Source organism: Homo sapiens, chromosome 12, assembly GCF_000001405.40.
Source record: "Homo sapiens chromosome 12, GRCh38.p14 Primary Assembly".
NCBI classification, from domain to species: domain Eukaryota; kingdom Metazoa; phylum Chordata; class Mammalia; order Primates; family Hominidae; genus Homo; species Homo sapiens.
The window spans coordinates 89,236,554-89,813,269 of record NC_000012.12 but is presented as its reverse complement, the minus strand read 5'-3'; the positions used below and the strand labels follow the sequence as shown (position 1 = coordinate 89,813,269).

General features: G+C 39.0%; 6 protein-coding genes, 6 long non-coding RNA genes and 6 pseudogenes across 69 annotated transcripts in view, besides 25 other annotated features; 7 read left to right on the top strand and 11 right to left on the bottom strand.

The window, feature by feature from the left end:
• LOC107984543 (uncharacterized) overlaps nt 1–101,033 on the bottom strand; it is a 104,864-nt gene extending 3,831 nt beyond the window's left edge. The window contains exons 1-4 of the long non-coding RNA XR_007063399.1: nt 100,991–101,033; nt 95,907–96,033; nt 12,268–12,309; nt 8,460–8,528 (exon numbers count right to left, since the gene is read on the bottom strand). This is a non-coding gene — a long non-coding RNA (uncharacterized LOC107984543). The remainder of the gene's footprint in view (nt 1–8,459; nt 8,529–12,267; nt 12,310–95,906; nt 96,034–100,990) is intronic.
• Nucleotides 47,115–47,174: a silencer, noted in NCBI's record as "silent region_4699". NCBI's record gives its function as "represses an Ori minimal core promoter by ATAC-STARR-seq in GM12878 lymphoblastoid cells {active_cell/tissue: GM12878}" and the evidence as "EXISTENCE:reporter gene assay evidence [ECO:0000049][PMID:35858748]".
• Nucleotides 59,118–59,211, bottom strand: RNU6-148P (RNA, U6 small nuclear 148, pseudogene; annotated as a pseudogene).
• MRPL2P1 (mitochondrial ribosomal protein L2 pseudogene 1) lies at nt 59,403–60,361 on the bottom strand (annotated as a pseudogene).
• Nucleotides 86,228–86,334, bottom strand: RNA5SP365 (RNA, 5S ribosomal pseudogene 365; annotated as a pseudogene).
• On the bottom strand, nt 101,318–104,315 carry ATP2B1-AS1 (ATP2B1 antisense RNA 1). Its single transcript, NR_028138.1, has one exon. It is a non-coding gene; the product is annotated as an ATP2B1 antisense RNA 1 (long non-coding RNA).
• Nucleotides 103,194–103,743: a silencer, noted in NCBI's record as "silent region_4698". NCBI's record gives its function as "represses an Ori minimal core promoter by ATAC-STARR-seq in GM12878 lymphoblastoid cells {active_cell/tissue: GM12878}" and the evidence as "EXISTENCE:reporter gene assay evidence [ECO:0000049][PMID:35858748]".
• Nucleotides 103,764–104,783: a silencer, noted in NCBI's record as "silent region_4697". NCBI's record gives its function as "represses an Ori minimal core promoter by ATAC-STARR-seq in GM12878 lymphoblastoid cells {active_cell/tissue: GM12878}" and the evidence as "EXISTENCE:reporter gene assay evidence [ECO:0000049][PMID:35858748]".
• On the top strand, nt 103,904–225,221 carry ATP2B1 (ATPase plasma membrane Ca2+ transporting 1). 45 transcript variants are annotated; one of them, XM_047428894.1, is made up of 25 exons: nt 142,319–145,095; nt 145,606–145,667; nt 146,909–147,048; nt 150,179–150,281; nt 157,163–157,591; nt 170,915–171,112; nt 178,019–178,273; nt 178,367–178,492; nt 182,625–182,765; nt 185,554–185,592; nt 186,655–186,816; nt 188,873–189,087; nt 191,479–191,721; nt 193,030–193,271; nt 196,231–196,468; nt 201,898–202,077; nt 202,762–202,849; nt 203,227–203,333; nt 208,924–209,115; nt 209,345–209,558; nt 210,016–210,227; nt 211,837–211,944; nt 213,971–214,153; nt 214,527–214,613; nt 221,975–225,221. In XM_047428894.1, exons 5-25 carry the CDS (start codon nt 157,384–157,386, stop codon nt 222,284–222,286), a joined length of 3,750 nt encoding a protein of 1,249 aa, XP_047284850.1. In that variant the 5' UTR covers nt 142,319–145,095; nt 145,606–145,667; nt 146,909–147,048; nt 150,179–150,281; nt 157,163–157,383; the 3' UTR covers nt 222,287–225,221. The 45 variants fall into 45 exon arrangements, 42 of the variants coding, with proteins under 42 accessions (NP_001353453.1, NP_001353455.1, NP_001001323.1 ...); XM_047428890.1 differs by lacking the exons at nt 142,319–145,095; nt 145,606–145,667; nt 146,909–147,048; nt 150,179–150,281 and adding exons at nt 104,432–104,674; nt 135,454–135,648; XM_047428897.1 differs by lacking the exon at nt 214,527–214,613 and having other exon boundaries at nt 142,319–145,667.
• Nucleotides 104,934–105,163: a silencer, noted in NCBI's record as "silent region_4696". NCBI's record gives its function as "represses an Ori minimal core promoter by ATAC-STARR-seq in GM12878 lymphoblastoid cells {active_cell/tissue: GM12878}" and the evidence as "EXISTENCE:reporter gene assay evidence [ECO:0000049][PMID:35858748]".
• Nucleotides 105,354–105,453: an enhancer, noted in NCBI's record as "active region_6710". NCBI's record gives its function as "activates an Ori minimal core promoter by ATAC-STARR-seq in GM12878 lymphoblastoid cells {active_cell/tissue: GM12878}" and the evidence as "EXISTENCE:reporter gene assay evidence [ECO:0000049][PMID:35858748]".
• Nucleotides 105,464–105,553: an enhancer, noted in NCBI's record as "active region_6709". NCBI's record gives its function as "activates an Ori minimal core promoter by ATAC-STARR-seq in GM12878 lymphoblastoid cells {active_cell/tissue: GM12878}" and the evidence as "EXISTENCE:reporter gene assay evidence [ECO:0000049][PMID:35858748]".
• Nucleotides 151,496–151,545: an enhancer, noted in NCBI's record as "active region_6708". NCBI's record gives its function as "activates an Ori minimal core promoter by ATAC-STARR-seq in GM12878 lymphoblastoid cells {active_cell/tissue: GM12878}" and the evidence as "EXISTENCE:reporter gene assay evidence [ECO:0000049][PMID:35858748]".
• Nucleotides 268,086–268,155: a silencer, noted in NCBI's record as "silent region_4695". NCBI's record gives its function as "represses an Ori minimal core promoter by ATAC-STARR-seq in GM12878 lymphoblastoid cells {active_cell/tissue: GM12878}" and the evidence as "EXISTENCE:reporter gene assay evidence [ECO:0000049][PMID:35858748]".
• On the bottom strand, nt 271,728–287,700 carry POC1B-AS1 (POC1B antisense RNA 1). The gene is made up of 2 exons (NR_146294.1): nt 287,474–287,700; nt 271,728–273,162 (listed from the first exon to the last, which is right to left on the bottom strand). It is a non-coding gene; the product is annotated as a POC1B antisense RNA 1 (long non-coding RNA).
• POC1B-GALNT4 (POC1B-GALNT4 readthrough) lies at nt 287,008–293,858 on the top strand. Of its 2 annotated transcripts, none has more exons than NM_001199782.1 (3): nt 287,008–287,389; nt 288,066–288,150; nt 289,597–293,858. In NM_001199782.1, the coding sequence occupies exons 1-3, from the start codon at nt 287,115–287,117 to the stop codon at nt 290,455–290,457; spliced, it is 1,221 nt and encodes a 406-aa protein (NP_001186711.1). In that variant the 5' UTR covers nt 287,008–287,114; the 3' UTR covers nt 290,458–293,858. The 2 variants fall into 2 exon arrangements, with proteins under 2 accessions (NP_001186711.1, NP_001186710.1); NM_001199781.2 differs by having other exon boundaries at nt 287,223–287,389; nt 288,830–293,858.
• On the top strand, nt 287,223–411,803 carry POC1B (POC1 centriolar protein B). Of its 7 annotated transcripts, none has more exons than NR_037659.2 (12): nt 287,223–287,389; nt 288,066–288,150; nt 321,155–321,334; nt 340,995–341,102; nt 341,541–341,656; nt 342,776–342,909; nt 345,585–345,653; nt 346,348–346,500; nt 353,232–353,254; nt 353,552–353,632; nt 387,891–388,109; nt 392,013–393,552. NR_037659.2 is itself a non-coding variant. In NM_001425771.1 (12 exons), exons 1-12 carry the CDS (start codon nt 287,375–287,377, stop codon nt 411,687–411,689), a joined length of 1,212 nt encoding a protein of 403 aa, NP_001412700.1. In that variant the 5' UTR covers nt 287,223–287,374; the 3' UTR covers nt 411,690–411,803. The 7 variants fall into 7 exon arrangements, 5 of the variants coding, with proteins under 5 accessions (NP_001412700.1, NP_758440.1, NP_001412701.1 ...); NM_001425771.1 differs by lacking the exons at nt 353,232–353,254; nt 387,891–388,109; nt 392,013–393,552 and adding exons at nt 315,928–316,099; nt 408,925–408,995; nt 411,662–411,803; NM_172240.3 differs by lacking the exon at nt 353,232–353,254 and adding an exon at nt 315,928–316,099.
• On the top strand, nt 287,223–465,205 carry POC1B-DUSP6 (POC1B-DUSP6 readthrough). 6 transcript variants are annotated; one of them, NR_189587.1, is made up of 12 exons: nt 287,223–287,389; nt 288,066–288,150; nt 315,928–316,099; nt 321,155–321,334; nt 340,995–341,102; nt 341,541–341,656; nt 342,776–342,909; nt 345,585–345,653; nt 346,348–346,500; nt 353,552–353,632; nt 462,245–462,682; nt 463,709–465,205. NR_189587.1 is itself a non-coding variant. In NM_001425794.1 (11 exons), the coding sequence occupies exons 1-11, from the start codon at nt 287,375–287,377 to the stop codon at nt 463,778–463,780; spliced, it is 1,185 nt and encodes a 394-aa protein (NP_001412723.1). In that variant the 5' UTR covers nt 287,223–287,374; the 3' UTR covers nt 463,781–465,205. The 6 variants fall into 6 exon arrangements, 3 of the variants coding, with proteins under 3 accessions (NP_001412723.1, NP_001412724.1, NP_001412725.1); NR_189589.1 differs by lacking the exon at nt 353,552–353,632; NM_001425794.1 differs by lacking the exon at nt 462,245–462,682.
• Nucleotides 287,268–287,527: a silencer, noted in NCBI's record as "silent region_4694". NCBI's record gives its function as "represses an Ori minimal core promoter by ATAC-STARR-seq in GM12878 lymphoblastoid cells {active_cell/tissue: GM12878}" and the evidence as "EXISTENCE:reporter gene assay evidence [ECO:0000049][PMID:35858748]".
• Nucleotides 288,078–288,457: a silencer, noted in NCBI's record as "silent region_4693". NCBI's record gives its function as "represses an Ori minimal core promoter by ATAC-STARR-seq in GM12878 lymphoblastoid cells {active_cell/tissue: GM12878}" and the evidence as "EXISTENCE:reporter gene assay evidence [ECO:0000049][PMID:35858748]".
• On the top strand, nt 288,474–293,858 carry GALNT4 (polypeptide N-acetylgalactosaminyltransferase 4). Its single transcript, NM_003774.5, has one exon. The coding sequence runs from the start codon at nt 288,721–288,723 to the stop codon at nt 290,455–290,457; it is 1,737 nt and encodes a 578-aa protein (NP_003765.2). The 5' UTR covers nt 288,474–288,720; the 3' UTR covers nt 290,458–293,858.
• Nucleotides 288,548–288,757: an enhancer, noted in NCBI's record as "active region_6707". NCBI's record gives its function as "activates an Ori minimal core promoter by ATAC-STARR-seq in GM12878 lymphoblastoid cells {active_cell/tissue: GM12878}" and the evidence as "EXISTENCE:reporter gene assay evidence [ECO:0000049][PMID:35858748]".
• Nucleotides 309,254–309,927: an enhancer, noted in NCBI's record as "H3K27ac hESC enhancer chr12:89897120-89897793 (GRCh37/hg19 assembly coordinates)". NCBI's record gives its function as "activates a minimal SCP1, AML or CMV promoter by ChIP-STARR-seq in naive H9 embryonic stem cells {active_cell/tissue: H9 hESC(naive)}" and the evidence as "EXISTENCE:reporter gene assay evidence [ECO:0000049][PMID:30033119]".
• On the bottom strand, nt 310,188–313,328 carry CENPCP1 (centromere protein C pseudogene 1; annotated as a pseudogene).
• Nucleotides 332,059–332,249: a silencer, noted in NCBI's record as "fragment chr12:89874798-89874988 (GRCh37/hg19 assembly coordinates)". NCBI's record gives its function as "represses an EF-1alpha promoter that drives an FKBP-Casp9 reporter gene in an ReSE screen in HepG2 liver carcinoma cells {active_cell/tissue: HepG2}" and the evidence as "EXISTENCE:reporter gene assay evidence [ECO:0000049][PMID:32094911]".
• Nucleotides 342,247–342,366: a silencer, noted in NCBI's record as "silent region_4692". NCBI's record gives its function as "represses an Ori minimal core promoter by ATAC-STARR-seq in GM12878 lymphoblastoid cells {active_cell/tissue: GM12878}" and the evidence as "EXISTENCE:reporter gene assay evidence [ECO:0000049][PMID:35858748]".
• On the bottom strand, nt 361,115–385,488 carry LOC105369889 (uncharacterized). Its single transcript, NR_189732.1, has 4 exons — nt 385,239–385,488; nt 372,526–372,689; nt 361,629–361,743; nt 361,115–361,213 (listed from the first exon to the last, which is right to left on the bottom strand). It is a non-coding gene; the product is annotated as an uncharacterized LOC105369889 (long non-coding RNA).
• Nucleotides 388,484–415,070, bottom strand: LOC124902981 (uncharacterized). The gene is made up of 2 exons (XR_007063401.1): nt 414,545–415,070; nt 388,484–388,564 (listed from the first exon to the last, which is right to left on the bottom strand). It is a non-coding gene; the product is annotated as an uncharacterized LOC124902981 (long non-coding RNA).
• On the bottom strand, nt 418,573–431,131 carry LOC124902980 (uncharacterized). The gene is made up of 2 exons (XR_007063400.1): nt 426,752–431,131; nt 418,573–418,898 (listed from the first exon to the last, which is right to left on the bottom strand). It is a non-coding gene; the product is annotated as an uncharacterized LOC124902980 (long non-coding RNA).
• Nucleotides 458,544–458,593: an enhancer, noted in NCBI's record as "active region_6706". NCBI's record gives its function as "activates an Ori minimal core promoter by ATAC-STARR-seq in GM12878 lymphoblastoid cells {active_cell/tissue: GM12878}" and the evidence as "EXISTENCE:reporter gene assay evidence [ECO:0000049][PMID:35858748]".
• Nucleotides 459,514–459,823: a silencer, noted in NCBI's record as "silent region_4691". NCBI's record gives its function as "represses an Ori minimal core promoter by ATAC-STARR-seq in GM12878 lymphoblastoid cells {active_cell/tissue: GM12878}" and the evidence as "EXISTENCE:reporter gene assay evidence [ECO:0000049][PMID:35858748]".
• On the top strand, nt 460,769–466,035 carry DUSP6 (dual specificity phosphatase 6). 2 transcript variants are annotated; one of them, NM_001946.4, is made up of 3 exons: nt 460,769–461,630; nt 462,245–462,682; nt 463,709–466,035. In NM_001946.4, the coding sequence occupies exons 1-3, from the start codon at nt 461,231–461,233 to the stop codon at nt 464,014–464,016; spliced, it is 1,146 nt and encodes a 381-aa protein (NP_001937.2). In that variant the 5' UTR covers nt 460,769–461,230; the 3' UTR covers nt 464,017–466,035. The 2 variants fall into 2 exon arrangements, with proteins under 2 accessions (NP_001937.2, NP_073143.2); NM_022652.4 differs by lacking the exon at nt 462,245–462,682.
• Nucleotides 461,643–462,277: an enhancer, noted in NCBI's record as "NANOG-H3K27ac-H3K4me1 hESC enhancer chr12:89744770-89745404 (GRCh37/hg19 assembly coordinates)". NCBI's record gives its function as "activates a minimal SCP1, AML or CMV promoter by ChIP-STARR-seq in naive H9 embryonic stem cells {active_cell/tissue: H9 hESC(naive)}" and the evidence as "EXISTENCE:reporter gene assay evidence [ECO:0000049][PMID:30033119]".
• Nucleotides 462,913–463,547: an enhancer, noted in NCBI's record as "OCT4-NANOG hESC enhancer chr12:89743500-89744134 (GRCh37/hg19 assembly coordinates)". NCBI's record gives its function as "activates a minimal SCP1, AML or CMV promoter by ChIP-STARR-seq in naive and primed H9 embryonic stem cells {active_cell/tissue: H9 hESC(naive and primed)}" and the evidence as "EXISTENCE:reporter gene assay evidence [ECO:0000049][PMID:30033119]".
• Nucleotides 466,918–467,097: an enhancer, noted in NCBI's record as "active region_6705". NCBI's record gives its function as "activates an Ori minimal core promoter by ATAC-STARR-seq in GM12878 lymphoblastoid cells {active_cell/tissue: GM12878}" and the evidence as "EXISTENCE:reporter gene assay evidence [ECO:0000049][PMID:35858748]".
• Nucleotides 487,345–487,848: an enhancer, noted in NCBI's record as "OCT4-NANOG hESC enhancer chr12:89719199-89719702 (GRCh37/hg19 assembly coordinates)". NCBI's record gives its function as "activates a minimal SCP1, AML or CMV promoter by ChIP-STARR-seq in naive H9 embryonic stem cells {active_cell/tissue: H9 hESC(naive)}" and the evidence as "EXISTENCE:reporter gene assay evidence [ECO:0000049][PMID:30033119]".
• Nucleotides 493,664–493,971, bottom strand: MRPS6P4 (mitochondrial ribosomal protein S6 pseudogene 4; annotated as a pseudogene).
• Nucleotides 509,347–509,549: a silencer, noted in NCBI's record as "fragment chr12:89697498-89697700 (GRCh37/hg19 assembly coordinates)". NCBI's record gives its function as "represses an EF-1alpha promoter that drives an FKBP-Casp9 reporter gene in an ReSE screen in phorbol 12-myristate 13-acetate-treated (for megakaryocytic differentiation) K562 erythroleukemia cells {active_cell/tissue: K562(+PMA)}" and the evidence as "EXISTENCE:reporter gene assay evidence [ECO:0000049][PMID:32094911]".
• RNU7-120P (RNA, U7 small nuclear 120 pseudogene) lies at nt 530,985–531,047 on the top strand (annotated as a pseudogene).
• Nucleotides 549,072–549,272: a silencer, noted in NCBI's record as "peak1878 fragment used in MPRA reporter construct". NCBI's record gives its function as "represses an SCP1 promoter by STARR-seq MPRAs in K562 erythroleukemia cells {active_cell/tissue: K562}" and the evidence as "EXISTENCE:reporter gene assay evidence [ECO:0000049][PMID:32103011]".
• Nucleotides 551,052–551,252: a silencer, noted in NCBI's record as "peak1877 fragment used in MPRA reporter construct". NCBI's record gives its function as "represses an SCP1 promoter by STARR-seq MPRAs in K562 erythroleukemia cells {active_cell/tissue: K562}" and the evidence as "EXISTENCE:reporter gene assay evidence [ECO:0000049][PMID:32103011]".
• Nucleotides 562,752–562,952: a silencer, noted in NCBI's record as "peak1874 fragment used in MPRA reporter construct". NCBI's record gives its function as "represses an SCP1 promoter by STARR-seq MPRAs in K562 erythroleukemia cells {active_cell/tissue: K562}" and the evidence as "EXISTENCE:reporter gene assay evidence [ECO:0000049][PMID:32103011]".
• Nucleotides 565,241–565,842: an enhancer, noted in NCBI's record as "OCT4-NANOG hESC enhancer chr12:89641205-89641806 (GRCh37/hg19 assembly coordinates)". NCBI's record gives its function as "activates a minimal SCP1, AML or CMV promoter by ChIP-STARR-seq in primed H9 embryonic stem cells {active_cell/tissue: H9 hESC(primed)}" and the evidence as "EXISTENCE:reporter gene assay evidence [ECO:0000049][PMID:30033119]".

Genomic DNA, 576,716 nt, shown 5'->3' with positions numbered 1-576,716 from the left:
TATAGTTACACAAAACACAAAAAGATAAATGAATCAAGAAACTTCCTCTGAATTAAAAGTAGCTAACTAGACAATAAACATACTTCGACAATAAGGCTGAGATTCACTGCAGAATGCATGTCTAACATTGAACACGCATTTCTCCAACTTGTCTTCAATTTTACCTTCTATTACCAGATTAATATCACAAAGTATATATTGTGAGAGATGACCTTTGATATCATGTAATCCAGCATTTTTCAGCCAGTAATTTATGGACTCTTGGTTTCACAAAGTTTTTCTGACAATGTAGCAGTTATGATGGTTTCAGATCCAAATAACAATAACCCCAACTCAAGCTAGCTTAAAAAATCAAGGCCAGGCACGGTGGCTCACACCTATAATCCCAGGACTTTGGGAGGCCAAGGCGGGCAGATTACCTGAGGTCAGGAGTTCGAGACCAGCCTGGCCAACATGGTGAAACCCCATCTTTACTAAAAATACAAAAATTAGCCAGGCGTGGTGGCACACGCCTGTAATCCCAGCTACTTGGGAGGCTGAGGTAGGAGAATTGCTTGAGCACAGGAGGCAGAGGTTGCAGCGAGCCAAGATCATGCCACTGTACTCCAGCCTGGCCGACAGAACGAGACTCTGTCTCAAAAAATAAATAAATAAATAAATAAATAGAAGGGAGGAGCCAAGATGGCCGAATAGGAGCAGCTCAGGTCTACAGCTCCCAGCGTGAGCAACACAGAAGACGGGTGATTTCTGCATTTCCATCTGAGGTACCGGGTTCATCTCACTAGGGAGTGCCAGACAGTGGGCGCAGGTCAGTGGGTGCATGCACCGTGTGCGAGCCAAAGCAGGGCGAGGCATTGCCTCACTCCGGAAGCACAAGGAGTCAGGGAGTTCCCTTTCCGAGTCAAAGAAAGGGGTGACGGACGGCACCTGGAAAATCGGGTGGCTCCCACCCGAATACTGAGCTTTTCCTATGGGCTTAAAAAACGGCGCACCACGAGATTATATCCTGCACCTGGCTCGGAGGGTCCTATGCCCACGGAGTCTCGCTGATTGCTAGCACAGCAGTCCGAGATCAAACTGCAAGGTGGAAGCGAGGCTGGGGGAGGGGCGCCCACCATTGCCCAGGGGTGCTTAGGTAAACAAAGCAGCCGGGAAGCTGGAACTGGGTGGAGCCCACCACAGCTCAAGGAGGTCTGCCTGCCTCTCTAGGCTCCACCTCTGGGGACAGGGCACAGACAAACAAAAAGACAGCAGTAACCTCTGCAGACTTAAATGTCCCTGTCTGATAGCTTTGAAGAGAGCAGTGGTTCTCCCAGCACGCAGCTGGAGATCTGAGAAAGGGCAGACTGCCTCCTCAAGTGGGTACCTGACCCCTGACCCCTGAGCAGCCTAACTGGGAGGCACCCCCCAGCAGGGGCACACTGACACCTCACACGGCAGGGTACTCCAACAGACCTGCAGCTGAGGGTCCTGTCTGTTAGAAGGAAAACTAACAAACAGAAAGGACACCCACACCAAAAACCCATCTGTACATCACCATCATCAAAGACCAAAAGTAGATAAAACCACAAAGATGGGGAAAAAACAGAACAGAAAAACTGGAAACTAAAAAGCAGAGCACCTCTCCTCCTCCAAAGGAACGCAGTTCCTCACCAGCAACAGAACAAAGCTGGACGGAGAATGACTTTGACGAGCTGAGAGAAGAAGGCTTCAGACGATCAAATTACTCTGAGCTACAGGAGGACATTCAAACCAAAGGCAAAGAAGTTGGAAACTTGAAAAAAATTTAGAAGAATGTATAACTAGAATAACCAATACAGAGAAGTGCTTAAAGGAGCTGATGGAGCTGAAAACCAAGGCTCAAGAACTACGTGAAGAATGCAGAAGCCTCAGGAGCCGATGTGATCAACTGGAAGAAAGGGTATCAGCAATGGAAGATGAAATGAATGAAATGAAGCGAGAAGGGAAGTTTAGAGAAAAAAGAATAAAAAGAAACGAGCAAAGCCTCCAAGAAATATGGGACTATGTGAAAAGACCAAATCTACATCTGATTGGTGTACCTGAAAGTGACGGGGAGAATGGAACCAAGTTGGAAAACACTCTGCAGGATATTATCCAGGAGAACTTCCCCAATCTAGCAAGGCAGGCCAACGTTCAGATTCAGGAAATACAGAGAATGCCACAAAGATACTCCTCGAGAAGAGCAACTCCAAGACACATAATTGTCAGATTCACCAAAGTTGAAATGAAGGAAAAAATGTTAAGGGCAGCCAGAGAGAAAGGTCAGGTTACCCTCAAAGGGAAGCCCATCAGACTAACAGCGGGTCTCTCAGCAGAAACCCTACAAGCCAGAAGAGAGTGGGGGCCAATATTCAACATTCTTAAAGAAAAGAATTTTCAACCCAGAATTTCATATCCAGCCAAACTAAGCTTCATAAGTGCAGGAGAAATAAAATACTTTACAGACAAGCAAATGCTGAGAGATTTTGTCACCACCAGGCCCGCCCTAAAAGAGCTCCTGAAGGAAGCACTAAACATGGAAAGGAACAACCGGTACCAGCCGCTGCAAAATCATGCCAAAATGTAAAGACCATCGAGACTAGGAAGAAACTGCATCAACTAATGAGCAAAATAACCAGCTAACATCACGATGACAGGATCAAATTCACACATAACAATATTAACTTTAAATGTAAATGGACTAAATGCTCCAATTAAAAGACACAGACTGGAAAATTGGATAAAGAGTCAAGACCCACCAGTGTGCTGTATTCAGGAAACCCATCTCACGTGCAGAGACACACATAGGCTCAAAATAAAAGGATGGAGGAAGATCTACCAAGCAAATGGAAAACAAAAAAAGGCAGGGGTTGCAATCCTAGTCTCTGATAAAACAGACTTTAAACCAACAAAGATCAAAAGAGACAAAGAAGGCCATTACATAATGGTAAAGGGATCAATTCAACAAGAAGAGCTAACTATCCTAAACATATATGCACCCAATACAGGAGCACCAAGATTCATAAAGCAAGTCCTCAGTGACCTACAAAGAGACTTAGACTCCCACACATTAATAATGGGAGACTTTAACACCCCACTGTCAACATTAGACAGATCAATGAGACAGAAAGTCAACAAGGATACCCAGGAATTGAACTCAGCTCTGCACCAAGCGGACCTAACAGACATCTACAGAACTCTCCACCCCAAATCAACAGAATATACATTTTTTTCAGCACCACACCACACCTATTCCAAAATTGATCACATACTTGGAAGTAAAGCTCTCCTCAGCAAATGTAAAAGAACACAAATTATAACAAATTATCTCTCAGACCACAGTGCAATCAAACTAGAACTCAGGATTAAGAATCTCACTCAAAACCACTCAACTACATGGAAACTGAACAACCTGCTCCTGAACGACTACTGGGTACATAACGAAATGAAGGCAGCAATAAAGATGTTCTTTGAAACCAACGAGAACAAAGACACAACATACCAGAATCTCTGGGATGCATTCAAAGCAGTGTGTAGAGGGAAATTTATAGCACTAAATGCCCACAAGAGAAAGCAGGAAAGATCCAGAATTAACACCCTAACATCACAATTAAAAGAACTAGAAAAGCAAGAGCAACCACATTCAAAAGCTAGCAGAAGGCAAGAAATAACTAAAATCAGAGCAGAACTGAAGGAAATAGAGACACAAAAAACCCTTCAAAAAATTAATGAATCCAGGAGCTGGTTTTTTGAAAGGATCAACGAAATAGACTGCTAGCAAGACTAATAAAGAAAAAAAGAGAGAAGAATCAAATAGACCCAATAAAAAATGATAAAGGGGATATCATCACCGATCCCACAGAAATACAAACTACCATCAGAGAATACTACAAACACCTCTACGCAAATAAACTAGAAAATCTAGAAGAAATGGATAAATTCCTCGACACATACACCCTCCCAAGACTAAACTAGGAAGAAGTTGAATCTCTGAATAGACCAATAACAGGATCTGAAATTGTGGCAATAATCAATAGCTTACCAACCAAAAAGAGTCCAGGACCAGATGGATTCACAGCCAAATTCAACCAGAGGTACAAGGAGGAACTGGTACCATTCCTTCTGAAACTATTCCAATCAATAGAATAAGAGGGAATCCTCCCTAACTCATTTTATGAGGCCAGCATCATTCTGATACCAAAGCCGGGCAGAGACACAACCAAAAAAGAGAATTTTAGACCAATATCCTTGATGAACATTGATGCAAAAATCCTCAATAAAATACTGGCAAAACGAATCCAGCAGCATATCAAAAAGCTTATCCACCATGATCAAGTGGGCTTCATTCCTGGGATGCAAGGCTGGTTCAATATACGCAAATCAATAAATGTAATCCAGCATATAAACAGAGCCAAAGACAATAACCACATGATTATCTCAATAGATGCAGAAAAGGCCTTTGACAAAATTCAACAACCCTTCATGCTAAAAACTCTCAAAAAATTAGGTATTGATGGGACGTATTTCAAAATAATAAGAGCTATCTATGACAAACCCACAGCCAATATCATACTGAATGGGCAAAAACTGGAAGCATTCCCTTTGAAAACTGGCACAAGACAGGGATGCCCTCTCTCACCACTCCTATTCAACATAGTGTTGGAAGTTCTGGCCAGGGCAATTAGGCAGGAGAAGGAAATAAAGGGTATTCAATTAGGAAAAGAGGAAGTCAAATTGTCCCTGTTTGCAGATGACATGATTGTATATCTAGAAAACCCCATTGTCTCAGCCCAAAATCTCCTTCAGCTGATAAGCAACTTCAGCAAAGTCTCAGGATACAAAATCAATGTACAAAAATCACAAGCATTCTTATACACCAACAACAGACAAACAGAGCCAAATCATGAGTGAACTCCCATTCACAATTGCTTCAAAGAGAATAAAATACCTAGGAATCCAACTTACAAGGGATGTGAAGGACCTCTTCAAGGAGAACTACAATCCACTGCTCAAGGAAATAAAATAGGATACAAACAAATGGAAGAACATTCCATGCTCATGGGTAGGAAGAATCAATATCGTGAAAATGGCCATACTGCCCAAGGTAATTTATAGATTCAATGCCATCCCCATCAAGCTACCAATGACTTTCTTCACAGAATTGGAAAAAACTACTTTAAAGTTCATATGGAACCAAAAAAGAGCCCGCATCGCCAAGTCAATCCTAAGCCAAAAGTACAAAGCTGGAGGCATCACTCTACCTGACTTCAAACTATACTACAAGGCTAAAGTAACCAAAACAGCATGGTACTGGTACCAAAACAGAGATACAGATACATGGAACAGAACAGAGCCCTCAGAAACAATGCCGCATATCTACAACTATCTGATCTTTGACAAACCTGAGAAAAACAAGCAATGGGGAAAGGATTCCCTATTTAATAAATGGTGCTGGGAAAACTGGCTGGCCATATGTAGAAAGCTGAAACTGGATCCCTTCCTTACACCTTATACAAAAATTAATTCAAGATGGATTAAAGACTTAAACGTTAGACCTAAAACCATAAAAACCCTAGAAGAAAACCTAGGCATTACCATTCAGGACATAGGCATGGGCAAGGACTTAATGTCTAAAACACCAAAAGCAATGGCAACAAAAGCCAAAATTGACAAATGGGATCTAATTAAACTAAAGAGCTTCTGCACAGCAAAAGAAACTACCATCAGAGTGAACAGGCAACCTATAAAATGGGAGAAAATTTTCGCAACCTACTCATCTGACACAGGGCTAATATCCAGAATCTACAATGAACTCCAACAAATTTACAAGAAAAAAACAAACAACCCCATCAAAAAGTGGACGAAGGACGTGAACAGACACTACTCAAAAGAAGACATTTATGCAGCCAAAAAACACACGAAAAAATGTTCATCATCACTGGCCATCAGAGAAATGCAAATCAAAACCACAATGAGATACCATCTCACACCAGTTAGAATGGCAATCATTAAAAAGTCAGGAAACAACAGGTGCTGGAGAGGATGTGGAGAAATAGGAACACTTTTACACTGTTGGTGGGACTGTAAACTAGTTCAACCATTGGGGAAGTCAGTGTGGCGATTCCTCAGGGATCTAGAACTGGAAATACCATTTGACCCAGCCATCCCATTACTGGGTATATACCCAAAGGACTATAAATCATGCTGCTATAAACACACATGCACACGTATGTTTATTGCGGCATTATTCACAACAGCAAAGACTTGGAACCAACCCAAATGTCCAACAATGATAGACTGGATTTAAAAAATGTGGCACATATACACCATGGAATACTATGCAGCCATAAAAAATGATGAGTTCATGTCCTTTGTAGGGACATGGATGAAATTGGAAATCATCATTCTCAGTAAACTATCGCAAGAACAAAAAACCAAACACCGCATATTCTCACTCATAGTTGGGAACTGAACAATGAGATCACATGGACACAGGAAGGGGAACATCACACTCTGGGGACTGTTGTGGGGTGGGGGGAGGGGGGAGGGATAGCATTGGGAGATATACCTAATGCTAGATGACGAGTTAGTGGGTGCAGTGCACCAGCATGGCACATGTATACATATGTAACTAACCTGCACAATGTGCACATGTACCCTAAAACTTAAAGTATAATAATAAAAAGAAAAGAAAAAAAATAATAAAAAAAATAAAATAAATAAACAAAATACATTTGGGGCTCATTTAAGGCACACAAGTAATGACAGCTTCAGGTGCAGTTTGATTCTATGGGCCCCAACTCCATTTCTCTGTACTTCTATTGTATTTACTCTCCTTCTTGTTTCAACTTTGACTTTAGACTTGACACCTCTAATTTTAACAAAATGCCGCAGCAATGTTAGGCTCATATCTGTAAGCTACTGCCTTAGTTCATTTAGTGTTGCTATAACAGAATACCTGAGACTGGACAACTTATAACAAACAGAAATTTATTTTTCATGGTTCTGGAGGCTGGAAAGTTCATGATAAAAGGGCCAGCATCTGATAAGGGCTTTATTGCTGCATCATCTTATGGCAGAAGGTGAGGGACAGGGAGTGCAAGAGACAGCAAGAGGCAAAACTCACAGTCTTGAGCCTTTTATCATTGGCCTCTATCCATTCATGAGGATAGAGCCCTCATAACCCAAATATCTCCCATTAGGCCCTGCCTCGCAACACTGTTGCATTGGGGATTAAGCTTCCAACACATGCTTTATGAGGAATACATTCAAACCATTGCATGCATACCACCCAGAGGAAAAAAAAAATGTGTCTTTTCACATAAATTCTGAGGAAAAAACAAGAATTCATCTTCCCCAGAAGTCCCCAGAAAATATAGACTTGTTCATCTTTGGCCCAGGTTGGTCCAGTGGGACCTAATCCTTGAGGTCAGGTGAAAAATCTTGGCTTCAGTTCATCAGGGCCCAACCATGGTGCTGGAGATGAAGTTGTTTTCCCCTGAGACAAATGGAAAACTGGGGTAATGCTGCCATGGGAAAGTGCAATGAATGTCAAGAAGCCTAAAAACTATACTACCGCAGTGGGAGGGGGCATGTTAAACTAATAAGTAAAATAATAGTTTTCTTTAAAATGGTTTCTTTAAAATAGTTTTTCTTTAAATAAGAAGCTTCTTATAGTCTCCAAGAAGTTTATCAATGGAACATTCATAGCACCCAATGGTAATGAGATAGATATGCTTCAGTCAATTTATTACCCAGGTTAATACTATTAATCAAATGTTGTACGTATTCTTCAATTACTTATTCTAATTTTTATTCTTAGTCATACATTATATAACTTAACACCTGTAATGAATGAATGACTGGGGACAAAAAGGCATACCTGTTAGCACGTGTTATTCATGTTCACACAGCACCTTCTGATGATAGCGCCATAATTTCCTTGTGGGAAAATACCAATACCTCTTCCATAATGTGTACAATAAAAGAGATTGTCAATCAAGGCACTCCTCTCTCCCATAGCCAAGCAGTGAGCATGTAACCCAGAATAGGGCAATCCAATCCTCTTCCCTTCCTAAGCAGGAAAGGGAATTGGATTGCCCTATTCTGGGTTACTGCTGCCCCTGGCCAATCCTTATTCTTGCCCAAGAAAGTGAATTGGCCAAGGATAGGAAAAAAGTCACAGATGCTGATTCATCTCTGTGATGACACTCTGATAGAACTATTAATTAGCTACTGCTCACAAGATCTTAAGAGTTCCCAGATTTTTACTCCTTTACAAACCTGGTCCTTGAGATTTCTTTGATGGTGTGAGTCACCCCAGAATAGTCTAGTCAATTCTCTTTTTACCTCTTTTTTAAGAATAGAATTCTATTATTTCTGTCTTAGCCCATTTACTGCCACTGTAACAGAACACTGAAGACTGAGTAATTTATAAAGAAAAGAAATATATTTCTCACAGTTCTGAAGACCAGGAAGTCCAACAGCATGGCTCTGGCATCTTGTGAGGGCCTTTATGTTGTGTTATCCTGTGGCAAAAGGGCAAGCAAACGCACAAGACAGAAAGAGAAATGGGGGCCAAACTTCACCGTTTTATCCATAGCCCACTCCCTCAATAACGGCTTTAATCCATTAATGGATTAATGAAGGACTTTGTCCTCACGACCTACCTTTTAAAGGCCTCATCACCCAATACTGTTACACTGGCAACTAAATTTCATCATGAGTTTTGAGGAAGAATTCAAATCTTAGCAGTTTGCAATGTATAATTTTGTTAAGGAGTATAAAAATGATAATTCTGAAAATTTTCTTCAAGATAATCAACACTGAATTTATAAATTGCATGCATCCGATCAAAAATTTTAGCTGGCACATCAATGTACTTCTAGCGTTTTAAAAACCATTGTTGAAAAAGAAAATACGATAACATTTTATTCAATTTGACTCATAATTTGTTATGAATAAAGACTTTATAAACCCTCAATATGTTATTTGTGGATAAGTGCTTAGAAATAGCAGCTTGAAAATTTCTCTCTTACCCTACCATTTAGAAACAAAAGACAAAAATTACAAAAATAAGCTAGCTTTTTATAAAGCAAAATGTAAGAATTCTAAGTATAGGTACAAAAGCACTTTTTTGTCAAGGTTTGATGCATGAAATGAAGTTAAATTTTAGTGTATGCTGCAATATCTATTTAGTCCCAAATGAAACATGATGTACTATTATTTTTAACTGATTTATCAGTAAATCATGTTTTTTCCCTGCTTATATTTCACCTCCGAGGGCTATCTGTATCACCTTTTGTCTTACAATAAAATTCAGGAAAATTAAACATTTTCTAAAGCTTAAAGGTACATTTAAATGTATAGTGACTATTGCACAATGCATATAAAAACAATATGAAGAAAAGGAATGTAAATGTATACCATAATCTTTAAAGACATACTGATCTGAAAAGTTTCCTTGCCTTTAAAATCACTTCTTTATCATATATCACACAAATAATTTTTTTTAACTTCTAAGGGACTTTGATAGATTATATATTTCATTGAGATGTGTTTAAGTTAAAAAAAAAAAAAGCTGGAAAATGCTGATCTATTTACTTGTTTGACAGAAGCCAGAGACATTACACAGAACACAGTGAAATACAAGCAGGGTTCCTTAGAACTCTCAACATCCATCAGACATTCTTGCTCCCTGGTACCACAAATGCACTGCAGTCTTTGCAGTGCCAGTTAAAATAGCAATCCCCAAAGCATACATTTCTATATAATTACATGCCCATTGCCTATTGTGCCTTCAAATGAGTGTTGCATCAAACCTAAGTATTTTGAGGTTAAGCCCAGAGCAGTCACTTGGGATCTATCACTATAGATTGATTTTGGACATTCTTGATATTGAATGATATTGCTAAATTAAGGTTGCATAGATCTAGGTTTACAGAGGTTGAATTATTTTTTTTTTAGACAGGGTCTCTCACTGTTGCCCAGACTGGAGTGCAGTGGCATGTTCTTGGCCCACTGCAACCTCCTCCTCCCGGGCTCAAGTAATTCTCCCACTTTGGCCTCCCAAGTAGATGGGACTACAAGCATGCGTCACCATGCCCTGCTAATTTTTGTATTTTTTTGTAGAGACGGGGTTTTACCATGTTGTCCAAGCTGGTCTTAAACTCCTAAGCTCAAGTGATCCACCCACCTGGGCCTCTCAAAGTCCTGGGATTGCAAGCATGAGCCACCGTGCCTGGCCGAAAGGTTGAATTTTTAACAGTCAAAAAAGAAAAAGCAAACCAACTTGTCTCCACTTTTCTACCAGAAGTTTGCTGTCACCCTAAAGCAAAGGGCCAAGAATTGCCAGATACTGATTTTTGTGTTCCTTTGGTTGTTTCTGTTGCCCTAAGTAGTCACTTTTGAACATTTCTGCTATCTCCAGCTGTCTCTGATGGAAGTGATATGTAAGCTTCTGATAAGATTTCATAATGTTGAAAGTCTGTAAGTAACAAAGAAGTGTTCAAAGTCCCTGGACAAGAAACATTGCTCTTTTTGTTAAATGGGCTGCCTGGATAACCAGGAGAGGGATGGAATTATATATTCAGAAAAATGTTTCAATATTAGAGCTTTAAAATTCTTGGTAAAAATTTTATGTTAGTTTGAACTAGGGCTTTACCTGACTTCCATGACATAATGAATGTCATATGGTTGAAAAATTTCATTCTAACAGTTTCCATGTCCTTTTAAGTAACCCAAGACTCCCAAGATCTGCTGCTATAAAAATTAAATAAACAAACAAGCAAATAAATGAAAAAAGAGTTTTGATCACCATAGTATCTGCCAACGTGCCCCACCCAATTGATTGGAATTTCTGATGTGTGCTATTTCTGAAATGATGGCCAAAAGACACATTTTTCTTGGATGGTCTGCAGCAAGTCCTAGAATCCAAGTGAGTTTCCCCAGCCCATATCCTACCATGAAATTTGGAATTCAGGCCTAATGTTCACCTCTACCTCCTCCCCTCTATGAGTGCTGTCTTTCATTTAAATTCCAGAGCAGTATAACCATAATTTTTCATTCCCTCAGTGTTCAGCCATTGTGCTTTTACAAACATAACAGCATACAGTCCATGAGAAACTGCCAACCTTCCCCTTTCATGATCTATCAATGTTTTACCTGACAGTTAAGTCCTTGTGGCATCCTACAAAAATCTGCTTAACTGATAATATCCCTGAACTGTTGTATTAATATCACCATGTCTCAACATGCAGAGTTCTTGCTGGAGGTGCCAATCATATATCTTTTGCTTCTGTACTGGAAGCATAAATTCAAAATCTTTATGAAACTTCCTTAGAATCAGATTTAATCCAGGTTAGTGTCTGACTGTACTGTATGATAAGCACTGTATGGTAAGTAAAATTTCCTAAGATTTTTCCTGCTAAATAGTCTCTGTGTTTCTTTGTTTCCTAAGAACCCCCAAAGAGCCATAACCACTAAAAAAATGTGGGCAGAAGGGCCAGTCACCCTAATATTTGCCACCCTTAGGGTATTTATTCTTCAACATCTATGTCTTGAGCATAAAATTTATGTATTTAGTACTAGGAGCCACCTTAGTTAGGGGATGCCTATGTTTATTTTTTCAACTCTTAAACTCATCTCTGTGATCTTTGAGGTCAGGGCTGTTATTGGAGAAAGCAATAGGGCAAAATAAAAACTAAAAATTTAAACTATTTATAAATACCGTGGAATGTCTGGTAGGCTAAGTGGAGGACAGGTAATACTTATGCTACACCAGATATGAAACCACATTTGTGGAAGAAAAAAGGGGAAGCTTTCAGAGAGCAAAAATGAACAAGAATACAGGAAAACAGAGCTAATATATGCCTTAGATCTCTACAATAGCAAAGTTAGTATCTTTACATTAGCAGGCACGTGAAATTACAAAATAAATAGTTGACACAGGCTTTATTATTTCTTTATTGTTTATTCTTTATTTCAGACTTCTATTTGTCCAGTTTCCACTTTTTTCTTCCTCCCTTTCTTCCTTTCCTTCTCTCTTTATTCTTTTTATTCTTCCTTCTTTTAATAATATAGGATTAGATAATAATGTATTGACTTTAAAACTCTAGGTCTATTCATGTTTTCCTTCTTTGCATTATAGATACCAAAATGCACTGCCTTTCTGATCACTAAATAGATTTTTTTTAAAATGTGGAAACACAGACCATAGGACATTTAGTGTGTGTGTGTGTGTGTGTGTGTGTGTGTGTGTATACTTACAGTCTTTCAAGAAGTTCAAAGTAAATGAGTTGTTTCATTCACCTAAAAGAAATGGAAAGAATAACCCATAGAAAAATTTCAACAAATATATTTTTAAATTATAATAAACAAGCACAATGTGGAATGTAATTTTCGTCCAAAGTTTTCAGGATAATTAATTTGTAAATTTGTTGCATTGTGCACATTTTAACCAACATGATTACCAAACAGATGAAATTCTTTACCTAGTCATTTTGGATTTACAAAGAGAAAAGCAATATGTGCCTGGTGTACAATGACTAATACATAGCTCTGGATCCCCTATGTGCACAGCCCACTTAGCTGATAGGCTGGCTGGCTGGCTGGCTGATTGAAGGTCTATCTCTCTCAGACAGACAGTGTAGCACAGTGGAAAGAGTGCTGGACTAGGAGCCAGAAGATCAGATATCAACTCCACAGTATCCATGGGAAAATCTCTCAGCCTTTATAGCTCTCCAATTTGTCATCTGTGAAATAGAATGAAACTATCTCCTGGCCTGCACTGCTGGATTATTAGGAGAATCAGTGGAGACAATGCATGTGAAATCATTTTGTAAGTGCAAAGCTTTCATAGTATAATTTGACTTAAACAGTAACTGATATTTTCCTGCTTTAAAGCCACATTTTCGGCAACTAAGGCAATTAGTTATGTCAGTTCACTTGTATCCCAAAGCTAAATTTGACATAAAAGTATCAACTTCAAAGACCCAAATCATGTGTCCTGTCCTTAGGCCTGAAAACTATTTAATGTTTTCTAAAGCTGGGGTCAGTGATTTGGTACCTCAGGATGGTATCAGCAGCATGCTAATAATATTCAGCTTCAGTCCTGGACCAGTTTTCCTCTGACCTCAATATTGAAGAGTCTCAACTGTCATAAGTTAACAGCCTGGGAGGCTGGCTGATAAGAAAAATGAGGCAGGGTGAAAACACCTGGTGCTCAGCTACTTTAGGCAGGCTAAGTCAATGTTAGGAGTTCGGAGAGATTTTCAGCCAGGGTTCTCACTATCTTTACTTAAATTGATTTTAGCCTTAAGGTAAGCTATAAACCTACTTTAAGGAAGACAAGGTAGACTATCAAGGTAGTCTCTTGATTCAATTATCAAAAGGGCCAACTATGTACCTAGTCCATGAATTAATACATTCTCACTTTGTCACCTAGGTATTCAATCTGAGCAGAAGGTATTTCTCAGAAGTCCATAGCATCACTGTATGTTTTCCCCATCTTTGGGGAATAAAGGGGTACTGCTCTAATAAAACATGACTATTAGAAAGGAACCTGCCTGAACATTAGCATCGTGACAGCATTCTCATTGTCAGTGGTTAAATTGTCAGCTTTCAATTTTCAGGTATCAAAGTGAGAAGAAATGTTTCTACAAATGACCTGATTACTTTTCCCTGCCCCTGCTACTTCACAGCCACATTATATCTGGAAGCTAAGATATGGGCACAGGACTTAGGGTGTTTCCACTAACAGGTTGGTTTGCACGGCTAGATAAAGATGTCTGGGGAAGTCCAAATCTCATTTGCCATGAGGCTCCTTTGCATTTTTCCACTTGCCTTCTATATTGTATAACACAACAAAGTTAAATAGCGTAGATTCCCAGGTCAAGGGCTAGCAATAAACTAGACCAAGTCAACAAGAAATCTAGCAGTAGAGAAGCAGAAATTTTAATAAAACTCAGGGAGCAGGGGCAAGAAATCCTAGTATTTAATTAGTTAGACCTCTTTCAGGCTCCTGATATCTGTGCAGTTATCCTCATTTTATTATTATGAGTTTGGTCATGTAAAACAACAGCAGACAAAATGTTATACTGCCTCTCCCAACAATTTTTAAAAATGTATCTGTAAGCAGAATTATTACATTATTTTATCACAGCTATTTTTACAAAACAGGATAAAATTATTAGCAAATTAAGCCCTAGTAAAGTTGTAAACTGTTCAAGCACTTTCCTAATCAATAAATCAGAGCTCAACCAATCATTTCTAGGGTCTCTCCAAACACTAATATTCCATGTACTTCAAATCGCAAAGGGATACTGACAGCTCAAATTAACTGGGACGAAATTAAAACTTAACTTTATCAAGTTATTTATAGCTTTTCTCCTGAATGTTTTCTCTTCTTTTAATCTTTAATAACTGCGTATATAGCAAATAAGGGTCAAATAGACAACAACAAAAGAATAACCAATAAGCAAATAAACAGCTAGCCCTCAATATTAAAACACTGGCTATAAGCAGAAATTCACACAATTGTTTATGATCTCTACTGAAAATTCCTCCTCTATCTGTCTTTACTATAAGTGCATTGGGCCTTAGAATATGCCAAATGAGATCCTAGATGTTGCTTGTCTTCTAACTAATAAATTTATTTAATATCTTTGACTAAGTAGTTTCGATGGTCCCTTTAATTCACAGAATAGGAAAAAGGTGGTCATTGACAATTCTGTCCTAGTACACGGTGGTACTAGCTGGCCTCAATCCTGACATAGAAGAAATATCCTCAAAGCTGAAAATTCACTTAGAGTCTATTCCAGGTCAGTCCTTGGCATATTTTCTGAGAAGATCTATTAATGCCAACCTCAACAGAAATAAACACAAGCTCATTAGGAAATGACCAAGACAATCAGTCATTTAACATAAGCCAAATAGCAAAGCCTGTCAAATCATGCATATACCAACTCAAAACTAAGTAGAAATAGCAATTCTAAAACATCATAATAGGTAATATCCCACCAAAAATTACAGAATTCAAACATTACCAACAAGTAGAGTTAATATGCTACAAAAATAACATACTAGAAAACTCCAAATGTAATGATCTCATAAGGCAAGCTTACTCAAAAAAGGCTTCAAAGTAACATATTGCAATTTAGAGCAATTCACTATGAATTATCCTTTGAATCTGACACAACTTAAGATATTCACAAAGTAACATTGCTGAACTATGTGAAAATTTTATTATTTTAAAAACAATGATAAGCTGAAAATATTAAAACATGACTAGTAATCTATTAGCTCAATTTTTAAAACACTTTCAAATATCTCCATAGATGGAGAGATTTACAGGGTAATCAAGTAGGTACGGGATATTCTTGACAGTAAATGCTAGCAGAATTAAGCTTATTATACTAATGTTTCAATATCTAAACCAACTGCAAATTTAAATTAGCATACTAAATTGTACTTTCATATTAAAAAGCATGTCTTTGGTGGTATATGTATGAATATTTTAGACACATCCTTACATCCATAGTAGCATGGGATTAGAAGACTTTTCTGGGGTCTGTCCTGATATCACAAGGGACAGGTCTAAACCAAAAGTCTGTCTCACGTAGCTTACAGATAGGGAGACTTGTGTTTTCACTTGCGCAACCATTGCTTCTGCACAAGGCATGCTGATACTTTAACAGGGTAGGTGATGAGGGGAATGAGTCTAGGACTGGGCAGGGACAAAGCTGGGAGAAACTGACCCAGGTATAGGGCTGGTGCCCAAAGAAGTAGTCTACAATCAAATGACCACTGCAAAATAGCACAGTGATCCTCAAGCTTGGTTGCAGCTGTCATCAGTATCAGATCCACTGAGTCTAGCAAAATGTTTCAGACGCTAGATGATCCACCAAGGCAGAAAGGGCTGTCCATAGAAGCTGCTTCATTCAGGGTCACAGAAGGAAGCATTCATCACAGTCAGGTTAGGATAATTGAAGAAGGTTTGATAAAAGGATTATTTTTAACAATGTAAGACTAGACCACAACAAAGAATGCAATACCCCAGTGCTCAGCTAGGCTGTAATCTACCCTAGGCCAGAAAGGGTGAAGAGTGGGAACAGTTCCAAGAACATCCTCTGGAAGCAGAGGACCACCTGGAGAGGAGCTCTGACCTTCAGTGGAAAGAAGTGAGCAGCTCAAGGTAACCCCAAAGGGAGGAAGCTAGTGGTATAAATATTCCTATCTCACTCAGTCACTCCCTTGAATCTCCTGCCAGCATTCCCCATTAGCCAAACCCAGCTAGAAGCCAGAAGGCAAGGGATGATAAGTTCACATGGGTCAGTATGGAGAGGGGAAGGGAAAACAAAGAAGAACTGGGTGGGGAGGGGTGTGGAAGGGCAAACTGAAGAAAGATGGCCCACCTGGGAGAACCATTCTATCCCAAACATGATTTCAGAAAATAAATGGGGATCTGAGGGTGAGGGTCCAACATTCTGGAGAAGGGTACCAGCAGAGTGAAGCGATATTTTAGAGCCTTACAGCCCTACTGAAAAAAAAAAAAAAATACTGGGTCAGTGAAAGACTCCATCCCAAATGGAGATGAGAATGCAAAGCAGAAAACCAAGGCAGAATTCAGCTGGCACAAGCTATGCCAGTGATGTGGGAGTAAAGGAAAATCCCCAGGCATGCTGGAGGACTAGCTGCAGAGCAGAACAGCTCATCTTAGATCCAGTTCCCTGATGCCTTTGGCATCCAGTGTTCTTTCTGCCTGGGTCAGGTCTGACACAAGAAGTAGTCAGGGTTGAGACTGTATTGAAGACCAGTGAGCAGTATCTGCAACTGAGAGAAAATAGGAAAGAAAGTTCCAAACAGTGCAGTAGAAGACTGCGCGGTAAGGCTCTTAGTGGGAAGTCTGAATATTTGCCCCTGCCCAAATCTCATGTTGAATCGTAATCCCCAATGATGGAGACAGAGCCTGGTAGAAGGTGTTTGGATCATGGGGGCAGATCACTCATAGCTTGGTGCTGTCTTCATGAGGGTGAGTTCTCACAAGATCTGGCTGTTTAAAAGTGTGGCACCTCATGCTCTCTCTCTCTCTCTCTTTCTTGCTCCTGCTTTCACCATGTGATGTGCCTGCTCCCCCTTGGGCTTCTACCATGATTGTAAGCCCCCTGAGACTTTTCCAGAAGCAGATGAATGGTATGCTTCCTGTACAGCCTGCAGAACCATAAGCCAACTAAACCTCTTTTCTTATAAATGGAGATATACCTAATGCTAAATGACGAGTTAATGGGTGCAGCACACCAACATGGCACATGTATACATATGTAACAAACCTGCACGTTGTGCACATGTACCCTAAAACTTAAAGTATAATAATAATAAAATTTTAAAAATCAATCAATAAATAAATAAAAATAAAATAAATTACCCAGTCTCAGGTATTTCTTTATAGCAACAGAGGGACAGCCCAATACAACATTCAAATTGGGAAACGTGAAGAGAGTTTACAAAGGTTTGGGAAGAATGTAAAGAGTGTAGGGAAACTACAAGGGATGTTTTTTCAATCCTTAATCTTGAAGCAAACAAAGGGTGGAGGCAGTTACAAAACCCAGAGCTTCAGCCTGAGAGATGGTCTGCCTGACCTTCCATTGAGGAACAGAGCATGTCCTAGAGGAGGGTAAACTATGGGGAGGAAACTAAGTGGAAATAGCCCTGGACCTCATTCTTCACCCTTTTCAGATCTCCTGCAGGACTGACTCCCCCTTGACTAACCCAACCAGACACCAGAGGACCAGACTGACATAGTCCACCCCAGTGAACCTAGTAAGCCCAAAGCAGAATGGAGAAGGGAAGGAAGGAAATGCAGTGGGACTAACCATCAATATACAGCACAGAGGGATCACATAATTTTGGCGAAAAATGAGGAGGGCCTCCTCTCTAGATACTTACTAATTACAAAAGAGAAAGTAGTAATTTTACAATATAGAAACTAGCAGACACCGACCGGCCTGGTGCAGTGGCTCATGTCCGTAATCCCAGCACATTGGGAAGCTGAGGCAGGCAGATCACTTGAGCTCAGGAGTTCAAGACCAGCCTGGCCAACATGGTGAAACCCCATCTCTACTAAAAATACAAAAATTAGCCGGGTGTGGTGGCATGTGCCTGTAGTCCCAGCTACTCAGAAGGCTGAGGCAGGATAATTGCTTGAACCTGGGAGGTGGAGGCTGTAGTGAGCTGAGATCATACCACTACACTCTAGCCTGGGTGACAGCAAGACTCCATCTCAAAAACAAAACAAAACAAAACTAGCAGACACCACCTCGACTAGGTGATCAAGGTTGACAGCTCAGTAATAGGGCAAATGGCCATGATGTGCTTCCCCATATGAAGCACTAAGAAGGACACAACATCACATCCCCAATAGTCTTGCCAATAATACATACCTGAATCTAATCAAGAATAATCATTGGACAAACCCAAATTGAAGGACAGTCTACAAAACAATTGGCCTTTCCGCTTCAAAAATGTCAGTATCATGAAAGACAAAGAAAGACTGGTGAAAGTAGGCTAAAGAAGTATGACCAGAGAATGCAAGGCATGGCATGGGATTTTCTTCTGCCTCAAGGACATTACATGACAAACTGGACTCCTCAATAAGATCTATAAATTAGGTGATAGTATCGTGTCAATGTTAATTTCACAATGGATTTTGATTATTGTGTTATTGTTATGGAATTAAAAAGTCCTTGTTTTAAAAAATAAACAATGAGGTATTTGGGGGTACAAAGACACTATGACTGTTTCTCAAATAATTCAGGAAAATATACATAAAAAAGAAAAATATGTAGATGCAATGTTAATATTTGGAGAATTTGGATGAAGGGCATCTTGGAGTTATTTTACCATTTTTGCAACTTTTCTTCATGTATGAAATTATGTCAAAAAAATAAAAATTAGAATGATAAGAGCTTGAACTGGAGCAACTAGCAACAGGACTATAGAGAAAGGGCTGTATATAAGAAATATGTGAGAGGTAAAATCATTAATATTTAAGTGATGAATGATATGTGAAGGGTCTACAATGACTCTAAGACTTATACCATGCAATGCAGCTGTCATTGTGGTCACACTTAGCATGAAATGCTAAATTATCTGAGTGATATTTTAATTGTATCCTGGCTAAAGAATCCAAATACCTACAAGGCTTTCTCTAGCATTGACATTGGTGTGACACAGTCAGTTAAATATTAGTGGATCCAAAACAGAATGCTAAATTTGTACCTTATCAATAGTGATGAGAGTTTAATTCTTTCCCCCAGGAAAAGCAGGAAATCGTGGATTTACCCAGCCTGAGAAGAAAGAATGCCCCCGACAAATCAGTCTCTCTTTTCCAGTCTTCCCTGAGGTGTAGGGTTAGTTAGGATCTTTCAAAGCAGCATAAGGACATTTAGGATACAAAAATAACTCAAACCTATGAGATAGTGATGATCTGGAACGGATAGGTGAAGAGACAACATTCCAAATCTTCTGCCCTCATGTAAAACACTCTTTTTTCCAGCACAGACTTGAAAAATCATGTCTCATAGGCTTCTATCAATCACTAATAGTTCTTATATAAGAAATTAGCACCATTTTCCTGATCCTCCTATGTGTCTTGTCCCAGGGTCCAAATCCTTGGTCTGTTCAACAAATATGTACTAAACACGAACCATTAGTATCAGCCTGATAACCAGTCTTATATTGATGGGTAGGTATAATCCACACTTCTCTACAGAAAACAGTGGCTCAAGGGCCTTAAGATAGCACTTTTGCCATATTTCTTATAATAGTGTAGGTTTTGTGGGACTAATTGTAAACACGGATTTAAATGTTTAACACATATGAGTTAAATCTGTTTCTTTCACTCACAGCCCTAGTGAGATGTTGATTGTAACTAGAAAACATAAATATGGGTGGTTCCTATTGAACAACTAGCAACTAGTGCCCAGGGAACTTAGCTGCACCCACCACCTGGGCTGAGGGAAAAAGGACAGTGAAATGAAATAGCAACTGGTTGTTAATTGATATCTTTTTGAGAGGCTCCAAGAAGACATCTTTACCCATAAATGTGGTCATGCTACCATTAGAAATCTCCTTTGAAATAACTACACCTACTAAATGCTCCATTAAAATGCAAACATCCTCAGCTATGTCTATAATAGACCAAGGTAAATTAGATCATTAAACATCATGAAGACAAAGACTTTGGTGTCTGGCAATGGAAGATTTTGAAATGGAGGAGAGGGCAGAGAATAGAGAAGTATAGAGTCTTGGAAAAACGAAAATCTGCCTACTTAACAGCTTTGGCTAAGGCCAGCCCTGGAACTAAGGTCATGAGTGTTTGCATGTGTTTTCTTTAACTTTGTCCAGTCAAGAAATTTTATTCCAAAGTCACAGCCTCTATCCACAAACTCAGACAAACATATTGTATCAGAAAGAGAGTTGATGAACAAGGATGCAGATACTCAAAATTTTTACAGAAATTCTTAAAGCGTATGTTCCACTGACATCATCCTTTAAATGTGCGAAATAGCATCAAAATCATTAAGTAATCCAGAATATTTGCTTACCTTCCTTATTTGCTTACCTTCCTGTGACCTGCCATTTCTAGCATCCTCTCCCTGCCAAAAACAGTTTTATTCTGACTACATGAAAGAACATCACTGAAGGCTGTAGCTGTTTTGGAAGCATATATCCAAGCATGGAGCTGAGCGTCTTCAATTAATTTTCAAAGAATATTTTTGTCCATGGAGATATGTTTGAGATGTCACGACTCAAAGCCTTGTACCTTAAGACTCGTTTTCAAACTGAGCATACTTCTTCAATTCCTCCCATCAAACAAAATGCTCACACAGTAGACAGCTCACTGGGGCCTGTGTCTGATCACAGTCCACAGTTCAGCAGGAGAGATCTTCTAAAGCCAATATCTAAAGGTAAACTTTGCATATTTTCATGAACACTACTGGATAATAGCTTACATTTAATCACTTCAAATGCTGCATTTCTTTCTCTGATAGTTTCTATTTTAATTTTCATCTGCAGTAATCAAAAAAGAGGAAAGAACGCAAACTTATAACTTTCTCCTAGCACTTTGTCATTGACTGGAGCTACATTTCTAAACTTTTCCCACACTGTTATCCTTAAGACAGATAGAGATATAAATCTTATGAAATCCAACAAGGTCAAAGTTTTTGTCAGGTAGCATATATGTAAAATGACCTAATGCATTCTATCTCATTTCATACAGATGAAATTATATGGCAAATGTTGAATATCTTGCACATAGTAGATGCTCAGTAAATAGTAGTTATTATTTTCTAAGAGTGGCATTTTAAAGGTTGGCAGTTCAGAAGCAGAATAGAACATGATGATACTGAGAGCATCAATGATAACAATTAGCCTGCATATAGTATTTTACAATGGACTGCACACTTTATACAAATTATCACACAACTCTGTGAGATAGAGTTGTTCTATGAGTTTTCTATTGCTACTAAACAAATGACCATAGTGGATTAAATAACAAATTTATTTAATTCTTATTTCTGTAAATTAGAAATCCAAGAGTTTCACCAGGCTAAAGCCATAGTGTCAACAGGGATATTTTTCTGTCCAGAGGCCCTAGGGGAGAATCTGTTTCCCAGCTCATTCAGGTTATTGGTAGAATTCAGTTCCTTGCAGTTGTAGGACAAAGGTCTTCATTTTCCTGCTGGCTGTCAGCTGAGAGCCATTGCAGCATCTAGTGGCTGCAACATTCTTTGGCTCGTGGCTTCATCCCCCGATCAAAGCCAGAACATTAGGAGGAATCTCTCTCATGCTTCAAATCTCTCCTACTTCATCTGTCCTAGCATATTTCTGATTCCATCTAGGAAAAATTCTCCACCTTTAAGGGCTCATGTAATCAGATTGGGCCCACTTAATCAAGCATAATCTTTCCATCTCAAGATGCATATTTTTAATCACATCTACAGAAGTGCTTTTATTGTGTAAAGTAATATTCACTGGTTCCAGCGATTAGAATATTGGCATCTTCTGGTGAGGAGAGTATTATTTTGTCTTCCACAGTTACCATTATTCACATTTACAGAGGAGAAAAATGAAGATCAAAGAGGATAAGATATTTGTAAAAGACATGTAAAGAATGGACCAAAATTGTTTTGCTGTAAGCTCAAGTCAATGTTCTCCTCATAATAGATTATCTTTTTTCTGAAAGGTAACCCAGCATTTACTCTCTTGCATCTTTTCCCCTCTTTCCCACCCACACTTCCATTAGAAACATTTAAGGCTGACATATTTGAAGAATTATTTCCAAAGCTTCCTTGGAAAAGCCAAAGTTTAGTTGCATTTCTGCTGGGGTTTTTTTGTATTTCTTCTGAAGCTTACCATGTTGAGAATATTATTTGCCCGCAATTAGACACTTTCAGCTAAAGCTGCAAGAGAAAATGTATTACCTGATGGGCTGAGCGCTAATGGAAATTTATACCATGGCAAATATCAGTTATCTCACTAAACAATTTTTCTCTAAAGATGTGCTTAGCAATTTGATACTAATATGATTAATACTTATTTAAGACAAGACCCGTCACTTTGTATTTTCCAGAAAATATAGTATTTTTAGCCTTCTTTCTTGCCAATGGAATTTAAAAGCAAAATTTACATTTATTTTGGTGTGATTTCAGGCAACCAGTAAGTGTTTAGTAAGTCCTTTAACAAATACAAAATGTCATTCATCTATTCAAGGGAATGTTATTAAATGGCAAATTGTGGCACACAGGCTGTACTCTGAAAATAATAATATTCCTGAAATTTAAGGGGACTGCTCAGATTAAAAGAAAGGTGGACAATGAGTTCAGATTGTTCATGTACAGAGTTCATAGAAGGCTCTAAAAGCCTGGCCATGGCCAAGCATATACAATAATAACAATAAAATAAACGTTTTTACTTTAAAAATCCTGAAAAATAAATGTTATCAGTTTCTGCATTTTTAAATAAATTACACAAATATTATCTTCCAATCAGGGAAGAAATTCAGGTCCCTCTTTTCAGTTTCTGTATACAAGTGGAGTTTAAGATGAAGGAAAAAGGAAGTAGTTTGATTTCACTTCCTCCTTTTGCCTTCTTCATCTATTCTACTTCACTTCCAGTTTTACTCCCTTGACTAACTGCTTCCCTCCCCTGTGTTCTTCCACTGACAGCAGAGAAAGTGACATGGGCACCCTGGAAACGTCTTTTTGTCTTTCATAATCTGGCCTGTGGCTACATTCTAGTCATATTTCTTGCCAGATTTCTAAAACTTCCCTAAGCTCTAGTCATACAAAACATTCATTATTCCCCCAAGAACTCACATTTTTTTAAATATGCTATTGTTGTAACTAGGAATGTTCTATACCTAGCTTCATCTACATGTAAGTGGTTAAAACCAAAATATTAAATAACCCCTGGAATTTTTCTTTACATAAAATATTTATGGCACAATATTTAATCTAATAAACTAAAGAAAATTGCGCATGTTTTTCATAACAATGATTTCAGGTTACTAAATAATGAAAACAAAAAATAAAAGTAATGATTTGATGCTTTGTGGCATGCAAAAGACAACTCTCTAAAACCAAGAAATAATTTGTTGATTGGAAAATAAACTGAACACATAATTATGGAACTAGGAAAAACAAAGGGTTTTTTCAAGATTTCTCCCAGTTATCTGTTTGTTTTTTTTTTGTTTTTTTTTTTTTTTGAGACAGGGTCTCACTCTGTCACCCAGGCTGGAGTGCAGTGGTGTGATCATGGCTCACTGCAACCTCGACCTCCCAGGCTCAGGTGATCCTCCCACCTCAGCCTCCCAAGTAACTGGGACCACAAGGTGTGTACCACCATGCTTGTCTAATTTTTATAATTATTTTCAGAAACAGAGTCTCCCGATGTTGCCCAGACTGATCTTTAACTCTTAGGCTCAAGTGATCCTCCTTCTTTGGCCTCCCAAAGTACCAGGATTACAGGTGTGAGCCACCATGTTCGGCCCCAGTTACCTTTTTCACAGACAAAGAAAAAAAAGCACAAAAAAATTAAGTTGCCTACTCAGGGTCATAAAAGAAATCAGTGGCAGCTTCCATCCAGTGCTGTTTCTACTGAATCACATTCCTTTCTTTTTCAAAAGACTAGAGAGCTTAGAATCATAGTATTCCAAGGTAGCTATTACTTATTCAATGCCTTCCTTATTAGGAAGCTGCTGTCACCCAAATCAGGCCAATATTTTCAGGGTAGAAACATCCAAATATCTCTATGCTAAAATCCTCCTCTGAGAGTCCAGATGGGGAAAGTCTTGAGAGCAATTCCATCTTTTAATATAAAAGTGTCTAATAGTATATTTTGATCCTCTATATTTGTTGTAAATTCACCTATCATATTTCCTGCTGCCAAAATAACAAAAAAAAAAAGATTTATGTTCATAGGTTACTTCCTTCAAAGCCTTCAAAAGAGGTAGGCTGCAATGATGATCAACATAACTATTAAGTATCCTATAACACACCCTAGAGGGAAGCAATATGAAAACAAGACCTGGGATCAGGGGGTTTTGCCTAGAAGTAAAAGAAGTTAAAATGGCTGTTACTGTTAACAGTGAATATACTATTACTTTTACTCACTTATTAGCAACTACAGTTATCTTTTTAAAAAATTACATAATTCAGCCCATGCATAAAGACCTTGTAATATACACATAGTTGACATGTAAATATATATGTATCTCGATGTGCTAGAATTAAGCCCAAGACTACAGGTCACTTGCTTTAGGTTCTGTCTTAAGTCAGTTGCCCTGGGAAAGAGATGCTGAGATGAAGATTTGTGTGCAGGAAAAATGCTGGGAGTGTGATATTTCTTGATGATGATTACACATGAGAACAATACATAGGAGGGAGACAGGGAAACAACATTAGTCAAAATGAGAAGTTGATGTTTTATGTAGTTACAACAAAGGCTTCAGCAGATCCCATGGGAAGCTCTGGGGCTGGGCTGGCCCTTCAGAGTTATGCCCATGAAGGCAAAGGGGCCGCACCTTTTCACCTACATCTGCCAGCCACTGGATGTGACCTACATCAGGGGAAGAGGTGCACTCTTGAATGACATTGCTATGGTTTGAATATTTATCCCCTCTAAAACTTATGTTGAAATGTAATCCATGATGTGGCAGTGTTGAGAGGTGGAGACTTTAAGAGGTGATTGGGTCATAATGGCTCTACCCTTATGAACAGATTAATGGGTTATCATGGGAGTGAGCCTGGTGACTTTATACAAAGAGGAAGAGAAACACGAGTAGCATGCTCAGCCCTCTCACTATGTGATGCCCTGCACCACTTTGGGACTCTACAGAGAGTCCCCTCCAGCAACAAGGCCCTCATTAGATGTGGCCCCTCGACCTTGGACTTCTCAACTTCCATAAGAAATAAATTCCTTTTCTTTATAAATTACCCAGTTTCAGTATTCTGTTATAAGCAGCAGAAAATGGACTCATACAGACAGATTTCTTTGGTCAAGGGGAATTATCATATAGGAACAAACAGCAGCCAATACTCCTGTAGTAGTCCATTTTCACAGTGCTATAAAGAAATACTCGAGACTGGGTAATTTATAAAGGAAAGAGGTTTAATTGACTCCCAGTTCCACATGGCTGGGGAGGCCTCACACTTACAATCATGGCAGAAGGGGAAACAGGCAACTTCTTCACAAGGTGGCAGGAGATAGAGTGAGCAAAGGGGGTAGGGTCCCTTATGAAACCATCAGATCTTGTGAGAACCCATTCAATATCACAAGAACAGCATGGGGGAAACCATCCCCATGATTCAATCACCTCCCATCAGGTCTTTCCCTCAACACCTGGGGATTACAATTCCAGATGAGAGTTGGGTGGGGACACAAAGCCTAACCATATAATTCTGCCCCAACCCCTCCCAAATCTCATTTCTTTCACATTTCTAAACCAATCATGCCTTCCTAACAGTCCCCCAAAGTCTTAATTCATTCCAGCATTAACCCAAAAGTCCAAGTCCAAAGTCTCATCTGAGACAAGGCAAGTCCCTTCCACCTAGGAGCCTATAAAGTTAAAAGCAAGTTAGTTACTTCCAAGATACAACGAGGGTACAGGCATTAGGTAAATTCTCCCATTCCAAAAGGGAGAAATTGGCCAAAACAAAGGGGCTACAAGCTTCACGCAAGTCTGGAATCCAACAGGGTAATTATTAACTTAAAGCTCCAAAATGATCTCCTTTGACTCCATGTGTCACATCCAGGTCATGCTGACATAAAACGTGAGCATGAGCAGCTCTGCCCCTGTGGCTTTGCAGGGTACACCTCCCCTCTTGGCTGCTTTCACAGGCTAGCATTAAGTATCTGCAGCTTTTCCAGGTGGATGGTGCAAGCTGCCAATGGATCTACCATTCTGGGGCCTGGAGGACAATGACCATTCTGGGATCAGTCTGGAGGACAATGGCCCTCCTCTCACAGATCCACTAGGCAGTACCCCAGTGAGGACTCTGCGTGGGGGCTCCAACCCCACATTGCCCTTCTGCATTGCCCTAGTAGGAGTTCTCCATGAGGGCTCCACCCCTGCAGCAGATGTCTGCTTGGAAACATCCAAGCATTTTCATACATTCTCTGAAATCTACATGGAGGCTCCAAACCTCGATTATTAACTTCTGTGCACCTGCAGGTCCAACACCACATGGAAGCTGCCAAGGCTTGGGGCTTGCAGCCTCTGAAGCAACAGCCCAAGTTGTACCTTGGCCCCTTCTAGCCATGGCTGGAGGTGAAGCACCTGGGACACAGGGTACCAAGTTCTGAGCCTGCACAGAGCAGGGAGGCCTTGGGACTGGCCCACAAAACCATTTTTTCCTCCTAAGCCTCTGGGCCTGTGATGGGAGGATCTGCTACCAAGATCTCTTACATGCCCTGGAGACATTTTCCCCATTGTCTTGGCAATTAACATTTGGCTCCTCTTTGCTTATGAAAATTTCTGCACCCAGCTTAAATTTCTTCCCAGAAAAATGGATTTTCCTTTTCTATCACATAGTCAGGCTGCAAATTTTTCAAACTTTTATGCTCTGTTTCCCTTTTAAACATAAGTTCCAATTTCAGATCATCTCTCTCAAGTTCAAAATTCCACAGATCCCTAGGGCAGGGGCAAAATGTCTCCAGTACCTTTGCTAAAGCATAGTAAAAATGACTTTTGCTCCAGTTCCCATGAAGTTCCTCATGTCCATCTGAGACCACCTCAGCCTGGATTTCATCATCCACCTCATTATCAGCATTTTGGTTAAAACCATTCAACAAGTTTCTCAGAAGTTCCAAACTTTCCCACATCTTCCTGTCTTTGGAACAGCCCTCCAAACTGTTCCAATCTCTGCCTGTTACCCAGTTCCAAAGTCACTTTCACATTTTCAGGTGACTTTATAGCAGTATCCCACTCTCTGCAGTACCAATTTACTGTACTAGTCCATTTTCACACTACTATAAATACACGAGACTAGGTAATTTATATTATAAAGGAAAGAGGTTTAATTGACTCATAGTTCCACATGGCTGGGGAGGCCTCAGGAAACTTACAATCACAGCAGAAGGAGAAGCAGGCACATTCTTCACAAGGCAACCAGAAAGAGAGAGAGAAGTGAAGGGGAAGAGACCCTTATAAAACCATCAGGTCTCATGAGAACTCACTCGCCATCATGAGAACAGCATAGGGGAAACTGCCCTCATGATTCAATCACCTCCCACCAGGTCTCTCCCTCAACACCTGGGGATTACAATTAAAGATGAGATTTGGGTGGGGACACAAAACCTAACCATATCAACTCCCAACAGCTGAGAGACTGAGGGCCTTGCTCCTGAAGGAGGGCTCAGGATAGGGTGCCATAGCATTAATTCTACTGTTTGGATCTACTTACTTTGTATAGTGAGTTCATCCTTCAGAGAATGGCCACTCCAGATTCTGGTTGGTCATTTACCCATTTTAGATTTTCCTCATCAACAGCTAACACTTCTGTTGGTCTACATGACTTACCTTTTGGGTTAACCTACACCCCAGTCTCTGAGAGGCCTAAGCCTCTGTGACCAAGGCCTTTGTAGGTCTTTACTGTACATATCAGTTTGCCATTAGGCAGAGCAGGATTCTTTAGTGTGAAATGTGCTGCATTTAAAACTCAAAGAGATCTACAAAGCATTGCATTCTTCTTTGTGGTGGGAAATGCAAGATACAATAATTTTCCTTTTACTTTGGAGAAAATGTCCCTGCATTCCCCAGGTTACTGAACCCCTAAAAAATTCACCAATATAGAAATACTCTAAATCTTCTTGGGGTCTTCCCATACTCCAGAGCAGTACTGTTCAGAAACTTTCTCTGATGATAGAAATGTTATACTTCAGCTGTATCCAATATGGTAGCTACTGGCCATAATGCAATCCTGAGTAATTGGAGTATGGCTACATATACTCATCATGATATCGTAGATTTCTTCCTCATGGGGACCCAGACACTCCTTTAGTCAGTAGATTCCAACTCTGACATAGATCCAGAAACAAGACATGATTTGTTATTGGGGTGTCTTCCTTCAGTTTCTTGATCATCTGTCTTTGCAAGCAAGCTGGCAGTAGACTCTGATGTAAAAGCTTTATAAGAAAAAACCTTCTGTATTATCTTCAAGCAAAGGGTGGGGGAAAGTGGTCTTCTAGCCTTTAATAAGGAGGAGTGGCCCACTTTGGCAGGCCCTTGCGGATTCAGGGCAATCTGGATCTTAAGAGGTTTCCATCCAGGTGTCCATCTCAAGCCTCAGCATTTTGCTCCTTCTCACTCAGGGCCCTGATCTTGGTAGAATAGACATGCCAGAGTTTGGAATTCCACTTTTTCTGAAATTTCACTAGCCTTATAATTAAATTTTGTATGTGATCCTCAACAATGCCTCTCCTATAGCCATAAAAAAGGAGAGAGTCCTTATATCCTGCCTAAGAAACACTCTAACTTCCACAGTGACCTTAAGTTGGTAATTTAACGACCCTCAGTCTTTGTCTTTTTCCAATGCACTGATAACACTCACGAAGAATCATCTGATTTCATTGACTTACGATAATTACTACTCCAAAACCCTCTGTGCATTATCTTTCAGTAGTATCCCTTCCCAGTCACCAACAGTGAGTATATTAACTGGACCAATAAAGCATCCTTGAGGCATTCAGTCCTCCACTTACTACAGTGTTGACATCCTCTTTACCAGCTGGCCAATGAATAATCTAGCTCCAAAACCTCAGAGCGTTCCTGGCACTGACTAACTGAGGTCCAGCTCCCTAGAAAACAGACTCAGATGTAGATTGCATGCAGGAAGTTTTTTGGGAAGTACCAACAGGACAAACCTGTGACAGAGTAATGAAACCAGAAGTGAGTGAACAGGAGAAATTGAACGGTGATGTAATTGAAATGAAGACCTCAGCTGCTATCTGAGGGAGCTCTGGAGCTGAAATGACCCTTCAGGGTTGTCCTGAATTGAGGTAAAGAGGCTGATTTTTCTAATTTCCCCTTCCACAGAGGCTGCCCCTAGCCTAGGGAGGAGGTATAAACTTAGGCAAGGCAACTCCCTTTGGCAGAGGACAGTGCCCAGAGAAAGAAGATAATTCCTGGAGAGGAAATTGGCTGTTTGTCTCAGCAACTAACACTCCCAGCTGTCGACAGATGGAATGAGTGTCTCAGACATAAAACTGTGGTGGGGAGGAGGGCTGTGGAGGAGGCATCTGAGCAGTGCACCACAGCAGCCACTACAGGTTTTATCCTTGGTTTTGCCACTAGGAAGTTACAGGAACCTGAACAATCCACTCAGCCTTTTAATGTTTTTGTTTCCTTATTTGGATGCAAGGACAATGAGAGAGCTAAGTTCTTACCGATACACTTTGGATTCTGTTTGTTTTAAGAAGTATTCTAATTTCCTATTTTACTTATAAATTTAGTTTTTGAAAGGATATTTTCTACGGCAAAGGGGATTTTTTCTGATTTTCATAAAAACAGGTGGTTCTACCAATGTACTGCTTCACTTAAACTAACCTCAAAGTCAGGACTTAGTTTCCATGAACTAAGGATTTCTGACAGTCTCTCATCACTCTGCATCTTCACAAGGTATCTGAGTTTTACCATGCCACCTAGCTTCATTACTGTGCTGTAGAATCAATTGCTTTATTTTGTAATCATGAGTCACATCTATTCACTTTAAACACACAGACACACACACACACCAACTTTCAGTGATGAACATAAAAAAGATTTCAGAACACGATCTTAATAATGTCACTGTGATTGGGTACAACTGCTTTTAAATCAGCCTTGGGCTGGCAGGTGTGGTGGTACATGCCTGTAATCCTGGCTACTTGGGAGGCTGATGCAGGAGGATTGCTTGAGCTCAGAAAGGAGTTCAAGACCAGCCTGGGAAACACAGGGAGACCCTGTCTCAAAAACAATGAGAAAAACAAATCCCTGGAGAAAAGGTTTGTATCCCATTCTTAAATGTCTCTAAGGAGCTCTTTAAAAAATGATCAACCTGACTGTTAGGAAGTTCTTTCTGATATCTAACCTAAATCTCTCCTACTGCAATTTCAAACCACTTCCTTTTCCATCCTTAATGAATTAGGAAAGGAGCTGGTAATCACTGTCACCTGCCTGTTATAATCTTTCATATGTTTAACTTTATTAGAATTTATTTACACCTAAATATTCTCTCCCACATGACAATTTATCTCCCTTAGCCATTGTCTGCTTTTTCACTTTGAGCAGTATTTTTTAGTCTTGTAAATACATTCTCTAGCTTCTGTGTTTATCCCAGAAACTATGGAGACCACATTTAATGAGTTTTTAACATACCATGAATGATTTTGGGGTTTTGGCATGTTACAACCTCACATGGTTTACCTTTCAAACTGCATTAAACTATTCCTACATTAAAAATGTATATTAGATTGTTTAACCTCAAGGAAGAAGCGATTTTCCCACAAGACCTATTTATAAAGTATGATAGTATCTTCCCTTATGCGGGAAGCTAATGTAAACTATTAATGACATGTATCAGTTACAAAATGTTCTTAATGCTAACTCTTTCCAAATAATGTTTAAAATAACAGACTCATTTTGTCCACTGGAGTTTGGTTTTGAAAGATAAACATTTTAAGTATTGCTGGTTCAATATCAATACTTGGAAAGTAGCTATTTTTTCTGAGAGCAGGCTTCATGACATCATTTGGCAGATGTGAATTTCTTGACATTGTTCCTTAAATGCGACAATCTTTTACATATAACATCTTTCCTGATGTTTACAAAATTAGAAAGAAAAATGAATGGAGCTGCTTCACAGATTTATCTTTAAGCAAGTAAAGTTAAAAAGTATTACCCACATAAAGAAAAAATAGATAAAGCTCAAATTTTATATTTGGGGACCACATGGAAGAAGTATACAAAAGTATGTCACTTTTAACCTGATACATCAAACATGAAGACGGTTTTAAACATTTGCAGGGATTTCTATATTCTATGTATGAGTAAATTTTATCCTTACATAGAAAGTAAGTATATCATATATACTTGTGTTTCAGGCCACAACCTCCTTCATAAACCTCTGCTTAATAACTTCATCATCTCTGCCTAAAAGTTGGCTACCAACAAATGCCTGTCAATATGGGGATCTCATGCACACTATAACCTAGGTATCCTCTAGTCTGTAGGTATGCTGCCTGTCACCTCTGCTTCTTGAGTTCACATTGCTCTTAACATTCTCCCAATTCTGACTGACAACACTGGGCTGACCTATCTGACACTGCTGCTGCAAGTGTTCCACATTGGCCGCTCTATACACAGACTGAGAAGGGCAGCTGAATGGTTGTGCAAAATCCCATTGCACAAAAATATCTTCCTCATTTCCACCCACTCATACACTTAAACATATGAAGCATGCTTTACCCTCATGGTAGATGCTTTATGTGCATTATTTATGTACAATAAGCTTTTGAATGTAAGTACTGCTGTCACTATTCTACATCTTAGAAAATTAATTTCAGAGAAATTAAATATATTGCTGAAGCCACACAACCAGTGTCTGCCCCACAATGGGCAGAGACAGGATTTGAATAGGTGTCTATGACTTCAGTGCATCGGCATTTCTCATTATATCCTGTATATCCCCCACCACCATGTTCAGGCAGGATAGCTTAGTGGTTCAGAGTAGGAACTCTGGAGTGAAACTGTCTGGTTTCCAAACCCTGACTCTGCCACTTCTTACTTTATGACCTGCTTAGCGTCTTTGTGCTTTGGTTCCATGATCTGTAAAATGGATATAATATTAGTATGTAACTTTTTTTTTTTTTTTTTGAGACGGAGTCTTGCTCTGTCGCCCAGGCTGGAGCACAGTGGCGCGATCTCGGCTCACTCCAAGATCCGACTCCCGGGTTCACGCCATTCTCCTGCCTCAGCCTCCCGAGTAGCCGGGTAAAGTTGGTATAAGGATTAAATGTGTTAACATAGGCCAGGCGTGGTGGCTCACACCTGTAATCACAGCACTTTCGGAGGCTGTCAAAGAATTGCTTAAGGCCAGGAGTTTGAGACCAGCCTGGAAAACATAGCAAGATTCCATCGCTATAAAAATAAATAAAAATAAAAAAATAGCCAGGTGTGGTGGCACAAGCCCGTAGTCCTAACTTCTTGGGAGAATGAAGCAGTAGAATTGCTTGAGCCCAGGAGTTCAAGGTTGCAGTGAGCCATGATTGTACCACTGCACTCCAGCCTGGGCAAGAGAGTGAGACCTTGTATAAAAAACAAACAAAAAAATGTGTTTATATATAAAGCACTTAGAATAAAGCCTACCACATAGTAACTGCTATTAAATTGGCTACTGTTATTATATTCTTATTATGCAATAAAAAGATCCTACTGAAAAGCAAATGATATAAAGGAAGGAAGAGGGATGGTAACATAACATACATCAATAACCCACTCTAGAGTCTGAAAACTGATAACTAGTTCTCAGGGAAATGGAGACACTGAGCAAGTCTAACTGTTGGATAAAGATGGAGAGGGGCTGCAGTGACAAATACTGAATAGCAAGGGACACCAAAGCCTAGAAAAGGTTGGAATCAACAAGAAGGAAGCACACAGCTTCCTTCCTTCCACTTTAAAATTTTTCCTTCCACTTTAAAATTTTGTTGAATGTCATCCTTAATGGTATTTTATTCCTTAATGGTATTTTATGCCATATTGGTGATGATGGTGGTGGTGGCTTTATGACATCATTTTGGTCCATCCTATTTTAGATATAACAACTATCCTCATGTTGACCCACAATTCTCCCAGGATGTTTATTCAGTAAAATATATATACATCTTTAACTCAAGTATATTAATGAAATTATGAAATATCATTATTCATTTTTAAATTTAACATTAAATATGGCAGATGGGAAAATAATTATAAAACTACTTGCAGTTATATATGAGACCACTATTAAATCTAGGCCTTACATTTTTCACTTTTTCCTAATTTGGGTCAATATCTAATGCCTAATAAAGTTCACAGCATGTTTGACAGCATTCCAAATATGCTGTATTCTTCTTTATTTGAATTTCAACTCCTTTATTTAACATTCTACTTCTTTGTCAATTAGTGCCTCAAAGGATGATAGCCTGCCTAAGCAGCAAAATTCATGGCAGCTTTCAACTTTGTATTGTGCCTAGTACCAAGATTTTTAAATGCTCTAATCATCTTGTCACACTTCTAAAATTATAACATTGGTGGTGTGATCAAAGGCTGAGATTCCATTGAGAACTTCACCTAGGATTTAATCTGACTTCCTGCAGATGCTAGTTGGGAACATATAATAAAGTTTATTAGTGTGTAGTTATTCATTATGTAAAGAATTGCATCATGCAGAGGAAAGAGGTGAGGGTCAGGAAAGTTACTGAATCATCAGAGTAAAGATGAGTCCATTTATACCTTTACTCCTGCCATTGTTGCTAAGGTAGTCAGACAAATTCAGATTTCCAACTACCAGTTCAAATAAGCGACTACTATATTGGAGTAATAGAAACCTGAATGCCTACACTACAACATAAAACCAGTGGAAGTGTACCATATTATCATGAATGCTTCAGTGAATTTTTAATAATGGCTAATACTCCTTTCATCCTTTTAATAAAATAAACCCTAATGCTAATGAGAGCTATAATTTTATGGGTGTCTGTTAGTATATCAAAGACACCAACTAGAATTACTTTAATTCCGTTATTAAGTAACTTTCAATGGCAAAAACCACGATTACTTTTGCACCAACTTAATATATGACTTTACAGTAATTCCTCTTCAGTTACCATTGTACTAGCATTTTGGCAGACAGAAAACAATAAAAATTAACATACCTTAAATATGTGTATATGATCAATATTTACAAAGTGTTTTCAATGGCAAAGTTTCATGAGTCATATGTAGCAATCCTGTGTCATAGTTTGGATAGATAGTAGTATTATTTAATATTGTCCTCATTTTAGAGATTAAACATCACAACAAAGCAAACAAACAAAAAATTTAAGTACTTGCTTTAGGGTCCTAGGTAGCAAATTGCAGATCTGAGACTCAAACAATTTCCGCTCTAAGGTAGCCTACAGATTCATTGATGTAGCAAGAGGTTTACAAAAATGTTACCTTAAAACCTCTTGATATGAGACAGATAATAAATAAGAGGTAGTTGCCTAAATGAAGAGAAAAGATAACAGACACTTATCAAGTTAGAAAGCAAGAAAGTTCCTTTGTGCCTTTTTTTGGTGGGAAAGGAAAACCTTCCTATGAGAATTATAACTTAACCTGAACCTTCATGTGTTTCTAAAATGTGCAGAGGCAGATGAGAAAAAGCCTGGACTCCACATGTGACCATAGTAAATATTTCCACATGTAAAATAGTAGTGTCAGACATCTGTCTGGGTGTAGTGAGATAGTAATCAGCCTGGCGTGTGGTGGGGGTGGGAATTTCTCTCTCATTGGAAAGTAGTAGGTGATAGTGGTTGTCTTAGTCCACTCTCACACTGCTATAAAGAACTGCTTGAGACTGGGTAATTTATAAAGAAAAGAGGTTTAATTGACTCACAGTTCTGCATGGCTGGGGAGACCTCAGGAAACTTACAATCATGGTGGAAGGGGAAGCAGGCACATCTTACATGATGGCAGGCAAGAGAGAGAAGTGCAAGCAGGGGAAATGCCAGAAGTTTACAAAACTCTCAGGTTTCATGAGCACTCATTCACTATCATGAGAACAGCATGGGGGAACCACCCCCCAGGGTCCAATCACCTCCCTCCCTGGACATGTGGGGATTACAATTCAAGACGAGATATTGGTAGGAACACAGCAACCAACCATATCAGTGGTAGACAAAACAGAAGAGATTAAATAATAGAGAGCTTTATGTCAGGCAAGAAATTTGACCTAGATGCAGCAAGCATTCAGAAACCACCCAGCGTTGGAGTAAAGGAAAAGATAATCCAACCCCATAGAGAGGGACTAGAAGGGTAGAGGCCATGCAAATGAGATAAGCAAGGTGAAGCCCTGTATTAGGGATGGCACTAGGACATTAAGAAAGAAACCAAAGACTGATATGTGTTCAATGCAAAAGACAAAGGTGATCCTGGAGATTAGAGCGACCTGTATGTTGATGGTGTTATTGACTAAGAAAGCTAATCTGTCTGACTGTTGAGCATGTATTTGAGAGTCAACAGGGGTGCAATTAATAATATTTGTAAAATGGCTTTGTAAAATACCTTTGATAAAATATTTGTAAAGTGACTTTGATAATAATTGTAAAATGCTTTACTGAAAGCAGGCTATGTCCTAATTCAGGATAGTTTCTTTCAGTTGGAGACAAAAGAATGATTTATAAATGATTCATTTGAATCCTTCATAAAATGTCTTACTTCCCACTGTATCTTTAAAATACAATCCTAGGGCATATGTCCAGAGTTTTAAAATTTGAAAATTGCAATTGTTTGGACACTGTAGAAACAAGACCAAGGATCCAGGCACCCTGGAAAGAACTGTATTCCCAAGGATTCCTTACAAAGGAAAGATGGGACTCCATCTCCTGCCTTTCTCTTACACTTGTCTTAGAAACCCTCAGTCTAAAACTTCTTTATTCCTGTTGGGATCTCCAAGCAACTGACAGTCGCTATCACTTTCGTATTGTCTCCTTACCTATATCACTACACTTCTCTCCTTACAAAAATTACTTGTTTAAATATACCCTCAACTCCCTTGCCCTACTCCTCCTCATCTGATCATTGACTTCAAGAATTAATATGCTCAGGCCTTATGGATATGGGGCCTCTGCACTTATCATCCTACATTTCTGGGGAGCCCTTATTATAATCACCATCGAAAGGAGTTTTAACATTGTGAAAATTGAGCCTCAAAGAAACTGAGTAAGGTCACACGTGGATGGCAGCATATGGATTCAAATCTAGTTCTTCTGGTACAAATTTAATGTTTGTAAAAGGGCCTGATTCTTCTCAAAATATGCAGGTAGAAAAAGAAAAGGACCTACTATAGAATGTCCTTACAAGAAATAAAAGAAGGAAAAGGAACAAGATAGGAAAGGATACCACTATCTTTAAAGAGTAAATATACAGAGAAAATAAAAATAATTTTAAGGTAAAATAATAAAGTATAAGCTAGATAAATAAATGCTAAAAAGATATAAAGGCAAGAGGTACTCAGAGTGACATAAGATTGTTTTTAATCTATTATGTGTTAACACAGAATCCAAAAATTATATCGTATTCTGCTATACCATTAGGAGTATTTCCTGAGGTTCAAAAATTAAAATAAATGATAAAATGTTTTAAATCTGGAAATTTAATAGTTTCCATATATTTAGAAATTGGGTTTGATCATGTTTTCTTCTAGGAGTGCCAAATGCTGTGTTTTCCCTCTCTACTTCAGTAAACAGGTCGTTTCTTAGTGCTTACCTCAGGGTACAACCATCATTATCTCACAGCTTAGTCTGAAGTTCAACAACTGAAACTCAGGGAATCGTCCACATAAATGAATGTTTAGCTCGTACAGCACTACAGAAAACAAAGTGCTTCTTTCTAATGGATGAATCATAACATAATGTGGACCTTCTCAAAAAAGAGCTTGACTCCTTTTTAATGTGCAGTTCTCTAATAATTTCATAAGCACTAAAGATTTCAGTCAATTTGGATTTTGGAGAATAAATAATTCACAATACAGTTCTTCACTGGAATGTGACTCTATTTCAGTGGTCCTCCTTCTTGACCAGGCATCAGAATCACTTGTAACGCTTTACAAAAACACTTGCTGAATCAGAACCTCTGAAGGTGCAGCCTGGGCTTATTTGTCTGAAAAAAGACTGCAAATAATTGTAATGCACAAGCAAGACTGAGAATTCAGATGTAAGGAATCCATAAATAGTTCTTTGATGAGATTTCCCTGAGGAGAGTTAGTTAGAATATTGCCATACAGACTTAAAAAAAAATTCAGCGTTCTTGATAAGGAGAACTTGACACTAAGAAGAGCTACCTCAATTTTATTGCTCCACAAAACAGCTGTCATTCCACAATCTGTACACCTCCAGGCTATCCCACTTTCAGCAGCTGCAATAAATTCCAAGCATATTTCCAATGCAAACTGACCCAGCCTTTGAATCCAAATGTCTTCAACCCTCTCCTAAAGTTTAACCATAAATGTTCACTTCGGTTCAACTTTCCATTTGTCTTATATTAGTCAGCTGGTATGGTTTAAACATTTATAGATAGAAAAGCTCAGATATGGTCCAAGTTTTATCGTAATCAAATGTTAACTGGGTTGTGCATGCTACCTAGTATTTGACTACTGTGGACATTTAAGAGTAATTACTGTCAATGAATCTTGGCTTTTTTTTTTCCTTTAGAAAACGATTACTAGACACTGTGCTATGTTCTGGGACACAACCACACCCTTAATTTGCTAATATTCTAATAGAAAAGCATTTGCTTGACAACTGTTTATTGAATGGATGCAAAGATGCATAAGATATAATCTCTGCATTCTGAGACATTACCGTCTATGTGAAGAGGCAGATTTTTGAACAAAAATTTCCTCTACAATTTGGTGTCATGAAAAACTAGAGTCATTAAAAAATAATTACAAAGGAAAATAAATATATATGAGGAAAGTCAGTGTAGGCCTTACAGAGAAAGTGGCATCTAAACTGGAAGAATGAATGGAAAGAATATTACAAACAGAAATATGCAAATCTCATAAACAAGCAAACCATAACACATTCAGGGAAAAGTGAGAACTATGTGGAATATTTAGCACAAGGCTCACTGACTCTCTCTGTTACCACCCTTGTCATCATTCTTAATAATTTCAACAGACCAGTAGATATCTGTCTAATTGCCTGGGCCTCTAGGCTTTCCATTTCCAACAACCATTTCCTTAATTATTCCAAGCTCCCACTCCTACCATTCTATCCTTGTCATTACAATAACTGCGTACACCTCTGAAATCTCAAGTTTAAGTTTTTCAAGCATTGTTTCCTGAAATACCACCTCCTACCATTCCTGTACACTTGCCTTAGGAACCCTCCCTCTAAAACTTCTTCATTCCTGTTGAGATCTCCTAGCAATTAACAATCCCTAGCACTTCTTCATTGTCTCCTTACTTGCATCACCTCACTTCCCTCCTTACACCAATTACCCACTTACAAATACCCTCAACTCCCTCATGCTACTCCTCATTTGATCAAAGCCCTGACTAAACTCAACTCTCTACCTATTCCATGCCCAAACACTGTCAATTGAACATAACTGGAGAAAAACTCCAAAACATGCCAACTAATCCTACTTTACTTTTATGACCACTGATGTCAGAAGAAATCATTCTCTTCCCAGAGCCTTAGCTATTGTTCTTCCTTTTGCTTAGACTGGTTTCCCCTCAGATATTCACATGGCTTGCTACCTTGACTTATTCAAGTCTTTGCTAACGTGTCACCTTTTTTCATTTTTTCATTTTTTTTTTGAGACGGAGTCTTGCTCTGTCGCCCAGGCTGGAGTGCAGTGGCGTGATCTCGGCTCACTGCAGGCTACACCTCCCAGGTTCACGCCATTCTCCTGCCTCAGCCTCCGGAGTAGCTGGGACTAGAGGTGCCCGCCACCACGCCTGGCTAATTTTTTGTATTTTTAGTAGAGATGGGGTTTCACCATGTTAGTCAGCATGGTCTCAATCTCCTGACCTCGTGATCAGCCGGCCTCGGCCTCCCAAAGTGCTGGGATTACAGGCGTGAGCCACTGTGCCTGGCCAATGTGTCACCTTTTTAAAGAGGACTTCCCAGGACTATCTTGTCTAATGGAGCCCCATCTACCCTAGCCTGTCTCTCTCTACCCATTAACTCTGCTTTATTTTTCTTTATACAACTTATCATGAAACTTTGTTTATCTTTGTCACCTCCACTAGACTGTAAGCACCCTGAGGGCAACAATGGTGTTTGTCATGTTTACTACTATATGTCCATGTGGCTGGCACATAGTAAGGGTGATGGTTAATTTTATATGTCAACTTGATTGGATCACGTGTTGCCCAGATATTTCATTAAACTTTATTCTGGGCATGTCTGTGAAGGCTTTCTGGATGGGATTAGCATTTTAATCAGATTGAGTAAAGCAGATTGCTATCCCATATGTAGATGGGGCTCATCCAGTCTGCTAAAGTCCTAAGTAGAACAAACAGGCAAAGCGAGGGAGAATTGCTCTCTCCGTCCTACCGTCTTCAAGCTAAGACATCATATTCTCCTGCCCCTGGGCTTAGGCACAGACTAAAACTTACATCACCAGCTCTCCCGAGTCTCCAGCTTGCTCACTATAGATCCTAGGACTTGTTAGCCACTATAACTATACGAGCAAATTACTTATAATAAATCTAGATAAATAGATAGAGAGTGACAGAGATAGAATAGATTTAAGTATATATGTAAATCTGTATCTACTGTACTGGAGATAAGAGTCTCCTTCAGGGTGCACATAAGTTTTCAGATTATTTATGCAGTGCTTGATCTGGGAGTCCAAATCCTTGAGCTCATCCTTTTCTTTCACCACTTTGTCCAGTGACATCAGTAGCAAACAGCCAATCTCATTATCTTTGTTAGTTTTCGAAAATATTTGAAAGTATCATACATACAGTTACCTATTCTTTGCTCTATCTATCTATCTATCTATCTATCTACCTATCTATCTTATCTTTCTATATGCCTGAGTTCTCCAGGGTAACAGAACTAATAGAATATATAATATATATAATATTTTGGTAACAAGAGTGTTTCTAAAGGAATAGAATTTTAAGGATGAGTTTTCTGAATTGCTTCTGGGGTTTCTGGAATTGGTTCTCTAATCGGATTAGGTTTGAAAATGCTAAGGACTCTGTTTCTAGCAATAAAATAGAGCACTGATAGCCCATGGTGTGATCTGGCAATGGATATATACAAGATATCTCCAATGGATCCTCCTAATCAACCACTTATAAGAAGCAAAGAATAGGGAACTGTACTTATGATACTTTCAAATATTTTTGGAAAACTAACAAATATGAGGTTGGCTGATTGCTCCTAACATCACTAGACAAAGTGGTGAAAGAAAAGGATGAACCCAAGGATTTGGATTGCCAGCTCAAGTACTGCATAAATACTCTGAAAACTTCTGTGAACCCTGAAGGAGTCTCCTATTTCAGTAATTGTAGGGTTGAGACTTTTGAAAATCCAACACAGAATCTCAACTTGAAACTAGCTGAATTACAACACAAGTTAAACTTCCAGCCTTGCAGGGTGTCTACTGTTAAAATGAGGGCATTGACTGGGAAAAAAACATGGTACCCTGTATGTTGGAATGGGTACATGTGGGAAGACCCTGATGAAGCTGGGGACATTGAGCCTCTAAATTCTGAAGAGTCTTCTTTGTCAGTAGAAGAGGCCTCTCCACCCCAATCTGAAGTGGGGTAAAGAGGTCTATATTGCCTAGGGAAATTATAATTGCCTCCCCTGAGGCAATAGTCATACAAGACAACTGCTGGTTCTCCTTAGGACCCACCCTACAACTCCCTTTGCTTTTAGACCTATAACTAGACTCAAGGCCCAGCAGGACCCTAAAGGTGAGGCTGAAAGTGTTACCCATAATGAGGTATACTACACTCTAAAAGAATGACTTGAGTTTTGTTAATTTATACAGACAGAAATCTGGGAACTTGTGTGAGAATGGATATTGAGAGTGTAGGATAACGGTGGAAAAAGCATAAAGCTGAATCAGGCTGAATTTATTAATATGGTCGCACTAAAAGAAATTCTGTATTTAACATTGTAGCTTAGGGAGTTAGGGATGGCTCTAAAGGTTTGGTTAGTAGGTTGGCTGAAACACAGACCAAAAGGCAGCCCACAGAGAGTGAACTGGAAAGCCAAATCTGCCTTGGTTTAATGCAGCGGAGGAGATTCAAAGGCTTAGGGAAGGCTGGGTGTGGTGGCTCATGCCTGTAATCCCAGCACTTTGGGAGAAGACCAACCTGGTCGACACAGCAAGACCCTATCTCAAAAAAAAAAAAAAGCTTAGGGAGACTGGAATGTGAGAGATGTGAGAGTAGGTGTTTCATATAACAGCTACTTTTCCACACTGAATGGATCCAGAAGACATACCTTTCACCACAACTATGAAAAGTAAATCCATGAGGGGAGCCCTGGCATCCTTGAAGAGCTCTGTGATTATTCTTTTCCATAGGCCAGACCTTACAGTGGGAACTACAGTCACTGAACTGGAAAATGTAAGTGTAATGGGAGAAAGTGAATCCCAAGGATGGCAGGAGTCAAGTGGCAGCACTCAACTACCAAAGGCAAAGTGGGTGTGGTTATCATAATGGAGATCAGAGTCAAAGCAGCAATCAGAGTAGTTTGACTCATGCAGACCTATGCAATTGATGGGTTTATCATGCTGTACCTACAAGTGAAATAGATAGGAAGCCTACTAAATTCTTACTTGATGTGTATAAAGAGAAAAGTTCGAGGTCAAGTGAACAAAACTTTGAATCATAAATCAGAGAGTCACAACCCTTCAATCAATTCCAATAATTGAGCCAATTTATAGGCCCAGAACCACTTAAATGAAGAAGCCAGGTCTCCTTGAAGAAAGACTGCCAAAAGTTTGTGCTGCAATCTTTCTCCCAACCATCCATAAAGAGACATACAGCCTTTTATCAGGGTAACTGTGTACTAAGGAAAAGGAACTAATATAACTTTTCAAGGATTACTGGATATTAACTCCAAATTGACACTAGTACTAATTCCAGGAGATCCAAAACATCACTGTGGCCCAACAACAGTCAGAGTAGGGGCTTAGGGAAGTCCGGTGATCAATAGAGTTTTAATCAAGCTCCATGTTACAGTGAGTCCAATAGGTCCCTGAAACAATCCTGTGGTTATTTTCCCAGTTCTAGAATGCATAATTGAAATAGATATATTTAGCAGCTGGCAGAATCCCCACATTGGTTCACTGAGCTGTGGAGTGAGGGCTATTATGCTATGAAAGACCAAGTGGAAGCCACTATAACTGCCTCTGCCTAGGAAGATAGTAAGCCCAAAGCCATACCACATTCCTGGAGAGATTGCAAAGATTAGGGCCACTATCAAGGTTGCACCATCATTGAAAGATGCAGGTGTGCTGATTCCCACCACATCCCCATTCAACCCTCCTTTCTGGCCTGTGCAGAAGACATATGGGTCTTGGAGAATGACAGTGTAGTATTATAAACTTAGCCAGATGGTGACTTCAATTGCAGCTGCTGTCTCAGATGTGGTTCCATTGCTTGAGCAAATTAACACATTTCCTGATGACTGCTGTGCAACTATTGATCTGGCAAATGTTTTCTTCTTGATACCTGTTAGTAAAAACCACCAGAGGCCATTTACTTTCAGCTAGCAAGTCCGGCAGTCCACCTTCACTGTCCTACCTCAGGGGTATAACAACTCTCCAGCACCATGCCATAGTTTAGTCCACAGGGACCTGGATTGCCTTTCCCTTCCACAAGATATCACATTGGTCCATTACATTGATGACATTATTCCACTTGGACTTAGTGAATAAGAAGTCGCAACTACTTTAGACATATTGGTAAAAAAAAAATTGTAGATCAGAGACTGGGACATAAATAAAAAAAAAATTAGAGGTCTTCTACCTCAGTGAAATTTGTAGGACTCCAGTGGCATGGCTCATGTCAAGATACTTCTTTTAAGGTAAAGGATAAGTTGTTCCATCTGGCCCCTCTTACAACCAAGAAAGAGACAATGCCTAGTGGGGCTGTTCGGATTTTGGAAGAAACATATTCCTCATTTGTATGTATTCTCCAGCCCATTGACCAAGTGATCCAAAAAGCTGCTTGTTTTAAGTGGGGCCCAGAGCAAAAGAAGGCTTTGCAATAAGTCCACACTGCTGTGTAAGCTGCTTTGCCACCTGGACCATATGATTCAGCAGATCCAATGGTACCTGAAGTGTCAGTGGCAGATAGGGATGCTGTTTGGAGCCATTAATAGCCCCCTATAGGTGAATCGCAGCACAGGACATTAAGATTTTGGAGTAAGCCCTGCCATCCTCTTCAGATAACTACTCTCCTTTTGAGAAATACCTCTTGGCCTACTACTGGGCCTTAATAGAGACTGAACACTTAACCATGAGTCACTAAGTTACCATTTGATCTGAGCTGCTGATCTGAACTTGTTGTTATATGACCCACCAAGCCATAAAGTTAGTTGCGCACAGCAGGATTTCATCATCAAATGTCAATGGTAAATACGTGATTGGGCCAAAGCAGGCCCTGAAGCCACAAGTGAGTCACAAGAAAAAGTGACTCAAATGCCCTCAGTCCCTACTATTGCTACATTGCCTTCTGTCTCCCAGCCTGCACCTATGGCCTCATGAGGAGTTCCCTATAATCAGTTGACCAATTATAATATTACAATCAGATTATAATCAGAGGAAAAGAAGACTCAGGCCTAGTTTACAGATGGTTCTGTACAATATATTCCCCAACGTCCTGAATAAGCTAGGTTAATATAATGACCTTTTGAAGATTCAATTACAGTTCCAGCTAAGTGGCAATACCTTACAGTGCTGGGGCAGTGTTCTCCAGAAGGCTGTATATGCTCTGAATCAGCATCCAATCTATAGTGCTGCTACACCCACAGCTAGAATTCACAGGTCTAGTAATCAAGGGGTGAAAATGAGAGTGGCACCACTCACTATTATCTCTAGTCACCTACTAGCAAAATATTTGCTTCCTATTCCCACAACCTTATGTTCTGCTGGTCTAGAGGTCTTAGCTCCACCAGGAAGAATGTGTCCACCAGGAGACATAACAATGATTCCATTGAACTGGAAGTTAAGACAACCCCCTGGCCACTTTGAACTCCCCATGCCTCTGAAAAAACAGGCCAAAGAAGGGAGTTACTGTGCTGGCTGGAGTGATTGATCCTGACTACCAAGAAGAAATTAAGTTGCTATTCTACAATGGAGATAAGAAAGAGTACATCTGAAATATAGGAGATCCCTTAGGACTTTTCTTAGTATTACCATACCCTGTAATTAAAGTCAGTGAAAAACCCAATCCAGGCAGGACCACCAAGGCCCAGACCCTTCAGGAATGCAGGTTTGGGTCATTTGAAAGAACCACAGTCAGCTGAGTGCTTGCTGAAGGCAAAGGGAATACAGAATGGGTAGTGGATGGAGGTCTAAGTACCAGCTAGAACCATGTGACCAGTAACAGAAATGAGGACTGTAATTGTCATAAATATTTCACCCTCATTTTGTTATTAGTGTGTTTGTGTGTACAACTATACATATTTATATAAGCATATTTATTTATTAATATATATTAAGCAAATATCTTTTGTTTTCTTCCCTCTCTTATTCATTTATCATGTAACATAAAATATATTGACTTTATATCACAGTATTTAAGTATTGTTAATTTTACATCATAGTATTTAGGCTATGGGATATCAAGAAGAAAAGTAAACATCACCCAAGGACTTTACCTCCTCTTCTGGGGAAGGGGTTACTGCATTGCCAATTGTATGCAAGATAGTTTTATCATGGTAGATGGAATTATTACCTTGTTATTTTCTTTATTTGGATATGAAGTATGCTTTAAGGAGGTGCATATGGGTGCCAAATTGACAAGGGGTGAACTTGGGATGTTAATTTTATGTGTTACCTTGACTGGGTCACAGGGTGCCCAGATATTTCATTAAACATTATTCTGGGTGTGTTCATGAGCAATTTTCTGGGTGAGATTAGCATTTGAATCAGTAGACTGAGTAAAACAGATTGACCTTCCCAATGTGGGTGGGTCTTATGGAAACTTTGAATGGTTTGAATAGAATAATAAGGTAGTGTGAGGGAGACTTCACTCTCTCTTCCTGACTATCATTGAGCTGGGATATCAGACTTCTCCTGCCTTAGAACTTGGACTCAGACTGGAACTTAGGCCATCAGCTCTTCTGATTCTCAGACCTTCCAACCTGGACTGGAACTATGCCATCTGTTCTCCTGGGTGTCCAGCTTGCTGACTATAGATCTTGAGACTTCTGAGCCTCCACAGAATTTCTTATAATCAATATATAAGAACCTGAGAGGTTCTGTTTCTCTGGAGAATCCAAAAGAATACAGTAAGAAATACAATAAATAAATGAATTATTAACATTCCCTGTAGCTAAAATATAACACAGGAATTAGGATATGGTAAGTGTCTGAGTCCATTTTCTGTTGCTTATAACAGAATATCTGAAACTGGGTAATTTTTAAAGAAAAGGAATTTGTTTCTTACAGTTATGGAAGCTGGGAAACCCAATGTCAAGATGCTACATCTAGTGAGAACCTTCCTGCTGGTAGGGACTCTCTGAAGAGTCCCAAGGCTGTGCAGGGAATCAAATGGGTAGGGAACTGAGCATGCTAGCTCATATCGCTCTGCCTTTTTTTTTTTTTTTATAAAGCCACCAGTCTCATTCCTGTGAGAGCTCATTAATCTATTAACCTATTAATTCATTAATCCATTAATGGACTAATGCACTCATGAGGGCAAAGCCCTCGTGACCCAATTCCCTCTTAAAAGCCCCCTGTCAGCACTGCCACATTGGGGATTAAATTTCCACATGAATTTTGGAAAGGACAAATATTCAGCCTAAAACAGTAGCTAAAAATATAGCAATAATAATAATAATAACAAGAATTAAATGTATTATTCTCTAATTATACACAAGATACTCTATCAAACTCTTTAAATGGACCATTTCATTTAATCCTCATAACACTATGTAATAGGTAGTACCTTTACAGAGAAGGTCACTGAAGTTCAGAGAGATTAACTAACTTATTAGGGTGACATTATTATAAACTTTAAAAAAAAATTTTCCCAAATAGAAATATCTTTCTTTATTATTTCTGTTATTTCAAATCAATCAACTAATCAACTGAGCAACAAGAATACACTGAGCTTGGTGTTATCTGCCCCAGGTGATTTCCTGTAAGGAAATGAAGCCACAGACAAAGTGCACAAATATCTTCCTGGCTTCAAGAAACATTAGATCAACTACTCTCAAAAACACATGATGCCTTCGGACAACCCTTCTATTTTTTACTTCTGTAACCAGTTATTTGCAAAAGAAAAAGTAAACTAGAAGAGCTGAATAATTACTAATTACAAACAACTATACATAAGGAAAAAATGAGTTTAAACAAAGCATTTTAAACCATGTAGTCCATTTTTTAAATGTGGAGTTCATGTTATTAGTAACGTGGGGATTACGTTTTACTCTAAAGGCTAATAAGTCTGTCCCTGGTAGACTTAATTAAAAGCACAAAAACAAAAACAGAACCTCTTTTTCTCCCTTTACATAGCTACCTAGGTCAGAGGTTGGAAAATTGTTTTTGTAAAAGTCCAGATAGTTAATATTTTAGGCTTTTGGGCCATGGAGTCTCTGTTGCAACTGCTCACCTCTGCCATTGTAGCATGAAGTCTACCACAGAAAGTAAGTAAATGAGTGAGTGTGGCTGTGCTATAATAAAACTGCCTTTGTAAAACCAGGTGGTAGATTAAATTTGGCCTGAGGGTTATAATTTACCCAATCCCTGATTTAGTCTAAGGTACCTCATTCCAAGATTAGAAAACATAAACAGAGAAGGACCAGTCTTTCCTCATTCTGATGGAAATTACTTATTGATGAAGTCTAAACTGTTGAATACTAACACTCATAGTGAAGAGTAAGTTGAGAAAGAGTAGAGGGAGCAATAATTACAAGATGATGCCTCAACTGGAGCGTATTATAAATAACAACTACAATACAGCCTAAGAAAATAATAAGAAAAGTTACCCTTTAAGACAGGAATCCATCATTTTACTCAATGTCATCTTTTATCAGCAGACTCTCAAACATTATTGGTTCTTTCACATAAATTCCACTTATCTACATATATCAATCTGCTCTAGAGCAAAGCAGGCTTGTTACTTGTTGCTTTCCCCACCATTATGGCAACTTGTGTGCTGAGACAGATAATGCCAATCAGAAAATATCCACAAATTAATTTTTAGATTATTTTTAATTATTCACCCAATTCCTAAGCAAGCTAATTTATTCAAAAGAAAATGTCCATAGTTGAGTTTCAAGTCAAAACAAATTGTCTTGGGGGATCTGTAGTGAAAATCTATGAGATTGTCTTCCCAGAACCAATTTCTGAGAATCAACTTTCACCCATCTATGTGGTTCCCGTGGTACTGATAATCCCACCCCTCAAGCCACTATTAAGTGGTTCTGTATTCATTTGCTAGGGTCATTGCAACAAAGTCTCAAAAGCTGAATGGTTTAAATAGAAATTTGGGTCTCACAGTTTCTAGCGGCTAAAGGAAGGTGTCAGCAAGGTTAGTTCCCTCTGAGTGCTTTGAGGGAGAATCTGTTTCATGTCTCTCTCCTAGTTTTTAGTGGTTTGCTGACAACTTCGGCACTCTTTGCCTTGTAGAAGTTTCATCCAATCTCCACCTTCACGTTCACATGGTGCTCTCCCTGTATACCTGTCTATATCTGTATCCAAATTGTCCTTTTTTACAAACTCATAGTTTTATTGGATTAGGAACCACTCTAATGAACCATCTTAACTTGATAATCTACAAAGACCCAATTTCTTTTTTTTGATATTTTATTTTATTATTTTATGTTTCTGGGATACATGTGCAGGATGTACAGGTTTGTTACATAGGTAAACTTGTGCTATGGTGGTTTGCTGCACCTATCAACCCATCACCTAGGTATTAAGCCCCCCATGCATTAGCTATTTATCCTGATGCTCTCCCTCACCACCTGCTCCCCACCACGACAGGCCCCAGTGTGTGTTGTTCCCCTCCCTGTGTGCATGTGTTCTCACTGTTCAGCTCAAAGACCCAAATTCTTTTTTTTCTTTTTAAATTATACTTCAAGTATATGTGCACAACGTGCAGGTTTGTTACATAGGTATACATGTGCCATGTTGGTTTGCTGCACCCATCAACTCGTCATTTACATTAGGAATTTCTCCTAATGCTATCCCTCCCCCAGCCCCCCATCCTCTGAAAGGCCCTGGTGTGTGATGTTCCCTGCCCTGTGTCCGAGTGTTCTCATTGTTCAGTTCCCACCTATGAGTGAGAACATGCGGTGTTTGGTTTTCTGTCCTTGTGATAGTTTGCTGAGAATGATGGTTGCCAGCTTCATCCATGTCCCTGCAAAGGACATGAACTCATCCTTTTTTATGGCTGCATAGTATTCCATGGTGTATATGTGCCACATTTTCTTAATCAAGTCTACCATTGGTGGACTTTTGGGTTGGTTCCAAGTCTTTGCTATTGTGAATAGTGCCGCAATAAACATATGTGTGCGTGTGTCTTTATATTAGCATGATTTATAATCCTTTGGGTATATACTCAGTAATGGGATCACTGGCAAAGACCCAATTTGTAAGAAAGATCACATTCACAGGTGCTTGGGGTTAGAACATTAGCATCTTTTAGGGGGACGTAATTCAACCCGTAACAGATCTAAGGCTTCACAAGCTGGATAATAAGAGTCCTTTCTGGGGATTTTTAGAAATAGAACTGAGAGAGTCCGGATGGCTAAAGTGGTCATACACAAAATTCAAGTGCTGTTGGCAAACACGTTTTCTAACACACAGAGAAATAGCAGCAGCAATGCATTCATGATGGCATAATTTGAGTTCCTGGTTCCAAATAGGTCTGTGGCCCAGCCTCAAACCCACCTGCCCTTTCCAAGGTTTCCTTTCATTTTATAGGGCTCTGTAACTTTGTGTGTGTAGGGTTTTTTGGTTTTTGGTTTTGGGGTTGTTTGTTTGTTTGTTTTGAGACAGGGCCCTACTCTGCCACCCAGGCTGTAACGCAGTGGCACAATCACAGCTCACTACAGCCTCAACCTCCCTGGGCTCAGGTGATCCTCACACCTCAGCCTCCCAAGTAGTTGGGACTACAGGTGCATGTCACCATGCCTGGCTAATTTTTGCATTTTTTTTTTTGGTCAAGATGGGGTTTCACCATGTTGCTTAGGCTGGTAGTGAATGCCTGGGCTCAAGCAATCCACCTGCCTCAGCCTCCCAAAGTGCTGGGAATACATGCATGAGCCACTGCACCCAGCCAGGACTCTGTAACTTCTAAACAAGAGTACTAACAATTGTGACATCTCTTACAATTAATCTTCAAAAATATGTTCCCCACTGTATTCACTTAAGAGGTTCCATAGAAACACTGGATTTCAAGGAATGCTTCATATTGCTAAAAATTATTACAGAAATTTATTCCACCAAATCTAGAGCTATAACACCCAAGATGATTTTGAATAAATAAATATTCGAATCAACAGAAATGAAAAGTGATCCAGAGACATTAGGAATGTTAAGAATAAAGGAAACAATGTCAATAAGAATTTTGGAGATTAGATAAAGACCATTATAATTTTGGAGTCTAATGACACAAACTTACTTTATTGGTATTACAGAGTCAGTTAGTTTCTCCTTTTCAATTGTTCTGTGCTGAATATAAGTAGTCCTCCCAAGTTTGCTAGATATTTCTTAATATATTTGGCAAATATTTATGTCTGGACATACTTGAAGAACTTGTAGGACAGGAATTCTAGGCTATTATTTATTTGAAAGGTGATAAGTCTACAGGAAAAGAATTCATCCTGAGGGCAAAGAAAATCAAAGGCCAATCAGATAATAGCGGTCACTAATAATTTTCCTCCAGCTAAGCCCCATGAGTCCTGTATACTGTGATGGGTCAAATCGAAAAAGAAGAAGCAACTTTATCCACCAAAATCTCAGTGGGTCATTGAGAGTGCTGATCAACTTCATTGTCACTGTAGGTAACTTTAGCAATAGCAGGATGAGGCAGCTGTTACTTATCCACATTGACCAACAGCAACAACATCAAGCAACCTAAAGAGGATGACGTTAGTAGCTTTAACACTGGTGGCTTTGTAATTGCCACTTTTGGTGTCATCACCATAATGACCTGAAAAGGAAGAAAATGAATCAACCCACATAGAAGTGAAAAGGACTAGTTCCTGATCTTTGTGAGACCACGTTCTAGGGATGTCCAGAACTATTTAAGAGGAATATATGAGGACTGTACTGCTTAAGAAGAAGGAATAGGAAAACAGACAATTCCTACTTTCTGTCATTGTAATCTTATTTTTGTCCCTCGGTTGGTTTAGCTCAGGAAACAAGGGTTGATGAAAAAAAATTTCTAAGGAACAATGAAATAAATGTCTTACATATTTTCAACTATTCTGTAACATTTAACTGCTTATACATTTTGACTATACAATAGCACCATGTTAGCATTTTATTATTTTAAAAAATCACAATAATGTTTCTCAAAGTTTCATCTGAAAAGTGCCACTAGGACACCAGAAAATCTTCAATGGCAGGTTTTGACGTTTTCTTGTTTTTTAATTTCAAAGAAACTATAAGAAAATGCTTTTTTAAATTATAATAAAAATATCTGAATCATAAAACCAGTCTTTCCACTTAAAATGAGCTCATTTTTAGTCATCCAATAAAATATCATGTAACGAAAACTCATTTTAATTCCCCTTAAAACTGCATTTACGTTAGTAAACAACATTTTTTTTCTTACAGAGAAATTGTATCTATAGTATATTATAACACAATGTTGAACACAAGATCTTGCTAACATGTTATACTGGAATTTTATTGTTATAGGATTGAAGGTGCTTTCAAAAACTATCTGGTATAGACTTTAACTTCCAAAATAAAGTCACTAAATTTCAATTTCCAAAGTGAATTCTATAGAACACAAGTGCCACTGTTTTGTTTTGTTTTGTTTTAACATGTTTTGTGTTTTGGGGGTTTTTCAGTACAAAGGATAATTTCCAGGGGCAACTAAGTTTAGGAAATTCTTTGTTAATATTAAACAGGCTCAAAACTGATCTTCTTCAAACAACATATTCTTCTAAAATATCATTTATACTATATAATGTGACTGAATTTCTAGCCTCAGAAGGTTTACATAGGGATTAAATTCACATTTTGAGGAAAATAGCCTTCCTTGTCTGGAAAAATCACGTGGCAGGTGCAGTGTCAAGGACATCCCTGAGGCATAGCCAAAGTCTCCTTCCGCAATTTTCTTCCAAAGCACTGAAAGACATTAACAACTGCCACCACAGAAGGCCTTCTCCAATCCTTATGTGTGAGCTTAATTCTTAATTTTCGTTCAGAGAATTGAATTTAAAATCATATCAATCGATTAACTTACATCTTTTAATTTAAAACAATGTCATATACTATAGTATTACTATTATCATTTTGAGTTGTAAATTATTCAGGAGGGAATTGCTAAAGCCTCCTGGGATTTTTTTTAATAAGTAATTAAATTGCACTAAGACAAAAAATATCTAATCTTTATTTTAAACTACAAAGTGAATCATGACAATAATCTTTGAACAACCAAAGTGCTGTTTGTTGGACAGGTGAAAAATTAGAGAAAATCATTTGTCTTCCATACCATAGAAACATGTTATTTGTAGAGTTAAATATACATTGTCTCAAATGTTCTTTCACTCACTTCCATGCCTCAAAAGCATGACTTTTGTACATAACAACACTCATCAGTTGATTATCAACAACCGCTTACATGAAACCACAGTGCAAAAAATGTGGTTACAAACTACCAAGACAAAAAATGAAAAGAAAAAAACGCTTCCTATTTTTCAGCTTTATAAAAGGTGAAAGGGTGTGGTTAACAAAATAATGTACTTTAAAATAGCCAGAGTAGTGCTGAGACAACTAAACTCATCAAAGTTTGTTTGAGAATATGTTGTAATATCTTTTTAAATGAATATTTTCTAAAATAAGGTGTTTTATTACATGAAGAGTTGAGCCTAGGGCATCACATGTGAGAATTAAAAGTTGCCATATAATTTCTGAAGCCCTCATCCTACCTAGAAGAGCGAAAAGCACCAATCAACTAGAAGAAAAATTACAGTCTGATCAATTGGAAGAGGTAAATTGAGAAAACAGAAAATTCATAGTTAAATTTTGAGCAGATATTTTAAAAAGAAGAAAGGGCTCTAAAGAGAGAAAAGAAGAGAAGAGAAAACAAGAGGAAAAATGCAAAGAGAACAGAAAACTATAATAAAGGGATTAAAAATAGATTTATATCAAATGTGTTTAATTATTTTCCCTTCCCCCCCAAAAACACTATTTTGAAAGGAAAGTTAGCTAACGAATGGAAAATACAAAGTGTGACCACCCAAAAAATACAGAATTGAAACTTTAGTATCACCAAACTAGCTCTTTTGCTTCTCAATAATATGCCATGCCCAGCATCTCTAGTACCTGATCTGCCATTTTATCTGCTATCTGATTCCATGACTCACCTCTTGCTCCTTCTACCACTGCATGGTGGTATCCACAGTGGAGCACACTGGTTTCAGAACACTAGAAGTACAGCTTTAGGAGCAGAAGATTCCTAGTCTACAGGCAGTATAGGGAGAAAACGAGAATTCTGTACTCTCCAGTGTAGTAATTAATTCAGTCAAGGATCATCAACGGATGCTAAAACCTTGAACTCAAAGTATTGCTCCACAGATAGCTTATCAATTAAAAAGTAGAAAGTTTACCTTTACAATGAAGAAGTCTGGCAGTAACTATCCTAATCAAGTGACTAAACTCAGTATCACCGACAATGGAGCAACCTGTCATTCACCTGTGTACTCTTTCTGCCAGAAATACTTTAACCTAAATCTAACTATGAGAAAACAATTAAACAAATACAAAATTTGGAACACTTTTTATTACAAGTGACCTAGACTCTTCAGAAAAAAATAATAGCATGAAAAGCAAAAAAAAAAAAAAAAAAAGAGTGGGAAACTATTCTGTAAAAAGAGATGAAAGATCTCAAACTCAAATGCTATACATAATCCTAGACTGGTTGCTACAAAGAAAAACAATACAGCTATAAGTGACATTTGGTGACAGTTATGGAAATTTAAATATAGAGGTTATATTAGGTGATGGTTTGGATTATTATTATTAGTTTTTTTAGGTACGAAAAGATGTGTTTTTTTAGGTACGAAAAGATGTGTTTTTTAGGAGAATATCCTTAATCATTTTGTAAGCAAATTTCAACTTTAATTTTAGATTCAGGGAGTATGTGTGCAGGTTTGTTACATGGGTAAATTGTGTGATGCTGAGGTTTGGGGTACAATTCACCCCATCACTCAGGTAGTAAGTAGTTAAGTTTTCAAACTTCCACCCCCGGAGTAGTCCCCAGTGTCCATTGTTGCCATCTTTATGTCCATGTGGACCCAATGTTTAGCTCGCACTTATAAATGAGAATAGGCTTTCTCATTTATGGTTTTCTGTTTCTGCATGAATTTGTTTAGGATAATGGCCTGTAGCTGCATCCATATTGCTATAAAGGACATGATTTAGTTATTTTTGTGGTTGCATAGTATTCCATGGTATGTGTGGGTATACATATATGGCATATATACATATATACGTGTGTGTGTATGTGTGTGTGTGTGTATATATATGTACATATATATATGTAATATTTTCTGGCTGGGTGTGGTGGCTCATGCCTGTAATCCCAGCACTTTGGGAGCCAAGGTGGGCAAATCACGACGTAAGGAGTTCGAGACCAGCCTGGCCAACATGGTGAAATCCCATCTCTACTAAAAATACAAAAAATTAGCTGGGTGTGGTGACGGGCATCTGTAATCCTAGCTACTTGGGAGGCTGAGGCAGGAGAATCTCTTGAACCCAGGAGGCAGAGGTTGCAGTGAGCCAAGATTGTGCCACTGCACTCCAGCCCGGGTAACAGTACGAGGCTTCATCTTGAAAATATATATATATATATATATACACACACACACACATATTCATATATACACACACATACATACGTATTTCTATATACATATATACATATATACGTATTTATATATACATATATATACATATATATATACACATATACGTATTTATATATACATATATATACATATATATATACACACACACACACACACACATAGTGTTTTATCCAGTCCACCACTGATGGGCACCTAGGTTGATTCTATGACTTTGCTATTATAAATAGTGCTATGATAAACATACAACTCCATGTGTATTTTTGGTAGAACAATTTATTTTCTTTTGGATATATACCCAGTAATAGGATTGCTGGGTCAAGTGGTAGTTCTTTTTTAAGTTCTTTGAGAAATCTCCAAACTCCTTTCTACAGTGGCTGAACTAATTTACATTCCCACCAACAGTGTATAAGTGTTCTCTTTTCTCTGCAGCCTCACTGGCATCTATTGTTTTTTGACTTTTTAATAATAGCCATTCTGACTAGTGTGAGATGATATCTCATTGTGGTTTTGGTTTACATTTCTTCTGATTAATGATGTGGAGCACTTTTTCATGTTTGTTGACCAATTGTGTGTCTTCTTTTGGGAAGCGTCCATTCTGTCTTTTGACCCCTTTTTAATGTGGTTATTTGTTTTTGGCTTACTGAGTTATTTAAATTTCTTATAGATACTAGATATTAGACCTTTGTTGGATGCAGAGTTTGCAAATATTTTCTCTCATTCTGTGAGTTGTCTGTTTACTCTGTTTATAGTTTTTATTTTGTTTTTGTTTTGCTGTACAGAAACTCTTTAGTTTAATTAGGTCTCATTTGTCCATTTTTGTTTATGCTGCAATTGCTTAATCATAAATTTTTTCCCAAGGTCAGTGGCCAGAATAGTGTTTCCTATGTTTTCTTCTAGGATTCTAATAGTTTGAGGTCTTACATTTAAAGCTTTAATCAACCTTGAATTAATTTTTGTATATGGTGAAAGGTAGGTATCCAGTTTTATTCCTTTGCATATTGCTAGCTAGCTATCCCAGCACCATTTATTGAATAGGAAGTCCTTTCCTCATTGCTTATTTTGGACAGTTTTGTCCAAGATCAGATGGTTGTAGGTGTGTGACTTTATTTATGGGTTCTCTAGAATGCTCTTATTCTTAAGGGATGCAGGTTAAACATACTTGGATGTGACAGAATTCCTGCAATTTACTTTTTAAAAAGTCACTAAAAAACTCCCGTGTGTGTTTGTGTGTATGTGTATGTGTGTGTTTGTAAGGACATAAATCAAATGTGGCACAATAATCAGTTAGTGAAATAGGTTAAAAGTATGCTGTGTTCATTGTACTGTACTATTCTAACATTTTTGTAAGTTTTTAAATGATCAGTGAAAGTTGGGTGGCAGGGAATATTGAGAAATTGTTGGCATTGAAGTCAGAGAACCTGGAAGTTGAATTCATGTTTTTATCTTGGGCAAGCCACTCCCGACTTCCGAGTATGAAAGGGATAACCTCACTGACCTATTCCTTAAGACTGCTGTGAGGATAACAATCTAGGCCCAGGGGTATTTGTAAACTAAAAATCACTGCAGGGTTCTCAATCTGGAGTCCAAGGACAGAAGACAGATTCCATGAACTTGGATGGGAATCTCACTACCCTCTAACTGCAATTTAACATTTCCTTCAATTACACACATTAGCATAAGTTAACATGTCATCTATTTGTTCATAGTAACAGCTCAATATTGTTAGCTGTTATGATTACAGTTAATTTTCTTAAGTTGCACAAGTGACAGTCATGAAAAACATGAGTCAGCAACAGAGCTCTTACAATCTTACATCCTCTTTTTTCTTCCACATCTAAAGGACACGCCTACTCTGAGCCAATACTATGTGAAAGATACTATACCGTTGACTCATATTTTCCATGGCCCTCACTTGTGCAACTTAAAAAACCAAATTGTAATAACAGAGTTTACTCAATGTGTTCAAAACTGAACTCCTGATCTTCCCCCTAAAAAAACTGCTCACTCAAAGCCTCTCCCATGATGTCATTCCAACAGTCCAGGTGCTCAAGTCAAAAACTTTAGAGTCATCCTTGACTTTTCTTTTTTCCACCCTACCTCTAATCCTTTAGGAAATTCTGTTGGCGCTACCTTTAAAATATGTAAAAATCTGACCATTTCCCACCACGAATACTGCTACTGCTCTAGTCCAAGCCACCACCATCTTTCACCCAAAGACTAATACAACAGCCTCCTAAGCAGGTACCCTGCTTCTTCACTTGAGTCTATTCTCTCTGTAAATAATTATCCTTTTAAAATATGTCACATCATCCGTTCTCCTTTTTAAAACTTTGCAATGGTTCCCATTTCTCTCAGAGTAGAAACCAAAGTCCTTCCAACGATCTCAAGAACCCATATGATCTGACTTCCCTTTACCACTGTAACCTCAACTCCTACCTATCTCTCTCTGCCCCCACCCTGTCCCAGCCACACTGGCCTCCTTGACATCCCTAGAACGTGCCAGGCATGCTCCTACCTAAGGATTTTTGCACTGGATGTTCTCACTGCTTTGGAACCCAGATATTTATGTAGCTAATTCCATCATCTCCATGTCTTTGATCAAAGAGTAAGAGGCCTACTCTGACAATTCTTTTTAAAACAGCAACTAACCTAGAGATGCCTAATCCCCCTACCTTTCCTCTAGCACTTATGACCTTCTAATGTATAAATAATATAATATGTAGTGTCTATTGCCCCGTGCTAGATTATGAGCTCCATAGAGGGCAAAGGTCTTTTTTTGTTTCCTCATGTTTTTTTAAATTATTTATTCATTTATCTATTTTGTTATTGTTTTGTTTTCAATTTTTATTGTGCTTAAATATACATAATATAAGATATACTATCTTAACTATTTTTAATGTACAGTTCAATGGTATTAAGAACAGTTATGGCTGGGTGCGGTGGCTCATGCCTGTAATCCTAGCACTTTGGGAGGCCGAGGTAGGAGGATCACTTGAGGTCAGGAGATTGAAACCAGCCTGCTAACATGGTGAAACCCCATCTCTACTAAAAATACAAAAAAAAAAAAAAAAAGAGCCAGGTGTGGTGGCAGGTGCCTGTAATCACAGCTACTCAGGAGGCTAGGGTACAAGAATCGCTTGAACCCAGGAGGCAGAGGTTGCAGTGAGCCGAGATCGAGATCACGCCACTGCACTCCAGCCTGGGCAACAGAGTGAGACTCCATCTCAAAAACAAAACAAACAAAAAAAAGCCAACAGTTATATTGTTGTGCAACCACCATCACCATCCATCTCCAGAACTCTTTATCTTATAAAACTGAAACTCTAGAGTCATTAACAAATAACTCCCCATTGCCATTCACTCATATTTTATTATTATAGCACCTAGAAGTGTTTATTACATAGGTGCTTAACAAATTTTTGATGACTAAATGAATGAATGCCTCTTGTAAAACTTCAAATATCATCTCCTTAGGGAAAAATCCCAAATTTATAATATAAGTACATAGATTTTATCCCAGATTCTCTGTTTTATATAAATTATTCCCATCTCTATACTGTTTGAAGCATTAGCTATGCCTCTTGCACATGTGTAATCTCCGGTATCATTAACATGTAATCTTAGACGTAGCAAATGTTTACTATTAGACACTGAGGACCACTAGAGAGGGAGGGGGATAAATTTTGAAAAACTAACTATTGGGAACTATGTACAGTACCTAGATGATGGGATCAATCATACCTCAAACCTCAGCATCATGCAATATACCCATGTAATAAACCTGCGCATAAACACCCTGAATTTAAAATAAAAGTTGAAATTATTTTTAAAAAGTCCAACAAGAGAACAAATGACCGAAGCCCAGAGCCATGAATGTTGGGTCTCCCCTTACCTCCTAAACCAATCCCTCATGTTTTAGCTCCTCCTCTGTGGTCCCAAGTTGGCCAGTATGTGTTAAAGCCAAGAGGCTCTGAATAGGAAGGGCATAGGTGGCATTTTAGAAAATGCATAGAACTATGTTTTCAATAGTATAAAAAACTAGTTTTTTTTAAAAGTTTTAATTTATGCATAGTAATTATGCATAAATTTTAATTGATGCATACTAATTATGCATAAATTTTAATTGATGCATACTAATTATATATATTTATGGGATACAATGTAATATTTTGATTGCACATGTATGCATTGTGTAATGACCAAATCAGGGTAATTAACATGGCCATCACTTTTAACATTTATCACTTCTTTGTGATAAGAATGTTCAAAAACCTCTCTTTTAGCTATTTTATTGTCATCTCCAGTCTAGTATGCAAAAGAACATGAGAACTTATTCCTCCTATCTAACTGTAAATGTGTACACGTTGACCATCACTCTCATCATCTCTCTCTCCTTCCTACCCTCCCCATCCTCTGGTAACTACTATTCTCCTCTCCACTTCAACGAGAACAACTTTTTAGATTTCAAAAATGAATGAGAGTATGTGGTGTTTGTCTTTCTGTGCCTGGCTTATTTCACTTAACATATTGCCCTCCAGGTTTCTCCATGTTGCTGTAAGTGACAGCATTTCATTCTTTTAAAAATATAACACTTCACGAATTTGCATGTCATCCATACTAATCTTCTCTGTACTATTCCAATTTTAGTATATGTGCTGCTGAAGTGAGCATGATAAAAACAAAGGTTTACCATGAAATATTAATGGCTTTATTTTAAGTGCCTTGAGGGCCAGTGAAAGAGAAAAGATGAGAAGAAGGAGAATCTAATCACTATACTCATACTGGAAACTTGGGGTAAAACAGCAAGTTTCTAAGAGTTCCAGCTGCTCAAGAACCTGCTAGTGCTCTTTTTTTTTTTTTCAGGGGAGGGGGGCACATTATTACAATACAGGGATATCAGCTTTGGGCAGCATCAGAAGGCAGCTTCACATAACTCTTCATGAAGGGTAGTGGCCAAATCTTTCGGCCAGCCCAGCACCCCTTGTGGTGCTGTAGCCCACTGGAAGGCCTCTTGCCCAGCCAACGGTTGTGACCTGCCCTGCCAGTGACCTGTTTGTTATGATCAGTGTTGGATACTCAGCCTACTGTTGCTATGCATGTTTCCAGCACCTGCATCTGCCTCTTAGAGGGCAGCTGGATAACGGTTGTGCCATTCACCTTCCACAGTAGCACACTACACGTCCCTGCAGCTTGGATATACTGGGCACCCCGGCCTGGCTCAATTTCCATGTTGTTGATGAGGGTTCCCACAGGCAGAGCCCCAAGTGGATGTGCATCCCCTTCCTGAGCAGCAACTGCCATTTGGCCTATGTGGTTGGAGTTCAGGATTGTATCTCCAGCCTGCAAGTTTTCTGTGGTGATGATCCAGTGTTTCTGGCTACCCCCAGCAACCAGAGCTATGTCTGCTGACCTACAGGGATCACGGTGGACTTGGATAACCTTCTCCTCAAAGGGTCCTGACTTGGTCTCCTCCTCAGGCCAGAAACACAAAAGTCAATCATGCAATAATGTTGCTTGTGGCCCCTGTCAATACCGTGCACCCAGATCTGGCCTGTGTGGTCTTCACCCCCAGACTTCCTCATCTTCACTGGTTTAATTGTGTACTTGGTATGACTCTTTCAAGGCACAAAGTTGGCACTAAGGGCCATAGAAGTAAGGATTTGGTGGCAGGGGAGCAACATCAAGGCAGAGGGCCATTGGAAGAGGGCATTGTTCATCACCTGGGAGGCAGGGAACAGACTCGGGACAGAAGTGGCAACGGTCGGGGGTGCCAGGCTCAGAGAGTGCAGAGTGCAGGTCAGTGCCCACAGGGCCATCAGGATAGCCAGGGCTCATCACACTCCTGCTAGTGTTCTTGAGAGAAATATTGAGATGGAAAACCTATGAAACCACAATGAATACCCTTCCACCAAAAAGAAAAGGGAAGATGACCTTTTCTTTAGATCCCACCTGAAGTAGGAGAAGGTCAAGATACGTAGAATCCTATTGATACCTATTATTAGTAGGGAAGAAGAAACCATTTAGGGAGACATATGATTGTGTCACTCAAATTCACTTCTACCCATCCTTTAGGAAAGGCTCCAGATTCTTTGGCAGAATGCCTGTAAGCTAAGAGACAGGCTAACAGAGGGATCCTAAAACAGAGCTGTGAGCAGTGGTGAGGAGGAAACCCCTCCACACCTCTCTGAGAACAGCAGTGGTAGCAGCTGCGGTGAGAGGATGGTGGATAGACTGAAGCCAGTTGAGCAGGGGGAGGAGAGTGGAGAGTGACAGTGCAGCAAGAGCAGATCTTTTAACAGCTAAGTAGAGAGAGCATGAGCAAGGGGACATGGAAAGGCTCAGAGGTCCAGGGGCTTAAATAGTCTGATTTTTAAGTTAAACCCTAGAAGCTCTTATTTATCCTCCCCTGCCCTACAGGGCTATTATTCCCAAGAAAGGGGAGGCACAATTAGAGGCACAAACTCAGTGTCTCTTTCTTTTTTTTTTTCTTTTTTTGACGGAGTTTCACTCTTGTTGCCCAGGCTGGAGTGCAATGGGGTGATCTCGGCTCACTGCAACCTCCGCCTCCCAGGTTCTAGCGATTCTCCTGCCTCAGCCTCCCAAGTAGCTGGGATTACAGGCACCCACTACTATGCCTGGCTAATCTTTTCTATTTTTTTTAGTAGAGACGAGGTTTCATCATGTTGGCCAGGCTGGTCTCAAACTCCCAACCTCAAGTGATCCACTCGCCTAGGCCTTCCAAAGGGCTGGGATTACAGGCGTGAGCCCCGCACCCGGCCTGGACTGTCTCTTCTTTGAATCAAAGTTTCAGCCACAAAATGGATCATAGAAGGTCTGTTTGTCCTCACTCACAGATATTCTGTATTCCAAAATTTCACACTGGTTGAATTTTTCATCAAACTGCAGGTTAAACCTCTCAATAAGCTTAGATCTGAAAAGTTGAAACTAATTTCTAGTGGCTGTTGAACAAAAGTAAAACTGTCTCCTTCACATCCCAGACCCTTTTTCCTCTCCCAGTGCCTCTATTTTTAAACACTTCTGTTGTTATATCTAGATGAAAAGCTGTAGGATCTGGGAGGGTAAAGGAGTAGGAAATTGTGTGGTGATATATATATTTTTTAAAAAGAAAAAACTGTGTACTCTCATAGGCTCCTATAACTGGCTACAACCCAAGCAGTGCACAAAGTTATGGAACCCAAACTTGATGGAGCTCAGAAAATTCCTCCAGCATCTCCTTTCATCTGCTTCAAACTTTCTAAAAGATTGACTTATCTTCTTAACCAGCATTTGGTGGCATATCTTCTAATTGCTTATCAATATCTCTAAATCTCTAAAGGACACTTTTTTCCAGTGTTCTCCCTCAGCTCTGAGGAGATCAACTCAGACTCAAGGAAAACACCAGCCAGGCCCACAGCGCCCTGCCAGGGAAGGAAATCTACAGAGAGTTGTGCAAAGCAGGGAGGCACCCTTATCATGTGTTGCAGAATGAAAAAGTTTGAAATTCAGTTTTACTCAATAATTGAATCCTACACTATACTCCCTCCAGAGCCTTCAATGCTATTGAATTCTTCTTAAATTCCTAAAGGCTGAAAGGAAGTTTTGAGAGAGACGAGATTAGTCATTAGGGATGGTATTAAGATTTGGGTAGAATGACAACAGGAACAAGGAGTGAAGGGCCCAAACTGAGAATTTGAAAATGAGTTTTCAAAAAGTACATCTGTTAGCCATTTGTTAAAATATGCATTAGCATACCATATAAATGACTATAAACAATAATAGGGGTCACTATTATTTGCCTTCCTACGAGCCACTCCTAATTTTTTTGTTTGTTTGTTTAAAGAGTCCTGATTTTGTGGCTAGACTTAGGGCATGAATTTAAGTCAAAGCCAGAGGACAGCAAAGTTTTTCTGTAAAGAACCAGGTAGTAAATACACCTCTGTCACAACTAATCAACTTTACTTTTGCAGCACAAAAACAGCCATAGACAATATAAACATGAATGGGTATGGCTGTGTTCCGATAAATCTTTATTCATAGAAACAGGCCCAAGACTGGGTTTCTTTCACAGACCTTAGTTTGTCAACCCCTCAACTAAAGTAGTCACAGAACCTCCATTTCCTTGTCCAAGTGACTGACCTAAGCAGAGGTAAGTGACCTAGTTTATCTCAGTAAGAAGCAAGGCAAGTCTGCCAGGAGGTTTCTGATAAAGATTTTCTTTCATGATAAAAGAGAGGGGATGTAAGGAGAAGGTCTTTTGATCCTTTCCCTCCCTTTCTGCTTTGCACACTTACGTAAGGAAACAATGCTTGAAGCCGTGGCAGCCATCTTGTCCTCTTGAGGCTTTAAGTTGGAAAACAAAAGCCAACAATCTGAGATTGGTGGAATAGAAGAATGAAAAAATCTGAGATCCTCATTAAGTCACTGAACTGCCACCTACCTACAGAATTTCATTAAGAAAACAAAAAGTGTACTGATGATTAAGTCATTGTTGGTCTGGTTTTCTGTTACTTGCAGCTGAAAGCATTGCTAATTGATATATCCACAGAATTTCAAAATGTGAGTGATGTATTTTTAACATTATCTTTAAAGTCTGTTGAAAAGCTTGAAGTATTTTTCTACCGTAGGACTGAGGCATGAATAAAAGAAAAACAAGAATTTTTTTTTTTTTAAGTACAGAATTTCTGTACTTAAACTACAGGAGGTCTGGAAATTGTACCAGAGCTGTCTGTAACCATGGTGGATAAGCTACTGTGCTTATAAAAAGATCATTTTTGGCCAGGCATGGTGGCTCACACCTGTAATCCCAGAATGTTGGGAGGCCGAGGCAGGCGGATCACGAGGTCAGGAGATCAAGACCATCCTGGCTAATATGGTGAAACCCGGTCTCTACTAATAATACAAAAAAATTAGCCGGGCGTGGTGGCACACGCCTGTGCTCCCAGCTACTTGGGAGGCTGAGGCAGCAGAATGGCGTAAACCCAGGAGGTGGAGCTTGCAGTGAGCTGAGATCGTGCCACTGCACTCCAGCCTAGGCAACAGATTGAGACTCCGTCTCAGAAAAAAAGAAAAAAAAATCATTTTTACATATGAGATAATTTTAGGTCGTATATGTATAAGTCAGAGACAATGTATTGATAGTCTGGACCAGGAGTTGGCAAACTACAGCTCGCTTTTATTTGTGAATAAAATTATGTTAGAACATAGCCACATCCATTTATTTAAATATTGTCTATGGCTGTTTTGAGCTACAAAAATACAGTTGAAAAGTTGCAACAGAAAGTTGTAAATGGAAAATGTATAATATACATTCAAAAAGCACTGAGACTTATGAACGTATGTAAAGCGTGATCAGATGATAGAGTACAAAAATGGTGCAAGAGTTCTCTGTCACAGTGTTCAGGGAAGGCCTCACTGTGGAGGTAACATTTGAACTGAGACACGAATAAAGTGAGTGAGTAAATCATGGGAGCATCTTGGGGAATAGCTTTACAGGCAGAGCGAACAAGTGGAAAAGCTTGGTATGTTAAAGGATAGCAGGAAGTCCAGCATGGCTAGAGCAAAGTGAAGGGAAGGATGGTAGTAGATGAGATAGATAGGTAGTAGGAGGCCAGCTCATGTGTGGTCTTATTGGCCATAGAAAAAAAATCTGAATTTTGCTTGCAATAAGTTGGCACTCCATTTGGACGGTGAGTTTGGAGCCAAAAACTAACACAATGTGTTTTTAATTACAAAACATCACTCTAAACCTTCAGTTCTGACTATGATAGAAAAAATGGCCACTGGCTTTATGCTTCAGCCATGCATAACCATAAAACTGGACAAAATATGAAGCAAAAGTTTCCAGGCATTGGACAATCAGGCCTGCATGGCTATAATCCCTGAGTGCAGGAAAACACAAAGTAAACCCTCCATTCTCCCTAGCTTTCTGTCTGAGGGCACTTTCTCAACGCAGCACAGCAAAGTGGAGCCCAAATGTTGAACAGAGTCTTTTGCTAGATGGAGGAAAAAAGAGATTGAATTTGAGGGCTACTAAGGCAATTGAAACTTGTGATGCTTCACTGGTAAATTCCATCAAACATTAAAAAAAAATATCACTGATGTTACACAGACCCTTCCAGAAAATAAAGGAGGAAAGAATAATTCAGAGACCATTTTATGAAGCCAGAATAACCCTGATTTCAAAATCATACAAGAACTTTACAAGAAAATAAAAGTACAGGTAATAGCCTTCATGAATAAAGATGAAAATGATTCTATAGAAATATTAACAAATCAAATCCTGCAATATGTAATTATATATAAGTCCAGCAATATAAGCTACCATCATACTTAATGATAAAAGGCTGAAAGCTTTTGCCCCAAGATTAAGAGAAAAGCAAGGATGTTCTTTCTTGCTACTTCTATTCAGCAAGGTACTATATAGATTCTAGCCACTGTCGTAAGTCAAGAAAAAAAAAAAGAGAGCATACATTTTGGAAAGGAAGAAGTAAAACTGTCTTTATTTGCCACAACATTATTGTGTATATAGATAATCCTAAGGAATCTGAAAAATAAATAAATAAATAAATAAAGCTACTAGAGCCAGAAATGAATTAAGCAAGTCCACGTGATATATCAATGTTCAAAAAACTAATAACATTTCTATATATTAGTAACAAACATTAAAAATAAGAATATTTAAATATACCATTTATAATAGTAACAAAAATATATAAAATAGGGAGAAATTTAATAGTTGGTGTATAAGACCTCCCCATGGAAAACTAAAACTCATTTCTGAGAGAAATTAAGCCTAAATAAGTAAAGAAATAACCTATGTTCATGAATTGGACAACTCATATTGTTAAGATGGCAATTCTCCCCAAATTTAATCAATAGACTAAAATGTAATCTGAATCAAAATTCCAGGGAATTTTTTTTTTTAATAAAGCTTGACAAGCTGCCAGGTGCCTGTAATCCCAACACTTTGGGAGGCTGAGGTGGGTGGATCACTTGAGTCCAAGAGTTCAAGACCAGCCTGGGCAACTTTGTGAAACCCCGTCTCTACAAAAAATACAAAAATTAGCCAGGTGTGTTGGCATGTGCCTGTGGTCTCAACTGCTAGGGAGGCTGAGGTGGGAGGATCCCTTGAACCTGGGAAGTCGAGGCTACAGTGAGTCGAGACTGTACCACTGCACTCCAGCCTGGGTTGCAGAGCAAGACTTTGTCTCAAAAAAAGAAACGTAATTGACAAGCTGATTCAAAAATGTATATAGAAATGCAAACAACCTAAACTAGCTAAAATTATCTTGAAAAATGAGAAAAAAATTGAAGAAGTTACATTAATTGATTTCAAGACTTACTAGGAAGCAACAGTGGTCAAAAGAGCGTAGTATCAGTGTAGGGATACACAAATATACCAGTGGAACAGAATAGAGAGTCAAATAAAGCCACAGTTACTTGGTCAACTGATTTTTGACCAAGGCATCAAAAACAATTCAGTGAAGAAACAAAATTCTTTTTTAAAAATGTTGCTGGAAAAATTGCATATCTCTATGGAAATAAATAAATCTTAAACCTACCTCATATCATATGCAAAACTGTATTCAAGATGGATCAAATACCCATATGTAAACTAATGCTATAAAGTTTCTGGAAGAAAACATAGCAGAATATTTGTATGACATAGGATAGACAAGAATTTTGTAGCACAACACAGAAAATATAACCATAAAATAAAAATTTGATAAATTGGTCTTCAACAAAATCAAAAACTTGTGCTTGTCAAAGGACACCAACAAAAATAAGCAAGTTACAGACTGGGAGAAAATATTTGCAAAATGTATCTAAGAAAGTACTTGCACTTAGACTCTGTAAGAAACTTCTACAACTCAATAATAAAAAGACATCACACATCCTTTTTTAGCGTGAGGAAAAGATTTGAAAAGAGACTTTATAGAGGACAAATATGAATAGCCAATAAGCACATAAAAAAGGATTCAACATTGTTAATCAAGAAATGGAATTTAAATCAAAATTAGATTGCACTACCTACCTATTAGAATGGCTAAAGTTAAAAAGACTGACAATATCCAATGTTGCAAAGAATATGAAATGGTCTGTACCCCCATAAATCATCAATGGAAGAGTAAAATGGTACAATCACTTTTTAAAATGGCTCGGCAGTTTCTTATGAAGTTAAACATATACCTACCCAATGACCTAGAATTTCTACTTCTAGATATTTACTCAGGAGAAATAAAAGCATATGTTCACAAAAACACTTTTATACGAATATTTATAGCAACTTTATAATAGCCAAAGACTGAAAACAGCCTAGGTACTCACTAATAAAAGAATGATAACCAAATTATTGTGCAGTTGTGCAGTGGATTAGTACTCAAAAATACAAAGAAACATAACCAATACACACAACCATATGAATGAATCTAAAAAAATTATACTGAGTTAAAGAAACTAGACACAAAATAATATATAATTAGTGATTCTAGAAAAAGCAAAACTAATCTAATAGAAATCAGAACAGTCATTGTCTCTTGTGGGTGGAGTGGGAACTGACTAAAAAGGGACATGAGAGAACTTTCTAAAATGATAGAAAGGTTTATATCTGCCTTTGTTAAAACTCACAGAATGGTATATTAAATATATGTGTTTATCACTACAAATTATAGTATAATTTTAAACATAAGAAAAAAATTAGTTGATATTTGGGGACAGACTGGGAGAGCTGAGGGATAGATGCAGGAAACAAGTTAAGTGGCCATTGCAGTAGTTTCCAGAGATGATGGTGGCTTAACCTGGGAAGCACTGACAGTAGATGTGATCAATTTGGGGTATATTTTTAAAGCTGGAATTGCAGAACATCTGAATTGTTTGGTGGTGGTGTATAAAAGAAAGAGAAGAAACAATTGTATCGTTACAAGTGAAAGCTCACACACCCCTTGAAAAGAAGGGAGGTAACAGAAAAAAGTAAAACAAGCAGATACTTACATTACATTTCATTATTTACATGTCAATTTTTTGTATGTAATCAATCTTATATCAAAAAGATAATGAAGGAGACTTCTACTTCCAGTGAAAATGGAGTAACACAGACCAGATTTACCCTCCCACCTGAAACCATTAAAAAACCAGACAAAATATATGAGAATGGTTTTCAAGACATTAAACACCAGGCAATGAAAGGCAGTGATTTCTGAGAGACAAGAGACAAACAAGTTGAGCCCTGTTATTGCCCCAGCTTACTGGCTAAAAAAGTTTCTAGGTCATGACCCAGTGGGAGAGAAACGAGTAGAGATTTGCGGTCTTCCTGAGTTAAGGTAATATAAGCAACAAATGAGATAAAATGAAAGCATAAAATAATATTCAACATGAAATAAAAACAAACCAAAAAAAAAGGAAAAAGAGAAGTGGAAAACAGATGAAGAAAATTGAAATAGTTACAAGGCAGATTTAAACCCAACCATACCAATAATCACATTAAATGTAAATGTCCTAAACATCCTAAGTTAGCAGCCAAAATGGCCAGTTTGAGTACAACAGCAGAATCCAACCACTTGTTTACAGAAACCCACTTTAAATATAAAAAACATAAATAGGTTAAAAGTAAAACAATAGGAAAAGATACACCATGATAACACTAAACAAAAAAAGGTGAAGTGGCTATATTAATATTAGACAAAGTAGATTTTTTAGAACAAAAATATTATCAGAGATAAAGAAGGTCATTCCATAATAAGAAAAAGCATTGATTACATTGGATATATATATATATATATATATATATATCAGGAGGATATAACCACACCACACTTTTATGCACCTGATAACAAAGCTTCAAAATCTATGAAGCAAAAAACTGATAGAGCTCCAAGGAGAGTAGTCAAATCACAATTATAGCTGGAGATTTTGACACCTCCCTTTCAATAATTAATCAAATTAATGGATAAAAGCAGTGCAAATAGGGAAGACTTGAACAACACTATAAAACAACTTGACCTAATTGGCATTTATAGAATACTGTACCCAACAAAATATAATTTTAAAAAATTATTGTTTAAAAAGCAGATGTAAATACATAGCAGTCAGAGGGTGCTGAGAACAGGCATAACGGTTCCACACAATCTAATCCACCCTGAGGATAATATCAGATACAATTGTATTAGTTAATAACTTGTCTGGCTATAAGAAATAGAATGCAGAACCAATAGTAGTTTACATAAATAGGATGCCATTTTTCTTATATAGTAGCAATGAATCAATATTGTCAAAGACAAAAATCTATGCGATTCTATTAGCCTTTCTCCCAAAAATATTGAATCATTAAAAATGTTTTTAAAATATTTTTAATAACCCATGTGTCCACTTGCTATTATCTCCACAATTCAGTGGGGGAAAGAAGCTGGAAAGCAAAAGGGCAATGCAGTTTCAATCCTTACCAGGAGTTAAAAACAAAACAAAACCAAACTTTCCCAGAACACACCTAGAATTCTGCCCAGGTCTCATTGTCCAGAATTGGATCCTATGGTCATACTTACCTTTGAGGGAAGCTGGGAAAGGGAAAAGAAAAGCAGGATTGTTTTGAATGGCCTAATTCAGTGCTTCCTAATACATATATTATGTAAACCACATATGTAATTTACTAGTAGGCATTTTTTAAGTAAAATGAAACAGGTGAATTAATTTTCATAATATATTTTAATCTAACATTTATAATATTATTTCAACAAGCAAATAATACAAAAGTTATTAATAGCATATTTTACATTTTATAGTTTTTGCACTCCAGTGTATATTTTATACTTACAACATATCATTTCAGACTAGCCTTATTTCTTTCTTTTGCTTTCTTTTTTAATTTTTAATTTTTGTGGGTACATAGTAGGGTGTATTATATTTATGGGGTGTATGGGATAATTTGATACAGGCATACAATGTGTAATAATCACATCAGAGTAAATGAGGTATTCATCACTTCCAGCATTTATACTTTGTGTTACAATCTACTTATGCTCTTTATTTTAAATTGTACTATTAAATTATTATTGACTATAGTCACCCTGTTGTGGTACTAGACCTTATTCACTCTTTCCAACTTTTTTTTTTTTTTTTGAGATGGAGTCTTGCTCTGTCGCCCAGGCTGGAGTGCAGTGGCACGATCTTGGCTCACTGCAAGCTCCGCCTCCTGGGTTCACGCCATTCTCCTGCCTCAGCCTCCCGAGTAGCTGGGACTACAGGCGCCCACCACCACGCCTGGCCAATTTTTTGTATTTTTAGTAGAGACGGGGTTTCACCGTGTTAGCCAGGATGGTCCCAATCTCCTGACCTCATGATCCGCCTGCCTCGGCCTCCCAAAGTGCTGGGATTACAGGCGTGAGCCACCGCGTCCGGCCCCAACTATTTTTTGTACCCATTAACCATACTTCTTTGCCCCCACCCAAGCCCCACTGCTTTTCCCAGCCTCTGGTAACCGTCATTCTGCTATTTCCACAAGTTCAAATTGTTTTAATTTTTAGCTCCCACAAATAAGTCAGAACATGCAAAGTTTGTCTTTCTGTGCCTGACTTATTTCACTTAACATAATGACCTCCAGTTCCGTCCATGTTGTTGCAAATGACAGGATCTCATTTTTAATGGCTGAATAGTACTGTTTGTATATATGAACCACGTTTTTATTATCTATTCATCTGTTGGTTAGGTTGCTTCCAAATCTTGGCTGTTGTGAATAGTGCTGGAATAAACATGAGTGCAAATATCTTTTCAATATACTTATTTCCTTTCTTTGAGGGATATATCTAGCAGTGGGATTGCTGAATCATATGATAGTGCTATTTTTAGTTTTTAGAAGAACTTCTATGTTGTTTTTCATGGTGGCTGTACTAATTTGCATTCCCACCAACAATGTACAAAAGTTCCCCTTTCTCTTTATCCTCACCAGCATTTGTTATTGCCTTGGGTAAAAGCCATTTTAACTGGGGTGAGATGATATCTCATTGTAGTTTTGATTTGCATTTCTCTGATGATCAACGATGTTGAGCACCTTTTCATATCACTGTTTGCCATTTCTATTTCTTCTCTTGAGAAATGTGTATTCAGATCTTTTGCCCATTTTTTAATTGGATTATTGTATTTTTTCCTAAGTTGTTTCAGTTTCTTATGTATTCTGGTTATGAATCTGTCGTCAGACACATAGTTTGCAGATGTTTTCTCCCATTCTGTGGGTTGTATCTTCACTTCATTGATTGTTTTCTTTGCCATGCAGAAGCTTTTTAACTTGATGTGATCCCATTTGTCCACTTGTGCTTTGATTGCCTATGCTTGTGGGATATTATTCAAGAAATCTATGCCCTGTCCAATGCCCTGGAAAGTTTCCCAAATATTTTCTTGCAGTAGTTTCATAGTTTGAGGCCTTAGATTTAAGTCTGTAATCCATTTTGATTTGATTTTTGTATATAGTGAAAGATACAGGTCTAGTTTTATTCATCTGTATATGGATATCTAGTTTTCCCAGCACTATTTATTGAAGAGACTGTCCTTTCCCCAATATAGGTTCTTGACACCTTTGTAAAAAATGAGTTCACCATATATGTAAGGATCTATTTCTGGGTTCTTTATTCTGTTCCATTGGTTTATGTGTCTATTTTTAAGCCAGCACCGTGCTGTTTTGGTTATAATAGTTCTGTAGTTTAACTTTAAGTCAGGTAATATGATTCCTCCAGTTTTGTTCTGTTTGCTCAGGATAGCTTTGGCTATTCTAGGTCTTTTGTGATTCTGTATAAATTTTAGGATTATTTTTCTTATTTCTGTGAATAGTGTCATTGGTATTCTGATAGGGATTGCATTGAATCTGTAGATTGCTTTAGGTAGTATGAACATTTTAACAATATTCTTCCAATCCATGAACATGGAATATCTTTCCATTTTTTTCTGTCTTCTTCAATTTCTTGCATCGATATTTTATAGTTTTCATCATAGTGAACTTTCACTTATTTGGTTAAGTTAATTCCTGGGTATTTAACTTTATTTGTAGCTATTGTAAATGGAATTACTTTTTTATTTCTTTTTCAGATTGTTTGCTGCAGGCATATAGAAGTGCTACTGATTTTTGTATGTTGATTTTGTATCCTGCCATTTGACTGAATTTGTTTACCAGATCTAATACTTTTTAATGGAGTCTTTAGGTTTTTCCAAATATAAAATCATATCATCTGCAAACAAGGATAATTTGACTTATTCCTTTCCAATTTGAATGCCATTTATTTCTTTATCTCTTCTGATTGCTCTAGCTGGAACTTCCAGTATATGTTGAATAATAGTGGTGAAAACAGGCATCCTTATCATATTCCAGATCTTAGGGGAAAGGTTTTCATTTTTTCCTATTCATTATGATACTAGCTGTGGGTCTGTCAAATATGGCTTTTATTATATTGAGGTATGTTCCTTCTGTACCCAGTTTTTCGATAGTTTTTTTCATGAAGGGATGTTGATTTTTAGCAAATGCTTTTTCAGAATCAATTGAAATGATCATATGGTTTTTGTTCTTCATTCTGTTAATATGATTTATCACATTGATTGATTTGCAGATATTGAACCATCCTTGCATCCCTGGGATAAATCCCACTTGCTCATGATAAATGATTGTTTTAATGTGTTATTGAATTCAGTTTCCTACTATTTTGTTGAAGATTTTTGCATCAATGTCCATCAGAAATATTGGCCTTTATTTTTCTTTTCTTTTTTTTAAGGTGTCTTTGTCTGGTTTTGGTAACAGGGTAATACCGTCCTCACAGAGTGAGTGTGGAAGTATTCCCTCTGCCTCTTTTTTGGGAATACTCTTATTAGGAATGGCATTAGTTCTTCTTTTAAGTGTTTGGCAAAATTCAGCAGTGATGGCCTTGTGTCCAGACTTTCAGCTGGCAGACTTTTTATTATGACTTTGATCTTGTTACATGTTATTGGTCAGATCAGGTTGTGGATTTCTTCATGGTTCAATCTGTGTAGGTTGTGTGTGTCTAGGAATTTATCCACTTCTAGGTTTTCCAATTTATTGACATATAGTTGTTCATAGTAACCTCTAATGATCCTTTGAATGTCTGTGGTACTGGTTGTAATGTTTTCTTTTTTAATCTCTGATTTATTTGGGTCTTCTCTCTTTTTTTCTTAGTTATTCTGGCTAAAAGTTTGTCAATTTTTTTTATCTTTTCAAAAAAGTTTTTGTTTCTTTGATCTTTTGTATTGTTTTCTTCATTTCAATTTTATTTATTTCTGCTCTGATCTTTGTTATTTATTTTCCACTACTAACTTTGGGTTTGGTTTGCTCTTGCTTTTATAGTTCTTTAAGATATATTGTTAGGTTGCTTATTTGAAATTTTTCTTCTTTTCTTTTTTGATGTAGGCACTTATAGCCATAAACTACCTTCTTAGTACTGCTTTTGCTGTTTCCCATAGGTTTTGGTATGTTGTGTTACCATTATAATTTGCTTCAAGAAATTTTTTAATTTTCTTCTTTATCTTTTCATTCAGGAACCTATTGTTTAATTTCCATGTATTTGTATAGTTTTCAAAATTCCTCCTGTTGTTGATTTCTAGTTTTATTCCATTGTGGTCATAGAAAATACCTGACATTATTTCAATTGTTTTAAGAATTGTTTTGAGGCCTAGGATATGGTTTATTATTGAGAATGATCCATATGCTGAGGAGAAGAATGTATATTCTGCAGCTCTTGGATGAAATGTTCTGTAAATATCTATCAGGTTCATTTGGTCTATAGTGCAGATTAAGTTCAGTGTTTCTTTGTTGATTTTCTGTCTGGATGATCTGTTCAATGCTAAAAGTGGAGTGTTGAAGTCTCTAGCTATTATAGTATTGAGGGTCTGTCTCTTTACCTTTAGCTCTAATAATATTTGCTTTATATATCTGGTACTCCAGTGTTTGAGTACATATATATTTATAATTGCTATATACTCTTACTGAATTGACCCCTTTATCATTATATAATTACCTTCTTTGCCTCTTTTAATACTTCTCATCTTGAAATCAATTTTGTCTGATATACATATAGCTACTCCTGCTCTTTTTTTCTTTTTTGGTTTTCATTGGTGTGGAATATTTTTTCCATCTCTTTATTTTCAGTCTATGTCTTTATAGGTGAAGTGTGTTTCTTGTAGGCAACAGATCATTGGGTCATTTTTAAAAATATGTTCAGCCACTCCATGTCTTTTGGTCTGAGAGTTTAGTCCATTTATGTTCAATGTTATCAATAATATATTGATAAATAAGAACTTACTTCTGCCATTTTATTATTTGTTATCTGTTTGTTTTGTGGTCTTCTCTTTCGTTCTGACTGCTTTATGGTGAAGGTGATTTTCTCTGGTGATATGTTTTAGTTTCTTGCTTTTTATTTTTTGTGTATCCATTGTATGTTTTTAGATTTCAGGTTACTACAAGGCTTGCAAATTATATAACCCATTATTTAAACTGATGACAACTTAACACTGATTGCATAAACATACAAACAAACAAGTAAAAAGAAAACTAATAAAAACTGTAATTTGGTCTCCCTGTTTTTTTTACTTTGTTGTTTCTATTCATATCTTATTGTACTGTTTATGTCTTGAAAACTTGTTGAAGTTATTATTCTTAATTGATATCTTTTTGTCTTTCAACTTAGAATATGAGTAGTTCACACACTACAATTACAGTGCTATAATATTCTCTGTTTTTCTGTGAACTTACTATCACCAGTGAGTTTTGTACCTACAGATGATTTTGATTGCTCATTAACACCCTTTTCTTTCTGATTGAAGTATTCCTTTTAGCATTTCTTGTAGGACAGTCTGTTGTTGATCAAATCCCTCAGTTTTTGTTTGTCTGGGAAATAATTTCTCCCTCATGTTTGAAGGATACTTTCACCAGTATAACACTGTGAGGTAAAAGGTTTTTTTCTTCAACACTTAAATATGTCATGTCACTCTCTTTTGTCCTGTAAGGTTTCCACTGAAAAGTCTACTGCCAGATCTATTAGAGCTCCATTTTATATTATTTGTTTCTTTTCTCTTGCTGCTTTTAGGATCCTTACTTTACTTTGACCTTTGGAACTTTGATTATTAAATGCCTTGGGGTAGTCTTCTTTGGGTTAAATCTGCTTGGTGTTCTATAAACTGCTTGTACTTGAATATTGATTTCTCTAGGTTTAGAAAGTCCTCTGTTATTATCCCTTTGTTTTATGCTTTATGTTTCATTTTATTTATATATTTTATTTATTTATTTATTTTTATTTTTATTTTTTTGAGACGGAGTCTTGCTCAACTGTTACCCAGGCTGGAGTGCAGTGGCACAATCTTGGCTCACTGCAACCTCCACCTCCCAGGTTCAAAGGATTCTCCTGCCTCAGCCTCCCAAGTTGCTGGGATTACAGGTACATGCCACCATGCCCTGCTAATTTTTTTATTTTTAGTAGAGACAGGGTTTCACTATGTTGGCCAGGCTGGTCTTAAACTCCTGACCTCAAGAGATCCACCCACCTTGGTCTCCCAAAGTGCTAGGTTTACAGGCGTGAGCCACCACACCTGGCCTATCCCTTTGAATAAACTTTCTATCTCTATCTTTCTCTCTACCTCCTGTTTAAAACCAATAACTCTTAGATTTGCCCTTTTGAGGCTTTTTTCTAGATCTTGTATATGTGATTCATTCCTTCTTATTCATTTTTCTTTTGTCTCCTCTGACTGTGTATTTTCCAATAGCCTGTCTGCAAGCTCACTAATTCTTTCTTCTGCTTGATCATTCCTGATACAGAAGACTCTGATGCATTCTTCAGTATGTCGTTTGCATTTTTCAACTCCAGAATTTCTACTTGATTCTTTTTATCCTAAATTCCTTCTCTGGGTTATCTTAAATTTCTTTGAGTTTTCTCAAAACAGCTATTTTGAATTCTCTGTCTGAAAGGTCACATATCTCTGTCTCTCCAGGACTGGCCCCTGGTGACATATTTCATTTGTTTGGTATGGTCATGTTTGCCTGGATGGTCTTGATGCTTGTGGATGTTTGTCAGTGTTTGGGCATTGAAGAGTTAGATATTTATTGTAGTCTTCGCAGTCTAGGCTTATTTGTACCTGTCCTTCTTGGGAAGGAAGGCTTTCCAGGTATTCAAAGGGACTTAATTGTTGTTATCTAAGTTTTTGTTTACTGCAGCTGTATCTGCATTAGGGGGCACCCCAAGCCCAGTAACACTAGTTCTTGCACACTTATAGAGGTACTGCCTTGGTGGTCTTGGATAAGATCAGGAAGAATTATCTGGATTGCCAGACAGAAACTATTGTTTTCTTCCCTTACTTTCTCCCAAACAGAGTTTCTCTCTCTCTCTGCTGAGCTGCCTGGGGCTGGGGGAGAGATGTCACAGCACTTCTATGGCCACCACTATTGGGACTGCACTGGGTCAGACCTGCCAACACAGCACTGGGTCTTGCCCAAGGCTTACTATAACCACTACGTGGCTACTGCCTATGTTTCCTTAAGACTTTGGGGCTCTTCAATCAGCAGGTGGTGAAGCCAGCCACAGACTAGTCTTATTTCACATGCTCTGCAGCCACATGTGGCTAGTGGTTAGTATATTAGATATCACAACTCTAGAGCAATCACAGTCAATTGCCTTTGCAACCCCAAGAAAAGGAGGTTTTCTTAATAAGGGAGAACAGAGATTAGAGTGGATATGAAATAGACAACTAAAAATGGCTGTTGCATCAATGCAAACTGGAATTATTACTGGTTTGCTTAAATTTTCAAATAAAAGTATAATTAGGTGATTTCTGTTTAAGAGTATAGGGAAATCCACAAACAAATTTAAAAGTTTTTTGTACAATTTAACTCAAAAAAGTTTAATGTTCTTTAGTAAACTCAGTATTATAGACGGACTCATGTCCCCACACTTTATTCATTCAATAAATATTTATTGATAGCTTTACATTATTTTTCCAATCCCTTCAATGGCTTTGATTTCATTTAAAAAAATTTTTTTTCCTATAAGACAGGATATCAAGCAAACTTTCAAGGGCTTTGATCAGTACTCTGTGACCTCTGGGTCTTTGCATGTGTTATTTCCTCTGAAAGAAATATGCTTCCTCCTAGTCCCATCTTCTCATCCTTAAATCTGGCTGACTCTAACACACCTTTCAGGTCTCAGATTAAATGTTACCGCCTCAGGTAAACACTTTTCTTATCCCATATAATATATTACATACTGTCATGGCCTCCTATCATCCACCTATTATTATCTTCATTACCCTTTACTGTAATTATTTATTTTATTATCTATCTCCCTCACCATGTTGTATGACCCACAAGGTCTGAGATCTTATCTGTTTTGTACAGCAGAATCAAGCAGTCTGCCTGTCCCATGTTTAATATATACTTGCTGAATGAATAAATAAAATGCCATGTCTATACTAAGCTGTGAAAAAAAGTTGAAGATAGACCTCAATATAAATGAATAATACTACAATGTGCTTAAGGCTGCTTCAGAGGCATGAACATGATGCTACGGAATACGGAAGGGATGAGCTTAAACCGAGTCTTGAAAAACATGTTCACCATGGAGTCAAAGTGAGTAACAGCATTCCAGGCAGAAGGGACAGTAGTCTAGCAAGAGACATAAAATCATGAATCAAGGCAATTGTAATTGGGGAGGGTTGTTGGAAATTCAAGATATATTTTTAAAGTAGAATCAACCAGATTTGATGAGAAATTCATTGTGAGTGTTGAGAAAGCAGAAGGTATCCAAGATGACATCCACATTTTTACCTTAGGCAACCAAGCTGGTTACCATACCATTCATTCAGTAGAAATTAAAAGAGAAGTAAATGTTTGGGAAGAGGAGAAAATTAGCTAAGCCTAGATAGAATAAACAGAATTTCAGGGCTTGGGGAAATTCAGAGATATAAATAATAAGAGATCAGTCAGAAATTTGAAGTAGAAGACACATTTGAAAAAATCACTGGCACATGGAAAATAGTCGAAAAGATGAGCACAAATGAAATCAAGCTCACACGCATGAACACCCACAAAATATGGCATGATGATAGCATAGTGTAATTGTTTCTTTAAAAAATATAACATTACTTGAATATCCAAATGAATGATGTTTCTTTCAAACGAGTCACCTCAGGAGGCCCTGCACCCATGCTGGCTTTGCCACTACTACTGTTAAAAATATTTTTGACATTCCTTTTTTGGTCTTTTCATTAAAGTGAACAATATATCCTTTTGAATATCCTAAATACTGGAAAATTCTTATTGTTGCAGGATGAATTTGATTGGGGGAACAGAAAAAAAATTAGGGCTAAGTCTGATGAGTAAGGGGAATGAATGATCATATTCTACAGGATCATTTTGGCTCAAAGGAAAGGAATAGCAAGTAGCCAGAAATATTTTCTTATCAGATATATTTACTGAATCTTAAAGGAATTTTAATTCAAATAGTAGGTATTAGCAATATTTGCATTTGAACTGGTGATCTGAGTACAGCAGATGACTCTCCCCAATGTGAACGGGCATTATCCAATCTATTGAGGGTCTGAATAGAATAAAAAGGCAAAGGAAGGGCGAATTTGCTTTCTCTGTTTGAGCTAAGACATCCATTTTCTCCTACACTTGGACACTGGTGTTCCCGGTTCTTGAGATATCTGACTCAGACTGGGATTTACACTATCTGCTCATTCCCTCACACATACCCCAATTCTCAGGTCTTTGGCCTCTGACTAAATTCCACCACTGGCTTTCTTTGTTTCTCAGCTTGCAAACAGCAGATTGTTGGACTTCTTGACCTCCATAACTATGTGAACCAATTCCTATAATAAATCTCCTTTTATATATACATGCCTGTATATACTTATCTTGTTGGTTCTATTTCTCTGGAGAACCCTGGCTAAGACAGTAACCTTCATGAGATCAGTGATCATGCTAAAGTTGTTCATAGATGCATCATTCCCCACTACCTAGAAGAGTTTTTCGCACAGGAGTTTCTTTTAAAATAAATAAATGCATGTTTCTGTTATCCAGTGCTGTGTAACAAATTACCCCAAAATGTAGTGGCTTAAAACAACAACCATTTCATTATATCTCATAATTTTGGGGGTCAGGAATTAAAGCAGGGCTCAGCTGGGAGATTCTTCTGTCAACTAAGCATCTTCAGTGATATCCAGATTGGTCTGGAGGGTCCAAAACAGCTTTCCTTGGATGTCTGATACTTTGGCAGGGATGACTGGAAAACTTGACTTAGCTGGATCTGATGACCAGAGTGCCTACACATGGCCTCTGCAACATTTCAAGGCAGTCAGACTTCTCACTTGATGCTTGAGGACTCCCAGAGAAGCATTCAAAGAGATGTGGACAAAAGATGCAAGACTCCTTTTATTTAGCCTTAAAAGTCCCACTCTGCAATATTCTATTTATCAAGTAAGTCACTAAGTCTAGCATATATTCAAGAGAAGGAAAATCTTCTCAAAGGGTGAATTAGCAAAGAATTTATGGGCATTTTTAATCTTCTACGATGCATGAAAGGAAAAAAAAAATGAACATGTAAAATCTGGCAGGGATCTAAAACAAGCAGTGATTTCCAAATCAGCCAGACATAAGTGGCTAAGAAGAAAGGAATTTACAACCCATACATCTTTTCTCTACCCACAAAAAGACCAACTTTTATAGGGAGAACAAACTCCTGGAAAATGTCCATTGAACACTATGTATTCACCACTTTATTGAGAACTTTATGTGTATTCCCTCATTTAGTCCTTACAAACCACACTACTGAGTGGATATTATTGTTATCACCCCATTTTTACAGATGACGAAATTGAAGCGCAGAGACATCAAGTAATGTTCAAGATTACACAATCAGTGAGTGACAGGATTGAGCTCCAAATTCAGTTTAACCTCAGATCCCACATCCTTATCCACCAAACCACAAGGCTCTCGTGGTAGGTATTATAATATATCGCAAGGCTGATTTTCTCCTGAAGAATGAGCAGAGGGGCCTATTTTAAGAAGATGGAAAGGACATGAGCTTTAGAATCAGCCTTGTGTCATACCTCTGGCTCTTCCTAGTATTAACTGTGCAGCTGTGGGCAAGTTATTTCACCTTAATTACTCATCTGTGAAATAGGGATGATAATATCTAGTTTGTAGGGTACAGTGACAATTAAAGAGAATATTTTAAAGTGCCTAGAATAGATCCATCACTTAAAAATACTTTAAAAGTTTTAATTTCTTTCTCAGATACATGACTAGTGCCCTACTTACAGAGAAAGAATCAATCCCATTGTATGTCACAATTTTTCATAAGAATTTCTCATTACATAATTAAATATTTATATTGAGAGAAAAAAGTGCTACAGAAATTTAGATTTATCTGTCTCTCTTGCCAGTTCAGTTTCTGTCCTGCCTAGTATGAACAAAAGAATTAATTCTTTTAACAAAAGGTTACCATTGACAAATAATTAGTATTAGCATTCAACACAATTTTTCATTGGTAATAGAAATAGTTTTAGAAAATGCTTACTTTTTAGTTACAATTAGTATTAGAATGACCTATAATATAATATGAGAAAGAAAAAAATGCTCTAGACTAGTATCTAGTTCCATAGTTTACTAAGTACCATAGGGGGAGAAATGGAGATATTAGAATATCAGCATTTCTGTTACAATCTTATGAACATGATTAGCATGAATATTTTATTACCAACAGTGTATAGTCACAGTTTTGTAAGAAAATGATTTTCTTTTCTACAGCTAAAAGCACAAAATTGGCACTCAACCACTTATAACTCTTATAATAATTTATACTTCTATTTTAATTCTTAAATTAGCTACTTGCCTACCAAATAACAAAGAATGTCGATTTTGTTTACCATTCTCAAGTTCTGTACTTTCCAAATAAGGATGAGAAATAAACTGAGAACAGGCAGGCAGTCCAAGTATACAGAACATAAGTGTACCAGGGAAGAAGTAGGACAGCTTGCAATGACCTAAGAAGAAAGCTTGGAGCAATTAGAAGAAGGAGGAGAAAACGTAGCTAGAGGTCAAGGGTAAAGCAGTTTACTATAGAGGCCTAGACAAATATATGACAAACACAGAAGTTGGAAACATTCTTGACTTCTAATAATGCTGTATTTATAAGTACCATATTTAAAAACCAGAATTATCCTCTAGCATACATTTTATAATGGCTTAAGTTACAAATTAGAGTTTTTAATCTCAGAGTAGGAGGACTTCTCTAAAGCCACAGAATATGAGTATTATAGAAGTAAGAGAGAAATGGGTAAGAAAACAAGTCCTGGTGATTCCAATCTTCTTAAAAATTATGATGCTTTCTTTCTTTCTTTCTCTCTCTCTCTCTCTTTCTTTCTTTTAACAATTGAGTAGAACAGCAGAAGCACCTGGATCTTGAAGAGAACAGATCTTGAGAGAACTTAAGGAGAGGCATAAAAGACCAAAGAGATTGCTGAGACTGTAAGAAAGCAGTCTCTGAGCGTGACACTGTGCTGTTGACACAGAGTAACAGAAGACATGACTGTGATTATTAAACAAAGCCTTTTATGGCCAACGACTTACAAAGGAGTCACAAATCTCTGTTAATTATATAATAAGTGCATTTCTAAAAGCCTCCTATGAATGAACCAGTGGAGATCAATTAAAGGGATAACAGTTTACTCTTTGCTTATTAAGTTACTATCAGCAAAAACAAGGAAACAAAAAAAAAGAAAATGGACTTTTGTCCATGGAGGGTATTAAAACTTTATGCATCTTTACAGTCATAGAAAATTTCACAAATTATTACACTTAGGATTTTTGGGGATTAGCACATGCACTAAATGAGATGCAGTGGAAAAGTGACACAGGGGAAAGCCTGAAAGTCATGTGCCTATTAGGGCCCTGAATCATCATCCTGGCAAGAATGTGAAGGGGCCGATTGCTACACATCCTCTTACTTTTTATTTTTTATTTTTACGGGCCAAGTAGAGAGATAAATGTTTGTATAAAGAAAAAGAATTGAATGGCAATTCAGATATAATGTCCCATTTGGTCTTTTTAGAAGGAAAGTGTTACACATAAAAAGGTAGGTAGTTCCCTGTATGTTCTATGATTTGAGACACACCCAAAGGGGTGCCTGCTTTCTAACTAAAAAATATGTGTCCCACTGATTGAGGCATCTGAAATTCACATTATCACCTACCACTTTAGGCTTATAGCATGGAAAGGAAGACTCTAGGTCTGTTGGAAAATGGGGCCACGGTAAACCAGGAAGAGGGAGCCTGGGCAGTGAGAGAGTGTTCAGTATTCAAAAGATGACACAGAAAGGTCAGCAAGGGGCAAATGGAAAGGCACAAAAAATAGCTTTAAGAATTTGGCCCAAAGGAAATGAGAGTTCGATATTTTCTATCAGTGAGTAAGATATTACTCACTGAATTGGTCATTTTTGGCATCAATTATTTTTGATGCTTACTGAGTTGTGTTTTGTGTATTTATTATAAACGCTCTGTTTCTTTTTGGAAACTGATTTTGTCATTTGGCTCCTTTCCAGATCAGTTTCCTTCCAATCACCATTAATGGGTATTGATTGAATGTGACAATTTTAGCCTCAGATGGACTAAATGCCTTAATAGAGAGAGATTTATATGCAAGATCTATTTTTACCTAAATCTTTAGGGTTTGGTTCAGACAGAGTGATTATAGAAATCATATGCATATACGATAAACATTTTTGTATCTATACAACTTTTAAATACACTACATATATATATCTTTGTTATATATATATATGTTATATATATATGTGTGTGTTTGTGTGTATGTATATATATATATTCCAAGAATTTCACCTAAAGGGAAATTCTATTTTTCTGTCTTACTCATTAAATTGGCCATTTTTGGCCTCAATTATTTTCTTGCTTGTTACCAATGTTATATATACCATATTCAAATATTTGTTATCTTTCTGTATATATTGTACTTATAATTTTTATGAATAAAAGTATATGCACATTTTAAACTGTAACGTCTTAAGACATTTAATCTGTCTAGATGGTTACTCATGTCTAGATGATTCAATTGATATCAGAATCCTATCAAGACGAACTTCTTATTTCTCCTCACCTTCACCCCCACCACCACTTGCCTAGTTTATGTTTTCATCAGTTCCACTTGCATTACTGAAATAGCCTGGCCTTGCTGGAGGGTCATTCCTGCCCCCTGCTACCATTAATTCATAATGCTGTCAGAGTCGTTTTTAAAAACAAATCTGATCCAAGCACCTGCTGCTTAAGACTCCATGATGGCTTCACACTGCCTTTCCACTATCATCACTTACTCTCAAAACTATCTTCTTCACGAAAAAAATTGCTAACATCACGTTTTTATCAAGTTATCTAATCTTTGCCTCAAAACCTTCTTCCAGGAATCACCCTAAATGTGGCAATTGATATCAGAATCCTATAGGGACAAACTCCTTAATATTTCCCTTTATCTTCACCACCACAACCACTTGCCTCGTTTGTGTCCTCATCACAAAGAAGAGTACTCATCTTTGTGTCTATGTGTACTCAGTGTCTTGAGTAAGACAACCACTGATCAACCAGCTGCAGCAATGGTTTGGGGACAAAGGCAGGAGTGTACCATTTCATCTTATCAAGGGAGTGTCTGGTTTGGGTGAGCTAGGGTGGATATTTGTAAAATTCTGTGTCTTGGCTCAAAATGTTAAGACTGCTACAAAAATCTACTAAGCTAATTAACTTTCTCTTTGTTGTCTTTTAATTTGCTTTAAAAGACCAATCCTTTAAAAAGTCTTTCCTTCCTACTTAGAATTATTTAGAAAGGAGTTTGGAGTTTGGAGGCTCTAAGAGAGCAAATCAACTCCTTGACCAAAGTATGTACTCCTATTTCGAAGACAGATTTGATGGCCCAACTAGAAACTGATTTTCAGACAGAACCATGTGAAATGATAAGAGCAGATATCGTGTACTCTACTTGCTTTTTTGTTTGTTTGTTTGTTTGTTTGTTTGTTTGAGACGGAGTCTCGCTCTGTCGCCCAGGCTGGAGTGCAGTGGCACGATCTCGGCTCACTGCAAGCTCCGCCTCCTGGGTTCACGCCATTCTCCTGCCTCAGCCTTCGGAGTAGCTGGACTACAGGCGCCCGCCACCGCGCCGGGCTAATTTTTTGTATTTTTAGTAGAGACAGGGTTTCACCGTGTTAGCCAGGATGGTCTCCATCTCCTGACCTCGTGATCCCCCCGTCTCGGCCTCCCAAAGTGCTGGGATTACAGGCATGAGCCACCGCGCCCGGCCTCTACTTGCTTTTTTTTTTTTTGGTTTAAAGTCAGCTGAGTTAACCCTGCTAAAAAGGTTGCCATCAGATTTTCTTTGCCACTCTAGTTCAAAAGTAGGTACGGTGGCTGGGATATTATTTTCTATACTTATCTGTAAGTTTAAAATTTTCATAAATCAAAATGAAAACTAAAAATTACTTTTAAGAAGATATGTCAAAAATTTCTCTCACATTACCCCGCTGCTTACTTTCTTTTACCTATGAAATTTATCAGTAGGAGCATGTGTTGTATATGAGGTTTGTGTGTCTATATGAAGTGTTTTTCTAAGCTTCTTTTGGCTTTTCAGAAATATTTTCATTTGTTACCTTTTTTTAACTTTTATTTTAGGTTCAAGGGTACGTGTGCAGGTTTGTTACATGGGTAAATTGTGTGTCCTGGGGGTTTGGTGTACAGAGTATTTCATCACCCAGGTAATAAGCATAGTACCCACTGGTTATTTTTCCTGATCCTCTCCCTCCTCCCACTCTCCACCCTCAAGTAGGCACTGGTATCTGTTTTTCCTTTCTTTGTGTCCATGTGTACTCAGTGTTTAGCGCCCATTTATAAGTGAGAACATACGATATTTGGTTTTCTCTTCCTGCATCAGTTTGCTTAGGATAATTGCCTCCAGCTCTGTCCATGTTGCTACAAAGGACATGATCTCATTCTTTGTTATGGCTGTGTAATAGTCTATGGTGCATACACACCACATTTTCTTTATCCAGTCTAGTTGATGGGCATTTAGGTTGATGCTATGGCTTTGCTATTGTGGAGAGTGCTGTTATGAACGTATGAGTGCATGTGCCTTTATAGCAGGATGATTTATATTCCTGTGGGTATATACCCAAAATGGGACTGCTGGGTTGCATGGTAGTTCTGATCTATGTTCTTTGAGAAATCACCGAACTGCTTTCCACAATGGCTAAACTAATTTACACTCCCACCAACAGTGTACAAACGTCCCCCTTTCTCCTCAACTTTGCTAGCATATGTTATTTTTTTACTTTTTAGCAATACCATTCTAACTGAGGAGAGAGGTATCTCATTATGGTTTTTATTTGCATTTCTCTATTGATTAATGACGAGCTTTTTTTCCTATGTTTGTTGGTCACATGTACATCTTTCGAAAAATGTCTACTGATGTACTTTGCCCACTTTTTAATTTGGTTTTTCATTTTTTGCTTGTTAATTTGCTTAAGTTCCTTATAGATGCTGGATATTAGACCATTATTGGATTCATAGTTTGCAAATATTCTCTCCCATTCTATAGGTTGTCTGTTTACTCTATTGATAGTTTCTTTTGCTGCACAGAAGCTCTTTAGTTTAATTAGGCCCCATTTGTCAATTTTTGTTTTTGTTGCAATTGCTTTTGGTGTCTTTTTCATGAAATCTTTGCCAGGGCCTATGCCCAGAAAGATATTTCCCAGGTTATCTTTTAGAGATTTTACAGTTTTAGGTTTTTATGTTGAAGTCTTTAATCCATCTTGAGTTGATTTTTGTACATGGTGTAAGGAAGGAATCCAGTTTCAATCTTCTGCATGTGGCTAGCCAGTTATCCCAGCACCATTTTAAAATTATTTTTAGTATAATATTTGTTTTGTTGGTTTGTTGTTTTTATTTTTTAACTTTTATTTTAAGTTCAGGGGTACAGGTGCATGTTTGTTACATAGGTAAACTCATGTCACAGGGGTTTGTTGTACAGATTATTTTGTCACACAAGTATTAAGCCTAGTACCCATTAGTCATTTTTTCTGATCCTTTCCCTTCACCCACTCTCCACCCTCCAGTAGGCCCCAGTGTCTGTTGTTTTCCTCTATGTGTCCATGTGCTCTCATCATTCGGCTTCTACTTATAAGTAAGAACATGCAATATTTGGCTTTCTGTTTCTGCATTAGTTTGCTAAGAAACATGGCCTCCAGCTCCATCCATGTTCTCTCAAATGACATGATCTCATTCTTTTTTTGTGGTTTGATAGTATTCCATAGTGTATATGTACCACATTGTCTTTATCCAGTCAACTATTGATGGCATTTAAGTTGATTCCATGTCTTTGCTGTTGTGAATCATGCTGCAATGAACATACATGAGAATGTGCCCTTATGGTAGAATAATTTGTATTCCTTTGGGTATATATCCAGTAATGGGATTGCTAGGTTGAATGGTAGTTCTGTTTTTAGGCCTTTGAGGAATCATCACACTGTTTTCCACAATAATTGAACCAACTTACACTCTCACCAACAGTGTATAAGCATTCGTTTTTCTCCATAATCTCACCAGCATGTTATTTTTTGACTTTTTAATGTAGCCATTCTGACTGGTGTGAGATGGTATCTCATTTTGGTTTTGATTGGCATTTCTCCCATCCAAGTACTAACCAGGCCTGATCTTGCTTAGCTTCCGAGATGAGACGAGACTGGTCAGGTTCAGGGTGGTATGGCCATAGATTGATTTGCATTTCTCAAATGATCCATGATGTTGAGCTTTTTAAAATATGATTGTTGGCTGCATGTATGTCTTTTGGAAAGTGTCTATTTAAGTCCTTTGCCCACTTTTTAATGGAGATGTTTGTTTTTTTCTTGTAAGTTTAAGTTATTTATAGATGCTGGATATTAGACCTTTGTCAGATGCGTAGTTTGCAAATATTTTCTCCCATACTATAGGTCGATTGTTTACTTTGTTGATAGTTTCTTTTGCTGTGCAGAAGCTCTTTAGTTCAATTAGATCCCATTTGTCAATTTTCGCAACTGCTTTGGAAATCTTCATCATGAAATCTTTGCCATTTCCTATGTCCAGAATGGTATTGCCCAGGTTGTCCTCCAGGGATTTTGTAGCTTGGGGTTTTACATTTAAGTCTTTAATCCTTCTTGAGTTGGTCTTTGTATATGATGTAAGGAAGGGGTCCAGTTTCAATCTTCTGCATATAGCTAGCCAGTTCTCCCAGTACCCTTTATTGAATAAGGAGTCCTGAGTCTTTTCCCCATTGCCTGTTTTTGTCAGTGTTGTCAAAGATTAGATGGGTGGTAAGTGTGCAGCCTTCTGTCTGGGCTCTCTATTCCATTTCATTTGTCTGTGGGCCTGTTTTTGTATCTGTACCATGCTGTTTTGGTTCCTGAAGCTCTGTGGTATAGTTTGAAGTTGGGTAGCATAATGCTTCCAGTTTTCTTCCTTTTGCTTAGAATTGCCTTTGCTATTTGAGCTCTATTTTGGTTCCATATGAATTCTAAAATAGATTTTTCTGGTTCTGTGAAGACTATCATTAGTAGTTTGATAGTAATAGCACTGAATCTATAAATTGCTTTGGGCAGTATGGCCATTTTAATGATATGCATTCTTTCTATCCATGAGTATGGAATATTTTTCCATTTGTCTGTGTCATCTCTGAATCAATCTTTGAGCAATGTTTTCTAGTTCTCCTTGCAGAGATCTTTCACCTCCCTGTTAGCTGTATTCCTAGGTATTTTATTCTTTTTGTGACAATTGTGAATGAGATTGTGTTCCTGATTTGGCTTTCAGCTTGACTGTTGCTGGTGTATAGGAATGCTAGTGACTTTTGTACATTGATTTTGTATCCTGAGATTTCACTGAAGTTGTTTATCAGCTTAAGTAGCTTTTGAGCTGAGACTATGGAGTTTTCTAGATACAGAATTATGTCAGCTGGAAATAAAAATAGTTTGACTTCTTTTCCTTTTTGGATGCCATTTATTTCTTTCTCTTGACTGATTGCTCTGGCCAGGACTTTCAAAACTGTGTTGAATAGGAGTGGTGAGAGAGGGCATCCTTGTCTTGTGCCAGTTTTCAATGGAACATTTCCAGCTTTTGCCCATGCAGTATGATGTTAGATGTGGGTTTGTCATAGACGGTTCTTTTTATTTTCAGGTATGTTCCTTCATACGTAGTTTATTGAGAGTTTTTAACATAAATGGGTGCTGAATTTTATAAAAAGCTTTTCAGCATCTATTGAGGTGATCATGTGGCTTTTGTCTTATGTTTATGTGATGAATCACATTTATTGATTTGCATATGTTGAACCAAACTTACATCCCAGAAATAAGGCCTACTTGATTGTGGTAGACACACTTTTTGATGTGCTGCTGGATTTAGTTTGCCAGTATTTTGGTGAAGATTTTTGCATTGATATTCATCAAGGATATTGGCCTTAAGTTTTCTTTTTGTGTTGCCAGTATCATTTATTGAATAGGGAATCTTTTCTCTGTTGCTTGTTTTTCTCTACTTTGTCAAAGAGCAGATGGTTGTAGGTATGCTGCTTTATTTCAGGACTCTCTTATTTTTATCTGTTACTTTACAAGTATTAGAATTATTGAACTATTCAAAAACTGCTATCTTATTTTGTTGCAGTACTGAAAATAATGTAAGATAAGTGTTGCTCTCCCTGTTTTAAAGATGAGTGACTAGGATTGTAAAGAATTCACTGATTTGTTTTATCTTCTTGAGTCCACTACATCAACAAAATTAAAATAATGTAACATATTTTATGCCCTCCACAAAGTTTCCAGTCATAAATGTCTCCATATCTTATTCCTACCATTATTGCCTATGCATAATAACTTAAATAATGACAGCCATCAGCATTTACAATAAAGTAGGAATTTTGTTTATGATTTAGATTTCTAGATATAAATTTTAAAGTCCAAGTTTTATTAAGACTAATTAAGAGGGAAAGTATTATACTTCACAATAATTTAAAATATTCTTGTCTTACACATGCCAGTTATGACTGATTTCCAAGTTAATTAAATATAGAATTGCTACATATTTCTCTCTCTCTGTCTCTCTCTCTCTCACACACACACACACACACACACACACACACATATATATTATATATATATATATATATGCTAGATTCTAGCATATTAGTCATCATCAGTATGTCTTTCAGGACTTTAGAAATAACCATATAGAATATAATTTTTTTTGAAAGTGCTCTCAGGATATCTAAAGTACTATTTTTACATTTTGGTCTCAGAGTGCAATAGCTTCATTATTTTGCTTAGAAATTCATTGCTTAGTTTTTGCATGTACATGAAGGATGTCATAGGCTCCATCTATAATAAGCAGCTTATCCAGTATGTTAATTTTTTAAATGCTGCTCAAAAAAAAGAGGCTGCCTTCTTCTGATAAACCCCAGAGTTTAATAACATGTCCTCTGAATTAATTCTGTAAATGCAGTACTAAAGTTTAGCACAACGATCTGGGCTGTTTAATTAGCTCACAGCTGCACTGCTGGGATAACATTTCTTGTTGAGGAGGTAGCTTGATATTCGTTATTGGGCTTTGGTTCAGAGTTCAATGGCCGTTTTAAGCTTTCTTAAAGAATTGCTTGTCTTTGTTTTCAGGGAAGAACATAATCATTACTCAGAAACACTTGTTAGTTTTCTTGCCGTGCCTGTATAGTCATTGATTTGACCCTAACATAACAAAGTGTGGCAATCTTTTAGACACTGAAGGATCCTATAAGATAAAAAACGTTATCTGACTTTTTAGTTTGACTAATATATGTCACATCGATAGAGCCTAAATCTCAATTTCTTTACTATTTCAAAATTCTTTAAATTTTTTAAATCTCCTTTTAAATGATGAATATGGATAAAATTTAAAAATTCCCTTTGAGGCTATATAATTATATAAAAATTCCCTTTGAGGCTGTATAAATTATAACTATGTTTTCTACATTTTTCAGTACATTATATTATTTTTATACACACTAGAGAATATTAAGACAATATCAAATGTGGCAGATTATGTGGGTAAATAATGAATTTAAACACCCATTTACTGAGTATCTATCATGAAAAACTACATTAATTTCAACCTCACAAGAACCTTAGAAGTTTATCCTCATTTTATACAGGCAGGAACTAAAAAATCAGAGCAGTTAAGGAACTTGCCCAAGATCACACAGCTGATAAATTTCAGAAATGGAGTTGGAATCCTTATATCAAAGCTCAGGCTCTTTCTAACATTATGTTGCCTCCTTCTCAAAGCTAAGTTTCAGATTTATCTTTCTCATAATATTCTTTCCAATTAACTTGAATTCCTTCAGGATGAATTGATACAGCATGTATTACACTGTCACATTTTTATGTTTTTCTTTGGACTTCTCTCTCTTGCTGTTTCACTTGTCAGCACCACTAGATGTATATGTTCCCTAAGTCCAGACACTCTATGCTGTATCCTCTATTTCCTTGTATGTCCCCACAGCAAGAACCACTTTGGAAAAATAACAACTTTTTACCCTGGTTATGCTGGGGTATGATTACAGGGATCTTTCACTTTTTACACTATATATATCTGTATTGTTTGAATTATAAAAAAAACACACATACATACATACAGATAATTATCTATACCTAATATTTAAAAACTTAACGATAAATGTCCAATGCGAAAAAAAACAAAGAATATATACACATTTATATAATATACCTAGTTTTACCATTTGAATTCTTGGAGATTAAAAACAAAAGAGTTAAATGAGGGAGGCATCTTAGTATTTTTCTATTTATAATAGTAATGGAAAAGGTTCTAAAAATCTGGAAGAAATGTCTAAGACACAGAACTAAGAAAAATACGAGGATATTAAGTGCCCAACACTTCATTTTTAGAGACACAAAAAGGAATGATTAAGGATAATGAGAATTTATATCACTGTTGGAAAGTGATGCAAAATTTAAATGTAAACATGTATGCAAAGCAAGCATTAAAACAATATATAGGTTGGGCATGGTGGCTCACGCCTGTAATCCCAGCACTTTGGGAGGCCAAGGCAGGTGGATCATGAGGTCAAGAGATGGAGACCATCCTGGCCAATATGGTGAAACCCCGTCCCTACTAAAACTACAAAAATTAGCTGGGCAAGGTGGTGTGCACCTGTAGTCCAAGCTACTCGAGAGGCTGAGGCAGGAGAATCACTTGAACCTGGGAGATGGAGGTTGCAGTGAGCCCCGATTGCGTCTTAAAAAAATATATATATATGTAAGAAAATCAAAGAACTAAAAACATGATTTTTAGTTAGACTAGGGCCACCCTCCAAAACGTTAACACAAATACAGAAGTTATGTATTTATATCAGTAACAGCCCAAAGAGAACTTATTATGACCAAATCAAAATGATTAAATCTTCATTCTTTGTGATAGATTATTTAGGTAGAAGTGTTCTTGAAGTCCTATAAACAAGACTGTATTGGGAAAAGCAATTTTGCTTGGTAAACTTTGTGTTTGACAGTAGAGTGACTTTCTATAGCTTACATTGAAAGAAGGCATTTGAGAAATGTGTACTTTTTAAAAAACAAATTAGTTGAATAAAATAAGAAATGAAACCGATAATAGAAAAATACAGTCAACTCTTAATGCTGTGATTGTGATAAAGGATAGCCAAGCATTACAAATTGGCTAGAATTTGGAACTGGAAAAGCCAGAAATTCAGCAGAGTTGAGAATTTTGACAAGGTAAGGGAATCAGTCATCAGGACTTTTTCTTTTTTCAGAAACAGGCATAAACAAAGTTCAAGACGAGCCAGTGAGGTCAGAAACTAAGCAACAAGTAAGCAGAAGTGAGTATAAATAGATATGAGAAGTAAGTCTAATCATTGGGCCAGCAATTGGGCAAGCAAGAAGAATAAGAAGGTAGTTATTGGAGTTCAGGGCAAACAATGTGGACCTGGAGGATACCGGCTCCAAAAGAGGAAAGGAAGTAAATGGTCAGAACCCGGCAGGTGGTCGGGAACCAGGAAATTCACAATAGCCCGATGGGGAGAGTAAGTTGGACAACTTAATTCTGTGACAAGTTGTCTCCAGAAATTTCTCCATCATTACCATAAAGAAATGTCATGAAGAAATCAGCATTTGTAGGTCTTGAGAGTAGAAATAGGAAGGTGCATCTGACCAGACATAGCTCATTGCCAGGTTTTCATGGTGTTAATCATTCAGCAGTTTTATATATAAAATTTTAAAATTGATTCTCCCGCCCTGTCTCTACCTCAAGTACGTCCTTACCTGTCACATCAGCCCTCTTTCTGGAAAGCTACCTAAGCTGTGTTTCGTGTATCTGTGATCTGTAACTGCTTCATGTCTTCCAATTCACTCGTGTTTATTCCTACTCTGATTTCATTTGCCTACCTATTTGGTTAGGGCCTCAAGCTCAGCTCAATGAGGTATTTTTCTTGAACAACTGATTTCAACCATGAGCCAATGAATACTCCACACCTGTTCCTCAACAACATCTGAAGCAGAGCCTTTAACTTTCTGGGACCTTTGAACTCTTCTGGGAGTTTTTAGATGAGGCCAGCAAAGCCTTCTACTGCCTATCAATGAAATTTTAATCTACTACTGTTAAAATCTTAAATCTCTATCTGAGTAAAAGGTTCTCTCCCCCATCACTGTCTGTGTGTATTGAGGATTGGAGAGTGCTCACTCAGTATCTGCATTTTACTCCCCTCCCCTTTCCCTTCTGGAAGCTGTGGCTCTTCCAGTGTTGAGGGCACGGAGGGTGGAGAAGACAAGGGCAGTCCCTTTGCTTGGCTAGACTCTATCGAAATCCCCTCTGGCTGTCAATACTTTTTTTTTTTTTTTGAGACGGAGTCTCGCTCTGTCGCCCAGGCTGGAGTGCAGTGGCGGGATCTCGGCTCACTGCAAGCTCCGCCTCCCGGGTTCACGCCATTCTCCTGCCTCAGCCTCCCAAGTAGCTGGGACTACAGGCGCCCGCCACTACGCCCGGCTAATTTTTTGTATTTTTAGTAGAGACGGGGTTTCACCGTTTTAGCCGGGATGGTCTCGATCTCCTGACCTCGTGATCCGCCCGCCTCGGCCTCCCAAAGTGCTGGGATTACAGGCGTGAGCCACCGCGCCCGGCCTGTCAATACTTTTAATGTGGCAGGCAACCAAACACTGACTTTTTAGTGGGTCTATGTGGGAGTTTCTGGAAGAGCTCAGCAAGGCCTTGTACTGCTGTCTCCTATCATATGAGATAGGCTTCTTACCAACCTCTTGTTCCTCATTGTAACTCTCTTCTCTGGAGCTGCACCCTGTAGTCTCCTGATAGGTGCTCTCACCTGGCTGGCAGCTTCATTCCAAGCTGTCTTACAAGGAAACTTAAGCATCTATGCCAAGCCACATGGTGGGGACAAAAAGATGACTCTCCTTCCACTCTTCCTCTCACTCTGGCTCCCCTCTCCATTTCTCTTTACTCTCCTAAGTTAAAAACAGATATGTCAACACATCTGTGCCTATGCAGACATCCAACAGGGTACGCAGAAACTTCAAATGTTTATGAAAGGAGTGACTTTCTTGGGAACTCTGCTTTTTTTTTTTTTTTTTTTTTTTTGAGATGGAATTTTGCTCGTCGCCCAGGCTGGAATGCAGTGGCATGATCTTGGCTCACTGCAACCTCCACCTCCCAGGTTCACGTGATTCTTCTGCCTCAGCCTCCCAAGTAGCTGGGATTACAGGTATGCACCACTACGCCTGGCTGATTTTTTGTATTTTTAGTAGAGATGGGGTTTCGCCATGTTGGGCAGGCTGGTCTCAAACTCCTGACCTCAGGTGATCCACCCACCTCGGCCTCCCAAAGTGCTGGGATGGGAACTCTGCTCTTTTGGTTTGTGAGAAGTATGTTCCTAGTGTTTTTCTGAAAACGTTACATTCATCTTCACTCCTATGATATTTTACCTCAGTATACATTCTGGGAGAGTTATTGTATTAGTCCATTTTCACGCTGCTGATAAAGACATACCCAAGACTGGGCAATTTACAACACAAAGAGGTTTATTGGACTTACAGTTCCACATGGCTGGGGAGGCCTCACAATCATGGTGGAAGGCAAGGAGGAGCAAGTTAATCTTATGTGGATGGCGGCACTGAAAGAGAGGGCCTTTGCAGAGAAACTGCCGTTTTTTAAAACCATCAGATCTCATGAGACCCATTCACTATCACAACAACAGTACAGGAAAGACCTGCCCCCATGATTCAATTACCTCCTACAGGGTTCCTCCCAGGACATGTGGGAATTGCGGGAGTTACAATGCAAGATGAGATTTGGGTGGGGACACAGCCAAACCATATCAGTTATTTCCCTAAGAACTTTAAAGATGTTATTCCTTTTTCTCTTGGCCTATCTACAATTGCCAATACAAAGGTGGCTGTCATGCTAAATTGTTTTTGTTTGTTTTATCCTGTCTGGTTGCTGCTAAGACTTCTCTTTGTCTTTTAATGTCATGAAGTTTCTCAGTGATGTGACTAGGGTAGATTTATTTTATGTCTTTTGTTTTTGGTACCTCTTTCCCAAAGTCTTGGGAAGAAGATGAGATTCCCTGATGCTTTTGTGACACTTCCTGAGCTAGGTAAGTTGGTAGGAAGTAGTACCAGCATACCACTGGCTATAAAGCAGGATTCTGGCTTTATGTGGTGTCATGGTCCATTTGGGCTCCTACAACAAAGTACCATAGACTGGGTAGCTCATAAACAATAGAAACTTACTTCTCACAGTTCTGGAGGCTGGGAAGTGAAAGATCCAGGTGGAGGCAGTTTTGGTGTCTGGTGAGGTCTCACTTCCAGGTATCATAGATAGTGCCTTATAGCTGTGTCCTTACATGGTAGAAGGGGCAGAATAATTTCCCTGGGTCTACTATATTTTAAAAGGGTACTAATTCCATTTGTGTGAGCTCTGCCTTATCTCCTAAAAGGTTCCACCTCCTCATCCTATCACCTTAGTGGTCAGGATTTCAACATGTGAATTTTGGGACAACATAAATATTCAGACCATAGCACATAAGGGTTCAGTTTCAGCTCCTTGCCTCACTCAGATCCAGCCACATCTCCTACCTTTAAAACTCCATGGTTACACATATCTGACTTATTTCTGAGTATGGTAATCCCCTGGGCTTAATATCTGCTTATTGTGTACTCACTCTACCTTTGAGTTCTCTATTTCTAGCACTGCATATTTCTTCTGTTTTTGTACTCAGTTGTATATTAACATTGTTTCATATATTTGTCCCAGCATTCATACATAACACCACACGTATATATACATAAACAAACATTTGAGGAGTGGGGTTGCATAATACAGGAAATCTAATCCAGTGGATCTGAAGGACCTTGTTATGTGAATTTTGAAAAATGCTAACCAAATGAGTCTGCATTATGAACTGAATTTTGTCCTCCAAAAATGTGTATGTTGAAGCCCTAATCTCCAAAGTGACTGTTTGGAGATAGGGCCTTTAGGGCAGTAATTAAGGTTAAATGACATCACAAGAGTGGGTCTTTAATCTGAAAGAACTGGTGTCTTTATAAGAAGAGGAAGAGATACCTCTCCATGCACTTGCACCAAGGAAAGGCCATGTGAGGACAGGGCAGAAGGTAGCCATTTGTAAGCCAGGTAAAGAGACCTCACCAGAAAGCAATGCTGATGATACCATAATCTTGGACATCTGGCCTCCAGAACTGTGAGAAAATAAATGCCTGTTGTTTTAGCCACCAAGTCTATGGTATTTTATTACGGAAGCCTGAGAAGACTTCATAAGCAGTCTGGTAATACAGCCTGGTAATCAGTGCCCAACTCCATCCCTCTGCACCAGAATATCCTGAACTCTTAATAGCTGTAACTATAATGGGAGCCCCAAGTTTGAGCCACCAGAGAATATCATGTAAACCTATATTGCTATAAAATTGTACTCTATTTATTTACCTGGGCCTTGGGTAACATTTTCTTTATCCTTTGCTCGTCCTTCAGTTTCTTTAATCTGCCCATTTCAGTCCTTAGCCTCATTCAATTCTGGCTAATGATCATAGGCAACAATTATATAAGGAATATTAAGACTGACATTTATGTGCCTATGTCATCCACTCCTGAAACTTCAAATTTTACTCTTTCTTCACATTTTTTTATTTTTTGCCTTTTTTCTGCCTCAGAGAAAGAGATGTTCCCTTTTCTATTCATGGTGAATTCTTTCTATATGTTCTAGATCTTACCTTCCTTTTAACTCTCCACTCACTCACCAGCACTTTTCAGCTTTCCTCCCTTGACCCCTTTTCCTCTGACACCAACAATACATAGGTCAACAAATTGGTTTTCAGTGACTTTCTTTTGATGATTGGTGAATTGGCTTCATTCCATTTTTCCTATCTGAAAGACAAAAAGAATTGACCCTGTAAGAAGTTTGTCAGGTCATCAGAATAAAGGAACAAGGCTGTGGGTATAAATTTAGAATTCATCATCAGGGAGCTGATAGTTCATTTGTTTGTTCATTCATTTGGGACAAATCTTTATTTCAAGTGCCCATTATATGCCAGTTTCAGTTAGGCATGGCATGTGTATTAGTCCATTGTCACGCTGCTAATAAAGATATACACGAGACTGGGTAATTTATAAAGAAAAGAGATCTAATTGACTCACCGTTCAGCATGGTTGGGAAGGCTTCAGGATACTTATGATCATGGCAGAAAGGGAAGCAAACATGTCCTTCTTTGCATGGTGGCAGGTAGAGAAAAATGAGAACCGAGCAAAGTGGGAAGCCCCTTATAAAACCATCAGCTCTCATGAAAACTTACTCACTATCAAGAGAATAGCATAGGGGAAACTGCCCCCATGATTCAATTACCTCCCACCAGGTCCCTCCCACAACACGTGGGGATTATGGAAACTACAATTCAAGATGAGATTTGGGTGGGGACACAGCCAAACCATATCAGCATGTAATAAGTGATTAATAAGTTTCTTTGTATAAATGAATAGATAAACCATCCTCTTATTGCCAATGCCTCCTAAAAAGACATTTCGTTTTCCTACCTTATAACAGAGGAGGGATACAGACAATGTGGTGCATCAGAATCAGCTAAAGGGACTGTCAAAAATGCAGATCTGCTGGCTCTAGTCCAGACTCCATCAGAAGCTCTGGGAGTGGGACCCAGGAATCTGCATCAGTAAACTCATAAAGGTGATTCTTTTGTGTACCCTTAAAAGTGGAGTTTTGAAGAAAAATGGGCAACAATGAAAAATTATATAAAAGTATAAGCATTAGAAAACCACAAATGTGAGAAAATCCTGCTGATATTCTTATTGATATCATATAATAGGGATGGTTGAGCCTGGATCTTCGATGGCTATGTTTAACAGCTGAATCAACCATACCATAATTTTAAGAATAATAAACTGCTATTCATTAAAGCCACTACTAGTTTAGCTCTTGGTTACTTGTAGCCAAAAGCATGTCTTACTGATTCAGATTAAGATTTTATTTGCTAGGAAGAGGCTTAGACTTTATTTAGTCAAATTAAGTGATGATTAGTGACTAAATTTGGTGCACTTTAAAAGTATCACAAATAATGTCTGTCTCACAGTATGCAAAAAATAATAATAATTTTAAGATAATAGTGTACTTGACCAAATGACACAGTTTGCATGTTGTCCCCTCCAAGTCTCATGTTGAATTGTAATTCCTGACATTGGAGTTGCAGCCTGGTGGGAAGTAATTGGGTCATGGGGGCAGATCTTCATGGCTTGGTGCTGTCCTTGCAGTAGTAAATACTCATGAGATCTGGTTGTTTAAATGTGTGTGACACCTCCTCTGCTTCTCACTCCTGCTCTTGTCATATGACATATCTGCTCCTGCCTCACCTTCTGCCATGAATAAAAGCTCCCTGAGGCCTCCCCAGAAGCTGAGCAGATACTGGTGCTATACTTCCTGTACAGCCTGCAGACTTGTGAGCCAATTAAACCTCTTTTCTTTATAAATTACCCAGTCTTTGGTATGCCTTCAAAGCAAAGCAAGAACAAGCTAACACAGAAAATTGGTACTGAGAAGTAGGGCATTGTTATAGAGATACCTGAAAATGTGGAAGCAGCTTTGGAATAGTGTAATAGGCAGAGGTTGGAAGAGTTTGGAGAGCTCAGAAGAAGATAGGAAGATGAGGGAAAGTTTGGAACTTCTTAGAGACTGGTTAAATGGTTATGATTCTGACAGTGATATGAACAGTGAAGTGCAGGCTGACTAGGTCTCAGATGCAAATGAGAATTTATCGGGAAATGGAGCAAAGGTCATCCATATTATGCCTTAGCAAAGAACTTGGCTGAATTCTGTTCATGTCCTAGTATGTGGAAGTTTGAACTAAAAAGTAATGACTTAGGGTATTTGGTGGAAGAAATTTCTAAGCAGCAAAGCATTCAAGAAATTACTTGGTTGCTTCTAACAGCCTATCCTTGGGTGTAAGAGCAAATAAATGACTTAAAGTTGGAAGTTATATTGAAAGGGGAAGCAGAGCATAAAAGTTTAGAAAATTTGCAGCCTAGCTATGTGGCAAAGAAAAAGCATTATCAGGAGAGGAATTCAAGGAGGCTGGGGAGCAACCACTTGCTAGAGTTATTAGCATGACTAAAAGGGAGCCAAGTGCTAATAGCCAAGACAACTGGAAAAAGGCCTCAAAGGCATTTCAAAGATCTTCGAGGGAACCCCTCCCATCACAGGCCCAGAGGTCTAGGAAGAAAGAATGGTTTTATGGGCGAGATCCAGGACTTTGCTGCGTTGTGCAGCCTTGGAACACTGCTCCCTGCATCCTGGTTGCTCCAGCTCCAGCCTTGGCTCAAAGGGACCCAGATAGAGCTCAGACCACTGCTTCAAAGGGTGTAAGCCTTCCACCATAAGGCTTAGCAGCTTCCATGTGGTGTTAAGCCTGTTGGTACACAGAGTGAAAGAGTGAAGGAGGCTTGGCAGCCTCCACCTAGATTTTAGAGGATGTATGAGAAAGCTTGCATGCCCAGGAAGAAGCCTGACACAGGGGCAGAGCCCTCAAAGAGAACTTCTACTAGGGCAGTGCCAAGGGGAAATGTGGGATCTGACTCCCTACACAGAATACCCACTGGGGAACTACCTAGTATAGCTATGGGAAGGTGGCCATCATCCTCCAGACCCCAGAATGGTAGATCCACTGTCAGCTTGCACCCTGCACCTGGAAAAGTCACAAGCACTCAATTCCAACTCGTGAGAACAGCCATGGTGGCTGAATCCTGCAAAGCCACAGGGGTGGAGTTGCCCAGTGCTTTGAGAGCCCAACCCTTGTGCCAGTATGCCCTAAATGCAGGACATGGAATCAAAGGAATTGTTTTGAAGCTTTAAGATTTAATGACTGCCCTGTTAGATTTCATTGTGTGGGTCCTGTAGCCCCATTCTTACGGCTGGTTTCTCCCTTTACAAATGGGAGTGTTTACCCAATGCCTATAGCCCCACTGTATCTTGAAAGAAAATAACTTCCTTTGATTTTACAGGCTTATAGGTGGAAGGAACTCATCTCCAGATGAGCTTTTGGACTTGGGACTTTTAATTGAGTTCATGCTGGAATGAGTTAAGACTTTGGTGGACTATTGGCAACAGATGAATATATTTTGCAGTGCCAGAAGACCATGAGATTTGAAGGGTCAGGGTGGAATGATATAGTTTGAATACTGTCCCCTCAAAATCTCATGTTGAATTGTAATCTCCAGTGTTGGGGGTGGGGCCTGTGGAACGTGATTGGATCATAGGGGCAGGTCCCTCATAGGTTGGTGCTGTCCTCCCAATAGTGTGTACTCAAGAGATCTGGTTGTTTAAAGGTGTGTAGCACCTCTCTCCTTCCTCCTGCTCTGGCCATGTGATGTGCTTGCTCCTGCTTCACCTTCCACCATGAGTAAAAGCTCCCTGAGGCCTCCCCAGAAGCTGAGCATATTCCAGTGCCATGCTTGTACACGCTGCAGAACTGTCAGCCAATTAAATCTCTTTTCTTTTTAAATTATCCAGCCTCAGAAACTTCCTTATAGCAACACAAGAATGGCTTAATACATCAAACAAGTAAAAATGAGTAACATTTGCTGCTGTTGGTATATCTTCTTGGTAATAGAGAATGTTTATGAATGATAATTATGACATTTATTGAACATATACTATACATCAAGCACTATGTTAAGAACTTTATATACATATCTCACCCAAACCTCATCACCCTGTGTCATAACTCACCATTATTGATGATTATGAAACATCATAACTCACCATTATTAGTGAGAAAATTACGAGTTCCACTTCGGGAAGTGAGGGATATCAAAGGTAGTGAACACGTTTCTTGAATATTAAAGGATAGAAAAATAAATGTGGTAAACTTATTAGTTCCCAGGTACGTTTCCTGGCATTACTACTGCGGATCTTTTCCATTAATTTAAATCCTATATCTCTTTCAGCACAAATCAAGTCCAAATCCTCCTTAGAAAAACTTCCTCAACATTTAGGTATGAGCTACGTCTTTTTCGCTTCTCTGGAATTTAGATTTAGGACCATATTATGTGGGTTAGAACATTTGGGGTTAAAAAAAATGTGTTATACCTAGAAGAGCACATTGTATGTAGGCACTAATAATTCCTGTCAAATGACATCTAACGATTTTGCATTTTTCACCTATAAAAATTTTCCATTATGTGACTTGAAAATTCTTATTTTAGGCTTACATATAATTATACTCCATTTAATTCAGCAAATGTAATTTGTTACTAATAGATAACAGTTCTCTGTGGGTTTCAGCTAAGTAATCTTTCTCTTGACACTTCTCTCTGGTGATTCAGGTTAATAGAAATTTGAGAACATATACAGCTATTTTAAATTAAGAATTTAATATCCTCCTTCTCTGCCTCCCTGTACTTATCAGTCCTCTTTAGGATTCTGTAATGATCAGGACTGATGCATTCACATATGTAAAATGTGTTTACGGGGAAAGAATATGTTTTTTAAAATACACTGCAGTTGATATGTCTTTATTTTGTCCTATTGCTAGATGCATGTGACAGAATAAAGTTCTTTGTTTCTCTTTACACTTAATTACATTGAGGATTTTAGAAAACTGTCTTCATGTGTTATATCTCTTGAATCGATCAACTTTTCAGCAAATATCTCAGTTGTTTAGATTTACTCTATGAAAAAGAGCATACCTTAAAAATACCAAATATATTATTTTGAATCTGCAGCCACTCTTCAATGTTAACATCTCATATGGTAACTTGTCATGGGGTTTAAATACTTTTTTGTTTTGTTTTGTTTCGTTTTGTTTTTGAGACTGAGACTCACTCTGTCGCCAGGCTGGAGTGCAGTGGTGCGATCTCGGCTCCCTGCAACCTTGGACTCCCTGGTTCAAGCGATTCTCCTGCCTCAGCCTCCTGAGTAGCTGGGATTACAGGCATGAGCCACCACGCCCAGCTAATTTTTGTATTTTTAGTAGAGACGGGGTTTCACCATGTTGGCCAGGATGGTCTCAATCTCCGGACCTCGTGATCTGCCCGCCTCAGTCTCCCGAAGTGCTGGGATTACAGACGTGAGCCACCGCACCTGACTGGATTTAAATACTTTTATAAGTTTTGCATTGTAGCTAAAATGCATATTAAAAGAACTTTAAAATATTATTTCCCCAGTAAATTGTATTATTATATTGTTCCTTATGCAAAGATACATCTCTAGATCAGTTAAACACATGGGATAAGTTAGGTCTAAGATTAAGAGAATACTGTTACATACAGTGGCATCTTTGATTTCAGATAGTTCAATTTTTTTTCAAGGAAACAGTAAGCAATGCAATATTTTCTTGATTTTTACATTGAAAAATATGTGTGAGGGATGCTTTAGTACTAAGCCTGTGGGAGAAAAAAATTGAATTTCTTAATGTAATGTGAACAGTTATTTCTATATTGCTTTCACCCTTTATTTCCTATTTGAAGAATAAAAATATAAAAACCAAACTACAGTACAATTTTCTTGACTATGACAGTAAAAGTTTGTCATTGCATATGACTCACATTTCATTAAAATGCATACAAATATGTTCCGGGATACACACACACACACGTTTTCATTTATGGATATACATGAATATATATATTCCGTATGTTTCATTTATAGATTTATCGATATAAATGAAAACTTAATTGAATCGTGTTCTTAAATAAAGATGCTCAATAATTGTTTCATGACCACAACACTTTAAGAGCATTCATTTTATAATCTGGAACTGGAACAAACCCACAAAGTGAACAGATTCTAGTTTATTACCCATTTTGCTAGTGTACTATAGCAATGATTCACATATTACTTTAATGTCAAATTCTTGATTAAAGTAGAATACATAATTCAACATTGTATTGTAACTTCCTTGGAGGAAAAGTTGGAAAAAAGCCAGTGATTCTTAAATGTCTCTGAGTCGTTTTGAAAGATATTTTAGGGGGAAATAATATTGAAATTTATTAGGTGAAATTTAGGTTATTCTTCTGTTAAAAAGATTTGAAATAGTGTCAGGAAGGGCTATTTATTGTACCACATTAACCAATTCTCCATCAGTGACTGAAGAGAGGAAAAATGCTATCATTCTGTTCAATGTTCGTTTATCTTACACATCAAGGGCACAGCTCAGAAGGCTGGTAATGTCAAGCCTAGTGAGATACATAAACTGATAAAAAAATTATTTGCAACAGCATTGATTTATATTTATTCACTTTTAAACGTCTTTTACACATTTTGTGTCTAATCTTTTAAAATATTTTAAAACAAATGCTATCATCAGATCGTGAACATAATACCATACTTCCTATTGCCTGTATGCTTTTGAGGAGGCTATATAAATATTAATTTTCCAGTTCTGGAATTAAGAGAAAGAAGATTGCAGAACTTATCTTTTTGTTCTGATTAACTGATACTGAAAATAACACTGACAAGGTCTCTGGGCCAGTGGCGACGGTGAGTTCAAATAAAGATTAGATGAAGATGAAGCGCGGTATCTTAGGTAAGATACACATCTTTACTGTGTATATGCGTGTACAAGAAGGAAAACTTGCTTTTTTTTTTTTAAGTAGATGTTACGAAGGATGGTTTTTTTTTTTTTTTCAACTTGCAAAATCTCTTGAAGGTTGGAGCAGAGCCGCCGGTTACCTTTGAGCATCGAAATACCGCAAGTTATCCCGTTTCCTTTTCCCCTCAGGAAAGATGGGTGCAGGGTTGAGATGTTACAAGAGAATTAAAAGAGAGCCACCAGCTTGGCATAGTAGAAGAAACAAACCCAAAATGAAAACACCCGGATTTTAAGCGCGGATCCTGCGAGGCCGGTTTGCACTGGCCGAACGCCTGCGTTAACCCTTTGGGCGCCGCAGCTGGGATCCCCGGTGTTTGCGGACCCGACCGGCAGGAACAGAGATGGAGTGTCCCGCGCCCGCATGGGGAGTGAGCTCTCTTCCCCAAAGAGGGAGCGAGCCGAGAAGCACTTTTTCCTCCGGTGCGTGCGTCACGGCCCGGGACAGGCGTCGAGTCCGGTTTGGAGTGGGGGCAGAGACGCGGCGAGGAGCCGCTCAAATGTCCGCTGACTGGGGGTTCGCCTTAATCTGTCCTCGCCAGGAGCGCTCGCCCTCGCCCTCCCGCTGGCTCGCTCCTGGGCCCTGGAGGGGCATGGGCCCGGGGGCGGTTCGGGAGGGGCCCCAGGTGAAGGGCGCCCGCACTTCTCCTGCGGCAATCATCGCTCTCCTGCCTCCACACGTCGCGGCAGCGGCCCGGCCCCGCGCCGAAACAGCAGCTGTGACTGACGGAGTCACCTCCCCGCGCGCCTGGCCACCCCCTCCTCCCCCGCCGCTCCCTCCTGCACCAACACGTCATGGAAACACGGACGTCAGAGCCTCTCAGCCAATCGCAGGCTGCGGCAGGAGGGAAGGGGCGCGCTGGAGGGGGCGGGGGCAGCGGCAAGCCAAGGCGCTCAGGGGAAGGAAGAAAGGGAGGGGCGTGCGGAGGCGCAAGTCCCCACCTCCGCCCCTCACTCCGGCCACCCTTTCCCGACCGCGCGGCAAGTTCTAATCGCCAGGCGCGCGCTCGCCAGCCGAGGGCGCGCTCGCCGGGTCCTCCCCTTAAACGCCCTCCCAGTGCCGCTCAGCTCCCAGTCCCGGTCCGAGCCGCGGTTCCTCCGCGCGCGCGCGCGCGCACTCGCCCGCCCCCAGGCTCCCCGCGGATCGCGTCACGTGACCGCGCTCAGCCAAGGCGGCAGCGGCGGCGGCGCGAGCTTCGGCGGCGGTGGCGGCTGTGGCAGCGGGAGCAGCTGCGCCGCCAGCGTGGAGCGGGAGGCGTGTGGGTGTGGAGAAAAGGGAGCGCCAGACCGGAACGGGTGAGCGTTCTCCTCCCCCTGCCTACCCCGGCAATCTTGCAGGCCACCCGGTGCAGACGGGGTCCCTGCCCGGAGCTGCGCGCAGCCCCCTCGTGCTCGGCCGTCCGCTCTCCGGTGCCCGCGGGCCCCGCCCCGAGTGGGGCGGGCTGCGGCGCTCACGGAGGTGGCTGCACCCCGCCCGCGGCTGCTGTTGCGGACGGCGGCGTGAGGCCGGCTGAGCTGCCCGTGCCGAGCGAGCGCGGCGCGCCCTGTGTGCCGCTCTGCGGAGCCGAGGAGGCGGGTCCTGCGGGGACGCGGGCGGCCACTCGGTGGCTGCCGGGCTCTGGGCGGGGACGGCCGGGCGCCGCCTCCTCCTCCTTCGCTGCCGCCGCCGCCTCCTCGCAGTGCAGCGTGAGTAGGGAGCCCCGGCTGGTGGACGCCGAGCCTCTCGGCTCCTTGGCCGCCCCATCCCCGAGGTGCAGCTGCACCTCCGCGTGGCGCCCCGAGCCCTGCGAGCCGGCTGCGGACGCGCTGAGGACGGAGCCCCCATCCTCTGCGTTTCCCGCTGCCCCTTAACGCCCCGCGACCCTCCCGCAGCCTGCCTTTCCTTCCCCCTCGGAAAATGGTTCCCACTGCCGGGCGAGGTGAGTGGCGGCCGCCGCCCGCCCGCGGCCGGGGGCGGCGGGGCAGGTCACCTGCGGGGGAGGCCAGGCGGAGCACGGAGGTCGGGCGTCGCGGCGGGGATCCTGATAGCTGGGTGCGCAGCGGGTTGCGCCGGATTCGGGAGAAGCTGACGGGGGCGGTCGGGGCCCCTCGCAGGTTGCCTCTTGCCGGGAGATTGTGAAGGTGAGCGGGCTTCTCGCCGTGCACCTCAGCGCCGGGTCAGTCTGGGAGTCGCTGCTCCGGGCCCGAGGGATGGGGCTTGTTGGGGCTTCTGGTCTACACCCGCAGGTCTTCGGCTTCACGAAGCCGCCTCGGCCGCGCCACAGCCCATCCCGCCACCGGTCGCCCCCGCCACGGCGCGTGGTGACCTTGAGGGCACCGTGCCCGGCACTCCCTCTCCCCGCGCCCCGGGAGGGTCACCCCTCTAATCCTTGGCCTCGGCCCCCCAGACGCACTGCGGGAGGGGAGCGGGGGCCCCTGGTCGGCCCCTGGCCCTGGTGGTTGATTGTTGGCGTGTCAGGACGGTGATTCCTCGGGAGTTGGAGAGCCGCCTGGTCTTTCTCCTCACGCCTTCCGTCTGGCCCCCCAGGATGTTCACAGTTGTTTCCGATTCGTGTTTATTCACTTAGTTTAAGAGAAAAAAGCCTGCGCCCCCACCTCCCTTTTTGAGGAAGGAGTCTGTAGGAGGACCGCGTTCCAGTGGCAGGGGTGTGGGGTGGGGGCTGTGCTCTCTTTATCCCATCCTGCGGGAGAATCCTGTGGCTAAGCTGGTTAGCGACCCCTGGTTCTGCGCCGCGGTCACCAGCCAGGTTGGTCTCTGTGCGCATTTCATTCACCAGTTTTCTGCGGGACTCGCAGCGCTGGGAGTGCTCGCACCCTGTGCGCTGCTTGGCTCGGAGGGGAGGGCAGGGCGTCCGGGTGGGTTAAAGGGGTCTGCAGGTACTTGGAGGGCTCGACCCTCCTCGACAGGCTGATATTTACCTTTTCTTTGGGTTAGAGCGCTGCAGACAGCCACCTTTCGCTTCTGTGCCCGCTACTTTTCTTGGTTTATTAATAATCTAATGGCTTCTGTTGGTATCGATTGCTGTTCGTGATAAATTAGCTACATAGATTTTTTTCATACGTGTGTAGGTATATGCATATATCTGAACTTGTCTGCCTGTCAACATGGAAGCCTTTGTTGTGTTTAACCTCCCCCACCTGAGGACAGTCTTATTTTAAAATAAGGCTTTTGTTCAGCGTGGGTGTATTTTATAATAAGAAGTACTTGTAAGGGCCTGGTTTGTATGAGGCTCTCATCTGGCAGAGGGTGTGTAACCCTTTGGATGGTGGCCCACGTGAGTGAATGGAGGGCCTTCACCACTTGCCCCGATGCCAGCCTTCCCGAGACTCCCTGTCCTTGTGTGTGGCAGGGGTGGATTGGGGGAATTAAGAGGGATTGGAGGAGAATCTGCTTTTTGTACTTGTGCGTTTCATTTGGGTCCTCCTCCTCCCCTCTCTTTTTCTTTATCCTCCTGGTGAGTTCAAATTTGAAGTAAATAGAAACATTTTTTTTTTAATTGGGAACCTTTGATAGCTAGTATATGAAATGGGCTTATTTAGCTATGATTTCAGGAGGACGTTTTAGTTTTTACCTTGCTTTAGATAAGACAGCTAAATTGCTGTAATTAAGGGTGGATCTCTGTCCTGATTTTGGCTTGGGTGTAACTGCAAAGATCTTTGAAAAGTAACTGTTAATTTCCTACCATATAGTCTGCAAAAGTGAGTCACATTCGGGTGAGTTGAGGACAGAGCGCCACCTTTAATTTAAAATTTCGTGATTTTCTTTTATTAAAATGGTGAAAATTCGGGGTACGCCTTCTTGATTTTTATCGCAGCTGTCATTATTGGCATCCCCATTTTGACGTGTAAGGGGGAATTGTCTTCATTTTTCTGTATTCTCTCATTTCTCTTTTGAGAGAAATTTCTGCAATTGTATGGGAAATCTTTTTTTTATTGAAGCTTGGGATTTTAGCATTCTGAGATGAGATGAGAAACTAGTTTTGATTTGTGTTTATAATAATATTGATGGTCTGGATATTCTTGGTAAAAGAAGGAAAGTAATAGCTGCTTTTAATAGGTGGTTTGAACTAGCCATTGCCACCAAATAAAGGTACCTACCAGTATGACAGTGGCTTTACAATTTTTTTTTTTTTTTTAGCTGTAGGCCTATTAACAGATTCTAAAATAAACACGCAGGATCAGATATAGTAATTCTTTTTTGTTGTCTTCCAACAACTTACCTTTTGTGATTTTACTGTTTTACAGTTGCTTGTTCTTAAATAATATAGATGAACACTTCGAGCAGGTGTACTTATATTCAAAGTTTAATAAAGACCATGTTAGAAAAAGTGGTTTGTATACATGGCTCCTCTCAGGTGCATCTCATGTAAAAATAAATGGAGATTTTAATACTTAGAAAAGAGTTACTGTAGTGACAGTTGAGATTTCTTTCCCTTCCCTTCCTTCCCAAATCATAAGTATAAGGAACACTGTCTCTTTAGGCACAGCCTCCTTTTTTGATGTAACATGAGAAAAGGGATTTAGCTCCCAAGTAATGAATTAAGATGTGGATATTATTACATATAGTCTTACTTACAAACCGCAAAATATTACTGCCCTTCTATCTGCATTTAAGGTTTCATTCAACACTTGCAATTTCTCTATAGACAATGTAAAGCATTGGCTATTGAGCTGTAGATAAGTCTTTATTAAACTAAAATTAGCCAAAAACTCTGAGATGAAAGGTGTTTTATCCCCTTACTGCTATGTGTTCTCTGTCGAACTATGGAATATGGCCCCGGGATAAAGGACATTATTTGAGCTATTAGATTGTTGCATGTAGAGTAATTATATGTTGTTATATATACTTTCATAGATTCCTTGATTTCAGAGTAAGATTTACTAATTTCCTTTGACTGACAGACATGTTAACTTCATTTCAGATGCAACAGTCTCTTACCATGGGAAATGAGTTTTAAAAGGAACGGCCACTTATAACTATTGGTCTTCTGTAATATTGAACAAAATAATATTTGGTTTTTTTCCCTTACATTTTACACATGAATACAGTAAAATTGATGTTTTCACTTTTTTATTCTGGAATTTTGTAATGGATGAGCAAAAAACAATAAAAGGACTGAGGATCAGAAAGCAGAAACAAACATTTAGGTTTTTGCATCTCGGGCAAGAGTATTGACCAGATGGAAGGGAATAATTATTTTCTAGTAGCTGTCATGATATGTAATAAAGGTACTAATAGTAGCTTATTTGGGACTAGGTGGAATCTGAGGTGACATTGCCAGGAAAATAACATACAATGGTTATGGGAATAATTTTCATAAAGATAAATAACTTTAAAAAATTCACTTTTTAGCTTTTAGAAATGTTATCTATACATACCACATATATTGTTGTCTTGTTAAAATTTTTTATTATAGAAATTATCAAACATAGGAAAGTAGAGAGAATGATATACTTACTGGCCAGTTTTGACAATTACCAACTCTCGTGGTCCATCACATTTCATTTATATCTTAACACAAGAAATGGTTCTGTTATAAATGGGGACATAGGACAGGTAATCGAATCGAATTTTTGTATTTGTATTTTTCAGAATACGGTATACTCAATAGTGTCCAATATCTAATTAAATCTGAATGGTCAGTTTTTATGTTCTTCGTTGATTCTTTAGTGGCATATACATTTTAATTTTTCTGGTGGTAGTTTGTGTATTTTACAGCAGGTGCCCAAAGATAGTGTCTCTCAAATTTTGCTGTCTTCAGAAATCACAGGTATTATTATTAACTACTTTACAGTTTTCAGAATGTATTTACATATGACCTCATTTGATTCTCACAATAATCCTGTGTGGTGAGTAAGGCAGACAATTGTACTTTTTTTTGTTTTTTGTTTTTTGTTTTTTTTCTGGTAGGCAAAGTGATTTGTCTAGGCCCTAAGGTCATATAGCTAGCAGCTTTTTTAGCCCAAACTGGACTTTAGGTGGCTTCTAGATTTTGCTCATTGCTCTTCTCATTATACACGTTTATGTAAGTTTATGAAAGTTATGTATGGAAAATCAGTTTTGATCAGAGTAAATTTAATAGAGAAATATGAATGGGTTTGTTTGGGTTGAGCTTTATAAATTTAATCATTACTTATATTTGGTGTAATACAAACAGTTTGTGTTTTGATTTACTTAACAGCTGAGTGAATGTGAACGTATCTGAAATACTATATTTTTAATATTGTGGATTTTTTTAAGTTAGGAATTTTGATTTCAAAGAACTGTTGGCCTAGGGGTGTCTTAAATCTTGAATAAAAATAAAATGTGCTGTACTAAAAGTTTCTTCTTTAAATTTCTGCTGTAACTTTTTATGCACTTGTTTTTATACTATAACATGTTTATTACCTAAATCTCTTTGAAATATTCATTTGTTCTGTAATGAAATTTAGTTTAAAAGGTTCCAAATGAGGAGGTTTTAGTTCCTGAAATCCAAAACCTGGTTATAAATCTCACAAGAAAGGTGTGGTTCTCCAGCATTAATGTGCATGAAGAATCACCTGGGGGAGTTACTGAAAGTGCAGATTCCTTGGCATTGCCCCTGGAATTTTGATTCAGCAGATTTGAGGTGGGGCCAAATGCTACAGTAGTCTGCATTTTGAGAAACATTGACATTGCATTTATAACTAAGTTAAAGTTACATGGTAGAGATACCTAAATCAGTAGCAAAGTTTGATTTGTTGATGTCGATGGTTTTTGTGACAATCCTAGAACTGATAAATTGAAAATATTTCTGTTATCTATGTATGCCCAGTCTTTCAGAAGATCCATCTGTGGTTACTTAAGTTACTTATTAAGCACTGTAAACTATTAGAGAATGTTCTTTTATTTTCATGTCTTAATGTCTGCCATTTTCAAATGACTTAGACACCAGAGTTTATATTCATAAAAATAATGCATGCTGTATCCTTACAGTAGTGTGTGTTTATCCTTTAGTCTAGCTCTTTGTTAGAAGAAAAGATCGGATATTCCTTCAGACTAAAAGGACATAAGTTAGTGGATAGATAGCTCTCTTTAATTTTAGTTAACAAGCAGTTGCTCTTTCAAAAACAGCAAGTAGATCTTCCAAGAATATTAGTGATAGCATACTAATTGATAATTTACTATTTTATGCATTAAAACAGAAGTTACTGCTGTCTCACTTAAATGTTAAATAACCGTTTGTGTAGTTCACCAATCTACTCTGACTTTTGGAACTATTTTATCTAATACCATATCCACGTGAATTACCTGCCTTTAATAATTTTCCTCTTTAAGACCAGTTTTGAAATGCAGTTGTTTTTTGCTTCATTTATAACAGTATAGCAAATAGCCTGTATCTGCATTTAAAATATATTTTATAATAAAATTAATTTCAAAGCAGGTTCATCTCAAGACTGTTGGGAACCTGTTTTTGTTTGTTCCAAAACTTAGTCTTGTTGGCTACACCTTAAGGTTTATTTAGGAATCATAGCTTGTAATTTACTAAAGCTTATGGTAATCTAAATTAATAAATATTTTTGGCAGAGAGGTCCAAATAAACTGTGGGCACATTTTTTTTTGCCATATTTTTAAAAGCTATTTTCTATTAAATTTTTCCTAGGACAGTGTCAGCTATTCCAAATCGTATGTGGTGTTTTTAGTTATAAGAATATTTGGTATTTCTAAGTACAGTGACTTCCAACAATATGGTTTCTTAAAATATGGGATACCTGCTTTTGTAGTAATACTACTGTCACCTGGGCCTCTGAGGGAACAAATAAAGGTAGTGTTGAATGGACCAATGCTTGCTTACACTGTGAAATCTGAGATTACACTGCCTAACTGTAAACTGGCATGACTACTGTACAGACCTGATAAATTTAGGAGTCAAATTTATGTTTTCTGAAAAAAATAGGTCTTAAAGAAGATTTGACTGTTTAACTTGAAAGATGCTTTTTAAATACTTTTTTATTAACAATGTGGATCTATTATTCATTGTATTAACCCTGTGAGTGAGTTCTCTCTCAGGAGGATTTTAAATAATAATCTTGTACTCTCAAAACTCTCAGATCTGCTGCTTTAATCTACCTTTCATATTTGTGCCAGAATTTTCTTTTGTTTTTCAATAACCTATTTTAAACCACAGTTTCTTCACTAAAACTTTCATCTTTTTTTTATTTTTCTCTTTATCAAAATACAACTTGACTCTGAAGGCCTTTTATAAAGTAGCTCAGTGTTTTCTAAATTGTGTTTTAGAATGCTGGTTCCAAAAAATATTAATAGGGATTTCCTGGGGGAAAGAGGCACAACCAAACTCCAGGATATGCTGGTTTATGCAGTTTGGAACTTCTCTGGTACTTCAAGGTGCTAATAAGGGCTGAATCTAAATGTGGCTAGTGTTTTGTCCTCTCATTTCACAAAACTCCCTTTAGTGGAACATCTCACCTTGTTAACTTTGTGTACCAGGATCACTGCTTTGCACAACTCCAGGGGATGCTGTTCACATACAACACAAAATGAATTGTGTTTCCTGGAGTTGAGAGCTGTGTTGCATACTGTAGTATTGCTGACTGTCCACTGTGTGACGGTCTTAGAGTCTGGTGGTCCCTCATCCTTTTGTTGTGAATGTGTATGTGTTTTTCCTCTCACCTGATAGGACCCTTAGGGGCCAGATGCTGTGCTTGATGCCTATAAGTCCTAGCACTTTGGGAGGCTGAGGCAGGAGGTTCGCTTGAGGCCAGGAGTTCGAGGCTGCCTGGGTGACACAGCAAAGAACCTGTTTACCAAACAAAAAAACCAAATTAACTGCCACATTGAAATTCAGAAGTGGAAAAGTCCTGCCTGTAGAGAAGCTAAATTCTACTGTCCTAGTAACATTCTGTGAAATGTATGTAGCTATCTTCCAGAAATAAAACATTGCCTTATGAACCCATCTGAGTAAGGTTAAAATTCCAAAGGTAAAAAGGTTTTAAAAATCTCCCAGAAAAATTTCCTTAACCTTCTCTGCTTTACTTTAACAGAAGCTACACAATGTCTAAATCCTAAACCAATATGCCAAAAAAAATAGTACCTGAACATTTGCTGGATAAAGTTCTATATATCGTGATATAGAACCCTATATCTTATCTCAGTTCTTTTATGTTATCTCCAAATGAATTACTAAGACAAAGGGATAATAAATGGGAAGTGTACAACCCGGAGGACTTCAGACCAGAAAATCAAAGAGAGATGATGGGAAAGGGTGGAGTAATGCTGAGTTTTGAAGAATGGGCACATTTAGACAGACCAAAGACTGAGCATCATATCATTGCTGCCGTTCCATGAACTGAGAGCAAACTGTTAGATCATGACCTGCTACAGAATCACTAGGCATCAGGAAGAAGAGTAGGTATATGGTCTGTATTAGAGTATAGCAATGGATTATTCTTCCAGCTGCCAAGAAGTCAAGAAGGAAAGCCTGTATTTGACTTTATCATTTCTATTGAATGTCTGAGTGATACATAGAGTAGTAATTTTAGACATTTAAGTAACTAAAGATTTATATAGCTTTAGTATGTAAGCTGTTATATTTAAAAATGCTTGAAAAAATAAGAGTTGTTCTCCAGAAATTATTCATTTTCCTATGATTAGCACAGCTGAGACCTTACAGGTGCACTGCTATTGAGTATTCTCCCAACCTTTTAAATTTTATAGGTCTAATTGTTGGTAAGGTATTGTGGAAGGAGTTCTAAGACTTGCTCCTGCTTTAATTGACGTTGCAATAATAATCATAATAAAATTGTTGGTCAAAGAGTAGCACAGGAGTGGTTTTGGTAGTGAAGAAAATAAAAAGAAATCTGAAGGTAGAGATGAATGGAATCAGCAAAAGTGAAATTGGTTAGATTAGTAAGTTGTTTTTCTACTGGGACACTCATGGATGATACTGACATATACTCCATTCTCCCTTGCTAATATCTAGATTTTTTTAGTACCTCTAATACTAAGAGATTTTTAATTTCTTTGCTATACTTCTGTCCTTTTCTTCTCTATTCATGCTCAAAAGAAAGTAAGTGCTATAACTACTCTTTTTTGTTTGCTTAAAAAATGACTCATGAACTTAAGGTACTTAAGTGTGGACACTCCTGACAACTAATACCATAGCGGAGAACTACTGAGTTAAAGGGTACCAGTGCAAATAGAGGGCTGAAAACAAGGAAGGTCAGTCAGTGAATGGGAAAGAAATATGACAAAGCCTAGGAAAGGGAGCTCCTCTAGCATCAAACTGTCTGCATGTCGAGTCTCAGAAAAACAAGGATTCGTCAGTCAACCCCTTTCTGCATGCACAGTGGATTTAGGGTAAAGTTTATGTTACCCTGTCTTTGGCCGAGCGCAGTGGCTCCTGCCTGTAATCCCAGCCCTTTGGGAGACTGAAGCAGGAGGATTGCTTGACCACAGGAGTCTGAGACCAGCCTGGGCAACATGACAAAACCTCATCTCTACTAAAAAAAAAAAAAAAAAAAAATTTAGCCAGGCATGGTGTCGTGTACCTGTAGTCCTAGCTACTTGGGAGGCTGAGGTAGGAGGATCGCTTGATTCTAGGAGGTAGAGGTTGCAGTGAACTGAGATTGTGCCACAGCACTACAGCCTGGGCGACAGAGGGAGACCGTCTCTGTCTCAAAAAATAGATGACCCTGCCTTTGAGCTTAAGCACTACTGTTTTTATGTACATAATTTAATGCTGGAACTTGATCACCTCCGGCCCTCCTGCTGACAGCATTTCTTTTGCTAGAAATACCCACCTTTCTCAGAGCCTGTGTCTCCTTTGGTTTTGGTTTTTACTCCATGATATGTTAAGGACTCACCAGATTTAAATGTGAAATTTATCTTCACCACTAAAAAGCCCACTTGTCTTGGATAAATCACTTGGTTTCTTTAACTCCTCAAAAAGTACAAAGTCAGGGGGTTTTGATTTTTCTCTCTTGAAAATTTGGCTTTTAACAAAATTTGTATAGCAAAAACAGGTTACCCGCTCCCCCCAAACTTTCAACCATTTATTTCTTTATTCTGTTAGGTTTGCCTTCCAATTTTGTCTTTTAACTACTTTGTCATCATTTTGACGTTTCGTCTGTGATACACCGTGTTTGATTTATGAAGATAAATACATTTATTGAAAAGCTAAATTATCTAAGATTTCAGTTAAACAAGTGGCATATTACTAGCATTTAACTCTGCCTCTTGCCAAACATATACTAAAATGAGAATAAGGGAATTCTTTTTTAAAAAAGCCATAAATCCACAAGGGAGAAGAGAAACCCACACCAAAATTTTAGAAGGCGTTGACTTAGTAGACTTAAAAAGCTGATCTCTAAGTAATAGAAAAGCCCAGAAACAAGTCAGTTTATAGAATTCCCTGAGAGCTCAAAGCTGGGAAAACATGGGACCCATGGTGAAGAGGGGACAGGGGGGCAAAACGGGAGAACTGGTTGAAATTTTAGGAATTTGATACCCAGATATCTTTCCCTCTGTCTGTACTCTGTGATCTCTTTTCCTTCATCCTTGCAGAAGGCTGGAAGCTTGCTTTCTGGAGAAGGCTATGCACACTGGGAATACAGTTGAAAACCAGGGTACCACACTCAAAACCGAGTGTTTACCTATTTATGTTAAGATCACCAGTCTTCTTCCCTCACCCAGCTTTCAGAATTCTGGCCAGAATAGAAGTGTCTTATCTAACCTGACCAGCTCAAGGTAAAAGACCTCAAGAATCGGACATTGGCTGTGTCTGTGTCTCCAAAGAAAATGTCCCAGTCAGCTCACCCTACTGTGAAACCCATATTGAATCCAGAACTTCTATTTAGTTTGTGTCCTTTTTTTCTCATAAACAAATTTGTTATAGTCTTACTAAGATATAATTGGCATAGAATAAACTTTACACTTAAAGTGAAAAACTTGAGTTCTGAGGCATGTATATATTTCCACAGTCGCCACCACAGTCAGGTAATCATTCCCCTAAATTTTTTGTGCCTCCTTATCTTCCTTCCCTTCCCCTACCCCAGCTCCTCCTTTCCTCAGGCAGCCCCGATCTGCTTTCTGTCGCTATAGAATAATTTGACTTTTCTGGAATTTTATGTACATGGAATCATACAGTATGTGTTCTTTTTTGGTCTGACATTCACTCACCATAATTGAGTTTCATCCATGTTGTGTATATTAGTAGTTCTTGTTATTGCTGATGAGGATTCACTGTATAGATACACCACAATTTGTCCGTTCGCCTGTTGATGGACATTTTGGTTCCAGTAACATACAGTCTCTTCCTATTATCGAGTTGTAATTTCTTTATATGTTCTTGATAAAAGTACTTTAGGAAGCATTTGTGTTTGTGCTGGGGATGGGAAGAAGAATGGTGATAAAAGATATGAGTGGATCACTTGAGGTCAGGAGTTCGAGACCAGCCTGGCCAAAATGGTGAAACCCCGTCTTTACTAAAAATACAAAAATTAGCCGGGCGTAGTGGCATGGGCCTGTAATCCCCACTACTAGAGGCTGAGGCAGGAGAATTGTTTGAGCCCAGGAGGCGGAGGTAGTGAGCTGAGATCGTGCCACTGCACTCCAGCCTGGACAACAGAGCGAGACTCCATCTCGGCAGGTGGGGGAAAGATATATATGAAGCCTGTAACTGAAAAAGCAAGCGGTAGCTTTGTAAGCATTATTTGTGGAGATGAAGGATTTGAGGGTACTTTTCCTAGTTGCTTCAGAGTAGAAAATGGGATGGGGGACTAAGAGGACTGCTGATATTTGAAAAAACGGTGGGGGTGGGGAGGAACTAAGAGGACTGCTAATATTTAAAAAAAAAAAAAAAAAAAAGCCTTTTGGATTTGTTTTCCTAAACAGACTTTATGCATGTATAAGTTTGTCAAAACTGAAAATGAATACATGTATGAAATAAGTTTAAATGTGTGGATAACCCAGATATGTCATCTGTCATTCATCTCCTGTGTCTTTGTACAGTCTTGTGCAATTTAGATACACAACTCAATTTTACTTTGGGTAAAATAATCCATTTTTACAAAAGCAGAAGTGAGCAATGTGGACATGAAGGAACATTTCTTTAGTGAAGACAGTCTATGGATAACTCAAGAGTCCCCTTCCTTAATTTCTCCCTCCAGTCATCCTCTACTTTGCAAATCCAGATTCCTCATTTCTTTATTATATAGAACAATTGATTGCCTTATTTGGTTTCTTGAGTCTTCCCCTGAGATTCTGACCCGCCATACCCCAAGCTCATAAAGACATATAAAGACATTTTTTCCAAATAATTACATATAGCCCACTGCCTGATAAGAGTCTGGTGTATGATTTCTGTTTCTTCATCTGGATAAGGCCAAATTCCATTCCACTCATTAAATTTCTGTCTTCCTATTAAGGAACTTGATATTTGAATTACTTCTTGCTTTTTTTTTTTTTTTTTTTGAAGGAAGTAGAATCTCGGGAAAACAGCAGTCATTTCTTAAGAGATGTTAGAATTTAGAGGGTGAAAAAAAAAACAAAACTAATGTTCTTTTGTTAACATGCCATGAAAAACAGACTAGCTCCAAAACACACTAGTTACTTTGACTAAAGGGAATGTATGATTATTGAATAAAATGAACACCTGTGTAGCTGCCTTCTACCTGCTGGTACTGTTCAAAGCAATTTACACATATTAACCCATTTAAATGAGTGGGTTCTGTGTAATATATGGATGAGATATTCTCTATAGAAAGAGATGAAAAGGGCTATGAATAGTTTTAAAGGGCTATGAATACCCTAAAATACAGTGACTTACATAACCTTTTTACCAGTTAGAAATGTAACACTATATAATGTTTGGAAAATAGGACAATGTAAAGTGAAACAAATCACTCATAATCCTCCGTCTGAGAAATAGCTAGTTTTAACACTTTAATGGTTTTTATCTTTTGAAAAACTTACCTATTAACATCCTTCAGATAATGTAGGTATAATTATGTGCTTTTTAGAAACTTTGTATTATTTTCTCATGTCATTAAATTTTTTCATTAACAACATTTTAATAATGTTGTATCCTATGGCTAGTCCCTTGTTATTGGATGTTTTGATTTTAATTCTTTTCTGTTAAATAATCTTCCAGTGAGCATCTTTATTTGCATATGTTTGTCTTCATTTATGATTGTTTCTCTGTATTTACTGTATTTAAAGGATTTTGGTAGTTTGTGGTCTTATGACTAAAATTTTCTTCCAGTCTCCTTTCTCTGAGGCTGGTCAGATTTTGGGGAGTCTGTCTTTTCTTGCTGTGTCTATAGTATGTCCCACTCATTTCCAGGTCTCTGCTTTACTTTTCCAAATTTCCATAGCACTTTTAAGAATTCATATTTTGTTGTTCACATGTTTGACACTTCCGTGACATGTTCAGTTTGGGAGCAGGAACTGTGCATCTTTCTGTCACTCACCCTTGGCACAATGCCCTGTTTATACCTGTGAGGTTGTTAATGATTCTTGAATGAGCCTCTTGTGTCTGGTCTTGAGCTTGAATCCACTGACACTGGACTTCTGCATCTTATAGAAACTGTAGTGTGCTTGGGGTGAGAATTTATCACAGATACTGTTTCTTTTAAATTTGAGCTGAATGATATGTCAGGTAAATGACACAAAGATTGGAAATATTTTCTTATAACTATGTTATATAAATTTAATTTTTTGTGAAACAAGAATTTTACTATCCCTGCTTCTAAAGAGCAGGATAGACTTTACTAAATAGAATAGAATACTAAGAAGCAGCCAATGGAAATGGGTATTACTATTTAAAAATGCCAGTGAGTAGATGTTTTTGTAAAATGTTGCTTAATAGATTAATGTATCTATCTTTTTTTTTAATAGAGGAGAAAACTTCAGAAGTTTGACATCTAAACTTAAATACAACTACAGCTAAAGAGTTAGTCCAAAAAAGTTAAGTTTCAGTATTGTAAACGAGGTAAAACTAGGGAAATTTAAAGGTGTCTTGGCAGGCTCTTTCTGTGACATCATATATGAATTTTTTTCTTTTTTTTAATTCTCATTTCAAGTAGAAAATTTCAGATTTGAGATAAATATTTTCTTTTAAAAAATATTTATATGATTGCTAGGGTAGACCGTAACAACTGTGACCTGCTGAGAGGAGAGACTGTTATGTAGAGCTTTAAGTCAGCCTTGCTCAGTGTGTCTGGTGTTCCTTCTTGGTTTCCTTTTTTGTGCAGTGATTCATCAGGTGCTGTATGCTTCCAGAACCAGTGTAAGTGTGTGCACATGTCCCATTCCTGGTCTGTGATCTCTTCTATAATGAATAGGGGTATATTGTTTCCAGCTATTCTTATACAAGTAAAGAAGAAAAGCGTTCTAGAATCTGCTGTCAAACCTTCAGACTTCAGTAGTTTTGCTACCATTGTATCCTATTCTTATAATTCTTTTCTTTTTTTTTTTTTGAAACAGCATCTTGCTCTTGTCGCCCAGGCTGGAGTGCAATGGCACGATCATGGCTCACTGCAGACTCGATCTCTCTGGGCTTAGGTGATCCTCCCACCTTAGCCTCCCGGGTAGCTGGGACTATAGGCATGTGCCACCATGCTCGGCTAATTTTTGTACTTTTTGTAGAGATAGGGTTTCGCCATGTTGCCCAGGCTGGTCTCAAACTCCTGGGCTCAAGCAATTCCCCTTCCTCGGCCTCACAAAGTGCTGGGATTACAGGCGTGAGCCACTGCGCCTGGCCAGTTCTTAGAATTCTTGATGGTGATCTCTGGCCTTCTGTCACAATTACATTTGGAGGGTTTTCTAAGTTGTGCTGAGCTCTGTTTGTACTTCTGCACACAGCCTAGGTAGCAAGCCAGGCTATCAGTTTTTCATAATGTTGGACTTGCTCCTCCTGTCTCCCTTCCTGAAGTATACCTGTGGCCCTAGATTTAAATTAAATGTTTCCACAAGTGGGAACTGTATTGGTTGAAGGCCTTATTTCCGAGTGGAGGGAAAGCTCTTTTGAGCAGATTCTTTGGCCATGCCCCTTCAATGTATTTGATACCAGGTAACCCCCCCATAAGCAGATACCCTAAGGAGTTGAAAGGAGGAAACTTTGAGTGGTTTGGGGGATGTTGAGAGATTATAGTTTAATCTAGATCTGCACATGCACAGAAGGAGTTTGAGGTTGTCATTAAAAGTCATAGATTATAGTGGCATTGGGGATTTTTTAAAATTAAGGTGACAGCTGTAAGTGGGATATGAGAGGGAGAGAGAATAGGACAGATTATGTAGTTGAATATAACTTTTTTATATCTAGTTAGTAGATACACATCTTTCTCTATATATATGTATTTGAACATTCAGTGCAAGTGTTTCTTTTGGCTACTCAAGTAATAATTACTTAGAATAGTTATGGGTATAAAAGGACGAAATGTATCAAATTAATTGTACCATGACATTCCTCTAATTTTGAGGTCAGTGGAAACCAGTCTTCTTGTCCTGGAATGTAACTTAGTGGACTAATCGCTATCTGGAATGCTACTGGAATGGGGAGGAATCAAAGAGAAAGCAGAAATAGAAGAAGAATGGAGAGAGGTGTAGGATAATTTTTCTCCCAGCCTAAGGCTATTATTTATCCAGTTTCCTGAACCATGTAAAACAAAGTAGAGAACCAGGAAATTGGCAGAAAAGCCCTCTAAGCCGCCAGAAGTTCATGAATCAAGACTCTCAGCACCTTACTCCACTTTAGGTGTTTACTTGCTGTATTTATTCATATTTTAAATACATTTTGATAACTGGTTTGCCAGCACACTGCAGATGAAAGAGAGCAAATTTCAGAAACTAGAAAGACTGTTTAGAATCAAGCACAAGTATCATAGGAACTAATTGAAAATTTACATTTTAGTGATGGAAAAGGAAGGTTTTTAAAGTAAAAAATAAGAATTCACAAAACTTAATAGGCATGGACAATTTGGTTAAAAAGCAACGGCTGTGTGCTGCTCTTCCTATCTGGAATGTCCTCATCCAAACTAGTCATTTTTTTAGGACTCATTATGAAGCTCCTTCATGAAGTTCTTCTGTCCTGTCCAGAAAGTTAGGTGCTTATCATTTAGATTATTCATTAAGTTAGTACTTAATAAATGAATGTGTCCAGTTAAACTCTGAGCCTTCTATACTGCTCCATTCCTCCTGTCACAATGGTTACTTCGTATCATAGCAGGAGTTCTTCCTGTGTTAAAGACATGCCCAACCTTTTCATTGTTTATGCCTTTGTAAATCATACTCCCCTTGCCTAAATATTACAAAATAGGACTCTTCATTCAAGACTCACTTTAAAAGTCAGTTCTTTGATAAGGCATTGCTGCAGCTTCCCTAGGCACAGTCATTTCCTTGTCTGTGTTGCCATCACTTCATATTCAGTATTTACTTAATTCTGAAATAACAGTTAGAAAATAAATTATTGGCTTAATACTAGTTGTAGGGAGTAAAATGAAAAATTAAGTATACATTCAGAAATACTTTACTGACAGAAGCATACAGTACATCCTCAGTGTGGCCAATAGGTTCTTGGACACTGCAACATTAAGTGAAATGATGTGTAACGAAACCAATTTTACCATAGACTAGTCGATATAAACAAGAGTTAAGTTCTTATGGCATATTTCTGGTCACAAAAACATTACCAAATATCTGATATTAAACATTGAAATAAGTAATTCCATACATACATTTAAGAAAGATTAATAAGACAACCCAATTTTTGGTGAATCAGTGAGTGACAGTGGTCATGGTAGGTAGTAGGTTAAATCAAAGAATAAATGTTTGCTAAGTGAAAATTGTAAGGAGCACCTCCTACCACACGAAGTTCAAAAACAATCATAAAAACAGCAAGCTTGCAGATTGCTCTCATACCACATCATTTCTTATAGAGCATTTGTATGATTATTGTATACTTTAGTAATTTTTATTTGACAATAATTTGTAATTATTAATTCATTTCTCTGATCTGCTGATTCCAGTTCAGGGTCATGAGTGGCCAGAGCCTCTCCCTGAAGCACATCTTTAGTATGTGGGAGAAAACCAGAATACCTGGAGAAAACCCATGCAGATATAGGGAGAAAGTGAAGATTCCACACAGTCGTCCCAGCCTGGAATTGATTTTGTTTTTTCTCATCAATGTCGTAATGAAACCATGTTAAATGAAATATTATTCAAGGATCTGCTGTCGTCTAGGCATAGTTCACTTTCTTCAATATAGAAAAATTTGAGTCTTAGCCTGAGTTTTAAGTCAACTAAATCATTTTGGCCATTGATTAAGAATAACATCATGGTAGCATGTTGCTTTTTTTTTTAACCTATGTTCTATGATCTTAACCTCTTTAGCAGCTTTGTCATTGACCTGTAACTTTGAAACTTAAAGTGTATAGGTTTCATTAGAATTTCCTACTGGTTAATCCCAGCTTTTTAATTGTCTTTGTGTTTTTAATTTTTATTTTTGTCCTTAATGTAATAGTGACCCTGAGTACTAATGCATGAAAAGGAAACACCATCCTTTCTTAGTTTGAAAATTCTGTGATTTTCTGAGTTGGCAAATTCTTTAATTGCTTTGCCTGACTTGTGACAGGCAATCTGTGTCTAAGCTAGCTTTTGGTTTCAGTGTTACTTCTTAATTATAGGCTTCTGAAAGATATTTTAAACAAAAATTAGGGATTCAAATTCCCATAGACTCAACATGGAAAAAGGGGTGGACTTTCCTGTTTTGTGGGCTAAGAATGCTGGGAAGTGGAAAGAATGATTATTTGAGTCGGAAATATGGCTCTTAAGTTTATCTGTTTGCAAATCTGTCTCCCTAGATAGACTCAGTTCTTTGTTGGGACCTAGCATAGTATGTGACATGTATTATAAGTCTTAACAAACTGAGTAATAATCCTGAGTGATCACTTTCTGGTTAATTATGTTTGACTTTTACAAATTATCTAGGATAAATTATGTGGTACATTGACAGAAGATTTTTGTGTAAAGTATTTAATAAAGGTTTGTCTTTATAATGACAAGTTTTAGCTTATGGCAAATATCTTATAACCCAATTCTGGTGAATAAATAAGTGTTTTTGACATGGAGAAGAGTTTGAGTATCATACTAATAACAGTCACAGACTTCAAACCATTGCTTTCCTTAAAGAAAATGGAGTTGGCTTATAGACTTTAATATTTGAGGTCATAAGGATAAAGAATCTGATTTTCTTTTTTAGTTAGAAGAGGACTGATTGTATCAGAAGCATGTTGCATGTAACAGTTGGTATCATTTAATCCATATAATAGCCCTCTAAATAGGATGATGATTTTTTTTTCCCTGTAGACAGAGAAATGAATCAGTTTACATGCCCAAATGCTGAATGGCAGAAAGGCATGTGGGCCCAGCTGTCTAACTCTAGTCCACTGCTCTTTCTGCTGTACACAGTTGAGCCTCTCACATGTTACTAGAAGTTTGAAATAATGTCAAAAACTAGATCGTTTTTCCTTTTTGGAATTAAAATGTTCTTGGATGATTCTTAAAGTGCTTGCCTAATTTACCCAAAGATTGATGGAAAATGTACAAGAGGCTAGGGATTTGGTTTATTCTTATTGATTCTAAATATTGACTGCAAAAAAGCCAGATTTAAATCCAGTTCTCCTTAGGTTGTGGGAATATTGTGCCACTCACTTAAAGTGACAAGCAGTGAAGATTTGATATTATCCTGATTTTAAAGGGAGAATTTATACTACCAGAAGTTTTAGGAGAAAATAGTAATTCTTGATTAAATGTGGTATTTCCAGTGATAGCAGGGGAAAATAGTTAAGGTCTGTAGTAGAAAAGCACAATAATCAAGATCTTAGAAAGCATTCATGTCAAAATTAGTAAGTGGTAAGTAATAAATGGTAAAATACGTGTTTATTAGTTTTTTTTTTTTAAAAAAAGCAAAACTGTTTAATTCAACTCACAAGAATGAGCAAGTTCTTTGGACTTAAGTTGTTGACATTCTGAGTTGATTCAGGGGATCCTGTATTACAAGACACTTTATTGCCTTGCCTCTGATAAACAACAGTATTTGTGATATAATTTTTACCGATGTCCCTATACTTAAAATGTGTGAGCTACCCACTTTATTAATAAGACTTTTATACAGAATTACTCTTAATGATAAATCTTCCAAAAAAAAAAAAGATTTGCCATCATTGAGGATATTTTCTTTAAAAAGTATCCCAGAGTATAAAGGAAATTTCAAAAAAGGAGAGCAAATGTTTTAAGCAATGGCAGCATTATTAGAATGATTTAAGTTAATTCTTGGTAGAAAAATAAACATTTATTAGGCTATATATGTTCTGGTATTTATTTTGAAATATCTGTTATTGCTTTATAGTCATACCACATAGTAAGCAGCATATAGGACAGAGTTTAGAGTATCTTAGCTATTCAGTAAAAGCTTACCACAAAGAATCCTAGCATACAGAAAGTTCATAACTGGGGTTTCTGCACATTTTATGCCTAAACTATAGAAAAGTAAAGCAATTGATAGGAATTTATTCAAAAGTTGAATTCTAGGTTTGTGTTAGGATTAGTAGGAATTCAATTCAGACCATTACAATTTCTGTATTTACAGTATCCTACAATGACATTTAATATTTAGAAAACATTTGCTAAACTTTTGATATTCAGAAAATATTTGCTAAACTTCTGTATACATGACTTTGTGTGTACTATGTGTATGAGGAAGGATAGGAGATGAAGGTGAGGATACAAAAGGTATCTCCCTTACTAGTTTCTAATATGTATGTTTAAAATAGACAAATGGAAGTCTACAAATATATAGCAAGTTAACAAATAGATAAGGAGTAAGAAGCCGTATTAAATATGGGCCAGATGTGGAATAAGGCAGCCCCAGAGCTGCAAATTGGGAATTTAGTGTTTTTAAATTCCCTCTCAGAGGCATGATGGTTGTTAGTGCATTTGTCTGGGGCCAGAAAGGCAGGCCAGATGGAAACGCCATTTTACAGTTCATTTCCAATGTTTTGTGAGTGTGGTAGGTTGGGAGACAGAGTGAGTTTATACTCAGCTGCTGGAAGACCCAATTTCCTTCTGAATCAAAGAAAGTTTAAATTTTATTTCGTGTTTACCTGCATTGTAAAATTACATTTCTTTGGAAACTGTTAATTTATGACACTAGGAAATCAGGACCAGATTGCCAGTGAATAATTTTTTTTAGTATGAGTGTCCTAAGTATTGTATAGGACATACATGGGATTAAAAAATTATTTGTTGATTATCTGAAATTTAAATTTAACTGGGTAGCTTGTATTTTATTTTGTAGCCCTGTTAGGACCTGACAAGAGAAGCTGAAATACAGACTGTATGTAAGTTGTAAAAAGAGTGCTAGCATTGAAAACAACGTCTAAAGAGCATCTGTTTATTGCCAATCAGAATAGGTGGTTTTTAGATTCACTGAAGTCAGTGAATGTGGTGAACTAAGGTTCTGAACTATCAAAGAGAATTTGATAATGAATCTAAATAACAACTAAGGTTGAGGCTTCTTCCTGTGTATTTTTTGGTAAAGGAACCTATAAGCAAAAGATACGATTAGCCCTAAGCTTACGGATGGCAAAACCAATATTTTATACTTGGACTGGGAGACATAAGGAAGATTTGGGGGATAGACAAAGAATTTTAGAGCTAGAAAAGTGCTTTGAAAACCTGGTCCAGCCCTTTCTTTAACAGATGAGAAGACTGAGTCCCAGGTACACAGCAACCTACCCCAAGACCCTGCAGTAAGGATCAAAGCCCAGATCTGACTCCCACCTTAGTGCCTGTTCCACTGTTCAATGTTTAGCTTTCCTAAACCGTGACAAAAGGAGTATTCATTCAACAAAGAATTTGAGTGCCAGCTGTATGTAGTGCCACCTATAGTTTCAGATACTAGGCTAGATTTTGGGGATAATATTGGCCAAAGCAGGTAGTCTCTGTCCTATATAAAATGAAATTTATTGTCTGTCCATTTATCATAGTGCTAAATGAGCAAGACTTAGGATAAAATAGTTTCATTAAAATGTACAGTCCAGAGCTAGAAGTCTGACTCCTGATCCCTGGAGCTCACTCCCCTATTCAGCAGTTTATAATAGTTGTGAAAAAATTTATGTGAGTCTCCAGATATTTTATAACCTAAAACATTTGTGCAGTTAATAGTTTGAACTGCTGCTTTATTTATAGTTCACTCAGTTATCCTCAGTAATGAAGAGTAACATTGATGAGACCTCAACAGTTACATGAAATGAAGTGCTGTAAATTCATCACCTGGCACAGTGAACAAAAATCTGACCTTGGCTGAAGGCTGTATCTTCTCCTTGGGTTAGATTCCTGCCTGCTGAGAGCCTTGGTGTGGAATGATGTCTAATTTATAAGAAAGTGAGTGCCTTTGGGTGCTTACATAGGAGCTCTGGATTTGTCAGCACTGTGGTCTTGATTTTCTTCTCCTCACCTGGAGGAGAGTGTTCTTACATGTTCTTGGTTTTAGTTTACTTTTGTTTTTGTTTTTAAATAACTATCTGATTTAGCATTCTACATATAACTAAATTGATGGAAAAGGTGATATTGCACATACTGTATGAGTTTTGCCTCCTAATTCACAGTCCAGTGAATTCTTGGATATGTTTTAATGGTTCCTGAATAAATATATGAAATATATTTTGTTTGATTTAAACGTTTAAAAAGTAAATATTATTGTAAGTTGTAAAATACTAACATTGCTGTTTAAGCAGCATTTATTTTAATCCCATGTTGAATTTAATCCCAAAATATTAGTATCTTTCTCTCTTAGTAAATAGAGTGTATGGAATAAAACTTAATGTTTCTTGTAGTGAGAAAGACACTAGGTGATTTGACCACTTTCTTGGCCTTACTGCCTAATAATTTGAAAGTACAGTTGTCCCTCAGTTTCCATGGGGGATTAATTCCAGGACCACCCCACCTCCACCCACCTAGATAGCAAAACCCACAGATGTTCAAGTACCTCATGTAAAATATGTTTGCATGTAACCTACACACATCCTCCCATATACAGAAATGCGTTGCAATTTCGTTATTGTGCAAATTCACACAGTGTACTACACAAACCTAGATGGTATAGCCTACTGCAGCCCCTAAGCTATGTGGCATAGCCTATTGCTTCTAGGCTGCAAACCCATATAGCATGTTACTGTACTAAATATTGTAGGCAGTGTAACACGACAGTAAATGTTTGTGTATCTAAACATAAAAGCGTTACAGTAAAAATTGGTATTATAATCTTATGGGACCATTATCAAATCTGTGGTTTGTCCTTGTTGACCGAAACGTTATGCAGTGCATGGCTGTACTTTAATCATCTCTAGATTGCTTATAATACCTAACATAATTAAATGCTATGTAAATAGTTGTTATGCTGTATTGTTCAGGGAATAACGACAAGAAAAACATGTCTGTAAATGCTCAGACACATCCTTTTTTTTCCCCCCGAATATTTTCTATTCGTGGTTGGTTGGATACAGAACCCACAGATAGAGAGGGTCAACTGTATTAGTAACCCCAGGAGGAGTATTATATTAAAGGAATTATAGATATATGGTAGAGACAGGATCTATATATTTTTATCTGGACTAATACTCAGTTTTCTCTTAATGTGTATGTGGCCACTGTAATAACACTTATTGTCACTTTAATATAAATTTATGTGCATCTGTGCATGTTTATACACCATATACATGAATCATGTAATTTCAGGTTGAGAATGAACATAAATATGCCATGCACCGATGTAGGCATAGTGAAACATGGAAATGGCCTTTGTCCAGAGAGTGCTCTTAGACCAGTTAGGTTGTTTATCAGTATGATTAGTTGGCCATAACATTCATTTATTACAGTAGTATTTCTTAAGAGTATACTCACTGTAAAACAAATTTTGCTAAAATTTCCTTGGGAAATTTTTTGGAAGGTTTAATGATAATGTTGCGTAACATTGGATAAAAGGCAAAATACAGTTATGGTTTTAAAAATTCTAACTACAAAGTAAAATAAAAGTGAGTGTACGCAAAAGCATATCAGTATCTGGCATTCTTGTAGTAGGGGAGAAGAGAGGAAAGGAATTTGAGAAGGGGGTCTGGTCTTTGCTTAGGGTAAAGAGTAAATCAAATTACAATGGATTGTAGATATTGGAACTGCATTATTTAGTACTTGGAAATACATTTCTAACAGCTTAAGCTGGATATACTTTTGGTTTATCTTCTCAAGGGATTAGGGTATAAAATAATCCATCATCTAAAAATGGTGAAAGATTGCCTTGAAGAACACATGCTGAAGGAAATTTTAGAAAATTTTCTTTCTTTAAAAATGGTAGTGTTTTCATTCCATACCTGGAGATAAAAAGTATATTAAAATTAAATAATGTCCGAAGCAAAAGTGGATCTGTTAGTCTGCTAGGGCTCCATAACAGAATGCTACAGACAAGGTGGCTTAAACAACAGAAATTTATTTTCTCATAGTTCTGGAGTTTGGAATTCCAAGATCAAGGTGTCAGCAAGGTAAGTTTTCTCCTGAGGCCTCTCTCCTTGGCTTGCTGATGGCCTTCTTCTTGCTGTGTCCTCATATGGCCTTTTTGCTGGTATCTCTTCTTAAGGACACCAGTTCTATTGGATTAGGGTCCCACCCATAAGACCTGTTTTAATGCTTAATTACCTCTTAAGACCTTATTGCCAAATATGGTCACATTGGAATTTAAGGCTTTAACATAGGAATTTTAGGGGGACACAATCCAGTCCATAATAGAGAAAGCAAAGAAATTCACACTAAAATGTAATTTTAGTCAACTAAAACATGGTTCTCAAACTTTAGCATGCACCAGAATCACTTGGAAGGCTTGGTGAGGCCACACCCCCAGAGTTTCTGACTTAAGAGGTCTGGAGTGGGTCTGAGAATTTGCATTTCTGCCAAGCTCCATGGTGATGCTGATACTGCTAGTCTGGGGACCATACTTTGAGAGTCACTGATTTCATATTTACTGTTTGGATTGAAAGAAGTTGTTGAAGAAAGCCCCTGAAATAAGGGAAACTGTCCTGAGGATGGGGGAGGGAGGATAGTGACCAGAGGGATTGCAGTGGGAAATAGAAGACACAGTGGACATGTTGGTGAAACATTGATTTCGTTTACCCATAGTTACGTTTCCCAATTCAGTGAGTTGAAGAGATCCTTTGATTGGAGGTTAAAAGCAAGCACTTCTGTTGTCTGTTACAAGAGGAAAAATGACTCTAGGCTTTATTATAAGGAACTTAAGTCCCAGACTACTTATCACCTCATTTAGATTTTTGGTCAAATGTCCCACTCTTGGTAAGGCACTCCCTTGATCATCCTGCTAAATTGCATCTATGAATGACTGTCACAATAAAATACGGCAATGGCGGAGGCTACATTGAGAAATACAAATTAGGTAGACTGGTGCCTGAAGCTTGGAATTTAGAGTTTACTTAATTTCAACAAACTTTTTGAGTTTAAAGTATAGGCAATTACTAAAATTGGATTGTGCTCCAAAAGTTCTCTTTCATTGGTTTAGAAATTGAAATGAATTTTTCTGTAGAAATACAACTGTAAACAATGGTCAAGGAAATTCTAAAAGGAAATGAAATCGCTCATATTAGTAAAATGAGACATGGGGGTCCTGTTTAGATTAATATGGGTTAATAGGCAAGAGGGAGAGAAGCCAAGTTTCTCTCCGCTGTCCAATCTCAAATGGTCCAAAAGGAAAAGATTAAGTTTTAGACAGTAAACATAAAGCTCTGCATTACCTGCTCTAAAATAACTCACTTTTTTTCATTTAAAAATTACTCTTTTCTTGGTGTGGCTGATTTTAGCTGAGTGCTGAAACAGTCCTAATTTGTTATGTAGTCTGAATGACCACTATTTCCCTAATCCTTCAGAGGTTCTTGTGTTTTAAGAAGTGGATAGGCATGTGTATGTTGTCTGTATATGTGTGTATAGCTGTGTATAAATATATATGAAACATGAGTTCATACTGATAGCTCCACTTCCAGTCCAGTTTACAGGGTTCTTCCTTGCCTTCCCCTCATCCCATTTTTGTCTTTATTCTTCCATAGCGAGAATGGTAGCTCCCAGCGTTAGCACATTTAATTCTTGGCCCTCTGCCCCAACCCAGTTTGTTTCAATTTTACATTTTGAATATGTAGAACATTAATGTGCTTATAAAAGTTCAGAACTGCCAACACAAAAAATGTACAGTCAGTCCTTTCCTTTTCTACTTTCCCGTCCCTGCTCTTTTTGTAAGTAACCAATTTTCATGTTTTTTGATTTATTATTTCTGTGTTTCTTTTCCAAAAATAGACATGTATGTTTTCTTATTTCTTCTTTCTTACACAGAAAGTAGCATGTGTTTTGTACTTTGCTTTTTTTCCCCCCTAATGGATATATCTTGGAAATTCCACCATATTGACTTGTAGACATTGTCCTCATTCTTTTTTACAGCTGTATGGTATTTGGCCATTCTGCATATTCCAAACGTTAGGATATTCAAGTAGTTTCCAGCATTTTGAATTTATTAATAATGCTGCAATGAAAAACTTGGTTCATTTGTATTTTCATAGTGCTAAGGTTTATCTTCGAAGTGGATTCCTGGAATTGAGATTGCTGGAATGAAGGGTAAATTAATATATAGTTTTATTAGTTATTGTCAGATTCCCTTCTCTAGCAATCCGTTACTGCATAACAGACCACCCCAAACTTAATTGTGTAAAACAGTTGTTTTATTATGCTCCTGGATCCTCAGTCAGAAATTTGGGTTGGGGACATCGGGGTGACTTGTTCTCTCCTCTACACTGTCTGGAACTTTCATGGGAAAATCTCAAATGACCGGGGGCTGGATAGAATAGTTACGGGCTAGAATTACATGTTGATTTCTTCATTCATATCTGGTGCCTAGGCTGGGATGACTGCTGATATTGGGCTCAGTTTAGACTGTCAACCAGACATGTACACATGGCCTCTCTTTGTAGCTTACGCTTCTTTACGGAATTGGGAGCCTGATTTCTGATAGGGCATATCCGAAGAGTGGGCATTCCAAGACAGTCAGACAGAAGCTGACCTGGCTTCAAGTCCCATAATGTTGCTTCTGTGATATTCTTTTGGCCAAAGCAGTACTAAGTCTGCCCAGATTCAAGTGTAGGGACATAGACTACAACCTCTCCACATGGCTGTGTAAAAGAAAAATTGTGACTAAGTTTTAAAATTGCCATATGACATTTTACATACATTGCTGGTGAATTGATTGTTTCCCCCAAACCTTGCCAAACAGTATTTTCTGGCTTTTGAACTTTCATTAATGTGAATGATGAGAGATGATATTTTCAGCATAGTTTTAATTTGCATTTCTCTTTTGAGTGAAGTTGAACATCTTATTTTTTAAGGGCTATTTTTATATTTTGGTGAATTGTCTATGGCTTTCAATCATTCTTCTTTAGGAGATTTGATTCTTTTTTCCCTCAACTTAAAACATTTATTTTATGTATTAGGGAAAGTAGCCCTTTTTCTGTGATATTGGTAATATTTTCTCCAAATTTGTTACTTCTGTCTCATCTTTGCTTATGTTGTGTTTTGCCATGCAGAAGTTTAATTTTGTGGTCAAATTTATCACGCTTATGTAATACCTCTGATTTTTAAGTCACAGTTAAACCTTACCCTGTACTCCGATTACAGAGTGGTTCACCTATGTTTTCTTCTAATTCTTGTGTAGTTTCATTGCTTTGTTCCATTTGGAATTTATTCTGATGTGGTATAAGAAATTGATCTAATTTCATCTTTGAATGACTGTTCAGTAGTCCCAACACAGTTTATGGAAAAGTCCATTTTTGCTTCCTCTCCCTCACAAATGATTTAAGCTACTACCATTGTCATATATTTATTTCTGTATGTAGTTAGATCTGTTTCTGGACTTTCTATTTCAGTCCATTGGTCTTTTTATCTATCATTGCCATACTGTTTTATTCATAGGGACTTTACAGTGTATTTTAGTATCTGGTAGAGCTAATATTTCCATCATCTTTATTCTTCGCTGTGGTTTCTTGGCTATTTTTGCATGTTTCGTTTCCCCTAAACGAAAACTAAACTAAACACCAGCTTGTTTAGTTTCAGGAAAAAAGCTTGTTGTTTTTATTAGGCTTGCATTAAATTTACAAATTGACTTAGAGAAGTCCTAATCATGACAAAGAATGTCTCTCTTTGTTTAAGTCTACCATGTTATATTTCAGGTGTTTTTACAGTTTTCTTTATATAGATTTTGAACATTTCTTGTTATATTTATTCATAAGTGTCTTTAATCTTTTTTGGTTGCTATCGTGGTGGAGTTTTCTGTTATATTTTGTAATTGGTTATTAGTTGTGTATATAAAGGCTATTTTATGTATGTTTTGATTTTTATATTTAGTTGTTTCATTGAATTAATTTTCATTGGCTCTCAGTCCGTGATATTCAAGGTCTACTATTATGTCATCTGTAGAGATCATTTTTCCTTCCTAATTCTTATGTTTCTAGTTGTTTTCTTTTGTCTAATTCTTCACTGGTATCTTTAGAATGATGTTAAATAGTAGTGGAACTAGCAGGCATCCTTTGCCTTGTATATTAAATGCCTCTAGTTTTCCCCATTAATTAAGATAATTGACTTTAGAACTGAGGTGGATATAATTTATAATGTAAAGTACTCATTTATTTCTGTTTACCAGATTTTCTAATATTGGACTATATATTCCTGGTATAAATTCCACTTGATCATGGTATATTTTTTCTTCATGCCATTTGGAGACTATTTGCAGAAATCCTAACTAAAATATTAGCATCAATTTTTGTAAGTAATGTTGGTCTAAATTTTCTCTTTATTAGGTTTAGATGTCAGTGTTTATTTGCTTCATAAGAAACTTGCATTAGCTGGGCGTGGTGGTACACGTCTGTAATCCCAGCCACTCAGGAGGCTGAGGCACGAGAATCACTTGAGTCTGGGAGGCGGAGGTTGCAGTGAGCCAAGATCACGCCACTGCACTCCAGCCTGGGTGACAGAGTGAGACTGTGTCTCAAAAAAAAAAAAAAAATTTATAGGGATTTTTCTTTGCAACATTTTCTGTTTCATCTGTCTCTGTTATGGTCAGTTTTGGTAAGCTGTATTTTCTTAAGAAATTATTTCATTTAGGTTTTAAGATTTATTTTCATAGAAGTCTTTAATCTCTTATTTTGGGGGATTTCCTCTTCTGTCATTTTTATTCAGTATATCTGTGCATTTTTCCTACGTTATCAGCATGTGTATAACATATGCATTCTTTTCTTTTTACCGTGTTCCACTTTAGTTTTAGTCCTACGATTAACTATATTAAATGCTTGCCATTAGTCATTTTGCTAAAGCTTCCCAGATTAGCTCTTAGTTGGATGAATTTCACTCTCTAATAAATTCCTTAGGAATGCTCCAATGTATTGCTGAGTTCTTGTACATTCGAAACTGTTTCTCTTTTTGTATACTTAATGCTTGAAGGAAAGCTCAGCTCCCACATTCTGAAGTTTCTTGAAAATGCTGTTCCGTGGTTATCTTTCTTTGTATGTTTTTGAAGTCTAGTTTTCTTACTTTTTAAAGTAATGTTTGTTTTTTTGTTCGGATGCTCTGGGGATTTTTTTTTAATCTTTAAACTAGTTTAGTACATGTCTTGAAGTAGATTGTTCTAGGTCCAGTTTTCCGGATATACAGTGGACCCTTTCATTATGCTGGTTTAGATTGCCTCTTCTATGTGGAAAGATTTCTTGAATTATAGTTTTTAAATACTAGTTCTGTTCCGTTGTTTCTGAAAAGACTCCAGTTATACAGTGTTGGATCTCTTGCACATTTTCTGTTTCAGCTACTACCTCTTGACCCTTACTCCTTTTTTAAAAAATCTAATTTTCATTCTCTTATTTTTCTTAATTTCTTCAGTGACCCTTGCTAGATTTTCTACTCGAAATCCGTTCTCCAATGAGCATTTTGTAATTCTTAATTTCCAAAATAATTTTGTCTTTTTTCTTTCAATTTCCTCCCTGAGAATGATCAGGTGTCATTGTATTTCTTCCTGGATTTGTGTTCATCTCTCTTTTTAGTTTTTGAATTTTTGGTTCCAGGTGATTTTTGTTTCTGTTGTTAATATCTGCAAATACTTGCTTGAGTATTTAATTTAATTTGAAGTATTGCTTTACAGTTTTCTTCCATTTTGTGGAGTGTGTTTGGGGCAGGGGGTGATTGTTTTGTGGAGAGAATGTTCATCAGCTGAAATGTGATTTGCATTTTCTGTTTTCTTCCTCCAGTTCCTTTTCTATGGAGTTGGCTTGATTTTTATTTTCTTTTATTCCTTGGTAGTTTGTGAACTAGGTTCTTAGTTTAAGAATGCTTATTGTCAAAATAGTGAAGTACATCTTTTTAATGGATAATGATGGTAGTGAAGAGGAGGCAGGAGTTTATGTGTCTTTCTCTTTGGTTTCTATAAGATCCTTAATTTTCTCTTCTTTTCCTTTACTGCCATATCTCCAAGGGACACCTCCCTTCTCTGTTTATCTTCTCCCCCAGAAGCCCTAATTGTGCCTGCCATTTCCGCTGCTATTCCCTTTCAATCTCTTGTATAGCTGATATTGTGAAATATCAAATTCTAGTATTTAGTATTTTGTCAGTGTGTGTTGGACTTTCTTTTCTATGGGTGATTTTGTCTGTACTTCCTCTATGTCCTTTGGTCCCCTTTTCTCTTTTGTCATAGAGTCTTAAGCCTCCCCTCTCCTACGATGTACCCTCAGATTTGCATTGGCCAAGGGAGTTTTGTTGGATTTTGGCATTTATTTCTCTACTTACAGGTAATTTGAAGTTTGTGGTACTCCACTTGCTGTTAATACTGGAGGCTACCTATGGTTTTATTTGTACTTCTTATGATATTGTGCTTTTTGGGGGAAAAGAGAGATTGGGATCAGGCTACTGCCATTATCCTTCTGGCTCAGAAGTTCCACAGGAGCTTTTTAAAATCAAGATTAAGTCTTGGTCCTGGAGACTGATTCCAACGGTATGAAGTGAATTTTTTAAAAGACTAGTTCCATTATGTGGATATAGAGCTAATTTTAGCAACTGGTTGCCTTAGACCAGGGAGAGGCCAATATTTTTGTAAAGGGTCAGATATTAAATATTTTAGGCTTTGAGGACTATCTTTGTTGTGTATTCTTCATTTTTAAGCCTTTAAGATGTGAAATAATAAAATAAAAATTCTTAGTCTTTGGCTGTGCAAACTCAGGCTGTGGGTGATTTTGGCCAACCTCTGCCTTAGACCACCTTCAAAAGTCCTTTTTTTTCCAAAAGCTTGGCTTAAAAGTTATTGTAATGTTTACCTTTTTCTGAGAGCCTAAAATAGTGATTTTTTTTTTAATGCCTTAAGTAGCTTTGGATCTACTCTGGAGCATAAACCAAGAGGTACAAACTAGAAAACATAGAAGTAACAATATGAAATGGGAAATGTAAATGTAGTTGTTACCATTTAGATGCTTCAGCAACAGAGGAACTTTATATTATTCCTGTAAAACACCTAACTTTACGAACACTGTGGATGCCTAGCATATTGACCACCACAATGAGTAGCAGCTAGTATGCATGTAAATGTGCGAATGAGAAGTTCTTGGAGAATAAGTTGCAAATGGCCCTCCAGAGTTGTTTAAATTTTAAAAATTTATGTCAAAACGATTTTGACTTTTGCATGGCTGAAATTGAGCCTTTCTGGCAGTATACAGGTTCAATTGCTTCTTAAGGCAAGTCTTGATTTTTGTTAGTAAGACACATGCAAAATAGCTTCCTATTTGCCATGGCCAGAGGGCATATCCTTAGTCTTGAAGCTGTATCCCATTGTCTAAATATATTGGAGAAAGTGTGTGAAATCTTACTCTGTGTGTGACCATCTTTACTACTTCTGATTTTCCCCAGCAGCAGTAGTAAATAGTCATAAAACTCAAGGAGCCAAAGAGATCATTTCAGAAGAGTAAATAAGATGAATAACAGCATAGTGTTGAGAACAGATAAAGCTTAGTTTGCAGGCTCATTAGTCATTGAGCACCTCTGAATGTCACTCACTGACAGGTTCTCTCTACACCCACAAGAAGAAAACATGAAACGGAGGCCAAATGGCCACTTCAAAAAATATCATTTAATCCTTCTGTATTCCACGAGGGGATTGATTTCTATTATGGAATCACTATGGTTTGAAGTATGGGTTATTGGGGGTTTTTTAGGGAAAAGAAAGGCAGTATGTTACGCATCTTTAGTTTTTTGGTCACCAGTCATTTTATCTTCATTATTCATGGATGTGTAGTCAGTGTGTAAAAATCTTTTGTTAAGTAGGGGCCAGTTAGGTTAGTTTGTAGTGAACTGAAACCCTTGGATTTTTTTTTTAAATGATTTCTCCATTCTGTATATGTGTGTGTGTGTGTGTGTGTGTGTGTGTGTGTGTGTGTGTGTGTGTATATATATATATATATAATTCCTGCATGCCCCCAACCCCCTGAAATCCAAAGGCAGGATTTAGTATTTGTAAAATGTCATTTGTTCCTTTCTTTGTCCCATTCTGTGAACATCTAGTTACGGTATTTGAAACTTGTCTTTTATGCTTTCCTTTAGGTTTTTGATTAAAGAGTGAAAAGGATGAACATATAATTTAATTGGTATTCTACTACTGGTGGAATTCTGAATAGTCACACCCGATTTTATGATACTGTCTAAGAAGAAGAAAAGAACATTGGTATGAAGTTTGGTATCAGGAGAAATAAGCAAATGAAAAGAGTTGAAGGAACCAGTTTATGTATTTTTATGGAAGTAAGTAGTAGTATAATGTTACTTCCAGTACAGTTTTCCTTTGAAGGTAGTAGAGGAGGATGCAGAGAAGGGTACATTTGTTCTGTGGCATTTTCAGTTGTAAAATGAGTAAATCATAAGTTTCATTATAAGCTTGGTCTTGTGTTCTTCCATTTAAAGTGTGGTGAATCAGATATTGCCATTAGTGAATTAAGAGGAGAATATTTGAAGGACAAATTAATCTCAGTTGGAGACTATTCCTTAAAATGTTCATTAGTGTGCTAGAAAGATTTGGGAGAAGGTATAATCACTACCTCCCGCTTCCCAGCATACAATTGAAATTAAACTCCTGTGGATAAGTCACTCAAAACAGCTGGGCTCTGCCTAGGAGTATCTCAAAAGCTGGGCCCTAGATCCATGTAAAATACAAGGTGTTTAATATCCTACAGGGTCTGTATTCAGTATCATTTGGCAGTGACAAAGGAAGCTTCTGTCTGCTGATCCTTGTGTATCCCTGCACATATACAGAGTAGTTGTTAATCTTTAAAATTGCGAAATGCTTTTCAGGATAGCACTGTGATTGTTTTTGTTTGTTTCTTTGTTTGGTGGTGGTGGTGGTGGTGGTGGTGTTTATTTTTGAGAGAGAGTGACTTCTGAATTTTTTGGTCCATAATGCATACAAGTTCCTACAGAGTTTTCTTCTGAGGAAAGAATTTGATTTGCCACCGTGTAGAAAAGGCTCACTTTTTTTGTGTTCTATAATAATAACTAAAAAGTCTGCTTTATAAATTTGGGAATTATTCTTTTAACAATGAGAATTTAGAAGGATAAGTATCTTGTAAGACTGTGGAGCCAGAACGTTTTGTTTTGTATGTTTGGCACAGCTATAAAATGAATAAGCTGTATCTATTTGCAATTTTTATACTCAGTTAAGTAAAAGTGTCTTCCCTTAGGGAAGACTGCATTCCCCAAACTTTGCATACTACTTTATTATCCTGTTAAAGCAGATATTACCTACATAAACATCAATAGTAGAAATATTTCTTCTCATTTAAAAATTGTAATATAGCTGGGTGTGGTAGCTTATGCCTGTATTCCAAGCTTCTTGGGAATCCCAGCTACCAGGAGGTGGAGATCAGCCTGGGCAACGTAGTGAGACCCTGTCTCTACCTAATATACATATTATATATATGTGTAGCGAGAGAGGGAGAAAATATTTATTTTTCTAGACAATTATGACTTTAAGATGAGTGTTCTAAGGCATATGCAGTTGTATCTGATGCTGCACAAAGTCTGACAAAATACATCACCAGTAATTCTAGCAACCATCAATTGTGTAAACCTTGTCTGTAATTTCTTTTGCAATACCTTACATGATTTTGTACATCCAAGGTAAATTCAGAAACTATTTATTGTTGAGGGTAAATTGAACACCTTCGGTTTTAACCTTGTAATCTGTACTTCCCAGAGCCTCTCAGGAGCACCTACAATGGGAGAGAGGAGATTGGGAGGTTCTCTAAGATTGGTAGGTTCTCCATCACTGCACTTCTTTCCCTAACCTCCACCTCATCCAAACTCCTAGCTTGGATTTTGTGTTTTACATATCAGACATAATTAACCCCCTCCCCCAATGAGGAAACATTTGATGACAAATTTCTGAAGTTGTTTAAAAAAGAAATTCTTCCAGTCTAAATTGATTTGTTAAATATTCTTCAAGTAATGTTATTTTATGGGAATGTTTTATTATTTGTTTTTGAAATAATAATACTAAAAATAACTCCTGGCTCGTCAGGAAACTTTACAGTAAAAGTAGTATCTTTCCCCAGAAAGTTAACAGAACACCTATCACTGGAATTATAAATGTGTCTGGGGCAATCCAGAAAAGACTCCTCTCTTACCTGTTTTATCAGTCATGTGAAATATTTTGGTGGTCCTGAACTTGAGTTGTGGTGGTCACTTTTTTTTGGAATGTAGTAAAAGCACTTCATTGCTTCAATTGTAAGTTATATGACAGCAATATATATGGAGAGGGTGCAGATTTTATATTTCTGTGTTTTTCTAGCAGTGCCATTTATTCATTTAACAAATATATAAGTGCCTAACTTGTGTTCGACCGCATACTTAGGCTCATTGCTAATATAGCAGTAAGACATATTCTCAAAATTCAAAATAATAATTTTTAAAGATTGAGGAACTACAGTAATTCTGCTTTCAGAATACAGGTCGTCATCCATCAGAATGGATTAATTAACTTGTCTTGAATATTTTGATTCTGAAAGACGTAAGTTGACATTTATATAACATGATTCTCTCTATACTGTTAAATTTACGCATTATGTATGAAAAGTATAAGCTTATTGCTAGAACAAATGGAGGTTTTCTAGTTCATTTTTAATGAGCAATTCTTGGATTGTAAGCTAGACGGGATCTTTTCCCTTTTTCAGTCTTTGTGTTTCCTTAGTGTAATATGATGCCTTTCACATAATGGGCTTTATTAAATATTGATGATAATGAAAATTGTTGATCCCTAAAACACAGGACACTTCTGGATTAAAATTCCCAAGAATTTTGGTGACAGCTTCTTAATACATAATATCTCGAGTTTCTGAAATACCTGTAAGAGCTTTTCAGATTTTGGCTAATCTTAGCATGTGACAATTTTAAGTGTTCAAATATCTGATTCAAGCAAGTATACTTTATGTAACGGCTAGTGTTTTCAGTAATGTGAACAATATTTTACATTTACTTGGTAGTCTATTTTTTGTTTTTAATTCTATGCATTGCTTTTCCAAATAGATGATTGTCTCAGAGAGGTGTGGTTCCATGCCTCCATAACATACATGCAAAGGCAGAGTGCTGAGGAGCAAACCACACTGACTGGGTGTGAATCCCAGCTCTGCCCCTTAATAGTTGTGTGAACTTGGACAAATTTCTTAACCTGCCTCACTTCAGTTTCCTCTATTGTAAAATGGAAAGCTGATTAATACCAGTCTCATAGGAGCACAGTAAACCAAAAACGCTGTTGAAATGTTAGCTATTGTTACCATCATCATTAATAATCATCCACTTTATGTAAAACTGGCAGCATAGTGCTCTCTATATAGTAAGCATTCAAAATTGGGTGGTTTTTCATTTAGATTTGGCAGCAAGCCAGAGGTAGTACTTTGAGATGTGTTTGCTAGTATAGGTACAAGTTCAAAGAATTTGTTTCTAATACTGCCTTGTGACCAGACATTTCCCATTTACCCATCCTTATCTTTCCTTTCCTTTTTTTTTTTTTTTGCCAATTCTAAAAGGCTCTAATCAGACACTGCTTTGAACCCTGTGTGAACTTCATGCCTACTTTTTTCCTTTTTTACTGAACTATGAATAATAAAAGGTTAAAAAAAGAATCAACCAGTATATACTTACCACAATTGTAATTAAATTGTGTAATTAGTAGTTTGATTGATTGATTGATTGATACCTCCTTCAAAGGAATATAAGTTCCATGGAGACAGGAATTATTGTGTCTTGCTCACCACTGTGTCCCCAACACCTACCATGCAGATAAGCCTTGAATGAGGAAATACTATATGAATACCTGGTCTTTTCTTGCCCATGTCAGTAAGAGGTTAAACGACATGAAAGTCAGTCTTCACCTCTTCAGAAACATATAAATTAATTGAGGTATGCAGTATACAGGTATAAAGAGCTAGAAAAACCCAACTTGAAATGCTCGAATAAGAAACTAGCTGTAAACTGTTACTTGTTGTTTATCTCCTGATTATATTTTGGAGGGAATGATGACCCAGTGCTAGCTGTGACACCCCCTGTACCACTGGTTTTACTCATGTCATATTCATAACATTTCCTAATTACCTCATCAGCCCTCAATCATAGCTGATATGTATAAGACCACTGCTGCCCTTATCTTGGAGATGAAAATCCATACACTTCAAATTAAAATTTGGCATAGTAAAGAACATTTTGCAACTATCAGGTAGAAATGTTGGGTCCTTATGAAAGAGATAGTATGCAAGATGTCGTATTTGTTGTCTTTTAGTCCTCATGGCACCCTCACAGTGTTGATAGCAATGTATCTAATGTTTTATGGACAGGATTTGTAACTGTTATATACGACCAGATCTGAAATTTTGTGGTTTAGAGGGAATAGAAAGAAAAGATGAATGTGATAAGTTGGGAAGAAAAAGGAACTTAGCTACTTATTGGATATTGGGAAACAGAAATCAGAAGTGCTTTTATATTTAAGTGGTGGATACTTTGAAATAGGAAAGACGAGAGCGCATATATTATTCTGTGAAACAGTAGTTTGAAGTGATATTAATAGGTTCTCTGTAGGAAAAAGTAGGTAAAAACAAGTTCAGGAAATGTTGCATATAATATTTCCCTCTTGTAGGTTCACAAATATGCAAGGCTATGAAAAGTATCTGGCTGAAGAAAACCTATTTAACTGTACTGAACACAAAACACCTTTTTTCACAGCACAACTATTAACATACTATGAGATAGCTTCTCCAGCTCACCAGTTTGGAAGTCTAGTCTAGAGGAATTTGGAAGTTCTTAATAGGAATAGAGTTTTTGTGTTTGAGTTTGAGGATAGGAATAAGATTACTGTCAAGATTTTGGAGATGAAAGATAAATGAAGCTTAGAATTATAGTTTTGTAAATTCAGCTAAGTGGAAACAAGAGGCTAAACTTGGAAAGGAAAATACAAATATCCAGTTGTAATCCTGAATTGCATGTGGGTCTTTCAGACAAGGTACAGTATTTCAGTACCTCAAGTGTATACAGATAACCGCACTAGACTTAATATGATTCACAGTAGTTGGGTAATGAAGGGTACAGGTAGTGTTTATAAATATAAATCTATAGTCATAAGTTTGAGTGCCAGTGAGATGAAAATAGAAGACTCCAGACTCTACTGTGGTGGGTGTGGAGATAGTGGTTGGGTGGGAGAGAGGCAGAAAGTACATAGGGGAGCCAGTCAGAGACACAGAGAAGGAAGGGTCAGATAAATAGATATAAAATTAGAATTGTACACGGAAGGCAAGAGACGTGTACAAGGCAAGAGGATTTCGCGCGATAGGCAGCCATATGTGCTAGATAAGAAAGGAATAGAAAGGAATATACATACATCAGAGGGCCCAGTTTCTTTTTCTTCCTTTTTAAAATTGTTTTTATTTTTTGAGAGGGAGTCTCGTTCTGTCACCCATGCTGGAGTGCAGTAGCGTGATATCAGCTCACTGCAGCCTCTCCCTCCCAGATTCAAGCAATCCTTCTACCTCAGCCTCTTGTATAGCTGGGATTACAGGCACCCGCCACTATGCCCAGCTAATTTGGGTATTTTAATAGAGACGGGGTTTCACCATGTTGACCAGGCTGCCCTTGAACTCCTGGCCTCAGGTGATCTGCCTGCCTCAGCCTCCCAAAGTGCTGGGATTACAGGCGTGAGCCACTGCACCAGCCAGTTTCTCTATTTTACACATAAGAAAAATGAAACCAAGGGAGATAGAGCAATTTGCTTAGGATTAAGTGCTAGCACAGCAGAGTCAGAATTAGAATTTTGTCATTTCGTTGTTGCTTCTTTCTACTCTAGAGATTTCAAAAAGGAAGAGATTGCTAATGATGATACTGAGGTATCTCCTCTCTTGGGGTAAAGGAGACTTGCTGTCTCTAAAGGGACCTCTCAGGATAGAGATTGCATTTCTTAGTAGTTTACCATAGTAAAGAGTCTGAAACTTATAGACCCTGTAGCCTAGTATTTCTACAGTTACCTAATTTTTGTCTCAGGTTCATATTTACAGAGTTCATGAGCTTGATATAAAAATCAGAATGTCCATTAATTTACAGTAAAAAAAAAAAAAAAAACTGCCTTGGGAAACAGACTCTCAGGTCTTGGCTAGCACATTCTCTTCCCTGTAGATTTACCACATGGGAAACCACGTTATAATTAGGAGGTTGCTTAGTGAGTATGTAGGCAGAACAAGCGGTATGTTTGGAATGTGTGATGGACTCAGGCTTTTCTTAACTTCTCAAAGACCGGTTAGTTACCTCATCTGGCAATTGGGGGTAATAATATTAAATACTACATTGCATAGGGCATTGGGAAGATTAGGCGAAAGGATCCATGTAGAGTGTATACTGCAAATTGCTAAACACAGTGTCTGGCACAGGTGTCCTCCTCTTAACTCTGGTAAGTAGTCAACATTTTAATCCCTCAGTTAGGATACAAATACTACTGTAACCTCATTGTGAACGTAGAAAACTCTTCCTTCTAAATACTGCTTGAATGAGAAAGGCCAGATTTTCTTTTCCTCTTCTAATGATCGTCCTTAGAAGACGATGTTTGACCAACCCATTTCTGACTGTTAAATGCTTTTTTTCTCCCATTGAGTTAAACTGACTCATTCAGTCTACCTAATGTCAGATCTTGAGTCCTGGGCTCCATTTTGCTCTTTTTAGGTTGCCCATTTTGAATGTTCTGCTCAATCCATTTTATTAGGTTGAGCTCTATGAAATTGCTGATATTCTCCTGGTTTTCATCCACAAAAATGGCAGTGTCATATGGTTTAACCTGATATAATGTATAATGATTTTAAATTTTAATTCCTTTCAGATGATCCTAGCAGTTCCTATTCCAAGTCAGTTGATGAGGTCTGAGCCCCCCCACCCCTTTTTTTTTTTTTTAATGTATAAGGCCTGAACTGTTATACTTCTTTCCCTGTGATCAGGTTCCAAGAAGGTTCTTCTGTTGTATGTGGGCATGTGTCTTTTGTATAGTGTATCATTTTTCCTTTTCTCTTTACATTTAGATCAGACCAGCATTAACCAGGCGAATGATTACTTGTACTTCCTTAACTGATAGTTTACGTTTTGCATTTATTATTAATTTTTTTGATTGTTAAGCCAAAGTTTGCTGCTCAGTATACATTCTGTTTATTATATTCTAGGACATAAGCATTAATTTTAAAACCGTCACAGCTTTGGTAAGGATATTGTGGATTAGTACCAGGATTGGTAGATTTCTTCTGTTATACTAGAATTTCAGTGTAATGCTGATAGATCAAAGTCAGAATGCCTGTTGGATACTCTGTTCAATACTTGCACGACGGGATCTTTCATACTCCAAACCTCAGCATCTGGCAGTATACCCAGGTAATAAGCCTGCACATGTACTCACTGAATCTAAAATAAAAGTTGAAAAAAACAAACCAAAACAACAACAACTACAAAAAGTCAGAATGCGTAACAATTGAAAAAAAAAAAAATTCGGTTTTATTTTGTGCACATAACATCCATTGCATTTAGGAAATAATCTGTATTTATTTTTTATTTATTGTTAAACGTATTTATTATTTTTATTATTATTTAGAAAAGAATCTGTTGGATTGCTCCTCTGACAGATTAGCTCCTTTCCCCTCCTGTTTCTGGTTCTTGTCCATTTACAGTATGTCAGTTCTACATGATTATATCTATCTTTGGGTAGATACATTTCTGTGCTTTCCCCCTGAATATTGTGTCACAAAGAGTTTTCCAATTTGGCATTTAATTTCCTAGTCATTATTTTTAAATCTCTAAGAATCTTAAACAGTTAATCATCTGATTTTAATTGTGAGAAGAAAACTTTTTTCTCCCACTGGTGTGTCACTCTCCTTTTCTTCTTAAAGTTGACCATTCTGGTTTGGAGATCAGCAGTTATAAAATTATAGATACGTAATACCTCCCTCTTGCTTTTTAATTCTTAAATACTATTTGATGTCATATATAAGGACATCACATTCATATACTGAACTGAATATTTTTGTTTATTTAACAAATATATATTGTGTGCCTTCTATATCACCCAGCTAACTTAAGCATTATGTAATGTATGCAAAATAGGAGAGTTTATTAGAGACAAATTAAAAATATTACTATTAATTATCACCATAGTTATTACACTTAATAATATACACTATACAGTTCATGACTGTTTTTTATTAAGTGCCAGGCCCTAGCTCTAAGACATTGGGATGATTCTAAGATAGTTCATATGGTAATTCATTTAATCTGCTCAGAAATTATGAGATGGAGGTGATATCCATATTCTACAAACGAGGAAGCTGAAGCACTACGTAAGTTGTTCAGGGTCACGCAGCTAGTACGAGAAAGTGCTGGGAGGAAATCTAAGAAGCTGTGGACCTGTCATCATCCTAGTTATGATTTAGTGTCAGGTCAGGCATCCTCTTGAGTGCTGAAAAAAATCTTTGCTTCTTTGGGATTGACAGTCTTTTTTGCTGGCACCTGAGATGGGCCTTGCTAAAGGACATCTGTTTGTCTTCAATATCATTGCCACGTTCTGCAGTTCCGTTAAGTGACCCTGTGTTGAGCAGTTTCTGTGGGCAAGGTACTGTTGCTGGAGTGGTCACTAGGAGATACAGAAATGAACAAGACCATCCTGCCCTCAGCTTACAGTTTAATCAGGAAGAAAGATTAAACTGTAAGCTGAAAATGTACACAAGAAATGTACACAAGAAAATGCACAAAAGAAAATGCAGTACACAAGAAAATGCAGTACATACTGAGTGTGTGCACAAGAAAATGCAGTACATACTGAGTGTGTTGTAGAAGCTCAAAAAGATTATAGAAGCACAGATACATATTTTAATTCCATGCCATGGAGTCAGAGTAGAGAGCATTTTAATTGTTCCTTGATGAAGTTAATAGAAAGGCAAAGGGAATTGACTAGCTTTCATTAGGGAAAACTCTTTAGTATGACAGTAGGAGACTGTTACTTGGAACTTGTCCAAAGAGAGAAAAAAGGAGATGGGAAATCTAAGAGCTATATTGGAACAAATGGATGAGAGAAGGGATGCTGATTTGGGACATGACACCCATACTGAAGCTGTCAGTATCAGTACCTCCTCTGTTGGTCTACTACATGTATGATCTGTTGAAAACCTCGTGAGAAGGGAAATGTTTATAGGCTAGATGCTGTGCAGCTTCCATCACCATCTTGAAAGTAATCCCTCCTTATTATCTCCCTGGTTCATTCATTTTACCTTTTGCAGTTGGTAAGAATGGAAGCATCTTCTCAAAAGATGGTGCAAATCTCTCTTTAGGCTTATAAAATAATTTCAATTGCCTATATTAAAAAGTTACCAGAAAGAATTAGGAAGTCAGGAGCTTTTGAAAACTGTATGTTTTTTCTCCCTCAGTCCAAAAATAACCCACAGTTTTGGTTACATTTCTTTTTTATGTGTGTGCTGGTTATCTTATTTTAGTTTTCTGTTAGGAGAGCTTGAGGATTTTAATAGCATTAATCTTTTGCAATGTAAATTTTATTCTAATAAACAGTGAAGCAATCTGTTAGCCTCTGTAGGGGCTATAAAAGAACATGAGTTGTGGCTACTGCTCTGCCCTCAGGAAGCTTAAGTTGTATTTGAGAAGATGAAATTTTAAGAAAACCTCCGGAGGTACAAATAGGTAATGTGTTTTTATCACGGTAGCAGCTTTTTTCTGTGTTGCCTTCTTGTTTTCCTGTGTTCAGCTATATTAAACTATCATTCACACTGCAGTTTTTAGCCCCTTCCCCAGCTGTGCACTACTCTGCCTCAATTTAGGTGTATCCTAGACAGTGAAGCTCTTCTTGAAGTCACGTACCTGGCTAACACTTTGTGTTCATTGTATCTTTTGTGATGTTCTCTGTAGCACTTAATTGTTTGCTTGTTTTGGCTATTCAGATTCTTTTTTGGTTCCATATGAATTTTAGAATGATTTTTTCTAATTCTGTGAAAAATGGTGTTGGTAGTTTGATAGGAATAGCACCGAATCTGTAGATTGCTTTCAGCAGTATGGCCATTTTAACGATCCTGATTCTTCCAATCCATGAGCATGGAATGTTTTTCCATTTGTTTGTATCATCTGTGATTTCTTTTAGCAGTGTACAACACTTAATTTTACTTTCTAGTATGCTTGTCTTTCTCCCTCATTTAGACTGTAAACTCCTTGAAGACAGAGCCTTGGACATAGAGTTTACTCAGATACCTTTGGGACTGGTAAGAACTTTGGAGAACAACAACAGGTGTTGGGGGACAGTGATAAGTTTAATATTGGTGACTGCATTTGAAGTACAGCAAGATACTCAGATAGAAATGTCTGTTAACAGAACATGGCCTGGCACTTGATTAAGGTGGTAGATGTAGGCCATAATATGGTATGAGTTGCCAAGAGGCCTGTGGATAGATCCCTGGGTAATACCCTCATTTAAGATGTGGTAAAGATTTTAAAAGGGGGTAAATGTGAGCAGAGGAGGATGGGTTAGAGACCTGTGAGAATAAGTAAGTGATACAATGGACAGGAGGGAACAGTACTGTCAAGTGACACAGAATTAAGAGGAGGATGAGGACTGATAAAAAGCCTGAGATCATTAATAGATGATGGCTAATAGAAGCATTAATAGAAGATGGCTCTTCATAGAGAGCCATCTTAGTAGTGTGTGGACAGAAGAATGGATTCAGTTTGTCAGGGTCAAGGTGAGAGTGGGCCATTAGGAGGAAGCATTGTGAATAGATCTTTTTAAAAAGTGGGATAAAAGGAGGGGGAGAAAAAGAATAGCCTGATGGGTTATCAAAATCCAGGAGAGACATGTTTTTTGTTTTTTTTGTTTTTGTTTGTTTGTTTTTTGTGGCAGGGAGGTGGGTGGAGAAAAATGGTCTTTTATGTAGTAGAATGTATCTGAATATTGGCTAGTCTGAGGAAACCAAGAGAAAGGGGATGGAAGTGGTGGTAGCTTGCAGTGGCAATCAAGGAAGCAAGGTCTTGGAGCAGACTTGAGGACCCTGGAAAGAGCTGGAGTAATTTAAGAAGGTCTTGGAATTGAAAGAGGAACATGACAGGAAGTTAGAGATATGTCCGTGGATCATATATGACTGAGAAAAAATTCTGATGGAACTAAGAACTCAGTTTTTAAACTTTTACCAACATTGCTCAGCCAGATGGTATGTCTATTCAGGGGTAGCTAATTAACCAGATGGGTGGTAGGAGGATAAAGAGCAAGTGAGACATAAGAGCAAAACTGGAGTCGCTGACCATTGAGAAGTAAGCATTTTTAGGGAGGCAAGTGTTGATCAGAAAGGATCTTGACTACCTTTGAACTTGAAGGTCAGAATGTTTACACAAGACTCAGTAGAAGTGAAGAGAAATAAAGTGAGATAAGTTGTTCACTGGAGAGCAAATTTTGAAAATAGAACAATTCCAAGGGATGATAAGTTTACCTTGTGGCCCTCCGCTTGAATAGCAGGTAGAGAATACAGATCAAAGTCTTAGAATGAAGGTCAAGAGTGTGTGAAACCAGAGAGTTTGAAGGATCACCAACATGTTGTGATGGAGTGGGCTACAGTTCAACACATCCCTGTTGCCCATATTCTTTGCACTTTGGTGAGTTAACCATAAATAAATTCTTGTCTGATATCCTCTTAAAATAGAATTTACCTTATTTTCCAACCAGATTATTTAAATGTTTTGCAGAAGTGAGTATTGATTTACTGAACTGTTCTTTAATAATCACAGCTGGAAATTGCAAAAGATCATCAACTATGAAACTATATAAATAGAACGAGATAAAGAAATGGGAAAGTGCCTTCTTCCCTTAGTTCTCTATTCAGTTGGTGAAGAACTGTAATAAATCTTATTGAAATCTAGAGTTTTTAATTAAGAAAACAGAAAGCTCATGTTAAATTTACAGATAAGAGTTATGCCTCCCTCAATATTGCCAACTTTATTTTTGTGAGCTCTTTTCAGTGACATAATGAGCATCCTGTTTCCTTAAGCATGTAAGTGTAGGTTCTTGTGAATTGACAGGATAGAAGCTCTTAAGAACTGAGTAGGCCGACAGAGCAGCTGGTGTGACATTCAAGTGTTCATGTTGCCTTCTAGCTCCTGAACAGAAGGAAAAACACAGTTTTAATTTAGAAATCTCTTCTTTGACTATAGCTGAAAATTTCAACACCAGTGAGACTGGAAAATGATAGAACATTTGGTTCTCATATTTAACTGGAGATATAGTATGTTCTTATATTTGGTAAACTGCACAGGATTATATAAAATTAACTTTATTTTTTGAGCTTTTCAAAAGCTTATTTTACTAGGAAACTTACTGTAAAGATGAAAGGTTTCTAAAATGCCTAAATAGAACAATAGAATAGGAGAAAACAAAGTAGTTTATTTTCTGGGAGAGCAAAAGAAAGTAGGTACCTAAGATTCTCTGTTAAACTTTTAAAAATTTAATTTTTTTAGGTGTTTAAAGTAATTTAACATATGTTCAGAATGTATCAATATGAGTCTCCACATTTTTTGAATAAAAGAAATTATTTGCAGTGTTTATGTATATTTGTGTATTATAAGGCTTAAATGGAAAAATATTAGTATACTTGGTACTAAAAATCAAAACACACAAAAAAATCAACTCAAGTAATATTTTTAGAAAGTAGTCTGCTTTCAGTTATCCATGCACATCAAGAATAGCATAATAGGCCGGGTGTGGTGGCTCACGCCTGTACTCCCAGCACTTTGGGAGGCCGAGGCGGGCAGATCACGGAGTCAGGAGATCGAGACTATCCTGACCAACATGGTGAAACCCCATCTCTACTAAAAATACAAAAATTAGCTGGATATGGTGGTGCATGCCTGTAATCCCAGCTGAGGCATGAGAATCGCTTGAACCCAGGAGGCGGAGGTTGCAGTGAGCTGAGTGCACTGCACTCCAGCCTGGCAACAGAGCGAGACACTGTCTCAAAAAAAAAAAAAAAGAATAGCATAATAAAGAACCATAAGTAATTTGCTTATATTTGTTTGAGGAAACTTTTGGATCAAGGTGACAATCCAGCAGTTTGTTCCCTAGTCAAGGTTGAGGCTACACTTTCTGTCAGTAGTGGCTCTCCAGACCAGTAGCATTGGCATCACTGTTATCTGAGAAGTTGTTAGACAGTCTCATGAAGTGTTCGATCAACTGAGTGAGGCTCAGGAATCTGTGTTTTCACAGGTGATTGAGGTGATTCTGATGCATGCTGAAGTTTAAGAACCACTAATCTGTAGTGTGTTAACTTTTAAGTTTGTTCTGGTTTTGGTAAATTCAGAGGGATTGTTTTTGGTTTTGTAAGTATAACCTTGCAAAATTAGACCAACCTCCCAAGAGACAGCTATCATAAATGTTTGGGATAAGATGATACCAACTGACTTGACCGTAGACCAAAAATTTCTATAGTTCAAGATACCTGTGTTTGAGATCATTCACATTAAAATTTTATCATATACTCTGCTTAATTAAGTACTTTGTTGGCATGAATGAATAATCTGTACTGAAAATGACAGCTATCAAAAGCCAAAATAGTTATCTAACAGCCCCAGGGAGGGAGGTGAGTCACCTATTCTGCTTTGGGCTGGCATATTTCTTTATAGACTAAAGGGTGTGGGAAACAGGAGCTGTGCTTGGGCCTTTAGGATAAGAAAACCTGGGTGGTTTTTTCTTTTTTACACTTTCACTGAGCCAGACTGTTACATTGTGGTTTCATCATTTTAATTGAATTGTGGAATTCTGAAATATGAGAGAAACAAAATAAATAGGCCCTGTAAATGCACATGCAAATAAATTTTTATTATTATCAATAAACGAATCTCGTTTACTCTGACTAAAAACAGATGAAAGCAATTATAAAGGCTGCTGTGCCATCCAGCCCCTCCCTACTGACTGCTTTGACTTCTTCGAAAAAAAGGACAGTGGAAAGTGAAAACAAGCAGCTAGAGATGACAGTGTAGTGAGAATAAGAGTCAGACATCAGAGAAATGAAGGCAGAAGAACATTTCAATAGGGAGTGGTTAACAGTAGCAAAGGTTGCTAGTAGGTTAGATTAGGGCTAAATGTGTCCATTAGATTTAAGAACAGGATCAATGGTCACCTGGAAGAGTAGTTTCAACGCAGCATAAAAGAGGAAGCTAGATTGTCATGGGTTGATTTATGAGTGGGAGATAGTGTAGAAACAGCAAATTTTGGAGCAGATGTTAGTTAGATGTGGAGTTAAGTGTTTTTTTTACCAAATGGTATTTACTGGGTAAGATTGTATTCATTATTATTTAGACCTTGCCAACTTTATTACCATGTTGATTTGGCAGATTTTTATTTAGCATGGGTAACCCTAACAAATTATTTTTCAAATAAATGTATTGTTTCTTTCAGGCTGTATGAAATATTATAATTCAGTATTATTTCTTTGCATACCCTCAAGAATCTAAGACCCTGGTTAAAAAACTTTGCCATGTAGCAGGCGTGTAATTCCTTTTAAAATCTGAAATATCCTTTAACTTATTCTGTTGTCTAAAAGGATTTAAAGGAAAGCTATAATATATCTGGCATACCAAGATGGTTTGAAAACTCCTTGAAAGCTGTGACTTTCTCTTAACTCATCTAACACCTAACATATTCTTTTAAACAGTGTTAGGAAGTTTTGTTTAGCTCTGCTATTTAAATTGTGGTTGCTTCCATTGTAAAATCTGTTTTTCAAATTTATTTTAGCTTATGGTTCAAGAGTACCTACTATGTTCCAGACAGTGCTGGGGTTAAAAATGAATGGCACAGATTCTCCCATGAGTTACAGTTCACTGGGAAGGACAGAGAGGTAAACAAATCATTGCAGCTGTGTGATAAAGGCTATAATAGAAGAACAAATTAATGCCTTCCTTATTCTAATCTAGTTGTTTCCCACCCTGAGAGATTTGCTAAAGTGTTCATGCCAAGTTTATAACTGACAGCAGCTGTAACTTGCCCTTTAAAGTACTGTACTTAGTCTCTGCCTCTGGAAGAGTCTACTAGATAAGTAAGTTACTTAGGGGAGTAGGACTAATTTTAGTCAACACAGACACAGGGATGGTATTTAGGAATCCTTTGAGACTAATAAATCAGGCATTTTAGATAATGCTTATTTTCTGCTTTATCAGCTCTATAAAACTAAAATCCTTTGGTGAATTTACTCTTGTTTATATGTTATTCTTTACTCATCTAATATAAATTACTTTTCTAAACAAGCAGTATAGGTTTAATGATCTTTTATGTGAGTGTGTATGTTTTCTTTAAGCCCCTTAAGAAGTGAAAAATGTGACTTGAGTAAATTTAAATTTGAGTCATTCCTTGATTTCTTTAAAGCATTTTAATGAAATAATTTGAATGTACCAAAACTTTGTAGAATAAACTCTTTACCATTCTTAATCTTGTAGTATCTGTTTGATATGTATAATAATAGACCATCTGCTCTTTTCACTATGAGAGTGAGATATTACATGCAAGCACTTATATTTAAGTTTACAGTAAATTATCATGGTTGAAGGACTTCAGATTTTTAGGGTGTGAATCGGGTAAAAGGTTATTGTCTTTCTGCAGAAAGTGACTATGTAAGAAGGTTGAAAGATCATAGTCTTTTTGGAAGACTGAGTAATAATAAAACTCCAGTCTCGTGTTAAAAAAAAAAAAAAAGAAAGAAAGATCATAGTCTCTCTTGATAAGATATGGAGATCAAAGATGGATAAAGCATGGTTTGTTGCCTTTAAATAACTTTTCAGTGTAATGGGCCATAAATTTAGGCTCAATTATGTGGTATACTATCCAAACCTTCTATAGGACATTTGCAGTGCTAAGTTTCAGCTTGTCCACACTGATTGAGAATCACTGCTGATATCTAAGAGGACTGGGTGGGGTAGGGCTGGATTTTTAAACTCACGAGGTAGCTGTCACTGTCAATAAAATGCCAATAGCAACCACAGTGAGAAACAGCTATGTAGGCTAGCTCTCGCTCTTGGTGTAACTATGTCTGTGTGCAAAGGAAGTGGAATTGATTTTGTGTTACAGAAAAAAACACACACAAAGAAAAAAACACACAATGAAAATGGAGATCTCTTGAGTTCTTTTTTGAAAGCCCGTAGTCAAAAATTATTTTTTAGTTCTTTGTTAGTCAAATGGTGCATCTAATGGTCAGGGTGTCAGTACCAGTTTCGAAGTACAGTGCCAGTTATTTCCCTGATGGTAGTAGCCTCCTTAAAACTTGGATATTGTTTATCCTGCGATTTAAATTTCAGCTATTTACTCTCATTTTTAATGATTTTGTGAGTATTTAATACTTGCTTTATTTTATAAGTATCTTTATCCATTTTGGAAGTAGACAATTATGAGTGTTTGGTTTTAATGGCCATAAAATGAACTATTGGATTTGATCTCCAACATCCCTTTAGCTGTTAAATTCTAGAATTCTTTGCTTTGTAACCATGATTTAACAGAAAAGTCTTTTTAAAATAGTGTTTTATTTTGATTTAGTAACTTTTATAAAAAGTAATACTTGCTTAATCACTCCAAAAAATCAGTAATTACTCTGATTAAGGTATCATATTAGTATATTTGGGTCCGGGGAATAAGCTCTAATTGTGTACAGTTATGTCAAAGTTGATATTAATTTATGAGATGGTACACATTGACTTCTAAACACCAAAGAACTAAAAATTTGAAACTTAAAACTTTGTATTCTCATTAAATGAATGAAAATAAAGTGTCTTTATCTTTAGAAGATTTTTTTTTAAACCCTAAATCAATAATTTGTGCTCATATAGAACCAGTCATGGATTAAGACCCTTTGTAAATACTAGTTTTGGATTTAAAAATTTTCTGAGACATGTATTAAAACTAATCAAAATTTGACTTAACATTTAAATTATTTCAGTATATCAAATCATATACTGATTCTCTTTTCCTCTTGTTTTAAAAATCTTATTAAACCTTCCATATCTGAAATGGTTTGAGGTCTTCCTCATCTGGGGTGGGAGAAGGCTATTCTCTGCAGAATGGATCTGCAAATATTCTTAAAGAACAGTAAAAATAGCTAAAATGTATTTGTCATTTACTGTGTGTCAAGGTAAGTTCAAAGGGTTTACATGTATTTACACATTTAATAAGATGTGTACTGTTTTTGTATCTTTATTTTACAGATGAGCCTGTTACATAATAGGTGTGTATGTCCAAGGCAAAGTAAAATAGATCTGTTACCTCCCTTTGTTAGATATTACGTTCCTGGCCCTACTGCCTGAGAACACACATGCTTTGGGAGTGAGGGAAGGCACTTACATCAGTCATGCTAATTAACACCAAATTAATGCATTTTTTAGCTTTGAGTAAACTGAACTTTTGTCTTTGCATATATGGTGTTGCATTTCTTATATGCCATATTTGTACAGTTATGTTTTGGGAATTAAATGTAAGAGGCCATACTTCTATACCAATTAAATTTAACCTCTCATTCCCATTTGTCCAGATCCCAATTCTGTCATGTAACGTATTGCCGATTTTTACCTAGCTTTGAGTTGCTTATAGATTGGGTAAATACAACTTCTAGGTCTTCAAATTTCTAACAAAAATTTCGAATCATTCAGGAATTAGGAACCCAACAGTGCGTTAAGAAAACACCTCTTTCTAGATTGGTCCTTTTCTATCTAATATATTTAGTTGTATTAGCATATATTTCTGTCTTGCCTGCAAAAATCTCATGCTGATGTACAATATTAATAATCATTTTTAGCACTCCATGTCTTACCTGTTAATTTACTTTGCTATTTTCTTATATTTATTTAGTTTTTCTAATAATTGATTTTTTATTGTTGAGTCTGGATAACTTTTCTCTTCTTTTTTGTTTTTTTTTGTTTTTTTTTTTTTTTGAGTCTCGCTTTGTCCCCAGGCTGCAGTGCAGTGGCGCGATCTCCGCTCACTGCAAGCTCTGCCTCCTGGGTTCACACCATTCTCCTGCCTCAGCCTCCCGAGTAGCTGGGACTACAGGCGCCTGCCACCAGACCCAGCTAATTTTTTGTATTTTTTAGTAGAGACGGGGTTTCACCGTGTTAGCCAGAATGGTCTTGATCTCCTGACCTCGTGATCCGCCCGCCTCGGCCTCCCAAAGTGCTGGGATTACAGGCATGAGCCACTGCGCCTGACCAAGTCTGGTTAACTTTCACACAACGTTTCCTTGCTCTGTAAAGTAACCTTATGAAAGAAGGAATTGAAATTGTATTATTAACCAACCTCTTTATGAGCTCTAGTAACTACTAGGATATAATCATCCTTTTGTCTTTTTCTAAGGCCCTACCCATTCACAGTAAAGATTATATGTCAGTAAAAATCCACCTTATTGTTCTTTTTGAATACTGTAACCTTTTTTGCCCACCTCCAGTCTTCCGCTACGTGTGCTTGTGCGTGTGTGTGTGTGTGTGTGTGTGTGTTTTGTAATACCTCAAAGACTACCAACAGTGGTTTGTTCAGAGACAACATTTATTCTGGGATAAATTTTGTAAGCCAGGAGGCCTACATGTGCTTTCTTTAAAATCTCCCTCTTCTTGGGCCTCAGCTTGCACTTAACATTTTTTCTTAGACTTTTCAAGTAGAAGATAAAATTCTATTAGAAAACAAAGAGAAGCAAAATAGATGTTCTGCTTTCTGTTGTATATCAGTCCCAAATAGCCTGTGTCTCAACTTGATTGTCATGTTGTAGCTAACAAGTGAAAAGCAAAACTTTTTTATTGTCCTTCGTATTTTTGTCAACCAGCCAGTTAGATGAATGGAAGAGTGGGTAAAGAAGAAAATAGTAAAAGGAGCTATGGGTGATCTAGAAATAGACAACAACCTGCTGCATAATTTGTAGGTGATTGGTAATTCAAATAGGTCCACTTTGGGAAAGTGGCTCATTTGCATTTGGTGCTTTTGTCTGGGCTTCCTTTTCTTTAAATTTCTTTAAACAGTGAGGGAATTGAGCATGATTAATATTCATGTGCTTATCAAAGCTCTGTGGCTTGCAAAGTAATAGAAAACTCAACCCCTGAAGGGCATTTATTGACAGATTACGGAAAAGATCAGTGATGGGACAAACTTTAGTCACTGATTGACCCAGGGGCTCAATTGATGTCCAGGATTGACAGCCACATGCTATCTCTATCTCTCTCTCTCTCTCTCTCTCTCTCTCTCTCTCTCTCTCTCTCTCTCTCCTGTTTGAATTCTCTGTTTGAATTCTGTGAAGAGAAAAGACAGATTGGCACATAGGAATAAAAAAAAACAGTTTTATTACTGATAAAAGCTGGAATGGATGACTTGGTTTTTGTGTGACAACAACGCTCTAGTATTGAACCCAGAACTAAGCAATTATTTACCTCTACTCCAGTAGGCTTTTAAACCTTGGGGTCTGCCCCTAAAAATTCAAACCAGAATACATGAGTCCTCCAGTTATCTGGCTCCCCAAAGAAGGCAGAGGTGAAGAAGCTACATATGTCTAGTTTCTCTAGGAAAATCTCCTATCAGGCAGGTCATTTCACGTCCATGGTGATTGATGGGATAGCAGGCCAGGAGTTGTTGAGGAAAATTCCTCTTTGTGGAAACCAGAGGACGGATGAACAAACATGCCCTCAACACACAGACTTATCTTAATTATTTTATTTGTTAAATAATAATCTATTTTAAGGTTAGTGTGATGTTCAGGCCAACAAATTCTGGATATAGAAACCTAAGGAGATTATCAAATAACCACCCTCTCCAGTTTTTCAAGTTGGATTATTATTATAATTGATGTGTGCGTAGGAGGGAACCCACTTTGCCTGGGAGATGAGTAAAATTGGTAATAATTAGACAAGCATAAGGATTTGTGAAGTGGGAGGAAGGAGGCAATGCAAGAAAATGTCTTGCAGAATCTGTAACTGTCACATCTTTGCAAGTTTAACCTAAGGCAAGCAAACTTTTCTCACCCAGCCATCCTCAACTCACTCATATGAATTCTAAGTTTTTAGCCCATTCTCCAGTTCAGTCATTCTCACAAGTGTGCTCCCTAGACTGATAGCATCAGCATCACCCCAAAAATTATTAGAAATGCAGATTATTGAGCCCCACCTTAATCTGCCTGAATCTAAAGATGCTTGAGGTGTGGGGCCCAGCAATCTAACTGATTCTCTGGGTGATTCTGATATATGCTGAAGTATGAGGACCATACACCATGATGTACAGACATCTTCATAGCAGTTTCATAGCTGAAGATTTATTGCATTTGCCATTCTAATCTTTTCTAGTTCTAATCATCAAACATTTTAAAAATATTTTGGAGTGCAGGTAGATTGCTTGAGGTGGGAAGACGTTAAATCTGTAAAATGGAGCCAGACAGTCATGAGCAGCAGTGGGACTGCATTTTCATCTTGTAGGTTTAGATTTAGTGGCATGATGCCTATTTCAAAAACTAAATGTAGCAGCAAAATGCTTAGGGCATTGTATGTGTGAGACATTAGAATGAGGAAGAACCAAGGGGTTAATGATTATAATTTGCATAGAGGAACTTGAAGATCAGGAAGAAAAGGGGTTATATACAGAAGAGACTTTTCAAAGGTAGAATTAACTTAGTAACTGACTGAAGCCGGAAAGGATGGAATCAAAGATGATTTAAGATTCCTAGCCGAGGTGGTAAGGATAATGGTGGTGGCAGAGCTATTTAATGAGTGAATGAGATGAGTCCATTGTTGGGCATGTTAACTTTGAGGTGATTGTATGGAGAGGAGAGCTTATCTTTAGGCAGATTAGTATAATAGGAGGACTTGAAAGTATGATGAAGAAATAAATGTAATGCATGTATTCATTCCTCAAACTTTTACTGAGTGTCTACCATGTGTCTGGTACAGTTCTAGGTTCTCAAGATGTAGTAATGGGCAAACTCTGCCCTCAGAACTAATACTGTAGATGGAGGGAAAAAAATAACATATAAACAAATGAACAAGATAAATTCAGGTAATAAGAAGACTGGGCAAGGACAACAAAAGAGTAGAGAATTTCTTTAGATAGGGGGTCAAAGGAAGACCTGAGGTGGTAACATGTGACAAATCATATAGAGTATAGTTTTTGCCGGCCAAAAGATTTTAGAGTCACAGAGTGGCCAATGAGAATTACAGGAAATAATATTAAAGGATCTGTTATGCTTTTTGTCCTTTCAGGGGCTATTCCATATGAAAGACTTGGAGAGAGAGATCCAAGTATAATGTTAAAAGGAACTTGGGCTTGGAGACAGTCCACCTCAGACATTTCAGCCATTTGTTAGCTGGGCAGAAAACTCACTTTCTTGAAGTCTGCTCTTATCACTAGAAGAAGAAGGAGTAACACCTCATGGGATTAAATTGTAATGATTAAGTGAGAGAATGAATTTAAAACAACTAGCATAGTGCTTGGAACAATAACAGTAATACTGAGTGGATCATAAAATTCAGTCATGTGAAGTGCAGTTTTATTTAATAATGTAATCTAATGTCTTCTGATGTACAGTTTTATTTAAAAGTTGTACTTTGATCTTTTATCATGCAAAGCACTTTAAAAGCACAAGACTGGAGTTCAAAAATATTTATATTATTAAATTATCTACTTTAGCTACCTGGTGACATTTAGAAAATATGCTTACATGCATAATACTCTTAAGATAGATTTTATTAACTTTTAAATATTTTCTTCTTACAGATGTGTATATCTCATGATTGATATGGAGAAACTAGTCATGGGCCAAAGGTCAAGATACTTCTCTGGGAAATGTTGCTGCTGATGCTGCTTTACAAAGTCATACAATGAGTGTTTGGTTTAAGAAAGATTTTCATACTTAAAAGATTTTCATCTTGGAAATACATCAAGTGAAAATTAAATTCTTTTGGGAAACATTTTCCTTCTGATATATTATACTTGTAATGGGCGACATGGCAAACAACTCAGTTGCTTACAGTGGTGTGAAAAACTCTTTGAAGGAAGCTAATCATGATGGAGACTTTGGAATTACGCTCGCAGAGCTGCGGGCTCTCATGGAGCTCAGGTCCACAGATGCATTACGAAAAATACAGGAAAGCTATGGAGATGTCTATGGAATTTGCACCAAATTGAAAACATCTCCCAATGAAGGTGAGTTTTATTATGCTTGTTTTTGGTTCTTTGTGCAAAGAGTTCTATATATTTGGCTTATAAATGAGCATGCTTATATTATCTTGGCGATTGTATGATTATGACATAATTATAGTGACATTAAAAATGGGTTAGTTATCAGATTAATACAGTTAAAGTATTTTTATATTAACACATAAATGTTGCAAATTAATTTATATGTTTTAGATTGGCGGGATGAAATATTTTGTTCCATTATATATACTACTGCTTCCTGTTTATGATAAAAAGATTGTCTTCCCTTTGAGCTATAGAGGATGGAACCAGGCTTGGATGCCTCCCAGGGATTTGGTGGAAATAAACTCTCAGATCACTATCCTTCATTTTGCTGGGTGGCTTAAAATAGTTGTCACTCTCAGTAGTTGATTGAGTTGGTTTTAGCATATGAGGCTTAACCTAACCTTTAATAATTAGCTCAGGAGTTCCTAAAGCAAATGAAATAGAAGAGATGGAAGTTAGTTTTTCACCTAACAGACATTTCCTTTAATGAAACTAGTTTTTAGTCTTTGAATTATGTTGAATATTCCTGTGTTCACAGAAGCCTTTGGTTTCATAAATTTGTATTTGTGGCAGGTTTTCCTTTTGAGAATCAAAAAGGAGAATTCATTATAACTTTCTGGCATTATGGTCTTTGAAATGATTTCAGAAGATTGCCTTTCATAAATTAATCAGATTAAACATAAAATAAAGGTTAGGACATTCCAGGAAAGCATTTCCAAATTGTAAAGGCAGGGATGGGAAGGGACACATATGAGGATGAATGGGGATTACAATTTATTTTATTAAGGATGAGAAATTATTAATGTAAAATTTTAAAGTATATTAGTATATATTCCAAAGCTAATTCTAGAGAAATTAAGCAAAAGTATTTTTCTTAATATTTTTCCTGAAACATTTTATGCCATGCTATTGCTTAGATAATATATAATGTAATAGCAAAAAGTCTTTTCCAAAATTAAATAACTTTAAATTATATTTAAAAATTCTTTAAAACCTTTGTAACCTATGTAATTCATTGTGAATTGTTAATTATTTTAATGATAGGTAGTTACTTTGATTTCTCTGAAGTAGCATGATCTTGAGGAAGCCAGAGTCAGTATTCACACATGTCCCAACAGGGCTTCTTTAGACTATTTGGAATATATTCTTTGCCTGCAAGACCTGTTAACTCTTCAAGGTTTTCTGTATCTTTTCAAATTGGAACCACTAGAAACACCAGCTTCTTAGTTATACCTTAGATATGCTACACCATTTTGATGTAGTTGGGTTTGATTACTACAAGATTGATCCCAACTATTAATACATTAAAATGGTATTGCATATCTAAGGTATAACTAAGAGTATCAGGAACAGTTCCCATGGACTTGAATAGACAGTAATTTGACAAAATTGGTTGCATACTTAAGGTATAACTAAGAGTATCGGGAACAGTTCCCATGGACTTTAATAGACAGTAATTTGACAAAATTTGAAGCTTGTTCATTATGCAAACCGACTTTGAGATGTTATATAGCATCTTAGAGATTTGTACATTAGTATGCTATTCTCAGCTGGTAGATCTATTAATTCAGCTTAATCATTAAAAAATCTCATTGTTTTATCATCATCAAATTGATAGGGGACACTAACATTAAGGAGCCCTCAATATAACAACATAGTTTGTTCATAAAAGCAATATTGAACTTTAGTTTCAAATCTTCACTCAACTGTACTTCCCCTAACCAGGTCCTTGCATTTCTCTATTAATCAAAGTTCTTGTCTTCTGATAACTGAATACCCCACCATTTGAGAATGAGAATGGCTTCTCATTTTTATAGACATGATTTCTCATGAGTTTGCACTACAGTTTCTTTCACGGTATTATTTGGAGCGGTGCCTTTTAAATTGGCTTAATTAGTGAAGTTAAGTTAACTGAAAATTTTACCTCTAGTACAGTGGTTTTTAAAATTTGAGAAGGGGATAGTTATGTACCCTTTTGACAGTATGTTGGAAGCTATGGATAATCTCTAGAAATATCCACTTAGCACTCAAAATTCTATGTGAGGCCGGGCGCGGTGGCTCACGCCTGTAATCCCAGCACTTTGGGAGGCCGAGGCGGGTGGATCATGAGGTCAGGAGATCGAGACCATCCTGGCTAACAAGGTGAAACCCCGTCTCTACTAAAAATACAAAAAAATTAGCCGGGCGCGGTGGCGGGCGCCTGTAGTCCCAGCTACTCGGGAGGCTGAGGCAGGAGAATAGCGTGAACCCGGGAAGCGGAGCTTGCAGTGAGCCGAGATTGCGCCACTGCAGTCCGCAGTCCGGCCTGGGCGACAGAGCGAGACTCCGTCTCAAAAAAAAAAAAAAAAAAAAAAAAGAAAAAAATTCTATGTGAATTGTTGCTGCTTTGGGCTATTAGATAAATTCATGCATTATCCCCTCTCTAATTCGTAGACAGTTTTTGCTCATGTTCTTCCTAGTATTGTGAATTTAATATTTACTAAAATTTGTATAAACTTGTCCTCACTGTTTATATATACACAATTTGTTTTTTTGAAATATTTTAAAAAGAATGTGAAGCAAGCCATTTTAAGCATTATACTTATATTTACAGTTGAAAATACAAATGAAAACAGCAGTGCAGTGGCTCGCACCTGTAATCCCAACACTTTGAAAGGCCAAGGCGGGAGGTTTTCTTGAACCTAGGAGTTTAGGACCAGCCTAGGCAATATAGCAAAACCCCATCTCTGCAAATAAAAAGATTAACCACTGTGGTGGCACATGCATCTCTGCTATTCAGGAGGCTGAGGCAGGAGAATCACTTGAGTCCAGGAGTTTGAGGCTGCAGTGAGCTATGATTGCACCACTGCACCTCAGCCTGGGTAACAGAGGGAGACCCTGTCTCAAAAATAAAAAAAACACAGCAGCAGCCTTCACAAGAATGTTATTTCCAAAGGAATATTCATAGTTTTAGTTTAACTTAGTGGAAATAATTCACTCGGAAGCATTTTGTCACTGATCAAGCATACAAATGGTAATAAATGAAACATGACCAGGAGTAAGCAATTAGGAGTTTGTACGTCCAAGGAAATGAACTAGACAGCAAGTACTCTTTCGTTAGAATACCCTGTTTATAGTCAGGGAAAGTGAGAATTAAACTGATTCTTCAAAGTACATGAATTTCAGTTAGGTAAAACTGAAGTTGTCTTACCTGTCCCTTTAGTTCATTCATTTATTGATTCATTCATTGACATATACTTTCTTCAGACATGGGATATTGATTGTCCTGTGTTTTATATACTTCCTCTAAAAAAGGTGGTGGGGCCTGGCAGTTACTGGGAAGGCAGTTGTTGGTGTATAATTAAATCATCACAATTTTAGAGACTTTATGTAAGAATATGTGCATCTTAGAATTGCTGAAATTTTGTAGTATTTATTAGTATCTGCCACGCAGTAGGCATTTTTCTAGGCCCTGGGTATACAGCCATGAATAAAACAAATATCTCTGCCTAATTTTCACATGTTCACATGGGGAGACAGTTCACAAGACAACTAGTAGTGTGTTGGCGATACATGTTTAAAAAAAATGAGTGGAGAAGGGAAATCAGAAATATTGGGGGTGTCGATATTGGATTTCTGTCAAGTATGGAGGAGCAACCCAAGACATTTCTTAAGCAAAACCACAAAAATGATAGGCTATCCTTATGATGGGTAACACTTTTTGTGCCATATTGGCTATTAGCACTTGAAAATATTAAAATAAGTTAATATTTTAACAAGTTTATCCTATTTTACAGCCAAAGAACCCTCAGGACAAAAAAGTTAAGCAGTTTACCCAGAGTCTCACTCTGGCTCCAGTCTTATTCTGGCTTCAGAGACCATGCTTTAACCACTGCATTGTATGTTACCTGTTACAAAAGTTCAGTTCACATAGCTTGTAAAAGAGTTGCACTATGAAGAAAGAGGTAGCTGTGTTCCCTCTTCTCTATAGTAATTTTTGATAGGGGAAAAAATTTTTGGAATTACATGGTGAAAAAAATTTTGGTTTAAGGTTCTGCTTATCAATTTGTTCTTTATTTAAAAAACATACCCTGGCCAGGTATGGTGGCTCACACCTGTAATCCTAGCATTTTGGGAGGCTGAGGTGGGAGGATCGTTTGAACCCAGGAATTTGAGACCAGCCTGGGCAACATTAAAAAAGAAAAAAATGAGCCAGGAGTGGTGGCACATGCCTGTGGTTCCAGCTACTCAGGAGGCTGAGGTGGGAGGATCGCTTGAGTGTGGGAGGATCGCTTGAGTGTGGGAGGATCGCCTGAGTCAAGGCTGGCAGTGATCCATGTGTGATCCCACAAAAGAGTGAGACCCTGTCTCAAGAACAAAAAGAGTGCCCTATTCAAGAAATTGTATTTATGTGATTCCTGTTTGTCTTGCCCATTTATCACTTGTTTTCTAACAATATGTTTTGAAGAATATCATATGCATACTGGTCAATAGGAAGTGTTTTGACCAGATATAATTTTCATATTAAAAACTTCCCAGTGGTTCTGATTAACCATCCTAACTCCTAAAGAAATTGGAACTGTAAATTTCAAAGTGAACTGGAATTGAGGCTTGTAACTTCATATTTTTGGCTCCGTTAGAGAAAGCATCTGTCTTACAGTCCTCAGAATCCAAGAATGCACTTTTATACCAAAATAACCTGCTTATAACATCCTAACTGCATAAAATTACCTTCACAGTTTTTTTTTCTTCTGTATCTTTGTTGTTTTCCTGCATTGACTTTCTTATTCATATTCTGAATCACATTCCTTGATCCTTATATTTTTACACTAGCTTTTGGTATATCTTTCATCTCATTGTGGTCCTATGTTATATTTTATACTGGATGGTAGGGTTTCTGGTATACAGGCCTCCAGCCCTAGGATCATGTTTGTTATTCAGAGTTCTACATTAAAAAAGGAATTCATTTTTATAAATGAATTCATAAAAATTAAAGGCAGGTGCCAAGTGGTATTCTGTAAGAGGCATGGCTTCATGGACTTGTAAAGGGCAAGAAAGCAAATGAGACACTAAGCTTTTAAGTGGTGGTTGCTGAAATTAGGTCCAGGAGTTTCTCCTGAGCTTTAGGTTTGAAAGCCCAAAACACACAAAACCCACAGTGTTTAACTGGTTGCTTGTCAGTCTCCCCCACCAAACTATGAGCTCTTTGAGGGCAAGTGGTAGGGAAAGGCATCCTGAGTCATTTCCCTTTGTATGTCTAGTGCACAGTGACGTAGTAGGCATTTGGGAAAGAATGTGTAAGTTTGACTTTAGAACAGTGTCTCTTAAATTTGCAGTTAGGGACGGGATTGCCTCCTCTTTTGAAATTGAGAAAATCATGAGAATATTAGATTGTTTCCCAAGAAGAATAAACATAAACATAAATTTTTATGTACTTTCTTGGTCTGCACATTTTCCGGTGTCCCTCACTTAGAAAAGTCAGTTTGGCTGCTGCTATAGGTCCACCATGATACAGACTGTGTTACTCCGTTTGCGCACTGCTATAAAGAAATACCTGAGGCAGGGTAATTTATAAAGAAAAGAGGTTTAATTGGCCTCATGGTTCTGCAAGGCTGTACAGGAAGCATGGCATCAGCATCTGCTTGGCTTCTGGTGAGTCCTCAGGGAGATTTTACTCATGGCAGAAGGTAAAGTGGAAGCAGGCACATCATATGGTGAGAGAGGGAGCAAGAGAAACAAGGGGGAGGTCCCAGACTCTTTTAAACAGCCAGATCTCATGTGAACTAACTGAGCAAGAACTCACTTATCACCAAGGGGATGGTGCTAAACTGTCCATGAGAAATCTTCCCCCATGATCTAATCACCTCCCACTAGACCCCACCTCCAACATTTGGAATCACATTTCAGCATGAAATTTGGAGGGAACAGACATCCAAACCATATTATTCCACCCCTGCCCCCACCAAATCTCGTGTCTTTCTCACATTTCAAAATACAATCATGCTTTCTCAACAGTGTCCCAAAGTTTTAACTAATACCAGTATTAATTCAAAAGTTCAAAGTCCAAAATCTCATCTGGAGATGAGTTCCTTCCATTTATGAGCCTGTGAGATCAAAAACAAGCTATTTACTCCAAGATGCAGTTGTGGTACAGGCATTGGTTTTACCTTCCCATTTCAAAAGGGAAAAATCAGCCAAAAGAAAGGAGTGGTAGACCACACAAGTCTGAAACCCAACAGGACAGTCATTAGAGTTCCAAAACAATCTTCTTTGACTGCATATTCTGCATCTAGGGCACACTGATACAAAGGGCGATGTCCCAAGACCTTGGGCAGCTCCGCCTCTGTGGCTTTATAAGGTAGGTGCAGCCCCTGTGGCTACTCTTAGGTTGTAGTTGAGTGATTGAGGCTTTCTAGGCTTAGGATGCAAACTGCCAGTGGCTCTACTGTTCTAGGATCTAGAAAACAATGGCCCCCTTCCCACAGCTCCACTAAGCAGTGCCCTAGTGGGGGGACTTTGTGGGTGCTCCAACCCTACAATTCCCCTTGGCACTGCCCTAGTGGAGTTTCACTATGGGGGCTCTGCCCCTAGGCGGGCTTCTCTTGTGGCACCAAGCCTTTCTGATATTTCCTTTGAAATCTAGGGGAAAACTGCCAAGCCTCCTCCACACTTGAATTCTGAGTATCTGCAAATTTAATACCACATAGGAACTACCAAGGCTTACGGCTTGCACCCTCCAGAGCTGTGGCCCAAGCTGTTCCTGGGCCCCTTTGAGCAGAGGCTGGAGCCAGAGCAGCCAGGATGCAGGGAGCAGTCTCCTGAAGCTGAGCAGGACAGCTGCACCCTGGGCCTAGCCCTTGAAAGCATTCTTTCCGCCTAGGCTGCTGGGCCTGTGATGGGAGGGGCTATCCCAAAGATCTCTGAAATGCCTTCGAGGCCTTTTTCTCATTGCCTTATCTATTAGCACTCAGCTCTCTTTTAGTCATGCTAATCTCTCTAGAAAGTGATTGCACCACAGCCCACTTGTTTTCCTTCTCTACCACAGGTCCAGGCTGCACATTTTCCAGACTTTACCCTCTGCTTTGCTTTTAATTATAAGTTCCAACTTCAGGTCATTCCTTTGCTCCTGCTAATAGTAGGCTGTTGAATCAGCCATGCCTGTTCTTGAATGTTTTGCTGCTGAGAACCGTCTTGTGCTAGATACCCTAGGTCATTACTCTTAAGTTCAAACTTCCACAGATCCCTCAGGCATGGACACAATACAGCCAAGTTCTTTGCTAAGGCCTAACAAGGGTGACCCTTGTTCCAGTTCCCAGTAAGTTTCTCATTTCCATCTGAGAACTTGTCAGCTTGGACTTCAGTGTTTATATCTCTATCAGCATTTTGGTCAGAACCGTTTAACCAGTCTTTAAGAAGTTTCCAGACTTTCCCTCATTTCCCTGTCTTCTTCTAAGCCCTCCAAACTCTTCCAGCCTCTGCCTGTTACCCAGCTACAAAGCCGCTTCCACTTTTTAAGGTATCTTTATAGCAGTGCCCCACACCTCAGTACCAATTTTCTGTGTGTGTTCATTTTTGTGTTGTTATAAAGAAATACTTGAGACTGGGTAATTTATAAAGAAAAGAGATTTAATGGGCTCACAATTCTGCGGGCTATACAGGTAGCATGGCACTGGCATCTGCCTGGCTTCTAGGGATGTCTCAGAGTGCTTTTACTCATGGCAGAAGGTGAAGCAGGAGCAGGCACGTTACATGATGAGAGTGAGAGTGAGAGAAGGAGGAGTTCCCAGACTCTTAACCAGATCTGGCATGAACTACTGAGCAAGAACTCTCTTATTACCAAGGGGATGATGCTGAACCATTCATGAAGGATTCGCCCCCATGATCCAATTACCCCACTAGACCCCACCTCCAACATTTGTAATCACATTTCAACGTGAGATTTGGAAGGGATAAACATCCTTACTATATCACAGACATACATACATGTACATGTAATATAAACACATACAGACACACATATACATATGATATATACACAAATACAAAATTTCTAGTACAGAATTTGATAAGACTGTAGTATGTGCTGTGTGTTAGCTGTGATTGTCGGTTAAATCTACATCCAACATTCCAGTAAATTCCCCCCACTTTATTCCTAAATTGGGACATAATTTTATTAGTGCCTGCAATTGGGATGCTACATTTTCTTGTAAAATATTAAGGTCTTAATATAAGTGACATTTTATTTCATTGTATGTTCTTTTCAAATATAAAGACAGTACTTCTGAGCTGTTATCTACTCATAGATCAAATATAGACTTTTATTTCTCCAAACAATGATGGAGTCAGACCCCAAAAGCATGTAATTCTGAGGCTACTTTTGATGTGTTTTGGTTATATTTTCTCTTTGTGAAGTTAACTGGGCCATAAGAAGATCAATTCCATGCATGACCTTGGCCTCATTGCCACTACACTACAATTAACTGAGCCAATTAGGCAGAAGAGTTCTCATTATATTTTCTTATAAGTTATTCCTAGTAATTTGATATCATTATTTATATTTTTAAAACTAGGACCAGTAATTTCTTTGCCAGTTCCACCAGCTTAGCTATATCTCATACTTTACTTTCTCCCTCCTTACAGTAGAAGCCTCCTCCTGCATCTGTATTAGACAAACATTGCAGCCCTGAATTGCATGGCCTCTGGCCCCTTCGAAGGCTTACCTGTGGTATTACCCTTCATCTCCTGTATCATCAGTGTTGTCTTCTCCACTTGATCATTGTCATTAAGTCACTTGTCTTAATGTCTGTCACCTACTTTTAAAAAAAAAAATGCAAATAAAACCCATTTGAACTCATCTTCACTGATTTATTTCTGCCCACTGGATCACACTCTTGGAAAAAGTTAGCTATGCTTACTGTTGCCACTTGCTCATTCCCACTGTCCGTTCAGCTCTTTTCTAATCAGACTTTCTTCCACACCGTTGCACTGGAATATTCCTTACAAGGTCATCAGCCTCTATCTAGTGAAAGAAAGTGTTCCATTCTCTGGTCTGTCACTCATCCTTTTAACATCATTTGTCATGGTCAGCCACATCACCTTTTTAAAACCTCTTTTCGTCTCTGGGCTTCTGTGGTACTACCTGAACATGTTTTGTTTTGTTCCCCACTCCCCTGCCTTCCTTGCCTCCCTCACTGGCTGTTTCTTCTTAGGTGCCTTGGGCTCCTCTTGCCCTATTTGAACATCAGTGTTGGGTGCTCCAACGCTGTAGCCTCAGCCTAGCTCCCTTCTTGTCTACTTTAACTTTCTGAGAGCTCTCATTGGGCTTGTGGCTCCAGAATCATCTGTATATTGATGACTCTGGCTCAGACTTCTCCTTGAGTTCTCAATATGGATAGCCAGCTGTCTACTAGACACCTACACTTGTTTTGTTTAAATCTATGAAACAGAACCATTAACTCCTCCCTCCCCTTTCCTCCTAATTCTTCAATTCTCAAAATTGCCTGTCTTGGAATATGACTACCATCCACCCACTTAAGTGCTTGAAGACCCCTCCCCCTCGCAAAAAAAAACAAAAACAAAAACATTCTTTCCCTTTCATCCTACATCCAGTCCTTAAGTACGTTGTCTGATCTCCTTCCAAAATACCTGGCAAATCCACTTATCCCCTTCTGCCTCCACTTCTAAAACCCAAATACAAGCACCATCATCTATACTTTATAAGCAGCAACCTCCCAACTGGTCTTTTTCCTTCAATCTTGCTCTCTTCAATTTCCTTCAGATAGCAATTTATGTGATTTTTCTAAAATGCAGGTTAGTTACCACTACTCTGCTTTAATTGTTTTCATTGCACTTTAAGGTGAGAATGCCATTCTCCTCTCCCTAGCCCCCATGTTCTTACCTTTGGCCACTTTTTCCATTTTGACCCTCTCTTCTTTCCTCCAGGGTCACTGGGTTTTACTACAGTGGCTTTGCTTCTGGCTAGTAAATCTTCTAATCTTGTTTTGATCTCTGGGCCTTTGTATTTGCTTTTGCTGCTGGGAATGTTCTGCTCGAAAGTCTTCTCACCCTTGACCCCTGGAAGTTCAGACAGAAGCCAAATGTTAGCTCCTTAGAAAGGCTAATGTAGCCCACTAAGAGAGTTCTATTGGCCCTTTTTTATTGTCTTCATTGTACTTGTCTGTAGTTATTTTAATTGTCTACTGTCTACCTCCAGGATAGTATAAACTTATTGAATGTTCTTGTTCACACTGACTCCTCAGCATGTAGAACAGTCCCTAGAAGTAGTAAATATTCAGTAAATATGTATTGGGAAACAGACTATTGTTACAAAACTGTTCGTTTTATTATATTTAGATTGTGTAAGTTTATTAATAGAAATTAATTGTCCCCAAAATTGAATTAATAACTATAGTGTTCAGTCAGTTTATAATTTGTGTTCCACTTATTTAACTTAAGAGTTGCCCTGTTTATGATTTATGAACTGTGTATACCTTCTCTTTTGGTTCTTCAAAACAACCTTGTAAGTTTGGCCAACTGATATTAGTGCCCTCCCTTGACCCCCAAAGAGTTAAGTGACTTGCACAAGATTTCAGTAGGTGAACCGGAACCTAGGTCTTCTACTTCCTATACCAGATAGTTTTATTGGTATAGTGTCCTAGGTGTGTGCTTTTGTGTGTGTTAGTAGTTTAGAGGAATTATAATAGCATTTAAGACCTTTACTTCCCATATACTCTCCAAGATACGTTTTAAAGCTATCTTTAGCTCTGTGGCTGTTCTTTTCAGTGGTAACATAAAATATTGGTCCCTGTTATAACCAATATGTTAAGATTTGGCCAATTATTTTTTAGTGGTGATAATTATCAGGTGTTACAGGTATGTCATATATATGCAATTAATGGTAGTCTTTATACAGTGTGAGTTAGGCTCATATAACCACTATCTCCATTTTTTTTTCTTTTTGCTGGTAAGAGCATTCAAACACAAGACAAGACAAACCTACGCATAGACTAATCTCATCCTTATTACTGCAGTCCATTGCTGCCTTGCTTTCTATTGACTCTGTCTTAAAGATTAGAGCTCTTTGGAAGCTTTCAACTGATAAGTCTTTTTTTTTTCTTTTTTTTTTTCAACTGAGAAATCTAAAATACTTTCCGTATTGCCCAGTATGGACCCTGTTATAGTTGCAAGTGAGATCATTTTCTGAAATCTTTGAATCTTGTTGAATCCTTCAATGAAGTAAATAATTACTTTAAAGCTATATGTTCATTTCTCATTATTTATTCTAATGTATTTATATTCCCTCTTCTACTCTTTGCCTGCCTGAGCAGTGAGATTAATAGTTAAAGCACTTAAAGCTGAGAGCCTTAACAGTAATCTACTGTTTTCCTGTCTTCCTCCTTTGATGTTCTCTTGGAATAGGCTCTTGCCAAAAAAACAAATTGAAGTTAGGTTTAATATGAGAAGTCAAAAATGATGTTATCCTGGTTATCTCTGCCTTCTTCTCTAGCATTCTTTTTCTTTCTTTCTTTCTTTTTTTTCGGAAACAGAGTCTTGCTCTATCCCCCAGGCTGGAGTTCAGTGGTGTGATCGTGGCTCACTGCAACCTCAGCCTCCTGGGTTCAAGTGATTCTCATGCCTCAGCCTCCTGAGTAGCTGGGATTACAGGAACCCACCACCATACCCGGTTAATTTTTGTGTTTCTAGTAGAAATGAGATTTTACCATGTTGGGCAGGCTGGTCTTGAACTCCCGACCTCAGGTGATCTGCCTGCCTCGGCCTCCCAACCTCAGGTGATCTGCCTGCCTTGGCCTCCCAAAGTGTTGGGATTATAGGCATGAGCCACTGTGCCTGGCTTCTCTAGCATTCTTAAACAGACAAGGAAAAATATCATTTGTCACTGCTGTCTGTACTGTTACATTCCCACAATAATGTACATGTGTACACACTTTGCATTAACTAATTGGGATATATCTGGGTTTGACAGGATCAACAAGGTTAAAGACTTACTTGGTAGGGTGAAGGAATGGCAAAATGGATGTTCATCCAACTAGCTCTGTCTTAACCTCCTCATATCTTTCTAATTCCATACTCCAGACGATAAATGTTACATCCTACAGTATACCTCCTACAGTATACCTTTTACCTTAAGTGACAATAGGTACATTCAATAGCACCACCTATTACTTCTAAGAAAGATCATCCTAAGTTTCCTGTTATATCAATCGAAGTATAACAGAGACATTTTAGTAGAGAAGCTTTTAGAGTTTGTGATAGATTAACTTTTCACTGTTACTCAGCAAATGAGAGTAAAAAATCAGACTTTCACAGTTGTCCAGGGTGCAATAACTAAACCAAATCTGTATCTATATCTATATAACTGAACCAAATATATATATATGTGTATATGTGTGTGTATATATACATATATATACGTATATACATATATACACATATACACACATATATACATATATACATACATATACATATATACATACATACATATATACATATACACGTGTATATACATATATACGTGTATATACGTATATATATACGTATGTATATATGTGTGTGTGTGTGTGTGTGTGTGTGTATGTATCTTTATATATAAACTTCCCAGTTTTGTGGGGGCAATATCCTCAGGTCAGGGAAATGTTTAACTCCAATATGAAAACCATCAGACTGTCACAACAGTTCTGATTGCTAACATCTACAAGATGGTATAGGATAGTACGATCAGAAATAAGCAGTTCTGGCCAGGCATGGTGGCTCACATTTGTAATCCCAGCACTTTGGGAGGCTGAGGCAGGTGCATCACCTTAGGTCAGGAGTTCAAGACCAGCCTGACCAACATGGTGAAACCCTGTCACTACTAAAGATACAAAAATTAGCCGGGTGTGGTGGCATGCACCTATAGTCCCAGCTACTCGAGAAGGTGAGGTAGGAGAATCACTTGAACCTGGGAGGCAGAGGTTGCAGTGAGCCGAGATTGTGCCACTGCACGCCAGCCTGGGTGACAGAGCAAGACTCTGTCTCAAAAAAACAAGCAAAATAAAAAACAAAAAACAAAACTAAGCAGTTGGGAAAGTGAAAATTCTTAGTGCAGTCCTAACTGATCTACTTAAAGTGTTCTTTTAAAGACCTGCACATGTTTTTCAGTGATTTAAATTCTGTACACTTAAAGCATGAAAGTAAACATTTTGGTAGGGTCTAGAGTGATGAGTTGAGGTATTTTGAATAAAACTATATATTTTCATTTGTAAGAAGTAAAACTGTTCACTGAAATTTGTTTCTTTTTATTAGGTTTAAGTGGAAACCCTGCAGATTTAGAAAGAAGAGAAGCAGTGTTTGGAAAGAATTTTATACCTCCTAAAAAGCCAAAAACCTTTCTTCAATTAGTATGGGAAGCATTACAAGATGTCACTTTAATTATATTAGAAATTGCAGCCATAGTATCATTGGGCCTTTCTTTTTATCAGCCTCCAGAAGGGGATAATGCACGTAAGTAAATGGGGGGAAAAAAGACATGTCTGATGCTAGTTCAGCTAATTCATTTAGTTAATGCACAATAATAATAGCTGGCCAGCATTTATTGATGTTTGCTATGTGCTAGGCACTGTTCTAAGTACCTTAAATATATTATCTCAGATAACTTTCACAGTAACCCTATGAATTAGATTGTGTTACCTCCCTTTTACAATGAGGCACAGAGGTTAAATAACCTATCCATATATGCTTACTATGTGTCTGGCACAGACCTATGCCATGTATATGACATGGTCTTTGCTATCACAGTTTTTAAGTTTTTTTAGAACACTATACTGTGAAACAATTTCAGTTTTTAGTTTTTGGTTTCTTTTGGAAAATGTCATTATGAAAGCAAAATTCTGTTCTCTTCCCAAATTCATTACTTGTCAAGTTCTTAAAGTGTTTTGCTATGTACACCATTTGGATAATTTCCTTGCCATTATGGAAAATGTCCTTGCCATTATACTATAGGTTGAACATCCCTAATATGAAAATCCGAAATACTTTGAAATTCAAAATTTTTGAGTGCCGACATGATGCCACAAGTGGAAAAATTCCACACATAAGTACTTACCACAAATTTTGTCTCATATACAAGATTATTTTTTAAATATTGTATAAAATTACTTTTAGGCTATGTGTATAAGGTGTATATGAAACATAAATTGATGTTTGGACTTGGGTCCCATCCCCAAGATATCTGATTTTATATATATGCACATATTCCCAAATCTGAAAAAATTAAAACATTTTTGGCCCCAAGCATTTCAGAAAAGGGATACTCAACCTGTACAGAGTATCCTAACCAATAGAGAAATACATTATAGCGTGGTAGATTTGCTTTAACTTGTGGCTACAAATGTTTTTTTCTCCTATCTTTCCCTTTCTCTTTTAAATTTCTTTATCTGCCTTTTAAAAAATTTGTTTAAAATTAATAGTTCTGCTGGTAGATTCTGTAACTGGTAGGAAATCTAGCATGCATTTTGGTTACTATATTTAAGTAGCTGTAATATAAAACAAACCAGTAGTATTTTATGTATCAAAAGGCTGATTCACCAAAATATTTTTGTGAAAGCTTCATTCCTATACCCTTTCGAGTTGTGAAGAGATACTTGCTAACTCTAAAAGTTGGGTAAGGTAATTATGTTAGTCTGTTTGCATTGCTGTATAAGAATACCTGAGACTGGCTAACTTATAAGAAAAGGTTCTGCAGGCTGTACAGGAAACGTGGTGCCAGCATCTGCTTCTGGTGAGGGCCTCAGAAAGCTTATAGTCATGGCAGAAGGCGAAGCAGGAGCAGGCAGAACACATGGAGAGAGAGGGAGCAAGAGGTGGCCTTGAGGGGCCAGGATTTTTCAAGGACCTGCTCTTGTGTGAAGTAGTCACCATGGGGAGGGCACCAAGCCATTCATGAGGGTTCCACCCCCATGATCCAAACACCTCCCCTTAGGCCCTGCTTTCAACACTAGGGATCATATTTCAGCATGAGATTTGGAGGGGAAAAACATCCAAACTCTATCAATAATTATGTAATTATTTATAAGATGTACCTAGGCTCACGTAAGACTGTATTCTTTCTCTTTAAAGAAATTTGGACACAGCATAAATCAGTTTTTCTGAGATTGGTATAGATTAAGGTTTCTTAGAAGCAGCACGACTGACATATTGAGCGGCAAAATTATTTGTCACAATATTCATTCTGCACCCCACCCCCAGTGAGGCAACCAAAAACGTCTCCAGATTTTGCTGTGTGTCCCATAGGGGGCAAAGTTGCCTCTGGTTGAAAATCACTATAGATAAGGAGAGGCTTAGACAATATTCTTGTCACTGTTGAGCTAAATTATTTTTTAAACTTTTATTTATTTTTGCTAAATAAGTAGTACCTATTTTACTGTTTAAAAAAAATAATGGGGGTGGGGGAAGACAGTCCAAAGGAAATAATATTCACTGGAAATCCCATTTCTTAGAGATTCCTGCTATACCCTTTTATGTATATATCCTTTAAGATTTTAAATATGTATCCGTGGTCTATGTGTCTATGAGCACTAATATATGTAAAGGTATGATGGTGCATAGATACATGTGTTTATCTGAAAAGGGGAGTCATATCATCTTCAGCAACATACAGCTGAATTTTTGTCAGTTTTCCACCTGTCTAGCTGTCACTATCAAATATTGGGTATTGGTTTTCTAGAATTGAGTTAGCAGATTAATAAAAGCTTTTTACTTTGAACATTTTAGTTTTCTTAGAAAACAAAAGAAAAAATACTTTCAAGAAGTGGAGTTTATTACCAGCAAGGTCCAGGACAAATCTTTTTGGAATTCAAACTGCTTCCTTTGTAAGATGTAGTGACAGGTCCTTTCCTAAATTTGTTAAAGGAGATACAGGTATTAAAATCCAACTGAGAAGATAATCTAGAGCTGTCGGTGTTCTAAGGCCCTTTTAAAAGAGTCAGAGTTCACTAGAAGTTCTTAATGAAACATATAAAGATTTTTTTGCTCCATGGTGAAAAGTTATTTAGTATTTGCATTTTTTATTTTTTATTTTTATTATATATATAAAATAAAATATGTATATTGAGACAGATATATATATAAAATATATAGAGAGAGACTATATATATATTGAGACAGAGTCTCACTGTGTCGCCCAGGCTGGAGTGCAGTGGCACTATCTCGGCTCACTGCAACCTCCATCTCCAAGGTTCAAGCGATTCTGCTGCCTCAGCCTCCTGAGTAGCTGGGACTATAGGCATGTGCCACCATGCCTGGCTAATTTTTGTATTTTTAGTAGACACGGGGTTTCACCATGTTGGCCAGGCTGGTCTCAAACCCCTGACCTCAGGTTATCTGCCCGCCTCGGCCTCCCAAAGTGCTCAGATTACAGGCATGAGCCACCGTGCCCAGCCTTGCATTTTTTAAAATCATTATTAGTACACTACATGTATCTTTTTGTCTCGTTACATCTCAACACTGAGGTGTGGTAACTTGCTTAAAAGGAATCTATTTGTAAATCTACAGTCATAGAAATCTAAATGATCAAAATGTCTTCCTAATATTACTTGATGTGAAAATATATGCTATAGCCCAAACCATAAATAAATCTATAGTTACTGGTATCTGCACTTAACAGGAGTTCTCAAACTTTTTGGTCTCGAGACCTCTTTAAACTCTTCAAGTATTGAGGACTCCAAAGAGCTTTTGATTATGTGAATTATTCCTATAAATATTTAGTATATTCTAAATAAAAATGGAAAAATTTTTGAATATTAATGTGTTCTCACCACAAAAGTAACTATATGAGGTGATGGATATATTAACTGATTGTGGCAATCTTTTCACAGCATATACATATATCAAAATATTTTGCTGTATATCCTAACTATATGCAGTTTTATCAATCATACTGCAGTAAAGCTGGACAAAATATTTATCAGTGCATTTTTAAATAATAATCTATTGTATATTCACATAGATAGCATTTTGATGAAAAATGTTCCCTCAATAATGAATTTTTAAATGAAATAATGTAAAGAGTGGTGTCATATCTCTTTAATGCCCAGCTTTATTGAAGATAGCTCGGTTCTCCTGTCTGCTTCTGTATTTATTATGTCACATTATCACATGCAGTGTAATCTTTGGAAAATTATGTTACACATTAATGAAATATGAGACCAATAATTATGTCTTCAAATTATGAAAATAGGAATCCCTCTCAGGTTTCACGACAGCACTTTGAGAACTACTTCTCTGTACTGTTAATGTACAAACTTGGTACATCACCCAATGAATAGCTCAACTAGGAGGTTTTAAAATGGAATATTTGCCTTGTGGTAGAGAGTATTGACTGAATTTAGATTGTGCATGTCTCTCAGTTGAATATATTTACAAGAGAATACCTTTGATAATACAGGTTTTTATTATTATATTTGAGCTTGGACTTTACTGAAAACATTGTTAAAATTCTTTATATATTTATACATATATATAACTGTAAGCTGTAGTCATTTTGTAACTTTGATCCTTTTTCCCCTATAACTTCTCTAAAAATTTGTAATCATTGTCAGTAGGAAAGGATTTATATTTTGTACTATTTCAAGATTATTTTGGTCTTATCTGTATGATGTAGAGTAGAACTATATATGAAATGATATATGTCATTAATTTGCTTCAAGTTCTCTTTTGAAATATTCAGTAGTTTAGTGATGGATATCCATGTCAGATTCAGAGCTGAAAATTGTATAATTGTCCGTAATTCTTTCCCCTCCTTAACCTCTGTTGTGTTGGTCTTTAAACTTTTTTGGTTATTTACTCTATCAGGAAAAAAATGAGCACATACCTCCAAATGATGCATTTATTAATTATATTTATAACTATATAATTTGTATATTTTCAGCATATAGAAAAAATAGAAATTGAAAGTAAAAGATAAAGCTGGGCACAGTGGCTCATGCCTGTAATCCCAGCACTTTGGGAGGCTGAGGTGGGAGGATTGCTTGAGGCCAGGAGTTCGAGGCCAATCTGGGCAATGTGGCGAGATCCCATCTCTACAGAAAATTTTAAAATGAGCTGGGCGTGGTGGCATGCGCCTTGTGGTCTAAGCTACTTGGGAGGCTGAGGTAGGAAGATTGCTTGAGCATGCAGTGAGCCACATTGGCACCACTGCACTCCAGCCTGAGCAACAAAGTGAGACTCTGTCTCAAAAAAGAAAAAATTAAAATTTAATGTTTGCTTTCTTCTTGTAGCCATAAAACATTATTGTTAACCTGATTTAGGTCTAAGTTTAATTTCAGAAGTTGGCTTTAATGTCTCGCAGCTAAAAGAAACACAACATTATATAAATCCAAGTGGGAAAAGTGTAGTTACTAAATCATACTCATTTTCATGATACCTACCCACCAGTTATGCAAAGGTATTTGTTAAAATATGACTGGTAAATTCCATTGTCTGATGTCAATCTGTTGTTTTTATATGCTGTTATAAAGTATTGCATTTTTTGTGTAATAAATGACATCAAAACCCAGTAAAATGCTTCACTTGGATAATATGTTAGCTGTGTTTCCAAGTTGGTGAAAGTGGTCAGCATGGTGTTCTATCATCTGATTCTGAGTCCAGAGTTGCTCTAATTCAGAGTTAATCTCCTGTCTTCTGGCTAGAGGGAGGAATGGAGCGGGGAGAGTCATTCTTACAGCCTTGACTGTTAAACAGAATGTAAATCATAAAATCACTTTAACTGGTTATTATACACAATGACACATGGTGATTTCTTGAGCTTGAAAATAATTAAAATAGAAATTCTGGTATTTGTGTTGGAGGGGGTTCTGTTGGATTATCCTGCTTGTACCTCACAGTTGAATCCTGCTGGTGGTTCTCAGGATATTTTTTGTAACTGTTCACGTCAAGTCTTCCATTTCATCCCCAATTGATTTTACTTCATTCCCTGTCTTCCCTCCCAGATTGCTTTTTAGTCAGCACCCTCACACCTCAGATTTTTTCTTCAGTCTGTACTCACCATGCTAGAACACGCTTTAGTCATTTCTAGTGTCATTTATTTACTCATTCTTTTCTTCTGAATAATCCTCCTGCTTTGTCTGTTTGAGAGAACCAATGGCTTTCAGACATTTCAATTCAATTTAAAAAGAAATAACTTCACATAGCAACCCAGAAGCCTGTATTCCTTCATGCGAATTTATAAGTAATCAGCGTTTCAGGAAATAATACTTATCCTTACTACATACATATCCTTTCTATTTTGTTTTGTTCCATTTTTCAGAATGCTGGTCATGAGCCACTGAATTGATTTTGGACTCACAACTAGATTACAGCCCGAAGTCAAAAAGCACTGTTCTGTTATTCTTCACCATTATTGACTATAGAGTTTTGGCTCATTCTCTCCCCCCTCCCCACCTCCCACCCCACATCCTTTTCTGATCTCTATTCTGCCATTTGTACTGATTTTAATCTCTCCCTGGATTTTTTTTTTCTTAGATGGCTGGTTCTCTACCAATATTTGGTAGCTCAAATGTCATGCATACCTCAATGGGGCCTTCTCTGCTCACTGAACCTCAGTTATCCCTCTTTTTTCATTTAATAGCACATCACTATGTTTTTCTTCATGGCACTTGTCGATATGTGAAATTAATTATTTGTGTATTATTATCTGAATTCTTCATATACCGTCCCCAGTCTGAGTATGGATTCCATGAGGAGAGAGAGCTTGTGTGTCTTACTCACTACTGTATTTCTAGCCCCTAAAATAGTGTCTGGCACCTAGCCTGTGCTCAAATGGTTGGAATAACAAGTAGCAGTTTGCTTAACTTTTCATGTTATAAAAGCCAAGTTTTAATCACATTTCAGTAAAAATGACATAGTAAATAAGCATGATTCATGGGTTTCACGTAATACTAACTTCTCATGTATATCTTGTCTATCATATGTAATAATTAATATGGTTAGCTCTTGGTTGAGTGCGAAGAAAGCCTTAGCCACTGCTGTACCTACTTTACCAGTATCCTCACATTTAATCCTCACAATAACTCTGGAATAGCTGGTGGTATCATAATTTGACGATGAAGAAACCAAGTCTCAAAAATTAAGTAACTTGCCTTAGGACTGATATTTCATCTCCTTCAGTGTCCTTACTCTTAACTAGTACCCTACCTAGACTGCCTCCCTCTACTGAGATTAAGAATTACAGAAGCAGGGAACTTGAAAGTGACATAGAGTTCTTATGGAATACTTTGAATTTAATAAAGTATTTATTGCTATAAGTAAAATTGATAAACATAATTAACACAAAAATATGATTTAGACGTACTATATGTATGTTGTCATCAATTCAGAATCTTTTTGATAAGCATTTTCTTTCTTTCCAAATAGTTTGTGGAGAAGTTTCTGTTGGGGAGGAAGAAGGTGAAGGTGAAACTGGTTGGATTGAAGGAGCTGCAATCCTCTTGTCTGTAGTGTGTGTGGTGTTAGTAACAGCTTTCAATGACTGGAGTAAGGAAAAACAGTTTAGAGGTTTGCAGAGCCGAATTGAACAAGAACAGAAGTTCACTGTCATCAGGGGTGGTCAGGTCATTCAGATACCTGTAGCTGACATTACTGTTGGAGATATTGCTCAAGTGAAATATGGTAAGTAAGTAAAAAGAGCAGTACATCTGACACTAAACATAAAATTACTGTAATCTTGTTTATAAGTTTAGTATATCATGCTTTTTATTTTAGGTGATCTTCTTCCAGCTGACGGCATACTTATTCAAGGCAACGATCTTAAAATTGATGAAAGCTCATTGACTGGTGAATCAGATCATGTTAAAAAGTCTTTAGATAAGGATCCCTTACTTCTATCAGGTAAAAATTTCATTTATATCTTTGAACACTTTCCTCTTTCGCAACTATGTACCATTGTCAGCAAACACCATTTTCCTAAGAGTCAATAATATAAAGAGGAATCTGTATTTTATGCTACCTTCTACTGTTGTAATCCTTGCAGACTTTTTTTGGTAAGCTGACAAAAACATTAGAAAACTTTGAATGCAGAGCTATATTTTACAAATGAGGGACCAGAGTCCAAAAAATCAAGAGATTTGAGATTCAGCATTCATGCTAGTGTAATGATAAAACTGAAATATAGGCCTAATGATATCTCTTGAGTTGGTCTGTTATTCTGTATCATGACTATTTTTAATGCCTATTGAAGTATAAAATTAAAGAATGAATATATGTTTAAAGCAAATTAATGAATTCTCTGTGATGCTCTACAAAGGACAGGTTGTTTTTTCTTAAGAACTGGTAAAATCCTTAAAGTTTACCTAATCCAACTCCTTTAACTGCTGAAGAATGAGTTTGAGATATAAACTATTTAGTATTATATGATTAACCAAGAGTAGGTCTAGCAGTCACACCTCCATCTAGTCAGAATTGAATTTGCAAATGGTTAAGATATGTTCTGGGATTGGAGAAGGGAAGGATAGGTGAGGATACTGTTTGAAATGGAGGGTGACAGCTTGGGAGGCTCTTGTAGTAACCTCATTGTGATAGCTTGAACTAAGTTGAACTAAGTAAATATGAAATGGAAGGGGTGGTGGGAAAAATTACAAGTTCGCTTCCAAAACACTGAATGAGAGAAAGCTATAGTATCACAAATTGACCCCCAAGTCATATTAATTATTCTAACTTTTAGGTTCTGGGGTTCCTATTCTTATTTTCCCAGTATTCTATATGGAATTTATGAAATTGTCTATCAGAACTGTACTTGTCAGATTGAATTTATACTAGAGTTTTGGGAAAGCCAAATGTAGCCTTCTACATGTAGTCTTCTGTCATTGTCAGGTGTTGATAGATTGCCAACATTTTATACATTGTCAGATGATTGCTGCTGAAACCAGAGTCAAACCTGTGATATCCACAAGGGTCAGTTAAGTTAGAATCACAACTTTAGAGCAAAACCTAAGTTTAACCATAACTTTTTAAGATTTATAAATGCATGCCAAAAGAAGCTTATTGCAAAGAACCAGACACATTTATATTGGCCAGAAAATCCTATTGCAAAAAAATCAGAGTAATTACATTTATAAACACCATTATAAATAGGATAAAAGTTCCAATTCTAATATAGACTTAACGTTTCATCAAAAAAAAAAAAAAATCTTGAGATGTGTATACCTTCAGTATCCTGTGCCACTTAGAACATTAGGAGATATACGTAATGCTAAATGACGAGTTAATGGGTGCAGCACACCAACATGGCACATGTATACATATGTAACAAACCTACACATTGTGCACATGTACCCTAAAACTTAAAATATAATAATAATAAAATTTAAAAAAAAGAAAAAAGAACATTCACACCCTGTTTGGATTTTTCTTTGTATTGGTGTGGTTGTCATTTATACCAAATAGCCAGAAAGAGCTTGGATATATAAATATAATGTATTTAAGTATAATGTGTTAACTCATTCTACTTACCTTGCCATGCTTCTAAGGAACTGTAGTTAATGTTAACCAAATAAAATCTATAACCTTTCCAAAGGAGAGGGAAGCTATCTAATCATACCTTACCATCACAGATTAACCAGACCACAATGTGTAACAAACTAAGATAGTCTCCTGTTTGCTATGTATACTGCATGGACTTTTATGTACATCTCACTTATTTACATAGTGCTTAGCTCTTCAGGTTGATTTCCTTTAACTGAACTTTGGTCCTTTCTGTTTTAACAGAGATGACTGGTAAGCTTTATGTAGACTCAGGTTCCTAACACACCAAGTATACCAGGAGAACTCTATAAATTTTCCACATTTAAGAAAAGACTGAAATAACTTTGTAGAGTCCCTTATCGCAGTATGGGTGGGAAAGTTTTTCTGCATTTATTTCCCTATTCCAAAAATGTACTAAAAAACATGACATGCATTTATTTTTAAATTTACTCTCATGATGCCATCTCTGACTGCTGTTCTTGGCTTCTTAAGTTTAGATTTTTAAAAGCAGTATTCAGTTAGTGGTGGGGATATGACCAAGACTTAAAACTGTTTACTTTGCCTGAGCACATTCACTGCCAACATCTGATTACCTGTGGTAAGGCAAAATAGAACCTAAACAATTGGAGTCTGGAGAAAACCAGAATTGTTAAAAGAAATAAATTATCTACTTTTTCACTATCTTGAATTATATTTCTTGTTTTCCCTGCACTTTCACTGGCAAAGAAGCTAATAACTAGTGAAATAATCAATATGGATTTTTAAAAGCAAGGAAGCAAAGGCCTAAAAAACAATATTGGATAAGTTACTCAGTAATTAATAGCCAAATATGGATTCTTAAATACTTGAGTAAGTACATATATTTTATGAGCGTACTTAGCAAATAATCCTTGAGCATCAACTTGGTTCATAAGATTATGGTAGATGCTATGTTCACTGTGCTCCAGAAGATTGTAAACAAGGAAATAAAATACAAATCAATGATAACGTGTAAAAAAAAAAAAGTTGCTTTAAAGCCTGCTTAAAACTAACAAAAAGATTAGACGGATTAGAAGCCTTTTAGTGAATAAGAAAAGATATAGAGATGTGGATGTACAAGTCGGAGAACCGTAAGCAGACTTATCAGCATTATAACTGAAGAAGAATATACTCTTTATCCTCTGACAGAGCTGGACTGAATCTTTGCCTTGACATTTAATAGTTGTATAACCTTCAGGCCGAGCACGGTGACTCGCACCTGTAATTCCAGCACTTTGGGGGCTAAGACGGGAGACAATTATGGAGACCAGCCTGGGCAACACATACTCTGTCTCTACAAAAAAAAAAAAAAAGTTGTATAACCTTGGGCAAGTTTCTAGAAAATGAGAATAGTAATGCCTGCCAACTTCCAAAATTGTTTTGCGGGACATAGAATTTAATCCATGTTCCCATCTCTGATTCCTAGTTTTCTGTAATGAAATTTTATGTTAGAGTAGTGGATGAGTAAGTTTGTAAGATTGGGTCGGTCTCAAGGTGAGGACTTTGGACTCAATCCAGTAGGCAACGAAGAATCAGAAATTTTTGAGCCATGAGAAGTATATGATGAAATCACAATTTTAGGAAGATTAAAATGGATTTCAGGATGAACTGGGAAGACACAGAGACTAGGTAGGGGGCTATTGCAGTTACAAAGGCGTGCTGGAATGAAAGCTTGTGTTAGGTAGAGGTTATGAGGTTGGGTGTGGGAAATGTGACATTGGTTGTCATTGATACATACGTTGTTTCTTTATAAGCAGTGTTTTTCTCAGAGAAGTGTCCCTCATACCTTAGGTTACAATTAATGAGCATTCATTGAACCCCTACAAATTCTAGGCAGTATGCTAAGCACTTTACATTTATAGGTTTATATGAGAAATGTAAATCTCATATTTCTATGAAGTGTACAGACAGGGAACTGAGTTGTTAAAATTTACCTAATATTACATGGTAAGTGAGTAGTAGATTGAGCTTTGAACTTGGATATGACTGATTAGAGTTAAAACCTTAAGCACAAGAAATAAGTTTTATTTAATGTCTTACTAAATGTATTTTATTGATCAAGACATGGTGGCTCACATCTGTAATCCCAGCACTTTGGGTGGCCAAGACAGGAGGATTGCTTGAGCCCAGGAGTTTGAGACCAGCCTGAGCAATATAGTGAGACCCTGTCTCTACAAAATTTTTTTAAAAAAATTAGCAGAGTGTAGTGGCGTGTATCTGTGGTCCCAGCTACTCGGGAGGGTTACTTCAGCCCAGGAGATCCAGGCTGTAGTAAGCCATGTTCACACCATTGCACTCCAGCCTGGGTGACAGACCAAGACCCTGACTTAAAAATATATATATATATTTATATATTTATATTTATATATATTTTTTCCTAAATGTTGAGGCTGTTAAAAACAATATTACTGAAGTTTGAAATTTGGTGGTAGCAAGGAGATCTATCAGTATTTTTAAAAACAAACTATGTTTTTGGTTATAGGTACTCATGTAATGGAAGGCTCTGGAAGAATGGTAGTTACAGCTGTAGGTGTAAATTCTCAAACTGGAATTATCTTTACCTTACTTGGAGCTGGAGGTGAAGAGGAAGAGAAGAAAGATGAGAAGAAAAAGGAAAAGAAAAGTAAGAATAACAATTTTCTATAATTGGTATTTGGAAATAGGGCAAATAATTTGTAAGAACTAGTACCTTCTTTCAAGAGATTCTGGTATGAAAAATTCTACAAAAAGTTAAAAGAAGATTTTTCTATTAGACTTAATAGCATGGGCCTTTAGAGAATACATCAGTCCCCTTTACCATGGCCAGAGAAATTCAGCATCTACTTGAATACTTCCATTGGCATTCTTGCATTTATTCTCTAGGTGTAGAATCTCCCATCATCTGATCAGCAAAATGAATTGAACTCTCACGGCGGATTTTTTCTGCTACTTTAGCAGTGGCTTTCTTTATCAGCCATATTATATTTTGGTTTCACTGAGCTTTCTTTTAATCTTCTTCACATTTCTATTCTACTATACTTAATGTGCTTGGTTTTTGAACACAAGACTAGGACTTCACTTTGACACCTTACATTTCTCTTGTTATATTCAGCCCATCATTAGATATCAAAATCTTTTTAAAATGTTGATCCATTGTATCTACTGTCCCTCCAAGTGTTCTGTTATCAGAAAACTTGATAATCATACATACCATTTATCTGCAAGGATCTTACAAGAAACTGTTATACACAAGAGACATCTCAGAATCTCCTAGTTAGGGGCATGCCACTTTTAAAAAGCCCTCCCCACCCTGCTTCTAAGTGTCTGCTATACCACCCTTCCTTCACACTCAGGATTACCCCTCTGGAGTCTTTTCCCTTTAGGTTGACAACATTTTACGGTGGTTTAGCCACTTAGATTTATTTGATGTTATTTAGGATAGTAAACCCATATTGTTGTTTCTCACATGAATATTTTGAAACATTCTAAAATAACTGCCTGGCTAAAATCCTGGTTTGCTATAACTACAGCAGTGTTTTTAATATTTGAGTGGTTTGTTTTGTTCTTTGAGTTTTGCTGTTAGCTATAAAATCTCTATTTCGAAACAAAAATGTATGTGAAAAATTCTGGACGCAGATCCAGGTGGCAAGCCCCCCATTCTAGGTTTTTTTTCTATGTCCTCCTTGAAGCAGTTCTCAATGTGCTTCCATACGTTTCTTAAGGCTGAGTAGAACGCAGTTTGAAAACCAGCACAGTAATGATTCCATTTATTGAATGTTTTACATGCACTATCTCATTAATCCTCACAACTGTACAAAGTAAAGACTTATTATTTTTTTACTGATAAGTAAACTGAGGCTTACGGAGATTATATAATTTGCTCTAGATCAAAGTGCTAGTAAGTGACAGGTCACACCCTCTTCTCTGGCTCAAGAGTCTACCCTTTTATGCTGTGCTCCATCCTAATCCACAAGAGTTGAAAGTCATTGAACGCTGAAGGGAAGTTTGCATCCTCACTGTATTCCACAGTGTCTTTTCCAGTAAGCTTCTTTTCCCCCTGAGTCTTATACACTGGTTTTATTAATCTAGTCTAGAACATTCCCCAGAAATTAACATCTAATTTGTTGACTCCCTTTTTTTGTTGTTGTTGTTTTTTTTTTAAAGAACAGGGCAACATTTTTTCTTCTGTGGGCCTCCAGCCCTTCTCCCATTCCCTTGACTGCCTTAGCGATTACTCAGAAGCAGTCCGGGGTAATGTGTCTCAGTTCCCTCAGTGGCCTGGACTGTGGCCGTCTGGTCTCTCCAAACTTGAGCTCATTAAAAGTAGCTAGGTATTATCTTACTATCTCCTCATCAATCTTGAGCTTCTATTCCTTCTTGACCATGTTTGTTCCATGTTTTCCGTTTGAAGATAGTTCTCCTCGATAAAGAAGCTAGAAGAATATAGGATGAATGGTTCTCCTGCTCTTTGGCATTTTTAATATTGTAGTGCCTACTCCAGACAATAGGCCTGTCCCTTCATTACTTTATTGCTTCAGATATGCTCATCTTTCTGTGTTTTCCAAATATAAGCTGATTTGGAGAGCTGCCTTACCTGGTAGTCTTACTGGCTTATTCTATACATTCGTATTCTAGTTTTACTAAGTTACCTCTCCTATCTTTTGTACATATTTTGTCCTCACTCTCATCAACACTCTCCTGTGTGCCAGTTGTCTTTTTTTTTTTTTTTTTTTTTTTTTTTTTTTTTGAGACGGAGTCTCACTCTATCCCCCAGGCTGGAGTGCAATGGCGTGATCTTGGCTCACTGCAACCTCCGCCTTCCGGGTTCAAGCAACTCTCCCGCCTCAACCTCCTGACTAGCTGGGACTACAGGTGCATGCCACCACACCCGGCTAATTTTTTATTTTTAGTAGAGACAGGGTTTCACCATGTTGGCCAGGCTGGTCTTGAACTCCCGACCTCAGATGATCCACCCACCTTGGCCTCCCAAAATGCTGGGATTACAGGCATGAGCCACCACACCCGACTGCCCGTTGTCGTTTTATAACATCCCTTCCTCCTCCCTCTCTACCCCTGCTCTTCCTCCTCCCTCTCCACCTCTGCCCTTTTCTGCTTTCTTGGGGTTATATTTGTATTTAGTTTTAAAACTTTTTGTATCATATTTAGGTTTATTACAGCTTATAAAATAATGAAGTCCTATGGAAAAATAAAACAAATATAGACACCCTAAATTATTTTGCGGTATTCTCCCGTAGGTAAGACTTAGGGAGTGATTGACCCAGCAGGTCATCACAAGTCAAATGTTTTCTAATCTGTAGACACACACACCATTGTGTAACAACTGTTATAGAAATGTGAACTACTTCTGCATAATTTAGCATGGCTGTATTCATTTCTTTTGGAAAGCTTTAATTCCCATTTTGTTCCTACAGATAAGAAACAAGATGGAGCTATTGAGAATCGCAACAAAGGTAAATTTAGGAGGACAAAAGTACAGTGAGCTTGTTTTCATTATATCCAAAAATCTACTGTATACCATATTTATTCAAAAGTAAGATACATGTGGCAGGGAAAATCAACAATATACGTTAGCTTGGGTTAACCTTTCTTCCTGCCGGTGTCTTAGTCATGTCGTCACTGCAATGTTAATAAGATTTTAAGTATGATTTGTGGTACAGGTTGAGTATCCCTTATCCGAAATGCTTGGGACCAGAAGTGTTTCAGATTTCAGATTTTTTTTTTTTTTTTTTTTGGATTTTGGAATATTTGCATGTACATAATGAGATATCTTGGGGAAGAGACCCAACTCCAAACACGAAATTTATTTATACATTGCCATATACACCTTCTACACATTGCCTGATGGTAATTTTGTACAATATTTTTAATAATTTTGTGCATGAAACAGTTTTGACTATTCCGCATCACAGGAGATCAGGTGTGGAATTTTCCACTTGTGTCATGTCAGTGCTCAAAAAGTTTCAGATTTTGAGGTATTTTAGATTTTCGGATTAGGGTAAATTTATGTAGATTGACTCAACTTAAGTATTTCAAGTATTTGAACGCTGGTTATTATATAGTTAGTAGCAAAAATGCATAAGAAACAAAATATATAGCATAAATGTTACTGCATTTATTTAAGAGTCATATATGCATATTTCTATATGCATATGGTTATACATAATCTCTACATTATGGTCATAAATTATAGGGGAGGGATTATGTTGTTTAGATGTTACCTAACATAACACACAGGAAAAGAAATTTAGTATTCTTTAGTTCTCAGTTTAAGGACCCTGTATGCCTCATCCTCATTACCTAGCACAACATTTTCAAATATGGTACAAAGTTTCACAACCTAACGTCACTATTGTCTTATTTTCTCTGTGTAGACACACACACACACTCACAAAGCTGAATGCTTATACCTTTACTGGTTTCTGTAAGAAACTGATTTTTAAAATTTCTTTAAAATGTTAATAGTGATATGTGCCTTTAAAGTATAGTGAAGTTCTATTTGCTCTTAAATGTAGCAAAAGCCCAGGATGGTGCAGCCATGGAAATGCAGCCATTGAAGAGTGAAGAAGGTGGAGATGGTGATGAAAAAGATAAAAAGAAAGCAAATTTGCCAAAAAAGGAAAAATCTGTTTTACAAGGGAAACTTACAAAACTGGCTGTTCAGATTGGCAAAGCAGGTATGATATAGAGAAGAAAATAAAGTGTTTTATTTTTAAGTATGCTTTCTGCTTAAAAATTGTCTTTTGACACACTTAAGGCTGGAAATTGTTGCTTTGTGAATAGAAGGGGAGTTTGAAATATTTTCAGTTCTAGCTACAATGCACCAGGCCCTTTGAGTTACTATAGGTACTTATAATTTGCTAATAAGTGGTCGGGTTAGGATTAGTGCCTAAGTCTGTCCAGTTACAAGCCTGTGCACTCATCTCTGAATTTCTGCATTAAGTGGAGAAAAGGCAACCTGTGAGGTTATTTAGTAAAGATGAACTAATTATATTTTAATAAAATTTCATCACACATTTTGCTCATCTTTTTACTGGTTATGGGAATTTTTAGTTATGTCTCTAATGTTAAAGTTCTGCACTGAATGGAGTCGTTGTAGTGCGGCTGAAGTTTCTATATTACTGCCATCACTAGAAAATACCTGTTAATACAGCCATTCTTTAAGGGAAAAAGCAGAGCTCTGAGGTTAGAAACAGCATGACCTCCAGCGGTAGCATCTTTTTGGAAGAACACTGTGTGGATAAATAAGCATATATTATTAAAATTGCTTAAATTGCATCATTTTACTGCTCTCTAGGAGTATGATGGAAAAAGTGACGTTTTTGCTTCTGTCCTCAGTACACTTATTATCTAATAGCAAATATTTGCTCTTTGTAATATGTAGCCAAGTGGTAATGCTGACTCATGTAGTGTTGGGGGAAAAGGTGGATTTGAGGTGGTAAATCCACTTAGTAGACATTAGATTGGGATGTTAGAACCAGATATGTGGACTTACACCTTTTTTTTTCTTTTTTTCTTTTCTTTTCTTTTTTTTTTTTTTTTTTTTGAGACAGGGTCTCACTCTGTCAGCCAGGCTGGAATACAGTGGCATGATCACAGCTCACTGAACCCTCCACATCCCAAGGCTCAGGTTATCCTCCTGCCTCCACCCCCGAAGTAGCTGGGACTACAGATGCACGCCACTACACCCGGCTGATTTTTGTATTTTTAGTAGAGACGGGGTTTCACCGTGTTGGCCAGGCTGGTCTCAAATGCCTAGGCTCAAGTGATCCTCCCACCTTAGCTTCCCAAAGTGCTGGGATTACAGGCGTGAGCCACTGCGCCCAGCTGCCTCTATTTTTGGGGGCGGGGGGTGTTGAGGGTGGGAGACAGAGTCTTGCTCTGTCACCCAGGCTGGAGTGCAGTGGTGCGATCTCGGCTCACTGCAACCTCTGCCTCCTGGGTTCAGGCGATTCTCCTGCCTCAGCCTGAGTAGCTGGTATTACAGGCACGCACCACCATGCCCAGCTAATTTTTGTATTTTTGGTAGAGATGGGGTTTCACCATGTTTGGCTGGTCTCGAATTCCTGACCTCAGGTGATCCACCCACCTCGACTTCCCAAAGTGCTGGGGATTACAGGCGTGAGCCACTGCGCCCAGCCAGCTGCCCTATTTTTTAATACATATGTCAAAGAGCAGAGTATCCCACAAGATACATGGTTAACTCTTGGTTTACTAAGTTAATGAAACAGTAAGGATAGAGCAAAAAAATTGAAGAAATAATACTTTGTGTTATATAATTTTATTTATTATAATGTTATTTTTTTAAAACATGGGTTGAGTATTTAATTCGAGGTCTCCCCATTGATGAGATTTTTACCAGTTTCTCTTTAAGCATCAGGGAGCTTGCCTCTTGAACATATAAAGCACCAGTTTATTCTAAGCTTTGGATACTTCCTTATCATTGCGTATTATTTTGTCTTAGTTTCAGTACAAGGCCAAAGATATAATTAAGTCTAAGAAAGAATCCTAAGTGTTTTTCTCCCAGTTCTCCTGGGGACAAGACTGTACTTGGAAGCAAAAAATTAAATCTGACAATGTCAAGTTATAAGGTGCAAGAAAGAAGTAATTTCTCAGAGAAATTCAATACTATCAAGCAAGTTATAACTCTTTACAGTGTTTAATTTATATCTGGCAAGGGTTAGTGTCTGGAAATTTAATAATCACATTTTTCTTTCATTTCTATTCTGAAAGGTCTGTTGATGTCTGCCATCACAGTTATCATTCTAGTATTATATTTTGTCATTGACACCTTCTGGGTTCAGAAAAGACCATGGCTTGCTGAGTGCACACCAATTTATATACAATACTTTGTGAAGTTCTTCATTATTGGAGTTACAGTTTTAGTGGTCGCAGTGCCAGAAGGTCTTCCACTTGCAGTCACGATCTCACTGGCTTATTCAGTCAAAGTAAGTAGAAAATAGTTCAGTAGACGTTGTTATGTTTAAAGCCTTAGCTGGTATAGAAAATGCCCATCTAGTTACTCCTTTTCTGCTTCTGAAAGTGAGGACTTTCATATAAATGTACACTATTTTCTCTAGAAATGTTGTCATTGATGCCCTGTACCTCCCACCAGTTGAATATCTCTGAAGGAGACCTGTGCATTCCACATAGGGCAGCCTTGACACAATACTAAGCACGACTCTGCTGGGCAAAGTTCTAGCATAATTTTCTCTACGTGATAGTTATATTGTCAAGTCATGTCACCTCCTCTTTCCCGTCTGTAAAATTAAGGTGAGCGTGTTAGGCTAATGTTTCTAAAAATTAAAAAAAAAGTTAAAAATTATGATTTCCATGTGTAAAACCTTTCAGTCAGTTCTCATGACAATTAGAGTAAAATGCAAACTCCTTACCATGGCCTGCAGGGCCCTGCCAGTCTGGCCTTTGCTTACCTCTCAGTGCTCAATTCCCTTCTCCTTTGGCCCAGTCTCACCAGCCTTCCTGATGATTTTCAAACATCTCAACTGTATTCTTACTTCAGAGCCCACTTGTTCCTTCCTTTGAGTAACCTGCTCTCTTTCTTTATTCAGGTCTCTTCAAATGTCACCTTCCTCTGACCACTTGATTTACAGTAGCTCAGTCCTTCTTGTTTTCCAAGTAGAATGCTAAGAAATGAGCTTTGATGGCTTTGCTTACTGCTGTTTACCTTAAAGTAATAATCCTTTTGAAGATTATTAATTTATTTTTATCAATTTTCTATCTTACGGAAAAGGTGGATTGGAAATAAAAAAAAAAAAGATGTAGCTTGGACAATTTTGAACTTTTTTTTTTTCAAAATGATCTTGCAGGTAAAAAATTATAACCAAACAAAGAATGCTGCTTTTGTAAATTTTCAAATGTTAATTACTAGTTCTCTTTAAGAAACACTGCTGACAGTGAGCAATATTAATTAATTAGTCATCGTTTCTACCTTTGCACTCTTCATTATTAGACCTGTCTTGATAAGAATTTTTTTTGCTTACTGTTTGAGTTTATTTTCTTTTCAGGCATTTAACAACTTTCATTTCAAAAATAAAGTAAATGTATCAAAGTGATAAGATACAGTATAATCATCTATCTGTCCTTTTTTGATATTTTAAAGTAATTTGAAATATTTGGGGTAAATACAAGTTTTGGACACATAGAACAGTCATTTTACCGAACTGCCATTAGTTCATTTTGAGTAGTCATTAATGATACTAATTTTTCAATTGATTAGAAAGATACTGGTAGGATTGACTTATGCTTTTTGAATAGAAAATTAATAAGAACAAGTTAACTACTTTTTTAAGCCTTTATTAGATGTTTATCTAGCTCTGTTACCAATTACTGTTCTTTTCACAGAGGTATAGTCTTTATGGATTCTCTGTTAGTGTTTCACAAAACTGAACATGGTTTCTTTACTGCAGAACTTCATTTTTCTAATCTTTAATATGTAAATCACAAGTAATTTAGGAAATACACATCCGTTTTTCACATATTTTTTCAAGGAACCAGTTTTTTTGCAGTATCTTGCAAATTAGTCATCACAAAAAACACTTTGTAAAATAACTCCATATAGTTTTTAACCCATTCCACATTAAGTGCTGAGAACTAATTATAAGGTATTTTAACTTAAATGCCCTGTGAGACTACTGTGAAAACTGTTGGTTTTTTAGAAATGATTTTTTCTGTTGTAAATGAGAGAAAGAAGTGAGATGCAGTTTGATGCTAAGGATGAAAATGCCAAGTCTGCCAGCATATAGAATAGCTAAAAAATGACTCATTCTAGTTTTGATATGTTAACTCTATCAGAGTTAATAATAAAAAAAAATCAAGCAACTACATACCCACAAGCTCTTTATTTTAGCTGCTAAAGGCTATTTTTTCCTTGGCACTGATGTAAGAATCTTTTGTTTTCCACTTAATAAGGAGGCTTAATCCTTTAATATACTCTTACACTACTATAAGTACCACTGTACTTAACAGTACAGATTGTCATTGCTCTTGCAATGTGAGGACATTTTGCAAAAACCGTTGGAGACATATATTCAGTATTATTTGTGTACGGATGTAGGTACCTGAATTGATTCACTAGGTTATGTTATGCAGCAATAAAATGATTGAAACCCCAGAAAGCTCTGGTACTGTGTTTAGCTTATTTTAATAGGTCAAATATGCTAAAAAAAAAAAAATTTCAGTATTACATTGGTACTTTATACATTGTATTTATAGAAAGCTGGGAGTTTTCTAATTTTAAAACAATTTATAATCATTTTAATGTAATGAGGTGATTGGTTTTATATGCAGCTTAACTAGTTTTTTTTTTTTGGTCACTGTAGAAAATGATGAAAGATAATAACTTAGTAAGGCATCTGGATGCTTGTGAAACCATGGGAAATGCTACAGCTATTTGTTCAGATAAAACAGGAACTTTGACAATGAACAGAATGACAGTCGTTCAAGCTTACATAAATGAAAAACATTATAAAAAGGTTCCTGAACCAGAAGCTATTCCACCAAATATTTTGTCCTATCTTGTAACAGGAATTTCTGTGAATTGTGCTTATACATCAAAAATATTGGTAAGGTTTTTGAAATAATTTATGAAAATTAATTTTTAAATCTATAATGATCAGACTATATGTAAGTCTTCAGACCACCATTACTGTATGTAAACTGAACTGTTAAGTTTTTAAAAGGCATATATTTATTTATATAATGGTTTTTAAATTTGTGTTATGAGTGAGGTCTGCTGATCAACATAAACATTGTTTGCTTACATTTTTCTCCTATATTTTGAATTTCCTGTGTTCAGAAACTCTCCAGCCTTATAACCAGAGCATGTATTTAATTTTAAATTCTTGTTAAGCTCATTTTTGAGAAAGATCAAACTGTCTTACTATAGGAGGTCAGCTCTCAACTTACAGAAAATTTTTAAGCCGATTTCAACTTAAAATAACATGTTTTATATATGGTTGCCATGTGTTCTGTTTGGTTTCTCAGTAGTTCCTACCTAAAAGGTGGTCCTTAGACCTTTTTAGAACTAATGCAGTAAAGTAATTCTAGACTTGTGCCACCATATAATAAAAAATTTTCAACTTACAAGTTTTAAAAATCTTATTTATAACAGAAAGAATGCGATGTTATGTTTGACTTAATCTCTTCTAGTGATTTATGGATGAAAATCATTAACAAAAATAATATTGCAAGCTGTTCATTAGGGAAAACATACATGAATTGGATGATTACATTGGAAAGTTATGGGATCTTGGTTCTAGATCTAGCTTTGCCTTTTACTAGCTGAAAGTCTGAGCTACCTTCTTTAATTACTGAGTAAAGATGATCACATCTGCCCTTAATACCATTGTGATAATTATGTAAAGTGGTATTTCTGAAGGCACTATGAAGGAATTGAAGCTTCTCACTGCATTTAAGAGAACAGTATTTTAATGAATGTACTTTTAAGCCATAAAAATTGGTAGATTTAATTTTGAATGATTTAGTATAAAAGTTAAGTGAAAACAGGAAAAGGAAATTAAAATTAAGTTCCACTCTGTATTAGGAACCAACTATAAACTTCATACATCTTATATCACTTAATTTTGGGGTCATAAGTGCTCCTATTTTACAGATGCTGAAGCCAAGGACCAAAGCAGTTGGGTAATTGTCAAATTTCACGTAGCTAGTAACTGGCAGGACTGAGATTAGAATCCATGTCATTCTCACCCCAGGCTCCTTTCTACCTTACTTTTCTATATCCTTCTTTAAAATGTTGATATTAGACAATTGCTTTGTAATTTTATTTTAGAATATCGCAGTCTGTTTTACATTATAAATTAAACGTTCTTAGAGAAACGAGATACTAGCTACTAAATGTTTTTCTCTTATAGCCACCAGAGAAAGAGGGTGGATTACCTCGTCACGTTGGTAATAAAACTGAATGTGCCTTGTTGGGACTTCTTTTGGATTTAAAACGGGATTATCAGGATGTTAGAAATGAAATACCAGAAGAAGCACTGTACAAAGTCTACACCTTCAATTCTGTTAGGAAGTCCATGAGTACTGTCCTGAAAAATTCAGATGGAAGTTATCGAATATTCAGCAAGGGTGCATCTGAGATAATTCTGAAAAAGTAAGAGTAAAATGCTTGGATGAATAAATTGCTGACTATAGTTGCTTTATGGAGTATCTACTGTGTTGTTATTGTTGTTGTCTTTTTGTGAACATCAGGCATTTGATAGGACCTCAGAGTTTTTTAGCATATTTTATGGTATCCAGATATTTGCCCCTGCTATTCTGCCATTTTCACACTCTAGCTTCTCTTATTTCTTAGCATTTTGTTATAGGGAAAATAAGCTCATTACATTCAATCTGGTATGTTTAATGAAGTATACTTTGATGTTTATTTTTAGAAGTCGATTTACTTGTTATTTAATATGCAGAATCTTGAAAAGCCTCCTGGGAAGAAAATCAAGTTTATGTCTTTCTTTCTTTCTTTTTTTTTTTTTTTTTATTTGTTTAAGGTGGAGTTTCCCTGTATCACCCAGGCTGGAGTGCAGTGGCGCGATCTCAGCTCACTTCACCCTCCGCCCCTGGGTTCAAGGGATTCTCCTGCCTCAGCCTCCCAAGTAACTGGGATTACAGGCACCTGCCACCACGCCTGGCTAATTTTTGTATTTTTAGTAGAGTCAGGGTTTCACCATGTTGGCCAGGCTGGTCTTGAACTCCTGACCTCAAGTAATCTGCCTGTGTCGGCCTCCCAAAGTGCTGGGATTACAGACGTGAGTCACTGCACCTGGCCTCAAGTTTAGATCTTCAACGCTCATTGTGGTTACTGGACTCTGAATGTGATAAGAGAATTATGAAGTAATTTTTAGAATAGCAAAGCATAAAAGCTGGATCTTGGAAATTCCCCATTTATATCAAAATGAGATTTATCATGTTTATGCTGCTGCAGTGTCGTATTTAAATATCTCCTGTCATTTTGAATACTAATTTTTCTTACTGTCCTTTTACAGATCAGTAGCTTTAATTTTGTTATTACATGTTCACATATAATTTCCCTGATGTTTATTTGTTATTAAAGGTGGTGAAATTATTTTAGTTTCTTTAATTTCATTAAAGAAGTAGAGAACTGGTTAAAAAAAAATACTGGTTAAGAGCAAGTTGGGAAAATTGGAACTCATTTGAAATTATAATATTTAAAATATTAAAGTAAATGTTTAAGATATACTTTTAATTTGCTTACATGTGGATTATAAGCCAGTATTAATGAACACTTTACAATTAGTTTAAGAGACAAATATATAAATAAATAACTGAAGGCAGCATATAATAAATTGGTACAAAGTTTTTGGGTGAGAGATCACACTGTAGGGATGTGGCATTTAAGATAGATTTTGGTATGAAATGAGAACTTCGAGGTGGGGAAACCACAGCAGAGGAAAGGAGATGAGAATATGCAGGTCATACTGGGGAGGGGAATATCTGGTTGTATAGTTCAGCTGAATAGTGATGGGCTTTTGTGGCACACAGGCCATATACAGCTTTCTTCTTGCCACAGTACACTCAGTTACCTGATTTCATTGAAAAGGTTAGAAATCTGTTTCAACCCTGGCTTGCTGGGTAGTAGATAGATGGTTTAGGAGAGAATTTTTTTTAGTCAAAACTGATCAGGCATTGACTCTTTCTCTGCAACTAACTAGCTTCTGGATATGGGGCAGATTTTTCCCTTACTTCCATTTTTCTCATCTGAGAAAGCGGGTGATGACCACCAACTCTGTGGCACTTAAATGAAGTAATGCATACCAACTGTCTAGTGTGAAGCCTGGTGGACAGTAAACATACAGCAAGTGTTCCCACAGTAATATTTGCATTTTGTTGTGGAGACTTTTTAAATGTTGGGCTGAGCAGTTAAAATTGAAGTAAGCCAGATAATGCAAATGAGGTATTTTTTTCTTCAAGTAGTAGAATCATCAAAGCTGTGATTAAAGATAATTCTTGCATCAGGGAACAAGGTGGGTTAGAGGGAAAAAAAAAATCAACTAGAGACATATCAGTTAAAAGGCTATTGCTATTACAATAGCTGTAGCTTTGTAGCTTGAAGTAAGAACCAGAAGAAAGTAGTAGCAGGAGAAATAAAAAGGAGTGGACACATTGAGGAGGCTGTTCAGAGGAGAAATGTATAGGACTTAGGAGCTAATAGTAGAGAGATGATCAGGAAAAATAAGTATTAAGGTGAAATTTTAGACTTACATCAAAATGATTAGGGTAATGTTGATGCACATTACATGGGCAGTGAAGAGGCAGCTTCCAGTCTTTCATCCATTAAGGTTTAGGTACTGATAAAACATCTGGGTAGAATTTTTCAGCAGTGATGGAAAGCTTTGAAAAACAAAACAGAAGATGTGGATTTGGGAATTACCTCCCTAGAAGCAGGAAGAGATGGCATCATCAAGGGAGAGGAGTATAGAGAGGCATTATGAAAAACAAACTTTAAATAGGTATATAGTATGATTTTTATTCATTATGTAATGAAAGAAAAGGTAGTAGTGTCACTGAAAATAACTTTTGGCATTAACTCTCATTCTGATAGAATGCTTATTTTAACAATAAGTTATTTTTTTTCTTTCATGGTTAAAACAATATAGGTGATGAAACAACATCTCAGGTAAGGGGTTGACTACGCTTGGCTTTTTACCTTAAAAGAAGAAAACATTTGTGATTTTGGTATTATTTCAAACTAATGTCTGATTCTGTACCAAAATGGTGAAGTATATAGTTTATTCTCCTTTGCCACCCAGGGATTCTTTATGAAAGTTTGAAAGCACTGCATTTCCAAAAGACAAGGTTTAGAGAAGTTCTAGAGTAATTGATAAATGGAGAACTGTCAAATGAGAACCATACATATTAGTTCTGTTTTGTAAAAGGGAGGGTGAAAAGTGAATTTAAGTCTATAAAAATGAATTATATGTAATTCTCTAAATTCCAGATATCAGATCCCATGATTTCTAGGCCTGCCAGTTCACTTAAATGGCATTAACCATTATTTTTTTAAATTATTGATGTTTGGATTCAACATTTCCTTTTAGGTGTTTCAAAATCTTGAGTGCTAATGGTGAGGCAAAAGTATTCAGACCAAGGGACCGTGATGATATTGTAAAAACTGTGATTGAACCGATGGCATCAGAAGGCTTGAGAACCATATGTCTTGCATTCAGAGATTTTCCAGCAGGAGAACCAGAACCAGAGTGGGATAATGAAAATGATATTGTCACCGGCCTTACATGCATTGCTGTTGTGGGGATTGAAGATCCTGTGAGACCTGAGGTGGTGAAACATTCTGTGTTCTGCATGTGCAGAATCTCATAACTATAGAGGACCTAGGCCTTAATTGTAACCAGTTTTCTAGTAAAATTCTTGGTGTTTGTGATTTTTTTTTTTTCTGTGTGAACCCAAGATAAATGAAATAATAGTACCTACAGTGCATATGCTAGCTTTTATGGTTTTTAAAGACAGTGTCTCTTTGGGATCCTATGTGTTCATAGCACCATAACCTAGCACAGTGCCTTGAAGTGGGTAGAATTTTCAGTTATTATTTATCTTAAATTAAATAATAGGTGCCATTATTTGTTTTCACAGTCTCTAGACTAGCATTGTCTAGTAGAGCTTTCTGTGATAATAGGAATGTTCTGTATATTGTTTAGTACAGTAGCCACTAGCCATGTGTGAATACTGACTTCTAGTTTTCAGTGGCTAGTGCAACTAAAAGACAGGATTTTTAAATTTTATTTAATTCAAATTAAAATATCTTGCTAGTAGTTGTCATATTGGATGGCATGCAGCTCTAGACTGATTTCCCTCTTTAATTTTTTTTTGCTATTTGGTTTTTCACCTTTTTTAAGTTTGTTGAACAACTACTGTGTGCCAGGCACTATCCTAAGGTACTAGAGACTTAAGAGTTTTGAGATCTGATCACCGGCCTCAAAGAAGTTACTGTCTTATGTGGGACGAACCAAACACGTGATTATTGCAACCCAAGATATTACTACCTTGCTGGGTATATACAGAGCATGTTATATGAGCAGAGAACACGAGTTCCCAACCTAGCCTAATAGCATCTTTTTATTGAGTTCTCACTGTGTGCCATATACTTAAGCCATGTGTTTTACAAGTAATTTTTTTAAATGTCTACCTTTATGAGGTATGCATATTATTACTCTTATTTGGCAGATTTTTAAGAATCAAAAATGTATAGAGCGTTAGACATGTTTAAAAATACATTTTTAAAAAATCGAGAATGTATAGAGCATAGACCTAGTGTGTTAAAATACCAGCTTTGTCTAAAACACATGTGCTTAAAAGACTACTGTACTGTATTGACCACTGGAGGGGTCAGGTAAGACTTCCTAGAGGTTAATTACCTGATCTGATTCTTAAAGAAGGAGGAAGTATTATCTAAACCAAGAAAGAGAGCGAGCAGTTAGGTATATTCTGAGCAAAGAAGCAACATAAATAAAAGCACTAACAGAAAACCACTTTTGTTCAGTGACTTTATCAGCTAATTGATTCAAAACCTAATGTGTAGCACTCTTTTAGGAGCTGGAAATACTGCAGTGACCAGAATAGGCTTGAGATTTATATTCTAGAGGAAGAAGACAGCTAAGTAGGTAGAATGATAGATACATGGACACCATGTCAAGTGAAAAATGAATTCTGGGAGGAATAAGACTTGGTCCCTGTTCTCATAGGCCTTAAGATATTCTGGGTGGCAGGGTGGCATATCAGGGGGGATGATATTAAATAAGACAATTACAAGTGCAGAAGGGCTATATAAGATATGCACGGTGTAATGAAATAAAGTAATGGAGAGAGACTGCATTAAGAATTTCTGAGGATGTGGCATTTGAGTTGCAATCTGATGGTTCATAGTGGGTCTGCCATGTAAATAGCTGCAAGAAGAGCATTCCAAGCAAAACGAGAAATGCAAGTGAAAGTGAGAAAAGTAGCTATTTTAAAGGTGGAAAAGAGGCCAGTGTGGCTATAAATGTAAAGAAGAAAGGGGAGACGAGATGATCTCTGGCCTTACTGGGCTGTGAGGACTCTGAATTTTCTGAAATTCAGGCTGGGAAGTGACATGATTTATGTTGTTAAAATACTATTTTGGGTACGTGTAAGACAGGGATTAGAGATGAAGAAGAGTAGAAGCAGGGAAGCTAATGAGATTATTGCAGTGATCCCAGGCAAGAGATGATCATGGCTTGGCCCACAGTTGTGGCATAGGAGATGGAAAGAAAAGAATGATTTCAAAGTAAGTGGAGATAGAACCAGTAGGAAGTAATATGTTGGGTTTGGATACGCTGTTTTTGACATTGTTGAGGTGTCTGAGACATCCAAATGTATGTCAAGCATTTGGACCTCAGAGCCTGAAAGTGGGCTAGTCTGAAGAAATCACTGATGAAACTAAAGATATTTAGAGAAAGTGTGTAGCTAGGGAAGAAGGCTTTTATGACTAAGAGGTTGCCACAATTAGAAGTCTTATAAAGGAGATGGTCGCTAACCATCTCTGTACAAGTTAGAGAACCAGTCTGTAACTTGGTGGCTGATAGAGGGTTACCAATGTAATAAGAGAACCAGAAACAGCAGCCTGTTGAGAGATTAAGATAAATTTGGTTTGGGGTTTTGTAATTTCAAATGCTTATAAAATAGCCAGGTGGGTAATGTTTGCCATGTGGTCACAGGAGAATCATTCAAAGGTTGTTTTTTTATTTTGTCTTGTTTTTGTTTTCTTTAAGGAAGGAGTCTTCCTATGTTGCCCAGGCTGGAGTACAGTGGCTTTTCACAGGCAGGAGATCATGGTGCACTGCAGCCTCAAACTCCTGGCCTCAAGCAGCCTCCCACCTCAGCCTCCTGAATAGCTGTAATTACAGGCATGCACCACTGTGCCTGGCTTTTCAAAGTTCTATACATTGACTTACGGTTTAAACTTTAACATGAAATCAGGGTATCTGCAACTTTCATTCTTTGGAAGACATCAGTCTATTATCATGCTCTTGGCATTGCAGTTGATGGAGAGTTTTATCTTTTTTAAAGCATGTAAATGGCACTTGTTTTTCAGTATCACAAAATGAGATGGGTATTTATATACTAAATTGAGACGATGTAATATGAAACAGTTTTCTCTGAGTTTATTTTGTACAGTGCAATTCTGGTGGAGGGATTCTTGAATAATTAGATGTCTAGAACAAATCCAGTTTTTATTACATATGTATAAGTACTTGGCCTTGCTTTAGTTTCTTATATGTAAAAGTAGAGATAGTTTGTAAGTTTTAAGCTGAAAGCATCTGGTGACTAGTAGGCAGTTAATAAATGTTAGTGTGCCTTTCTTATGTATTATTTGCCACATAGTTTTAACCTGAGACCAATTTCTCCCTTTTACTCATTGTTTCCCTGTCCAGATGATCCTGGGATACTACCTAATCAAGGACTGCTTAGATACAAAAATTTAAGATAGATTTTATCTCAAATGAGATAACAGGAGATATATACATTTATAAAACAGACAAGTGTTTTTAGTGTCAAATATTGATTTTTTTGAAAAAATAATCTAAGCAGGCCCTGTCCTTTTGCTCATCACTCTGGCACTAGGACCTAAGCACAGTGCCTGGCATTCAGTAAATATTAGTTTGAGTAAATGCACGTGATGTCCCCCTCCAATGATTTGAATCACTAAGAGTTGACTGGGTAGAGGGAAATAACTTTTATGATGTAAATCTTAAAACTTATAGATAAATATGTATTTAAATTGCAATTAATTACATTGCATACATGTTTTAAAACATGGTACCCTGGGCCGGGCATGGTGGCTCACACCTATAATCCCATTACTTTGGGAGGCTGAGGCAGACGGATCGCCTGAGCTCAGGAGTTCAAGACCAGTCTGGGCAACATGGTGAAACCCCATCTCTACCAAAAATACAAAAAATTAGCTGTGCATGGTGGCGTGTACCTGTGATCCCAGCTACTCAGGAGGCTGAGGTGGGAGGATCACTTGAGCCTGGGAGGCAGAGGTTGCAGTGAATCAACATTATACCCCTGCACTTTATCCTGGGTGATGGAGTGAGACCCATCTTAAAAAAAAAAGTACCTTGTCTGGAATGTGCACCCCTTAAAAAATGTACCTTGCTATTATCCCAAAGATATTTAATTCAGCAGTTCAGTAAATACTTAGCTCCAGTTACATGCCTGGTGCTTATTTGTTAAATGAACAAAAGGTATACTAGGTGTTGGTGATGCAAAGATAAGGTAAAGGTCCTACCTTCAAGAAGCTCATTGAAGATTCAGGTAAACAATAACTATAGTATGACTTAATGATCTGTAATAGAGGTATGTATAAGATGAAGGTGCAGTTTTGTCTAGGTAGACCAAGAAAGCTCCAGATAAGTTAGATTTACACTGGATTTAGGATAGACTTCACAAACAGCTAGGCTGCAGTTCAAAGTTAGCCTTCAGTCAAGTTATCTTTGTTGGGCGGGGGGAGTTAGAAACATTAAGTATGAAGAGATTACGCACAAATCTCTGTTTCTTTCTTTTGCAGTTACAGGTTCTGTTAACACTGGGGTCTCATTCCATCATGGCAGAAATAGGCTAGAGCTAAATAGCTCTTTCATTAGGCATTTGTCTCGGGGGTTTGTCATTTTCAGCATATTTTCTTCATGTATGTTACCTCCGTGATCCTTTAGGCATTTTAATTTGCAACCCCTGCTCCAGTAGGATCCGTGTGGATTTTCTGGTTACAGAAAAGCAGGAAAAGATTTTCTAGGTGAAAGGAACTGTAGTAGCACAGGCACAAACACTGATTGTGTTATACTGAGAACTTTGTGGTTTGTGTATAACAGCTGAGGAATCATCGTATATTTTAAGAAAGTGTATTTCTGCTTAAAAAATAAAAAACTCTACCATCAAGTATATCATATGTTTTAAAGGAGGAACAAACTTAAAGGCAGGGTACCTTATAAAAAGCCATTGCAGTAGGTTGGGCAACAAGCAACAGAGACATGATGCAGGGCAAGTTTGAGGTAGAATCCACAGGACTTACTGGCTTCTAAGGATGTAGGATAAGAGAGCTGAAAGAAGAGGTACAGGTGACTCTTAGGTTTCTGCTAGACAGGTAAAGGAAACATGGTTTCACTTTTAGACACCTGAATCGATACCCACTTTACAGGTGGAACTATGACTCTCCTCTTACAGTGAGGTAGGGGCAGGATGTGGATTCTAAAGTCATTAGAATATGATGGAATTAGATGGAAATTGAAGGTATGGGAATAGGTAAGGTAACACTTAAAAGATATGGATTGTGAGCCACCCTTAACCCTAAACAAAAGAATACCAACATTTTACTCATGTAATCTGGGTAGTAAAACCAGAAGGGTAGAAAGCCAACCAGAAAAGAATTGCCTAATGGTTGCCTGGGGAAATGGTGCTTTAAAAAGCCTTCTGTAAATAAATACTGCAAACAAATTAGTAGATGACAACTGAAAACGAAGCCTGAGCTAAGTCTGGCAGTGGAATTGGAAAGAGATTATTGAAAATAGTGCAAGAAATGTTGAGTATTGGAAATGAAATCAATCATTATTAAGTCATTGTATCATTGTCATCATTTGGGGGACTATAAATTAATGCAGTCGTGTGCAGTGAAATATTTTTCCTTCTAAAAATACCAAATTAACTTTGTAATTTTTTTTTTTAATGTAAACCAGGTGCCAGATGCAATTAAAAAGTGTCAGAGGGCTGGAATTACTGTGCGGATGGTCACTGGTGATAATATTAATACTGCTCGGGCCATTGCTACCAAATGTGGTATTTTACATCCTGGGGAAGATTTTCTGTGCCTAGAAGGTAAAGATTTTAACAGAAGAATACGAAATGAAAAAGGAGAGGTAAAGATTTATTATTATTTTGTTTTTGGTTGACAGATGTTTAATATATTAGGAATTTAACTCAACAAACACATATTGAATATGCACTGTGTTAGGCACCATGCATGAAATAAATGCAGTCTATACCTTAGGAAGCAAAATACTAGTGTTCTAAGGGATAAAAGAGAGAAGTAATAAATTGGTACTAAAGGGAGTAAGCATTTCTTGCTATGAATGCTATATAAAAGTAGCAGCAGTGAATCTAGGCCAATTTCAGAAGTACAGTATGTATAAGGGAGTAATGGGAGATGAGTTGGAAAGGCTGATATGGAGCATATTTTAGGGGGCCCCAAACTCTCTGAACTTCTTATGCTAAATTAAGGAAGTTCTATTTTCATAGGCAGTAGGGGGATTTTTTAAATTTGGTCTCATAATGATATATAAAAACAGTGGCTTTTAAACTTGAGTATGCATCAAAGTCACCTAGCAAGATTATTAAAACACAGATTGCTGGGCCTGCCCCACAGTATTCGCTAAGATAGATCTGGGTCCATGCCCAAGAATTCACGTTTCTAACAAGTTCCCAGGAGTTTCTGATTGTTCTGTGGACCACACTTTGAGAGCTACTGATAAATATGCCAGATAGCTCATTAGGATTTAAGAAACTATGTTTGGGCATATTTTAACTTTGATAAACACTTATAGATTGAGCAAGAGAGGATAGACAAGATTTGGCCAAAACTTCGAGTACTTGCAAGATCATCTCCTACTGATAAGCATACACTGGTTAAAGGTAAGTAGATTTTTCAGTTATTTCACAATTTCTTAATACAGAAATGTGTTCTGCTTCCCAGAATAGTAATAGATACTGAATATTAGATTGAGTCATGGATATCATCTGTTTTAATAAAATCTAAATACATTTCCTTTGATACCTTAGGTAAATTGTGTTGTTAAGTGATTATCTTAAGTGTTTAAAACAGGATATTGCTCTGAATATACCCATAGTTTCTGAAGTAGGTTCTCACCCAACATCTAAGCAATTTCCATTTTTATATTTGTTTATTTATTTTTAACCTTGAGTCTATAAAACCGACGTCAGGATATTCTTCAGAATCATCTTATTAAAGAGTAATGTTTTTATAACACAAATATTTGCTTGTATTTAAGGTATAATTGACAGCACTGTCTCAGACCAACGCCAGGTTGTAGCTGTAACTGGTGATGGTACAAATGATGGCCCAGCACTAAAGAAAGCAGATGTTGGATTTGCAATGGTAAGAATTTACTCATTCAAATATCCAAACGTAATTTACTGACTGGTTTGTTTGTTTGTTTGTTTGTTTGTTGACTAAATTACTATGGATTTTAAACACTGTCCCTCAAGATTAGTTCGAGGGATAATTAATAAGCTTAAATTGGTTTATAAGTCTAATTAGTTTATGCATTAGCTTTATTTGATGTCATGAAATCTGACTAGATTGTTTCTTTTGAGCAATTTAATAATATTGTATGTTGGCTTTGTATTCTGTTAATTTTTTAATGTCTGTCAACTCAACTGAACCTTTTAATAACCCTTTAATGCAGGACACAGGCTTAGAATAGTTGTGTGTATTTAAATTAAAAATATAATTGAAACTCTTCCATTCATCTACTCAGTTACTCTTCAGTTATTTAAAAAGTAATTGAATACCATCATTTTATATATAATCTTTTTTTATTGAAAAAAATCCTACCTACTTGTTTTCCCCAAAGTCCTCAATTTAAGTATTTTATTTTCTTTGAGTTTCATTTTATTTTTGGAAAATACTGGTTCATAATCACAATTCTCAAATCTAGAACTATCAGGAAACTGAAATTTTTAACCTAAATTTTGCAGCAGACTCATTTGATTGCAAAATTTGTTCTGAACTGATGTGAGGCTGTTATTTGTCCTACTTAGTGTGAATATTCATAGCCATTGTGGAGATTTTAATGTGATTTTTATGGGGTGCTAAGCTCTTTTGGGAAAATTGAGATATAAGGTTATGTGTCTCATTATCTTTCCAAACTATGAGAGACTGAATTCCGAATCACAGTCTGGCCCTAAGGTTTTCAGATGAGAGATTGTTTTTGTGTACAAATGTTTATTTGCATAATTTGTCCCCCTGATATTTTGCTGCTAAAATGGAAATTTAGAAGATCTACCATGGTGGCAGCCTTTCAACAGGAGTGAGAGAGATGAGGAAAGGAAATTATGGGTAAATTTCCCTCAATCAAAAGCAGGGAATCCAAAGATCCCCCGCCCTACCCCATCCCAAATTTAAATGGTTGGCAGCTGCATTGGTAGGAGCTTCTGAAGACATGTGAAGCATAGCTGAAGAGGTCTATGGAATAATTAAGTGCTCTTCCTTTTGCTGTAGGCAAACAGGCTCATTCCCTTTAGGAACATAGGATCACTCACTGCTGCTCTTGAGCATTTAGCAGGATTCTTATTGCTATTTACATTCTGACAGCTGACCAGAAAGGCAGTTATGTAAAATGAATTTTAAAATAAAAAAAGCTTTCTTCCCAAAACTTGAATGTAAGACAGATACAATGGGCTTTAAATAAATACAGGTAAATATAATCAAACAAATACACAATACAATGGCTTGTTGGTTAGTGTTTTTTAAGCTCTTCATGGTTTTAGGCCCAGTTATACCACTTTTTTTTTTTTTAAATGATAACATCAAAAGTCTAAATTTAGTTCAAAAACAGGCTGGCCATGATGGCTCACGCCTGTAATCCCAGCACTTTGGGAGGCTGAGGCGGGCGGATCACATAAGGTCAGGTGTTCAAGAACAGCCTGGCCAACATGGCAAAACCCCATCTCTACTTTAAAAAAAAACATACAAAAATTAGCTGGATGTGGTGGTCGCGCCTGTAATCCCAACTACTTGGAAGTCTGAGGCATGAGAATCACTTGAACCCAGGAGGCGCAGGCTGCAGTGAGCCAAGATGGCACCACTGCACTCCAGCCTAGGTGACAGAGCGAGACTCTGTCTGAAATAAATAAATTAATTTAGTTTAAAAACATAGAGAAACTGTAAGTGCTTGGTAGCTTGGACTTGAAACTACTCTTGTTAAAGCTTGAATTTACTTTGGTTTTGCATTTGTACAGTTAAAACTTAGACAAACGTATTGTCTTAGAGTTTTTTTTTTAGTTACAAGAAATCGCTGTTGATAATTTCTTTCTAAATGTATCTCCTATTTTCAGGCAGATATAGCATTTTAGAGCATACTTTCTTGATTTGTTGATCTATAGATAAAGTGTGTGTTCTGCTTGTACATTTGGCCCTTTGTATCCATGGATTCTGCATCCGCAGAATCAACCAACTGTGGATCGCAAATATTCGGGACAAAAAATATGGATGGTTGCATCTGTAGTGAACATGTGCAGACTTTTTCTTGTCATGATTCCCTAAATAATATAGTGTAACAATTATCTACATAGCAAGTTTTGGTCGAAGGAGAGAATCCTTGTCACATGAAATTATTCTTGCCAAAAATTAGTTAACCATGTATAGAGATACTGCTGTCATCAAAGACTGAATCTCATGGTGTAATCCAATAATCAAATACATCTATGGTAGTAAAACCTAAGGTAATTAAAATACTTTTATTTAAATTTTATTTGGATTAATGCGGGACTCCAAATATTGAGACTGTGTTCAGTATTCCAGTCCCGGAACATTAGAAGTGAAGAGTTGCTGTCTCCTAAAAATTCACAGCACATGGAAATAATTACAGGACAGTGACAAGTGTCTCAGGCAGAAGTCCTTGACTCTGCCTGTAGAGACTGGGAAGGGTTTTCTGGAAGAGGTGCCAGTTTAGCTGAGGGAAGGAGAGGAACCAAGAGGCCCTCATTCATCAGCGAATTATGTACAAGTTTTTCAATCTAACTAGAAGAGGTTGCGGTGCTGTAATGAGATACGAAGCTAGAAGAATTCACAGGGGGCCACATTAAAAAGGCCTTGAATGCCATGATAAGGAATTTTTTTTCTCTTATCCTGTAGATGAACATTTGCCAAGCCTACTTCTGATGATGTAAGTTTAGAGACACACTATGCGATATCATATGACTCCTAGAAGCTCATTTTTAAAAAGCAGTTTAACGTTTTGTGATTGAAAGTTTTCCAGACTTGTTTCATCATAGAACTAGTTTTTATTTGAATACCAATTAACACCATAGAGTTACTTTTAGAAATGTTAAGGATTTTGAGCAAGGGAATGGTGAGATTTGCATTTGTATAATATGGGTATGATGAGAATCAAGAAATCCCATTGAGTTTAAGTGTGTTAAATATATGGGACATTGGCCAGGCATGGTGGCTCACACCTGTAATCCCAGCACTTTGGGAGGCCGAGGCGGGTGGATCTCTTGAGGTCAGGAATTCAAGACCAGTCTCGCCAACATGGTATATTAAAATCCTGTCTCTACTAAAAATACAAAATAGTGGGTGTGGTGATGTGTGACTGTAATCTTAGCTACTCCGGAGGCTGAGGCAGGAGAATGGCGTGAACCCGGAAGGCAGAGCTTGCAGTGAGCTGAGATCGCACCACTGCACTCCAGCCTGGGCAACAGAGCGAGACTCTATCTCAAAAAAAAAAAAAAAAAAAGTGGGACATTAAAAGTAAAATATTCACATTGGGAGCTGGAGACTAAGATTCTAAAATAAGATTGTTTCTTCATTGAGTATTTTGAGAAAGGTTTCATCTGAACTTCATGTTTATCAAAACAATGTATGCGTAGCATTTAAAAGGTCAAGTAGTTCTATAAGACTTAATAGCAAGTTCCCTGCCACATACCAAATTTTTGGCTCCCAAAGGAAACTGTTTTAGCTGCTTCTTTTACTTAGTTATGTACCTTTATATCTCTGAATCACATAATTCTGGTGCTTTTTGATTTTTTTAATATAAGGCTTTAACTACTGACTTTCATTAATGAAGGTGAGGACTTAGTGCTTTCACAAGCATATAGACCACATTCACCGCATATACCTTCATGCTCACTACCTATCCCATCATCTGCCAGCAGAGTTATATCATAATTTAGATTTGATCAATATTCAGTCCTTACTGTGACTTACTGTGACTGTAAATGCTGTTTCAACCTGATCTGTGTGGTCTACTGTAATTACTTTTCCTTCCTTACACAGCTTTTTATGTTCCCTATAATTTGTTGTCTTTTACTTGCTTTCTTTTAATTTTTATTTGGTTTGTTTGAATTTTTTTGGCTTAGTTTTTCTATGTACTTAACTAATTCATCCCCAAATTCTCTGTTTCATACATCAGAGACCTTTAGCACTCTTACCAATTTTAGTGTCTAAGAGATACGTCTCTCAGCATCTTTCAACATGCTTTAATCTGCACTCGCTGTTTGCTAGCCTTGCTGCACAGCTGTCTTCTTGGTCTCCATACCTGAGGATTTTCTTTATTCTCCTTTGTGTTGGATCTTGTACTTCATGAATTCAGTGGCATCATCTTCTTTGGTTTATTCCCTTATCTGGTGGAGTCATCTTCTCCAGCTGCTTCCTGAGAAAGGGTTTGTCTTTGTCCATTTTGTATTGTGATAACAGAATATCTAAGACTTAATAATTCATGAACAATAAAAGTTTATTTGACTTGAGGTTCTGGAAGTGAGTAAATCCAAGAGCCAGGGTGCCAGCATCTGGTGAGGACCTTCATGCTGTGTCATGTCATGGGAGAAGGGCAAGAGAACACCGCAAGTGAGCACAAAAGCAAGAGGGGGTCAAACTCACCTTTATAATGATGTCACTCTTGATAATGAAACCACTCCCAAAATAATGATATTAATCCATACATGAGGGCAGAGCCTTCATCATATCACCTCTGAGTTTCCATGTCTGCACTTGGTTGATTAGAGATTATGTTTCCAACACATGAATTTGGGGAACACTTTCAGCTCGTGGCAAGGTTCGTGAGGTTAAGCTTTTTGATAATTTTTTAGTGAATCCTACTCCCTTCTAATTACTGCCTTGTCTCTCTGCAAAGATAACCAGTATCCTGAAGATTATTCCTTTTGCCTGTTTTTGAACTTTGTACAGAAGAGTCATACATTATGTGTTGAGTTCATCTTCTTTATTCAGCATTATGTTTGTCAGATCATTTATGTTAATATAGTTGTAGTTCACTCATTTTATTAATCCACAATTTATTAATTACCCCATTCTCCTGTTGATGACATTGTTATTAGTTTGAAGCTTCTAAATGCGTCTTCAGTAGACTTTCAAGAGATCTTCCTTTTTTTATTCCTACCTTCACCCCTACTTCCAGTGCCACGTAAATCTGCCAAGTCTGGAGCTGACAGGGGGGTTCTGTTGTTGGGGGGAAAGGGGGCTACTTCTACTTTCTCTACACTTGGATTAGGATTCAGCTTTCTTGTGTCTGCTGAGTTACTTACCATTTGGCTGTCTGCTTTCTAGCCTCTAAGGTTTTATGGGTTTTTTGTTTGTTTGTTTGTTTTTTGGTAGAATCTCCTTTTCCTCTAACTTTGTCTTCATAGAGTTTGTTTGCTTTTTATTAACAGATACCTTTTTGTGTGGCTTTTGGAAGGAACTTGGGTAATGTCTTTGTTCATTCCTCCATTTTTAACCCAACTTGAACCTTATTTTTAATACTTCATTCTTTGTTTGATTTCTGCTAAACCAGAATGTCTTTCCTAGTAATATCTTAGAATAACTCTGTTACCTTCTTTTAGTGTAAATTTAAGTAATATTTATTAGGTATAATGGTAAACTTTTTGTTTATTAAGTGTGTATTTTTTGACTATTTGAAAGTTATACTTAAAACATTTAGTCTAATTCACAAAATTTTTTTTAACAGGGTATTGCTGGAACTGATGTAGCTAAAGAAGCATCCGATATTATTCTCACAGATGACAACTTTACAAGCATTGTTAAAGCAGTTATGTGGGGACGAAATGTCTATGACAGCATCTCAAAATTCCTTCAGTTCCAACTTACTGTTAATGTAGTAGCAGTGATTGTTGCTTTTACGGGCGCCTGCATTACTCAAGTAGGTGATGACTTGTCTATCAAAACTTGTTTACTTTAAATTTAAAAAGTATATTAAATGCCTCTTAAAAAATACTTAATATTTAAGCTGAAGCTTAATATTTTAGGTTAGTTAATATAAAAATATAATCCTGTTCTGTTTCTCAAGTTTTTAAACCCTAAAGGTTTCCTGAGAATTGCTGAGCCCCTGAGTAGTTGTGAATGTCTATTAGGAAACATATCTTTTCTAGGACTCACCGCTTAAGGCTGTGCAGATGCTGTGGGTAAACCTCATAATGGATACACTCGCTTCCCTGGCTCTGGCAACGGAACCACCCACTGAGTCTCTCTTGCTTCGGAAACCTTATGGTAGAAATAAGCCTCTCATCTCACGTACAATGATGAAGAATATTTTGGGTCATGCATTCTATCAACTTGTAGTAGTCTTTACACTCTTATTTGCTGGTAAGAATTCAGTGTCTAATAAAGCTTCAGTTAATTGTTTCTTTTCCAAGCTAATCATCCAAGATGTTATAATGTTACAAATTTTCAAGAGCCTAAATTCTACTCCTGACTTCCCATTTATCTTTAATTTCTTCTTAATCAGTGAGTGCTTAGTAAATTTGGGAGGACAATAAGCTAGATAGTAGAATAAACAGGAGAATAAACAGTCCTGATGTCTTACCCTGGCTCTCCACTAATTTAGATATGTGATCCTGAGATTATCACCATAGTTTTGGGAGCTTCTGTTTCCTTGCCTATAAAACAAGAGAGTTGTACTAGATAATCCCAGGTTTCTCTAGCTCCTTCCATGCTGCCATTTCAGATCAAATAAAAGGTCTAGCTAAGTTGTAATTTGTATACCTCCTTGAAATCTAATTTGGTATGATAATTACAAAATAGTCATTTTTCATTCTTTCAGGAGAAAAGTTTTTTGACATTGATAGTGGAAGAAATGCTCCTTTGCATGCTCCTCCTTCAGAACATTATACTATTGTTTTTAATACCTTTGTGCTGATGCAACTTTTCAACGAAATAAATGCCCGGAAAATTCATGGTGAAAGAAATGTATTCGAAGGAATCTTTAACAATGCCATCTTCTGCACAATTGTTTTAGGCACTTTTGTGGTACAGGTGGGTAATTGGAAAAGATAGTTTCAAATTTGCCTGTTAAATGGGAGACATTAGGTAAACAGCTTGTTCTAGCAATCACTTGTGTGGAACATGTGTGGAACTGTTGCCTTGGTGACATATATAATATCATGGTGATTTAAGGTATATGTTAAAGAATATGGGAACTGAATCTCCTGTTCTTAGAAGTAAATGCCACAACCAACTAGACAAACAGTTTTATTTCTTCCAACTGTAAAGTGAAAGATATTATTTCTTAGGAAACAAAGTCAGCCAATCAATTAATTGTTTCCCAGCATTTTAGTATTCTTTTTACATCCCACATTATACCAAAAAAAAGATCAGGTTTAAATTTTAAAAAAAATTAAGATCACTTGTACAAATACATATTGAATTCTTCATGCTCATTATTTTCTTGATTTATAAAAGAAAATTACTTCAGTTTTATATCTCTACTAAAATCCAGACCTGATTGTCAAATCAGTTGTAATCTAATTGGGCTACTAACAAAGCAGTTGGAAATCTATCTGTACAAGTGCACAAATTAACTTAAAAAATAGTGGAACCGAGAAGTGAAAATGACTTGAATTTGAATAAAGTAGAGCTAAAAAGAAAGGAATTGTAACTTTAAGGTTTTAAAATGTTAACTACCAAAATTATTTTTGATTTTAATATTTGGGAACTAGTTAACTGCCATATCAAAGAGAGGCCTGTCAGACTCACAGGAGGGTGAATATTGTTAATTGATTCTTTTTTTAAAAAATTATTTATTTTTTAATTAAGACAGGGTCTTGCTATGTTGCCTAGGCTGGTCTTGAACTCCTGGGCTCAAGCAGTCCTCTCACCTCAGCCTCCAAAAGTGCTAGAATTACAGGTATGAGTCACCACACCCAACCCCAGTTAATTCTTAATATTTCCATGCACACTATTTTAGGCCTTTTAGAATAACAAGCAAAACATAAGCACTGTATTATGAATTTATATTCATCATCAGACCTCACTCTTTTCATAAAGGAGAGCAAATCTGAGATCACCTCACCTGAGTTAGCCCATATTTCATAGAACTTTCCAAGTTGCCTTTCTTCTCATATAGTCTGTGTTTATCTTAGTATGTCTAAATGTTAACTAGAAATAAACAGCTATGTGGAATTTTTTTAATATTGTGCATTTTTCCAGTAACATACAGTCTTTTCTACAAAAGAGTACTATATTTTGAGAAAGGCACAGATTATTTGAAGAGTTGTACTAAATACAGGGGAATGTAGTTGCTTGGGGTTATATTGGAAACAGTATAAAATTATTATTCTTGGTCATAAGAATTTTACTTTTTAGTAAGCGTAATTTAAACATGAAATACGCATGCATCAAAAATATTGGGCAGAGATTTTACTTTATTTCAGTTGTCTTTTTTTCTAAGAGGCAAAGTGGACTGGAGGGGAAAGAGGAAAGGTCTATTTCAGTTGTCTTATTTTCAGTTGTGACTAATATAATACAATTCATCAGAATAGTGGTTGTTCACCTTGTTTTAGAGGACATAAATTTGATATTTTTTTAAGTATATGAATTTTAAAATTTAAGATTTAAGTAAATTTACTCTTGATTATTCCTCCAGATAATAATTGTGCAGTTTGGTGGAAAACCTTTCAGTTGTTCAGAACTTTCAATAGAACAGTGGCTATGGTCAATATTCCTAGGAATGGGAACATTACTCTGGGGCCAGGTAAAAATTTCATCAGTTTTTGTTTAAACCTAAAGTGATTTTTTTTTTTAATTTCTAGTGTGTATTTTCTTTAACAGTTTCATTACTTGATTCTAAATGGTTAATGTGGTGAGTAAAGAGAGGGCATTCAAAGATAAGTTTTTTTAATGTCGTATTAGTTCCAGTATGTCACTTGTTCATTATGATTATGCCTGTACTATAAAATACTATCCTAACTTTTTATGTGTTTTTTTAACTTGTTTTTTAGAAGTTTTGTAGCGGTTTTTAAAAATGATGTATTTATAACTGGTTAGGATGCTAATATCTGTATCTTTTACTCTATAACCTATTTTTACATTTTCAGAAAAAAATTTTTTACAACAATGTAAAAAATACATGGCCGGGTGCGGTGGCTCACGCCTGTAATCCCAGCACTTTGGGAGGCCGAGGCGGGTGGATCACCTGAGGTAAGGAGTTAGAGACCAGCCTGGCCAACATGGTGAAACCCCGTCTCTACTAAAAGTATAAAAATTAGCTGGGCATGGTGGCAGGCGCCTGTAATCCCAGCTACTTGGGAGGCTGAGGCAGGAGAATCGCTTGAACCCAGGAGGCAGAGGTTGCAGTGAGCCAAGATCGCGCCATTGCACTCTAGCCAGGGAGAGAAGAGCGAGACTTCATCTCAAAAAAAAAAAAAAAAATACATTGTCATTTTGTTCTGTAATTTAATCCAATATGCAGCATAGGAAAAACTGACCTTAGAGAATGTTTTTATAAAAATAATGTTACCTGGAAAAAGGGGTCACAAAATGATGTTTTAGATTTGAATTGAATAGCTTTAACAGTGTATATATGAAATAAAGTGCCTGAAATAAGAGATATACCTCATATTTACTATAGGCAGCTTACTTGCAAATGCATGTCATTATTTTTTAAATGTGACAGTGATTTATGCATTGTTCATTTTAAGCCCATTACTATAAAACTAATTTATAGAAAATCTAACATTTTCATAGATGAAGGTTAATATATATTATGGCATATAATTTGCATGAGCTAATTTATTGTCATTCTGCAAATCAGTGAAACCAGACTTTCAGGTTTTCCTTAAATGTAGCCCAATCTTTACATCTTTGTGTCTCTTCTTTTTCTTAACTATGTTTCTAGATTCTGAGGTTTCTTATCTATTTTGAGTACCTCATTAATAGAGATCATCTTTTAAGTAAGACCCATACTAAGTGTACCATGGTAGAACAAGCACTGCCTTTGGTGGTCAGGAGACCTAGGTTCCTAGTCACTCCATGAGCAAGTCACTTTATGTGCCTTGAAGCCTATTTCACCTTGGTGAAATGAGGTGGGTGTACTAGAAGTTCTCCAAGCAGAATTCTGTAGCTGACTACATGCTTGTTTCTCCCTGATAAACCCAACTGCTGCCTTAGAGAATGGATGTTAACACATAAGCTAATATACGTGTATTGGTGTTTCTTGTATCCTTTGTGTTTTCTAGGGCATCTGTTTTTGTTTGGCGTCATCAATCAGTACTAATCCAATTTTAAACTGTTGCATTTTAAAAAAAATATGTAACAAAACTATTTTCAGTGTAACCTTAATGATTTTTTTAAAAATTTTATACATTTTTTCTCATTGAACTCTGACAGCATTAATGAAATGTAAACGTGTTTTGCATCTAGTAAGACCACCTGCCATTTTCATTGTATTCAAAATAAATAGGACTTTTTAAGTAAATACATATATCAGAGCATGGTTTTACAATGTACTGTCTTGAATGTCCTGATGAAAATATGAAAAATGTAATCAGGTTAATTTCCATTTAGGAAAACTTTTTATCCTTCAAACTCAAATCTTTTGTGTAGCTAAGAGAAGAATGTATTTTGCTCTGGGAGAGAAAGACTAATCAACAGGATCCCATTACTTCATTGGTAAAGATAGTCGGATACTCTCACCACTTTTAATACCTTTAGTATTACAGTTGATCAGCTTACCTTTACTTGATATGATTTATTTCTAAGTTCATTCCCCTGTGTTGTAGCTTATTTCAACAATTCCAACTAGCCGTTTAAAATTCCTCAAAGAAGCTGGTCATGGAACACAAAAGGAAGAAATACCTGAGGAGGAATTAGCAGAGGATGTTGAAGAGATTGATCACGCTGAAAGGGAGTTGCGGCGTGGCCAAATCTTGTGGTTTAGAGGTCTGAACAGAATCCAAACACAGGTATGGGCCTGGTAGAGAGGTAGGAGAGATGATGGGAGCCAGGGCTTTTTGACCTGGGGAGGAGGTTCGAGTGTGCTCCTTAAACTTCCTCTCTAGCCTTCCCAACCCACAAATTGTATTCTCTTGAAAAGTAATACTGGTGCCTGGAATGAGTGAGACTTTTAACTGATTATGAAAGAATGTGTCTATATGCCCCTAAGCTCCTTTTTTCCTAGCTCCCCCATCCCCCACTTCATCTCAAAATGCTATTCTTGCCTATATGCTGTGTAAAAAGTGCCTTTTTCTTTTTATATGTTGATAGATGGAATGGTCCTTTCTCTTGTTCTCTCTCTCTCTTGCTGAGCAAGCTGTCACAATCTCTGATTCCTTGCAGATGGATGTAGTGAATGCTTTCCAGAGTGGAAGTTCCATTCAGGGGGCTCTAAGGCGGCAACCCTCCATCGCCAGCCAGCATCATGATGTAACAAATATTTCTACCCCTACACATGTAGTGTTTTCCTCTTCTACTGCTTCTACTACTGTGGGGTGTGAGTGTGTGTTCCTAAGTGCATGAAATTAACATTTCCTACTTCACACACCTAACGTTTCTCATTTTCTCCTTAATGTTTGAATTCATTGTTCAGGCTTTTTCATAAAGCTTTCTTTTCGTAAAGTGGATTGAGACCTCAAAGTGTTGTCGTTGTTGTTTTATTTCTTAGAGGGCTAGATAACAGGTGGAACAATTGCAACCAAAGATTAGATGCAATCTGTGAGCTTGTCTCTGTGCTAACTCTGATAGTTAATATGGGGAATAAAATTGTAGCTTAGAACTTGTGAAACTACTATAAATTTTTGAGTATATGCCTTTAAACATGTTTATATTGCATGTTTCCTAAAAGCATGTGATTTGAAACTCATCTAACAGAACCAGGAAATTGCATTTTCAAAGCTAAGAATAAATTTAGCATTTTGACTTTTGTCCAATTTGGAAAGTAAGTTAGTAGCCTGAAGACAAGTTTTCAGTATGTATAGCCAGTTGCTTGCCTTCTTAACCTGAACTTTGCCTTGCTTTGATTTTTTTTTTTTTTTTTTTTTTTTGCTTGGTTGTGCAGTGGTTTCAGGGGAAATCACTGTGTAAATTTAAAAAGTTTCTGTGGTATTTATGGTTTGGGGTGTTTTTTTTTTCCATTTGTATAGACAATTTAGTTAAAAATTGCATCATAGATAAGAAATGTTCTGTTAAGTTTCAGTAGAAGTAGGAAAAGTATACTATTGATTAATCGTTGAACCAATAAATGTTGTAATTTTCAATAATTGACTAAAATAACATTTTCTTTCAGGTTTTTAGTAAATAGCAAACTTTCTAAAAGCCTTATAAGCTATAAATCTTACTGAGAATTCATGGCGCATTCTCAATATATTGGAGGCATTAAAGATGTAAACCCCAAAATTTACAGAGCTACCTAAGGTTAGCCTTGAAGTAGACAGAGACCTATCTTTTCCATTTGGTCTCCAGCCAGCGAAGGACTAGAGGAACCTTGAGAAGCTGCAGAGAGGATGAATTAAGGGAGAAAACAGTGCAGACTTTCCACTTAATGCCTGTTTTTTCCGTATTTACTTAAGTATATTTTCATTTGATATTTTTTAAAATGTGGTGAAACAGGCACAGTAAGAACTGTCCCTGTTTTACAGGTGTGAAAACTGCCTTAGAGTTTAAATAACTTCTCTACGACTAATAAGCAGAGGCCGCATGATGTAAAGCAAAGTGTTCCAAGTGACTCGCTAACATTAAGATATTAAATTTACATAGAGGGACAGCTAGAACTCTTCTTTTTAAAAATTACCTACCTGAATAAAATGGTAACCATAAATTGCCTAGCCTTAGGCCTGATACAATAAAAATGCCTCTTCCTCCCTGTATCTGTGGATTTCAAACTATGCCTCTCTCTCTGGTGCTCCTTACCACCTAGCCCTAGATGGTAAATGTTCCACAAGCCTTTATGGAAGGCCTACCATGTGTCAGAACTATGCTGGAACCTCCAGAACCTGCAGCCTAGTAAAGGACAAAAAAAAGTAGTTGGAAATTTCTACATGGTAGTAAAACACAAACTGTCTTAACAGGGTCCTTAGCCTACCCTGGAAAGTCAAGAAAAATTGCCTGAAGGAGGTGACTCCCAAGATGACCCTTGATAGAATTCACCAAATGAGGCCTCAGTGATTATAATCTGGTACTAAAAGAGGAATAAACTAAGGGATTGATAATAGTCTGGTACTGAAAGAGTAATAAACTAAGGGAAGCTGAAATGGAAAGTAAGTATCTGTTTATACCCCACAAGAAGGAGCCAAACTAAGACTTTATCCTGATAAACCCCCTTCCCTCAAAATTTTAAATTTGAAAAATTCAAACCTACAGACAAGTTGAAAAATTAATACATGAAAATCTTTCACCTGGATTTACCACTTAATATTTTATGACACTACTTTATCTGTATATTAATAAAACTTTTTTCTGAGCCGTTTGAAAATGGCAGATACCAGTGTTTTATCCCTAAATACTTCAGCATGTACCTAAGAATTCCCGTATATAATCATACTTTATTATCCAAGAAATTTAACATTGATACCATATTATCTAACAGACAGTTAGTATTCAGATTTCTCTGGTTGCCCCCAAAATTTCCTTTATAGCTTTTTTAATCCAAGAAATAATTATTGACAGTATGTGTGTTATGAGTCTAGTCTCCAACCTGTATTCATTCCCTGCCTTTATTTTTTATGACATTGACTTATGAAAAATCCAGGTGAATTGTCTTATGAAGGGTTCTACATTCCAGATTTGTCTGATTGATTGCTACTGATTAGCTTCATATTAAACTTTTTCGACAAGTTTATCTCATGGGTAATGTGTATCCTATTCGTTTTTATTTACCAATATTTAAATAATTGTTTTTTTCATTTAGAGGGATATCAGATGGCTTTAGGTGTACTATACTTATTATATTTCTCAGTCTGATTGTGTTCCAAGCTTTATATTAAATATCAAAGCAATCATAAACTTTTAAGACAGGCAGGCAGACACATATATGCACACACCTCTGCACCCAGGCATCTTTTTTTCCATCCCAGGCTCTTTTTTCTGATGCACAGTTACATATGAAACCTCTGAGTTTCTGGGCCCATGTGGCTAGGGGAGCAGATACTTCAGGGAAGTAAAGGTGCACTTAAGAGAGTGGCAAAGGAAAGTTTGTAGTTGTTGCTTTATCAAGGTTTGAGATGTTTACTTCTTTATTCTGTGTCCTATGTTCTTGGAGTTATCCAGGGAGTAAATCATATCTCGTTAATACAGTTGTCATTATACACCAAGAGTTGCAGTAATTATGTTGCTGTTACCATAAATGTCTTTCAACCTTGTTGGTGGAGCATTGTCTTAGGTGGTACAGAACATCAGCCAAAATATAGAACTATGTTAATATATTTAATGAAAGATTTCATTTTATCACTGTGTTTCTGCCCTAATATGGAATAGTTTTAGAACTACCTATGGGTGTCAAAATTATTTAACCCTTATTGGGTGACCTTGCTTAGCTAAAATAGAAGAAATAATCCATTTAGACTTTGTCAAATGCTAGACTCAAACATCTCTGAAGAGACCTTTTTCCCTTCATTTATTAGTCAGATCTTCACTCTTACAGGTCTCTAGAGAAAACATTCTGTAGTTTTTTTCTATTTATAAAGTATATCATTCTAACACCAGTTTTTACCATTAGTAGATTTTTTTTTCCTGAATAAATAAATACACATTCCTGGAAATGAGAAATTGAGAGAAAATTTGGTTTTCTAGGTGAAGGATCAGCAAACTACAGCTTATGGGCCAAATCTAGCCTGTTGTCTATTTTTGGAAATAAGTTGTTACTGGAATGCAGCGTTGCCCATTCATTTAAGTAATACCTGTGGCAGATTTTTCACTGTAAGGGCAGAGTTGTATAATTATGACAGACTGTATAATTCACAAAACCTAAAATATTTTACTGTCTGGCACTTCACAGAAAAAGTTTACCAACCCCTGTTCCAGATAGATAAGAACATTACACAGGTGGGTCTCCTTTTGAGAAAATTTAATATGCAAGTACCCAACTTTGGAAAACAATCTAGAATTTTGTTTCTAGTTGCAAAGTATCTTTTACTGTACCATTGCAATTCTTTAAGTTAGTGCACATAGAAAAGTAGTAATGAAAACAAATTTCAGAAGTGGGCAATTTGTTGTAGAAGGTAAGATTTATTGGCTTGTGATTAGTATTTTAGAGCTCTCTCTTCTGTACAATGTTTTAGGCAGTAAACAATGTTATTTTCTGCTATTAAAAGTTAGGATGGTATTTAGAAAAATTGGTTTTGTAGGTACATGATCTTGTTTGGATTTGTTATATTTCATATATTGTTTACCTTGATAATCATTTTCAGTTTCTTAAAATTCATGATTATGATAATCACTTCAGTTTTTTTGTTTACCATATGTGCTTCATGCAGTATTTTTGTTTTTTTTTTTCTCTGTTGAACAGTTTACTTTTACAGAATATTTTTGACACAGGAATTACTGAATTTTTCTTAATTCTGATAATTTCGAGGGGTATAAGTATGCTCCACAGAGTAGGTTTAAATAGTTAATAAATAGGAATTGAATTTTAAAACTGGATAAAATAAATAGGCTTGGATTTTCAAAAGCCTGTAATTAAGTTTACTTATATTTCTACTTAAATTGAATTATTATTAATATAGTTTCCTTCCTACCTAAAGTATTGTGCACAAAATTATTATTTTCCTCACAGTTACTGTACTGTGAGAATTTTACATACAGAAAGTAATAAAGATCAGAGCAGGTGTGAGCCAGCTCAGTGTCATGCCTTAGATCAAGAGTGCTTTCTTATGTTCTTTATAAGTAGAAAGTAAAACAACTCTGGTTCGATGATTCCTGGTTAATCTGAGCTTTATTGTATGTATCTCGAGAACTGTTCTTTGAAAATTGAATTGCTTTCGAGCATTGCTGAACTGGCCTAGTAACGTGCTGAAACTAACCAGACATATGGCTTAAATAGATGTGTCAGACAAAGGAAGCATTAACCTTAATCTTATGGAATGTTTTATTCAAGTGAAGTTAGGGATAAAGTAAATGATCGTATGTTTTTGTCTTCTCTTGACTTCCAAGGAACCTGGAATTGGGAGCCCAGAAACCTAGGTTTTAAGACTCTTTAGCACTAATTAGGAGTTCCTTAACAAGTCAGCCACCCATCCTCTCTGTTGCTCAGTTTTATTATTTATGAAGTGGTTAGAAAAAAAAAATCTCTAATATTGTTCAACAAATTCAGATAGGAAAAATCTTCTCAGAATTGAAGTTTTGCTAAGAAGGGATTTAATCTTTCTTTGCCTGCCACCGGTGTATGTGTGTGATTGTGTGTGCACATATACTTGTTGCCCTCACCTTTACACTCTGCCCCTCTTAGAGCTTCACTAACTCTCAAATCTCTAACTTAAGTTTACACTTTTCTTCTGAGCTCTAGATATTTTCCAAATTTAACATGTTTAAAAAGTACATTTATTTCCCCCCGATTCTTCACTGCTCACTTTTATACCGACTGATTACAAAGAAAAACAGATGGAAAACACACACATACACAGAAAGCTTAACTGTTGTTCTATCTTCAGTAGCAGCAGCACCAGCAACCTTATCAAATAAGCAACATCTTCAGGGTTGTCTTGAACAGTTCTCATCACCCATCAAGTTTGCTGGCTGATCCTCTAATTTGTATTCTCCTCCGTGCCTACGGGCTGCTGATACCAACAAATTTTTTTTTAGAAAGTTATCTTTTTGCATTTTAAGCTTTACAGTTTGTTATTAGGACAGTCAGGATACTTGCTGAATGTTCACATGTATAAAATGTGAATTTTAAGACTTCACAATAAAACACTGAATGAATTACTATAACGTTATATTTAGCAAACATTGTTTACATTCCATATGTAGAACACTTTACATCTTAGTAAAGGGGAAGAGGAACAAGAGCAATAAAAGAAGTTGAAAAATATTTGCTGCTATTCATCAGTCAAATTAAGGAACTGAAGTACAAGCAATCAAATAGAATGGAATTATAAAAGATGGTAAAGCTGCAAGACATTAATAGAATAGATGCTTGCTGCTCCAAGTGTGGATCATGGACCAGCAGCTTTAGCATCACCTTGGAGGTTGTTAGAAATGCAGGACTTTAGGCCCCTGCTGAATCAGAATCTGCATTTTAACAAGATCCCCAACTAATTTGTATGCACATTAAAGTTCGAGAAGCCCTGGCCTCGATACTTGTGACCTAACATTGTTTTAAGTTTGTAGTGTGCTAACGAATTTAATCTCCCACAACAACCCCGTAAGGCAAGTACCATTGCTATTTCCCATTTTATAGTTGAAGAAACCTGTTTGACCGAGGTTCCTCAGGTAGTAAGTGGCAGAGCTGGAATTTACACCCAGACATTTTGCTTTTGTATTTCTCAGTTGACTATGCTGTACTCTCTATATAAAGGGCTAAGTGAATATGGACTAAAAGCAGCTTACAAATAGGGCTTGGCAAATAAGGAAAGACAACTTGAAGGTGAGATGTGGGTGCATGGCCCTAAACTCTACATTACATTTTTTTAAACACATTCACATGTTCATTTGAAGAAATGTATTATTCATTATTGCTGTCTAAAGAGATGAATTTGGTGACCGCATCTTTTTTCTAGAATGTCAAAGTGTTATTTATTTCTCTTAACAATGAGTAAATGATGTCTTTATTACTAAACAGGATTTATTAGAATCAAAGCAAAAGCAAACACTGTATTTGAATTGATACATAGTAAATGCTCAACTAGTTGGATTTTGTCCTTTTTTTTCTAAATCTGAATGACGCTTGAGTTAATAGCACTTAATGTCAGTGTGTGCACTGATGTTTTTAAGTTTGATTGCCCACTAATCTTTTTCATTTATACAGCAGACTGAGAGGAAGATGAATTGTTGAGCTATCTGCTTAGGGGTGAAAATACTAGAAAACTTTTAACACTTTGTGTCTTCTTGGGAAATTTTTCACAGAAGAATCCCAGAGGATTTGTTTTTGTTTTTGATCTATTCTTTCCAGATAACTGTAGTAATTGATTTAAGTTTTAATCTGTTACAGAGAAAAACACTAAAACTTTATAGACAAATGATAGACAAATGGCATATACTCAAATATTTATAGCTGTTTAATGGCATTTTATAGACATTTATTTGGGTTTTGTTCTTATTTTTGTTTTTAATTAAGGGAGTAGTGGGGTAGATGTGAGTTCATTGTGGCATTCAGCTTATATTTGCTTGGCTTTTTCATGGTCGGTGACACCCTAATTCCTAGCATGATAAATAGTAACCCTTTGTGCTTGATTTTGTTTAACTTATTTGAGTTGTTTTCAAAATACATTCTTTTTAATTTAAAAAATCAGCTAAGCTTGTGTATGGTTAAGTTTTTGTTTTGTTTTGTGTTTGATTTGTTCTTTTAGGGAAAAAATCCTATAAAATGGCTATTAAATTTTTAGCCAATGACAATGAGATTTTCTTAATATTACTTTGAATTCTTTACCTCTTAATTCTTAGAGTATGTGGTTTTGTTGTTCTGTAGTGTCTTACTAAAATATTCATTTTTTTACAGTGTATTGCAAGTTCCACTGCATTACATGCAAATATGATTCACTCATACCTAGCTGTTTGTGGATTCAAACTCATAAATGAACCATTTTTAAGTTGTTAATAGTGTACTGACATATTTCTGTATTTTCTGATATTTACAGATTCGAGTGGTGAATGCATTTCGTAGTTCTTTATATGAAGGGTTAGAAAAACCGGAATCAAGAAGTTCGATTCACAACTTTATGACACATCCTGAGTTTAGGATAGAAGATTCAGAGCCTCATATCCCCCTTATTGATGACACTGATGCCGAAGATGATGCTCCTACAAAACGTAACTCCAGTCCTCCACCCTCTCCCAACAAAAATAACAATGCTGTTGACAGTGGAATTCACCTTACAATAGAAATGAACAAGTCTGCTACCTCTTCATCCCCAGGAAGCCCACTACATAGTTTGGAAACATCACTCTGATTGTAAGCTGAATGTTAACACACTAGCTGCATTGTAAAGAAACAAATTGAAACTGGGTCTTTTCACATATTGTGATGGACAAGCTAGTATTCTTGTCTTTGGACTTCAACAGAAGACACACTTGTACGAATGTAGATTTATTTTTTTAAAAAAAAAAAAGCAAAGCTTTCTGCCAGACTGAGGGTGCTTTTTGGGGGGTGGGAGAAATGAACTGACAGATAAACAGTAACTCAGCGTAAGTGACCTGTGGATCATCAGTAGTACCCAAGCATGGTCCTGAACAGTGTATTAGCAGAGCTTTAGTTTATCTCAGTCCTGGATGGGAGAGAGAGGGAGGAGTAAAACTGGGCAAGACAAAGAGCCCTGGATCGTTGAATTGATAGTTTAATTTCTGCTGTTGGCTGTTAATAATTTGGATTATTTATGTTTATAAATGATACAGATCTGTTTACAAGGTTTGTAGATACTTTTTTTGTTCCTGTTCATAGATGGGAAGCTTCCTTATAACTGATGCAGAGAAAAATTAGTCCTTCAAATACTGCTGTATTTTCAGGAAAAAAAAAAAAAGGGGTGTTTCTATTGAAACTGTACTAAATTTTTGCCTACAATTTACCTTGTTAAATATTGTAGATAAATTGCTAATACTAATAGCCAAATAGATAACACTAATGCTTTGTTTAAAAAAACGAAAAAAACAAAACAAAACAAAAAAACATGAGCAGTGGTGTTCTAATGAAGTTATGACATCTGTCCTAATTAGTTTCTTAAATACATTTACTACTTAATGGTTTTGAAGCAACTGTTTAATTTTTAAAATTTTTGAAAACTTGCTAATAACCTTTTGTTCAGAATTTAGTAGATTGTTTAATGCAGGACATCAACTACATAATGAAAGATGCTTGAAATGCTTTTGTTATTTCAGGCAAATCAAATTAAATCAGACTATCAAACTACAAGAGAACCTTAGTCTTTTTTGTTTTTGTCTAAACATGTTAGTTTAGTGATGTCTTGGTGAACTGTGAGTGAACTGTATTGATTTTTCTAATCTTTAGAGACCTTCACACAGCATGAGGGCTGTTGGCATTTTGAAAAAGGTTAATAAGTAGAAGCATACATGTTTTCCTTTTGTTTTTGAAACTTGTTTGTAAACATAAATAAATATGCCCTTTTATTAAATAAATTCATGGCAATGTTTTTTTAAAAGACATTTCAGCTTCTTTACTCAGTTCTGCATATACAGTGCATCAGTCTGTTCTCTTTGACCACAATTGGAATACATTTCAAGATGGTAACAGCCCCATGAAGTACCGCTTTAATTCCTTGCTGGTAATCTAATAGAATCAGATTAAGAAAATTAACACAATTTTACCATTTGACATACTCTTCATTGAATTTAGTTTGTCTAAAATAGTCTCACAGGTAAAAAACATAACAACAATGACCACCATTGTCTTTGATACATTTATTTTAATTCTTAAGTGGCCAAATAACAGATTAGGTAAAATGAGATTACATGAAAAGGTTCTAAAATGATATATTTAGATGCAATAATTAACCATATGCTAGAATGCCCACCTCTAAGCCAATTGGATTCTTTAGCTCTCTTTTTCTTTCCTTCATCTACCTTCTTCTCTTTTTTGCCTCTGTCTTTACCCTTTAGAAACTGGCATGTGTTAGGGCCCAGATTTCACCAGATACACAATCCTCAGGCTGACATAAAGTTTACGAGGACTGCTACTATAACTGAGAGTGCTGACCAAGCAAAGAAACATTTAGTTGATGGTGCTTGATATTTTTGGTGGGTGGGGGAAATCTTTTTCTCACCATCAAATCTTTGCAGTAATCCTCTGCAGGTCTTAGAAACACATTGGCTCTGTCAGCATTTGTAATTGTACATTTATTCATCAGGTATTTATAGTGAATCATACTGTAAAAAAGAGGTAGCATGATATGCTGGAAAGCATATTAGACTAGGAGTCAAGACCTGGTTTCTAGTCTTGGTTTTGCCATTAATGTGCTGCATGATCTTGGGAAAATCATTTACCCTAAATAAGGGTGGTGGACTATCTTGAAGAACCCTTTCAACTCTAAAAATTGACCCTATCAACTGGAGAGCCCACAAGGCATAGGGAATAGAGAAAAGGGAAATGTTTTCAGTTTTCTTTTTTATTTTGGTTATGCTTAAATATGAATGTAATTACCAAAAGATTTAGAAGTGCATGTGCTTTGGAGGATTTGTATTGAGCTTTTACAGTATTCATTTTTCAACTCAAGGCAATGGCTTTCTACACCAACTCTAATCCATAAACGGGTCTTATGACATCTATGAAGTAGTAGCAAGACATGCTTAGTGTGTATTTCTCTCTTTGAGACACTGTAATTTCTACCAGAAATTTCCAGAGCATTATGTAGGTAGAAAAAAATGCAAGCAAGCTGTTAAAGATCTTGGATCCCATTATATAGTATGTATAGCTGAAATCTGTAATTCAATCACTTTTTCTCTTTTATCCTCTAACCAAAAAATTGTTTAATTTTGCATCCCAAATGTTTTTAATCTTTGTATATTTTTTAAAAATCCTTTTCTCCTCATCATTGCCTTTTTTGTGGTTGTAAATAGACTTACTTGCACTTTGAAGATGAGTTACTCCTTGTCATCTTACAAATATGTGATATGGTAATTTTCATAACAGATGTCAGTTTTGAACCAAGAATTGGTGATTTGTTTATAAGAAAAAAACTGGCTTCATTTCTGTGAAATTGCTCTTTGAAAATTTCTTTTTACACGTGTAAGCCAACTGAGATACCGTGATGGTGTTGATTTCTTTCAATGATGCTTACCATCTATTTTAGCCACTGAGCCTTTTATTATTTGTCTATTTGTAAAGTTTATTTGTCTTAACTCATTTAATAAATATACTGTTTATCTGTTTCTGAATGGGGACTGAACTTTTTGGATATTGATATTGATTTGAAAATATTTTGGAATTTTTTCTACTTGAAATTTTAGAAATCTAATTGAAAATTCTATAATGTACTTGAAATGTTATGGTTGTGTTACAGTGAATCACTCTTCTAATAATATGCATGATCTTGCCTCTAAAATGAGAGTGGGTACATTGTCCCTACTCTCCAACCCACTGTCCTCAACCCTTATAGCACAATAGATCATTTCTGCAGTCTATGGGAATGTAATCTGCTGGTTTTAGTACAGATTAGTTTTTCACATTAGCTGTAAGAGCTTATTTTTATTTCATTATCCATACTTGTCAATACCAGTTATCTGAACTCTATGGTAAAAATTAATAAAATTATCCATAGTTGTTTTTTATAATAAGTTATTAATATAAACTAGCAACTTTGTTGAAATACTGAGTAAACTTTAAATGATGATGAATACCATATTTTTCAGTTAGTATAAATCATTAGTAAATTATTGAGTATACTTAAGTACCATATTTGTGACATGAAAGATATTTTCCATTTTGTCAAATTGGGTTTTATATATATATTATGTATTAGAATTGAATTTTGAATTAAGTTCTCTTTGTAAAAAATTAGCTGAGAAAGAAAGGGGAGTTTAAGCCTTTGCATGTTGACATTGTTCCTTCCCCGCGCCTTTAAGATTGTGTCTTATTGCAGCTGCCTTCTTTCTTTAACCTGTGCTACTCTAAGACTCTTATGCTCAAACCCCCATCAACTTTTATCTTTTTTAATTAGTCTGTTAACACTCATTTATAGACCAAAATAAAAGATATTATTAATAGCATAATTATACTACCTCACTAAAAATCTGAAAAATAATCTTTCTTTTAGAATAAGTGTTTTTATACCATAAAGACTGTTTCATGTGGTCAGGAAGTTGATAGTTGTGTTTCTGTACTTTTCTTCATCAGTATGTGTCACAAAAGCCAGGCATTGTGGCTCATGCCTGTAATCCCAGCAATTGGGGAGGCCAAGGCTGGACAATCATTTGAGACCATCCTGAGCAACAAAGCTAGATCCCCATCTCAACAACAACAACAACAACAAAAAAATATATATATATATCTAGTGGTGGTGCAAGGTGCAGGTAGTCGTAGATACCAGAGTGGCTGAGGTGAGAGGATCTCTTGAACCCGAGTTCAAGGCTGCAGTGAGCTGTGATCACACCACTGCACTCTAGCCTGGGAAAGAGTGAGACCCTGTCTCAAAGAAAAAAAGGAAATTGCCTTTATGCAAATAGTTTCTTTTTCAACCGATTGATAGTTTTACCCCTTAAACTCACCATTGAGTTTGCTTTTATGCTTTACATCTAAGAACTGTTTAACATTTTTCCTACTAAAGTATTTCAGTAGACATGTTAAATCTGTATTCTGTTATTTCAAGGTATTGTTGAACAGTATAATAATTGTTCCAAAGTAGGGAATCAAAGTTAAGAAAATGTGCATATGTGCTTATACAGAATCAGTCTCTGGCACAACTTCCTTAACCACCACTACATCCTAGAAAAACAAGTTCTCAAATCAGTAACACATAGTCTGGGTTTGGGTTCAGTGCAGGGAATCCCTAGGATTAAGGATTCATTTTTTCCAAATAACGTTTTCAGATCATTAGTTATAAGCACTGATACTGTCGTTAGCTATTATTAAAAGGGACATGTCACAACATAAATTAGTATTTACGGAGTACTGGGTATATACTAAGCACTTTACATGGATTATGTAAGCAACCTGGTAAACATTCTGCCATTTTACAGCAGGGAAATAGGCTTAAAGAGTTCAGGTAACTTACTCTAGGTCACATGGCTAGGTAGTAGAGCTGGGATTCACACTTGAGGCAGACCATTTCAAGAGGCCAAACCAGTAGCCACTGGTCTTTACTGCAGGACTAGCATCTTGTTAACCTGCATCAGGGCCCAAATATTTGAACAGTTAAAAATCTCTGCCTGACTAGCATCTTGTTAACCTGAATCAGGGCCCAAATTTTTGAACAGTTAAAAATTTCTGCTTAACTCTTAAGCGTTTCCATCATTGCACTTCTCTGGTATCAAACGCTTCTGAGAGGATCTTAAGAATCTTCACAGCCTTCCTGGGATAGCTCAAAAGACTGAGGCAGAATCACCTATTAAGATGTATAATCCAAGCTTTCCTCATGATCAGACCTCCTCTAGCCGAAGAGTCAAAGATAAACTCGGTAGAATGGTGCTTTTAATAGCATATTTTGAATAGAGAATTTCATTATTTAGTGCTTTTAAAATGGGTGTGTTTATTCAAAGTCTTATAGATAGCCCAATAATTTAACCTGCTGCTTTGTTTCCTAGATAGTTTGGAATGAAAATAAGTATAACAGTGAGACACTCTGCATCTCTGCATTTTTTGGTTTTGAAGCTTGTGAGACTAAAGAATAGGATGTTTTACTTTCAATTAACTTTTTATTTTGTGAAGAATTATTTTGTCCTTAAACAGTATTTTCCTTGATGAAAATTCTTTTTTTTTTTTTGAGATGGAGTCTCACTGTCACCAGGCTGGAGTGCGGTGGAATGATCTCAGCTCACTGCAATCTCCTCCTCCTGGGTTCAAGCGATTTCCCTACCTCAGTTTCCCAAGTAGCTGGGACTACAGGTGCACACCACCATGCCCGGCTAATTTTTTGTATTTTAGTAGAGACAGGGTTTCACCATGTTGGCCAGGATGGTCTCGATCTCCTGACCTCTCCACCTCGGCCTCCCAAAATACTGGGATTACAGGCGTGAGCCACCACGCCTGGCCAATGAAAATTCTTAGTGCTATAATATTTAGTCCTATTGCACATTGGATTTTAAATGATCCATTTTTAAAATAAGAAAATTGCCATTTTTAAACTACTGTCTTGATACCATTTTATATTAATGTTATTTGCTTTGTAAATGGTTCCCCTTGGTCTGTAAAAATTAGGTGCCGAGTTTTATAATCTTAAAGATATCTTTGTTAAGAAAAAGTATCTTAAAACATTGTCCTGGAGGGGAGGTGGGCAAAGTGGTGATTTGGGAAGGTTTTGGATGTGTTGGATGGATTGGTGATTGAAGAGACTGAGGGTAGAGATGTAAACAGAACAGTTAAAACATTGAGTTGTACAGGTCTGGCGTACAGAGGGAATAGACTAGGATAATAACAGCAAAAGTAGAGAGAATAGAAAAGAAAGAGTACTTGAAAGCATAGATGAAATATCTGTAGCAAAACAAGAAACCTAGTTGTTGGCATTTCAAGGCATCACCTACTTTTGGATTTGTTAGCTACTTATGTGTAGAATGAAAGAACATTTAATTAGGTGACCCCTTAATTGGCAGAATGATTGGATTAAATATCAGTCTGGTAGTGGTTTCAAAGCATTGTTTGCAGATCTTGTTCATGTCTTTCAGATTTTCTGTGAAACAGTTGTTTCAATAAGGAAGTAGAAGGAAAGCTTGTCACTGTCTTGGGCACCATTAAGCTGGGAAGGGTTGAGAATAAACTAGATGACAAAATCAGGAGTCAAACTGATATGTGATGAGATGACTAAAACAATAGTTTGATATAGATAGATGTAAAATCCTGCTCTTTGGGACCTAAAGTCAGAAACAAAATGACAAGAGGAGGCAGATGTCTGCTAAAATGTGGAAAAACCATAGGTTTGGTTAACAGAATGGAAAAGGTGCGTTCTAGAGTCCTGAATCCTGGCCTTGAGGGACATAGGAAGGTTTGGAATAAATGCAATGAGGAATGTTCCTGAAAAGAATAAGAGACAAAAGCTAGTTTGAGCATCAGTGAGGAAAACCAGGACGTGAGTATACATTTTGCTCACCAGCAAGACAGATACACTAAAACTGAAAGCAGGTATGAAGTTGAAGGTGGCTCAGGTTTAGGTACCAAGGTAACATAACCTAAAGAAAGCAAAGCCATCTAGGTCAGTCACAGCAGGAGCGAGGTGGCCAACTCGAGCAAATAACTCCAAGAAGCTATGAATGGCTCTTCATTTGCTCCTTAACAACTCTAACCTCAGATAGTTGTCACTTCCCTCTCTTTTTCCATTGCTATGAGCACATTATATGTTCATGTGTTCTTCCTGCTCCTGTAAATTCCTCGAGGCCCCTTTTGTACTTGTATCTCTTCTCAATGCTTGCACCACCTTGCCTCACCTTCCTCAACACAACAGATGTGTAAAAGAAGGTGCTTCTCCTCCCCCCCCCCCCCCCCCCCGCCAAAGGAAAATCACCTCTCTGGGAGAGGGTGTTGAGGCTCAAAGAGTGAATCTCTGAGGTGTGCGAAGAGGCAGTATTTTTTCCTAGCAGTTCACCAGAACTGGGTTCTAAACGGTTCCAACTCTTATACCAGCTTTTAATATCTTCAGCCCTCAGTTTCCTCAACAGGAATATGAGTATTGCAATTTCTGCCCTGCTTTAGAAGTTCAGATGAACTTGAAAATGTGAAAGCGCTTTTAACAATTACAAAGCACAGTATAAGGTAAGCCTATTGACTGAGCAACTGAAACCTGTGAAGAACTGTTCCTGCCTCCTCTAAGAAATTTGGCTTAAATAAAAAATTTCAGAGTTGAAAAAGACCCTTAAGTCCCAACTGGGTCATAAATACCCATGCATTATGAAGGTTACCCAGGAGATTCATCTCATTAGAATAATAGTGTTTGCATCCATTTCCATTTTTTCTGTTTTTAGTCAATTTTCCCTTCTAAAAAGAAGCAGCTTGCTTTCCTCTGGGTGGTAAATAAATGAGGGTGCTAGTGATCCAGTCACACAGATTTTTATTACACTAGAGCTGCTCTGGTGGTTTGAGACCATTACCAAGTTTTAATTGCTCTTTCTGTTCCCAGTCATATCTTTATTCCCATAATAAACCATGGGATAGATCAGTACTTCCCAAACTTTGCTGTACATTGGCATCACTTGGGAGAACTTTAAAACATACTGGTGCCAGGCTCCCAGCTCAGGCATTGTAGTTTATGGTGTGGCCTGAGGGAGCACTGGCACTTAAAATTTGATTCCCGAATGATTCTAATATGCAGCCACACTTTGGGAACTACTGAGTAAAACAGAGGGAAGCATTGAGAACCACAATGATGAAATGCAAGAAGTTAATGAGCATAAAAGAGAAAGTATACAGGTGAGTATATTAAACTTAGGTTTTTGTTCTTCTTTTTAGAGACAGGTTACAGTCCTAGCTCACTGCAGCCTCGAACTTCTGAGCTCAGGTGATCCTCCTGCCTCAGCCTCCCTGACTAGCTAGGACTACAGGTGCATGCCACCACACCCAGCCATTTTTTTCTTTTTTTTTAACTTTTTGTAGAGAGGGAGTCTCACTATGTTGCCTAGGCTGTTCTCAAACTCCTGGCCTCAAACAATCCTCTCATCTCAGCCTCCTGAAGTCTGGGATTACAAGTGAGCTGCTATGCCCAGCCAAGCTTAGTTTTTTTGTTTTTGTTTTTGTTTTTGTTTTCATTTACTGTTATTAAAAACCTGAATTTTTGGTGGAAGTTTACTTATACCAGGTTGAAAACGTCTTTATCTCATTTTTTTAGAAAAAAATTATGAACAAATTTAAACTAGTGGGTCTTATGAAAGCAAAATAAAAGGATTTCTTTTTTTTTTTTTTTTTTTTGAGACGGAGTCTCACTCTGTCGCCCAGGCTGGAGTGCAGTGGCGCGATCTCGGCTCACTGCAAGCTCCGCCTCCCGGGTTCACGCCATTCTCCTGCCTCAGCCTCCTGAGTAGCTAGGACTACAGGCGCCCACCACTACGCCCGGCTAATTTTTTGTATTTTTACTAGAGACAGGGTTTCACCGTGTTAGCCAGGATGGTCTCCATCTCCTGACCTCATGACCCACCCGCCTTGGCCTTCCAAAGTGCTAGGATTTTAGGAGTGAGCCACCGCGCCCGGCCAATAAAAGGATTTCAAAATCAGGTCATGAAAGTTTACTTTTAATTTCTAGTCTCTCTGTATATTTTTTGCCCCCGGCCTGTGACCAAAGCCATCTAGTCTGTATTTATATATACAGTTTCAAAATCAGGCAATATGCCTTTTTTAAGTTTATTTCTAATATATTGTACTTCTTGGCACAGTTGAAAGTAAGAAGCATGTATCACTTGGCAGGAAAATGTCAGATTTTATGATGAATATTTAAAGTATTTATATTTAAGAGTATACATCTTTAAAATTAGATGTTTATATAAAATCACCTTGTGCCTGGGAAAAATTACTAGTTGATTTTTTTGTTGTTGTCTCTAAGAACAATTTCTAAGTCAAATTGGTCAAAAAATATTGGCTCCAACCATACGCTCACTTAACCCCTAAAAGATCCCATAGCATACCCAACTGGCCTGTACCATATCCAACAATAGTTACAGTGCACAAACTGACTTATTGAGCCCCTCTTCTGGGTCACTTGCTTTTGTATTTTACTCCAGTGAGTCATTATAACTCTACCCCTCTCTTATAATAAAGAAGTTAAAGTTGCCTGTGACCACACAGCTAGTTAGTATCATCTGGGATTTGAATCCAAAATTGTTCAACAACCAAACTCATGACCATTTTGCTGTATCTGAAATGGTATATCAGAAATGACTTGGTCCAGACACTCTTAAGTTTTAAAATCCTGGCCGGGTGCGGTTTCTCACACCTGTAATCCCAGCACTTTGTGAGGCCAAGGCGGACGGATCACCTGAGGTCAGGAGTTCGAGACCAGCCTGGCCAACATGGTGAAACCCCTGTCTCCACTAAAACTACAAAAGTTAGCTAGGCCTGGTGGCAGGCGCCTGTAATCCCAGCTACTCGGGAGGCTGAGGCAGGAGAATCGAACCCGGGAGGCAGAGGTTGCAGTGAGCCGAGATTGTGACATTGCACTCCAGGCTGGGGGACAAGAGCAAGACTTCGTCTCAAAAAAACAAACAAAAAAAACTTTAAAATCCTATCAAACCAGATTTTCAGATATATAAAGGCAGCTTGCTAGTCCCTCAGCCCCCAAACTCCATTCCTATCTTCTCTTCCTTGCTCAACATCTCCAGTTTCTACAACTGTTCTTCAAGAACATAGAACATCCTAGCGGGGTGCCCATATGTCCCAGTTTACCAGGGTAGACTTGGTATGCAAGCCTGCCATCCCACTGTAATTAAGAGCGATCTGGGCCGGGCGTAGTGGCTCACACCTGTAATCCTGGCACTTTGGGAGGCTGAGGTGGGCAGACTGCGTGAGCTCAGGAATTCAGGAGCAGCCTGGACAACATGGTGAAACCCCGTCTCTACTAAAATACAAAAAATTAGCCAGAAGAATCGCTTGAACCTGGGAAGCGGAGGTTACAGAGAGTCGAGAGTGTACCACTGCACTCTAGCCTGGGAAACAGAGCGAGATTCTTGTCCCAAAAAAAATAATGTTTTCAAGTTGCATCATCATTTCTATCCTTTTTCTCCAATGTGTCTGTATCCCTCTGCAACCTGGCAACTGTTACTTTCAAATTGTGAAATTTAGAATTCTGCTATGACAAGTGGAAAATTGAGAAAAGACGCAGAGCCACTTTTTGTCATCGTGTAGGTGACAAGGAGTCTCCCAAGTATATCCTGCTAATAGGAGTAGCTCTCAAAAGTTAATCTCAATAAAGCCTCCTAAAGTCTCTGGCAAAGAAAACTGCTGCAATCCCTTGTGCAATTCTCCAGACTAAGCTGTATGGGGGAAGCCTACCTTTTTTCAGCCCGAAGTTCAGGAGACTGAGGATGTAACTGGGGACATGATCATTGATTCAAAGGTGATTGCTTAAGTATCTTAAAAATGTATAGAGCTAATCTGAGTACCTGCTTAAATTTCAAAGAAGCCCTGTGGCTTTTTTCTTTCATTTTTTAAAGGATAAAATTTACTCGCCAGAAATACATTGTGAGTCAGACATCCCTTTGAGGACAGCGTCTAATAAAATGACTGGCACACAGGTGATCAATTAATGATTTTAAATCAATGAATGAAATCAAGTTCTTTTAAAAAATGCTTTCCTACATGATTTTAATAGCAAAAACAAGTAATAATAGAAGCTCGTTTAAGAGTATTTTAGTGTATCTTCATGATGAAATAATATGCAGTTATTAAAAATGCTTTTTAAAACTTTAAAAATCATGCATTTTATAGCCTACTCTTCATTCAGCATAATACTATAAATATTTCCATGTCAATATTCTAGACGTAATGCTGCACAACGTTAGTTGTGTGGGTTAGGACATGTTATTCAGTCCCTGAGCTTTACCTTATCTTTCATCTGTAAAATGAGGCTAACAATTTATCTCTATGGTAGCTCAGTGTTATTGTGATGATCAAATGAGATGAAGAGTCAGAAAATCCTGGCAAAGAGCATAGCCTGTAAAAGAGACTCAGTAAACATACTGTGGTGAGAAAGAAAAGAACTTTTGGCCGGGTGCGGTGGCTCATGCCTCCCAGCACTTTGGGAGGCCGAGGCGGGCAGATCACCTGAAGTCAGGAGTTCAAGACCAGCCTGGACAACATGGCGAAACCCCGTCTCTACTAAAAATACAAAAATTAGCCAGGCATGATGGCACACACCTGTAATCCCAGCCACTCGGGAGGCTGAGGCAGGAGAATCGCTTGAACCTGGGAGGCAGAGGTTGCAGTGAGCCAAGATCGCGCCACTGCACTCCAGCCTGGGCAACAGAGTGAGAGACTGTCTCAAAAAAAAAAAAAAAAACTTTCATTGATGAAATATTACTAGCAAGTTATTTAATATGTGCTGGCCCTAGTACAATGAGGGAGGCAAAGTAATGGCTTGGCCAGAAATGGTAATGGCTCACAAGGTTGTTTTTGTTTGTTTGTTTTTAAGTTTTTCATTGTTTGGCTACATTGAAAATTAGATTTCACCAAAAACATCCACATTTTTTGGCATCTGGCAGCATTAGGCCTTCATTCCCGTATGATAACAATAACCTAGTGCTTTTCCTACCCTCCAGTTTGCCACTGTCCCCAGCACTCCCTCTGGTCTCTGTGCCCCTGTCATTTATCAGTATTGATGGCCATTTATTATTGTTTCTGTAATGGTAGAACTAAGAAAGTGAAATATTTTTGTTGCTATCAAATATGAAATAAGGAAACATTTAAAAGGATTTACTTTAAAAAGAAATTCTTGTCACTCTGGTCATCTTCACTCATATTTTACCTGCGTGACTCCATAGACATTTATGTGGAAATTGTAACCTCTTATAAAATTTTAGAGCCATAAGGAACCAGCATTTTGGACTAGACAGTCATACTTTTCCTGGTATAGACGAATGAGTTAAGACTAATCATGCCTTCCCTGGTATAGATGAGTGAGTTAAGATTTCTGAGAAATTATGACTTGCCCAAGATCCTAGTTAAAAATAAAGTTAGGGCTGAATCTAAATGTAGAGTGTTGTCTTTATATTAGGTATTTAGAAGTTTTATTTTTTTACCTTCATTTTTAAATAATGAAAATTAGTGTAAATTCTCTTTAGAGTAAACAAACCTTCCAACAACTCTTCCCTCTACAAAATACATATGTAACTCATGGCTTTCTAAAAGTAGATTTTTAGCACTTTCTGACAATTTCAAGAAACTTTTTAGCTTAATAAGCTTTAGTGTTGCCACAGTGTCTGTAGCAAATTTATTTAAAGAGACCATTGGAAAAGTATTGAATTTTGTGTTACTGGTTTTCCTTTTCTCAAAACTGAAGAACCTGGGCAGAACTTGTCCATTGAAAGCGACACAACCTTGACCCTTGGATCTGGAGATTTCTGGAAGTCATAAATTTGGTTTGGTCTATCAGGAAGAGACTTCACAGTGGCTCTCGATTGCCTGTGGAACTGGAAAACCCACAAATAATAGATTCACTTTTGTAGATAATTTCAATCTTCTCCAAAATTACTTAATGCAAATAACAAATGAGCAAATTATTTTGTTTTTGTGCTTTTTTTCTTCCCCTCTCTGGTTTCTGGAAAGGGAAACAGCCCAAATAAGTTGGAAAGCAGATAACATGGGTAATTGACAATTGGATCTGTACTAATTAAGTCGTTATTAGTATGTATAAAAATGTAAAGCTCTTTTGAGTCCAGGCGCGGTGGCTCACGCCTGTAATCCCAACACTTTGGGAGGCTGGAGCAGGCGGATCACCTGAGGTCAGGAGTTCAAAATCAGCCCAATCAACATGGAGGAACCCCGCCTCTACTAAAAATACAAAAATTAGCTGGGTGTGGTGGTGCATGCCTGTAATCCCAGCTACTCAGGAGACTGAGGCAGGAGAATCGCTTGAATCCAGGAGGCGAAGGTTGCAGTGAGTCGAGACCACGCCACTGCACTCCAGCCTGGGCAAAAGAGTGAGACTCTGTCTCAAAAATAAAATAAAATAAAATAAAATAAAATAAGATAAAGCTCTTTTGATATTTACCATGAGACTAATTGAATTCATTTGAAAATAGACCCAAAAGGAATTATAGCTAATAGCTTTACTTTAAAAACAACTTAGCTTTTTATGCTTTCTCTTTTGAAACATTGCTTTCAGCATTGAATTGGTAACCACTTTATATGGGAAATTTTGTGTTATATTTCTTATGAAACATTCCCAAATATAAATATCTTTGGTTTTTATTTCAGATTATAATAATAATCTGTGCTCACTATTAAGTTGGCAAAGTATATAATGACAAAGAAAACTACCATTAAGCATATCACACAGACTTAAAATTTTGGTGTATATATTTGGAAGCTTGTGTTCTCTGTGTGAATACCATCATTCATATCTAGCCAAACCATTGGAACTGTACACAGCTGGGGTTTCAGATATATAACATTCAGTTGATGGATTTAGGAATGGGCCACTGCAATTTAAATTGCAAGATGGGACAAGAAACACTTTTTTAAAAAGTTTGCATATATGAAGGTATAAGGCATGGGCCATCAATCTCTGACCAGGCTGGCTGAGAGGAAGAGAGCAAAGGATCTTGGTTCACAATGAGGCTGTCCCTGAGAAAGAAAGAAGTGAGAGTGAAAATGCTGTGTGATTAATGTCCTCAGCAACTGTATGGGAAGTCTGCCTTCTCCCCAAAAGGGCTATAAAATGAAACATAATAAGCAGTGGCCCAAGCCATTCTTCTGTGAGACCCCCAAAAGTGGAGAGAAGGACATAAACAGAGAAGCCATTTCTCCATCACTCAGAGAGAGGGAGATGATGTAGGCTAAATAGGAAGTGCATCAAATGACAATAGTCCCAAGGGGCAAGTGTGGAAGACCCAAGTTGAGTGGCAATGGCAAGGCAGTGTTGCAGTAACAAGCAGCCTTGTTACTCTAATAACTCAAAGTGATGCTTTGGATTCTCTTTCAGAAACCATTGCACATCTCCCCTACGCAGGGACTATGCTAGGCAGAAGGGAAACCAAGATGAAAAAGAATCCCCCATATGAACAATTATAATACCACACTACGTGCAATAATGATGTCAAACAGGGTATGTTAGAGGGTTAACTTCAACAAGCATGGGGACCCAGGGTTAAAGAATATCTAACAAAGTCCATGGGCAAGAACAGAGATGGATGAGGTTTTGCCATATGGGAAAAATAGGAACAGTCCATACTGAAAACAGCTGGTACAATGAAGCAGGAGAGATAATGATATTTCTTCATGATCTACAAACTCATAAGGTAAGCAGTAGTGCTGAATTCCCTACTCTTTCAGATTTATTGAATTACAGCTGTTTAAAATACAGTAAAAATCTCTCTAACACAAGCTAATGAGAAAGGCTTATCTGATTAACCAGATTCTTGGAGATAAGGGATTGTATTGCTTTTAGATATGTAAACATCATTTAAATGGAGAGAGTAGCTGTGTTTGATACTAATTTGGAAACTGACAATGAAACATTGGCTTATAAATGGGTGCTTTTGACATGTTGTTTTCTAACATTTAAACCTTTCCCCTTACAATCTTGATTATGCTGTAAATTTGCTAAGTTAACTTTCCTTTTGCTTTCATTCAAAGCAAAATCCTGAAAATGAATAATAAGTAGTGTGCTATTTTGTGCAAAATAATACTGATAACATTTTGGTTAGCAAAATGAAATAACATACCTGAAATAAATAATAATACCTAGTAAATTTGTACTCATGGGTCAATTTGATGACAGAAAGGAAAAGAAAGCTTAAAGATAAATATCTCTAAAGTTATGCTTTCAATGCCATCTGTACAAACTTCATGTCAAGATCTAACAGAAAAAAAAAAACAAAAAAAAACTCTGTCTTATGCCAACACAACTAATTCCATGAAGTTTGGATCATCACAAAACTCAAATGTTTTATGATTTCTTTTATCCATGTCTTTCAACTGTACAGTACATTTTACTGTATATACAGTTTTATGGAATGTGGAGGCAGCATCTGATGTAATATTTTCTGTTCAAATTGTTTACTTTGTAGTCAAACATTCTTCAAAAACATTTTAGTCTCCCCTCCCCTCACCCACTCTGATTTTACATTCAAGTCTGTCAGTTCCTATTTAGAAAGGTTAATTGAGACCTGGAGTCTCAAAGCCTCTGATACAGAAGCAACTTTTGCCGTCCTTAACAGATTTCTTTGAATTTGCTGCCAGGTCTGATTCTACATGTAAATATTTAAGTGAGTTAGTAAAATAAAAATAAAAATAAATAAAAAAACCTTTTTTTTAACAAGAGTGGGAAAGCAAGGATACTATAAAGTAATTTATGACATGAGAAAATGAACTTTCATTTCTGCATACTTCTTTTTGCAAACTTCTTGGTTATTGTCAGATTTGCAGATGTCTTTCTTACTGCTCTTCATTAAACTTTCAGCCTCCTGTGGAATTGCTGAGTCAACCAGGAGATAATGCAACACATTTGCAGGAGCCCATTCTGTTTTAATTATCTCCCCTTAATGTCACCAAGGAGGTGGAGTTGAGAGGGCCCTTTGCTGTGACCCTTAACTCTTGAAAAGTGAGTATCTTCTTATGAGAGCCAGCTTTGAGCAGTTCACTTCGGACTGCTGACATATTTTTTACCTCTCCAAAAAGCAGAGCCTGCTTTGGAATGCAGTGGAAATAACCCACCACAGAAGAAATAGTTTGTAAACCGAAGAACTTACTGTGAATGCTGGCTTTTTGCCACAGCCTCCTGCAGGGAAGGAAGAAACCTTGTCTCTTTCCACCACCTCACTTCCTCTTTCCAGCCAGAGGTCACCCACCAAATTTAGACAGGAGAAAGGCCCTGAGAGGAGAGCCAGGCCCTGGTCCATGCCTGAACTGTCCAATTGGAATATAATGTGAGCCACAAAAGTAATTTTTAATTTTCTAGTAACTGCATTAAAAAAGTAAAAAGACACAGATGAAATTAATAATATATTTTAACCCATCATATCCAAAATATTGCAATTTCAACATGCAATCAATAGGAAATTTAACAAGATATTTTTGCATTCTTTTTTTAACGGAGTCTTCAAACTCAGGTGTTTATTTTACACTTACAGCATATCTCAATTCAGACATTAAATTTTCATTGGAAATACATGTTTGGTTATTTAACTTTCAAAGCCAGGCAGCTTTGGACTGGGGAGATATTAAGTGGTTGAGAATCTATTAATCAAGTAGTAATTTGATTCCCATTCTGCTATCTTTCTTTTTGTATATGGGGTCCTGAAGAATGAGCTCAGAGACAGTCTTGCATATTCAAGCATATCTGAGTTATTGTATATCACTTATAATACACTAAAATTCCTTACCCTCTACAAACTCATTGGGGGGAAATATCTCCCTTGGGTTTCAGTCCTAGGAATTACTATGTGTCTCAGAATGGCATGTTTGCTTTATCGCTTCGACACTGAACCATCTAAAGGAATCACTCCTTGGCTGGTCAGAATTTCCAAACTACGTTTACAACCCTCGGCTAGTAAGTAGACTAGGATTCGTGCACAATATATACCACCTTCCTCTGACTTCACCTTTATTTCCTACTGCACAGTGTCCCCGCTTAGCCCATGTGTTTTCTTATAAGCAACTTTATATTTCTTTGGGGAAGAGTCAGAGTATAAATAAAAACACAAATACATAATAATGTTTAAGTGCCTCTCACAAAATTAATACCCAGTAGAGAAATTCCCTTGGTCTTTGCCTAGTACTTGGTTTAACTGGGAATGCTAGATTTCTGCAGCCCTCTCTTGGTGTTCTACACTGATGGGCTCCAATAAATGGAGCTATGAGCAAAACTACTTCTGTTGACTTCCCTTTCCCCATTGCTGTTTATTTGAAATAAGTGGTGAGCTCCAGCAGGGTTTCAAGAAGGCTTGGTCCACTTTGGCCTGAGCCTCAATTGTGAGTATGTCACATTTGTTGAGCATGAGCTACTTGTATCTATTGGAATGCATCTTGGAGAGGGGTGTGAGCAAACCTCACCCAGATCATACCACTAGTCAGCTTGATGCTTAAAAGACGAATTCTTATTTGCTGAATTGCTGGAGTTAAATCTGCAATATTTTGTAACTCTAAGTCTTTAGTCTCTGCTTAAACAAATATATCATCAGCTTTAAGAATCTGATAAGGTAGACATTTTACATAGTAGATAATTCTTATGATTTTTGTCAAGTTTCCTTATGAGAAAAATAAAACTTTCCTTGGGCTGTCAGAATAATATAAGACAGCTTGAGATTTTTTGCCTCGAGTTTGCGTGGGCAGGAAATTTATTCTTTGCTTGGTACATCTTTGAGCCGCACACAGCTGTGTAAGATCTCAGTTCTTTACAAATTGCTAATAAAAAAAGATAATGCCAACATTTGCACTCTTCTCAAAAGTCAAACGCTGAAGATTTAAATCAAGATTTCTGGATAGAAATCTTAATCTTTTGAGTCATGTTGCCATGCTTTTAAATTCACTTCCTAACACTGAAGGGAACTAAAATTAGAATTTGGAATAAGCCAGAAGCAATAAAACAATTTTCTCATTCATCTAACATGTACTTACTAAGCATCTAATCTATGTCTATGCATTTAGAAATTTTTTAAAATGACAACATGGGTTTGATCTCCAAATATAGGACTCAATTAAGTTTTGGCCAGAGAGGAAGAAGATAATTAATATTCGTTGAGGCCTTACTATGTGCCAAGTACTTGGTTAGGCTTTTTCTAAATGTTATGATGTAAATATTATTGATCCCATTTTACAGATGAAGAAACATGCTACACAACCAGTGAATAACAAAATAGGAGTTGAACCACAGACTGATTCCAAAACCCACTGCATTATACTACTTCCTACAGTTTAAATTTTTTGCACTTGGCTAGAAAAAGCTTTTCACTCTAGTTCTTACAAATGTTCTCATAAACATTTTCAATTTATTTAAAACATATACATAATGCATTTTCAATTTATTTAAAACGGATACATAATATAAACAATTTAAATATAGTGAATGCTCATGGAAGGAAGCTCAAGAGGCAACAGGACTGCAAGAAGGTGTGCACTGGGAAGAGCCAGAGGTGATCTTTAAGATTACCCTTGAAAGATGGATAAGAGATAGGCTAAGCGCGTGGCTCACACCTGTAATCCCAGCACTTTGGGAGTCTGAGGCGGGTGGATCATGAGGTCAGGAGATTAAGACCATCCTGGCCAAAATGGTGAAACCCCATCTCTACTAAAAATACAAACAATAAGCTAGGCGTGGTGGCATGTGCCTATAGTCCCAGCTACTTGGGAGGATGAGGTATGAGAATCACTGGAACCTGAGAGGTGGAGGCTGCAGTGAGCCAAGATCGTGCCACTGCACTCCAGCCTGGGTGACAGAACAAGATCCTGTCTCAAAAAAAAAAAAAAAACAAGAAATATGGATAAAAGATGAACAGAAGACATTCTGCTAGAATAACAAAGGGACAGGGTTGGACTAAACTGAATGACTACATTCCATAATGACTCACATGTCAATGGTCCATATTGTAAAATGAGGCTAAATGCTTAACTTTCATAATCCCAGTCCACACCACATCCAGATGTCAGCTGGCAATACTGCCAACTTATGTCTCTTCCAGCTTCAAGGCAAACTTCACACTCTACCCTGGGGCTCTATTCATTTCAAAATGCAGGCTGGAACATAGCCAGCGAATAGAAAAATCCTGATACTGGAATGTGCCAAGATTCTCCCAAATTCATAGCAACACCGAGGCCACTGAATGTGACAGCAGTGGGAGCAATGGGAGGACTTCGTACCTGTGTAGGCATCCTCAAAAGCTGTATGTTCTGTATATTCTCCAGTATGACCTAAGGACCACCCGGCTCAGAATCTACTGGGTGTGCTCACTGGAAATGGAGTGTCCTGGCCCTCCCCCTCCCTCTGAGTCAGAATCTGTGAGAGTGAAACCCAATTATCTTCATTTAAATAAAATCTGTGGGTGATCCTGGTTCTCTAAAGCCATCCTTGGCCTGTATCATTCTTGGCCTTTGGGCCCAGTGCTTCCCCAGAACTGGTAGAGGAAGACAGCAATGGCTCATTTGCTACCATCTAAAACTGCATGTTCATCTGAATAAAATCAAGAGACTTATGTGCAAAATATTGTCCTAGGTGCCGTGGAGAATAAACAATGAGGTGGCATAGCACTTTCTCTCAGGGGGCTTATGTCAGGAAACAGACACCAGGACAATGAGTTAGGAATGCAAGAGCTCTGTTAGAGGTAATGCCTATAAATGATAAAGACATGAGAGAAGGAGTAGGCTCGGTGGGCCTTTAGACACAGTGCAAGTCTGACACCTGTAAGAGGAAGAAAGATGGAGGATTGGGCAGATAAGTCCTCAGACTGCTGTGCAGCTCTGAGACCATCCTGGCAAGCCAAATGGAGACCTCTAGCTCACAGATTCCCTATAGAGTCGTACCAGGGTGACCAGATCCTAGCACCCCTGCCATGCTCAGTCTTTGGCTAGAGCTACCCAACATGGGCATGTCCTTGCCTCAAACATTGTACCAGACCCCCAAAGTTGCTGCAGCGGGAGGTTGTCACCTGGCAGCATTCCTTGTAGCAGTTCCCTTTTGAAGGAAGTTCTGACAGGTGCATTTCGTGGCTGCCCAGACATTCCCTAAATGTGGATTTGATGGTCTTACCCTACCTAATCAATGAAACATTGGAAAGAAGGGATGTGGCAATAGTGAAGAATCAGGCACACGGCTCTTAAACCAGATGAGCCTGTGTTGGAATCACACCTCTGTCATTTGGTGTGTGACCTCAGGTAGGTGACCTAACTCAGACTGAATCCTCATAGGAAAGAGTAGGACAATACATATTTAATAAGATATTTTTGGCTGGCTAGTGAGACAATACCTAGACAACACCATTCTTATTCCCTAATAATATGTGCACACAGACACATACACACATCATAATCTGCCTTCATTCATTTACATACAAGTAAATCACAAAGAAGACCAGAAAGTAGAAAAAGGCAAGCATCTAAATAATAGCATGATGTCTCCTGTTGATCTGGTCCAGATTGGATTTGTATCCTCTATGGTTGGCCCAAGGTTGGGGGCTTGTGTGGATTGTTAGATCCCTGGGCTCTTTTTCATCACATGGTATTTATAGAAAATGATAGTATCATGCAGCCATAAAAAGGAAGGAGATCATGTCCTTTGCAGGGACATGGATAAAACTGGAAGCCATTATCCTCAGCAAACTAACACAGGAACAGAAAACCAAACATCACATGTTCTCACTCATAAGTGGCACCTGAACAATGAGAACACATGGACACAGAGAGGGAAACAACATACACAAGGACCTGTCAGCGGGGCAGGGGGAGGGAGAACATCAGGATAAATAGCTAATGCATGTGGGACGTACTACCTAGGTGATTGGTTGATAGGTGCAGTAAACCACTATGGCACACGTTTACCTATGTAACAACCTGCACATTCTGCACATGTATCTGGAACTTAAACATTAAAAAAATTTTTTAAAAAGACAGTATCTGTAGTCCACACTGGGGTTGAAATAAAACTGCTCAAAGCCAAATGACGGTGCTAGGGCTCTAGTCGCCCAGTCCCTCCCGGGCTGCCCCAAGGGCTAGGGAGGTCAATATCCTGGCACTCCTGAACCCTTGTGGTACACTAGCATGCCATGATGCACATTTGGGAAGCTCTGCTCATAGACCTCATCAAAAGGCTTTGCAAGCCCCTGGCTACATTACGAGCTTCTAAAGAACTGAGTTGACATGGAATGGGGGAGGAGTCATGCTCCTCTCTTGACCACACTGAGGACCATAACATTTTGCAGCATCTCCAGGTGGTATCTTGAATGTAGATATTATCATTTTCATGGTGTGCAATGACATCTGTGAGTGAAGTCATCAATGAAGGAAAAGAACAGAACAGATTGTGTGGTGATTGAGGCTGACACTGGTTTATGAGAAACTATGAGACGTCCCTTTGGGAACACCCAGAAAAAACTGAGGGACACCTAGATTTATTGGAAGAAATTCTCAAGCCAAGAAAGATCTGAGTCATAAAAAAAAACTACTTTTCAGTGCAGTTGAGAGGATTAAAGAAGATAAGTCATGTAAAGTCTGGCACACAGTAAGTACTCCATAAGTAGTAACTGGGATTATATGTGTTGGATATTCTATTAGTCAAGACTCATCTGCTGCAAGTAACAGAAAATAACTTAAACGTGCTTAAGCCAATAAAAAAGTGTGTGTGTGTGTGTGTGTGTGTGTGTGTGTGCGCGCGCGCGCGCGTAGTGTTTATTGTAAGAAAACAGAGTTATCTCATGGCATTTGAGTACAAGAATTTACCTGGCCCTCAGAAGAGAATGGAACCAAAGACTGAAGAGCCATTCAGAATTCAGACAACTTCAGTAAGTGAATTTCTCTATGGACCAACTTCCTCTGTTTCTCAGTTTACTCAGTGGACAAACAGCACATCAAAATTCCTGAGTTCACCTACTCTCTAGTCCATATGGAGAATTTCTTAATGCAGACTCCCAAAAACAATATCTGATTAGCTAATCTGGGTCAGGTGTGCAAACATTCTTCTTATAAATTTTAGCCTGGAATGTGGAGTCCCCTAGCATAAACATTGCCTTGGTGATTGAAGTGAGCAGATGCCAATGTTTCTTTCTCTCAGGTCTGATTGAGGTCTTAGCAGGGAAAAGAGAGAGCACACTCCCCTTAGGACAATTATAGGAAGGTTTAATAAAAGGACAACAAGAACGGAAGAGTGTAGGGAACAGAAATAGGGCAGGGTCTAAGCCAGGCTTTTACCACCTGTCGGCCCAACCAGAAAAGGAGAAGGAACAGTCATCAGAACCCAAAGACTCAGAGAAGTTGTGAAATTCCTATGTGAACTGCAGCTGCCCAAGATGACTCTCCAGGACGGGAGCCTAGAAAATAAATTCCCTCACATCACCCAACTCCTGCTCTTGGATCGCTTACAAGAATGTCACCCATTGGCCAAACTAGAGAGTGAGAAAGACCCTTTATCTGGTAGCCGCTACAGGCCTGCCTGCCAGGGAGGAGGCTGAGGGAGAAAGGTACAGAGTGCATCATTTGGTATGGATCTTTTCACATTATTCAGTAACAGCAAAGGAAATAGCTCCTCTACGCAGTTTTTAATGGCTCTCTTTTGAAAACATCCAGTGAGTTTACAGCATCACATCTATCATCAGGCTCCAACAGCCTTAACCCTTACTTCAGTCAAAATAGGCTATTGACCATTCTACTTACTGTAACCTCCCACTTTTTGCCGCCCACCCTGCTGCCCTACCTTACTTACCCATCCAAGACCCAAATTCAAATCCCACCTACTCCCTAAGACCTTCCATCAAACAATCCCTCCCTCCGCTAATTTCTTTATGCTTTGTGCACCGTTTTCCTACTTTGTGTTGTATAATAATTTTTTCCAAGTTCATGTTCATTCATCTCTGTATCCCTATGGATACAGACCATTGCCCATAGAAGACACTCAAGAGTGTTTGCTAAGCAGTTATTGAAGGAAGTATGAAGAGTTTGGCAAATCTCTTTTTTCCTAAGGCGGTGTTCTTTCTTTTAAGATTGCTTAATAGATACTTTAAGTTTGAAACCTGGAAATGAACACTGCTCAACAAGTCAGAACATTTGTGAAATGATTGATGTTTACCTCACAACTCTGGCACTGCTCAGCTGTTGCTCCTGGGTTACTTTTGAAGAACTTTTATTTATATTTTGACTACTTCTGAGAAAGAGTTGATATTAACTAGTACAAAAATGAATCACTCCTGCATCTCTTATAAACAGATAAGACTAAATGAAAATTATTAAAACTCATATGGATGGCATCTTGACACCATGTTAACTTAAAAATCAAATCACATAAAATAACAATGAAGGTGACTAATAGTATATATACAGTATTTCATTTTACAACTTTTGACCTTATTCTAAGGAATCTCTGGGGATCTAGAAAACTGCTCAATTTTCCAAATGTAACATTAGGAACAGAAAATGATCCAACTTTTCCAGTCTCATAATCACAAGATCACCATCAAGACTTTTGTCTTTATATTTAGAGGCCCTCCCATGGATATGTGGTTACTCTTGAGGCCCACACCATTAAAATAGAGGTTGTGAGCCCTTTTCCTTGTTCGACCTGCCATCTTTCCATTCTGTTGCTCTTTAAACTTTTATTGTTGATTCTCTATACTCTTCTTTGCTGCCATACTCAGTCAAACACCACGTCACATTTCTCCTGTCTGCTTACAAATTATTGACACCAGAGTTCTTTCACAAAGTTGTGAGTACTTAATAAGAAAACAAGAGGAAATCAATGAGGAGTTCAATGATGAGGATAAAAATACCTGGAAAGGTTTGTGAGAAGGATTAAACAAGGTAATGTGTGCAAAGCATAGTACCTAGAGGCACATGGTAAGCACACAATAAATATTGGGTTTGTAGTTCTACAAATAATGAGAAGAGTAGCTTCCCTCCTTTCTCTTTCTCTTCCCTTTGTCTTTGGAGGCCAAACATAAAACTGGCATGGCACACAGTAAGCACTGAGCTCACTTAACATCACCTCCTTCTCTCCCTCCTGGGCAGGACTTGCTTGGTTGGTGAATAAGCAGGTTTGAGAAGGAACAGCCTTGGGCTCATTAGCTCATATTCTTTTGCATCACCACTGATAGCATCTTTAAAAAAAACAGTTCCCACCTCCCACACATCCCCACAAAAACACTTAGTTGTTTCACTGACAGATTTCATCTCTGTTGAGTTCTAAATTCTTGACCTTTTAAGGTCAAGCTTCTTCTACAGTTCCAAACTCTGCCTAGGCAGCCTTCATGACAGGTAAATAGCACTTTAACATCCAAGGGAGAGAATTTAGCTAGGGAAACAGCCCCTGTGGCCTTGATAACTAGTCTTTGTGGAAAAATGCCAAACTACTACAGAAAAGCCATATCCTGAATTCCCAGCTTTGAATACATTTCTCTCTTATTTTTGCATTATTCAATCCCCTTCAAGTATACCACTGATCATATCTTTCCTCTTCCCAAGCCCTACAATCCTGCAGTGAATTATAATAATAACAGTTAATACCACCAATTACACCATGACAAGCTCTTGGCATATACTGTCCCATTTGGCCGTCATATTAACTCTATGATGTAGGTACCGACATTATTTCCATTTTACAGGTGAGCTACTGAGGTTTGGGGAAGTTAATTGCCCACAGTAAAATCACTGGTAAATGGTGAACATAAACACATTTTTGAATCCAAAACCAATACTTTAAAAAAATTTTAGGCCGGGTGCAGTGGCTCACGCCTGTAATCCCAGCACTTTGGGAGGCCGAGGCAGGTGGATCACCTGAGGTCAGGAGTTCAAGACCAGTCTGACCAACATGGAGAAACCCTGTCTCTACTAAAAACACAAAAATTAGCATGGTGGCGCATGCCTGTAATCCCAGCTACTTGAGAGGCTGAGGCAGGAGAATCACTTGAACCCAGGAAGCAGAGGTTGAGGTGAGCTGAGATCGGGCCATTGCACTCCAGCCTGGGTGACAGAGTGAAACTCCCTCTCAAAAAAAAAAAAAATTTTTAATTTTATTTATTTTTTGGTGCAGGTGTCACTTGCAAATAAATCCAGTGCTTTTTCTCTGTACCTGACAGTCCCAGGGAGCTTCCCCACTCTAATCTTCAGTCTCACCTGGCCAGTTTTGATGATGTTTTTGGCTATACTCAACTAAATACCCGGCTTCTGTCTTTAGTCTAGGCTCATATAAAATTCAGCTCAGTGCTATGCTGAGTCTATAACAGACACAGAGAATTCTGCCTTTAATTTTCCTAAAACTTAACTTTCTTCACCCAAGTAGGGGTGCCTGTCTATTTGGATAGTAAATTCAGGCCTTATTTCCTTTTTGCACAAAATTAGTGAACACATAGCCAAGCACTGGGCATAAGGCATTAATCTCTTGTTTCTGTTAACTGCTCACTCCCTGAAAAGACCAGAAAAATAACCTGTTGGTCAATCAAAGCCAAGTTTATTGCTTATTGCATTAAGGGACAGCACTGCCTTGACAGACTCTTAGCTGTATCTCAGAAGAAGGACTTCAAAGGTAGATATTTATAAGGTTTAGGGAGTCTGGTTTAGGGTGGGATTTTTCCATGTGGGGACTTGACTTTGACCAGGCCAAGTTTATGATTTAATAATTTAGGATTGGTAAACCCAGCAAGGCATAGGTTTTGAAGGGATTCTTGAGTTAACAGCTCTTTGATAAGCAATCTGGGATGGCCAGTTGTACAGTCTGTTGTTCAGATAAATGAATTTTCAGAATGTTCTTAAAACAAATAGTTTGCAACTTTATCTCCTTGGACAAGAATTTCCCAGAATACTAAAGTTATGTTAATGTAGCCAGTCCTGTTTCATGTGATTGCAAGCAGTTTTTGTTCAGTCTTCATGTCCCTTATCTGTAAATGGATATGATTATAGCACTTCACTCATAGAGTCATTATGAGATTTAATAAGTTAATAGAGGCAAAGCACTTAGGAGACTGATTAGCCCACAGAAAGTGCTATGTATGTATTTATTATCGTCTTTACAACATAGTACATTTAATAAGCCTTGCCCTAGCCAAACTAAGAAGGTCTATCAATCTGCATGGGTTTTTTTGGAGGACTTTTCTATGATAAAGTTATATTCATAACAATGTCTTATGAACTGAATTATGTCCTTTTCAAATGCATATGTTGAACCCCTAACCCCCAATGTGACTGTATTTGGGGATAGGACCTTTATGGAGATAAGGTTAAATGAGATCATAAGGGTGGGACTGTAATCCAATAGGACTGGTGTCCTTATAAGAAGGGGAAATGACACCAGACAGTTCTTTTCTCTCTCCATGTGCATGTTGAGGAAAGGACATATAAGAACATAGCGAGAAGGCAGCTGTCTGCAAACCAAGAAGAGAGCCCTCACCAGAAACTGAATTTTCCAGCACTTTGATCTTGGACTTCCAGTCCCCAGAACTGTGAGAAAATAAATTTTTATGGTTTAAGCCACCCAGTCTGTGGTATTTTATGGCAGCCCTAGCAGACTAATAGAACATGATAACCACCTGACAGCTCCACATTGCTTTGCTTTTTGAAAGCCATTCTAAATAAATAAAATTTATAAATTTTGCATCTGTTCCCCTCAATTTTCTCTTTCCTGAATTCCAGATGTATGTTTCCTGTTGAAAATGAAACTCAGCTCCCCCAAAGTGGAACTTCTCACCTCTCTCTTCTAAACACGTTCTCCCAGTGCTCACCTTGGCATTACAGGAACTGCTCTAACACAGGACTGAAGGCAGAGTATTCTCTGATTCCTCCTCCCATCCTCCCATCCAGGCTATTGTTCATGATCTCATTCATTCAACAAATATTAGTACCAGGTGCTGCGCCCAGTATAAAGAATAAAATGATGAGAAAAACAGATGTTACTCCTTCCCTCACAGAGCACACAGTCCACTGGCAGAAATGGACATTAATCAAATGAAAAGTTGCAATTGCTGCAAGTGCTGCTGGGGAAATGGTGACATAAACACAGATACACCATGAGGACTGAGACAATCTGCACCCACATACCTTAACTCAGGAATAAGAACTAAGACCGCTTATATTAACATGACTTCACTATTTGTTCCAGTAATTCTTGCCCAGCGAGGCAAGGCTATACACCAGTAAATATGTTTATTTTTTGCTTTAGGAACTCCTAAAAATCAATTTATCTGAACTTTAGCTTCTCATACAGCCTATTTCTCAGTACAATAAATCACTTAACTTGCAAACTGCTTGCACATCAAACAACTGTTTATTTATCAAGATTTGTCTCAAGACTCTTACCTCACTCTCTTCACCATTTCTAAATTATTATATAAAATACTTTGCCCAGTTTCAATCAGATTTCCTTAAACTACTTGAGTCTAGGCCTCGAAACTCTACAGATATCAGCTCCTGACTTCTCCCTTCTGAAACATTGATAAGTTTTACTTGATCAACAGCATATTTTGGTGGTCTCTGGGACAGTCTATGGTCAGTAATCATGGTAAAGTGATGGTCACCAGGTGCTATGCAATCAAAGTACAGGGATGGGGTAGATAGAAACGGGTCTGATCTAAAATGAGAGTAGGGGCCAGGCGCAGTGGCTCACACCTGTAATCCCAGCAATTTGGAAGACTGAGGCAGGAGGATCATTTGAGTTCAGGAGTTTGAGACCAGCTGGTCAACATGGTGAAACCCTGTCTCTACTGAAACTACAAAAATTAGTCGAGCGTGGTGTTGGGTGCCTGTAATTCCAGCTACTCAGGAGACTGAGGTGGGAGAATTGCTTGAACCTGGAAGGCAGAGATTGCAGTGAGCCGAGATCATGTCACTGCATTTCAGTGCGAGACTCCATCTCAAAACTAAAATAAAATGAGAGTAGGGAAAGAAGACTCAGAAAAGACTCTGGAGGAAATGATGGGGGCTGAGAACTCAATGTTTAGGAAGAAACAACTAAATGAAGAGTGGAGGAGGAGGCGTGTTTTAGGCAAAGACCTTGAGTTGAGGGATAACTGTATTTCTCTACAATGGAAAGAAGGCTATTGTGGCTGGAGCAGAGAGAATACAGTGAAGGGCAGGAGGAAATGAAGCTAAGGCATAAGCAGGAGCCAGCATGATTATAAGGACCTTGTAGGATATGTTGAGAATTTGAGCTTTTATTCCTGAAAGTAGAGGGAAACCACTGGAGTGTTTAAAGCAAAAGAGTGACAGGATCTGGTTAGGAGTGGTAGTTCACACCTGTAAACCCAATGCTTTGGGAGGCTAAGGCAGGAGGATTACTTGAGCCCAGGAGTTCCAGACAAGTCTAGGCAACATAGTGAGACCCTGTCTCTTCAAAAATGTAAAAATTAGCTGAGCTTGGGGACATGCACTCATAGAATTTAAAAAAAAAATTTTTTTTTAAAGAAGACAGCCTGGGAAACATGGTGAAATCCCATTTCTAAAAATAAAAATAAAAATTAGCTGGGTGCAGTGGCATGTGTCTGTAGACCCAGCTACTCAGGAGCTAAGGCGGGAGGATTGCTTGAGCCTGGGAGGTCTAGGCTACAGTGAACCATGATCATGCCACTGCACTACATCCTGGGTGACAGAGTGAGACCTTGTCTTTAAAAAAAAAAAAAAAAAAAAAAAGTAATAGGATCTGATGTGACACCTTTTTCTGGCCATTGAGTGGATAGTGAATTGTAGAGGAGCAAAAGTTGATGGGAGAGATAGTTAAGAGCTGCTGTAGAACTCTAGAAAAAAGACTAAAATGAATATGACCCCCATATGGTAATTCAAATGCATCCTGTTTATGATGCCTCCTCCCAGTTTAGGCTTTCACCATATCCTCTTCACCTAGTCCATGATCACCCAGCTCTACCACCTGACTACCTCTCTGATTTCAGTATCTGGCTTTTTGAAACAAGTGTAAGTAATAACACCTATGTGGCCCACTTCATTCAACAAACATTTTTTAGTAACTCTCATATGCCTAGCACTGTGCTTAGTCCCAGAAATTTAGTCATGAGCAAGACAGACACATACCTTGTCCTCTAAAACCACAAGCTCATGTAAAACAATGCACTTGAAAGCTCTTTGAAAACTGTAAGGCTGTATTAGCACTCTCAATTGCAAGTGACAAGGACATCAATCAAACAGCAAAAGCTTATGTGCCTGAAAAGTCTAGGAGTATCCTGGCTTAGGTGTCTTTGGATCTAGGTAATGACAATAGAGATCCACACCTCTATCTCGTAGGCTATTCCACATGATCAACAAGATGGCCACCAGCAGTGCAATCTTTGTAGAAAGAATACAGTCATGCATCACTTAATGATGGGGACACATTCTGAGAAATGCATCAGTAGGTGATTTCGTTGTCATGCAAACATCATAGATGTGTATATAGTATAGCCTATTGCTCTTGCGCTGCAAACTTGTACAGCATGTTACCGTGCTGAATACGGTAGGCAGTTGTAACACAATGGTATTTGTGTGTCTAAACATATCTACACATAGAAAAGGTATAGTAAAAATATGATGATATAATCAGATATGGGACCACTGTCATATATGCAGTCTATCATTGACTCAAGTGTGGTTACACAGCACATGACTGTACCTCTTTCCCAAGAGCTCCTAGAGAAAAATTCAGGGCAGGATTTTGATTGGCCTCGTTTCCATGAGGCAGCAAAAACTCACCTTGATGTAGAATTCTGGCCAGTCCTGGATCATGTATCCACTCCTGGAGAAAGGAGTTGGGAGAGTCAGTCCTCCTGAACCAGATATAGTGAACAGTATTTCTATGGGATGGTGTGGGGGAAGACTGTTCTCCAATGAAAGGTTTGCTGGGAAGAAACAAATACAACATATGCCCTCAACAAAGATGCTGTAAACAAATGTTAGGCTTTATAATTGGGACCAAAATATCTAATATAATTAGGACCAAGGCTGTCTTTGTAAAATCCTTTATAGGTCTCAAGATAAATACCAGACAGAAAGAAAGAAGGAATAACAAGGGAAAACTTAAAATAGAATAATTGCTAGAGGAGATGTAGGATGAGTCAAGCACATGATTTTCAGGATAAGAGACCTGAAGATGTTTTCATTCTTAGGAAAGTAGAGTTGAAAACAAATGGAGAGAAAGAAAAAAATCAAGGAAAAGCAGGTCAAGGAAAAGAAAGAATAAAGAACATAGGAAGAGGATTTTAGTCTTGAGGAGGGACATCCTACCTTTTGACACAGGAAGAAAAAGGCCTTGATGGCTATGGATGTACTGTATTTAAAGTCCATCAATTGTTGAACAGAGTTTATTTTCACTTTGAAGCATCTGTTTTATAGAAATGGTCTTAGCATTGTTTTATAGTGTAACTGCAGCATTTACCTCTTGGTGTTACATGAAATAATGGTGCTTCTTAAAATGAATAGTCTCAGAGTTGATTCAATTTGGTAACTATGTAAGCAATCTAAAGGCTTTCATGCTGACAGGTTTTCTGAGCAAGGAGGGTAGGGGATGACATGAGACAGTTTGCTGATGGGGATGGGGTTGGGATGCGGATTAGGTCGGCACAGCCCCTGCTCTGGTGTGACCCTCAGCTCCAGCAGTCACTGGTGGGATCTACAGTCAAGTTGCTTCACCTCTCTAAGTTTCAGTTTTCTCATCTATAAAATTACAGTACTTAACCTATACGTTTGAGGTAAAGATTAAATATGATAAATGTATGGGAAAAACAACTTAGCATATTGCCTGAACCATAGAAAATATGAGAAAACATTGTGGCTTTTGTTGTTCTTATTTTTGGCTTAAGTGAGGTGTGAATGTTTGGAACAACCGCCAAGCAAGTGAGAGAGGGAGCTAAGAACAATAGAAGGTGTTCTGAGAACCCAATTGGGAGATGAAACAATAGGCTACAGTGTCACAGTCGGCCTGGTGGCATGTGTTCCTCTAATAGCATTGGGCTGATCAGGCGATCAGGTGTAGGGACGACAATGACAGGTTGTACCATCAGATGTTTGGTCGGGTAAGTACGGCAACATGCCAGCCATACCTCTGCTGCTGGGCCTTTGATCTTCTGCTCTCTTGCCAGGAACACTGTTTCTCATAGTGACACGGCTCACTCACCTCCTTACCTCCTGCAGATGCCCCTCAAATGTCATTTTGACATTTGAGGCGTTCTATAGGGACGCCTCCCTGGCCACTCCGCCTAAAGTAGCTCTCTCTACCTCAATCTGCTTGATATTTTCATGAGTGAACCATGGCACCTAACATTGTAGTATATTTTAATTTGTCTACGTATTTATTGCATACTTTTCTGTCAAGTAAGGTGGCAGTAACTTAGCTTGGTTCAATGATCTATCAACAGTGCCTGGTCTAGAACATACACATAAATAATTGTTAAATCAATAAATGAATAAATGAAAATAAAGGGTAAGAGGGCAATTCAGGTAATCATTCAAAGTGTAGGTTTCAATGGGATTTTATTCTGAGCAATGAGAAGCCATGCAGGATTTTAGGTAGTAGAGCAACATGATCGGAATTCTGTTTTAAACAACAAAAAGTAATTGTCTCCAATTTATAACTAAGAAAATGGAAGTTCAGAGGGTGAAGCTGTTGATTCAAAAATCACAAAGCAGGCCAGGCGTAGTGGCTTGTGCTTGTAATCCCAGGACTTTAGGAAGCTGAGGCAGAAAGATCGCTTGAGCTGAGTTAGAGACTCGCCTGCACAACGTAATGAGACAGCATCTCTACTAACCGTCTTTACTGACAATTAAAAAAAAATTAGCTGGGCATGGTGGCACATGCCTATAGTCCCTGCTACTTGGGAGGCTGAGGTGGGAGGATCGTTTGAGCCAGGGAGGTCAAGGCTCTGAGGCTACAGTGAATGATTATGTTGCCACTGTATTCCAGCCTGGGTAACTGAGGGAGATCCTGTTTCAAAAAAAAGAAAAAACCAGAATCACAAAACAAGTGGCCATGCTGAAATTGAAACTCAAGCAGCCTAAACTCATGCTCTTAGCCAACACATGCTGTCTCTCCAAAAGATATATGCAGCACCTTAAATGCCAGGGCACTTTAAATGCCAAGAAAGCAACATGCCATCTCTGTGTGGGACCTATGAGTGCCCAGCCAACAACACAAGCTATGTTCTATAGTAATTCTCTGTGAGTGTGTCTTTCTAGATTAAAGAAAGCCACTGCCCTTACCACTCCCTTCAACTCCAGTGTAACATAAATGAATAAGAAGGGTATCATGAAGTACATCAGCCTTAGCCCCCAAGTCTAGAGGAATTCTTCCTTGAAATATCAGCTCCTGCCCCTCACACCCCTTGTGAAGGGAACTTCCCTATCCCTATCCCCTGATCTGTTGTGGTTGGGTTTGTTCCTTGTGATCCCAGCTACAGTCATGGTGAACCCCAAGGGCAACCGTTCAATTCGTTAGGCAGTGACGTATTACAATGGTTCAGTAAGATTCTGCAACCCACTGGAACTAGAAAATGCTAAGAGATCTGCCTCTTAGCAGTGTTAACAGGAGCAAATATATAAGCAGAAGAGGCTGGTGAGTAGAGAGAAGAAAATGCAGCAAATAGCCAAGTGTGGCAGTGTAGGTCTAAGCTGGTGTTGCTTCAGTTCCTGAGCAGTTTCCAGAAGAAATGCATGTGTATTCTTACAATACCCCTACTTTTTCTGAGGTAACATGGAAAGCTGACCAAGCCAAGCTAAAGCAAGTTCCCAGGTCACTCTGATATTTTCTTTTGCATTTTTTTTTCTTTTGAGACAGAGTCTTGCTCTGTCACCCAGGCTGGAGTGTGGTCAGCTCACTGCAAACTCCACCTCCTGGGTTCCAGCTATTCTCATGCCTCAGCCTCTTGAGTAGCTGGGATTACAGGCATGGGTCACCAAGCCCAGCTAATTTTTATATTTTTAGTAGAGATGGGGTTTTGCCATGTTGGCCGGACTGATCTCAAACTTCTGGCCTCAAGCGATCCTCCCGCCTTGACCTCCCAAAGTGCTGGGATTATAAGCGTGAGCCACTGCACCTGGCCAATTCTGATATTTTCAAAGGGTACCTCCCTCTGCTCCTCATGGTGGCTCACCAGTCTACACCTGCCTCTGCTATCCCTGTGGCCATGTCCTCTGTGAGTGCTGGAAAGCCAGTCCCCAGTCTGAAGTCAAGGCCAATTTTCCTGACTTACATTGATGGGATTCCAATTGATGCCTCTCTCTTTTCTGATCTGGGATACCATATTCTAACCATGAAAAGCATCTCACCAAGACCCTCTTTTTTTCTACTCAGGTATCGTCCTCTTATTTTTACTACAACTGCTAACCCAGTCTGGAACTAAGGATCCTAAAAATAATCCCAGCAAGTCAAAGCCACCTCCTAATATTCAATTCAATCCGATAAGCTCAAAATAAGCATCTATTATGTGCTAAGAGCTGGGAACAACTGTGCTCAAGGCAGGTAAGTTTTGAGGAAGCCTCAACCTAGCCAGAAATAAATAAATAAATAAATAAATCCGCAGACTTATAGTCTTACTTTGGTCTTGGAGTCCCAATTCTGTTGCGTACAGACAGTTCTGTTTCGAAAAACATGGAAAAGTAATGGTTTCTCTTTCCTGTGAGCTTAAGAACCTGAAGTTGGTAATTTGCTGGCGTACCAAACTCATGGAACATAATGCAGGAAAAGCTGATTAAAATGAAAGCATGTCTTCTTGTCTCATGGACTGAATACTTCCATTAAGTTTTGAATGTCCTCTTTGTTCCTTTAAATGATGGCATCTGGCCAAGTCATTAACTTTCTGATAGCCCGTCCTCTTCCTTAGCAATCTGATCCACATCTACACTGGATGACTCAAATTTCATGGCTGCTTTCATGGGAGTTGGGAATGAACAAACCTGTAGATTATTAAATCTGAAAGGACATTGCCTAAACTGTTTTCTACCCCAGATAAATGTAAGAGAAAAACTGAATAAAACAATGCTTTTTTTGCCTGTTTTATATACAGTATCTATGCAATCTTTTAGTTTTTCTAGTCTTATTTTAAAAAATTAACAGGCTAGGCATGGTGGCTCACACTTGTAATCCCAGAACTTTGGCAGGCCGAGGTGGGTGAATCACCTGAGGTCAGGAGTTCGAGACCAGCCTGGCCAACATGGTGAAACCCCACCTCTACTAAAAATACCAGAATTAGCCAGGCCTGGTGGCGTGCATCTGTAATCTCAGCTACTCAGAAGGCTGAGGCAGGAGAATTGCTTCAACCCAGGAGGCAGAGGTTGCAGTGAGCCGAGATCTTGCCACCGCATTCCAGCCCAGTGACAGAATGAGACTCCAACTCAAAAAAAAAAAAAAAAAAATTAACATACAGCAAAATTGACCTTATCTGTACGTTTATTTCTATAATTTTGTGGTGTTGTGGGGATGTTGTGCAGAACATGGTCTTACTCTGTTACCTGGGCTACAGTGCAGCAGTGCAATCATAGCTCACTCTAGCCATGACCTCTTAGGCTCAAGCAATCCTCCTTCCTCAACCTGCGTGCCAACACACCAGCTAATTTTTTATTGCCAGTAGACATGTGGTCTTGCTATGTAGCCCAGGCTGGTCTTGAACCCCTGGCCTCAAGCAATCCTCTCCCATCAGCCTCCCAAAGTGCTGGGATTATGGGCATGAGCCACCACACCTGGCCCAGTTCTATACATTTTGACACGTGTATAAATTCATGTAAATTCACGTGTAATTCATGTATAAATTGATGTGTGATTCCATCACAATCAAGATGCAGAACAGTTCAATCACCCCAGAAAGCTCCCTCGTGTTATCCCTTTGTCATTCCATTCCTCTCCTACCCCTAATTCCTAACAGATCACGAATCATTGATCTGTTGTCTATCACTATGGTTTTGTCTTTCAGAAAATTTAATATAAATGGAATCATGTAGTATGTAACCTTTTGAGACTGGCTTCCTTTCACTCAGTGATATGGTTTGGCTGTGTCCCTACCCAAATCTCACCTTGAATTGTAGTAATCCCCACATGCCAAGGGCAGGGCCAGGTGGAGATAATTGAATCATGGGGGTGGATTCCCCCATACTGTTCTCATGGTAGTGAATAAGTCTCATGAGATCTGATGGTTTGATAAGTGGGTGTTCCCCTGCACAAGTTCTCTTGCCTGTAACTGTGTAAGATGTGACTTTGCTCCTCATTTGCCTTCTGCCATGATTGTGAGGCCTCCCCAGCCATGTGGAAGTGTGAGTCAATTAAATCTCTTTCCTTTATAAATTACCCAGTCTCAGGTATGTCTTTATTAGCAGCATGAGAATAGACTAGTACACTCAGCTTAATGCCTTTGAGATTCACTCAAGTTGTTGCATGATTCAGTAGTTGGTTTCTTTATATTGTTGAATTGTATTTCATTATTTACATGTACTAAATTTATTCACCAGTTGAAGGAATTTGGGTTGTTTTGTTTGTGGTAATTATTAATAGAGCTATTATATAAACGTTTCTCTATAAGGGGTTATTTTGTAAACTTATTTATTTCTCTATGCTAAATACCTAAGGGGTAAGATTGCTGGATATGGTGGCGGATATATGTTGAACTTCATTTAAAAGTTGACAAACTTTTTTCCAGAGTACCTGTATTATTTTACATTCTCACCAGGAAAGTTTGAGAGTCCCAGTGGCTCAGCATTCTTGCTACCACTTGGTATTTCATTTTTTTTTTTAAATTTTATTTTAGCCTTAGTAATGGGTGTGTAATTATGGCTTTAATTTGCATTTTCCTAATGGCTAGTGATGTTGGACATTTTTTCATGGATTTATTTACCATCTATACATCCTCTTTGGTAAAGTATCTATTGAATGCTTTATCCATTTAAAAACTGGATTGTTTTCTTGTTAAGATTTAAGAATTCTTTATATATTCTGGATAAAAGTCCTTTGTTGGAAATGTGATTTGCATATATATTTTATTCCATCTGTAGCTTTTATTTTCACACTCTTAACAATGTCTTTTGCAGTGCAAAAGTTTTTAATTCTGGTGAAATCCAACATGTCAGTTTCTTCCTTTATGGATTGTGCTTTTGTTGTCATGACTAAAAACTCTTTCCTTAACCCAAAGTCATAAAAGATTTTTATCCTGTTTTCTTCTAAAAGTTTTACAGGTGTACATTTTCTATTTATATCTGTGATCCACGTGAGTTTTTTTTTTATTCTTTATGCTGTTAATATGGTGAATTGCATTGACTGATATTTAACGTTAGATCATGAATTCACAATATAAATTCCATTTGGTGTGGTTTATTATTCTTTTTATCTGTTGTTGGATTTGAATATATTGAGGATTTTTCATCTGTTGTCATGAGCAATAATGGTTTGTAGTTTTCTTATACTGTCTTTAGTTGTTATATCAGGTGATGCTGGCCCCTAAAATGAATTAGGTAGTATTTCTTCCTCTTCTCTTTTCTGAAGAGATTTTGTAGAATTGGTGTTATTTGTTCTTCACATGTTTGGTAGTATTTACCAGTGAAACAGTCTACACCTGGAAATTTCCTTTTTTTGAAAGTTATTAACTAGGAATTAATTCCTTTAATAGTTATAAGGCTTTTTAGGTTATCTATTTCACCTTGGGTAAGTGGTGGTAGTTTTATGGTTTTTTATGAATTGGTATAGTTTTTCTAAGTTGCCAAATTTACATGTGTACAGTTGTTCATAGCATTCTCTTATCCTTTTCGTGTCTGTGGAGTCTAGTGATATCCCCTGTCATACCTGATAGTGGTAATTGGTGTCTTTTTTTTCAATCTGTATAATGGTATGTATTTACTTTTTTGGTATGTATTTACATGTATTTTTTGTATGTATTTACTTTTTTTAACTCTATCATTCTGGTTCTTTTTTTTCTGTGAGACAGTTTCACTCTTGTTGCCCAGGCTACAGTGCAATGGCACAATCTCGGCTCACCACAACCTCCACCTCCTGGGTTCAAGTGTTTCTCTTGCCTCAGCCTCCCGAGTAGCTGGGACTATAGGCATGTGCCACCACGCCTGGCTAATTTTGTATTTTTAGTAGAGACGGGGTTTCTCCATGTTGGTCAAGCTGCTCTCAAACCTCTGACCTCAGGTGATCCGCCTGCCTCGGCCTCCCAAAGTATTGGGATTACAGGCATGAGCCACCATGCCTGGCCCATTCTTGTTCTTTAAAATATGTGTATGTATTCTGGTTCTTTAAATATACATACTTTAAAGAACCAGCTATTGGTTTCATTGACTTTTCTATCGTTTTTCTGGTTTTGGTTTCATGGACTGGGCTCTTATATTTATTTATTTTTTCCTTCTGATTGCTTTGGGATTATTTTAATCTTCTTTTCTCTAATTTCTTGAATTGAAAATTCTGATGATTGATTTGAAACTGTAAATTTCCTCTAAGCACTGCTTTAGTTAAGTCTTATAGTTTCAATGCATATACTTAACTTTCCAAAATTTACTTCGAATCCATATTTTACTACATGGACTATAGAAACCTTACCACCATGCAGATTTATTTTCCCTCCCTGCTTTGTGTTGTAGTTGTCTTATTATATTTATATACATTGAAAACTCTACCAGGCAATGTTATAATTTTTCAACCATCAAGCATATGTTAAAATATTCATAAAAGAAGAATAACCTATTTTCCAATATACTTGCCATGTCTGTTGCTCTTCCTTCTGCATCACAAGTTTCCTTCTAGGATCATTTCACTTCTGTCTGAAGAACCCCTTTTAGCTCTTTTAAGATACAACTGCTATCAGTGAATTATACTAGTTTTTCTTTATATGAGAATGGTGTTTTTTGTTTTTGTTTTTGTTTTCCAAGATGGAGTCTTGCTCTGTTGCTCAGAGCTGGAGTGCAATGGCATGATCTTGGCTCACTGCAACTTCTGCCTCCCAAGTTCAAGCAATTCTCCTGCCTCAGCCTCCCGAGTAGCTAGGATTACAGGTGTGTGCCACCATGCCTGGCTACTTTTTGTATTTTTAGTAGAAATGGGGTTTCACCATGTTGGCCAGGCTGGTCTTGAACTCCTGACCTCATAATCCACCCACCTCAGCCTCTAAAAGTGCTGGGATTACAGGCATGAGCCACCGCACTCAGCCTCTCTCTGTTATGCAAATTCAATACTTTCTATTGATCTATCTCCAAGTACACTTTTTTCTTTGTTAATTTTTTTCTGCTATTGAGCCTATCCAGTGAGTTTCTTTAAGTTATATTTTTCAGTTCTAACATTTCAGACAGTTCTTCTTTAAATCTTCTACTTCTTTGCTGAGACATTCTGTTATTCCACCTATATAAGATTTTATTTCCTTACTTGGTGGAGCATTTTTACAATAGCTCTGCTAGCAAGTCTTTGTCAGCTAGTTCCTAAGTGAGTCATGATCTTCCTGGTTCTTTGCATGCTGCACACTTGTGGATTGTATTCTAGACGTTTTGAATGACATGTTATAAGATGTGGGGTCTTGTTTAACTCCTGCAAAGAATGTTTATATTTTTGTTTTAGCAGGTAATTGACACAATGGGTTCAGCTCATAAATTCTGACCAGCCATTTGTGGGTTAAGATTCCAATGCTAGTCTGTTTTATAAAGACTTTGTAGTCCTGCTCAAATCTGTCTCATGTATGTGCCTCCCCAGTCTCAAGCCAAAGATCTGGGCAGTGGACAGTCTTTTGGTTCAGTTCTTTATGCCTATGTTGGGTAGCATCAGATCTGTGCCTTTCCAAATCAAGGGTGAGCCCAAGAGCTCATAAACAATTTTAAGGGCTATAATCCTGAATCCCTTTTTCTCTGTGATCTCCTTAGTACCCCTTGGTGTCCTGGGGCTCTCACCTTGTTCTCTGGTCAGAAATCTGGGTTTCTGGTAGCCTTACTTTGTTGTGCACTTTCTGAAACTGTCCCCACATCTCAGATCAAGTGATGAGGGAACATGGAGGTAGAAAAAGCCACAGGAGTTTGCCGCACCCTCTCTGGGCCACAGCTCCTCCAACTGGAGAGGCATGTTCCTCTTTCTCAGTTGTGACTCCCATGTGCTCCTGTTATTGCTACCACTGCAGTAATTAGTAGGGGCTAACATAAATAAAAGACTGGGGAAAAGGGGAAAAAATTAAAATAATTGTTTTCATCTCCTAGTGCTAGGCATTCCTTTCCCACTCTACGAGCCATAATTGGAGGATCCCACCTGAGCTCTCTCTGTGTCTTAGTATCTATGTTGGGTTTCAGGCAGTCTTGTGTTCATTTCAAAGGAAACTGGAGGGGAAAAGATGACACACTCACCATTTTGGTCTTCATCTCCAATCTGCCTGCTATTATTTACTTTTCAGAGTCCTCAGATGCTCCACTTATTCTGCCCAGGTTTTTTAGCCGCATTCAGTGGGAGGAACAGGGTGGTGTGAGTACACTTACTCCGTTGTACCTGGAATCAGAACCCCTCCAATATTTTTTTGAAAACTCCTCTAAGAGGCAAGAAAATAATAAAGTTTCTTATTCTAAATTTCCTGCCTAACTGCATGTTTAGACCTATTAATGCTAGGAAGAGGAAAAATGTAAGTGTGGGTGGATGAGGTGGGACTATCATGTAGTCATGTGAAACATTTTAAAGCCAAAAAAAGGAAAGAACGTCTTTTAAGCTTTACTTTTACAGGCTTCTGTTTTAGCCAGTACCATCTGTGGGAAAGGAAATAAGAATTGAAAGGCAAAAATTAAAATAAGTCTTGGAATCAGTAAAGGACTAAAGAAAGTTTTACTGGGCAAGTTAGTATGGATTCAGGAAAGAAGGAAATACACTATACTTACTGAGGTTTTTTTGTACCATCTCCAAGCCAGAGCTTGCCAGGAATTTCCCTTTTTCCATTCACCCTGCTCATAAGCCCACCACAAAGAGCAAGACTTGGGTTTGCCTAAGCCTACGCTTGAGACAGAAATAAAACTTTTACCTCCTAACAGAGGACTGAGCTGTGAGACTCTGAAAGCTTTTCTTATTGCTTACCTTCTTATTTTTTTTCCTTTAATAGCCTTAGGTATTCTTAATTTCCTTATCTTTTGGTCACACAAATACCTAGTTTTGGTTCTTATAACTCCATGTAGTCCATGGAGTTAGGTCACAATAGAGATCAACCTCTACACAATGCGCCACTGTGTTAGCTGGTTTCATTCTGAATCAGTTAATTCTGGTGTGCGTGTGTGTGTGTGTGTACTTTGGGAAATTGTAAAAGTCAGAGTTTAATCAAGGATATAAGATCCTGAATTAGGAGTCTCCCGATAAGCTAGTTTTTCTCCAAAGCCTTTCCTACAAGTGTCTTTAAAATAAGCTCCCATCCTGTTACTGGTGTAGTCAGAAACACCATTTCCTCCAATCTTCAAGGGCTAGGGGTGAGAAAAGGATTGCTGGGTACAATTTATAAGACACAATTACAAGTTATTCATCCCAGATGAGAAACTAAATTTACTTTGAAGCTTACATTGTTTGCCCAGAGATGACTCTCATGGAAAACACCATGGAACCTCTGCTAAAATGAGTGTTGTTCTTCACCCAAAGCACTGTCTCTCCTCTCGGGAGCCTGGCAGGAAATAGAATTATGGGAAGTAAACTGCTATCAGCCTAACAGTCTAACCTAGAGCAACCGGATTGCAGGCTTTTGTGGGTTTGGGATCACGTGTTCTTCACTTTTACTTATGCTGAATAATAATCTTTCCACATGGTGGGAAATCCATATAATTTTTAACTGGTCCAGTGGTATCTGGAACAGATCTGAGAGAGTGGATTCATTCATAAACCAACATTTATCAAGTTTCCTGCTAGTGGCGAGGCTTTGTTCTAGATCTACATATTGCGGATGGAAGAAGAACAAAATAAATCCCTGTCTCAGGGAGACTGCCTTTTAGTGGGAGAATCAGAGGATAACCAACCAACCAAATAAATATAATACCATGGCAGGCAGTAGTAAGTGGTATAAAGAGAAAGATAAGTGGAAGAGACTAGTGTAGGCTGAGGCCAAACAATGATCACTAGTGATCAACAGTAGTCGTAGGCTTCTCTGAAGAGGTGAATTTAAACTGAAACTTCAGTAAAGAGAGACAATGAGCTATTCAAAGGAGTAGATGATCCAGACTAAGAGAACAGCAAGTCCAAAGGCTCTGAGGCAGAAGGATAGATGTTCAAGGAAAAAAAAAAAAAACAACAGATAGAATTGATTAGGAAGGAAACACAGATGATTTGCATGGAGCAGCCTGCTGGCTTCCAGTTTAGTTTCAGGTTGGATCACCTTGATATATCTGGTCCTCAATATTCCTGGAGAGCCCAAAAGGGAAAGGCCCTAAATGTGTCTCATATATCAGGTCTCTCTAATAAAGGCTCAAGTCTCAAGAGATTTTGGCTTATTCCCAGAGCCCTGAAATAATTCATTCAACAACTTGTAATAATTAGGAAGCTCTTACCATGTGCCAGGTACTGTGCAATTAATCATTATCATGGCTTGGCATAGAAACTGGAAAAATATCCTTGGACTTATTTTCCTGGGAAGTAATTATTACAGTGGCAAGTGGTGTTAAGTCAACTAGTCCTGTTGCAGACTTGAAATACTCTGGGATGGAACTGGCTGTTCTTTCTTTCTATATTATTGGGTGCTTCTCTGGTAGTGCTCCAGGCCTTAGTCTTTGGTTCTTGTCTCTATTATGTACTCTCTTCTGTGTTATATTATCTAGTCTTATAAATATAATCTCTATGGCTATTAATGTGAAATTTACATTTGTATTCATACATTCATCCTAAACTCTAAACTCTTCTACTTAACTCCCTACTTGTCCTCTCTATTAGACTGTCTGATACACATTTCAAACCTAATGTGCCCAACACTGAATTTCTAATCTTCCTCTCCAATCCTCCTATGCCCACAGTCTCCCTGATCTGAAGCTGAGTCAATGACAGCTTCATCCTTGTTCAGGATCAAGACCTCAAAATCAAATGTGACTTTTCTCTTTCCTCAAATCTCGTATCCAGTCCTTCAACAAATCCTGTTGGGTCAATGTTCAAAATATACTCAAACTCTGACCATTATTTACATGTCCACTGCTATCAGTCTAGTCCAAGCTACCATCATTTTTCACCTGGATTATTTCTCCTCTTCAGCCTCTACTCAAAACAGCTGCAAGATACTTTCAAAATTTGTCAGCTTATGCCACTCTCTGGCCCAATTCCTGCAATGGTGCCCCATTTCATTGAAAGTGAAAATGGAAATCTTGCAGCAGCCTGGAATTCTCCTTCCCCACATTGATTCCCGGGCCTCACATCAACTCCTTTTCTTTTTTCTCACTTTGTCTTAATCACACTGGCTTTTTTGCCTTGAACTTGTCAGGTTCTCTCCTGCCTCACTATTCCCTCTGCCTGGATTCTCTTCCCCAGCTACCCATATGGCCAATATCTTCTCCTTTATACCTTTGCATAAATATCACCTTCTTAGTGATGCCGATCTGAACAGCCTATTTAAAACTGCAAACTTCCCCACAATGCTTACTCACTCTGCTCTTTTTCTTAAGCATCCCTTATCAATCTAACATATCATGTAATTTACTCATTGTTTATTGTTAATTGGCTGGCTGTCTCCCCTCACTAGGCATCAGTTCCACAAGGACATGGAATGATTTACTTACTCATGGAACCTCAAGCATATAGACTAGTGTCTGACACATAGTAAGTGTTCAGTGTTTTCGTTTTGTGAATGAATTGATTAATCTGTGATATGTTGTCCTTCTCACTGGCCTATCAGCTATATCTAATGCAAGTCATTGCATTCTTAGGTCTTTAATAATTCTAGGTCTTTAGTAAGTGTTTTTGATGGGCTGTTTAGCCAGAAGAATCCACTAATTACGCAGCATTTCATAAAATTTTTTCATCTAGTTTCTATTTCATGGAAATGTTTGCCAAAAGGTCATCATTATATGGAGCACCTTTCATTTTTTTCTTTTTATTGAATAAGAATACATGTATAGAAAAGTACAACTTTCATAAGTGCACAGCTTGTTGTAATTTCACAAAAAAAAATTAACTCAGGTAACCAATACCCACAGGAGGAAACACAACATTACCAGCCCCTAGATGCCCCCTCATGCTTCCCTTCCTGACTTCTGATATTACAAATTAGTTTAACACAGTTTATTTTAAAAACACCATATTCAGATTTCAATAGTTTCAGTAATGCTTATATAAAAAACTGACTTTAAAAAATTGATCTGATTTCCTCCGTCACTGACAAAGACAACATAAAAATGGAACTTGTTCTAAAAAAGCACAAATAGAAGGAATTTATCAGAAGCTCACATTTCAAGATAGACTTTCTGGCAAAAATCAATTAAGTATAGACATTGGATATATCTACTTCTACCTCATGTACATTTAGGAAAGACCATGAAATACATTACTTATCAGAAATATATGTCAAGGGCTAAGCTATTGCTTTGTTTCCTTATTGGTTTGCAATATTGATGCTGTTATATCTCTAAGGATTTTCTTAAATCAAGTGAGAAGAAGCTTGATGAAGAATCATTTCACTTAAACTTTAGGGTAAAGAACTGCACAGACGTGGGTGAGCTGTTATTCTTTATCCCCTCACACCCTCAGATCTATTCTCAGCACTTCTCTTCTCTGCAAAAGCTGATGAGTCAGACTTCTTACTGCTTCCCGCCTTTCCCTCAAACCGTACCTCTGGTCTCCCCGGGTATTCCCTATGACCCTTTGATGAGAAAAGAGGGTGACAGTGGCCTGGTCTGGTTTAAGAATTATCTGTCTGGGGTGGCTCTGCAAGCCATAGGAAAATCTTCCCATAGACAGAACTTCAGGAAGTACATCTGGTTGGCCACTGACATGAAAGAAGGGATAAGCTGAGGTTTCCTGAAATACACAGGCAGGGGCTAATGGGTTGGTCAAATTATCAGGGACCTGGAAGGTTGGTGCCAAGATCACCTAAAGGGAAGTTATATAATGGACCTCTAAAAATGGCTAGTCTTTGAGGCTATTTGAATAGCATATAAATGTTCCCCCAGAGGACATCTACCTCACAGAAAGCTAAATGAGGAGGTGGCCAAGATGACCTATCCCTTGGTTGTAGTGAGCCTCCTTCCCTGGCTGCTATGGTCTAAATATTTGTGTCCCTTCAAAACTCATATGTGGAAACCTAATCACCAATGTGAATGGTATTAGGAAGTGAGGCCACTGGGAGGTTAAGTCCCCAGGGAAGTTAAGTGCCCTTATGAATGGGATTAGTGCCCTTATAAAAGAAATCCCAGAGAGCTGCATAGCCCTTTCCACCATATGAAGACACAGAAGGTGGCCCTCTGTGAACCAGGAAATAGGCTCTCACCAGACGCAGAGTCTGCTAGAACCTTGATCTTGAACTTCCCAGCCTCCAAAATTGTGAGAAATAAATTTCTGCTGTTTATAAACAACCCAGTTTACGGCGTTTTGTTAAAGCAGTTGAGCATGCTAAGACACTGGCCATGTTTGTGCTTGGGTAAATGTCTCATGTACAAAGTGGCCATGGGAATAGGAACAGAGGCAATGAAATAAATAAACATGGACTTCCTCACATCACAGCTGATCTGCCACTGTCACTGCTGAGTGCCCAGATTTCTAAAACGGAAGGCAACACTGAACCCTTATTTGGCACTATTTCTTGGAAGTATCAGCCACCCAGGTTGATAATATCAGACCACTACATTATGGAAGGGGCAGGAATTTGTCTTCATGGGAATAATTACATATACTGGAGAGTAACTTCCCTTTCCTGTGCATGTTGCTTCCGCCAGCACTACCATATGTGGTTGATAGGCTGCCTTATTCATCCCCATGGTGTCACACACAGCATTGTCACTGATCAAGGAACTCATTTACAGTGAAACAGCTGTGGTATTACGCTCACATCGTAGAATTCATTGTTCTTACCTGGAAGCAGCTAGATTGATGGAATGATGAAATGTCCTATCGAAGGCTCATTTATGGAGCCTGCTGGGAGACAACATCTTGTGAAGTTGGGGTGCTGTCCTATAAGTGGTCAGATCAGTGGTTGATACATGGTGTTGAATACATGGCTCTGGGAACTCAGGATGAGTAATAACCCACTTCAATAATACTGTCTTCTTGTCCCTAAAACATTGCATCTAATGGGCGTGAGGTTCTTGTGCCCAAGGGGGAGATATATTTCTACTAGGAAACACTGAGAATGCCCCTTCAACATTTCAGGTTGTTCACAACACTGATCAAAGGCAGAGCATTGGCTGTTTGTATGGACTGGTATGATTAATTTTGATTATCAAGGAGAAATTGGGATTTTTGCTATCACATGGAAACAACACTGTATCTAGAGCCCATGGGATTCATTGCACTCCCATGTCCAGTAGTAATGGCCAATGAGAAACGGCAGCAACTCAACAAAGATGGAACCACCCGGATCCTGTGGCAAGGAAGGTTTGGCTCACCCCATCAAGTAAGACACCTTAACTGTCAAGATGCTAGGTGAGGGTAAAGAATTATGGAACGAGTGCTGGGAGGAGGAAGTCAGGATTATTAGATTAGAAATGCTTAGATGTGGAGCTGTAGTATGATAGTTATTTATTTTTTTACCTTTCTTTGCTGCCTTGCATCCTGGTGGTGACTAAAGTTACAGTTTAGGGTCCAGGAAGTAATATGACTGAAATACATCATCACTCAGTGATACAGTAGCTGATGAGACTATGTTTTCCCTGTGTTGAGGACCTGAGTTTCTTTGGCTAAGTAAAGTGTTAGAATGGAAGCTGAGTGACAATAGGGTGGCCTGGGATGGTTATTCTTAGATCTGTTCTCTGCCTTTTCCTGTCACGCTCTGCGGCCTGGGAGGCTGCCCTCTACTAGACCTGTTGTTTCATTTGCTTTTCCTTGCACTCTGGCAAGAAACTACTGGCAAGAGGCCAGAGGGCAGGAGGAGAGCCGGGCCAGGGATTTTTATGCCCTCCTCCTCTTTCCTCTCTGCCACACCGCAGATGAGACAGAGGCTCCAGCTCCCAGGCCCAGTGACCTCTCCTGCACAGTTTCAGCTCTTACCAGGCTGGTAACAGCATCCCCTCCCTTTGTCCCTGCAGACCTCCTGTGGTAAGAGCTAATCCCTGACTGTCTCCCCAGCTCTTGTTGGTTCCATTAACCCTGCCCACGCCTCTGTAAATAATCCCTGTATGAAATTCTCTTCAGCTAAACCCTTTGATGGTGCCATCTGTTTCCTACTAAGGCGTCAGTGGATACAGCAGGAAAAATAGCTGAGAAAGGAGAGAGGTATGGAGGTCAGCTATTGTGAAGTGGGGGAACATTTGAGGGCATATGGCTGGCACATACAGGCCAGAATAAGATGCATTTTCACAGGCTGAAATTGGCCAAGACAAAAAGAGTAATCTCTTCTAGTCAGAGCTCATAGTTGTTGTTTTTTTTTGGTATTGTCAGATAGAGAAAGCCTGCAAAGCTGATTGGGATGTGCCCAAGATTGAGAGGTTTTCTGGGTTGCAGGAATTTCAGTTCTAAAACTGGAACAGTCCTAGGCAAACTGGGATAGTTGGTCACCTTAATCTGTGATTATAATCAGGACTTCTGAGTCTTGCCCAGCTGCTCCTGCTGTAGGGACATTCTAGGCAAAAGGACACTGTTCTAGAACCACTTGGCTCCTCCTCTCCACCCTCAATCAATGGCAGACATCACTTATCTCTCAAGGCATACGTTCTCTACATGCAGTCTGAGATCTCTCTTAACACATGGTTCAGGAAGCTGGTATCAACTGTTCAGAGCTAGAATGCCAGACAAGAACCTTGCTAACACCCCTGAATTAGAGTGAATTAGAGCTTTGGCCCCAAACTCAAAAGCAGGGCTAGACCAAGAAGAGCCTCTAGAGCTCTTTTTTTGCCCTTGTTTCCTTGGGTATTGCTGAAGTAAGTAGCAGCGTGGGTGGCCTTTTTAGCTCCTTTGCACTTGGCCAATAATTAGATCCTACTCATCTCCATCTTTCCATCTACTGTAAGAGCTTCAAGGGCTGACATTGTGTTGTAAGAACAGCAGCTCACACCTTCAACATTAACAATCTGCCCGTTTATTATTCCAAGTGCTGTGTACTTTTTAACCATCTATATGTTAAAGATGAGGAGACAGTTAAATGATTTAAGTGACTTTTCCTAGGTCACACATGTAGCAGACCCAGGACTCAAATGCACTCATTCAGGTTCTTAGTACAGCACTTAGTGCCTCTCTCCTAGTTCCCTCGGATACCCTGCACCTGGCTCAGAGCTTGTCAGGTAGTGAGTGCCTGGTTATTAAATATGTGCTTAAAATTGTTAAATGAATACAAATCTTACCAGGAAATATGTCCCTTTTCATGTCTCCTTTTCCATGGACCCTGCTCTGGTTTTGTTAGGCCTTCTAAGCAAAGGCAACCTTTGACTCAGCTGACTAAACCAGCAGCATGAGAACAGAACAGAGCAGAGAGTGGTCCTTTGTCAATGGGCTCAAATCCAGGTTCTATCAGCCTCTTAATCTAGAAGGTGAGAATTTCAATGGTGCTTACCTCCGAAGAGTTGTGCCAAATGAGTCAAGAACTTGGCACACAGTACATACTTACTTTTAGCTTTGATTATTTTAATGGTTATTCTTGCAAATCAATCCAAATGCAGTAAATAGAAGTGCAAAGGGTAGATTTCCAATTCCAGGAGCAATCCCTTTACTTCTCCAGGCTTCTTCCTCTAGCCGAGGGCTCTTTCCTTGAAGTCAGTTTCACCCTGATCTTTTGATGCACCGCCTTTGGGATGAGTGGAGAGAAATGCTTGAGCTCCCCCTAGAGGATGGCGGTGCTCCTAACTTCAAAACCTTCCATGACGTCCCAGGACCCAGGATTAAAATGTTTTCTGATATTTTCTGTTTGTTCCTCCAAATGTTTGTTCCTCCTTCTGTGCTGGGTGTTTTCTGTTTGTCCCTCGGAAATTGCTTTTTACCCCCTTTTTACTCTCTTCTGGGCTACAGGGTGCTGACTTGTATAGATAGACTCCCTTTCTCTCCAACTTCCAGTTTGATATTAACCAATGGAAGTCATCAATATTGAAGAAGAGGAGAGAGGTTGGGGTATTATTTCCCCAGGCCCCTCCAAGCCAGGCTGCTAAGAGTAGGCAAGATCCCTCTACTAAAGGCCATGGCTTCTATCATGCAGACTTTCAGACTCTAAGATCTCTGGTTCCTTGGTGTTGGCTCCCCTGCTTCCCTCTTCAGACCTAGGGACAGAAATGACTTCCTGCTGTTGCTAGCCCATAGCACAGCACCATCCCAGTTTGCTTTCTCTTAATCCTAACTACACCTTGGTAAATGGTCCCTTTATTAGCTCTCCTCAACTACCCTGTTTGAGAGTGTCATCTGTTTCCTGCCAACCACTACATGCTGTGTCTAAATTCCTTAACAGTTTCATCTTTCCTCCACCTCCCCAGTACCCTGTGCTTCAATAAACACTACTTACAATCTCTGTAATATAATCCTGCTGCTTTGTGGCCCATGATTCTCCCATTAATTCTTATATCCGCAGTGTCCTTGCATTTTCCCTATCCTCTTCACAACCCGCTCTCCACCCTGGCCCTCATACAATGTCAATCCCCTTTCCTCATTAAAGGCTTCAATTCAAAGGCCATGTCTTCTATTCAGTCCTTCCTGATCTCCTTTGGCACACATTTTTTTTCCCATTTCACTGACATCCATGCCTTTTCTGTCCTATTGAGTAGCAGTCTTACATTTGGGTTGGATTCACCTTTTCTCTAGTGTCTATGGAGGGTCTGGGATAGTTTAACTATGTTCCATTAACTGGATTAATACAGGCCTAATCCAACCAATACATGATATTTCCCTGGCAATAGGGAAATGGCCAACACTTCTTCGTGGGTGTTCTACTCAGCGGGAGACTGCAGGGCTTTGTTCTGTGGTTGGTATCCATGCTCTCCCCTTCAGAAGTGAGCAGGGAGCAGAGAGTTGCACCCGCTGATTGTAGGCATCTGGTGACCAAGAGGAATGTCAATCTGAGGAAGAAACTAGCATGGAGAGAGGGCAGAATCAGGAGGATCACTAGCAAACAGAACCGGGGCCTTGATCAGACTGTGCCCAAAGCTGTTATTATGCAAGCCGGCTTGAGATGTTTTTTTTTTTGTTACACCAGCTAAAAATATATGTGACATTTATGTTAACAAAAAAGCAACATTCATAGAGTGCAATTAGAAGACAACTTCATCCTTTTCTTCTTCTGCCCATTCAAACTCACATAAAGGGTTACTTCTTCCTCTGCCTCTGGATAAAACCTTGGTGGGGTCCAAGGGGGAGGGAAGGTCCTATCCTTATCTATTCTTCTGCTGAGGATAAAATGTCTTCCAGTCACCTCTAATTACAAAACAGTTTTATTTCAGTAATTAAAATATCCATTTCTATGTCATAGTCAAACCTCTGAAATTCATTTAACATGAAAACTTTTCTCTCCTGACTCCAGCCACTAAAAGCTACAGTGGGTGTTGGGTAGAGGAGGAGAATGTTCCTATTTCCTCATCTAACATGGGGAATAGTGGCTTTTTACCTATTTCCCCTCTTCTTCACTTACTGAGAGGTCTCTGGCTCCTCCTGGATTAAAGCAGAGGAAGGAGGAGAAATATGAGGTAAGTTAGGGTCTTATTCATGTGGACACTGCAATGTAATATGATGATGGTTCCCTCTCTTTGCATGTTTAAAAGCACCTCTCCCTGGGTTTGAGTCCCAGAGAGAACTGTTCCCATGGGCACTTCTGTGGGTTCTCTGAGGACCTCATTGGGCACATTCAGCTGTGTTATTTATGATGTGGACAATGTACTTTTCTCTCTCTGTCATTTTTATTCCTTTCTCAGCTCCTGGGGCCCTGACAACCCATCTTCCTGTTGGGTTTATGGCATCCTTTTGGGTTTTCCCGGGCTGCAGGCCTGCACTCTTTTTCTCCCATGCAGCTCACATCCAGTCCTGGAGATACACTCATGCATCTTTGTCCCCATCGTCACTGGAAGAACAGTCTGTTCCAAGAGCTGTCTGGTCTTTTCTCTCTGCCCTCAGAGCAGCCAGCCAGCCGCATCCTCTTGCCTTTTGATTTCACAGGCATGAGCTGCATGGCTGTCACTGTGCTGGAGGTATTTATCTCAAATATAGTCTAATCTCCTCTTAGCAGGCTTGAGGGAAGAGAGAGATAAGTCCCACCCTTCCCCCATAGGCGTGGGAAGTAGGCCTGAGACACAAACACACTGACATACTCTCCATTATTTCCAAACTCACCTTTGAGATGGATGTTTGCTGAGAGCCACAAAACTGGTTTGTTGCTCCCTCCGTGAAAGTCCTGTTTAGGTATTCTAGCCCTTCCCATAGAACAAAGAGTACTGACCATCTAATGTGTGGAGGCCTTAGCAGAAACAGACAGAAAAAGCAGACAGAGTCCCACTGTAGCATCCTAACCTACATGCATACTTTACCCCAGGTGGAATTCACTGCTGTAGAGATGGATCCTGTATAGATGTTCATCAAAGTACTGGCAGCATGTTGATGCACTTGACTTTAAAAGTCAGGGACTAAGTCAGGTGAACAAAACTAGGAACTCACGGACCAAATCCAACTGGTTAGAGAGGCAAGTGATTTATTCTCCGGCTCATGTTTCTATATGGAGGCATTTTCCAAGACTAACAATCCTGGCTTCTCTCTTTTGGCTTTCCTTGTCCTCCGTGGGGCAAAGTTATCTGGAAAGTCTGGAAGGGACCAGGCACACGCAGCTCAGCCTTTGCTGCTCTCCCCTCTCTTCACACTTGTGTTATCTGCAAGGAGGGGAATATTGTAGTTTACTATCTTGACTGGAGGGTTAGCTCTGCCTTGCTGGGGTGAAGGGCTTGATTTGTGGGGAGGATGGTTAGTTCAATTCGGGAGCTTTCTAGCAAGCCTATTTGGTTGTACACTTAAGCCAAATCCTTTATGGTTACATCATCAGTATCGAAGCTGACATTTTGACCTTAATCTGCCTGAAACCTGTGTGGCTTAACTGGTTCCACATTCGGGTGAGAAAGAGAAGTCTTATTTTGGAGGTTGCTTAAACACCATCAAAATCCACAGACATTATTTTCTTTTTTTTCCTTTGGCCCACATAGTCTTTAAATTTTTTTCAAATCAGTTTACAACTTTTAATATTAGGGAGCTTTTAGCTAGAGTTCTGGATTTCCAGCATATCATGATAATTTCAATGAGTTCACTGGGGTTGCATGCCTTGTGGCAATGATTCCTGAGAGGGGTTGGGGAGGGGAGGTAGTAGCTGCTCCCTTTAGATAAAGCATGTACTTTCTAGCTCTCCCCAGTTCCCAGCTAGTTAGGGTTGCTGCATTTAGCAAATATGAATGCAAGAAGCCTGTTTAAATGTGCAGAAAAGATAAACAACTATTTTATTTTTACTTTTTAGTGTAAGTAGGTCCAATGCAACTCATGCAATTCAGTTAAAGCACCCTATATTGTATCTGGCAACCCTACCTCAACCAGTTTTGTTATCCACTTGGGCTTAGAAGGTAAGTGAGCTTTTTACCCTTGTAGTCATTTTTACTTATTTTTATAAGTACAATACCTAACATACTACCTGGCCCATAGTAAGATGTTCAATAACATTGATGGAATGATTATATAAACATAGCCTGAAGACCAAAATCATATTCCATAGAAAATATCACTAGTCACATAGATGAATAAAGAGTAACAACCTCTTGCTGAGCGCAACTTGAATAAAGAGTACACATTTGCAATTATCTGAGGAGCAGATCTGAGCTGGAATTCTGGACCCTTGACTTAATAGGCGTGGCTTTACTGCTGACTAGCTGAATACAGTTGAGCCAGTTAATACGCCTTCATGAACCTTTGATTTCTCATCTCTAAAAGGAAGGAGAAACGCTTGCTCTCTAGGATTTCTACCAAAGTTAATGTTTTTTATTTTCTTTTGTTCTGAATATTCATCACAGAGAAAGATTAATATGTGCAGAATTTGACAGCAGTATTAGTCAGCAGCAGAACAGTCGATTAAAATTATGTAACTGGTGATAACAAGTCAGCTAATATACGAATAGGTTACTTCGTCACATTCCCAGGTAGTATTTTGAAAATGCCTCTTCTAATAAAGGTAATAGAAGCCTAGAAGCATAGCTTTTTCAAGAGGCTTTTTTTTGTTTTTGTTTTTGTTTTTTTAGACAGAATCTCATCTGTCAACTAAGCTGGAGTGCAGTGGCACCATCTCGCCATCTCGGCTCACTGCAACCTCCACCTCCTGGGTTCAATTGATTCTCATGCCTCAGCCTCCCGAATAGCTGCGACTACAGGTGCATGCCACCACACCTGATTAATTTTTTGTATTTTTAGTAGAGATGGGGTTTTGCCATGTCGACCAGCCTGGTCTTGAATTCCTGGCCTCAAGTGATCTGCCTGCCTCAGCTTCCCAAAGTGCTGGGATTCCAGATATGAGCCACAGCTCCTGGCCCTTTTTCAGGACTTTAAGATGCCATCAACTGACATGCACCATGATTTGAGATTTGATAACAGCTTCTTAGGGGAAAATATATCAATTATTACATCTCACGCCAATTCAAGAAATTTAAAAAGTGATTTTGAAAAAGTACATCTTGTAATGGAGAAATCTGGGTATACTATATATGGTTAATTTTAGGGTATTGACAATTATTTAAAACCTTATGGACACCAGGAGATCAACCCATGGTGAATCAACATTTATTAAGCATTTAACAAATGCCAGGCACTGTACTAAGTGCTTTCATTTAAATATGGGCCTCTTATATCAGTATTATTGACATTTGGGGTTGGCTCTTTGTTTTGAAGGCTGTTCTGTGCATCGTAGGATGTTTAGCAGCATCCCTGATCTCCATCCACCAGATGCCAGTAGCACCTACACTCTTACTTGTGATAACCATAAGTGTCTCTAGACATTGCCAAATGTCCCATGTGGGAAAACTTGTCCCTGGTTGAGAATCATTCATTTAAATTACTCTGTTGAATTGGGTAATTCACTACAATCCAGCAAGGCAAAGTCTTTGTGGTCCTCACTGTGTTCACACCATGCTCTGGTCTATGCAGTCCTGGAAGAAGGATGACTCCTCTGCCAATCTGTTTCCTACTTTGCCTCCAGGTTACACAAGCATAGCAGCCTGTGCCCAACTGTCTCACCAGACTCAATTTAAAAACCTGCTACTTCTGCTGCTTCCTGAGTCCTTTCTCTCCATGAGATTCAGACTAGGTCTGTGAGGCTGGAGAAGCAAAGACACCACGACACCGCCCTCTGACCTGTGTTCCTTCTCCCTCTTTTGATAAGAGTGTTTACCTAAACCTTAGGAAGGTCAGGAGATGGAGGGATATAGCTCTAACTTGTAATAAACACTATCTGTCAGGGAGGAGATGGTAATAATATCTACATTACCTCTGCGGTGCTAACTTCTAAAATGAATGTCACTTATTTTATGGAAATTAATGGAAATTTCCAGTCTCCTCTCTTTTCCCAATTACTTATTCATCTTAACTTGAAAATGTGCTAGTACTTAACTTTTTCACTAACAGCATAGCTGAATCCTTTATTGATCATTGATGTCTGGGTTGTAATGTTTTCATTCTGATCTTTAGTTATTTATCTGAATCTGGCATTCTCAGAAAGCTGTGAGCCTCTAAATCAGTAATCCTTGTGGGAATGAGGACACAACATCTTGGAGCAATATGCCAGAATCACCTGTGGGGCCTTTATTTAAAAATAAAATAAAATCTCAAGCCAGGCATGGTGGTTCATGTCTGTAGTCCCAGCTACACCAGAGGCTGAAGTAGGGGGATCACTTGAGCCCAGAAGTTCAAGGCTACAATGTGCTATGAGAGCACCTGTGGATAGACACTGCACTCCAGCCTGGCCAACATAGTAAGACTCCATTTCTAAAATAGTTTAAAAATAAAAATAAATAAAAAATAAAACTCAAGCCTATGTTTTCTGCCTTCAATCTCTGTCCCCAAAACAAAATAAAGATTATGACCCATCACTCACCTCATCCAGGGGTGTGTGGCCTCAACTGAGAATCAAAGCTCTGAGTGCATTAACCTTCACGTGTGTTGGGGAATACAAATGCTTGAAAAACTGACAAACATTTCTTGATTTTCATGTAGAAAAGGTCTTGATATTGAACTGCATTCAATATTCAATCCAAATTCCTCCAAGTGTTAGACTGTATAACTTTCCACAACTTTCTTCATGGGGAAGAATTATATGTCTCTACCAGATATGTGACTTTCCTTGGTCAAGGAAATCTTAGAAAGCCATCGTGGGCATCATCTGCTCTTTTCCAGCTGCCAGTCACCAATAATGTTTCTGACAGTGGCTTCGCTGACAGCCTATGTCCTGAAGTGAGGATAACAAGGACCTGAGAGTTGAGCCCTTAGTTGACTTCTGATGGCAACATAATGCGAGCAGAAAATAGAAGACTTCCTTATTTTAAGCCACTGAGATTTGGGGGTTGTTTCAGCAGCAAAACTTAGACCTTCGTGACTGATACAAAGGGCCAGGGAGATCATTTATGCCTGTGAATCAGACCATGTACAAAAATAACACAAGGAAGTGTACTGAGTCAAATTGAATATTTGGCTCACCTATAGGAGTTTAAATTTTAAAGAATGTTTGAACACATTAATGACCAAACAAAACATATCAGTGGACTTGTTTCAGTCAGTGGGCCACCAATTAGTGAGCAAGGTTACAAGGTTATAGAATAAAAGCTGTTTTCTCAATAAAATAAATACAACGAAAATGGCTCTGTATAAGATCACTAAATGGAGGGCTGGGCATGGTGGCTCACACCTGTAATTCCAACACTTTGGGAGGCCGAGGTGGGCAGATCACGAGGTCAAGAGATCAAGACCATCCTGGTGATCATGGTGAAACCCCATCTCTACTAAAAAATACAAAAATTAGCTGGGCATGGTGGCGCGCACCTGTAGTCCCAGCTACTCAGGAGGCTGAGGCAGAGAATAGCTTGAACCCAGGAGGTGGAGGTTGCAGTGAGCCGAGATCACACCACTGCACTCCAGCCTGGACGACAGAGCAAGACTCTGTCTCAAAAAAAAAAAAAAAAAATCACTAAATGAAGTAAACTACAGTAGTTTTTATAATTGAGAAGAAACCCTAGGGTGGCCAAGTTTAAAATATATTCTTATATTATGTTAGACACTGTTGAGATTTGGAATTTTCTTTTTAGATAGAAGAACCAATCTTTAAAAGAATCTAGTTTCCTTCTACTAAAATCACAATTCTATTGTAATACACAGTGAAGACTTTTAAGATTTTAAAAAATCCTCTAATTGTTTTACACAGATATTATCTCTTCCTCTTTTATTCCCTCATTAAGTCACAAAATTTTATTGGGTACCTACTATGTGCCAGTCATTGTTCTGATATATGGTGGATTAAAAAGAGAATGTCTCTGCCCTCATGGAGTTTATATCCTGGTGATGGTCCCACAAGTGATTCTGACATACTCCCTCTGAGGGTTTTGCCCTCATTCTCATGGGGATTACTCATAGAGAATGTATATTTCAGGGAGAGATAAGTGGTTGTTTATGCTTGCTTTTTTTAAAAAAAATCTTATTATTTTTAAGTATAAAAATCAGTGGTTTATTAGTACATTTATCAAGTTGCAGAACTGTCACCACTATATAATTCCAGAATATTTTATCACCCCAAGAAGAAACCAGTCCCTGGCACACAATCCATATTCTGTCTCTATGGATTTGGCTATTCTGAACATTTTATATGGATGGAACCATACATTGTGTCTGGCTTCTTTACTTAGCATAGTGTTTTCAAGTTTCATCCACACTGTAGCATGAATCAGTACTTCATTCCTTTTATTTGCCAGGCATATAAATGTGTATGGATGCAGCACATTTTATTTACCCATTAATCAGTCGATAGACATTTGGATTGTTTCCACTTTTGGCTATTGTGAGTAATGCTGCTATGAACATTTGTGTCTGCGTTTTTGTGTGGACATATGTATTCAATTATCAAGGGTACCTACCTAGGAGTGGAATTGCTGGCTGATAGGGTAACCCTATGTTTAACTTTTAAAGGAACTCCCAAATTCAAGAAGTCAAAAGAATTACCATAGGGCTCAGCAATTCCATTCCTGTGTAAAGAGCTATACAATTTTACATTCCCACCAGCAATTTATGAGGGTTTCCATTCCTTTACATCCTCACCAACACTTACTATTATCAGGCTATTTGATTATAGCTATCACAGTGGGTATGAAGTAGGTTTTGTGATGTTGATTTATATTTCCCCTATTGCCTAATGATGTTGGGCATCTTTTCATATGCTTACTGGCTATTTATATAACTTTTTGGTGAAATGTCTATCAAAATTGTTTGTCCTTTTTTACCTGGGAGGGATATGTGTTTGAAGAAAAATACAAGTGTAATGTTATAGAGAATGAAAGGAAGTGCTTATTTTGAAAATGTGGTAAGAACTAAGTGAAATGAAAGAAGTGAGTCTTGAAAAGATTTGGGAGAAGAGCATTCATGGCAGAGGAACTAGCAAGGGCTGTGAAAAAAGTATAACACAGTAATGGGATAGAAAATGACTGGAAGGCAGAGCCACAGCAAATAGAGTGGCCTAGGACAGGGATCCCTAACCCCTGGGCCATGTACCCGGTACCGGTCCATGGCCTGTTAGGAACCAGGCTGAAGAGCAGGAGGTGAACAGCAGGCGAGAGAGCCAGCATTATGGCCTGAGCTCTCTCTCCTGTCAGATCAGCAGAGGTGTTACATTCTCACAGGAGTGTGAACCCTATTGTGAAATGCACATGCAGGGATCTAGGTTGTGCGTTCCTTATGAGAATCTAATGCCTGATGATCTGAGCTGGAACACTTTTATCCTGAAACCATCCCTCCCCCTCATTCCCCTATCTATGGAAAAACTGTCTTCCATGAAATTGGTCCCTGGTGCCATAAAGGTTGGGGACTTTAGGAAGCCTCTTTGAGGAGTGACATCTTAGCCAAGACCTGCTAGCCATCATCAGTTCCATCTTGCCCTCATCTCTCTCACTACAGTCACTTGGAAGGTCTGAGTGATGCTTCACATCACAAATGCATAATCTTAGGATTGAGATGGAGAGGGAATGGGGGAATGTACCCTCTTTTCTTTCTAGTGGGAACAGAAAAATTTTTCTAAGTAGAAACCTATTACAACTGTCAAACTACATGGAATTGGCTAGGTAAATTGTAAATTATTACCATGATTTGACTTTTTGGAGACACTAAAAGCTACAGCCCTTTTTTTTTTTTTTTTTTTTTTTTTTTTTTTTTTTTTTTTTTTGGTAAAAGGGTAAAAATGAAAGTCTAAGCCCTAGAAGAGAAGTTACCAGATTCTTGGGATAAGTAAGATAGCCATTCACCAGGTACTGCTGGTTCAGGACCAAGGACAGCATCTAAGTGTTTCTGGGTTTTTTTTCCTGGCCCCCCTTCCCCTGTTCATTTTAATTATGCCATACCTAAACAAATATCTCTTTATGTTTCTACTGCTGCTACTCCAATAATGCCAGAATCTGTCAATTCTTGCAGTGCCTTCCATTTGGGGGAAGAGCATTCATGGTGGAAGAACTAGCAAGTGCTATGAAGAAAGTAAAACACAATAATGGGATAGAAAATGACTGGAAGGCAGAGCCACAGCAAATATAGTGGTCTAGGACAGGGATTCCCAACCCCTGGGCCACGTACCAGTACAGTCCTGTAAGGAACCAGGCTTCCATTGTACTGAAGTTCATCCCATGACTGTGATGCCTTTACTAATGTGCATTCTTTCAACAGTTTACCCCTATGTTCTTCATTGAAGTAACATACACATAACATTTACCATGTAACCATTTATAAGTGTATATAGTCCAATTATATTACATATATTCACATTGTTTTGTAACCATCACCACAGTCCATCTCCAGAACTTTTTCAGTTTCACAAACTGAAACTCCACGCACCCATTAAACAATAATTCCCCATGCTCTCTCCCCACAGCCCCTGGCAAATGGCAAACACCATTCTACTTTCCTTTTTTTTTTTTTTTTTTTTTTTTGAGACAGAGTCTTGCTCTGTCACCCAGGCGGGAGTGCAATGGCATGATCTCCACTCACTGCAACCTCTGCTTCCCGGGTTCAAGCAATTCTCCTGCCTCAGCCTCCCGAGTAGCTGGGATTACAGGTGCCCACCACTGCGCCCAGCTAATATTTGTATTTTTAGTAGAGATGGGGTTTCGTCATGTTGGCCAGGCTGGTCTCGAACTCCTGACCTCGGGTGATTCACCCACCTCGGCCTCCCAAAGTGCTGGGATTACAGGCGTGAGCCACCGCGCCCGGCCCATTCCACTTTCTGTCTCTCTCCTTACTACCTTTTTGTTTACTCTGCTGATTGTTACAGGATGGTTCACTGTCAGCATAAGCATCATACCTAGGAACCTGTACTTATTATAAATGTAAATTCTTGTGCCACAATCCAGACAGACTGAAACAGAAACTCTGGAGTGGAATCTGCATTATATCAAGTGCTTTGGGTGACTCTGATCCCCGCTAAGGTTTGAGAACCATTGATCTAGTGGCTTTAAGTATAAAAATCAGTAGTCTTTAGTACTTTGAAGTTGTAAACCTATCACCACTAATTCCAGAACATTTTCATCACCCTAAAAAGATTCCATTTTTTCATTAGTAATCCCTCCCCATTCTTTCCTCCCCCTAGTCTCTGGCAATCATTAATCCACTAATTCTACCACTTTAAAAAATCACAATTGAAGTCCTTCTTCCCCTATAAGTCTTTCCTGATACAAAAACATTTCCAAAGACCAATCAAATGTCTTAAGTACATTTGACACTATAGAAATACAATACTATGGTTATTATACAGATATTTTGTAACATTCCCATGGTTATGATTGACCTACTGCTCCACATAACTTTCATTGATTGTTTCATGTGGTGAGTCCTGTTTCCCTAATTAGATTTTAAGCTGTTTGACCTAAGCATCCCCATCAATGGATGAATGGATAAAGAAAATGTGATATATATATATATATATATATATGTGTGTGTATATATATATACACACATACACACACACACACACACACACACATATATATATATATACACACACACAATGGAATACTATTCAACCATGAAAAAGAATGAAATCATGTCATTTGCAGGAACATTAATAAAACTGGAGAACACTATGTTAAGTGAAATAAGTCAGGCACAGGAAGATAAATATTACACGTTCTCATTAATATATGAGAGCTAAAAAAGTTGATCGCATGGAGATAGAGAGGAGTGGAATGATAATTCTCTTTCTCCCAGAGAATGTGAAGGATGTGTGGGTGGGAGGGGGAAATGAAGACAGGTTGGTTAACAGGTACAATCATACAGTTAGATAGAAGAAATAAGTTCTAATATTTGATAGCAGAATCAGGTGACTATACACAACAATAATGCACTGTACCAAAATGGCTAGAAAATTTGAAATGTACCTGACATATAGAAATGATAAATCCTTAGGTGATGGATACCCTAAATGCGCTGACTTGATCATTATACATTTTATGCATGCAACAAAATTTCACATGTACCCCATAATGTACAAATAGAGTGTATCGATAAAATTACAAGATACTTTAAATTATTGGAGGACAATGATCATGTTTTCTATTTATTTTGTAGACTTTTTCAGTAACTATAGAGCTGGCCAGCCACACTGTCATCTTTCAATCAATGCAGAAAATGTTTATTATGCCCCTACTATGTGTCAGGGATTGTGGTGCCTGTAGAGTGATACTAAAATGAGTAGAACACAGTTCTTATCTTTACTGACCTTTCACTACAGTTAAGTGCTGATAGACACATAAACATGATGTAGATGTAAAGGCAGCAACATAAAATAGTGCTAAAAAGAACTCTAAGTTTCATACCATCAGGACCCAAAGGAAAAATAATGTTTTATTTTTATAAGGAGGAATAGGTTCAGAGAAAGATGATTTTACATGAACATATCTTCCCAAGTCCTGAGGTATGTTTCTTTGTGTAGAAGTTGGAGCAAGAGAGTAGCACAGGCATTCATGAGTACAGAAACCGCTCTAGCAAAGGCTCCAAAGGGTGGGTGTGTGTGGTTAACTGCAATGGCTTAAGGATTGGCCCAGGGGAGATGAGTGGTTAGATATAAAATAGGACTTGGTTTGAGGCATTTAAAAGTGAACTTAAAGTGCATTTTAAAGATCTATGGCATGATATGCCAGTGGTTCCCAAATGTTGATGCATATTATAATCACCTAGAAAGCTTGTTTGAAAACAGATTTCTAGTATTCACACTAGACCTTCTAAATCAAAACCTCTGGGGTGAGGCCTAAAAACATTTACTTTTAGCAAGATACCCTGGTGAATCTTATGTTATTTGTTGGTAAATGCAGGGTGGACAGGTGGAGGGGAGAAGTTTTGAAGTCAGAAAGCAAGTTGGTGGTTACTAAAATATTCTAGGAGGCAGAAGGCAGGGTCTGTGGAGTGACAGGAGCCATTAGACAGAAAGATAGGAAGATAAAATATATGATGAGGAGCATGCTTGTAATCCCAGCTACCTGGGAGGCTGCTGCAGGTGGATCACTTGAACTCAGGAGTTCAAGGCCAGCCTGGGCAGCCCATCATATATATTATATATATATATATGGTGAGGAGGTAGTTGATAGGACTTGGAGACTGAATGTTAACTTAAATGAATCATGCAGTTTTCAAAAATGTAATTCATTATTGATTCAAACCCATCTTGTACTTTTCCATGTGCTCTCCTATACTTTGGAGGAAGTGTATCAACAAGGGAGTTCCATTGCCTGTAAACAGGCTCAAAATATGTTCACTCCAAGTGCTATATAGTAAGGTGAACAGTAGATGGCACTTTTGTACTATGCTGAATTTCCAAATTTGAAGGCCAAGGAAGAACCAGTGCTAAAATAAAAATAACTCTTTATAATGCTCAAGTAAGTACATTCAATTTCTGTTTTAGGGGGAACTGTATAAGAAGGGCTAATTAGAGGTCAGTTTGTCCTAGCTAGTACCCGGCCTCCAGTAAAACCTTGTAGGTTTTTAAATACTGATCCTGCTTGTGGCTCCCACCCACATAAATGATTAGGTTGCAGTCCAGAGAGGTCTAAATAATCATTGTAGCAAGTGGAATTAGGCTTGAGGTTAGAAAAAACTTCCCCAACTTTGACCACATTTCCAATTGTCTACCTCTGAGCTTTTGCTATTTGCAAAGGTGAAGAAAAGCCGAAAAGAACAAAATCAAATACTATGGAAAAGAACAATGGGAAGGGCAGTTTAGAGTAATAAATGAGGACAGTGGAATGAAAATAAAGGAGATATTACTTTCATTTTGTAAAACTTATTATTATAAACCTTGGCAAGAATGCAATGTTTTATACATTTACATAACACTTGCAATCACACAAAAGTCATGACAGTGATTAAGAGAGTGGATTCTGGGCCAGGTGAGGTGGCTCACACCTGTAATCCCAGCACTTTGGGAGGCCGAGACAGGCGGATCACGAGGTTAGGATATTGAGACCATCCTGGCTAACACGGTGAAAACCAGTCTCTATTAAAAAAAAAATACAAAAAAAATTAGCCGGGCTTGGTGGCGGGCGCCTGTAGTCCCAGCTGCTCGGGAGGCTGAGGCAGGGGAATGGCGTGAACCTGGGAGGCGGAGCAGCTTGCAGTGAGCCGAGATCGCGCCACTGCATTCCAGTCTGGGCGACAGAGTGAGACTCCGTCTCAAAAAAAAAAAAAAAAAAGAGAGAGTGGATTCTGGAGGCAGACTGCGAGTGTCTAAAAATCTCAACTCTGCCACTTCCTAGTTAGCAGTGTGCCTTGGGCAAGTAACTTAATGTCTTTGCATATCAATTTACTCATCTATAAAACGGAAATGGTAATAATAGCACATCTCTAATAAGATCGTTATGATCACTAAATGTCAAAATTTGTAAGGTACTTAGAAAAGTCCTGGCATGTAGTGAAAACATAGGTAGGTATATTAGTCCGTTCTCACATTGCTATGAAGAACTACCTGCGACTGGGTAATTTACAAAAAAAGCGGGTTTAATTGGCTCATGGTTCTGCAGGCTGTACAGGAAGTATGGCTGGGGAGGCCACAGGAAACTTACAAACATGGTGGAAGGCAAAGGGGAAGAGAGCATGGCTGCTCCATGGCTGGAGCAGGAGGAAGAGAGCAAAGGGGGAAGTGCTACACACTTTTAAACAACCAGATCTCGTGATAACTCACTCAGAACAGCAAGGGAGAAATCCACCCCCATGATCCAATCACCTCCCACCAGCCCCCTCCTCCAACACTGGGGATTACAATTCTACATGACAGTTGGGTGGGGACACAAATCCAAACCATATCAGTAGGTGACAAATTTTTTAAGATCAACTTTAGGTAATAGGATTAATATGTAGTTTCCCTCCCATCTTTTAAATTTAAAACATGTGTTTCTTGATAATTGAGAAAAAAAGTAAAAGCTAAACTTTTACTAAAACACTTAAATAAAAATCTATATTTTTTCTTCTTGTGAGCTAGTTTCTAAATCTCCAACTTCTTCCCTTTTCTGCTTCTCCTGTGCCCAATATTAGACGTAACATACCTATGAGTAATCCTGAGGTCCTGATTACTCTTCAGCTTCTGGCATTATTATTTTATTATTGGGGTGAAATACCTGTAATGAAATTTACCATTTTACCCATTTTTTAGGTGTACAATTCACTGGCATTAAGTACATTCACAATGTTGTGCAAACATCACCACTATCTATTTCCAGAACTTCATCATCCCAAACAGAAACTCTGCACCCATTAAACAGTAACTCCCCAGTCTCCCTTACCCCCAGCCCTAGTAACCTCTATTCTACTTTCTGTCCTTATGAATTCACCTATTCTAGGTACCTCATATGAATGGAATCATACAATATATGCTCATTTGTGTTTGGCTTATTCACTTAGCAAAATGTTTTCAAGGTTCATCCATGTTATAGCTTGTATCACAATTTCATTTCTTTTTATGGCAGGATAATATTTCCTTATATGTATATATCACATACATTTTGTTTATCCATTCATCTGTTGGATACTAGGATTGTATCCACTTTTTGGCTATTGTAAATAATGCTTGCTTTGAACACTGGCATCTGTTGGAGTCTCTGCTTTCAATACTTATGGGATATACCTAGCAGTGAAATTGCTGGATTATAAGGTAATTGTATGTTTAACTTTTTAGGAACTGACAAACTTTTTCACAGAGCTACATCATTTTACATTCCCACCAGTATCCAGCATTAGTTTTAAACATGGCAGGCTTTTAAAATAAATCAAGCCTAAACTGGTAATATGTAGCAAAACTAAGAGTCCTGCAACAGTTTGCTGACAAGTTGCTGATATCAACACTCTTAACATATCATCTCCTAGACTAATGCAGTGTTTCTCAACATAGACAGCTGAGACTCCCATAGTAATCATCTATGGAGCTTGTTACATCAGAAGGGCCCTGGATCCCACCTTGTATATGTTGATTCAGCATCTCTGGAAATGGAGCCCCCAAATCAACATTACAAATGCTAAAGCATGAGACTCACCAACCCTAGATTGCTGAGTTCTTGAAGGTAGGGGAAATATCTTAGTCATCATTGTGTCCCTCAAGGCCAAACATACAACAGATATTTAACAAGTGTATACTTAAATTAACTAATACTGTAATCTAAAGCCTACCTGTTTAGTTGTTAAGTACCATATTCAATAAAATTAAACTCAATCACTAGACAACTAGGGAATCTGTAATTAAGGTGTGTAGCATACCTTTCATTTGCATAAAACACATGTCTTACCAGCTGTGTTCTATCATGCCCTTTGATGTTGCTAAGGATCTTTACACTATATGTAATTTTCAGCTCAGAACATCACGCTTTGAGGCAGGGTTAAAAAAAAAAAAAGGATATGGACTTGGAATTAGAAGAACTGTCTCTGTGTGACCTCTAAGACCAATATCTAGGAATCAAGTTTATAACTTGGAAACATTGAAAACATTTTGTAATTCTACCAACTTCATTGTTTGGCTGAAGCACAAATGATACTATGTGTAACAAAGCCTGCTGTAGAAACGTGGTCTCACAAAAAACAAACAAAAAAAACCATGTTTCCAAGTCTTCCTAAAGACTTTAAGTATCCAGCTGTGTAAGTTTAGTGCTCTAAGGTATACGCAAATAAGCAGATGAGAATGGAAACATATCGCAGAAAATTATTAAGTGCATGCACAACATTTATTCATTCATTCACTCATTCATTCATCACGCACATCCAGCAACTATATCAATATCCTGCAGGGCACTGTGTGGAAAACAGTGGTTAAATAAATTCAAATCTGCCCTCAGGGGATTTAGTTCCTTTTAGTATATTAATAACTAGCAAGCTGCCCCTCTTCATGTCAAAGCTTTACGTCAACAAAATAAGCGGTAGGGGATCACCTTAAACGTCACGGGTGCTGTCTCTTTAAAACGTAATAGAACTCTGATCGCATCGATCACAGGCTCACAACGCCCTTCCATTCATCGCTCTTATTCCAGTCCTGGTTACTACCCCACTTCCTGACATCAAACCAGGGAGAACGCGAGTGTTAGTTAACATGGCTTGGTGTGTGGCCACAGCTGACCCGGCGCATACCTCCCGTCCTCTCTTTACAGGGCTGGCGGTGTCTCGGGGCTCGGCTGGCCATGCCTGGAGCGCGGGGTTTGACTGGGCCGCCGTTGTTGTAGTGACCGGGAGGCGCTGCCGCTCTGGGCAGACGGTTCCGGGAGCCGCACGGTCCCCTCTCCTTCCCCATCCTCTCCCCTCCCCTCTCCGGGTTCCCCCACCCACAGGAGCCTTGGGCCGACCACTCCCCCGATGGCCTCAGCCACGGTAAGGACGGGTTGGAGGTGGGGGGGGTCCCTCCCTGGAGCCTGTCCCGCGGGCTGCGGGGCCAGGTCCGGGCCGAAGCCGCACCTGGAGGGAGATGGAGGCAGGTGTCCGTAGCCGGGTCCTGAGCCCCTCGTCCCGGGGCGTCCGTATCTCACTCTCTGCCATCGGGGCGGACGGAGTGCGGAACCCAGACCCGGCTCCCGGACGCTCTTCCCCGAGTTCCGGAGCTCCGGACTGAGCTGGGCGGCCCCACGGCCCCCAGAATTCTCGGAGGGTTTCCGTGGAGCGCCTGCGTCAGAATCACCTAGGAAGTATTAAAAAAAAAAAAAGTACCAAAGCCGAGGCGCATCCTCGCACCTGCCTGCCTTGGGCCAGCGGGCGGGGCCCGGGAACGTGCATTTCAAAGGGGCCGCGGTTCCTGCGATGCGCTGGACTCTGGGAAGCGCGAACAGAGCGTTTTGCGGGCTCTGCGGGGAGAGCTGGCGCCGGCGTCTCCCTGTAGCAGGACTGGGCGCCGCGCCCGTGGGTGGGCTGCTGCCCGGCCCCGCCGCCCAGCCAAGCCGCCGCCTGGGTGGCCATTCCCAAGCCGGACTCCGGGGAAGTGGCAGCGTGGATCCCAGCCGCCAGAATTCGAGGTCTGCGGCGGCTTTCAAAACTTGACAACTTTCCTTTCCAGGAGGACCCCGTTCTGGAGCGTTATTTCAAAGGCCACAAAGCTGCGATCACCTCCTTGGACCTCAGCCCCAACGGCAAGCAACTTGGTAAGTCTTATTCTTGTTTTGCTTTTGTAATGAGACTAAACTCCATGGGCCGGAAACCTTTCCTCCTGTCCGGGCAGGGTCCCTAGGAGAACGGCTAAGGGCCTGTATGAGGGTTGAGAGCACCCGGAGACGAGGGCCCAGCGCGGCGGGGCGCAGCTAGGGCCCCCTCTGCCATCCCGGCCCCCAGCCCCCGGCCCGGCCAAGAGCCTCCTATCCAGCGGTCTGGGCCTGGCGGACGACTTTCGCAAACTAACCACCAGGAGGAGTGAGTGGGAAGGGGAGGGGTTTCTCCTCGGCCCGGGGAGGGTGGGGTGTTGGCTGGAGAGTTTGTGAAAAGTTGTGAGCCGAGCAGGAGGAAGTAGGGAGAGAGGAGTTGGGCTGTGCCGGAGGCCGAGGACCGAGAGGGCTCAGGTGACCCCTGGAAAGCCTGGGTGGCTGGAAAGGAGCCTAGCGCCTGCATGAAAGGAAGAACCTGCTGGGAAGTACCTGAGCTCGAGCTGTGGGTTCCGCCGCCCTTCCCCTGCGTGGTGGCTTGGTGGCCGCGTCTGCGCCTCAGCCCTGAGAATCCGGATGGCGGTGAGGTGGACTTGGGCAGGCAAGAGCTGCCTGCTGCTGGCGTTTTTAACAGTGGCCTATATCTTCGTGGAGCTCTTGGTCTCTACTTTTCATGCCTCCGCAGGAGCCGGCCGTGCCAGGGAGCTGGGGTCAAGAAGGCTCTCAGACCTCCAGAAAAATACGGAGGATTTGTCTCGACCGCTTTATAAGAAGCCCCCTGCAGATTCCCGTGCACTTGGGGAGTGGGGGAAAGCCAGCAAACTCCAGCTCAACGAGGATGAACTGAAGCAGCAAGAAGAACTCATTGAGAGATACGCCATCAATATTTACCTCAGTGACAGGATTTCCCTGCATCGACACATAGAGGATAAAAGAATGTATGAGTGTAAGTCCCAGAAGTTCAACTATAGGACACTTCCTACCACCTCTGTTATCATTGCTTTCTATAACGAAGCCTGGTCGACTTTGCTCCGTACCATTCACAGTGTTTTAGAAACTTCTCCTGCAGTTCTTTTGAAAGAGATCATCTTGGTGGATGACTTGAGTGACAGAGTTTATTTGAAGACACAACTTGAAACTTACATCAGCAATCTTGATAGAGTACGCTTGATTAGGACCAATAAGCGAGAGGGGCTGGTTAGGGCCCGTCTGATTGGGGCCACTTTCGCCACTGGGGACGTCCTCACTTTCCTGGATTGTCACTGTGAGTGTAATTCCGGTTGGCTGGAACCGCTTTTGGAAAGGATTGGGAGAGATGAAACAGCAGTTGTGTGTCCTGTTATAGACACAATTGATTGGAATACTTTTGAATTCTATATGCAGATAGGGGAGCCCATGATTGGTGGGTTTGACTGGCGTTTAACATTTCAGTGGCATTCTGTCCCCAAACAGGAAAGGGACAGGCGGATATCAAGAATTGACCCCATCAGATCACCTACCATGGCTGGAGGACTGTTTGCTGTCAGCAAGAAATATTTTCAGTACCTTGGAACGTATGACACAGGAATGGAAGTGTGGGGAGGTGAAAACCTTGAGCTGTCTTTTAGGGTGTGGCAGTGTGGTGGCAAATTGGAGATCCACCCGTGTTCCCACGTGGGCCATGTGTTCCCCAAGCGGGCACCATATGCTCGCCCCAATTTCCTACAGAATACTGCTCGGGCAGCAGAAGTTTGGATGGATGAATACAAAGAGCACTTCTACAATAGAAACCCTCCAGCAAGAAAAGAAGCTTATGGTGATATTTCTGAAAGAAAATTACTACGAGAGCGGTTGAGATGCAAGAGCTTTGACTGGTATTTGAAAAACGTTTTTCCTAATTTACATGTTCCAGAGGATAGACCAGGCTGGCATGGGGCTATTCGCAGTAGAGGGATCTCGTCTGAATGTTTAGATTATAATTCTCCTGACAACAACCCCACAGGTGCTAACCTTTCACTGTTTGGATGCCATGGTCAAGGAGGCAATCAATTCTTTGAATATACTTCAAACAAAGAAATAAGGTTTAATTCTGTGACAGAGTTATGTGCAGAGGTACCTGAGCAAAAAAATTATGTGGGAATGCAAAATTGTCCCAAAGATGGGTTCCCTGTACCAGCAAACATTATTTGGCATTTTAAAGAAGATGGAACTATTTTTCACCCACACTCAGGACTGTGTCTTAGTGCTTATCGGACACCGGAGGGCCGACCTGATGTACAAATGAGAACTTGTGATGCTCTAGATAAAAATCAAATTTGGAGTTTTGAGAAATAGAGCACAACAGCACTTTCGTCATGAGCTGACAGTAGTGTCAAGAAAGTCAAAGAGCCTTAAGAGCCTCAGTGAAGATTGTATTTTATTTTATCAAAAGCCACCTAGCAGTCATCTGTGGAGCACTGGAAAGCTGGGGTTCATTTTGGTATATCACACTGAAACTGGGTACCCAGAGTGCTGCTGTTTAATATTTCACAATGCCTTACTTATTGGTTGTTTTATATAAGAGTTTTGTCAATATGGTCTCTTCTTAAAAGAAGTTGACTATGAATTGAAACACACAAAACATTTAAGTGCCAGACTTAATATTAAAGAATGTAAAGGTCCAAGTAAAATGAGGTATGATTTATGTTGATGTGTAAGTTCACCGCACATCCCACTTTTTAACAAAACTCATGAATGTGCAGTTTGAGCCATTGCTATTTTGATTACATAGAATTTGTATTTCTTTTTTAGCCAGCACATTAAATTTTAGATTTTATTTTTTAATCTAATTTTTTTCTAATCAAAAAGAAAATTGAGCTTAAGGCAAAAGGCCTGGTTTTAGAGATATGTGTAATTGGAAGAGGGCATTTGTTTGAGTGTGAGTTTGGAGGCCTTTTTAACATGCAGACATACCCATATTTAAATGAAATGGGGAGATATTTACATTCCGTACTTTGTAAACTTGAGCTATTGGACTTCACTGATGTATATATTAATACCTCAGATTCCTCTGATTTTGTAAGCTGTCTTCTCTGTGAACGTGTTTGTGTGTGTAGGGCATTTTCTGATTGCACTTCCTTAAGTTATGAATGTACTAGAAAGGGACTCATCCAGAATACTATGCCTCCCTTTGTTAATGCTTAATCATTTAAAGTAAACACAATTGAAGCCTCTCTGAAGTTAAACCCAACTATGTTTATTAAAATGTGTGAAACTGAAAGTGGGCTAGGTTCTACCAAGGCTGTGGAACTCTCCTACGAGTTCTGCTGATCAGGAAATTTAAGAATTTATCTTAAAAATGCAAGGAAAAAAGACTGCCTTGGCAATTGTGAATGGTGCTTTCAATCTCCTAGCACCGAGCCTGGCACTTAGGCAGCTTTCAGTAAGTGGGTGAATGAATGACTGAATGAATGAATGAATGGCTCAGCTGAGGAATGTAACTTTGGTCAAGTTATTATGATGTGTTTGGGCTTAGTTTTCTCATTGGTAAAATGTGGGTGCTGGATTGGATCTTAAAGATCCCTTCCAGCTCTGAAATGCTGATTGTACAGTATATTCTTCCCAGATTGACTCACTGTGCAATCTTTACAATACTTTTTATCTTTTCACTTTTGACATAGGTAATGTTGTTGAGCAGTTGAGCAATGTTCAGTCCAGTTGTGAAGCTGGAGAAGAGAAATGGGTTTTAAAAATTAAGTGAGGGGAGGCCGGGTGCGGTGGCTCACGCATGTAATCCCAGCACTTTGGGAGGCCAAGGCAGGTGGATCACGAGGTCAGGAGATCCAGACCATCCTGGCTAACATGGTGAAACCTCGTCTCTACTAAAAATACAAAAAATTAGCCAGCTGTGGTGGCGGGCGCCTGTAGTCCCAGCTACTCAGGAGGCTGAGGCAGGAGAATGGCGTGAACCTGTGAGGCAGAGCTTACAGTGAGCCGAGATCGTGCCACTGCACTCCAGCCTGGGCGACAGAGCAAGACTCTGTCTCAAAAAAAAAAAATAATAATAAAATAAGTGAGCTGAACTCACCTGAAGTGGTTTACTTCTGTGGGTTAAGAAGTTCTAGTCAGTGTTCATAGTCGTTTCGTTTTGATAATTGTTGAACCAATTTTGTTTTTAAAACCTTTAGACTCTGAAAGTAATATTTTGACTAAGAATGTAAATATTTCCAAACTAAATTACTCGGGAAGTAAACGCTTTTTTTAAAAGTATTTTTACTGGTTTTATACCAATATTATATGCAGAAATCACAGGATGAATTTAGAATTAAATCTCAATTAGTTCACTTTGGCCTAGATTTATGAAAAATGCATGCCTCGTAAAGAGTCCACTGTATTCACGAGTAAAGTTGCTTTTAGTGTTCACTTGATGACTTGGAGAGTAGGAATTTTGCAAAATCTGAATTTAAGGAAATTCTTTAGGATAACCATTTCAAAAAATAAAATTGCTATGCAATCTTGAATATTTTCTCTTTTGCCTCGTAAAATGAAAATGCATTCACAGTTTCTGTAAATTATTTAGCAGCCTTAAAGTTTATCAAAAAATTGTCCAGATTCCACGTGCAGCATGCTTGGCCCTGCATTTAATTTAAGAAGGATTAATAATAATGCTCTGAATTTTTCGAAAGGGATTCTCCTAAACCCACCCACTTCTCTTGCCCAGGCTGCTTTTTAAAAATATTTTTTTATTTTTTACTTATTTTTAAATTTTCTCTTTTTATTTATTTTTGGTTTTCTTGTTAGCCACCTGTTATATGGGAGAACGAAAATTGTTATATTTTGAAAGTACTTATTACATTATTTTTATTTTAGTATCTTGATGCTCCTGTCAAAAGGGAAATGAGGCTTTTAAAAATAAAGTACCTTAATTCTTTATTGACTTTTTGCCCTAAATTGCTAGGTGTGACCCAGCAATCTTTTAGGAAGAGATTTTACAGTGGTGCTTTATTTATATCAATAATCCAGTATAGTTAGGCTGTTCATTCCTCATAATAGAGTACATAACAGAAAAGTGGGACTTTCACATTTTCATATTTAGGCACGTTCCAATTTAATTCCAAAAATACTCTGTAATTCTACATCTAAAAAAACCGATTCCCTAATTCGAATTTATTGGTACCAAAGCTCTCTTTGGCTATAGACAATTAAGAGTTGACCTTTTAAGTTAATGTATATGCTTAAAAACAGTTTTAGGAAAATATTTGGTAGACAAAGAGTTTCAACTTTAAATGTTCACTATGTCATTTAGTGTCCAACTTTACGGATAGGTTGACTATCTAAATAGGCATTTTTAGTCATTAAAAAAAATCTAGTCACCAGGAGGATCCCTATAACTCAAAATAACTTGTTTGTAAAAGAAAATTTGTTTACTTACCCATTAGTAAGTTCCTGCATATTCATTATAAGATGGCAAATCAAACTTTTCTAGGATGAAGACAGCTTATTTTTAAGTTGTATAGTCTTAGTTGGTTTAGGGTCTCAATTTTAATTAATAAAATACTTGGTTTTTATTTGCTTGTCCTTTTGAATTCCTGTTTTAATAATTTTAAAATGAGCACAAAGAACGTTGAAGTTCAGATTAATCTCTTCTGAATGATGTTTTTTTCCTCTGTGATGAGTTGTTTCTGACTTTTTTCCTTTTGTATTTGTAATGTTGATTAAGATGTAAAATAAAAAGTGTGCCTGATTATTTTTGCAAATAGATTGTGATTATTTTAGCCTATGGGAACATACTCCTATGTATACATTTATAATGGCAATGGAAGTAAGTTCAGCTTGCAGTTCTTTTACTTATTTGAAAATTCAGACAGTGGATATTTAAAAAGTCAAAATTCCCATATTATTTTACAACGTGTCATTAATCAGCAAGTATTCTGAAGGGGTGTTAGTACCATTATTTTATTAACTACTCATGAGCAAACTAGAAATGATCTGGGATCTCTGGGGCCCACTTGGACCACTATAAAAGGAAGCAATGGGCACCTGGACATATTAGCACCAATTTCACTACCCTGGGTGGAAAACAAAAATGTCTGTCCTCTAAACCACATATCCTCATATTTCCCCGGTCCATAAATGAAATTCCCTTCCACCAGTGGCCTGTCTCTTCCTCTTTAGTGATTCCTAAATCCCTATACCCCTGTCTCTCCTTGGCCAGACACACTGCCTGAGAATGACTCTTCTAAGGACTCTAACAAAATCAGATGGTCTTATAGCTGCATTTAGCATATATATAGGTGACCTAAACATATTTTCACTAATTTTTATACACTTAAAAGTTCCTGTAAATACTTGTATTCTAACCTTACTCTCTAAGTGACTTGCAGCTCTGTGTAAATCACTTCATCTCTCTGTGTTTCAGTTTCACGAGTATAAAAAAGACTGGAAAATCCATAGAGACAGTACATTAGTGTTTGCCAGGGTCTGGGAAAGGGAGGAATAGAGAACGCTAACAGAGATGAATTTTTGGCAGGTGGCAGGGGGTAGGGGATTATGAGAATGTTCTGGAATTTGTGATAAAAGTTGTGCAAATGTTGGGCAAAACACTGGTGTACTTTAAAAGACTAAATGTTATGGTATTTAAATAATATCTCAGTTTTTAAAAATACCTCAGGAAAAAAAGCAGGCTGGAGAATTTCAGGTGTCTCAGAAAAGATTTCTCTTTGCATGCTAGACCTCTTTGCATGCCTCTGTGCATGCTAGACTTTAGAACAGGCTAGTAGTATTTAGTATTAATAATACTTGAATCATTGTGTAATTTGCAGAATTAAGAAAGTTACACACATATATATGAATGAATCAGTCTGCTTAGTATTAGGTGGGGCTTGGAAATCAGTTTATATTGGAGTTTTTCCTAAAATTTCAGAGAAACTTCAATCAATCCTTTTGGACAGGAGGTGGAGATTACTGTAAAAGGTGAAATGAGCTCCTGAGTTGTATAGTTGTCCACAGCAGAAATGAAAATTAGAGGGCACATGTCCTCAGGACCTCCTGATGCTGTGTCATGTTTAAAAAAAAAAAAAAAGGAAAATTAGAGCAGTCCTTCTAACTTAATAATTATTGGGGTACTACTTTTTCATTCGTGCCAAGCTTTATCAATCTTCCAGGCTGGGCTGGGAGTGATATCTACTGCAGGCCAGCAGTGTCTTCGGGTGTCTGGTCACCATTCTAACCTGTCTATTTGCATTTATCTAATCCTGTTCAAAAGGGGAAGAGGAGGCACTCTATTTATTTACTACTCCCTTATTTAGTTAAGGCTACTGTGTGCCAGATGCCATTTTATGCTCTGGGTATACATACAGAGGGGAAGAAAGCAGATGTGCTTCATAAGATGGTATGAAGAGTTCATGGTCCAGTGGTGGAGACAAATAATTAACAAGTAAACACGAATCCATTTGTTGGAACAACATGATGAAACAAAGGAAAATAGTCAAAGCTGTGAAGGAAAGGAATAGAATGCTTTTTTCTTTTTTTTTTTTGAGACCAAGTCTCACTCTGTTGCCCAGGCTGGAGTGCAGTGGTGTGATCTTGGCTCACTGCAACCTCCATCTCCCAAGTTCAAGCGATTCTCATGCCTCAGCCTCCCAAGTAGCTGGGACTATAGGTGCATGCCATAATGCCTGGCTAATTTTTGTATTTTTAGTAGAGATGGGGTTTCACCATGTTGGCCAGGGTGGTCTGGAACTCCTGACCTCAAGTGATCCACCCACCTCAGTCTCCCAAAGTGCTGGGATTACAGTTGTGAGCCACTGCACCCAGCCATAGAGTGCTTTTTAAAGGGAGGATAACAGTGGAGACATCCTTATATTTATGGGGTCAAGGAATACTTCCCTGTGAAAGTTAGATTTAACTGAAGACCAGAAGGAGAAGTTAGCTAGGTAAGGACTAAAAGGAGAGTAGCATAGGCAAAGATCATGGGTGAGAAAGAGCTGTCCTAGATCAAGAAAGTATAAGAATGCCAGAATGGGTAGAACCTGGTAAACAGAGATGAAGCTGTAGGGGGAGGTAGAGATAGCTTAGGCAGGGCCTTGAAGCTATAGTGGGTTTAAATGGTGGCCCTCCAAAACATGTGTCCATGTCGTAGTCCTTGGAACCTGTGATGTGACCTTATTTGGGAGGAAAAAGTCTTTGTAGATGTAAGTCTACAAAGGATCTTAATGATTATGAGATCATCCTGAATTATCTGGGTGGGCCCTAAATCCAGCGATGTGTCCTTGTAAAAAACATACAGAGGACATAAGAGGAGGCCACGTGAAGCCAGAGGCAGAGATTGGAGTGACACAGCCACAAGCCAGTGAGTGCCTAGAGACATCAGGACCTGGGAGAGGTGGGGAATGAGATATCCCCTAGAGCCTTTGGAGAGAGTGTGGCCCGGCCAACACCATGATTTCAGGCTTCTGGTTTCTGGAACTGTGAGATAATAAATTTCTGTTGTTTTATGCCTCCAGGTTTATGGTAATTTGTTACAGCAGCTACAGGAAACTTGACATGTTTTAGGATTTTGTTCTGAGAGTGGTGGAAATTGTTGGAGGGATTAGTAAGGGAATAACATGATTTGATTTGTACCTCAAAAAGACCACTCTGGCTACTATATGGAGATTGTACTATTAGTAGGGAAATCACTTAGGGGGATTATAGTAATACCAGCAGATGATGTTGGTTCAAACTAGGATAATGGTCTTCAAATTAGTGTGATGGTCTGGGCAAGATGGAAATTTGGGAATTATTAGCATATAAATGGTATTTAGTGTCATGGGAATGAATGAGATCACCTGGGAAGAATGTAGAGCAATGAGAACAAATACCCCATGTCTGAATATTGAAGATATCCAACCTGTAGATCAGAAGAGGAGATAGCAAAATAACCTAAGAAAGAATAATCAGAAAGATAGGAGGGAAAGCCGTTATAGTAGGGTATCATGAAAGCCAAGGGTTAGGAGTGGGGTAGAAATGTTGAAGATAGAGACAATATTAAATAGTCATTAGAGAGAGTGGAGGAAGAAACTAATAGAGAATCATGCACCACTTTGGAGTATATAAGACCCATGTGAACTTAGTTATCAAATTTATAGTGTTTCCAATCTGTTTGGGGGTTGGGTTGACCAGCAATTCTCACTGGTATAGTTATAATCTCAGAAAAGGCAGAGTGATTGGGATTTTTGCCAGGGGAATTTGAAGGAAGGAGGGAGAGTCAAGGGATTGAACGTTATGTGTATGAAGGGGATTATAATTGAATAAGGAGAGAAATGAAGGTTATAAATTGGTTAGTGAAGTGAAGATGGTGAGAAGAGAGCCTCAATGGAGAACATGGGTCTGGATGAGAACATGGGTCTTGGAGTTCTGGATGGGATGGAAGTGAGTGAGTCATAAGGAAAGCAAGTTGTCCTGTGGGTTGCAATCAGAGATTTGAGAAGTGCTCATGTTCTGCTGGTGACAAGATCCTCAGAATGGGTTGCTGAGGAGGCAGGAGAAAAAAGGTCTTTGGAGAGGCCCTATTTTCCCCTTGGTCTGAAATGTTCTTCACCACCTCACTCTTTATTTGGCTGACTCCCTGTCCTTCACACCTCCACTTAAAATGCCCCTGATCACTCTATCTAAATTAAGATTCCACCCCCACACAAAATAAAACTTCCTGCTTTATCTTTCATGCCTCTTAGCACAATTTAAAATGATATAAAGCCAAGCACAGTGGTGCATGCCTGTAGTCCCACCTACTCAAGGGGCTGAGGCAGGAGGGATACCTTGAGCCCAGGAGTTTGAGACCAGCCTGGGGAACATAGTGGGACCCCTATCTTCAAAAAATTAATAAAAATAAATAAATAAATACAATGATATATTTGTCTGTGTTTCCACTTGAATTTAAGCTCCCCAATTAGAGATTTCTGTCTGCTTTGTTACTTAGGACTCCCCCTTTTTGCCACAATGCCTTACATGTTGCTGGGGTCACATATCTGTTGAGTTAATTCATAATGCTCAGAGTTGAAATGGAGAGGAAGACTGTGACCTGAAGTAGCTGACATGTGAAAGAGAAAATGATTGCTGCTTGAAAGGTGTCAGGAAACTTGGTGTCCCCAAGCAGAGTCAAGATTTAAGTACTTAAGGAGGAAGAGGGACTTACAGAGAGGAGGATGTGAATACAAGAGGCATCATCTAGTGGGTGATGTGGCTCAGTGGTAAATTTTGAGGAGAGAAGGCGTGGGTACCAGGTCAGCTTAAGGGGATATCCATAGCATTATGGGAGTGAGAGATTGCACAATGCTTAATGACCAGAGAGGCTTGAGGCTTCAACTTCTGGTCATGATTAGAGGAAGCAGGACCTGAAGCATGTGGATTTTTTTCTTAGTAGACTCTTAGAAGGTAGGATATATTAGTCTGTTCTCCTACTGCAATAAAGAAATACCTGAGGCCGGGCGCAGTGGCTTATGCCTGCAATCCCAGCACTTTGGGAGGCTGAGGCAGGCAGATCACTTGAAGTCAGGAGTTTGAGACTAGCCTGGCCAACATGGTGAAACCCCGTCTCTACTAAAAATAAAAAATTAGCCAGGTGTGGTGGCAGGCGCCTGTAGTCCCAGCTACTTGGGAGACTGAGGGAGGAGAATTGCTTGAACCCGGGAGGCAAAGGCTGCAATGAGCCGAGATCATGCCGCTGTACTCCAGCCTGGACGACAGAGTAAGACTTCGTCTAAAAAAAAAAAAAAAAAAAAAAAAAGAAATACATGAAACTGAGTAACTTATAAAGAAAAGAGTTTTGATTGGCTCACAGTTCCACAGGCTATACAGGAAACATGGCTGGGGAGGCCTCAGGAAACTTAACAATCATGGCAGTAGGTGAAGGAGAAGCAGGCACATCTTACATGGCCAGAGCTGGAGGAAGAGAAGGGGAGGTGCTATATACTTTTAAACAACCAGATCTTGTGAGAACTCACTCACTATCACGAGAACGGCAAGGGGGAATTCTGCCCCTATGATCCAATCATGTCCCTCCAGGCCCCTCCTCCAACACTGGGGATTACAATTCAACATGAGATTTGGGTGGGGTCATAAGTCCAAACCATATTATAGGGGCTCTTAGGTTTCACAGGATGGGTGGAAAGGTGATGAGAGGGAAGAGGATGGGAGAAAACAAAATAGCCTGTGAAGTGTTGTCATCCCTTTTTATGGTTGCGGAAGCTGAAATTTCAGTAACTTGCCCAAAACTATAAAGCTAGTAGGCAGCAGAGCCTAGTAGTGGTCCCCAATCTTTTTGGCACCAGGGACTGGCTTCATGGAAGACAATTTTCACAGCAGGGTTCACACTCCTATGAGAATCTAATGCCGCTGCTGATCTCACTGGAGCTGGAGCTCAAGCCTTAAGGTTTGCTTGCCTGCCGCTCACCTCCTGCTGTGCAGCCCAGTTCCTAATAGGCCATGGACCAGAACCAGTTCGCAGCCTGGGGGTTGGGGACCTCTAGCCTAATAGAGCCTGGTTTGAGTCTGATTTCAGAACCATACCCTTTTCCATTAGGCCAGTCATCCCTTTCGCAGAGGGCCACATTAAAGTTTAAACAAACAGTAAAAGCCTGTTAAAGTATTTTCACAGGGTTTGCAGAATCTGAGCTGTACTTTAGAAGTTTCTGTTGAAAATTACATAATTTTAACATTGAAGTTGTTACTTCCCCCTCTATTTCCTTCAAGGTTATCCTGTCATTGATTCAATCCTGTAACATGTGGTGTGCTTGTACAACAAATGATGGTAAAGAACAAGTTAATCTTTCCTTTTTTGACTGAATAGAAGCAGACTGAAATTTGAACTTTTTAGTTACTTTCCCTGCAGTGAAATCATAATAAAAGTTTGCCAAGAATTCTTTTTTTTTTTTTTTTTCAAATTCTTGATGGCAGCCTATGTGGTACTTTGTGGAGCTTCTCCTATTATAGCTTAAAAAATTACTAAATTTATAAAAGCTGAAAAATTACAAAAGCTAAACTAATTTAGTGTATACACTGAGAGGTAGTAACAGAGTGCAGTGTTTCTCAAATTTCAATGTGCATCAGAATTCAGTGAGAAACTTGTCAAAAATTTATATTCCCAGGTCTCACCCCAAATAATGTATAATTTACTAGAAATAACGTCTTTTTTACAAGGATCCCAGTAACTGTAATGAAGATAATTCATAAATTCCCTTTGCTTTGAGAAGCACTGGTTTATTGGTTAAAAGCCTAGGCTTTGGAATCTTATAAAACTGGGTTAAAAATTGAGCTCTTTTCACTTTTCATCTATATTACCTTGACCAGTTACCTAACCTCACTAAGCCTCGTTTCCTCTTCTGTAAAATAGAGATAATGATATTTATCTGCCTTGTTGTTAGGATTAAATAAAGTAATACTTATAAAGGCGCCTAGTCTGGAGTACAGTGATGCAGTTACAGCACACTGCAGCCTTGACCTCCTGGTCAAGCTCCAGCCGCCCGCCTCCCTCAGCCTCTGGAGTAGCTGGGACTACAGGCATGCACCACGAAACCCAGGTAATTTTTTAAATTGTTTGTAGAGAGCCTCGCTATATTGCTGAGGCTGGTCTTGAACTCCTAGCCTATCGTAGTCCTTCTGCCTTGGCCTCTCGAAGCACTGGGATTACAGGCATGAGCCACCGTGCCTGGGCTTGATACTTACGCAGTATTGAAAAATACTAGGCCCATGGTACCAATTCAGTAAAGGTTTCTGTTGTTGTTATTGCCAGTCCTCAAAGACATGTGAAATTTGAATAAATTAAATTCAATTTCTTCAGCTTGTCATTACTAAAGATTACTTTTTAAAGCACCCACAGCTCCTTTAGACCCAGCTTATACTAGCAAGCTAATTACTTAGTATCAGCTAGAAAGCAAATATGCTTAGTTATTTCCTCATTCAAGGCAAAGGGATTTTAAGTTAGTGCTGTCAGTTAATTGTATTATTATGCAGTGCTTGCATAGTACAAACTACTTCTGACCATATTACAGTATTAAAGTTTGTCTAGTCAAGATTGGAATATTGTCTTTTTATTGTACAACCCTCTCCCTCACTTCCATCTAGGTTTATTGTTGTTTTGAGACAGTCTTACTCTGTCACCCACGCTGGAAGGCAGTGTTGCGATCTCAGCTCACTACAGCCCCAATCTCCTGGATTCTAGTGATTCTCGTGCCTCAGCCTCCCAAGTAGCTAGTACTATAGGTGCACGCCACCACGCCTGGCTCATTTTTGTATTTTTAGTAGAGACAGGGTTTCACCATATTGGCCAAACTGGTCTCAAATTCCTGGACTCGAGTGATTCACCTGCCTTGGCCTCCCAAAGTGCTGAGATTACAGTGAGCCATTATGCCAGGCCCCATCTACGTTTATGGATGTATGTCTGGGGATTGCCTTTTATTTTTCTTTTCTTAAAAATATTTAGAAAGAACTCATTCTCATAGATTTCTTTAGATTTCCCTATTTTTCCCCCAAATAAAGCAGTCTGGTGTTTCTTTTGTGACCCAAAGGCAAGCATGAACCTGGAAATGCAGCATGAAGTACAAAGTCATGGCACCAGGTAAAACTAGAAAGCTGAGTTTATTTTCAGTAATGGACTTTATAGTAGGACATAATGGAGGTAGAAAATACAGAGAAGGACTTCTGAAATAAGTGAAAAATCCAAGGATTTCTATATGAAGGTAATCTGAATTATCAGGAATTTTTTTTTTTTTTTTTGAGACAGAGTCTCACTTTGTTGCCCAGGCTGGAGTGCAGTGGCACCATCTCAGCTCATTGCAACTTCTGCCTCCCGGAGTCAAGCGATTCCCCTGCCTCAGCCTCCCAAGTAGCTGGTGTGCAACACAGTGCCTGGCTAACTTTTTTGCATTTTTAGTAGAGATGGGATTTCACCATGTTGTCCAGGCTGGTCTCGAACTCCTGACCTCAGGTGATCTACCCGCCTCAGCCTCCCAAAGTGTTGGGCTTACAGGCGTGAGCCACTGCACCTGGCCAGTCAGGATTATTTTGAATATGGAATGAAAAGGCCTGAGAGGGAATGTATTTCAAATGTACAAAGTTATCTAAAATATGTACTGTTTGGCCAGGCATGGTGGCTCACGCCTGTATCCCAGCACTTTGGGGGGCCGAAGTAGGCAGATCACCTGAGGCCAGGAGTGTGAGACCAGCCTGGCCAACATGGTGAAACCCTGTCTGTACTAAATACAAAAAAAATTAGCCAGTGTGGTGGGCACCTGTAGTCCCAGCTGCTTGGGAGGCTGAGGCAGGAGAATTGCTTGAACCCAGGAGGCAGAGGCCGCAGTGAGCTGAGATTGTGCCACTGTATTCTAGCCTGGGCGACAGAATGAGACTCCATATCAAAAAAAAAAAAGAATAAAAACATATTTCTTCCTCCAGTGACGAAACTAATTTGTTGCTGAAAATATCAATAGCAAAAACTGCAATTTTGCACAACCTAATAATTGTAAAACTGGACAAAATATATGTGAGTTAGCTGTTTTCAGGCACTGACCTACAGAGAGTGTGAAAACTATGATCTTTGCAAGAAAGAAAACATGCAAGGTGATGATCTCCTTGGCTTTCTTCCTGGGAGCACTTTTCCTGCTGCACAGCAGAGAGGTAGAGCAGCCTCAGAGTAACAGCCTGGCTGAGCTCAGGATGTGCAGAGTGGGAAACTGTGAGACTACCAGGGATCTCTCACTGCTAGACTGAGAGCTGAATGATACTAATGACCATGCAGGGCTGGATGTCTAGGTCTCTAGCTCCAACAAAGAGGAAATCTCTCTGAGCACTTCAGACATTGAGTTGAGACACCAGAAAGGCCAGGTCTTTAGGAATCAGGACCACACCTGAAAGAAAGGGCCATGCCCTAGGACTAATTTCCAAGCTCAAGCAGACCCATGCTACCAAAGAACAAAAGGAAGTGTACAAGAACAAAAAGGAGCCACCTATAATTTAATTGCCTCCCAGTTAAAAAAACGAAACAGGCTGGGCGTGGTGACTCACACTTGCAAACCCAGCATTTTGGGGGGCCAAGGCAGGTAGATCACTTGAGGCCAGGAGTTCGAGACCAGCCTGGACAATATGCTGAAACCCTGTCTCTACTAAAAATACAAAAAAAATTAACTGAGTGTGGTGGCGCATGCTTGTAATCCCAGCTACTTGGGAGGCTGAGGCACAAGAATCACTTGAACCCGGGAGGCAGAGGTTGCAGTGAGCCAAAATCGCCCCACGGCACTCCAGCCTGGGCAACAGAGTGAGACTCTGTCGCAAAAAAACCAAAATTGAATCCTGAACTCTAGTTAGTGGGATTGTTTTTGCAGTGGTGTGGTTCCATGATTCTGAAACTACTGTTTGTATTTTAGGATTGAGCAAAGATATATTGAGCATGGGAGCCAGGTTTCTTATTGTGGGAAAAGAGAGTCACAGATATGGAAAAAAGGAGGGCAAGAATGTATTCTGTGGTGTTAGATTAGAACTCATGGTTTTTAATACCTATATCAATTGATATACCTACATATAGATAGATAATAGCTTTCTATTTATAGCTAATTTCTTAGTTCTGCCCGTTGAGATTTCTGTCTTACTCCTTAGCTCTGTTCACTGACACACCAGTAGCAATAAGCAAACATTGTGCCCAGATATTGGTTTCTAAATACCATTATCCATTAAAAGAAATCAGAGCTTTTGGAGGGGAAAAAAAAAGGCCCATTTCAGGGCTGGAGTGGGAGAAGTACATCTTAGAACATCGTGTAATTCTAGAAAATAAGGGAGTATTTGAAGAATGGAAATATATCAAAAGGACACAGAGGCCAGCTTTTAAAGGGGCTTTCATTTGCCAAATCTGGAACAATTTGAGAGTCAAAATAAATGATAGTTATGGATTATAACCTGTTGAATTAAATAATCTATGCATTCACACTGATAAAAATAAGTAAATGAGTAAACAGATAAATGGAGGAAAATGGATGGTTCTTCCTTACAACAGTAAATACATTTTTAAAATATTCATTAACTTACTAATTAAACATCAATTAAGTAGTAAATCATAGAATGATGGGTTAGAAAATTATGAAAGGATGCTAAAATTAGTGTGTGACAGTTTGGTGAGGAAGACGATATTTATATAGTCTTGTCTCTCCATCTATTAGTCTGTTCACACACTTCTATAAAGAACCGCCTAAGACTGGGTAATTTATAAAGGAAAAAGGTTTAATTGACACATAGTTTCACATGGCTGGGTAGGCCTCAGGAAATTTAGGATCATAGCCTAAGGGGAAACAAACACATCCTTCTTCACATGGCAGCAGGAGAGACAAGTGCAGAGCAAAGGTGGGGAAGCTCCTTATAAAACCATCGGATCTTGTGAGAAATCACTCACTATCATGAGAACAGCCCCCATGATCTAATCACCTCCCACAAGGTCCCTCCCCCAACACATGGATTATAATTCGGATTACAATTCAAGATGAGATTTTCGGTGGGGACACAGCCAAACCATATTATGCTACAAGTTACTAATTAATTCCAAAGGGAAAAATAGTAACTTTACATGGTAGAGGTAGGATCACCTAAACCAAGCAATCAAAGTAAACATCAACACTATTAGGACAAAGAGACATCATGTGCACCCTAATATGATGCACTGCTAAGGGTACAACATAACTTTTGTGATATTCTTGTCAAAATTATATCTTCAATCTAATAAAATTAACAAACATGCTACCAAAATAACAAGCCTATAGTCTTCAAGAACATCAAGGTCAATAAAGACAAAGAGCAACCTAAGAACTCTTCTGTAATTTTTCTGTAAGCTTAAAATTATCAAAATAAAAATTTACCAAAAATAAGAGGGAAAAGGGAATGAGGCAGCTCTAGGTATTAACAAAACATTGTCTCCAACATATATCATGCTAAGTAGACTGAGGAAGCAAGATAGAGAGGCAAAATGCAGAATAGCAAGAATAATATACTACCATTTGTATAAAAAGCATATGAGAATAGACACACACATTTGTATAAGCACAAAGGATTCCCCAGAAATTAGTAATGCTGGTTGCTTCTGGGAAGGAGAACCAGGTTGCCAAGGACTAGAAGGAGATTTCATTAAATGCTGTTTTGTAATGTTGGAATTCTGTAATATTGGAATTCTGTTTCAGGTACACATATTACCAACTGAAAAGATACGTAAGATAATTTGTAAGAAACAAAAAACTGGAGACGGTAACATTTCTTTTCAGAAAATAGTGTTCCAGACAGAGCCTCTAAGTAACTGCAGCTGATTTTGGTCAAATCAATGAGTGAGAAAGCTTGAGTTGACTCAAGGAAGTTATTGGTACTTAAGGTGACACAAAGACGGGTGGCCATTTGGACATTGTGTGACAGACAAAGAGCAAACATGTTTTCCATTTGTTGTTCTTTGTTGTCACCTCCAGAGACAAAGCACTGACCTAGGTAAGCATGGGCTTTGTTCTTTCTTCTGCCAACAGGGATTTCTTGAAACAATGGATTATTGTTATAGAACATAAATAGTTTTTTTAAACTGGTAGATTACTAGTTAATGTTTTCCCTTAATTTCCTCCCTTTTGACATTTTATCTCGAAATAGACCCGTTGAAGATGAATGGTACAAGCTTTGACATTTTAAATTATGTGGTAATGTTTATATAGGGTGTGGTTTAATGGAAATGTATGAAAGCAAATTCCAAGTTGACACAGTACAACACTGACATCAATAACCAAATACATTTTATTATCATGGTATTAGGGTTTGGTAGGACAGTTCTTTCCTAAGAAAGAAGGTTAAGGAAGTAAAGAGGGAAATTCAATGTTGGTTTTCATAGTTTTTTTTTTTTTTTTTTTTTTTTTTGAGACAGGGCCTTGCTCTGTCTGGAGCAGGCTGGAGTGCAGTGGCGCAATCGTGGCTCAGTACAGCCTCTATCTCCCACCTCAGCCTCCCCCACCCCCACAGAGTAGCTGGGAATACAGGTGCAGGTCACCATGCCCAGCTAATTTTTTTGTTATTTTTTGTAGAGACGGGGTTTCGAGACGTTGCCCAGCTGGTCTCAGACTTCTGGGCTGAAGTGATCTGCTGCCTTGGGGGTCGTAATATGTTATATAATATGTATTAACTCCCTCCTATTTTCTTCTGACTCCATGCCTTTCTGGCTTTGATCCCACTTTCTTGAGGAAGAAAACACATGGACAAATTCTGATGTTAGGAATATTTTAAGTATATATCTTCAATATTATTTATCCAGGACCAAAGTAAGTCCTGATGCAGGAAATGAGTGAGTTTCACAGCTTTCTGAGCCCCTACTCGACCCAGGAAGCCCCGCTGGAACCTCCTCTCTCTTGGGCCCAGGGCCAGCTTTGTGGGCATACCTCCTGTACAGTTGCACAGGGCCCCATGCTTAGTTTAATGCTATGAAATTCTTAATTATTTTCCTATAAGAGCTTCACATTTACGTTTTGCACTAGGCCCTGCAAATTATGTAGCAGGTCCTGATCAGGCCTGATTTTACTAAACCTCATTTGACACACTTGTCACCCTCTTGGAATGCTCCTTCTCTTCCTGGACACCACAATGTCCTTGTTCCTCTCCTACTTCGTTTGTGGCTCCTTCCTTTGCTCTTCCTTATCTGAACGTTAAGTGTCCTCAACCTCTTCTTTATCTGTACTGATTTCCTCAGTGATCCCATCTAGTTTACAGTCTTTAGTACTTTCTCTAAGTTACTACTAACAGAGAAAACTTTAGCAATAATAGCTACATTTGAGTATTTTTCATGTGGCAGGCATAAATTGCAAGTACTATTTCCTTTAATACTTTTAACACCTCATTTTGCAAATGAAATGTCCTGGGCACAGAGAGGTGGAATAACTTGCCCAAGGGCACACAGCAGTAAGTGACAGCATGGATTTGAACACAGTGAGTCTAATTTCACAGGGTGTTCTTTTAACCACCACACTGTACAGTCAGAACCTCTCCCTGGGCTCCAGGCGGGGTATATCCATCTTCCTACTTGACATTTTCACTTGTATGTCTAATTGGCATCTCAAAACTACTATGTCCACCCCAACCTGTATCACTTCAGATCTCCTTTTCTGGTCTTTCTCATCTCATTAAATGGCACTAAAACTCACTTCAGTGCCCAGGCCAAAATTCTAGCATCTTCTCTTTTTCTCTCCCTCACATCTAGTCATTAGCAAGTCTCATAGACCCTACAGTATATCTTGATTTTGACTCTTTTTCCTCCTTCCAAGGCTCGCAGTCTAGTCCAGACCACTGCTTTCTCCTGACTGCGTGATTGCAGTAGCCTCCTAATAGATCTGTCCCTTGCCCCTTGTAGCTTCTCCACACAACAGCTAGAGTGATGTTTTCTGCTTTTTCCTAAATGTTTTATTGAAGCATTGATATGTTCCAAAAATTGCACAAATCATATAACTGTAAAGCTTGATGAATATTTAGAATGTGACCTGCTTATTTAACCAAAACCCAGAGTGAGAAGCATAACATTACCAGCATCTCCGGAAGTCCCCTCTTGTGTTCCCTTCCAGCCACTATACTCCCTCCCTGCCATCCACATAATCACTATGTTTGCTTCTAACTTCATAGGTTAATTTTGCTTCTTCTTAAACTTCATATAAGTAAAATTTAACACAGTGGGTATGCAACATGAATATATCACAATTTATGTATTCATTTTACTTGGATAGTTGGGCTTCTAGCTTTGATCTATTGTGAATAGTATTGCCACAAACATTGCACATGTCTTTTGCTAACCATACATAAGAATTTCTGTGGGTATATTCCTAGAAGTGGAATTGCTGAATCAAATACTAAGTATATATTCAGCTTCAATAGATATTTCAAAATAGATTTTCAAAGTGGTTATAACCACTAGTAGTATATGAACATTCCAGTTGTTCTACATCCTCACCAAGATTTGGTGTTATTTATCTTTTTCATTGTAATCATTCTGATGAGTGTGCACGGATATCTCATTGTGGTTTTAATTTACGTTTTCGTGATGACTAATGGAATTGAGCACATTTTCATATGTTTATTGACCATATGGGTATCTTCTTTTGCAAAGTGCCTGTTTAAGTCCTTTGCCTATTTTTGTTGTTGTTGTTGGGTAGTGTGCCTTTTTCTTATTGATTTGTAGCATTCTTTTTAAATTTTATTTTTTTTGTAGAGATGGAGTCTCATTATGTTGCCCAAGTTGGTCTCAAACTCCTGGCCTCAAGTGGTCCTCTCACCTTGGCGTCTCAAATTGCTGGGATTACAGGCATGAGCCACTGTACCTGGCTGATTCGTAGCATTCTTTATAGATTCTGTATATGCACACTTTGTTATGTGTTGGATATATGTGTTGTAAATATCTTCTTTGCCACTTGGTGGCTTGCTTTTCTACTTGGTTAGTGGTATCTCTCAGTGAACAAAACTTCTTAATTTTTGCACAGTACAAATTATCATTCTTTTCCTCTATACTTATTAACGTTAATGTCTTTTTTCTTTCTTTTTTTTTTTTATTGATCATTCTTGGGTGTTTCTTGCAGAGAGGGATTTGGCAGGGTCATAGGACAATAGTGGAGGGAAGGTCAGCAGATAAACAAGTGAACAAAGGTCTCTGGTTTTCCTAGGCAGAGGACCCTGCGGCCTTCCGCAGTGTTTGTGTCCCTGGGTACTTGAGGTTAGGGAGTGGTGATGACTCTTAAGGAGCATGCTGCCTTCAAGCATCTGTTTAACAAAGCACATCTTGCACCGCCCTTAATCCATTTAACCCTGAGTGGACACAGCACATGTTTCAGAGAGCACAGGGTTGGGGGCAAGGTCATAGATCAACAGCATCCCAAAGCAGAAGAATCTTTCTTAGTACAGAACAAAATGGAGTCTCCTATGTCTACTTCTTTCTCCACAGACACAGCAACAATCTGATTTCTCTATCTTTTCCCCACATTTCCCCCTTTTCTATTCCACAAAACCGCCATCGTCATCATGGCCCGTTCTCAATGAGCTGTTGGGTACACCTCCCAGATGGGGTGGTGGCCGGGCAGAGGGGCTCCTCACTTCCCAGAAGGGGCGGCCGGGCAGAGGCGCCCCCCACCTCCTGGATGGGGCGGCGGCCGGGCAGAGGCGCCCCCCACCTCCCTCCCGGACGGGGCGGCTGCCGGGCGGAGACGCTCCTCACTTCCCAGACAGGGTGGCTGCGGGGCGGAGGGGCTCCTCACTTCTCAGACAGGGCGGCTGCCAGGCGGAGGGGCTCCTCACTTCTCAGACGGGGCGGCTGCCGGGCGGAGGGGCTCCTCACTTCTCAGATGGGGCGGCTGCCGGGCGGAGGGGCTCCTCACTTCTCAGATGGGGCGGCTGCCGGGCGGAGGGGCTCCTCACTTCTCAGACGGGGCGGCCGGGCAGAGACGCTCCTCACCTCCCAGACGGGGTCGCAGCAGGGCAGAGGCTCTCCTCACATCCCAGATGGGGTGGCGGGGCAGAGGCGCTCCCCACATCTCAGACGATGGGCGGCCGGGCAGAGACGCTCCTCACTTCCTAGACGGGATGGTGGCCGGGCAGAGACGCTCCTCACTTCCCAGACGGGGTGGCAGCCAGGCAGAGGCTGCAGTCTTGGCACTTTGGGAGGCCAAGGCAGGCGGCTGGGAGGTGGAGGTTGTAGCTAGCTGAGATCATGCCACTGCACTCCAGCCTCGGCAACATTGAGCACTGAGTGAATGAGACTCCGTCTGCAATCCCGGCACCTCGGGAGGCCGAGGCTGGCAGATCACTCGCGGTTAGGAGCTGGAGACCAGCCCGGCCAACACAGCGAAACCCCGTCTCCACCAAAAAAATACAAAAACCAGTCAGGCGTGGCGGCGCGTGCCTGCAATCGCAGGCACTCGGCAGGCTGAGGCAGGAGAATCAGGCAGCAAGGTTGCAGTGAGCCGAGATGGCAGCAGTACAGTCCAGCTTCGGCTGGGCATCAGAGGGAGACTGTGGAAAGAGAGGGAGAGGGAGACCGTGGGGAGAGAGGGATAGGGATAGGGATAGGGATAGGGATAGATGTCTTTTTTTCACAAAAATGAATAATTTTTTTATTTTAAAACATCACAAGTAATTACAAAGACAAATGTCCCAACTATACAAACTTTTTCACATATACATATATACACACATATATTTAAGGTTGGTTGATCTTTCATCTTTTTATCTGAGTAAAAAGAAGAACACTTTCCTCATTCAGGAGATTTTTGATGTTATAATAGTTACCTGAAGGAACATAGAACGAATCCCCAGTACTTATTATATAAGGTATTTCGTGTAAAGTACACGAAAGGTCACCAAAGTTAACATAAAAAAACAATATATCCTGGCCAACATGCTGCTTTCCCTTTTCTTCTTGTGGTCTTAATATCAATTTCCCAGTAGAAAAAAAGGGTGTATCCAATGTGTTATATACCTTCAACTCACCATGCTTAACAAAAAATTGATATGTATCTTGTGGCCTTACAAGATCCATGAGAATAATCTCTCTTGTTTCTGGGTCCTTTACCATTGCTGGCTGCAAAGGATCTCCAAGAGGTATACCTAGATTTACCATTAAGCTAGTCTTTCTTTCATCGTTATCAAGACAGATCCTTTTCTTATTAGATTTTTTTGTCAACTTTTCCAATATTTTCTCTTGCCTTCCTTTTAGACGATATTTTGCCTGGAGATAGTATTCCACTAATCACGAATCCTCCTGATGGCCTTCCTTGATAATCTATTTGCTGTCCTCGCCAGTACTCCAAAGGTTTCAAACGTGTTCTCTTGGTCCTGCGAACATTTGGTGTGTTGGAGGGCAATACTAGTTTGTGATGGATTCTGTTCTTTGGTATCACTTTAGTTCGTTTTGAGTCATCTGAACTTCCAGGAACTTCCTCATCATCCACATCATTATTATTCTTTCCAGACATTAAATAATTATTATTGAGCCTGGAAGGTCCACTTTCCTCTAAAACTGAAGTCTTATGCTCTCCAGAATCCAAGTTTGACTCTGTTGGTGTATTACATGTATATCCACTGGTCTGAGGCTTTAGGGGAACATTCTGTGCAGTCATAATATTATCTTCATTCTTTGAGCTTCCTGTAGATCTAGAACAATCCAGATTTTTCCTCTTAGCCAAGTCTGCCTCATCACTTTCCAATGGCTCACTCAGGAAACAACTGGAAATTTCATCATGACCAATGATACCTCCAGAACCTTTAGCATTTAAAAACTTCTGTACTCTTTGGCTGTCTTTAGTTGCTGTCTTCTGCCTTTTAAGTGGAATAGTTTTTTTCCCAATATTCTTAGATGACTGATTTGTTTTCTTAGCAGATTTTTGCCTACTGTTGTGATGCAGTGGTAATTCATTTCTTATTGAAGAATTGCTATAAACAGGACTCTCCTCTGATTTTACCACCCACCAATTAGACGGATGCCTGGAAATTCTTCGACTTCTCGTGACAGTTGAAGTCACTTCTTCAGACACAAGTTTGTTCTTGGACTCACTAGAAAAGCGCTTCTTTTTAGATTCTTCCTTATCTTTTCTAGTGCTACTTTTCTTGCTTCCCACAGGTGGCATCTGTATTTTGGAAGCACAATCATTTCCCATCTCTTCACGCTCTTCCATATTTCTGTCTGAATTTCTTTGAAATTTGTCTTGGGTAATATGTGACATATGTATGTTTTCATCTTTAGTCTGTCCCACATCGAGCTGTTCTTCAGCTGGTTTAGCCATAAATTTTCTTCTCTGTTTTTGTTTTATAGTCCTTTTGCTTCCAGATGATTTTTCTGCATTCTTGGAATACATTTCATATTTTGTAGATCTACAGTCATTTTCTGTTTCACCTGTCAAAGCATAACTTGTATCCAGTACTGTTTTATCAGAGGGCTGAGATGTCTCTACTAGGTGAGGTTTATGGGAATGTTTGTCATTTGCCAAAGTCTTAGCTAATATATTATGATGCTTTTCTCTTGACTTTCTATCTTGAAGGAGTGCAGTGCTCTCAGCCGGGGATATGGTGCGTTGTTTCAGAGGCCCCGCCTTTCTTGGTATAGTAATCCCAAGATCTACTGGCAAAACTTTGATCTGACTTATCAATTATAAATTCATCCTCTATCAACTTCATATCATCGGGAGGACACGAATGAGGTGGAACAATTCCTCCATGCCTAACAATGGGACTGGATTCACTTTTTCGTTTTACTGTTTCTAAAAACAATGTTGAAAAACTTTTTTTAGCTTGTCATTGAATTTCATATTCTGAATGTCGTATTCTATTCTGAGATGATCCTGATGGTTTTCTTTCTTGTCCTTCTGATGTTTTATCCTCTTTATCTGATACTTTATTATCTATTTCTATCTATTTCTATTTTCTTTAAAATAACTTTATCTTCAAAGTTTAATCTTTTTTTGGTTTTAAGTGAAACCTCTGTACTTGAAGGCAGCATATTTACTGAATTTTCAAAAGTGTAAGTCTCTCTCTTTTGGGCACTAGATGGAATAACATTTTGCGATACAGATGTTTTTGCATCCAAAAGAACAGAAGGTGAGCCAACAGATAAGTAAAATTCTTCATCAGCTTCACTGTGATGATCATTTATGTTTCTACTTCACATTTTTTTCAAGTCAGGTGTATTTTTGGAACTAACATCAGTTGCCAGAATTTTCTGACGAACTTCATGGGCCTGAACTGATCTGTTGGTGGCTTCACTTGGTTCTACAACAAACTGCAGAGAGGCTTCTTTCTTCCTTGAAGAAAGTGGAACTGACTTTGGATGTGATTTCTGGCACTCTTTGCTTGGTGACTGAATACAAGTGTCTTTTATTTTGCGTGTTGAATTAAGCACTGATTTTGTAGAATTTGTGCTAAAATCATTGGCAAGACTTTTTTCTTCAAAACAGTCTTGTAAGATTTCCAGAACATTCTGGCCTTGCTCTGTGTTAATGTCACGTGCCCTGGAAGGTTGACAAAATCTTCTTCTGTAGCCATTTTTGAGATGATCCAGACCCGACACAGCCATGTTCCGGCCCCGCTGAGCCAGCGCAGGTGTCTGAGGTGGAAGCCCACACAGACCACAGCTCCAGGAGGCCGAGCAAGAAATGAATCGCCGGACTACCAGGCGGCGGCCAAGCAACACCCTTAAGTCGAAGGCGATGGCCGCCGCAAGAGCTGCGATCTGGAAGGCGTGCGCCAACAACACTTCCCGGCCATTGGCTCTGCCCTCAACAAACACGTTAATGTCTTTTTAAAGCAGTGTTTGCCTACCCCAAGGTCATGAAGATATTCTGTGTTCTCTTCTAAAAGCTTATTGTTTTACGTACCACATTTAGATCTGTTTTCTACGTGGAATTAACTTTTGTATGTGGTATAAAGTGTAGGATTCAAGATTAATTTTCTTCCTTATGAGTATCCAGTTGACCCACCACAATTGTTTTATTTTTTATTTCTTTCCATAATTTAGTACCCTCCTTTGAGAACACAATTAAAAAAAAATCCTTTCCTTATTGTCAAAGTGGCAGTGTTCTTAAACCAGATCATGAGATTGCCCCTGCTCAAAATCTAGAGTAGTTTCCCATCGCAGGTTTTTTTTTTCTTTCAATAATTTCAGCTTTTATTTTAGATTCAGGGAGTACATGTGCAGGTTTGTTACATGGGTTTACTCCATGATGCTGAGATTTGGGGTACAATTGATTCCATCACCCAGGTAGTGAGCATTGTTCTCAATAGTTTTTCAAACCTTTCCCCGCTCCTTTCCTCCCTCTTCTAGTAGTCCCCAGTGGCTATTGTTGCCATCTTTATGTCTATTGTACCTACTGTTCAGCTCTCACTTGTAAATGAGAACATACGGTATTTGGTTTTCTGTTCCTGCATTAATTCGCTTAGGATAATGGCACATTGCACTTTAGAAGAAGAAGACACACCTCCCACCATGGCTTCTCCTCCTCCATCTGCCCCCTTTTCAGCTTCCCTCCCACCGGTCTCTTCTCTCCTGTCTACTATGGAAACGCTGACCTCCTTGTCATTCCTCATTCTTCCAGGTGCTTTTGCACAGGGATTCCTGTGCTCAGAGTACTCTTTATCCATGTCTCAGCCAGGATCGCTCCCTATTTCACTCACCTCTCTGCTCAAATGTCCTTTCCTCAGAGTGGACCACCCAATCACCCCACCTAACATTGATGAGTAAATAATATATAAAAGTTTTCTGTATCTGTTTATTATTAATGCTGTCTTCCCTACTATGTGGTTCTTTGAAAGAAAGGATTGTATCTTATTTGCTTTTGTTTATCTCGTTTGCAGCATGATACACAGAACTCAAATAGTGTCCTGAGTTTATTACATATGATAACTCATCAGTTTCCTTGCTTTGTCTGCATTAGCCTTGGGTAATTCTGACTCTGCTATAAATCTTTAGTAATTTGGATAAGCTCTGGTGGAATATTAACTTTTTGTATTTTTTTAAAAAGGGGGTGCTAAGCAGTATTGTAGCTGAACTCACTTTTAACTGTTTTACATGGAAATAATGCATGGGCTGAGCCCAAATGAACTTTGTATGTTGGCAAAAGAACATAGGTTTCAGTGACTTTATATAGCCAGGCCCTATGTTTCTCTAACAGTGATACTAATTGTGTTCGAATTTATAACATTACATTTTTTTCTAAGCACTCTACAATCCAGATTTAGTGATTCTCATTGACCTACTTCCTATTATTGGAGCCATTCTAGGGCTACATGCATATAATAAAATTTGTTTTTTAGGCAAGAGTTAGATCTACCTTTCATTTGTTTATTTGTTCATTCTTTGTCAAGTCAGTTATTTCCACCATTGATTGCATTTTTCCTTTTTGTAAATCCTTAAACTATTGTCTGACACACACGATTCTTTTAATTCTTTTATTAATCATCAAATGCCATTAAATTATAGAGCAGAAAGAGACTAATAAAATCATCTTATCCAGCTATAAAAGTATTATTGGATCAGTTGATAAAATATAGTTGCTATATTAAAATATTGCATCTTTAATAATCAGCTTCATGAAGCTGCTAACTGTGCTATGGGTGTGTTAAGAGACTATCTTAAATCTTAGGAAAAACACACTGAAGTATTTAGGAATAAAGATGCTGTGAGTTGCATAACTTACTCCTAAATGGTTCAGGAACAAAAAAATACGTATGTGTTTGTGTGTGTGGGTTTACGTGTGTTCATGCGCAAGGAGAAACAAGTACAGAGCAAATTACAAACCAAATGAAGCAAAACATTAACAAGTAGATTTGGGTAAAAGGCATATTAGTGTTATTTGTACTATTCTTGTAACTTTTCTGTAAGTGTGAAATTATTTCCACATAAACAGTTTGAAAAATTATCTCATCCATCCCTCTCAGGAAAAACATTCAGTCCTCATGACATCATGACACAGAGGTTAACTAGCTTTCCATTACCCAGAGTTAGAAACAAAACTGACTCTTAGTCCCGTGTACCCTCTGTTACACTGTGCTGCGGCCTTCTAGTAAATAAAGTTACTGAGCGCTAATTGAATACGGGGGCCAGTCATCCTGCTGTGTGCTTACATAGGACACAGCCAAGCTTGCATATTAGTGATGTAGTTTTGAGTACCTTTAAAAAGTAATTTGGCTATTACCTGGGCAGCCTTACAACCTCCAGCCGCTCTATTACCTGGATGCCTTGTTATTAGATATGCTGCTCATTGTAATGAGACACACCTATGTTTGCATTTTAACAAACAGTGGTTTTGTTCTTCTATTTCTTGATAGCTACTGCTTCTTGGGATACCTTTCTCATGCTATGGAATTTCAAGCCACATGCTAGAGCTTACAGATATGTGGGTCACAAGGATGTTGTAACCAGCGTGCAGTTTTCTCCACATGGAAACTTATTGGCGTCTGCCTCACGAGACAGAACCGTGAGACTCTGGATTCCTGATAAGTAAGAGAAACAAAGAAACACTTGATATCCTTTGGATTTGGAAATGTGAAAGAAAGCTGACCCTGGCTGCTGCTCATGCACTGCTGCCTGCACTGTTATTCTCAGTCACATAAAAGGCATGCTGCCCTTGTGGTAAAGTCAAACTAATTCATACAATTTTTTTCCTCAAAATTATGTCTTCTTTTTGAAAACTATTTCCTACCATGGAAATATGCTTAATATGTCTAAGTTTTTTTGAGGGAGTAGTGGTAGCTATCCATCCCTTTGTAGATCTGAGGTAAGCTTTAGACTGTCTCCCCAGAATGATACACATCAGTATGTATAACCAAAAATTCAGTTTATTAACTTCCTAACGCCCGTTCATGGATCCTTCAAGGGCCCTTGGATCCCTATTGAAAACCCTGTGCCTTTGATTTGATTTGTATCACTCATTATCGGGGTCCAGAATTTTCTTGTTAAAGAAAATTTCTGACAAAAGTTTAAATCGTTGAATTTGTGTAAGGTCATATGCGTTATAACAAATCTCTGTAACGAGACTTTTCAAACCCTAACTAATAGCCCATCTATTTTAAGTAATTATTGAGCCATGATTTTTAAAAATGTTTTTAAGCTTTAAAGTATGTAAATTTTCAAGCATACATGAAAATAGAATGAATAGCATCACTCCCCTGCCTCATATTCCCGTCAATCAGCTTCAACAGTTGTCAGGATTCTGCCCATCTTGTTTCATCTACACCTCCCCTCACTTTTTCCCCTGGAGTATTTTTAGAAAAAATCCTACATATCATTTCCCCCCATAAATACTTCAGAGCAGAGATTCCCAACCCCTGGGCCACTGACCAGTACCAGTCCATGGCCTGTTAGGAACCAGGCCAGAGCTCTGCCTCTTGTCGGATCAGCGGCGGCATTAGATTCTCATAGGAGCACAAACCCTATTGTGAACTGTGCATGCGAGGGATCTAGGTTGCACACTCCATATGAGAATCTCATGCCTGATGATCTGTCACTGTCTCCCTTCAACCCAGATGGGACCATCTAGTTGCAGAAAAACAAGCTCAGGGCTTCCATTGATTCTACATTATAGTGAGTATGTAATAATAATAGAAATAGGGCTGGGCACAGTGGCTCACGCCTGTAATCACAGCACTTTGGGAGGCCAAGGCAGGCAGATCACCTGAGGTCAGGAATTTGAAACCAGCCTGGCCAACATGGTGAAACCCTGTCTCTACTAAAAATACAAAGTTAGCCAGGCGTGGTGTCACGCACCTGTAATCCCAGCTACTCGGGAGGCTGAGGCAAGAGAATTGCTTGAACCTGGGAGGTGGAGGTTGCAGTGAGCCGAGATCATGCCATTGTACTCCATCCTGGGTGGAAAAGAACAAAACTCCTTCTCAATAATAATAATAATAATAATACGAATAAAGTACACAATAAATGTAATAATGCACTTGAATCATCCCAAAATCATCCATCCTTCCCCCTGACTCCCTGGTCCCATGGAAAAATGGTCTTCCATGGAACTGGTCTCTGGTGCCAAAAAGACTGGGGACCACTGCTTTAGAAGATAAGAATTTGAGTATTTCCTTGACCCTGTTGTGGCAGGATTTGACTTGTAGTCTGTGACTATTCAGGCCCAGGCACTCCCAAATGAAGAAAAGCTCATGGGCATTCCCATGCCAGTGGGTGCTTTTTTTCTGCCACCACCCAAGGGGAACTCTATGCTGAGAAATCTGAATATATTCCAATGGTAGTGAAAACTATTGAAGAGAAGTGACATGTTATAATGGATGGCAATGTAGCAGGGAATTTTAAGGGAGAAGTAACTAGTTTGGGGTCCAAGAGGAGAAGCATGTTCCAAAACCCTTAACTTTGGGAATTTAGAACTAGCTTTTTTACTATCTTCTGCACAGCATAACTTCAGTCTCCCTTTACTAATTCAAGGAAATCTCAGTGAACAAATTGTATAAGGGTAGATGAGCTAAAAGCTCACTGAGTCATTAATTTGTCATAACTCATCTAAATACAATGATTAGGCTTGTGTAGGTGTCCCTAGTTTCTCTTTCTAAATCATGTCTTAGTAGGGACAGAGCAATAATGGTGGATCGTGGCAACGGGAAGGAAGATGATGTGTCAGTTATCTATTGCTGTATGACAGTCACAAAACCTTAGTACTTACTACAGAAACAATGATTTGTCACATTTTGTGGGTTGTCTGGATGGTTGTTTTGCTTATATGGTGCAGGCTGAGATTACTCATGCAGCTTCACAGTTCTTTTGCTTATATGGTGCAGGCTGAGATTACACATGCAGAGGAAAGATGGGCTCTGTTCCTCATTCGTATGCCTGGGGCCTTGGTGCGGGTTGTGGCAATGGCGTCTTGGTTCTCCATGTGCCGTCTCTCCAGCAGGATAACCTGTAGTTTTCTCACAGCATGACAGCTGGGTTCCAGGAGAATCAAAGCAGAAGCTGCTAGACCAATTAAGAACTAGGCCCAAAACTTGCAGTGTCACTTCTGCCACGTTCTGTTCCTCAGAGTAAAGTCACAACACCAGCCCAAAGGGAGGAGAAATAAACAGACTCCACCTCCTTTGAAGCAGAGAGACATGCGTGTACAGGGATGAGATGAGTCACAACACCTCCTCTCACAACACCTCCCCTCAAAAGTCACAACACCTCCCCTCAAAGGGAGGGGAAATAAACAGACTTCACCTTTTGTGAAGCGGAGAGACATGCATGTACAGGGATGAGATGAGTATTGGCAGCCATATTTGCAGATAGACACCACAGCTGGTGACCAGAAGGCTAAGAAAGAATAGGGAGAGGCTGGGGGCATGACTCGCACCTGTAATTCCAGCACTTTGGGAGGCTGAGGCAGGAGGATCACTTGAGGCCAAGAGTTCAAGACCAGCATGGGCAACATAGCGAGACCCTGTCTCTATAAAAAATAAAAATAAAAAAATAAAATTAGCTGGGCATGGTGATGCACACCTATAGTCCTAGCTCCTCAGGAGGCTGAGGAGGGAGGAGCTCTTGAGCGCAGGAGTTTGAGCTGCAGTGAGTAGCGATTGCACCACTGTATTCTAGCATCTGTGACAGAAAGATAACACGTCTCAAAAAAATAAATAAATAAGAAAAGAATAGGTAGGAGCAAGCCTGAAAGCAAGTCTGGCTCAGAGTTGGTCACAGTGGGCAGTCAAGAGAATTTAGCTGAAAGGGCAAGTAAATATGTAGGAAGGAGAGAGCCTATATTAAGTTAAGATGAGGAACTAGAAACCAGTTAGGCACCAGCACAATAAACATAAGGCACTCCTATCTTGGTTTCTTCTGTGTTTCCTGTTGAGACTGGATCCAGTGCTTGGTTTAGCCTACGGCTGAGAGGACAGCCTTTTAGAAAGGAGGCAAACAGAACAGCCTGCTGGAGTGTGGAGTGCAGAACTAAAAATCAGGGCAGATTTTGATGATACTGATGGTCTGTCTCTTAGCTTCCTGGTCATTGCAGATGCCTTTTCTTTTCTTTGTTTTCTCTAGGCATTGTACTTGAATTCAGGCCAAACTATACTCCTGATTTCCACTCATGAAATTTACCCTTGAAACTTCACTGAGCTAGTCCCTGGATGCTCCCTCCTAATTTTTGTTTAATATGTATTTCAGTTTTTCCTGAGTAATATCATATGTCAGGTGATGGAAATTTATGATAAAGTTACCTTTCCTCCCTACAGACCACTGGAAGGGTAAGCCAGGTTGGATCTACGAGCCTTTATTGACTGTTCCAAGTGGAATTCAACGTGTATTGAGTTCTTTTTATGTGCTTGACATATTGCTAGATGCTAGTCTTATAGAGATGAATAAATCATCATTCCTGTGCTTCAAAAATGTGCTGCTTAAGAGGAGACAAATCGTTCTTTAGAAAGTCACTGTATAATGTAGTAAGCAAAATCGTTGTAGCAAATAGGGAGCCATTAAGCCTGTCTGGCTTGGCCAAGGGGGTCTGGGGATGGGGAAAATAGTCCAGCCTGAGAAAGCAGTAAGTGCAAAGGCAGGGGTGTGTTTGAAGGGCTGTGACTGTTCCGAGTACAAAGTTCAGTGTGAGTGGCAGGATACCTCACCAAAGTACTTGGGCATTGTGCTTTCTTTTGGAGAAGAGCCAGTGACACATTTACGCTGGGATTTACATGCTTGGAGTTACGCTCTTAGCAAGGTAATAAGCACAATATGTAGGTGACTGGCAGGGGACAAAAGATTAGAGCAGAGAGACCAGTTAAGAGGCTTTTGCAGTAACCTAGGTGAAGGATGTTGAGGATATATTTACCTTAAGGCAAGCAGAGCCAACATAGAAGAGGAGGATTCAGAAGATATTTAGGAAGTGAGGATGATATGGTTTGCTAACTTACTGGATGTGGGAGAGGAAGCAGGAGTTGAGTGTGACTTCCAGGCTTCTGGCTTGGACACAGGCGGATGTCACGCTGACCAGCCAAGGTAGCAAAATACAGGATGAGGTGCAGGTGTATGGGAGATCAGTGTGAACATTTGAACATCTGAGACACATATATTGTGGCCAACTAAATTCTGTTGCCTGATGTTTTTCAAGCATTTATGACAATTTTCCCCATAGGTTATCTTGAGTATCAATATGATTTTCTAAATGGGAAAATTGCTGAGTCCTAGATACAATGTAAGGTGAAAATGCCTTGGCAACTTGGGAACACTGACACAAAGTAGCGTTTATCACATATCACCTTGTAACTCCAACACTATCTAGCCTTCTCCCATTTTAAGGTTTTCTACTTCTCAAATGCCTCACATTATTTTCCCCATCTTTTGTTTTTCTATTCTCTTCTTTTCTACCCTTTAGTTCTCAACACCTGAAATTTCATGGAAATTTCAGTGTTGACGAAGAGTACAGTACAACATAGCCCTTTCATACTTTTGTTAGGTTTTACAAGAGTTAAACCATTTTATTTAAACTATTTTATATGTTTCAAAGTCTGTATTGTGATTAAGTATTAACTATAATTAAATCAAATGAGTTATAAATATTAAACTGTTTATTTCCAGGAGAGGAAAATTCTCAGAATTTAAAGCTCATACAGCTCCAGTTCGAAGTGTAGACTTTTCAGCTGATGGCCAGTTTCTAGCTACAGCTTCTGAAGACAAATCCATAAAAGTATGGAGCATGTATCGCCAGCGCTTCCTGTATTCCTTGTATCGACATACACACTGGGTACGCTGTGCCAAGTAAGTGCAAAAAATTTCATATTAAGATGTCCACATATTTTTTCTGCTTCATGTTTGCCCCCAACTTCCAGAAAAAGGGTTTGAGGACATATTCATTCATTCATTCAACAGATATTTGTTGTGTGACTGCTTTGTGCGGGAACGGTAGTAAACAAAATAGTGAAAATCCTTGTTCTTACATTCCAGAGAGACAGACAAACAAGTAGGAAAATGGAGCAGGTCAGATGGCAGTAAGCACTATGGAGAAAGAGCTGGGTTAGAAGGGGGCGCGTAATTTTTTTTTCTTTTTTTTTTTTCTTTTTTTTTTTTTTGAGACACGGTCTCACTCTTGTTACCCAGGCTGGAGTGCAGTGCTGCCATTACTGCTCATTGCAACCTTGACTTCCTGGGTTCAGGTGATTCTCCTACCTCAGACTCTGAGTAGCTGGGACTACAGGCATGCACCACCATGCCTGGATAATTTTTTGTATTTTTAGTAGAGACAGGGTTTCACCATGTTGCCCAAGCTGGTCTCAAACTCCTCAGCTCAAGTGATCCACCTGCCTTGGCCTCCCAAAGTGCTGGATTTTCCCAGCACTTTTATTACAAGGGGCCTGTAATTTCAAATGACATTCAGGGAATGTCTTACAGAAAGTGTGACCTTTCTGTAAGAAAGATGTCCAAAGGGTGACCTTTGGACAGAGATGTAAAGGAGGGAGTGAGGCTTGAAGAAATTCAGGAAAGGAATGTTCTGGATAGGAGAAGCAAGGGCAGAAGCCCTGAGGCAGAGCCTGGTGGCTGTATGAGGAAAAGCACAGGTGAGGGTGGGTGGGGATGTAGGAGGGGCCCCAGGGAGGCTGGCCAGGTCAAGAGCAGCGCTGACTTGTGCCCTGGGTGAGAGGAGATGCCAGTGTAGTGCCCTCCTCTCTTTGACCTACATTTTGCTGGAATTGCTCAGACTGCTGTGTGGAGAATAGACTGTCAAAGCCAGGCCAGAAGCAGGGAGACCTTGTTAGGAGGCTGAGCAGTCCAGGTCCTGGCTTGGATCAAGGTGGTGGCTGTGAAAATTGAGATGTGGTTGGATTTTAGATAAAGTTGGAAGTTACAACTGGCAGTACGAGCTGTCACATCAGATTTGACGCAGCAAAGTCAGGAAGAACTCCAGAATCTTTGGTAGCAGTCTCTTGGCAGGTGAATGCTATTGTAGGTGTTGTTACCTGTTGGCCAACAGCTGTGGAGTCTTCCTATTCATAGGACACTCTGCTAAAGTACTGAAAGTGCAGATTGCATTTCCCTATCAGAACTGTCTGGGGGCTGGGCACGGTGGCTCATGCTTGTAATCCCAGCACTTTGTGAGGCCAAGGTGGGTGGATCACTTGAGGTCAGGAGTTTGAGACCAGCCTGGCCAATGTGGCAAAACCCTGTCTCTACTAAAAATACAAAAATTAGCTAGGCGTGGTGGCAGGTGCCTGTAGTCCCAGTTACTTGGGAGACTGAGGCAGGAGAATCACTTGAATCCAGGAGGCAGAGGGTGCAGTGAGCTGAGATCATACCACTGCACTCCATCCAGCCTGGGCAACAGAGTGAGACTCCATCTCAAAAAAACAAACAAACAAACAACAACAACAACAAAAACTGCCTGGGCGGGAAGGATTGTTTTATTTTCCCTATTTTGCAGATAAGGAAAGTGAGTTTCAGAGAGGTGAAGTTAGACTCACCTAGTTGGAAGTGACAGAAGCCTAAGTCATTTTTTTTCTCCCCACCAGGTGGTTAAGTAGCTGGTATGTTTGGAGTGGGGAAGGGACAGACTAGAACCAGGGAGTCTAGTACTGTTACGCCTCTCTCTTTGTAGTGTCTGGGGGCCTCTCTATATGCTGGCTCCATTCTCTCAAATGTGCTGGTACCCAGGTCCCTGCCGGCTCCAGGCTTCAGTCCTCACAGCCTTGTGACTGACTGAAAAGGAAAGCTTCTTTACTCCCAGCTCCAGTTAGAAGAGTACCAGGTGGTGACTCTGGCCTATCCTGGAGCCTGTGCCCATCCCTTGCCTAGCAGTGAGATGCTGTGGCTGCTGCAGTTTAGGTCAGGGGCCTGGCTGAAACCAGTTACCCTGACTAAGAAGGAGGGGTCATACAAACATATGTTCTAGGCATGGGGATAGGGGACACTTCTTACAAGAAGCAGGTATGGGGTATGGCACAGAGGTGGTCAGCAGGGGAAAACTGTGGCCCCTGTAGCCATCCTGCTTTGTGCCTGCTGTATGAAATAACATGCCAGGTGTCCCCAGCCAGGATTTGGTGGAGTGGGAGTTTCAGCTTTGCTCTGTCTGTCTTGCCTTACAGCCCACACTCCTCACTGTCGTTATGGTCTCTGTGGGACATTATTGCTCAGGAGATGTTGATTATCACCTATGGCCATGAGCCTAAGAAGAATATAAGAAGATAGGCAGAAGGTCAGACTTTTAGTCACTAGGTTTTTCTTGTAAAGGTTTCAGCCAGTTTTTGGCTCTAGCCATCTCAGAATTATTTCTGTATATGCCATATAGCTGTGTGGCTAAAAACATGGACCCTGGACCTAAATTTGTAGGTTAAAATTCCAACCCCACTACTTATCAGCTGTGAGACCTGTGGGGAAGTTACCTAACTTCTCAATACTTCAGTTTTCTCACCTATGAAAATAAGAAGATGATAGTAGTAACCTGCCACATAGGTTGTTACAGTATTCAAATGAGTAAATATCTGGATAGCACTTAGAACGGTGCACCTCACATAGTAGTCAGTATATAATTCTTAGCTGTCATTCTCATCACCATCACTGGACACTCATTCTTACTAAATTTATAAAGATACTTTGTAACTTGGGTTGACAATTTTTTCCCAACTAAGGAGATAACGCACGATGGTCCCAAGAGGCTGATCATTTGTATTGATGTATAAAGTGATGCTGTAAATAAGAAGAGGAGGCAGAGAGCAGAGGTTCAGGCTCTGTTCTGGGGTGGGTCAGGTATGAAGAGAGTTATTTAGCCCCCACTGTGAGCCAGCTCTGGGTATGGTTGGCAAAGGAAGCATATTCTTCACAGGGAGCTGCACAATAAGCAAAAACGTGACGGTTGATTTAACTAAGCAAAATAGAATGCCTAAGTTTCACCCTGAATAATAATAATAGCTGCTATTGGCCCTGCGCAGTGACTCATGCCCGTAATCCCAGCACTTTGGGAGGCCGAAGCTGGCAGATCACTTGAGGTCAGGAGTTCAAAACCAGCCTGGCCAACATGATGAAACCCCGTCTCTACTAAAAATACAAAAATTAGCTGGGCGTGGTGGCAGGTGCCTGTAATCCCAGCTACTCGGGAGGCTGAGGCAGGAGAATCACTTGAACTTGGGAGCAGAGATTGCAGTGAGCTGAGATTGTGCCACTTCACTCCAGCCTGGGCAACAGAGCTAGACTCTATCTCAGAATAATAATAATAACAATAATAATAATAGCTGTATAATAATAATAGCTGTTTTTGTCCAGTGCTATGTGCTCCTGTTTCCTTCTAAAATGAAGGTGCTTTCTAATAACTCTCATATCTGTATATACATCAGTCATCAGAGGGAATCGGCAGACCATGTAACCCTGAGGATACAAATTTGGCATGATGTTTAGCCTGATTCCTGTAGCTGAGGTATTAGTGGAGTGATGGTGGCTGATATAGTTTTCATTTTCTAATAACAAGAAGGAATATTATCAAGTTGTTCATGTAAGGGAAAATTTTTTATGGAAGTAAATTATAGGAGATACTTTATTCGTTGTCGTTGTATTGAATCATCTATATATAAGTCTTTTATCAAAGGGTAATCGTAATGTAAGACAATTTATGAAAAGTCCCAATAATGTGAAATTTGGTCTTCAAAATATTACTTTAATAAGTATAGTCACTGCCCTGTACCATATAGCTATATTAAGTATGTAGAGATGAAAGACACAGTCTTGGCCTCAGGGAGCCGACAGTTACTTCAGTGGGGAAACATGATACTAAATAGTTATAAAATGGTGTGTCCTAAGGGAAAAAGTGGCACAAAAGATGATAAGGGAGTAATAAATAAGTGAGAATTGAACAAGATTTGTGTGAGGAAAAGTCAAGAAAGCCGTTTCAGTCCCAGAGCTGAGGGGAGAGAAGGGGAAGAGGAGGCAGTGGCATATTTGTCAGGTGCGAAGAGGGAAGGCAAGCTGTCTTCATGAGGGAGCCAGGAGGAGCAAAGCACTGTGGCCTGCAGGTACATAGTGTGCTCCAGGAACATTAATTATTCAGCTGTGGTCAGAACACAGGGAGCATATGGGACAAAACTATCCAATATTCATATGCCTGCCTGCACCATAGCATCACCCTGGAGCAAGTTAGCTCCCTGCTCTCAGCCTCTGTGGAACTTGAGGGTATTGAGGCTTCTCTCACTGGACTGAGGATAAGAAGTACCAGTTGACGGTGTTTGGGACTGAGTGATGCCATAAGACTACCTCTCTTCCAGCTGGGTGCTATTTAGGGAGAAACTCTGGAACCGGGGAGGAGTCACTGAAAATGTTCTTCCCCTTTATCAATTTGAGAGAAGAAAACGATGGTGGAACTCTGCACTTCTGTCTGCCTATTCCCTGTTTTCTGGTAGCAGTGCTCAAGCTTGCCCTGAGGAACCAGCTTGCCCCCTTGTCCTCTCCGTGTCATGTGCAGGAGTGCAGGAGTGGCCCTATCTCCAGTTCCAGAGCGGACAGTCAGCTCAGGCTCGCCCACGGAAACATAGCATCCCCTCCTGGAGGAGTGAGTCTTGTTGGAACCATGGGCCTTTCCTCTTGGTTGGCAGTGTTTAGGCTTATTTAAGCCTGTGACTGCTGAGGGACACCCTGGGCAAAGAACTGACCTAAAAATAATATTAATTCAGAAGAGAGCAGAGCTGTGAGATGAAGACAGAATGAATTTCTGTCTAATCATATGATTTGGTTTCTGGATACAGCCATACCTGAAAGTATTATAGAGAGTGTGTGTATGTGTGTCTGTGTGTGTGTGTGTGTCTGTGTGTGTGTGAGAGAGAGAGAGAGAGAAAGAGAGAGTTTTTAAAAATTGCCTTTTCCTTTTTTGTTTTATCCTAAAAAAGATGCTTTCCATAGGAAGTGATACTGGAGCAGAGTTTTGAAAAGTGAAATCTTCTTACCCGGTCAAGACATTCATTTTAGCTCCATCCTCAACGCAGCTGCTGTAGTTTTAGCACCATTGGCCTTTGTGCAGACTGTTGCAGGAATCTCCTAAATGGTCTCTCAGACCACAGATTACCTCCTCCCACCCTCCACCCCTGCATCTCTGCTTTTGTGAAAAACAAATCTAGTCATGCTGTTTCTTGCCTTAAAACCCCTCAGTGACTCCTTGTCCTGGCGTGTGTGTGCACTGCCCTCCTATCTTTCTTTTGTCACTTTCTGTCTTTCTTCTGTCACTTTCACCATTCACCTTCTTGCAGCCAGACAAGTCTCCTCAAGTGTGAATGACCCTTTTTGCCTTGTGCCTTTCCATATGGTGATTTCCATGCTGGGACGCCCCCTGCTTCCACCCTTCCTTCACAACCTGCTCTGCATCTCTTCCTCCAAGAAAGGTTTCTGCTTCTCCTGGGCCAAGCTTATTGTGACTCCTTTATGCCACCACATTGCCCTTCTTATGAGGTCTGTTTATCAGCTTAGGCCTCTCTTCCCTATTAGACTTCGAATTACAAGTATTTATGTTGTATTCTCTTGCCAGGCACTGTTGTAAATTGTATGAATACAGCAGAAAATAAAACACAAAATTCCTACTCTCGTGGAGCTTCCTTTACTGAAGAGAGACAGACAGCAAATATATTAGTGATAAGTACTCTGGAGAAAAATGATGTAGGGGGTAACAAGATGAAGAGTGGTGGGTTTGGGAGGTGGTCTTTTACATATCGAGGTCAGGGAAGGCATATTTACCAAGGTGACGTTTGAGCCAAGACTTGACTATATTGTGGAAGTTAGTAAGGTCGGTGTCAGGAGAGTGTTCAAGATAGGTCAGATATGATCTGAGAAGCACTGTAGAGTATCAGCTACAGGGTGGGAAAGGGTCAGGGGTTGTGCAAAAATATGGTTGAATCAATCAGTGAAAGGTTGGTGAGTAGGCTTAGGTTTATCTCTAAAGCAAAGGTAATTTTCATGGATTTCTTCAGAGAAGAGTTATTTTTGTGAATCTTTTCTAGCAAATCCAGGAGTACTGGTGCATGCATGTTTTACATGGAGATGTTTATGTGGCTTCACTGCTTTCTTTGTCCATTTTGGTTGACTCTTGTTCAATTGGCCAGTTGCTGACTTGGCACACCTGGCCTTCATGGACTGTCTTTATCTTACCGGTACCTTAAGGTTCTGAGGGATTTTTTTTAAAAAATCAGTTTTCTTACTGTTTGGAGTGAATGATTAATGTGAAACTCTGCAGAGGCCGTCCTCAAGGAATGTTCTTTGATGAATAAGTTGGTTAAATTTAATGAATAAGGATTTCATCTTCTTGGCAACTTTTTATTTATGTACACTACAACATGCTTACAGATTCTTTCTCATGCATGTATTATAATATATCTTCTTGGCTTACCTTATTGCAGTTAGAACAAGAGAGTTTAGACCAATGTCTGGAGGGCCTGATTGACCACCAAGGCCCAGCCTCCCAGAGTGTTTTGTGCATCTTCCCATGAGAACTTAACCTTGATGAAATCATTCTAATCCAGGACTCTCAAAGATGTGCAGGACTAGAAGTCCTATTTTCACTCTATACCTGAAGGTGAGAAAGCTCTGGGGAGCTTGAGTCATGTTTAATAACTTTAGGAGAGTCTGAAACATAAGTCAGATGCCAGTTTACTTATTTTTAATGACAATGCTAACTGCCAGAGAGCCTGGAACATTTGCATGCCTTAGTCAGGGCCTTCTTCTTTTGCCAAGTCAGGATATAATCAGAAGGCTTTTCAGTGAGCCCTGGGACTAAAGCAAGAGTTGTTTGTAGAAAAAATCTTGTTAGATAGTTTTCTCAGGTTAGGATAGTGAGGTGGGCCCATCTCCCCATCCACGCACCTGCCAGTGATCAGTACTGCTGGTCAGTCACCCTTCCCCTGAGCCAGGATGGAGGCTGCTGACCAGCTCTTGCTCTTTGCTTGTTGCAGTTGTTGCACACCTCCTCTCTGTTGACGTAGTATCTTTCAGGTGATGCAGTACAGTGATTAGTTTCAGCAGAGAGGCAGCACAGAGTAGTTAAGAGCCTGGGCTCACTAGCATGTTACTTGGGCACATCACATTCTCTGGGCATTAGTCTGCTCTCATATAAAATGAGTACAATGGAAGTGCCTTCCTTATAAGGTCACTGTGAAGATTAAATGAGTTAATGAATGTAAAGTGCCAATTAATGTCAGCTATTAACTATCCTCACATGCCAGTCCTCCCCCTAGGGATTATACTGGAGCCACTGTCAGCTGATATTCAAAAGTCATTTCACATATTTGCACATAGTTTTGGGGGTTGCTAATATAGATAGCTACTATCATCTATTAAATGTATGTTGTGTAGTAAACTTAAAAAGAACGTCCTTTTATTTCAAAGTAGTTGGGTCTGAAAATCTCTGCTTTTTAAGTGGAGTTCTTAGTCTGTTTAAATTTATGTAATCAGTCCTGTGATTGGATTTAAGTCTACCATCTTACTGTTTTCTCTTTATCCCATTTGTCCCACATGTTTATTTCTTTATCCTCTCTCCTTTTGGATTAATCAACTATTTCTTAGTATTCTACTCATCTATTTTATTCTTAGCTTTACTCTTTGTCTTTTTTGTTTTGTGGTAACCTCTAGAGATTACAATATGTATCCTTAACTTGTCACAGTCTACTCCTGAATTAATTTTATGCTGTTTTATGTATAATGTTAGAACTTATAGAACTATATCTCCATTTACTTCTTGACCATTTACACCTGCATATGGCGTAAGCTCACAATATGTTAAGCAGCCAATTTTCTTTAAAGAAAATAAGAAACAAAAAAGTCTTTTATATTTACCCCCATATTTGCTACTTCCAGCATTCTTTATTCATTTGTGTAGATCCAAGTTTCCATCTGATATCATTTCTTTTCTGCCTAAAACACTGCACTTACCATTTCTTGTAGTGAAGGTCTCCTGGTGATGGATGACTTCTCTCAACTTCTTGTTTATCCTTTGTAAAGGATATTTTTGCTGAGATGTAGAATTCTAGTTTGGCAGATAATTTTTTCTTTTAGTGCTTTAATGATGTCATTTACTATGGTCTGAGTTTGTGTCTCCCAAAAAATTCATGTGTTGAAATCCATACCCCAAAGGTGAGGGTATTAAAAGATGGGGCCTTGGGGAGGTGATTAGCTCATGAAGCACACCCTTCATGAATGGGATTTATGCCCTTATAAAAGAAGCCCCAGAGAGACCCTTGCCTCTCACCATGTGAGGACACAGCAAGAAGGTGTCATTTATGAGCCAGGAAACAGGCTGTATTAGTTTGTTCTCACACTACTAATAAAGACATACCTGAGACTGGGTAATTTATAAAGGAGAGGTTTAATTGACTCACAGTTCCGCAGAGCTGGGAGGCCTCAGGAAACTTACAAATTGTGGTGGAAGGGGAAGCAAATACATGGTGGCAGCAAGGAGAAGTGCTGAGCAAAAGGGGGAAAAGCCCCTTATAAAACTATCGAATATCGTGAGAACTCACTCATTATAAAAAGAATAGCATGTCGGACATGGTAGCTCACACCTGTAATCCCAGCACTTTGGGAGGCCAAGGTGGGTGGATCACCTGAGACCAGCCTGACCAACATGGAGAAATCCCGTCTCTACTAAAATTACAAAAAAAAATTAGCTGGGCGTGGTGGAGCATGCCTGTAATCCCAGCTATGGGAGGCTGAGGCAGGAGAATTGCTTGAACCTGGGAGGTGGAGGTTGAGGTGAGCCGTTGCACTCCAGCCTGGGCAACAAGAGCGAAACTCCATCTCAAAAAAAAAAAAAAAAGAATAGCGTTAGGGTAACCACCCCCATGATTCAATTACCTCCCACCAGGTCCCTCCCATGACAAGTGAGGATTATGGGAACTATAATTCAAGATGAGATTTGGGTGGGTACACAGCCAAATTGTATCACAGGCCCTCCTTAGACACCAAATCTGCTGGTGCTCTGATGTTGAACTTAGCCTTTAGAACTGTGAGAAATAAATTTCTGTTGTTTATATGCTACCCAGTGTGCAGTATTTTGTTATAGCAGCCTGAATGGACTAAGATGTCATTCTATTGTCTTTTAGTTTGCATTTTTTAATGTTAAGCCAGCAATCATTTTAATGTAATTCCCCTATATATAATGTATCTTTTTTCTCTGCTGCTCTCAGATCTTTTATTTTCAGCAATTTGACCATAATGGGCCTAGGTATGGTTTTATCTATTTTTCTTATGGTTCACTGAACTGTTTGGATCTATGGATTGATATTTTTTCATCATATTTGTAAAAATTGTTGTTCTTTCTTCATATATTTTTCTTCCCTAATTTCTTTCTCATCTCTTTCTGAAGCTCCAGATTCATGTATGTTTGACCACTTGATATTGTCCCACAGTTTTTTGAGGCTTTGTTCATATTTTTCCATTTTTTCTCCCTGTGCTTAGTTTGTATAATTTCTATTGCCTTATCCTCAAGTTCACTGGTCTGTTCTGCTGTAGGATCCAATTAACTGTATCCATTTCTCTGGTGAGATTCTCCATTGGTTTGCCCATGATGCCCGTCTTTTCCTTTAAATCCTTGAACATATTTATAATAATTGTTTTACAGCTCTAATTCCAACATCTATGCCATATCTGGGTCAAATTTTTCTGCTGCTTCATATGTCCTGTGATTTTTTAATTGTATGTCCAAACATGGCTAAATTTTTGAGTTTAGATTATGCTGTCGTTGTCTAAAGAGTGTTAAGTTTTGTTCTGGTATGAAATTAACTTTCTGCTTGCCCAAAGAGATAAAGAGATTCTGTTGAGGCTTGGATTTAGCCTGTGTAGGGTGGATCTAGTGTAGTCTTTACTCATGGGCTGTAGTGCCACTGGCCCTTCTAGAATTTCAAATGAATACCTGGAGTATTCAGAAAAGGCTGGTCAGAGCTTGAGCATCTCTCAGTTCTGTGTAACCTCTGTAATCTTTGCTCTGTTCACAGCCTCCCAGTAGTTGTTCTCTGCCAAGCCTTGTTGCCTTTGCACGGGCAGCTTTGTATTTGACAATACAAAGGGAATTGTATTATATACAAGGGGGTTCCTTGTAAATTTTTTTTCCAATGCAGAATTTTTGGGGATTCTGCTTTTCGTAAATCTTCTCTTGTACCCTGTCTTCAAAATTTCAGCCCATTAGCAGCCCTGAGTTCTGATTTCTGTTTCCTGTGCCCAGTGAGACTGCTGTTATCTCCTTGGGCTCTACTTCCATGTACTAAGATTTAGAAAGTGCTCCTATGTAGAAATCTGGGACAGATTTTGTGCTTATCTCATGTGTTTCCCATCTGTCAAGATTTGTAACCCTATGCTGTCTCTTGCCTAGTTCCTAAAAACAGTTGCTTCATATATTTGGCAGTTGTATGGTTGTTTATGGTAGGGAAGTAAGTCTGATAACCTTTACTACCCCATGGCCAGAACTGGAAATTCTGTCCAAGGAGTTAGTGGAACCTGACAAGTTAATTTTAAAATTCACATGGATGTGATAAATGTGCAAGAATAGCCAAGGAAAATTGACAAGAAAACAATTAGAGCCAGGTGGCTCACACCTGTAATCCCAGCACTTTGGGAGGCCGAGGCGGGTGGATCACTCGAGGCCAGGAGTTTGAGACCAGCCTGGCCAACATGGCCCTAACAATTAGGCCCTAACAATTAGGCCCTGACAATTAGGGCCAGGTGGCTCACACCTGTAATCCCAGCAATTTGGGAGGCTGAGGCAGGTGGATCACTTGAGGCCAGGAGTTTGAGACCAGCCTGGCCAACATGGCAAAACCCCATCTCTATTAAAAATACAAAAATTAGGCTGGGCGTGGTGGCTCATGCCTGTAATCCCAGCATTTTGGGAGGCCAAGGCGGGCAGATCACAAGGTCAGGAGATCGAGACCATCCTGGCTAACATGGTGAAACTCCATCTCTACTAAAAATACAAAAAATTAGCCGGGTGAGGTGGCGGGCGCCTGTAGTCCCAGCTACTCAGGAGGCTGAGGCAAGAGAATGGCGTGAACCCCAGGGGGCGGAGCCTGCAGTGAGCCGAGATCTTGCCACTGCACTCCAGCCTGGGCGACAGTGAGACTCCGTCTCAAAAAAAAAAAAAAAAAAAAAAAATACAAAAATTAGCCAGGCATGGTGGCGCACACATGTATTCCCAGCTACTCGGGAGGCTGAGACACAAGAATCGTGTGAACCTTGGAGGCAGAGGTTGCAGTGAGCCGAGATCATGCCACCGTACTCCAGACTGGCAGCAGAGTGAGACTCTATAAAAAAAAAAAAAAGAATTATAAATTAGCTTTATAACTTATCAGTCTCTTGCAAGAAGTGAGTGGATTGCTTGAGTCCAGGAGTTTGAGACCAGCCTGGGCAGCCTGGCAAAACCCCATCTCTACAAAAAATACAAAAATTATCTGGGCATGGTGGCATGCACCTGTAGTCCCAGCTACTTTGGAGGTTAAGGTGGGAGGATCACCTGAGCCTGGGAGGCCTATGCTGCGGTAAGTTGAGACGGTGCCACTGCACTTCAGCCTGACTAATGGAGTGAGACCTTGTCTCAAAAAAAAAAAACGAAAGAAGAAACTTGTCCAACCAGTTTTCAAAACATAATATAAAACCATAGTAATTAAAATATGGTGATAATGGTACAGGATTAAGAAAAGAGGTCATATAAAGCCCAGAAGCAGATACATGTGTATATGAGAACTTACAATAAATGTGGCATTTCCAATCAGTGGGGAAATATATGGTCTATTTAATATGTAGTTAAGATAACTAGATTTATATTTGGAAAAATATAAAGTTGAATATTTTACCAAAAAAATTTAGATGAATTAAACAACTAGATATTTAAAATAATCCAAATGGTACTGCTTTTCCTCCCAGTGCATGGATAGTGTACTTAAATGAATGTAGAGGATCAGTAGAGCAATTGTTTCTGCCTTTAGTATTTGAATTTTAAATGTATGCCATGGACTTAAGTAATTAAAATTCTGTGTCTATCTCGGTGCCCAGTACTTTCTATGAGTTTGTTCTTGGAGCCCAAGCTTATTCAGTGTCGCACAGAGATGGTGCCCATTAGTGTAAGAGGAGGTGAATAGGTAGTTTCTCTAGACTAACCTTTGTTATAATCTAATTTAACAAAGGTTAATTTAAATAAATAAGGTATACCATATATTTGGAAATACATTCATGCTTTTAAAATGTAAATAGTATAGTCTTTTTATAAGTCTATTTGCAAAATATGTCAGGCATCTTTGTTGCAGTGATTCTACAACCAAAAATGTGTCCAAAATAAATACTTTTTTGCCATCACATGAAAAAGCTTTGTATTCAAAGGTGGTGCTTTCAGTATAATTTGAAATGATGAGAAATTAGAAATAACCGATTTTTCCAATTTTTATTTCAAATAAAAAACCTAGTTAAATATAGTTAGATTATGATGTAACCAGTAAAAAGGGAGTCTATATGCAAGTTATGGCATGAAAATATGTTTACATGGGGAAATGGAATGCAGTGGTTATATTATAAAAGACCTATGCATGAACAAAAGATGAGGTATCTATTATACACAAGATATTAAGTGTAATTGTGTTTGAGTGACAAGATCTGGACTTTTAAAATTTTCTGTATTTCTCAACTTTTAAACATATGATGAAGAAAACATCATTTGAAATACATGTATGTAGGTGAGAAATATCTTTTTACTTACAAAAGAATTTTTCTAAAAGTTAAAATTAGTATAGCCCTTTGTTTTTAAAAACAATGCACGTATTGTGGGATAACTTACATTTCTTTATAGTGTTCTTAATAAAAAATAAGTAGAAGTTAATGTAGTAGAGAACTTTTCCGAGTCTGTTGCTTTTCCAGCATTGATTTTTTGGGAGTAAATATCTGCCTATAATTTTCAGTTGTTGATAGGATTACAAAGTGATCTTTTGACCATCTGAATTGAAAAGATTTTGTGAAATTGTGGTAAAATATATATAACAAAATTTACCATTTTAACCATTTTTATGTATACAGTTCTGTGGCATTAGGTATATTCACATTGTTGTGCAACGAATTGCAAAGATTTTTCTCAGCTTACATTGGCTATATATAATATTAAGTTAGTTTAAATTCCCTTAAAACTTTTTTTTTTAATTTCCTAAACATTTACTAAGGACCTACTCAGTGCCAGGCACTGTGTCTGGGGATAGAGCATTGAGTGAGACAGATGTGAGTTGCCTCTTCTTGCTTATATTCTATTAGGGAAGCCAGCGTGGAGCACTGAGGTATAAATGTGGATGTGGGGCCAGGCGTGGTGTTTAACGCCTGTAATCCTAACACTTTGGGAGGCTGAGGCGGGTGGATCACTTGAGGCCAGGAGTTCAAGACCAGCCTAGCCAACATGGCGAAACCCCATCTCTACTAAAAATACATAAATTAGCCAGATATGGTGGCACATGCCTGTAATCCCAGCTACCTGGGGAAGCAGGGTAGCTGAGGCATGAGAATCGCTTGAACCCAGGAGGCGGAGGTCGCAGTGAGCTAAGATCCCGCCATTGCACTCCAGCCTGGGCTACAGAGCAAGAGTCTATCAATAAATGAATGAATGAATGAATGAATGAATGAATGAATGAATGAATGAATGTGGTTGTGGGCAACTCCAAGAACACATCTTGGGGTGCTAGCCTACTGGTGACAGTGTTCAGGAAGGCCGTTCCTGAGGAAGTGACATTGAAGCAGAGAGCTTGAAGGAGGTGTAAAATCCTTTTTATAGATTTTAAACTAGGTAAAGACTAGGGGGCAGTGTTTGAGGCACAGGGAAGCATCTGAGCAAGAGCAAGGGACCTAAGAGAAGGTAAAGAAGAGGAGGGTGATGAAGATGAAGACGCAGGAGGATAGGTCCTAGAGAGCTATGAGCATGTCACACTTCTCCCCAAAGGAAACGTGAAACCACCGAAGGTTTTAAGCAGAAAGATGACCCAGTTTGATTTAAGATTTAAAGATCACTTTTGTTGCTTGTGGAGAGTGGAAGACAACAGGGTCAATTGTGGTTTAAGGAGGCAGGACCCAATAATGGATTGGAATGTGGGGAAGTAGAAGAGAAAGAAGAATCAAGCCAGACCCCCGAGTTTCTGGCTTGAGAAACCATTTACTAAGAAAGAAAACACTGAATAAAGAGGAGAAGAAGAGAACCTTCCTCTTCAAGAGGAAGAGGGTGAATTCATTTGGGCAAGTTCAGAGCTGGAGGTTCCTGCAGGATATCCAAAAGGGGATGCCCAGCAAGCAGTTGTACTCATGGGTGGAGATTCCAGGAAGGAATTCTGGGCACATAGATGGTAAATTCCCGAACAAGTAATTTTCATGGCATGCTTCATCTTTTTACATATTTTTCATCTGCTTTTTGTCTCTCAGCAGTTGCAGAAATGAATCCTGCTACTGTAGTCAACAGATGGTTTCTCTTCTAATGCTGACCAACACTTAAAAAAAATAAATGTTTTGCTTATTGACTTGAACTTCACCTTCAATCTGTAAACATCAAATTCTATCAGCGCAAACTCTGAGACTGCCAAATTTTTAGAGTCTGTGAAAATTTTAGGGCTGATTCAATCCAGACTCCTTCATTATACAAATAGGAAATGGTGGCCATTACGGTTGTGAGTTTACAAGATTACATAGCTGGACAGTTGCAGAACTGGCCCTAGAATTCAGGACTTGGTATTTACTGAGCAGTCTTATTTCCACTACTTTTTACTGCTTCCTCCTACTACTGAAGAGCTGTTGGCTTCAGAGTTCCTCTTACTAATGATTTGTGTCTTACGGGACATGAAATAGTGCCTGCCCTGTTTGGTCCCAGAGCCCTGAGTGCTGGGAATGTGTTTTTATAGAAAATGTATTCTGAAGATAAGAAATAGCCAAAGGAAAATTTGAATTTTTTATAAAAGTGTCTGTCTGTCTGTCTGTCTATCTATCTATCTATCTATCTATCTATCTATCTATCTATCTATCTATCTATCTATCTATCTATTGAGACAGTCTCACTTTGTCACCCAGGCTGGAGTGCAGTGGTGCGATCTTGGCTCACTGCAGCCTCCGCCTCCCTGATTCTCTTGCCTTAGCCTCCCAAGTAGCTGGGATTACAGGCATGCACCACCAGGCCCAGCTAATTTTTGCATTTTTAGCAGAGATGGGGATTCACCATATTGCCTAGGCTTGTCTCAAACTGATGGCCTCAATGATCTGCCTGCCTCAGCCTCCCAGAGTGCTGGGATTACAGGCATGAGCCACCACACGTGGCCTTATGAAAGCACTTTAAGACTTTTCATGGTTCATGGACGTTTTTGGTTCTGTAATGAACAAGTAACTATGACTATGAATATAGACATAAAATTTTTACATACAATTACAGGAACTCTGTAGATTCCAAGTTAAAAAGACTCCTGTTATATAATTTGGGCTATTTTCAAGGACATGTGAATCAGTTTTACTAGAAATAAGTTCAAGAATTTCCTCATTCTGGGCTGGGCACAGTGGATCATGCCTGTAATTCTAGCACTTTGGGAGGTGAAGGCAGGAGGATTGCTTGAGCCCAGGGGTTCAAGACCAGCCTGGGCAACATGGCGAAACCCTGTCTCTACAAAAATTACAAAACTTCGCCGTGCAAGGTGGCACAAGCCTGTAATCCCAGTTATTTGGGAGGCTAAGGTGGGATGATCACCTGAGCCCTGGAGGTCGAGGCTGAAATAAGCCGAGATTGCACCACTGCTTTCCAGCCTGGGTGACCCTGTCTCAAAAAAAAAAAAAAAAAAAAAAAAGAATTCCCTCATTCTTTTGAGTGAATACCAGTAAAGTTTAAGGAATTCAGTAGTAGTTCAGCTAACTTCTCATATGCCTCTTAAACTCTCGAATGTCCATGTTTGCTGATCCAGTAGTCACTATTGACTAATGTAATATTCATCTTGGTGACACACTTTGTAGACGTTTTTAAAGGCAGTTGGGTGGTACTAAATTAAGAGAGTCAGAAATCTATTAATGTCTTAGTAGAAATTTTATATCCTCTTTAAATTCTTAAAAGTCTAGTTAGATGTTATTTGAGCCCTGACGATAAAGGACTAACCTTTCCTAATCAAAGTCAAGGCAAAGAGAAGCCTGTTTTATTGGTGCTAACCTATTTTTGATGTATCTAATTAAAAATAAAAGGGAGGAGGAGGAAATAGAAATCATCATTCTCACTTTCAGCCACCTCAAATGCAAAAAAACACATACAGAGAGCATATGCAGGATTATAATGCAGTGACCAGAGCAGGGGGAAGGCCTTAACCTCAGTCCCCTTTAGTTTCTGTTAAGTTGATGGTAGAAACCTCGCCTCCTTCTGGCACCAGGTTCTTCCCAGCCACTGCCTGTACTTTAACTCATTCGAGGTTCACATCCCTTCATTTATTTTGCTCTGGGAAATTTCTCCCAGCTATGGGCCCTCCTGCTCAGGAGGCACTTTTAGCTGACCAAGATAACACTTTTCCTCATTTGCAAGTTTCTTTAAAATCCTGTTTCCTCTATGGAGCTTCTGGTAACAAATTGGCACCTGTTTTGTTAACAACCCTTTTTCCTATCACTTTCTAAAATTATGTTTTTTGTGTGCCCTCCCTTCTCCCTAGAACAAAAGCCTCATAAGGGCAGGGATCTTGCCAGTCTCATTCACAGCTATATTCCTACTACCCACAGCAGTGCCCAGTGCCAGGTACTGACAAGTGCTCAGGGAATCTTTGAATGAATCAGTGGGTGAAAATTTTTCCCACAAACTCCACAAGGACAGGGACCATGTCTGTTTTACCTACAGCTTATGGCAACACACACAGATGTTTATTCAAGGATGGTGTATAGCCTCCTAACAGCACTGCCTCGTGGTTCCTCTCCACTTTAGAACCTTCTGTTGTTTACACAGAAGCCACACAGAACTTCCAGTGCTCTAAGTAATTTGGGCCAGTAGAAGACACTTTCCTTTTTGTCAGACTTAAGCAGAGTGGTTCAGAGATTTGGCTGTGGAAACAACTGCCTGATTCAAATCCAGACCCCTCTCCCCACTGACCTGATAACACTGGCAGTTACTTATCCTTTATGTGCCTCTGTTTCTTCACTGTAAATTGAGACAAGCAGTAGCACCTGTTTTACTGGGTTATGCTGAAAATTAAATGAGTTGCTACATGTAATGTGTTAATAACCGTTCTAGGACACATGTGCTCAAGGAATGTGGGTAGGATAATGATGTGATGGTGGTGGTAGTATTTGGTTGATGTCATAGGGTAAGTACTTCTATATTTTGTTATTATCTAAGCATTTCATTTTATTAAATATTTTTCTCCATAATTGCTTTCTTGAAATGTAAGAGTTAAGTCCTCTCATAGAAATATTTTGGTCACTTAACATAGTCACATTAAGTAATATTTTTTAAAAAGAAGCTTAGTAAGTAAGACAATTTGATCCCTTGCATTAGTTTTTTACAGGTTTTTTTTTTTTCCTTTTGAGACAGAGTCTTACTCTGTAACCCAGGCTAGAGTGCAGTGGTGCAATCTCGGCTCACTGCAACCTCTGCCTCCCGGGTTCGAGCAATTCTCCTGCCTCAGCTTCCTAAGTAGCTGGGATTACAGGCACCTGCCACCATGCCCCACTAATTTTTGTATTTTTTAGTAGACATGGGGTTTCACCATGTTGTCCAGGCTGGTCTCAAACTCCTGACCTCAGGTGATCCGCCTGCCTCGGCCTCCCAAACTGCTGGGATTACAGGCATGAGCCACCGCGCCTGGCCAGTTTTTTATAATTATTATGCCAAGTTTATCCGTGGGGATACTGAGTAGGTTTTTTTCCCCAGGTTCTATATATAATAAGCTTCCTCTGTTTGGAGCCTTTTTATAATACTGCCCTTCAGATTTGAATCTTTCTCACATTTTCTGAAAGAAAATATTAATAAATTTTTACTTACTGTAAAATCAGGGTAAACTACCCAGCATGGAAAATTTTTCCTTGAAAGGTTATTTTCTTGACTTTTTTTTTTTTTTTTTTTTCTTTTCTGAGGCGAGTCTTGCTCTGTCGCCCAAGCTGGAGTGCAGTGGCACAATCGCAGCTTACTGCAACCTCTGCCTCCTGGGTTCAGGTGGTTTTCCTGCCTCAGCCTCCTGAGTAGCTGGGATTACAGGCACCTGCCACTATGCCTGGCTATTTTAGTGGAGGCAGGGTTTCACCCTGTTGGCCAGGCTGGTCTCGAACTCCTGACCTCAGGTGATCCGCCTGCCTCAGCCTCCCAAAGTGCTGGGATTACGGGCATGAGCCACTGCACCCAGACTTCTTGATTTTTAAATATTATTTCACATGGAACTTCTTTGTGCCTTTTTTCTGTGTGAATCTGTGAACGCCAGATGCAAAGTTTCTGTCACAAAGAATTAATTTTAGGTCAGCCTTAAGAATGGGAGTAGGGAGAGAACAAAAAGAAAAATCTTCAATTATATTCCACACCCTTAATTGATGACTCATAGTAATCTTTACTGTGGGCATAGAGGGAAACTACAAATAAAATTGAAATATAGTCTGTGACCCAAATCTGTCTTTTTTGGTTTTTGTTACTGTGAAAATATTAATAATAAAAATACTATTCATAGTTTTCTAATAGTCTAAAATTTGTTTTTATTTTCTCTGTGGTCTTCTGCTTTTCTGTTTATATTTAAAAGGCATTGTGGCCAAACAATAAAAAAAGAACCTTGGGAAGGATATTAAAGGAATAGACAGCATAAAACAGCAGACAAGATGTCTGAGATTTTTCTCATTTGCTTTTTAATGGGGCGTGTGGATGATAGATTTCTCCATGAAGGAACTTCTGTTCTGTTCTGTATAAATGAATTGTCCTATTTTCAGTCCATTGGAGCTCTCTGGCCTCCCCAAGTCCAGGAAGTTACAGGCATGGGCAGTTAGGTTCTTTTGTTGGTGATGTCACTTAATTTTAATTCTCAACACACCATTCCTTTTCTTACAAAAAGTTTCACTGCAAGCTTGGTCGGATGAGTAATAAAGGCTCTCTCTTGAATCATATGGATAATGCTGGCAAGTGACAGAAATAGAAGAGAGTTCTTTTAAAAATACAAGGCACTTGGCTTAGAGTGAGTACAGAATTGAATCAAAACCCCAAAGCAGATGCAATAAAACCAAAATTATTTTAATAAAAGAATAAAAGGAAAAAAGCAACTTGGTTAGTCTACATAGCATATTTTGACCTTTTAATGGTCTGTCAGTGTTGTTTGTCATGATGAAGATCTTGGCTGCAGAATATGACTTTACTGCATGGGATGGTAACAGTGGTCTCTGGTATTTAATATTTACAGCCTGGTTTATTTGTGGTGTAGAGGTGAGGTGGTGACTCTCCAGAGCCTTTCACATAAAACATCTTCTTTCTTCTTCTTTCTAGATTTTCACCCGATGGAAGACTAATTGTGTCATGTAGTGAGGATAAAACTATTAAAATTTGGGATACCACAAATAAGCAATGTGTTAATAACTTCTCAGATTCCGTTGGGTAAGTACACTTTCTTTGTGCATTTATGTGGGTTAGTTTTCTAAGGAGACGTTTGATTATAACAATTTAAATAAATAAATGAGTAAAGAAATTGAAATATGGCCGGGTGCAGTGGCTCACGCCTGTAATGCCAGCACTTCGGGAGGCTGAGGCAGGCGGATCACCTGAGGTCAGGAGTTTGAGACCAGCCTGACCAACATAGTGAAACCCTGTCTCCACTAAAAATACAAAAATTACCTGGGCATGGTGATATGTGCCTGTAATTCCAGCTACTCGGGAGGCTGAGGTGGAAGAATCACTTGAACCCAGGAGGCGGAGGTTGCGGTGAGCTGACATTGCGCCACTGCACTCCAGCCTGGGTGACAAGAGTGAGATTCCGTCTCAAAAAAAAAAAAAAAAGAAATTGAAATATTAGGTCATCTTATTCTTTCCTCCTAGATTTGCAAATTTTGTGGACTTTAACCCTAGTGGTACATGCATAGCTTCAGCAGGTTCTGATCAAACTGTGAAAGTCTGGGATGTAAGAGTGAACAAATTACTACAGCATTACCAAGGTAACAATTTTCCTAACAAAAAATTCAGTTACCGAATGGACTCCTTTTGGAAGGACTGATTCTCCTTGTTGGTGTGGTTTGGCTGTCTTACTTGGGGTCATGGGCTGCCTTGGAACAGGCTAGAGAATAGTATAATTAGCTCCCATCAACAGCAGGGTCTCAGAAGCTCAAGGACAGCAGGAAGTGAAGAGACCTTAAAAATGATGTGAGGGCTGGTTTAAAGAAAAAAAAAGAAGTTGCTATGAGATTTTCAAATTCTGGTTATCAGCATTGTGTGAGAAGTCAGGATAGAAATGACTGAATTCTGAATCACAGGGAGTTACGTGAGCACAAATAGGTGTTATAACTGGTAGAAAACAACTACCTACTATGCCTATGTATTGATATTGAACTAAAAGAGAAGTGAATTTTCTTGGTTTATATTGGATTTATATTAAATCGAAATGATTATTAAACATAGTAGCTTTTCCAGTGTTTACTATGTAGCAGACACTGTGCCAAATCTAAACAATATTCCTAGGAGGTATCATTATTACTCACATTTTTAAGATAAGGAAATTGAGATTTAAATAGGGTAATTAACTTGCTCAAAGAATCAATAGAACTACTTAGGTCTTCCTGCTTACACAGTGCATAGAAAAATTAACTTTTGATCATTGTGTTATACTGCCTCCTGTTGGAAGGATACTGTCTGGAGACAAAGTCTCAAGCATGATGGCAGGACTGTGCCCGTTTCAAACTGTCTCCACACTTTTCTCCCTTTAATCCCAAGCCACTAATTAGTTATTACCTTTAATTTGAGACTAGGTTATATACCCTATCTGAGCTGGTGATGATTAACTGTCAGTTTTATTGGCAATATATCCAAAGAATTTATAGTAATGTGGTCAATAAGATTACCTTTCCGTGACACAGTCTCATTTTTAAAGTTATTCTGGCTCTCTAACTGGAAGCTTAGAGCTATGTGATGCCAAAATACTCGTTTTAGTGAGCCATATAGAGTTTTGTTGTTGTGGAAACAGTGCTCTTGTTTACAACCTATTGCTAATAAGGCACTGGGGTATCTTCAAAAGTAAGAATTGTTCTCTGAACTTTTTGCTTTTATTTTCTACAAATCAGTTCACAGCGGTGGAGTTAATTGCATATCATTCCATCCTTCGGGTAACTATCTCATCACAGCTTCTTCAGATGGTACCCTTAAGATTCTGGACCTCTTAGAAGGAAGGCTCATCTATACACTTCAAGGACATACGGTATTAACACTCAGATTCTTGCTTTTTATATATAAAAATATAAAATAATATATATTTTAAATTTCTGATCCATTTTTATGTCCCTTTATTGTTTTTCCAGACATAGCACACATTGCTGCTATCATAAAATTTTTTTACTTCCAAGGCTGTTTTTATCCTCTGGAAGCAACTCTTAGAAATATTATTTGTGGCTGGGCGTGGTGGCTCACGCCTGTAATCCCAACACTTTGGGAGGCTGAGGCGGGCAGATCACCTGAGGTCAGGAGATCGAGACCATCTTGGCCAACATGATGAAACCCCATTTCTACTAAAATACAAAAAATTAGCCAGGTGTGGTGGCACATGCCTGTAATCCAAGCTACTTGGTTGGGAGGCTAAGGCAGGGGCATCACTTGAACCCAGGAGGGGGAGGCTGCAGTGAGCTGAGATTGCACCACTGCACTCCAGCCCGGCAACAGAGCAAGACTGTCAAAAAAAAAAAATGGAAGAAAAAAAGAAATATTATTTGTTGTAATTCTTATCAAAATCAATGTGTATCTTTCAATGGCCATTAAATGAATCTTCTCCTGCTGTCTTTATCAGTATGTTGTATAGATTGACTGGGTAAATGGTGATGGGTAAGTAGATTCCATACTTCAGATCCTTCCTTCATGTGGAGGCTGTCCCGCTTAGCCCTGACACCCAGCCTCTCACACCTCTCCCTCACTCCTTCTGCTAATTTGTTGGTGGGTTTAGGAGAAATTGGGTAAGCACAGCCTAACACCTTCTACTCTCCTGCCTTTGGGAGTAGCCATTCTTCACTGTTTTTCTCTGATATTCCTTGTGGGGAGACCTGCCCTTGTCTAGTGTTGCCTGTGACTCATTCTGGGCATCCGTTCTAGAAAGCCTATTTGTGTTACACATAAAAGCCACATTCTCTTTTTACAAGCATTTATTAGAAAGAAAGGTGATATTTCGATTCTTATGTGCTGTATTCCTTTGTCTTATTTCTCAATTGGTTTAGAACCAAGTAGGTAAGAGGGGTGCCTTTTATTGAGCCTGTTCAAAGATCCCTCCCTGGCATATAGATCAATTTTTTAAATTTATTATTTCTTTATTTTTGAGATGGATTCTTAGTCTGTCACCCAGGCTGGAGTGCAGTGGCACAATCTCGGCTCACTGTAACCTCTGCCTCCTGGGTTCAAGTGATTCTCCTACCTCAGCCTTCTGTACAGGCGCACCACCACGCCCAGCTAATTTTTTGTTTGTTTGTTTGTTTAGAAGAGACAAGGTTTCACCATGTTGGCCAGGCTTGTTTTGAACTCCTGACCTCAGGTAATCTGCCTGCCTTGGCCTCCCAAAGTGCTGGGATTACAAGTGTAAGCCACTGTGCCCAGCCTAGATAAATTTTTTTGAGTATATAAACTAGTCTTTTCTTCCAGACAATATTCAAACTTCTCTGAATTTTTTAGAATGCATCCTCTTTTTTTTTTTGAGGTACTTCCTTTTAACAAGTATAAGCTGTTTATATCTAGAAATAGAATGAGCCTTGTGGTCTAGAAGAGAAGAGTTTCTTTTTCACAGGTTCTGCCTGGCTTCCTGCTTTGCGTTATCATTTATTCTGCAGTGGTGTTAGGGTAAAGCAGAAATAAATACTAACCAGCTTAAATATATGCATATCCATGGATTTAGGCTGAATAAACATAACAAATAAAAGTGGCCAAGGATTGAAATATCCATGAAAAAAGTACAAAATAATAGGGAAAAAAGATAAACACAGTCTTTCAGTAGGAAAACACTACATGAAGATGGAATTTTAGTCTGGAAGTAAAGGTGTTTATGAAGCTATTAATATTATAAACTAAATCTGTGGGATAGTCTACTTGGGAAAATACAAGATGTTTTTCCCTAAAACTTTTCTTGTACAGATTAAGGACATATTAAAAACATATGGTATATATTAATATTTTTGAGATAAGAAATACTTACTCTTATCTGGACTGAAAAATTGACCTAGAGGCTATCCATCTTGTGACTGTGCCAAGCACAGTCTTGTCCAACTCCGCAGTAACTGCTCAATTTCAGGTTTTCATTACCTCTCACCTAGATAATTACAGGAACTTCCTAACTGGCCTCCAACCAAGCATCTTACTCCAATTCATCTTTCTCAGAATTGTGATACTGATTTTAATCATTCACAGCTCTCCTCCTATCTGTGTTCTGCTCTTTAAACTTTTAGTGGTTTATGGTTGCCTACATGAAGGGGGAACTCAGTGAAGCCCATTGGTCAGGAAATGGACTTCATGTAAATAGCCTCATTCCCATTACCTACATATTTATCATTCAGTTTCTGCTAGTGATTGGTTGAATACAGAGTCCAAAGCCAGAAAATCTTAACAGAAATTCTTATGAACTTACATATGTAAAAGCTTTTCTTGAAAGGAGAAAAAAGTTATTTTTTTAATTAATTTTTAGTATTTTTTTAGTATCATTTATTTGTGTTTTAATATGATTGGGTTGATTCTTTGATTATCTTCACTCTGCCAGCATTAGTTGCTAGCAACTGATGTGTTTTATTAGACTTATTGCATGAGTAGTATGCATAAATTAGGATGAGAAATTGATATCCATAGTCTTCTTGGCCATGAGAAAGCATTACCAAGTACTTTTTTTCTTTATTTCCCTTTATTTCTCAGGGACCTGTCTTTACTGTTTCATTTTCAAAAGGTGGAGAGCTATTTGCATCAGGAGGTGCAGACACACAGGTTTGTAAATCTTTCAGCTCCTCTTTGATTTGGTTAAGGTAAAGGAATCCTTGACCTCAGCTAAGAGTTTTACAACCAGCTAGTTTGTGTATGTTAAGATGTTTGTCAATGAGTTTATATTTTAATTAGTACCATGAAGTCTGCTATCTCATAGCTGAAACAGAGCCAGTTCTAAATTTTGGGAACTCAAATAGTTATTTTCTTTTGCTCATTTTACACTTAACTATACATGTAACTGACACTATATGTCCACTTTCAGTAATTATATAGCACTTTTGCTTGAATCATTGCCTTATCTTAAGCTTCTTGAGGATGGTAAATATAAATCATTTATATACCAAATCTGCATTTATCTGAAATGACCAAAAGTCATTCATGGCCAGATTTATTGAATAAAGTGAATGACCAGTCCAAAACATGGTTTTGGGCTTTGACCAAAAAAAAAGAGGATTTTAAGATAACCAGATATTTTCTTAATATGAATTTTAAACCAGACATGAAGGCAATTCAAAATGTTAAATCTCTCCCTCAACCACACCTTAAAAAAAGATATTGAGAAATAGTAACATAGTTGAAATATATATCTACCCTTCCTACTTTGGGAGACAATTCTGTATATTGTGGGTTTTAAAATCAGCTCTATTGCTTGTACATGCAAGTCAATAACTGCCAACATCATTGACTTTTTTCATAGGTCTTATTATGGAGGACTAACTTTGATGAATTGCATTGTAAAGGTCTTACCAAAAGAAATCTCAAAAGATTACATTTTGATTCACCACCACATCTTCTTGATATCTACCCAAGAACACCACATCCCCATGAGGAAAAAGTTGAGACTGTAGAAGTGAGTATTTTGTTCATATTTGTCCTACATTTTGTGTACATTTTGAGGCTTTTGCTGAAGGAGGTGTTTGAAATTACTGAATTATATATAAAACCTAGTGCTGCCTTAAAACAGCAGCACTTTGATAAACAGTTGTTTTCACTATAGTGTGTAATAAAGTTTTATATTTGTTTCTTGAAGGCCCAGAAGTAAAACTAAAAAATAGTGTTGATAGTAATAGGAAATGAGAAATTAAATCTAAGGCCTCTGGTGACTGTGAAGTCTAAACTAGCTTTATATTTTAGGTGTGTTTAGGGAGGTCATGTGATGGCTGTCATGAGAATAAGGCTGGAGGGCAAGAATTTTTATAATGGTTATTGAAATAGGTAGCTTAAAACTCTTTTACAGCAAAAAAAAATCTTATGGACAGGTAAAAGAAGAGAGTTAGTGATTAAATCTAATAATTAAGACAATGTTATTGCCTGAATATATTTTGCATATATAGTTATCTATTTAGCTGTAGGTTTTTGCTGACAAATTCCCTTAGGTCCTATGAATTTAAGTGTTATGATTTAAGCATTCTTTTGTCTTCAAAGAGAGATTTATCTTTGCTAGATGCTTAGCTGATGTTAGCCTATTCTTATTTTGCATTATTCTTCTTCAGCTGTTTCTCTTCTAAGAGCTGACTTCAGAAATTACCTGTTCATCTGAATTTTTATCACTGGCAGTCTCTTTGCTTTTAGAGTTAGGTATTTTGAGTTCTTGAGATGTATTCCTGAGCAGCAATGCACGGTAGCCGCATTCACTGTTCATGCTGTGCATGTACCCTCAGCCACATCACTTCTTTCATTTTGTTTTCCTTAGTCTTGGTCTTTGCTGTTATCTCAGGCACTTCTGCTAGTCTCCAGTTGTGCATCTAAGTATATGTTTTTGTTCTTTGTTTTTTAAACTATTTTCTAGATTTTGTTTAATCCAGCCATATCTTGGGATTTCTGCCTTTGCTTTTCCCTGGTAGTGTTGACTTTCAGTTCTTGGCTATAATCTTTGTCTTTTCCAACTTCTGACAATCTTTTCAGTTCTTCTAAAGTATTAATCATGTTACCACTTCTTTGTACTACTTATTGTATTATCATTTTTCTTTTATTTAAAAGAAAAAAGTAATCTAATTTGGTTTTCCCATTTTTTGCTTCTGTTTCTAGTTATATTTCTTATCCCTGTGATTATATAAATTCATATAAAATACATGTGAAATATATTTTAATTTAACTTGAGTATTTTTTTCTTGTATTATCCAAGTTGGTTTTATTAACTCTTGGTATTTTTATTCTGTCATCTTGTGGTTTGGCCAAGATTGATCAGGAGGGAAATATCCATTTGGCCACTTTCCAGGGTGTTGGGTGGCAGAACTGCAGGCTGATCCCGAGACTGCTTTCCTCGTGAATTAGGTGCTATTTCCATGACTCCACACTCACCTCAGCACAGAGACTCAAGCCATTTTTTCTCTGATTTACTGTCAGCCCTAGTTCATTTCAGAGTGCTAGGCTTTCTTTAAAATGTCAAGGAGTTGCCTGAGTGGCTCTGCTCTTATGGTATAGCCAAAAAGCCATTAAACCAGCTGGGCTGCTTTGTGTTGCTGGGTCAGGCTGACCCAGGCCATGCAAAGCCACTCTCAAACAAATTTTTCACGTATACCCCTAAAAATTCTATTAAACACTGACTTTTCTTCATCGTGGAATTAGAGTTCAATTGCACTCTACAAAATGCTGAGCCTTGTGACTGAATTTTTTTTTTGTGACCTTAAGGTAGTCAGCCTCTGTGTACACAGTTTAAATTATCTGTAAACATGCATGGCTGCTTAAATTAAGTATAAAACATGACTTGCTTTTGTAAAACACTTTGAGGCCCTGTGATATAAAATGCCAGAAGAGTGATAGGATTCTGTATATGAACAACCAATTGTTGTAATTGTTTCTTTTTTTTTTTTTTTTCCTGAAAAAATCTCTTGGGCCAGGTGCGGTGGCTCATGTTTGTAATCCCAGCACTTTGGAAGGCCGAGGTGGGCGGCTAATGATGTCAGGAGTTCGAGACTAGCCTGACCAACATGGTGAAATCCCGTCTCTACTAAAAATACAAAAATTTGCTGGGTGTGGTGGCGCGTGCCTATAATCCCAGCTACTCAGGAGGCTGAGGCAGTAGAATCGCTTGAACCTGGGAGGCGGAGGTTGTAGTGAGCCGAGATCATGTCAGTGCACTCCAGCCTGGGCAACAGGGCAAGACTCCGTCTCAAAAAAAAAAAAAAAAAAAAAACTCTTATAAAAAAGTCAAGGTTATGAAATTTTCTAGACAGGGAACAACTTTAGTATTATGAATAAATAATTGTTAAGTACCAAATTGTGTTTTAAAGACTCTACTTCAAATTAATAAATATGGATCCCTCACTAAGCCAAAGACTACTTAGTTCAAAACTTTCACACAGAATGGAATAGTCAGAATAGAAGTTGTGCTGTGTTCATTTATGATTAGTAAACTTTACTTTGAAATACTAAATTCAGTAGATTAAGTTTTTTTCAAAGCTTTAGGCAAATTTACATGCAGTTACTTGGGAAATATTTTAAAACTAAGAAATCTTTTTTTGAGGTCAGTATTAGGATTTAAGGAAAATAAACATCTTATTAAAATATGTAGAATAAATGGTATCTAAGTGAACTGATGAATTTTTCTTTCTCTGTTTGCAGTGACCATGAGTGTTTTATTTCTGAGTTTGAAACGAGATAACATTTTTATGATTTGTATTATGTTTTCTATGAGACTCATCTGAATTGCATAATCTCAATCTGCTGAGTAAAATAGTTTGGCCTTTTGCAAAAGCCACCCCTTTGCTAGCCTTAAGCGCTTCACTTGTTTGAAGGTGGGGAATCCTGCAGAGTCTTAGATCTTGGGTACCAGCTGACTAAATGTATAAATTACTAATTCCTACATGGATAGAGGGGGTGATAGCCATATTACTTTTAAAATAAATGAGAGAAGGAGGCCACATGAAAGAAGGCATGAAATATCAAATTCTCTCTATGTGAAATAGCCCCCTCCCGGGTTCTTCCTACTTATCTAACTACAGATCCTTCGTAGTACTCCTGGCCTAGGCACTCCATCTTAATTAAAAACATGAGAACAGTACCTCTCTCTCTTTTTTTTGATGGGAAAGAAGCCCAGTTTTTACACAAGGTATCTTGACCCTACCCATGTTGTGCTATAGCACATCACTAGTTCATGCTGACTTTATCTTCTTCAGACTGTCATGAGTTGGATTGCATTGTCCTGCCCCTAGACAAAACCAGACTTTCCTTCAGTGTGTGTGTGTGTGTGATATTTTTCTCCGGAGCAGCAGTTCCCTTCTTTCTTACACATTTTGATGAGAAGACAGTAGAGCCACTCTAAGCGATGGCGATAGCTCTTAATGACAGTAAAGCATCAAAATAGTTATTCTAGGAGAATTGCAGAATATTGTAAGCAGGGATTATAATTGGTTAAAAAGATTTTTTTAATAAAATAATGTTCTGATGGCTTTCAGTTTTTTATGGCCATTTTAGATTACCTTAACATATAAATTGCATATGAAATTCTGTATGATATTTAGCAGGAAGGAAAATGTCCTTTACCTTAACCAAATATTTATATAATAATATTTTGTGATAGTCTGACCATGATTCATTGTTGAAAAGTACAAGTGATCAATTTAAGTTTTTAAGTCTGAGATTGGGTTTTTATCTCAATCTTCTAATAAGGTTGAAAACATCACCATTTATGATTTTTTAAAATGACCACTTGTCTATCCATTTTGTATTCTACTTCTAACTGGGGTATATGTTTATACTGTTTCAGGCCTCAGTAAATGTTCATTACATGATGATAAAGTCTAACAGTTATACAAGACTGTTCTAAGTGTTTTATACAAATTAAGTTAATATTCCTAAAATCTCGGTGAAATAAGTACCACTATTATCCCATGAGAAATTGAGGTCTATGTTAGTTAAATCTTAAAGTTAGTAAGTGGCAGCAGTAGAATTTCAACCCAGGCACTCTGGTTCCATTCTGTGTTTTTAACCACTTTGATGTAATGCTTCAATATAAACAAAATTACATTTTATCCTGTTAACAGATATTAAAGTATCTGTGTGCTGGACGTTGTACTAGCTTTAGAGTATGCAGCAGTGAACAAGATGGGCATACTCCTTGCTCTTTAGAAGCTTGTAGTCTAGTGAAGGCTTATGGAATTTATTAGTAGAGGTTTTATGTTCGTGGACTCCTCAGTATCATGGACACAGAGAACCTCAATGGGGGATGTGGGATGGTACCTTTGAGGTCATACAGGCTAACCTTTACCTCATTCATTAGTCCCAGTTATATACCCTTGTTCAGCCATGGAGAACTTGGCCTCTCATAGGCAGCCCACTTCATTTCAAGGCAGCTCTAATTATTAACATATTCTTCCCTTTAATAAATATCAGGAGCTACAAGGTACTGTTAGTATTCCTGAGAGTTAGCTAGCAAAGAATTTAACCATATCACCCCCTCAGCATATTTTCTTTATGGAGAGGACTATAAATGTTACTTAGTAAGAACTTCCAGCTCTATTTAACTTATGTGGCAGCAACTTACGCAGTTAAATACTGTTAATTACATCAGGACTTGTTTCCCAACTTGTAGGTCAAGGATTTTTTTTAATGACAGGTGCTGACTCTACGTGATTTAGATTTCTTGAGCAGTTTCAATTTCAGATGGTGCAACTAGATTGTATTTTCTAGGTAAATAATTTTCTGTCTACACTAGGTGGCAGTAGATAAAAGAGAATAAAACGTATGCAAGCAGTCTCTGGACAGGGAGTCTTAAGATTAAAAGGAAAACAAGTCACTCTCACATTTCTGTTCTTTACCTCAACTCTGGACTTAGAGTTAATGGCAGGAGGCTGTGTTTGATTTCTGCTTTATGGGACAGCCAGGAAGAGATAACGGTTTTGGCTAGCTGAGCTGATTGCCCCTCATCCTTACCATGCACAGCTTTATTCCTTCTTTACTATAGCATTGCAGTTATATCTCCCCTTTAACACACTGGCTGGATAATTATAAAATGATTTTACTGTTTCTAAAACTACAGCCATACCCATCAAGCATGGTAAGTGCTTTAAAAATTATTCCACTCCTCTTATCACTGGCCAAGTCTTCATCACTACAGACCTGGATTAACGCTGTAGTGTCCTCACTGCCGTCCCTAATGTATTCATGACACTTTATGTGTCTGTCAGATTACTCTTTCAATTCAGCACATTGTAGCTTCCAACTTTCTGTGCCTTCCCAAATTCCTTCACCCTTCACAATTTGACCCTTGACAATCTTCTTTCTAACCCTGTGTGAAAGTATGTCAGCATTCTTCCACTATGCCATGAAGAATGCTCTTTTACTCATCTCCCTCTCTGTTTTTGTTTTCTAGATCTTTTATTAAAGAGCCGTCATATGCCGTGTTTCCTCCATAGGAAGTCTTTCTCACTGTCTAAGCCAAGCTTGTCCAGCCCACAGGTCACATGCTGGCTTTGAATCCAGCCCAACACAAATTCGTAAACTGTCTTAAAACATTATGAGATATTTTTGCAATTTTTTTTTTTTTAGCTCATCAGCTATCATTAATGTTAGTGTATTTTATGTGTGGCCCAAGACAATTCTTCCAATGTGGCCCAGGGAAAGCCAAAGATTGGACACTCCTGATAAGCGCTCAGTCAATAGTTTCTTCTTTAAGGTTCGTTAGTACACTTATTGGTACCATTCATTTGATATAAAACTCTGCTATCTTTGTTGCTCTTTGTTTACTTCTTTGTATTCATAATGTTTCAATTTTATTTTTAATTTTTATGTCTTTTCAAATTCTGAAATAGCCTCCCTCAAAGTTAGTCACCACTCTAGGTAATCATTCTGTTGCTTTTCTTTGTAACTTTATATATTTGAATCTATAATTATTGTTTAATTTTGAATGAGTTTGAACTTTATGTAAATGGAATTATATTGAATGTATATTTTCCGTAACTTACTTTTTAATTTAACATTAAAGTCCTGAGATTCATACATATGAATTCTGAATTCATGCATTCATAAATTGTTTTCACTGCTGTATTGCATTCCAGTGAATTTGTCACTGTAGTAATTCTTACAGCCTGTTTAACTGTTGATAGACACTTAGGGTACTTCCAATAGTTTTTTGGCCATTACAAACAATGCTGCTACAAACAGTGTTGGCGTCATTGAGCTTTCTAGTTTTTGCAGTCTAATAGGTATTAAGTGGTATTTTGCTTTAATTTCACTTTTCTCATTACGAATATTCTGAATATATTTATTTTCCATATACAGCACTCTGTTTTTGAGTTATTTATGATACAGTTTCTACTTATTTGAGCCTTTTTTAATGTTAACATAAGTTTTATTCTTTTCCATAAGGTCTTACTCTTTTTTGTATGTTTATTCTGATGTATTTTTAAACTTCTTTGATATTGTAAATGGTGTCCTTTAAAATTTTGCATTTTCTAACTGTGTGCTAGAATGCAGAAATGCAGTTGATTTCATATATTGATTTTGGGACTAACTTAAACTCTGACTATTCTAATGATTTAGCAATAAATTCTAGATAACATTATATATGAATGAGAATATTATTTCTTTCTAATTGTTATCTTAATACCTTTTATTTCCTTTTCTTACTGAACTGGCTAGGATTTTTTTCTTCATCTTTTGAGGTGGGTCATTTTATTTTATTTTTAATATTCCTTTTTAGGTAAATTACATTGATTTTCTAAAGTGAAAACCTTTTATTTCTGGGGTGAATTCAACCTTACCAAAATGATCTTTTCTTATACGTTGATAGAATTGGTAGGCTAACATTTAGCTTAAAATTTTTTTTATCCATAGTAATGAATATACCAATATATTTTAATTTTAGAATATATTAGAAAATGCCCTCCAGGTTTTTACAAATAGTATTTGGTTTCTTATGGTATGAAAATCTCATAATTTTTTTTTATGTATATACACAGATTAATCCAAAGCTTGAGGTAATCGATTTGCAGATCTCTACTCCCCCTGTTATGGATATCCTTTCTTTTGATTCTACCACAGTAAGTCGGGTTTTTTTTTTTTTTTTTGACACTTAAGTGGCATTTAATCATTTGGCATAATCCATTTTCCTTTAAAAAATGTTGGGGGAGGAGATAAAACGTGGCCTATGTAGCCTAACATTTTAGTATAGGAAAAACTTTATAGTCATATTTACAATGCATCTAAATAGTTTACCACAAGGGGGGAGCAGCAACAATTTCCAGGAAAGCTTTTTTTTTTTTTTTTTTTTATACTTTAAGTTTTAGGGTACATGTGCACAACGTGCAGGTTAGTTACATATGTATACATGTGCCATGTTGGTGTGCTGCACCCATTAACTCGTCATTTAACATTAGGTATATCTCCTAATGCTATCCCTCCCCCTGCCACCCCACCCCACAACAGGCCCTGGTGTGTGATGTTCCCCTTCCCAGGAAAGCTTTTACTTTGAGGTCCCTGAGCTCAGTCTAATCCATACCCACTGTCTCACGTATTAAGATGCCACCCAGGTAACATTTCACATGCTGTTGCAGAGCAGATTCCCTATTGTGTTATTTGTCCTTCAGAGGTGCTAAACTTACTTCTAGTCTTCTCATTAGAAGCTGTAAGAAAAACAGCACTGCCGTTGGTTAATCTCTTTTGATGGATTATCCATAAATTAAGAAGTATTTCTAATACTTACAATTTTGTTGATAGAAATTACATATATAAAATTTATTTATTCAGTGTTTTCAAAATTTTCAAAGATTAAGAATTTTAGCCTTTCCATTTAGGATTCTGCTAATTCTTTCCAAGGCAAATCACTGCCACAGTTGATCCTGCTAGTCAGTGCAAAACTAATCGTAAGAACAAATGGGAAGAACAGCGTGGTCTTTGACGACACTACTGCTATGATGTCAGTTTAGTTAAATATTTTGGGTACATTTTTAATTTGTAGCCAAAATAAAACCCTGACATTATGACATTACAAATTCTCTAATAGATCTCAAGAATAGTATTTATTGTAGAGGAATTCTACAGAGGACTAGTCCATTTTGAGTCTATCTTGTACCAGAAACCATTCTAATTATTCAAGGGTCCTTTCAGTGTTAATCCCATAGCAGAGAAGCCTCCTAGATCTCTCATTAGGAGTTTCAGTGACAAAAACGAAGTGAGGGTAACCAATGAGCTGATGGTTAAAGGGAATTCCAAGAATCACTGGTGACCACTAGGACTTCAAATCGATCTGTGTTCTTGTTTCTTACAGTATTCATGTTTATAACTCTAGCAGCATTGCTGCATTAATAATTTAAGAAATTAAAAATTAATGGGATGTCTACAACTTGCCACAGTGCTTGGCTTATAGTAGGTGTTCAGTACGTTTATGTTCAATGAATTACTCCAAATGCATGTTGTAGAAATTTACAAAATCTGATGAGTTAGGTTTTCCCCCTGTAGCGAGAAGGAGCAAACAGGAGGTTTATGAGATGTGCTGCCTCCTTGTGAGGTAGTCAGTAGACTAAAATTGCACATTTCTGGCCTAGAAAATATCATAGATCATTAAAAATCTTTGGTCCACCTTTTGAGACTCACTGTCTCTCCCAGTACCCTTCAAGTTTTGCAAAGCCTCATTACGTGAGGAATCCAGACAGTTTTGACAGACAGTGCTATTGAGGTGGGCATAACTGCCTCTTAGCAAGGGACAGCAGGATGTCCCTTGTAGTATAGATTGTACATATCTATTGTAGATCATATGTGTCTGTTGTAGTATACATCTATAATACAGGACCATAACTCGAGGAATATATGGGGTATGTGGGACTTTGAGAAGACAGTTCTGTATAACAAACACATGACATTTAATAGCTGTGCTACAAAACAGAATAATAAAATGGAAGAGTAAAATTATTATCCACAAAGGATAATATTAGGTTGAATTATATGAAATTGTCATTTTGTAGGCAAAAACAGTCTAATATCAATGACTTCACATGGTTTCACCCAATATATACGCATTAAAAGGAAGACTCCACTAGTATATAAAAATCCAGCAAACAAACAAACAAACAAAACACAGGAAAACAAAATCTTGTTTGCTATAAATTGGTTTGAGATTATGCTAATAAACTCCCATCTAGGTAGATTGTAATCTGGGACATAGCTGCTTGCTGCCAAGCAAGGTATAAGGACTTTATTTTAATAGTGCATTCTGAAGACATAGATTCTCATAAAGTAGTTAGACTTTTTAAAAGAATATCTCCAAAGGGCTTTTCTTTAAATTTTCAATGTGTATCTCTTTCTTTTAGTTCAATGATAGATAATTGGTTAGAAAACTAAAATAAAATTACTTTTTCAACTATTTACCTTTCCATTAATATAGTGGTAAATAAGCCTTAATTATAGTCTCCTCCCTACACTGACAGTTTCTCTTTTGCTTCTGCACAACAAATCAGACATAATTGTAAAGGGGATTTATTTCTGCTTTGGCATGAAGCACAATTGCATTCAATATTTTTGTGTGTACTTTGCATGTGATTGTAATTTAAAAACCTGGAGAAATACTGGAAGCCAAAAAAAGTAGTGTTTAAAGGTAATTTTTGTTATTGTTATTGTAGTTACTGTTTCTTTTGAGGGTTGATTTGTTTGGTTTTTGTAGATTGGACATTTCCTTAAAAATTCATTTCATCAAGGTAGGACATAAAAAAGATGTCTCTTTAAACCTTAATTTGTAAAATTTCTTAGTAGCATAAAAGAAGTTTGTTATGGTGTAAGAAATAGTTGGCCTCTATTTCTACTTTCACTTGATTTAATATTATATTCAGGAAGATTTGTAGATCGAAGTGTACTGATATCTGTGCTCTGATGTCTTCTCACTACAGAGAAGAAATTGTGGCATACAGTCTTTAACAGGTGGTATCTTTGTGGCTTGCACTTGTGTCTCTAATGCCAAGCAGGAAATTTGATACAATATTGTGGATCAAAATAAGCTGTTACTAATCTCTATTTTTAAAGCTTTATTGTTAAAAAAAAAAGTTTCTGTAAAGGAATATACTGGTGGCCATATAAACATAGTTTTAAAATATTGTTCTCAAATTCCTTACTCTTTATTCTTTTTATATTGTCACTTATATACTAATTTTCTAAAGATTATTTAGTTCAAGATTCCATTTGAGTCTTTTAATGTTTTCATGTTGTAGTTAGAACTAGACCAGGATTCTATCATCAAAATTATGGTAGGGCATTTATCATTAGCATTGACATGTGGTGTGGCTACACGGGATGTCCCACTCCTCTCTTCTAAAAAGACAAACAAGATACGAATTTGTTTCCTGTATCCTAATATAAAGAGTTTTAAACTGGTTGGGCACAGTGGCTCACACCTGTAATCCTAGCACTTTGGAAGGCCAAGGCGGGTGGATCACCTGAGGTCAGGGGTTCCGGACTAGCCTGGCCAATGTGACAAAACCCCTCCTCTACTAAAACTACAAAAATTAGCCGGGCGTGGTGGTGTGCGCTTATAATTCCAGCTACTTGGGAGGCTGAGGCAGGAGAACTGCTTGAACCCAGGAGGTGGAGGTTGCAGTGAGCCGAGATTGTGCTACTGCACTCCAGCCTGGGAGACTCCATCCATCTCAACAACAACAACAACAACAACAACAACAACAACAACAAAAAAGAGTTTTAAACTAACTGTAAATAAAATTTATCTTAAAAGACTCTAGGGTTATTACTTTTTTTATCTTTAGGAAAATTCTTAAATTCTGATGTATTAGTTTTATTGTTTGTCTTATAAATGAACAAAATGAAGTTGGTAATCTTGCTGTTGTTCCTTTGATTATCAAAATACTGGACTCTTCTCAGAGAGTTGACACTGTGTTCTCATCTTCATCCTGGCAACTGTGCATAATATGAACATAATGCAGAATATGTGTATGCCTTTCTTTAGAAGTAGGGATATTATTTCTTTCAAGTCAAATTAATTTACAATAAACATGCAGTTATGTTATAGAAAAAAATCCAAGGGTCTACAGTCTTTTGATATTCTATCAATCAAAATAGTTGAAGATGTCCTACATGAAGGCATTACATGAGATGCTGAGGGAGATACCAAGCTGGCTGCCTGACCTCAAGAAACAAACAACCTAGCCAGACAGAAGTAACTGAGGAAGAAGAAATCAGTGTTGGTTTCAGAACATTAGATGTCAAGTATACATAAATGTCAGTGAAAGATTGTTATTGGGCAGTATTCAGAGGAAATCATTAATGGGCTGCAGTAAGCTAGAGGACTTCTCTAGAAGAAAACCTTTGACCAGTTCTTTTTTTCTTTTTTCTTTTCTTTTTTGAGACAAGGTCTCTCACTCTGTCACCCAGGCTGAAGTGCAGTGGCACTGTCTCGGCTCACTGCAGCCTCCAGTTCCTGGGTTCAAGTGATTCTCCTGCCTCAGCTTCCTGAGTAGCTCGGATTACAGGCTCCTGCCATCATGCCCAGCTAATTTTTGTATTTTTTAGTACAGACAGGGTTTCACCATGTTGGCCAAGCTGGTCTCGAACTCCTGACCTCAAGTGATCCACCCACCTCGGCCTCTCAAAGTGCTGAGATTATAGGCATGAGCCACCGTGCCTGGAGGGAAAGCGAGGTATAAGTAGTTGCTTCAGAAGAAATCAAACACATATGAACCATGGTAATAAAAATGCATCAGTCTAGTTTAGAATCTTTAAGTTGCCTAAGTCAACTGACAGCAGATGTGGTGGGATCCAGGAAGGATGCCTACTCACACATACATGTCTCTGAATAAGTATTTATTAACTTACTATTCTTGGCTTTAGAGAATGTGAAGAAACAAAAATACCTGCTCCAGAGAAGCCTACATTCTACATTCCAGTCAGAGAGAGGCAATTCACAGATCTAAAAAATAAACTGTATATAGTACAGGGAATGCAAAGGTGAAAAAGGCACTGAAGGCAGAGAGGAAAAGATAGGTAGAGGGCTGCCATTTTAGCTAGTATGGCCAGGACAAGAGTCACGTGACAGGGGTGGCATTTGAGTAAAGAGCTGAAGGAGTGAAGGGAGCAAGTCATGGCTATCTGGGAAGGGCTCTCCAGGAGAGTGGGAGCAGTGATAGATGGAAGGCCAGATTGCAGGTGACATAGGAGCCACTGGGGGGTTTCCTGCAGAGGAGGGACATGACGTGACTTGTGTCTTAACAGGTTCACTCTGCCTGCTGTAAGAGGACAGGCTGGGGATGTTGATGGGGGTGGACAAAGAGACTAATTAGGAAGCTAATGAAATACTCAGACGGGAGGCAATACTGGCTTGACCCAGGGAGGTAGCAGAGGAGGTGGTGATAAGCGATCGGATTCTGGGTGTATTTTGAAGGCAGAGCCAAGAGGATTTCCTGACAGAGTGAATGTCAGCTGTGGGATTCCCTATCTCCCTTCCCCAGGGACAGTAAGATGTAGCCTTGAGTAATCTCAGGATAGCTGAGAATATCTCCTGGCTCTGCATCATTTTGGCAGAGGGGCTGATGAGAGAAAAAGAATCGTGGTTTTCCTGTGTTCTGTTCTAGGATCAGAAAAGTGATCGGCTGAATCAGTGCAAGAGATACTCTGCCATTTCCATGACTTTGGGAAGCACACTCCCTTCCTAAATGTCATTTAGATTTTTATTTTCTAGCAAAGTGCATTGGATTCTCTTTCAGAAAGTTTTTTTGCATCAGCCTATTTTTAGGAAGAAAAAGGTTATACACTTTCATGGAGATTGTCATATGGTGTATACTATCTGAAAAATATTAACGTGCTGACAAAATATATGGACACACAAAGAATAAACTTGCAGACACAGAGAGAATATTTCCATGAATGTTGTGGCAACAGTTCATCCTGGTTACTAGACAACATTGAGTAACTAGTTCAGAGTTATTTCAGTTCCTAACTGCTTATATAAGCAAAGATTTGGAAAGACTAAAAGAACACAGTGTATGTGAACTTCAGTGTCTTAAAACTAAAACTTACAACTTTGAAAGTGTAAAATGGTCATACGCAATGTAAAGTTTTTAAACTTTGCAGCAGTTTATATGGTGGCATTTGATTTGTCAGTTTAGGGCATATGACTTCTGAAACTAGGTGTATTTATCTATAACTTTGTGGCTGCTTCCTAAGCATTAGGAAACAGACATTTGTATGGTATCTTTAAGTGCTGGTTTAGTGGCTCTGCGGTATGTTTCTCCTGTCCCTGCTCTAAGGGTATGAAAGGAAATGAACTTAGGCATTTATAGGATCCAGGTCTCTGGACTCCCTAGCTGGTGCCTCCCTCAATTTATCTTCCTTTAAGAGTTAAGAGACTTTTTATCTTAACTGCAAATGATAGTAAATGTCAAGTGGATACAGTAATTTTTTATTCGGTAACTCAAGAAGTTAAATGTTAAGCCCTAAGATGCTTAATTGGAGTAAAAGAGGAATTTTTATAAGGTTTGAGAAACAATTTAAAAACATTCCCCTTCGAAATTAAGTGACGTAATTAAATTGTCAAAGACATTTAAAAAACAGAACATACATGATAACTAACAAGTAAATGAGGAAAAACACAACATTTTCAAAGATCTCTTGCCATTTAGAAACAGAAAACACATTAATATTTTTTCAGATACAATCTTTAAAATAGAGAAAGGAGAGAAAATATTAGAGACTGGAAAGAGACTATTTGCAAATTAGTTGGATCCTTGCTTTTGAAGTACTTCATGACCCATATGTTATAAAAACTGCTAACAGTTGCGAATGTGATGGCTGACCTTTTAAAAAAAATTGATTTGGGATTGTAAAAAAATAAATAAAACAACTAAAATGCTAAAGTGTTTTAGTTTGTTAAAGGAACGTGGTTTATTTTTTTTTCAAGATAGATAATCTGTATAGCTGTAAAGTTTACTAACAGTATCACCGTAATAAAAGATTAACAGTGAAAGCCAGAGGCTTCTTTTCCCCCCCTTCAAATAAAATATGCTTTTTAATAAAAATAGTAATAATCACTAAGTCCCAATTTTTTTAAGATATACTGACAAATATGCTAATTTGACCTTCTTTCTCTTTAAGTTTCAAAGTCACAAGGAAAGAAAACATATTAATGAATTTACCAAAAATTTGATACTCTTAAAGTTTTTAAAAATAGTCCTAGTTAAAGAATACTTTATGCAGTGAAACTTGTCCTTACTCCTATTGACAAACGTGATTTGGGACTTGAACTCTGCCGTATAAAATGTGAAGACAGAAAAAAAAAAGGAAAATTTACAAAAGGATTTATAAATCATGCTATTTGGGAGCCCAATAAATACTTTTTAGAATTTCCTTTAGAAAATTAGCACGTTTCTGGGAACTGGAGGTGTTCCAGGTATTATTTCTGCCTTCCAACTTGCTGAGATACTGTATTTCTAAACTGTGACGCCCCGGACTACTGCAGTAATACCGACTGTCCCGGGCCTGGGAATCTAAGCTGCATCCCCAGTTCCCACAGCTGAGACCGAGGCATGCTGAAAATGCCCGACAGCTCTCAGCCCACACATCCAGTAACAACTGGTTCCTTCCTCTTCCTGTGGAAGAGAAACATCCTCTGAGATGAGAAGAAATGCACCCTGAGGAATGCAAGAACAGCAGTGAGCTTTTCACACAGGAAATTACTACCGTAGCTCCCTGAAAAGTGCTTGTCTCCTGGACTGTCAGCCCATAATGAGCTTCCTGCTGACCTATAGGATGGTTTACTACGGAGCTAAATGCCATTTGTGGGGCTGTTGGAGCTTCACGGAAAATAGTGAACTTAGCTTTCAACTGTTCTGCACATCTATACCCATCTGGTTTTGAGTTATTTGGTGCTGCATAGATAGTGAAGCTATTGGCTTTGCTCCTTTATTTTGCCACTTGACAGTTAATTATTTGGTGAAAGTAGTCAGCAAGTCTGCTAACACATATTTTTCAGTCAGTTCTTCCTGCTTTATGCTGTCACACTATGTAAAACATATTATTAGGGCTTCTAAAGATTTAGAACCTTACCATCTCAGTGAACTGGTTATTAAGGCCCAGTGCTGGTCCCGGCCTAGTTCTTTCCATGTCTTTCAATTTCTTTGCTTTTACTTTCTGAGATTGTCAGGCCACACAATCATATATCCTGAAACATAAATAAAATTATGTTGCTTTCAGCCAACCAACCAACCAACTCATCACTTAAATGTCAAATTGACTTCAATTGACTTTTGCAATGGAAGATTTTTTTTAGTGTAATTTGATTTTCTATTTTTTGTGTTAATTCCTAGAGTATTTTGTTTTTCTTTTACTCAGGATCATGATGGCCACTACAAAGCTCATATTTTATATCATATGTACTTTTTAACCTACTTTCCAAATCACTACAGAATTTTGGTGGGCCTTAGTATTTATGGTGGCAACATTCTCATACTTTTTATGTATCTATTTGGATTATTTTTCTGAAGCACATAGAGTTGTTTGTTTTAAGTTGAAGGGGAGATAGAGAAGGAATGCCAGGCATTTCCTTTTCCTTTTCAGAATGTCTTTTTAATGAACATTCCTCTTTCCTCCTTGTGAACAAACCATCTCAGCTCTCAGCAAGGGAACTCTTGAGTGTCTAGTTTCTAATAATCCAATCTCTTGCCTTTGTTCCCCAACTCTAGGGAGCTAGTTTCATACATTTAATATCTCTGCTTACCTCAGAGCTCCCTTTTAGCATTTACAGACTTAGAAATCTGTTTAACCAGTTCCCTATATTAAATTCTCTCTGTTAAAATAATGGCTGTACTTTGTTTTTCTGCTGAACCCTGAGTGATACATAGTAAATCATCCTAAAGAAATAATAAGATATACATACAAAGATTTCTATTCAAGGATGCCTATTCCAATACTGTTTGTAATAACAACATCAACATGACAAAAACCTTTAAAGGTTTTCTATTTATTTTTAATTATTTAAAATGTTAAAAGCCTTAAAACAGCTTAATAAGCAAAAGATGTTATCAAGTTTATTTCATTTTTTAGTGACTTGTGAGTTTTGACGTGTTCATGATTGCTGTTTATTTGTATTTCTGAAGATTGTGTATTTGTGTACTTTGCCCATTTTCCTATTGTTCATTTTAAAATTGATCCTTAGGTAATTTTAATTAAGAAGATTGACCTTGGGCAGGGCGCGGTGGCTCACACCTGTAATCCCAACACTTTGGGAGGCCGAGGCAGGCAAATCACAAGATCAGGAGTTTGAGACCAGCCTGGCCAACATGGCGAAACCCTGTCTCTACTAAAAATATAAAAGTTAGCTGGGCATGGTGGTGGCTGCCTGTAATCCCAGCTACTTGAGAAACTAAAGCAGGAGAATTGCTTGAACCCTAGAGGCATAGGTTGCAGTGAGCCAAGATCGTGCCACTGCACTCCAGCCCAGGCGACAGTGCAAGACTCCATCTCAAAAAAAAAAAAAGAAGAAGATTTACCTCTTGCCATGTGCTACAAATATGTTTTCCTTTTTTCTCATTTCTCCTTGAATTTAGTTTCTGATTTTTGATAGGTTTAGCTGCATTACCTTTTTTAAAACTATTTTTTGTTGTTGTTTGGATTCTATGCAAAGAAATTCCCTCATCAATCCCCAAACATCTTAGCTACTCTTCTTGAGGTTTTATTTTTAATGATAAAACCTTAAAATCCATATGTATTAATTTAGGTATGAGGTACAGATTTATAGTTAACAAAGTACCCTCAATTTGTATTGTTTCACTGATTTGAATAACCTTCTTTAAACATTAAATTCATATGAACTTGTGTCTCTTTGGAGACTTTCTCTTCTGTCTTATTGCTCTGTTCTTGATCTATTTGTTCTTGATCCATTATCTGTTTGTTCTTGATCCATTATCATACCTTTTTAATCATTGTAGATTTAGAATATTTCTTTAAAATATTATATAATGTACAGTTTTTTCCTTCAAAACTTTCCTGGATGTTCTTGCCTATTACTTATCCATATGAATTTTAAAATTATTCTGTTTCAAAAAACCATCCCATTGGAATGTCGATTGCCATTGCACTAGATTTATAAAATAATTTGAGAATTGCCAACTTGCCAATTTGAGTTGCTTGTCTAGGAATGTAGTATTATATTTAGGGAATTGTTTCCCCTTTTTTCTTTCATTTATTTATTGTTTAATTGACATAAAATTGTATGTATTTCTTATGTATAACATGATGTTTTAAAGTATATATACATGTGGAATGGTTAAATGTAACTAATTTACAAATGTGTTACCTCAGTGTTTCAGTAAATCAATTTAGGAGCATTCTCATTTACATGCCTGTGGTTCCCATAAAAATAGCCACCATTTTTCACATACTACTAAACATTTTACTACTAAGCATGCATGTAGATTCTCACATTCCACAAATTAGCCTTAAAGGGGTAAGGTAACTTCCTCACAGACACACAGCAAGGAAATGATGGGGGCAAGCAAGGCTCCGATTAAACAACCTCAGAGGACAGACTGAACACCAGCACCAACCTGCCTTCCAGATGTTTAGACACACAGATCAGATGCCTTGCCACTTTGAATCCTGGTTTTAGCTTCCTTGTGGTCAGTATGATTTAACTTAAGTAAATGTTTTTTCACCATAATATAGTAGCCAAGGAGACCTGATGTATATCTCTGGTTGTGGGGAAAAAAACGGAAAGTACTGAGGACCTCCAGTTTGGGAGCAGGTGGAGAAATAGGCCCTTGAGTCAACCAATGTTTGTAAGTAACTGGTTGTGAAGGCTACTTTGGGAATTTAAGCATTGCCTATTCCTACTTGCCAAGTACATAAATCCTTGGCACACACCAGACTTCATCACACACAAGTCCTTAACTTAGTGTTAGAATGCTCATCAGGAAGAATTGTGTTTAAGACACACTTGTCTCTTACTGTTTATCCAGAAGGTGTGCCATATGGCATGCTCATCATAGGTTGTTCAAGCCTAATTGTGTGGATATAGCTTCCTGATATGAATAATTATTTGATCTGTCATGTCTTTAACTCTCTTTCATAATGATGTAATGGCTTTACCTCCCTTGGCAGGGCTTTGTTACTATTCACTGATTGCTCTCCCCAGGTTCTCACTTCTGCCCTGTCACTAATTTTCAGTTTTTGTCTGTCTGTTGAGAAAGGATATTCTCAGCAGTAGGAACTGTGTATGCAGAAATTTCCTTTGATGGTGTTATTGCCGTTCTGGTGTGTGCAGGTATTATTTTATTTTGGAATAGATGAGAACATCAGTTTTTATCAAATTTAGTTAGGGTGATTTTTATAAAGTGAATCCTATTTTAAATTGGCCTTTTGTTGCTGTTGTGTGGTTGGCTGGTTGGGTTTTGTTTGTTTTGTTGTTTTTTAAAATGGAGATGAGGTCTCGCCATGTTGTCCAGGTTTGTCTTGAACTCCTGAGTTCAAGCCATCCTCCAGCTTCAGCCTCCCAAAGGACTGAGATTACAGGCATGAACCACCATGCCCATCCTGACTTTTATTTTTAAACACAGCTATGCTTTCCTGGTAAATATCCTCAGTTAGTTGGGTTGGAAATCTTGGGGGCAAGGCTCAAAAGAAAGCCCAAGTCCGTGATACAAACTGTGTGGCTGTAGGCAGAATCCAGGCTATGTCTTCCAGTTTCTCTCTCTCTCTCTCTCTTAGTGTTCCTCAGGTCATGCGTTATCTATAGTTCCAGGAGGTCCAGTCGCTCCATGTTCAGGGCTCCTCAGACTCAGTTTGCCTCTCTTGGACTGATTATATCATAGAGCTGTATGTGTTACAGTATTAACACCTTGTCCCCATAGGTGGAACTTTCATAGGAATTTTGCTATTTACTTGGACACTTCTGCTTGAAGCTTTAGGTTCGTAAAATGAATTTGTGCCATACTTGGTCCATTCTCAAAGGTTGATAATATATAAAATAAATTTATTTTAAATGACATCTAGCATCAGGTAAAGTACCATGCTGAGTAAATATTATTCTTAATTCAGAACTATGCATTCTGGGGATAGCAATTTAATGAAATTTCAAGATGATAAATATTTAAAATAATTCCTTATTTTAAATAGAACTGGAAATGCATCATTAAGCTGAAGCAAAAACAATTGTATGCTTTGGAAAATCAGTTGAAATTTGAAGAATTTGACTAAGAAATATGCTCTCTCAGATTTGTACTTTTAGAAAATTTTGTGTACTTTTTGTACAGTTCCGTACACAGTAAAATTACTGAAAAAATTCAAGATATGTACACTTTTAGAAATTACTTTGTTCTTTCCTTTTCTAGAAATCACTTACATATTTCAATGTTCCGTGAATTATATATATAATAAACATATGACTGTCTTACATTTTGGGCACTGTGTATCAAAAGATCACATGAGAAACTTCAAACATGTCATATTATTTTTTTAAGTTACCATTTTTTAAATTGAGTATATTGATAAGTTTACCAAATAGTTACAATTGAGAAAAATAATTTTGATTTTAAAATAAACTATTGCTCACCTTAAATGTATTGAAAACTTTTGATTTAGAGAGCAGCAGTTTTCTCTAAGACGTTTTATTATTAATATTTAGTTAAGTGTTAAGATCTATTCATTTATCCTACAAAGTGCTATGACTATTTTTATGTATTTATTCATCAAGGAAAATGACAGTCACGGAGTTTATATCCCAAACTATGAGTATGTTTGTGAATATGTTTTGTTTATTTTTACTTTTTGCCTTGGTACCCTTTCCAGGCACTTCTCCCGGCAACAGTGGCATTGCTTCTGCCTGTCATATGTTTTTTGCAATTGAGCTCTTCCATTATGTTTCCCTATAACAACCTATTTCATGCACATGTTCTAGCTGTTTCATCCAGCAATTAATTTATATAATCTTTCCTATAGGTTTTTAGTCAAAATGTTTTTCTTTTTTTTTTTTAATTACACTTTAAGTTTGTTACATATGTACATGTGCCATGTTGGTGTGCTGCACCCATTAACTCGTCATTTACATTAGGTATATCTCCTAATGCTATCCCTCCCCACTTCCCCATCCCACGACAAGCCCCAGTGTGTGATGTTCCCCACCCTGTGTCCAAGTATTCTCATTGTTCAGTTCCCACCTATGAGTGAGAACATGCGGTGTTTGGTTTTCTGTCCTTGCAATAGTTTGCTGAGAATGATGGTTTCCACCTTCATCCACGTCCCTAAAAAGGACATGAACTCATCCTTTTTATGGCTGCATAGTATTCCATAGTGTATATGTGCCACATTTTCTTAATCCAGTCTATTGTTGTTGGACATTTGGGTTGGTTCCAAGTCTTTGTATTGTGAATAGTGCCGCAATAAACATATGTGTGCATGTGTCTTTATAGCAGCACAATTTATAGTCCTTTGGGTATATACCCAGTAATGGGATGGCTGGGTCAAATGGTATTTCTAGTTCTAGATCCTTGAGGAATCGCCACACTGTCTTCCACAATGGTTGAACTAGTTTACAGTCCCACCAACAGTGTAAAAGTGTTCCTATTTCTCCACATCCTCTCCAGCACCTGTTGTTTCCTGACTTTTTAATGATCGCCATTCTAACTGGTGTGAGATGGTATCTCATTGTGGTTTTGATTTCCATTTCTCTGACAGCCAGTGATGATGAGCATTTTTTCATGTGTCTGTTGGCTGCATAAATGTCTTCTTTTGAGAAGTGTCTGTTTATATCCTTTGCCCATTTTTTGATTGGGTTGTTTTTTTCTTGTAAATTTGTTTAAGTTCTTTGTAGATGCTGGATATTAGCCGTTTCTCAGATGGGTAGATTGTAAAAATTTTCTCCCATTCTTTAGGTTGCCTGTTCACTCTGATGGTAGTTTCTTTTGCTGTGCAGAAGCTTTTTAGTTTAATTAGATCCCATTTGTCAATTTTGGCTTTTGTTGCCATTGCTTTTGGTGTTTTAGACATGAAGTCCTTGCCCATGCCTATGTCCTGAATGGTATTGCCTAGGTTTTCTTCTAGGGTTTTTATGGTTTTAGGTGTAACATTTAAGTCTTTAATCCATCTTGAATTAATTTTTGTATAAGGTGTAAGGAAGGGATCCAGTTTCAGCTTTCTACATATGGCTAGCCAGTTTTCCCAGCACCATTTATTAAATAGGGAATCCTTTCCCCATTTCTTGTTTTTGTCAGGTTTATCAAAGATCAGATGGTGGTAGATGTGTGGTAGTATCTCTGAGGGCTCTGTTCTGTTCCATTGGTCTATATCTTCATTTTGGTACCAGTACCATGCTGTTTTGGTTCCTGTACCCTTGTAGTATAGTTTGAAGTCAGGTAGCATGATGCCTCCAGCTTTGTTCTTTTGGCTTAGGATTGTCTTGGCAATATGAGCTCTTTTTTGGTTCCATATGAACTTTAAAGTATTTTCTTCCAATTCTGTGAAGAAAGTCATTGGTAGCTTGATAGGAATGGCATTGAATCTATAAATTACCTTGGGCAGTATGGCCATTTTCACAATATTGATTCTTCCTATCCGTGAGCATGGAATGTTCTTCCATTTATTTGTGGCCTCTTTTATTTTGTTGAGCAGTGGTTTCTAGTTCTCCTTGAAGAGGTCCTTCACACCCCTTGTAAGTTGGATTCCTAAGTATTTTATTCTCTTTGAAGCAATTGTGAATGGGAATTCACTCATGATTTGGCTCTCTGTTTGTCTGTTATTGGTATATAGGAATGCTTGTGATTTTTGCACATTGATTTTGTATCCTGAGACTTTGCTGAAGTTGCTTATCAGCTTAAGGAGATTTTGGGCTGAGACGATGGGGTTTTCTAAATATACAATCATGTCACCTGCAAACAGGGACAATTTGACTTCCTCTTTTCCTAATTGAATACCCTTTATTTCTTTCTCCTGCCTGATTGACCTGGCCAGAACTTCCAACACTATGTTCAATTGGAGTGGTGAGAGAGGGCATCCCTGTCTTGTGCCAGTTTTCAAAGGGAATGCTTCCAGTTTTTGCCCATTCAGTATGATATTGGCTGTGGGTTTGTCATAAATAGTTCTTATTATTTTGAGATATGTCCCATCAATACGTAGTTTATTGAGAGTTTTTAGCAGGAAGTGCTGTTGAATTTTGTTGAAGGCCTTTTCTGCATCTATTGAGATAATTGTGTGGTTTTTGTCTTTGGTTCTGTTTATATGCTGGATTACGTTTATTGATTTGCATATGTTGAACCAGTCTTCCATCTGAGGGATGAAGCCAACTTGATCGTGGTGGATAAGCTTTTTGATGTGTTGCTGGATTCAGTTTGCCAGTATTTTATTGAGGATTTTTGCATCGCTGTTCATCAGGGATATTGGTCTAAAATATTCTTTTTTCGTTGTGTCTCTGCCAGGCTTTGGTATCAGGATGATGCTGTCCTCATAAAATGAGTTAGGGAGGATTCTCTCATTTTCTGTTGATTGGAATAGTTTCAGAAGGAATGGTACCAGCTCCTTTTTGTACCTCTGGTAGAATTCGGCTGTGAAACCGTTCTGGTCCTGGACTTTTTTTGGTTGGTAGGCTCTTAATTATTGCCTCAGTTTCAGAGCCTGTTATTGGTCTATTCAGGGGTTCAACTTCTTCCTAGTTTAGTCTTGGGAGGATGTATGTGTCCAGGAATTTATCCATTTCTTCTAGATTTTCTAGTTTCTTTGCATAGAAGTGTTTATGTTATTTTCTGATGGTAGTTTGTATTTCTGTGGGATTGGTGGTGATATCCCCTTTGTCATTTTTTATTGCATCTATTTGATTCTTCTCTCTTTTCTTCTTTATTAGTCTTGCTAGTGGTCTATCAATTTTGTGGATCTTTTCAAAAAACCAGCTCCTGGATTCATTGATTTTTTGAAGGGTTTTTTGTGTCTCTATCTCCTTCAGTTCTGCTCTGATCTTAGTTATTTCTTGCCTTCTGCTAGCTTTTGAATGTGTTTGCTCTTGCTTCTCTAGTTCTTTTAATTGTGATGTTAGGGTGTCAATTTTAGATCTTTCCTGCTTTCTCTTGTGGGCATTTAGTGCTATAAATTTCCCTCTACACACTGCTTTGAATGTGTCCCAGAGATTCTGGTATGTTGTGTCTTTGTTCTCATTGGTTTCAAAGAACATCTTTATTTCTGCCTTCATTTCGTTATGTACCCAGTAGTCATTCAGGAGCAGGTTGTTCAGTTTCCATGTAGTTGAGCGGTTTTGAGTGAGTTTCTTAATCCTGAGTTCTAGTTTGATTGCATTGTGGTCTGAGAGACAGTTTGTTATCATTTCTGTTCTTTTACATTTGCTGAGTTGTGCTTTACTTCCAACTATATGGTCAATTTTGGAATAAGTGCAATGTGGTGCTGAGAAAAATGTATATTCTGTTGATTTGGGGTGGAGAGTTCTATAGATGTCCATTAGGTCCACTTGGTGCAGAGCTGAGTTCAATTCCTGGATATCCTTGTTAACTTTCTGTCTTGTTGAACTGTCTAATGTTGACAGTGGGGTGTTAAAGTCTCCCATTATTATTGTGTGGGAATCTAAGTCTCTTTGTAAGTCTCTAAGGACTTGCTTTATGAATCTGGGTGCTCCTGCATTGGGTGCATATATATTTAGGATAGTTAGCTCTTCTTGTTGGATTGATCCCTTGACCATTATGTAATGGCCTTCTTTGTCTCTTTTGATCTTTGTTGGTTTAAAGTCTGTTTTATCAGAGACTAAGGTTGCAACCCCTGCTTTTTTTTGTTTTTCATTTTCTTGGTAGATCTTCCTCCATCTCTTTATTTTGAGCCTATTGTGTCTCTGCACATGAGATGGGTCTCCTGAATACAGCACACTGATGGGTCTTGACTCTTTATCCAATTTGCCAGTCTGTGTCTTTTAATTGGAGCATTTAGCCCATTTACATTGAAGGTTAATATTGTTATGTATGAATTGATCCTGTCATTATGATGTTAGCTGGTTATTTTGCTCATTAGTTGATGCAGTTCCTTCCTAGCATCAATGGTCTTTACAATTTGGCATGTTTTTGCAGTGGCTGGTACCGGTTGTTCCTTTCCATGTTTAGTGCTTCCTTCAGGAGCTCTTGTAAGGCAGGCCTGGTGGTGACAAAATCCCTCAGCATTGCTTGTCTGTAAAGGATTTTATTTTTCCTTCACTTATGAAGCTTAGTTTGGCTGGATATGAAATTCTGGGTTGAAAATTCTTTTCTTTAAGAATGTTGAATATTGGCCCCCACTCCCTTCTGGCTTGTAGAGTTTCTGCCGAGACATCTGCTGTTCGTCTGATGGGCTTCCCTTTGTGGGTAACCTGACCTTTCTCTCTGCCTGCCCTTAACATTTTTTCCTTCATTTCAACTTTGGTGAATCTGACAATTATGTATCTTGGAGTTGTTCTTCTTAAGGAGTATCTTTGTGGCGTTCTCTGTATTTCCTGAATTTGAATGTTGGCCTGCCTTGCTAGGTTGGGGAAGTTCTCCTGGATAATATCCTGAAGAGTGTTTTCCAAGTTGGTTCCATTCTCCCCATCACTTTCCGGTACACCAGTCAGACGTAGATTTGGTCTTTTCACATAGTCCCGTATTTCTTGGAGGCTTTGTTCATTTCTGTTTACTCTTTTTTCTCTAAACTTCTCGCTTCATTTCATTCATTTGATCTTCATCACTGATACCCTTTCTTCCACTTGATTGAATCAGCTACTGAAGCTTGTGCGTGCGTCACATGGTTCTCGTGCCGTGGTTTTCAGCTCTATCAGGTCATAAACGCTGTTTATTCTAGTTAGCCATTCGTCTAATCTTTTTTCAAGGTTTTTAACTTCTTTGCGATGGGTTCGAACATCTTTCTTTAGCTCAGAGAAGTTTGTTATTACCGATCATCTGAAGCCTTCTTCTCTCAACTTGTCAAAGTCATTCTCCATCCAGCTTTGTTCCGTTGCTGGCGAGGAGCTGCGTTCCTTTGGAGGAGAAGAGGCACTCTGATTTTTAGAATTTTCAGCTTTTCTGCTCTGGCTTCTCCCCATCTTTGTGGTTTTATCTACCTTTGGTCTTTGATGATGGTGACGTACACATGGGGTTTTGTTGTGGATGTCCTTTCTGTTTGTTAGGTTTCCTTCTAACAGTCAGGACCCTCAGCTGCAGGTCTGTTGGAGTTTGCTGGAGGTCCACTCCCGACCCTGTTTGCCTGGGTATCACCAGCAGAGGCTTCAGAACAGCAAATATTGCAGAACAGCAAATGTTGCTCCCTGATCCTTCCTCTGGAAGCTTCGTCTCAGAGGGGGACCCGGCCATATGAGGTGTCAGTCAGCCCCTACTGGGAGGTACCTCCCAGTTAGGCTACTCGGGGGTCAGGGACCCACTTGAGGAGGCAATCTGTCTGTTCTCAGATCTCAAACTCTGTGCTGGGAAAACCACTACTCTCTTCAAAGCTGTCAGACAGGGACGTTTAAGTCTGCAGAAGTTTCTGCTGCCTTTTGTTCAGCTATGCCCTGCCCCCAGAGGTGAAGTCTACAGAGGTGGGCAGGCCTCCTTGAGCTGTGGTGGGTTCCACCCTGTTCGAGCTTCCTGGCAACTTTGTTTATCTACTCAAGCCTCAGCAATGGCAGACGCCCCTCCCCCAGCCTTGCTGCTGCCTTGCAGTTCGATCTCAGACTGCTGTGCTAGCAGAGAGCAAGGCTCCATGGGCGTGGGACCCTCCAAGCCATGTGCAGGATATAATCTCCTGGTGTGCTGTTTGCTAAGACCATTGGAAAAGCGCAGTATTAGGGTGGGAGTGTCCTGATTTTCCAGGTACCATCTGTCATGGCTTCCCTTGGCTAGGAAAGGGAATTCCCTGACCCCATCGCCTGGGTGAGGCGATGCCCCGCCCTGCTTCGGCTCATGCTCTGTGGGCTGCACCCACTGTCCGACAAGCCCCAGTGAAATGAACCCAGTACCTCAGTTGGAAGTGCAGAAGTCACCCGTCTTCTGCGTTGCTCACGCTGGGAGCTGTAGACTGGAGCTGTTCCTATTTGGCCATCTTGGAACCTACTCTCCTCTAATTCTGTATTTTTAGTAGAGATGGGGTTTCTCCATATTGGTCAGGCTGAAAATTTTTTTCCTAAGTGTAAGGAGAAATGAATTTTAAGAGAATTTAAGCTGTTTTTTCTTAATGGGAAAAAAGTGAAAATGTACTAAAAATTTGTCTCTTTTCTTCCTACCTTCATCCTTCCCCCAGCCATTCCTCACACCAAGGTGGGATATTTGGATCTGACCATGGTAACTAGGATTTCCCTGTTTTCCTCAGACTTTTATGTACCTGGCATAAGAGAATTTGGTGCAGTGGTAGATACGTGGAGACTGGGGCCAACTAGCTTGTTAGAGTAGAAAGCCCAGTGCATGTAGAATCAATTACTCTTCTGTCCATATCTCTGCAGACCCCAAATGAGTGGAAGAAACAGAAAATTTTTCAGTGTGCTAACCAAAGATGAGCTGGATTTCCATGGGAGCTGAATTTAGGGTAGTGCATCTTGTGGTGTTAGCATCATGAAGGGAAATGACTCAGCTTAAGTCACGTTCAATGGACATTGTTCATTCATTTCACAAAAATGAACGTGTCGGACACTAGGTAGGAGCTGGGGATGGGGGATGCATGTGGGTTATAACGGTAAGCAAAAACTGTGAAAGTATGAATGTTAGTACAGTGAAAGTATGAATTGAAGGCAGTAATGTGTGGGATCAGAGAGAGTTTTCCTGGAAAAGGTATTTGAGCTGAGATCTAAAACCTTGCTACTCAAGGCCGGGCACAGTGGCTCATGCCTGTAATCCCAGCACTTTGCGAGGCTGAGGCAGGTGAATCACCTGAGGTCAGGAGTTCAAGACCAGCCTGGCCAAATGGCAAAACCCCATCTCTACTAAAAATACAAAAAAATTAGCCAGGCATGGTTGTACATGCATGTAATCCCAGCTACTCAGGAGGCTGAGGCAGGAGAATCACTTGAACCCAGGAGGCAGAGTTGCAGTGAGCCAAGATCATGCCACTTCACTCCAGCCTGGGCAATAGAGTGAGACTCTGTCTCAAAAAATAAATAAATAAAACAAAATAAAATAAAACTTTGCTACTCAAAATATGATTCATGGACAGTGTGCTTGAGCATCACCTAAGAGTTTAGTAGAAATCCAGATTCACAGGTCCCACCCCAGACCTACCAAATCAGACCCTGCATTTTAATAAGATCCCCAGGTGATTTGTGTGTGCATTAAAGTTTGAGAAGTGCTGATCTGAAGCATCAGTAGGAGTTGAAGTGAAAGGTTGGGAGAACTGGAATGTTCTAGGCAGAGGACGAATATATACAAAGGCTGTGTCTGTGGGGGAGCTTGTGTTACTTTAGGACCTGTAAAAAAAAGTCTGGGACCCAGAGATGGAGTGGGGCAAGGTGTTATGTGAGCCAAGCTTAGAGAGGATCATAGGAATCAGGCATGCAGGCGTTTTCATGATTTTGCCATTTGTAGCTTGAAAACAAGCTTCCTGCCAGTTGAAGAGACACATGGAAACCAGTTAAAAGAAAAAGTCAGTAGTCCAGACAAAAACTGAAGGTAGCTGGGATTAGGATCATCTTAGTGGAAGTCAAGAGAATGGAATTCGTTTGAGAGATATGTAAGCAGGGGTAAGAAGTGGGTTAGCAAAGATAATCCCTGGGTTTTTAGCTTATACAATGATGTGCCATTCATTGAAGTAGGGTATTTCCTAAGGGGACAAATTTGCGATTTCAAGTTCCGGTTTGGACATACCGAGTTTGACGTTCCTTTGAAACCTCCAGGAGTACCTATCAGACATGCAGTTGTGTACACATATCTGTAGCTTAAAGGAAAGGTCTAGAGTGGAAAGAAGAATAAGTGAGTATTCTGCATGTATGTGGTAACTGAAGCAGCAACCATAGATACAACTGCCTGAGTAGAAAGTATAGAATTAGAAGAGGGTTTGGGACTATTCCCTGAGGAATTTTAATAAAATGATCTGATGAAAGATGATAAGCCTGCAAATAAGGCAGAGAAGGACTAGTAGGTAACAAGGAAGCCAAAGAGTATGGTGTCATGGCAGCCAAGGAAGGATAGTTTCAAGAGGACGATGGAGTCAGCATTGCCAAAAGTCCAGAGAAAGTTTGAAAAATGTTTGATAATTTGGTGGAGATTATTGCTAACCTTTTGAAGAGCTTTTTGTTTGTTTGTTTGTTTGTTTGTTTTTGAGACGGAGTCTCGCTCTTTCACCCAGGCGGGCGTGCAGTGGCGCTATCACGGCTCACTGCAAGCTCCGCCTCCCGGCTTCACGCCATTCTCCTGCCTCAGCCTCCTGAGTAGCTGGGACTACAGGTGCCCGCCACCGCACCCAGCTAATTTTTTGTATTTTTAGTAGAGACGGGGTTTCACCGTGTTAGCCAGGATGGTCTCGATCTTCTGACCTCGTGATCCGCCCGCCTCGGCCTCCCAAAGTGCTGGGATTACAGGCGTGAGCCACCGCGCCCGGCCTGAAGAGCTTTTTTAATGGAGTAATACAGATGCGAACCAGTATGAAGGGAGTAGAAAAGTGAGTAGAGGGAAGGGTGAGAAAAGGAGTAAGCTATAATAGATTTTTTAATTTTTTTTTTTTTTTTGAGACGGTTTCTCACTCTGTCGCCCAGGCTGGAGTGCAGTGGCACAATGTCGGCTCACTGCAACCTCCGCCTCCCAGGTTTGAGCAAGCAATTCTCCTGCCTCAGCCTCTGGAGTAGCTGGAACTGCAGGCCACACCAACACTCCCTGCTAATTTTTGTATTTTTAGTCGAGATGGGGTTTCACCATGTTGGCCAGGCTGGTCTCAAACTCCTGACCTCAGGTGATCCACCCGTCTCGGCCTCCCAAAGTGCTGGGGTTACAGGCGTGAGCCACTGCACCTGGCCAATTTTTAAAATCTTATTTAGTAAATTTATTGAGTACCTGTTATATACCAAGCAATGAGAATGTACAAATGAAAGAGCAAGTTCAATAATAATGATATGGGCCTAAATTGCTATGGGGGTAATTAGTGGAGTGTTTAAATAAAGAAACTATATGGTGGGGGTGGGGGGGTCAAATATGTACCCGGAGAATTTGAGTGGAAGACAGAAAAGTTACAGATACAGCTTCCCAAAAGTGAGTGATACTTGAGCTGATTCTTTAAAAATTTGCCTGATAATAAGAGGAACGAGGACAGCTCAGAAAGTACAAGTCAAGAAGCCCTGAGAGGGGAGTGAATTCAGGAAACCGGACATTTCAGGTTTGCCTCAGCATTGCATGAGTTTGAGGAACAAGAAAAGATGAGGATGGATTGTGAATGATCTCGAATGTGTTTTGAAGGTTTTTGGAGGTATTTGGATTCACCCTAAGAATTGGGGGGACCAGTGAAGGATTTTCAGCCAGGAGAGTGACAAAAGCAAATTTGGATTTTAGAACAGTTACTCTGGAGATGTGAAAAAGGAGGGGTTGGAGGGAGATAAAACTAGAGGCATGGAGGATTAGGAGGCTATTGTAATAGTAATCCAGACATGAGGTGACAACTGTCTGATCGAGTGCTGTAGCATAGGGGATGAAGAGAGGAGACTGGCTCATGAGGTATTGAAGAGAGTCAATAAGTTCTGTTTACTGATTGTACATGGGAGAAGAGGGAAGAGTCAAGAATATCTCTCAAATTTTTGGCTGCTGGCTGGATAATGGCACTGTTTATTAGGACAGGAAGAGACAGGAGTTGGGTGTGGAGCATCCAGTACAGAAATCTGGATTTGAGAATCTTGACTTGATTGATTCAGACACTTGGTCCCACAGGGTGACCCGTAAACTGCTGCTCCATAGTATTCGATAATGATTATGATAAAGAGATGATCTACATTAATTGCACCTCATTTATCAAGAGGCATCATTAAAAGAATGCTTGTTTTTTTTGTTTTTTGGGTTTTTTTTTGGTTGTTTTTTTTTTGAGATTGAGTCTTGCTCCATCGCCCAAGCTGGAATACAGTATAGCGATCTCGGCTCACTGCAACCTCCGTCTCCCAGGTTCAAGTGATTCTTCTGCCTCAGCCTCCCAAATAGCTGGGACTACAGGCACATGCCACCAAGCCCAGCTAATTTTTGTATTTTTAGTAGAGATGGGGTTTTGCCATGTTGGCCAGGCTGGTCTCAAACTTCTGACCTGAGGTCATCCACCCATCTCAGCCTCCCAAAGTGCTGGGATTACAGGCATGAGCCATTGTGCCCAGCAAAGAATGCTTATTTGAATCATGCTGGTTATTTGGTAAATTCTGAGACTGAAATTTTAAATGGATAAAGCCCATCATGTTTAATGGCTATGAAACATAACGGGTTTTGTTTCGTATAAAGTATGTCATAATGTAGTGACATGCTTTAGTGGTATCATGACTTCCTCTTTAAAAACTTCCTGCGGTCGTGCACGGTGTCTTGTGCCTGTAATCCCAGCACTTTGGAAGGCCGAGATGGGTGGATCACAAGGTCAAGAGATCAAGAGATCAAGACCATCCTGGCCAACATGGTGAAACCCCATCTCTACTAAAAATAGAAAAATTAGCTGGGAATGGTGGTGTGCACCTGTAGTCTCAGCTACTCAGGAGGCTGAGGCAAGAGAATCGCTTGAACCTGGGAGGCAGAGGTTGTGGTGAGTCGAGATCGTGCCACTACATTCCAGCCTGGCGACATAGTGAGATTCTGTCTCAAAAAAAAAAAACAAACAAACAAGAAAAAAACTTCCTGCTTACTCATCTGTGTGTATGTTCATACACACACATGCATATGCGTGTTTGAGAAAAGATATATTATCATAATTCTTCATCATTCTGATTATAAAGTAAAAGAATCTAGCTCATATTCTCTTTGACTCATGGCATCTATGAAAAGTATTTTTGAATTTTATGGTTAAATTTGAATGTTATTTTTGGTGGGCCATTTTTCCCCATGGTAATTATAGGAAAAAAAATCTTTCTATGTAAACATAGCCATTGTTTTTATTATCTTTGCTTTCTGAGTTTCTTCCACCAGCAAAATAAGAAAGGAGGAAAACACCTACATGATTTTACACGTGAAAATATATGGAGGAAAAATATTTAAACTGCATCATGTTATCATAGAATCTTATTTTTTGTTATTTATGATGAAGGATTTGATACTCTACTCATAAGCAATTTAAGAATGCTATTGTGGCTGGGCACGGTGGTTCACGCCTATAGTCCCACCACTTTGGGAAGCCAAGGCAGGTGGATCACCTTAGGTCAGGAGTTTGAGACTAGCCTGACCAATATGGTGAAACCCTGTCTCTACTAAAAATACAAAAACTAGCTGGGTGTGGTGGTGTGCACCTGTAGTCCCAGCTACTCAGGAGGCTGAGACAAGAGAATTTCTTGAACCCAGGAGGCGGAGGTTGCAGTGAGCCGAGATGGCACCACTGCACTCCAGCCTGGGCAACAAAGTGAGACTCCATCTCAAAAAAAAAAAAAAAAAAAGAATGTCATTCTTCCTGGAGATTTTTATGCCACAGTTTTTCAACTGTATCCAGTTATATAATCTTTATCATAGGGTTAAATATTTTTTATTAATTTCATAGATCTAATTGTTTGATGTTAGATTGGCTTCCTATATTATTGTTAGGAAATCATTTTTCATCCAGTAAAACAATGGAACTAGATTTTTAAAATAGATGATAGATCTTTGTCTGCTAAGTTTTTTTAGAAAAAATATTAAATACATTTTTCACTCAGCTGCCTGAAAATGAAAATCTTTTATCCCTTTTAAAACTACATCTGAAAATATCTTATTTTTTTCTTTGGGGTTTGTTGAACAGTGTGAAAGATAACTATAGATCTTTGCCTTATTCACTTAGCATGTTGTGTAAAAGATTCTTGTTGAATTTGTTATGGAACAGATAATGAGGATGGATCCCTTACTCTGAATGCCCTTCAAAGTGTAATGGCACAGTTCACAAAAGAAGTAATGGCTACTTGTTTTCCCTTTTGAGTTTGCAGGAAATTTTATGCAGAAAGTTGGTGTTATGTTCATTTGGAGTATCATTAATTAAGATCCATCTGGTGCAGTGCACTTTTAGATCAGCATACAGCATTAGGAAGTAGATCCTCCTTTGAGGAATTAATGGTTTGTGTTTTCTTAATCATATAAGAAGTGAAACATAGAAGGAAATTTTTATACAGATTCCATTTGTCCTAGCTGTATACTACCCATTAATGGCTTCAAAATTAATAGGTTTCTCTAGAGATTATAATAAAGATTAAAGACAAAGACAGACAGTAGACTTGTAGCCTCAGCTGTCTTTTCCGAGGTGACTGAATTAATCATTTGGATATTTCAGTTGATAGCTACATGGTATATTTTTCAAGTCTTCTGATAAAAATGCAATTTCCAATTTGCTCTCAAGAAGAAAAAGCAAAGTCCTCTATAAAATCTTATCCCCAAAGCTGAAGGTTCTTTCTTTGAGAAAAAGATGTATGTTTTCTCCTGAGGGACAAACAAGTCTTAATTCAGCAAATTTAGTTTGGAGGACAAAATTTCACATGACATTTTTTGATTATATCCTAGTCATACTTTTAAGTCAATCAGACTTGATCAGATGAGTATGTTCCTACAAGGATACATAATCCACTGTTCAGAAGACAGAAAATTGTCATTTTTTCCTTCAGGATCAACAGCCTATGTTTTCAAGAATGTTAAGAATTGAAAATGAATTCTTTGTTGTGGTCCTGTGACAGCCCCATCTGGGTGAGTCTGCAGTTCCTTTTTCTGTTTCCCTAATGGATCCATCCACTCCTTAGTCAACATTGGCTTTTGATCTTAAGAAACGAACCAAATTTAGAGCAAAACTCTGAGTCACTTCTGAAAGGCAGCCATCCTCTTTGTCAAGATTCTCAGATGAACTCTGTGACTATCCGAGTCCTTTGTGCTGATGGCAAACTTAGTGTAAAGCCTCCCACTCTTTGGCCAACACTCTTCTAGTCCTCCCATTTTGGTAATTCGTCAGCCCCAGAAAGGCGTCCATCCAGCAAGCCTCCTGCTTTACACTGCCTGCTCCCTGTGTCTGGGCCTCCTTTACCCAACTTACATTCTGTGGTCCATCATTACATCCATGGTCTTGTCCCTTTCTCCCTCTGTTATCCTCACCTAGAAAAATGCCAACCTGGGTTAAATCTGTTTCTCTGGCTCCTTCACACCTACACCCAAGGGGCTGGATTTGACTAGACAGCCATCTTGGCTCGTCTCACCATAAATTTATTTACACAAAGCTCCATGGGCACTCAGCCACTGTCTATCCAGCCCATTTATCGAGTAGTTATCCCCTCACTCTCCTGTGTCATCAGTGCTCTCTTTATGCTTGCTCTTTCTATCAGCACACATTTGTGATATATTTCTCATCTTTATAAATGAAAACCTCATTTGGCCCCTCATCCCTTTCCAGCTCCTGTCTCATTGCTCTTCTCCCATTTATAGCAAAAGTCTTCTAAAAAAAATTGTTGCTTAGATTCACTGTCTTTATTTCTTCACTTTGCATTCTTCTGAGTGCTATCCAATCAAGCATTCATCCCCACTCTTCCATTCATGTCAGGGTCCGAAGGACTCATCTCGGTCCACCTGTGTGTGGCACTTGATCCTGGTGATCACTGTTTCCTCCTGGAAGCTCTTTCCTCACTTGACTTCTGGGCCAGTAGTCTTCAACCTCAAGGGCCACCAGTCACCTTTCCTGCTCCTGCCTTCTAAAGTCTCTGCAACTCTTCTCTTGTTTGGCTCCTTCCTAGTGATCATAGACCCATGGATAAAAAGATCTACGTGCCAGTAACTCCCAAATTTATATTTCTAGACCCAGCTTCTCCACAGAAATCTAGAATCATATATTTCCAATTGTATTAATGACTGTTCCCCTTGAAAGTCTGATAGGCCTCTCAAACATAACACGTCCAAAATTTATTCTTTACCACTTCTCCATAAAATTTGCATCAGCATAGCTACATCATAACACAGCACATTGCTTAGCTTTATTTTTCTTCCTAACCCTTGTCACCTAGCATTACATCACATATCTACATATTTACTTTTCTCCTTCACCCACTAGAGTATAACCATGATAGCAGGGCCTCTTTATTCACTCCTTGAGGTAGGCAGAACAACCATTCCTCTCAAAAATATTTATGTCTTCATCCCCAGAATCTATGAAAATGTTTCCTTACATGGCAAAGAGGGCTTTGCCAATGTGATTAAGTTAAGGCTTTTTTTTTTTTTTTTTTTTTTTTTTTTTTAAGAAACAGAGTCTCGTTGCCCAGGCTGGAAGTACAGTGGCTCGATCTGGGCTCACTGCAACCTCCACCTCCCAGGTTCAAGTGATTGTCCTGCCTCAGCCTCCTGAGTAGCTGGGACTACGGGTGCATGCCGCAACACCTGGCTAATTTCTTTTGTATTTTAGTAGAGACAGGGTTTCACCGTGTTGCCCAGGCTGGTCTCAAACTCTTGAGCTCAGGCAATCCGCCCACCTCGACCTCCCAAAGTGCTAGGATTACAGGCATGAGCCACCATGCCCGGCCAAGTTAAGGCTCTTGAGATGGGGAGGTTATCCTGGATTATCTGACCGGGCCCCATATAATCACAAGGGTCCTTATACGGAAAGAGGGATTCATGAGAATTAGAGAAGATATAACAATTAAAGCAGTTATTGGAGTGATGCAGCCATGGGCTAAGGAATGTGGACAGCCTCTAGAAGCTGGAAAGGCAAGGAATGGATTCTCTCCTAGAGCCTTCAGAAGGAATGCAGCTTACTGACACCTTGTTTTTAGCCCCGTTAATCCTGTTTTGGACTTGCAATCTCCAAAACTATAAGATAATAAATCTATGTTGTTTTAAACCACTAAGTTTGTGGTAATTTGTTACAGCAGCAGTAGGAAATGAACACAGTCCTGTATCTCTGGCACCTGGAATTTTGCCTGGCACATAGGTGCTAAATAAAATAATTTTGCTTGAACAATTGGCATATATTCATTATCTTAGATCTTATGTAGAGATTATTGAAGTTTCCAATCCCTACTCTAAATTTTATCATTGAAAATAAATGATATAGTCTTTCTTTGAAAAATATTTGCTTTTATTTTTGTCCAAGGCAAAAGGCTTTTTTTGTTGTTATTCTAGTCTATTTCAGGCAGACGTTTTATACATACGTGTGTGTGTGCATGTGCGTGTGTGTGTGTGTGTGTGTGTAGTGATTTAAAAATCTCAGAACATCAGGAATAAAAAGGGCTTTAAAAGGCATTCAATTGAATTTCCTGATTTGATGTTTGTATATCTTTCACAATATCTCTGACAAATGACCTTCCCAAGTCTATTTTAGAACCTTCAATAATGGGAAACACTTTGGCTTAGATATTTTCTGCCTTTTATCTGTTTTCTTCTCTACTTACAGAATTAAACCAAGAGTAGAAATGTTAGTTGTAAACCAAAACTAACTTATTTTAACCAACTGATTGAATGTATATCTAAAGTTCAAGTCACTGATTATCTTTACATGTGAAATGCCTACTTTTGCACTCACATTTGTTAGAAAAATCCATCTGTTATTCAGCCAGAAGCTATCAAGTATGCCTTTAGGGGATAAAAATCTACCAGTGATTTGAAGTTAGATAATATATGCTTACATTGCTTCCTCACTGTACCTCTGAGAAGGCATTTAAGATTGTAATTTTTAATAGAAAATGGCATTAGTTTAACTTTGGGGGGTAATATTTCTCTTCAAATACTATCAAATTGCTAATATTTAATTTTTTGTGATTGGCTCAGCTGATGCAGGACAGTCCATTAAATTCAGTTCAACCAATGTGGAGCTTTGTCTGTGTCTCATGTGCTATGCCAAGCACCTGAGATGATAAAGTTACTGACCCCACATGAGGGGTTCATAATCTAATGGGGAATACGGATATGTAAACACAAATATAATAAGGAGTGAGAAATCCTCTACTGATGGCACGAAGTCTTGTGGGAGTGAAATGGCACTAGTGATTAATTCTGACTCGCCAGCCCAGAGGGTGGGTGGTGGAAAGGGTGGTGGTAGAAGGAGAGAAGAGGAAAGGAGGAAGGGGAGTAGATATAATGTATGAACTTTCGCACGTAGTTGAGCACCACAGTATCTTGAATATTCCTTTGTTAATTATGTAAATAATAATAGTTTAGATGTGTGGACCATGGTTATGTTGTTGAATGGTTAATTTTCTAATAAAAATGTGTTTGGCAATGCGAAAATTTTCAGTTTTCATTGATGCATTAAAATAATTCATCCTCAAAAATAAGTGACAAATGAAGATGTATGCATTAGAATTAACCATGGTATTTAAAGAACCTTTTAAGAGTCATTTGTCCCCAGGATGTGATATGTTTTGTATTCAGTTCTCAGGACTTTCGTAGTTCTTTGCATCAGTCAGATCTGTATCTTTTACTCCATTTCATTTGTTCAGGTGAAAAGTGAGTCCTTTTGACCTATATAGATAAGGATTTCTCAGCCCTTAGATTCATTCTTTGCCCTTGGTGAGGCTGCATTTCCCATCTTCAAGATGGCAACCATGGGGTTATCCAAAGAAGAACTTAAGAATAGTGATTGCCCTGCCATCCTTTTTGATAAAGTACTTCCCCAGAGTATTGTAAGCTCCATGAAGGAAGATACCATGTCTGACTTGTTCTTTGCTATAGCTCTAATGCCTACCATAGGAGGTCCTTATTTGTAGGATCAATCAATGATTGTATTACTATTGCTTCACTGTATCACACAATGTTAGCAATAGAAGTAAGAGGTGGGAAATGAGAACATGATATAATTTCTTCTTTTTATGAACTACCAAAGCATTTGTTTTTTCTGCAGTCTTGCAATCATGTGTTTGCTTATGTTCTGTCTGCTTGTTTATTTCCTGCTCATTCAGCAGTGCCAGAGATGAGCCAGGCATTGTGGGGGATTTGGGCCCTGCCTGGTCTGAATTCTCTCATCGCAACAGGGAATCCTTGAGAGCGGGCATCATACCATACGTACATTTATCATTGTATGATAGTATGTATAGATAGATGCTCAGTAAGTATTTACTCAGAACTGAATATTAGCACCTTTGAAATAGGAGAGTATCTCAATGTGCTGAGAGAAGCAGGTACTACAGACTCACTTGCTGGACTTCTATCAGCCAGGAATCTTAAACACCATGTTTTTCCCTTTGTACCTTTTTAAAAAATACTTATGAATGGAATGTATTGAACCTCCCCCATGCTGTGCATCTCACTTTTCTCCTGTACAAACAGGATGTAAAGACAGGGTTAGTTGGTAGAAAGCTATCTGCTAATACCTAGGTTTCAATACCTTTGAGAGACAAAGAGAGATGTCAGTTGGCTAATGTTGTAGGATGGAGAGCTGGCACCCTTTTTTCTCTCTGCACATATGCTTTTCCCTTTTTTCTTTCATTTCCATATGTCATATGATAATAATATATTTTTTGCTTGTGCCAAACAAGAAAACCTATTGGAGCTCTTTTATTGCTTAGATTGTCTATGGTCTTAAATCATCTTTGCCAATTTTCCTATTGTCCTTTCTATACTAACGACCTTGACTGCAAACCTCCAGAGTTCAATGAATGATTGGGGCCTTTTTCCAAGAAGGTCTGAAGCTGTTATTACAATATGATTAATAATATTTGTGGCCATGTATGTACATACTTAGATATGTTGTGATCCATATTTTTTCAAAAAAACTGTCTTGGTTATAGATAATTTGGTTTCCACCTGTGAGAGCAATAATAAAATCTGCATACAGCCGGGCTCAGTGGCTCACTCCTGTAATCCCAGCACTTTGGGAGGCCGAGGCGGGCAGATCACGAGGTCAGGAGATCGAGACCATCCTGGCTAACATGGTGAAACCCCGTCTCTACTGAAAATACAAAAAAGTAGCTGGAGGTGGTGGTGGGCACCTGTAGTCCCAGCTACTCGGGAGGCTGAGGCAGGAGAATGGTGTGAACCCAGGAAGCAGAGCTTGCAGTGAGCTGAGATTGCGCCACTGCACTCCAGCCTGGGCAACAGAATGAGACTCCATCTCAAAAAAAAAAATCTGTATACAAGTGGTTAACATTTTCTAAAATATTCAAGCTTCTGCTAAGTACTAGAAATGATCCAAGGGATACAGTGATGAGAAGAGTAAACATAGTAGTCTAGTGAGGGAGACAGACAATAGACAAGCAGCAAATACATAAATACAAATTCTGGTCAGTTACAGAGGAAAGCATCAGGATGCCATGCTGGAGAATGAAAGGTCCAGCTTCAGTAGGGTAGTCAGGGCAGGGACTGCATTTCTGAAGATGGGACAGTTAAGCTGAAATTTGGAGGTCAAGAAGGATGCAGTCATGCTAGGATGGCAGAGAAAGCCATTGCAGGCAGAGCAGAAGCAATGTTTTTTGTTTGTTTGTTGGTTTGTTTTTTAAAGCCTGTTCTTTGAGCAGGAACTATTTGTTTGGGGGTGAGGATGGTTGTGGAGCATGGACATCCATATTTTGTTCCCAGTGAATGAGGTCTAGGATCAGGAATGTAGACTATGATCATGAGTCAAGATTTCTTAGAGAATCCTTTGTATTTCCATACTCACCTCTACAGTGCTCCCATTTTAGTCCTTGCTGTCAGCTCAGTAGCTGCAGACCCATGTAGATAAGTGCTGTATGTTGTCTTCCTAGTTCCTTTAGCTCAGAGCATGAATAGGTGGTTGGTCCATAGATGCTTCTAAGTATGACTGAATAGCATTAAAAATCCTTTATGTTAACTTGATCTTTCAGAATCTGTGATTGTTAGGAGCCTTTCTTCTGGACGTTTTCAGTACAGTTTTAGCTTTTCTCTGTCATAAGGAGTTGAGTAACTCGAAGTGATACTAATAGGATCGTTTTGAGGATGTGGTTTTGTTTTGTTTTGTTTTGTTTTTAAGAGACAGAGTTTCTCACTCTGTAGCCCAGGCTGGAGTGCAGTGGTGCCATCATAGCTCACTGCAGCCTCAAACTCTTGGGCTCAAGCCATTCTCCAGCCTCAGCCTCCTGAGTAGCTAGAACTACAGGCACACACTAGCATGCCTGTCTAAGTTTTTTATTTTTTTATTTTTTGTAGAGATGGGGTCTCCTTATGTTGCCCAGGCTGATCTCAAACTCTTGGCCTCAAGCAATCCTCCCATTTTCGTCTCTTAACACTTTGGGATTACAGGCATGAACCACTATGCCCTGCCCTTTATGATCCATTTTGAGTTAATTTTGTAGATGGTGTGAGGTAGAGACCCAAATTCATTGTTTTGAATGTGGATATTGGGTTTTCCTCACGCCATTTGTTAAAAAGATAATTCTTTCCAGATTAAATTGTCTTGGCAACCTTGTCAAAAATCAACTGACCATAAATGGAAGGGTTTATTTCTGCACTCTCAGTTTTGTTTCTTTGATTTATATGTCTATTCTTATGTCAGTGCCACACTGTCTTAATTACTATAGTTTTACAATAAGTTTGGAAATTTGGAAGTATGAGTCCTTCACATTTTTTTCATCAATATTATTTTAGCTGTTATGGGTTTCTTGCATTTCCATATGAGTTTTAGGATCAGCTTATCAACCTCTGCAAAAAAGACAAATGGGATTTTGATAGGGTTTGCACTGAATCTGCATATCAATGTGGGGAGTATTGCCATCTTAATAATATTAAGGTTTTTGATTCATAAATTTGGGATATGGGATGTTTATTTGTTTAGATCTTTTATTTCTTTCAATGATGGTTTGTATAATAGTTTCCAGTACACAAGTCTTACATTTCTTTTTTTTTTTTTTTGAAACATGGCCTTGGTCTGTCACCCAGGCTGGAGTAAAGTGGCGTGATCTTGGCTCACTGCAACGTCTGTCTCCCAGGTTCAAGTGATTCTTTTGCCTCAGCCTCCCAAGTAGCTGGGATTACAGGCGTGTACCACCACACCTGGCTAATTTTTGTATTTTTAGTAGAGACTTTCACCATGTTGGCCAGGCTGGTCTCAAACTCCTGGCCTCAGGTGATCCGCCCACCTTGGCCTCCCAAAGTGCTGGGATTACAGGCTTGAGCCACCACACCCAGCCTTACATTTCTTTTGTTAACTTTTTTCATAAATATTTTTTATGCTATTCCATTGTAAATGGAATTATTTTCTTAATTTTATTTTTGGATTGTTCATTGCCATATGGAGGACTTTCTGTTTTTCTCTTGTGGTAACATATACATAATGTAAAATTTATCATTTTAACCATTCTTAAGTATACAATTCACTGGCATTAAGTATATTCACAGTATTCAGTGTTTTATAACCATCATCACTATCTATTTCCAGAATTTTGTCATCATTCCAAGTAGAAACTCTGTACTCATTGAGCAATAACTCCCCATTACCCCTACCTCCAGCCCCTGGTAACCTCTACTGTACTTTTTGTCTCTAGGAATTTACCTATTCTAGGCACCTCATATAAGTGCAGTCACATAGTCTTTGTCCTTTTGTGTCTGGCTCATTTTACTTAGCATGTTTTCAAGATGTATCCATGTTATAACATGTATCAGAATTCCATTCCTTTTTATGGCTGAATTATATTTCATTGTATGTTTATACCACATTTTGTGTATACGTTCATCTATCGTTGTTTCTAGCTTTTGGCTATTGTGAATAATGTTGCTATGAACATTGCTGTACAAGTATCCAGTTGAGTCCCTGCTTTCAGAGTTCTCCTGGATGTATACGTAGGAGTAGAATTGCTGGATCATATGGTAATTTTATGTTTAATTTTGGGGGTAACTAACAGCCAAACTATTTTCCAAAGCAGCTGAACCATTTTACATTCCTACTAGCAATGGACAAGTGTTTCAGTTTCTCCACATTCTCACCAACACTTGTTATTTTTCATTTTTTTGATAATAGTCACCCTAATAGATGTGAATATTGTTTTTAAATTAAGAATTAAACTGCATCTAACAATCTTTTTAATGGTAGATCCCTCAGATCAGTGTATGGAAAGTGTGTTTCATTGAAAAGAAAGTCAAGGAAATTGTCTCTATTCACTGTTAGCTTTGTTTCCTTATTATAAGAATTATAATAATTCCTTATTTAATTATAGTAATTTCCATAACTTATTATAGTTGGGGATAAATCTTCAATGTAAGCCTGGGCTTTTTAGAAGAGGAATATTTTAAACTTTTATATATATCATTTTAAAGTTTGGAAAATATAACTCTTCCTACATTTTCTGTGACATTAAAGACAACAGAAACCAGTGGTAGGACTCTGCCAGACAAGGGTGAAGAGGCCTGTGGATATTTCTTGAACCCTTCCTTAATGTCACCAGAATGTTTGCCAACAACCACGAAAAAGAAAACAGAAGACATGAGTGACCTCCCCTGTGAAAGTCAAAGGAGCATACCTCTCGCTGTGACTGATGCTTTAGAGCATATTATGGAACAACTCAATGTTTTGACACAGGTGGGCATGACACAGGTTGCATGAGTTGCACTTGGGGGTAAAATACACAAAACAATTCTGGATACAGCAAGTTGCAGAACTAGCAGAGCAGGGGAGATTTCTCTATACTAGCAAAGCAAACTCAAGGTGGCAATGCCCTAAACAAGATCTTGTAGAGATAAGCTCAGAGCCTATGCATTTGTGTGCACACGTGCACACACACACACACTCACACAGCTTAAGCCATTTGTAAGAAAATATTTAGAGCCATAAGAAAAATGTATTGGGAGTAACCATTTCTGGTTAGTATGAAATATTGCTAATGTTTATAGTTTTTTACTTTGAAAATGTTCTCACTGTCCAGTATTTAACTTCTCTTATCCCAAAGCCTCTTACCTTGATGCAGTGATCTTCCAGGCATGATGGTTTTGCATTCCCATGTTAGAATATTATCCACTTTTTTGAGGCCAGTTTACCTTTGCAAAGAAAAATACAATGCATCTTAAATAATATACCAAAATTCTTGGTTACAAGGTACAGACATAATTTAAGGGAAGTGGTATGTTGAAATGCATACACCAAAGGTTTCTCTTCCAACTCTGTTGATTCATTGTTCCCTTTGAATAAGTCTTCTCTTCTTCCTCTTTGATGTGTAGAATGAGAATACTAAATACTAATATTTGTCAGAGTGGACAGTAGCAAGTTATATAAAAAGATGGTAAAATATGAACTACAGAGATGTCAATTGCTTGTCCAGAAAAATATTTCAAATAGAAATAGCTTTTGCATAGAAATCACCCAACTGGTTCTCAACCCTGACTGTACATTATAATCATTAGAGCAGCTAAAAAATGTACATATACCTGGTTTTCACCTCCAGAGAGTCCATTTCCATTGGTCTGGGATAAGCCCCTAGCATCAGTCTTTTAAGAACCCACATATGATTCTGTTTTACAGCCAGTGTTGAAAACCACTAATTTAAGTGAATATTTTTATCCTGTAGTTATCACCTCAGGGCCTTTGGAGGCATCTGACAGATTGTGAGAAAGAGCCATGTGAGAACTTGGAGTCATCATATGATTTGCTCAATGAAAATCATATTAAAAATCACTCACTTTCATTTTGTAATGTTGTACTAGACGTGACTTTCTCTATATTTATCAGACATCTCTTTTCCTTAAAGGCCATTGCCCTCTTCCCTTCATGTCAAATTTAGTTGTAGTTGGTTTGTTTCCCATATTGCCATAACTTCCTCACCTCAACTGTTACCTTTCAACATTGAGTTCTCATTAGGGTCCCTCCGAAGTGAATCCTTCCATTCCCTGTTCTTTCAGTTTCATGACCTATTTCTCCTCCTTTTTACCAGATTCAAAGCTAAATAAATCACTTTAAGCTGTACTGAATTTCTCTATGATTTTTAATTTTTAGGGGATGGATTCATTTTACATATTAAAAAGGTTAGAAGCAGGCACAACACACTTGCAAAAGGGGAGCAGTGAATCTGTGGGCAAGCAGCAAGTAAAATAAATGTGTTCTGATTTACTTTAATTACAGATGACTTAACATCACCTAACTAAGTTGGACGGTGTTTATCGTTACTGAACTATAATTAGAAATAAATTTAAATGAAATTATGTTTTAGATGGTAGACAGATGGAGTTAACCAGTGTTAAAGGTGTTAATAATAAATGTATAAATAACTTCTAGCATTTGGAACTGTGATAATGTATAAAAGTGTCTGAAGGGCTGGGCACAATGGCTCACACCTATAATCCCAGCACTTTGGGCAGCCGAGGCAGAAGGATTGCTTGAGCCCAGGAGTTCAAGACCAACCTGGGCAATATAGTGAGACCCCATTTCTTCTTTTATTCTTTATTATTTAGAGACAGTGTCTCGCTATGTTGCCTAGGCTCGTCTAAAACTCCTGGGCTCAAGCGATTCGCCCAGCTCGGCCTCCCAAAATGCTAAGACCTCATTTCTACAACAACAACAACAGCAACAACAAGTTAATTAGCCGAGCAGGGTGGCACGCACCTATGGTCACAGCTACCCAGGAGACCGAGGTGGGAAGATCACTTGAGCCCACGAGGCAGAGGTTGCAGGGAGCTAAGATCAAGCCATTACACTCCAGCCTGGGTGACAGACTAAGACCCTGTCTCAAAAAAAAGTGTGTAATAAAATGCTTGGCACATAGTAGGCACTCAGTAAATGGTAGACTGTATTAACAGCATCACCATTATTTTTCATTAGTAATGATCTATAGATAATATAAAATATGAAGGCAAAAGCTATTAAATAATATCTTTAAAAATTGGTTGCATTCAAAAGATGATAGGGATTCCATTTTTTTATCTTAAAACTGGTTGACTAAAATACCAAGCAAGTGTCATGCCTTTCCTGTATGAACTCTACCATTAGGTAACCAAATAGTAGATGAGGAAAATGTCTCTTACTTATTAGTTATCCCAACTAACAGAATGTTTTAATAATAGAATTAGAATATCATCATTTGCAAACTCCAGGAATTAATAGATATAGACATTGAGTCACTATGACATTCATGAGAAATGACCAAACATTATTAATCTGCCTTCTAATCAGAGAATAGGCCACCACCTGTAGTCTTTCCAAGGCATGTAACCTGATCAAGCCTTTGGATCCAATAGCCAACTTAGAGAATGTACAGAAGATGGAAGAACAGGCTGAGCTGCACCCTGAGTGTGCAGTTTCTGAGCTTGACAGATGGCCTGAGCTTATCAACAGAGAAATTGTAAAGAAAAGAGAGGGAGAGGGTGGGTACCTGTAGATTAAGAGAGACTTTAAGTGACACATTAATTCTTGACATGCGAAAGAAAATTTTAATGTCTAGGGATGTACATCTGAGAAATAAAACCATAAAGAAACACAAGAAAGCAATCATTGTAAAGGTCAGGATAGTGGCTGTTACAGAGGGCGGGCAAGGAAGTCGTGGTAGGCACGTGGAAGGCTCCTCTGGGGTGGCTGGCAGAGTCTAGTTCTTGCTATGGGTGATGGTTTTGAGGATGTATTTCTTATAAGAATCCATTAAATAACACATGTACCTTGTGTGGGTTCCTGAATAATCTATGTTTCATTTTATAATAAGTTTTTTTAAAAAAAAAAGATACAAAAGAATGAAGGCAGAGTAGCCAGTATCACAAAAATTAGATATCCCAAGTTTAACATATATATAAAACATATGTTAACATTTAATATATATATGTATATGTGTTTGTATATGTATTCTGGATGTGTTCTAACTCCTTCAGCTAATAAGTGAGTACAGGATTATTCAAACCGTGTGTGTCCAACACTAGCGTAAGCATTTTACATGCATTATTTTATTCAATCCTCCTAACAACTCCACGAGGTAATATTAGCATCTTCTGTGTGAGGGAACTGGAGGCGATTGTTAGGATATTTTCAAAGCAATCTAGCCATCCATCTGCAGTGCTATAGGTACGGTTTGCCATGGATTGGATTGTGACAGAATGAGTAGTGATGACATTTCAGTGGCATCTGGCTGGCATGTGGAATTTCGCACCCCCTCCCCTTCTCCACTAAGTGTGTAGCTTATGGCACCACTTAGAACGCTGTGTGGCCTCTTCCCTGGTTTTGGTGCTTTAGAAGATCAGGCATAAGAGGTCTGATCTTCCACTGCTTTTTTTCTCAAACACATCAGTTTGGGTTTTTTCTTTTTCTTTTCTTTTCTCCAACTGCTTGATAATGCCTTGCCCTATGGTTGGGCCCAGAAGCACAGCAAGTTCTGGGGCTCATTTTTGAGCCAACTTCTTGGTAGAAGGGTGGGCATCCCAGTTCTTAAAAGGATTTCCTATGCAGAGATTGTCATTGTCATCCTCACCACCAGAGGACCAGGCATTGATTATTTTATCCTCCTTTTTGCAGACTGTTTCAATCTTGGAGCAGCGACTGACTTTGACAGAGGATAAGCTGAAAGACTGCCTTGAAAATCAGCAAAAGCTTTTCAGTGCTGTCCAACAGAAAAGCTGAATAAAAAATTCATTTTCATTTGTTGGGCAGAGGCCCAATAAATGAACAAATGTACATACACTCAGGAAGGTAGTACAAGATACTCCATACAACACAACCATGTGCTATTTATCATGGCATTTCTTAAAAGGGTGAGCAACAGAACAAAAGGCAGAAAAGGCATACCTAAGGACTAATTTAAACACATATCAATGTGAAGGACTAATTTAAATTACTATCATTTATGATTGCAGTAATAAAGTGATAAGCATTCAAGCAACTCTGTATTTTCCCCATATTATTTTAAATGTCCATTTTCATTTATAGGCCAAATCCTGCCAGGAAAGTAACCAGATCTCTGGATTTCACTGTTAAGTCATTTCAGATTGACCATATTCAGACAGTCATGGGGTGAAATAATTCACTTACCTCCAAAATAGCATCCTATATGCCAATAATGAGTTATTGATCTGACTAGTTGTATGTCTTTCTGTTCAAAATAGAAATTATCCTTTCTTACTAATGCCTTGAAAGAATGAACAAATAAAAATTCCCAGACCACAGAATTTCCACAGCAAGAATACACTTATTTTAATTAACAATAGCACAGATATAGCATAGGGCAGTGGGTTTTTTAGTTAATTTATGGCGTACTTTGTTTATCCATTGGCCAACCTGAAGGAAATGAAACTCACCTATCTTTCTATCACAGATGAATGTGCTAGATGAATGATTTGGGTTGTATCTGATCATGGTTCACAAAAATTATGTTAGTGTGTTTTCAGTATGCTAAAAAGTCAGAGTGATACAAAAGTGATATTTAAAAATATACACACATGTATGTACACATGCTTCAGAAATATTGTTGCTTAGGGTGATTTGGGCAGCTAAATAGTAAGTACTTTTTAAAATTTTTGCATCATCATCTTCCTATTTAATGAATTGTGATTTAAAACAAAATGAAAATAAGCCAGGTATTCTAAAAGATCCTGGATACAAATTAAGAATTTTGCTTTATTTTAAACCAAATTGAGATTAAATTGAAGAAAAGCAAGCAAATTAATTTCAGCTTGATTATCAACCTGTATCAAGAACAAAAATGGGAGGAGGTGTCCACATTTATGGTGTGTATAGGTAACATGGGGAAAATGCTATTCTGTGTTTTGGAAAAGAAGAAATAGTGCCGTCCTATTTATTTCTATATTTAGAAATTTTTCTCAAAGAAATTTCAATTGTATCTATGAGATGGGTTTCTAAGTATCTTATTGTGTGTTATAAGTGCCTTTTAATATCATACTAAGTGTGAGCTTCTGGACATTTTCAAGAGCTTACAAAAACTAAGTGGCATTGTATTTTTATAACCCCATTGAGAAGACTAAGTAAGAAATGAAATGTCCTATCAATTTTATTTTGTCATGCTTCAAACAATAAAGACATTTCTGCTTTAAAAGAAAAAGTTGTTCCTTTTCTTTTTAAATGATTAAAACCCGGAAGTACTAAACATCTTATCATCCAGCTCACTCAGTCTTTAATGTGTGTGCGAATCTTCTGGAGAGCTTGTCAAAACAGTTTCCTGGGCCCTATCTCCAGAGCTGACTCCATGGGTCAGGTGGGGCCCAATCATTTGCATCTCTAACAATCTCATAGGTGATGCTGATGCTTTTGGCCTGAGGTCCACACTTTAGGAACCACCTGTAGCCACTTCTTAGAACCTGATGTTGCCACATAGTTTTTACAGTCATCACAGAACTTTATAAGTGATACAAAAATAGTGATGATATAAATGCAGATGCCTTGAAACTTTTTCAACAGACTCAATTTTTCTAACTTCCCTCTTTATTTATTTATTTATTTTTAGCATTTGAGGAATCTCCTTCATCTTCATCAGATTCCAGCCCATCCCTTTCCTAACTTGAATATCCAGCTGCCTGATCAGCGTCTCCACTTGGAACTCTAACAGGCATCTCTAGATAGGTCCAAAACCAATTTTTCTGCCCTCTACCTCTAACTCTGCACCCCAGCCAGCATCACTAGCAGCTTCTTTCCTGGACTTGCATGTGTCAATAAAATGACAGCTTTCCTTCCTGTTGCTCAAGCTGAAGACGTGGAATCCTCTTTGATTCTTCTTCACACCCCACAGTTCATTCCTTCAGGACATTTTGTCAGAATGTAGAAAACACCTGACCACTTCTTACCACCTTCATTTCCCACCATGATCCAAGCCACTAATCTCTTGGCTGGAAGACTACAGTTGCCTCCTATCTTATTCCCTTTGTGTTGCTATAGAGGAATACCTGAGGCTGGATAATTTATAAAGAAAAGAGGTGTATTTGGCTCATAGTTCTGCACACTGCACAAGAAGCATAGTGCAGATGCTTCTAGTGAGGGCTTCAAGCTGCTTTCACTCATGGTGGAAAGTGAAGGAGAGCCAGCAGCACATGGTGACAGAGGAGGAAGGAAAGGGGAGAGTGGTGCCAAGTTCTTTTTAACAGTCAGTTCTCACAGGGACTAAGACTGAGAACTCACTCTCTACTTCGAGGAGGGCACCAAGCCATTCATGAGGGATCCACCCCCATGACCCAAACAACTCCCCTTAAGCCCCATCTCCAACAGTAGGGATCAGATTTCAACATGAGACTTGGTGGGGCCAAACAACCATATCCAAACCATAGCACCTCCTGACTGGTCTCCCTGATGTCACCCTTGCACAGCGGGCCACAGTGGTTCTTGAAAAGCCTGAGTCAAAGCACGTGGCTCTTCAGCACAGAACACTTCAGGGCTTCCCATTCCAGAGTAAAAGGCCAAGACGCAACTTCTCCTCTTTAAACTTCCCTTTCCTTCTCCTTGAATAATCCTCACTCACCACCCTCTGGCCATAGCGGCCTCTTTGCAACCCTTTGAAGAAGCAAAGTGTTCCCTCCTGAGGGCATCTGTACATTTCCTCTGCCTAGAACTTTCTGCCCTCAGGCATCAATGCCTTAAAACATTCAACCTTTGCTCACCTGGTACCTGTTCAGAAGTGCCCTCCCTGACTGCCCAAGTGACCCTCCATTCACTCCCTGACCCTTTGCCAGGCTTCATTTTCTCCAGTGCACTTATTACCATCTGACACATACATCAGTTCACACATGTCTTCCCCTGGTAAGCAACTCCGCATTGATGGATCTTACAGCTGAGAACGGTTTCCAGTTTGTAGTAGGCACACAGCGTATATTGTGTGAATATAGGATAACAATAAGTTGCAGATTTTTTTCCTCCACCCCTGAAGCAGCTTCTCAGCTATGATTAATTCCTGAGCAGAATGCCTCAGCAGCCCATTTCAAGAAACTAAATTTGATGTGAGTGGCTGAGCAGGAGTGAGTCCTCAGGATATCTGTGATAGGGGAAAAACACCAAAGGAGCCATATTAATCTTCAGCCACATCATCTGATACTATCACTTCCTTCTTAGTGAGTATGGCTCAACCAAATAGAATATAATAGGATTTCTCTATATCTGTCTTCCTAGCTGCTACAGATAGGATTATTTTCTTGCACATAAATATTTCTCTTGGACTTATACAAGTTGTTATAGTAGATGTTAAAGGTTTTACAGACTTTTTTAAAAAAGATAACTTCTCATTTGCTTGATGTATCTATTAAGCAGAGGCACATTAAATTTTTTTAAAGTTTATTTGAGCAACAGTGACTCACGAATCAGACATTGCCAAACTGCAAGCCGTTTGGGCTCCCCTGAAGGGAGTGCAAGGGGAAAACTTTTATAAGGTGTTTGAGGAAGCAAGACAGAAAATATTTGGATTGGTTAAAGTGGAACAGCAGCCTTAAAGTCTCTAGGTGGAGATTAGTTGGTGGGTTCTGATTTGTTAAATATGGTCTTCCTAGGATATGACCACTTACTCTGAGTTAGGTTTCAGTTTGCTTACATAGGATCTCTGGGCGCTAGAGCTGCCTCAGTGTAATGGGCTCCCAATTAATTATTTTAACAAAACAAAGGTTAGTTTGTATCTCATTTACAAATAGATTATTTCTTATTTTAATCTTGAAGATTAGTTTATTTAAATAGTACAGAAGAAAATAGGAAGTTCAATTAGTGAACTTTAGTGGAATATGTGAAAATAATTTCAGGGAAGATTTTGTTTATTCAATAATTATGGAATATACTTAAAAACTACTATGTGGAAAGAAGGTAAGTTGATAGGCTTTACCTTTCTAACAATATGTGATTATTTAGTTGATAGGACCTCTGGGTCCTTTACTAAGGCTTTGGAATTTTAATACAAACTTGTGCTACTCATTGCTTCCAGAGACAGAGCAAGCCACTTGCCTGTGGGATGAACACAAATCCAGCTGCTGAGCTGTTTTGCTTGGCTCATAGTTTTTAAAAAATAATTTTTATTTACCTACTGACATTTAAAAGTTGGAAATTTTATATTAACTAAATTAGGTCTCTGGCTTGTCTTAAGAAATCAGAAGATCTGCAACTATTGGGCCTGTATTCCTCCATGGCAGCAATGAACTAGGGCAGGGTGAAGCAGACATACACTACTCCATATTGTCTCCATCCCCCTCCACTGCTAAACATTACCTGTCTGGCCTCTGCCTAGTTAACACTGTAGATATCCAAGTCTTTCACATAGTGTTCTAAAACTGCCACCATCTGTCCTCAATCCTTACCTTTTCGAGGTTATTTTCCGAGCATGCCTCCTTTTCTACATTCTTTATCCCTTCCCCCACAATCATGCATCTTTTCCTCAGCCCTGCTGAACTTTTCACCATTATGGGATGAAGCACCTCTCCCTTCCCAATTCCACTTATATTGAGCATGCTTTTTCCCTGTCACCCTACATAACTCTTCTCTTCCTGGAAAACCCCTATTCATCCTTTAAAAGGCAGCTTGCGTATCCCTTCATTCTTTTTCTGTTGTGCTTCCTCAGCATTCTGTGCTTATCTCTGGTACAACAGAGATTGCAATACAGTTGCAGCTCTGCCTCTTCCACTATGACTTAACCTACCCAAAAGGCAGGCGTTGTCATCTTTAGATTCTCCACCTAGTGCGTTGTCTGGCTCATAGGAGGAGCTCAACAATTCGTTCTTGAATAAATGAGTATTTTTTATTTTCATTTATTGAAGTGTTTCTTTCTAAAACATTGCTCTATGCTTCACTTAAAGCCAAAAGCAGTTAAAACTAGGGCGGGTGGGCTGGAAGAAATAGGATAGGCAAACATTTAGACACTCGATATTTGGGGCTAAGTGGGCACTGCTATAACCTGCCAGTTGTTAGATAGCTCAGCAGTTACGTAGACAGTCTTATAAGCCAGAAAAACTTGATGCAAATTCTGGCTATGCCATTTTCTAACAGTGCGACTGTCAGGGAAGGTATTCACAAAGCTTAGTTTCCTTAACCATAAAAGGTGAAAATAATAACGTGAACTGCATTTGTGAAATGATTAGCACAGTAGCTGTCACGGAGTAAGTGATCAATAAATGGTAGCTATTGTTGTTATTATTTTCTTTATTATTTTTTTTTTTTTTGAGACGGAGTCTCGCTGTGTCGCCCAGGCTGGAGTGCAGTGGCGCGATCTCGGCTCAGTGCAAGCTCCGCCTCCCGGGTTCACGCCATTCTCCTGCCTCAGCCTCCCGAGTAGCTGGGACTACAGGCACCCGCTACCACGCCCGGCTAATTTTTTGTATATTTAGTAGAGACGGGGTTTCACCATGTTGGCCAGGATGGTCTTGATCTCTTGACCTCGTGATCCACCCGCCTCGGCCTCCCAAAGTGCTGGGATTACAGGCGTGAGCCACCGCACCCGGCTATTATTGTTATTAATAAATCATTTTGTTTCTCTGGACTCCATTTCCAAAAAGTATGATTTCAACTGTAACTACTGAAATCAGATACAGGGACTGTTACTAAGTGGTAGTGAATAAATGTGTGATATTTAATTCAAAGCGAATGTTGCATTTTTAAAAATTTAACAAAAAGAATGATTATATAAAAGAAATTAGCCTTTCATACATAGAAAACCTCAAAGTTCTGGCCAAATGCTGGCAATTGAGCAACTCCTGAGGAATTCAGCCTTAGAAGACTAATGTCATAATTATCCTAAATAAAAGTGAGGCAAAAACCAGAAGTGGGGGAAGGGCTTGGAATGTGAATCAAGTAAATGTCATTAAGAAAAAGGCTTGCCTGGAACTCAAACTATTTTTGCCCTTTGACCATTTGGAGAACAGGTATTATCTGCTTACTGCCTTTTCTCTAAAGACAAGATAGTACGGACCCTCACTTAACATTTCATTTATATGTAGAGCAAACTTGGAGGCTGTTAGTCCCATGAATTCTATGCATCTAAGAGGATTGGAAGATAAACTATCTGTTCCTGGGTAGAAATAGTTGGCTGCTGAGACAAAAAAAACAGTTATTCTAATATTTGAGGGTTATTGACAAATCTGATCAATCTATGAGCAAATTTAATAATAAAAACAGGTGGGTCTCTAGTAGATTTTTAAGTGAAATTATATAATTGATATGCTTCATTTTCCTTGATGGCTTATACAACTCTTTGCCTTAGCAAGTCACGAGGTTTTAGACTTCATGCACCAGAGGATTTATGAATGTACAGTGAATCTAGGAACACAATGTAATTGCCAGGTTGTCCTCCATAAGCCCCAACTGTGACTCAGTCAGGTAACACAATTGCAGCCTGAGCTTACTAGGAAAATAGGTCAATGGCTTGCCAAGAGGCAGAGGTTAATGGGAAGCATGGGTGGCAGGGGTATGTGCACAACTACTTTTTTCTTTGCAAGGTACATTAGTTGCATTTTCTTCGGAGTCAAATCTCAAACGTGTTCCTACTAAAAATAAACATTTGATTTGAGATTCTTCTCATTATAAAATAGATTTACAACAAAAGCAATAGGAGAAATAACGATCACCTAAAAATTCTAAACTTATAAAACAAAAAATACATGAATAGAAAAAATTGGCTGGGCATGGTGGCTCACACCTGTAAGCTCAGCACTTTGGGAGGCCGAGGTGGGCGGATCACTTGAGGTCAGGAGTTCAAGACCAGCATGGCCAACATGGTGAAACCCCATCTCTACTAAAAATACAAAAAATTAGCCGGGCATGATGATGGGCGCCTGTAATCCCAGCTACCTGGGAGGCTCAGGCAGGAGAATTGTTTGAGCCTGGGAGGCGGAGGTTGCAGTGAGCCAAGATGGTGCCACTGCACACCAGCCTGGGCGACAAAGCAAGACTCCATCTGAAAAGAAAAAATAAATAAATAAATAAATAAATAAACAAATAAATAATTGGCAGAAATGCAACACAAAATTGGGAATATCAACATTTCAAAAGTAGAATTTAGTTCACACAATACAAAGGTAATAAGGCAGACTTAACATATATGTAAAAAACTGCATGGAAGTAAAAAAAAATTCACTTTTTTGGCCAAGGGTATCTTAAACAAAGCTTGGTCATATTCTGAACCACACAATGTAAGGGTTAGTCAAAACTCTATATGCCAAATATGCAGAAAGTATATCATAAAAATGGAAATAACTAAAAATGCTCAATCACACAGAAAATATGAAAAAGAAAACTTAAACTTCACTGAACAACGTCTGTGTGAGAAAGGAAACCCCAACATGTAGTAAAGAGTATTTTAGAATAAAAACAGGCTGGGCATAGTAGCTCACATCTATTATCCCAGCATTTTGGGAGGCTGAGATGGGAGGATCACTTAAGGCCAGGAGTTGGAGGCCAGCCTGGGCAGCATAGTGAGACTCCATCTCCACAAAATTTTAAAAATTAATTGGGTGCATTCCTATAGTCTTAGCTACTTGGGAGGCCGAGGCAGGGGGATTGCTTGAGCCCAGGAGTTCGAGTCTGCAGAGAGCTATTATTGCACCAGTGCACTCCAGCCTGGGTGACATAGTGAGACCCTGTTTCTAAATTTTAAAAAAGGAAGAAAAAAGGCAAGGCATGGTGGCTCCCACCTGTAATCCCAGCACTTTGGGAGGCTGGGGCAGGTGGGTCACGTGAGATAAGGAATTTGAGAACAGCCTGGCCAACATGGCGAAACCAGGTCTCTACTAAAAGTACAAAAATTAGCTGGGAATAGTGGCGGGTGCCTGTAATGCCAGCTACTGGGGAGGCTGAGGCAGGAAAATTTCTTGAATCCAGGAGGCGGAGGCTGCAGTGAGCCGATATCATGCTACTTGCACTCCAGCCTGGGTGACGAGAGTGAGTGAGACAAAGAAGGGAGGGAGGAAGGGAGGGAAGGAGGAAGTAAGGAAGGGAGGAAGGAAGGGAGGGAGGAAGGAAAGGAAGGAAGGAAGGAAGGAAGGAAGGAAGGAAGGAAGGAACATGTGTTTCTCTCCCTCTGATGGTTTCATGAACTCGAAACCAAGACATGGCAGGATGAGAGAGCATCTATGGATTTTTAAGTATTTATTTCAGAATGCTTTTAATACATTAAAAACTTTTTTTTTTTTTTGAGACGGAGTCTTACTCTGTCGCCCAGGCTGGAGTGCATTGGTGCGATCTCGGCTCACTGCAACTTCCACCTCCCGGGTTCAAGCGGATTCTTCTGCCTCAGCCTCCCGAATTGCTGGGATTACAGGCACCCACCATGCCCTGCTAATTTTTGTGTTTTTAGTAGAGACGAGGTTTTATCATGTTGGCCAGGCTGGTCTCAAACTCCTCACCTCAAGTGATCCACCTGACTTGGCCTCCCAAAGTGCTGGGATTACAGGTGTGAGCCACTGCGCCTGGCCTACATTAAAAACTTTTGAAAACTACAAAAAAAAAAAAAAGAAAAAAGAAACAAAGAAAAAGAAAAAATAATGCCAGCACGGATCACTTTGAGATGAGACACCCTTACTTAAGAAACGACTACTGTTTACCCAAGATACTTCTGTGGCCAGGAGAAAGAAGAATAAGAAAGCTCAGCAGGGCAAGGATTTGTGAAGCTCGATGCCAGATACGGAGGGGGAACAGTCCAAGGTTGTGGACAAGGACTTCTTGCTGAGATTTGCATCTCTTAATTCTGATGAAACACTATCACTACCTTAGGTTGTTTCCCCTGCTTAATCCCCAGAGGAAATCCCTTTGCTTTTCAGAGATAAAAAGTTAGCAGAACAAAGACGAAGTCAGGGGAAGTGCCTGGGCCTTTTGCTATAGAATTCCACTGAAGCCTTTCCAAGCCTAGAGGATAGAACCCGAGGTCTATACTATTTATTTCCACACCTGGATTGAATATCAAGGTCTGTGAGAAGATAAATCATTTAGAAACCTGATGTTCTTGCAAGGGGGTGTTGCTTTTTCAGAACACTAATAACAACTGTGTCAAAGGCAAAAATCACATGAAAAGTTCAAAGTTGTTAAATCCCCCTTCTTCACCGCTTTCAGCAAGTGAGAGTTGGAGAGTCTCACAACTGGTGATGTTGATCATTCCTTCTCTGAAAAGGAGAGATTAAAGATGCAACATTGAGGCGGGAGGAAAAGAATCAACTGCTTGAGGTGGCAGTTCTTACTCACGAGAACATCTAAGACTTTCATTATTTTCACCTTAAACTGAGTGATTAAGGCAAAAGACACAGGACTTGATTTTGAATCATATGTGATCCTGAAAAATACATTTGAAAGGACTTGAGGCCTAGGAGGGTCCTAATTTAGTAGCTTCCAATCCAGTACAAACTTATTCAAGAGAGCACATCAAAGCTCAGCCCATTCCCAAGGGCATTTCATTTTTGGAATCAGCAATGGGAAGTAATTATAATGTGCATATAAAACAACCAGAGATGATAAAATTCTAGGCAGCGTGATGCCTCCGGCTTTGTTCTTTTTGCTTAGGATTGTCTTGGCTATATGGGTTTTTTTTGGTTCCATATGAAATTTAAAATAGTTTTTTCTAATTCTGTGAAGAAAGCCAATGGTAGCTTGATGGGAATAGCATTGAATCTATAAATTACTTTAGGCAGTATGGCCATTGTCACGATATTAATTCTTCCTATCCATAAGCATAGAATGTTTCTCCATTTGTTTATGTCCTCCCTTATTTCCTTGAGCAGTGGTTTGTTGTTCTCCTTGAAGAGGTCCTTCACATCCCTTGTAAGTTGTATTCCTAGGTATTCAATTATCTTTATAGCAATTGTGAATGGGAGTTTGCTCATGATTTGGCTCTCTGTGTGTCTATTATTGGTGTATAGGAATGCTTGTGATTTTTGCACATTGATTTCATATCCTGAGACTTTGCTAAAGTTGCCTATCAGCTTAAGGACATTTTGGGCTGAGACAGTGGGGTTTTCTAAATATACAATCATGTCATCTGCAAACAGAGATAATTTGGCTTCTTCTTTTCCTATTTGAATAGCTTTATTTCCTTCTCTTGACTGATTGCCTTGGCCAGAACTTCCAATACTATGTTGAATAGGAGTGGTGAGAGAGGGATCCTTGTCTTGTGCCAGTTTTCTTTTTCCTTTTTTTTTTTTTTGAGACGGAGTCTCACTCTGTTGCCCAGGCTGGAGTGCAGTGGCGGATCTCGGCTCACTGCAAGCTCCGCCTCTCAGGTTCACGCCATTCTCCTGCCTCAGCCTCCCGAGTAGCTGGGGCTACAGGCGCCCGCCACCATGCCCGGCTAATGTTTTGTATTTTTAGTAGAGATGGGGTTTCACCGTGTTAGCCAGGATGGTCTCGATCTCCTGACCTCGTTGATCTGCCTGCCTTGGCCTCCCAAAGTGCTGGGATTACAGGTGTGAGCCACCGCGCCCGACCTTGTGCCGGTTTTCAAAGGGAATGCTTCCAGCTTTTGCCCGTTTGGTATGATATTGGCTGTGGGTTTGTCATAAATATCTCTTATTATTTTGAGAGACGTTCCGTCAATACCTAGTTTATTGAGTGTTTTTAGCATGAAGGGATGTTGAATTTTATCAAAGGCTTTTTCTGCATCTATTGAGATAACCATGTGGTTTTTGTCACTGGTTCTGTTTATGTGATGGATTACATTTATTGATTTGAATATGTTGAGCCAGCCTTGCATCCCAGGGATGAAGCAGACCTGATCGTAGTAGATAGGCTTTTTGATGTGCTGCTGGATTCAGTTTGCCAGTATTTTATTGAGGATTTTCACATCGATGTTCATCAGGGATATTGGCCTGAAATTTTCTTTTTTTGTTGTGTCTCTGCCAGGTTTTGGTATTAGGATGATGCTGGCCTCATAAAATGAGATAGGGAGGAGTCCCTTTTTTTCTATTGTTTGGAATAGTTTCAGAAGGAGTGGTACCAGATCCTCTTTGTACCTCAGGTGGAATTCAGCTGTGAATCTGTCTGCTCCTTGGCTTTTCTTGGTTGGTAGGCTATTAATTAGTGCCTCAATTTCAGAACTTGTTGTTGGTCCATTCAGGTATTCGACTTCTTCATGGTTTAATCTTGGGAGGGTGTATGTGTCCGGGAATTTATCCATTTCTTCTAGATTTTCTAGTTTATTTGCACAGAGGTGTTTATAGTATTCTCTAATGGTAGTTTGTGTTTCTGTCGGATCAGTGGTGAGCTCCCCTTTATCATTTTTTATTGTGTCTATTTGATTCTTCTCTCTTTTCTTCTTTATTAGTCTGGCTAGCGGTCTATCTATTTTATATGATACAAGGCTACAGTAACCAAAACAGCATGGTACTGGTACCAAAACAGATATATAGACCAATGGAACAGAACAGAGCCCTCAGAAATAACACCACGCATCTACAACCATCTGATCTTTGATAAACCTGACAAAAACAAGTAATGGGGAAAGGATTCCCTGTTTAGTAAATGGTGTTGGGAAAACTGGCTAACCATATACAGAAAACTGAAACTGGACCCCTTCCTTACATCTTATACAAAAATTAACTCAAGATGGATTAAAGATTTAAACGTAAGACCTAAAACCATTAAAAACCGTAGAAGAAAACCTAGGCAATACCATTCAGGACATAGGCATGGGCAAAGACTTCATGACTGAAACACCAAAAGCAATTGCAACAAAAGTCAAAATGTGACAAATAGGGTCTAATTAAACTAAAGAGCTTCTGCACAGCAAAAGGAACTACCATCAGAGTGAACAGGCAACCTACAGAATGGGAGAAAGTTTTTGCAATCTACCCATCTGACAAAGGGCTAATATTCAGAATCTGTAAGGAACTTAAACAAATTTTCAAGAAAAAAACAAACCCTTCAAAAAGTGGGCAAAGGATATGAACAGACACTTTTCAAAAGAAGACATTTATGCAGCCAACAAGCATATGAAAAAAAGCTCATCATCACTGGTCATTAGAGAAATGCAAATCAAAACCGCAATAAGATACCATCTCACACCAGTTAGAATGGCGATCATTAAAAAGTCAGGAAACAGGCCAGGCGCGGTGGCTCACGCCTGTAATCCCAGCACTCTGGGAGGCTGAGGCAGGCAGATTACGAGGTCAGGAGATCGAGACCATCCTGGATAACATGGTGAAACCCCGTCTCTACTAAAAAATACAAAAAATTAGCCGGGCGTGGTGGCAGGCGCCTGTAGTCCCCAGCTACTTGGGAGGCTGAGGCGGGAGAATGGCGTGAACCCAGGAGGTGTAGCTTGCAGTGAGCCGAGATCGCACCACTGCACTCCAGCCTGGGTGACAGAGCGAGACTCCGTCTCAAAAAAAAAAAAAAAAACCAGAAGTCAGGAAACAACACATGCTGGAGCAGTTGTGGAGAAATAGGAACGCTTTTACACTGTCGGTGGGAGTGTAAATTAGTTCAGCCATTGTGGAAGACACTGTGGCGATTCCTCAAGGAACTAGAACTAGAAATACCATTTGGCCCAGCCATCCCATTACTGGGTATATACCCACAGGATTATAATTCATTCTACTATAAAGACACATGTACACATATGTTTATTGCAGCACTATTCACAATAGCAAAGACTTGGAACCAACCCAAATGCCCATCAATGTTAGACTGGCTAAAGAAAATGTGGCACATATACACCATGGAATACTATGCAGCCCTAAAAAAGGATGAGTTCATGTCTTTGGAGGGACATGGATGAAGCTGGAAACCATCATTCTCAGCAAACTAACACAGGGAACAGAAAACCAAACACCGCATGTTCTCACTCATAAGTGGGAGTTGAACAGTGAGAACATATGGGCACAGGGAGAGGAACATCATACACTGGGGCCTGTCAGGGAGTGGGAGGCTAGGGGAGGGATAGCATTAGCGGAAATACCTAATGTAGATGATGGGTTGATAGGTACAGCAAACCACCATGTTACATGTATACCTATGTGACAAACCTGCACGTTCTGCACATGTATCCCAGAACTTAAAGTATAATAATAATAATAAATCCTAGGCTATGTTTATTCACTATTAGTGCAATCATTTGGTGTTTTAGCCTCATTGTAACAATTAAGTTGCTGCATAGTCAAAATGTCTTATAAGCAGTTCTTCTTAACCCCTTTATATGCATCCTTGCTCCAGTGTTGATCAAGTTGGCTCCTGGGTTAGCTGAAGTTACAAACTGACAACCAATAGACATGTTTTGTTTGGCCCCTGCAGTGATTTGTTTTGGTTTTCAAATTAGGTGCCAATATTTAAATATCAATATCAAGTGAATGGCTGGGCTTGGTGGCTGATGCCTGTTATCCCAGTACTTTGGGAGGCTGAGGCCCATGGATCACTCGAGGTTAGGAGTTTGAGACCAGCCTGGCCAACATGGTGAAACCCCCGTCTCTACTAAAAATACAAAAAAAAATTAGCTGGGCATGGTGTCAGGCACCTATAATCCCAGCTACTTGGGAGGCTGAGGCAGAAGAATCGCTTGAACCCGGGAGGCGGAGGCTGCAGTGAGCCAAGATGGTGCCACTGTACTCCAGCCTGGGCAATAGAATGAGACTCCATCCGCCCACCCTCCGACACACACCCCCCAAAAAAAGAAAAAAGAAAAATCAATATCAAGTGAAAATCTAGATTTCTGGTTTCCTTTTTTTTTTTTTTTTTTTTTTTGAGACGGAGTCTCGCTCTGTCACCCAGGCTGGAGTTCAGTGGCATGATCTCTGCTCACTGCAACCTCCACCTCCCAGGTTCAAGCAATTCTCCCTGCCTCAGCTTCTTGAGTAGCTGGGACCACAGGAGCCCTCCATCACGCCCGGCTAATTTTTGTATTTTTTAGTAGAGACGGGGGTTTCGGCATGTTGGCCAGGCTGGTCTTGAACTCCTGACCGCAGGTGATCCTATCGTCTCCACCTCCCAAAGTGCTGGGATTACAGGTGTGAGCCACTGTGCCCGGCCTAGATTTCTGGTTTCTGTTGAAAAATTGGAAGACCTGGTATTATCTTATATATCACATATTATATATTATATTATTACGTATCGGGCATGTAGTTTCCCATGGCGATAACCTCCAGTTTTACCTTTTCTGCTTGTCTTCATGGCCCTAACCTGCTTTGTTGAACCAGTATCTGAACAGTGTGACTTGTGTGTCTCAAAGGCACAGCTCTCATGCTCTTGCAGACCCGGGAATAGGAGACCTAAGAAAACATACTTATTTATTTTGAGGAAATGGAGATACAGTGATGGATTCGTGCCAGAACGCAGACAACAAGCACCATCTCTTTATTCTCAAGCCAGTCCTCTTGCCACTGCTCTATGCTGCCTCCTTTAGTTTAAGTTTTATTTCAAAATGGAAAACATCTTTCCAAAACCATAGAGCCTTAAGTTAATCATATATCAAGTGGAAAAGAAGAAAGAAAAGATCACACTCTATGTGCAATATGATTAGAACAGTATTCAAATGGTGTATCGAGAAGTCTTTGAATAGCAGCATTAGGGAATGTTTTCCTTCTATTTTCCAAACTTTCTCTAAAAAGTATGTATTAACTTTTGTAATAAAATGAAACTCTATTTTTAAAGATTCTAAACACACTGAAACAGACACTTTGCCTAGTCATGACAATCCTATTTCCCTTTGCCAGACACTCACTTCCCTGCCTCCTTTGCAACTCAGCTTGGCCATGTGTCTCTGTCTTCTCTAATGAGATGTGGGGGGAAGTCTGCTGGTGCCTCAGGATTTCCAGGACTTTCAGTCTTGAACATAGTTATACAAAAATGCCAAGCAGAATTCTAACCTCCAGTGAAGAAAACAACAACCAAAAAAAAAAAAAAAACACTCAAAACTTGCACTTTTTTTTTTTTAAGGGATAGGATCTCACTCTTTCACCCAGGTGGGAGTGCAGTGGCACAGTCATATTTCACTACACCCTCAAATTCTTGGGCTCAGTCAAGGATTCCTCCCATCTCAGCCTCCCAAGTATCTGGGACTACTGATGCGTGACACCACACCTGGCTAATTTTAAACATTTTTGTAGAGACAGGGTCTCACCATGCTGCCCATGCTGGTCTCAAACTCCTGGACTCAAGCCATCCTCCCATCTCGACCTCCCATAGTGCAGGATTACAGGTGTGAGCCACCGCCCCGGCCCTGCACTCATTTTTAGATACCTCATTAAATAATATCCTTATGGCTTAAACAACTATTTTTTTTTATTACTTGCAGCCAAAAACTAGCTACACAAAAGAATATTTACTTTTTTTCAGATATTAAATTTAAATGTATTATCTGGAGTTTAGGATTACAGGCATACGCCACCATGCCCGGCTAATTTTTGTATTTTTAGTAGAGACAGATTTTCACCACGTTGGCCAGGCTGGTCTTGAACTCCTGGCCTCAGGTGATCCACCCACCTCTGCCTCCCAAAGTACTGGGATTACAGGCATGAGCCACCACACCTGGCCAGGATTTTATTGTACTTCTTTTCCCACTACTACCTGAGTAACTTGAAATGAGAGCCCATATTTGTTATTATCTCATCCAATGAAGAAGGCTAGTCAGGAGATCAATAGGGGACTATATCATATTTTCATATTTCCTTCAAGAGAATTTCCTTCCATCAACCATGTTAGTTCATTTTTTTTAACCATGTTAGTTCATTTTTTACAAGTTTGGTTCTGACAATCCTTGCGTTCCATGGGGTAGATCAGGTAGAAAAATGTTTGATCATTCAAAACATGGAAAGGTATCCATTTGATGGTAAACATTTTATGTTTGTTATCATAAAGGTGTTCTACATATGCTGGAGGAGGCAGAGCACAGTGCTCACCATGGGTTGCCACTGATCTACTTCATTGGTGATGCCGAATACTAGGGGTGAGGAGGTAGGAGTCAGAAACTTAGAGGGGGCGGTGGGAGAGAGTAGGAGGTAGACAAGTTGAAGAAGTGGTTTGAAAGTTTGGAGATCTTTACCTGGAGAAGAGAACACTTAGAGAAGGTAAGAACTATTAGTTAGTTTCTTGTGGGTTCCTGGATTAGGGACTCATCTGGTTTATTTTAGGTAATTCAGGAATTTTTAGAAGGATATATGTGAAAATACAGGCAAGACTCTCGATTGTGGCAACCCAGGAAGAGCTGACAGTCAAGTTAGTTGGAAGGAAGAGTCATGTTGTAGCTGGGTCTAACTGAGCCTAGAGCTGAGATCTAGTGCAGGAAATCATTCAAAATTATTGATAGAACCTATTGAAATTATAGGTAAGCTGGTTATTATACTGTACCTCCAGCCACAGGACTCCTATTCTAGTGCTCCATCATTAACATTAACATGACTTGGCTATTTTTCATTTTGTGTCTCTGCTTTGTTAATGTTACTGTCTAATTGACCTTTTCCCATGTTTCCAGACAAAAGTGCTGAGAGAAAGAATCTCATTGATGAACTGTCCTTAGTAAGACAAACACTTGTGCTGGGTTTCCTCATAGGTCACACATGAGCCCATAAATGGACCAGGATGGTGGAAACACACAGAACATGGCCACTTAGGTATAAGGAAGTAAGTTGCATCCCTCAGCTTGGAATGGTGGACACAGCAGACCCACCTACTCAGCCATCAGAAGCCTCTGTAGGAAACAGCTGCTGACCTAGGTATTTGAAAGGCTGCCATATTGAAACTCTGGACTTTTTTTTTTTTTTTTAAGATGGAGTTTCATTCTTGTTGTCCAGGTTGGAATACAATGGCGCGATCTCAGCTTATCGCAACCTCCACCTCCCAAGTTCAAGCAATTCTTCTACCTCAGCCTCCCGAGTAGCTGGGATTACAGGCATGCGCCACCACGCCTGGCTAATTTTGTATTTTTAGTAGAGACAGGGTTTCCCCATGTTGGTCAGGCAGGTCTCGAACTGCAGACCTCAGGTGATCCTCCCGCCTGGGCCTCCCAAAGTGCTGGGATTAGAGGTGTGGGCCACTGCGCCCGGCCAACATTTTTTATTTTACTCCAGAAGGCAAAGGGAGGATAGAGACAACTAATGAAGACTTTCAAACAATGAGTACTATCTGAAAGCAAAACGGGCCTCCTTTAGAGATAGAGTGTAGCTCGTTCCTGGAAATGTTTTAAGGGATGATAGATGGCTTCATGGCCGGGAAATGGTAGCTTAGAATGGAGATTAGAACATTTAGATCATCTGCTGATGATTTACATCTGCCAAAATGGGACATGTAGAAGTAATTCTAGGACCAGAGGAGTCTCAAAAGTCTAAGATGGCCTTGAGGAATTTTGAGCCTCAAAAAACTCTCAGAAATATCAGGCTCTGACTCTTCTCTGAGGCAGATATTTAACCAGAGGTAGGCTTTAAGGGGTCACTCATACCACAAAGTGACCATAAAAAATTTCAAACTCAGTTTACCTTGAGGGTTGATTTCAGAGAGTACCAAGCACTGGACGTTGAAGAGATTTCTCAGCTCTCATCACAGTTTCAAATTGAGGCATTGAAAACCTCAAGTTAAAAATGTACGTGTGTCAGGGCTGGGCGTGGTGGCTCACGCCTATAATCCCATCACTTTGGGAGGCCAAGGCGAGCAGACACTTGAAGTCAGGAGTTAGAACCCAGCCTGGCCAACATGGTGAAACCCTATCTCTACTAAAAATACAAAAATTAGCTGGGTGTGGTGGCGGGCGTCTGTAATGCCAGCTACTTGGGAGGCTGAGGCAGGAGGATTGCTTGAACCTGGGAGGTGGAGGTTGCAGTGAGCCGAGATGGAGACACTGCATTCCAGCCTGGGTGACAGAGTAAGACTCCATCTCAAAAAAAAAAAAATGTGTTTGTGTCGGCCAGGTGAAGATGCCTCACGCCTATAATCCCAGCACTGTGCGAGGCAGAGGCAGAAGTTCCAGACCAGCCTGGCCAACATGGTGAAACATTTTTAGTCTCTACTAAAAATACAAAAATTAGCCAGGTATTTGGGAGGAGGCTGAGGCTTGAGAATTGCTTGAACCTGGGAGGCGAAGGTTGCAGTGAGCCAAGATTGTGCCACTGTGCTCTAGCCTGGGTGAAAGAGCGAGACCTTGTCTCAAAAAAAAGAAAGTATGTATGTCCATAGAATACTATGCAACCATAAAAAAGAATGAGATCACGTCTTTTGCTGGAACATGGATGAAACTGGAGGCCATTATTCTCAGCAAACTAATGCAGGAACAGAAAACCAAATACCGCATGTTCTGACTTGTAAGTTGGAGCTAAATGATAAGAACTTATGAACACAAAGAAGGAAACAACCAACACTGGGGTCTACTAGAGAGTGGAGGGTGGGAGGAGGGAGAGGAGCAGAAAAGATAACTATTGGGTACTGGGCTTAATACCTGGGTAACAAAATCTGTCCAACAACCCCCCGTACATAGGTTTACCTATGTAACAAACATTCACATGTACCCCTGAACCTAAAAAAAAATTTTTAAAGGGGTGTGTGTGTGTGTGTGTGTGTGTGTGTGTGTATTTGTGATAACACATCTTGTCATATAGGAATTAATTAAATGAATTAGGCAGTAATCTAATCACAGGGCTGAAGACTTCAAGAAGGACAATAGCAGAATAGCTGTGGGGAATAACTCATTACACTAACTTTCAGTAAGTTTGGAATCTTTTCCTCTGGGGCAATGTTTTAAGGGACGGGAAGGAAGGGAGAAACAAAAAAGAGAAGGAAGAAGAGAGATAACACTTAACTGGACACCTGCTGTGGAACAGGCACCGGCCACTTCCAAGGCTTCCTACAGTGAGCAGCTCTGAGCACTAGAATCTCTCATCTCCTTGGGGTGATAAATGAATGATGGCCCACTTTCCACACTAGTGGTAGTCACATGAAAGCACTGTACTTTGACATTAACTATTTCTCAGGAAAAAAGAGAAAGTTTGACTCGTATTGTTCGTTGTTTGCATTAGGTCAACCTAATGCTCCAACATTAACCTAGAACTGTAGTTTTCTTGATTACAGCATGGCTGACCCATGCAAAGTTGCTTACAAATACTTGAATTCACTAATGCTATTTGCAAATTACTGCAAGTGTCATAATGACACATTGTTCAGTTCTTAGGACTTTGTGAGGACCCATCTTGAGAAGGATTTGACTTCAAAAGATTGAGATTAAGGCTTAAAGAAAATAACCTTTGGAATTCAACCTCCAGTGAGGGAACTGGCAAGCAATCTTTGTTCAATATTTTTTTCAGAAGTGTCCTGAATGTAGGTGAACAGTAACCAGTGTGCTCCAGAGCCAGGCTCACAGGAAATCTGGGTGAGTCTAAAGAAGAAGAAAAAGAAAAATCTAATCGTGGGAAAGCATGGGAATAAAAAAAAAAATGAAAAAGGCAACTCAATACACTGTTTTTTTTTTCCTTTTTTTTTTTTTTTTTTTGAGATGGAGCCTTGTTCTGTCACCCAGGCTGGAGTGCAGTGGCATGATCTCGGCTCACTGCAACGTCTGCCTCCCGGATTCAAGCAGTTGTCCTACCTCAGCCTCCAGAGTAGCTGGGACTACAGGTGCGTGCCACCACGCCCAGCTATTTTTTGTGTTTTTAGTAGAGATGGGGTTTCACCGTTAGCCAGATGATCTCGATCTCCTGACCTCGTGATCCGCCCACCTCGGCCTCCCAAAGTGTTGGGATTACAGGCGTGAGCCACCTCGCCCTGCCAATACACTGGTATTCTTATCATTTCCTCAGTGCCCTGTCTTGTGCCTCTGGCCCTGCCCTGCTTATTCCACCTCAGGAAAGGACTATACTCAGAGGGCGCCTTCCTTGCCCCAGGACAGGTAAACAGGGTAAAGAATGGTGCAATGCCCTGCTGGCTTCCATTCCACATTGTGGAGGATGTTCAGGTGGAGGACATGCTGATTTCCTCCTCAACATCTGTTGTGTAGCCGCCATGTGTGAATGGGACCCTAGAAGCCATTAGGATGAGCCCAGATGGGTCCAAGCCAACACAACAATCCTATTTTCCTTGATCCAGTAATTGAATCAGGGGTAGTACAACCAGAGTGGACAAAATGCAAATCCATTCTTTCCCTCACTATGAAGGGAGAAGCCTTAGATCCAGTTGCATGCTGCTCACGGCATCTTGAAATTTCACGAGGGAAGTCACTCTGAGGATAAAGCTGACACACACACAAGAAGGCAGAGATGTGAGATGTGAGAACAACAGATGACTTGAGCCAGGTGACTGAGTCATGCCTGAGCCTGATTACCTTTAGGTGTTTCCCATCGGCATCCTAAGCGGTTCACGCAGCTTTCTGGAGGAAGTAAACCTGGAGAACACAAGAGTCCCTGGATATTATGTGACAGGTGTTAAGGTGGGCTGGGGGAGTGTTCCCACGCCAAAAATGTTTGCAAAGTATGGAATCAAGCAAAATGAAGTAGGCTACTTTAGAGCCATTTATAAAACCTAATACATATTACCCATTTCCAGGAAGGAACTACAGAGTGAAGCATTATGCAGACGTATTTAACCCAAGAATCAGATGGGTTGTCTGCTTCTGTATTCATTTGTTTTCTGGGAACACATCCGTGTTGAGGAGCACAGTTTGGGAATCTACACTAAGTTATTATCAGGTATTTACACCTTCATGTGTGAAATAGCAAGACAGAAAAGATGGTGGGCGCAGGACTTGAAATGTGAGAGAAAAACAAGGACAGGAAACAGAATTTCCTCCTTCCCAGGCCCAACCCAGAGCTCCTGGAACTGGGAGCAGTTGATTCAAGGTTGGTTTGCCATGCTGGCTATGTACCACAATAATCCCTGGAGCTTCTGGGAGCTCACCCAGATTCGAATTCAGCAAGTCTGTAGGATCCCAGATGAATGATATACATATGCATAGGTAAGATATAAATAAATAGGCCAGACATGGTGGGTCATTTTTATAATCCTAGAGCTTTGGGAGGCTGAAGCAGGAGAATCACTTGAGGCCAGGAGTTTATGACCAGCCTAGGCAGCACAGTGAGACCCTATCTCTTAAAAAAATTTGTTTTTAATTAGCCAGGTGTGGGGGAACGCACCTGTAGTCCCAGCTACTTGGGAGGTTGAGACAGGAGGATTGCTTGAGCTCAGGAGTTCAAGGCTACAGTGAGCTATGATCGCAGCACTGCACTCCAGCCTGGGTTACAGAGCAAGATTCTGTCTCAAAAAATAATTATTTGTTTATATCTTATAATATGTATGTGTATGTCTATCTATAGATATACTGTATTTGCAATTTGTTTTATGGAGATAGCATATTCATTTTAATAGTAATGGTAAATAAGTAACCTAATGACAATTGCTTCATGATGCACTTCAACAGTTCTTATTTTAACTTTTTTATTTTGAAAAAAATTTCAAATTTACAGAAAAGATGAAGTAATAACACAAGGAATTGCCATACACCTTTTACCCAGGTTCCCCAGTTGTTAACATTTTGCTGCTTTATCATTAGCTATCTGTCTTACCTATTTTCTGAAACAATTGAAAATTGGAGACATGATACTCCAGTTCCACTAGGAATGTCAGTGTGAATTTCCTAAAAGACAAGGCCAAAGGCCAGGCACGGTGACTTACGCCTGTAATCCCAGCACTTTTGGAGGCCGAGGCGGGCAGATCACGAGGTCAGGAGATCGAGACCATCCTGGCTAACACGGTGAAACCCCGTCTCTACTAAAAATATAAAAAATAAATAAATTAGCCAGGTGTGGTGGCAGACACCTGTAGTTCCAGCTACTCGGGAGGCTGAGGCAGGAGAATGGTGTGAACCTGGGAGGCGGAGCTTGCAGTGAGCCGAGATCGGGCCACTGCACTCCAGCCTGGGTGGCAGAGCAAGACTCCGTCAAAAAAAAAAAAGACAAAAGACAAGGCCATTCTCCTACACAGCCACAGTTGTCAAGAGCAGCAAGTTGGCATTTCCACAGTATCACCATTTAGTACACCATCTCAGTCATCCCATTCTAATTAACCTATTGTTCCAATATGTATGGACATTTTTTTTCCTCCTATTTTTGAATCCAACCCATGATCATGCGATTCATTTACTTTTGATGTTTCTTCAGTCTTCTTCAACCTAGAATAATTCTTCTATCTTTTCTTACCTTTCATGATCTCAATATTTTTGAAGATTTCATGCCAGTTATTTTGCAGGCTTCTCAGTTTGGGTTTGTGTAATTGTTTCCTTATGGTTGGCCAGAGATATCACAGATACCACCTTATGGTGCTGTGTTCCTCTCAGAGCGTCATATCAGAAGACACATAATGTCAATTTGTCCCGTTATTTGTGATGTTCACTTTGATCTCTGGTCAGAGTCAGGCAGGTATATTTAAAACAAACTTGAGGTTAAACACCACCATTTGGAGTATGACGGTTTCTTTGCTCCATCTCTGCATGAGAAGATGAAAAGAAGACAGGTGAAAAGAAAAGTGAAAGACAGTATATAACTGAGGGCAACGAGTTTTCTCAGTTTAATGATTTCCTTGATTATGAACAGGAAGAAAATATTTTTTTCTCTCTTCTAACAGAAAAGGGTGTGCTAATGACAGACACATTCAGGAAGTATCAAGTTTGCTATTACACAGATTATGAAACATGTTTATGCAGTATCAAACCAAAATATTACTCTAGGTCATGTTGCTTTTTTTTTTTTTTTTTTTTTGAGACGGAGTCTCACTCTGTCACCCAGGCTGGGGTGCAGTGGCATGATCTCAGCTCGCTGCAACCTCCACCTCCTGGGTTCAAGCGATTCTCCCGCCTCAGCCTCCCGAGTAGTTGGGACTACAGGTGCATGCCACCACGCCTAGCTAATTTTTGTATTTTTAGTAGAGATGGGGTTTCATCATGTTGGCCAGGATGGCCTCTATCTCTTGAACTCGTGATCCACCCACCTCAGCCTCCCAAAATGCTGGAATTACAGGCTTGAGCCACTGCGCCCGGCCAGGATTACCAATTTTAAACACATAGATGCATATTAATCGATAGAGATAAACATACAAGTAAAAGTTTTTACAAACATGGGGACTTTTTTTTCTTCTAAATGTATGATTAATAACTTCCAATATCAACGTATACACCAAATACATTGGAAAGGCTGCACCGATTAGGAAATTGGTTAAATATAACCAATCTGCTATTGTGAGGCTCTTAGATTTGTTTCTAACTGCCTGCTCTTACAAACAGTCCAGCCAGTGAACATTCAGGCAAAGTTCCTTAATCATTTCCTTAAGAAAAATTCCCAGAAGTGGTGTTGCCAAGTGAGAGTTTATACATATTTAAGTTTTCTTTCTTTCCTGATTTTCCTGCTCTAAAGTTATACCTCTTCTGGCCAGGCACGGTGGCTCACTTTGGGAAGCCGAGGTAGGCTGATCACTTGAGGTCAGGAGTTTAAGACCAGCCTGGCCAACGTGGCAAAACCCTGTCTTTACTAAAAATACAAAAATTAGCCAGGTGCGGTGGTGTGCACCTGTAATCCTGGCTACTCAGGAGGCTGAAGCAGGAGAATTGCTTGATCTCAGGAGACGGAGGTTGCAGTGAGCTGAGATCACACCGCTGCACTCCAGCCTGGGCAACAGAGCCAGATTCTGTCTCAAAAATAATAATAATCGTAAAGTTATACCTGTTCATCTCTTTCATATGTCCTAATAATCATATGCCATTTCCCTAGTCGGCTCATTCTTTTACACTTTCAGACTGCCCACTCTCTGCTGATGGCATTGCTTCCTATTTTGGTGAGAAAATAGATGCCTCTGGAAGTTTTTGAAATCCCCACCAACCCTTCTACCCACCTTCCAGTATCTGCGACCCTAAGCCTTGCCTCCCCTTCTCTTGACATGGAAGAACTGACTTCACTTTGGGCACTGGATCCTAGCCCCCTTTGCCTACCCGAGGATGTAGCTCCAGTAAGTCTCTAAAAAACTTTATTTTGGCAAATTTCTCTTACTTGAACCATCAAGTTTTTCTTCTTTTTCTTCTGTGGTTCATTGTCATCAGCATGCAGCTTTAATTTTTTGCATCTAGAGATAGACAAGCTGGGCTTAGTGGCTGTCACCTATAGTCCCAGCTACTTGGGAGGCTGAGGCAGAAGGATCACATGAGTACAGGGATTCGAGACCAGCCTGGGCAACACAGCAAGACCCCATGTCAAAACAAAAACAAAACCCGAATAGACAAAACCCTTCTCTAGGCCCCATTTCCATTTTCAGCTGCAGATTTATTTTTCTTCTCTTTGTAGAAAAACCCCTAGAAAGTGTTGTCTTCATTCACTGTTTCCAGTTCCACCCATTCTTTGTTAAACTCACTCCAATCAGACTTTCTTTCTTGTTTTTTTTTTTTTTGAAACGGAGTCTCACTCTGTCACCTGGGCTAGAGTACAATGGTGTGATCTCAGCTCACTACAACCTCTGCCTCCTGGGTTCAAGAGATTCTCCTGCCTTAGCCTCCCAAGTAGCTGGGATTACAGGTGCCTGCCACCACGCCTGGCTAGTTTTTTGTATTTTTAGTACAGACAGGGTTTCACTATGTTGGCCAGGCTGGTATTGAACTCCTGACCTCGTGATCCACCCACCTCAGCATCCTAAAGTGCTGGGATTACAGGCATGAGCCACCTCGCCTGGCCTGACCTTGAAATCTTTCTTAGCAGCCTTTATTTTTAGCATCTTCCCAAATTCCCCTGTCATCTTGATCACTTGTCAGTACACACACACGCACACACATAAACACGCACATCTCCTTTTCCTTTAATAATTGCAGGGATTCAAGAGAATGAAAATCTCTGCTCTTCAGAAAATTATGGAATGATCTTAAAGAAAATTTGTGGAATTTGAGAAGCCATCTTGTTAAAACCAAGCAATCCTAACTGTTTGAATTAGAGTTCGTGAATTGGTCAAACGTAAACACAAGCTGCCATTCCCTGGTGGATATTTACAGAACTGTCATGAACTGTTGCTGCCCCATATAGTCAACTGGTCGTGCACTGCATGACTCCAGGGGGAACACTATTTACATGCAGATGACAATGAGAAGTCTCTCCCTGGATTTGGTTGGTGTGACAACCCCCAAAAATGTCTGGCTGGATTAATTCAATTTTATATCATTTCTAGGTTATTTTCTTTTTCTCACTCTGTTCTTCTCCCTCCACATATATATATTTTGTTTATTTGTTTGTTTGTATGTTTGTTTTGAAACGGAGTCTCGCTCTGTCGCCCAGGCTGGAGTGCAGTGGCCCGATCTCGGCTCACTGCAAGCTCTGCCTCCCGGGTTCACGCCATTCTCCTGCCTCAGCCTCCTGAGTAGCTGGGACTACAGGTGCCCACCACTATGCCCGGCTAATTTTTTATAGTTTTAGTAGAGACAGGGTTTCATCATATTGGTCAGGAAGGTCTTGATCTCCTGACTTCGTGATCTGCCCACCTCGGCCTCCCAAAGTGCTGGGATTACAGGCGTGAGCCACCGCGCCCGGCCTACCCTCCCCATATGTTAACCATTTGTCTAAGAGAAGAAGACTCTATTGTAATAGTCAATTTTTAAAAATTATCCTTTTAGTCCCCCTCTCCCACAAAGTGGGGATGCAAGCCATTTGGCCTAGGAAAATGGCCAAACATGCCGTGGAATGAGTTTGCTGACAGGACTCTACAGAGGAAGCTTGAAAAGAAAGCAAACAGCTGACCTTTGAAACTCATGGCACCTCTGGTGGGACAGGCAGAGGCTATGCGTCTTCAGACCCTTCTGTCTTGGCTCTTTACTCTCTCCCCCAAATCACCTGCTCACACCCCACGATCTATGTGATGGGCCTTATGTATTTAAATCTAATTGTTTCTCATTACTGTTAGAACTTTTCAAACATTTTTTAAACCTGAGAATCTCTTTCTTCCAAACAAGGAATATAGCAAACTGTCATACAAAATGTTAAAACAGATCAAGGCAGAGCTGCTCTGTAAGCCTTTTGAAATTGGAATTAAAAACCTTGCACTTCTGCTGGAATACACATAAAAGCCTCTCCTTTTCCTCCCAGCCCCACCCTGGCCTCTGGTAGATTCTCCCAGAGAGGACAGTGAGGCCCTTGCCTAGGGTACAAAATTTTAGAGGGAGGCAGGGGGAAGTGGCAACAAAAAACTCAGTAACTAAGAGAAAGACTATTTTAATGCAATACTTTATTTATTTATTTATTTATATTTTTTCGAGATGGAGTCTTGCTCTGTCGCCCAGGCTGGAGTGCAGTGGCACAATCTCAGCTCACTGCAAAGTTCGCCTCCCAGGTTCAAGTGATTCTCCTGCTTCAGCCTCCAGAGTAGCTGGGATTACAGGCGTGTGCCACCACGCCTGGCTAGTTTTTGTATTTTTATTCAGGACGGGTTTCACCATGTTGGCCAGGCTGGTCTCGAACTCCTGATCTCATGATCCACCCACCTCGGCGTCCCAAAGTGCTGGGATTACGGGCGTGAGCCACTGCGCCCAGCCTGCAATATTTTAAATACAAAAATTCATGTGAACGAATTATTAAAATACTAATGACAGGATCAGCAATAGTGTCTTACTGAGCCATACTGGAGCCTGAATCAAAAGAAAAAATTAGTAATGCTAGTGATACTGTCTTTATCTTTATAATATTCTTTGATTACTGAGTTTTTGGTGTCCCTTTAAATTTAGGGCTTAAAGTAAGTGACTCACTCTCCTTAACTGAATTTTGGCCCTCATGCTATCCTTTACGTTCATCACTCTGTGTTGTTGTACAGCTGAATATTTCTTGTCTCTCATTCCCTCTTAGAATGCATGCTCCCTGAGTGCAAGGACAACGTCATACTCATCTTTGCATCTCTAACATATGTAACTTCTCTGGCTTCAGCTTGCTTATCTGTGAAATGCAAAACTGGGTAATCTTGAATGTCCTTCAGTATCTGTCTATAGAAGTCTATCTATAGAAGTTCAAGTCACCCCAAACTTTCTCTGCCTGGTGGTTGATGGTATCAATGAGGCAGCCACAAGAGTGCTGGTATTTTGCAACAGATTAGAGAGCTGTGTTCAGTAAAGCTAAGGGGTTATCTGTAAAACACACTCTTGGATGGATAATTCCTTTAAACTTTCATTTTGCTGGGACTGTACTTAAAAAGCCATTTGGAGGGTTATCTCTCCAGTAATGCTGTCCTCGTTGGGAAATTCAGGCATCGCCCTTTAATTAGGTCAAATATGTTAAGAAATAGCTTCCCCCTTCTGGTTCCTTTCCTGTTAGACTGGTTGTCTTAAAATGTGGGGAAAGGCCATGAAGTATTGAAAAACATTTTATGTTTTCTTACCATCCTTTGTGTGTAATTAAGAGGGGAGAAACATCTGAAAAGAGTGAAGCAGTTCATTGCAGGCATAAAAAGAAATGCATGGAGCACCTACTGTCTACCTACTATGTCCAGCCCTCTGTGGGAACAACAGCATATCAGACAAGATTTCTGTTCTCGATGAGTTTTCAAGACCCTGCTGGGAATGCAAACATGAGCAAAGAAAAGCCAGAAGTTGGTTTTATAGCCAACTGCCAAGATCATAAGAAAATGGAGTCAGAATCGTGGAAGAAAAGGAGGAAGCAAATTACCTTTAGGTGCCTACCATGTGAGGACTTGAAAACATTACATGTCTTTTTTTTTTTTTTTTTTTTTTTTTTGAGATGGAGTTTCGCTCTTGTCACCCGGGCTGGAGTGCAATGGTGCGATCTTGGCTCACTGCAACCTCCGCCTCCTGAGTTCAAGTGATTCTCCTACCTCAGCCTCTCGAGTAGCTGGGATTACAGGCACGTGCCACCACGCCCAACTAGTTTTTGTATTTTTAGTGGAGATGGGGTTTCACCATGTTGGCCAGGATGGTCTCAATCTCTTGACCTCGTGATCCGCCCACCTCAGCCTCCCAAAGTGCTGGGATTACAGGTGTGAGCCACCTTGCCTGGCCTACATGTCTTTTTTATATGAAAACATGTCCTCACTGTCTTTTGAGTTAAGTTCTAATATTAATATCTCTGATAGACTAATAAGGACACAGGGGCTTGTAGTTAAGGTCACTCATGAATATTATTTGCTTTCCCAAAGTATTTGCATAAAGTTATTCTAATATGTTTGAAATGGGTAACTGGATCTGGATACTATTTAGTTTAACTAAATTAGGAAGTATGGCTTGTCTTTCTTCCTCCTCAGTGGTATAGAGCCTTGGGTTTGGAAGTGGCTGTTATTTAACCATCTCCTCCCTGTGCGGTTTGCTTGTTAGGACACCGGTGACCAGAATTTGGAAACTCTAGTTGGGGAATTTACACAGGCCATTAATTTCATTTTCACACTCAAATATGATTTAGGCCCTGCTACTGGGTCATCGGAAATAAAGTACCCATGTATTTTATTTGGTAGTTCAAAAAGCTTTGTGTTCAGTGACCAGTTTTTCCCAGCTGGCTTTATGCTCCAGGATTGTCCTCTCTTATTTCCAAAGGCAGGCTAGATTCCAGCTGTTTCCATTAAGGAGGGCTCAGGTGAAAGCTGCCTCCTCCATAATTTTAAAGCCATAACCTTGAAATGATGGCTTTGGAGCAACGGAGCCTGTGAAACTGGCTCGGTGCTTTTTTTCTGTCTTTTTTTGATTGATTGTTTTCAGTTTACCCTGTTGTTCTACCTCTCCTCCTTCCTCCACCCCTGACCCTGGAGTGGGGGAGGGATTGGGATTTAACCATCCATGAAAGATTTGGTAGCCTTGAAATGTGGAGTTCTATTTACCTAGAGGCCAAATATGAGGCCGGAAACAAAGCACATATACCCGCCCTCAACCTCAACCTGGATCCGATCTTCTCATTGCAAAGCAAAGGAACTCAACGAAACTCTCCAAGACTCATGAGGTGCACTAAGTATTTCCACTGCTAAAGAAAGTCACATGACTTAAGAGAGGACAGTGAGTTGCCCAGCAGTGGCAACTTTTGAGGCAGGGACCACCTCAGTAAAAGTATCCACCATATCAATTTTAAGATTTTAATTTTAAAAAATGGTTACTTTCTGTTTCTGTGGGATGAGTAGAAAATCCATTCCATACTTGCTTAGTGACTTTTTAAAATTATCCAATGAAATCTTAATAGAAATATTGGTGCAGAACTCTTTGAATGTAAAATTTAAATCACCATACCAAAGGCTAAGAATATGAAATAGTGGAAGGATGGCATGTGATGGGCTTGTGGAACTTCTGGGTAAGTGGTTTGGATGGTTTCTTCCATTAGGCAGTATATATGTGCTTTGAGTCAGACCTGTGTGTCTTCCTGGGTCTATCCTGACAGCTGATAAAAGGCTTGCAGCCTTACATATCTTTCCATGGCCACACAGTCTTGTTAACACACGGTGGGCAGAGTGGCCTGGAGGTGGTCAGTGAGTCAGCAGTGTGTTTCCCAGGATGGTGAAACACAACTCTTTAAAACTCTCTGGGGACTGTAAGAGACCCAAGGGGAAGAAGGCAAAATAAGTAGAAAATATGGTTCCTGGAAGAGCTTATAATTCAATTGTAGGAAAAGAACCCAAATACAGGGAACTTCTCATGAAGTGAAAGTCATGAATACACCCAAGCATACCATGGCACACAGGGCCATCTCAACTGTTCATGGATTACACTACCTACCATCTATATCTCCCCGACCTTCCTCTACTTGAAAATCCAGCTCAGGCATCAGCTTTTCCAGGAAGCCTTCTGACACCCCAGAGGATGAATGTCTTGTCCTCATACTTCCGCATGCCTATCTTGACCATTGCCCTTATCACAGTTTATTAGGATGTTTTTTTCATGTGAACTGTGACCTCCATGAGGGCAGTGACTGGGGTTTACTCATCAGTGTAGCCCCAGCACCAAGCCTAATGCCAGGCACAAGTAAACACATGGTCATAGTGAGCAAATCAGTCAACAATAACTGCTGAGGGTTTACAGTGACAAGGAATGACTGTAAGGTCATCAGGCATAGATCAGATGAGTTGAGTTTTGAATGAAGTTTGAAGGAAGTAGAACTAATTGGATTAGTAGGAAGAAGATTGGGCGTATCATTTATGGGAAATGTCAGTAGCTGCCTTGAGCTCACTCTCATGGAACATTGTACAGGGGATTTTAATGAGAAATGGAATTAATAAAAGAGGAAAGAGGATAGTCAGAGGACTGAAAGCACTTTGTATTCTGGACTTGATAGGCAGACTGTAATTCCACTACTGTAGATGAGAGGGTGGGCCAATGCCAGCAGTGCCCTGATCAAATTCTCACCAGAGAATCTATATTCGGCTTATTTAAATCCTAAAGTGCTTTTAGTTTAATGCAGCATTTCCTTCATTTCCTGTCTGAAATCCTTACACATATTTCAGTAGTAGCTGTGGGTTATTTCCACAAACTACAGTAAACCTGCCCCCGCAGAGGTCCAAGCCAACTGAAGTTTTTCCTTAAGGCTGCAACCTTCTTATCTTCAAGTGACCTTAATCTCACATTTATTATGACTTGAGCATCATTTCTCATGTATTCTCATATAGTAAAAAGCCCTTACTTGAGTTCTGCAATCACAGCAGCACCATCAGGAAGAGGAAATGAGCAGAGTTGTTAAGCAGAACACGCTGTACCTTTTTAAACATTAACCATTGTTCAGGTCTGTGGACCGGGCTGCTGAAAGCAATGGTGGGAATCAGGAATTACATGCAAAAAAAAAAAAAATCTACCTATGGAAAATTTTAGCATTCCCTTAATCTGTCTTGGTCCCCAAAGTTATATGGGCTTTTATTTTTAAAGACATAGAAGTGTAGTTAAGCTGACTTATCTCTTATCTAAAAATAACTCTATCTGACCCATGTCATGTTCAGAAGAGGACAGTCATGCTGTCTGACAGCATTTAAGTTGGTTTGACCTCACACTATTAGTATATTACTATGGAAGTGGTTTGTGTTCTATGAGGAACTTTGTCTTAGCAATTAAAAGGAACTTCATAATCTTTGCTATTTGCTGCCATAGCCTAGACATATAGTGGGTTAGCAGTGATTTTATAATTAATGAGTAACTTTTCGTTGCTCTCTTGATTTTGTTTTTCTATAAATGTGGATCACGGAAACCAGCATTTAAATGATTCTATGAGAAATGTGGTGGCTGGCCTGGTGCAGTGGCTCACGCCTGTAATCCCAGCACTTTGGGAGGCCGAGGCAAGCAGATCACCTGAGGTCAGGAGTTCGAGACCAGCCTGGCCAACATGGTGAAACCCTGCCTCTACTAAAAATACAAAAATTGGCTGGGCATGGTGGCATATGCTGTAATTGAAGCTACCTGGGAGGCTGAGGCAGGAGAATCGCTGGAACTGGGAGGTGGAGACTGCTGTGAGTTGAGATCGTGCCACTGCACTCCAGCCTGGGCAACAGAGCAAGACTCTGTCTCAAAAAGAAAAAGTGTGGTGGCTGCAGTCATCATTATTGTCATCATTTTGTTACTGGGCACTTACTATGAGCCAAATACAGAACAAATGATTTCTGTACATTAGATCCTGGCACTTCTATTGTAGTACTTCTCAAGGTGAACTTAAAGGTGTGGTATAAGTATCTATCTCTGCTATATGACTAGTCTCCAGAGTATAGGGTCTATATCTTATTCTGTTAGCTATTCTAACATCCTGCATGTATCAAGGCACTCAATAATTGTCTGTTACATAATAGAAACAACTTGAGATAACAGAATTATACCACTTCCAGGATCTTTAAAAAATTTTATAGGCCGGGCGCGGTGGCTCACGCCTGTAATCCCAGCACTTTGGGAGGCCGAGGCAGGCGGATCACACGAGGTCGGGAGTTCGAGACCAGCCTGACCAACATGGAGAAACCCCATCTCTACTAAAAATACAAAATTAGCCGGGCATGGTGGCACATGCCTGTAATCCCAGCTACCTGGGAGAATGAGGCAGGAGAATCGCTTGAACCTGGGAGGCGGAGGTTCCGGTGAGCCAAGATTGTGCAATTGCATTCCAGGCTGGGCAACAAGAGTGAAACTCCATCTCAAAAGTAAAATAAAATAAAATAAAATTATTAGTGTAGTACTGTTGACACAATGGTATTTCTAATAACAAATTCTGGAAACAAACTAAATTTTAACTCTAGGGAAATAGTTTAATGTAAGCAACAATATAACTACTCTATGTAGTATTAGAGTGCTGGTAGAAATGAAAATTTTTGAAAACAAAACTTGTCACCCTGAAAAAGCTTCTGATGATGTCAGGCAAAAGTGTCATAATACTAAATTGTATATACAGTTTGGTTGCTGCCATGTTAAAGGAGGAATGTTATTCATAAAGACAAAAAAGAACCTAAGGAAAAAATGTACCAAAATTTTGATAGTAGTTAAGGTGGAATAATTATGGACTTTTTTTCTTCTTTTCCCTGTTTTCCACATTTTCTATGCCACTTTTATATTGAAAATGTAAACACAATTTTGAAAGAAAAAGAAGAGGCCGGGTGCGGTGGTTCATGCCTGTAATACCAGCACTTCGGGAGGCTGAGGTGGACAGATCACAAGGTCAGGAGATTGAGACCATCCTGGCCAACATGGTGAAACCCCATCTCTACTAAAAATACAAGAAAATTTAGCTGGGCATGGTGGCAGGTGCCTGTAGTCCCAGCTACTCGGGAGGCTGAGGTAGGAGAATTGCTTGAACCAGGGAGGCGGAGGTTGCAGTGAGCCGAGATTGCACCACTGCACTCCAGCCTGGCGACAGAGGGAGACTCTGGCTCAAAAAAAAAAGAAGAAGAAGAAGAAATAAATAAAGAAAAAGAAAACAGTAATGTTTATAGCATTATCCTTGGTTAATGAGGTAATGGGTGATATTTATTTAGATGGTTCTTACTTTCAAAATTTTCTACCATAAACATGGATAACTGTTTTTTATTTTAAAAATTTCTAAACATAGCAAAGGGACACGTGCAGTGGCTCATACCCGTAACCCCAGCACTCTGGGAGGCCAAGGTGGGAGGATTGCTTGAACTCAGGAGTTTGAGACCAGCCTGGGCAACATGGCAAAACCTCATCTCTAAAAAAAAAAAAAAAACAATAATTAGCTGTGTGTGGTGGTGTGTGCCTGTAGTCCCAGCTACTCGGGAGGCCAAGAGGTGGGAGGATCACATGAGCCTGGGAGGTCAAGGCTGCAGTGGGCCACGCTCCAGCCACTGTACTCCAGCCTGGGAGATAGAGCAAGACCCTGTTTAAAAATAATAATAATAATAATGATAATAATAAAGCAAAGGACATTTGGTAGTAAAACCCTTAAAATTCATGTCTCCTTCCTGACCCCAGTGGTTCAGAAGACTCCTTGGAAGACTCTATTGGGTCAAATATGAAAAGATCTCTGTGGAATTCCTCAAACTCACGTTTGGCCCAAATGACGGATTGCTTAACGGTGCCACTGTTGTGGTAGTAATGCAGACTGTGAATAATAAGAACAATAATGAAAGTGTGGCCATTTAACTCGAATGCTCGTTTGATTTGCTGAAAGGCAGAAGCTTTCTATGTCGGTTAGATGTAAACTGCACAGTTCGGCAGGCCACACTGTGAGGACAGGCCTGGAATAAGGGATGTACTTGTACACGTATCATGACAGAAACACATTTACTGTGAAGGCAGCTGTTACTCAAAATTATAAAAGGCCTGGATGTTGGGAAATTTTTCCCTTCGAAGTCCCCTATGAAGATTTCAGAAACAGCTTTCCCCAGTTTTTTCACCTCTAGACCGTCTCTGTATTGAGGGGTCTCTCCCTATTTACCCTGTCTGCCTGCTTGCTCTGTTTTTCTTCTTCTCCCCACCACTCTTAGCTCTCTTAGGTACCTTGCTTCTTGCTTATTTGTTACCACAATTCTACTGAGATGTCCTGACATCTCTGGCTGCAAGGCACTATTAGCAGACGGTTCCCATCTTGTTTTAAACAATCCTCTTTTAGTGTCTACTTTGCATAGCTCCTGGGCTCCATTAGCTTTAATTATCTAGCAGGAGAGCCATCCAGACAATTTCTGGTGGAATAAAATTGGACCTTTCCACTGAATAACAACAAAATAATAATAAATAAATTTAAACCCTGAAAGAGCATTAAGTTCTTGGTTCTGCGCAAATCAGGAGAGATTATTTGCAAACATCAGGATTAATAATCAATGAATTAGAAAGAATTCCTGATCCTATTAGAAATGCTAATCTCGTGAGAACAGAGAGAACGATTTGTGAGAGGAGCTGAGCTGCCAGGCTGTGCCTGTCTCCACTGTCCTGCTGTGTGAGAAAGGAGGGAAAGGGCAAAAGGAAAGAATATTTGTTCAATACCTACTGTGTTCCAGACATTGGGCAAGGGACTCTCACACAATCCCTCTAGCTAGTCCTCACAGCAATCCTTCAAGGTAGTATTATGATCAGCCTTGTTCCTGATGAAAAACTGGAATATCAGCAAGATTAAGTAGGCTGACCTGGGCCACACATCCAGGAAGTGGCAAATTTGGACATGGGGGACTTGAGTGCAGGACTTTGTAAGTCCAAAGGTCATCACTTTCTCATTACAGCAGTTGCAGAGCTTGGTTAAGTAGCTGGCAGCAATATCTCAAGTTATTAAAGACCGAAAAGCAAGGTACGGATCATCTCTTAGAGGCTGGCCTCTTGCTGTCATGGCTCCAGGACTCACTCCCACACTGACTGTATTTCATATGCGTGAGTTGAGAAGTCACATTATCCCGGATTGTCTCCAGGGAGTCGTGCCTTTAAGTCTCAGAAATGATAGCCGCTGCCGTAAAACTAAGTGACTACCCTGTGTTGTTTGGGTAGGGGCTGAAATCATTCCTCAGCACCCATTTTCTCTCTTCATAATATCCCATTAAAATACATAAACTCTTACAAAGGTAACACCTGAAATTCCTTTATTACCCACTATCTTGGCAGAAGGTAATTAGGCAATGTCCAGAGGCCAGGTGCTTGAGTGGAGAGCCAGGTAGATGAGTTCCAGAAGAGAAATTCTCCTTTGTCACATCAGCCCTCACCTTGTGTTCAGCCCTGTCTTTATGTTTCAATTTTCCTCTTGGTAAAATTCCAATAAAAATAGGACACTAGGAACAGGGATCTAAACCAACCATGATTTGAAACCTGAAATGGATTCAAATTACTGATTTTGCAGACTCATGAGACTAACTTTTGACTTTTTTTTTTTTTTTTTTTTTCTGAGACAGGGTCTCACTCTGTCACCCAGGCTGGAGTATAGTGGCACAATCTGTGCTCACTGCAAGCTCTGCCTTCCAGGCTCAAACCATCCTCCCACCTCAACCTCCAGAGTAGCTGGGACTACAGGCGTGCACCACCATACCCAGCTAACTTTTGTATTTTTTGTAGAGACAGGGTTTCACCATGTTGCACAGGCTGGTCTCAAACTCCTGAGCTCAAGCGATCCTCCTGCCTTGGCCTCCCAAAGGGTTGGGATTACAGGTGTGACATTTATTTTTTAATAAGCATTTAATTTTAGACTAGTTTAGATCTGTAGAAAAGTTGTGAATATAGAAGGTTTCCATGTATTGCACATCTAGTTTGCTTATTGTCAACATCCTATATTATGTATACTTGTCACAATTAAGGAACCAAAATTGATACATTACTATTGACTGCAGACCATACTTTATTCAGATTGCCTTGGTCTCTCCCCCGCATCCTTTCCTGTTCCAGGAAAGGTCAATAGCAATGTATCAACAGGATACTGCATTACATTTAGTTGTCATGTCTCTTTAGGCTTCTCTGGACTGTGACAGTTTTCCAGACTTTCCTGGTTTGGGATGACCCTGGGGAGAACTAGTGAGGTAATCTGTAGAATGTTTTTCAATTTGGGTTTATTTAATGTTCTTCCTGTGGTTAGACAGGAGTTACGGGTTTTTGGAAGCACAGCTTACAGAGGTAAAGTGCTCTTCTCGTCACATTGTATCAAGCATACATGACTTATCACTATGATTTAACATTTACTTTTATGGAAAATAAATCATGTGAAGATAAGCCAGTCTGAACCAGAACTGGACCTGTACATTTTCTAAAATGATTAAACTGGCACAAATCAGATTGCCAAACTGTCTTGAAACAACAAACTAATGTTTCATTCAGTCTAAGTCCACGGTTGTAAGGTTTATGTAAGTGCCTTTGCAGAAAATATTTGGAGTTCCTTAGAGAAAACAGCTGTCTGAAATAATGTAGTTAGGATGCCATGTATGAAGAATTTTACTGAACTGGGAGCGAGCAAGTGCTCAGTCATTGCACAATACCAGCTGTAAAACCCTGCCTGTTTCACCTCCAGGCCAAAAATCCCCGGAAGACAATAGTAGCAATGAACCAGACTTTCACATTTCCTGCCTCCCCTGAATTCATAACATTTCCAAACTGCTGGGCTGCTCCTTAGGAGCCTGTACCATTCATTGCCTTATAGGGAAAGCACTGGCAGAATCACTTTTCATTTGTATTGCATGAGAACATCTTCATTTCAATGATTTAACTCTGATTAAATTTAGCCGTCAGCCTTTAAAGTTCTCTGAGAAGCATTCAAACTCAGATAGGGAAGAAGCACGCCAGCAGGTTCTCTGCAATCCTTTCCCTCCTACCTTCATGCAAGCTTGTTTCCAAGCAGCTGGGTGAGGCCTGGCGTCATTCAGAGAGCAATCCTTTGCCAAGCTTGGAGGTGCTTGGTTTGAATGGATCCTCCCACCCTTGCAGTCCTGCTGGGGAAGGCAGTGGGAGCTCCCTGTGCCGCCTGCCACTTTTGCATCGTTCTAGTTTAAATTGCTTCCTTCACTTTCTCGCTTCTCAGATAAATGCAGCCTGTGGTTTTTGGTTTTGATTTTATTTTTATTTTTAAAAATTTGGGACTCTTTCTATTTTTGCTTTCTTACCAAACCATCTTGTATTTTTCCTCTTCCTGTTTTGGCCCTCCCGCCCCCAGCCCTACTGTGTTCATTGAACACCCAAGGTTAAACAGTGGGACTGTTTCCCCTACTGAGTGTCTTTTTGTGTGCTCTCTGCTGCCTTCTTGCTATTCCAGTGTGTGCAGGCGGAGGGGACAGGAATGGGGATGCAGTTGCACAGAGTTCCTCCCTGGAGAAGGCCAAAGTAAGCCCATACGGAGGTGGCGCACACAGTTCCACAGACCTCCTCCCACACCCCTTTTTATTTGTTCTTTTAACAACCCCAAGGGTGTCATTGATGCAAATTGTGTGTTAGAGTTTTCATCTTGTGCCTTCTGTGTGCTCACCATCCAGAAAACTAAGCAGAACAACTAAGTGACCTAAAAACAGGTCCGCAGAATTCTTGAAGTGGATTATGGCAGATAGCACTGCCTTCTGTTTTATCAGTATCCTGAAAAAAAGGGAAGATGGTATTTTGTAATCATGTCCATGTGCTCCAGGCTGGATTGATTATCAGGGCCAATCTTAGATGTTACACAATCCCCAACTACTTTCATCTGCTCTGTCCTAGTCAGTATACCCAGCTGGATAAATAACATTAGTCCAAGCACAGCTTCCTGGACAAATGTTAAAAATTGATAATGTCCTACATTTTCTGGAAGCACAGGTGCTTCAGATCAACAGGGCTAATCTTGTTGAAACAACTAACGCTAAGCCTTTTTATAAGACAAAGAGCTTTGGTGTTTACAGGTTCAGATTTGGGAGGAAAAAGTAATTTTCTTGGAGCTAAAAATGTTTCCTCTAGAACTAATGGATTATTAACATTCAGTGTGGTTTATTGAACTCAAAAAAGAAAAAAAGAAGAAAAGAAAACCAACCAAAACAAAAGTAATAAAACCTGCACTATTACCATCGGCTTATTACAACAGTTAACTCCTTGCTTATGAGTTTTTCAAAGATGACTCCTCTGGAAGCTTCAGATAAATTTATTGTTTTGAAACAGATTGCTCCAGGTTTCTCTTATCAGAACAGACCTAGGTAGAATAGGGGACTCCTACTAGAATATGGCTAGTTTTTAGTCACTTAGAAATGTTTCTTATGGTTGAATAGACAACCTCATAACGGGGTTCATGAGTACAAGTTTGTCAAGATTCCACTTTACATGGCATGGATATTCTCTACTCAAATTCTCAAAAGATATTCTTCTGTAAATCTATAGGCGAAAATCAAAAGACTCATTCCAGCTCTTCTCCAGTTGAGAGGCAATGTAGAAGCAAGTCTCATTCTGTTGGTGAAGACGTTAAGCAGATCCTTAATCTGCTAGGGCCTCTGCTTCCATCTGTCTAAAATAGGAAGTTCAACTAAGGTCTAACTCTAATAATCTGTGCACCAATTAGAACAGTGATTAGGAAAGAGATTTTACAGTCGGACCGCCCAACTTTCAAACACTAGTTCTATCACCATGTAGCTATATATTGTTGGGCAAAACAGTTTACCTTTCGGAGCCTCAATTTCCTCATCTGTAAAATGGTTATAATAACAGCACCTAACTTAAAAGGCTGTGGTAAAGATTATATGAGATAATTACATGAAACACTTAGCATAGGGGCTGGTTCATAAGAGATGTTAGATAAATCTTAACTTTCATTAGTAGAGGACACATTATTGTAATAAAGTTTATTTATATGTGGTTTCCACTCTGTTATCACTAAACTGATCATTTAAAAAAGAGAGAGAGAGAGAGAGAGCATCTTGCTCTGTTGCCAAGGCTGGAGTGCAGTGGCATGATTATAGCTTGCTGCAGCCTCAACCTCTTGGGCTCAAGCAATCCTCCTGCCTCAGCCTCCCTAGTAGCTGAGATTATAGACATATGCCAAAATATCAAGCTATTTTTTTTTAAGTTTTGTAAATATGAGGTCTCACTGTGCTGTCTGGGCTGGTCTTAAACTCCTGGGCTTATGCTGATCCTCCAGCCTCAGCCTCCCAAAGTGCTGGGATTACAGGTATGAGCCACTGCGCCCAGCTTGATCAATTTTTATAGGGATGGATGAATCAGGCAAATATGGTTATACATTCAGAAGTCACTGTTAATATGTCATCAATATTCCTGCTCCTGGTGTTTTTGATGCCAAATAATAATTAGGTATGTTGTATCCTCTGTGGATGGCTTCCTATGACCACAGTGCTGGCATTAGAACAGATAGATGCCACTGGAAATTTGGTTCTTTTCCTGAATGGTCTCTGAGCCAGGGCCCCCATAAAGGCTTGAAGCTAATAATTTTTGACAAATGATGGTAGCAAATTACAGGGATATATACTTTTTAGGAGTGTGTGTATGTTGGGGGGTATGTCCTCTTTCCCAGAATATCATATTCCTAAAATATCATGGGTAATCCCAGTCAAACCCACAGCAGCAGCGCCCTTCGTGATGGATGAAAAAGATGACCATGAGGGAGGCAAGAGAGAAGTGAGGTTCGTGGTGTTGATCAGGAAAGGGGAAAGCCTGGTTTCTAGTCATACACCTAAGCTAGCTGGGTGCATTTGGGCAAGTTGTTTGAGCCTCAGTTTTCTCATTTGTAAAATCAGGATAATACCTGCTCAGTCCTTCTCACAGGACCAAGTGAAGTCACATGCACGAAGGGACTGTGTGCAGTCATACAGCATTTCATAAATGCAAGGGACTCATTAAAAGGTCTCACATAAGACCAAAGAACTGCTGAAATAAGTCCATGGAAGTAAAAGCTTCCCTGAAACATTTTCCTTCTTTGAAGGTATTTGAAATCGACAACTTCCTGTTTTGATTGTCCTTGTCTGAAGTGTTCATCTAATTGCTACTTCATACAAGCAACCATTTCCACCTGGAAAGTAAGGACTTTGGAATCCCCTGCCCATATGTTAGACCCAGGGGCTCCCTGTGGGCCAAGCAGATCTGAAATCATCATTGGCTTCTGTCTCCCTCCATTGGAATAGAAGCTCCTCCAAGGCAAGGACGTTGCCTATCTAGTTTACCAGTACCTGGTCCAGGATACTCAACAAATGTTGTTGAATAAAAGAATACACTGGGCCAGGCACAGTGACTCACACCTGTAATCCCAGCACTTTGGGAGGCCGAGGCGGATGGATCACCTGAGGTCAGGAGTTCGAGACCAGCCTGGCCAACATGGTGAAATCCCGTCTCTACTAAAGATACAAAAATTAGCTGGGCATGGTGGTGGGTGCCTGTAATCCCAGCTACTCAGGAGGCTGAGGCAGGAGAATCGCTTGAACCCAGGAGGCAGAGGTTGCAGTGAGCCCAGATCATGCCACTGCACCCCAGCCTGGTGGACAAGAGTGAGATTCTGTTTTAAAAAAACAAAAAAACACTTAAGTTGCTTCCCCCATCAGGATACTGGAGTTGCACCTGCAGCAAAACCAAATAAATAAAAGACGAGAAGTAGAAGGGAGAGAAGGAAGCAGGGGAGGAGGGAATGGGAAGGAGGGAAGAGGGAGGAGGAGGAGGAGGAGAAGGGGGAGGGGGAAGGGGAGAGGAAGAGAACATAATTTCAACAGGTGGAGGGCTCCTGGTAAATGATTCAGGAACATCATCTCCTACGCATCCCTTCCCTTACTCCCTCCTGGCTCCTAAACTCCATGGGGAGAAGGCTGGTTTTGCTGACAGGATACTTTTCAAACCAAAGCTGAAATAACTTCAAAACAAGGTGACATCCTAGGGATACAAAGTGCCATGACTAGGACACGCTGCTTATTTAGTAAAATAAGATACAGTTTGGCCCTTTCCGTTGCTGTCATGAGGAAACAGTGGTTCCAGCTGACTTTAAAACTGCTGCCTAAATGAAGGAATGAGGATCTTCTGGGAAATATAGGCTTCTAATGGAGGGTTGTGATTTGAAAAGTTCCCACGCAGTGATTTTTTTTTTAAAGGCAGCGGCTGCTTCTCCACCATAATCTGTTATATAATTACTGTGTAACTTTGTCACTGCCTCTTACAAGACAGATTGAAACTTACCCACCTAGACCAGCACCACTGACACTTTTCTAGAATCTGTGGGACTCATTGGAATTGCATTAGGAGAATTAGGGAATCTGGTGATTTTAACCAAATTAGTTGCAGGAAAAGATGGACTCAGGGGCTCCTTTTCCTTCCCAGGCCTGTGCGGCCCTCGCTCTGTAAGGGATGCCATAAAGCCAACCTCTGGGAGAAGAATGTCTTCAGAAAAATTGAGCTTGGTGCCTTAGTAAATGTTTGACCCAAGTGACTCCTCCCCCACCCCTAAATTTTGACCTTTAGCATTGCATATTGGAGCCTGAAGCATCTGAGAAGCTATTTTCATCAGAATTCTGTGATGAGGTTAACAGAAGTTGACTCTGGATAGCTTAAGCAAACAAATTTATCGGAAGGATAGAGTATCTCACAGAAGGAGAGGCTGAAGAATCTGCTTTATTCAAGGACAAGAGAAGCTCTAGAAATTCAGGTTTTGTGAATAATGCAGTTTCCTTAGTTTCATTGCCTCCAGGGTAAATGATTTCCAACCATTCTCAGTTTTTGTGTCACTTCTCTCCACACTGAAATTCCAGGTCAAGAGTATCTGATAGGCCTACCTTCAGCTAGGGATCCAACCTCCCTTTGGCCAGGATAGGGGAAGGTATTGTGATTGATGGTCGTTTCTCCTATAGGGGAAAAGTGGGTCCCCAACAGAAAAATCAAGGCTCTCTCTCCTCAGGATGTTGTGGCGCCGTGGCTTCCCTTTGGCAGGGGAAGATGTGGCACTGAGCTAAAGAGAGAGGCATGGAGGTGGGTTATATTATTTTTAGTTCACTATCTTCCAGTTCGACCTCATATCTTCTCTCTCCTCCAAACTATGAATTAGCATACCAGGCATTTCCACACCAGGATAGCATATGCTCATTCTCCTCAGGAACAATCTGGAATGCGTGAGCAGTTTAGAATTTTGGAGAAGGGGAAAAAAATGAGTAAAAGGAGTGCTACTGGAGGTGGGAGGAGTGGGTTTCATGCCCTCCTTTTGAGCTGTTGAATTGGTTTAAGTTCTCCCCAGAACAACTTTTGATATAATTTGATAGAAACTCCATCATATTTCCACTGCAGTACTTGAATTTTCTGTTTGTATTTTTGTTGTTGTTGTTGAGATGGAGTCCTGCTCGGTCACCAAGGCTGTAGTGCAGTGGCGTGATCTCAGCTCACCACAAGCTCCGCCTCCCAGGTTCACGCCATTCTCCTGCCTCAGCTTCCCAAGTAGCTGGGACTACAGGCGCCCGACACCACGCCCAGCTAATTTTTTGTATTTTTAGTAGAGACGGGGTTTCACCGTGTTAGCCAGGATGGTCTCGATCTCCTGACCTCGTGATCCGCCCACCTTGGCCTCCCAAAGTGCTGGAATTACAGGTGTGAGCCACCACACCCGGCCTCTGTAATTTTTTTAAATGAGAAAACAAAGACACAATAATAGCCAATCATGTTTAATTCCCTTTTCTAAACAGACCTCTCTAAATTTTATCCCAATATTTTATCCAAATGCATCCTAGAGTAAAACAAACAACGCTCATTAGAGAAGAAATTTAATTGTTATGCCCGTGCCGGTTCTAGTTTGCCAAATATCTAATTCTATTGTTTTAGAAAATATATGGGTTTGTTTCTCCCTTAAGCCCAGTTGTTACATTTATTTAAACTTTGTTGCATTTTATATAGTCAGTAAAAAGTTAATCATTGACTTTGATTCATGTTAGAGCAACTGGGTACGTTCATTCTCCTTTTTTCTCTTTTTCCTTTCAGCTCAAATTACCTATACTAGCACTGCAAATTTTCCTCATGCCCCTATTGCTATAAGCCACAAAGGCAGAAGGGAGCTGACATTCACAGGACACCTGTCAAATGCCAAGCGTTATAACAAGTGTCTTTGCATATATTATTTCATTTACACTTGTAGTATCTTCATTGGACTTGTGTGTAACCAAAGACCCCGAGAGGTTAAAAAAAAGTATCCAGAGTCACACAGCTAGTACTTGAAGTGTTCATATTGCAACTCTGTCTGATGTCAAAGCACATTCCTTTTATTACATTGCCAAGTAAGATAGATATCAGTTCATCCACAACTACTAAGCACTCCAGGAACAAATGCATGTTAGGAGTCCCTGAAGGCTAAAATGGTGCTATAAGAGATAGACGAAAGGGCTGGGCACGATGGCTCGCACCTGTAATCCCAGCACTTTGGGAGGCCAAGGCAGGTGTATCACGAGGTTAGGAGATTGAGACCATCCTGGCTAACATGGTGAAATCCCGTCTCTACTAAAAATACAAAAAAATTAGCCGGGCGTGGTGGCGGGCGCCTGTAGTTCCAGCTACTCAGGAGGCTGAGGCAGGAGAATGGCGTGAACCCGGGAGGCAGAGCCTGCAGTGAGCCAAGATGGCGCCACTGCACTCCAGCCTGGGCGACAGAGTGAGACTCTGTCTCAAAAAAAAAAAAAAAAAAAAAAAAAAAGAGATGGACGAAAGGAAGCAGACAGTGAGGTCTTGTATCTGACATATAGCCGCTTGGCTCTCTCTGCCCCTTCAGGAGCACCCAGAGGGTGAGTGGACTCAGAAGGTGCGTTGCTGCTGAGGTCAGTGTTGAGCAGTTCTAGCTCAGGAAGCAGGGTCACTGAAGGCTGGGGCTGGGGGACCATAAAGTAGTTCTGGAAGCATATAGACTAGACCAAACACAGCTTTCACTTACGGGAACATTGATTCATTCTTTGATACAATGAGTACTTATTGTATGTGTCTATGAGAGGCCAGGCATACAAAGATGAATAAGACATGGTTCTTCTTCCAGGGACTTCAATGTCTATTGAGGAAGAGAGATAAATTAACAAGCCATTCGAGTAAATACTATAAACTATATTTGCTACTGCACTTAGATGACCCTTCTATAGTCAACATATCATGGGAACATGTTGATTTTTGAGAACTCAGTATCCATTCCACCTTGATTTCCCTTTGAAGGATTGCCTGCTGAGTTGTTAAATCTGTTCCCTGAACCCCTTACTCACCAACAAACAGCCACCTGACCCAAGCTGGAACAATGTTCACTCCCTGGAGTGAAGAAAGAGGGTGAAAAGATGGAGAAATGATGGAAGAGCATTCATTCTGGGGCAGGGCACTGACAACACGGTTGAATGTTCTAACCCTACCCATCCCTACCCGACCCATTTCTATCAATTTCTGAAACTTCTGGTCCATCCTGAGAGCAGACAGAAATCCTCCCAATAAATCCCAACCATTTAACAATGGACAGACAACAAAGATCCCTTTGGTGAGATATGGGGTGTTGAAGACTGAAAGCAGGGAGACCAGTTAGTGTCTATTGCAGTAATCCAGGTGAGTATGGTAAGAGACTGAACTCCATGACTGGAGAGATGGTGAAGGGAAGACAGATTCCAAAATCAGAAGAGACAGAGCTAGCTGGACTTGGTGCCTACTGGATGGAGAAAGTCAGGAATATAGAAGAGCAAGATGAGTGGTTTTTCAGAAACAAAACAGGGCAGCTCAGATCCCCTCACTTCCTTTCTGTTGGTCTAGAAGTTATGTTCTCACTTGGTCTTGATTTTGGCATTTTGTTTCTTGCTAAGGCTAATTTCCTATAACTGCACCTTCCCAGCCCTGAGATGTACACGTCACTTCCTGCTAAAAGAAATTATCTGCATTATCTAGGAAACTTGGCAGGGACACCAAATCCTCTTTTCATCCTGTATCCTACAGCCCAGGATATATATTCAACTAAATTCTTGGAAATAGTCCTGAATAGCACATAGTACTCCAACATCAACAAGCACACTCTAATGATGACGGTGTGTCACAGGATGCTTACTAAGTTTGTGATCCCACTTACATGATCAACTACGTGACCACAGCCCACACAGTTCACACAGCCTCACCACACCTTCCCTATAGGGATTCTCAGTGTGCTCTGTGCTATCAGCTCTGCTATGGAGGAAAGGTGCTCAAGTACTTGTGGTCAGGTGGAAAGAATTCAATAGCACTTGAGCATGCAGAGCTGGACTTGGTGGACTGTGCTCTTTACTCAAAAGGCGCACACAGGGCACAAGCAGGCAGCAACCTCTATGAGTCAGAGCCTGCTTGGCCTACTTGTCCTTTGCACCATGTCTTTTGAACCAATAAATACAGTAACACCCATAACTACAATGTCTTATCTGCAGGAAAATAAGGCAGTAGCAAAATTGTGCAAGACACTGAACAATCATCTATAAGAACTAAGGACTTCCGGCCGGGCGCAGTGACTCACGCCTGTAATTCCAGCACTTTGGGAGGCCGAGGCGGGCGGATCACAAGGTCAAGAGATCAAGACCATCCTGGCCAACATGGTGAAACCCCGTCTCTACTAAAAATACAAAAATTAGCCAGGCGTGGTGGCACACACCTGAAGTCCCAGCTACTCGGGAGCCTGAGGCAGGAGAATTGCTTGAATCCGGGAGGCGGAGGTGGCAGTGAGCCAAGATCACGCCACTGCACTCCAGCCTGCCAATAGAGCGAGACTCCGTCTCAAAAAAAAAAAAAAACAAAACTAAGGACTTCACCCTCCCTAGAAAGCCCCTAAACTCTGGATTTGGGGAGCTCACCTTTGAGATAGAAAAAATTAATTGATAATGACTTCGGTTGGGTCTTTCTCTAGTTTCTCATACTAGGAGATACTTTGGAACACAGGTACTTAAAAATATATTTTAACAAACAAATTAGTAGTAGTGGAATATCACATTATTTCCTGGTGATCTTTTGAAAGATTAAAGAAAGGTATTGATCTAATAGCTTTTGGAATCCCCGAATTTTAAAAAACATGTGATTGAATAATCTCATTATGTAGGGTTGTGCAAGTAAACAATATGCTATGGTCAGGCTGTAAAAGAAAAGGAAATCTTTTTTTTTTTTCTTTTTTTTGAGACGGAGTCTCGCTCTGTTGCCCAGGCTGGAGTGCAATGGCATGATCTTGGCTCACGGCAACCTCTGCCTCCTGGGTTCAAACGATTCTCCTAGCTCAGCCTCCTGAGTAGCTTGGATTACAGGCACAAGCCACCATGCCTGGCTAATTTTTTGTATTTTTAGTAGAGACGGGGTTTCACCGTGTTCCCCAGACTGGTCTCAAGCTCCTGAGCTCGGGCAATCCACGCGCCTCAGCCTCCCACAGTGCTTAGGATTACAGGTGTGAGCCACCACGCCTGGGCTGGAAATCTTGATAGATAAAAGAAAGAGAAGAAACAAAAAGGTCTCACTTACAATTTATCCTCTCACTTTCTGCCAGATGATTAGATCACTGTATTTGTTAACAGCTTGATCACCTGTATTTTATTTCAAGTAAATTTTCTTCAGTTTCTTTGCCAACAAAGCATACTGGATAGAAATGCCTCAGAATCAATTTATCCTGCTTCACTAGTTTTATGCATTTTAGATTTAAGGAAACAACAGTTAGAATATTTTCAATGATGAAAAGAACTCCATTAGGCTGCCACAAATGTCAAAAGTTCCTGGCTATGCTAACACTTATGTAATTGTTCTGGAAACCCCACGCACCGGAATAGACCTACAACACCAGGCATGACTCACTGAATATTTCTAAGCACATACTCTCTCTAAAATGATCTCCAGTTGGGATTTATTTTTTCAAAGAAAAAAAGTAAAAGACAAAATATGGTACATCAAATCCCAAAGTTTTTTCTGTGATTTTTTTGGGAAAATACTGTTGCCTCACACAAGAGCATTAGAAGATGCTGCTGTTTTCATTAATAAAACAACCAGATGGGCAAGCATTAAAACAGGTTGAAACTTTGAAACTCTTCCTAAAAAAAAAAAAAAATAAGAAAAGAAAATAACATAGAGAACATGTGGGTTCTCAAATTTCCAAATGGCCTTCATTTCCTGTTGTGATTTTATTCCTAAGTTGGTTTTTTAAAACTTGTGGCTGGCAGCATATGACTAGTGTCCTAATCCCCTGAGCAATGTTAAGGAAAATTATACATGCCATAAAATGCTAATCAGCACAGGAAGGCCTGGGACCATACCACCAAGGCTCATTTGTAGCATATACTCCAACAGCTTTTACTGCATATCTTCTGTAAGTCTAAATGCTTGGGGGAAATTTACCAAAGTATATGGCATAACCTGTATCTCCAAAAGCTGATGTTGGATGCTAATTTCAATACCAAAGTAGCACATTTTTCTTTTTTTTTTTTTTTTTTTGAGACTGAGTCTCGCTCTATATAGCCCATGCTAGAGTGCAGTGGTGTGATCTCGGCTCACTACAACTTCTGCCTCCCGGGTTCAAGCAATTCTCATGCCTCAGCCTCCTGAGTAGCTGGAATTACAGGTGCCCACTACCATGCCTGGCTAATTTTTGTATTTTTAGTAAAGACGAGGTTTCACCATGTTCGCCAGGCTGGTCTCGAACTCCTGACCTCAGGTGAGTCACCTGCCTCAGCCTCCCAAAGGGCTGGGGTTACAGGCATGAGCCACTGCGCCCTGCCGTGCATTTTTCACTAGTAATATTCAGAATGGAGTTTAGGAATTCAGGCAATGGCGAGCCAAACCAGAAGTAGCAAGGCAGTTCTGCCAGGCAGTGAAACAGGACCTAGATAGCAATTTGTGTCTAGGCAGTAACAGGGGATCTCAGCACGTGGTTGTCATCAGTCTGTGTTCCACCTGCAGAAAGGAGAAGAAGGTGAACCCAGCAAGCAATAACCATAAGTGGATCAAGCAGCCTGGAGTGAGGCCCCAGGGCCAAGGAGGGGACTGAAGTTCTGGGAGGGACTGAAGTTCTAGGAAGGACTGATAAGGAAAGGCAAAATTCCAGTCTTAGAGAAACTTAGAGGCAGAATGTAGAAGAAAGAACAAAGGCCAAAGCCCAGTTATTTGAACTGGAATACAAGGTAGAGCCTGTGACAGGAATCAAGTGGAAACTTCACAGCTAGAAATAGAGCAGGAGCTCAGAACAGAACCCAGAGCCTAGCTGACCCGATACTGAGTGATATAAGCTACTTACATTTCCTCTAAGAGCAGACTTGGGCCCAGCACCTGGGGTAAGACTGAGCTGCAGGTGACTCTCTGTGGCCCCCACAGGGGGTCGAACCTAAATTCAAAGGAAGGCACCAGGCAGAATGGCCAAACACCACTCACACCAAAGTCCTCCTGGCTCCAAACCCTGTTTTTTGTTTGTTTGTTTGTTTCACAACTTTATCCCTTTTGGCAAGCTGTTCTTGTTATCTAGAATTCGCAAGCCCAAACTCCTCGGGCTACTCACTCTTCAAGATCTAGTTCAAAAAGCATCTTTTATGAGCAGCACTTCCTGGTTCCTCTGGGTTCCAGGAATGCTTTATACATGTCTCCATGATGTGTATACTACACCTTGCCTTCTCCTGCTTTAGTTCAGGTCTCTCTCCCTGCCTAGTCTTCAACCTTCTTGCCCAAAAAGCCTCAGCATCTCTTGAGCCCAGCATAGTGTCAGTATAGAATAGGACCTTGATAAATGTTTTATGATAAATAAATGAATGAAGTGACTGCGTGAACAAATGCTTAAGTGAAAATCATTTATTGAAAATTAATTTACTAAATGAAAATCCAGCAATCAATAAACAGGTTAATCAATATCATAGATTGAACATGGAATACAAAATAGCAACAGTAGCTAACATGTATCTATCACTAACTGTCCCAGGCCCTGTGCTCAGTCCTTTACATAGATTATCTTCTTTCATCTTCATAACCCAAGATATGAGTGCTATTTTAACACCCATTTTACAGATGAGACAATACAGGCAACATATTAGAATCTTTAAGAACTCTGTCTGATCTACTTAGCAATAAGATCCCTCACTTCTGGGGCCCTTCACTTGCCTCAAGGGATATAGTGGCTGTTAAGGGGTGGGGATAAGGATGCGATCAGACTTTGCTTATGTCTCATTCAATCTTATTGCCAGGTCCCATGCAATATTTGCCTTTCCCCTCCTGATGGGAGAGACCATACTAGAATGGGCCAGAGGCCTCTTCATTCTCCTGAGAGCTCTTTACCCTGCTAGCTTCAGGGTGTGAGATGCGGTACAAACTGAAGTGAAATTATAAGGAGTATTTGTAATCACCTGATATTTGCCTATCTATCTACCTCTTTCCAAAGACCACATGAAGTACTTCACGTATATTATCTTCTACTCCTCACTCCACCCTGTGAGGTAGTGTCTTTATCCCCTAAGCCCAGAGGTTTAGCAACTTGCCTAATGTACCAGAAGCTGGAAGCAGAGTCAGGATTTGAACTGAGTCCCATCCAACTCCAGTTTGATGCAATTCAACAAATACCCACCAAGCACCTCCTCATGGACATGGGGACATGGCCATAATCACCTTCACTGGCTATTGTTCAGGATCTCCTTTAAAAGCATGATTTTAGTGGCAGCTTTTTGGTCTGTTATTGGGAAAACGTCACAAAGATCCCATTCATTGGTGTAAAACCTTTGGCATCACTTAGCGACAGACACTGTCTGTGATGCTGGATAAGATGCACAGAGGCTCCAGTTGGAAAATCCAGAATCCTCCTGACTTCTGCTGTTCTCTGTCTTTCTTTCTCTTTAGCAACTCATATGCTCATGTTTACCTGTGGCCATTTTTGTTGACCTGTTCATGAAGGATGATAACCTGTGAAATGATGCACCAGCAGGAGAGAGACGGGCCCAGGGTCCGCACCCTGTGCTGTTTGCTTTGTGAAATTCCAGACTGTTTAATCTGCTCTATCTCATCCTAATAACTCCAGATTCCACTTTTCTTAATGACTTTCCCCTCCTTAAGTGCTTACAGAGTTATCTTTGAAGAAGGAGAAAAAGAATAGATGAATCATTTGCAGGAAACGGGGGGAGAGACATGTGGTTGGAATGGCAGATGGCTGAGCATGTGGGCACATAGCTGTCTCTGTTGTTCCTTCCACCACCCTGTGGGAACGAGTCCTTTGGAAGTGTACATTCATTCCAAGGTGGGGGCTGTGCCCACTTTCAGGTACTAACACGTAAATCCACATCCGCTCGGAGTCATCTTAGACATCCAAACTCCAGGCTCAAACCCAGACTGGACTATTTATTATCTCCTTGAAGTTTTGGCATTAGACCTTCTAAAGATAAAGTGATAAACTACTTTCAATTAGTGACAACAGAATTTCTTGTGCTGTCTCCTTTCTCCTGCAGGATATGAAGTATGTGAATATTCTTCATGTGCCACAGTGCAAGTTGCCTGACCTCCTAAGGGCCTAGCAAATGCCTAGAGGGAAGAGGGAGGAGGGAGAATGTACATTCAGATAAAAATACGGGTTAAGCAGGAAAACATTGATTGTTCTTGCTGGGGCTTTTTGTGGCGAGGGCGTGGAAAGGACATAAAGATACTACAACCTCAGGGACAAGTGCTCATGTATAGTTCCTCAAAGTTAACTTCCTGCTCAATGTATGGAGATGACACTAATTCTGGTCATTTCACTTAAATAACTGAAGTGAGTTTCTAGAATCCAAGAGTACATAAAGTTTGAAAGACTATGACTTTTCCAGAAGGCTTCATTTAGCCCTTCTGTTACTTCTATGCAAATTTCCAAATGTCATCTGGATGTATACGCTAGGATAACCATTTGTTATTATTTTATTTTTAGATATATGACGCTTGTTTTATCAAGAGTCTCTTTCATTGATTTTTTTGTTTCCACTTCCATCACCACCATCTGCGCCCCCTCCCTTAGACCTATACCACAGCACATTAATGTGCAGAAAAATTAGAATTTGTCATATTTTCTCCACCAGCAGCCAGGGCAGCTGCAGGTGAAGGCGGGACGGAGCCCACCTGTCTTTGCTACCTGAACGCACCACCCTCTGGCCTCGGGGGGCTCCAGTGTGCCATGCCCAGCCGAAACACAGAGCTGCCCAGGCCTTCTGGAAGCTTCTGGTCTGAGGGAGGTGTCTCCGAGGATCCTTTTGCCTGCTGACTTCAATGATCCTGTATTAAGCTGTCAACTTTAACAGTCTGCACAGTTTCCAAAGCTTTACTACTCTTAGAGGACACATGCCTTAAAAAAGGAGGGGAGGAACCACGCTGCCACTAAAGCAGCCTGAAGTGCCTTAACTTGTGGAACCAACACTAATCAACCCTAAGTGCGCTACTGAAGGGAACTGCCTTCCCCGCTTCTGGGGGAGACTTACAGAGCGTGGAAGGAGGGCATTCTCTGTCAATGATGCACTAACCTCCCAATCTGATTTCCCTGAATCAGAGGGAAGGTGAGGGAGTGGGGAGGGGGATAGAGAGCTTGAGGGGACACTGTGTTTGAGCTGGAGTGCTGCGGGCAGCCTTTCTCATGGAATGACATGGATCAACTTTTTTCTTTGTTTCATCTTTTAAGTGTACGTGCTTGCCTGTTCATGTGTTCATAAACTCAATCAATCATAGTTTCCTGAGCAATAAAAAGCAAAGGGAAAAAGGAAAAAAACAAACAAAAAAAAGAATTTGTCATATTTTCCTTAGTGCAATAGGTGTTTTGGTAAAATATGCATCTGGAAATTGAGATTCGTGTTTTAGCACATATTATTATACATCACTTGGAAACAAAGCCTTGTGGTTAAGAGCATTTTTTATTAATGAACACTCGTTAAAAATCAGCTTTAATAATAAACATCATCTGGTTAAGCATAAGGTCAGTCCAGAAATGGATCTGAGTAATCATGAAAATATTTCAGTAATCATAAATCTTAATAATAGAATTTCCACCTCCATACCTATTATGATTCGGTGACTCTTTTACTGAAAGTCATTCATATCTCCACAAAAACACCAATTCATGGATTTGCTAAAAGACTTGAAAATTATTCTTTATAATTTTAAGTCATGACTATACTAGAACAATTTTTGTGTCTCTCAAGATTCTTCACCTGACCCCCAAGCCTTAGCCTCTTCCTGAATGGACATCCGTGGGCCTGCTGTCTCAGCCTCCTGCGGAAGAAGCTGGGGCTTTGGGAAGATCACATCTCACCTGTTGCAACAGGAACCTCAGTGGCTACAGACATGGGTCTCACCTGATGGGACTCTGTACCTCATACCTTAATGGCTGCTCTCCTCCCACCTCTTCCAGGCAGTTTAGTGGGATGTGGAATCTGGCTTACCCAACGGCTCCCTTAAATCAGAGTTAAATTTTGAATCAAGGGACTAGAGGTCAAGAAGATAAATTCCTCTTTCTCCCCCCATTGCTCCTCCCACTGCCCTCCCCACCTGATGGACTGTTTCAAGGTGACATGCAGGACCCAGCAACAGGCTTTGTTCTTTGTGAAGTTATGTCCAGCTCCTTAACACACCGTCTAGTATTTGCATTCCTTCCTTTCCTGCCTCACCTTTTTCTCATTCCCTTTTATAGCCCTGAAATTGCACCACCCAACATAGACTTAGCAAGTAATCTTTGCCTCAGGTTTTATGTTCTAGAGAATTTGGCAAAGACGATGAGTTAAAAAAAAAATCTCGTTATATCTTCAATTTGGCCTACAAATTTGGCCTTGAATCTATTTTCTTCTAAATAAGAAGGAAGAATGGAGTTCCATAATTCCCCTTAAGATTAACAAGAGTTGCTCCAATGAAGTATGTATGGGTTGAGAATATGTTCTCTAAACCTCATTTAACTTTCTTGTGAGTTTAATCTCACCACAATATGATTGGATGCTAGAAGTTATTTTTCTGGATTGGTTGCTTCTGCCCAGTTTGATATGGTAGCTTTTCCTATATACATCCAACCTACAGGTATTTGCATACCTACTTCCTGATCTCCATCTTGTTATTGTTGTTGCTATCCTCTGTCATCTTTGAGTCCTTACCACCCATTTTATTTTCAGTGAATTCCAGATATATACCTGAGATAAAGCCAGTTCAAATAAATATTCAAAATCCCTTTGATTCAGGATATTCTGTTTTGTGTAAAATATGTATCACTTAATCAGCTGCTAAAGAATATCAGCTGCCAAAAGCAATATGATATTTGGGGATTGCAAACAGACACTTTTAAACTATCCCCATTCTGAAAAAGAAAGAAGCAAGGGACTTTTACGCTTTTTTATTTAATGGGCAAGATAATAAGATAATTCCTCCTCCTCCTTCTAGTCCTCCTCCTCCTCCCCCTCTGCCTCTTCCTTCTCTTCTTCTCCTTCTCCTCCTCCTCCTCCTCCTCCTCCTTCTCATCCTCCTCCTCCTCCTCCTCTCCCTTCTTCTTCTTCTTTAAGAGACAGGGTTGGCTGGGTATGGTGGCTCATGCCTGTAATCCCAGCACTTTGGTAGGCCGAGGCAGGTGGATCAATTGAGGTCAGGTTTTCGAGACCAGCCTGGCCACTATGGTGAAACACTGTCTCCATTAAAAAAATATATATATATTAGCCAGGCGTGCTACTCGGGAGGTTGAGGTAGGAGAATCACTTGAAACTAGGAGGCAGAGGTTGCAGTGATCCAAGATTTCGCCACTGCCCTCCAGCCTGGGTGACAGAGTGAGACCCTGTCTCAAAAAAAAAAGGGTCTCGCTCTGTCTCCCAGGCTAGAGTGCAGTGACCTGATAATAGCTCACTGTAACCTCAAACTCCTGGGCTCAAGTGATCCTCCCACTTCAGCCTCTTGAGTAGCTAGGAATACAGGTGCCTGCAACACCTGGCTAATTTTTTTAGTTTTATTTTTGTAGAGATGGGGTCTCACTATGTTGCCCAGGCTGGTCTTGAACTCTGGGTGTCAAGTGATCCTCCCACCTTGGCCTCCCAAAGCACTGGGATTACAGGTGTGAGCCACTACACCTAGCCCAGGCAAGATAGCATCTTCCTATGGAGGGGTTGGGATAAGGATAAAGGCTTTTGAATATTTAATAGTATCACTCTCTCTCCTCTGCTCATGCAGAAGGCAGGGAATGTGGTGCTAGATGAGTATATTAACGCTGCTATTTAATGAGTTAAAATTTATCAGAGAGTTTGTATAAATAATCTATTGCTAAAACAGAGCTTCAGACAAGCAACTCTCCTGGGGTTCAAATAAAACAAATAAAACCCAGGACTCTTTGACCCTGACTGGGCCTAAGGAGTGAGGACAGTTCCCATTAAAATTTGAGATTAAAACTAGTTGAGAAGGAAAAGTCAGGCATCAATGAATTATGTTTCAAACTGTGCGTTAGGATTATTAAGTGGCTCCACTTTTTTTTTATTTGGACTAATGATTGACAAATGGTATTTGAGTTCAGAGGCTAAAATGAACTTAACATTATGGTTGCAAAATAAGGTATAAAAATAAAATAGGATCAACAATCTACTCAAAAAATGAGTAAAGGATATGAATAGACAGTTCACAGAAAAAAATTCAAACAGCCTTTAAACATACAAAAACACGCTCAAATTGACTCTTAAGAGAAAGGCAAATTAAAGTTACCATGAGATACCAATATTCATCTCTCAGAGTGGCAAAGGTTTGAGAACACATTGTGTCAGCTAAAGTATGGGGAAATACATTACTGGTGGGAATGCAAATTAGTGCGATCTCTGAAGGGGGCATTTGGGCAATAATTATCAAAATTATAAACTCATATACTCTGACCAAACAATTCCATATTTAAGAATTTACCCTACAGATATATTCACCACAAGGTGGATGAGTGTATAAAACATAATCATTGCAGTCATTGCTTGCAATAGCAAAAAGATTACGAACAACCTCAATATCTATCGATAGGATGGCTGACTAAATAAATTATGCTATGTCCATGCAATAGAATACTATGTAGTCATTAAAAACGAGTCTGCTACAATTGCATACCAATAACACCAATAATAAATGCATATCCTTGTACATGCATAGACTCCCCCTGAGAAGATACACAAAATGCTAGTCAAAAGTGGTTGGTGCCAGGGAGAGGAACTGGGTGGCCAGGAGAGACTGACTTACTGTATGCCATATCCTTCCTTTTATATTTTGTTCCATTCACAAATATCACCTGTCCAAAAATAAATCAACAATGGCTTATTTTTAAGAGAAAAAAAGTACAATATGTGCAGACATTTTAAAAGAGGCTTTCATCTAATTTGTAAGTAAACTATGCTGTGTAGTTCCAAGTCACTTGGCAACAGCACAGACTTTTAAAAATGTATGCAAATAAGTCAACTTTAAAGACTAAATCAGAAATTAGAATTATCAAATGGCTGCCCACATTACTTTATTAATAAATGAATAAATCTTCATTCATTTCCCTTTATAACTGACACTTTCTTGTCAGCATAGCCATGGTTTGTTTCTAGTTGTTTTCCTTGAGCTCTTTGCAGTAAAGGAATCTAACAAGTAAATGAAAGAGTGCATGCAAAAGCAGGCTGTGATGTTGTGAGATTTAAACTGTCCTTAAAATAAGAACTAATTTGTGTAAGGATTTAAAGGCTATTCTTCTGTACTTTGTAGTCTCCTAATTGCTTTGTGACAAATTTTGCCAGTAAGTTTTCCAAGAAATGCATGTTAAGAGTGAACAAATGAATCAGAATAATTTACTGTACTAGAGAAAACATTTCCATTTGAAAGAGCTAATCATTCATTACTTACGTAAATGTACTTTAGAAAGGAGCATAAATTATCTTCTCCTTACGTATTCCTGATAGGTCTCCTTATTATATCACTCAATAACCATTTGATTTTCATATATAAAATGAAGTACTTTGGGTTTCCTCATTGTAAGTTCAAATCACCCCATTCCAGTTGGAAGGACTCCATCAGTCATTGAACACGACCATCCTTTTGAATCTTGAAAGTTGATACTGTTCTAAAAAAGCACTGAATGCTACCCTCCTAACTTCTTCATTAGGTCACAGTCCTATCTGTTAGCTTCTTGAGGGCAGTGTCTCTTCATTATTTATCTTTTTATCCCTTGGAATATCTTATACCAACTCAGCAAATATAGAGAGCACAGATTTTTTTTCAAAGGTAGAAGACACAGTCATTTTGGCAAAACTTAAAGCAGTTTATGTCTGTCACACACCCTGCGGTAGATATCAATGATGCTTTTCCAAAAACAAGAAAGAATTCTGATGTGGTCCAGGGTGCTGAAATGGAGACCTAGTATGGGAAGGGGCCCAGCAGCAGATGGAAAAGGTATGACTACGTGCCTCTTGCTACAAGGGCAGACTCCAAACCCCAAAGGGCAAAACACAGCTTGAAAGCATGTAGATGATGGTATAACTCCTTCAAATATGGCCCTCCCCAGCCCCATTTCAGCAATAGGAATAATAAGAATATCATTCCTTACACTTTTGTTTGTAATGGAAAACAATGGGAAAATGGGCCTTTCTTTACAAAATCTCATATTATAGAACACTGTTTGTAACCAAATAGGCTGCAATGGCATTCTCATCCTGAAGGCAATGGGCCCTTAGATTGGAAATGCCACTTCCTGGGTGGTGAGTACTTGGAATTTCTGCAGAAGCTTCCCTCCAAAGAGTATTTCTGATGCTCTTACTCAACTTTCAACTTTTCTATAGGTTTGAAATTTTTATAATGGACTGTTAGTGAGGAAAGGCAGTGTCCCTCCCCTCACTACTCCAGAGTAATTACTGCCACTGGCATTTGGAATAACATTTCCCCCTCTTTCGTGGCTACAATTGCAAGCATCTCTCAGTATCTCCCTGTGTGAGGTGAGATAAGTATTCTGTCATCTTCTATTAATAGGGAGAAATTCTGAGTCACAAGAGGGCTAAGTGATTTTTCTAGCTGCAGAAATAGGAGGAATAAAACTAAGCAGGTTGATGAATACATTATTTTAGGAAGAGGATGATCGTGGTGGTACTGCATCCTTTTTCTGGACAATTGCAATCGCTTCCTAATTGGTTTTCCTGCCCCCAGTTTCTCTCTCCCTTCCAGTCTACTCGCCCCCTTTGTTACAGAATTATATCCTGAAATCATGTCACACCCCTGTATAAATATCTATGATGACTTCACCTAAAGAAAAATTCAAAACTTCTTACCATGACATCCAAAGCCCATTTCCATCTGGCACTACACTACCTTTCCTGTATTCTCTGCCAATCTTTGCCTTCCATACCATTCACCTGCACTGCACTGGTCACACATGTCCATCCCTCCAAACCTTAGCTCATGTCATCTTTCTGTCTTGCCCAGAGTGTGTGTGGTTCTTCTCCTATCCCACTGGATGGGGACAGTGAGAAATCTGCTCCCTGGGGAATCTAACTCAGATGCTGCCTCCCCTGGGACACTTCCCAGCACCCCACCTCTACCTTCCACCTCCCACCCTAAGGTAGATGAACCATTTCCTCCTCTTGTTCCCATAGCACTTCCTTTCTACTGCAATGACCACATTTATTACATTACATTCTAGCTACCTGGGCACATGTCTAACCTCCCCAGTTAGACTTATATTTTTTTGTGACAGCAGGGCCTGAATCTCACTCATTTTCATAAGCCCCAGCAGTCATTTCAGTTTTAGACACACAACGGGTGTTCAATAAACACACGATGCTGCCACCAAGATACCTTCTTCTGTTCTTTGTAATCTCCCAACGCTTTGTGACAGGTTTCACCAGTAAATAACTCATCAGAGTGCATACCAGTTCAAGAGTTGCATTTACAAGGGCAAGCAGATTAGTTATGCCTGACACAGCATTTTCCTGTTACGAAGTTCTGATGCTTGTGTCTAAAGAATACTATTTGACTCATCTTTCCAGTTACTTCAAGAACATTTCTACAATTGCTGAACAGAGTGGATGAGTGAGGAATCTGACTATCTGGGATGTCACTGGAAGCTTCTCAAAGTTTGGTCCACCTGTATAAGCCACTGCTGGCTGCTGGACTACAATATAGTTGCCTGAGCCCATCCCTAGATCTTCCGAATCAGAGTCCCTGTCGGGTAGGCCAGGATATGGACTGAGAGCAAGTACCTCCAGGTGTTTCTAAACATTTCATTTCTAGACCTACTGGTCTGGGTGGGAAGCTCTTGGGCTCACTGGAAACCTCTGCCTAGGCAAGGGACTGTTAGGGGATGATTGTTGTGAATGCTTCTAAACCAGTTGTTAGTCCAGGCCACATATCAGAATTCTCTGGGCAGCTTTTGGAAAATATCAATGCCAAGATCCACCTTACATCAATTAAATCAGAATTACTGGTTATGGGACTTGGGCACCTATATTTTTTTAAAAAGCTTTCCTTTTAAGCCAGTTTGTCTATAGAGTACTTGTCAGATTCTTTTGATCAAAATCAGGGGTTAGTAGTTAGAGGCTCCAGATTTAGGTTACATTCCACACCACACTTCATCTCACTCTCACTATAAATGTAAATTTCACAGCAAATTTAACTAGATTAAAAATCATGCTTTAGCAGTAGGTACAGTTATACACACTGGGAAAAAGTCCTTCTCTCTGCCATAAGTACTCTAATTAACAGCACATTGCATGAAAGGGCCACACTGAAGTCAGCAATGTTCTAAAGGTGAACCTGCAGGTCGTGTCATCTCATGGGGGCAGGATCCTAGGCTCAGTGCTGGAAGCCGCACCATGACACAGACAGTTGAGCTGTCTGCTGTCTTGTACCTTGGTCATGCAAGGTCCATGTGTCCTGCCACACCTCCTCTACCACATATTGTAAGTGCACCAATTTCAAGAACATAAATAATTTGTTTTTAGGCCAGGTGCAGTGGCTCACGCCTGTAATCCCAGCACTTTGGGAGGCCAAGGTAGGCGGATCACCTGAGGTCGGGAGTTCTAGAACAGCCTGACCAACATGGAGAAACCCCATCTCTACTAAAAATACAAAATTAGCCGGGCGTGGTGGCAGGTGCCTGTAATCCCAGCTACTCAGGAGGCTGAGGCAGGATAATGACTCGAACCCAGGAGGCGGAGGTTGCGGTGAGCCGAGATTGCGCCATTGCACTCCAGCCTGGGTGACAAGAGTGAGACTCTGTCCCCCTGCCAAAAAAAAAAAAGAAAGAATTTGTTTTTAATATCCTTTATACTAAATTTTAAAGGTCATCAAGTGGATTCACATTAAAAAAATGCCAGCTAATTATTCCTGCCTAAAGCATAGAGTACTACAGCTGGTTACACTGAATTACTTAAATTACTAGAGCATTGGGATAGCTGAGTTCATGGAGGTTCCTGGAGTATGGTGCACCTGGAAAGGGCATGGAAACTGAAGCCCCTTCCCACATGCCTTGCCCTACACATCTCTTCATCTGTATCCTTTGTAATAGCTTTTATAATAAACTCGTAAATGAGAAAACCCCCTTGGCCTTTAAATTGAAATGGAAAATAGCCATAAAGTGGAACAATATGTACCTGAAAGACTCTAGTCACTACACTGCATCATCAAACTTAATCGGTTAAAGTAAACTTATTATGTGATAACACCAGAGTACTAGGAGAAAACAATGCATGAGATGATTACATAAAGTGCTTAATACAATGCCTCACACAAAGTTGCTTCTAAATAAATAATTACAAGCAAAATATAACAGTTGGAAAATGCAATAATATAGATGTTAAACTAAAATTTAAAAGATTTAACATTTGAATACCCACCACCACCCTAATCAAGATATAGAACATTTCCCTCACTCCAAAAAGTTCCCCCATTCCCCTTTCCAACAAATTACCTGTCTCTTCAAGACAACCACATGCAGGCAGCATGATCTCCCAGATATCTATGCCCTAATGCCTGGAACCTGTGAATATGTTACCTTACATGGCAAAGGAGACTTTAAAGACCTTGAGATGGGGAGACTATCCTGGATTACCTAGGTGGGCCCAATGTAACCTCATGAGTCCTTAAACGTAGAAGAGGAGAGAAGTGGTAGAAGAGGCAGCAGAGATTTGAGGCATGAAAACCATGTGATCTGCTGTTGTTGGCCTTGAAGACACAGGAAAGGAGGCACATGCAAAGGAATGCAGGTGGCCTCTAGAAGTTGGGAACATAGCAAGCAAACAGGGACCAGAGTCCTACACCCATAAGGACTAAATTCAGCCAACAACCTGAATAATCAGGGAAACAGGTTTTCCCCTAGAGCCTCCAAAATGAAAAGCAGCCCTGCTGACACCTTGAGTTTAGTCCAGGGAGACCCCTTTGGGACTTATGACGTACAGAACTGAAAAATAATAAATTTGTGTTAAGCCAAAAACAAAAGCAAATTACCATACAGAAAATATAACAAAAGGACAGAGAAATCCCATCATAAAGGCTTTTTCCCTGGGAAATTGGTTAGGGAGGGGCATGACCTAGCAAGGGTTTACACTTTTTTTTTTTTTTTTTTTTTGAGAGGGAGTCTTGCTCTGTCGCCCAGGCTGGAGTGCAGTGGCACGATCTTGGCTCACTGCAAGCTCCACCTCCCGGGTTCATGCCATTCTCCTGCCTCAGCCTCCCGAGTAGCTGAGACTACAGGTGCCCATCACAACACCCGGCCAATTTTTTTTTTTTTTTTTTTTTTTTGTATTTTTTAGTAGAGATGGGGTTTCACCTTGTTAGCCAGGATGGTCTCCATCTCCTGACCTCGTGATCTGCCTGCCTTGGCCTCCCAAAAATGCTGGGATTACAGGCGTGAGCCACCATGCCCGGCCAGGTTTACACTTTGGAGGTTTGGGTAAGGAATCTAAAACTTCTGGTAGGTCCAGCAAAACCTGATGGATTTATACCAAAGGATATATACTTATCGGATGTTTAATAAAAATAATCTTGGAATCATATATGTGCAAAAATTAGTATGGAAACTGTGCTAAGCAGGTGTCTGTTTACTCAAACCTGGGTATGTTTCTACAAGGTGGCTTCTAGCACAGGCTTTCTCATCTGTCCATGAATGGAAGTTTCCTTCCAGTCACAGAAGAGTGGCTCTCATGCTCAGCTCTGACCCTCCCCTCTTCCCCCTCCTTGTATTCTGAAAAGCTCCTGCTGGGCATGAAGTCGGAAGGAGAAAGGAGATTCCCAGAGAATGGGACTTCTTATATGCAGGACTCATAATATAAATGTGTGTTTCCATTAGCTGCCTTGAACCCAGATTACTGAGAGACGACAGCTATGTGGCTCAGGCTAGTAGATTTCCAATTCTCCTCTTGCACAATATGCAGTCCATAGGATCAGCTATGAGCCAGCATTGATGGAGCAGGGAAAGTGCCTGCTACTTCAGCAGGTGAGTCCTAGAGTGATGGGGAACCCCTGGTACGCAGTGTGTTTTCACTGTCCCCAAACTATCCAGGTATCTCAGCCCATTAAGAAACCTCAATTTCTGGGTTGCTTATATCAGCAACTAAGAGGGGCCGTAAAGCAGTTGATTCTGTTCTTTGAAACTTTTTTCAAAAAATGTGTATGGATTGTTTTTCTCTTCCTGAGAACTAAATTAACACTATAGTGTTTTTTTGTTATATGATCCCTTTTCAGCAAAGTCAATAAACATTTATTAAGAGTTGTGGTTGGGTGCGGTAGCTTACATCTGTAATCCCAGCACTTTGGAAGGCTGGTGGATCACTTGAGGCCAGGAGTTCAAGACCATCCTGGGCAATGTGGCAAAACCCTGTCTCTACTAAAAATACAAAAATTAGCTGGGCATAGTAGTGCACGTCTGTAATTGCAGCTACTTGAGAGGTTGAGGCACAAGAATTGCTTCAACCTGGTAGGCGGAAGTTGTAGTGAGCCGAGATCGTGCCACTGCACTCCACCCTGGTGACAGAGTGAGACTGTCTCAAAGAAAAAAAAAAGAATTGTGTGTATATGTGTGTGTGTGTGTGTAACAATAAAAACAGGTAGCAATCAATGAGTTATTGTTCTAGGACTGTTTCTACCCACTTTACAAATATAAATCATTGATTGCAATAGCTCTGTGATAGAGTATTCCCATTTTACAGATAAGGAAACTGAGACATGGGGAGATGAAATGGTTTCCCTGAGTCATAGGGCCAGAAAGTAGGTAAGCCAGGATTAGAATCCAGGTTGGGCTGATTCCACAAGTCCTAGTCTTGACTAGCAAGATAAAGTGTAACAAATTATGTAGAAGCTATCATGGTATACCAGGTTGAATTCATTCAGGGCCACTCATCAGGTTGGCAGCAGTGTGTATGTACTAAGGAGCTTTGAAGGGACTGAGATGCAAGTTTGGATTCCAGCATAAATTACCTGACATTAGAGCTCAGGCTTCCCCACCTTAAAGTTGTGATAATGGTATACCTGTTTTGCAAGGTTATCACAATGGTTAGATTTAACCCGTACAATGGTTGGTGTAGAATAAGTTGTAGCCACTATGTTGTTATTTCATGATATGTCCAGATATAACTTTTATAATGAACCCACCAACAGCCTTAAGCAGTGTTGTTTAGACTGGAGTTTGGGGCTCCCTAGGGTTCTATTAATATATTCTTGGGGGATCTGCAAGTTCTTAAAGTTTGAAAAACTGAGCTAAAGCATTCCTGTATTGTGGACACACACAGTTACTTCCACTGATTTCTGAAGCAAAAATAGGGTGGCAGGAAATAGTACCCACTTAGGAAAATAATGAGTTCTCTTACACAACAGCTATATGTACTACTCACACCTGCGTAAATAAAGCAACACAAGATGGAGAGAAAAGTCACCAGAGGAAACAGCCCACACAGGGAGGCTCACGGCAAATATTCCACATGAAGATGCAACATGGATAATGCCCGACACCACACATGTGGTGCTTCATGACACGACATGAGAAGGTTTTGGAGAGCTGAATACATATAGTCTCTCACTTACCTGGCTGGCAATGTAAGCTATACTTTCCCACTAAGGATCATCGCTGGGGCTTTCAAAATAGTACAACGGGAAACAAGGTACCGTCAACTCCTTTCCAAAAGAAGGTAAATGCGCTTACTCAGAAATGTACTGCAGAAATGCCAACGTCATGAGTTTCTTATATATACATTTATATATGCTTTTTACATTTCCTGCTTTGTAAAAATAAAGGATAAGGAAGAAGAATCAATGAATATTTTCCCAGTGGAAGGCATGGAATTAAAACATCTGAAATAAAAAATTAACATTGCTATCTTTTAATGAATTTCTTTGCTAGAGACCGTCTAGCTTTTAAAAAAATTCTAGATAAAGTCTCTACAGGAGCCTGAATGTAAATTAATTTGTCTTTCATCAGATGACGGGAAACAGAAATGCAAGAAAGCTGACGAAGACCGTAATTTTTAAAAGCTTAGCCAAATTGGCTAAGGTCTGAATTTCACAATAGTTCATGTTTTTCTTCAGGTGGTATCATCCTGGCAATGCGTGAATGTGCCATCTCGTTCATGGGGAAGCTCCAATCTCCCCCTAGATATGCTTGTGGGTGTGATTCTGGTGTTGCTGTCCAGCTACCTCTGCCTTGAGGTCTAACCTAGCCTGCCTTTCCCCTTCCCCCGCATTGTTTGGAGAAATCATTAACCCGTGCTCAATAAGCCCTTGCAGCTCCTCATCATGGGGCAAGCTGCACGGAGCTTCCACGTGAGAAGCAGTTTGATTGCAAACCTGGATCTGCAATTCCCAGGGGCTGCCCTCATGGAATTTTAATTGGGGGCTATTTGAAATTCCCTTTGGCTTTCTCACAGCCTATCACTGCCTGTAAGTCATGTTACCTACTGTCAGTTCCTTAGGCTTCTTGTGTTTCTCGGTTGCTACTGTTGTGGTACAACTTCTTGGTATCTTTTAAAAGCACTCATCAGAAGACCTTAGGGACAGTTTTGTGCAACCCATATACATTTTACATTAAGCCATACTATTTCAGGTGTATCCTTCAAATACAGTTAAATTCAGTTTTGAAGTTTTAGCTGCACTGAAAGCCACTGTCACTTTGAGGGCCTACCTGGGACCCCTAAATGCATTTACATTTTAAGTCAGAACTTCCAAAACTCTCCTTATTTGCTGAAAATCTGTTTAACTGTTTTCACATGATGTGTTAATAAATGTCATTGTATTCACAGAGATTATTCCAAGAAGATTAAAGGTCATGCTAGCCCATTTGCATCTTATAAATCTCAAGTGCCCTCAAACTCAGGAAAATTCCTGCAAAAGTGGAATGTTTCTCAAATGGCCTAGAGAAAATTTTATAACCAAAATACACTGCTTTAAAAATTTTTTTTTTTTAACTAACAATTTTTAAGGAACTTTCCAGGGGGAAACACCAGGAGGAATTCAAGCACAAGCACAGGTGCTCGGTGCACACATACATACACACACACACACACACACACACACAGAGGAAGAAACAAGAATCTATGAAAGTGCTTCTCTGCACTCATGAGAATGGATCACAGATGATCTGCTATCTCCAATTTTTAAATACAGACCTCTTCATATGAATGATATCCTCTGAAGGGCACTGAGGCCTCTGGAATTAAGGAAGCCTGTAATTCTTCCAACTACTACAGCCCTTATCTCCTAAGAGAGCTTTTCCTCAGTGCCTCACAGGAATGGCAATATCACCACCAACAGCATTCCTTATGCAGGAATGAAGTGGTGATATTTTAAAAATCATCTTCTGAATACCGACTTTGTGCCCTACACTTCTCGTGTGTCATCTCAGTTGTGTCTAATCCTCACAGTCCTTTGAGGGAGGAATATATATTCCCAATGTTACACACTTCCGAATTCCTTTTCTTGCTTTTTCTCTATAGCGCTTTCACTTTCTAATATATAATTATTTGTTTTGTTAATTGGACTGTCCTCATTAGAATGTAAACTTCAGTGAGGCAGGTTATTGTTGTCTGTTTATTCTCTACTGCTTTCCTGGAATCTAGAATAAATGCATCAATGAATGAATGAAGTGAGGCCCAGACTACTACTGAGTGACAGAGGTTTGAACCTAGGCTTATGTGCTGTGCTGACGCACTAGATAACCAATGACACTTGTGAAGATTAGGATCTAGGGCATATTCTAAGAGAGATAAAATATGCAACATTTAGTGAATGTTTGACTGATGAAGGGTTGCGTGCAAAGAAAACCACTGGTGTGTAAAAGGAGCAGGGAAAGCAGCCTCGCTTTTGATCTTTGACATGGAGGATGCAACAGAAAACGTGAGGCTGGAGAAAGCCTGGAGGTCAAAATTCAAAATGCTGACCTTGAAATTCTTCACATGTGGGCAGGGAATACCACGTGGAGGTGAATATAGTGTCCATAACACTCTATGTAATCCGTGCATGTGGGCATCCTTAAGAGTCTGTAAAGGGTTTGGCCTCACGTCTTGACACTCTGTTGCTACTGTGTGCCCTTGGGCAAATTCTTTAATCTTTGTAAATGGGATAATTTACATGTTTTTTCTGAAGACTGTCCGAAATTATGCAAGTAAACACAGAAACAAGACGGTACCCATCATGCAGTTAAGTGCCCAATATGCATTGTTGTATCAGTTTGCTGTGGCTGGAGAACAGCGTGTTCCAAAGGTGACCAGTAGGGAGAAATCAGAAATGTAGCTGGGTCCATTCTGATAACTGTGCTAAAGGATTTTTGATCCTGGTCTACGATAACACCCCCTTTACTTGACAGCTGAATTGGAACGGATTAAATCGGTTAGGGTAGTATCTCAGAGGGCTTTGCTGCAGATGAGCGAGTCCAGGCGGGCTGTCAAGCGAGCCTCAAGGGGCATCTGTGGGATGCCCAAACCGTGTCCCCAAGCCGAGGCCTTTTTACAGGTCCTCAATTCAGAATGAAAAATTAATTCCAACGGCTAATAGCACCCCACCACCACTTTAGGACGTTTCACCGTACCCATTTTGTCGTCACAGGGACCCTATGAAGCAGATAGTTTTATCTTCGTTATGCCGACGTGGAAGACTGCAACTTAGAACGGCTAAATGATTTAACTAAGGGCGCTTACCTAGGAAGAAGCGGGGGACATAATGCAAACGAGGGCCGTCCCACTCCAGAAGCCCTTTTCGCAGCATTTCTAGTACTGAGCAGTCAGAACGCCACTTTAATCAATGCGCCAGGAAACACTGGCATTCCCTTGGCGATAAAGTTCAGAAGCATGGGTAAAACTACAGTTTCGATGTATCCTCCCGAATCTATAGTCATACTCAAGTAGCTGCGTATTAAAACAGGCAAAGTAGAAACCCAACTTCCCTCCCTTTCTCTTCTGTTGGAGGTCCTGTGCTGAACCTCCAACAGGTTTGCTCTTCTCAGTTCCGCTGAAGGGCATCCTGCCTCTTCCCTCCCTGTCCCCAGGTCCCAATGACTGAAACGTCTCGGGGTGGGAACTTCTGTGACAGATCGTGGAGGACAGGGGGAGTCAACTCCAGCGCAGGCCTCCCCCGGCTGAAACTAGAAGATACCCAGTGAAATATACGAGTTTTGTTCCAAGGACTGCCCAAAAATGGTGCGGAGAGGAGCTCGGCAATCCCCACCTTTGTCGAACACGCTCCTCCAGGGGCGGCCTGCCTGAAGCAGAGCTCCAAAATTGGCAACCTAGGCCTCGCAGCCGCCTTTTTTTAGCCTACATTTCCCAAACCAGGGAAGAGGCGGGTGACTAAAAATGCAAATTGCAGCGGGGGTGTTAGCAGGCATGCCCGTGGGTGCGGGGCGTCGGGCGAAGGGAGACCCCGCGACCTTAGGCGCCCTCGCGGTGTTCACGGTAGGCGCAAAGCGCAGCAAGGGACACTCCCCAAAGCCGCACCCCGCCGGACGGCTGCCCCCGCTTCCGCCTCTCAGGCAGCGGTGGGACAAAGCGCGGCCTCTTTTCCGCCGGGGTTTAGGGAGGGAAGGCCGGATTAGGGCCCGCGCCTTCCGGCTGCATCCCTCTCGCGCCGCGCCGGCCGCACACAGGTGGTTTTCCGCTCGGGAGGGGCAGGCTTCGGCACTTTTATATAACAATAGAGCTCTGCGCGCCGGGAACGCGCCTCCCCGCCGCCGCGGCCCCCACCCGGCCACGCCTCCATCCGGCTTCCAATCCGTCCGCCCCGCGGCGCCTGGGCCGAGTGCTGCTCGCTGGCCTGGCCCGCACCTCCCCAAAGTTACCTGCTGGCTTTGCAGCGCGGTAGAGACGTTCCCCTCGACTCCTTGGGAGCGAGGAGCCAGGGGGGTCCCGGCAGGCACTCGTCCTTGCTCCCCCCACCCTCCCCAGATCTCTATGGACCCGGGAGTCCCTCGCTGAGCCCCGCACCCGTCCACTGCGTCGCGCACAGCCCCGTGCCCAAGCGGGGAGACGGGGACGGCGGGGCGGTGGCAGGGAGCGCAGCGCGCAGGCGCGGCTGGTGCTCCCCGGAGTGCCCGGCGCTGGACAAAGGGAGGAGGCGGCGGCAGGAGAGGGCTGGGGAGGCCCCCTCTGACATGCCTCCCTGCCAACTGTAACCAATCGTCGAGCCCCCCTGCCGAGCCCCCGCAGCCTGCAGGTCTTGCGGGAGGACTTCCTCACGCCTCGCCCATGGCGGGGACTGCTGGCCCGGCCCGGCGCGTCCCAGCACACCTCGCTCAGGCAGCCCCGCCAGACCGGCTCCCCCGTCAGAAGCCGAGCTCCTTGCCCAGAAATCATTAACCAGCGCGACCTCCCAGCAGGCGATGGTGGTGGTGGGGCGGGGGGAGAGATATAGATTCCCCCGAACAATGGCTTGTAACTCCCCACGCCGCCGGAGCGGAATACAGTAAAAGCACTGGACTGACCTAAGAGTTTGTTTCTGCACTCTACATTGTTTTAATGAAAATAAAATGTTATTTTAAGAAAAAAGGTTTTCTTCTGATTTTCTGCACAACCAGACGTTTGTTTGTTTGCTTTAAAATGTTTCAACAAAATCCTGGTTTGTTTCGAAATATGTTGGATTAGCATTTAACACCTCATCGGTCACTAAAGCCCAGTCAGTTCACCAGCCCCAACACAGCCTCGGCTAAAAGAACATCAGAGCAAACAGAGCTGGGCCTTTAAAAGTGGCAAACAAATGCCACACACCGCCTAAAGAAGGGGGGTTGGGGGAGGGGAGGGTTAAGGCGAACTTGGGTCCAAATGAGTTTGAAGGGAATACAAAGAACGAAAAGTCAGCACAAGTTTTCCTAAAGCTAGCTCGCGAACGCAAGCGTCGCGAACAAGGGCTTTTGTGCATGCTAATTGCGCCATTGGTGCGCAAAAGTTCCGACGCGAAGTGTGAACTCTCAACAGAAGGAAACATGAGACAACTGAAGTGCCCTGGTTTATGTGCCCTGCTCCTCCTCCGCTGCCGCCTCCCCTTCTTTCTCCTTCCTCCCGCCGAGCCCGCTGTTGCAGCTTGTTTGCACTGGGGCTTATCCGGAGCGGAAATTCCTTTCCGTTTTTGTGAATGACAAACTCATTAACAATTCATCAACACAACCTGTTCCAGCCGGCCCGTCCCCACGGCAACAGCCCCTTCCGCAGCACGCTCATTGGCTGGCCCGGAGAATGTATCCATTGAGACGCTCGCTGTTTGTATCCATTGAGGAGCTGCCTCGCGCAGGGGGTGTGCGAGGCTGAGTCCAAGAGATAGCAAATCGAGTCTTAAATAATCCGGGGAGAAAGACGCCCGGGTAGATTTGAGGTGCAGCCTTGGAGGGAGGGATTAGAAGCCGCTAGACTTTTTTTCCTCCCCTCTCAGTAGCACGGAGTCCGAATTAATTGGATTTCATTCACTGGGGAGGAACAAAAACTATCTGGGCAGCTTCATTGAGAGAGATTCATTGACACTAAGAGCCAGCGGCTGCAGCTGGGTGCAGAGAGAACCTCCGGCTTTACTTCTGTCTCGTCTGCCCCAACCGCTAGCCTCGGCTTGGGTAAGGCGAGGCGGAATTAAACCCCGCTCCGAGAGCGGCAGCTTCGCGCGCGGTGCGCTCGGCCTATGCCTGCCCCGAGGGGCGTCTGGTAGGCACCCCGCCCTCTCCCGCAGCTCGACCCCCATGATAGATACGCTCAGACCCGTGCCCTTCGCGTCGGAAATGGCGATCAGCAAGACGGTGGCGTGGCTCAACGAGCAGCTGGAGCTGGGCAACGAGCGGCTGCTGCTGATGGACTGCCGGCCGCAGGAGCTATACGAGTCGTCGCACATCGAGTCGGCCATCAACGTGGCCATCCCGGGCATCATGCTGCGGCGCCTGCAGAAGGGTAACCTGCCGGTGCGCGCGCTCTTCACGCGCGGCGAGGACCGGGACCGCTTCACCCGGCGCTGTGGCACCGACACAGTGGTGCTCTACGACGAGAGCAGCAGCGACTGGAACGAGAATACGGGCGGCGAGTCGGTGCTCGGGCTGCTGCTCAAGAAGCTCAAGGACGAGGGCTGCCGGGCGTTCTACCTGGAAGGTACGCGCCCAGGGAACTCCGCGCGCGGGGCAGGGCTAGGGGCGCAGGGCTGCGGGCGGGGCGCGTGGATTGAAAATACCTCTGCTCCGCTCAGCTGGAGCTTCGGAGCCGCGCTGCCCGCCTAGGGACCGGCAGCCGGCGAGGTAGGGGCCGCGAACCGCGCGTTCCGCACCAGAGAACCGGGCCGGCTCAGAATCCACTCGCTTCCGGCTGCGGGTACCGGCGGTTTCTTTCTAACGGGTTCTGCGCCTTCTTAGCCAGAACATCCTCCACCATCACCCTGTTTTCTATCGTTCGATTTTGAATTAAGATTTGCAGGACGGGAGAGATTGTTGGGGATGCAAATTGGCACATCTTAGCTCTCAAAATATTCCAAAAAGTTGCCATTTTGTCTATTTCCGGATTCAAGCGAATAAGGGTTCCCTGGCGAGGCGGGCCCGTTCGTTCCATTCCCGATGGTGCACATTTAAAGTGTGTTTCTCTTATAGATGGTTCTGTATGTAGGGGGTTCGTAGGATGCTTGTGGTGTTTCTTGCGCCGGGCTGCGGTTCTTACAAGCTGTGAAAACTACTACGGCTTCTCAGGTTAGATGATTGCTTTTCTCGTTCTGGCAGGTGGCTTCAGTAAGTTCCAAGCCGAGTTCTCCCTGCATTGCGAGACCAATCTAGACGGCTCGTGTAGCAGCAGCTCGCCGCCGTTGCCAGTGCTGGGGCTCGGGGGCCTGCGGATCAGCTCTGACTCTTCCTCGGACATCGAGTCTGACCTTGACCGAGACCCCAATAGTGCAACAGACTCGGATGGTAGTCCGCTGTCCAACAGCCAGCCTTCCTTCCCAGTGGAGATCTTGCCCTTCCTCTACTTGGGCTGTGCCAAAGACTCCACCAACTTGGACGTGTTGGAGGAATTCGGCATCAAGTACATCTTGAACGTCACCCCCAATTTGCCGAATCTCTTTGAGAACGCAGGAGAGTTTAAATACAAGCAAATCCCCATCTCGGATCACTGGAGCCAAAACCTGTCCCAGTTTTTCCCTGAGGCCATTTCTTTCATAGGTGAGACTAATTAATAGTCGTCGCTCTGACATTTAAATGCAAAATTCCTAGCCATTCATAGAGTTTAAGCTGTTAATCGTTCTTGCTGCTTGCTAATTTGTCTGACTGCAGGTCTCTAATGTTCCTAGAGCGTCCTTAATTCTGGTTTATCTTCTTGCTAAAGGAAGAAAACCTGCCTTTTGACATGGCTGCAGATCACAGGTGTATTTGAAACGCTGTTTCTTGAATCTTTGAATTCAGTCATTGACAGTCGTTCATAATCGGACAACAGATTTTTCCCCCCAGTCTTTGGACTCAGGGGAAGGGTCAGATAGAAGTACTCACTATAGACAGGAATTCCAGCATTGCTTTATAATTTAAAAACATCTAGGAGTTATTTTAGGACATCAAGTTAGTTGTTGGAAAGCAGTATGAATGCTGAATGTTATCCAGTTGAATGATGCGGTGATACTGGTAACAGTGAGACAGTGGGTAACCTGAGCCCAGCAGGAAGAACTGTGGGCTGGAAGCCTGGGAGAAGTGAATCTCCAGGCATTGTAATGCATTTCCTATTACAAAGGAACTCATTTTCAGGCCGTGTCGACATCCTGTTCCTCCTAATGGGCCGTCCCCTGTGACTTCCCTCTCTCTTTTAAAATGCCTGAATACCTCCATTGTTAGCTGCACAACATTTGGAGCATAATTTAATAGACCCTTGCAGTCTGGTTGTCTGTGTAAAAGGCATTCACGAACATATTGCAGGGTTTCTGGTATTCACATGCCGAGGCAAAGAATGCACCCATTAAGGAGTTTTTTGTTGGCAGAAACTTAATACAAAAGCTCTCTTTTCAGAAAATATCTGAAATATGTAATTGTGTCCAGTGTACATGTTTCATTTCAGTGATACATTTTCTGCTGCTTGTAGGGCTCAACTGCCACACACAACTATTATTATTATTATGTTTTCAAGTTCAGTTTTTAGACTGATCATTCACAAAGGGTGGTTTTCAGTCTGCTGAGATCTTGCTTTTCTTTTTGTGTTCACAGATGAAGCCCGGGGCAAGAACTGTGGTGTCTTGGTACATTGCTTGGCTGGCATTAGCCGCTCAGTCACTGTGACTGTGGCTTACCTTATGCAGAAGCTCAATCTGTCGATGAACGATGCCTATGACATTGTCAAAATGAAAAAATCCAACATATCCCCTAACTTCAACTTCATGGGTCAGCTGCTGGACTTCGAGAGGACGCTGGGACTCAGCAGCCCATGTGACAACAGGGTTCCAGCACAGCAGCTGTATTTTACCACCCCTTCCAACCAGAATGTATACCAGGTGGACTCTCTGCAATCTACGTGAAAGACCCCACACCCCTCCTTGCTGGAATGTGTCTGGCCCTTCAGCAGTTTCTCTTGGCAGCATCAGCTGGGCTGCTTTCTTTGTGTGTGGCCCCAGGTGTCAAAATGACACCAGCTGTCTGTACTAGACAAGGTTACCAAGTGCGGAATTGGTTAATACTAACAGAGAGATTTGCTCCATTCTCTTTGGAATAACAGGACATGCTGTATAGATACAGGCAGTAGGTTTGCTCTGTACCCATGTGTACAGCCTACCCATGCAGGGACTGGGATTCGAGGACTTCCAGGCGCATAGGGTAGAACCAAATGATAGGGTAGGAGCATGTGTTCTTTAGGGCCTTGTAAGGCTGTTTCCTTTTGCATCTGGAACTGACTATATAATTGTCTTCAATGAAGACTAATTCAATTTTGCATATAGAGGAGCCAAAGAGAGATTTCAGCTCTGTATTTGTGGTATCAGTTTGGAAAAAAAAATCTGATACTCCATTTGATTATTGTAAATATTTGATCTTGAATCACTTGACAGTGTTTGTTTGAATTGTGTTTGTTTTTTCCTTTGATGGGCTTAAAAGAAATTATCCAAAGGGAGAAAGAGCAGTATGCCACTTCTTAAAACAGAACAAAACAAAAAAAGAAAATTGTGCTCTTTTCTAATCCAAAGGGTATATTTGCAGCATGCTTGACTTTACCAATTCTGATGACATCTTTACGGACACTATTATCACTAAGACCTTGTTATGGCGAAGTCTTTAGTCTTTTTCATGTATTTTCCTCATGATTTTTTCTCTTTATGTAGTTTGACTATGCCTTACCTTTGTAAATATTTTTGCTTGTGTTGTCGCAAAGGGGATAATCTGGGAAAGACACCAAATCATGGGCTCACTTTAAAAAAAGAAAGAATAAAAAAACCTTCAGCTGTGCTAAACAGTATATTACCTCTGTATAAAATTCTTCAGGGAGTGTCACCTCAAATGCAATACTTTGGGTTGGTTTCTTTCCTTTAAAAAAATTTGTATAAAACTGGAAGTGTGTGTGTGTGAGCATGGGTACCCATTTGATAAGAGAAATGCATTTGATTGTGAAGAAGGGAGAGTTAAATTCTCCATTATGTTCGTGGTGTAAAGTTTAGAGCTGGAATTTATTATAAGAATGTAAAACCTTAAATTATTAATAAATAACTATTTTGGCTATTGAATGTGTGTTTTTAAAAACTCAGTTATACCTATGTGTGAAGTGACACATTTTAGAACTTTTTCATTCAGGGATTGATTTTGACTTGTAGGCATAGTAGGGCAAGGTTCTTTTAAGCTTTTCCTAGAACGTTTTTCAGCAGCAGTTTATGAAATTCATCGTTTGCCACGAATAAAGATGACATCCTAGAATGGACCGACTGTACCGTGTATATGAACAATACCTCTTATGAGTATAGTTCCGGCTTAAGATTTTAAAGCCCCTGAAGAAAAATGAACCTATAGAGCATAGCTTGCTGAGGAATACAATTTGGATATTAACCACAGAGAGGTGTAGCAGAATACCAAGATGACAGCCACATGTTAACCTCCTCCCTATCCTTCACTGTCAGGATCTTCTGCTTTATAATGCTGAGATAATGCCAAAGAGGAAGTAGGGATAATTCTTTTTCCAGTCTGTTGTCATGGGCAATTCTACCTGCAGATATCCTAGTGTGAGAATGCTGAATCCAGAATGATGTCTCCACTTTTTCCCCTAGCATGCGCATGGCAAGGCATATCTAAGCTTCCTCACCGTGTCAGGATATGGCTTTAGAATTTTACATTGGCACTTAGGAGGCAACTTTGTCATCCCTGTTGTAATGTGCTTTTTTGTTTAACTGGCTTGGGATGTGGGTCAGAAACCCTTATTGAAACTTGTGGGGATTATTTTAGTTTCTTTTCAAGCTAAAGACTTTATATCTTGCCATTTTTCTTGGGACCTACCCTCTCCTTACCTCAAATGTAAAAATACACAAACCAAAATAAAAGGCAGGTGTATGGAATCAAAAGAACTAGAACGTACTTATATTTGGGGCTCTTTTTGCATGAGCTCAGTCCCTTCATGTGAAGTGGGGAGAAGAATGAGCTTTTCACCTACATGGCACATGAGTTGACTGCTTGGTCGTCTACACTAACTTAGGAGGCAAGTGGCCTTCATTCGATGGCAATCATATAAAACTGTCCATGGTGATTTTTAAGCAACTAAGTATAAAAAGCAAACAGAAATAGTGCAAATATATATATATACCAAGTCAGTCTGTCCTATTTGGGTGTCCCAAGTCAGCAAGAGCACAGAAAGGAGAAGTGGATTGCAGTTCAACTTGGCTCGTGTTAATCCAGTTCTGAACGGTTTCCGCTCCTGGCATTCCCTAAACTGCCTGTTCAAAGTAAGGATTTGCAAGCAGCGTTAGCAATTTCCTGTCCAGCTGCAGCTCAAGTAGCTGGGTGCTTTTCCCCCCTTTCTTTTCTCTGATTTCTTTTCTCTTTCTTTTTCTTTCTTTCGTTTTTTAAAAAAATATGGGCTGTGGATAATTTTAGTGCATTTCCTCTTTGTGGATTATTATCTCTTTCCTCCTAGAACCTGCATACATTGAGTTCCTACTGCTTGGCTCAAGCCGACAGCTGGCCTCCCCAGCACTTCCTCTCGTTTTACTGTGGGTTTGTTGTTTGTCAGTCCACTTCTGAAATTAATAATGTTTTCTGGCTAAGTGCCACAAGCCATTACCACAAAGGGGAAGTAACACATATGAATAGCAGGAAGCCATGCAGGGTCACAGTGTGAGCTGAACCTGTGGAGGGAGCATAATTGAGCCTGGCCCATTCAGCAAGTGTCTGACTGCAATTTGGGGAGAGGGAGCTCGCTGCATCTAAGCAGCTCAAGCTGTGAAAAAAAAAAAAGTTTCCAATAAATTGGGAGCAAATGGTCTTTGTCACCAGTCTGAATAAAGGAGAGAGAGAGTATGAAGAGCTTAGAGCCTCCATAAAGTTGCAATGTTTGAGGTTTCTCCCCCTTCTCCTGACATATTGTTTCAGAAGGCTGGTGAACAGAGGGGTGCCTGTTTCCCTCTATTCTCACCAAAGGACTCATGTTAAATGGGTGGTTTTTACGGTTCACATAGGCCAGAAGATTCAAAGAGCTATTCTCTTTCCTTCTTTTTCTTCTGTGGAAGGTGGAAGGTTGTAACTGACAGCATGGGCCCCCACCTCTCTCTGTGCCTCCCTTTCTTCCAGCTATATCAGGGCTCCTCTGGTTCCTTTGTGCTTGCAGTAGCCGCGTGAAGGCGATCATTTTGCATCTTGGAGTTGGGCTGGCTTCCTGAATGGAGCCCGCACGGTTACTAGGGCAACCTTTGCCAGCAGCTGCAGTTCCACCGCCTCCTTCCTCACCTGCTGTCCCCATTAGTAGCTTCCTCAGGTCTCTGAGAAAGCGCTACCTTTCCTGGCCTTTTGCAGGGGCAGGGGGGTAGGGTGGGGTATGGCTTTTGGGAAGGGGAGGTTATCAGCAGGTTTCCTGGGAGCTGCAGGAGACAGAGATTGCAGTGGTTAATAGTATGAACTGGTCTTAGCGTTAAAATAGGAATGAAAAAGGGTTATCTGGGGATAAAAATACCAACACAGTCTTCAAAGGAATGAAAACTGAGACTTGCACCAACCTTGACAATTAGGAGACCTGAACTGTAGCTGCTGCTTTCTTGCTAATGAATCAGGTAGCCCTGGGCAGGGCACCCAATCTTACCGCATTTCTTTTTTCTTGTCTGTAAAAATGAGGGAGTTTTTACCTCCCATTCTAGGATTCTCTCATAATTCCAGCTTCTGTTCATGGATTGGTGACACTTATTACATGATAAAATGAGGTGCGGAGCAGGTGAAACAAATAACTAACATTTATCATGAGTACCAGATACTATACTTTGTATCTCATTTAATCTTCAAAACAGCTCTGTGAGATAGGTCCTATTATTATCTTTATTTTGCAAAGAGGAAACTGAGGCAGAGAAAGGCCAATAAAGCCTAAAGCCACCTTTATGGGACACCTGACACATAATGTTAGAGAAGGTTTGCATATCCAGTGCTTGTTACTGCAGAACTGAACCTTGAGCCTTTGGCTCTTCCTGTTGGAAACTGCTTGTCATCAGTATTTGCTCCCCTTTATAAAGTCTCATGATGTCGGCTAGGAAATGCTGTCCCCATTATACAGCTGAGGAAGTGGAGGAAGCAGAGGTTAAATGACTAGCCAAATTCCATGTGAATTCCACAGCCACATGGGAGGCCCCAGCTGGTGTGCTGTCAGAGAGGTGTCCACCGGGGGTAAACTTCCATCCTCCTTCTCCGCAGAGAAGTTGCTCTTCCTTGGTCCCATTGGCACTTAAATTATAAAACTACTTTTCCTAAGTATCTCTAAAATGGCTACCAGCTAGCATAGGGCCTGACCCTGACCCTTGCCCATACTCCCCTTTCAGGATGACACAACTAAACTGGCCCCAAAGAAGTTCACTTCCTCACTCTTATCCCTCCTAGAGGCAAACTGGGAGAGGGAGGTGGGTCAGGGGAAAGGGGAAGGGTGTGAAGAAGCAAGGAGGAGAGGCAGAAGACATATATATGGTGCAGGTCTACAGAAGAAGAGAGGTAAACTGACCAGCAAATTAGCAAATAATGGAGATGGGGGTTTTTAGGATACAGCCAGGGCAGATCATGTGGTAGCTGGCTGTAAGAAAATATCCTTGAAATGTCCTCTTAAAAAAAGTCAGTCTTCAGACTTTCAGCTGCTTCAGAAGGATTACTTTGGGTGTAAATTTATATGCAGTTCCTCACACAGCCATAATCGTTTTCGGAAAGATCCTGCAAGACTTTCAAATACCCTTGTTCCTCCCGTGTTCTCACTGCTCACTTAGCAATTGGCCCTGAATCAGTCCAGTTATGGTGAACGAATTTTCAAACTTCTTTAAAGTCCAAAATCGATTTCCTGAGAATATTGAAGGGCACAGAACAAAGTTCAAACAACTCACAAATATTTATCCAGGCCTTGGTGTGCATTGCACTGGTTCGATGAAACAAGTTAAAAATAAAAGGCAACGAAAGACCTCCCAGGAGCCCTCAGAGGCTGAAGGCAATGACCCGTTTCTAGATGGAACCGCTAAAGTGCCCAAATCAAAGAGGAGCCCTGAAGAAACTACCGGGCAAGGTCTTGTATTTCCCTATCTGCTTCCAACTAACATTTTAGATCCCACATTTTATTTTTTTATATAGGAAAGGATTAATGGCCCACATGTATGCAATTTGACCCACTCACTTTCTTACTTTGTCATGGAAAACACCACTAGAGAAGGCGTGCATATCTATTAGCCATCACTGATGTAATAAAAACATGTTAAACCACCATACCGTCAAACATGAACTCTCAGACACTCAAAGGAAAAGTGAGGAAATATCATTCACTTTTTGATAATGACATCCGAGAAAGCACGAAGCAAGTCTGGAAAAGGTTGCTAATTCTAAAGAATTCTGTTTCCTACTTTTGGGGAAAATCTAAGTATTTATCACGTTAAGTATTTTTCATTGGGTCCAGTTTAATTCCTACTGCAAACACGAACAGAAGGAGGAAAGAAAGAGCGGAAGGAGCAGCAGGGGATCTTCGGGTGTACCTGGCTCTCTGAAAAATTGTAGCAGGAATACCCTTTTATCTTATGTTCCATTTATTTATTGCTACATTACAAAGCGCCCCAAAACTTAGTGGCTTCAAATAACAGTCATTTATTTTGTTCCTAAGTCTGCATTTGGTCAGGGCTCAGCAGGGGAGGCTGGCCTCTGATCAGCGCAGTTTTGTCAGGGGCAGCTCAACTGCTGGCCAGAGGATTCATTTCTAAGATAGTTCACTCACTTTGCTGGTGAGTTGGTTTTGGCTTTGGCTGCCCACTGGGACCTCTGCCAGGGGCCGGGGCTGGGGACTTTGGTTCTCCATGTGGCCTAAATTTCCACATAGTATGGTGGCTGGGTTCCATGGGTGAAATCCCCAGAGAGAGAGAGAGAGAGAGAGGCTGGTGGAAACTATGTTGATTTTTATGACCTGCTCAGAGGTCACTTCTGCTGCATACAAAGTTTAAGGAGAAAGAACGTAAAAATCCATCTTTTAATGGAGGAGAGGAAAAATTCTGAAAAAGCACAAGAGATGGAAAATATTGTTGCAGTTGTTCTTGGAAAGTACAATGTGCCACATCTTGGTTGCGTGAATGTTGTTTCAATGTGGGACTGTGAGAGTAATAGTGAGTACCCACGGAGATAGATATGAAAGTGTTTAGCCATACTAATTTCTTGGTTCAATCTTGAAAACATTCAACAACTGCTATAATTGTTCCTTTATTCCTATTTTTTTCATCTGTTTCTAACGTTAACAGTAGAGTAATGCCGTCAAAACACTCTTTAAAGGCCGGGTGCGGTGGCTTACGCCTGTATTTCCAGCATTTTGGGAGGCTGAGGCGGGTGGATCACGAGGTCAAGAGATCGAGACCATCCTGGCCCACATGGTGAAACCCTGTCTCTACTAAAAATACAAAAATTAGCTGGGCGTGGTGGCGCACGCCTGTAGTCCCAGCTACTCCGGAGGCTAAGGCAGGAGAATCGCTTGAACCCGGGAGGCAGAGGTTGCAGTGAGCCGAGATCATGCCACTGCACTCCAGCCTGGTGACAGAGCGAGACTCCAGCTCAAACAAAGAAACAAAAAAATTTTTAGATTGACCCATAAAATAAAACAGTTTTTATAAAAGAATATTAATTTTTTTATTTTGTCAGAGAAAACATTATATTTGAGATTGAGTCGCCCAAGTTATTGAGTGTAGCTATGGTATACATTATTTTCATGCAAAATATAGTGTTTCATGTATTACATTATAGTAGGTAATCTTACATTGGTAGAATTTGGGTTTTTCCCCCTAATTTTGACTATTTTGAACAATACTGCTAAGAATACTTTTGTGCATGTATTCTAATGCTCATGTGTACACGTTTCCCGGTGGTTTGCAGAGGAGTGGAATAAGCATAGTTTGTGTAGAACCTCAATTTCAGACAATTAAAATCGTTTTTGAAGTGGATATTCCAACTTATATTCCCACTAATGATATTTAACTTTTCATACTCTCCCAAATTTTTTATAAACACTTGTTTTGTTTACACTTTTTAGTTTTCACCTATCTAGTAGATGTGAAATGGTAGTTTATTTTGATTCTAATTTCCATTATTCTGATTCCTAATGAGGTTGGATCCTTTTCTTGTGTTCATTGGCCATAAGATATTTTATTTTGTGAAGAGCCTGTTCAAATCTGTTGTCAAGTTTCAGTTGTGTTACTTCTATTTTTTTGTATTGATATCAGAGGTGCTTGGACACTCTAAATACTAGTCCTCTATTGAGTATATGCATTAAAAATATCAGTACAATGCTTTTCAAACTTTGTTCCTCAGGGAAGGACCAGGCTACATTTGGAGGCAGGATGTACACTGCACAGCTCTACAGGGTATCAGTCAGAAAGATAATGATACAAATGGCCATGCCCAACCTGTATAACCCTACATGGAGTTCTAGGAGACTCATGTGGGACTTGTGCCTAAACATATTTGAAATCCACTCATTGAATCCATTTAACAAATGTGGAAACAGAGTCAGAGAGATTAAGTTGAAAGAATAGATACTTTTGATTATCTCGATTGAAGTGGGGCTGGCCTAGAAGTGTTTTTGGTTATACTAAATCTTGAACTCAGTTTTGAAGAGGGGCTAGTTTTTCACATAGATGTGGAAAAGATGTGACAGTTGTGAGTAATGAATTACACCCAGCTTTGGAAGTAGTAAAAGACAAACTTCCTCGCAAGAGATGGCAACAATATTTTTCAAGATGTAAAACAGAGATAAAAAATCAAGATGCTTAGGGATATGAGAGATAAAATTTAAAGAGAAGTTGCAAAGTGCAGAAATAACTGTATTTTTTTTGTCTGCCTATCCTCCCTTCCCAGTTACTTGTAGTTGTGGAATTCTACAGTATCAGGGAGGACTAGGTTCAGAAGTCTACAACAGAGAATGAAAACTGAAAATTATCAAAACTCATGAGGGTTTATTCTCATCTATAAAAGCCAGGAGTGGGAAATTCAAGCCTGGTAGGACAATTTTATGAGATCATTTGAGATTCAGGCTTCTTCTGTCTTTGATCTTAAAGATCACAAGATAGAGATTCCCTGTCCAGTCATACATTCTGTCACCGAAAGAAGGAAAGAGAAAAAGAAAAAAGGTTTACTTCCTTGAGTCAATTCTCTTAAAGATGCCTGCTGGAAATCCTACAGCAGACTTGTACTCCATGTTCTTAATGGCTGGAATTAGCCACATGGCCATAGCTAGAGAGGCTGGGGATACAGACTTTCAGTTGGACACAAGCTTCCCCTAATATTAGTTTGGTGCAAAAGTAATTGTGTTTTTTGCCATTACAATCATTGCAAAAACTGCTATTACTTTTGTACCAATATAACTGAGGTTCTGTTTCTCAGGAAGTAGGGGGCACTGAATGTTAGTCATCTACCTTCTTCTTTTCTGGAGAAAACTCCATTCCCATCATAGGGAAGGGTATATAACCCAGCCCAGGCCAAAAAAGGCCTCATTTTCTGGTTTCAGTGATTGTTTCAGGGGTGGGACATGATTCCATTTCAGCCAATCAACTTATACCTTGGATTCATCTATGGAAAGGATTTTCTCTTAGAGTTGCTAAGCCCCGGACTTACTGATTCAGAATTTTTGGAAATGAAGCCTGGGAATCTGGTTTTTTATAAATGGCCCTCAGGTGATTCTTTTGATTGTCCTGTTTGGGAATTACCAGATCTGCCATGTGTAGTAAACCAACATTTAATCTAGCATCTCCTCTCTTAGGGCATTCAAAGAACAACAGCATTAAAGGGAGCTTGCTAGATGTCTTTCCAAAGATGGACATCAAAAGGCTGAGCATATAGTGTAGGTATAACTGCACCATAACTATCATGGGCTCACAACTATAGACTTTTAGAGTTATGATTTTTTTTCTAGTTTGTTACTTGCCCTATAAAGTAGCACTTGAAAATATAAATAGTCCTAAAAGCACTTTTTTAAAAATTTTACCAGGGCTTCTAGGTCTGCTTTGCTGGGATTTGGTGTCAGAATCTGTGTTCACTTAATCAGTACCCTTTGTGATTTTATCAACCTGATCCGCCAACTCTTATGTTTTGTCTTTCTAGGCTGAAGTGTTTTAAAGTCTCTTTGGTTTCTTTTCAAACCCTAATCATTTTAAGGGACCTCCTTTAAGTAAGTTCCAGTTTCATTATGCCATTTTTCAGGTTTGATGGCTGGAACTATACTCAGTATTTCTGGAGCCAATGAATTCTGGTGTCTCTCTGTGTATATGTGTGTGCGTGTGTGCAAACGCTCATAAGATTGTGCTTTCTATTTTGTTTTTGACATCCTTCCTGATGATGCTTGCTTTTGTGACTGCCACAATACATTGGACCGACCCCTTCAGGGAATGGTCGGCAATGATGCCATCATCCTTTTCCTGGATCACGTCTGCACTCGGAGTCCTTGGTCTTCTAAGCACGAGGTGCGTTCTCTTTTCCTGCAGCTATTCCTGTGCAACCAACTGCACTGAGCACGGCTATTTACTGGCTACTCACACATCTCTGCAAGACCTTCCTGACGTTTATTATTGTCATGATGATGTTTGAATTCTCAAAAAATCTCTGTGTCATCTATTGATTTGAATTTTCACTTTATTGATGTTTAAACCACTTTTGAAAAATGATAGGCATACATACATACAGATTCATGAAATACACATTTTTAATATATCCTCCAGCAGAATAGTGATTACTTCTTTAATATGCCCTTATAATATCCATCAGCAGCCCACAATAATAGAATCTGATTGACAAAACAGTGAGCTTCATATTAAAATATAGCTTTACGATAATTTCAAAATTCCTTATCCCCCTCCCCCAATTTCAATGAGATTGTTATTCCCAAACCCTTCCTATAAGGATATTTTGGAATTGCCACTGATCTCTATCCAAGGTTTCACATTTTTGAGTCCCTTCTAACTCTTTGACAGAAGCAATTCAGGTTTAAAACTTTTAAAATGAGAAATGCTGGCTGAGTGGACCATAAATTATGCCCATGGTTTGATGAGGCTATCTCTGTTCTGATCCTATTTTCAGCTGAGGAGTGATGGTTACAAGCTCAGTCAGTGGGTTCAGTTTTCCCAGATGTGAACCCAGATCTGTCACTTGTTAGCCATGTGACCTTGCCTAGTCTGTGTAGATCCTCAATTTCAGACAAGTCTCTCTGAGCCTTGGTTTCTTCACCTGTGCAATGAGAATAATAATAACACTTAGCTGATGGAGTTGGGAGGATTCAATGAGAAAATTGACGTAAAGCACCTAGAAAAATGCAAATAAATTGTAATTGATGAGGCTCTGGGGAATGGAATTATGTATGCCACTATTCATTTATTAATTCAACAAGGCATAGACAACCTATTATATTCAGGGAATGTTCTGAGTGCCATAAAGAGATAAATTAGACACAAATTTGACCTTTCAGCCTTGAAATGAAAACAGCCTTGAACATAAATCATTATAAGATATAAAGTAACAAGTAGCATAAAGAACATAGTCTCTGGATTTAGACTCTTGCAGGTTCAAATATAAGCTTCATCACTAGCTACCTGTGTAACCTTAGGCCAGGTGCTTAATCTTAGTAAGTTTCCCATCTGTTAAAAAATGGAAATAATAATGGTATTTACCTCACACTGTTGTTATCCGGATTAAATGAGAAAATGCACGTAAAATGCTCAGCACTTCGACTGTCACATAATGTGTAACATAAACTGCTTTCATAAGTAAGATCCAGAAGTACTGCAAAAATTTAGTGGAGCAGGGGATTTTATTTTTCTTTTGTTTATATCCATTTGTGGAAGGGAAAGGTCATGGAAGACTTCTTGCAAGAGACTGATAAATCATAAAGCCAATCTATTATTTTTGTTTGTTTGTTTTTTTGAGACAGAGTCTCACCCTGTCACCCAGGTTGGTGTGCAGTGGTGCAATCTCAGCTCACAGCAGCTGCTGCCTCTTGGGTTTAATCGATTATCGTGCCTCAGCCTCCTGAATAGCTGGAATTACAGGCATGCACCACCATGCATGGCTAATTTTTCTATTTTTAGTAGAGACAGGGTTCTGCCATGTTGGCCAGGCTAGTCTCCAACTCTTTTTTTTTTTTTTTTTTTTTTTTTTTTTTTTTGAGACGGAGTCTCGCTGTGTCTCCCAGGTTGGAGTGCAGTGGCGCGATCTCGGCTCACTGCAAGCTCCGCCTCCCAGGTTCATGCCATTCTTCTGCCTCAGCCTCCCAAGTAGCTGGGACTACAGGCGCCCGCCAACACGCCCGGCTAATTTTTTGTATTTTTAGTAGAAACGGGGTTTCACCGTTTTAGCCAAGATGGTCTCGATCTCCTGACCTCGTGATCCGCCCGTCTCGGCCTCCCAAAGTGCTAGGATTACAGGCGTGAGCCACCGCGCCCGGCCTAGTCTCCAACTCTTGACTTCAAGTGATCTGCCCACCTTGGCCTCCCAAAGTGCTGGGATTACAGACATGAGCCACCATGCCTGGTGCAATTTATGAATTTAAAAAAGAATACATTGTGCTGTTTGCCATCAGGCTGGCTCAACTATCCTACGAGGTAGGTTTTGTAGGGATATTAAATTTCCATCCTTTAGATGCTTAAACAGAAACTCAGAGAGTTTAAATTAAGTAACTTGCTGAAGGTTCCCCAGGTACTTGATGAAGCTGGTATTTGCTCACAGGGATGTTTGACTTGAAAGCCCAGCTGCTGCTTTTTTTTTTTTTTTTTTTTGACAGAGTCTGGCTCTGTTGCCCAGGCTGGAATGCAGTGGTGTAATCTCGGCTCATTGCAACCTCTGCCTCCCAGGTTCAAGCAGTTCTCCTGCCTCAGCTTCCTGAGTAGCTGGGATTACAGGCGGCCACCACTGCACCCAGCTAATTTTTGTATTTTTTTAGTAGAGACAGGGTTTCACCACGTTGGCCAGGCTGGTCTCAAACTCCTGACCTCAGGTGATCCACCCACCTCGGCCTCCCAAAGTGCTGGGATTACAGGTGTGAGCCATTGTGCCTGGCCAAAAGCCCAGCTTTTTAACATCTGCTTTATACTCTTCTCATGGTATATTGCTCATGGTACAGACTACTCTCTTCCCAGGGTGAGAATAGAGTTGAATTTGCGATCACAACATTGCTGATGAGGCCGGAATCAAAATCAAAGGAGTTTGTGCCATACTTCATCTAAGTTATATAAAGGTCAAGAGAAATATTCCTGCTCTGCGGTAAAACAAACAAAACAGACAAAACCACATCTTTTAAGTTACTGGAAGGTTAAGTTCGATTGAATGATGCTGGATACCTCTGATAGATTTTTATCCTTTGGCTCTCTTGTCCTTGTCTGTTTTCTGGAACTCCAATACCCTCCACACCGGCCATTAAGCTGTGGCTAATGAAAACACAAATTAGTTACATTGCTTACAGGTTAGAGTCTTTGCGCTACTCTAATCCCTTGATGAGAGATGGGAAACACCCTGGTTTTATCAACAGCAGATTGACAGATGGTTTTCTAATGGTCAAAATGGCATCTACATTTATGGAGCCCTTCCTTTGTGCCAGGCTGGAAGCTGTGTGCAGATGATCTCATCTCATCTTTAGTACCCTCTTGCGAGGTAAGGTTACTGTCACACAGTGGTTAAGCACAAGGGCTCTGGAGCTTGATGGCTAGGTGCAAATTCTGGCTCCATCACTTACTAGCTGTCTGACGCTAAGCAAGTTGGCTAACCTCTCTGTGCCTTAGTTTCCTTATCTGTAAAATAAAAATAAAAAAAAAAAGACATGGTCAGAAGTAACTGAATTAATACACTCAGTATGATTAGAACAGGGCCTTGATTGTTGTAAGTAATTAATACATGTTAGCTCTGTCGGGGAGGGAAACTTTTTCCTCTATCCTCTTAGGTTTAACTTTTGGAGGCTTGAAAATTAAACTCACAAAAGATAGATTAGCAAGAGAAAACATGTATTTTTATTCACATAAGTACTTGGGAATTTACCAAAAAGTATGACTCAAGGAGGTGCTTAGAATTGGGTGAAGGAGAGGGTGAAGGAATAGGTGAAGGAGGAGAGAGGGAGAAGATTACTTATAGGAAAACAAATGACTTGTAGGAAAGATAAATAGGCCTGTAGGAGAATAGATGGGAGATACTATCATTTTGTGACAATGCCTGTTTAGGTGATTTCAATCTTTCCTGGTTACAAAACTCCTGGGAGGGGAGTTTTAACAGTTGAATTCTTTTAGGAGGCTCTGCTTTTAAGCAGATAACGAATGTTTAGAAGAAAACTCTTCACAGTGTTATATTCTGGATTCTTTCAGCTCTTATTATCTCCATTTTGTAGATGGGAAAATGGAGGCTTAGAGTGATTAATTATCTAGGATCTCCAAGTGGTAAACAGTAGCGCTGAGATTTGAAACCGGGCTGGGCTGACCTCAGAGCCTTTGATCTTTCCGCTAAGAGGTCTCAAAAGGAGAAACTCTAATCTTATCTGAAAATTCTAGGAGCATATAAATTCTTTGGGATAAATTTAACATACTGGATCTCAGCATCATCATTTGCAAAATGAGAGCATTGAACAATATGAATTTTAGTGGCCTTTCCATCTCCAAAGACATTCCTTGTTTTGGGAGTTTTAATCACAATTATTAGAGAAGAAGTAATGGTCACATATCAAAGAATGTACTAGAGGAGATATTGCAATGTGTGTGTGTGTGTGTGTGTGTGTACACCCACGTCCATGTGTGTACACCTGCATATGTGTTTCAATTGCTCTGAAAAGACTGATTGTCTTAGGAAGGAAAGGGACCATCCTAAGATGTAGATACTTTAGTTATTTATTTCCACTGTATATGCTGTTGACCTAGGATTCTGCACGTCCTCAGGGAGTGTCTCTTCCAGGCCTTTTCCAAAAGGTGATTGGCAAGGGAAGTTCTTCTAAAAGAGATAAGTGGCTTCTAAAAGTAAACTCAGAATAAATGGAGTACAAATTCTGTTTACGAAATATTTCCTGGTTGATGGCCACTAACGTGCAGCCCTGCATGACATGTTCTTTGAGGAATGAAAGAAGTGAAGTTGAATTCTGTTTCTCCATCATTTGGGAAAGATATTTACGAAGCCGTCCTGAGTAGAAGATTGCATCATTTCAGAGCAGAAACTCAAAACTATAGTAATGGATGCTACAGTGTGGGAGATGTGTTTACTTTGGAGACCATTGAGAGATGTGAGAGGCTTTTGAAAACTCATAACAAAATTTGTTCAGTACATTCTTTGTGATATGTTAAATTTGCAGAATTCTTTGCACGGCCACATGCAATTTCTGTGAAGTTCACTTCCTCTATGCCAAATATCCCTTTGCATTTTGTGTGGTTGAGCTTCAGAATTGTGGGGTTTTGCTGATGGTGGTTATTCTTAACAAAGTCTTTCCCTCACTCCTTGGAGGACAGATAGGAAAGGTACATGCATGAGCTAGTTGAGTCAAACATTTTCCAATTCTTCTGTTCCTCTTCTTTCTTTTCAAAACATGTATATATTTTTAAATATTTCATTTTTAGATGTTGAGTCTTAGTGATACTAATCTAGTACCATGATTCTTGTATTGATTCTGAATTTTCAAGATGATTTCTTCAGCCTAAAGATAGACCAATTTAAAGTCTAACTGTCTGATGAGGTGAAACCTATAATTATACAAAAAAAACAAAAAACAAAACAAAACAAAAAAAACGGGTGGGGGTGGTTACATGGGAAGAAAAGTGAAAGATTACTAGCTGACACCCAAAGACATAACCTAGCTTTTTCCCCCACCTGAGAAAAAGAAATAAATAAAAGCTAACCAAACAAAATATAAGGAGAACTGTAAATAAATAAATCACCATTGTCCCTGAGAACCTGCCTGCATGGGAAGGAGAGGTGGGCTATAGCCCATAAGGACCAGAGAAACAAGAAAGGAAGTGGGTGAGATTGCTACATGAGTAAGGTTCTGAGGAGTCATTAAAGCAAAAGGGAAACTAAATCCCACTGATGTGTAGATTCAAGGCTCCGAGAGGCCCTAAAAAGTGGGTGGAACTCCCAGGTCATCAGGAGGTCACAAAAGGACAGAGGAAGCTCAGGCAGCCTGGAGTCATGCTTTCTAAGGGAAACTAGAGTTAAGCCAGTTCTTTGACTTGGCTTAAGAAGTGTGCGTAAATCAACCTGTAGGGACGGGTGGGGAGAAGTGAGGTTTTAAAAAAATGTTTTGAAGCCTATTCCTTAATTTGAAGTGATAATCAGCATTTTTAGGTTGTTTTTTTTTTTTTATTTTAGGTGCACTGGAGATTTGTTTTGGTGGGAAGAAGGAATTCCTTCCTTCCTTCCTGCCTTCCTTCCTGCCTTCCTTCCTTCCTTCCTTCCTGCCTTCCTTCCTGCCTTCCTTCCTCTCTCTTTCTCACTTTCTTTCTTTCTTTTCTTTTCTTTTCTTTTTTTTTTTCAAGGTCTCCATATGTCACCTAGCTTGGAGGGCAGTGGCGTGAACATGGCTCACTGCAGCCTTGACTTCCCAGGCTCAACTGATCTTCCTTCCTGAGCCCCCTAAGTAGTCAGGACAACAGGTGCATGCCACCACGCCTGGCTGTATTTTTTGTTGAAATGGGGTTTCGCCGTGTTGCCCAGGCTGGTCTTGAGCTCCTGAGCTCCAGTGATTCGTCTGCCTCAGCCTCCCAAGTGTTGGGATTACAGGTGTGAGCCACTGTGCCTGGTCAGACTGAGCGAATTTCTTGACATGTGCCTAAATAAATTAATTTTATCTCTTTCTTTCCTAAGGTCACTCTTCCCTTTAGAACCCAGGACTTGGATTCATACGCAAGAAAACTTTCACAGAACCTACTTTTTGGGTCTGGGAGTAAGGCTGAATTGGGTGTATATTTCAGCTTCACCACTAAAGCACAAGCTATTGCCAAGACCTAGGCAAGACCAAGTGGCAACAATGTTAGTGGTGGTGCTGCCTAAACGTCAGGATTGTCAGGAGACCAATGGCTGTGAAATGCTTGGCATGGACATTGGCATATACCATAGTAACTGACTGATTCTGAGCAAGCCCCTCATCTCTCTTGACCTCAGTTTTCTCTTCTGTGAAAGAACCATAATGCTATTTTTTTCAGGGTTATTGTACACTTTAAATGTGATGATGTGTTTACTACCGTTCTTGACAAATTTTTCTTCAAGTCTTAGCTCAAAAGTCACCTCTTCTCAGAAGCTTTCTGAATTCTTTGAAAAGATTAGGAGTTGATTTAACATGGTCCCAAGGCAATTTGTCTTTGTTGCCATTGTATAGTTTCTCATATTCTATTATAGATGTTGGCTCAACTCTGTGCCTTCATCTTTGTGGCTTAGTGTCTTTTCATGTAGCATAGTTGTTAAAAACTAGGCTTTCAGATAGGTTGGACATTTTTGCTTAACAATACCCTGTGATGCTGAGCTAGTTACTTTTCTTCTCTGAAACTCAGTTTTCTCAACTATAAAATAGGAGCAGTAATACCTAGCTCATAAATACTAACGTTGACCTATCACCTAGGATGGTGCCTGGCACTACAATAATTATCTGTAGAATGCATGAACAAATAGAAGCACTGTGCATATTAATGAAATGCATATGGAAAGCTCAGTGCCCTGTACTTGGTAGACTCTTTTTCTTTCTTTTTTTTTTGTAGGGGGAGGGGGCAGGGTCTCACTCTGTCGCCCAGGTTGGAGTGCAGTGGGGTGATCTCAGCTCATTGCAGCCTTGACCTCCCAGGTTCCAGTGATCCTCCCACCTCAGCCTCCTGAGTAGCTGGGACCACAAGTACGTGCCACCATGACTGGCTAACTTTTGTATTTATTGTGGAAGCAGTGTCTCACAATGTTGTCCAGGCTGGTCTCAAGCTCCAGGGCTCAAGCAATACTCTCGCCTCGGCCTCCAAAGGGCTGGGATTACAGGCGTGAGCCACCATGCCCGGCTTCTAGACTCTTAATAAGTCACTGCATATCATTAGATAGGTAATGTATACAATCATCCCTCAGTATACTTCGGGGATTGGTTCCAGGACTCCCCTCAGATAGTTCCCTCAAAAATTGGAGATGCTCAAGTCCCTTATATAAAATGGAGTAGTATTTGCATATAACCTATCCACATCCGCCCGTATACTTTAAATTATCTCTAGATTACTAATTATACCTAATACAATGTAAATGCTATATAAATAGTTGTTATGGTGTATTTTTAATCTTTCTTTTTCTCTTTTCTTTCTTTCTTTTTCTTTTTAAGACAGCCTCCACCCCCCTAGGCTCAGGCGATCCTCCCATCTCACCCTACTGAGTAGCTGGGACTCCAGACACATGCAACCACACCAGGCTAATTTTTGTATTTTTTGTAGAGACAAGATTTTGCCATGCTGCCCAGGCTGGTCTGGAACTCCTGGGCCCAATTGTTCCATCCACCTTGGCCTCCCAAAGTGCTGGGATTAGAGGCATGAGCTACTGCGCCTGGCTATTTTTAATCTTTTTTTACTGAATATATTTGATTCAAGATTGGTTGAATCTATGGATGAGAAATTTCAGAATATGGATGGCCTACTGTACTTGCTTATTTTCTGGGGTACGAATGGTATATGTCTTATATCATTTCTTTTAGGGTTTTGCCTAAAAGAAACAAGCAAATAAACAAATGTTTGCTAAATAAACATTTGTTTCTCACCCAGAGATAGGAAGAAAGTCTTTAGGAATCTGATATGCTAAATGCACTTAGAATTACAGAACTTTTTGGAGAAAGAGATCTTAAAGCTCTTCTGAACCCTTTTCTTATGCTAATTTTGTTTGTTTGTTTGTTTTCTTATCATTTCTTTGGTTTCTGCTCTTATTTGAACATTTCCTTCCTTCTACTTTGGATTTACTTTGCTCTTTTTCTAGCTTGTAATGTGGGAAGCTCACATACTTAATTTTAGACCTTTCTTTCTTTTCTTTTTTTTTTTTTAAGATAAGCATTCAAAGCTATAAATTTCCCTTTAATCACTGCTTTAGCTGCATCCACAAAGTTTGATGTTATAGTTTCATTATTATTCAGCTAAAAATATTTTCTAATTTTCCTTGTAACTTCTTCTTGGTCCTTTGGATTATTGAGAATTGTACTATTTGATTTCTAAACATTTAGAACTTTTCTAGACATTTAATTATTGATTTCCAATCTACCTTCATGGTGGCTATGAGCAAACTCTGTGTAATTTCAATACTTCTAAATAACTGAGACTTGTTTTATGGTGTATCATATGGTTTATCTTAGTGAACATATCATGGGCACTTGAAAAGAATATGTATTCTGCAGTTGTTGGGTATATTGTTCTATAAATGTCAACTAGTTGTAATTAGTTGACAGTGTTTAGATCTTCCATATTTTTACTGACATCTTGTCTAGTTGGTCTATTAATTGCAAAGAGGGGATGTTTAAATCTATGACTTCTATTGCTGAATTGTCTGTCTTTCCCTTTAATTTCACCAAGCTTTGTTTTGTATATTTTGAAACTGTATTATTAGTTATATACTCTCAAATTTTAAAAATTTTGTAGATGAGAAAGATTAAATTTTGCAACATGCTTTAAAAAAATTTGTTTGGGTCATTATAAATGTGTAGAGGCTTAAGTTACACAATTCATACCATGCCTACATTTATAAAATGTTTTTTAAAAGTACTCTTATATCACGCCTGTAATCCCAGCACTTTGGAAGGCCGAGGTGGGTGAGTAGCTGGGACTCCAGACACATAATCAGGAGATCTCCAGGTCCAGATCAGGAGATAGAGACCACCCTGGCCAACATAGTGAAACCCCATCTCTACTAAAAGTACAAAAATTAGCTGGGTGTGGTGGTGTGTGGCTGTAATCCCAGCTACTTGGGAGGCTGAAGCAGGAGAATCCCTTGAACCCAGGAGGCGGAGATTGCAGTGAGCCGAGGTTGTGCCACTGCACTCCAGCCTGGCGACAGAGTGAGACTCCGTCTAAAAAAAAAAAAAAAATGCCCTCTTATAATCTTCCTTCCAGAGATAACCACTCAAAAGTTTGACAAAGCATATTTAGGATTTAAAAAATGCTTACATAAATATATAGAAACATATATTTTTATATTTTTACATAAGCAGGATTATATTCATATGTTTTTCTGCAACAAATTTTTTTTCCCACAAACTTTAACAATTTATGGAATGTCTTTCCATTTAACTGAGCATAGCTTTACCTCATCTTTAAAAACAACTTTATTACATCGTTTTCTATTGTATGAATGTCTAATAATTTATATAATCAACTTCCTATTTTAGAATATTTAGCTTCTTTGCAGTCATTTACTATGATCAGCAATAGTATCATGTAAGTTATTGATTTTGCCTCATTAATTATTTCCTTTCAATAATTCCTGAAAGTGGAATGACTGCATCAACAGCCTCCCACATTTTACACTGATCCCTATTGCTTGATTGCCCTCTTTCAGACTCGCTACCCTCATCTCACTGGACATGGCTACTATTTTTATTCTTTCTCCATCAGTAGGGTAGCACTCGTTTTAAAAGCTAGCCATCTCTGCACCATATTAGAAGTTCATGCAATGTCAGGTCCAAGTTTTTAATGGCAAAAATGTTGAAAATATGCAAAGTAGGGGGAAGAGGAGGACATGATAAGCTTTCCACCTCTAACTCTTGATTCTCCTTGATCTCATGATATGGAAATAGAAGAGACAATTCATGTAGAAGAGAAAAATCAAAGTTTATTAGAGATGTGTGGGATACGTAAATTGGATCTAGAGCATTTTAACTTGAGGTCTCTGTTTTCTTCAACCCATTGCTATCAAGAAAATGACTCCCATCCCCATTTAGTACTCTAAATTTAGAAGAAACATTGTAGAAGACAATATCCCATAGAGGGATACCCAGGGCAGGATGTTATGGGAATAGGATGGCTGTTTATTAAGCACCTGCTCTCTGTATTCCAGATGCTTTTACTTACATTATCTCATATCTCCCACATCGACCCTGTGGGTTAGGTAGTGGTGTTAATCATTATTTTAGCCTTACAGAGGAGAAACCCTAAGCTCTTAAAGGGCAAGCACACTCCCTTAGAAGTGGCGGAACTTGTATTTTGTGTGTGTGTGTTTGCACTAAGGAGCATGCTCACTGGTCTCTATGACTATGCCCCAGGGAGTGGGTGTGGGGCATGGAGGGGCAGTAGAAAATGGAGCTGGTCTCTGTCCTCCAGGGGACAAATGCCTTTGTGAGCCTCAGGGAATCTGCTGGCTGCATTCATAGATCAAGACTCAGAACTATCCTAAACTGCCCCTTGCTTTTGGCAACAGTAGGGCTTATGTTTGTTTCCAGAAGTCACGGTAGTGATCACAATGAGGCTGTGTTCGTATGCAATTGGGTTTGACAGAAATTAATTTTTAATAAGAGGCTCTATTCAGTCAAACAATTGCCTTTCGGGGCCCATGTCGGGGTCGGTTGCCCAAGGCTGGGCACTGGCACAGAGTGTGCTTTTGGCTGTGGCCTGAGAGAGAATGAGAGAGAGAGAGAGAGAGAGTGAGAGTGAGTATGGTGGGTGTTGAGGGAGAGGTACTGACTGGTCTTTGTCAGATCTTGATTCAGGACCAGGCATTGGTCTAACCAGAAGCTGGAGGAGGCAGCTGGGTCATTTATTTGATTGCCAAAGAAGAATAATGTGGTGCCTCCAAGAAAACCCCTTCTAATTCCTCGTACTGAGAGCCCTTCCAACCAATTCAAGGTCTGGCAGATGCTCAGGGCATGAGTTTTTTCCCTGTGTTTTTGTTAAGTGTTGCTTACTCTGTGCTGTTATTTAACTCTAACAGTAACCCTGCAAGGCACAATGCTACAGTCCATTTTAAAGACGACGAAAACTACAGCTCAGAGAGGTTAAATAACTCAGATTATACAACTCAGAGGTTAAATAACTCAAATTATTTTGTGTTCTGTTTGTGGAGATGAATCTCCGTCTTCACCATCCCTCTAAGGACCAGTTATTGGAGTACTGGAGGCGTTGTTGAAACTATCAGGTTTGCGCCATCTCTCTCAATGGAATGACATTAAACAACCGTATTTATTTATGCCCATGACTAATATTTCTCCATGCCACTCAGTTAAGCTTTGCATCACTAACCTCTCTTCTTTGTTACTGACACCAATAAGGTGGCATTCACACCAATTTCAGAAGATCTGGGGGGCCTCTGCATTTTCTCTTTTAGAGGCTGCTTCCATTTTACTCAGGAAATGCACACTTTTTGGCGTTTTTTTTTTTTGTTTTTTTTTTCCAGTTCTACTAAAAGGCAGAATCTTGCAGCTCTGCCTTCTCAGTGTGGGTGGCACTGCCATTTCCAGCACTGCAAACTTATCCACCAGCCGCCCCCAAAACCTTTATCAGGAGACATGGTGACTTCTCTCCTAAATTACACAGGTCGGTTTAAAAATAGAGTGCAGGGGTTCCCTTGTCAGGAGAGCTGTCAGGCTGCCCACTTTTGACAGTTTCTTCTACCTCCCTTCTTCGGTACACATCAAAGAATTTTTATTTTTATTTAAAAAATGTTCTGCTTAAGTGATCTGGAGCCCTGAAATTACCAAAAAGGCTCATTTAAAGCATCTTAGGGAACCTTAAAAATGCTTCAGTTTCATGATTTAACATCATGTGCAACTTGATTTTCCACACTTCACCATCTTTGCAGGGGCATCATTAGCATGAAAATGAATTTTAAAAATATATTCTAGTGGAAGTGAACACCCTGACATGAAGAGCTCTGCTCTGTGTCTAGGCTGACAAGTTGGGGGGCACAGAGTAGCTTTGCATAGTGAGTGCAGCAAAAGGAAATGAAAAATTCAATGAATAGAAGACAAAACAAATAAAAACCAAACACATAAAAATACACTCTGGAAATACAAACAAATAATAATAACAATAAATACCCCACCACACACAGAAATGCTGGGAAAAAGAAGGGCCTACCACTTGGATAAATATTCTTTAGTTAAATCTTTTCCAAAATTCTAGGGTTTGTTGAGACATCTTGTCCTTTGTGTGGGGGAATGTCAAAATCTCCATTTTTTTTTCTGTAACCTTTTGCCTCTCCATTCCTCTCCTCTTATCTGCTGTGGCTGTTCCTCCCTTATATGGCTGTCCTCGGAAGTCCAGGAATTTGAATGTTATGTGAAAGGCTAATTCTAATTGGGCTCGGTGACATTCGTGTCAAATGGGAGATGTATGGGGGTCACCCTGCGAAAGATCAACAGGAGCCCGCATCTGCTGTTCTGCATTGCTTCTTTCATTCCATTCTCTGGAAATACTATTCTCGGCTAAATGGCCCAACAGCCCTGTTTTCCCCTCCACCAGGCCTCCCTCTCCCTGCCACACACTGGTTCCTTAATTAGCAGGGCAAATAGGATTCCCTAGCATTTCTTTAACATTTCAGCCTTGCAAAATGTTTATATTTACTATCTCATTTATCACACATAGAAACTTGTGAGATAAGAAGGACAGGTATTATTAAATCATGTTCATTTTATAGCTGAGGAACGTGAGCTTTTAGTAGGTTCTAGTTATCGCTTATGATTGCACAGCTCATTAAAAGCAGGGGCCACTTCCTCCCTCCCAGCCCCAGGATTTTTGGCGCCCAGTTTGGATATATTTCCTTAAACAGAATGCTTCCTGACTTGGGACATCAGGCAACATTTGTGGATCCAAGTTAGAGATTATTTTGTAATAGGAAAGCTCCTCCAGCTTTATGCCTCCATTTTATATAAGCTTTTCTTATCTCAATCTAAATGACTTTAGGAAGTGTATAGCTTCATTCATTCAACAAATATTTACACTGTCCTAGTTTGAGTACATAGCCGTGAATAAAACAGAGAAAGCCCCCACGCTCATGAAGCTTACGTTCCAGTGGAAGTGACCAAGAATAAAGATAGAAACAAATAATACATGATAGGTTTGTTGGTGAAAAGTGCTGAGGCAGAAATAAAGAAAGATGAGTAAAGTATTGCTAGTTTATATAAGGTGATCAAGAAACACCTCTCTGTAACAGTGTCATTTGGTGAGATACCCGAGGAATTGAGGAAGTAGGTGCTCCAGATATTTGTGGGCAAAGCAGTTCTAGAGATGGGCACTGGCATGTGCAAAGGCCCTAAGTTGGGAGAATACTTGTCATGCTAGAAGAAATGCAGTTAAGATAGCCTGGCTGGAGCTGAGGAAGGAGGTGAGAGGAGATCAGAGAGGTGGGCAGGGGAGTGTTGGTGGGATAGAGTCACAGTGAGAATTTTGGTGTTAACTCCGAGTGAGACAGAATACCACTTGAGGGGTTTGAGTATGGGGTGCTGGTATCTGAAAGAGCATTTAGACAAATGCCTGCACCCTGCTGGGTTGTGGCCCAGCTCTGACCCCTTCTATCCCAGCCTCGATCCCACTCAATCTCTTTTCATTGTTCACCAGGAATGGCTACATACCTCGGATGGCCCAGTGCAAAAAGAAAATGTGGGGCCTCTTGTTCAAATTGCTGGAAAAACAGGGTACAGTTGAAGGTCCTAAAATATAAGGCTTTTTCCATCCTTCTGCAGCTGGCTCTCAACTTGTAATGGTGTTTTAAATATGCTATTTGATATAATTCTAAGTAAAGAAGCATTCACATTTAAAATTATTAGCATGAATTTTACCATTCATCTTTATATTGTGCAATGCCAGTTTTAAATGCAACTATAGGAATCTTGTACTTGTATGCGAATCGATTAGATTATACATTCCATGTTTTGTAGTTAATACATGCATATGTAGTTCTTACCAGAGCAGAAGAAATGCTACACAAAATTGATTCAATTGTTTTTATTTCTTGCTATGCAACATTCTACCAACATTACCTTGTGCTTACTGATGAGTAAGGAAGAACTAAAAGGAAAAGGAACTATTGGTTGTTCCATCTTTCCTTTTTTTCTGTATCATCATTTTCAGGATAAGTGGTTGGCTAATAACAGCAAAGTACTAGGAATAACAAAGGATAAGTTTCCTTGGTTGTTTAGGCTTCTCAGGATGCCATTGCTTTCTTCCTACATTAGAAGCAAGTTCTGGTTAGAATGTAGAGTGTAGTCAGCACCCCCACTTACTCAGTCATAGATGTAACATGCTTGCCTTGTATTCACTTTCTGTCTTAATCTCCCAAACTGTAGATCCATTAGAATTCTGGGCTTACGGGGCATTGCAAATGCTCTATGTGAATGGAATGGTAATAAACGATGGACACGCGCAGTGTGGGTCTCTCCTTTGCTCATTTACATGCCACATTACCCCATTGGTTTTTGCTTAAAAAACAAAGGCTCAAAGACAGAATTATTAAGAACTTTAGGACAGTGACATCAGAACAGTAAACTAAGCTCATGGTGCATGAAGCACAGGCTGCACGCCCAGGAAGCTTGCCCTGTTGCTCACCCCGCTCTTTCTAGAACTAGCCTTGCCTTGGGGTAGGAGATAATAAAAGGACGATTGCAAGAGAGAAATAATCCTGGGGCCTGAGGGAAGTCGCTGTGCCTTGGCCTGGTGACAATTCACACTGCCTATATGGAAGGAGGCTCTTAGCAAATGCTGGTTGAGAAGATGGTACTGCTTAGAAAAGAGGAGGGTTATATCAGAAAGCACAGAGAAATATGAGAGAAATAGACAAAGGAGAGACACATATAATGTAATTCTAAGTGAAAGAGAGAAAGCAGATGAGGAGTGGATGAGGGAGAGACAACGGCTGATAATGGTGACACTGGTGGTTTTGGTTGAGTTGATTTTAGTTTTAGGGCTAGTGGCAGGGATAATATCAAAGAAAAGGGAATATTTATAAAATCAGGAAATAACCAGGGCCCAGGAATAAAGATGCGAAGTTAGGTATGAGTAATTATTAATCAAGAAGGGGAACTGGGAGTTAGTCTACTGATGTTATGGGAAATGGGGAGAAGTAATGAGTTTAGGATGGTCATTGTGTGCATGTGGTATCTATCTATCTATCTATCTATCTATCTATCTATCTATCTATCTCACTATCTATCTATCTATCTATGTATCTATGTATCTATCTATCTATCTATCTATCATTATCATCATCTTTTTTTTTATTGCGGGGAAAATGAAAGTAAGCACTCAGGGGCAGGATAAAATGTCAAACAAAAAAAGACAAGCTCTCTGAATTTGGAGAAAATGAGAAACTTGGGCTTTGGTTTCAGACTGTAGAATAATGTCAGGAATGAGACATTAGAAAGAAGTTGGTTGCCTGACATTTGTTAGTGATTTATGGCTAAGGTTGTGGGAGGACAGTTGTCACCTAAAAGTAGTTACAGCACAGAGAACTTCTATGGGCCATCTGTCTGAGTGTGAAGGGATGCAGAGGGATCTCTCAGTCCCCGGGGACTAAGATCTGGGATGATTCTGGGGAAAAGGCTGTGGTCTATTCTGTGTTGCCCTGAGACCAAAGGAAGAGGTGCCCCTGGCCTGGGCCCCATCCTCGAGGAGTCCCGGCCTGACCTTCCTTGGGATGCAAGGGGGAAAGAGCCTGAGAGGTTAAGGGGACAAACCCATCTGAAGGCCAATCCCTCTTTTGAGACCATGTTCCAGATACTGAGGACACTGGAACTCCCAGGCTCGATTCCAGATACCGACTGGGTTCCTTCTCTGAGTTTGTCCCACTTTTGAGCACTTCTAGCCTGTAGGATGGCCAAGGGCTGGCTGAACTACCCCCAGATATGCCCTTGAGGCTGCTTGTGTTGTGGGATGGACCTGGGAGTTATGGAAGTGGGGAAGCAGGGGGCATGGATCAGGGAGTGATCTCCCCATGTCACCATGTTCCAGTGCGAAATTCTGGAGTGTCCAAGGAGGCTGAATTTGAACTTGACCTTTCTTGTTATTAAGAAGATATAGTTATCAGAGCAGGAGAATAAAATATATTTTATTTAGCCATTTGTTCACTTCTTTCTTTAACTTTGAATTATTTATTTATTTGATATGTGAGCATTCATTTGTTCTTCTGCCCTAGCCCTGCCTCTGTATACATTCTTTCCTGGGTCTACTGACTTAGGGTGATGAGCGTTCCCTTTATCCCTTAACCCCTGCATTATTATTGTTGTTTTGTTATTATCTTTAGCAACGTAATGGGGACCCTGAAAGATTGAGAAGCAGAGTTTTTCTGCCTAAATATGCTCTCAGTTACTTCTCAGTTTGTGAATGGATACAGGTGTTTTAAGGTGGAGAATAAAAATATCTTGATGTTTTAGGCATCATTTGCTTCTTTGATACCTTGCACATGAGGGAAAAAGACAGAAAGACCAGAATTACTGGTTAAAGCAAGTTTCCTGTTTCAATCAGATGTCTGGAAGACATTCTTTACTTTGGGAGCTGGGGCTAGGACTTCCTTCACAAATTGGAGAAGAAACCAGTCCATCTATATGTCCTGTTTTTTTTTCCTCCATCTCTTTTAAGCCCAGGTCTTGAAACTTTTTCTTCCTTGGGCTTGAAATTAGGAGTTTTAAAAAAGGGAAATGAAATAGCTTGGGCAGGGAGAACAGTGAATCTAGAATGTTCTGTTGTGTTTAGATGTTTAAGTTTTGCTTTGTTCCCAGAACATTTAAGCAGAGGGGGAATCCAAGCAAATGTGAGGGGAGTAAACTTAGGATCTCTTTGTTGAACATGTGACCTGACTTATGTACTTTATGACAGCACGGATAGGATTAACAGACATGGTTTAGGTTCTTGTCAACAACAAGACACATTTCCCGAGCACTTGCTAATGTGTCAGGCATATGCTGAACATATGTTATACGTTAACTCATAATTCATACATCCTAATACAGTTGTTGTTCTCATTTTACAGATGAGAAAACTGAGACTTTGAGAATTTAAGATACTTGCCCAATATATTACAGCTAGTTAATTCTGAGCTGAATCTGAAAATGATTCTTTTTGATAACAAAGTTCACACTTTTGGCCACAATTCTACACTGACCAGCTTTCCGAGAGTACTTGGTACAAAGTTGGGGCAGCTATTTCATTTAATTTCTAGAAGACCAACATTTAGAAAGGTCACCTAGTCTGACCCTTTCAGTTCATTAGCTGAGAAGTTACAGACCCAGAGGTATCAAAGGACTTGTTTGAGGTCAAGCAGCTAGTTAATAACAAAACTAGAACCCAAGTGTGCTAGAATCTGTATTGGCACTTATACTACTACATTCTGATGAAGAACCAGTTTGGAAATGCAGTTTAAGTAATGGCAAGCAGGGAAAGTGGAAATGTTTTCTTTTAAAATTCAAACTAGGAACAGAGTTGCCAACTTCTCTTGTTTCCCAACATTGTCTTTGCCCTGTAACCTGTCCTATGAATTCTGAGCACTTTTATAAGAACATGAATAGCTTATGGTTTGGCACTATATGTCATATTATATTTGGCACTTAATATGTCATATATGACATATATGGCACTTAATATGTTATATTAAGGATCAAGGTGTGTCTTAATATGTCATATTAAGGATGAAGGCATGACTTAATATGTCATATTAAGGATGAAGGCATGACTTAATATGTCATATTAAGGATGAAGGCGTGTCTTAGTCTGTTTTGTGCTGCTATAACAGAATACCTGATAGTAATTTACAAAGAATGAAAATTCATTGGCTCACAATTCTGGAGGCTGGGAAGTCCAGTATCAGGTGCTGCTGTCTGTCATGGCATAGTTTCTCCTACAAAATTTCTAAGCCAAACATGTGTTTTGTTTTTGTGATTGTTCCATAAAAACTCTCTTCCTTCTCTTCATTGGTGAGTAGGGTGTGGATGGGGGCAAGAGAGGCATGCCCCAGTTTTCAAGTAGAGTTTCTAATTTATACTTGGTTTCCATGTGGGAACCACCCTTTGTTTTCCATCTTGCCTATTGGAAATTGTGGGGAAAGTCACGTGATGTCTCTAATTTAAAATTCATCAGCATTAAAAAAAAGATGAGTTTGAAAAAGGAAACTGAGAAAATTTTGGAACTTTTACCTACCATATGGGTTCAGAAATTGTTTCAGTTAGCTTTGGCAGTAGAAAAAAGGGCCCCAAAAGTTAGTGGCCTACATGGCCATCATTGATTTGCTCACAATTGTGTGAGTCAGCAATCTGTGCTGAGCTCAGCTGGGAATGCTCATCTCAGTTTTTACTGTGGCCACAGCAGTAGCTAAGTAGATGTTTTGCAAAGAAGGCTATGACCATTCCTTCCATCCCTATCCAAATGCCCCTTTGCCATGTGACTTGCCACTTCTCCACCAAACAGAGGAGTTTATTTCTCTACTCCTTGTATATGGATTTGACCATGTGGCTTATTTTTTGCCCCATGAGACATTAGCAACCATGACGCAGAAGATATTTGAGAAGTACTTGCACATTCAGGTTTGCTTCCTTGCTGCTGGGAACCTGGAGACCACCTTTTGAAGCAAACTAAACTGACTTATTAGAGAATAAGAAACCGCCAGGCGCGGTGGCTCACGCCTGTAATCCCAGCACTTTGGGAGGCTGAGGTGGGCAGATCACCTGAGGTCCGGAGTTCGAGACCAGCCTGACCAACATGGAGAAACCCCGTCTCTACTAAAAATACAAAATTAGCCAGGTGTGGTGGTGCATGCCTGTAGTCCCATCTACTCCGGAGCCTGAGGCAGGAGAATGGCTTGAACCTGGGAGGCGGAGGTTGCTGTGAGCGGAGACCATTGCACTCCAGCCTGGGCAACAAGAGTGAAACTCCATCTCGGCAAAAAAAAAAAAAGAGAGAGAATAAGAAACCATGTGGAGAGAGACCAACCATCTCAGCGTTTCTGGCTGAGGTCTTAGGCATGTGACTGAGACCATCTTAGACCTTTGGTTTGTGTCAAGTTGACTCAGACCAGAACTAAGAGAAATAATAAATCATTGGTGCTGTATGCCACTTAATATCTACTTTTTGGCATGTTTGTTTAAAATACCACATTCACTATCCCATTCAAATCTTATATCTATTGCAATTTTTAAGAAGTCTATTTTTGCATGCTTAAAAGAATCTGAATGACTAGCTAGCAATCTAAGGCAGTTTTCATAAATTTTGCTTTATAAAATGGTGATATTGATATTGTTGCCTGACAAAACTCCTGAAACTGTTGTTATAAAGCAAAAGTCCTCATTGGCAAAGAAATTTAAGCAATGAAAGGTAAATCAAAAGGATATGCTGGTACCACAGATTTATAGAACAGCTCTAAGCAAGCTGTTTCACTTCCCTCTCACTGCAGAGGGGATCAAAAGCTAAAAATACTATCAAAAATTCAAATGGCACCTGCGGCACATTCCTAAACGGATGAAGGTCAAATTTGTAAACTAAATTAATGATGTTCATGTTAGAGAAAACTAAGAATAAAGATGCAATCTGCTGAATTTTTTTACATTTTCCTCTTGGGATATAAGTTTTCTTCAAGTGAGACCAGGAAAATTCCTTTATACTCTTTTACTTCCTGGGTTAGTAGGTGGTTTACAATATTAGGTCTAATCATATCAATGTCTTGAGAAAAAAATTCCATTATACTTTCAACAGATGTTGGTGCATAAAAATCCACCAAGAAATATTATCTGCTATTATGCTGTTGACAGTAGATGGAGATCTAATAAGGAAATGCTCATTTTGGCCAGATTTTCTAAGTTTCTCGCTATTGCTCCCACGTCTATTGGGACAGAGCTGTCTCTGGCAGCTGTAGGCTTTCAGAATCAAAGCCAACAGTAAGCAGGGCATGTCTGAGCACATCACACGTGGCTCAGGACTGAGGCAGCTCCTGGGGGATAGGAGGGCCAGGCTTATGGAACAAGGGTCATAAGGATTAGAAGGACTACATAAACGTGCTGGAATTGATGGATCTGAAGCCTCATGGGTCATGAAAAGCTTATGCCATTCAGTTTTGGAGTGATTTGTTTTGCAACAAAAACCAATAGGAATAGAGCAACCTTAGAAGACTATTCAGGACAGAGTACGCCTTAGGGAAATATTACTAATTATGACAGAGAAATTATGAAAACAAAGCTTACCAGATGAGAATAGCATAAAAATTACTATTATTAAAACTAATGATGGTGATAATGATTCTGACAATCTCAGTGTTCTTTATTTTCTATAACAAAGATCTGACATATAACGATCTCATTCAAATACCATCACTTTTTGTTAAAAAACATTTGCCCTACACTTCAATTTGTACTATTAACATCTATTCTCTTCTATCTAGGGATATTTTTGAGAAGGTAGTGTTAATAGAAATATTAAAAAGTATAATATCTCTAGGAATTGGAGACACAGAATTGGCTTTTTACACATAATGTTACACAATTTACTCAGATTGTTTTCCTCTGGACATCTCAATTGTTTGCGGGGGAAGGGAATTTTCATTGTAGGTCAGGACACTTTTATCCTACTACTCTTTGGGCTGGTCTTAGACTTTAGGAATTGAGGGGAAAACTTCCTTCTTATCTTCCTTCTTATTCCTCAAAGCCCATCAAGTTGGAGTTCTTAGCATAGTTGAGGTGCATTATGACATACAGTAATATTTTCCCAAATATGTTCTTTGTAACATTCGTTCTTCAGGATGATCAGTGTGAAAGAGATAAGGAGTCAGATAAGTTTGAGAAATATCATATGTTCAATCCCACTTTTTGTCACAATGCACATTAGTATAGTATAGTGAAGACTTTACAAAATACTGTAGTAAGCAAATGATTGTCTCTTTTTAAAATCTAGTGCTTGTCGATCTTATTTAAATATAGAAATGTCTTCCCCCATAAAATGTTTTAATATCCCACGTATCTGGCATTCACTAGAGAAATATTGAGTTGGTTGGTGCAATTTAATGAGACATTATATATATGTATATGTATGTATATGCGAGACATCTTGGGCAGATACAATGACAAGCTAGATATGATATTGCTCTCAGAAACCTAATCGGTACAATAGGAAATATAAAACTGTTTCATAAAAGTATTATATGAAGTAGAAAGAGATAAAGACTATCAGTAGAATGCTTTCATTGGGAGACTGAGGTGGGCGGATCACGAGGTCAGGAGATCGAGACCACCCTGGCTAACATGGTGAAATCCCGTCTCTACTAAAAATACAAAAAATTAGCCGGGCGTGGTGGTGGGTGCCTGTGGTCCCAGCTACTCAGGAGGCTGAGGCAGGAGAATGGCGTGAACCCGGGAGGCGGAGCTTGCAGTGAGCCGAGATCGCGCCACTGCACTCCAGCCTGGGTGACAGAACGAGACTCTGTCTCAAAAAAAAAAAAAAAAAGGTTTATAGAAAAACCACAGACTTGTTTGAAAAGATGCCAGATTAGTGTAGAGATGACCACTGACATATTTTATAGATAAATATTTGTTGACAAGAATAAAAAAATTCCTTTTCTTTCTCTACCCTTTGCTGATTGTATATTGCTAATTATTAATTATGATTTTTATTAATTACTGTTATCACATATATTACTAATTTAGATTCAACATAAAATACAGTTTTAAAAGTAAAGGAACATTATACATTTTTCCTGTACTATTTATCATTTATTTTGAGTAACTAAAAAGACTGTGTTCTTAATTTAATATAAATTGCCTAGACAAAATTTCATAGCTGTTAATGGACTAAAGTTCACTAACAGTGTGAGTTAAGAAAAAAAAAGAGGTATGGGCTATTGTATTTGGAGAAACCAGATGTGCCGTTACCTAGTGGAGGAAGACAGTTACCAGATCAATGAATGCTCCAGTACATTTTGAGCCTTTTAAAAAGTCTCCTTGACTTTTTCTTTTCATTTTTAATTTTTACATTTCTTTGTTTCCTTAAAAATCTAGCTTAGCCCTGTACCTAGCTTCCCATGAAACAATAGTAGAACCTTTTTAAGGGACCTGTATCAGTCCTGGTCATTCCCTTGAAGCACATTTGGATCCCTCTCTAAATAGCTGCAGGCATTGGTAGTGCTCTTTCTGCTTCCCCACTGGTTGGTTCTGAATACGTAATTACCTTGAGGTCGAAAGGAGAGGATTAACAGACCTTATCCTAATTGCTTGTTTTTGTAGAGTTGTTAAAAAAGATTTGGGCTCCAGAAACAGGGGGTGTAGCCAGACAGAAGGCAGCCTGGAGTTCAAAAGTCTTGTAATCTTTGGCTCCACAGACCTATAAAATTGAGGTGTTGACTGAATGCAAACAGCCTGCAGTCTGAGAGGCCCGGGCCCAAGAAAGGACAAGAGGCCCATCGGTCATTTGAAAAGCCAGGGGTTTCATAATGACTCTGGACTGACCCATTAATGGATGGCCCCATTTGATTTCCCCTTCCCTATGAACACCAGATCTGGAGCTGTCTGCCACACAACAGAGCTTTTCTTAGCTCCTGTGTTCCTAGAATTTAAGAATAAGTGAGGTCTCTTGGAAAGCCCCAGCATGAAAGGAGTAAATTGGAAATATTAAGGGGCAGTGGTGCAGTAATAATACACCCTTGTTTCCTGGTGTCACTCCTTAGGTAATGGTTATAGGCTTGTAATTTGTGAGCAAGAAGATTAAGCTAAATATTAAAACATTATTTCAGGCAAGTAGGAGCAGGGAACTCTTCTGGGAAAGTGCGAATGATCAGTCACCTCCTCACCTCTAAGTATTAAGGGTTATCGGAGGTTATAAGATTTAACAAGTATGGAAAGTTTTGCTGGGTGAGAGGGCGTCTTAAAAATTAAGCTGGAAGCCCTTTGAAGTGTCTTACTTCACAACAAATCATGCTCTGAGAAGGAAAACTTTAGTTTGAAAGCAGAAACCACAGGTTATACCTGATTGATTTGCAGAGTAAAAGATATATTTATTATTCCGTTTAAGAAGATGTAACGTAATATCATGTGAAAACATTAAAGTTGATTATAAAAAGATGTTAGAAGAACAATGGAGACAGACGCTTTTTATTTTTATTTTTTACTACGCAGAAACAGGAAAGGACTAATGACAATGCCACTGTTTTCTTTTCTTTCTGAGATGTATTTTTGTCAGCAAGCTAACTTTCAATTATTTTAGCAGAGACCTATTTTATACAACTTTGAAAAAAACATGAATGGAAATAAATATTCTTAAATGGTTTCAATGAATTGGCTTTTTTTTCCTCTTTCTCTTTGGAAGAAGAATCTTTTAGCTTTAGAAAATCATTGTTTTATAGTATGGTTTTTATATTTTTCTTAAAAATAGGTCCATTCATCTTATTTTATCTTAGTATTTGAACTTTTATAATATGAGGAGAATTCATAAAAATCACACTTACATTGCTGACTCATATTCATTATTATATTTAACTTTCTCCAAAACAAACCAGGGTTTGATATTTGAGAGCATTTTTCTTATTTACTTCTTAAATTCATTTGTGATCTTTTAAAACTAACAAACTAAAATAATTTGAGGTCCACGTTTGTGGAAAGATGTACTTATTATGGGAGCTTTGATTATTCCCACCTCTTTTTCCTCATAAACAAACCCCTCTGAAACCATTATATTTCTAGAAAGTGTTGTCTCTTGGATGATGTGCCTTGCATTGTCAAGCCTCTAACTTTCAACCCCTGGAAAAAAAAAGTTTTGACACCTGTCAAACATCTAGGCTTCAGAAAGTAGTCACTGCCTTCTCTATTTAGAAGGAACTTCTTAATTTAATTCTTAATAGAATAAGTGACTATTCTGCAAATAATTATTTCAGTTCTGCATAGTTCGGACTCATGCCTAGCAGCAGCTCTTTCTCTGACCCCAGTACATTAGCCCTACAGGCAGTCTGAGAGAAACTGGGCAAATCTTGTAGCTTGTGTGGCAGGGTTCAGCATTTAACTCAGCACAATTTAGATGTGCAAAGAAACATAGCTCCTTTATTTTGTCTAGAGCCTGTCTCATCTAGGACCTCCTACCTACTGGTTTGTGGGAAAACTTAATTAAATTGCTAGTATGTTTTAAAATTCGTTCAATCTGACAATTTAAACAATCTCTTTAGGTAATATTTAGTCTCTCATATGAATAAAAATATTCATTCTCAGATAGTTTTCACTGCCTCTTGTCCCTGTCTACAGCATTGAGTCCATGTGAGTGTGGACGTGAGTATTGCTGAAGCTTGGACAGTCCAAACAAAGAGAAGATTTGCGGGTCTTTAGGTATGGTGTCTTCTGGGCCCTAAGGTCATGGCCTTTGGTTTTTTGATCTCTAAGTTATCTCCTGGCTTTCAGAGCTGAGGACTGTAGCATATAAACTTGTGGACTGTTCTTTTGGCTCAGGCAATGCTACTAATGTGGCCCCTAGCTGTTTTGGCATCAACCACAGAGTCTCTGGCAGGTCCTCCATCTGGCCTTGTGTTCCAGGGGTCGTACTCAGCTTCTGTTGTGGAGTCCTTATGCTTTGCTCTGGTGGGCTCCATAGTTAGCCTACTGGATTATACTCATTCTGAACCTAAGCAACAGGGAAATGAGTGTGACTTGGGAACACTGAAGCTCAAGGCTTTTTGCCTAACCACAGGGTACTGCTATGGTTACTTTCGGTGACTGTGCCTCAGATTGGATACTTGGCTAAGCAGCCCCTTTCAAACTTCCAATTTGGGGTAGCTGATCTCATTGGTATCTCACTTTTCTAACATTTTTTTTTCCTAGATGAAGCCAAGATGAAGAAAATTTGGAGGCACAAATTAACTGGTCTCTTTTCCTCTCTTCTCTCTCTTTTTCTTCAATATTATGTCCAGAAAAGGACAGACTTTCTTTCACTTCCTTTATGACACTCTGTTTACCATAGAGATGACCTAGCTGTGATAGGAGGGTAGGCTTCTCTTCCACATCATGGTAGACCTCTATGATCTAAACCTTCCAGACTCAATTTTTTATATGCTGACGGAAAGAATAAAGTGATCTGAATTTTTTTCTCAATGTAATAATATGACTTGCAAGGCTGTTGTCTTGGTGTATTTTATTTTTCATCTCAGAAGCTGATAATTCTTTACTACACCCTGAATTTGCTCTGCAAAAAATACCATGAATAGTATCACTGGTGGTTGTAACATCTCTTTGGAAACGTCAGGGAAGGTTGGGGAGTTGAGCTGAAACATATTGGATCCATTCCTTCTTTCTTTGGGCCCCTTGCTTCAGCAATATTCTTGGTATTTTGCTTAATTAAAATGGAAACTAAATGTAACCTCATTGTGTGTGTGTGTATGTGTGTGTGTGTGCCGTTTTCTCTGCCAAAATACAGTCCACCTGAGATGTTCACCATGCATTTTGCCTCCCACTACATCAATTGGTTTCTATTACCTAATCGTAACACTTAGTCTTACTGAAATTATATATTTTTAATTTGCCTGCCTGTTTATATTATGTCACTCCCACTAAAATATAAATGCAAATAGAGGAAGATTTATAATTTTATTCACCATGGTATTCCAATGCCTAGCAAGGGATATGCTCATACCGGGGACTCACCAAATATCTGTTGAATAAATAAATTTATAAAAAATAAATGGATGAATGAATCCACATCCAGATTCTGCAGTCAACTTGCTTTCTACTCTTCCTTCCAGATTCAAGATCTCTGCAGAATTTGACCTTGCATAGGCTTATCAACAATGGCTGATTGTCAATGATATTACTATAGATGCCTAAGCAACCACATTCATTGAGGTTAACTCTGAGTTATGTCTTTATTTAAAAATTTTTTTGAGCTTGAAAATTGGAGAGCATGTTTTCTGGGGTTGGACAGGTACTATCCTGATTGTGAAGGCAATGCAAGATAAATGTATGCAACATTTAACAAGTGCTACAAACTTTTAATAACACCTTGTTCATATGTTCATAATTTTATTTTGGTGCCTGACCAGCACATTTTTTTTTTTTTTAAGACAGAGTCTTTCTCTGTTGCCCAGGCTGGAGTGCAGTGGCGTGATCTTGGCTCACTGCAACCTCCACCTCCCGGGTTCAAGCGATTCTCCTGTCTCAGCCTCCCAAGTAACTGGGACTACAGGCACGCACCACCACGCCCTGCTAATTTGTGTATTTTTAGCAGAGACATGGTTTCACCATGTTGGCCAGGCTGGTCTCAAACTCCTGACCTCAGGTGATCTGCCCGCCTCGGCCTCCCAAAATGCTGGGATTATAGGAGTGAGCCACTGCGCCTGGCCCTGACCCAGTACTTGACACACGGTGAGCATTATTAGTATTTGCTGAATCTGTTCAGTATGAAAGATAAATCTGGAATTTCCAATTTTGCTTTAAGTCTTTGCATAAATGATCTTGAAGTTACTAAACCCCAGGCAAAAATGATATAGTTCATGGTCTGTTCATTTTGAAAAAACAAACAAGATCTTTTAGCCCTAGTATGCATTATTATTATTATTATTATTTGAGACAGGGTCTTGTTCTTGTCACCCAGGCTGGAGTGCAATGGCATGATCTCAGCTCACTGCAACCTCCACCTCCCAGGTTCAAGTGATTCTCCTGCCTCAGCCTCCTAAGTAGCTGGGATTACAGGCGCACGCCACCACACCCAGCTAATTTTTTGTATATTTAGTAGAGATGGGGTTTCACCATGTTGGCCAGGCTGGTCTCGAACTCCTGACCTCAGGTGATCCACCTGCCTCAGCCTCCCGAAGTGCTGGGATTACAGGTGTGAGCCACTGTGGCAGGCCTAGTCTGCATTATTTTATCTTAATTTAGGTTCTGTTGTTAAACTGGAAAACACCATTGCTGGAGTTGGGGTTTTCAGTCTTCTGGAAATCTCTGCTAATAATTTAATAAATGTAAAACATAAGGTTTCTTGCAACTCACATTTCAGTTTATGATATTAAAACTGTGCCTTGTCCCAACATGCTACAACATGCTAGTTGGTCTTGAAGCGGCAGAAGCAAACTATTCACAAATTAATCAAGAATACCTTGCATTGTGATTGAGAACTTGCACAACCATTGTTGACTGCATGGGATGACAGGTTACTTAGATCTCCTATGCTTGGAGGAGGTGGCCAGAAGAATTGCCCAGAGATCCAGGAATAAGTTTTTACAGGCCTGTGTCTACAATGAACACAGAAGTCCTCTGCTTTCTCGTGATTATGACTGTGAGTTATCTCAGCTGCATGCCCAAACCATTTGGATCGCTGGGAAAAGCATCACCTGTATTTAAGGGCTGGGCTTGGACAACTGAGATCTGGGCAAATCACCATGGCCATGGGACTTTTGGCATATTCAGGCAGTTTTTCAGCTGTTCAGTGAAGTAATTAAACTGAGTTATTCTCACTCGCTGATGATGCCAGTGGTGCAGTTTAGGGAATATTTCAGGCCTATAGATTTAGACATAGAGTTAGGATGTGCTGTTATTGTCTACTGATCTTTTCCTGGCATAAAAGTTACACCAATTTCCATCAACATGGTGTACACTTTATTGATAGTAGGCCACTTAAAGCAAAGTGGGGCTGATAGAGAAAGTGACTTTATTTGATTGAAAAATATGTATGGAGCACCTATTGGGTATTAGTACTGTACTACGTAGGTCCTGAGATGGATGTAAAGGAGCAAAAAATGATTCTTACTTTCAAGAAGCTGACAATTCAGTGTTAAATACATTTATATTTTGACATAAATAGCATATATTTTGATATAAGAAGACAATTTAGTATATTTTTAAGTTCTCATATGGTATAGGGTAGAGAAATTCCTTTCCTTAGACTATAGCATTAAGAAAAAAAACAAAGGGGCTGGGTGTGGTGGCTCATGCCTCTAATCCCAGCACTTTGGGAAGCTGAGGCGGGCGGATCACGAGGTCAGGAGATCGAGACCATCCTGGCTAACATGGTGAAACACCATCTCTACCAAAAGTACAAAAAATTAGCAGGTCGCAGTGGCGGGCACCTGTAGTCCCAGCTACTCGGGAGGCTGAGGCAGGCGAATGGCATGATCCTGGGAGGCGGAGCTTGCAGTGAGCTGAGATAGCGACACTGCAGTGCGGCCTGGGCGAAAGAGAAAGACTCTGTCTCAAAAAAAAAAAAAAAAAAAAAGAAAAAAAGAAAAAAACAAAGGTTGATGGGTTGATGACTTTTTTTTTTTTTTTTCCAGGCTTGATCTTGCTCTGTCAACCAGGCTGGAGTGCAGGGGCATGATCACAGCTCACTGTAGCCTTGACCTCCTGGGCTCCAGCCATCCTCCCGTCTCAGCCTCCTGAGCAGTTGGGACTACAGGCGTTTGCCACCATGCCTGGCTAATTAATTAATTAATTAATTTATTTTTTTTTTTTTTTGGTAGAGACAGGATCCCAATACATTGCACGGCTGGTCTAAAACTCGTGGGCTCAAGTGATCCTTCTTCCCACCTTGGTCTACCCAAGTCTGGGATTATAGGCACGGGCCATGTGCCCAGCTGGTTGATGGTTAAAAAAAAAATCTTTTGGCAAAGATAGCATCTTCTCACATTTCCTTTGCTTAGGTACTAGAACCATGAAAAAATAGCACTGAAAACTTCATAATAGAAATGAATGGGTTTTATTGAAACAAAAAAATTCTAACCAATCAAAACATGAGTTATTGAATTGGAAGTTTATGATGTATTTGCAAACCTTCTTTGACATCTATTGTCCTTGTATCTTCTCCCCCCGATGTTGAAAGTACACAGTAGAAAAAAACCTTTGTGTTGAGACTTGTTTTATCCTTCACATGATTTTCAGAGTTTCTTTTGGTTACCAATTTAATAAGGATGATATTTTTAATTTCAGACTCTTGCTGATTATTTTTGTTTCTCAGGAAAATCTTTTTTTCCACCCTTCTATCCTGCCCACCAGCAGAGAGAATACAGAGCCTTATAAGTCTCTCTTTCCTCCTATGGCGTGCTTTATAATGCCAGTGTTCTTCACTTCAGCTCAGCTTCCAAATTTAATTCATTTGTTAGGCCTATTTTTACCTTGAAACATGAAATCTGAATGTGTTGCTAAACTATCAGAGAAAGTGCTTTTCTTTGTGCCTTCCATCTAAGGCAATGTGTGCTTTCCTAATGGTATTATTTATAGCTGTGGGCTGTGAAAACGGAGCACAGACAAGCTGCCTACATCCCATGTCACACTTTTTTTTTTTTTTTTTGGTTGGAGTAGTTAGTCATTAGTACAGAAGTGTTTGGTCACGAGCAGGAAAGAATGAAAATGTAAAATTCAGTGGGCTTCATTTCCATGGTTGTGGTGTGAAATTTGTGGGGGAGATTCCGGAGTGAGGTATGCCCCAGGTACTCACCTGAAAAAGGGTTCCAGGTACATGGTGTGTCCGCAGCATCCCTGGCCCCATCCTTTCTGTCCTGGAATTCTGTGTTTGTGGATATATTAGTCAGGACAGGCTAGTTTAGTTTATGCTACAGCAACAAGTGGCTCCCAAATCTTAGTGACTTAGAGACTGACAGATCTTCTCCACCACATCCTTTGCCGATTGGCTGTTGCTCTGCTTCCAGTCATCCTGCTGGAGCAGTCTCTCCCTGGAACACTTGGTCACTGTGGCAGAAGGAAAGGAAAAATGGTGAACCACTTCCTGGCTCGAAAAGCTTCTGTGTGGAAGTGACACACATCTCTTCTGTCTACATTTCAGAAGGGATGGGGCCAGGGATGCTGAGGACACACCATGTACCCTTTTTCAGGTGAGTACCTGGGGCATAACTTACTCCGGAGTCTCCCCTGCAGATTTCACACCAGAACCGTGGAAATGAAGCATTTTGAATTTTAATGACCAAACAATTCAGTGCTAATGACTAACTACTCCAACCACAACCAAAAGCATGACATGGGATGTAGACAGCAAACCACTTTTGAATTTGACAGGCAGTGAAATATATTCCTCCCTCAGAGAGAGACCCCTCAGGGAGGGGCACCCAAATATTTGGAGAACAGACTACTAGAGTGGGGATTCATTGACATTCACTTGGTAACAGCGAACACGAAGTAAGACATTTTCAGACAAGGACTGAATCTTGTGACTGAACTTGGGGAAGAATGAATAACTTTTTTAACTTTTTTTTTTCTGGGGGTCGGGAGTAGACATAAATGAGGTAGAGGGTCTCACTGTCTGGAACACTAGGCTTTTGAGGGTCACTTCCTTCCTTCCTTCCTTCCTTTCTTCCTTCTTTCCTTCCTTCCTTCCTTCCTTCCTTCCTTCCTTCCTTCCTTCCTTCCTTCGTTTTCCTCCCTTCCTTCCTTTCTTCTTTTTTTTTTATTTTTCAGACGGAGTCTCACTCTGTTGCCCAGGCTGGAGTGCAGTGGCGCTATCTTGGCCCACTGCAACCTCTGCCTCCTGGGTTCAAGTGAGTCTCCTGCCTCAGCCTCCCGACTAGCTGGGATTATAGGCGCACACCACCACATCTAGCTAATTTTTGTATTTTTAGTAGAGATGGGGTTTCACCATGTTGGCCAGGCTGATCTTGAACCCTTGACCTCAGGTGATCTGCTTGAAGGTCACTTTTTCTAAAGTGTTTGTTTACATCTGAGTTATATGTTGTTTCTGTATCCATTGTGTTTGTTGTTTGATCTACTCAGTTGAAAGATGAACTTTTGGTTGTTCTGAGTTCTTGGTAACTCTCATTTGGCACTTGCTTATGTATCCAGGTGCGTCTCTCGCCGCTCCTGCCTCAGACTCTAGGCTCCAGCTGCAATTCACTATCTGTTATTCTAGACATTTCCTTACAGTGCCTTTTAATTTTGCCTTGTCTGTCCATCTCCTCTTATCCTTTAGGGCTCAAAGTCAACATCACTTTTCCTGGTGTAGGTTAGGTGCCTCTGTGTTCCAGAAGAAAACTGTCCTTTTTGATATTTGTTAAAACATTTATCCCATGGAGGTACTATAATGCGTTGTTTATCCGTCTCTCACTACGTCTAATTTATCATTGCTCTGTGAGGTTCACAACTCCAGCCTCATTTCTCCTCACTCTCCTCCTTTGACCAGAATGCTTTCGCCATACTGGTTCACTTTCTGTTCTACGAGTAAGCCCAGTTTGGTTTCACTTCGGGGCCTTTTCAGTATCCATTCCTGCTACCTGAAATGTTCTTCCCTCTCATCTTCAGAGCACTGGCCCCTTTTTAGTCATTCATGTCTCAGTTTAAATAAAATATCGCTTTCTTAGAAGTACCTTCTCTGACTAATCAATCTAAAGTAGTCACCTGGACTTTGGCTATCATATTACATTATCTTTACATACGTAAGGGGCATGTAAAGATATTCTATCCAGTTCTTTTCTTGTTTATTTATTTAACATCTGCTTCTCTTCATTAAATGAACAATAAAACAAACCCTAAAAAAGTAATGGGCTGGTTGAACTTTGGAGGCTCTGTTAAAAAAACAAAAAGCAAAAAGCAAAAGCAGTGGCATCTTTATCCTTTCAAGGCTACTTGTAAAATTTATCTTCAGAGATTCTAGAATATAGCACATAAAATCTAAGCCAGTGGTGTTCAAAGCGGCTTCTGTGGGCTCCTTTTGAGGTCACTGTGGGGTGTTTGGAGGGGGGAGGAACAGGGAATCTGGAAGTGTATGGGATTCCCTGCCTCCTTAATCTGGCTCATTTGTTCCCCAGTATAGCTATAGAACAGCAGCTTTTTCTGATTTAAAAATGTAGGCTTTTGCATAAGGTTTTGAATCCACGTTTTTAAAAAAGGGCTGAGATATTTGAACACTATTGGTCTAAGTAACAATTTGGGGAAGTAAAGTTACATACATGCGGGCTGGGGACAAAAGGAGAACAATTTAGATCCTGGCCTGGTTCACAGTGTGGCTCAGAGAAGTAAACACATCCATTGGGGATACCACCCCTGTTCTCATCTGCTCTACTTCCTTACCCTTGCATTCACCCCCATGCCCTTGACCATTACCTGCAGACCAACGTCTAGCATTTGATTTACTCATTATCTTGATCTTAGCTTTGTCTTTGATCTCATGGAAATTTCTGTATTTTACATTGAGAGACAGGATGTTGCATATCCTACAGAACCTCTGCTTACCCCAGGCAGGTTGATGTAAAAATACTCTGTTATGTTGAACAACCTCAGGCTAACTAGTCAGCATGTGGAGTAAAGAATATGAAATGTTACGTAATTTAACCGATTATTCAATGGTCATGTAGAAAGGTCTTTCATTGCTGCAGCAAATTCATTTTTTCTCTGATGAAGATCAGTATATAGGGAGACTGAAAGTAAGAAATACAAAAATGTTCCAAAGGAGTCTTTCAGGAATTCATTTTGTCAAAGGAAAGCATTAGCTTGATTAAGCTTGAACAGATAGCATTATTAAGCTATATTTTAGTACTCTCCTACCCCACCATTTTGATCCTGTTTTGACTATTCAGATGTGTTCACTTGTCTCTTTCTTTGTGCGTTTCATCGTCTCTTCTCTTTTCCTCATTCTCTCTTGCCTTTTCCTCTTTTCTATTCATTCTTTCCCTCCTTTGACCTTTTCCCTGTTCCTTCTCTCTATTAAATTGTTTATGATTTTCACATGCATTAACTAAGAAATAAATATAATATTTGCTTCAAGCATTATTGGCACAAATAACCTCCATGGAATAAAACTGACAATGTCTTAAATTGCACATCATAAAATTTGTTATAGATTAAAAATTAATTGAAGGATGAGATCTTGACAACACTTGTACCTGAAAAATCTTACCCAGTAGTATTGAATGTGGTGGAAATAATAACCACAAAAGAAAACTCGCAAGGATAGAAAATAATAAAAGTTGAATAGACAAAACCTTATTGATGAATGAAATTATAGTATTACAATAAATTAAAGAAAAAAAGAGCTGGCCTAATTCTGATTAAAGTATATTATAAACATCCTCAGGGTCAAAATTTCCTCAGAAACAAAAATGATGGGGTCAAAATGGTGGAATGGTGGGGTTGAAATGTCCCGTAAAAACTGATTTTTATGTACCAATTTATCTTATAGAACTTTCCATGTCTTTAAATATTCAGCTGTAATATTTTCAATGGCTGTATAGCATTATGCCTTGTGCAAATGAAATAGTTTATTTGACCAGTCTTCTATTATTACATTTCCTACATAATATATCTTATTGTTTCGATTGTTTTACAGTTTTTGCTGTTGTAATTCTGCGAAGAATAAGTGGGTGACAAAATTTTTGTTAGGTAACATTTCTTAAATCTTTCTATTTTTGCATGGGTTTCAGAAATAGATATTATCTGAAAACCTGCTATGAAGAAAAAGAGACTATATTATCTCACTTGAGTTCTGCATTGACTATTTTTAAAATATGGCTTTTGTATTAAATTAAAGCTTTTCTTTAACTTCCATTGCTGCCTGTGAGTGTGACAAAACATGAGACAGTGTCTGATCTTGGCTTTTAAAATAAGCAAACCCCAAATACCTCAACTCAAATAGCTCAAAAACAGCATGAAAAGATTGAAATGTCACAGAGGAGCTGCTAGGATTTAATCAGTGGGAATTTATTTGACTTGTGCTTATTCCAGAGCTATTTATAGTCAAAGGTAAATATAATTTTAGGTCTCCTTTTGAAACCACAAGCGGAACCAAATGTAGTTTCTGCAAGAGGCTAGAAGAAATGGGTTGGGAATAAACTCATTTCATACTCATTGCTTAGCATAGTGAACACAATTCATGAATAGTTGTTAAATGAATGAGTAAATTAATTCATGAAAAATGAATATTAATTTCATACTTTGTGACAAGCAAGATATCTACTAAGTCTCTCATCCAGCACCAAGCACATCAAATTCAGGTATTTAACATGAATTCTCGACAAATAAATAAAGAAAAACACACTTTTCTACCACCTTGAACACGACGGAGCATTTACACTTGATCTTAGCCAAAAGGCCGAGAAACGATATGACTGAGCATTAAAAAATATCTGAGACCAATGTGATCATATTTTAGTATTTGTTAAGTTCATAGCCAATGGTATGGATGGGGGCTTTTGGTGTGTGTAACTGGCGATGGATGGATGCTATGAATGAATGCTATGAGGGAATTAGTGTGCCCTCCAGAAATAACCATAGTGTATAAAGCATCTCTTGTGTGCTGTGTGCTAGGTACTCTCTCATTTTATAAATGAAGAAACAGGCAGAGAATGTTTAAAAAAAAAGGAATAAAAACACTCTCAAGGTTTCAAGACAAAAGGTGTAGCAGGTATAGCTACCCACTTCTGTCTGATCCCCAAACTCATGAATTCCATTATACCTACATCATCTCATACAAGTTTATAATCCAATAAAGCTTCTTAAGATCACTCATAATCCCACTACCCAGAGATAGTTGCTTGTATTTTCTACAATTTTGGGAATCACATCTATTTTCACAGATACAGTATTTGGGAGTAGACTTTTTGTTCTGTATTACAGTTTCCTTTTATTCTTTTTCTTTTAGCAATATATTGGAACATTTCCTCATAGTGTTTTTTTTCTTCGGCATATAATTAAGTAGCCGCTTCCCCAACCCCCATACATGGTAAGTAAATTATAAAGTCTTTGAGGGTAGGGATTTTTAAGAAAAATGCATCTACTATAGTGTTTAGGGTAATGTTGGATATGAAACACTTAATTATTACTATTACTATAGCTGAATTATATAGTATTCATTTTGTGTTGGGCATTGGTCTGATTGCATTATGTGGATTAATTCATTTAGCTTTCAAAAACTATCTATAAGGCAATACTATTATTATTCCATTTTCCACAAGAAGAAAGTGCCCAGTTCACAGTTAGTAAGGGGTGGAGGTGGGTTCTAACCCAGGTGGCCTGGCTCCGGAATACTTGCTCCTAACCACCATGCCCATCCACTGAAAATAGATACACAATGAATACTTGTCAACTCTAGGAAATGGAGAGTAAAGGTAATTATGGGTATGCCTTGACATCGCTCATGTGTAAAAAGCTCACAATTCACCCCCATTGCTCTACTGCCTAAATTCTAGACTTCTCTGCTAAGGCTTTTAAATTTAAAAACAAATTCATCCTTATTTCTCCTAATTTCCCTTTGAACTTTTGGTTTATTGCAATTGAATATGTGAACACAACATATCCATTCCCTTTTTCGCCTTGACTCTATCCAAATTCTATCACCAGTGAAGGCCTAGCTCAGTTCCTACTTTCTTTTTTTTTTTTTTTTTTTTTTGAGTCAGAGTTTCACTGTTGTTGCCCAGGCTGGAGTGCAATGGCGTGATCTCGGCTCACCACAACCTCCACCTCCTGGGTTCAAGTGATTCTCCTGGCTCAGCCTCCCGAGTAGCTGGGATTACAGGCATGTGCCACCATGCCCGGCTAATTTTATAGCTTTTTAGTAGAGATGGAGTTTCTCCATGTTGGTTAGGCTGGTCTTGAACTCCTCACCTCAGGTGATCTGCCTGCCTCAGCCTCCCAAAGTGCTGGGATTACAGGCGTGAGCCACCGCGCCCCTGCTAGTTCCTACATTCTTGATGAAGCACTCCATCTCCTTTAAGCCTTATTGTCTGTTTCTCTTCTCTGAGCCCTTCTGATCTAATATTAGGTGAGGATTTGCTCTTGTCCATATTTATGTTTCTTACTGCCTCCGAAAAAAATGCTTGATTCATGGCAGGCAGGAAACCGGTATTCCTTTGTTGCATGAACAAATGGCCAAATTAATAACTGAGACTTACACTGTTTTACAACTTATTGCATCTGCAGTTGTCCTGTCTCTACAAATATGCTGTAAAGCTTTTGGCAGAGAAGGATTAACTTTCGACCATTTCTTCACTCCTCAAAGTGCCTGAGACTAAGTAAGTCTGTACTGGATTGTTAGCCAATATTTGCAGTTGTGTCCCAGCTAGGAGTTGTAAGTGGTAGAGAAGATACTGACCTTTTTTTCTTTTCTTTTTTTTTTTTGAATGGAGTCTAGCTCTGCCCAGGCTGGAGTACAGTGGCGCAATCTTGGCTCACTGCAACCTTTGCCCCCCGGGTTCCAGAGATACTCCTGCCTCAGCCTCCCAAGTAGCTGGGATTACAGGTGCCTGCCACCACGCCCAGCTAATTTTTGTATTTTTAGTAGAGATGGGGTTTCACTGTGTTGGCCAGGCTGGTCTCGAACTCCTGACCTCAGGATCCGCCCACCTTGGCCTCCCAAAGTGCTGGGATTACAAGCATGAGCTATTGCGCCCGGCCGACCTTTTTTTCTTAAAAAAAAAAAAAAAATATATATATATATATATATATATATATATATATATATATATATATACACACACACACACACACGCACACACACACACACACATATATATAATTTGACCTACTTTTCCTTTTATTAAATGTGCTTAATTTCTTATTTATTTGTATTTTTGATTTACTTGTTAAAATATATATTAAATAATTGATTGATTGATTTATTGATTGATGTTAGAGATGGTCTCCCAGGCTGAAGTGCAGTGGCACTATCATAACTCACTCCCAGAACTTCTTGGTTCAAGTGATTCTCTTGCCTCAGCTGCCTGAGAAGCTGGGATTACAGGTGTGTGCCACCACATCTTGCTAATTAAAAAAAAAAGTTTCTTTTTTTTAGAGGCAGGGTCTCACTATGTTGTCCAGGCTAAACTTGAGCTTCTGGTCTCAATGAATCCCCCTGCTCTGACCTCCCAAAGCTTTGGGATTATAGACATGAGCCACTGTGCCCAGCCCAAGCATTGTTTTAAATGAATCACTATTTTCATGGTTTTAAAGAATAGAAAGGATCTTTGCATAGCATGACAGACAAATCTGGTTGTTGAGATTTTCCCACTTCCCAGTTAGAGTTGATGGTACTACTTATGCATTAAGATTTTTTTGGGCAGAAAACTTAATTATTTAAATTGTTTTAATTGGAATTATTAATGCTTCTTTACTGAGAAATGTAACACACACAAAGACATGCACAAAAAAAATATATATGTAGCTCAATAATTTATCACAAAGAAAACACAGGTATAATCATTACCCAAGAAATAGAGTATTAGCATCATTATAGATGCCTTTTATACCCCTCTGATCACTGGCTCTTCCCTTCCTCTAAAAAATAATGGCTATACAGGCTCTTATGATAATCATGTCTTTGTTTTTCTTTATAGTTTTATCACCAAACATGGATCCTTGTAGTTTAGTTGTGCCTGTTTTTAAACTTCTATAAATGGAATCATTGAGTATGTATTTTTTGGAAACATATTTCTTATGCTTAGCTTACATTTGGGAGATTCATCTACGCTGTTCTATATGGTTATATGTAGTTCATCTATATTCATTGCTGAATAGTATTGCATATTGCATTCTGTGACTATGCCTCAAATTATTTACCCATTTTACTGTTGATAGAATTTATAGTTGTTTTTATTTTTTGATCTCAGGAATAATGTTACCACAGATTTATTGTACGAATTTTTGATGCACATATGCATCCATTTCTATTCGTTATGTGTAAGAATGAAATTCCTAGTTCAGAGAGTAACATATAGTAACATATTGTCAGCTTTATTAGATAATGCTAGGCTGCTTTCCAAAGTGGTTATACTATGTCAATTTACATTTCTACCAGCAATGCGTACATCCACATTATTGACAGCATTTTGTACTGTCAATCTTTAAAATTTTTCTCACTCTGGTAGGTATGTTGTGTTATCTTATTGTGACTTTAAATTGCAGTTTCACAATTATTAATATGGTTGAGAAACTTATGTTTACGATAATTTGCATATCTTCTCTAGTATAATTTCTGTTTAACTATTTTGCCCATTCTCTTGGACTTCTTGTTTTTTTCTTATTATTTGTAGAAATAATAATTTCTGGAAATATGCTCTTTGTCAAATATGTTTTACAAAAATCTCCTACGCTGGCTTACTTTTTTGCTCTATTAATTAGTATACCTTTTGATGAGCAGAAGTTACTAATTTTAATTTAGTCTAATTTATCAATTTTTTCTTTATGAATAGTGCCTATTGTGTCTTCTATTCAAGTATTTTTTCCTTATCTTGAGGTAATAAATGTATTATTTTATATTACCTTCTAATAATCTTTATCATTTGATTTTTATACTTATATCTATAACCCACCTATAATTTGTTTTTATGCATAGTGAAAGGAACAAGGTTTCATTTTTTTCATATGGATATCTAATTGGCACGACACTATTTGATGAACAGATCATCTTTTCTCCTGTTATTCTGCAGTGCCACTATTGTCCATGAATGCATGGATCTCTTTCTGGGCTCTTTATTCTGTTTCATTGGTCAATATCTGTTTACCAACACAACCCTGCATTACTTGCTATTGCTTTATAATGTCTTGATATCTAGCAGAGTCTTGTCTTCTTTGAGTTTCTTAGCTTTTCTTGGTCTTTTGAATTGCCATATATATTGTAGGATGAGCTGTCATTTTCAGCAAAGAACCTGATGAAATTTTGATTGGGATTTTACTGACTATATAGATTAATTTGGGGAACATTAATAAATTTATAACATTGAGTTTCTCAATCCATGAACATGATTTCTCCTTTCATTTATATAGATCTCCTGTATGTTAATTTCTGTGGAGAGATTTTTTAGATATTTTGTTAGATTTACAACTTTATTTTGAAGTTAAACAGTGTTAATTAAATGGAATCTTAAATTTTTATTTATTTTTAATTGACACATAATTGTACATATTTATGGGGTACAGTGTGATGTTTTAATACATGTATACATTGTGTGGTGATCAAATCAGGGTATTTAGCATAGTCATAACCTCAAACATTTATTTTTTTTTGTGGTGAGAACATTCAAAATCTTCTCTTTTAGTTCCTTTGAAATACACAATACAATACTGTTAGCTATAGCCACCCTACAGTGCAACACAACACCGGGATTTATTATTCCTATCTAACTGTAACTTTGTACCCATTGACCAACCTCTTTCCATCCCCCTCTCTCCCACCCTCCCCGCCCTCTGGTCACCACTAATCTACTCTGTGCTTCTTTGATATGAGCTTTTTTAGAGAAATGAGTGAGATCATGTGGTGTTTGTCTTTCTGTGCTTGGCTTATTTCACTTAACATAATGTCCTCCAGGTTCACCCATGCTGCTGCAAATGATAGGATTTCACTGTTTTAAATGGATGTCCAGTATTCTTTTGTGTTTCTATACCACATTTTCTTTACCCATTCTTCATCGATGGACACGTAGGTTGATTCTGTTTTGTGGTTATTGTGAATAGTGCTGCAAAAAGACATGGGAGTGAAGACGTCTCTTTAACATTTATTTTATAACATTTATCTTATAACATTTATTATAACATTTATTTCCTTTGGAAAAATACCCAGGAGTGGAATTGCCAGATCATATGGTATTTCTATTTTTAAGTTTTTGAGGAAATTTCATACTGTTTTCCATAATGCTGTAACAAATTACATAATCACTAACAATGTATAATGGTTTCCTTTTATCCACATCCATACCAGCATTTGTTATTTTTTGTCCTTTTGATATTAGCTATTTTAGTTAGAGTGAGCTGTTATCTCATTGTGGTTTTGATTTGCATTTCCCTGGTAATTAATGTTGTTGAACATTTTTTCATGTGCTTTTCCTTTTCTGTGTCTTCTTTTGAGAAATGTCTATTCAAATGCTTTGCCCATTTTTAAATTTGATTGTTTGCTTTTTTTGCTACTGAGTTGTTTGAGTTCCATGTATATTCTGGAAATTAACCCGTTGTCAGATGCATGGCTTGCATATACTTTCCCTTTTCTGTAGGTTGTTTCTTCACTCTGTTGATTATTTCTTTTGCTGTGCAGCTTTTTAGTGAGGTGTAATCCCATCTATCTGTTTTTATTTTTGTTGCCTGTGCTTTTGAGTTCTTACTTTAAAAATTCTCATCTAAACCAATGTCATAAAATGTTTCCCCTATGCTTTGTTCTGGTAGTTTTCTAGGGTTAGCTATCACATTTAAGTCTTTAATCCATTTTGAGTTTGATTTTGGTGTATGGTGAGAGACAGGTGTCTAGTTTCATTCTTCTGCATATGGTTATCCAATTTCTTCAGCATTATTTATTGAAGAGACTGTCCTTTCCCCATTACATGTTCTTGGTACCTTTGATGAAAAAGAGTTGGTTGTAAATGTGTTGATTTATATAAGTGTTCGCTATTCTGTTCCTTTGGTCTATGTGCCTGTTTTCATACCAGTATTATGCTGTCTTGGTTACTACAGCTTTGCAGTATATTTTGAAGTCAAATAGCATGATACTTCCAGCTTTGTTCCTTTTGCTTAAGGTTGCTTTTACTATTTAAGATCTTTCGTGGTTCCATTTAAGTTTTGGGATGGTTTCTGTTTTTGTGAAGATTGTCAGCATTAGCATAGGGATTGCATTGAGTCTGTACATCATTTTGGGTAGTATGGACGTTTTAACAACATTAATCCTTCCAATCCATGAACATAGAATATCTTTCCATTTGTTTCTATCCTCTCCAATTTCTTTCATCAATGTTATAGTTATCACTGTAGAGGTTTTTTTTTTCCTCCTGGTTAAACTATTCCTAGGCATTTTTTTCATCTACTATAATTATTGTAATTGCTTTCTTGATTTCTTTTTCAAATAGTTCATTATTGATGTACAGAAATGCTACTAATTTTTATATGTTGATTTTGTATCCTGCAAATTTACTGAATTTGTTAGTTCTAGCTGTTCTAAGAGTTGTAATTTATTTTAACTATTGTTGGTGTGTAGCAATGCATTGAACTGTTGTATTTTGACTTTGTACTCAGTAACGATTCTAATCTTACCTATTAATTTTAATAATTTAACCATAGATTCTTCAGGATTTTCTATTTCCTTAATTGTATTGCCTGAGAATAATGACAGCTACATTTCTTCCCTTTTCTTTAAGTTTTACTAATTTTTATTGGCTAGAAAATTTAATTCAATGTTGATAAAAGTAACGACAAGAGGCATCATTGTCTTATCTTACACCTAGTCTCAAAGGGAAAGTTTTAATTATTGCACCATTAAGTGGAAATTCTTGAATTTTGGGGTTGGTGTTTTCAGCCATTATCCTCCAAATACTGCTTCCATCCCAAGTGTCTTTTTTTGTTTGTTTGTTTTTTTGAGACAGTCTCACTCTGTTGCCCAGGCTGGAGTGTGGTGGCACAATCTCAGCTCACTGCAACCTCCGCCTCCTGGGTTCAAGCAATTCTCCTGCCTCAGCCTCCTGAGTAGCTGGGATTACAGACATGCGCCATCATGCCCAGCTAAGTTTTGTATTTTTAATAGAGATGGGGTTTCACCAGGTTGGCTAGGCTGGTCTCAAACTCCCAACTTCAAGTGATCCACCTGCCTCGGCTACCCAAAGTGCTGGGATCCAACTGTTTTTTATCTCTTTCATGAATCTTATTATGTATGTTAGAATTTCTCACTGCATCAGATCTGTCTTTCCGTACTTCTATATCTTGTTGTATTCTGACTATTTCTTTTGATCTAACCCTCAGTTTATTAATTTTCTCTTCACCTCATCTAATCTGTTATTAAACTCAACCATTGCATTCTTAAGTTCAATTGTTGTATTTTCAATTGAGTTTTTAGAGCTTCTACGCGGCCCTTTGTTAATAGTTTCAAGTTTTCTCCCAAAATTCTCAAACTTGGGTTTTTATCTCCTCTAATATAGTAAATATTGTTATTTTTTAAAAAAACTCTGCATGTGATAAGTCTAATATCTTAAAGTCACTGTTACTTGAATTCTATTCTCTATGATTTTAAACTTTTTTTTTCTTTTTTGAGACAGAGTCTTGCTCTGTCGCCCAGGATGGAGTGCAGTGGTGTGATCTCAGCTCACTGCAAGCTCCGCCTCCCGGGTTCACGCCATTCTCCTGCCTCAGCCTTCTGTAAACTGTATTTAATTTGTTATTTTATATTGTCTTGTACCTGGTCATATTTTGTTTTATTTAGGACGTTGTACACAATTGTTTGTAGAAATAATTGGAGGCCTAATATGATATTACCTTATTTCAAAGATAATTAATATTTGCTTCTGCCAGGCTTCTGAATATGCTTGCCATCTGGAGATGATGCTAAAGGGAGTTGTAATCCTTAAAAGGCCTGTCGATTTCTGGCTCATCCTTAAGGTGTCATCTTTTGGGGTCCTGATAGAAAGCAATGAAGGTTCACCTGGTTTCTTCTCCTTGGTGGACTCTGGTCCCAGACTTTGTCCTTCTTGCTCTGGCAGATTGTCAAAATCATCCCAGCTCAGTTGCTCAGCTTCACATCCACTTTCTCCAGAATTGGCACAAATCTCCAGAAGAAGTGTAGCCCTGAATGCAACGTTATTCTTTCTGGATTTCTGCCTTTTCCTGGATCTTGGTCCTTCTTCACTACCGTGTTTATTCTTCATTGTCTTCAAGTAGAACTTTTTATGCCTTAGAACTTGTCCTCATTACACTATTACTAGAATAAAAATTTCCCTGTGTTCCTGACTTCTGACTTTTGATTTCTTACTCTCCATTCTCTATACTTTTTGAAGGAGTGACAGTTTTCAAAACTTATTCATACTGCTACTTTTTACACTTGATCTTAGCCAAAAGGCCGAGAAGTGATTCATATTGCTACTTTTTAAAAAGCACTACAAAGTAAGTTGCTTGGATATTTGAAATCCTAGCTACTTAAAGTCAACAAAATGATCAGTGTTTGTTGAAGAGATGAACTGGACATGTTTATGCGTACAAACATACAGCTAGAAAAGCCTAGTGTTGAAGATACATTATTGAAAAATACTGTCACATTTGACTTTCCTGTACCATGAAAAAATTTAATTTCTTTTAATTTCAAAATAGTTATATTAATGTTGATTTTGTTAATTTTTTGGGGGGGGGGGGTACAGAGTCTCGCTCTGTCACCAGGCTGGAGTGCAGTGGCACGATCTTGGCTCACTGCAACCTCTGCCTCCTGGGTTCAAGCGATTCTCCTCCCTCAGCCTCCCGAGTAGCTGGGACTACAGGTGCATGCCACCACAGCCAGCTAATTTTTGTACTTTTAGTAGAGACGGGGTTTCACCATGTGGGCCAGAATGGTCTTGATCTCTTGACCTCGTGATCCGCCCGCTTTGGCCTCCCAAAGTGCTGGGATTACAGGCGTGAGCCACCATGCCTGGCCGACTTTGTTAATTTTAAAAAGGTTATACTATTGTTAGATTGGTACTCCTTAGTAACCTTAAAATAACAGACCATAGCATATTACTGGAATAAAAAGAGCAAACTGATAAAGGGACAAGTTTGGGCTTCATACCTCTTTTGGATTTTTGAAAATAACAGCTGGTGGAGAAAAAAATTTATAAAAATTTTTAACAGTTCTCTTTTAAGATTTTTATCAGAAATAACTATAGACAGGATTTATGCCAAATAGAAAGATATCCTACTAATTGACAGACACATTAAAATTAAAAATAAAAACTAAATAGTGAATATAATTGACTGATTGTCCTCCTAGGACTAGTAATGCATTTTTGTTTTAGTTATAATCAATAGATATGGATGAGGCTCTACCAAATGCCATTCACAGTACAGCAGCCTGAGTACCTTTTAAAACAATGTAATTCAAATCAGTTCTACAATGACTGCCAACTGCATTTAGAAACAAATACCCAATCATCCAATCATTTCGTGACTCTCAAGAACCTACATAACCCATATAATTCAACCCCACTCTCCCTCTTCCCTCCTTCATTGGATGACAGCCCTTTCCGGCTTTCTTTGTATTCCTTCAATATACCAAGATTGTTCCCATTGCACATTTTTGCATTTGTTGATCCATTTGCCTGGAAGTTCTTGTCCCCAGTTTTTCTCTTGACTGACCTTATTTTTGTCATTCAGGTTACAACTTAAGCTACTCAATGAGACCTTATCTCACAAACAGTCTAAATTAACTTCCCCTCATCTCTGCTGCCCCTTGTTCAATCCCATTACATCAACTTATTTAATTTTCTTCATAGCATGGATCTTTATCTGAAATTATGCTATTTATTTGTTTACTTGACTGTACTCTTTCCTCTTTTAGTAAATAGGGATCTATTTTCCAGTGCCTAGTACAGTGCCTGTTACATAGTAGGTCTTGAAAATAATGGTTGATGAACTCTCAAACATGATATCTAAAAGGTTGTGGCAAACTGTATTGCTTAATTTAATATTCTATTGCCTAGATCAGCAAATTTAATGTTAGAGAAAATTCATTGGAGTGAGATTCCCCACAGAGAGATAATTCTGGCCTATAAGGTATTAAATATCTAACTTTAAATGAGGACCAATCTTTGCAACTTGCTTGGAAAAAAATATGAACACAGACACACACACACACACACAAAATTCATATGGAAAATGAGATCATTCATATTCTCTTAAGAAGAAATATTGAGGTAATTCTTTCATAAAAATAGTATCTGAACAGCATTTACCCTCTGTCAAGCACTCAGTATATACATAGATATATATATATACATTTTTTGTTTTTTTGAGATGGAGTGTTGCTCTTGCTGCCCAGGCTGGAGTGCAATGGCACTATCTCAACTCACCGTAACCTCCACCTCCTGGGTTCAAGCAATTCTCCTGCCTCAGCCTCCCAAGTAGCTGGGATTACAGGCATGCACCACCACGCCCAGCTAATTTTGTATTTTTAATAGAGATGGAGTTTCTCCATGTTGGTCAGGCTGGTCTTGAACTCCCGACCTCAGGTGATCCGCCCGCCTCGGCCTCCCAAAGTTTACACGATTACAGGCATGAGCCACCATGCCCGGCCGCACTCAGTATATATTTTAATTAATTTTAAGTAACAACCTTTCTATTTAAATAGGCAAAATACATCCCCTAATTCTTGCCCTCAAATGGCGTACACACATAAACATACTTTTTCAGGATTGGGATGACGGAGAAGAAAAATACTAATACTAAGACTGTAATGAACTTTCCAGTTACCATGGCTACCTTTAATTAAAGTCTATATATGGGAGCCCCTACTCTAGCTAAAAATGTGTAATGATGCTCATCTTGCATAGTATTGGTATTAATAATTAAATCCATTTATGATTTCAGTATTGCAATACAAATCTACCACTGTCTATCTAGTGAGCTGTAGTCTTCACTGTTGTAGGCAAAATTCTAAGACGGCCTCCAAGATTCCTGCCCCTTGGGGTATTTATCTTGTATAACCCTCTACTCTTGCTTATGGGCAGGACTGTGAATATGATGGATTTCACTCTGTGATTAGGTTACGTTATATAGGAAAGGTGAAGAGTTTTTGCAAATGGAATATAGGTCCCATATTAATTGGTTAAGTTGCTTAAAGAAAGGAGATTATTCTGGGTCAGCCTGACAGAATCAGATGGACAGCTCAGCTCTGCATGGAGGAGCCCATGACATGCACATGGCCCAGTTTTGCACCAAACATTTCAGGGACATGGCTAGTACACACATTTCATCATTTTAATTTCACTATAGGTACATGCTATTAGTGAAGTAAATCCTTCCAGAAAAATAAAGAACTTTTTTTTTTTCCCCAAGACAGAGTCTCACTCTGTTGCCCAGGCTGGAGTGCAGTGGCACAATCTCAGCTCACTGCAACCTTCACGTCTTAGGTTCCACTGATTGTACCTCAGTCTCCCAAGTAGCTGGGATTACAGGCACATGCCAGTATGCCCAGCTAATTTTTGTATTTCTAGTACAGAAGTGGCTTTACCCTGTTGGCCAGGCTGGTCTCAAACGTCCTGCAGAGATCCACCCACCTCAGCCTCCCAAAGTGCTGGGATTACAGGCATGAGCCACCACACCCAGCTGAACTTTTTGTAATTTAATAATTCCTTGCTAATTTTGCTCTTCTTCATTATATTTTTGAATGTAATATTACTTCCAAACAGTTCCTTCAGTTCTTTGTATCAGTCATAATCTGTCAGTGTCCTTCACACACAGCAAAGCCTTAATAAACCTTATGTGACAAGAACAATATGACATGGCTTCACAGACCCAGTGCCTGCAAAATTGTACAGTAGGCCACAATTAATTATGCTGAAGATAATTGTGAATATTTTTGGACTGGTAAATGTTTGGAAAGGCAAGATTCTTGAAACTGTCAAGCTGATATATTCACATATTTGTGCAAGAGACAGCAGGAGGCGGATACAGTGCTAGCCATTAGGATGTGTTATGTTTAAAAGGAACATTAATTCTATTGTTTTTGGTTTAAAAGCAAACTATATCCACATTGCATGCTGCGATTCCATCCAATGCTCCACAACACCCGCTTTCATTAAGTACTTTATTAACTTCTATTCATCCCTTTCTCAAGCCATGGGCTCACTCCACAGCCTTCTCCCAGTTGTTCCTTTCTTTAAGAAGGGGCTCATTTCCCTTCGTTATGAGTGTTTTCTTTGTTGGTTCCTAATTATTTTACTGCATTAGTCTAAGCTGTTAGCAAAGTAGCTCTAAGAACAGACTTAATGAGAGTGACAGATTTTGACTTTCATATAAAATTATAAACCTGTGTCCATGGAAACAGAAGGAAAAGCAAAACCTGAGATTCCCTTCCTTTTTATCTCGCTGTGTGGCACAATGAAAAATAACCACAGTGACAACAGCAGAATTACTTGTTGCAGCAAATCCAATATTACAAGTGTTGGGAAGGCACAGTCCTACGACCTATGGATTTTTGTCGAATACTAGAGGGGCAAATTCAAACATGTTTCAGATACTATAAATCTCAGTATGTGATTCTAATCTATTATAACCTGAAAGCATTAGAATGTTAGATTGTAATAAATATTTGTTTGGATACAATTACTATACCATCACCTTGGGTTAAGGCTTTAACATACGAATTTTGCAGAGGACACAAACATTCAGTCCGTAACAACTTTCTGGTTTATTTTTTTGTATACAGTTGTAATGGCCATGAAAATTTGCCATTGACATTCTCAAGCGAACTGCTGTGGGGAGCAGAGCTGACCGAGAGTCTCAGCCACCCTTCCTTAGAATTCAGACTTTTGATGGCTGTCCCCAGCCAATAGCTGCATATTGGTGGGATCTGAGGCTTTACAACAAATTTTGGCCCAGCAACTCCTTGTCCATCTGGCTGAAAGTTTCATAGCACTGCCCTGCAGACTGAGACACTTCCTCTCCAATTCTCTTTTTTGTCCCCTTCTTTCCACAGCAGTCACACATACATCTTACACTTGGGCCTCTCCCTGGCTACTCCTGATCCCTCTTCTTTCTCCTTCTTCAGCATTTCCCCCAGCAGATATCTTGCATATCTAATCACCTGTTTTTTTTTCCTTCGTTACACGGATATGTTGTGTGGTGGTAGCATTTGTGCATCCAGTGTACCCATCATCCAAATAGTGAACATTGTACCCAATGAGTAATTTTTAAGCCCTCACCCCCCTTTTGGAGTCCCCAGTGTCTGTTATATCCCTCAGCATGTCCATAATCACATCTTGAGGACTGCTTCTCAGAGAATCTCAACTGGCACAACTGCCTTTTTCCAAAAAAAAAAAAAAAAAAAAAGTAAAATAATTTACACGGAAGCCAGTAATGTATCAAGCCATTTAAAATAGGCACTGAAAATTAGGAAATGGGAAAATAAAGAATGCAGAATTGAGCCCAAAGAGGGCTGATTAATTTGCAGAATGAATATCATGTATGGGTCACATATCTGGCTCTAAGAATAAAATGTATCTGCCAAAGGAAAGTGAAAACATATGAATAAGATGGTTTCTGTTTTTGCAGTTTAGAATAATAAGTAATAACCTAAGGACCAGAAGATATTGGGAAATGAAAAATCTCTTACCTCCAAAGCAATTTTGACATGTTTTGATTATCTGTGTTAGTGTCTTATAGGAGTGGTATGGATATAGTCAGCTCATAATAATTTTTAAAAAATCAATTTCATTTTGCTTTGGGTACAATATGTATAACCTATATTGTATTAATACGTAATATATTTTATAGCAAATTTTCCTTTAAAATATTTTTCTTAGGTTAATATTATTATAACATTAGTTGGTTTATACCCTAAATTTTAGGGTGGATAACAGTAATAGAAAGAGATTCATTCTGGAATTAAAATATGGATCATTAACAGTATAAGCCTTTATATATATATATATATATATATATATATATATATATATTTATTTATTTATTTATTTTTTTTAAGATGGAGTCTCGCTCTGTCACCAGGTTGGAGTACAGTGGCACCATCTCAGCTCACTGCAACCTCTGCCTCCCAGGTTCAAGCAATTCTTCTGCCTCAGTCTCCTGAGTAGCTGGAACTACAGGCACATGCTGCCACACCCGGCTAATTTTTTTTTTTTTTTGTATTTTAGTAGAGACGGGGTTTCACCATGTTGCCAGGCTGGTCTCGAACTCCTGAGCTCAGGCAATCCACCCGCCTTGGCCTCCCAAAGTGCTAGGATTGCCGGCGTGAGCCACTGCGCCCTGGCTGCTTTATAATATTAATTAATCAGAAGTATATTGCCAGGTGCAGTGGGTCATGCCTGTAATCTCAGCACTTTGGGAAGCTGAGACGGGTGGATTACTTGAAGTCAGGAGTTTGAGATCAGCCTGGCCAACAAGCTGAAACCCCATTCCTACTAAAAATACAAAAATTAGCTGGGTGTGGTGGCGGGCGCCAGTAATTCCAGCTACTCAGGCGGCTGAGGCAGGAGAATCGCTTGAACCCGGGAGGTGGAGGTTGCAGTGAGTGGAGATTATGGCACTACACTCCAGCCCTGGCAACAGAGTGAGACTCTCTCAAAAAAGAAAAAAATAAATAAAAGTATGTAGTATGTTGTTTGCTTGCAGGCCCGTTGTGTTCTCATAGTCAAAGTGGTTTGTGTCATCTCAATCCAATCTCAGACTAAAATCTCTATCTGAATAATACTAAAGTACATTCAACAGTCATAAAAATATGTTACACATTTATTTTACTCATATACAATATTATATTCCACTCCGATGACTACCTTTTTATGTCATTTCTTGTGGAAAAGTAACTTTCTGCCAGAAAAGAATCTGGTGTTGGAGTAGACACTAAGTTGAGCCTAAGTCAACTGCAGTTTTATTGAAAAAGGCCAAACATGACACAGGGATATATTACCATTCTTGCAGAACTCTGTATGGATAAAACAGCAGTATAATGCTGATGTACTGCAGAGGCTGATTCATGGTGGTTAAATGCAGAACTCTGCAGTTAATAAATGTTAGCAATCATCATATCACCATCCTAACTGTTTTCTATCAACCATTATCTTTTCTTTTCTTTTCTGTTTCTTTTTCTTTTTTTTTTTTTTTTTTTGAGATGGAGTCTTGCTCTGTCACCCAGGCTGGAGTGCAGTGGCACGATCTTGGCTCACTGCAAGCTCTGCCTCCTGGTCAACCACTATCTTTTAAACCTTTTGTAGGGGAACATAATTCAGGAAGTTTGAGCCAATCACTTTGAGGGAGAAGGCAATCAAATTCAATTTACAGTTATTACTGTTGTCCCTCCAATACTTATTAAATTTAGTAGAGCTTTGATGGCTGCTTTCTTTTTCTTATCTCCATTTAAAAATTATTAGCTCATTATTGTATATAATCTTTACTTTTTAGCACCAAACACTGTTTGAAGTCTGAATTGGGAAGTCTACTGATATTATGTGATGACTTGAATTAGTCAGATTTGGTGCTAGTCAGATCATTTTGATAATAGGTCAAATTCTCAGCTGTACAATTTAGAGAGAATCTAGGAGTAATTCAGGAGAAAAGCAAAGTTCACTAAAGTGTTAATATGGCTTTAAAAATTCAGGGTATAATTTACATACTGTGATGATTAATTTATGTCAACTTCACTGGGTTAAGCAATACCTGGATCACTTGTAAAACATTGTTTCTGAGTGTGTATGTGGGGGTGTTTCTGGAAGAGATGAATATTTGAATGAGTGGACTGAATAAAGCAGATGGCCTTTGCCAATGCAGGTGAGCATCATAAAATCTGTTGAGAGCCTGAAAGCAACAAAATAGTGAAGAAAGGGTGAATTTACTCTCATTTGGAGCTCAAACATCCATCTTCTGTCCTTGGACATTGGAGATCCTGGTTTTCAGGCCTTTGGGCTCTGGGACTTATACCATTCCCCACCCATCGCCTATTGGCTTTCCTGATTCTCCAGCTTGCAAATGGCAGTTTGGGGACTTTTGACCTCCATAATCGTAGGAGCAAATTCCCATAGTAAATCTTAATACGTGTGTGTGTGTGTGTGTGTGTGTGTGTGTGTATGTGTATGTATCCTATGTGAATGATAATATATATGTATATACCTTATTGGTTCTCTTTCTCTGGAGAATCCTGACAAACACACATACATTAATATGAATAGATCTTAAGTTGTATGAATTTTAGAGCATGAACACACTCAGGTAATCAATATCCAGTTTAAGAGATACTGCATTATCAGGAACCCAGAAACCTCCTTCATGCTCTGTCCCAGCCATTAAGTTCTCCCCCAGAAGTTACCAATACTCTTTTTATCATCAGACTATTTTTGTGAGTTTTTGAAGCTATTCTTTCTATAGTGCTCTTTTTTGTAATGGTTTCTCTCATTCAACATTATAGTTGTAGGCCGGGCTTGGTGGCTCACACCTGTAATCCCAGCACTTTGGGAGGCAGAGGCGGGCGGATCATGAGGTCAGGAGATTGAGACCATCCTGGCTAACACGGTGAAACCCCGTCTCTACTAAAAATATAAAAAATTAGCCGGGCGTGGTAGCAGGCACCTGTAGTCCCAGCTACTCAGGAGGCTGAGGCAGGAGAATGGCGTGAACCCGGGAGGCGGAGCTTGCAGTGAGCCGAGATCGTGCCACTGCACTCCAGCCTGGGCAACAGAGCGAGACTCCGTGTCAAACAAAACAAAATAAAACAAAAAACATTATAGTTGTAGTTGTGAGAGTCATCCCTGTGATGTGCAACAGCAATTTCATGTGTAGCAGTAATTTCCCTTATTTTAATTTTTATAGAGTATTCATTATATGATGTATTTATCCCTTCTACTGACAGACAATTGGGCTGTTTCCAGGTTTTGATTATTATGAATAATGCTGCTACAAGCATTCTTCTACATGTTTCTTGTGCATGTATGTGTGCACTTGTGTTGAGTGTCTATATGAGCAGAATTCTGTGTCATGGAGTGTGTGTGTGTGTGTGTGTATATATATATATATATTTGGCTTTAATAGATACAGCTAGAGAAGTTTCCAAAGTAGTTGTACCAACTTGCATGACAACCAGAAGTGTATGGACATTCTGGTTACTCTATATGCTTGTAAACGTTTGATGTTACTTCTTACCCTTTGCTCAGATTCAGCACATACCTTGTTATCATCTAACATATTCATAAAGGCAGATGAAGGAGGCAATCAAATTCAATCTACAGCCATTACAGAGAGTGTGGAGATAGAAAAGATGGAAAATAAATATTAAAAAGTTTAGGAAGAGAAGAAGATAAAAAATGAAGCATAGGAAAGAAGGAAAAGATTGAGTTAAGGAGAGAGTTCTGCATTTTTATCACTCGTGAAGAAGCAAAGTAAAATTCAATCCCTTTGAAAGAAAATTTCTTCCACCTGATTTGAAACTTTGATTTCTTGAGGTATAAAGATGGGATGAAGGGGCAAAGGTAAGTAAAATAAAAACAGTAAGAAAATATAGAAGAAAATTAATAGGGCTTCTCCAAGTAAGACCTAAATGTTATTGGAAGAGTCTATAAAACAAGTAGTAAGTTAGCATTAAGTATTTTGTAGTCTGTGCTCTTGTGTATCTTCATTGTCTGCTACTTCTGTCAAAGGCATATACACAACATCTTCACACAATATTTTTGATATTAAAAAATTGGAGATTTAAAGAGAAAAAAGGAAAGTGAAGTCATATTCCTTCCTGTTCTTTCCTTTGTTTTTTCTTTTTAAACCTCACACATCTTCTCCCTGGGGAGTTGCATGGGGGTGACAGAGTGATTCACCATCTATAAAATATCCCAATGACTTGAGCGAAGTCTCTGATATGAGGTGACATAGTCGCCCCTGAGAAGATAATGCTGTAATGGTGAAGAGGTGATGGTAGATATTTTCTGGGCAAATGACTGTTGTTGATTTGTCCACCTAATCGCTTAGTTTTGAAGAAAGAAAAATCTTCTAGTTTAATGGCTGTATGAAAGGAAATTCCCAAGAGGTTAAAACCCTCCACATATTTAAATCTTTTTGCCTACCTGGGTAATTTCTGTGTAGTAATACTAGCTTCAGTAAAAGCCGCTTGGGAGACAGACACCACTGAACATGGAGGAACTGTGTCTCTTTGGGTTTGCTTGCTAATTCTGCCTCCCCACCTCCCCTCTCCACTAGCCATCTGGAAGAAGGGAACAGGCTTCGAGTTAAATTTGGAGATTTATGAGGCATGGGACGTGTGGTTGCTCTATTCATTTGAATTGAAAATTTGATCCAATTCTGGAGACTTCTCAGTTAGCATCAACCTTCTGGATTGAGCTATAAATCTATAAATGATTTTATAACATTATTTGCTTTGATTATCAGGGCAGAGCCGTGTCTCACACTTAGCAAAAAAGCAACAGAGCAATAACACACAAATTGCTGTTCTTGTCATCTTTCCTTTAAGCTAAGAATACTGAAAAACTTTAAAATAATTCTATGCCTACATTAGCATAAGTTGAACCAGTCCAGTAACCTCGAATCTTTTCCAGCAACTTCCTTGGTGCTGTCCTCATTATGTTAGCAAGACATTTCCTATTCTACTGTCCCAGAGGAGCTGGAGTCAAGGTTTATAGACTGAAAATAAGGGGAAAAGAGAGGCATACTGCCATGAAACAATTAATATATCATTTCAGAGAATGCCAGAACACACAGTTTCTACTGTTACTATGACTTACCAATTTTCTATTAATATATATTTTTATACCTACATGGTAGTGAAGGCTAAAAAACAGTAATGATAGTTTCAGTGGGAGCTGGATTTTCACCAAGGACATTTTTATTTAGCAAAAACAATAATGTTATAAGCTAAGTAGAAATTTCTACTTTTTTTGACTTCCAAGGAGAATTCTGATGGGGCTAGAGTAGTATCATGTATGTGCTTCCCAGATAAAGCATATCCAAGTAATTAAGAAAATGTATCTAATCTATGAAAAATAGATCTACAGGCCAGTGTAGGTTTAAATATTGGCTGGCTAAACAATTTCTTCCTCTTCCTTTTTTAAAGTTAATGTAGACACATGGAATAGGCAGTATACCTACACTCTAGAAGACATGAACTTCTGGACTACCCAACCAGAGTTTGATAGCTAAAAAGGACAGTAGAGATCCTCTAGTTTAATCTTTCCTTTGTACAGATGAAGCAGGATGTGATTATAAAAATTAATTGGGGTGATCAGATTCTATAAGTTTACAAGTGAGTTGAACTATGCAACCAGCGAAAATTGCATGTTGTAAAGTGTGGTTGCAGAAATTTTAATTTCCTGTCTTTTACTATAATAAATTAAGGTTACTTTTCTGAGTGTGATAAATATGAATGCGTGAATGAGAATCAGACCTTCTCATACAACATGTTATTTCACCACAAAATATCATCATATCATCGTGGCCATCTCTCCATCTACTTATTTATTTATTCAATAAATATGTGCTATATGCTAGACAATGTGTTGGTGGTGGTTAAGCCTGCAGAAGAAATAGTATAGATACAGTCTCTGTTCTCATGTGTGACATTTTTGATCAAAGGGGGGACACAGATCCTTATACAGTGTTCCATTGATTCTAAGGCACATATTTTCCCCCTATATTTTAATGTCTCTGACATCAGTATACATCCTAAAATTGAAAGAGTGTTATAGCTTTATTGACACCCCCTTTTTTCTTTTGGTGTGTCATATAGTGGCTTGTTTAACAATTGCTGGCATCTTCAATTCTATGTGATACTGAATATATGCATTATGGCAAATACTACTAAAAAAAGTGTTTTGAGAGAGACTAACAGGGGACCTGCTTTAACTAGTTGGTGTGGAAAGCCCTCTGGACAAGATGATGTGTAAGTTTGAAGAAAGAGAAGGCCCCGGTTGAGTGAAAGAGGTGACAAGAGCATGGTAGAAAGAGAAAATAGATTTTGTGCATGACTGTGTGGGGGACTGTTGGTCTGTCTGAGGAATAAATGGAAGGCCAGTGTTGCTGGACCATAGCGAGCAATAGGGCCTTTCAAGAAGCCCAATTCTTTTAGCTTCTTGCAAACATTTATTCTGGAAAGACCTTTTTCAGATCAGCTGTATTGAATGCATTTTTTTCTGTGTGTGTGTATCAGTCATGTATGATGGAGTAAAAGCCATCATTGGTCTGTCACTGCTTGGGAAAATCAGTCCAAATTTGACCTTTTTATTAAAATGATTTTTAACCTAAGTGTTAGGAATGCATGCAATTATAATTGAGCTGAGATACTTGGCTTTTTTTGGAATTATGTAACAAGGAAATCTTTTCTCCTATTTTGGCTTTATTCTTCTTTGATATCTTGCTATTTTAAACCAAGTACAATAGACCTTTTATAACTGAAACTCTTTAAGGTGAAGATTTATTGAAATTTTATGATTTTAACAGAAAAGTAATTTTGCTTGAAAACATACACATATAAGATAAAGTGTTAACAAAATGTGGTGGTTATGTTGCAGCAGCTGTAATTCACAGAAGCTCAATTGTGATGAGCAATACTCTTCTGTATAAAAATAAAAAGCAAAAAAGTAACAAATACAATGACATATAGATAAATATAAATATTTAAAAAATCCAAAGCTTTGAACATGGTTTGAATTTTTAAGTAGGGATACATATCCCCTGTAGCATGACTTAAAATTATTGGCAAATTGTTAACTGCTAATATCTCACGGATGAATAGCTACATATAGTCAAAGAGGAAAATCCATATTAATGAAGTTTTTTTTTTTTTTTTTTCGAGATGGAGTCTCGCTTTGTTGCCCAGGCTGGAGTGCAATGGAGTGATCTCAGCTCACTGCAACCCCTCTGCCTCCTGGGTTCAAATGATTCTCCTACCTCAGCCTCCCTAGTAGCTGGGACTATAGGCATGCGCCACCATGCCCAGCTAATTTTGTATTTTTAGTAGGGTGGGGTTTCACCAGGTTGGCCAGGCTGGTCTTGAACTCCTGCCTTCAAGTGATCTGCCTGCCTCGGCCTCCCAAAGTGCTAGGATTGCAGGCATGAACAACCATGCCAGGCCTTAATGAAGTTTTTATTGTAAAAAATTTTGTATCCTTCTCTAATATAAATTACATACGTTCTTCCTTTATGTGTAACCTAACAACCATTAGTTTATCTCAGGCACATTTTAATAGATGTCTAAAAACCTAAAGAAAAAATACTTTTTCAATAATCAGATTTAAGGAACATTTCTCAAAAAGAACCACAAAGTATTGTATTACTTATTATATTTTGAAGATTGATTTTGACTTTTTTTATACTACCAACAAGAACAAAATCTCCATTAAAATATGTGTAAAATATTTTTTCACCATCTTATCATTTTTTTCATGATTGTCTTCCAGTCATCTGTTTTGTGTTCCCATTTTACTTTGCTAAAGGTAATTTTATATAGGCTTTTCTGAATGATGCACCCACTTTAAAATCTGGGTGCATATTTGCATGAAAGCATTTACAGAAAATAAAGACAATCCTATGATGGGTAGAAATCACTGAGATCTTTAATAAAAACAGTGCGGTTTCTTAAGAGAGTGATTCGTTGCCAAATTAGAAAGAGATGGGGTTGTATCTAACATGAATGCGTTCTATGCTGAGAGTATTGAGAAGAAATGGTACTCATCAAGTTCTAACAGTGTTTAGAAACTAGAGGTAAGCCCCACTGTTTCCCAGGAAGTGCAGTAGTTTAAATGAAAACTCCTCCATACTGCTGGGACTTAATTCACCACACATGGTGGAGAATGTGAGCTAAAGAACTCAGTGGAATACATTCAGTTCCTCTAAGTGAGAAGTCATCCAACTTAAACAGGAAAGAGCAAAATGTGAATGCTAGAGGATGGAACAAAATTGTTGTAATTTCTAAGGTGAAAATACTTACCTTTGTATTTTCTTTAGATTTTCATATAGAGATGGAAAAAGCAACAAAGGACAACTGAAAAAATTGCACTTAAAGTAAAACAGGGAAAAGTTTAAAAATAGAACTATGACAATTAAATGGAAAAATGATTCCTGAAATTTTATTTTTTATAATTAATGCTTAGTTCAATTAGCAATGATGGGTATGTTTTGCTTAGTGCGCATTAACCACGTAAAACCCTCATGTAACCATAATATTCATCAATCACGACTATGCTGTTAGATTTATAATCAAATTAGCTGTTTAATTAAAAAACATGAGTGTTTTTCATTGGGTGATATTAGCATTCTGAAATGGTGTTAATAGGCCTGGAGAAACAAAACATTTAAAAAAGAGATTCAAATGAGAATAGCAAAAGCTAATAAAGTGTTAAGGTGACAAAAAACTACTCATACAGAATAATCTACTACTATGATGGAGGTTTTATAGATGCAAGATACATATTCACACATATATTTAACATTTTTCCCTTTGGTAGGTAGAAGATGAAGTAGAATACCAACATAAGAGCAATATGACTGGTTTCCAGTCTTTGATCTGCCACTAGTTTGTGACCATAGGAAAACCATCTTAACTTTTTTTCTGAACCTCTGTTGTTTTCATTTAAAAGAATGGAGAAGTGTTACAGCTCTTTTAAAATTTATCTAACAGGTTTTCTGTTTTTTAACTAGAAAACTCCCCATGGGAAAAAAAAATAGCGAGGAATCATATTTTCCCAGACAATTTCTTATGAGAGCCAGATAAGATTATGCATATCAGCTCATGGTAAAAGGCAGTAAACCAATATCAATTAAGAAATAATTTAGGGTTGGGTGCAGTGGCTCACACCTGTAATCCCAGCACTTTGGAAGGCTCAAGAGGGTGGGTTACTTGAGCCCAGGAGTTTGAGACCAGCCTGGGCAACAAGGCGAAACCTTTTCTCTACAAAAAATACAAAAATTAGCCAGGTGTGGTGGTGTGCACCTGTAGTCCCAGTGACCTGGTAGGCTGAGGTGGGAGGATGACCTGAGCCTGGGAGGTTGAGGCTGCAATGGGCCGTGATCGCGCCACTGCACTCCAGTCCGCCTTTCTTTTTGGGTCTCAGTGATCTATTGAAAACTCTGTTGTTCATATTGTCCTTTCCAAAAGATGGTGACTAAATCATTTAAGTTAGACAGCCAAGATTTAGCTCTGAGAACTAATTTTGGCTTATTGTACTCAACATATTTAAGACTGTCAGCAGTTTTTGTTCTCTCCAATGTTTAATAAGGTCAGGAGTTTAAAAAGAGAGCAATTTTCTTGATAAAGTTTTTCCTTCTTTTCCCTTTGGGAAACATCACTGTGCCTAACTGCTTTAATGCTGAAGTTGGCAGGGCTTGCAGGTTGGGAGCAAACAATAAAAAGTCCCTCGCTGAGACAGACTGTATGGAATGAATGCCCTGGGGAACTATACCCCTGCCCAACCCCCTCTGACCCCCCCAACTCAAAGGCCAGATGGGCTCTAGACAAACCCTGGGAGTGTGGGCAGTCTGGGGTAGTGGAGGCCAGCTGCTGTTCTAGGAAATTCCCTCTCTGAAAGACACATGGGAACCCTGTTTTGGTATCCAGAACAGTGCTGAAATGGTCAGAAATAGGACTAAAGTTGGTGGACTTTGCGTATGTACAGACAGAAACATCCTGCTTTCCAAAGAGCTGAACGCTGAGGGTCATTTATCTGTGGGATTCAGGGTACACTAAAGGTTTCTAGTTGAATTGGTTCTCATAACTTTTGTTGCATGTCTTACCTTTATGAAAAAGGCCTTTTCCAACAAGCTTATTTCATTGAAGTGTTATTGTCAGTCAGCTGAGCACGATGGAATGAATTTTGTTTGTTGTAAGGGCAAAGAAGCAGGCTAAAGAGGATGTGGTGAAAGATTCTACTTCCTGTCTATTCAAAGGATGTGAATAGACAGTTTACATAACAGAAAATTCAGTAGGCTCACATATGGTAAATCATACAGCTTTGTTTGCAAATAACAAAATACACATTAAAAAAGTTATAGCGTCTTTGAAAACCTATTAAACTCACAAAAATAAACAGAACCCCAAAATTCAATTATTTCTTGTGAGCAATGTGTCCAGGTTGTATGCTATGGTGAAAAGAATGCTGCATTTGGAATGCGAAGACTTAAATGTAACACAAACTGTGAGCAAGTTATTTACTTTTCTGAAGCTCAATTATTTTCTCATCTATAAAGGGTGGATAATAATATCTATCAACCTTATGAAGTTTATAACAGATTCATATAGGTGAATGGAAGAAATTTTCAAATGGCAAAGCACTGTATAAATATGTTTTTGTGTTTTTAATCAACAAATTAATAAGAGAAGTGACAAATTTTAGTTACTTATCCTTTTCAGAAGCATGTGGAATACAATTTATGAATGCACTAATTGTGTTTAGCAATTTCCCTTTTAGACACTGATGATGAACTAGCTAAATAAACCGTCTCAAAATGTGGGAATTACTTTTTAAAAATTACAATGTTGTGGGCTCTATCAGTACACTGACATTAAACTCAGATTTCACTGAGTTTATTTTGTTGGGTGATTTCATCAATGTTAACATAATTTAATCCACAAAATAATCATAAGTGGTAGATGTTATTCTTTCCATTTTAAAAATAGGAAACTAAAAGTCACCCAAGTTCTTAGTTGACTGATGCTTACATAAAATGATATTGAGTTGAAAAAAACTAAAAACAAAATGGTGTATGTGCATTTTACTTAACATTATATATGAATATGAGGACCTTAATGAATGGAAGACAATTTGAAGAAATACAAATATTTAGACCTAAGTACCTAAACACTTTTTATCTTAATTCTTTTTTAATTCTAAGAAAAAAGTGATTTTGTATCCTGGAACTTTGCTGAAATTGTTTGTGACAACTAGGAGTCTTTTGGAGGAATCTTTAGGGTTTTTTAGATATAGAATCATATTGCCAGAGAATAGGGATAAATTGACTTTCTCTTTTCCTATTTGGATGTCTTTCATCTCTTTCTCTTGCCAGATTGCTCTGGCTAGGACTTCCAGTACTATGTTGAATAAGAGTGGACATCTTTGTTTTGTTGTGGTTCCCATTACTGGTGAACTGAATTTTTAAAAATGTGCTATATATACACCATGGAGTACTATGCAGCAATAAAAAAGAATAAAATCATGTCCTTTGCAGCATCATGGTTGCAGCTGAAGGCCATTATTTTAAGTGAATTAATGCAGGAACAGAAAATCAAATACCGCACGTTCTAACTTGTAAGAGGGAGCTAAACAATCAGTACACATGAGCATAAAAATGAAAACAGACACTGGGGACTCGAAAAACAGTGGAGGGGGAAAGGGTTGGAAAACTACTTATTGGGTACTACGTTTACTATTTGGGTGATTGGTTAAATAAAAGCCTATACCCAGCATTACACAACGTATCTATGTAATAAACCTACAAATGTACCTCCTGAATCTAAAATTTAAAAAACATTCTGAGAAAAAAAATAATATCCTCCCAGGAAATTTTGTTGGTATGATTAAAACAAAACAAAGCACCATTACCCAAGGGAAAATCAGTTTAAAAATCATTTAAACTCTGAAAGATACTATTATAACTTAATAACAAACGAATCTTAGTACAAACAGAGACACTATGACCCAAACCAACGCTTGGGGGCAAGGGGAGTTCAGACTATAACCTCACTAAAAACTATAAGAAAAATGGCACTGATGAATAATAACTCACTTATCATCCCCCAACAAAGACAGGAACACAACCCCGGGGCATTTTCCTGTGTCAATTAACAGTTAATATGTTATCTGCTCAGTGACATTAAGATGTGATTCTCAAAACCTTTTACAAAGACATTGGCTTTGATGAGTGACAGACAACAAGCCCCGGCAGGCTGGTGAAAGGAAATTCAATTATATCGCTTCTAAATTGTGCATCCTCTGGGTTTAACTCAGAGATGCAAATACCAAAGAATAAAACTCGACCCTAGATTTCCTTTCGGAAATGCTGAGTGATTTCACAATTTTGTCCTTGCTAGAGAGGGGCATGCTTCTGGGCAATCAGGTGGTACAACCCGCAGGACAGTGAATGCCGTTGAATAAGGAGTGTGAGGGCTGGCATTTACTGTTTAAGAGGCATTTCAAAGAGTGGCAAATCACTTAGGGCCTCGATAATTCTACACATAATAGAACAAGGGTAGAGATGGCTTTTGTCTATGAAATAATTCAAGAAACAGCTGTTTTCCTTATTTATTCAAGTAGACTGGTTTCCAAGATTGGGGTTCATGCATCTCAGAGATTGGCTACAGACAATCATCTGGGGTCTAGAGAGAAAATACCAGAACTATTATATTATTTATTTTTGTCTGAAAATGTAAGAAAGAGATTAAGCTTCCTAGCACGTATGGAACGGCCTAGTGCTGACATACCCCAGCACTCTTTGTAGGTCTGTATTTTAGACTGTCTTGTATCTTGAACAGTGTGGGAGTTTGCCTGAGAGGGAAATGGAGTTCCACAAGGTGGAGGTAGGGAGGGGACCATTAGTTCCACCTTTTTATTGGCTTTCAGAGTTTCAAAGTAGGGCTTAGTAAGTGGCTTTACAGATTACACTATCTCGTTTTAACGAAATGTATGCTCACCACATAGACAAGTAGCTAGAAAATGGCTCTTGCAGAGAAACTGCAGATTTAAAAAACCTAATAATGTAAGAACAAATGTACAATTCCATCGTAGAGGTGGCTTTTTGCTTACTTTGCCATGTGACAAGAGAAAAGCAATGAGCGAGCCAGATCTATTAAGAATTAACATAACTTTTTTTTCATTGATCAAGAATATTATTGAGCATGTGGATTCACACAATTGTTAATGAGGGTCCTCACTCCAAGTTTCTATTTATATTGAGTATTCTGTGGCTTTGGTACTTACCTCTTTCAGCTATGATAGCTCTGTGTGTTTGCTGGGGCTGCTATAACAAGGTGCCACAGACTGGGTGGTTTAAACAAAAGAAATTTATTTCCTTACAGTTCTGGAGGCTGGAAGTCTGAGATCATGTTGTCAGCATGATTTTTTCTTCTGTGGCTTCTCTTCCTGGATTGTAGATGGCCACTGTCACCCTCTGTCTTCATGTGGTCTTTCCTCTGTGTGCATGCATGTCTGTGTCCAAATTTCCTCTTTATAAGGAAACCAGTCATATCGGATTAGGGCCCATTCTAAAGACCTTATTTTAACGTAATTAACTCCTTAAAACCTTATTTCCAAATATGTTTTCATTCTGAGTTACTGAGGATTAAAATGTTAACATGCAAATTTGTGGGCGGGGGATGGGGGCAGAAAATTTAGCCCATTACAATGGCCATTAACATTGCCTATTAAACTAAACTTATAAACAGACTTTTAAATCACTAATCACAATTTTAACGCAGGACTTTAAAAAGAATCATATTTTGAAAAGTTTTGTGCCAATAATGAATACAAATTATTAAAACGTATTCTATTCCATCGTGACCTCATCCTTTAGAAACTTTTGGTTTAGATGTATGTTCTATAATAGAATAATATATTGCCATTAATTCCTTAATTTAACAGACACCTATGAAGTGCTTGTCAAGTGCAGGTACTCTGTTTTAGGCACCTGAGATGCATCAGGGAAAAAATTTGCCCTCGTGGAGCTTACATTCTAGTAGGCAAGAGACTGATGATGAATCATAGCACAATAGTTAAGACTGAAGGACTTATCTCTAGCTGCTAGGAGTGTTGCCAAATGACAGCCCTCGTCTGTTAGCCCTCTTTGGGAATTGCCTTTGGATGAAGAGAGCTACCTCATGAAAGGTCATGTACTCTTGCCAGCACAGCCTGCATCCAAAGTCTGGTCACTCCAGAGGTAAAAAGGTCCACATGACTGGAACCATCTGGGTAGCTCTGAAGGGCCATCCTAGTTGGAGAGCTCCCTGTGGGGTTGGTTGAGAACTTTCTTCAGACTCAATCATAGCCCAACACTTTCCCTGAGGGTTACTCATATTATATTTATCATATTATATTATTATATTATGTTATATTATTATTCTATATTATATTACATTACATTACATTCTAATGTTTTACTGTCTTATTAACTGTTTGTCTCCCTTACTAGAAGCAACCTCCGTGAGAGCAGGTACTTAGTCTCCTTTGTTCACTGCTCTGCCCACAGCTCCCAGAACAATGCCTGGAAAGTATTAGTTCTCTAATAAATATTTGTTAAATCAGTGAACAAATCTGCAAAGTGAGAATAAAAGTAGGACTGACCTTACAAGACTAAATTGTGATAATCCATGTGCAGTCTTAATGCAGTGCTTGGCTTTGCAATAAGTGCTTTAAAAAAGTTGGTAATTATTATGCTTATTTCAAAGATGACTTTATCATTTCCTATTTTTAAAAAGCCAGTATTTCAACTCTATTTGTTCAGGTGTTAATTAATTAGACCTTTATTGCCAAGCACTACTTTAGGAGCTGGAGCTACAAAAAGTGTAAGAAACATCCGCTGCCCTTAAAGAGGATCCAGTTCACTTGCAGGGTCACAGGTAACATGTCATTAGTTATTTCATATTTTTCCACTTAGAAGCTAGCTTCTTTTGCATATTCTTTCCTTTTCCAAATACTCTAAGATGTGAATCTTATTACCTGTTTTCCAGTGACTTTTTTCTTCTTCAATTATTTGGGCAATACTTTCCAACTGAAATACATTCATGTCAATCACTGGGCAACAGCTCGTTCAAAATTAGACAAAATGATTTTCTTGTTTCAATGGATATCATCAAATCTTTTAATCTGATGGTTGATTATTGTTATTATTGATACTAAATCAGTTAGGACACCTGGAGAGGATTTTACTTGCTAACCTTTTGGGCGAAATCTCTTTTGACTAAAAGATTCCAAAGATTCCACCAGAACTTTGCCATCTACTCATTCTTGAAGACTTACTTTAGGCATTCCCTCATCCAGGAAGGGTTCCCAGATTAAATTAGCTACTTTCTACTCTGGCCTCACTATACCCACTGGAAGGTTAAGCCATCATTGCACTTGGCACATGTTATTTGAAATTCTTCTTTTGTTTTTATTATTATTATTATTATTATTATTATTATTATTATTTTTGTAGACATGGGGTTTTGCTATGTTGCCCAGGCTGGTCTCGAACTCCTGTCCTCAGTGATTCTCTCAACTTGGCCTCCCAAAGTATTGGGATTACAGGTGTGAGCCGCCACACTCCGTCAGTGGAGTTCTGCTTTTGAATCTGTCTTCTTTACTAGCCCAGAAGCTCCTCTAGGATCTGAAGTACCTGCTCTCATGGAGGTTGCTTCTAGTAAGTGAGACAGTTAATAAGACAGTATAACATTAGAATGTAATGTAATGTAATATAACATAGCATAACAATATATTATATAAATTTTCATTGTGTCTCCTACACCTATCACAATGCCTGGCAATTAATCAGAATTATAATAATAGGTAACTCAACTCTTGCTTTGCAGGCAGGCATTGTTGTTCCTTATAAATCCTTATCCTGACCTTCTGAAGTAGGTACTATGATCATCTCCATTTTACAGATGAAAGAAGCGAGGTCCAGAGATCTTAAATAACTTGGCAAGATGAACCAGCTAGTAGTTATCCAGATAGAATTTGGACACAGATAATATGGTCGTGGAGCCCACATTCTTAAACCTTATGCCCTATGCATGAATGCATTTTGAATTGAACTACACATATAATTGTTTTACATAAGGAAAGAACATGACTGGAAACTTTAACTGCAATTTAAGCTTAGCTTTTCTTAAGTTTAGAAGCTTCTGTAAGTAGGACTCAGTTCTCAGAAGTAGAGCTTTTATATTTTCTGGTTTAAAAGTAGAAGATTCTATGGCTTACTGATGTCCTTCTATGTTGCTATAATCTTCTGAAAAAAGGTAACCTGTGTTTAGTCTTGGTTTTGCCCCATATCCTGGGACAATATCCATATTCACAAATAATAATAATATGAACCAACATCTAGTGAACATTCACAATATAACCTGGCCAGAGACACACAGCTGGTCAGTGGTGAGACAGAAATTTGAATCGACACCATTCACTGCTTTGAGCCACTGAGCCATCCTGCTTCAGACAGGACCTTACTCTGTTTACTCTGCCTAAGACTTGTAGCTCAGCAACCAGAAATGAGACCATGCTCCCTCATGTTGTGGCCTTTTTTCTTTCCCTGTCTGGAACCCCAGTTCTTCTGAGACTGAAGTCTAGATCTTAGTCACTGCAGTTGGTGATCCAGTACATTTTCTTGCTGGTCACTTTTTACTAGGACTCCCAATAACTGCCAATTGTTAGACCTCTGCTTCTCTTAGTATTCCTGTTGCCTATGTATCCTTGATGCATGGATATAGCTTTAGAGATTGTATTAGGTCTGAGAAGGACCCCAAACATCGCCTGTTAACAACTACTTGGCTGATACTTTACCACATTCCTGCTAAGTGGTTATGTGGCCATTCTTGAAGAAACTTTTTCCATCTTTTTTTTTTTTTAATTAAAAAAATTTTTGGAGGGGTACATAGTAGGTGTACATATTTATGGGGTACATGAGAGGTTTTGATACAGGCATGCCATGTGAAATAAGCACATCATGGAGAATGAGGTATCTATCCCCACAAGCATTTATCCTTTGAGTTACAAATAATTTAATTATATGCTTTAAGTTATTTAAAAATGTACAATTGAGTTATTTGACTATAGTAAGCCTGTTGTGCTATCAAATAGTAGGTCTTATTCATTCTTTCTATTGTTTTGTACCCATTAACCATTCTCACCCCCCCGCTACCCCCAGTACTCCACTACCCATGGACATAAAGAGTAGAAGAATACTTATTCTGTCTTCTGCTTATTCTGCTAGAACGTTCTATGTTGAAGTGTACTCTTGCCCCATATAACTTCTACTCCTTGGTTTGGTTCTATTAATACTTATCATACAAATCCTGATTCATCTTCTTAGTAAGAGGCTTTATAACATTGAAAAACAATGCTATGTTCTTATGAGTGTTCTTGATATTCCCTTGTCATTTTTCTTATTAGATATTGTTTCAAGTCTCATCACTCTGAGCATGCACGAAAGGGGAGAGAATGTCCTTTGAAGTCAGACACATCCAGCTTTGAATCCTAGCTCCACCACTTACTGGATTTATGTGTTTCAGTTTCGTTTTTCTTTCTCATTTGTAAAATGTTGATAATTACACACAGTTTAAGGCAAGTTGTGAAGATTAATTAAAGAGGTGAAATATAACACTTGATGCAGTGCAGACACTCTAATAAATGGCATTTGCTGTTATTTTTATTATCATTATACTTTTTAAAAGAGGGGTTTAAAGAACCAAAACTGATACCATATTCAGATGTGATCTGATCATCCCTAAGTAGAGTGAGACTCTCAACCTATGATAAGGATGATACTAATACTTAAAAGAGTGGCTTTTCAAAAATGGACAAATGGAGTCTAATCAAACTAAAGAGCTTCAGCACCTTAAAAGAAACTATCAACAGAGTAAACAGACAACCTCCACAATGGGAGAAAATATTTGCAAACTACGCATCTGACAAAGGCCTAATATCCAGCATCTATAAGGAATTTAAATCTACAAGAGAAAAAGAAACAATCCCATTAAAAAGTGGGCAAAGGACATGAACAGACACTTTTCAAGAGAAGACATACATGTGGCCAACAAGCATATGAAAGAAAACCCAACACCACTGATCTTTAGAGAAATGCAAATCAAAACCACAATAAGATATCATCTCTCACCAATCAGAATGGCTATTATCAAAAAATCAAAAAATAACAGGTGCTATTGAGGTTGCAGAGAAAAAGTAATGCTTATATATCATTGATGCTCCAGAATGTAAATTAGTTCAACCAGTGTGGTGACTCCTCAAAGACTTAAAGACGGAAATATTATCTGGCCCAGCAATCCCATTACTGGGCACATACCCAAAGGAATATAAATCATTCTATCATAAAGACACATGCATACATATGTTCATTGTAGCACTGTTCACAATAGCAAAGACATGGAATTAACCTAAATGCCCATCAGTGGTAGTCTGGATAAAGAAAATATGGTACATATAAACCATGAAATACTGTGCAGCCATAAAAAAGAGTATCATGTCCTTTGCAGGAACATGGATGGAGCTGGAGGCCATTATCCTTAGTAAACTAATGCAAGAACAGAAAATCAAATGCCCCATATTCTCACTTATAGGTGGGAGCTAAATAATAAGAACACATAGACACATAGAGGGGAGCAACAGACACAGGGTCCTACCAGAGGGTGGAGGGTGGCAGGAGAGAGAGGATCAGGAAGGATAACTAATGGGTTAGGCTTAATATGTGGGTGATGAAATAATCTGTACAGCAAACCCCCATGACATGAATTTACCTATATACAAACCTGCGTGTGTACCCCTGACCTTAAAAATAAAATGAAAAAAAAAGTGGCTTTTGTTTATTTTTTTCTCCATGCCAAGCTTTGTGCTAAGCACTTATCTCCTTGGGTCCTCTCTTGGGTCCTCTTGGGCCCTATCAACCATCCTGTGAAGTACATGTCATTCCCATTTTATAGACAAAGACACTGAGGCACAGAGAGATATGACCTGCCTAAATCAAACAATTAGGAAATGACAGGGTTGGTAAAACCATTGTGTCTGGCACCAGAGATCTTGCTGCTACAAATATTAGACCCTGTCTAAATTATTCTGTGTTGTACTTTTTTTTGGTAGTTAAATACATGATGAACATACATAGAGCTTACTATTACGGAAGCTTCTTCCTCTCCTTGGCCATCACATATTGTTGAGCAAGATATCATTCACTCAACAGGTATTCTGTTTGCTTTGTGTTTGTTTGTTTCCCAAATGCAGGCATATTAATTTGCCAGGGCTGCTATCACAAAATAGCAGTCTGGGTGGCTTACCCAACAGAAATTTATTTTCTCACAGTTCTGGAGGCTGGAAGTCTAAGATCAAGGTGTCAACAGGCTTGCTTTCTTCTGATGAAGGTGCCAGCATGGTCGGTTTCTGCTGGGCTTACAGATGGCTGCCTTCTTGCTGTGTCCTTATGTGGTTTTTCTTTTCTGTGTGCACATCCCTAGGGTCTCCATGTATGTTCAAATTCCTCTTCTTAGGGGATAGTTAATGGGTACAAAAATACAGTTAAATAGAAGGAATAAGATCTAACGTTCAATTAGCACAATAGGGTAACTATAGTTAAAAATAATTTGTTGTGTATTTCAAAATAACTAAAAGAGTGGAATTGGAACGTCCTAATACAAAGAAATGATAAATACTTGAGGTGATAGATATCCCCATTACCCTGATTTGATCATTACACTTCCAGCAGAATGCTTCTAGCAGAATATCACATATGCTCCATAAATATGCACAACTATTATATATCCATAATAATTAAAAATAAAACAATTTTAAAATTCCTCTTCTTATAAGGACAGTAGTCAGCTTGGATTAGGGCCCACCCTAATGGCCTCATTTTAACTTAATCACCCCTTTAAAGGTTCTATCTCCAAATACTCACGTACTGAGGGTTAAGGCTTCAACATAGGAATTTTGGGGGGACATAATTCAATAATTCAGTCCATCACAGAGGGTCTCATATTTATCTCACTAAAACTCTCCTTTTGTTAGATTTGGTCTATGGCTCACTGAGAATTTTTTTTCCTGCACCTTTAAAAAAATAATTTCAACTTATATTTTAGATTCAGGGGATACAAGTGCACATTTGTTACATGAGTATATTGTATGATGCTGAGGTTTGGGGTACAGATGATCTTGTCACCCAGGTAGCGAGCATAGTACCTGATAGGTAGTTTTTCTTCCCACACACCCCGCCCCCAGCCTCCTCCCTCTAGAAGTCTCCAGTGTCTATTGCTCTGCTCTGTGTGTCCATGTGTATGCGGTGATTAGCTTCCACTCATATGTGAGAACATATGTATTTGGTTTTTGTTACTGCATTATTAATTCACTTAGGATAATGGCCTCTAGCTGTGTTCATGTTGCTATGAAGAACATGATTTCATTCTTTTTTATGGCTGCGTAGTATTCCATGGCATATATGTACCACATTTTCTTTATCCAATCTACCGTTGATGACTGATAATTTTTTAAACGTTGATTTGTTCCTCAGCATTCTCATCATTTCTTCCAAATTTGTGCCATCTGAAACTCAATGTGCATTCTGTCTATATCTCTTTCTTGTTATTAATAAAAATGCAGAAGAAAACAGAAGCAATCACAGAGCTCAGAAGTATGGAGCTAGACAACTTGATTCAATTTGATGCCCTCTTGCTGCCTGTCTAATATCTATGGGTTTTTCTGATTCCTCTTTACTGGCCATCTGTGGTTTGGTGCATGTGGCCATTCTCTATACACTGGTTTTGATTTAATAGATGAAATATCATTATTGTGTTTAGACCTGTTCTAATTAGAGCTTCACTTAATTTGGTGGTTGGATAATAGAAAAGCCATCAGATGAGAAATCAAACTTCCTGAATTCTAGTCCTGGTTTTATAATTATCTGTATCATGTCATCTCTTGAACTCTCAAGTTCCTCACCTGGAAAAATAGAATAACACCTGCCCTACTTTAGGCGTTAGAGGATTGGTATCAGATTCCAGTGAAATGTGTATGTAGAGCCTCTATTGGCTCTAAGGAACAAATAAATGTTGACTATCCATGGTAGATTTTTCCCAGGTATTTTAAGATTCACATCTTTTGGCCTATTCTGAGGCCAAATGGTTTTAGTACCAACCAGAAGATGCTTAAAGCACCTACCTCTTTGAGGGTAGACTAGTCTGTCATCATTTCTTTGTTTCAGGACTCTTTTGTGGATCGGTATAGTACAAATACATTTTGTAAAAACTAAAGTAGTTAAAATACAGCTGCTCAAAAAATTCAGAGCTGACCTAAAATTATAAATCATTGACCTAGAGTATGTAGATTAAGTTTAGTTTCTTTAACCCAATATACTTAAGAAGGTAAGTCTGCTTCAGATCTTCTAAGCAAAACTGAAGACATATTTTAGAACATACCTCTCTATTAGCTGAGTAATCAATATATGGAATAAATACATTCTTAAAGCTTCCCGTAATGTGATTTTCTGAATACTTAAGGTTATTTTCCTACTGCTTTCTATTATAATATGTAATATATAGTCTTATGGAAGTTGTATGTTAAACCATCACACTGTAAATAAGCTTGCTGAGTCATTTATCCATGCAGGATAGAGTCTAGGCTTCCTAAATTGTGTGGTGCTGCAGGTACACACCAGGAAGACTTACAGGGCGTTAGGGTAGAGAAGGAAGGTGAAGCGAGAACTTGCACTTATTGGACACATCTACATGTCAGATCTTATGTGCTATTTAAATTCTCATTTAATTCTGACAACAATTCTGAGGTAGCCCAAATATAGCAGCTGAGAGGAGAGTATATATAACAGTTGGAAATGCCAATGTACTCAAAATCAGCTTCCTAAATTTTGAACCACTTCTGCTAATTCTATTTGTAGAAAATAGCATTGAATTTTTTTGAAAATTAAGATTAAAAAAAAAATCCTGCTTAGTGTTCAGGCGAAGGTAGTCACCTGGATAGTATACCAAGCTCATACCATCTGGTAGTTAATATTACTTTCTGTGGAGTTGTCATTATCATCCCAGTTTTTCAGATGAGGAAACTGAAGCCCAGAATGCTAAATACTTGTTCCACGTCATACAACTGGTCTGTATTGAAGATGAGATTCAAAGCTGTGTTGGACTTCTGAGTGATTATATTTTCACTCTGCTCTGAAAATGCTGAACTAGGAGACTGAGATTATCTTCTCTGCTCTTGGATACTAATATATGACCTTGTCAGTCACATAACTTCTCTAAATTCCAAGTTCCTTCACCATAGTAGGAGTATAATTTTAGCATGGATCAGATAAATACTCCTTTTCAGTCTTTGGAAAATCATGAAGTGCTATATAAATGTAAAGTAGTATTTTAAAAAAAAAGCCCTCTGAATCAAGAGTATATGTTAAATTCCTTATCTGATTTAGGATGTTTAGAATCCAACAGTGCTATCCAATAGGACATTCTGTGATGGTGGTGTGTTCTATATCTGCACTGTCCATTACAGTAGCCACTTGTCTGAAGTGGCTATTGAGCACTTGATGTGTAGCTACTGTGACCGAGGAACTAAAGTTTTAACTTCCCTGAGTTTTTAACTAATTTAAGTTTAAATTAAATTGCTACATATTGCTAGCGATTACTGTCTTGGACAGCGCAGAATGCTAGATGGTTTCACACAAACATATGGATTCTGAGCAATTAGATCATTGTCCTCTATTCCGTGCATGTCAATCATCCCTGCTGCTAGCGCTGGTAAACTGAAATGGGTGTTTAGTGTTCCCTTTGTCCTGATGTCTCCAAGCCATTTTAGATTTGTCAATTTAGTTTTCAGGAAACAGGATATTTTTTAATTTTCCTGACTCCAGGTGGACTTAATGAATACATCAATTAATTAATATTTGTTGAATGAATGCACGTAGTAGGTAGTTAGTACATGTTGTTACCCTCATCTCTGTTTGGGCCTTTCTTATCCTTATAAAATGGGAGCCATTGCAGGCTTACACTGAGGTTTAAAGGTGTCCAGTAAAACCTCAGCAAAGCCTCTGGCACAGCAGATCCTGTGTTAATGTGTGTTTCCCTTTTTCTTATCCTTGAGAGAAATTGTTGCTGGTAAAGAAAACAGCATTATATTCATGTAACTAGTCTGTGTGTCTAAGAGTCCATCACAGTTGGATCTTTTTGCCAGTTGTCATTCATTTCTTTGGTTCACACTTTGTAAGTTTAGCTCATCAGTTGGGATGATCTTTCATTGTGCAACTTAGTTTGCCGTTTGTCTTTGTGATTCTTAAAAATATCAAATGAGAAGGAATATTCTCTTCCCTCCACAGTGCTATCTTCCCCTACCCAATAAGTAACTCATATAAAAATATATTTAAGTGGGGGAAATCTTAATTTCTGTAAATATAAAGAGCCCAACTGCTTTCACATTTCTAAAGACCATATGATTTTTAAAAAATACATTTTATAGTTAACTGGAAGAGGCGGCTACCTTTCCCCCCCTCATCCTCTCAGTGTTTGGGAAGTTGTGAATCAGCAGAGGTATAAATCTCCAGAAAAAACTTATATTCGGAAGTGGCTCTAGACATTCTTAGCTTTGTGACTCAGGAGGACATTTTTCTTCAGCATTATAGTTTTAACCACTTACTTTCTGCAAATGAAAAAGAGAAAACTGTACTAACTGAAGTGCAAACATACTTTTAAAAAGGGCGTCTTTGACCTTCAGTCCAAATAGGCTGTCCTTAATAATTTATGGAAATTCTTGTTCCATTGATATAGAAGGTAATGCTTTGATTGTATCCGGCTGACTAAAGAACAGTACATCTGCTTTATTCTAACTGATGTTTGGGAAGAGAACAAATTTTTCAGAGAACCTGAAGTCCTTAGGGCTAATTTTGCCTTTGATCTTATCACTTTGCTTTTTCTTTTTAACTCAAGGTTACTCTTAAATTCAGGTCCTCCTTTTTCCTTAGAAAGACCCTGTAATAATTTTCAAAGTGAGAGCATAAGTAATTTTTCAAAAGTTCATCATTATGAGAGCAACTTTAAAACGTTATGAAAGAAAATTAAAAATATTTTTTTCATATTTCCTCCACCCTGACAAAGCAATTTTTATTTTAGTTCAGGCATTATTAACACAATTGAGCACAGCAATAAATTAGTCACTCCGTTTTAAATTAGTTTTTTAGTGAAGAGAAAAAAAGGAGAAGTTATAGTAGTAAGCCACAATAGTTCTTTTCACAAAGAGAATCTTTAAGAATAGATTAGCATTGGCCAGGCGCGGTGTCTCACGCCTGTAATCCCAGCACTTTGGGAGGCCAAGGCGGGTGGATCACGAGGTCAGGAGTTCGAGACCAGCCTGGCCAACACAGTGAAACCCTGTCTCTACTAAAAATACAAAAAGTAACCGGGCGTGGTGGCAGGTGCCTGTAATCCCAGCCACTTGGAAGGCTGAGGCAAGAGAATCGCTTGAACCCGGGAGGCGGAAGTTGCAGTGAGCAGAGATCGCGCCATTGCACTCCAGCCTGGATGACAAAGCAAGACTCCGTCTCAAAAAAACAAAACAAAAAAAGAATAGATTAGAATTAGATTAGAATACCTACAATTAGGAATCTAAAAGTTGCCATCACATAAGATTATTTTAGGTCGGGTGTGGTGGATCACGCTTGCAATCCCAGCACTTCGGGAGGCCGAGGCAGACAAATCACTTGAGGTCAAGAGATCAAGACCAGCCTGGTCAACATGGTGAAACCCCATCTCTGCTAAAAATACAAAAATTAGTCAGGCAGGGTAGCATGGCATGTGCCTATAATCCCAGCTACTGGGGAGGCTGAGACAGGAGAATCACTTGAACCCGGGAGGCGGAGGTTGCAATGAGCTGAGATCGCACCACTGCACTCCAGCCTGGGTGACAGTGGGGGACTCTTGTCTCAAAAAAAAAAAAAAAAAGATTATTTTAACACACAAGCTTGCTGGAAGTTTTAATGAGTCATTATGATCTATGAGTATAAAGGAGAGAACATTAGAATAGATATCAGGAGAAGTGGATTTTTGTCTGAGCTCTAAAGTATTACGATGCAAAGGATTCTATTTTGTACCTTTCTTTAGAAATATATATGTGGACTTTTGTATATGGATATAATAGTGCAAGGGGCCTCTTGTCATGCTCTTGGGATTGTGCTATAGTATTGCTAATGTTGTTCCTATCCACCTACATGTTCTCTTACGTGTTTTTCATTGAAGCCAAGGGCAGGCATTTCTCTTTCCTTCGGGGGATGAGGTGTACTAAGTGTGAGCATGTTAACTTTGATCCCTCTGGCTTATCAACTGAATGAATGATATAGCAAGTGCGATTGCCACAGAGTTTGTACCCAATAATGGCCCCAAAGGGTTACACATGGCTGCTCCTTGACCCAGTAAAAGGCAGTTATAAAAATTCATCAGGCAATTGGAAGCTGTTAAAAGTCATTTCTCAATGAGTCATTTGTCACTGTTAACAAGATGAGTTAGGGACAAGTGAAAAATGTTTGTTATTTTTACAGCAACTACATTTTTTTTTTTTTTTTGAGATGGAGTCTCGCTCTGTCACCCAGGCTGGAGTGCAGTGGCATGATCTCGGCTCACTGCAACCTCTGCCTCCCGGGTTCAAGCAATTCTCTGCCTCAGCCTCTCAAGTAGCTGAGGTTACAGAGGCCTGCCACCACACCTGGATAATTTTTTTTGGCATTTTTAGTAGACAAGGAGTTTCACTATCTTGGCCAGGCTGGTCTTGAACCCCTGACCTCGTGATCCACCTGCCTTGGCCTCCCAAAGTGCTGGGAATACAGGCGTAAGCCACTGCGCCCGGCCTACAGCAACTAAATTTTAACAGATGAGCAAAAAGTTGTCATTCAGCACTTGAGAACAGCGGTTGTGTTATTTCAAAGCTAACAATTCTTGCTTCCTTTAGGAGTGCTTATGAATGCCTATCATTCAAATATCTTTCTAGTTACAGTTCCCCAAAGCTTATGTGGAAAACCAACCTTTGCTATTTATGTGCAGCTGGAAAATGGAGGATGTAAGAGTAGAGCCCAGAGAAGTCTTGCCTGGATTTTGTTCTTTGCACAAGTTCTTTAACCTTTCTGGGCATCACTTTCTTCATCTGTAAAATGAAGCAGTTTTTAGATAATCCCTTAAGATCACTTCTGCTCTAAATTTCTGTAACTTATGAAACCAATGGCCTTAAGAAAGTGGTAAAATCTCAATGTCTTCCTGTTGATCTTGAAATCAGGGGAAAGGGCATTTGTTTGTAATATACTTTAATCAAAAAATAATATCTCTAAACTACTGAATTGTAATATACTTGTTCTAGGCTTTGTGATACATAAATTACACGCTCCTCATTCCTGCCTGATATGCATATTAAATTCACCTTAATTAGCAATTTAGTTTAAAAGCTTTTATTAGATAATTGCTCACAGTTTCAAGTCCTTATCTATGGGAAGGCTATTGACCTGTTTTCTATTGGAAATAAATCTTGTATATAAGCTTTTGGTAATGATGAGATTCCGAGTCTATAGACATGTAGTATTCTAAAGAAGGTACAACCCTTTTCTTCCTCCCAACACCACTCTTACCACATGAATAAATATATTCTTCCAGTTTAATACTCTAGAAATCTTGTTTTATTTTCTTTAAAAGGTATTGGATTGAAGTTTCTGAGGAAGCCACTGGTTGTATGCTGTGGTGCTATAACAGTTATTTGTTACATTTAGTTCCGTGGTGAATGGATAAGAGATAATTCCACTATATTTAAAAAGGTAGTTTATTTGCCAGGTTTTATGTGTTTGTACAATTATGAAGGGGTTTTCAGCATTGAGATAATGCATCCAACAGTTAAAATTATTATAGACAGCTTTGTCATATCTATAGTTGTACATAAGCCAAGATCCCCTTGGAGATGGCCAGACAGCCAGACACTACCATGTTGGCTGAACAAACGTTTTGTGCTTTCTCCGAAATGGCTGGTTACTAGGAAATATTGAGACTGCTCTATCACTTGCAAGATAAACTGTGGCGGGAGAGTTATCAGGTTAATAAACAAAGGTCTCAGATACAGGCCCTGAGATGAAAGGTTAAGAGGCAGGACTTACGTAGCAAGTTTACTTGGTTATAACACTCAGGTCTGTTAAAGAAAACCATTCTTGTGTAGTATTTAAGATCACAGGTTATGCTAAGTGCTGTGCCCTGGAGGACAATACCTTTTATTGATTAGCATTTATTTTGACCTTGAATAAGCAGATCATGTATGTGGGCAATTCTAGACCATGTCATCATTGGTAAATGAAATTGTGATTTTCATAAGTACTTCATTAGTTCTTCCTCCCAAAGCCCTAAACCTTCCTCGGTCAAGTTTCATATGCTATCTTAGTTTCTGTGTGGGGAACGAAAACCTTCCTAAATATTGAGAAATTTTTAAAAAACTTCTAACAGAAATCTGTCCTACTTTAGCAGAAATCCCTATTGTCTCTCTTAAGAGCTTAAGGATCTACAACACTATAACATTATTTTTTATTTTTGGTGGAGGGCGTCTCCTCATCCCCTACCTTGATTTTTTAAAAAAGGGTGATAACTTTTGAAATGATATCTATGTCTCTAAATAGTTAAGAAGTTGCCTCCCATTCAGGTATTTCCCCCCATCTCTGAGAACTGGGAATTGGCTGCTCTGGCTGCTAGATTGGAACTGGCAATTTCTACATTTCTTCTTAATCTTCCACTGCAGTGTATCAAGGATGCACACAGTATTACTAAGACCAACATTCAACCTTTGTAACTGCAAACATAAGGACAATTTATACATCTGCTAATTGCGGTTTCCTTTTGTCAACACACCTATCAGTGTGTATCCATTGTAGAAGCCAGATAGAACAACAGCCCCAGTTTTGCATAATGAATTTCTTGTTAATTAAAAAAAGACCTAATTTGATTAACACAAATTTATTACATTCCAGAGTTTCAGGAACCTAATTTTTGCAAAAAGCTAGGTATAAGGAATAGTTTTGGGCATTAAGCTGTCTATTGTTCAGAGTTTAATTAGTGGTCAACCATGTTTTGAACATCTGCTCTTTCTGTGTGGTCTAAAGGAGGCAGATGCTATCCCAGATTGGCAGATGAGGAGTCAGATACAAACATGTCAGGTGATCTGTTTGAGCTCACCAAATATTGATGGTATTGTGCTCCTTTCCTTTCCCCAGCCTCCCTTGCAGTTAGGTTGAAACCATATGAACGGTTTTCATTAGGCTGGTGAAATGTGAGCAGAAGTACCATGTGTGTTGCTTTTGTGCTAGGACATCTAAAACCTCTAGTTCCTTCTCTATTTCTTTTTTCCAAGAGTTCTATATGGCATAGGTATGAAATAAGAGAAGGTGATATGGGACAGAAATACATTTTTACTAGGCTAAGCTACTGATATTTGGGGCTTGCTGTTGCAGCAGCTAGCATTAATTACGCTGACTAATATAAAAGGTGATATTCCTAATGTTATAAAGTTATGGCAGAAGCTGGGGCCATTATCTAGAACAGAGAATCACAAAGCTGACTTAGAATCAGAATCACTGGGGGAGCTTTAAGAAAATTCACATTTCTGGGACCCACGTAAGATTTACTAAATGAAAATTTGAGGGTAGGGCCTATGAATCAATATTTTTGTCAAGTTCCCCAAATGATTCTAAATCATTTCCTTCTATTCTAAACTCATGTTCTTTAACATCAAAGTCTCTTTATTTTCTGGGAAGGTGAAATGGAAGGCTAAAAGAATCAGAGGCTTGGAAGCTAAAACAGGGATTGGCAAACTATGACCCCAAGAGCCAAATATAGCCTGTAGTCTGTGTTAGTAAATAAAGTTTTACTGGAGTACAGCCACATCCATTTGTTTACACAAATGGTGTAACATTTTTGCCTGTGGCTGCTTTCACTACAATGGTGGCAGAGTTGAGTAGTTGTAGCAGCAGTCGTACTATCCTGGCTCTTACAGAAAAAGTTTTCAGACTCCTGTTTCTGTGCTTGAGAAAAGGCATGACTTGATTCGACCCCACCCATAACTGGGAGACTCAAATTCTTCACGCTTTTGACAGGTGTAAGAAGTTCCTGTCATGGGAAGTGATTTAACTTTAGAATCAGCTGCGTATTATAGTATTACCCTGATCTGTGGAAGAGTTTAAAGTCATACAGACTCCCTTAGTGTCTTGTAACCTGTCAACCTACCAGAAGCACAACCACAGTAAGATGATTGTTTCAATGGATTCTAAAAAAGTTGGATGATGTTTACAATGAAAAAAATTACAGTTTCCAAATATATCTGGATTCTTGCAGTTCTTTTTTACTACAAATGAAAATAGGAAACAGGTTAATATTTAATGGTAATTAAGTCACATTCAGGTATACATTTTCTTTAAAATCTATCTTTAATTCATGCTCAATTTATATAAAGTGCTTGGCACATTCCAAAAATTTAAAAATAATCTATATTTAAATATATATGTACATTTAAATATATATCTTTAAACACACAAATTTAAATATAAATTTTAAAGCTGTCAGGACCAGAAAATTCAAATTTGAAGTGCAATTCTGGGGGATGGCTATTTAAACCAGCTCCAAATGCATATCTAAGCTGAAGGTTTTTTTTAGCTTAGTGCATCATCACTGTATACAGCCCTTCCCTCCTTTCCCCTTCTATCACCCCAGTAAAATACTCTTTGAAGGACTACCAGTCAGAAACCTAGTGAATCATAAAGAGAAACTGAATACTCTTGCTTTTTAGTAAACAAGAGGGGAAGAAAAGAGGAGTAACCCTATGTTTGGATCACAAAGAGCCTCATCTGGTTATGCTTGAGGCCCTCAGATGAAATTTGGATAAGCTCCACTGTAGAGCAAATGCTGAGGTCAGAATGGAATATCATAGTTGAAGAGCTGCAGGAGTTTCCATGAATGTGGTTCTTTCTCACTTTGAAGGACAAAGTTATCTATAAGCTCTGCTCCCTCACTAGTTTAATTTATATAACTTGTTAGAGCTAGAGAAGAAAGAAAAACCAAAGCAAAATGTACAATTTCATTATAATCCCTAATGGAAATAATTGGTAACATGTGTACCTAATTTTGGTTCTTCACTCTTATATTCACTTGTCACTGGCTAATTGAGAGTGGCAGTCCCAATTAAACAGTCCTTGGTAGCATGTAATGGCTAACTGTGAGCAGGTTAGAAGCCTTCTTTGTCTTTGAAACTTTGAAAATGTCTCTTAACTCTCCAGGGCATGTCTGCTTGGGGTTGAAGTCATAACCTGGTATCAGATGATTTAAATTCAAGAAGGTCCTTTAATATTATGGTTCAAATAAATGAATTTGCACCTCATGTCATATGTTTAGCAGGTGACTGAGACCATGTGCTCTTTATCCCACTTAGTGGAGAATTATAATGTGTAAAGGATTTAAATAAGGCTATAACCAGCCTTGCAGCTAGGGGCAAAAAGTATTGTGGTAAATGTCGCAGGCTAGAATAAGAAGTATGGTTATTTGGGCCATTGCAGTGACTTCTGATTTAATTCATGTAATTTCTTCTTAAAGGAATTCATGCTTCTCTTCTCTCTACTTGTAACTCCACGGCTTTATTCCCAAAAAGTCATTGATTTATGTGGTTACTATTACCAAATGACTGGGCAAAATAATATGTCTCTTGAAATGCTCTGGCTAATGGGGTCCATGAAAACGATTATGAAAGTCTAATATGGATGAATGGACATGTTATCTGCTGTAACAATCTCTGTGATATCCCCAAGACAGTTTTCTAAGCATTGTGGAAGCTAAAAGATAGAAGATACTGGCTAGGGTTTTATCCACAACTCTCATTAATAGAAATAGGAATTGTGTGGATGAGAACCATAGTCCCCCTTGGTAAGCGTTATGCACCAAGCAACACTTTTCAGATGATTTTCCATTTCCCTTTCCTTTATCTCAGAACCAAATGAAAATTTTATGAAAGTCATCATTTCACTTTGAAATCACTTATGGTTAAAGATGGACCTGGATAATTGGGAAAATTAGCATAGTCCATTTCAGGATGCATATCCGAATTTCTTTTCCATCTTTATCAACATCTTTCCTTTTGACTCAGTATGAGAACAGTATCCAGGGAGGTGAGTCACCAGGTCTGGCAGATTATTTAGCGAGATTCTGTACATCTCTTCTGTTTTTGACTTCAACTTCCACTTTGTCTCCTTTGGCTTTCTCAGCCTCATTTGCTATACACATACGGCAGAATAAAAGTGACACATTTCCTCAAAGGATCAGAGGAATTAGAATTAAGAATCATAGGACAGTTTTCTACCATTATTCTTAATTTTTGAAATTACTTTTGGGTCTGTAGACCTGAAAGGAAACATAGAAGATCGATCTATCAATCTATTAGTTGTACTACAGGTTCTGTTGTGAATAATGGTGACCTCAAAATATCACTGGCTTATACAAGACATATATTTATTTTTCTCTCATATAAAGGCATAGAAATAGAGGCTGAAATGATGGCTTCCCAGTCTTCCAGAACAAGTTGCTTCCAACTTTCCATTTTACCAAGGTTGGTGAACTAGGTACATGACCCTTATCCTCATGGATGGGTCATTAGCCCTTACATCCAAATTCTATGCAGCAGGACAGGGAGATGGGGAAGAAGGACACGTGTCCTACCTTTAAGAACACATCTCAGAAGTTATACACATCATGTCTGCTTACATCCTATTGGTCAGAGCTTAATTAAATGGCCATATTATAGCAGAGGAGGCTGGGAGATATCTTTTGTTTTGGCAGTCACATACCCAGCTAAATTGTGGGGCTCTTGGAGAAAGTGGAAAACAAATAGAGACATCCAATAATCTCTACCATGGTTGATCCAGGAGGAAAACTAGATATCTATGTGTATCTTCTTCCCACACTTAAAATACACTCACCCCTTTCCTGGGGAGACAACTCAAAATCCCATCTAGTTATCGCAATGACCTTTAATTCCAGGATCTCTGGGTGATGCTTGGTCTCTTCTACTGGGTCAGAGTAGAGCTCCTTTCAGGTCTATAATTTTCTGGCCCCATCTCATCCAATACGCTTCAGTGGAGTTGTAACATAATAACTGCTGCAAAAACTCCCATTTGGGAAAAGGCACCGAAATACTTACCAATAATTGAGCTGTAGCAGTTTTCAGATCGTTGAACCAGAATTGAGAAGAAGCCTGGTCCTGGTGAAGAAGTAAATTCTCGGGCTTGGTGCATCTGGAAGCTCTTGGCTCTATGCTGGGAGAAGCTGTCTTCTTCCATTATCCTCTCTGATCACATCTGAAGCAGGCCTTGGACATTTTGCCTTCTTTCTCAGCCTCCTTTCTGGAAGTGGAGGATCTGGGTTTCCGGGTTCGTTTTAGGGCTTGAGTGATCACAATCTTTATCAGGACAGGCTTGTGGTTTCTCTGACAATGCAATTCCCTCCCCAAATTAGTAAGTATCTGGTCTATTTGTTTCTGGTTGGTACTCATTTGAGCAAGCAAAACCTAAGGACTCATTTCCACATGGTTTTTTAAAACTAAAGACTCTTGTTTTCACTTTTTGACCCCTGTGCTCTGTTTACCATTCTGCCTACCTGTATGAGTTTTCTGGGGCTGCCGTAAGAAAGGATCACAGACTTGGCTCAGACAACACAAATTTATTTCCTCATAGTTCTGGAGGCTGGAAGTCCAAGATCAAGGTGTCAGCAGGGTTTATTTCTGCTGAGACCTCTTTCCTTCCTTGTAGATGGCCATTTTCTTCCTGTGTCTTCATACTGTCCTCCCTCTGCGTGTATCTGTGTCCTAATCTCCTCTTCTTATAAAAACATCAGTCATGTTGGACTAGAGCCTGCCCTAATGACCTTGTTTTCACTTAATTACCTTTTTGAAGATTCTGTCTCCAAATTCAGTCACATTCTGAGATATAGGGGTTAGGACATCAACATGAATTTTGGGAGAACACAATTCAACCCATAACACCACTCCTTCTGGTTATCTAGAAAATAGGCTTAGATGGGAAGGCAACACCTTGAATATGATTTTTGCTGCTAGACTGGTTCCCATTGTCTGGTAGAAAACTCCCCTATGATGAAGGCTGAAAATAGGATTTATTGCCTGCTAAGTCTACCATTCTCTTTACACAGGGTTCAGGGTGAGTACAGACAGGACCAGTTAGCATTGCTATTCTTAAAAGGCCCCAAATTTAATAGGCTTGTCTAACAACTTAGATTGAAAACCCTGGGCAAGAGTGTATCCACCATTTCTGCAACTGGTTAGCTCTGGCTGGAGCTAATTTTTTTCATAATTCTTTAAGTGCAAGGCAAGAATGAAAACTTGAGTCTGTGCTCATGGGTTGCAATTCTAAAGCTTGGTCCAAATAAACTGTCTACTTATATTTAAAAACAACAAAACAAACAAACAAAACATGTTTGAGAGCCGGTTAGGCAATGTTGGGTGAGAACCAACATTTTGAATTTTTAAACCATGCAGCTTAGAGCTATAGGTTGGGTTGGCTGGATCGAACAGGAAACAATTTTATCAAATGTGCTATCTCATAATATGGGGCTTCAGCTGGCTGGCCTGCAGCGTCTGTATGCTTGCTGCTTGATCTCACGCTTTTTAGCCAGTGTTACACATTCAATCTGTTTGGCTATGACTAGCAGAGATTCAAAATAACAGTGGCTTAAACAAGATAGAAGTTTTCTTTCTCTCTCACTTTGAAGTCACGATGTAGGCCATTCAGAGCTGATAATGGCAGTGCCATACTACATATATTTGGGATCCAGGCTGCTTCCAACTTTCCTCTTCACCATGTCTAGGGTATGGTTTTTACTGGCATGGTTCCAACTGGTATCCCAGCCAACACATCCATATTTCAAACAGCAGGATGGATAAAGGGGGAGAAGGAGCAGACCTTCTTCCTTTAAGGACGCATATCAGAAGTTGTACCTACAAGTTCTGCTTACATCCTATTGATCACAACTTGGTCACAATGGGAGGGAGGGAGCCTGGGAAATATGATTTATTTGGGGTTGATAAATTTTGGAGATTCTTATCATCATGGAAGAAGGGAGACTAGATATTGGAGGATAACAAGAGTCTTTCCTACAAGTAGAAAAATTTGCTTCCTCTAATTCTGCTGCCTAAAACTTTTGCACACTTTCCTTAGCTATAGAACACTAGCTATTGGCCAGGCGCAGTGGCTCACGCCTGTAATCACAGCACTTTGGGAGGCTGAGGCAGGCGGATCACGAAGTCAAGAGATCGAGACTATTCTGGCCAACATGGTGAAACCCCGTCTCTACTAAAAATACAAAAAGTAGCTGGGTGTGTGGCACGTGCCTGTAGTCCCAGCTGCTCAGAAGGCTGAGGCAGGAGAATTGCTTGAACCCGGGAAGTGGAGGTTGCAGTGAGCCGAGATTGAGCTACTGCCCTCCAGAGCCTAGGCAACAGAGCAAGACTCTGTCTAAAAAACAAACAAACAAACAAACAAACAAACAAACAAAAATACCACTAGCTATTGATGTTCACTATGTGGCTGTTAAGGAATAGGCAGAGTCTGAAGTAGTTCTGAACTCTTTAAAAATCAAATTATATTCAGCATTATCCTAGGGTATATTTTGTGGTGTTTTAAATCCAGCAAATTAATATTTAATGTATAATAATAACAAACAAAAATAAATATTAGCTATTAAGTGCTTATAATTTACAAGGTACTATGCTAAGCACTTTATGTACATTTTTTCACTTAAACTTCACAAGAATCCTGAAAATGGGTCTTATTAGTACCATTTTACAGATCAAGACACTAAAGATCAGAGAGATTAAGTAATTTGCTCAAGATCACATAGCTCTTAAGTGATGGAGCTGATATTTGCTACTGGTCTGACTGGTTCTAAAGCTTGTTATATCTACCATCTGTGTATGTTGAGAGCAGTGGTTCTCAACTAGGAGAAATTTTGCTTCCCGGGGGTATTTGACAATGTCTGGAGACATTTTTGACTGCTACAACTAGGGGGATGCTACTGGAGTCAAGTGGGTAGAGGCCAGGGAGACTGCTAAACAGCCCACAGTGCACAGGATGACTCCTCTAAATAAAGAATTATCTGGCCCAAAGCATCATTGGTGTCAAAGTTGAGAAACACAGAAGTTAGGCCTTACTACTTAGAATATTGGTACATGCCTTGGCCCTCACTAAATTATAGCAGGTGATTTGTATCCATTTAGATTGCTAATCTCTGGAAATAGGGAACTTCTGTTCTTGTGTTAAAGCAGTACATTTTTATTAGTGAATAAGGATTAGTTCTTTGTTTTAGACTGGAGCTGATTTATGTTTTGTGAAAAAAGAGTAAGATTTTGAAGGTGTGGGAGCAGGGAAATTTACAGAGAGATATATAAAACATTTGAAAATCAATTATTTTATATATTGTTGTACTTAAACACTTTTTATTTTCTTGAGACAGGGTCTTGCTCTGCCTCCTAGGCTGGAGTGCAGTGTCATGATCATGGCTCACGGCAGCCTTAATCTTCGGGGCTCAAGCGATCCTCCCACTTTAGCCTCCTGAGTACCTGGGATCACAAACATGTGAATAAAACTTTCATCTTGATAGGGTTTGGATATTGGTCCACTCTAAATCTCATGTTGAAATGTAATCCCCAGTACTGGAGGTGGGGCCTGGTGGGAGGTATTTGGATTATGAGGATTATGAAGATGGATCCCTCATCAATGGCTTAGCACCGTCCCCTTGGTGATGAGTGAGTTCATATTAGATATGTGCATGGTACCTCCTCACTCTCTCTCTTACTCCCTCTCTTGCCATGTGATGCACCTGCTGCTTCTTCACCTTCTGCCATGGCTGTAAGCTTCCTGAGGCCTTCACCAAAGCAGATACCACTCAGCTTTTGGTGCAGCCTGCCGAACCATAAGCCAATTAAACCTTTTTCTTTATCAATTACCCAGTCTGGGGTATTCCTTTATAGTAATGCAAGAATGGCTTAATACACATCTCAATTAAAAAAATGAGATAAATGATTAATCCACCATCTTTTTTTGAGAAGAGACATGGCTGTGCATAATAGATATATTCAGAACATGAGCCAACATTTGATACTACTCTTAGACTTTTGGTTGTATGGATTTTAAGTACTGGAACTACTTTGACACCAACAAGATCAACTTTTCTTTAAACAGGCATTTTCTAAGAACTTAAAGTGAACATATCTTGTCTTAGGCAACTTAAGGAAGTTATGGTTTATGGGGGTGAAATGATAAACAAACCAGTAGTCCTGACATGAGGGGATTGAGGAATTCAGTGGTGATTCATTGATGATAGAGTGGGATACAGAGGCAGGGATGGGATTCTATGGGTTCATAGGGGAGAAAACTTCTGTCTCCATGGAGGAGGTGGAGTAGGCAGTGAAGGTGAGATTTTAGTCAATCCTTAAAGACGATCAGGGTCTGCATGGCAGGCAATAAGAAGATGGGGAGGTTGGAAAGGGAGGGAAAAGCCCAGGCTACTTAGAACAACTGCACAGTTTTTGCTGAAAATTCAACCTATATGCTGAAACAGGTCTGCTTCTCCCCAGAGGAGGTGGTACCTTTTTCTTTGGACAAAATTTCCTTCCACTTTCTGGTTCGGTCCTCTAGGACTATGATATGGTTTGGCTCTGTGTCCCCACCCAAATCTCACCTTGAATTGTAATAATCCCCACGTCTCGTGGGAGGGAACCAGTGGGAGGTAATTGAATCATGGGTACGTGTTTTTCTGTTCTCGTGATAGTGAATAAGTCTCACAAGATCTGATGGTTTTATGAAAGGGCAGTTCCTGTGCACACTCTCTCTTGCCTGCTGCAATGTAAGACATGTCTTGCTTCCCCTTCACCTTCCACCATGATTGTGAGGCCTCCCCAGGCATGTGGAACTGTGAGTCAATTAAACCTCTTTTCTTTATAAATGACCCAGTCTTGGGTATGTCTTTATCAGCAGCATGAGAACAGACTAATAGAGACTGTATTTTTCTAGAGATGGGGGACTACTAAATATTTGCACTATTTTTTTTATAGCCACAAAAAGGACTTGGTTCTGACATTCTAGATATTGAATACATCTCTTGCAAAGCCATGGAAAAGTGAACTGGGATGACATAGCTTTTATGGCATGAAATGAAGCTTATGGAGTTGCTGGCACACTTTATTACCTCTGTTTCAGGAAAAGCCCTGGTGTCTCTGTGGAAGATTGATGGGTTGATGCTGGGGGAGATGAGATTGGAGTCAGGGGTTCATTGTCATGTCATTCTGGAGCAAATTTAAGTTAGCATAAGTGTAATAAAGCCATAATTAGCTTTAATCCTTTGAAACTAACATTAATGGGGAGATCATCTGCTATAAACATTTTACTGGCAGCAGGATATGAATCATAAATAATCCAAGTTTGGAGGGAACAGCCACCTTATCCAAATACCCTTTTGGCACAAAAAATCAATAAAGTGACACATGCATCTCTTTTAAAGGTTATATAGAGGGCTCTTTCGAAGACAGGTTACTTTTTCCTTTACCAAATTTAACTTTACAAGATGTCTTCAGAATCTTTATTTTCCTGCAATTGTTGAGGAGAATTGATCATTTACTAAATTTGGGTGTAAAATAAAAACAAAATTAATATGATTCTGTGATATTTGTGATGTTGGAGTTTTTAAGAAATCTCAGTAAGCAGTAGTTTCATAAACTCATTGACTCTTTAAATTAGAAAAGATCTTAGAAATAATATCTCTCAACTTCCTAATTTTACAAGTAAGAAACTTGAAGTCCAAAGACATTATGGAATTTGCCTAAGTCCGTGTAGTTAGCTATTGGCTGATCTGGGATCTGAAGCGAATTTTCTGGCTTCTTAGTCTAGGATTTACTCCATCAGAAAATGAAGGTCTCCCCCTCCCCCACCTCAAGAATTTTCAAAACTGGCAGTGATGTGTTTATTTTAATTTCACAGCAAATTTCCCCAGTTCCTCTGTCAAGCAGTACAAGGGATATTCTTCCTCAGTTGTATCAGTTTTAAACAAGTGATTGGGACTGATCTTTGGTTTGCTTGTGTTTTGGTGGTTTCCTTTTTATTCTTTTAGGATCTGGAGATTCTGGTGTATTCTCTTGTTCTTACTGGGAAAAACACAGAAAACTCTCTCTGCTTTGCGAAGTGTGGAGGTTCTTCCCAGATGTATAGTCAAGGAACAGAACAATTGTTAATAAAAACATTCATGAGATTAGGACAAACTCTATTAGCTTAGTGAATGAGTACTTAATGATAAAATATTCTAGATTTCCTGCAGAAGTAAAATATATATGAAGCTCAGACAATGAAAAAAGCAACATATTAAAGTCTCTCAAATAGGTTGAAAAAGATTTGCAAAATGGCATCTGGTAAACTCATTCTTGACTGCAAACAGGAATTATTATTATTTGGCCCCAGAGATATTTTCTCACAGTCAAATGTGGCGGGGAGGCGGGTGGTGTTGTCACTTCATCTGATCTGGTGTTTTATAAACCATAAACTCTGCGTCAGAGTGGGGCTCTTTCTTCTTTTGGAGTTCTCCAGGCTAGCTCAGGCTTGTTCAGGGGGCCCTCCCCATAACTTCTGAATTTTTAAAACATTGAGGCTAAGTGCTGTCATTAATCCAACACAGCTCTACTCCAACTCTTTTCTGGGTCAGCACATTCAGATTTTCCCACATGTAGCTTGGCCTCAGCAAGAGTCGATGACTCAAGTTTCTGTTGTATAAATATGAAGGTTTGTACTTACTGCCTCAATTTATGTTGCTAGGGTCTTTATACCTTGTGTTTGATTCATAACTACTACATCAACTCTCAGATTAAACGGTATATTGTTTGCACTTTCCAATCTTAAATGGTCTTTCAATATAAAGTTAGACCATTTAGATAAGTTTCCCTCTTTAATTCTGTGAAGCAGATACTGTTTATGGTCATGCCCACATATTCTTATCACCTTCTTCCTGAGTTTTTGCTGAGCACATGGTTTCCCAGCATGACTCTGTATTTCCCAGTCTTCCTAGTAGCTGTGTGGCCTTGTGACTAAATTTGGGTTTGTGATCTGAAGTATGGTGACTCTTATGGGTTGTGCTCCTAGAAAGGCATATGGCGTGCTCAATGACTCTTTCTTCCCTTTCTCACTGGAGTTGCCTAGAACCCAGAGATGAAAGCCTTATCTTGAGAATGACAATGCTGTCCTGTCAGCCTAGCACCACTTACCTCTGAGCAGTTATGTGAGAAAGAAATGATTTCTGTCTCGTCATTGTATTTTGAATCTTTCTGTTATGTTACTAAACCTTGTCCTAATTAATGTACCTTGCTAGTGTGTTTTAAACCATTCCAAATTCATTCCTGAATCAAGTAGAAGCTGTGGAGATGTTTGTTGAAACTATAAGGAAATTCTTTGATAAAGAATGCAGTTCCCTTCAAGAGTATGTCTAAATGACAGAGCCGTTCTTAGCACAACTACTGAATGAGAAACTTTATAAAACTGTCACATACTTGGCAGAAGTTTGTTCACCCCCATCCAGTTCTGTCTTTGGAGAATTTGTTGCCTGAAAATAAAGCAAGCTGTGATGTGGTTTTGTTAGGTACTGAGGGATAAACCTTCGGTAGTTGTAAGAGTGTCAGCTGACAATGCAATGTGATAACTTAGGCTTCTGAAAACTGTAGTATGTTTGGAAGCACAATTTGGGAGACAACAGGATCAACATTTAGAATATCCGTAGTGTGCCAAATACTGAACGGAGCCATCTCATTTAATCCTCACTACAGCCCTGTAACATTGATGTTTTTATGCATTGTTGGCAGATGATGAAACACACTAGCAGAGAGTTTAAAGACCTGTTCAAGGTAACACAGTAAGAAGAAAAGCTGAAACTTGCACTTGGGTCGTTGTAGTTCCAAGGTTTATGCTTTTTCTAACAGTGGTGGCAATTTTTGGAAGTAAAATAATCCCCTGAACGGGGACAATAAAAACTAAATTTGCTTGATACCCAAGGAACTCAGCAAAATATGCCATCTTTTTGGTCTTCAACCCCACTCTGGTTTTCATGCTCTATTACTGGCATTACATTCCTATACTTTAATTTCATATAGTAGTTCATCTTGATGTGCAGAGATATATGGATAATTTGGGACCTTGAAAAGTCATTCCTCCAATAACATTGCCTTTAGGCAGAACTGTACCAAGATGACCCCTCATTTTAAAAGTGAGTCACAGGCTCTATCAGAAAGTGATTCAATTTTTTTTTCATAAACTTTACTGAATAGAAACTCTTCCTTCTATATGACATAAGTCCTTTGTGCTGTAATTCAGATTCATACCATGGCTGTCTTGCTGAGTGAAGAAGAGCAGAAATGCTATTAGTCTTTGTTTAAGAGTTCTTTCTCTTTTAGAAACTAATTTGTCACATTACTCCTTTTTCCCTCTTTGGAATAATAATCCAAGTTCCTTTAACCTGTCCTCATCTGCTTCATTTTAAATCTTTGTGAGTTGTCTTGGACATACGTCTTCAAGTTTTTCATTTTTAATTTGTGGTACCCCAAACTGGGGCAGTGTCAATAGATAATATTGATTACTTTCTAGGTGCACACCACTGTGCTGAGTGTCATTGTAGTGTGTTGTCTCATTTAATCCTCACCACATTCTGTAAGCAAAGTGCTATTATTAGCTCTGTTTTATAACAGAGGAAACAGACGCTTAGAGAGATTAAGTGCTGTATGTGCTAAAGAATAAGATGAGACAGGTTCCAAACCTATTTCCCAGGAATGAAGGGGTCACCTTATATTGCAGTTCAATCTTTATAAAGTCTCTCAAATTATGGGGCATGTATTCAACTTCTTAAAACCACATAAGGCTGAGATGACCTCAGATGATTCTGTTCTCAAAAGCTTATAGAAGTGACCCGCAGAAACTCTAAAAAAGGAGGCAAGGAAATTTGACAAGGCTGGGTGTGGTGGCTCACGCCTGTAATTCCAACACTTTGGGAGGGTGAGGCAAGCGGATCACTTGAGGTCAGGAGCTCGAGACCAGCCTGGACAACATAGTGAAGTCTCTTCTGTAGGAAAAATACAAAAATTAGCTGGGCATGGTGGTGCATGCCTGTAATCCCAGCTATTTGGGAAGCTGAGACAGGAAAATTACTTGAACCTGGGTGGTGGAAGTTGCAGTGAGCTGAGATTGTGCCACTGCACTCCAGCCTGGGTGACAGAGTGAGACTCTGTCTATAAAAAAAAAAAAAAAGAAAAGAAAAGAAATTTAGAAATTTGACAGATTTATTCATTATTCTTGGGAGTGGAGTGGTGACTCTACAATTGCAAGAATTGGATGTCATCATAAACAGCCTTTAAAAAGAGGATTTTATATATTTAATATATGAAGCAATATATTAGTTATCATATTACACTAAGTGGATACAACAGCACAAACTTCCACCTACAGGACAAATGAACAAAACAATTGTCTTAATGTTATATGAATGGGTGCTCATGGTTCAGAATAAAATTTCTTTTTTATAATACTTTAAAAAAATAATTTCAACTTTTATATTAGATTCAGGAGGTATGTGTACAGGTTTGTTATGGGTATATTGCCTGATGCTGAGGTTTGGGGTATGATCGATCCTATCACCCAGGTAGCGAGCATAGTACCCAATAGGTAGTTTTTCAGTCCTTTACCCCTACCTCCCTCCTCCCTGTAGTAGTCCCCAGGATCTATTGTTCCCATCTTTATGTCCATGATTACCCAATGTTTAGCTCCTACTTATAAGTGAGAACATGTGGTATTTGGTTTTCTGTTCCTGTGTTAGTTTGCTTAGGATAATGGCTTCCCGCTGCATCCATGTTGCTGCAAAGGACATGATTTTGTTCTCTTTTATGGCTGCAGAGTATTCCATGGTGTGTATGTACCACATTTTCTTTCTCCAAGAGGATAAAATTTCTGATGACAGCATTAAACAACCCATGTGAAAATGAAGATGATTTGTGAAGACTGTCAGGTGACACTAATGTCAATGGCGTGTATTAAGAATTAGAAAAAAAAAGAATTAGAAGAAAACTTTTATGAAATGTGAGGGTGACAAAAATTTCTAAATTGATATTTTACATGATTTTAAATATCTATGACTAAATTAATAAATTATTAGACTTTTGATTATTTTATCTCTATTTCTAAAAGTTTATATAGTTCCAGTTGGTGAAAAAACAGTTTTTAATCTTCTCCTTGGGAAAATAGAAGAATTCCTTATATTCCAAAGCATACAATAATTTATCCAAGTTCACATATCTGAAAGTGGGATGCTTGAGATTTGAACCCAAGTCTGTCTGCTTTATGGGCTAGTAGTGATTATTGGTATAATGGATTTCCAAAATCCCGGTTCTGGGGACTGTGATTTAAAAAAATCGTGTCTGTGTTTGTGCTGCCGCATTCTTTTTCTAAGTGTGTTTTGCAGAGTTGGTAGAGTGAATGCATGCAAGGATCTAAGAAACGAAGTGCCCTGTCGGCATATAGGTGCAGTCAGAACGAGGGTTCCAGTGTGTATTCAATGATGACTGTCAAGATTATTATTCCTTTCTTTTGTCCTTCTGTTCAGTAGCTCATTTTTACGTTTAAAGGGGAAATACTTTTTCCAGAATATTTTTTTTTCACAGCTTCATTCTATAGAGGGGAAGATGAATCTTCAGCAGGTAAATGCACTTCCAGGAATATATCTGGCCCATTATAATGTAGACATTACATAAAGAGTCTTAGGTAGGTCATAATACCTCTCTAGCCCCGTCTCCTCATTTGGAGAACAGGGACATTGATCTTTTATAATTATTTGTCCTCTCTCCAGTCACCCCTCCCTCTCCCCCTAAAATGGGAAGCTATTTGGAATAATGCTTATGCAATAATCCTCTTGCCTTAGGATGAGTAATTATGCATAATGGAAAACACATGAAAGTATCTTGTAAGACTATTAGCTTCCTCCTCTCCCATCCACATACCCCTACTATCTACTCCCATATATTTTGCTAAAAGCACCTGATATAAATCATGTGATACTACTTCTTGGTTTAATGCGCCAAATATTGTATTCCATTTATTGCCAAAGGCTACTGAAGCCTGCCTTTACTCTTTTATATAGGACACTGACTTTTTCTCCTCCCCCGGTTGAACACTGCACGAAAGAATCCAATTTATTAGGCTAGTGGCTGTTACTTGGATGTGCAGACATATGGTCCACAAACTGCTTCATTCTGTTTTAAATAAGTTCCTCCTGATGGGCTCCATTCTCCCTGCCATTTATGCCACAGGTGAAGTAATGAAGATGCTTATTGTGGCTTCCTGTTAATATTCCAAGGCCGGAGGCTCTGAACAGCAGGATGTCTGTTCTCCAGCTGTTTTTCCAACAGGAAGAAGGGATAAAATAAACAAAGCACACACAGTAGTTCATTTGAAACCACAGGTAGTCCACAGCTGCAGTAAAAACAATTCAGGGTTGCCAAACTGGTCTACCATCATAGATCACATCAGCAAAAGCAACTTCAAAATACTTTCAGGGTATTTGAGTTTCTTTCACATTCTTCATATCCAGAGGGAGCTGACGTGTAAATCCAGGTTTGGATCAATGAGAGCTAATTCTCCTGCTTTTTAAATGATTTTTAAGTGGAGTTCTATGCAGCAGAAATGAGGAAATCTTGGTATAAACATGCAAAAATTACTACCATATACTAGTTTGATCTTAAATTTGAATATAAAATGTAAAATGTATCTGAACTGACAAGTTTCAAAATAAGAATCTCGTGTAACACTCTTGCTAATATCTTTTACGTGATATAGAAAACGTGAATAAATATGTAAGCGTCATGTGAAATCTTTATTGAAGGAGAACCCAGAACCCGGTTCCTGGGCCAATTCAATACAGATATAGATATATAAGTTTGGAGTCCTAACCTATTTTTTAAATATAAGCTTGATGGCTTAAAACTTAAGACAATAGATACTATATAAGGCCAAAATGCATTGTTGATTTATTGCCAACATGAGACTGCAATTCTCGATGTCCATGACAATGTGTCCCCAAAGAAAGATCAACTTACCTCTTAGTCATCTATAAGTTCTAAATCTTGAACTTTTGAAATTCTGACAATGAATTCCCAAAGACTCTTTTTTTTTTCTTTTGAACAAGGTGTGCATTTATTCATCTCAATGAAGCAATACTCAGTGCAAGGCCAAGTATGATTCAGAACAAAATTGAAATTGGATTAAACAAACCATGCAAATTCACAAGCTTGAATGGCTATAGACACTGTCAATGAACACTGGTAGTATTGAAATGGACTTACCAAGCCAGTCAGCCATGCTTACCTGTGTGATAGTGGCCACGGAAACACATATGCACTATGTTTTATTATGTTTAGTTATTTGCTACGTTTAGAGCTTATTTGCAAACTTCTGGTATTATTTTTCTTATTTTCTTTTCCTATAGTCACCATTACCTAGGTAAAAATTGACGTTTGTGGATAGTATTGTCTGAGAAGTTTGATGGATATCATAGTTTCACTCAAAGGTAAATGGATGCTTAAAAACTGCATTTGCACATCCTGGGATTCAGTTCTGTGAATATTTTGAGACTTGTTTTTTTTGCCGGCTGTAACCAAGACTTACTATACCAATCTTAATTTATTAAAAAAAAAACCCCAATAACAACAAATACCTTAGGTTAAGAAACAGGTAACTGGATTAAGGCTGAGCACATAATCCCTGCTAACCTTGTGGTATGGTAGAAAAAGCACTGAGCTTGAAGTTGGCAGACACAGGGATACATATGGTCTTAGCCTTCATGTATCATTCAACAAATATTGACCAAGAACCTGTAAAAGGTTATTGATCACAGATTCTGTACCCAATAGTCTATGAGACACAAATAAAAGATACAATTGCTGCCTTCAGAGTGCACATGAACTTACTAAGAACACAGACAGGAAAACCAAGGATCATACCACAATGTAATGAACGTAAGAGAGAGCTGCTTAGCTTACCTTGCCTCTCCTATTTTATTACAATTTCTTTTTGGGGGGAATCACCTCTCCTCCTTTGTGTGAATTTAAGTGGGATGATAATTTCTAGTGACCAATGCTCACTAGACAAACTGAAAAGAGTGATCTTCCTCTCCCACCCTAGCACAGTCACAGGCTAGTTCAGACTAGTCATGAGACCCAAGGTTGGCCGATGAGACCCTCTTTTAGGATGTTGATACTAGGATGGAGAGAGTATATTCAGGGCATTCTGAACTGAAGTGAGGTAGAAACATCCAGTCCTGATGCTTTCAAATATAAGACAATTATACCCTCTGGTTCTTGGTTTTAACTCCCCTAAATCTTGGGCATTTGCAAGCTTGTTCCTCTATCTGCTATTGAGCCGCTGATACATTATACTTCCAACAAGTTCTCTTTTGGATTATTGGTTCTGGTTCTTGGCTTTAACTCCCCTAAATCTTGGGCATTTGCAAGCTTGTTCCTCTATCTGCTATTGAGCTGCTGATACATTATACTTCCAACAAGTTCTCTTTTGGATTATTTTGATTCAGTTCCTAATGCTTTCAGCCAGGGATCATGAAAGAGTATCATAATCTAGAGTTGGGGTGAAGGGAATAGTAGCTGTGGCAAGAGGGCAGCTTGGAGGAGGTAATGCCTGAGCAGTATCTTTAGGGACAAGAAGGGATTTACAAAGTAAGGAAGTGGGGGAAGGGAATTAGAGGTAGAGGAAATACCACATGCAAAGGTTTGGAGGTTAGAGCAGCTAGGGGTCGGTGTCACTCAGAGGAAATGCAAGTAGCTTTGGCGGTTGCTTTGTAGTTGTATATGTGTGCACATGTATGAGTGAGACAGAATTCGGAGAGCTGATGCCTGATAGGCCTCTAAAGAATATGTGGTAATCAGCTCTTTCCTCTATTAGCATAAACTATGCCTTAGTAATTGGGATGGTATCTAACCTGGCGTGGCTTCGAAAAGAGGCTTAGTAAATGTGTAGTGAAAAGATGTGACTGTTGAATTCAGTTCCTCTGAAATACTTTCTCCAAGATTTTTGGAGTTGGAAGGACTTTGTCAGGTCACCTGTGTCCTGGGTGCCAAAAATCTATGTCTTTTCTGGAGACTGTCCCTCAAAACTGTTAATTCTATTCCCTAGTTTAGGCAATATTGCACAGGGAACATTCCAGGCAGTTGGAAACTTTTCCTGTTTACATACCTCTGGAGAAGGAGGGACCAAGCATCATTCCTGTTGGACCCTTCAGTTTGTAGCAATGTTTTCTGCCAAGTAAGTTCCTCTTTATCTAACCGAAGTCATCTATGCTGCAACTTGCCTCATTTCCTGTTGCTCTCCCCTTAGAGGGTATGAACAGCATGGGCTTGTCACCCTCCTTGGTAATAACAACCTTTCATATGCTTGACGTTGATTACTAAATTGCCTTTAGCTTTCTCTTCCAGTTTTCTTAGTCTGTTTTTCAGCCTTTAATCATCTCTGTGGGTCTCTTCTCAACCACGTCCAAGTGCACAAAGTGCCTCTTAAAGCAATTTTCAGTTTCAAAACAAAACACCAAACTTCTAGGCTTGTTCCAACTGGCAAAATGAAATGACTTTCTAAGAAAAAAATATGAAAAAAAAAGATATTTCAGGGGTTCCTGGAATGTGAAATTATACTCTAACCAATTAAAGCAGGAATAAATCTTTTGATATTGGTCTTTTCAAGCTGATTTAGTTTTAAGTGAGGTTCTTGTCAAAAGAGTCCCTAAAAGAATTAGGAAAGATCAACATAATAAATGTTTATAGAGCACCCACTATGTGCCAGGCATTTGGCATGGTACTAAGAACTCATAGGTAAACACGACTTGATTCCTACTATCAAAGAGCTCATGGTCTAGGAGTTAAGGCAGAAATAAACAAAAGCCATTCAGTGTGATAGATACAATGGCAAATAAGAGAAAGAGGAAAAGTGGGGGCAGAAAGGAAGAAGGTGGCAAGTCTAGCTGGTGAGGTCAGGCTTGAGCAGATTCTTGAAAGAGGACTAAGAGGTTTTCAGTTTTGGAAGGTAGGTGAGGAAGGATGTTCCTTTTCTGGGCAGAGAGAGCAGCATGATAAGAGGTATGAAGACACGAAACAGCATGATGTATTTGGTGATTAGCTTAGGATGCCATAAGCATGTGGCAAGAGATGAGGATGAGATCACAGAGGGCTTCATGGACTACTCAGAGGAGTTTGGATTTTATGTGGCAATGGGAGCCATTAAGTGTTTGTGAGCAATGTAGTAATTTAGGAGAACTAGCTGCCTAGAAGAATCACTGGGCTAAGCAGAGCATATCAGAAGGAAATGGGGCTGAAGTATGGTTGTCCTGGAGACTGACACAAGAGCTAAGAGGTGGTGTGATTGACAGATGAGAAATGATGTAGACTGGGTGACCTGTGGCTCGGAGGAGATGCTCAATGAAGAAATTAAGAAGGAAATTGAAAAATGTCTTGAAATAAATGATAATAAGAACCCAACATACCAAAATCTATGGGATATAGCAAAAGCAATACTAAGGGGGAAGTTTATAGCTGTAAGTGCCTACATTGAAAAATAAGAAAAAATTCAAATAAACAACCCAATGATGCATCTTAAAGAACTAGAAAAGCAAGAGCAAACTGAATTCAAAATTAGTAGAAGAAAATAAATAATAAAGATCAGAGCAGAAATAAAGGAATTTGAAATGAAGAAAACAGTATAAAAGATCAATGAAACAAAAAGTTGTTTTTTGAAAAGTTAAACAAAATAGGCAAACATTTAGCCAGACTACCTAAGAAAAAAAGAGAAAGATCCAAATAAATAAAATCAGAGATGACAAAGGATACATTACAAACAATACCACAGGAATTCAAAGGATCATTAGTGGCTACTATGAGCAAGTGTTTGTCAATAAATTGGAAAATCTAGAAGAAAAGAACAAGTTCTTAGACACATACAACCTACCAAGATTGAATCGTGCAGAAATCTAAAACCTGAACAGACCAATAATGAGTAACAAGATCAAAGGTGTAATAAAAAGGCTTCCAGCAAAGAAAAGCTTGGGATCTGATGGCATCACTGCTGAATTCTACTGAACATTTAAAGATCTAATACCAATTCTACTCAAACTATTACAAAAAATAGAGGAGGAGGGAACACTTTCAAACTCATTCTCAATATTACCCTGATACCAAAACCAGACAAAGACAATCAAAAAAATAAGAAAACTATAGGCCAATATCCCTAACGAATATTTATGCAAAAATCCTCAACAAAATACTAGCAAGTTGAATTCAAAAACTCATTAAAAAGATCATTCAGGCCAGGCACAGTGGCTCACGCCTATAATCCCGGCACTTTGGGATGCCAAGGCGGGTGGATCACCTGAGGTCAGGAGTTTGAGACCAGCCTGTTCAAAATGGTAAACCCCATCTCTACAAAAAATTAGCTGGGTGTCGTGGAGCATGCCTGTAATCCCAGCTACTCAGGAGGCTGAGGCAGGAGAATTGTTTGAACCCGGGAGATGGAGGTTGCAGTGAACTGAGAATCGTGCCACTGCACTCCAGCCTGTACAATGGAGACTCCAAGAAATATATATATTTCATCATGACCAAATGGGATTTATCCTAGTAATGCAAACATGGTTCAATATACACAAATCAATCAATGTCATACAGCATATCAACAGAATAAAGGACAAAAACCATATGATCATTTCAATTGATGCTGAAAAAGCATTTGATAAAATTCAACATCCCTTTATGATTAAAAAAAAAAACCCTGAAAAAACTGGTATGGAAAAAACATACCTCAACATAATAAAAGCCATATACAACAGACCTGCAGCTAGTATCTACTGAATAGAGAAAAAACTGAAAGCCTTTCCTCTAAGATCTGAAACATGACAAGGCTTCCCACTGTCCACACTGTTATTCAACCTAGTACTGGAAGTCCTAGCTAGAGCAATCAGACAAGAGAAAGAAATAAAAGACATACAGATTGTAAAGAAAGAAGTCAAATTATCCTTGATTGCGGATGATATGATCTTACATTTGGAAAAACCTAAAGACTCCACTGAAAAACTATTAGAACTGATAAGCAAATTCAGTAAAGTTTCGGCATACAAAATTAACATACAAAAATCAGTAGCATTTCTATATGCCAACAATGAACAATCTGAAAAAGAAATCAAGAAAGTAATCCCATTTACAATAGCTACAAATAAAATTAAATACCTAGGAATTAACTTAACCAAAGAAGTGAAAGACTTTCCAGTTAAAACCATAAAATATGGATGCAAGAAATTGAAGCAGACACAGAAAAATGAAAGGATATTTATGTTAATGGATTGGAAAAATAAATATTGTTAAAATGTCCATACTACCCCAAGCAATCTACAGATTCAATGTAATCTCTTTCAAAATACCAATGAAGTTCTTGACAGAAATAGAAAAAAACAATCTTAAAATTTATGTGGAACCACAAAAGACCCAGAGTATCCAAAGCTATCTTAAGTAAAAAGAACAAAACTAGAGGAGGAATCACATTACCTGACTTTAAATTATGCTACAGAGCTATAGTAACCAAACAGTATGGTACCAACATAAAAAGAAATAGACACATAGACAACTGGAACAGGATAGAGAACCTAGAAATAAATCCACACATCTATAGTAAACTCATTTTCTGCAAAGATGCCAAGAACATACATTGGGGGATGGGATAGTCTCTTCAATAAATAGTGCTGGGAAAACTGTATGTACATATGCAGAAGAATGAAACTTGATCCTTTCTTGCCTTATACAAAAGTCAAATAGAAATGGATTAAAGACTTACAAAATCTATGATCTCAAACAATCTACTAAAAGAAACTACTGAAAGAAAACATTGGAGAAATTCTCCAGGACATTGGACTGGGCAAAGACTTCTTGAGTAATACCCCACAGGCACAGGCAACCAAAGCAAAAATGGACAAATGAGGTCACATCAAGTTAAAAAGTTTCTCCACAGCAAAGGAAACAATCAACAAAGTGAAGAGACAACCCACAGAATGGGAGAAAATATTTGCCAACTACCCATATGGCAAGGGATTAATAATCAGAATATATAAGGAGCTCAAACAACTTTATAGGAAAAAGTCTAGTAATCCAATTAAAAATGGGAAAAAGATCTGAACAGACATTTCTCGAAAGAAGACATATAAGTGGCAAACAGGTATATTAAAAGGTGCTCAATATCATTGATAATTGGAGAAATGCAAATCAAAACTACAATGAGATATCATCTCACTACAGTTAAAATTGCTTTTATTCAAAAGACAGGCAATAGCAAATGGTGGTGAGGGTGTGGAGAAAAGGGAACCCTCACACACTGTTGGCGGGAATGTAAATTAGTACAATCACTATGGAGAACAGTTTGGAAGTCCCTCAGAAAAGTAAAAATAGAACTACCATACGATCCAGCAATCCCATTTCTAAATATATACCTAAAAGAAAGGAAATTAGCATATTGAAGAGATATCTGCACTCCCATGTTTATTGTAGCCCTATTCATAATAGCCAAGATTTGGAAGCAACCTAAGTGTCTATCAACAGAATAATGGATGAAGAAAACGTGGTACGTATATGCAAGAGGGTACTATTCAGCCATAGAAAAATGAGACCTTGTCATTTGCAACAATATGGATAGAACTGGAGGTCATTATGTTAAGTGAAATAAGCCAGGCACAGAAAGACAAACATTGCATGTTCTCACTTACCTGTGGGAGCTAAAAATTAAAACAATTGAACTCATAGTGATAGAATATAGATGGATGGTTGTAAGAGGCTGGGAAGGGTAGTCAGGAGTTGGAGGGTGGAGGTGCAGGGGAGACCATTAATCAGTACAAAAAAATAGAAAGAATAAATAAGATGTGGTTTTTGCTAGCACAGTAGGGTGACTATATTAAAAAATAATTTAACTGTTCACTTAAAAATAGCTAAGAGTATAATTAAATTATATATTATAATTATATGATTGAATTATATATATTTGCTCTGATATGATTATTATGCATTGCATGCCTGTATCAAAATATCTCCTGTACCTCATAAATATATATACTTACTATGTAACCACAACAATAAAAAATTTAAAAATATTAAAAAGGTAGAGGATACAAAATAAACCTTAGAAAGTATGTGTTTCAGATGCAGTCAGACCAGGGACTTTAATTTTCAGTCAGTAGAGTAAAAACAATGGGTGACAGTTGAGCAGGTGTAGAGCTGCTGGCTTTTTTGGCAGGTTGTGGTTGCTGTAAACAAAAGAAGTTCATTCTTTTACCCCTCACTCCTCTCTCTAGGGCCTGGCAGTCATAGCAATGAAGGTGAGAGTGGGTGTGAGTAAGGGTGGAGGAGGCGGCAGGGTGGCTGAAGGAGTCTGGAGTGTGTGATGGGGGGTGGGGGGGCCAAGGAAAGACAAGGCTGATGAAGGGATGTTAAGGAGTGAAGGCAAACTGCTGAGAAGAGGTGGACCCTTGTAGATGACAGTGACGTAGAGGTATAGAGACCTCAAGGGCACTGTTAGAGTCTTCAGGTTCAGGGGATGAGGGAAAATGAGGTCAAGCCCATAAACTTTCTGCCAGGGATAGCAAAGATAAGTTCTGAAAATTCATGTGAAGGTTTTTATCATCAGTTGGGTTTTAGATGCTTAGTATCCTTCCTTGATTATTTTTCTTAGAAACTTAGCATTATTCTTTAAAGGGACAAAATGAGCCATATTCAAGAGAATTGGTCAAGATGAATTCTTAGGATTGTGTTAGGAAAGCTGGCTTAATCCCTGTGATTATTCTCTTTGATCTCTAGTCTAATAATAGTAATAACACCAACAGTGATAGCTAGGTGCCTGCTGCTTTACATATATTAGCATTAATTCTTATAACAATGCTATAAGGTGGGTATTATTTTAGAGATAAGAAATCTGAAGCCCCGGAGATTGAAACTATATCCACAACTGCATTGCCTGTCGGTGGTGGAGCCAGCATTCAGAGCCAGGTCTGTTTGACTTTAAGGTTTTCATCTCTTCACTTGTTGTTTTCCCCCAGCTACCATGGTAGGGAGTGAACAGGCTGGATCTATATAGGCACAGTTTAAAACTGTGTCAGAGTTAGCAAAATAATGTCTGTGGACTGCTTGGGGATTTTGGCCAACAGCCTAACAGTGTTTTTCTGTCTCTGGCTTGGCTGGCAAGTGGTTTAGGATTCTGACTGAAGGAAAGGAAGGTGACATTCGGTGCCTGCATCATACTGCTGGCTGGCCTTGACTTCAGAGGCCAGTGTTCCTGTGATTGTTCTCTTGGGTTTTAATTTATGCCCCTGCCAAAGCGCAGGCCCAGTGTCCAAGCCAGATAGAAAGATGCATGTTGGGTAATTGGAAGGGATCAGGCAGCTGTAGAGAAGGCTGCAATCCATGTAGAAGTGGACAGGGCTCTCTTTCTTTGGGTACTCTCACTGGGTGGACACTTGGTGCCCACTTCCTGTCAATGATATGATGTCCCCAATATAAGACTCTGGAGAGCTTAGGTGTTGCTAATTGGCATAACGTTAAAGAATTGGATTATATGGGATTTTTTTCTTGGCTTAAAGGATAATATTGGATTATAAAGTCATTCAAAAGATAGTTTTTGAGCACTCACTATATTCTAATCATTGTTCTAAGAGCTTGGGATATATCATTGATTAAAATAATAAAAAAATGATTGCTCTTGTCAAGTTAGTATTCTAACAGATAAATAAATGCTATTCTTCCAGGGATACGTCCTTAAAATCAATTTAGCTCATTTTCTGTGCGTTAAATAAGTGAAAAGTACTAGGCTTTAGAGATGACAGGAAGTTAGACAGCTCACAGTCCCATACTTAGAATAAAACAAAGACACACATGAGACTAGTATGAATACAAATATGACAAATTTTATAATAAAATATCAAGAAAGCAAAGGAGATTCAAAAGCAGAAGAAATCATATTTGATTATCAGAATTAGATCTCACAAAGGGAGTAGCATTTGAGTTGTTTCTAAAAGGATGGTAGAATTTTGACTGGTGGAGATTAATGGGAAAGTTGTATCAGTTGTAAAGATCATCAGAGTAAACACATGGGTGTGTTTGGGGAAGACTGAAAACGCCAGTTTGGGAGATGAAGGCTAGAAAAATAGCTTGGGTGATGTTGTAGAAGGCAGATAAATAACTGGGTCCTATTTTGTAGAAACAAGGAAGTCATTTGAGGTTTATGAATATGGAAAGGACATGATTAGAACACTTTTTTTTAGGGGAATAGTAATTGATCCATTGAACTATTATATACTAAATGCTTTAACTTTACATCGTCTTATATACTCCTGAAATGATCCACCATTTAATGGAGCAAATTGAAGCTTAGAGGGTTTGGGAAAATTGCTCAAGACCACACACCTAGAAAGAAATAAAACTAGAGTTTGAATATAAATCTATCAGATTATGGAATGTTATTTTCCCAGTAATAGTGTTTGCAATAGTCCAGGTGAGACGACATAAGAGCTTGAACTAGAGTGGAGGTAGTGAAAATAAAACAAAAAGTTGAATATTAAGGAGGATAAATGGGAGTGAAATATTAGAAATGAGTCTTAGATAACTTTGCTGTAGAATTTAAGAATGGACGAGAGGGAGGGATAAAAGAGAGGAAAGAGTCAATGATGATTGAGATTTCTGGCCAGTAGAACAGTGGCACCATTAATAGAAGCTGGAAAGTCAAGTGGAAGAACTGGTTTTGTGGAGGAAGAGGATGACTTTGGTTTTGAACATGTTTGTTTTGTGGTATTGGAGAAACATCCAGATATCCGGCTAGAAGATTACAATACAGGTCTGAGCTCATGGCCAAAGAATTGAGAGCAATCTATGTAGAAGTGATTGCTCAATTGGATAATATCATTGGGAGAAAAGCGTAACTGGATAAAAGTAAAGGGCCAAACCAAGATGAGGAACTGAGTTTCAGAGTAAGAAGAGTCAAGAAAGGATTCAATTCTTATTTTTGAAAATCTGACCACAGTAAGGGAAGTAAGGAAAGAGAAAAAATGAGTGTTTGATTAGCATCTGATATCCAAGAGTCTTTACAATGTGGATTCTTAAATGCTGCACAGAGACTGCCATGTTTCTTTATATGTTTGTTTGGGTGACTTTTCTGTCACTTGCATAAGTGACCTGGAATAGTTTCTTGACATCACATCACGGTAGTGTTGTTGTGTGTTGGTGCCTCAATCACTCCTGTCTGTGAGGTCTGGGTTTTTCCTGGATGTGCACTAATAATTCAAACATAGACATTCGTGTTTGGAAATGTTTGAGCAATATCCCCGAATACCCTGCTCTTAGTGGTTGCTTGACTACAGGGGAATGTCCATATGTGTGTTCCCATCTTTTCCCTTTATTCTTGGTAGGAGAACATAAGGATGACTGAAATCCTGAGTGGGAAGGCACATTGGAGTAAACCACAGTCAGGGCTTTGTACCCTGGAAGCTTG

Bases quoted from the DNA above. Each gene is read 5' to 3' on its own strand.
- ATP2B1 (NM_001366524.1), top strand. From the start codon at position 157,384: ATGGGCGACATGGCAAACAACTCAGTTGCTTACAGTGGTGTGAAAAAC. The intron at 157,592-170,914 runs GTGAGTTTTATT...TCTTTTTATTAG, and splicing joins GAAAACATCTCCCAATGAAG to GTTTAAGTGGAAACCCTGCA. The intron at 191,722-193,029 runs GTAAGGTTTTTG...TTTCTCTTATAG, and splicing joins CTTATACATCAAAAATATTG to CCACCAGAGAAAGAGGGTGG.
- POC1B (NM_172240.3), top strand. The intron at 341,657-342,775 runs GTAACAATTTTC...TCTACAAATCAG, and splicing joins ATTACTACAGCATTACCAAG to TTCACAGCGGTGGAGTTAAT. The intron at 353,633-387,890 runs GTAAGTCGGGTT...GTGACATTAAAG, and splicing joins TTTCTTTTGATTCTACCACA to ACAACAGAAACCAGTGGTAG.
- POC1B-DUSP6 (NM_001425794.1), top strand. The intron at 316,100-321,154 runs GTAAGAGAAACA...GTTTATTTCCAG, and splicing joins AGACTCTGGATTCCTGATAA to GAGAGGAAAATTCTCAGAAT. The intron at 353,633-463,708 runs GTAAGTCGGGTT...TTGTGTTCACAG, and splicing joins TTTCTTTTGATTCTACCACA to ATGAAGCCCGGGGCAAGAAC.
- POC1B-GALNT4 (NM_001199781.2), top strand. The intron at 288,151-288,829 runs GTAAGTCTTATT...ATGCCTCCGCAG, and splicing joins CCCCAACGGCAAGCAACTTG to GAGCCGGCCGTGCCAGGGAG.
- GALNT4 (NM_003774.5), top strand. From the start codon at position 288,721: ATGGCGGTGAGGTGGACTTGGGCAGGCAAGAGCTGCCTGCTGCTGGCG.
- DUSP6 (NM_001946.4), top strand. From the start codon at position 461,231: ATGATAGATACGCTCAGACCCGTGCCCTTCGCGTCGGAAATGGCGATC. The intron at 461,631-462,244 runs GTACGCGCCCAG...TCGTTCTGGCAG, and splicing joins CCGGGCGTTCTACCTGGAAG to GTGGCTTCAGTAAGTTCCAA. The intron at 462,683-463,708 runs GTGAGACTAATT...TTGTGTTCACAG, and splicing joins TGAGGCCATTTCTTTCATAG to ATGAAGCCCGGGGCAAGAAC.